The sequence below is a fragment of the Pelodiscus sinensis genome, chromosome 6, assembly GCF_052426305.1.
Source record: "Pelodiscus sinensis isolate ZL-2025 chromosome 6, ASM5242630v1, whole genome shotgun sequence".
Lineage (NCBI taxonomy): Eukaryota > Metazoa > Chordata > Testudines > Trionychidae > Pelodiscus > Pelodiscus sinensis.
This window is the reverse complement of record NC_143057.1, coordinates 56,723,680-57,300,395: the sequence shown is the minus strand read 5'-3', so window position 1 is coordinate 57,300,395 and position 576,716 is coordinate 56,723,680. Positions and strand designations below refer to the sequence as shown.

Genomic DNA, 576,716 nt, shown 5'->3' with positions numbered 1-576,716 from the left:
TTAATAGGAGGCTATACTGTTTATTAATGGAAGGAGTCTAAGAACATAAGAACAGCCATACTGGGTCAGACCAAAGGTCCATCTAGCCCAGTATCTTGTCTTCTGAAACTGGCAAATGCCAGGTGCCCCAGAATTAATGAACAACATAATATTATTTAAATAGGGTATTAAGTGACACAAATTGCTACATGTTGAAGCAAAACTGTTCCATTAAGAACAGTCCAGCGGTTGTACTGTCGGTCTAGATCCTTGCATACTGTGTGCTTGATTCATTCTCTTAGGCTGTGTCTAGGCTACACCCCTACACCGACAGAGGGATGTAGATTAGGCACTTTGAAAGTGCAAATATCCTGGGCTTCATTTGCATACTCTCGTTCGGGCACTGTGCCGATCAGGCTCAGTGTCAAAAGTGAAAGTAAAGTGTTGCCATGACTCTGCCGATAGCAGGGAGTACAGGATCTGCCAAAAAAGCTCCCCTCTGTTGGCAGATCCGTGACTACACTTTACGTTCACTTTCAACACTGAGCCTGATCGGCACAGCGTCAGAATGTGAGTACGCAAATGAAGCCTGGGATATTTAAATCCTGGGCTCATTTGCATTTTCGAAGTGCCTAATCTACATCCCTCTGTCAGCAGAGGGATGCAGTCTAGACGTAGCCTTAGTGAATGACGCTGTATATCTTGCAGGTTAATACAGCAGAATGTTGGACACATCACAGAGTAACATTAGTGTACCTTTGTCAACCCACTGGATACTACTCATTCTACTTCATTAAGATAATAAGTTTCCTTATGAAAATAGAAATTATGTAAAAAATAAAAGCTTTTACAAATTTATCCAACCAAGAACTGGAATAGTGATGTCATAACCTCTTAATCTCAACATGCATAAACAGTAGGATATTTCCAGTGGTTTTACTTGCAAATACATCAGACCCTGAGTTATATCTACACTAACCCAAAAGCACTTTCACAATGGAATTTACTTTTATGAGAATAACATTTTTGCCAAGTCTCTTCCAAAGAGTGCTTCATTTTAGGGATACTACAAAGACAAATTGTATATATTGGAGCAATTAAGCCTCCACAGATGTTATACTCCAGTATACACTAATGCATTTTGGGTGGTGCTTCTAGGCCAGGGGAATATTAAATTCATATAAAATAAATACCAGATCAATCCACAGTGCCACAGACTTTGTTTCATGATGATTGATAATGTGGAACCCAGCACTGAGATATTAGTTGCAAACAACAACATTACTTAGAAGTTTTAGGATAGCTTTTGTACTTACAGTATGGAATTATTGTTAAATTTATGTTCCTGTTTAAGATGATTGTAGTGTCTCATAAGCAACTATTAAAGTATGGCAGTTTATTTCCTTCATTTTTGCCATATTCAGTGACAAAGCGTGAACTGTTGTGTTTAATTGGATGGAATAAATATAACCCAGTTACTGTCTACATAAAACAGTGTTAAACAAGATTCAGGGTTTGGCATTTAACAACCTCAGCCTGTTTAGTAACCTAGTGAATACACCTTAAAAAGTCTTTTCACCCTTTTATTAATGATGCAGAAAAGCATTTGCAAAGTAAAGTGTTAAATAGGCTTTCATTTTAACAAAATCCCTTGTTCAAATTCCCTTTGTTTGGTAGTCTCTTAGGCTATGTATACACAGCAGCATTATTTCAGATAACATCAGTTATTAGTAACTGACGTTATTCTGAAATAACATAGTCTGCGTTTACACACAATTATTTCAGCATAATGTCAAAATAATGTTGAGCTGGAGGACTGCTTACTCTGACTCCTGTAACCCTCATTGTATGAGGAGTAAGGGAAGTCAGGGGAAGAGTGCTGTATCTTGAAATAACTGCTGTGTAGACAGTGCCAAAAGTTGAAATAGGCTGTATCAACTTAAGCTATGCAATTAGCATAGCTCAAAGTGTGTAGCTTATTTCAAGTTTAGCCCTGCTGTGTAGACATAGAAAATAACTGTCCCTTTTGGGGAAGAGAAGTTAGTTTAGATGGACTGGATCTGTTACTGGTGCTGGTGTGATAGTCTGATTCCAATTCATCCCAGTTGGAGACAGCAGAAGTGTCACCTGCTTGCCTTTCTCTCACCTGGTCAGGTCAGAATACCTCTTAGGGTCAGCATGATGAAGGCTCAGCATTCCAAGAAATGAGGGTGTGTAGGTGGGACAGCCTTGATGATGTAGCTCACTCTGGTAGAATCCATTTGTTCTTCACCTCTGTTCGTTTTTGTATTTCTCCTCTTTCCCAAAGACTCTTAAGGACACACAAAAGGGAATAATGGGTAGACTATGCTCTCATTTTTTTTGTCCAACAGGTAGGCCTAATATCCAACACACCAATATGGTTCATTAGTTTCCAATTCCACATCTCCTGTTTTTTCCAGGCATGATTTGAACATAGCCCCATATCAACATGGCCTTTTAGCCTAGACTAATTTAGTTTTAGTTCACTTGTACCTGTTTATGACATTCGTTAGTGAAGGCAACTTGAACTATTTTCAATCAATTTTTGTTGTTATTGCATTATATATGTTATTTACAATTGAACTCACAGTTAGCTCTGTTAAACTGGGACAAAGTTAGGTCCAAAGTGTGTGCCCCCATGAAAGATATATGTTGTAGTAATAAAGGAAGAAAACGTGACTTTTTAGTGAAGCTTATTGTTCCACATGACAAGTCTGGTAAATAATTCAAATTGCAGTTAAATTATGGCTTATCCTATTGCAAGCATCTTAATGTTCACTTTACTGTTTGGCCACACTGTGGAGTTGAAATGTGAGAATTCTAAGACTAACAACAATCCAAAGAATAATTTTCTAACTGAATAGGAAATATACATTGAAAATGGTATTTTGTGTATTTTGCTATCTATTATGATATTATTATGCAAAATAAGAATGTGAATTCTCTTTGCAGCAATTTGATACCATAGGGTATCTCTACAGTACCACCCTAGTTCGAACTAGGGTGGTAATGTAGGCAACCGGAGTTGCAAATGAAGCCCGGGATTTGAATTTCCCGGGCTTCATTTGCATCTCGCCGGGCACGCCATTTTTAAGAGTCCGCACTAGCGGACATTTAAAAATGGCGGCGCCCGGTGAGATGCAAATGAAGCCCGGGAAATTCAAATCCCGGGCTTCATTTGCAACTCCGGTTGCCTACATTACCACCCTAGTTCGAACTAGGGTGGTAGTGTAGACATACCCATAGTTATCATTAAATGAACATTTACCTAAAAACTTCAGTGTTAGTGCAAATAGCACCGTAGGTAGGAATCTTTCCTATCTGCCAAAATAGCCTACACTTCTTCAGGGTAAGTGCCTCCTGTCATTGGGCTTCAAAAAATATATTTGACCACTCAGTGATGGTTGGAAAAAGTTCTTTAATGAGCTGCAATGCCTAAGCCGTCAGTGTCTGCAAACATTAAACTTTATTTTTCTAACCTTAACACTTTTTTTTTAAACTCAGGATGTGAAGTGAGCATGTAATAATCCTTGGCTCACTCCCTTAGTCTGCAGGCAGACACTGATTTTATTGTTGAACATGGTGTTTTCATACTGTCTTATTCAGTTTTACAGCTGTTGTGCCATATGTATTGGGAAAGCTCTGGAGATCAGTAAAGACGCAGTCATGGAACAGAGTAAATGGAGACAGAGTAGTTGACAGACCTCTATCCCAAGGCACTTGGAAAGCTGGGACAGATTGGGTATCAGAACCCTACGGCAGGAGCAATGAGACTGGTGGAGGGATGTGTGGTATTGGAAACCACTTTTTCCAAACCAGAAGACTTGGGAATGTGGGAGAACATAAGCAGGTGAAAAGTCAGGGACACCTTGTTTTCAGGCTAGCAGAAGGTTGATACAAAAGATGAAGCCAAGTCTTCATGACCCACATGCACATTCAGCCTTAGGTTTCAGAGTATTCCTTTGCTGTACTCCCACTATGCTCTTTCGGTACATTAAAAAAAACAATTGCAATGTACTTTTGAATGTTGATATAACCTGGGACTGGGATACCACTGTTCCCTCTTAATTCTCCAGCCTTGTCTGTCTTATGTTTTGCTAATGAGAAACATCAAACCCTTCTGGTTGCTGTTATTATTCTATACAACAACATATGGAGCCCCACTCCCAGCTAAACTGCATGAATACTCCCCAAGCACTAACAAATTTTCTAAGCCTGCAACCTTGTTACCCACAGAATATACCACTTAGCCCTGGTCAGAAGCCTGACCTAAGTTCTTTACCCAGTCTGCACATCCAGCAATGTGAACAGGATACACATTAGCTTTTGTAAACTAAGCAGAGGTTTCCTTCAAACAAAATATACTGTTTTAGGTGTAAGCATGGGCTGAACTGCTGCTTGCTATCAGCCAGCTAAAAGGAGGGGTGGGTGTGCCCGCTACAATTTTTTAGCTCTACAATGTAAGTGTTAACTGTTGATATGTAAATACAGCTCATGCCAGGATGGGGAGAAAATACAAGGTGTGGCTATGTAAATCCTATTCAGCCAGGGCTGATGGAGGGTCAGCGTTGGAATGGAGAATTGTAAATAATTTGGGACTCTTGTGGGGGTCACTAATCATGCTACCCCTAAATGTGGGAACTGTAAAACATGACACCAGTGCTTGCAGGAGAGACACCACCATCATGGTAAGAAGTCTCTGAGAAACAAGCCTCCCCCCTCCCAGAGTTGAGTGAACTGAGCTGTGGGGAAAGGTTAAAGGCTTGAGTCAGCCTGCTTAACACCTGCCAGGTGTGAGCTGTAAGACTGGCCCAACCTGCCCCTTTCCCCCTTTGTTTTAAGGACAGACCTAAAGCAGCCTCCCTGAGGAGTCTTTTCTTTTGCTAGTCCTATGAAAGCTGGATTCATTTGCCAGTCCAGCTGGTGGCTAAAGAGTTGAAATTACTGAGAGCTGAAATCACTGGTTTGGCTGAGAGTGGCATGGCATGGAGAGGTGGCAGGCGAGGAGCAGCGACCAGTGGCGTGGCACGGAGCGGTGGCATGTGAGGAGTGGTGACCAGTAGCGGCAGCAGGTGAGGAGCGGCAGCAGGTGAGGAGCGGCAGCAGGTGACCAGCGGAGCATCCGGTGGCGTGGGACAAGACAGCTGGTGGAGTGTGGCGGAGTGTTGTAAGGTGCCCCCTATCTATAGCCCTACCCCCATTTCTACCCAGGTTGGGAGGTGAAACCCTGTGGGTGAACTTTGGGACTCTGGGTGGCACTGACCAGAGACAGAGACTTTTGGGGTGTTGGACTCTTTGGACTTCAGGTGATTCTTGGCTGGGGGGGGGGGGGGGGGGGGGCGGAGGGGCTTTGATCATGTTTAGGTTATGAACTTTTGTTTGTGGTGTTTTTCCCAAGTTAATGCTGTATGACTTCTCTCTCTGTTTCATTAAAAGTTTCTTTCCTACACTCAGACTCAGTGCTTGCAAATGGGGAAGCATTGCCTCTCAGAAGCACCCAGGGGTGTGTGAATTACCCATATTACTGGGTGGGGGCTCGAACCTGTTCTGTGTGAGATGGACCCCAAGATATTGAACCCAGCCCTGGTTACTGCCAGGCCTACCCGGCAGAAGGGTTACATAGGTAAAATATAAATAAATCTTTTATAAGTGGTAGAGATACCAAAGAAAATAAAGGGCAAGCACATATCTAAATCTTATTAGACTAGGCAGTATTCAAAGAAATCAGTTTTTCTCATGCCATTTGTTGCAGGTAGATTATGATTCTTAATCCATAGGCTTCCCCTTTAAGCCTGGGACAAGTCTTCTTAGTTCAAGTCTTTACCCTTCCAACATTCTTGTTGCACTTGGAGGGTGGAGGAGAAAGGACAAAACATGATGCCACAGTTCCCTATTTTATATCCTCAGTCTGTGTGCCTAAAAAACACCAGCCCAGACAGGTCTTGGTGCACTTTGCTGAGTCACAAATTTGAGCAGTGTATGATGCTTGCACAGCCCTCTTACATAGAATCATAGAATAATAGGACTGGAAGGGACCTCGAGAGGTCATCGAGTCCAGCCCCCCGCCCTCAAGGCAGGATCAAGCTCCGTCTACACCATCCCTGACAGATGTCTATCTAACCTGTTCTTAAATATCTCCAGAGAGGGAGATTCCACCACCTCCCTTGGCAATTTATTCCAATATTTGACCACGCTGACAGTTAGGAATTTTTTCCTAATGTCCAATCTAAACCTCCCCTGCTGCACTTTAAGCCCATTACTCCTTGTCCTGTCCTCAGAAACCAAGAGGAACAAATTTTCGCCTTCCTCCTTGTGACACCCTCTTAGATATTTGAAAACCGCTATCATGTCCCCCCTTAATCTTCTTTTTTCCAAACTAAACAAGCCCAGTTCATGAAGCCTGGCTTCATAGGTCATGTTCTCTAAACCTTTAATCATTCTTGTCGCTCTTCTCTGTACCCTTTCCAATTTCTCCACATCTTTCTTGAAATGTGGTGCCCAGAACTGGACACAGTACTCCAGCTGAGGCCTAACTAGTGCAGAGTAGAGCGGCAGAATGACTTCACGAGTTTTGCTTACAACACACCTGTTGATACAACCTAGAATCATATTTGCTTTTTTTGCAACAGCATCACACTGTTGACTCATATTCAACTTGTGGTCCACTATGACCCCTAGATCCCTTTCCGCCATGCTCCTTCCTAGACAATCGCTTCCCATCTTGTATGTATGGAACTGATTGTTCCTTCCTAAGTGGAGCACTTTGCATTTCTCTTTATTAAACCTCATCCTGTTTACCTCTGACTATTTCTCTAACTTGCTAAGGTCATTTTGAATTATGTCCCTATCCTCCAAAGAAGTTGCAACCCCACCCAGTTTGGTATCATCTGCAAACTTAAAAAGCGTACTCTCTATCCCAATATCTACATCATTGATGAAGATATTGAACAGTACGGGTCCCAAAACAGACCCTTGAGGAACTCCACTTGTTATCCCTTTCCAGCAGGATTTAGAACCGTTAACAACAACTCTCTGACTACGGTTATCCAGCCAATTATGCACCCACCTTATCGTGGCCCTATCTAAGTTATATTTGCCTAGTTTATCAATAAGAATATCATGCGAGACCGTATCAAATGCCTTACTAAAGTCTAGGTATATGACATCCACCGCTTCTCCCTTATCCACAAGGCTCGTTATCTTATCAAAGAAAGCTATCAGATTAGTTTGGCATGACTTGTTCTTCACAAACCCATGCTGGCTATTCCCTATCACTTTATTACTTTCCAAGTGTTTGCATATGATTTCCTTAATTACCTGCTCCATTATCTTCCCTGGGACAGACGTTAAACTGACCGGTCTATAATTTCCTGGGTTGTTCTTATTCCCCTTTTTATAGATGGGCACAATATTTGCCCTTTTCCAGTCTTCTGGAATCTCCCCTGTCTGCCATGATTTTTCAAAGATCATAGCTAAAGGCTCAGATACCTCCTCTATCAGCTCCTTGAGTATCCTGGGATGCATTTCATCAGGTCCTGGTGACTTGCTGACATCTAACTTTCCTAAGTGATTTTTAACTTGTTCTTTGTGTATCCTATCTTCTAAACTTACCCTCTCTCTGCTTGTATTCACTACGTTAGGCACACCTCCAGACTTCTCGGTGAAGACCGAAACAAAGAAGTCATTGAGCATCTCCGCCATTTCCAAGTTCCCTGTTACTGCTTCTCCCTCCCACTCTGAGTCCCCTCCCCCTCCATTTTATGAGCAGCATTATAAATCCCTATAAGCTCCCCTGCTGATTAATGGTCATTTAATACCTCCTGACTGTGGCTACCTCCTTTGTTGTCACTGGAGAACTAGCAATGAAAACTCCTGTACTGACAGCATATTTCAGTAACAATCATAAAGCAAAATCTCATAACTTCATATTTTGACAGAACAATGGGTTTCAGCACATCATAACTTTTCATCTGATATCTTACATGTATACATGCTTTGCATGAAATATTATTTGACAAGCATGAATTTGAGGATTAAAGCATGTTGCTTTGAGGTGTAGTGTGTCACAGGTGGACAGTGGCCAAGACAGCATTCTTGGTCATGATATTTATTATTTTTATTTGCCTAAAATTGATGTACTGTATGAAAGTAATACAAATATGAATCAGTAAGGTTCTCCTATCTCTTCAATTACTCTTCAGATTCAGATTTTAGGATTCTACTCCAGAGGAGATTGGTAGTCCTATCCAGTGGCTACAACACAATGTGTCCTAGAAGTTGCAAGACTGAAGTTTTAGCATGATGGTTCTTAAAAGCTGTCTCCACAATTGTGGGTTCTTATCCAGAAAACTTTGTCCCTCACACCTTCCAGACATGCTCTGAGTCCTGTCAGATTCAACTATCACGCTGATCACAATTCCTATTTTGAGACTCAAGCCATTTAGGGCTTTACAGATAAATCTTAACTTGAAGTGGATTCTGTATTAACAGGCAACAAAAGAAGAGTGTGAATCTTGGGTGGGTTGCATTCTGCTCAGCATGCAAGCTGCAGTGGCTTTGGTAAATCCATATAACAGTCCTTTAAGGTAGGCTAGCCTGGAGGTAGCAGAGCCATGATTAACTAACTCCTTTTCTGACAAAAGGGGGAAAAGTTTCTTGACTACACAGATAGAAGAAGGCATTTTGGGGCATTGCTGTTATCTGCAAATCCAGAATCAGATGCAAATCTGGTAGGATCTTAGGGTTGCTCTTAACCTTGACAATGCAGATGAGTGTGCTCTCAATAACAGGAAGCAGACAGTGCTTTTGGCAGATCTTCAGAATGTTTCTTTGTGTTAATCGTATGAGTTTGGTGCCATTTGGTATCTCATACTAACACAGCAAAACATGGCATGCTACAATTGCTCTTAGAGCTCTCTTATTTGATTACTGAGGGGCTCCCTGAGTAAAAACCCTCAGGAGGGACAAACAGCTGGCCATCACCACTGTTCATGAGGAGGGCTCCATGTTTGTCACAGAGGTCACAGAAGTCATGGATTCCATGAGTCCCTGCAACCTCTGTGACTTCCGCAGCAGCCAATGTAATTGAACCCAAGGTCACCCAAATCACTAGCTCCAGTGCCAGTTTCTCAGATGGCCCTGGAGACAATCAGCCCAGCTGCTACTGGAACAGGTTTGCAGCCAGTCACTTGGGCAGCTCTGCAGCCAACCACACCAGCTGCTGGTGGAGTGAACCTGACCCTGGGGCCAGTCATGCAAGTTGCTGTACTGACAGTCCCAGGCAGCTGGGGACTGCCTGAGCAATAGCTGGTGTGGGTGGCCATGGGGTGACTGGAACAGTGGGTGGTTTGGCAGCTCCCAGCAGTGGCCCTGGGCAGTTGGAGCAGTAGCTGGCCTTGGGGCTCCCATCGCTAACCCGTTGGACTCCTCCTCCCTCCTGTGGCTTTACCCCCACCCCACACAGCTGGTACCATGAGTTTCCCCACCAGCAATGCTCCCTCAGGTATATTTATGGTAAGTCATTGACAGGTCATGAGCCATAATTTTTTGTTTCTTGTCCATGACCTAGCCATGACATTAACGAAAAACATTCCTGATTAAATCATAGCCTTACTTGAAAGCAAAGAGTGGCCAATTTGTCATGCTTATCTAGCCATCCTATGAACTTCATGGTCAGCTGTAGAAAGAGACCAATCATTTAGGGTGTGTCTAGACTCCATGCCTCCTTCGACGGAGGCATGTAGATTAGCCAGATCGGAAGAGGGAAATGAAGCCGCGATTAAAATAATCGCGGCTTCATTTAAATTTAAATGGCTGCCCCGATCTGCCGATCAGCTGTTTGTCGGCAGATCGGGAGAGTCTGGACGCGATGCCCCGACAAAGAAGCCTTTCTTCATCGACACAGGTAAACCTGGTTTCACGAGGCTTACCTGTGTCGATGAAGAAAGGCTTCTTTGTCGGGGCATCGCGTCCAGACTCTCCCGATCTGCCGACAAACAGCTGATCGGCAGATCGGGGCAGCCATTTAAATTTAAATGAAGCCGCGATTATTTTAATCGCGGCTTCATTTCCCTCTTCCGATCTGGCTAATCTACATGCCTCCGTCGAAGGAGGCATGGAGTCTAGACACACCCCTTAAGAGAATTGTCCAGGGCCAGAAAGAACTAATCCATTAGTACTGCCTGTGATATGCTAAGTTCTAGAAGAGATCTTAAATGCTGGAGGAGGTCAAGTGTTGATTAGGCTTCATGCTAATGGTGCAGTTAAATTTCCAAGTGCTATGCTGAAATTTTACTAGTCTTGAGCCAAATAGTTTGATCTTTATTCATTTGATATTTTGCCTGAAGAAAGGATCTGGTTATCCACTAAATAATAGATGGACATCTAAACATAGAAATAGGTGGTTGAAACAATACTCTAGTCCCTCATGTGCAGCTTACCTGAATCTCTTTTGTTGGCTCTCTTGCAAAAACAGAATGACAAAAAGAAACATAAGAACATAAGAGCAGTCATGCTGGGTCAGACCAAAGGTCCATCTAGCCCAGTATCCTGTCCTCCTACAGAAGCCAATGCCAGATGCCCCAGAGGGAGTGAAAAGAGTAGGTAATCACCAAGTGATCTCTCTCTTGTCATCCATTTCCAGCCTCTGACAGAAGCCAAGGACACCACCTCTGCCCATCCTGGCTAATAGCCATTGATGGACCTAACCTCCATGAATTTATTTAGTTCTTTTTTGAACCCTGTTGAAGTTCTGGTCCTCAAGATATCCTCTGGCAAGAAGCTCCACAGGCTGTGTGCTGCATGAGGAAAAACTTCCTTTTGTTTGTTTTAATCCTGCTACCTATTAATTTCATTTGTTCTTATGTTATGAAAACAAGTAAATAACTTTTCCTTATTCGCTTTTTCCATACCTACTATGATTTTCTAGACCCCCTTAGTCTCCTCTTTTCTAAGAGGAAAAGTGCCAGTCTTTTTAGAGATGAGGCAACCAAATCTATGCAGTATTCAAGATATGGGTATACCATGGAGTTATATAGAGGCAATAAGATATTCTCTGTTTTATTCTCTATCCCCTTTTTAATGATTCCTAACATTGTGTTTGTGCAACGGCAGTCAAAAAAACATTGAGTGGATGTTTTCAGAGAACTATCCACAATGACTCTCTTGAGTGGTCATAGCTAAATTAGTCCCCATCATTTTGTATGTATAGTTGAGCTTATTTTTCCAATATGCATTACTCTGTATTTATCAACATTGAAATTCATTTGCCACTTTGTTGCCCAATCACTTAGTTTTGTGAGAGCCTTTGAAGCTCTTCACAGTCTGCTTTGCTCTTAACTATCACGATCAGTTTAGTATCATCTGCAAATTTTGCCACCTCACTGTTTACCCCGTATCTCCAGATCATTTATAAATATGTTGACAAGATTGGTCCCAGTATGGACCGTTGGGGGACACCACTAATTATCTCTCTCCATTTTGAAAACTGGCCATTGATTCCTATCCTTTGTTTCCTGTCTTTTTACCAGGTATAAGTCTATGAGAGGACCTTCCCTCCTATCCCATAACAACTTATTTTACTTAAGAGCTTTTGGTGAGGGACCTTTTCAAAGGCTTTCTTGAAATCTAAGTATACTATATCCACTGAATCCCCCTTGTCCACATGCTTGTTTACCCCTGAAATAACTCTATCTAATAGATTAGTAAGGCATGATTTCCCTTTACAGAAACCATGTTGACTTTTCCCCAACAAATTTTGTTCATCTATGTGTCTGACAATTCTACTCTTTATTATAGTTTCAGCTAATTTGCCTAGTACTGATGTTAGACTTGCGTCTAGAGCCCTTTTTAAATATTGGTGCCACGTTAGCTATCTTCCAGTCATTGGGTATAGAAGATGATTTTAAAAGCTTTATATGGTGTCAGAAGAGACAGAAATAGAACAAAATAATCTGGTGTGATTTTTTTGTGCTTTTTTGGAACCAGTAGTATGATAGAATTTTTAAAAAGAAAACAAAAAAGAGAGAGACTTTTTTAATCGTCACAAATGGTTCAGCAGTGAACAAGGTTCTCATTTTATTCAACCTGGTTTGCCTAAGCTACTCCAATTTTTTTGCTGCATAGTGTAAGGAACTATTTGTTCTCGATGACAGGGAAGAGACAGGTAGTGCTTTCATTCTGACAGCTTTATCCCTTTCACAAAAGCAGTTTATAAAATCTGTCCTTTTTATAAAATGTTCCCATTATCAAATCTGAAATCAGATATTTCATACTCAAATTATGAATGTGAGCTGGAACACTGTATATCTCATCAAGCATTAACTCATCTAACTGGGAATCTATTCCCAAACATTTTTAAAGGATTTCAGTTTCTTACTATTAATGCTTTATAATAAATAAGAGAAACTGCTCTAGGAGTTGGGCTTGTAATTAAGATGCTCCAGCATGTCACATAATAATAAAATATACTTTAGCACTGCCACTTTGTTAAAGTGCTTCTGTAATGTCAGAAATTCTTCCCTTCCCTCCTATCCACTGATTATCTTTCCTCCTTCTCCTGCCACACTCATTAGGAGAGATGGGTTATTTTTTAAAACTATTCTTCATTAAAATGAGCAATCCAGATAGAAAACATTTGTCATGCTGATTATCTACTATGAAGGCCTGAGAAGTATTTCTACTTTGGAGTCAGAGAATGGTGTGAAAAGGAAAGTAGAGAGAGAAGCAGAAAAACAGTGTGATCTAGGGGAAAAATACAGTGGTTTAGGATTCAGGAGAACTATATTTTAATTGTGGCTGCGCTACTTAGATTTTTTAAGATCGCAAGCTCTTTGACTGACAGTGCATCTTGTTTATACAGTACTTAGCACAAAGGACTACTATAGCAATACTACAATTCGTAAATTACTGAGGTTGGGAGGATGTTTTCCTATGAACTGGGTTATTTTACTATTTCTTGCTCTATTGTTGTGTTACGTTAATGGTATATATACAGAGAAGTTAAATAAAGAAACATGAATTCCTTTTATTGGAAGGTTGCAGTGTAGTACTACATTAATACGTAGAATTCAGAATGATAATGCACAAGAATCCCCAAACAGAGAAAGACAAAGCAGACTAATCCATTTAAATAAAAAAAAACACGTAGGTACAACTCACTCTCTTACTTTCAGCAAGCTGTTTCCAAACTGACTGATCACAAGCGGGACCAAGAAACTTTGTGCATTCAAAGTGATAGCTCTTCAGTTTTAATACAGTCTTCTACACATCAAAAGTTGGCCTTTTTGTATTGTGGTAAATTATGTCCATTTACCCAGCTTCAGTAGTACATGTGTTGGGATGCAGTTAGGATAACCCTGTTCAGGAGGGATGAGAGTCTAATATTGGAGAGAGGGTTGGTTCTCAGTAAGGAATTTGAGGATTCATGCAATTAGAAAGAGAATATTGGTTCTTTATATTAGGAAATAGGAACCCATCCATCTCAGACATGTGTAGGCTTTCACTGATGGGTGAATTTCGTTGATGGGTTCTGGTAAAATGACACTAAAGATAGCAATATACTTGTTACGAGTTTTAGAAAAATCAACAATTTAACAGTTTTTATCATGAGAGGTAGATCAAGCCACTCTCAGTCCAAATAAATTACCTCTTCAGAGAAAGGAGCACAAATATTTAAAGATGTCCTTTTTACCCCATACAAAAATATACAATTGATTTGTAGTCATTAAGAAATTTAAGGATTGATTTCTGTAGTTTTAGGCAGACGTTGGTTTGCTGACTACTCCCACAGCCTTGCAAACTGTTCTGCTTATTGTCAAAGCACATTTATTTGCCTGAAAAAATGCAGGATTGATGGATGGTAACTTTATATACAACACAAATAATAACTTCACTTTAATTTGGAAAAATAGATTGAGGTTCCAGTGGGATAAGCCACATATTAACCTTTTCTCCTTTCTAGTGTAGTTGATATTTGTATTTATAGAACTAGTTCACTAGAAAATAATTTAGTTCTTTTTATTATGGAGGGTATTCAGAGAGTTTAAGAAAGAAATGTTAAAATGCAATTTCTGGATACACAAATGGAACAGCTATTCTGAATTTTCAAAAGTTCCTGCTTGTAATGGGGTAGACCAGGCCTTGAGGACCCTACCCCAAAAAAGACAATAGAGAGGTCCTCCCAAGAAAGCTAGAGTCGTAGTGGAGGAAGCAGCCAGTCTGGGGCCAGGAAAGTCCTATAAAAGAAGCTACAGACCAGAATCAGTCAGTTCCTCTTGAGACTTCAAGCTGTGCAGAGCCAGACACTGGCTGAGAGATTGGCAGCACTGTGGGTAGTTCTGTGTGGACAGCTTATTGGATACTGATGGACTATGTTGGGACTCTGTGACTTATGTGGTTAGGTCCTGTGATGCTGTCACTTGTATAGATATGTGGACAAAGTTGGCAATGGGGTTTGTTGGAAGGGTAGATTTCTTGGTGAGTGAATTTGAGGTGTGATGTATGGCTGATGGAAAGGATTTGATTCAGGTAGGGGATTTGCCTGTCTTCCAAAGCCTGTGAGAGTGAGGGATCATTTTCCAGGATATGTTGTAGATTGTCAATAATGCTCTGGAGAGGTTTAAGCTGGGGGTGGTAGGTGATGACGAGCAATGTTCTATTATTTTCCTTCTTCAAAACAGGCCCAACAAGGCATGTGAGTATATTAAACATAATTAGAAATGAACCTTCTTTGTCCCGATGTAGTTGCCAGGACCTACATATGGTATCAGGATGCTCAATGACTGCGTGTCAACCATTTTATTTATTGCACTGTCAAATGTAGGTACTATTTACTGTTCATTCTTGACTGCCTTGTTCAGGTCTTGTAGGTTTTAATCACAATCTAAGTTCTGTTGGGCCTGGTGTCTCCATTATCAATATGGAATCCAGTGTTTAATCAGGTCATCTAATTTGACAATCATTCTTCAAATTTTCCAATATGAATTTTTTAGACAGTCTCTCAGTAAAACTGGAAATTTTGTTTCAGCGTTTGAGATTTATAGATATCCACTTTAATCTTGAAATTTCCTATATACATTAAATGAATCTTGTCTTTTTTTAAAGATCATCTGCTTTAGTATTAGTAGAGGCCCAAGTCCTTTATATTCACAATTAGAACTGATCAAAAATTTATTTTCCATAAAATATCAAGGAACAAAATAATTTTTGTTGTTTTCAAATGATTTCATGGAATATTTTCATTGTATCCAAATGATTTATTTCAATTTGATTCAAAAATAAAAATGTTTTGATTTGATTAAAAATGAAAATGTTTGATTTGAATTGGCATGAAAGTTCTTTTGAGTCCCCTAGAGGGTTTTTATGAGTGCTTTTCCTCCTTTCTCTCTCCTCTGAAGGATAAAAAATGACACCCAAAACTCCAAGGTTTTAATTTTGATTCAAATCAAATTGAATCAATATAATTTGTTTCATATTGAATTGAAATGAATTTTTTTTGTTTTGACAAAATTGGAGAACTTCAAGATACATTTATATTAGAATTTTTGCATGATTTGGAAAGCCATATTTATCAGGAAATATGTCAACACAATTTTAGTTTGCTTTATTTACAATATGAAGTTTAACAAATGTGGTCCTAATTCTTCACTGTTGCACCAAAACTGATGAAACAAAGTTTTTTTGCATCCTCATGTTCCTTATATTTTGCAGTACAGGTTTTGTCTCGTGCCCAGTATCAATTCCCAGGTGAGGATTCTGCAGTGATTTCAGAGCCCAGTCATAAGAACATAAGAACGGCCGTACGGGTCAGACCAAAGGTCCATCTAGCCCAGTATCCTGTCTGCCAACAGTGGCCAGCACCAGGTGCCCCAGAGAGGGTGGACCGAAGACAATGATCAATCGATTTGTCTCCTGCCATCCCTCTCCAGCCTCTGACAAACAAAGGCCAAAGACACCATTTAATCCCCTGGCTAATAGCCTTTTATGGACCTAACCTCCATGAAATTATCTAGCTTCTCTTTAAACTTTATTGTAGTCCTAGCCTTCACAGCCTCCTCTGGCAAGGAGTTCCATAGGTTGACTACACGCTGTGTGAAGAAGAACTTTCTTTTATTAGTTTTAAACCTGCTACCCATGTTGACTTTTTATCCAACAAATTATGTTCTTCTACATGCTTCACAATTTTATTCTTTACTATTGTTTCAACTAATTTGCCCGGTTTTGAAGTTAGACTTACCGGTCTGTAGTTGCCCGGATCGCCTCTAGAGCCCTTTTAAAATATTGATGTCATGTTGGCTACCTTCCAGTCATTAGGTACGGAAGCCGATTTAAAGGATAGGTTACAAACCACAGATAATAGTTCAGCAGTTTCCCATTTGAGTTCTTTTAGAACCCTTGGATGAATGCCATCCGGTCCCAGAGATTTGTTAACATTAAGTTTTTCTATTTGTTCAAAAACCTCCTCTAATGACACTTCAATTCAGGACAGTTCCTCAGATTCATCACCCACAAAGGATGGCTCAGATTTGAGAATCTCCCCAACGTCCTCTGCCGTGAAGACTGAAGCAAAGAAATCATTTAGTCTCTCTGCAATGGCTTTATCGTCCTTGATTGCTCCTTTTATAGTTCGATCATCTAGGGGACTGAGACGGGGCAGCCCTGCCCAGCACTCAATCCCAGGGAAACCACCAGGTGCCAGGGGTGGAGAGAGCCCCACCCCCACAGCCCTACTGGGCATGCTCTGAGGGGAGCAGAGATATAAAAGGCTGCTGGCCTGCTCAGAAGGGGCAGACTGCGGCCCGAGCTGGAGCTAGTACCCAATGGCCAGAGAGGGAGTCACCAGGACTGCTGAACGCGCCGCTGCCGGGCCCCAGCCGGGCTCGGCCCCAACGCCGGAGCCGCCGCCGACCGACCCCCCCGTGACCCAGGCACCGGACCAGACACTGACAACCCCGATGCTGCCTGGGGATGTGCCAGTACAGCCACCCGACTAATGCCGACAGGCGGGACTGCGACGGGCTGAGGGCAGAGGGTAGGAAGTGACCCAGGGCAGGGAGCTGGAAAAGCCCCTGAGAGCTCGGCGTGTTGCGGGGAGGAGCCCCCACCAAGCCAGTGGTGGGAGCCACCCGCCACTAATAGGGCCCTGGGTCGGGGCCCGGTGGAGAGGGAGGGCCCGGCCCCCCCCACCCCTCCTGCCCAGATCCCCAGTGAGTGGGGGCTGGGATAAAGAACTTTGGGACTAGGCCTCTGGGCCTGCGTGTTGAGGACTAGGCCGTGAGGCCGTATTTCCCCTACTGCAGGGGCAGTGAACTTTGGGACTAGGCCTCAGGCCTGCATGTTGAGGACTAGGCCGTGAGGCCGTATTTCCCCTACTGCAGGGGCAGTGAACTTTGGGACAAGGCCTCTGGGCCTGCGAACTGAGGACTAGGCCGTGAGGCCGTATTTCCCCTACCGCAGGGGCGGTGAACTTTGGGAGTAGGGCAGTGGGCCATATTTCCCCTAAAAAGGGGCATCACGCTTTGGGCCGAGGCCCAAGCGGGGTGGATGATACCCCGGAGGAGGGCGGCAACCCCAGTCGAGGGGGGGGCCCCCGACAGGGACCCACAGGTTTTTTAGCAGGCGTCCTGCTTCTAATGTACTTAAAAACATTTTATTTGATTTGAGTTTTTGGCTAGCTGTTCCTCAAAATCTTTTTTTGCTTATTACATTTTTACACTTGGTTTGACAGTGTTTATGTTCCTTTCTATTTATCTCACTAGGATTGGACTTCCACTTCTTAAAAGATACCTTTTTGTCCTTCACTGCTTCTTTTACATGGTGGTTAAGCCACAGTGACTCTTTTTTAGGTCTCTTGCTATGTTTTTAAATTTGGGGTATACATTTAAGTTGGGCCTCTATTATGGTGTCTTTAAAAAGTTTCCATGCAGCTTGCAGGGATTTGGCTCTAGTCACTGTGCCTTTTAATTTCTGTTTAACTAACCTCCTCATTTTTGTGTAATTTCCCCTTTTTGAAATTAAATGCTAGGGTGCTGGACTGCTGAGATGTTCTTCCCACCACAGGAATGTTGAATGTTGTTATATTGTGGTCACTATTCCCAAGCGGTCCTGTAACGGTTATTTCCTGGACCTGATCCTGTGCTCCACTCAGGACTAAATCGAGAATTGCCTCTCCTCTTGTGGGTTCCTGTACCAGCTGCTCCAAGAAGCAGTCATTTAAGCTTCTGTCATTTAAGCTTCATTTAGAATCAGTCTGTTCTAAAATTCTTGCTGGTATTACATTCGTTTGTGTACCAATGTCCAATTTAAACTTAGCCTTTTAACAGGAGCGAGATCATGACAAATCCTGGGGAGAAAAGACCAACAATTAAACCTGAGGAAGACCAAGAGAAACACTAGTGCAGAGGGCTGATGACTGTTTTGTGTTTGGACTTCTTTTTATACCAGCCGAAGAGCTGCACCCCAAAGAATTAAAATTCCTCAAGCACCAAGAAAACCAGGGGAAATGGAGTCAGCACTATATCCTGATTCCTGGTGGAGGTGAAGTGCTATTACACTTACCAGTAACTACACGTGCCAGATGCATGTTATCTTATTTTACAATATAATGTAAGTTTTGTCTTTTGCAACTGGCTGAAAACATGGTCAGTCTGTAATCCTAGCTTTAGAATGCATAATCAAGCTACAAAGAGTGCATTTGGAAGTTACTAAGGTTACTGAAATAGATATTGGTAACAAGATGTGGTGTGTAGAGTTTGAAAAAGCGGTGATCTTTTTGTTCAGTAGCATGTGAGCTAGGTGCAAGGACAAACCATTATTTTTTTTCTGCTCAATCAAGGTTTAAGATGAATCTTCCCCTGGGATTGAAACTACAAGGATAAGAATAGACTGATCTATCAAAAGCCATCAGCCAAGAGCTGTCACTGCTATTCTGACACTAAAACACAGGTTCATTTCATGCCATGCTGAATTGTTTTAGTATTAGTCAATGGTATGCTTAGGCAGGGGCAAACCAGGAAAATCCCCAGGTAATATCAGTTTAACAGCCTAATTTCCATATTTCATTGAGTTTAAGGAAAATCTTAGTTCTCCTACAAGCAGAAGATCTGTCTGCTCGTTGTTTAATTCTCTATCTGCAAATTTTACACTGGCAGTTTCACATATTGACTAAACTGTCTTTTTGTTGTCTTCAATCACATTTATTTATTTTATTTGTGTTATTTCAATAAAAAGGAACCACAATCTGTAGCTAAAAATACAAACCAATTTACCACTAATGTATACAGTGCTATGTGTTTTTTTCATTACAGTGAAATTTAGTTGCTGTCAATTCTTCATAAAGATGGCAGAATATTGTTCTATTATTTGAAGGACTATAGGGGAGCCTGGATGGCCATCCTTTGACCAGAACAACATCTGTAAGGTGTTGCCAGTTACTAGCAGCACTGGCTGCGGAAGTGATCTCTATGATCCCTATAATTCAGACAAACTGAATAAGGAGTACATCCACAGCCAAGATGAGTCAGAATAAAACAATATAAAATCAATTGTCCCAAGAGGTAAATTATATGCAATCTAAACTATGTATATATTCCCTAGAAATGTTTTCACATCAGGTAATAGCCCTATGCCATTGGCAAACATTTTTACTCCTCGTAGCAGAAACTGTTGCTTGAATACAATTGAAAGACTCCATTGAGAAATGGTTTTCTTATGCTACAGACTGAACGCCTTCCCCCATTACCCCTCTGCTGTATTTTTTTAGCCCTGTGTTTTTTACGGAGTAGATATATGCAAAAAGGAGAAAATATTGGCCACACTGTATTCTATAGCATTATGAAGGGATAGCCCATTTGCCACATTAAAATGCAGAGGAGCAAAAAATTCATGAGGAGAACGGATTGTAACTGACAAGTGCTTGAAGCTCTTAATGTGCTATCAAGGAACTGATTTCATAATGTGGCTCCCTGTTACCCCATGGCTGTCCCTGGAACAGGTGTTTAACCTTCCCATGTAGATCAGACATAATTCTTGAGCCTTTAAATGTTTCTACTGTGGGTTTATTTTTGTTATATAAAGACTTTCTAATCCTTGAGTAAGTTAACTCTTGCTTTTGTTGACCAAAATGTATTCTTAATTAGACTTCGCAGATATCTACTACATTTAATTCTATCTAATGCTACTTTTTTTACATGCCCCTTCTCATGCACTTTCCTTCTCATCAGCTAGTATTTCATTCTCTAGATAACATTCACAGTGTCCTTAAAATGAGTGGAATACTCTATAGATTTTTCAGATGTTTCCTCTTTGGGGCAAATGATCAATCTATTTAACTTCAGCAGATCTGTTCAATATTGCACCAAAGTGGGCCTTCATTTTGAACATAAAATCCAAACCCATATTTCACTGCTAAATTCATTTTGCTTTCTATAAAATGATCCCACACTTACATTATATAACATGAAATTAAGGCTCCCAATCGCCTAGATTACATGAAGACTTGATCCTTAAATATCTCATCTTCTTAATAGGTTTCATTCACCTCTGATTGTTCTCCAGATCATCCTAGTATTTCATTAATACTTGATGGAATGAGGCCAGTTGGCCTGTATAGCCTGCTCTAACATTCTTACAGAAAGTACCTTACTGAACAGTATTGAAGGCAGCTTACTACTTAATATGTATGTTAGTTTTGCTTCAAACATTATCTACGGCAAGCATGATCAATTCTTTATGTTAGTATCTGATTGATCACTAAAAGGAATTCTCAGAAATGTGGGAGCAATACTCTTGATTCCTAAATTCTTTTATCCTATCACTCCTACTTCTTATGTTAAATACACGCTATATGTTAAATACATGCTATATGTGTTAAATACACGACATATGATAGGTAATGTGTAACCTATTATAGAAATACTAGCCAATAGCCCGTAATAAAACAGGATTTTCGGGTCTCTCCTCCATGTCCGTCTCTCCTCCTCCTCCTCTTGCTTCCCCCCCAGCTTTCCTCCGTCTCCTGCCTCTCTCTCCATCTCTCTTTCTCTTCTCCTCCCCCTCCTGCCTCTCACTCAGGGGATTGCGGAGCCCAAATGGCCTCTTGTGCTGCTTGCTCCCGTGCGGCGGCCCCGCTGAGTGGTGCAGAAGTCAGCCGAGCGCCACGCGGGAGGCAACAGCGCCCCCTAGAGACAAGACATAACGCTACAGCATTACAGAGTCACAGACATTGGGCTACTATATATATGATGTACAATTTAAAGGTGATGTCAAATTAATCTTCAGAAACATTCTGATTTTGAACCAAAACATAAAATGGCTGCTTCTCCTACAGCAATGAGATACTCCTGTACATTTAAAGGAACAGTACATAAAACCGAATTATATATCTCAATTTTATAGCTACATATACTTCAATATAACTACCAAGATTAGGTTTTGTTTGAGCTCTTGTCTTTCAAAGATCAAGGTGCCAAAAAACAAATCTTGTAACTTGTGGCCATTATGAAACTATATAGAGGTTGAGGGGACACAATGACTAATTGCTAGCACTCAAATGTGTACAAATGTGGTGAAAATTAAAGTCCAGCAGTGCTAGTTTTGTTGTTTATCCGTTTTTTTAAAAGCAAGAGAATAGGTCATGAGAACCGTTTGAACCTATAGGCACAGGGTTGTGCATTGGGCCCATGGATGGACAGCCAGTCCCCCTAGAGGGTCAGAGTTAGGCCTTGGTGATGAGGTGAATCAGAACTGGCATGGGCATATTTCTGGGACTAGAGGAAGCCACTCTTACATCCTTTGACAGCCAAAAAGCAGCTGTCTGAAATGATTATTGCAAACTTAAGTGAAAATGATTTTGGATTGTGTAAAGAGGTTGAAGAGCAATTTAGGAAAGAACCCAGGATCACTGCAAACTAGTCTGAATTCCTACAGTGGAGGGTATAATGGGGAGCCCCTTGGCCATTGTGGACTGAGAAAGCCAGAATATGTATAAATCATTAGGGACAGGGAAGTAGGGACATTACTCACCAAAATATGTTGTTTGGTTGTTCCCGGCTAATTCAGCAATGTCACATCTCTCCAACTATGAATCTGTTACATTTTTGGCTAGTATTCAGTAAGGAACTGTTAATTATTTAGAACCTGTCTGGGGGCTGGTAAGGAAGCAGCCTTACAGTTTTTTAGTGTTTCCTTGTGGCTGGTGCCCAATGATCATTCCATAGACGATCCATACCCATGATAAACTAGAACTGAAAGTAGATCTACGGGAAGACATCCCCAAAAGATGATATAGAATGTGGCTGTAGCGAGAGAGAGCCTCAGGTTTCTCAGAGTGAAGAGACAAGCCCTTTTCCTAATCTCTTAACCCTCATATGTGTGGAAGTTTGAGGTCCCAGCAATTGTCCACCAGCTGTGGAAATGGGGAGGGCTGAAGGTAGTACTCAACTAAGTGGAAATGATTAAAGAAGATTCATGATCTGCATTGTATGAGTTATTGCCAGCTAGTTTCCAGATGAGCTGAGTTAATAAAGCTGCAGCCTAATTAAACCACATTATTTGTATCTTGCCTTTCTTCCTGTATGTTTGGGATATGTGATTTTGCATCTCTACTGTCATTCTTAGCTTCATCAATGGGAAGTACTGATAGGTTTGAGCTGTTCCATCTGCTTTTCTTGAATTAGCTAAGTGTGGCCTACAGCTAATGTTAAGTCAGTGATGTTTGGGACTAGACCACTGTATGCTAGGAGAATCCCCCAAAGTTAGATTGTTAAAGCAAAACTTCAAAAAAGGGGGCGGCAAAGTCAGAAACTTTTCTAAAAAAACCCTTACCTGAGATGTTCCAGTACCCTTTGAAGAGTAATTGTGCCAAATGTTGGGACTAAATTAAAACCTTATAACCTATCAGAGTGTAAAATAGGATTTTAGTTATCCTGTAAGTGCAAATCTCAACATAGACTTAGCTATAGTATTGCTACAAATGCCTGTGTAATTCAGATACACTCTTTCCTAAGCTGCCTGAGATTCAGTGTTTAGGATTTCAGAATTTCATTGGCATTTACAGTATTATTCCCATTAGGGCATTCAAATATACAAGACTTTCTATATGAAGAGTTATATCACCTAGTAAAATGGAAAAGAATGATAGATAATTTAACAGATAAGAACCTAGTGTAAGTAAATAGATTTCCCTAGGTAGCAAGGATTCTGAATGTTTAACTCATCATAACTTACAAAAAAATACCCATGGATGTCTGAAACGCTAGAATTACATTGACATTGTAATTATTCTTATAAACCAAATGATGTGTCTGCTTGTTCCTACATGTCCTGTGTCTACCTAATTGCTTTGGAAAGTGCATTGCCATGTCTTTTTTATGGTAAAAATTATATACAACCAAATTCTATTATGTCTTCATAAAACCCCAACTAAATATGCCATAAAACAAATTTATAAAAGATCCCCTTTTGAAAAAAGCCCTTTTCAAAACAAGGATCAATTGTAGTGATCAATTGTAGCTGATGATAGCTTGTAACTGAGTAATTGTTGCTAAGCATACTCCTGTTGTGCAAGACATATTGGAAGTGTCAGGTAGGTAACTGGAATTTACAAGTACAGACAACACAATATAGTTGTAGCTTTGTCAGTCCAAGGATATTAGAGAGAAGGTGGTTAAAGTACTTTTCCAGGATTTGAATAAGAGCTTATATGGTTCAAAAGTTTGTCTCTCATGTATAGATTCAATAAATGATATTACCTCATCAATCTTGTCTTCGTGGAGATAAAAGTTCACAATTAACTCATAAATCATTGTCTCACTAAAATATTCCAAAAACATTTTCAAGTATTAAAATTGTGCACATCAATATTTGCATTTGAAATGATTAGATTTGTCTCCAGACTCTTGATTACATATCTCACTAAATTCTAGACAATTTCATCTTTAATTCAAGAGTAAATTCCTCAATAAATCCTTATTAAGTTCTAGTGTTTTACTGGAGTTCCTAATTTAGTTCCAGTCTAAAATTAGGAAAATATATTTCCAACTTCTGGGGTCAGTGGGTTGTTACAGTTTAAGATTCATGTGCATTCAAAGCACTTCGAGTTTGTGATTAAGACAAATATACTTCTTCCTCTCCAGAGACATGCCAGGCTTCTTGAATATAATTCAGACAGAGAGACTAACAGTAGTACTGACATATTGTTTAAAATAAAGTTAGTTTAATACACACATATGAAAGAGTGGTTGCTGGCAAAGACAGATTTATGACACTATTTTCATGAACATGGAAACACGAGCATTAACAAGGACTTTTTTAGTTACCTTACATAAATAATTAATAAAGCAGAGGTGAGTAGAACCTGCCCCAAAGAGCCTAATGTTTAGGAAGACCATGGAGTGGGGGAGAAGGGCATAGAAGAGCAATGTAGAAAAAGGCTTGGCACAATGCATATTTAAATCTGCCAGAGTTTTTCCTCTTAATCAGCATTGGCTCAGGCCCAAAAAGATCAAGAGAATGACAGAATCATATCTTGTTAGTTACACTGAATGCTTCTCTGACATCCTCCCTCTAGCATTTAACCTGCATGTATTCCTTAGGGCAATCTCCAACTAAATATGACCACTCCCCCTCCCTCTCCCCTCCAGTGATGCCTCTGCTCCATCCTCAAGCAATGCCTGTGCCCCCTCCCCAAGTGATGCCCCCTCTCCCTGCCATCCCTGCCCCCACTCCAGCCCCAGCCCCAGCCCCCACTCCTGCCCTCCCCCTGTGGTCCAAGGACCCACCCAACCCAAAGTCCGACAAGGTCCCCACCCCCGAGGTGACACATCCAGCTGCCCCCCATACCACTCTGAGCCCCCTCCCCCTCCATTTTATGAGCCCTCTACTCCTCCCCAGCTTTTTTTAATGAAAGATTAATATAGTGTTTGTTTTGTTCAAAACCAAAAGGTGTCTTTATTGAGAGGTCAGGGAAGGGGCAAAGGAGGGGTTATGGTGTGAAAGGGATAGTGCAGCAAGCCAGAGGCCAATAGGAGGGAGGCCCTGGGGAGAGTTACTGGGGTCCTTGAGGGTATGTCTACACTACCCTCCTAGTTCGAACTAGGAGGGTAATGTATGCATACCGCACTTGCTAATGAAGCCCGGGATTTGAATTTCCCGGGCTTCATTAGCATAAGCGGGGAGCCGCCATTTTTAAATCCCCGCTGCTTCGAACCCCGTGCAGCGCGGCTACATGGGGCTCGAACTAGGTAGTTCGGACTAGGGTGCCTATTCCGAACTACCGGTACACCTCGTTTCACGAGGAATAACGGTAGTTCGGAATAGGCACCTAGTCCGAACTACCTAGTTCGAGCCCCATGTAGCCGCGCTGCACGGGGTTCGAAGCAGCGGGGATTTAAAAATGGCGGCTCCCCGCTTATGCTAATGAAGCCCGGGAAATTCAAATCCCGGGCTTCATTAGCAAGTGCGGTATGCATACATTACCCTCCTAGTTCGAACTAGGAGGGTAGTGTAGACATACCCTGAGAGAAACTCTTGCTTAGGGCCTCCTGGATTCGCACCCAGCCTAATGGGCTGGTGGACGGCAGCTGTCTGACTGCTCAAAAGGTTTCCCTTTGTGGCTGGCCTCTGCCCTCCACCCTTCCTCTCCACAATATTGTGGAGGACACAACTTGCTTACACCTCCTCAGGGATGTTGTGCTCCCCCACATCCAGCTGGATCAGGAGGCACCTGAACTGTGTCTAGAGGTGGCTGAAGGCACACACTACCTGAATCCTGGCCTGGTTCAGGTGGGCATAAAATTGGTCCCTGCTGGGGTCCAGGTGGCTAGTATAAGGTTTCATAAGCCACGGCATCAGGGGATAGGCTGCATCCCCCACGATGCACAATGGCATCTGCACGTCCCCAATCTCAAAGTCACAGCGGGGGAAAAATGTGCCCACCTCCAGCTTCCCATAGAGGCTGGAGTTCGGAAAAATGCAGGCATCATGTGCCCTGTCCAACCACCTGACAAAAATGTCCATGAACTGTCCATGGTGGTCAACCAGGGCTTGCAGCACCATAGAGAAGTAGCCCTTGCAGTTGATGTACAGGGCTGCTCAATGTTCAGGTGCGTGGATCAGGATGTGGATCTCATCAATTACTCCACCACAGTTTGGGAACCCCAGGACAGCAAATCTGGCCACGATGGGGTCCAGATATCCCAGGTGGTTGACCTATGCAGCAGGATCAAGTTGATGGCCCTCACAACCTGCAGAAGGAGACACAAACACAAAATAGAGAATGAGAGAGGGGGTGCCTGAGCCGTTGGAAGATGCCTGCCCCCTTCCATCTCCTTTCTACCCCAAGAGCCGCCCCCTTCCATCTCCTTTCTACCCCAAGAGCCACCCCCTATGAGGTCACCCACCAGCAGCAGGGCTGTGTGAGGGCAGGGTGGCACAACTCCCCCAAGGACGGGGCTTCCCCCCATCCTCACTCCACCCCCTACACCTTCCAACCCCCCTTTCCCAAGGGGCCCCCTTTTCCAGGACTCCACCCCCACCCTGCAGGGACTGCAGCCCGAGAGTGTCTTACCTCCATGAGGAGGACCCTGATGGTAGACTTCCCCATGCCGAACTGGTTGCCCGCAGACCGGTAACTGTCTGAGGTGGCGAGTTTCCATATGGTGATTGCGACTTATTTTTTCAGGGGGATGGCAGGCCGCAGGTGTGTGTCACATTGTCGGAGGGCAGGGATGAGCCTGGCACGCAGCTCCAAAAGGGAGGCCTTCTGCATACCGCAGTTTTGGAACCACTGTTGGTTGTCCCTTTTCTGGTCATCCCACCGCTCCATAACCAGCCAGTCCAACCAGTCAGAACTGGTGTCCAGCCTCCAGAAACAGCCTCTCTGCTGTGGGTTGCAGTTGCAAGGGTCTTGCTCCCACACCGAGGGAGAGGGTCCCAAGAATGAGCTTGGGATCAAACTCATGCAGGACCATGAAGGCAGTTGGCACAAAATGCTGCAGAAAGTGCAGCATGGCCATACAGTGCCATCACATACCCAGGGGTAGCTCCAGCTCCCTGGCACAAACCTGTGATATTCAAAATGAAAAAACGTGTGGCATCCAAAAAAGCTGGATAGCCATAGCATGCACTGCAAGAGCTTTGCTGGCCCTCAAAGAGTAGACAAGTATGCAGCAGAAGCAGAGAAATGGCTATCCAGGGGGTCCGTTTAAGCGCATGTTTCTGCTACATTCCAGCACCAGCATTCAGAAGCAACTGGGTCACCGAAAGCCCTGCCTGAACTGGTTTTGGGTGGCCTTATATGCAAGATAGCATCCAATCAGTCTGGACGCTATCTTTTGAAAAAGCAGATTGCTTTTTCAATGTGCTTTGCCTCTCGTTCGGAAGAAAGTTTTTCAGAAGATCTCTTCCAGAAAAGCTTCTTCTGAAAGAAGTCTGTAATCTAGACATAGCCTTAGACTATAATCCTCTCTCTAACATTTGAAGAAACTGTCCAAATAATCCATAGGAGAATGTATGGTATGCAGTATATCCAGTACAAACTGCAGCAAATAAAGCTGAAGGAACAGATGAAAAATTGCATAAAAAGGAAAGGTAAATAAAAAGATGAATTAATAATGATTTTTTTTAAATGAAAGGGAAATAATGAAAACACTGCCTTAATTTTTCAGCTCTGGGGCTAATTCTGAATCCACATAATTTAGATTTCAATGCATTTTGAAAACGTCAAAGGAGCTTCAGACATGAAAGATGATCCAGAAGGGAGTCCCTTGTTTCTGAAATGTGGGAGTAAAGTTATATAATGTAAGGTCTTCAATCACATTTCCAACAAAACTGAAAATGAAAACAAAAACAAAATCAGAAGAAAAGATGGAGGAAAATGAGTTGGAAATAATACATAAATATCAAGAAAGCACATTGTACTTCACATTGTATATTTATGATTTACTGTTAAACATTAACTACTTTTAAGCGATTTATCATGTCTAGTGAGGTATCATTAGAAGAGGATTTGGAATACATTGATAAACTAAATGGTAAGAAGGCACCAGAAACAAATGGGATTCAATCAAGAGTTTGGAAGGAACTTAGGCTATGTCTATACTGTAGCCTTCTTGCGGAAAAGTTTATGCAAATGAAGCTTGGCTTGGAATATTGCTGCGCTTCATTTGCATAATTAAGGAGCAGCCGTTTTTTGCTCAAGTGGCTTTTGCACAAAAAAGAGCAGAGTAGACAGCCTCATTTTTTGAAGAAGAATGGCTCTTGTGCAAGAGGGGGTTTTTGCGCACAAAGATGCCATCTATACAGCTCTTGCGCAAAAACGGCTGCTTATTAATTAAGCAAATGAAGAACAGCGATATTCCACAGTGTGGACGTAGCCTCAAGTAAGAAACTACAGACTGAATGTAGTTTGTAACCTAGCATTTAAATCAGCTTCTGAACCAAATGATTAAAGAATAGCTAAAGAAGTGCCAATTTTTTAAAAGGGCTCCAGAGGTGATCTTGGCAATTATAGGCCAGTGAGCCCGACTTCAGTATTGGGCAAATTTGGTTGAAACTATAGTAAAGAATAAATTGTCAGACACATAGATAAAGATCATTTTGGGGGGAAGAGTCTATATGGATTTTGTAAAGAGGAATCGGGCCTCAACAGCCTAGTAGAATTGTTGGGGGGAGGAGAGGAGGCCAACAAGCATGTAAATAAGGGGGATCCAATGGATATTGTGCACTTAGATTTCCACAAAGACTTTGACAGGTCTCTTACCAAAGGCTCTTATGACAAAGTAAGTAAATTGGTTCAAGTTTGTGTGACAACTGAGCTATACTAAACTGCTATAAATGAGAGGCGAATCAGGCCTAAATATATAGGTAGAGCAATATTATAAGTTCATATACTTTTAATAGGGTTTTTGACTTTTCATTATACTCTGTGACTTGCCTATATAATCCTGCAATAGTGTGTTATATATGTACAGTTCACATACATTACCAGCTCCATCTATAATTTAATTCTCTCTGAGGAAGACACAGTTAACTCAGACAGTGGAGCGAGCCGGTCTTTATACTTAATATGAGACATAATGCTGACTATTGTTAAGAACTCCAGTACTGTAAGATTTTATTCCAAACACCTCCAGGATTTAGACAATAATGGGAAAAGATTGCACTTACTGAGTTCTGGCTTTTGTATCTGATGAGAAAATACACCGTTGCTCCGAAGTCAAAAGTAACAATGTTTTTATTTCCACAAGATTTCAAATCTGCTTCTTTCTTTGTGTTTATAACAAACACCTATTGAGTCAGAATCTTTCATAAAATAAACTCATACTTACAAAATCCCTCTTTATAGTCAGCTAGTCTACTGATGGAAATAAACTTTTTCTGTTTTGTTCAGCTGGGTGAAACAGACATTAAGATTACTGGTGCCATCCACTTACATGATGGTACCATAGTACTTGTCTGTCTTTAAACAATCTCCTTTTCTGCCAAATTATATACTGGCTTGGAAAACATTCTACAGGAAGCTCTCATAAAGGAATTGTGACATAATGGGCTCATCTAGACAACAGGGAACAGTTGAAAGAAGATACGCAAATTCCACGGGAAAGTAATTAAGATGTGGCTTTTTCAGTGAACCCCCTCTTTGTCAAAAAGCCACATAAACCTCCTTTTTTGAGGAAAAGCAGCTTTTCAATGAAGGGGGCGGTTCGCCAAAAAAAAGCTTCTTAATTACGTTCACTTTTGAAAGCTCCACTTTCGAAAGTTCAATCGGAAGAAGATATGCAAATTCCCGCAGAATTTGCATATCCTCTTTCGACCATTCTGCGTAGTCTAGATATGCCCAAAAAGTTTAAAATGACATTCTGACACCCTGCTCCATGGAGGTTTATTTGACATCATGCATTATGTGGACTCAATTGTTCAGATATGAAGTTGGAGAATTCGAATAATTTTTTTTCAACTTTGGATGTTGTGATAGTCCACTTAAAGTTAAAGTACTCTCATGCACAGTGTTTGCAGTCTGTGCACTCAGTGCTGCATTATGATTCAGATGGGCAAAACTTTATGCTCCCACAAAGCTTTATTAAAGTTAGTGAGACTGAATGCTTGTAGAGGTCTGTCTCTACAGTTCATACTGCACAGTTGGAAGATTTTCTCTTAGATTTTATAAGAGCAAATATTAGGAAACTGCCTAGCATGTCCATGGAGTGAAGTACACCCTAAAGAGCTTTAGTAGCACTTCCAATAATGAAAGAGCTCTGGGAGGCATTGCTTTAAGGGCATAACATAGTCCAGAAGTCACGATATGAGCAGTATTATTTAGGACTAGGAGAATTCTTGAATTCCAAACTTCACCCACATTCCACTTCATACATATCCCACTGCCCTGTGTGTGTGTGTGTGTGTGTGTTTGCCATTTTTCTCTAGAGAAGCTAACAGATTGATACCAAGACCCAAGAAGAAAGTTACATGCAGGGCTAGCGAGAGCGACAAGTTGTTTTTCCCAGATGCAGAAGTAATGATTCAGAAATCATTCACATATGCATTGTAAGTAACTAGTGTGATTAAAAAAACAACTACTTATCAAGATAAGGAGACTTTTGAAAATCAAAGGTAGATCAATCATATAATGCTCCCAGACTCCATTCAATTGCAGCAGCTTTTCTATAGGCAATATGTTCTCTGATTTCAGAAGAGTCAGAAGGAAAAAAAGGGAAGTCTAATTTCGGTTTGTGTTTATCAAATCTCTTAAAACAAGGCAGTTTTTGAGAAATTGGGGGTTATTTTATGTAGATAATTGATGTTCTGACTGTCCTTTCTTCTGAACAATAAATACCCACAGGATAAGAATAACTGGAAAATAAAATCTATCTCAACACTTAAAGACCATTTAAATTACTTGAGTTTACTAGCTATTGCAATTTTATCCTGCCAAGTTATAACCAATATAAAGTTTGTACAGAATGTAACCTGTGTTTAGGGGATTAATTGGCTTGCACTCCATTTAAAATATCTTTAATAACATAGTTTATAGATTTTCATGTTCAAAAACATTAATTAAATGCTAATGTGAATCTGTTCTGATCTGGTTTAATAGTCTGAAATTGGTGATTATTACAGGGAAAATTGGTAAGTGGCATAATAAGATTTTTACTCAAGTAAAGACTTGCTTAAGAATTCAGCAGGATATTTCAAATTAGATAAAAGTTGATTTAAAATGCCTTGAAGAGGTCAGGTGTTCTTTTTCTTTTTCACTCATCTTTCTGGCATTTATGAAGTGTTGATGAAGTAGAAATCTATCTATTTTAGAAAATATTTCCATCTCTCTTTCTTTGTAAAATAAAAGGATAATCCTCCTATGTGGAATATAAATGATGAAAATAAAGAATCAATCCCACAGATATATTATTGTCAAACTGAAATTACAAAAAAGGATTATTGTTTCTTATCATTCTAAGTACAATTATTCCTATAACATAAGAGGGTCGACATGATGCAGCAGAACTGCTGGGTTCTACACAAGAATATGCAAAATCAATATGATAAGAAAAACTTCAGATGAGTTTGCTATTTTATTTCTTCATATAGTAGCTAGTGGCCTAGAATTCTCTGTGTAGCAATGAAAATCCCTACCCCATTGATGAAAATAGATTGATTTTATGCTCCCTGCTCCATTTTCTGGTGGTATGCACTTTGCTTGTGTGATAACATATTTTTTCAGACTTCCTGGACAAATAAAGTGGATAGCCTTGTGTCAGTTTAATGAAGTGGATGTATTTTAACTCCAGCTGCACATTTTCCATTGGTCTATGCAAGGGAGTAGAGAATGACATGAAAAAGCTTCATATGTAGGAACAAGCAAGGTGAGTAAGAAAAATGCAGGCTTATACAGTGTAGGAAAAGAAAATCACACAAAAAAATCTGCGTGCAGTAAAGGTCCTGTTTCAATTACTCAGAATATCATTGTAAAGGTTATTATAACTGACACCAAATGTCTAGTGACTGTCATCTTTACATCTGAAAGAAAGAGTCTTGGCTGTTGGAAGTATATTATGATTGGGACTTGGGAACAGGGAGACTCTGGACCTAGACACAGACTATTTTTGTATTCACATCTACGGTGATGCTTTAAAAGACTGAGATTTGGATGCATGAAATATTAATAGCCTCAACAATTCTTTTGCTGAGGAATAATATCATCAGCATTGTGGCACTAGTGACAAGCACATCAAGATATTTAAAATAACATTTTGAGGGTTTTTTTGATCTAAGCTTTTTAATTTTTTTAAATGATTTCTCACAGAAACATTTTGGAGATGCTAGTTTTGATGAAATAATTAATTTCCTTCATATTTTCTCCTAGCACAGCTATGCTTTACTCGGAAGGATGAACTGTGGGCATATTTATTTTGTACATTTATTTATTTACATAACTATTTCAAGAAAGGATTACATATATATTAGTAACAATAATATTTTCTTATATAGGTCCTTTTTGTGAGCCAAAATGGGGTCAATGCTAGTCTTTCCATTTAATAGGTAGCAGGTTTAAAACAAACAAAGTACATTTTTTTTCACTCAAGACATAGTCAATTTGTGAAACACCTTGATAGAAGATGTGAAGGCACTTCAAATAGGATTTTGGAACACAAGATGTTTGTACTGATTAAGCTAGTACTTTAAAAATATAGGGTAGTGATGGCAATGTGAGCTGCAGGATGGGGTAGTCACCCTAAGTATGTACCCAGGATCTCTGATGATCACATACTAGAGACAGCCAGTCCATCCCACCATTCATGTTACTAGAAAACATGCTTTTCTTGAAAAAAACTAGTACAAGTATATTTCCTCAAGCTAGAAATTGTACCGTTATCTCCAGCTTTAGACCTGACCAAAGAAGGCAGGGACAAAGACTTGGTAGAGAGACAAGGTATTTGGATGTTTTGAGAAGTTCTGAATAAATATTTCAATTTCTGGATGCTTGCAGAGGTTTATGAGGGAATTAATTCAAATCTCTGAACCTTTACAATTTCAGCTTTCATGAATTTATGCCTCCGTAGTGGCTCTATGGATGTTTATTGTATTGTCAAGAGGTTTATAAAAGCCTTTTGAAATCCATGTTCTACTTTACATTGTAGTAGCCTTACAGCAGTCATCAGTGCTATATCTAATCTTTGGATTAAATTTTGCCATGGAAGCTATTAGGTGAATTTTCCTTTTATTGGCTGTCATCCTGAAATGGTGAATTGCCATCTGGTAGGGTGTGTCTAGACTACATGCCTCCTTCGACGGAGGCATGTAGATTAGCCAGATCGGAAGAGGGAAATGAAGCGCGATTAAAATAATCGCGGCTTCATTTAAATTTAAATGGCTGCCCCGATCTGCCGATCAGCTGTTTGTCGGCAGATCGGGGGAGTCTGGACGCGATGCCCCGACAAAGAAGCCTTTCTTCATCGACACAGGTAAGCCTCGTGAAACCAGGCTTACCTGTGTCGATGAAGAAAGGCTTCTTTGTCGGGGCATCGCGTCCAGACTCCCCCGATCTGCCGACAAACAGCTGATCGGCAGATCGGGGCAGCCATTTAAATTTAAATGAAGCCGCGATTATTTTAATCGCGGCTTCATTTCCCTCTTCCGATCTGGCTAATCTACATGCCTCCGTCGAAGGAGGCATGTAGTCTAGACACACCCGTAGAGACAGCAGGCTGGTGATTGTGCAGGACAATATAGTCCTAATATGATGTAGATTCCAACTGTTTGCATTTCTTTCAGGTACACTCTGCAGCAATGAGAGGACATGCATATTTTCTCTCTGTACTTCAGTACAGTCACATGGTTTTGATGAGTATTTTCAGAGTGGGGTCAAACAATGTCTCTCCATTAGAGAAAGCGGTGGGCTCCAGCCATATAATTTAGATTGAGATTTTTAAGATATCCAACATTTCAGAATGATACATATTCAGCATATCTATGGATATAAAATGTTGGCGTTTCCTGGGATTGAATCTGTCATGCTGAAAATCACAGGGGTCAGCTGTAAAACTCAAACCTGAGTTCAGATTCCAAAACACCATCACTCAAATTTATGAAGGTTGGGATCCATAGTTTTGGTTTGTGCCTATCTCTAGTTATAAGTATTGTTTCTGCCCTGTGGGAGCTTAGGATTCTTTGAAAATCTGTGTGTATTATTCTAAATTGCAGTTGATGTGGGTTTTTTTCTGCCACACTGCCATTTAAATGGAAAGAATTATGCCCTAACCAAGTGAGTTATAAGATCAAGAACACATATTCCTGCTCATCCAGGAATATAATTTATGCTATCATGTGCCGAAAGTGTCCGTCTGCTATGTACATTGGACAAACGTCTGAGACACTTCACCAAAGAATCAATGCCCACAAAACAGATATTAGACAGGATCACAAAGAAAAAACAGTTTCTTGCCATTTCAACCAGAAAGGACATTGCCTCAACGACTTGATTACCTGCATCCTGCTTCAAAGACCTTTCAAGACTACACTTGAAAGAGAATCCTCTGAACTGTCATTCATGCTTAAATTCGACACTTTACACCTAAGCTTAAACAAAGACATTAATTATCTTACCCATTACAAAGATAGCTTCCCCAATTATCACCTCTAATATCATTAATTCACAGACATTTGCCTTTCCCCCCCCCCCACTTCTGTTCTGAAATTTGATTTGATCTTTTCATATGTGTTCATTTTTTTAATTGTATCCTTTGGTATATATGGTTGTGACCATTTTCTTCCACTATTTGATCTGAGGAAGTGGGTCTGTCTCACGAAAGCTCATCACCTAATAAACAATCTTGTTAGTCTTTAAAGTGCTACATAGTCCTGTATTTTGTTTTAGCTACACCAGACTAACACGGCTACATTTCTATCACTATGGCACAAAGTGAATGCCTTGTCTTTGAGCTTCAGTGGCTAATGGGTGCCTTTCTCTTAAAAGCACACCCAAATTTGCCTAGTTCTTCAGGATATTAGTCCAGTTCTGAGTCAAAGGAATTCCTTGTGTTCCTTTAGCGTTCTCTACCCAGGTTTCACTCTGATGCCAGTATATGTTGTTCACATAAAGAGTTCTGCCATTCTACTCTTGTATTAACAGCTTCAAGGCTCTGATGTTTCAAACAACACTAAATGAGACTTGAACTAACAATATTGCTGCCTAAATACCTAAGGCCAACAATTTACAAAGAATTAGTAATCCAGTGCTAAAGAGGGCCCTGTAGAGATCACTGTTTATTTAACAGAAAAATGTGATTAGTTAAAGATTGTAGCTCTTGTCCCAATTTGATTTCTAATTAACCTGCACAAATGAAGATGCTTTTCTCTTGTGGCAGGAGACTTACTAAAATTTGCAGTGACTTTTTAAAATATAGCTTGTATTTTATTAGCAAATTCAAAAGGAATAGAAGGATCATGAGTATTGCTCTCCACTACTTTATATGGCTATTTAATTATTTTTAAAAGACTGTTGACTAGTTCTAGTGTGATACATAAACAGTGAAATAAGACGATAACTCAATGGACCTGAAACTGCTTAACTGCCACTGAAGACAACAGGAAATGAAGGTGTGAAGATGGATAGCACCTTCCAGGCCAGGGTCACCAACTCTTAGCATGAAACACACACTTCATAAATCAACTGCAATTCAGTTATTTTCAATATTAAATTCTGTTTTCTTTCACTTACCCTCTATTACCTCATTGAAGTTAACATTGCCTTATACCTGTGTGAAGATACATTTGTAACTACAGTATAATTGTAAATGGGCCAAAATCTTCTCTCATTTATACCAGTGAGAACCTGGAGAATTGAGCCTTAACACTAGTAAAAATGACGACAGAATTGAGATGCGGTTGGTGTGATTTAATCTATTATTCCTTCTACATGCTAGATTCATTAGGAGTAAGTAAAAAATGGGTGCTATCCTCAGTAATGACATTACACTTTCATCTGAGCAGCGACAAATCATCTATCAGTACCAGGGGTAATTTGAGTGGTAGAGTGCATTCAGTGCTCACACATAGAACCTCTCCAGCAATAGTGCAACAAAACCAGTACATGACATGTATGTGTGTGTGTGTATATACAAAGATTAGTAATAGTAAACATATTAAGTGTTCAACCAACTCCTCAGCCCCAATCTTCCAAAGCCAATTCCCCTTTTAACTACTTCCCCAGAAACAAAACTAATGTTGTTTTGCTACACAAAATAGAGTAGAATTTGAGAAGCCAGTGAAGTCTAGACCAGTGCATGTATTGCTAAAATTATTTATTGTGAATTACAGAGGTGCATTGTTAAATTAATTTATTCTGAACATTTACCCAATTTTATTTGCATTCACTTGGTAAATCACTCTCAAAGGTAGTCACATGTAAAATTTCAACACACTCATGTATCCCTAAATGTTTTATAAGAACATAACATCCAAAGAGACCTGCTACCATAGAAAGCCATACAGAAAATGTTATTCTGATCTATTTTACATGACCTGTAATCCAAAAATGTTCACTCACTTCTGTTTCATGTGTGAGATGACTAGCATGGTTAATGAGACTCTTCCAACAAACTCCACATTCAAAGAGTGTAATGTTAGAGATGGACATATCCAAAATACCAAGTTCACCACTGTCATATAGAGCGGCTCTTTCTTATATCTATTTATAATTAAATATTTTGGCCCCTTGTTCAACCAAAACAAGGACCACTTCAAAGGGAAGGTTGTTTTTAAGGCAATATAGTGTTTTCCCAATTCTAAGGCCATACTATTCAGTGCCAGTTGCCATCACATTAGCATAGCATGAGAGCTAACTTAACCCAAATTCTTATAGGGCCAAAGATGCCAGTCTCAGAGCAGTTTCAAGATATCATAATGCAGGACCAGGATAATTAAGTCCATACAATTCAATATGCAGAGGAATCTGTAAGCTTACATCTGAACACATTATTTATCCCTGAAGGTTACTTTTTCAGTCCATAGGGAAATAGTGTTGCATAAAATAATTGTCTTCACCCAGTGTTGTATCTTTTATGCAGTGGTAGGATGTATAAACCCTGCAGCAGAGATGAGCAAATTAAAGAGCAGCTGTGGATGAGGCTGGCTCTGCCCCTGTCAGTCATGTCAGTGGAGGGATAAGGGCTTAAAAGCAGGATATTCTAAATAATTTTTGAGCAGGTCAAGGAGAGAACAGTGAATGGCTCCACAGCTATCAAGAGAGATTCTGGAAGCTTTCAGGGGCGCTTCCTTCAGGAAGGTCATTTACAGATCACTGTCACATAAGCCCCCCTTCCTACCTGGAGATAACGGGCTGGCATACGAGCTGGTAGGATAATTTTGGCAAGCCCCAAGGTGAGCCGTTAGGCTGTTGGAACTGCTAGCCACTACCAGTTTTGGAGTTGGGGAATCTGGGGCTATATTAAAGGGACTGGCATAGTAAGAGCCAAGAGCCCCAAACCCCTAGGCTATTTGACTTAGTTTGGTATCACAGCGACTACTGCTGAGGCAGACTGTGTTCAGACAGGAAGAGGTGACCATCAGCAGCTTGAGAACTGTAACAGTAACCTTTTCAATTAAAAGCAGATTTGTTTATCCACAATACATGATATTCTGTTCATTATCTACGTATTTCAACAACAGCTAATCAAGTAAGAGAAATCCAGTTACATCTTATTTGTAAACAATTCTATTGTAAACAATGAATAAGAGATGCATAAGAACGGATAAGACACTGATAAGTTCAAATTGTCTAGTCATCAGTTCAACCTGGCTAATTAGTTTGAGTTAATAGTTATATCTAATTGTTCCAATTAAAAGCCATTTTGTTCCAAACAAAAGTCCCCCTTTTAATTAGAACTATCTGTGACAATCCTCATTACTGTAATACTCGATTCCGCATCCTCCAACATTCTGTCCTTTAGCAGGGGTCGGATGACTGCTATGTTAGTTTAATGTTCTGGCTTCATGGCTTTACAATTTCCAGCAGTAAACACATCACTTCCAGATGTTCACTCATGGTACCATACTATGCCAGGGATTCTGTTTGTGTCATTATTGTGGTAGAGTTGTTTTTCCCTATGCAGACCACTCCTTTTTCCAGGGATTTACAACTTGGCCATAAAACCCTGCTCCAGGCTAAAACTTGGCATACGAATTTCAAGCCAGGAACAATTTTTCCCTCAAAATTTAAAAACAATAAACCTTGCTTGAGAACATTTAGATGATGTAGTCATGTAAGTTTAAAAACCAACCCTTTCTTCGGTAAATGTCTTAACTGTTTTTTTGGAGATATGGATTGGAATTTTCAAAAGCACCTCTGGAGATGTCTAGACTGCAAAATAATACCCACAGCTGACATGGAGGCAGCTGACTTGGTCTTGTAGCGATCCAGCCCTGTGAGCTCTGCTCCCATAGAGCCCCCAGGATGCTCCTGGCCTCTCTGATGCTCCTGAGGGAATCCTCCCACTGTGGCTACACACTTCCCCGGGCTACTTGTCCAAAGGCTGGGGGGGAGGGAGAGCGGGGAAGCAGGCAGTCTGGACCTCTGGCCCACTGAGTCTTGCTGCAGGGTCAGTACGCTCCCAGTAGCCCTGGCTCTGTCTCCGAGGAAATCAATGACAGTAGTCCAAGAACCCAGACTTCATCTGCCACACTTGCTCCCATGCAATGTGGATGTGTACTCAAACATGACTACAGCATCATGGTGTATGCTCACAGTGAGAAGAGTAGAAACCAGTTGCTCTACCTTTGGGAGTATACACAGTGCTAGACAGACAAACACAGCATGCCAAGCGGCTAGGACACAGACAAGGGGTCTTCATTCACAGTGATGTGTTCCAATGTTTCAATCCATGGAGGACACTTCATTCCAGGATTTTCACTAGTCCTTATGTGAACACACACAGGTATCGATTGGGCCCAAGCCACAGTTTTTAGTGTTATATTAGGGTCATGGTGGAGGACACTGAGCTCAGGGACACTGTGTGTAAGGCTGACTGACTGCCTCCCTGTCTTCTCTGTTCTCTGCAGTGGGAACAGCCGGGAGTGAGGGACCATCCAGCCCCGTGCCGCTGCCACCAACAACGCAGGGACCAGCCAGGCGGCCCAGGCAGCGCGACAAGCTCCTCCAGCGGCACATGCAGGCCTTGGAGCATATGGAGAAGGCAGTGACCAGCAAGATCCGGGCCGACCTGGAGTGGTGGCAGCAGGCGAGGGGCAGTTCCTGCAGAGGTGCAACCACATGTGCGACATCATGTCCACGATGATGGCGCACGTCAGCCATGCTGTCCACCATGGCATGGCCTTGCCTCGCCCCCCGCCATTCTCCGTGCCATGCCCATGCCTCCCCATGCTACCCCCCTTCCATGCCCATGCCATCTCCTGCTGCCCCCTTCCATCCTCTGCTGTGCCCATGCCCCCGTTGCCGCACCCCGTCCTGCCCACCTCCCTATGCTGCCTGCCCCAACCTGGCATGAAGAGCACCAAGGCCCCTGCACATGAGGTGCTGGGAGGAGCCACACTTCCCAGAACTAATTCCCACTGCCAGTTCAGAGCCCCCTCCCACTGTCCACCCTTTGTCCCAATGTAATTAATACAGTTTAACTAGGGCAAAAGCTGTTGTGTCCAAAGAGGCCCAGGGCAACCACAACAAGTACTGCTACAGCTTTCAGTCCCTACAAGAGGTCCCAAAGCACGCAGCAACAGAGAAATGGCTGTTCAGGGAGATCCCTTTAAGCACATGTCTTAGCGAGGCTCCGGCACCTGCCCACAGAAGGTACTGGTGACCTTTTGCCCTGTCTGAAGTAGTTTCAGGGTGGAGATATTTGCGCAAGAGCATCTCGCCAGTGTGGACGCTCTCTTGCGCAAGAACTTTTGCACAAACAGTTCTTGTGCAAGAAACCTGCAGTGTAGACATAGCTTTAGTGTTTCACAAAACAGTTTGACTTCAGTTAATGTTTTCCAGAATCCACACAGGAAGCTATTGGTTTCCTGCCATCTTGACTACCTGGCTCCTTGGCAGCCCACCTCATGGTCTGAAGGGGAGTTCAGGTTTCCCAGGGCTACAATTCCATCGACTACCTCGGGACTGGACACCTCAGTGTTTCTGAAAGCTAGGGACCCTAGGACTAGCAGGGTCTGTGGTCCTCGTGCAGCCCTCCTTTTAGCCTGCCCCTTGGCTGGAGACCCAACAGCTTTCCCTTTCACAAAGAATTTATAAATTATGTGTTTTGTTCCTGATTGGAGAAATTTAGGCAACCACTACCACTTAGGTTTACAGGGAGTTCACAATGCTGGTTATCTCAGGAGGAGAGCACACTTCAAATACGATGGTTTAAACAAGGATCCTTTCATCAAATGATTGTCTAACAGGGCAGAACTCGATACTGTGTGTCTTCTTATAGTAAGGCATAAAGATAGAAAGTTCAGACAGATGGATGAGCCTCGCAAGAGTTCTTAACTACAGTATTTGAATGACTTATTATGGGCTATTTTGTGATCACTGTTCTGCTGGTGAGCAGTTATCATCAGAAGCTTGTGTGTACATTTTAAAACTTTTTTTTACGATGAGATCTTTTAGTATCTTGTTCTGCCTTGTTGGATGAAAATTTAACTTCAGTGGGACTACTCATATGAATCACTGCTCATCAATGTGAGGAAGAGGTTCACAATCTGGCCTTATAATAGTGCATCTCTGAAAAAACTAGGATAAACTATTTGGTTCCCCAAAAGATATGCAGTGGAGAAAGAGAAATACATAATTTCAATTTGTGATTTTAGGTTGTATTTGTAAAATATATCCACATCAGTAGGATGTGGGTGCATTTAAGATATTGAAAACTTAATCTACACATAGAGCCTTCACCTAGGTAGGCTAGATTCTCTGGGCTAAGTCACTAATGAAAATCGAATTTCCACATCTAGGCTTCATAGGCGATTGACCTGTCCTTGGTTGTGTATGCCGTCAACGGAACCATGTAATCTAGACATAGCCCTTTAGTTCACATGCTAGTGGTCAAGTTTCCGAACAACAGTTTTATTCTATGTTCTTATTATACAGCACTATGCAAATACAAACCACCAGCTGAAAACAAGTCTCTTGTCTAAAGCACCTAATAATTTCTCCTACAGATTTCAGATGGAAGTTATTCACATCAGACACATCCAAATGTCTTATTGAAAGTCATTCCACAATCATTATAGTGAAATACAGGAGCAGTGTTGCCATTGTCAGCATTAGTCATACATGTTTTATTTACATGAGTAGATAAATCAAAACTTCTTTCATGTGTGTAAATACCATATGGTTGATAACTCTACCACATTTCCAACTATTCTCTATGGAAAAGCTATTTTGTATTTTTTGAGTTTTCTAAAATGTATTAATTATCACATCTCTTTCATGGTCCCAAATTTCCGAAAGTAGTCTTTGATTTTTTGGGGAACCTCAGTTTTTGGGTCCAAAGCATGAGCCTGAGCTGCGAGATGATTCAGGGTACATTATAATTGCATTAGTTACTGAGTTTATAGTCATAAGCCATCTACATATTCAGGAGAGTATTTTGTATTTCTTTGAATTACTTCATTGATGGGGAGAGAGCGTTGTGTTTGGCACTAAGCATATTTTGGGTGCTGAATTTGTAATATAGTACAGATTTTTCAAAATATACTGTTAGTGCCATGTTCCTGTTAGGGAAGAAATGTAACTAGTTTTCCAAGAGGTGCATCTAAGCTGATCAACAGCATATGATAATATGACTTGCTCTTTTCTGTGGTGTATTTTATGGTAGTGTGAAAAGATTGTGTTGCCAAGAAGCATAGAAGAGTTGTTTGTTATCCAAACAACCACGGGTGAGGCAAGATTAGGTCTGACTCTTCAAATCCGCTTTAAGTCCTCTTTAGAGATTAAGAATGATCTGTCAAAACTATACCTCTGACACTTGTCTCTAGGAAAGATTTGACAATCAGATGGGTTGCCTGTATATTTAATGTTCTGGATGTGCCTCCTCTCTTGCATTTGTTTTACTACGAGCAACAAAAAATTATTTTCCAAGTGCCTCTGAAACACTGTGTGAATCCAATTATTTCCCTGTGCTCGCTCACTCTCCTGCTTTGTCATATGAGATGTGTGTGTTTCTTACAGGCTGAGAACAAGCATGACAAAGCTAGGGCTTTTAAAGGCAAACTGATTGCAGGTAAATACTTAATTAAATGACCGAGTCCATTTTTTAAATGCTGAAAATTACAATTATGTGCCTCGCTGGAGAGCCAGGCCTCCTCTTTTTCTCTGTAGGCAGTTCTGTTCAGACTCAGAATTAGAATGATTTCTCTTTTTTTTTATCATTAGCTGAGGCATCTATGAATGTAGAAGGGACACTGATCCAAGCGACAAAATACACAAACATTCTCAAAGCAACTGTACAAATAGTCTACTTGTTCTTGCCTTTTTCTTCTGATTTTCTTAACTTTCCTTGATCTCCTTGGTAACAGTTTGAGTGGCACTCCACAAGGTCGTGCCAGGAGTGCTGGAACAATGTATATAGTGGGGTTGCTGAGAGCCATTTAACTAAACTATAAATCCTGTAATAGTGGAAACCACATCAAGCCAGGAGGTATGGCAGCAATCCTAGAAACCTTAGTTCCAGCACCTATGGTCAGTGCTCTATGGGGTTGCAAACATATAATGAAAGAGAACTAAAGCAGCGCAAGAGAACAGCCACCATCTATGGAAAGTTCCTCTTTGTAACCCTGAATTCCCAGCTGGAAACTTGATTGGATATTACAGCTGCTTGAAGTTATAGTTGTGCAGCCATGGGAAAGTACCCAGTGTAGTTGCTAGAGCTGTTGGTTTGTCATAATTGACTGCCAGACATTGGGAAGGCAGCTTTGTGGAGATGACAGAATTTTTCCAGCTTTTGGATTTGGATTTGGATTCTTTACTTTGTAATATAGAAGTACTGAGGAGTAGGGGAAAAAAATTCAGAACCCTAAAGAAAAACCACCCAGTAACTCCATGAGATCCATCCTCTACACTATTAATAAACAGTGTAATAACAGTCACTAATTCTAAAACTTGGTTTTTGATCTATTCAGAACTTGTACATATTTTCTTATTTTTCCACTTTCATCATATTTCATATCTAAGTATCAAGCTGTATTACTGGTGAAACTGTACTGTTAACAATTACACTTTTGACTTATTGTTAAAATTAACTTTTTATTTGCCCAATTGCTTTTCTTTTTCATGCAGTTGTTCTTCTTTGTTAGGTTCAGTGTTTTGGTGCTTGTGAAAAGTGTTTTATTTAATTTGCAATAAAACAAAATACAGTAAAGTCTGGTCCATATATAAGAGCTACAGCCTGAAATGAAACATAACCATGGCCATTCCATTTTTGACCTTCTTTTTACTGATATTCCATAGAGTCTGTATTTTTTACTACTACCAGATCTGCCTATCATTGCTCAGGTCCATAATTTGGGAATTCTATTAAGGATATTTTTTTTCTTCATACACATAAACTCTCATCATTTGCTATGTTTTAACAAAAAAAAGGGCTATAGTTAATCTGGTTTGCAATAACATTATCTTCTAGTTTTCAGACCTTAAACATTAATTTAGCTGTTCCTACCAATATAGAGCACTACACCAAATTTCTCCATTGCATTTCTTTTATGTATGATTTATTGAGAAGCAATACTGTTCCAGGTTCATCCTATTTTTCTGGCTCATCTTGGTTCTGCCTTTTTCAACATTTGCTGAGTTATATCAGTTTTGAGGACTGTTCTTGCTTTGGTGGTTGTCTCTTTTCTGTTTGGTTTTATGAGAAGCAATCCCATTCCAGGCACATCATGTTGTCCTGACACAATAAAAGACCTATATTGCTTTAAGTTATGGTAAGAGGAAGCTGCATACCAAATTTGGTGGTCCTATTTCAGACCGTTCAGGGGGAGTTCTTGATCAAACAGACAGACAAACTCTCTAAAATATATAGTAGATATGGAAATGTGCTGACTGCACATTCATTTCACATAACTCACAACTCATCAGATGATAACCGTGACAACACTTGTTCAGTAGCTGCCTTGGTACAATTCAATATGTGAGCTGTGAAATGCTCTGTTTTCTCTTACTAATTTCTGAAGTCATCCCTCCCCTTTTTATAGCATATTTGTACAATCTTTAGTGGGGATGCACTTGTGGAACCATAGATTAGAGATACTGTAGAAATGCAAGTGATAATTGTGGCTGAAGAAGTTGTTTATTGTGATAACAAGACTGATATTGATTTTTCTGGGAAGGCTCACAAAGCACTTTAGAAGACAGGCTAAGTATTACTGTCAGATTCATATACAGGGAAACTAAGGTAAATCAGTGGCAGAGTGATGAATAGAACCAAAGTCTTCTGACTTCCAGGTCCCTTTCCACTGGAATAAACTAGCTCTCTCACTGTGTCCCTCTGATTTACATGCAGAAAGTAAAAACATCAAGGAGTCCAGTGGCACCTTAAAGATTAAAAATTTTATCACAGCATAATTTTTGTGAGTTGCAACTCACTTCATCAGATGAACAAAGGGAAAAAATGAAACAGATAGATAGGGTGCAGAGATGAAAGTGATACGTCAGAGCGGATTCAATCTCTTCCTATCGGTTTCTTTTTATTTTCCTTCATGCATCTGATGAAGTGAGTTGCAACTCACAAAACTTATGGCATGATAAAATTGTTAATCTTTAAGGTGCCACCGGACTCCTTGTTTTTAATGAAATAGATTAAGACAGCTACATCTGAAAACTATCATATAGGTAATTAGTTAGATATCTCCCAAAGACTTTACCAAAATATTTTGTAGTTTCTTTTAACTTTGTTGATGAAAGCATGTCAGTGGAGGAGGAAAATTGCCACACTGTGAGGTAGAGCTACAGAATTAGAGAAGAGTGCAAAGCTACTCGAGCATTGCTAAGAGGTTTCTTAAAATAAATTAATTACAAAACCTGATCCCTGATACGTAGACTGAATTGACCAAGAAGCCAACATCTGTAAAGAGCAAGCTCATTGACTGTTTGCAACTTAATCCAATTTCTGAGCTTCAAGATCAATATACAGACTGTCTGTCATGAACCTTCTAAAGACATTTAGAGTTCTTCTAATTTCAAGGATTAGTGCAGCTACTGAATCTAGAGAATAAGAGTTCTTCTGAATTTATTCAAGTGAAATAAATTGGGTGGACTTTTTTATTTCTAAGGTGTGAACTGCAAGTTCAGATTTACTTGTGTAATGTCATAATCTGCTATAAATATTAGAATGGCAGACTGGGCAAAAATATGATGTTCTAGGGTACAACGCATAAGTGATTTATTGAAGTGTCCAAGTTTTGGTTTAGTTACCCATTGACAGTCATCATTTGGAGTGTGAAAAAAACATAGCTTATTGCGGGTAGGTCTACACTGTAAAAAGGAAACCTGCAGCAGCGAGTCTCAGGCTAACACTAGGGCTCACACTAGGGCTAAAAATAGCAATGTAGGTATTTCTGCTTTGTCTCTGAAAAGATTAAACTCTCCTTATATATTTAAATGGGTTTCCTTCTACCCATTTGTGTTGCTGGAGACGTTTCCCTGAAAACAGGATTTCTACTTTTGGGAGTTCATCAGCTGCTATGGAGTCTCCCTCATCTGAAGTAAACAGCCTCTTAGCTGACTATACAACAGCCTACACTGTAAATTATCATTACTTGACTAGATTTATATAGTATTTTTCACAAGTCCCAAAGTTCTTTGCAGCATTACAGCTTGTGGGCCAAATTCTGGAGATGTGTGCTAATTAGTTTTACCTAAAGAGTGCAAAACTATATAAAGTTTCCTCTCCTCTCCTTCCAACTTTGTAAGTACTTTCTGCTCATGGTAGGAATAATGAGCCAGATTCTTTGCTAGCATAACTCTACTCACTTCAGCAGAGAATTTGGCCCAATAGGCAGGTATGTGGGAAGGCACATGTTACCATTGCTAGGAACATTCATCAAATTCTAGGCTGAAAATGCAGACTGCCTGATAGGTAGGCTTTCACCTTAGAATGATGCTCTCACTGATGACCTGAGAAACAGCCCTATTACTGGTTGTGTAAGAGCCAGAGTAGGAGCAGAAAACTTCTGCTTCATCCTCCCCTGCTGTGCATGAGTTGTAAATCACAACTTTTCTCTTTCCAGCACCTTTGGACTGGGGCTATCCATAGTCAGAGTGGGGCTCACCATCACTATGCTTGTTCAAAATGCAGGACAATGTAGCACTTTAAAGACTAACAAGATGGTTTATTAGATGATGAGCTTTCGTGGGCCAGACCCACTTCCTCAGATTAAATATAATCTATGCTATCATGTGCCGAAAGTGTCCGTCTGCTATGTACATTGGACAAACATCTCAGACACTTCGCCAAAGGATTAATGCCCACAAAACAGATATCAGACAAGATCACAAAGAAAAAACAGTTTCTTGCCATTTTAACCAGAAAGGACACTCTCTCAATGACTTAACCACCTGCATTCTGCTACAAAGACCTTTTACATCTGCACTTGAAAGGGAATCCTCTGAACTGTCATTCATGTTAAAATTCGACACTCTCCAAAAAGGAATGAACAAACACTCAAGCTATCTTACCCATTACCAAGATAGCTTCCCCAATTATCACCTCTAATACCATTAACTCACAAACATCCCACTCTCCCCACCTCTAATATCATCAATTCACAGACACTTACCTTCCTTCCTCCCCCCCCCCCCGCATCTCCCTCCTGTTCTGAAATGTGATTTGTCCTTTTCATATGTGTTCATTTTTTTAAATTGTATCCTTTGGTATATATGGTTGTGACTATTTTCTTCCATTATTTGATCTGAGGAAGTGGGTCTGGCCCACAAAAGCTCATCATCTAATAAACCATCTTGTTAGTCTTTAAAGTGCTACATTGTCCTGCATTTTGCTTCAGCTACCCCAGACTAACACAGCTACATTTCTATCACTATGCTTGTTCAGTGCTCCTTTTAAAACTTCTGTAGCTGTCTCAGAACTGCTGGGAAGGAGTAGGGAAGGAAGGATGGAGCAACAGAATCTTTCTGTTTGTTAACTGTTCATTCCCTAAGGATGTTTGTGGCTCCTATTATTTTTCCCGCATTTATGAGTTAGCTTATTTATTTGAAATAAGGCTACAAGTCTTTTTCTATAATAATTACAATGTGTATGAGATGGCCAGGATTTAATTTAGAGCATTACAGAGACTTGTATCAAAATATTATGATGCGACATTTTGTGGCTCAGTGTCCCAATATGACTCTCATTTGTCCTGAATGCTAACTATGGTCTGCAGGCTAATCAACATAGAATTTACAGTTTAATCATTCCCTTAGAGTTCCACCAACAAAATTGAGTGCAGCTTTAAAGATAACAGAACTGAATGGGATTACTTATTTGATCTCTAACATATAATTTTGAAGGGATAATTGAATTTAATCAATGCAGGTATTCAAATGGTAGAAAGAACTAATGTGTAAGGCAAACTGATAGCATAAAATCCTGAATCTTACAAAAAAAGAGAAGCAAAAATGAAATAATTGAAATTTTTACTAAGTTCTTATTAAATATAAACTTGACTATTTAAAATATGGACCATGACAAAAATCTACTCTACTTTCGTAAAGTCCAATTACTTGGATTCTATGAACAAGATTTTTAAAAAAGCCTGAGCCCATTTAGGGGACTAAATAAGTGACCTGAAAGAAACAAATCCCAGCAGTGCTCCAGTAAGTTGTATGTGAAGTACTGGGTGGAATTTTTCTAATAAATGGTTTATTTAGTGGAAAATGCAATTTTGGTTGACCTAAAACTATTTGCAAATATGACCCAATTAGTGTCACCAGAGAAAAATGTTTTCAAGGCCAGCTTCAGCAAAGCATGTGCCTTCAAATCTTCTCTCTGCTTGAGTCAGAGGAGGGATGTGAATCCACATCTTCAGCTTACCAGGGAAGTGCTTTAATCTCTAGCAGATAGCCATATTCTATCTCTCTCTTAAGCACTGATACAAAATAGAACAGCTGCAACCTGAGAGACTGAGAGCTGCCCCACCCACTGCAATAGACTCTATAACCTGGTGGTTTAACTGCTTACTTAGGGCAAAGAAGGGAAGTGCCTTTGCCGTTGGTCTAAAGATTGACAGGAGATATGCTTACATGTGAATCAGCTTGCTGGAATAAAGTATTGCAACCTGAAAAGGGCTTTTCTGATTTGCTGATCATTTTCAAACCACACTGAATATTTTTTTCTTGATATTCCAGTTTACTGGCTGAACTGAAAAAATCATCTATTCACCCAGCTCTATTGAGCTCTTTTGAAATTCAGGCCATGTATTAAGATGCTTAAACATGGGTTTAGTAGTTAAGCAAAGAAGACCAAACCAAGACAGCCAGTCCACCCAGGTAGGCTAGTAACCAAGCAATGGATCACCTGGTGGGGGACTTTAATAATCTGACAAGGCTGATCAGGAGTCACCTGATGAAGTAGACTGGCAGTTATAAAAGAAAGATTCCCCCATTGACCATTATGGAGACAGAAACGGAAGGTGACTTGTGGGACTAGCAGATGGGAAGAAGTCTGGAGGGGAGTGGGGCAGACTACAATTTCTAGAGGAGAAACCATGAAAAAGGTGTGTAGAGAGGAGGTTTGGAATCCTGAAAGGAAATTGTCCCAAATTCTGGAGAATATGCCAGAGTACAGATGAGCCTGTATCCAGGAGTCATGCCAAAGGGCTGAGGAAAGAGAATGCTGCAGCCTATCCAGATCAATAGACTCTTAAGAGCATGTGGGTCCTACCACTTAGGACACAATGTTGCAGCTTAGTGAGTGTCCAACAGTGGAATATTACCTGTGCTGTTAGAGTAGTCTCTTTACGTTCTTGAAAACCATGACCCATGTATGTTTGTGGAGGGAAGGCATGCTGAAGAGATAATATCTACCAACAAATCCAGACTAAATTACAGAATTACAAGGATGTCGTATGTAAGAGGGGATGGAAATCCTTTTGTACTAGGTACTGAGCCAGGCTATCCAGGTAAAATAGATCCCTTGGCTTGTCCCCTAGCTTGTTTCCATCTTGGAGTGTAATAAACTTTGTGAATTATATAAAGGTCTGCCATGTGAAACACATTTATTTGTCCTTTGTGCATGATACTAAACCTGTTCCTTAGAAATGCATAATAACTTTAGGGAATAAACTACAGTTTTGTTTGTGCTTACTTTGTTCCTAGTCTTTCCTACACTTTATATTGAATGTTTATTAACCCTATTCTTACACCCATAGTTTAATTCAAACACGTATAACATTTTTGCTAATTGCTAAATACCTATTACAAAAGTGAAAAGTCATTAGCTTTTTGGCAACTAATATAACATGCTGTTGGGAGATAAAACATTTTTTTTGCATGAGGAATAGAAGATAAAAGGGAGTGTATATAGTAAAATATGTGGCTGTGTCTACATTGGCAAGATTTAGCGCAAAAGTGGTTGCTTTTGTGCAAAATCTTGCTGCCTATCTACACTGGTCGTAAGTATTTGCACAAGAACACTGATGTTCTACTGTATGAAATCAGTGCTTCTTGCACAAATACTCTGAAGCTCCTACTTAGGGATAAGTCCTTTTGCACAACTGTTCTTGCACAAGAAGCCAGTGTAGACAGGTAACATCAATTTCTTGCGCAAGAAAGCCCGATGGCTAAAATGGCCATCGGAACTTTCTTGCACAAGAGAGAGTCTACACTGGCACGGATGCTTTTGCACAAAGGCACATGCCAGTATAGACACTCTCTTACTCAAATACTCTAACGCAAAAACTCTTGCGTTTAGAGTATTTGTGCTAAATCTTGCTAGTCTAGATGTAGCCTGTGTGTATTAAAATATTAAGTGGGCTGGGGGCATAATAGCATTTACAAACAGAAAAGTAAAATACTAGTAACCGAAGTTCCTCTTAGGACTAAATCCTGAAAATCTTTCATGGTTGCTAAAGGTCCCCAAAGCAGTGACAGTGCTGTACCTCCATTGCATGGGAGAGTTCATCATGCAGGTTTCACACACTTCTGTACCCCAGAGAAGAAACGTGAGACAGTGGATTGAAGGAATGGACTGCTGGTAAACTCTGGAGTAGGAGCGAGGGCTTGTCTGTAGTAGCTGTTGTGGAACAGCTGCACCTACACTACCTGCTCTCGATAGGAATCATCCCAGCATCTTGGAGCGTTTCCTTGTGTATGGCTCTCAGACTCCACACGTCCATTGTACACAGGTGTCCAGAATTTGCCCTTTAATCTACTAATCATTTTGCTATTGTATGCAAACTGCATGATCAGAGTCACACCCATAAATCAACTTGCGGGAGACTAGGGCCTTAATGATGATGATTCATGAACCTCAAAACAAAATGTATTCTGTAATTGAAATAAACTCTTTGGGGAAGTTATTTTCCGGATTGAAATTAAACAGTTTGTGAAGTCCTCCTCAGCATTTTCCTCTGTTCCCTGGAAAACAGTTTCTAGTTGATTGAAAGTCTAGTAATGGAGAGCCTAGCTGATCGTCCATTAGGCGATGTAGGTGCTACTGTAGTAAGTCAACTTAAGTTAAGCAGCTCCAGCTGCATGAATAGCATAGCTGGAATTGAAGTAGCTTAGGCCATCGTATTCAGTGTCTAAACCACACTGGGTTGATGGGAGACATTCTCCCATTGAATTACTTTACTTTTATTGTTCGGAGTGTGTAGAGGGGCGGAATGGCCATCCACTGACCCAGAGGGGAAGGAGCCCCTAGCAGAGCCCTGGTGGGCAGGCCTGACCCCAGCACCCCAGCTGACCAGAAGCCAGGAGGTAGGGCTAGGACTATAAAGGACCAGCCTGAAAGGCCAATAAGGTCCCAGCTGCCAAAGGAATCAGAGGCCTCACCTGAACTGCCAACCGAGGAGCTGAGCCTGCAGGAAGCAGAGAACTGGCCTGAGCCACTGGGACCGGTTGGACCACACCTCGGAGGAACTGTTCACCTGACCAGAGATGCTGAACCAGGAGAGCACAGCAGTACGACGCAGAATATGCCGATGGGGAGATGGAAGCATCCCAGGGATAGACGCCAGGGCTACATCTACACTTTCAGGTAGGAATAAGAGATCCTCCGGAAAAGGGCTTTATTCCGGAGGATCGCACCAGTCTAGACGCTCTTTTCCGGCTTTTCCCCAAGCTGGAAAAAAAGCAGCGGCCATGTTTATTTAAATCCCGCGGGGGATATTTAAATCCCCCGCGGATTTCCCTATTCCAAAGTTCGAAATTAGCATGCCTCTTCTGGAGAAGGGGCCAGTGTAGATGTAGCCCCCGCAGTAGTATGCTTGAGCAAGGGTCAGCGTATTGCAGTGAGGATCCCGCTGACACAGCAGCAGACAGCTCTACTGCTGTTAGGGCCCTGGGCTGAGATGCAGTGGAGTGGGCAGGCCTGCGTCCCCCCTGTTACTCCACTCCTCGCTAGTAGACTCTCTTTCCTTGGCTGCTCCCACATAGCAGCTTGCCTCTGCCTGGCCCCCGCCTGAGTAAGGGGACCCGAATGTGGGTACTGTAATTGAGACCACTACTGAGAACTGTTTGTTTATCTGCTACCTCGACCAGGGCCTGGGCCTAGACAGTGCTACTGCTTGACTGTTTATTTGCTGCCCCACCCTGAATCAAGGCTAAGGCCTGAGAACTTCTGGTTTATTGCTGCCCTGCCCTGATTCAGGGAGGGGCCTGAGAGCTGTTGGCCACTGGCTGCCATTTGTGATAGTGAATTAACAGAAGGCTAAAGCCAAGCCCCCGCTAATTCCACAAAGCACTGAGCAAGTGGGTAGTGGGGCAGAGTGGCTGCCCATTGACCCAGAGGGGGAGGAGCCCCTAGCAGAGCCCTGGTGGGCAATGCCCTACTGGGCCACAGGGAGGCATACTTGTGACTGACTGGAGAGTGATCTGTGCTCAGTTTGGTAGGTCATCACTAGACCCGTGAAATTGACTCAAGCCCATTGATTGCCAGAGTGCTGGTAGCCGTAGATAATGAAGGGAAGCACTACAAATTAATTAAAGTGAATCATAAACTATCAAAGTAGAAAGATTTCTATTTTTAACGTGTACACTGTGTGAGTGTTGTATACAGGTTGTACCTCCCTTAACTGCGACTGTCTGGTCCGGCAACATCTGTAGTGAAGCAGGACTACAGATGTTCCAGGACCACAGAGTCCAGGTATAAGGAGGTTGAGTGGCAGGGCAGGAGCAGAGGGGGGGAGGAGGGCTTATCCAGGAGCTCCGTGTTGAGGGAGGGGCTGCAGTAGGGAGTCCTGAGCCCTGCTGCTGGGCGGAAGCAGGGGGCCAGCAACGGCCTCAGAGTCCCAGCAGCCATGCTAGCCAGCCCCAGAAGTCAGAAATCCCTGGCAGCGCTTGAAGCCAGGGAGCCCCAGCAGCTCTGGCAGCCACGGAGCTCCAGCCTGGAGAGCTATGGCTGGGCAGGTAGCAGCAGGGTTTGGATGGAATCCTAGCCTGGGACAGCATTGGCCATGTTAGGAGGGACCTCCCCTCATCTGGAAAATCCCCTTGTTTGGGACCAGTCAAGTCCCGAGGGTACCCAACAAGGGAGATCCAACCTGTACTATATTCACTTAAAAAGAACTTTATAAGGGCAAAGTAAATGTACATGAATTAGTGAAATATCAAGACAGGTTCTAAGTTTTTAGTGTGTAACTATCTTAATACCTACGTTAAGTTTTTGAGCATACCCAGTGTGAACTAGAAGGATCTAGATGCAATACCAGACCTAGTGCTCATGCAGTTAAGAAGTACCATGTGAGCCTTCTTCCCTACTTCAAGTGTGAGTGCTGATTAAACATTAGGCAGCACAATTAGAAATACATGTGTTAAGACATCTCTGTTTTATACTCTGAAGCTGAATCACTTTCCACTTACTGAAGTGGCCCTGGAGCTTTGTAACAACTTAATGCTCTCTACACTGGGCTTGTGGCAAAGCAACAATGCAGCACTTTCATTGTAAATTGTGTCCTTTCCCTCTCCTTACATCAGTCTTTTTTATTTCATTAGATTACATTCTGTAGAACAGGGTCTGTGTCTTTCTGTATCTTCCAGAGCCTTACACATTCTGATTACTCTTAGAATATAAATGAATATGCAAAGTGAAAATACTCTTTCACCGTGCAGCGCAAATTGATGAGTCATTGTTTGCTAATGCTATTTCAGAAGCAAGTGGTTCATTTCCACAGTAAATATCAACTCCCAGTCAAGTGTAAACTCTATGAGAATTATCTCACGGCCTGTGGGGGAATCCATAAAGTTGTGCCAAATAAATAGGATTCCAGGTGGAAGTAAAAGCCAGCCAATGCTTGTCAATCCTGTAGAAAAAAAGAGGCCTGAGATAATGTCCAGTACATCCTTGTCTTAAGGAATGGTTAACTGGGGAACATGCAGGGTATTTCAGCTCTGTTTACTCTCGTTTTCTTGTTATGAAGGAAAAGTAGTGAAGGTGGAAGATAGAAAAAAACCCAGAAGTAAAAAAAAAATAAAAATCCACAGACTACTTTTAAGTGAGCCTCAACGGGATATAGAGAAAGTAAATTTCAACCACCCAACAATGAAATGAACAAAATTCCTGCCAATAATAGCAAATGCTCAAGTAAAGAACATACATTATTTTAATTAGTAATGATGGCTTTGTAATATAGCAGTTATTCCAATGTGATTAATTTTGGGTCAGCCTTAAGCTTTCAAAAGTAATCAGTTCACTGCTCCATAAAATAAGCCACTTACCAGCCAGATTCACAGTGCATTATCAACTTAACAGACCATAATGTTAAAAACAACTTTCTTTCCAAAAATTATTACTTTGTAATTATAAAGATAACATTGAACATAGTTGAAAATGAATTTTACTATCATTAAATGACTATCCCCATGATGCATTTTTTAATTAATTTACAATTCTTTCTGCTGATCCATGACTCTGCATTGTCAATTAGCACATGCTACTCAAGCACAAAACAGATAGAATTAACTTTTATTAATGAAAAATGTTGAACAACTATAGACTGTTGCCTAGCACACACATACACATTAAAATGCATCAAATGATAATAATAATTTGAGGAACTTATTTTTTCTAAATACCAACCAAAAAAACCTCCAGATTGTGATGCCTGGAAACACTCAGGGAGACTGAATATTCTAGATCCCACTTGCTTGCTGGAGCAATAATACAAGATAACTCTGTGAGTATTGTGGAAAAACAACATGACACTTTGCCTAAAGGTATCTTGAAGTGCAAGGATGGTTAAAGGTCCTGAGGGCAACAGCTCATCATTTATCTGATATTTAAAGCTCATTATTACTTATTTCCTACATGTCTTGTATAACTTATCCTTGAACTCTCTTATCTTGAATTTGGCTACAGAAGGAAAAATTGTTATCCCCAAAACTACAGTGCTGCATTTATATAGTGTCTTGAGAGAAAAAAAGCAAACTCTTTGGCATCTGGGATGCAAGCTGTTGGTGCACTTGTTAGCAATTGATGGTCATGTGTTTTAATACCTGATAATCTCTTGCTGTTCCTCCATGTGACCTACAATCTAATTCAGACTATTTGCTACAGGAAATCTCAAATTTCTGTTAGAAATATGAAAACAACTTTTATGGCAGAAAAGAAAAAAATATGTGAAAAACCGTTCAAATGCTTTTAAACGACTCACAAAACTGTATAAAGCTATTTTACATCTTAACTTTACAGCACTTTCAATAAACTCCTGGTACCAGCATTCATACATTTGCAGAGAAACAGATCTGGATCCGAGCTTTGGATTATTTGGTCTTTCTTTTAAAAAACAAAAATACTTTATCATAACCAAATCAAGATGCAAAAGTCTTAGACCTGATTCTGCTCTCACACTAGCATAATATTCTCCTGATTTATACTGGTGAGAATGTGTGTCCAGTTGGGCCCAACATGTCATATCATGTTTTTAAGTGTAAGAGTATTTTTCTGCACAATTTTCTAACACAAACTTCTTGGGCACTCAAGCATACAGTATACCCAAAGCCTTCTGGAAACCATGAATTTTGTCAGATAAAAGATATTTGCTTTCACACACCTCTTCCACAGCACTGACTTCAGATGTTTATGGATTCCTTTCTATTAAGAAGCAATATGGAGCACTGGATGTGGAAAGTTAGATTCTTGCAGCTCTGTATTGTGAATACTGCCTGTCAAGCCCTTTGCAGCACAGTGTGTATATGCATACATTACAGCATGAATGTACTTAAATTTTGTCATTTGTATTTAAACTAGCACACACCTTCACCTCCTTTTCCTTATAGATTATTGCAGTTCAGCACAATAGAGAACTGATTAGGTCTCAGAACCTCCCACCAAGTTCTCAGAAAAGCCTCCAGGTAATGTCTTTGTTTCAGTTCATAGTATTGTTCACTTAACTTGGTCATGATGTTAGTACAACAGCTATTCACAATTATGTTGCATTATATTTGAATAGTATTTTTGTGCTTTTACAGTTTTTCCTTGGTTTTGCTTCTCTTCCTTTTCTGCATGATGGTCTCATTTTAATACATCTTAGGAGAGCAGAAGAACTCGCTTTTCAACAGGAGGAGAGCAGTAAGCCACCAACAAGGCAAAAGGCTTTCTTCCTGTTGCATCTGAAGCATGATGCAAAATAAATTCACCAGAGATTAATCTGTGGAGCCAGTCATCTCTATTTTTGTGAGGTTTATCCTGAGATAGGCAGTTTACCTATTTTGGTTTATAAGACAACAAATGCAAACTATGTTCAAAATATACAGCTCTACTAACCATAATCCTCCTTAATGAGTTAGAGCTAAATTTTGCATTCCTCAGTCTTGCATCATGGCAGATGAAATTCAGTGTTGATAAGTTTAAAGTAATGAACATAGGAAAACATAATCCCAACTATGCATACAAAATGATGGTGCAATTCTCAGGTGGCAGTGTAGTGACAGTGTAGGGTCACTTTCACAGTCTCTATGTCAACCATACAGGATTGTTTGAGCTCAGTATCAATTTTTTTGCGCATTTCTCAAGGGAGGCCATATTGGGGGACAATTATCTGAGAGTACTTTTGGGCATGTTTTGGAGTCAGCTTTCTATTTTGTGTTGAGCAGTTTCTGTACTGTACAATTCCTGGAGTTCACTTTTTATTTTCAGTGTCTTGATGTGCTATTTGAATGTCAGTGTTTGGGCTAATATGGTTGGTATGATGGTAGTAAAGAAACTGAAGTTGATACTAGTGCAACTGACAGATTCCCAGCCACCCTTGTATCTATTAAACTGGAACATTTACCATAGTTTTGGGTTTTTACTATTAACTTTAAGTAGCTATTATTTTATTACTGTACTTTATGAAAATATATTTCTAAACCAGATGGCTGAATACATTAAACACATTTTTCACTGCAGGATCATACTATAAATATATATGTAATTGTAGATTAAAACTGGGTATTCTACATTTGTATGGCACATGAGGGGTTTATTCACCAAAACTTAAATCTTTTACAAACAGCTTGAAGTATCTATACTAGGAATAAAGCCACAACCATAGCTGCTTATGGTTTGTAAAGGATGCAAACAGCAAAACACTCAATGTTCTTCATTCAGCTTCAAATTTCTTTCCATCTCAATGAATATTAACTGGGTAGGTTGCTTTGTTTTGAATCTAAAAATGTTAAATGAATAAATATCACTATAAACATATGTGTAGTTTGGTAATCAGGTTATAGCATACAGATCCATTTCTCTGCAAATGTATGAACACTGCTACCAGGTGCGATTTTCTGATCATGGGTGGATCAGAGAGGTAGATTATTGTAAGTGATCCTACACTTCTTTTACAAAAATACATTTGAAAGTGGAAGTGTAAAAAAATCCCTATATTTCAACATTCATTCAGCTGAATGAATGCCTTAAAAATATTCATTTTTGCAGTTTTCTTGCATTTCAAGTCTTGGCTGCCAATTTTAGTACTCTGCTATGAATCAGGAGTGTATCCATTTAAGTCCATGAATTTCTACAGGTGTAAAGCAGTAACTGAGATAAGAATAGTATCAGAGGGGTAGCTGTGTTAGTCTGAATCTGCAAAAGCGGAGAGGAGTCTTGTGGCACCTTATAGACTAACTGAAGTGTTGGAGCATAAGCTTTCGTGGGCAAAGACCCACTTCGTCAGATGCATGCCTGATGAAGTGGGTCTTTGCCCACGAAAGCTTATGCGCCAACACTTCAGTTAGTCTATAAGGTGCCACAGGACTCCTTGCCACTTGAGATAAGAATACTTCTCCATTTATAACTATAACTCTGTTTGGCAATGCAGAAATGTGGGACACAATAGAGGTGGAAAAGTTTCAATAAAAGAAGGTAAGCAAGAAAATTAGTACAGCAAAAAGCTTAAAATAGTGTTTAAAAAACTAGTGATTTGTACAATCACTGGGACACAGACATTCTCTCCTGTACTCTTCTCACTGGCACACCCCCTCTTCATAAAAGACTGATGTAGAAGGTATGGTGGTGATGGTGATAGCTGTATTCCATTCATGAATACTTATGAAGAAATTATTCTGGAGCAGTTACCAAAAATTATGGCTGCTTTGTGTAGCCAGGGGGTTTTAAAGTCAGCTAATGGTTTATGAACAGGTTATTAGAGTATGAGCTCCAAATAAATGTAGAATACAGTGTCTGAGAGAAAATTGTATGTACAGTGTGAATGAAGTATGCATGTAGTTGAATTTTGACCAGCTATGCTGTAGTTCAACTTTCAGTGTTAATGTCTCTGTTTTCTCAACACTGACTCCAAATAGCATCAAAAATTAATTAAAGGTTAAATACTATGTACAATGCCAGTTTAAGAGGTTACAAGAATTAAAAGAAGTTTGTTCTTCTTGGCAAATGCAAGACACAACAGTTCCTAATTTATTTAACTTCATTGTATCCTACAGCATCAATAGTTATCAGAGTATCCCAAAATAGTTATCCCGTGTCTTAACAACAAGCCCATTATTTTGGACTCACTATTCTGATGACCCTGTAAACCTCATTCCACGAGGAGTAGGGGACATTTTGGAATATCAGGTTATTTCAAAATAAGATCAAAATAAGATATGCAATTTGCGTGGCTCAAATTGTGTATCTTATTTTGAACTACAGTGCTCCGTAGATAGTTTTAATGTTTATTCCATGACCCAAAATGAATTTTCTTCTTTGCTGAAAGGATTTTTCTAAAGTCCTTTTTTCTCTCTGGTATGTTTTTAGTTACTTTTCTAGTTCATGATGACTAAGGAAGAATCTGGGAAAAATTAAAGTAATTAAAGCTTATTAAAATTGGATAAATCTTTATGCTTAAGCAAATCAGAGGCTACAAAAACGAGGTTAAAATAAAAACAATTTATACACTTCTATTACTGTCTCCATAGTCATCACCAGTTGACTTAATATACACAATTCCAGCTACATAAAGAGTGTAGCTGGAATTCATGTACCTTAGGTTGAATTTCCACTAAATCCCCACTTTGGAGGCTGATGGGAGAAACTTTTTCATTGACTTCTCTTATTTCTTTCAACCTGGTAGAGTACTGGAGTCTCTAGGGGCACGATCAGCAGTTGATTTAGTGGGTCCTTATTAGACGCGCTGAATCAAACCCCAGGATATCGATCTCTGAAGTGTTGATCTCCCAATAAGTAGAGACAAGCCTTTAGGGCCAGAGTCTGATAGAGAAGTATTCATTATAAATAACTACTGTATATTACATGAAGAGCTCCATTGAAATCAATGAGACTGCTCATGAATAAGGGTCTACTAGCCTTCCGTAAAGGTATCCAAATATAACCCTTAGTAATGAATGGAGTGATTGTCCTGTATCTTGATCTTCATCCATTTAATACAGTGTTCTTAGGCAGGAAAAATGCAACAATGTAGAATTATATCTTGATTTCAGGGGATATACGTTAAATACAAAAAGGGTCATTACCATACTGGAATATGGTGTGACTATTAAACACTATTGGAATGATAAATCTAAGAGTGATGAACTCTCGGGCCCAATAGTATTTTTTTCTAGCTATTATGCTTGATTATCTGGGTCTTTTTCCATAATTACTTCATGGCCCTCATACGATGTCAGGAGTAATGCTTCTTCTGACTGAATTTGGGAGTTGGATCACAACCTTTTTACAAATGTCTCCAAAATGTAACTATCACTTTTTAGATACTGAGCCAGCTCTTGATTCCTTATGGTAAGTGTTTCTTTTCTCAGTTCTCTTTGTGCTTTAAAAACTCAGATTTCATTCTTATGAATAAATTGTAAGCTACATGATACTACCATCTGAAACAAAAACATGCTTTGAAAATTAAATTTCTCCTTTCATTGTCAGGTAGTTGGCTCCATGGTAACAAAACAAACATAACAGTAAAAACTCTGCCCGGAGATACAAGTGCACAGCTTCTCTTGAAATCAATGTGCTTACACGGGTTCAACTGAAAGCAGAAGTTGTCTGTGTCCCTTCTCTTCTCCCTAGGCATGCATGATTTCTCATAATGACCATGGCATTTGTAAGATGTAATTTATTCTTGCTGAAGGGGAGAATACATCACTGGCTCATCCAATATAAGACTGAGGAATGCAAGTTCATGGGCGAAGCAACTTCATGTCTCATGGTACTGAGGCTGAAAGCAAAGACGAAAATTATGATGCTATTCATCTGCTAATAAATAAATAAAATGTAACACTAGGGATGTTTGCTGATCTCATAAAACACACACTGAATTTTGAAGAATTGGCAAAAGAGAAAGCTACAGTACTTAAGCAAAATTCCAACGTGGCATAATAATTCTTCACATGTGTAATTAAATTGTGGAACTCTTTGCCACAGGACATCATTGACATTAAGAACTTAAAAGAGTTAAAAGAAATTGGTTATTTATATAGATAGCAACAATATCCATAAAATTTAACAGAAATGATAGCAATAACTATGGAAAGGAATTTCCTGCTCCTAGGTTCGAGCCAATCTATAAGTTAGAGATCAGGATGAGACAGTAATATGGGTTTTGTTTATCCCATAGTTGCCCCCTGAAGGATTATCACATCCCTGTCTAAAGACTGGTATTCACCCTCCCAGATAGACCATAACTATTCCAGTATGGTAATTCCTATGTTCCTATACAGTTTTCACAAAATTAACTCAAAATTAGCTAGAAATTGGTGAGTCACCTCTTCCTACAAACTGTGTATAGGAGAAATCTCTAATATGGTTTTATTTTGATCACAAGCTTACTCAAATCCTGAGTAAGAATTGGGATTCTCCAAAATTTGATGCTTGTCTTAGGGCACATATAAATAGAGCTAATGCATATTCCAGTCGTCATAGTGGGCCTTTTTGCTTGTTAAGTTCTGTTCTTCCTCCCTTTGCTTGTTCCTTGTCTCTCGAGACTTGTAACCTCTTTGGGGCAGGAATGATGTCTTATGTGTTTGTAAAACACATAGGAGCATAGAACCCAGAGCTTGGCTGAGGGTTATAGAATATAAATAATAAGAATGTAGGGCATTTAAAAATGAGAAATACCCATTGCCTTAAGTTGTCCACTTTTTATATCCTATAGCCACTGAGCTCTAATTCTTTTTCTCTTGATCTTTCTGGTTAGTTGCTAATAACAGTTTTCATAATAACAAATATGTATTATAGCCCTTTTCATTCCATACTCTGAAAAAACGTTAGAGGGATGTAGCATCATCTCCATTTTACAGAGGGAAAAAATGGGCAAGTGACTTTATCCAAGTCACACGGTAAATTAAAAAGACGAGCCAGGAATGGGACTCAGGATCCTATCCCCCAGTCTCTATTCTGACAACTCAATCATACTAAGGCCTCTTGTCACTTCTTGTATAAGTGTCTCTGCATAGGTGGACCCTGCACCAATATCCTTGGTGATTTCACTTGTTTGACCAGAAAGTGTGCCTATATTGCATCTTTGGAGTGTGATTTCAGCTCCAGTAGATTTATGAAAGTTTGCTTTAATTTAGCTAGCTTGTACCACAGAACAGTGAAGCTCTAACAGTGTACACTTCAGCACAGGCCAGTTTCATAAGAAATTACCCAGGATTCCAGGCTGTCTCATACCACGCACAATGAGGCATATGCTGCTGTGGCTTCCTTGCTCTGGTCCCCCACCTAGCTGGACGAAAGGTGTGAGCTGTAATCATAGCACAGACCTATCTCAATCCTGAAACTGCAAGTGCTGTTTAATGGGTCAGGAGTGTAGAGGAATACAAGCCACAAAGTGTACCCTAAACTCCATTTCCTCTAATTTCTGTAATACTGCCAATCTGAGAAGTCAGACAAAGTCAAACATTCTCCCAGAGGATAGTGATGCTCACTTCATCACTTGGCCAGCAAACATCAGACCAGCTTAGCCATATCTTTTGACAGAATCCATTGGAATTTTTTCTGATGGGGGGATAAAACAGCAAAAATCTTATTTAATATTTTGGCCATTCTACATTGATGAATGTGTGGGATTGTGATCTTAATCCAAAACAGCTACCATCTACTGTAATTAATGTGGTGTTTCTCATTTAAGACAGATGCCTACTGTAACAAAGACTAGAACTTGGAATACAGAAGGTTACTTGAAAAGAAACAGCAAGTTTGGGAAGCTAGTCAAACCTTTCATATATTGCTGCCAACTTTTACCAGCATATCTCATGAATCATTTTTTTCTCTCTATTGGGTGAGGACCCCCTGTGATAGATAGTAACCAACATGGTCATATCAATTCAGCAATGAAATGTATTCTGGCTTTTGAATGTCAAAACTCCAGTTCCTGAGAGTGATTCCACAGCAGTATAATTAGCACTCTTGCTTTATTTGGCATCTTTTGATTTAAAATGCTCTCAAAGCACTTTACAATAGAACACAGGAATGAAGGAAAAGCAACAGAAAATAAGTAGATCTTCCACTGGGGTTTGAGTGGGGCTTCAGTAAACACAGAGCTACGCTCTGAGTGAGAGCTTTCTTCATAAGAGTGGAGAATTTTGACAGTTTTACCTTCTTGTATAATAGAACTTCCAAGGTAGGAGCCTCTGTGGAATGCAGAGGTATAGACATTAAGGATGAAGAGTTTTATCTTTTCATTCCATATGTCACATGTATAACTCTTCCACCGGGTAGGCCTGGCAGCAACCAGGGCTGGGTTCAATATCTAGGAGTCCATCTCTCACAGAACTGGCTTGAGCCCCCACCCAGCAGCTTGGGAAATTCACACACGCCTGGGCTCCTCTCAGAGGCAATGCTTCCCCACTCGCAAGCACAGAGTCTGAGTGTCAAAAAGAAACTTTTAATGAAAGAGAGAGAAGTCACATGGCATTAACTTGGGAAAATACCACAAACAGAGTTCATAGCCCCCTCCCCCACAAGTAACTGTCCCAGCTTAAAAGGATTGAGGAATGTCTTTTGCATCTCAGGCTCACCAGTCCAACAAGGTAAGGGTTCCGTTCACTTACCCAAACTTTCTCCGTACCCCACGTCAAACGCCCCACTTACAGCTCTGTCCAGTCAGTGCAGACCCTGACAGCATCCTGATATCTCTACTTCTTGAGCCTGAGACTATGCCACCTTTGTGCTGTTCCTACTGGCCGCCTGCCGGTCGTTCCTACCAGCCGCTCCACTGGCTGCAATGGGTCTGGCTTCCGGCCAAACCAGTGATTTCAGCTCTTAGTGATTTTAACTCTTTCACCTATGCTGGCCAAAGTTTCCAGCTTCCACTGGACTAGCAAAAAGACTCCTCATGGTCTACGACTACACTGCCGTGATCTTGCACAAAAACTCTTTAGCACAAGAGTTCTTGTGTTAAAATAGTTGCCCAAGAGAGCGTCTACACTGGCATGTGCTTTTGTGCAAGAGATGTGCATTTGCGCAACAGCATTCTTTCCAGTGTAGATGTTCTTTTGCACAAGAAAGCTCTGATGGCCATTTTAACCATAGGGCTTTCTTGTGCAAGAAATTCATGTTGCCTGTCTACATTGGCTTCTTGCGCAAGACCAGTTGCACAAAAGGGCTTATTCCTGAGCAAAAGCATCAGAGTTCTGGTGCAAGAAGCCCTGATTTCATACATTAGAATGTCAGTTTACTTGCGCAAGAACACGCGGCCAGTGTAGACAGGCAGCAAGTTTTTACGCGAGAGCGGCTGCTTTTGTGCAAGATTGTACCAGCGTAGACACAGCTATGGAATCTGCTTTAGGTCTGGCCTTAAAACCAGGGGGAAAGAGGCAGGTTGAGCCAGTCTTACAGCTCACACCTAGGAGGCATGAAGCAGGCTGCCTCAAGCCCTTCCCCCCGCCAACTCAGTTCACTCAACTCTTGCAGGGGGGAGGCTTTTTCCTCTGAGACCTCTTACAATGATGGTATCTCTCCTGCAAGCACTGGTGTCATACTTTACATTTCCCACATTTAGGGGTAGCATGATTTGTGACCCTCACAACAGCCCAAATTAATTACAATATACTACTTTCTGTTCCAACACTGATCCTCCATCAGGCCTGGCTGAATTGGATTTACATAGCCACACCTCGGATTCTTTCCCCCTCCTAACATGAGCTGTATTTACATATCAACAGTTAACAGTTAATTATCTTGCAGAGCTAAACAATTGGAGTGAGCACACCCACCCCCAGGGCAGCTTTCTCCTTTTAGCTGGCTGATAGCAAGCCATAATTCAGCCCTGTCTTACATCCTCCCCACATTCAAAAATTTGCCATCCTGGCAAAATATGTTCCTGATTATACCAGCAATGTGGGTTCTCCTCAAAGGGTCTAAGGAACCCCACTATGGCCTCTACAAGTCTGTGTGCCAGGTGTATCCATCCTCACTAACCACTCCTGGTGCATTGTAAGTTAGCCTCTTCACTGGTTTTATAACCCTATCATGCCTATTGAGCACAGGCACAGCAGGAACTGTGAAGACCTCTTCTGGGGGTAGGGCTGATGAGGGGTTATGTGTAGGCACCCTCTCTACAGACACAGGCCATTGCACCTCTTGCCGAGATGCTGGATGTCCAAGACGCTGGGGACACCTTCCCCTGGAACATACTCTCTGTCCACTGACACAGGTGTGTCATCACAAGCCCGTTCATCTCCCAGAAGATCTGGAGATGTAGATGGGACAAGCTCATCCTCTGAGGTTGGTCTGGTTGTGTATGGCGGATTTCCTTCCACAGGCCTAAATGCCTCAGCCATAGGATTCAGAGCCAAAGAAGTGGAGCTTTCTCTGTGTCTCATTGATGGAGTTAGGAATCTGGTCTGCATCCCAGTATATTCCCATGAGATCATTTTCCTCTTCAGATTCACTCTCAAAGGTGCTGGGAAGAGGCGGATTAGCTTCACAGGACCCACCACACATGATGGGTGGTTAACTTGGCTGGACACCCCCTTTTTGCTGAGGTCCCATGTCATGGTCCATTTCGTAAGGGGCACCTACCAATTCTCCCACAGAAGGTTCTTTACTGGCCCTGGCCCAGGCCCAGTCTCTGGTTTAATCTGGTAGATATCTAAGTTTTTCCTCCACCAGGTAAGGCATTGCCTTCCATCTGTTGGCAATCTTGTGTTTGCCAGTCACACCCAAATTTCATAGCAGAACTCTGTCCCTGGGTTGGCGCTCCTGCGGGCGCACTTGCACATCATATCAGTGTTTATTACGGTATGCATTTTTCCGGGCAGCCGCAGTAGCCAAGCGATAGGCATTCTTCAGTTTTTCTCTTAATCGGGAGAAAAGATGTCTCATAGCTCTTGCCATTCCCTGGTACTCCACAGCATATGTTTTTAGGCAGTATCGGCTCTAGTCCAAACATCATGAAGTATGGGGTGACCCCTATAGCATCATTCCTTGTAGCATTGCACCAAAAATGTGACATGCTGGCTCCAGGATGCCTTCTGGTCCGGGCATAAAGTCCCCAACATATTTAGTAGAGTCCGATTGAACCGCTTGGTCTGAGAATCACCTTGTGGGTGGTAAGGTATCCTGGACTTCTTAACTCTGGACAATCGTAGCACCTCCTTCAAGAGGTGACTCTCAAAGTCCCGTTCCTAGTCAGAGTGTATTCGAGTTGGGAGACCATAAACTGAAAAATATCCTTCCTACAAAACTCGAGCCACAGTAGTGGCCTGCTGGTCATGTGTGGGATGGTATAATGGTCAGTCACTACTAAAATGTTCCCCATATTTTTCCTGTCCACTTCTAAAGACAAGAAATAGATGCACACTAGCTCCAAAGGCCTACTGGTGGTGATATTCTCCAGATAGGCAGCTCTTGTAGGCAGAGTTTTCCTCTGAACACATCGGGTGCAGTTCTCATATTTTTTCCATATGTCTTCAGCCATTTGGAACCAGTAGAACCTACTACGGATAAGTTCAAGGGTTTTCTCCATTTCCAAATGCCCAAAATCATCATGCAGGGCTCTCATGGGCAAGGCTCTGTATTCTTTTGGTAGCACTAGTTGAGTTTGTCGATTTTGCAAAGGATCTACAGTGATCCGGTGCAGCACCCCCTGTATTAGTTCCAGTTTGCACCACTCCCACAACAGGGTGGATGTGGCAACTGCACTAGGGCTTTGCCCCTCTCTTTTTGCAAGTAGTGTGTCATGGATGTCAACATCTTGCAGCTGTGCTTTCTGCCAGTCAGAAGCACTGAGCCTGGGCAATGAAGACTGGTCCAACAGAATGTAGTTCATGGAGACAGAGGGTATACTCTCAGGTGGTAGGCAAAGTGTTTCTGCAACACACCCATTTGGACTCTCATGTGCCTTGAACTTCTGATAATTGCAGTTGCAAATAGCTTTCACTCTGTCTACAGGAATCTCACCAATTTCTGTTGGCTGCAGACATCGAGACAATGCATCGACATCTACATTGCTTCTCCCTGATCGGTACTGTATGCTGAACTCATAGCTGGCCAGGGCGGCAACCCATCTTTGTCCAGTAGAATCCAGCTTAGCACTTGTCAGCACATAAGTCAGTGGGTTGTTGTCGGTCCATACTTGAAACTTAGCACCAAATAATCCCAAAATTTCTCAGTGATGGCCCACTTCAAGGCCAGGAACTCCAACTTGTGGATGGGGTAATGAGTTTCACTATCAGTCAGCCCTCGGCTGGCAAAGGCCTCAGCTTTACAGTTGCCATCTTGGTATAAGACCATTCCCAAACCATCCAAACTGGCATCTGTATGTAGGAGAAATGACTTGCTTGGGTCAGCAAAAGCTAAGACTGGAGCATGAGTTAGACAGCTAATGATCTCTCGGAAAGCCCTTTCACATCCCTTATCCCATCGTGATACAAAGGGCTCTAAGGGGCCATATTGTTGTGGGTTGGGAGGTCGTTGGGGCCTCCCCTTATTCTTGGTCTTAGACTTCTTCTTGGTGGCCAGGTATCCCCTGGTAAGATCATTCAGAGCCTTTACAATGGTGGCATAATTCTTCACAAACCTCTGATAGTAACTGCTAAATCCAAGAAAGGTCTTAAGCTCTCTGTAGTTTCTGGGGCTTGGCAAGGTAGTGAGTGCTTCTACTTTATCTGGATCAGTACTCACTCCCTTTTGGGACACCACATGACCAACATACTTCACTGATGTTCTGCAGAATTGACACTTATCAATGGAAAGTTTCAGTCCATAGGCCTCCAACCTGTCAAGTACTTTAAGAAGTCTGTCTTCATGCTCCTCCAAGGTCCTTCCAAATACAATCAGATCATCCAAATAGACCAAGATATGCAGTAAGTTCATATCTCCTACAACTTTCTCCATGAGATGCTGGAATGTGGTGGGGGCCCCAGAGATCCTTCGAGGCATGCGTTCAAACTGATAAAACCCCCGTGGGCAGATGAAGGCTGTCTTCTTCTTGTCCTCTGCTCCCAGGGGGATCTGGTAGTATCTACTTCAAAGATCCAATACTGAGAACCACTTGCTTCCCAGTAAACAATCTAATGCATCTTCTACTCGGGGCATCATATACTGGTCAACCACCGTATGGCTGTTCAGGGTGTGGTAGTCAATAAACATCCGAATTTTCCCATTCTTTTTTCAAACTGCCACAATGGGTGAGGCATAGGGACTGCGGGACTTGGTAATGATACCATTTGCAGCCAGCTCCTGAAGATGATGTCACATATCATCCATCTCTGAGAGTGCAATTTTTCTAGATCTCTCCCTGAAAGGTCGGGGATCATGTAACCTGATGTTGTGCTCAACCCCTTTGGCACACCCCACATCCCACTCATGCAGTGAGAATACTTTGGGTCTTTCAGAGAGCTTCTTCCTCAGGCAATCCTTCCACTCCTTGGGCAAGGGTGAATCTCCAAAGTCAAACCTTGCTGGATCTATAGTTGGAATGTGAGTTTCACATTGGGGACTCACAATCGATTCAGGCTTAAAAAGGTCTGCTATCTTTTGCCCTTGATTCAAAACAATATCACAACTTGTTTCGTTAGCAATCAGTACTGTGACTGTGTCTTGGGCTGCTGCTGGTAAGGTTATAACTCCACGGGGGACCAGAACCGTCAGGGAGCTCTCCCTCAGTTGGTTGTTCTATCATGGCAAGCACTCCTTAATTGCCTTTTGGCCAGGTACTCATGACGAGCACTTCCTGCTTCGTCCTTGCAGGCACTACTAAAGGGTTCATGCCTGCATACCTCAGAGTCCCCATCAGTAGCTCAGACATCTCCTGTGTAGCATCCTCAAATTTCCTATAGGCTTCAGCACAAAGGGCATGGATCATCAGGGTGTCCAGATATTGGTACCCAGCCCGTTGTCTGCAGTAATCTGCGAGCACCTTGAAGAGACTAGAGTTGGTCCCTATCAGCACAGACACATCAAAGACCCCTTTAGGGTCGGGGCATATCAAGGCTTCAGTGTCCACCTCTTCTCTTACCCCTGCCACCTCCTCAGGGAATTCCAGGTGCACTATGACATACACTTTGTAGGGATATTCATTCCCTATGCTGAGACCACACAGGACAAGGCCAGTCAATGGCTGGACAGGCAGGTGCCTGAGTATCTGTTGGTAGAATGACTGGAATATAATAGTCACCTGAGATCCGGTGTCAAGCACCGCTTTGCACTTTGCCCCTTCAATCCTTACTGTGACTTCTGCTCGAGGCCCTATCAGTCCTGAAGGGATCCTAGCTGAGCAGTCATTTCTAGGGGATCCTTCAAATCCTGTGGGCCAGGATGGCCCCTGTCCCCAGCCCATCTCACAACTGCTTCTCAGCTTTCCATAAACTGGGCTGGGATTTTCCTCATTTTGGCAACTTGCAGCCCTGTGCCCATCTTGACCACACCAGTAGCAGAAGAACGGTCCTCTCCTCCTTTGCCTGGGTGGAATGGCAGCTCTAGGCGCTGACTTCTCCATCACCACAGCCTGAGGTTCCTCAACCCTGCAAATCCTCGCTTGGTCAATGACTCTTTGCAACTCAGCCATCTGTTCTGTTAGGACCTAAACTCGTTGGGCAAGGTCTCCTCTGGTGTTCACCATCAGCACACTGGCTGTTTGTCGGGGTGCAGTGCTGGCTGGCTCAGGCATCTGAGCCTCTCAAAACTCACTGGCAGCCTGTCTTTCTTCCTCCTCTCTGACATGAGCTGTATTTACATATCAACAGTTAACAGTTAATTATCTTGCAGAGCTAAACAATTAGAGTGAGCACAACCACCCCCAGGGCAGCTCTCTTCTTTTAGATGGCTGATAGCAACACATGCATTATCATGTAACTTAGGAAACTGGCTACCATTTTTAATTAAGCTACTGGCCAGGACCCAACACCGAGAATTTTTATACTATATCCCAGTGCTAAACTACCATTGATGTAACTTTACTGATGATGGGAATGTGAGAGGGTATGTCTAGACTGCATCCCTCTGTCGGTAGAGGGATGCAGATTAGGCAGGTCGACATTGCAAATGAAGTGGGGATTTAAATATCCCGCTCTTAATTTGTATAAAAATGGCCACTGTTTTTGCCGACTCAGCACTTCATCAGCAAAAAGCGGCAGTCTAGAGGGGGGTCTTTTGAGAAAGAAATCCTTTTTTGACAGATCCTGTAAACCACCTTGCAGAAGGCATAAGGGATCTGTCGAAAAAGGATTTTTTTCTCGACAGTTCTCCCTCTAGACTGCCACTTTTTGCTGACAAAGTGCTGTCGGCAAAAATGGCAGCCATTTTATGCAAATTAAGCACGGGATATTTAAATCCCCACTTCATTTGCAATGTTGACCTGCCTAATCGGCATCCCTCTGCCAACAGAGGGATGCAGTCTAGACATACCCAGAGTGGACCAGCTGCCAGTGTTTTTACTTCTGTTGTCTAGAAGACCTGGCAGTGCAGTGGTGGATGTTTGTAAGAAAGTGCTCAGTAGAGACACAGCTGATGAGCCTGGCAGGTCAACAGTAGAATTTTCAGATGCATCCCTTGTTAGCTAACTGATTCAAGGATATCTAGTTTCTCATCTTTCCACAATACAGCACATGGGCAGCAGAAACTACACGGCTGGAAATTAATTTTGTTGGCAAACCAGCAGGGCAAACATTAGAGTAGTTCAGAATGGAAGAGAGAATAATATTGCTGAGCTTGCCAGAATCAAATCGGGCAAAAGCCTGGCAATATGTCTGCAGAGTTCTATTTCTTCTCTGAGTTTAAGTACATTATATTATCTCAAGAGAGAATAGAACCACAAACTACCACATTATTGAACTACTATAAGCATGGAGATGAGATCTATCTGTTTACTTTCATGTGAAACATTATGGACTAAATTTTCCATCCTGGATTTCCCTACAACATTGTAGAGGTAATTTATTTGTCTCTGATTTCTTTTTACACTACTGGTGCATAAACAGGCATGGGAAGAATATATTTTTAAAGTGGAATTGTCAGCCACTCTTGCCACGCCTGCTCTCTGGTCAGGTTCACCTATTCTTTGAGCCAGACCTGCCCCTACCATTGCTGGTGCCCTACTCAGCCCAGCATCAGTATTCTGGCCACTCTGCATATGGAGCATAGGGTCTGAAGCTGTGGGGGAAAGAAGTAGCCAACTCTCCTGGACTAGACAGACAAGATGCACTTACTGCCGTGACACAGGCCAGAGGACTCTGAAGTAGCAGCAAGCAGCCACACAGCTGTTTGGAGTGAAGTGGCAGTTATAAGAAGAAAGCACTGCTTCTCTCCAGCTGCCCACTCTGTCCCCTGTTCCATCTGAGTTCTCCAACTGCAATGGCTGTTTGCCACTGCCTGGTGTGCAGGGCAGGGCGCTGAGCCCTGGGGGTATGGCCAAGGGATGGGGCGAGAGGCTGCCAGACCAGCACTGAATGAGGGGGTGGGGCAGGTGAGGGATGGTATGGTGGGTGGCTGGACTGGTGTTAGACCGGAGGATGGGTCTGGAGGTGGCTGAAGCCCATAGGTAGCACTCAACTGCCTCAGCCACCATGAAATCTGAGGCAATTTGGTGCTCCAAATGTTGTGGTGCCATATGTGGCTATGTGTTTTGGGTATGGATAGGGACAGCCATGCTTTGGGCAAGTCTATGGGTCTCCTGGAAAGGAGAAATTGTCTCACCTTTGCATTACTACAGATTCTCTCAGTCATCTGAAATCAAATAGACAGCTGCAATGAAGTGAATCCAATTGTTTTTAAATCACTGACAAACCAATATAGTTTATAATTCCATTTTATGACAAATTGTTTTAGTAAACTGTCAACATCATGAAAACTATATTTTTTGCCACGTCTATTTGATCTTACTGCAATGTTGAGTTTACACGGGACAATTTGAATTAATTAGCTCCTGCTCTCTGAAAATGTGGAAGATCTGCATAAGACTCACAGCAATAGCTACAGTTAATACATAACTGATTGCTTTGCAGTCAATCACTATGATTTTCCACAGGCTGTTTAGGCCAATTAACACAACATGAAACTCTGACCTGAATTTGGCATATTAGCTGACATCAAATGAATGTGTTTACAGTACTATGCTATTTGAATGGAAGGGAAAATATGTTTGTTTTAAACAAGCTAAAATGATACTGAACTTATCAGTGTTAAAAGTTGTAGATATCTGGACTCTGCTGCTGAAGGTTCAGAGAGTTCAAACCTTGATCATGATGCATGATGAGGTGTCTGTTTAAGATGCTGACACAGGTATTTATTTATTTTTTTAGTACAAGTCTCAGGTTGTGGGCAATGAAAAAAAATCCACAGAAGCTTGTAACCTGTCCCTAACTTTTACTAAAAATATCCTGTGGTGGTGGTAGGACCAACTGTGGGAGCAGTACCAGGGGCTGACTGCCATCAGCGGCCAATGTTCCAGCAGGCCTGTGCGTCAGCTGCCAGCCTGCTGCACTGGCAACTGGTAGCAGTCCCCAGGGCTTACAGCTGCTCCAGCTCTGCCATTATGGAAGAAGTAATGAAAGTCCCAGAAAGTTCTGGAATCTGTGACCTTTGCAAAAGAATCATACCTTTAGTTATAGTTGTTCATAATTACTTTTTTCTTCAACACACACACACACACACACACACACACACACACACACACACACACACACACACACACACACACTCGCTCTCACGTAAAAAAAACATTGTTTACCTTGCAAACTCAAGCACTTATAAGTTAGGTTGCCTCTGTGCCCTTAATTCTGTTCACAGGGCATCCACAGTATGAAATTCTCTAATGATGTGATTACATGCTATTTTTTACCAAATATTTTTACATGCTATTTTTTACTTGTGTCATTCAGAACACAGGAAGGAGGCAGAATGGTGCAAAATTGAAGATTCATGGGCAACCATAAATCTTTCTGTGTGGAGAAAAATATTGTTCTTCATTCACAAGAATGCAGCCTCCTGAAAGGCAGTATGAACTGTTAAGATTTCCATATATGTCTTTGGAAACAAGTTTATATCATTTTTATAATTAATAACCCAGCAAAATGTTGCTTCAGCACCAGGCTAGTCACTTACTATAACAGATTGCACATTTATTCAGGGGAAAAATGAAAAAAGTCAATACAGTTTGAGAATTTCTTAAAATTAATCCCACTGGTGGGATTTCTACATATATCAGGAATAATGGAATGAAACATCTCTAATGGATTCATTCCAAAAATACCAATTACATTTTACATCTTTCACATTTTCTTGATAATTAATCAGGCAGAAAAGACATTTGTGGTGATAGTTTTGATTTTTGTCTTAGAGTACAATGGGAAACGTGCACACTGTGTATTCCTACTCTACTTCTCTGTTGGATGGCTTTCAGGCATGCTATTTCTGCTTTTGATGGGATTCAGTAAAAATGAAGACTAATCCCATGGTCTTTGGGGCATATCCAAGCCTCTATTCCTCACTCCAGCAGCACAAACCAGGAAGAAAATACACTTAAAGATCCAGCAGGGATCCCATGTCTTTACACTACTCTTCTTCCTGGTCTCATCAAAGGTGATATGCCAGGAAAGTGTTGGGGCATGACCATAATTCTGCTATGTTCCAGTGACGCATAGAAGGCAAAACAGACCCTTGGGGGGCCATACTATTTAGCACAACTCAGAGCAACCCAGAAGTTGCTCTGTGCACTGAAGTGGAACTGGCATCATATAGCTCTAGAACAGAGTATGGGGAATATAAAAACGCCCATATTTGGACAAATCTATGATCCATCTAGCACAGTATCCTGTCTCTGACTGACCTGTGCAGGGCTGATGACAGGGCCCTGGGCAAGGTGAAGAGGGCTGGCTTTAGATCCTTGAAAGAGGTGGGGACCTCAGACAGAAGGGGTGAGGCTGGGGACTAGCCTCTCCCAGCCAGCTCTTCAGCACCACCCAGCATGCACTGCTTGGGGTTCCAGTGGCAATTTAAAGGTCTGTAGCTCCAGACACAGTTACTGTAGCTGAGAGCCCCGAGCCCTTTTAAATCACCAGGCCTTGTGGCAGCTCTTTGTCTTTCCCTCCCCATTTGTGTGCCTGTGGCTGTGCCAAACACTTCTGGCAGCTGGAGATTTCATTGGTGGATTTATTCACCATGAAATGATCTAATTATTTTTTGAACCCAGTTATTTTCTTTCAGCCTTTGCAGTATCATTCCCTGACAATGAGTTTCACACGTTGATGTGCATTGTCTATTGTTCTTCCTTCTGTTGTTTTAAACATGCTACCTAATTATAATAATTAAACAATGAATGGTTAAGCTATTATTCTCAATGACATGAATCTTACAGCCACTCTTTACTATATAGAAAATGAGGACATTCGCAGTTACATTAGATAGGCTCCAACTTTTAAAAATGGAATTTAATCCTTTGGGCTTCAGGACATAAATCAATCACTAAGTGTGTTGGGTAAGAAGAAAGTAAGGCCAAATTGTTGTAGAATCATCTGACCCATCTACTACTAGCCAATGACAAAAACTGGTTAATTGCTTAGATGATCCGTAGCAATAATATGGCAATTCCAGTGTTCTTAACTTGGCATCTTGTGTTCATGGTTAGGCAAAGAGATGTTACCCGAAGACCCTTACTACATGCATCTTACTTCAAAGGGACTTTAACACCAGATTACAGAGGGAAACTTCAGAACTTTCTTTCATGCTTAAATTTGACACTTAACGAATGGGCCTTAACAAAGATGCTAATTACCTTAACCATTAAAAAGACAGCTTCCTCACTTATCACCCCTGAGTAACCATTCATTGACTCATAAATAGCTATTCCCTCCCTCTCTCTCTCCCTCACACCACATTCTGTACTAAATCTGATATGTCCGTTTAATATTGTGTTCACTTTTTTCATTGTAGTCCTTTGGTATATATGGTCATGCCAATTCTCTTCCCGAATATGATCAGAGGAAGTGGGTCTGGCCCACGAAAGCTCATCACCTATTAAACCATCTTGTTAGTCTTTAAAGTGCTACGTAGTTTTCCCTTTTGTTTTTGTAAGATCAGACTAACACTGCTACCTCTTTATTACCATTACCCTAAGACTGTGCATGTCTTAAATCCTTTAGTTCTCTCACAAGGTATGCTCGAGACAGCTGAATCTCAAGCAATTATGAGTGCAAGATAACGCTGCAAGTGAAGAAATAAAGAGCCAAAATATGGAAATGAATGGAGCTATGCTGATCTATAACTTACCTAGGCTCCCTGCCTCCTAGGTTGCTCTGGCAAGCCAGTAGATCAATATCTCCGTCCCCTTAGAAGGGAATTCCTGACCATCACCATCCTTTGTTTTCTCTTGGGGGCGGTAACTGCAATGCTCCCAGCCTTAGAGCTACATGGCTTCTCCTCTTCAATGTTTGAAGGAGATTCCTCATCCCCCATTGGTGGTTAAACATTGGAATAAATTGCCTAGGGGAGGTTGTGGAATATCTATCACTGGAGATATTTAAGAGCAGGTTAGACAGACATCTATCAGGGATGATCTAGATGGTGCTTGGTCCTGCTGTGAGGGCAGGGGACTGGACTTGATGATTCTATGTTTCTAGTATTCTATGATTCTATGATTGCCAGGCCAGCATATAAGATTTTTTCTGTCCATGGACAGTACATAGGGAGAAGGGGTGGAGCATTGCCTGCTGCCAGAAGTAACCAGCAGCCAGCTTCCCCCCACGATAGTCACTTCCTCCCAGACCCTCATAAAGAATTGTGAGTTTTGTGATAAAACCATGAGAAACTGTAAAACTGTTGTTTGCAAACCATTAAATGAATGCTGTATTTTCACATCTGGTTTACATAAGAGCTCACTTGGCTCTCTCTTCAAATTAAACCCTAGAATCATAGGGCCGGAAGAGACCTCAGGAGGTCATTGAGTCCAGCCCCTTGCCCAAAACAGAACCAATCTCAACTAAATCATCCCAGCCACGGCTTTGTCAAACCGAGACTTAAAAACCTCTAGGGACTGAGATTCCACCATCTCCCTAGGTAACCCATTCCAGTGCTTCACCACCCTCCTAGTGAAATAGCTTTTTCTGAATATCAAACCTAGAGCTCCCCCAGTGTAACTTTAGACCATTGCTCCTTGTTCTGCCATCCGTCACTACTGAGAACAGCCTCTGTCCATCTTCTTTGGAACCTCACTTCAGGATATTGAAGGCTGCTATCAAATCCCCCCTCACTCTTCTCTTCTGCAGACTAAATAAGTCCAAATCACTCAAGAGGCCCTTTGGTCTCTCACAAAGTTTGCTCAACACAGCTGAATCTCAAGCAGTTTTAAGTGTAAGAAAGCACTGCTGTGAAGCAATGAAGAGCCAAAATGCAGAAACCAGGATCCATCTGAATGGAGCTCTGCTCTTTATGCTTACTGAGAATTCTGTCATGTGTGTATATATTATGATGGTCAAAATAAGTTGCTTCTGACTCTTAGGGTGTGTCTAGACTACAGGGTTTTGTCGACAAAATTCCACTTTTGTCGACAAAACTATACCTGCGTCTATACTACTGCTGAGTTCTGTTGACATAACATCAACAGAACTCAGCAGTTTTGTCGATGGCTGTAAACCTCATTCTACGAGGAATGCTTTTGTCGACAGTTCTGTAGTCAGAAGGCGTTATTGCATCTACACTGTCATTTGCGTCTACACTGTCATGTCGACAAAGCATCTTGCTTTGTCGACAGAACTGGATGTAGTCTAGACACTGTTTGTCGACAGAAGCTTTGTCGACAGTATCTGTCGACAAAACTTCTGTCGACAAAAGCCTGAAGTCTAGACGTACCCCTACTGAAGAACAGAATGTTTTTCCATGAGAGTGGGCTTAGAAATACACAAGGTTAGCATCGAACAGTAATTGTCAAGCCGAGAAATATATTGTTGATCCGAGTGAGTAGTCAAAGTTCAGGGCTTTGTGTGGATGTTACAATTAAAGTAGAAATTGATGAAGTCTGGTATTTTATTTGATGCAATCTTTGTTTATTTACAAAGCAAGCACAAAGTCCTGTTCCAAATGCAAGAGGAACCCAGAGCAAACAGAGAAGTTTCTTAGCCTTCAGCCCCAGGATTTCAGTCAACAGACTCAAAAGTTCACTTTCCAGGGCCACTGTGTTCACAGGCTCCTGCCTGGCTTCTTGTCTCCATTCTGACTTCTTCAGTTTCTGTATGATCCATCTTTCTAATTCCCTCTCCCCCACCTATCATTATTCCAAACTGCACTCAGCCAAAAGCTCCCGAGAAGGGTCACATACAATTTTTTTTAAGGTGAGGCCTTCTGCTTACAATGATGTAAACTGAAGAGTGAGTTCACACTTAACCATTTCAATGGGGTTTTAACTCAGCCCTTAGGACAATTTATGGTAAATCACCATCCAGCTGGAGTTATAAACGTACTCTTATTTAATCTATTTTAATTTATAATAAAAGGAAGTCCATTCTGTTTAAAACCTGCACACGGTCTACAATAGTGATGGGCAACCTGCGTCCTATGGACCACATGTAATCCACTGGGGTTCCACCTATAGCTCATGCACCCTCTGTCTGTTCTTCTCTCCCATGCACCTCTTACACACTGAGGCACTGGAACCCAGCACTTCCTACTCCTCTCCCTCCCTCCCAGATCTTTTGGACTGCCACGAATCTCCTAATTCATGCTCTATTCACCCCCCCCCCCCCCGAGAGCTGGAACACCACAAATCAGCTGTTCAAACTCTGGGAGACAGAGCGAGGAGTGGAGATGGAGCATAAATCAGTAGATTCTTGGCACTCCAAAAGTGCTAGGAGTATGGGGGATGAATAGAAAGTGTGGGGCTCCTGTGCCCCGATAAGTGAAAGGCATGGGGAAAGGGAGCAGAGAGGGGGATTACACTGGCTGCAGGTGGAACCTCAATGGGCCACAAGCTGCAGGTTACCTTCCACTGGCAATCATTCAATTCAATGAGATGAAGGAGGAACACTAATGCGGCCCATTCACTAGTCTTGGTTGCCCATCACTGTCTAGAAATTGTCTTTTGCTTTGCGTTCTGACTCACGTGTACCAGAATAAGCAAGACAATTGAATTAATTACCAAGACTAACATTTGCTACAATCAAATATTGATGAATAGGGAGCTATATTTTTAAAGGTATTTAAGATGCAAATAGGTGTCTAAATATCTCACAATCTTGCTGTGGGCCCCAACTAAATAATACATTCCAGACATAATACTGCTCTCATTTACACCAATGAAATCAGACTTAAATGGGTACAATGTGATTTGTGACAATTGATTTCAGTAGCTTTGTGCCCATGTAACTTAGAACAGAAATTGGCACTTTAATGTTTATAATGATTGAATCTGACTGTAATCTATCATTTTGATTTTACTATCTTTGTACTGTGCAGTGCTGTAATTTATACTTTTTAGCAGAAACCTAGTTTTAAGCTCCTTAGAAAAAAAATTTCAGCTGGAAAAGAAAGGATTCCACATTCATGAGAGTCTTATGTAATAATACACACTCAATTTTTGTTTAAAAATGAATCAGTTGGAGTCCATACCTTCTTCTGTAATATTCAGTTATTTTCTTTAAAAATCTTACTGTCTCTCTTAACAGTGAATAAAGCAAGTATGACAGGAAAGATTTCTCTGAAGATAAAAGTACAGTGCCACAATAAGTAGTTACTGGTAATTTGAAAACACTAACAAGATTTTCCTAAAATGTTTGTTGTTATTAATAAAATATTCTCATTAAATAGAATACATGGATTTTTACTGGGCATACATTTTTGGAGTTTTTCATTAGGTCATTTCTAAAGCTACTGAAATGTTGCTGATCCAAAGGAATAGTGGTTGTTGACACTTGCAAATTAGTCATTGATAAAATCATAAGTTGAACAATGTCCAAATTCAGCGGTCAGATAAGTGTGGCATTATTATTGTTTATATTAACATAGCACCTAGGAGTTCCTATCATGAGCCAAAACCCCATTGTGCTTGGCACCATACAAACACAGAAAAAGTACCGTTCTTTTCTGCCCAAAGATCATCCAATCTAAATCAGATACGTTGCGGGGGGCTGGAGGGGGGAGGGAGGGCGAGAGAGAGAGGATACATAGGGCCAAAGGGGAATGATTTCACTAACAGATAATATCAGAAAAGCTCAGGCCTTTGTTTGGGCTCAGCGGTACTGTGGGGGTAACAAGTTGTAAGGGCAACTAAGCCCTATCTCCGAAGTGAAGTTGTCTCCCCCCTCCTAAAATGATGGTTGTACCAGATGCAACCTCATTACTTTCATTAAACCTCTGTGTTAAACCATAAAACACATAAATATGATTCTAGACAATTATTTCTAAGTTGTCTTTTTTCCCTCCTTTTTCCACTCCAGAAAATTTACATAAGGGGACAGTTTAGTTCTGAATTATACGGTGCTGCAAATGGCAAAGCATACTGATCGGGCGTTCTGCAGTCCTGCTAAGGGTGTAACTCCACGTATATCATGGTAGAGAGCTGCTGCAGGGTAATTGTGTGTAACCAGCCAAAAGATGATGTTAAAAGAAAAATTTCACTACTCCTGTCCTGCCATGAAGCAGGTGGCTGAAAAGTGACTAAAGTAAGGGTATAAAATCAAGCAGCCTTTTCCCATATTTGACCTTACAGCCAAATCACAGTAGATAAACCCCAATGTCCCAGAATGAGCACACAACAGCATGTATCAGTCTTTGCAGTGTTCTAAGAAGATGTGCTGTCAGCGCACTTAAAAACATATGACATATTTGCTGTCTCTTCATATAACACTGGAGTATTTAATGTATGACCTTTCTGTTTTGTCATCTAGGCATACAGTCCATATTCCTTCAGTTAAACAGAATAAGCAGAATAAAGGACAGCAGAATAAGGGGTAAGAGTGTACTGCCTCAGAAACACATAATGAAATAACTGACAAGAGTCACAATTCAGTCACCATTATAAGGTAAAGAATTGCACCAGCCATTTTCTTCACATGTGGGCCAGTGTATTGGGGGTGGAGGGATGGAGTCAAGGCTCTGCCCACTCTCTAACTCTTTCCTGCTTCCTCTATATCTACCTGGTTTGGACAGGAAATGCCAGTCTGGTGGTGGTGATGCAGGTTGTCTGTGTGGAGGACTTAGGTGGCAATTCATGTTCTTTTGCTTCCTTGTGTGGGTATAAGATAGGTCCCAATTCAGCACTTACTGATAATATAACGGTATAAATTACATATTTTTACAACAGTTTTATAGATGCAAAACATACTTTGAATTTACAAAGATATTTACAAAGTCTCTATTCCAATATTTTTTTTCCTTTCCTTGACAATATGTGTTGGCCCTGGAATATATGTGTTATGCTTCATATGTGGTGCTCTGAACATCAAAGAGGGTTTCTTTTTATAGTCCTTCTTTGTTCCACTGGCTTAGCTGCAGGTTTTTCACTAGTGTTATCCTGTCAACTATATTTTTCCACCTAACTTAATGTGACTGAGAGATTTAACCTGGTTTAGAATACCAGCCTATGAAATGCTAAGTGCCTTCTAAAAGTTAATAAAAACTCATCAACTCCCAGTATATTTAAGGAGTGTCACATTCAGAAACTCATAGCACTGGACCTGGTCTTTTGTTGTTCTGTACCATACGATCTGTTTATGGCTGCATCTAGACTGGCATGATTTTGCACAAATACTTTTAACAGAAAAGTTTTTCTGTTAAAAGTATTTGCACAAGAGAGCGTCTATACTGGCACGGATGCTTTTGCGCAAAAGCACATATTTTGCCCAAAAGCATCCATGCCAGTGTAGATGCTCTCTTGCGCAAGAAAGCTCTGATGGCCATTTTAGCCATCGGGCTTTCTTGCACAAGAAATTAATGTTGCTGTCTACACTGGCTCGCTTGTGCAAGAATACTTGCGCGAGAGGGCTTATCCCTAAGCGGGAGCATCAGAGTATTTGCGCAAGAACCACTGATTTTGTACAGTACAAGGTCAGTGTTCTTGCACAAATACTCGCGGCCAGTGTAGACAGGCGGCAAGATTTTGTGCAAAAGCAGCCACTTTTGCACAAAATCTTGCCAGTCTAGACACAGCCAATATGTATGGCCCTGAACATTACTAGTTTACCTAGTAAGGTCATTTTGCACTTCCTCTATACAATTTTTCTCATTACTGTCATTATGGTATAATATTGTGAATTTGAGCAAATGGTATTCCTTGGGCTGTTAACCTTTTTTTCTTATGCTTGATGAATTTCAGAGAAACTATAAGGGATACTTTAGGAGCTGGTCAGAAGAATGAAAGAAAAATGTCCTGTTATTTGTAAAGTTAAATGTTTTGCTTTGTAATAAAGATTTAATCTGTCTTTTAAAATATCTTCAAGATGCAAAACTGTGACTTTTCTACTTCTGATAGTCCTCTATTGGAAGATACTGCCTTGAAAAAAAGATTAACAGGAAAGTGGTGTAGGGCTTTTATGGTCCTATTCTAAGGGAATCTGTGAACTGGCTTTAGATTGAGGATAAATGCTGCTTTAAGAATCTCTTTACATGCTACTGGGAAAAGAAATGGCCTGGTCTGTCTGATTCAATTATCCTGTCAACACTTCAATTTTAGATTTAGCTCTAATGTTAATCCATCATTCTGAAGAAATTGTAAAATATATTTGGACATTGTGTTTTTTATGTGATCACTGCTTGAATTCCAATCTAATAAGACCCATCTATGTTAATTCAATGTAGTATCTAAGCAGTGGCTATTTTTGTCCTATTTTTGGAATGAGATTTGTTGGGTGAATCCTTTAGCTAGTTGACTTATGTAGACCTAATCTTGTTGGCTGTAGTGCAGGGATGACCTTTGGTTCAGGGAAGAACTAAAGAAACATCTGTTTTTGCTCATCTTGCCTTTGATACCCATGAAGCCTGTGTTCATAGACTATATTTTGACACTGTCTAGTGGAGGTGGAGAAGGAATGAAAACAAATTCACAACACTAGAATATTAGAGGAGTTTGTTATTTCTTTTTCATGGAATTTTGAACTTTTCAAATTTTCTGACCAATTCTAAAATGTAGGTCTTTCAACATTGAAAAAGAGCTTTGAAAAACCTTAACCTAGTCATAAGTGTTGAAAGTTTCATGGCGATCTTTCTTAGATTTTCGGAATTATTCATGATCTGCATACAGCTGCTCAAGACTGGCTTTTGGTGCCTATTGAACCCACAATTGCAGGTTTTTCAATTTTGGAGGAGACACCAGCCTCAGAAAAGGAATAATGACTGTTTGTAGACAGTAGCACTAGAAATCTATTGCAAACTCTCTCTTCTCTTCCGAACAGCCAACATATTCTCTAGCTACATGAACAGCAGCAGTGACAGGGAATTATCTAGTGAATTAAGCATAGAGCTGATAAAATTTACAGGCTCATATATAGTTCTAGGGCTTTACCTGAAGATGGCATCAAGAAAAATACCAAAATGGCTCTTTGAACTGCCATGAGGCAGTTCCACTTTATTTTTGGTCAAAGGAATGCCCATGTTCTTATTAGCAAATACAAAAAATGCATTTTAAAATATATTCCTCCTAGCAAATTAAGCTGTGCATTTTTAAATATAGTCCTTCAAGCTGTATTACAGCAGCAACTCTTTCCATGGGTGGCAAAAAAGCTAATTCTATTGTCTTCACTATAACATTTGCTTATAACAACTTTTTCAAGAAGTGATTAGTTTAAAAATTTTATCTTGAATTTATACTATTTTCCATGAAAAGAATAAGTGCAGCTTTCATAGAGAAAAAACTGTTCCATGGAGAAAAAACAGGAATAAATTCATGGCCACATTTCAATTTGTCCTATGGTGAGATCTTGCAATTTTCTTTGCAAAAACTATCTTTGCCAGTGGAAATGTCAATCTTTAAACTAAAGGCTAAATCTGTATGAAAATTCACATCATTTTTCTTGCCACTTTAACCAGAAAGGACACTCTCTAAATGACTTAGCCACCTGCATTCTGCTACAAAGACCTTTTACATCTGCACTTGAAAGGGAATCCTCTGAACTGTCATTCATGTTAAAATTCGACACTTGCCAACAAGGACTTAACAAGAATTTGAACTTTCTCACCCATTACCAAGACAGTTTCCCCAATTATCACCTGTAATACCATTAACTCACAAACATCCCACTCTCCCTACCTTTAATATCAGCAATTCACAGACACTTACCTTCCTTCCTCCCCCTTCCCACCCCCCGCATTCCCCTTCTGTTCTGCAATGTGATTTGTCCTTTTCATATTTGTTCATTTTTTTTAATTGTATCCTTTGGTATATATGGTTGTGACTACTTTCTTCCACTATTTGATCTGAGGAAGTGGGTCTGGCCCACGAAAGCTCATCATCTAATAAACCATCTTGTTAGTCTTTAAAGTGCTACATTGTCCTGCATTTTACATCATTTTTTGTGCCTCTTAATCATTCAACTGGTCCACATAGCGTTGGAGGACTATGAAGCACAACTTGACTTTCATTGAAGAAAGGGCAGAGGAGTTTTCAGCCCAGATGCAAATAACAGATGTCCACGCATCAGACCTGGGGAATAATATATCGGTTCTTAATAACATGTTTTATGTTTTATTTATAGTTTCCAGCATTCATGTGTTTTGCATGGTTCAAAGGAGACCATAGAATTTGATTTACATGATCCAATAGCTGGAAGTTGAGGCTAGATAAATTCAGAATGCAAATAAGGCAAGGAGGGTAATTAACAATAGCTACTCACCATATGTGGTAGATCTAAAATCTCTGACTAAAAATCAAGATTGGATTTTTTTTAACAAAGATGATCTGATTAAAACAGCTTTTGTTCAGGGAATTAATATAGTTTGCGTTGTGCCGGAAGTCAGATTTGATGATCACAATGGTCCCTTCTGACTTTATAATCTGGGAATGTGGATATGACAAAGCATGTAAGTAACATCATTTAAGTCATTAAAAGTGCACACTTTCTTAAAGTTAAGTGCATGTTTAAGTGCTTTGTTGGATCAAGAACATAGCCCCCCTCTCTCAGATCATCTATGAAGCATTTATCAATATGCTTCTTCAGGTGGCAAGGGAGTCACTAAAAAGAGATGCTGTGCTTTCTCTTCCCTGTCTTAGATGTTTTTGGGGGCTATATTAATTTTCTCTTCCGCTTTTCCAGTTCTTTTTGACCCAGAAGTGAGAGATCAAGCTCAGGTCCTTAATTTGGACTTCTCCTTATAACAGCTCATCGAGTTGTCACTGACTGTTGAACATCTAGCAAGGCCTGTCAAGGTGCATCCTGCTAAAGCAGTTATGTGCTACCAAATTTTAGTGTATTTCTTTCCATTACAGCATTGATATAACATCATTTTCTCCATCAAAGCTGTGTTTGACAATTCCTTCAACCACTCTGAGCAAATTGGAGGTGTTTGATTCAATTTTCTGAGTATTACTCATCTGTACTTTTTCCCCTCAATATTCATCTTTTTTATTCCAGTATACAAACTTTAGCAGAGCCCTTTCGTGTAGTGTTATCCATAGCCCTTTCGTATAGTGTTATAGTTTTTTTAATCTATTCTAAGAAAAATTGTATGAGGCAGATTGATGGCCAATGGCATCTCCAGCCTTTACTGTAGTTAGCTAAACTGTATTTACATGCTCTGATGTCCAGTAAAATCTGTTTTTTAATGAAAAATGTCCTGAAAATAGATTAATCATATTTGTGAAGTTCTGTGAGATTTCTTCCCAATTTTCTTCTGAAAAGGAGATATGTCACTGCCAGGCAGGCAGCTGGTCTATGTGGGGAGCTGGTTTTTAAAATGACTCCCCTTACGGACTTGTTCCCCCTGCCACCTCACACTGCTGCCTCTGATACAGAGGCAGTAACGCAGGGTAGCGGGAGGCTCCCTGTGAGTGGGGCTGGGAGCTTAATGGCTGCCAGCTCCACCCCTGGGGATTATTGAATAGTCATATATCCACTACGATTTCATGCGATTACACAACTGTTCAGTTACCTGATATCCTGGCAGGCTTGTAAGTAGGTAGCTAGCCTGAGCCACTGTCCATGCTATTTTTAAGAGTGCTAGCTGAGAGTCACAACCCCAGTTGCAGTGCACACATACCCTGAAAGTGTTTCCTTGAGTTTAATGAGTTTTGAGAAGCCCTAAACTCCACCAATCTCTCCCAACACCCACTGAGCTCAGGATAAAAACTAACAAAGATTTTCTGCAGGCAGTGCCCTTTTTAATTTTTCCAAATCCTGGTTTGAGGTGTAGAAGGGAGATTATATGAGTTCCATCTAAATAATAACAACTTATAATTTTAATGTAAAATCATGTTTTCTTAGTCTGTATTTTCTTAGTTCTTAACATTCACTTGAAAAATAAATAATTGAATCCCCCTAAACTGTATATGCTAGCCAGGCAAGTCTTCCATTAAATCATAATAAAGACAAGGTGGGCAATAAAAACGGTGAAAGCTCATTCTTTAAACAAGAGACTCTAATAAGAGTTTGGAAGGAACATTAATAAGTCAAATATCCCAATGTATTTAGAAAATTAAATGTTATAGTCTTCATGGACTGTAAGTCCTAGCATCTAAGTCTTAGGGATCACTCAAGCTTTAGAAGTGTTTCTGTTACAAATGAAACAATTATTAGAGAAGTCCTAGCAATAGCAAAAGGATGCTGTCACTTCATTTGTGGGTACTGTGAGCAGACGTAGGCAATTAGCTGGCCAGGAGAACCGGAGACCACCACTAACAGCACAGCAGGGACTGCCAGCAAATGTATATGAGCTGCATGGGCTTGGCAGCATGCCATCAGGAGGCCCCATTAATATTTTCTTTTCCATTTAAAAAATAGCTATTGTAGCTGTAGCTACACTTGGGCAGAGGGGCAGGAGAGGAGGAGGTTGGGCATGAAGGTAAAAAAATGCAGTTTGACATTTCTGGACATTACAATGATGCACACGTTGGAATGTTTAAACTGTGAGAAAGTTAAAGACAAGTTTCACCCAGCTCTAACTGTAATTATTCAGCTATGGACTGAGGTAAACTCACCAAAAGGAAGAAACATGCTTTAGTAGAGTGGAATTTCTTGTTTAGGAGATTGTCTATCTGTAAGTAATTCCAAGCTATTCTTGATCTAATCCTAATAAATAATCCAAATGTGATAAATCAGGTTCAAGATGGGAGACTTTTACTGTATGGTGATCTTGAACAAGAAATGTGTTGTCAGATTTATAATCGTAATGAAGCTGAGCTCTTAAAGGGTACAAAAATGGAAGTGTTTTACATGAGGAAAGTTGACTGTATGGAGTTCTGTATAATTCCACAAACCCAATGAAATCACCAGCAAATCAGTGGAAAATATTTAAGAAACATTTGGAGGGGCTACAATAGAAATTCATCCTATTCAAGTTCATACATAAAAAGAGAAATAAGGGCCAATGTGGCTAAGAGAGGATGTAATGAGCCCAAGCAGATGGCTTTTAAATAGTATATACAATCTGAAAAGGAAAAAGAATGGCAGTCATTAAAAAGACGCAAATTAAGAATAAAGAGGCAAAAAAAAGAAGTGTTGATTTACAGGGGATAGTTCAACTAACAATAAAGGCTTCTCTGAATACATACTACAGTAAACTTCCAATAATCCGGCACCTTTAGGACCCAGGGGGTGCTGGATTATCGGATATGCTGGACTATCGGAAGGGGGGGCTATGAGGGGTCTGGGGTGGGGTGGGGGGATGCCACCCCAGACCCCTCATAACCCCCCCTTCCGATAGTCTGCCTCTGCCCCAGGCGTCCCTGATTCAGCCGCTGCTGGTCAGTTTCAGCAGCAGCTGAATCGGGGATGCCTGCAGCAGAGCTCCTTGGCGCTGTGGGACCAACCCGGCAGCCCCCCAGCTGCTCTGCCCCAGTCGTCCTGATTCAGCCGCTGCTGATACTGATCAGTCGCTGACTCCAGAAAGCCAGGGGCAGAGCTGCTCTGCCCTGGGCTTCCTGGAGTCAGCCGCTGATCAGTTTCAACAGCAGCTGAATCAAGATGCCTGGGACAGAGCAGCTGGGGCACTGCGGGTTTGGTCCCCACACCTTGTGGGACCAACCCAGCAGCACCCCAGCTGCTCTATCCCAGGGGTATCCAAGTCAGCTGCTGCTGAAACTGATCAGGGGCTGATTCCAGGAAGCCGGGGCAGAGCAGCTCTGCCTCAGGCTTCCTGGAGTCAGCCGCTGATCAGTTTCAGCAGTGGCTGAATTGGGGACAGCCTGTTGGTCCCGCAGCCCCGAGAGGCAGCGCTATGGGACCTACCTGGCAGCACCCCAGCTGCTCTGCCCCCGGTTTCCCGGATTCAGCTGCTGATCAGTTTTAGCAGCGGCTGAATAGGTGAAGCTGGGGGCAGAGCAGCTCCAATGGTCCGGCTGCCCGGAGCACTTCCGGGTTCCTGATGGTGCCGGACCATCAGGAGTACCGGACCATCAGATGCCGGACCATCGGAGTTTTACTGTATTTGCAGTAAACAAAAGGAAAAGTTATTGACCACTAAAACTAACTCTGGATAATTCAGTACAAAAGATGAAGAAAATGACAGATTTGTTAGATATTTATTTTGCTTCACAAAGTAGGAAAAGAATTAAAGTTGTCTAAAACTGGGAATATTTGTCCCATATGACAAATCAGGGAATTAAATAATATGTTCAGATAGAAGTGAGTGGGAAAAGATTATTTATTCTTAAACAAAGTCTAGGGGTTTGAATCTCCACCACTGCACAGTGCATTTGTCTGAAAAAGTATGAATTCATCGCTGAGAAAGAGTAGGGAGAGTCTGCATCATTGCCCTACTTAGGGGGGTAACCAGATAGCACCAGATAACACTGGTATTCAACAAATCCCACTTTTAAACCAGGTTAAGAACTGATCTAAAGAGCAACCAGAGGAAGCCACTTACAGTGTGTAACAGGATGTTTTATTGATCCTACAGAAAGCAGGATGGAATGAGACTACCTGTTTTTCAGTGTCATCTAGTGAAACCTTATGTATTAATTATTTACAATTATATACAAATAGGCCACTCTAACAGTCCACAGGATGAAACATGTCTTCTTTACTACACCTCCTCTCAGGCTGGTACTACCAAATAACTACTTTTGCAAGTATGGTCTCAAGCTGTGCAGACACCTCCGGGCACAGCTGTGCTTGCAGGTGTTTTTATGATTCCTTCTTCCCACTCTCAAATTAACATCTGTTGATTAAAAATGACAACCTGCAGGTAAATCTAACCTGGGATTCACAGAATATATCCATGAATTCTACAATAATTATAAGATCATGCAAGTGACAGGGTTTCCTTCCATCACTTCCCTTTGGCAGTCCTATGGACCTTATTATTAGGAATTTTCCCCAAGCTTCAGCCTGAATTTTCCATTATTTGATTTAACTGTGTTTCTTTTTAAGCATTGCTAGTGTGCCTATCATTATAGTAATTAATCATTCCTATAGGACCCCATACCTGACATCTTTCTCCATAGACACTAAGAAATGCCCAGGGATGTTTATTTTATTCTGCTTGGTTCTCATGCTGTCAGGCTGGATTCTAGAAATGGGAGAGGGAAAGTGTGATCCTTCCCAGGGATATCCAGAACTGAAGTACCTTGCTACCATCTGCCCTTACTAGAAGGAAGCCTTATCTGTACCTGCTGTAGATTGGCTCCTGAATTCAATGGACCATTGGCAACACAAGTACTCTCCTCTAGGTCTAGGCAGGCCTCCTTTCACTCCAATCCCCAAGCTCTCCAAGTCACTACCCCCCAAGGGAATAAATAGTACTCCTCAGCTGACCAGTTACATACACTTCAGATCACCACTCCTTTCAACTCTCAGCACTTTGATAAGTTTATTTATAGTTATCTATGAGTTTAGAAAGCAAGCCTAAGTTTATTTAACAAAGTATAGTGATTCAAGTAACAGGAAATGGTGCAGAAATAAAGGGTTACATAGAAATACATTCCAGAGCTATGAATTAATTAATCATCTATTCTCAAGTCTGATGACATATTCCTCACCAGCATTTTGAGCCAGACAGGCTGTGATCCCTTTTTCATGAGAGGGGCCACACTGCCAGCTTGTCTCCTAGGTGAAGGATAGAATCTTGTCCCTTCTCCTCTCTTTCTTATGCAGACTATTCTCTTAATCCAGGAAATTCCTTCTTCAGAGACTTCCCTTTGCAGTTGTGATAGGGTGCCCCTCCTACACAAAAATTAAGGTGGCTGAAAAGCTGCATTTGGGGAAGAGTCAGGGATTGAAGGACTGATTGAAGAGGAAGTGCAGCTGGGCCAGAAGAGGAGTGGTCTCTATAAAGCTGAGACTAGAAGGGGGTTACACAGACAGGTAGATAGACAGACAGAGACTGACTGCAGTTCCTGTTCCAGTTCCAGTTCTGGTGAGAGGAGACAAGATGGGAAGTAGCCTGGGCATATAGCAGTGAAGGATAGAACTATGCAGACCATAACTGTATTGGTCCCTGGGTTGGAACCAATGTAGAGGATGGGTTTGGGTTTCCATATCAGTCATAGTGGAAGTGGTATTTTTAGGGACAGTGGGTCATGAGAGACTTTCTTGCATGTATTGCATTGAAAAGGATAACCATAAGTGACCTAGCAAACTGCTCAAAGTGACAATAGCCTGATGTGACTAGAAAGAGGCATTCCATTGGTGAGTAGAGCATCCGGTGACTGGGTACTTTTCCTTTCATAACTTCTCAGATTTATACCTCTCCCAGACAGTAAATAGCCCTGTCTTCCTTTGGTGAACTATTATGCATATATCTAACTCTGGGGATCCCTGTAAAACTCCCTGCACCCCTTGTGCCCTCTTCCAGTTGATACCAAGAGTCTCTGAGTCACAGGAAGACTCTTCAGTTTACAAATTACTTTCTAGACCAGTTGTATGAGAGTTTTAGTACAGTAATTGACCATATCTTTTTGGCCATCTATATTTTGTATTGGAAGGTTTTATAAACATGCTTTGGAAAAATTCAGTGAGGGACTGTTAGACATGTTTATGAAAAGCCAGCAGGAGCAAGTTTATCATTCTATATTTCATTTCATCAGACTGAACTTTGGAAAAATTGAAGTAAAATGCCATTGGTTATCAAACCCAGTATACCATTCTGAAACATCCTTTTCAGTTTCAATCTTTTCATAATATGCATGAAAACAAATTGTTTGCTCACATTTACATCATTTCTTCAGCTAAACTTAATGATATACATATACTTCCCTTTTCTTTCCCTTGGAAAACTTCCTCCAATGATGCAAACAAAATCTTTGAAATACAAAACCTGCAATCTCAACCAATGTACTTGGAAGTCTCTTATAAATAATCTCCATAACCACATCTTGTTTAAATCAACTAAACTATGAAATATGTTGCATAATCCTAGAAGAACCTTTTACTGTAAGTATGCAAGCTCACGATTTACAAAAGTACATAACAAATTTTGTTTGCTTTCACTGACACCATAGTATTTTAGAGTATGATGCTCTGGTTTTTTGGATTACCCAGTGTCTGCATAGTTATTTTCACAGATATGACTGCAGGATTTGATCTTTTAACAACCTCTCCATTTTTATAAATTCATGAAGATCTAGTAGTTAGTAAGGCACACTAGTGGATAAAGATGAGCCTTACTAAGAATAGTTTTGTCATATAAAAAGTCATATGTGGGTCCTGCAGCTTAGTAGGCCTGGGATGGAAGTTCCCGTCCCTTTGAGTACATAGACTGGGACCCTGTAAGCACAAACGAGCTGGGCTTTAATCCATGCCTTGAGCTGGGAAACTATTAAGCTGTAAAAAGTATGACCTCAGTCTCAGCTCACGAAAGTGATAAGAATGGCATTGAGCCAGTACACGCACACCCAGTAAACAACTGTAGTGTAGGGGGTCCCGTGCCTGGTGAGTCTCACCAGGGACTAGACCTCGGAGGGTGCCCTGGATTCCCTCGGCTTGACTCACATGCACTGCAGCCTGGTACAAGGTGACAGGAACAGGACTCCCCACAGTCTGACAGGGCATAAGCATTTCTAAGTGCCTATTAGTCTCCTCTGTGCATTGCTTTGCCTGTGCTTTCTGATGTGTCACTTTGCAGTGGCTGTATAATCATTTGGTAGTAAAAAGCCTATACTAGAAGCGATGTAGTGATATTAATAAAAGCAACTATCCCTAATTGACTCTGTCTTGAAGCGAATCCACAATCCTGTTTGGCCCTGCTCCTGTGAGTTGACAAGTTTTAGTGGTGACTTTATGTGAGTTGTGGTGGTTTTCCCCCTCCAAAATATCCAGTATGTTCACACAAGAAGCATTGCTCATGCATGGACATCTAATATAAGGATATATAAATGTTGATCTTTCATTGAGTGACTTGTAGTCCCCATCCTGAAGTTTATGTTTTTGTATATGTTTTCACAAAAGGTTATGCAGACATTGCAGCAGTCTCAGCAACTTGAAATACAATCCCAGATTGTATGGCAAGCAGAGTGGAAGAAAAGCCAGCCACTGTTCATTGTGGGGCAGGCACAGGTGAAACACGAGTTAGTAAAGAACATGATGAGTTCCAGTGTGGAGACTGGGAGTCATACATAGGTAGTCACTATGAAACGGGGGACCAAATGAGGACCTGGTTGCATTCTTGGTAACATTTGAAAGGATAGAGACAGGAATGAAGTAAGCAACCAGGACCCTCATCTCTGTGGAGAAATTTAGGCATCTTATGTAGCCCCGAGCCAGGAACAGGCCTGGGATTATAATGTTATAAAAGCAGTCATTTTAGATAGGTAGGGTTTTCTGCCAAAAAATACCAGCAGAAATTATGAGCTATTCTAGGGATGAGGGCATATGACACTGGGCATATGTGCTAAAGATAACAGATTATGCAATCTGTTTACTGTAGCCAAATATTTGAACTGTGAGACAAATTATTGACAATGATACAGGAACACTTTCTCCAGAACTTCCATAAAAATATGAGTCTGGGTAAGGCAACAACAGCCCAACAGTTCTGAAGGCCATAATTAAACTCAGAATTGTTTCTAGAAGCCAGTTTTCCCAAAAGAGCAGTCTGGACATCCATGAGTCCACAGACAGGAAGCACAAGAAATTTAACTCAAAAGCCCTCATAAGAAAAGGGGAGAGGCAAAAGAAACCCTTTCAGAGAATTGAGGAAAGGTATGTTATAGATGTGGAAGGCTGGGACATATTAAAAGGGCTGCTCTGAGAAGAAGTGCAGATTTGCAGAAGTCTGCTGATGGACTGAGACTATTAGGATGGGATAAAAAGGAAAGCACCTACTGTTGCTATTAATATAGGAAGGAGTGTCCAGGGAGTGTTGTGGACGCATTCTTGGCATACTCATTGATCGGGGGAGATTTAGGGTACGTCTAGACTACCGGGTTTTGTTGACAAAACTTCTGTCGACAAAGAGCGTCCAGACACATTGAGTTCTGTCGACAAAGCAAGCTGCTTTGTCGACAGAACCCTGTAGTCTAGACGCAACCGTACAGGCAATAACACCTTCTGTCGACAGAAGGTGTTATGCCTCGTAAAATGAGGTATACCAGCATCGACAAAACTGCTGAGTTCTGTCGACATTATGTCGACAGAACTCAGCGGTAGTGTAGACGCTGGTATAGTTTTGTCGACAAAAGTCCACTTTTGTAGACAAAACTCAGTAGTCTAGACACACCCTTAGTGAAGCTCCACTGGATGTGCTGGTAGCAGAAGGTACAATTAGAATGAATCAGTGGGGTGACACCCTAGAGGTAAAGGGAAAATTTAGGTGGAAGCAGAGGTGAGGAGTGGAGAGGCTGCCCCATCCAGTCATGCGTATGGATTGCAACCGCTTCCTGTATCTAAGGAAAGCAGGTGGCTGGAGCCCTACTTGTAAGATAGGTTAAATAAGGAAAAAGAATGAAGGGCCTGTGTCAACAGAATCAGACTGCCCTAAATAGGATGATACAACCCAGGAGGAAAATAGAACTGACCAGGAAAAAAGGGGGAGGAAAAAGTAAAGGTAGAACTAGGCCCAGGGAAGAAGAGCAGCTCACACCCAGTCCCAGGAATTTAACAGCCTTCCATATTGCAACACAAGAAGAGTGACAGGAGGAACTTCTTGTGGAGGACTTTCTGGATATGTGGACTCTCTCTACTCAGACCCTACGCCACCAACACTCCCAGCTATCTCCGAGACACCACTGACTTCCTGAGAAAACTACAATGCATTAGTGATCTTCCAGAAAATACCATCCTAGCCTCCATGGATGTAGAGGCTCTCTACACCAACATCCCACATGCAGATGGAATACAAGCTGTCAGGAACAGTATCCCTGATGATGCCACAGCACAACTGGTGGCCGAGCTCTGTGACTTTATCCTCTCACACAACTATTTCAGATATGGGGACAATTTATATTTCCAAACCAGTGGCACTGCTATGGGCACCCACATGGCCCCACAATATGCCAAAGTTTTTATGGCTGACCTGGAACAACGTTTCCTCAGCTCTCGTTCACTAGTGTCCCTCCTCTACTTAGGCTACATTGATGACATCTTCATCATCTGGACCCTCTGAAGCTTTTCACCGTGATTTCAACAATTTCTACCCCACCATTAACCTCAGCCTGGACCAGTCTACACAAGAGATCCACTTCCTGGACACTATAGTGCAAATAAGTGATGGTCACCTGAATACTACCCTATTCCTACGGACTGCTATGCCTACCTACATGCCTCCAGCTTCCATCCCAGACAGACCACACAATCCGTTGTTTATATCCAAGCACTAAGGTACAACTGCATTTGCTCCAACCCTTCAGACAGAGACAAACACCTACAAGATCTACACCAGGTATTCTTGAAACTACAATACCCACCTGAGGAAGTGAGGAAACAGATCAACAGAGCCAGATGTATACCCAGAAGCCTCCTGCTACAAGACAGGCCCAACAAAGAAAATAACAGACCACCACTCGCCATCACCAACAGTCCCCAGCTAAAACCTCTCCAATGCATCATCAGTGATCTACAACCCATCCTGGACAATGATCCCTCTCTCTCACAGACCTTGGGAGGTAAGCAGTCCTTGGTGATCAAGCATACAGATGGAAGCAAGTCCCATTACAGTTAAGCACAGTTTGTCCCCAATCCTGACAGGAGTCTGGGTAATGCTGTAAAATCAGTAACAACTTGTTAGTATATTCTGTTGTTGCTCTCCTTTGAGCACCTCCACTTCTATCTTGGTTTTTATTCTAGTCCCAGGTCTGGCCTTGGGACTGCTATTATATGCTCTCCTGTGAGTTCAGCATTGCCTGGTATGATATTAGCTGATATTACATAACTGACTCAAGCTTTGGGCTGACTGCTTTCACCCCTGACCATACTATTTCCCATGAGCATGTAAAACAGATTTTTGTGCTAAAATTTGATTTCGCACAGCCAGAACATTTTAGGAAAAAATGTCCTTTCAAAATGTTAGTGCTCTCACTTTAATTTATAAAATGGGGGAATAAAGAACAATTGGTCATAACCAAACAAAATCCTCTTCAGAAGTGGACTAACTCGTGTGTATATTTCCAAATAATCTCCCTAATATCAGCAAACATTGTCAGAGAACCCCTAACTACTATACTCTGAAGTCCCAATGAACTAATCATTCATTAGCTCCACATTGTAATTATCTTTTGTAGCTGTTTTGTGTTTCTAGTCTGTTCAGGTACTTCTAATGCTTGAGTCAACATGGTACTGGTGCACTGATAATATCAGAAGCTTTGGCTGCCAGAGCTCTCCTCTTCTGTTATATTAACAGTCTTCCAGTTGGGATAGTGACTTGCTTCATTGACATGTGCTGTTTGTTGGTTTTATCCAACCCCTCAAGGAAATATTTGTATGGTGTCTGGAGCTGCTTCCAATGACTCAAATCATATAAATCAAATACACTGTTAATATAACTAAGACAAATGATGGATACCTAGTATATCTTTTTAAAAAAAGAGAGAGAGATAACTTGAATATTTTACCTTTCCATAATTTCCATGCTGCAGGTTCTCAAGTTCAATTTTTTTTCTTATAGTAATACAGAAAATGCAAGCTATGATAAGCGAAAAGCGAGAGGCAACATTTTCTTTGAAGTAGACATCTTGGTGAAGATTGGTTATCTCTTTTGGATCTCCATCAAAGTAAGTAATGTGAAAGTGGATGGTCCATCAATTGTTCTAGCCTTAAAACCATAAAAGTTTGGGTGCTTTCTGAAGACCATACAAGAGAGATTATTTTCTCTTTCTGTGATGAGATTCCGTGAATATGACAGAGATCTGGATCCTGAAGTTCAATTCTGAAATTCATACTAATTTCCCTTTTTAGATGTCATGTGATGCTTCTTGCCACACTGGTGAAAGAGCCCTAGCTACTAAAGATGCTAGAATAATTTTACAAGTTTTGGTGGCTGTGAGTTTATGGATCAGTCTGAAAGGTGGGAAAATGGAAAAGAATATTTGCCTGGAAAAGATTGCTTGGTTTGGCAAATATTTATGAAAAGATCACAGATTATATGAAAATGAACCAGTTATTTTTACAGAATTTAGCTCTGGTTTGTATTGCTACAGACACAAGACAACCGTTCCCAAGCAAGCAAGAGACCCAATAAATAAATATTCTTTGAATATAATCCATGTAGGATTAGCTATCTACTGTGGCTGTCTACACATTGGCGCAATCTTGCACCAAAGCGGCCGCTTTTGTGCAAAAACATGCTGCCTGTCTACACTGGCTGGGAGTTCTTGTGCAATAACACTGACGTTCTAATGTATGAAATCAGTGCTTCTTGCGCAAAAACTATGATGCTCCCACTCAGGAATAAGCCCTCTTGCGCAACTGTTCTTGCGCAAGAGGCCAGTGTAGACTGGCAACATGGGCCTTCTTGCGCAAGAAATTCGATGGCTAAAATGGCCATCGGAGCTTTCTTGCGCAAGAGAGCATCTACACTGGCATGGATGCTCTTGCGCAAAAGCACATCTCTTGTGCAAAGGCACATGCCAGTGTAGTGATCTCTTGCGCAAATACTTTAACACAAGAACTATTGCGTTAAAGAGTATTTGCGCAAGATCATGCCAATGTAGATGTAGCCTGTGTTTCTGGAATTTTTTCTGATGTGGTAGCAGTTTGTGTAAATCTGCACATTCTTTGTATTTCTGTTCTCCTTTGCCTTCCCTTCATGGATCCAAACATTTGACTTTCTTCTGTTTTGTCTGGAAACAAAACAAAAAAATTAAAATTGATATTTACATTAGTCGAAACTTGGCTACTGTGATAGTTTCAGCATCCTGAAGGGTTTTCTATAGCTTGAGATTAATTTAGTGTCTGTGTGTTACATTTCTGAAATGTTAAGTGAGTTTCTTAGCTCACAATATAGGACACACTTAAAAATACCACTTACTCTGATTACATGCTTCTTCACAGGTGATTTTTCAGTCTGTCTGCCACTTCTACAACAGGTGCCTGAACACTTTCCTGAAAATGGAACTCTCTCTGGTTACGGGCCAATTATTTTTTTTTAATATTCTATGCTGATGGCCAAAAATTAACTTGGAGACTATTTTGAAAAGATATAGAAATCCAGTTCTGGGTAGTCCTTGTAACTTGGTATACAGTTTTACTGAGAATTCTTTCATAGTGAGCAATGCTAATATATATACACACACACATACATACTTTTTAAAATAAATATTTCTAGCTTGCTGTAATAAAGCAGTAAGAAATGAGAGAATAGGAATGTGTCCATCCCATTTATTTTACAAAATGCTACTTTTTAGATGGACTTTTCTCCCTCTTGTTTGAGCCACGTCCACTGCGTCCTGGTGCGAGATGACAGGAACAGGACTCCCTGCAGACTGAAGGGATGTAAGCATTTCTAAGTGCCTGTTACTCTCTTTTATGCATTGCTCTGCCTGTGCTTACTGATGTGTCACTTTGCAGTGGTTGTATAACCATTTGCACACAGTCACAGTTGCAAAATAAATTATTCAACCATTGTACTTGTTTGATAAATTACACAAAGATCTTCAGATGTGGCACCAAAAATGATTAAAGGTCTAGAAAACATGAGCTATGAGGGAAGGTTGAAGGAATTGGGCTTGTGTAGTTTGGAAAAGAAAAGATTGAGAGGGGACATGATAGCAGTTTTCAGGTATTTTCTATTATTTGAATCCTGTTCATAGAATACTAGAACTGGAAGGGAGCACAAGAGGACAAAGAACCATCTAGATCAGGGGTCGGCAACTTTTCAGAAGTAAAATATTAATTTATGTCCAACATGAAAGGTTTCAGTGTTTTCTTTATTTATGGGGAACATTTTTGGGGTTGGGAGTCATTGACCTATAGAAAAATCAGTTGGGGACCACACAAGTGAGAAACAAAAAACCTCCTACATAAACCTCCAACACTCACTGATGTGGCCCCCACTGAGATACCTCACTCCTTTGGTGCTCCAGTCTCACGGAGTGAAGGGAAGGGACAGGGAGGACTGAGGTTCAGGGTTTCCCATCGGCCAGATTTACTTTTCTGGGGTTCCGGAGCTAGTGGATTTTATGGACCCCTTAGGGTCTGGGGTAGGAACAAAAATGAGGGATTCAGTGTGTGAGACAGAGCTGCCAGTGAATGGGATAGGGAAGGGGTGCAGGATCTGGGAGAGAGGTAGGATGCAGAAGTGGGAGAGGTTGTGAGGTTTGGGTGGGAGGTAGGGTGCAGAGCAGGCTGAGAGTAGGGTGTCTGGCCAGGTGGAGGGAGCAAGAGCAAAAGAAGGTGCAGTGTGTGGCTAGGAGAGAGGGTGCAGAAGCAACAGTGGATGCAAGAGTAGGGTAGGGGTTGGTGTCTCGCCAGGAGGGAGAATGTCTGGCAAGGAGGGAGGGTGCAGGAGCAAGGGAGGGTATCGGATAAAGCTGGGAGTGGGGGATTTGGGAGAAGAGGGGAGTGAATGAGGGGCATTGGGCTATGGGATCTGGGCATGAGGGGGCTTCCCACCTGAGGGGGTCTACCTTTGCACCCCATCTCCCTCCCCCCACGCAGTGAGGAGCCCATGTAGCCACAAGGCTGCGGCACCAACTCTGGCTTCCCTCTTGGAGTGTTTTGGGTGTGGGTGGGGAGATGAAGAAAGCCCCGACCTTCCCTGCCAGACCTGGCTTGCAGCGGAGAGCAGCAGAGCAAATGGCTCCATGCACTGCTGCTCCCCCAGTGGGCTGGAGAAGGGTGGTGGGAAAGAAAATGGCAGTACACAGAGCACAACTGACGAGCTCAAGCACACCCCACCTTGCAATAACCTAGACGGGCTGTGCACAGCCCCTCCTGGGGTTGAAGGAGCAGCTCCAAGGTGCCGAGGTTCAGGTGGCTGCCTGGAGGTAGAGGAGGAGGAGAAGGTGGCATGGCTGGAACAGGGCCCTGCAGAGCAGAGGCAGTTCTACTGGGGGGTTTCCGTGTGGAGAGGGGTCTACATGGTACTCGGTGGTGGGGCAGCTGCAGTTGGTGGCGGGGGCTCACTGGGACTTGAACAATGCTCCGGACTCCAAAAACTGCATGCCACTCGAAGCTGCCCTGGCAGCCTGCCGGCAAAGTGCCCAAAGAGCCGCTTACATTCTTTATGGGGTAGGGTAAGGAAGGCCGTTCTGCTGCACTGTGCTAGCATGAGCCTGTCCCAGCCAGGGAAAGGGAAATGGCAATGTGTGGAGCTCGGGGCAGTTAGTGTTCCCCACACACTGGATCTGGCAGGGAGACTCAGGGATTTCATTGCATATGCCACTGAAAATCATCTTGCATGCCGTAGGTTGCCGACCCCTGTTCTAGATCATCTCTGAAAGATATCTATCCAACCTGCTCTTAAATATCTCCAGTGATCGAGATTCCACAACTTCCCCAGGCAATTTATTCCAGTGTTTATGCAACCGGACGGATAGGAAGTTTTTCCTAATGTCTAACCTAAACCTTCCTTGCTGCAATTGGAGCCCAGTGCTTTTTGTCCTGTCCTCAGAGGCCAAGGAGAACCATTTTTTCTCCTCCTCCTTGTAACACTCTTTTAGGTACTTGAAAACTGCTATCATTTTCCTGCTTAGTCTTCTCTTTCCTAAACTAAACAAGCGCAATTCTTTCAGTCTTCCCTCATAGAACATGTTTTCTAGACCTTTAATCATTTTTATTGCTCTTTTCTGAACCTTCCCCAATTTCTCCACATCTTTCTTGAAATGCGGTGCCCAGAACTGGACACAATACTCCAACTGAAGCCTAATCAGCGCAGAGTAGAGCGAAAGAATCACTTCTTGTGTCTTGCTCACTGTGATGGGGCATACCCGCCCTGCACTGAGCCTGCAGGGGTTAACCAGGCCTAGCTGGCTGAGAGAGCCCCTCCTATCCAGCCCTGCTTGGCATGCTCCAACTGGAGGACCAGTATAAAGGCCAGTTGAGCATCTCAGTCAGGGCTGACCACCACAGGAGAAGGAGCTGCTGCCCGAGCTCCAGAGAAGGAGCAGCAGTTGGATGCCACAGCAGAGGCCATCCAGCAGAGACCGGCTGGGGAAAGCGCATAGCCTGGAGGACACAGGTTGGGAAGATGCAGACAGTAGGAAGTAGTCCCATGAGCTGATTCCCTGCTGACCCAATGGTTGGACACACCCGCCACTGACAGGGCTCTGGGCTGGGACCCAGTGGAGAGGGAGGGCTTGGGTCCCCTTCCCCCACCCCATTAACCCCTGGGGGGGAGGATGCTATATGTGGACTACCGATTCTGACCAGTAGGCCTTACTGCCCTGCAATAAGGCGTGTTTGTTACTGATTTGGCCGCTGGGCCCTATTGCCCTGCTGACAGGGGTGATACGGACTTGGGGATGGTAACAATTATCGGGTGCAGCACCCCAGACAGGACCTGAGAGCTCAACGCCCCGTCCTCAAGGGGGCTGGGTTTAGCACCGCATGACACTCACAACACTCCTGTTAATGCATCCCAGAATCATGTCTGCTTTTTTTGCAACAGTTGTTCCTTCAGCTCTTACGCAGAGCCTTCTACTTCTTGATATGAAGGAGTCTACGCTTAACTCCAAATCCAGTGATTATGGAGGGAAGGAGGTGTTATCTGAAATTACATTAACTTTCCATATTTGTCGACCAAAATGCTAATCCAATGGGGAAGTCCACATTGATCCTATCTACAGGTCATTCTTAGCACACACCAGTACTTTAGGCTCATGATAACTAAACAGTATTATAACCATTCAAGATAATATCCTACTTCCTTGTCAAGATGTGCGCGTGTGTGTGTGTGTGTGTGTGTGTGTGTGTGTGTGTGTGTGTGTGGCACGGGGGTGAGAGGGGAGGGATACACGTACAGGCCAACTCATTGTCTATCAGATGATAGAGTAAATTCTGTTAGCCAATAGAAATTGTGCAAATAATCAGGGTAACTCCCTATCTATGATAATTAGAATCCTGTTTAAAATTTATGAAACTTGCAGTATGTGTTATACTGGATACAATCACAGACTAATTCTCTCCTTTATAAATATATACATGGTCGCTTGCTCAGAGATGTATATGTATAAAGCTGAATGGAAAGTTTTTACTGGAACTGTTTGAAAGATTGTTTTTCTTTTACTAACACTCACTCTCTTCCTTCCCCCATGTCTTTCACTCCCACCCGGAATTCTGTGGCTGAAAAGATGCTATTATACCAGTTTCCAGTAAGCATGACAAACGGTTCTAATTAAGCCATTAAAAACAACAGTTTTATTGCAAACATATGTGGAACCAAATGTATTTCTAAATTAATTTTCCATTGCTCATTTGTGCAAATTAGATCGTTTAAAATAAATGTGATTAGTGAATCTTAGCAATTCTAATTTTCCTAAGTTTGTGACAAGGAAATAAATTATTGTTTTTTTAAACATGTACCTTAATACATGCTTAAATGAAAATTTTAAAAAAATCAGCCATCATAACTATTTTACCTATAATAATTTGTAAATTTTTAAATTTAGGGATGATAAATAACTTGTGACCTACCATGCAGGACTGTAAGCCACCTTGTGCGGTCCTGGGCCCCAGACCTGAGCTCAGGGCTCGTAAACAAATGCTCAGTAGTCTCCTTTAAGCTATGGCCCTGAGTGCTGGGTGCAACAGACAAAACAGTAGATTGCAGTTTAAGTAGGCCCAGGCCCTGGGAAAGGCAGGATAGACAGACAAATAGCAAGTCTCAATTCAAGAAGGCCTGGGCTCTGGTGCAGGGTGGAGCAGGCAAACAGATAGCAATCACTGATAAGAAAGAGGGGGAGAATGCTGCTACCACTGGAGCTCTGGCTGCCACTGGACTCAGCGGGTATCCGGCCCGCAACACTCTGACACACTCTAAAATATTATAAGGTCAGCCTGACAGTCGTTGGCTCTCTCTGGGCCACTTCCTAACTCCTCCTTACTGTCTACCTATCTCTTCAATGGCTGAAAGTTCTTGGAGTTGTTGGCATCTGTTCCCTCAGGCAGGTAAAAAGGGTCTCCTCTTCAGTGTAGGGCTTGATGGTCTGGGCCAGTCCTCTGTCTCTGTAAGGTCCTCAGTGGCCTCCTAGCTCAGGACAGGCTTTTGTTTCCTTTGGCGGCTGGGGTCTTACTGAGCTCCTGGGCTGGGCTTTTATACCACTCACCCTGCCCCATGGCTTCTGGGGAGATAAAGAGGCAGGACCAGGTTCAGCCCACCCAGGCTTGGAGAGGGGTTCTTCCCTCTCTGGGTCAGTGGCAGACACTCTGTGCCCCATTCCAGGAGGAGGTGGTAATAGCTGCTTCTGCTCCTTCCCCTTCTGTGCTCCGAAGCACCCTTCCCTCCCTCTCTCCCTTGCCCCACATGGCAGCGGCTGCTGCTGCTGCTGCCGCCAGCTGGAGCCCTCCCTGCCCAGCTCTCCCCTGTGGTTGCTGCCTGCCTTGCCTGTTTGCTGCTGGGCCGCTTCCTCCTAGGACTGCTGCTGCTGCTGCCCACTGCCTTGGCTGCCTGGGGTGGGGGAGCCTGCCAGCCTGCTCTTCCCATTCTGGGAGGGAGAAGTGAAGAGGACTCCACCACCACCAGCACCCACCATCTAGAGGTCCTTCCCCAGTTGGCTGCTGCCCACCTGCTGCAGCCGCTGCTACACCACCACCTGCAACCCCATTGAGGAGGAGACCCACCATCTTGGACTCATGGAGGGGGCTTGTTTGCTGGGACTGAGCCTTTTAACACCTGTGTTCTTGGAGTGGTGGTAATTAGAGTTGCTGTGAGAGGAGCCAGGGAAGAGGTGTGGAGCCCTTCCCGCATCCAGCTGCCTTTCTACTGCCAGCACCCCTATTGCCCTCTCCACCAACCCCCATTTTACCACCTGGCCCTGCTCTTTACCCCTCAATGGGGTTAGCTGCTTGCCCCCATTCTACCTAGGACTGTTTGTGCAGCAGCAGGTGAGAGACTGAGCCCCATGAGGGCTTGTGGGTTCATTCCCTTCCTCCCTTGACTGGGCCCCCCTCCCTCAGCTGCATTTGCTTGTGGGGCCTCTCTCACCCCTTGTTTTATTCCCTGTTGCTGCCCCACCACAGCAGCTTGTTTCCCTGCTGCCTGCTTTGCCCTAGTAGCCCAGTTTGTTTCTCCTTCCCTATTTGCTACAGCCCTCGCTGAGAGTTTGTTGCCTGGCCCGCCCAGCCCCGGAAAGTTTGAGTGCCTGCCCACCTGACCTCCTTTGCCCACCCCACTCCCACCCCTGGTCAGTTTGTGGTTGTGCCTCCCGTCTCCTCCCAGAGGTTGTCTTCTCCAGTGCTCCACCAACCCCATCCTCCTCCTGCTCATGTCTGTTCCTTCCAACCTCTCATTAGCCTCCTGCCTACTGCCCAGTGTGCCCTGCCCCCTCCCTGAGCACTTGTGTCCCCTCTCTCCCTTTTTAATTAGGGCCCCCCTCCCCAGCTCACTGCACCAGAGGAGCCGGCACCCCGGCCCTACAACTGTGACCTTGCCCCCTGTTCTGTTCCACGAGCACCCTCCTCCTCTGCCTCCAGCCTTGCAGGGAGAAGTGGTTGCTGCTCTCCTTTCCCTCAGTTACCCTATTCATGGCCTTCCCCTACTAGCACCGTCCCTCCTTGTATACAATCCACAGGAAGGAGTGGTTGCTTTCCTACTTCCCCAAACGCATCCTGCCCCGGGACCTTGCTATCTCTTTCCCTCAGTTCCCCTCTCCCACTCAGTGCCTTCCTCCCCAGCCTCCAGTCTAGCAGGGAGGAGTGGTTACTGACCTCTACCTCTCTGTTATCCTACTCACACCTTCCCTCCTCCCCAGGGCTGGCCCGAGCCATTTTGGTGCCCTGGGCCCCAGGTACCCGGCACCACCCCCGGGGCTTGTGGCCCCGCCTCCGGGCGTACGGTGCATGCATGGGCCCGCCGCCAAGACGCATGGCCCTGCCTCCAGGCACACGGCACATGTGCGGGCCTGCCCCCAGGGCACGTGGGCAGACACACGGCGCATGAGCTGCCCAGTCGGCCCGGTCATTGCCAATGACAAGTAGCCTGGGGCTGGGGCTGGGGTGGGCCGCGCCTGGCCGTACAGGGCCCTTCGACCGCGGGGGGGAAAGGCGCTGCTGGCCGGTGCTGCGGGGGTTAACACGGCCCCCGCCCCGGGTGGCCGCTGCAGCCCTCCGGAAGCCGGGCTCCCCCCGTAGGTTGGTGCCCTGGCCAGCTAGCCCACCCCTTAGTCCAGCCCTGCTTTCCTCCCCCACCAACATCTTCCCTGTCCACAAATAATCCAGTAGGAGGAAGTAGTTACTTTCCTCACCTCCCGAGAGGCGCTCCCTCCCTCGTGCTCCTGCCCCTCTCTCTAGCACCCTCCTCCTCCCTCAGCTTAGTGGGGAGGAATGCTTACTACACTCCCCTTTCCCACTCAGTTTCCCCCTCATTCAGTGCCCTCTCCCCTGCCTCCAGTCTAGCATGGACATTTGGTTGCTATCTCCGTTCCCTCAGTTGCCCCCCACTAAGGGTATGTCTACACTACAGCACTAATTCGAACTAACTTAATTCTAATTAGTTAATTCGAACTAAGCTAATTCGAACTAGTGCATCTAGACCTAAAAACTAGTTCGAATTAGCGTTTTGCTAATTCAAACTAGCATGTCCACACTGAGTGGACCCTGAACCGAAGTTAAGGCTGGCCGGAAGCAGTAGCGGCAGGGCATCAGGTTAGGATTTAGAGCGTGGAGCTGCTGTCTCAGGCTAGCCGAGGGCTGTGCTTAAAGGGACCCGACCCCCACCCCGGACAAACAGTTTTCAGGGTTCCCCGCTTGCTTGTCTACCTTGATGAGGGATAGCAAAGCAGTCCTGACTTGGAGTGCCCTGAGTGCCCACACTCGACACATCACAACACTCGGACATCAGCCCGGCTGCACTTGCCGCAGGCTGCCATTGGGGGGGTTAATCGCAGGGCTGCAGGAGAGCTTCCACCCTGAGGAGCCCGCAGAGCCACCCCAGTCCTCCCCATCGGGGGCTCGTACCCCATTCCTCCCTCCCCTCCTTCCACTTACCCCTCCCTAGCCCCCCTTCCTGAAGTACAAAATAAAGGACATGTGTGTTCAAAAATAGAAACTCTCTTTATTTAACAAAACTGGGGGGGGGGGGATTAGCCTCTGGGGAGACTGGGAAAAGGAGGTGGGAGAGGGAAAGAGAGAGGGTGAGAGAGGGGAGGGGAAACCTAGGAGGAGGGAGTGGGAAGGGGGAAGCCAGGGGAAGAAGGAAGATGGGAAGTATCAAACTATGGTACACCATATCTTCAGTACTGTGTACAGATGTGATCTCCTCACCCCAGAAAAGATGTTTTGGCCTTGGAAAGGTTTCCAAAATGGGCAACTAAAATGATCAGGGGTTTGGAACAGGTCCCATATGAAGAGAGGCTAAAGAGACTGGGACTTTTCAGCTTAGAAAAGAGGAGACTGAGGTGGGATATGATAGAGGTCTATAAAATCATGAGTGGTGTGGAGAGGGTGCATAAAGAAAAGTTCTTCATTAGTTCCCATAATAGAAGGACTAGACACCAAATGAAATGAATGACTTCAAACTAATAAAAGAAAGTTCTTCTTCACAAAGCAAATAGTCAACCTGTGGAACTCCTTGCTGCAGGAGGCTGTGAAGGCTAGAACTAGAACAGAGTTTAAAGAGAAGTTAGATAAAGTCATGAAGGTTGGGTCCATGGAGTGGTATTAGCCAGGGGGTAGGAATGGTGTCCCTGGCCTCTGTTTGTGGAAGGCTGGAGATGGATGGCACGAGACAAATGGCTTGGTCATTGTCTTTGGTCCATCCCCTCCAGGGTACCTAGTGTTGGTCACTGTCGGCAGACAGGCTACTGGGCTAGATGGAGCTTTGGTCTGACCCAGTACGGCCATTCTTATGTTCTAAGGTCAGGGCTCAGGGTCGGAGGTCTCACTGGACCATCTTGATTTTCATGCAAACCTGCTCCTGGGTTTGCATGTGACCTTTGGTGGCCAGGCTGGCAGCTATCCTGCCCTAGACGGCCACGTTCCTGTGCTTAGTGCGGAGGTCGTTGGAGGCCTCCCCTCAAACCTGGATGAGGTCCACGATCACCGCACTAGACCAGGCGGGTGCCTGCCTCTTGTGGCCCCGGGCAGGCTCCTGGGAGCCGCCAGCCTGGTCCCGGGAAGAGGTGGAGGGCTGGGTGGCAGTGGGTGGCTGGCTCGTGCCGTGCCAGGTGCAGGGTCTACTAGCTGGGTGCTGGCAGGCTTGCACCTGGCACAGGCACTGTAGCCAGCCCGTGCCGCTTTAAGGGCTCCAGGGCCGGGAGGGGGGGGCAGAAGAATTTCCCTGGTTTGGCCCAGAGGGGCTACCAGGGCAAGCTGGGAAGGGCTAGCCTCCCACTAGTTCGAATTAAGTGGCTACACAGCCCTTAATTCGAACTACTTAATTCGAACTAGGCATTAGTCCTCGTGGAATGAGGCTTACCTAGTTGGAATTAAGCGCTCCGCTAGTTCGAATTAAGTTTGAACTAGCAGTTTGCCTGTGTAACACCTATGAAAGTTAATTCGAACTAACAGCTGTTAGTTCGAATTAACTTTGTAGTGTAGACATACCCCAGGAGTGACGCAACCAATCGTCCTCTGCCTGGTTGATATACTGGGAGGCCTGGTGTTCCGGGGCACGGATGGAGATGTGCATCCCGTCGATGGCCCCCCCCGCAGTTGGGGACGCCGAGGGCGCCGAACCCCCGGATAACGGCGTCCGGGTTGGTGAGGTGGACCACCCTGCAGAGCAGCACCTGCTTGATGGCCTTGACCACCTGCAGAGAGTCACAGCAAACCGCTAATCACTGGGGTGCCCAGGTGGCTGGGACTGTTTATTCCCTGGCACTATCCCGCACCCCACTCCCGGAAGCAACCCCAGTGGGCGGCATGTAGTACGGCCGGGACAGACCGAACCTTCCGGTGCGGGGCACTTTCGCCTCCTCCCCCCCATTTTCCCTGGGACGGCCCATCCCCTCCTTGCAGCCCCCCTCTCTCCCGGCTCAGTGGCCGGTGGGTGCCGTACCTGCATGAGCACTGCTCCGATGGTGGATCTCCCCACGCCGAACTGGTTCCCAACAGATCGGTAGCTGTCCGGCGTGGAGAGCTTCCAGAGGGCGATGGCCACATGCTTCTGGAGGGGGATGGCGGGCCTCATGCGAGTGTCCTGTCGCCGCAGAACAGGGGCGAGCCACTTGTAGAGCTCCAGGAAGGTGTCCCTCTTCATCCTGAAGTTCTGGGTCCACTGTCTGTCTCCCCAGCGCTCCAGGACGATGCGGTCCCACCAGTTGCTGCTGGTGTCCAGACGTGAGATGCGGCGGGGTACGCTGGCGTCTGGGTGCTGCTGCAGCTCCTCCACGGCCCCCAGGAAGGCCAGGTGGAGAAGTAGGGGTCCAGTTGCTGCCATTGCTGGCAGGCTTGCAGCAGCAAGTCCAAAAACTGCACCAGAAAGTCCAGGGCGAGCTCTGGCTCCATGTTGCCAACTGCGGCGGAGTCCCCAAAGGGAACCACCGACGGAGGCAGGCGCAGAGAAAAACGCTTTGCTGTCCCTCGGCGAGGTAGGCAAGCAAGCGGAAAAGCTGAGAACCGGCTGTCCAGGGGGGTCCCTTTAAGCACGAGCCTCAGTTAGCCTCAAACAGCAGCCACACAACTACTGACCTGATGCCCTGCCGGAACCGGTTTCAGCTGCCCTTAAATGCGCCCCAGTGTCCAATCGGTGTGGACGCGCTAGTTCAAATTAGCAAAACGCTAATTCGAACTAGCTTTTAAGTCTAGATGCGCTAATTCGAATAAGCTTAGTTCGAATTAACTTATTCTAACTAAGTTCGAATTAGTGCTGTAGTGTAGACATACCCCTGCTTAGGCCACTTATCTCACTTCCATCTAGCATGGGCCCACTCCTCCAGCACTGAGCCAGCCCCATTCACAGACCACCACCTGGTGGCTGTGAAGGCCCCTCTCAGTGTGGAGAGACTGGGGCTGGCCATTTGCACTTTAACAATACCCTGCTGGAGGATGTGGGGTTTGTGGCATCTTTCCAGGAGTTCTTGCTGGCCTGGCAGGGGCAGCAGCCTACCTTGCCCTCGTCGCAGCGATGGTGGGACATGGGGAAGGTTTTGGGCCCCATTTGGTGGGCTTTCTCTAGGTGCTGTACAGCTCTGCGGAGTGTTTGGTCAGGCTCAACTGGACCCTGACCGAGCTGGTCAGCTTTGGGCAGGGAGTACATCAGGGCTGTATGCTATCGGGCCAGCTGTATCCTCTGGCAATTAAGGCCTCCCTCTGTCTCCTCCACTGGAGGTTGATGGGGTTGGTGCTCTAAGAACCAGAACTGTGGATGGTCCTGTCAGTGTGCACCGATGACATGCTCCTCGTGGTCCAGGACCTGGGTGACCTGGTAGGGGTGGAGGCCTGCCAAACCATTTACTCGGCAGCCTCCTCTATGCAGGTCAACTGAGTCAAGAGCTCTGGCCTGGTGATCGGCAATGGGTGGCAGGCAGGCTCCCTCCCTCGAGTGCTTCAGACCATCAGGTGGAGCGCAGGTCTACTGCTCTATCTTGGCAATTTTCTGTCTACCACGCATCCCTCCCCACCAGAGAATTGACAGGATTTGGAGGCCAGATTCATTGTGGCCACCAAGGGGGTAGACCCTCGTGGAGTCTCTGCTCCACAGTCCAGCTTGTGTGTGCAGGTATGTCTTCCTCGATGCACCGGAGGTTGGTCCTGGAAGAAACCACCAGGATCAGAGCCTCCTGAACTACAACGGGGGACTGGGTGGATCCCCGAGCATGTGCTCAACACATAGGGCTCTCCATCCTCCAAACCCCCCTGTGAGTACTCTGGGATGTGAAGGCGGCTTTACCACAGTCCGCTCTTGATTTCCTGCCCTGCCCCCGTCCACACTGAAAACCCTCTATCCCTCTTTCTGGGTCCCCTGTTCCAGGGGACCCCTTGGCCTCCCATCTTTAGACCTCCAGCCAGCTGCAGGATCTGCAGCCGGTCTGTTTCTGATCCGCGCCTTGGGACCATCTGTGCACGCTAGTACTCCATACCTTGCATTTCCTCATCCTCATGTCCTGCCCCAAACACCATGTGGTGGGACTATCTATACCTCCCAATGGTGAGGAACCCTGATGAACCAGTGTGTATTCAACCTTAATCCCAGGCCCATTGGGGATATCAGCTGGCAGCTCCTCCATGGAGCCATGAGCACGGGCGTGTACCTGGCATAGTTCACCCCTATCTCTGACACCTGCCCTTTCTGCAGCATGAGGGAAAACCTGACACATGCCTACCTTGAATGTGCCCGGTTTTAAACCTTTAAACCCCTGAGCCTATTTTTCAATATTTGTCCTCTGTAATCAATTGAATCCTGAGACCAGTAGTCCCTCCCGCAAGGCTGGAGATGGGGTTTTAGAAGTGGGTAGGTGCCCCCCTTTGGGTTCAAATAGTGCTCACTACAAGGACTCTTAAAACTAGTACATTTAGTTTTTTTAAGTTTGTAATTCAGTTAATCTAGTATGACGTTGTTTAAATAGTACTCTAAGGATCTATTGATGTCTTCATTATGAAGCCTATTCTAAGTATTTTATTCTTCAGCCAGTGTTTATGGTATTCACTCTAGTTTAAGTCACAATTCTTAAGCAGGAAATATCTGCAGAAACTTCAAATGACAAATTAAAATAGCATGAAAACAAAGAAGTTGTTGGAAATGTTTTTAGGAGAGCATCTCCCTCCCCAAAAAGTACATTGCATAAAAATGAACAGAAACAATGAGCAATGCAAAAAAGAAAAGGCTAGGCTGTGTGGGTGATGCAGTATTACTCATTCCAGAAATAAGTGTTGTGTATACTGTTGCACATTCAGAATCTATAACAGTACCATTTTTCAAAAATGTGCAAACCACACAATCTGTATACATTTATAGAAAATGATGCAAGTACAGCACAAGGTAAATTGTGCTAAATGAACAGTGTTTCAGGTCAGCATAGAGTGATAAAAAAAGAATGGACAATAGCTTTATAATTTAATGAAAAACCTGTCAGATAACTTGATTAAACAACCCAAATTAACACATGCTAATAAAAAATGAAACTGAGCTAGAATAGCACAAATCAAATTCACAATGTAAATCAGAGAGAAATTGTCCATTGTAATTGGGATAGCAAGTATTTACTTATGTAAAGACCATATGAGGTTATGTTGCTTTCTAACTAGGTGTGTTAATTCTGCCTGTATACCAGATTAACATTTATACCTATGATAAATATTTTTTCAAATAGACATTCTGTTAGAACTAAATGGAAGTTTATATGCAAAAACCTCCCTGATATGTTTGAAAATGGTTAGAGTTAAGGCACTTAACCTTGAGGTTTATTATTCCACCTAGAATAGAAAAATTCCATCTGAAGTGAGAGCAGATTTAGAAAAAATTAAAATGTATGGAGGAAAATAAAATTAAGAGTCAGTGAACTAAAGTATGCGGTTGTAGCCAAAGATGTTGGTAGAAAACCAAACATGTCTTTGACAATAGATCCAATCAAAGAAACTTAATAATGCAATAAAGATAACTCTTTCTTCTCCCAGCTCTGGCAGAAATAAGTAACAGATCAGTTGGAACAGAATGTTTTAGTGTTTTGGACACAGTCCAGGGAATTTGGCAAATGGAACTTTCCACATCTAGAGCTAATTACATCACATTTGCCACAGAACTTGGCTGATAGCGTTTTCCAGCAGTTACAACTCAACAACTAAGTACACTGGTGTGTTCTGCAAGAAGACCGTTGAGATGTTAGAAGGAATAGGTAATGACCCACTTACACTGGTGTGTTTGTTTTGGCCAAAACCAGAGAGTAACATATGAATTTTAATTGTCTGTTTGTCCAGGTAATAATATGGCTCCTACCACCATAGTATTTCTGTGTCTTCTACTTAAAAGTACAAACACATTGATAGTATCTCTTCTTCTTTCCTGCCTAGAAAGGCACTCTTTTCAACTTCCCAATCTACAAGTGTTGGACAGAATTCTCTGAAATGTGTGTCAAATGGCCAAAATACAGAACATCTGAGTCTGTGTATATTACCCTATAACTGGCAGATTAAAATGGTTTTTAACTTTCTCATTGTATGAATTAAATAAACCAATTATTTAAAAAAATAGAAACAAATTCTATCAGGTGCAACCATGGAAACCTGCTGTATGACTTAAGGGTCAGTTTTGGGTTCAGAGTCTCCTAGCATCAGTTCAATAAGTGAGATTCTCCTGAGGACTAGCTAGTAAAGGGGATATGACACACACACATTTTGTCAGTCGGCTCCAGGACTATGTGCTAGACCAGGGGTCTCCAAACTACGGCCCGCGAGGCCCTCTCATCCGGCCCGTGGAGACCTTTTTGTCTGGCCCCGCCTTCTTCCGCGTGCCGGCGAGATTATCCCTGAGGCGCTTGAGTCCGAGCATTGGTGTCAGCGGGAGAAACAGATTCGCAGGCGGCTGCGCGAGGCCCCAGCGCGCGCACGGGATAGCAGGTAGCCCAGGTCAGGGACGGCTCCGCGTGCCGCTTGGCCGGGCGGGCGAAAAAGGGGGGTCTCGAAGGCGGGCTCCGGATCAGACCCGGCGGCAGAGGATCGCGGGAGGCTGGACGGAGGGGAGGAAACCCGACGGTGGTTTCTCAGGGGCTAGGAGCGAGGGGCTACTTCTCCGGGGGCGGGGCTGAGGAGCTGGTGCCCATTGCAGGAGGCGGTCTGGTTGCTGTGGCACAGTGATAACGTGTCTGCTTTCAAACCAGCTTTTCCCATTAAAATGCATGCCCCTTGTTCCATGAGGCTATGTTACAAATTGTCACCTCATTCCCTGCATGATAGGAGAGCGATCACATCTCTTCAAGTGTGAGTGTCTTAGGCTGAACATATTGAACCACCCCCAATTTCAAACAGTGATTTCTAAAGCCAGAAATGTCTGCTATTTTGGCATCCAGGAAACAATTTCACCATTCACACTAATACAGGTGTTCATGTGTAGTGTATCAATGTGTTATTAAATAATAACTGAATAAAATAATATTAAATAAATAATTAAAAACAACATCCATTTTTTGATTGGTTTTTATTTGGACCTCAAGTGTGTAGTCGGCCCCCGAACTGCTGTTTGATAGTTAATGCGGCCCTCGGGCAGAAAAGTTTGGAGACCCCTGTGCTAGACAATAGTGGATTGTTGGGGATCAAGATACCACTCCTGATCTTAGAGAGAAGGGTTACGTAGTGGCTAGACCAGAAAGAACTCATGCTTGCAGTGTTGAGTATTTAAGTAGTACTGAATGTTTATTGCAGTAGTTTAAATGCACAGAAATACAAGCAATAGTCAGAGGAAGAGTATTATTTAGAATTTTCAGGCTCTTGGCTCTCAATACATTGTATGTTTTTCCAAACAAACGGTATTTTAACAATGAATCTTTCCTTTTCTCTCTCCTGTTTCATTTCTTGGCTTGGCCATTCTATAGAAGGAAGCCCAGTCATCCTGAATTTTATTGTTGTTGTCTATGGTCTTTGCATTCATAGGTATGTGTGTGAACCTACTTAAGGAAAAGCCAATCAAAAAGAGCAGATTTGCATTTAGTCCTGAAGTGGAGTTGCTTAAAGTAATTCTTAATTCTCCGTGCTAAATTCCAGAGTCAATGATTTGACTGTGATTGCAAATGGGGTTTGAATATAAATACTATATAGCAACACTAGAGCTGAAATAGCTGATAAGCCTACTAATTTAACAGGGCAAAAGGAGAGTCTATGTTAATAATCACACCACTTCCCAAGAAGCAGATATTAGAGAGGTTTCTGGAAATGGGTATGCATTTTAAAAAATTTTCTTCACAAATGTCCCCAGTAAATACACCACTTCCTTAAGTTAAAAAATGTCTCTAGAAAATCTGAAACAATAATTATGATGAGGGAACTTATATTCAGTGTTCTTCTCTGCATGACTATGATCAAAGCAAATTGGTTAAACTGATTTGCTGCCCCAGAAAGCAGATTATGGGCTGCCTTATCATTTGGGTTCCAGTTCTTTTGGACCTAAAGCTACTGCTCTTTAAATGTACATTACTTAGGCAATGACTAGTCAATATGAACTGCTACTGCAGTGAACTGCCCTGTTTGCTATTTAAATTATAGCCTTTGTGATTGGTGTTCTTCCACAGTAAGTAGTCCATTTGAAGAAAGCGGTTATTTTTCTCTCTGTCTCCAACATTCTGGGGTTAGCTAATGTCATAAAATGTCCTTATTAATAGCATCAGAATAATATTTTTTCTGTTTGCATTCAGTACAGTCTCTCTGTGCACAGTTTTAGAAAGGGAGGTGAATTTTCGTGTCACATGAAAATATAATGGGATCAATATATGGGGCTTTAAACAATGGTTTAGAACAGGGGTCTCCAAACTACGGCCCGCGGGCCGGATGCGGCCCGCGAGGCCCTTTCATCCGGCCCGTGGAGACTGTGACGGGGAAGAAACTCCCCGCACTAACAGCCCCTCCCCTGGAGAAGCGCCGAGCGGCGCAGCGCCGCGGAGCTGGGGCGGGGAAGAAACTCCCCACACTGACAGCCCCTCCCCCGGAGAAGCGCCGAGCGGCGCAGCGCAGCAGAGCCCAGGGGAAAGCCCACGGGGAGGGGAGCGAGGGCGCACAGCCGCAGGCGCGGCAGGCGAGGAAGGCAGCAGGACCCAGGAGGAGAAGGGGCAGGGACGCCAGGGTGAGCGGCACGCCCCGTGCGTGCCGGCTCAAAAGGGGGAGGGGCCGGAAGGACAGGGGCGGCCGGCACTCACTTTCTTTTGGGCAGGCAGCCAGGAGAGGGAAGCCGGAGGAGCCAGCGGGACGGAGGAGGGACTCTGGACCCGCGCAGCCCTTGCCCTGGGCAGCGAGACTCCCCGGCCGGGGGTGCGGGGGATCGGAGCCGCCAACGGACGGCCACACGACCTGCGGACCGACGGCCGAGCCCGGGCTCTGCGCGTCCCTCACAGCAAGAGGGGTTGGGACTTGGCGTGGACAATTGCTCCCTATTGGCCAGTGCGTTCTTATCCTATTGGCTAGCTCTCTCATGAGGTCACTAGTGGGCTGGGCTCTATTTTGGCATCCAGGAAACAATTTCACCATTCACACTAATACAGGTGTTCATGTGCAGTGTATCAATGGGTTATTAAATAATAACTGAATAAAATAATATTAAATAAATAATTAAAAACAACATCCATGTTTTGATTGTTTTTTATTTGGACCTCAAGTGTGTAGTCGGCCCCCGAACTGCTGTTTGATAGTTAATGCGGCCCTCGGGCAGAAAAGTTTGGAGACCCCTGGTTTAGAATAATAAACTCTACATCTATAGAAAGAATGATATAAATCGAATGACTAGGCTGTGAGAGGTGTTCTGGAATAATTATTCTAGTAGTTATAACTTACTAGCAGCACCACAAAATGTTGCACAATTCTTTCCATTTGGTTAAAAAAAATCAGTTTAATGCAGCTATAACTTTATTTTGGCATGTAGCATGTGATGTGAAAGTCTGACCCAGAGTGCTAATTTTAAATTAGATTGGCCATTTTTCATCAAAAAGAAGCAGAGGGGTTTTGGTGAATTCAGGAATGTTTCTAATTTAAAAACATTTGCAGGCCACTTTTTCCCTCTACTCCCATACCCCACATTATCTGATTAATGGAAAATTATAGAAAATTATCTAAATGCTCATTATGTCAGGGTTAGAGCCATGATTTGGTGTCTTGGACATTCCAAAAATGTTCTAAACTGATTGAAGGAATGGACCTGAGGAGATGAACAGCATAACTAGAATTGGATTTACTAGTCTGTCTTCTACTTTTTTTGTATCACTTCCTTACAGTCATTTCAACTTGAGGAGTAAGGGAGGAAGTGGGTGAGACTGATTGTGTATGAATGAGTACTGTGCGGCTCTGGAATCACTTTGTTAGACTGTGCAAATGTACAAATCTGTAACACAAGGTTTTACAGCCTCTGATGTAAGAGGTTGTAATTACTAACTAGAGAGACCATGAAAATAAATGACTTATGTGTCTATGTTCCTGTAAATGAAAGAATTCTAACTGTTGACCTTTCCACTGTTGTTAATGACTCAGAGTTTTACCTTTCCAAATCTTCTTCCTGTGTTTACACTACTTGTTTAGCCAGGTAATTCTTTTGCTCAATCTGTGCTGATTGAGATGCTTTTGGAAAGAATCCAGGCAAGAGGGTTTTTGCTTTGCTCCATATGTTTGCAATAATGTACTACTGAAGTGAATACCAGTGGTAAAAGGATACTTTTTCACAGGAAATAGTTTGTATCTGACACCAACCAATGACTCCTTGGAGGTTGAGGGGGAGAGGAGGTACAAATGTATTGGCTAACAGATAACTAATAAAAAAACACAAGCTTTATACAAAAAGCTTAAAACACAATCTTTAATGACTTATGAAAAGATCAGTGACTGAATGTTGTATATTAATTGAATAGCTATAAAATGACTAAATATCAATGTGATATTTTTCAGGATTCATCTAGAAAAGACTGTTCTTCCAAACTCTTTCCCAACCACTACCTGCTATTCAATCCCCAGGTTTCTTTTTTTAAAAGGTTATCTTAAACATTTGTTTTATAGCTCTTTTCTGGGTAGCTTTTTAGCATGTGCCCAACTAAAAATGATCCAGTAAACTGCATCTTGTACTTTGTCCCTCCCCCTGGTCTTTAACAATACATTTGCGTGATGCTTACCATAGAAAAGATAAAAATATCTTTTCTGAACACATTTCCCTCCAAATAATCACATTTCGGCTCCCTTCCACTACCCTGCATCATACTCATTTCCTGAAGTTATCAGAAGATAATGTCGCATTGTTTTGGCTGTGAAGGTCATGTTTTACTTCCACCCTCTCTTCACTGAAGAAGAATGGGGCCAAAATGTAGTTCTTATGCAAAATCCCATTCACAATGCCATCCTTTCAGCCTAAAGGGAAAAAAATTGAGAACAGCTTTTTCTGTACCAATAATCCAATATATTCTTTTCCAGGACACAAGAGTCCTTGGATAATATATCTGAGAATAGAGTTTGGGTTGTGCTTTTAAGTGAAACTGGATAAGAACAGCGTGATTGACTATAAATTATAATTGAAAGGGTATTGTTTTGCAGCTGAAGAATCGGAATGTGCTTGGGTAGTATAATAAGTGAACTGATGTGGATTTGCATGTTAGGTTGTTTTAACTGATGTTTTTCACAATTTTTAGTAAGTGTACACAGGGAATGAAATGTAGTCAAGAAATCTTAGCCCAAATGTACTCATTTTCTAGTGTATATAGCTAAAGCATGATATTACATAGCCCTGATGGTTTTCTTTTACTATTTGTTTTCGATGAGTTGAAATCAAATTGGGAATCTGAAGAGTAACTATATTACACTGTCTTTTATTCTTTTTTTTTCTGTTTGAGTCTTCCAACAACATACAGCCACTTTTGGGTTGACCTAACACAACCGTTGTAACTTCATCAGAAATGCCACATATCATCGCAGGAAAAAGAAATGAGAGAGAATAACATCTCCAATTAATGATATAAGAAATTTAGTAACCAGAACACAAATTATCCATCTTGGAAAGCTGTTATGATTGCTGCCACTATACTTTTGGGAGAGTGGAGAATAGACTGTAGGCATCTTTTAGAAGAAGCTTTTCTGGAAGAGATTTCCTGGAAAAACTTTTTTAGAAAGAGAGCATTCACACAGCAAAGGCACCTTGAAAAAGCGATCTGCTTTTTCGAAAGATAACATCCACATTGATTGGATGCTATCTTGCATTTAAGTTGTATTTACTATGGACCCTGTGCTTTTTCCTGGATGCCTCGTCTTTTGAAAAAAATTCCTCTTCCTTGTCCACACACGCCTTTTTCCGAAAGAGCTCTTTTGGAAAAAGGTTTCTTCCTCATAGAAAGAGGTTTACCACTGTCAGAAAAACACCTGCATTCTTTCAACTTTGTGTCGAAAGAATTCAACTGCAGTGTGGATGTAAGTGTAGTTTTTCCAGAAAAACGGCCATTTTCCCGGAAAAACTCTGCAGTGTAAATATACCCTATAACATCAAAACCAGCTTGACATCTCATCTGGAAGACTTTACTTTCAGCAGCATAGTGGCTTCTAGTACACTTTCTCCAATTATTTATTATGATGTAGCCTCTTTTGGTATTTTGGAAATAATTTATAAAGGGTTCCTCATTTTTGTAGCTGTTCTAATTAGCATATGCTAAACATATGCATATGATTGATAAGCTGTGTGTCATTTACAAATGCTTCCCTTTGACTATATAAAGTATATGATTAGTTAATCACACAGTGCATGCATAATAGGGTATCATACATGGTACTGTATGAGCTCGCTGATGCTATTTTCTTTAAATTGGCAAAAAATGAATGAATAAATTGTACTGCCATTTCAATGTGAATAGTCCATGTGATAACTGATAATAATATGTGTAGTGTGATTTGTGAAAATGTTCATTAATACCCATGACTGCCTGAATGCTCTTGAACAGTGGATAGGACCTCATAAAATAACTGCAGATTGGACTTGTTGCTTGTATTCATTAATCATTCTATGTATTATTCAATTGGCTTTACTCCTTAGCACAATGCGGAAACAGTGCCGCAGCTCCAACTCCTCCTCCAAAAACGGAGTTATCAAAAACAAGTTGGTAATTTCTTGGTTTTTCTTTTGTGTCTCATCAATTACTAATCATACTTAACTGCTTAACTTGTGTGCTTTAATGACAACTGGCAATGGTATGGCTGAATGCCACATTTCTTTGAATGTTCATTTAATTGTTTTCTGGGATGGAGCACAAAATAGTGTCCAAATGAAAATACGTGGGCTCAATCTTAATCTACACTTAATCTGTTTTTTGTTCAGGGAAAACTTTACCAGGTAAATTAAAATTTGTAAGAAAACATCCTCTGTCCTGGAGGAACCCTACTCCTCCATCTTCAGAAATTCATTAAGAAACTTACAGGAGAATCAGCTGGCACAAAGCCCTCTGTGAGTGTTGAGGTGGAGTTATGTAGTCCTGAAAGTGCCCGAGAGATTGATCTTTAGAGCCCAGCAGCTCTGCTCCAGGGACACTGAATGGCTCTGTCTCCAGCCTCCTTCCTGCTATCGTAACTGGTCTCTCTGTGAACTGTGTGAGAAGTTGAGGATGTTGTTGTATCTCTGGTTCTTGCAGACTCGCATGGATGAAAAGGTGAAAAACCAAATAGGAATAAGAAATTATCTGATTCCTCAGAAGATGATGGATGAATTCTACTCTAGATTATGATTTATAGGCAGGTTTTGAAGAATTATTTTTAATTGGTACATGTCAATTTTTCAACTTACGTACACAAGCCAACAAAAATCAATTGATTAAGACTTGTAGGAAAAGTAAGAAAAATGCTGTTTTGAGACCTTATTAGTTTGAATGAAGGTTATTTCTCTGTATATCTGAACATGTGATGACAATTTGTGTTAATTATTATAATAAGGCTTTAACTTTAGGAATCTCAATGTCTTTCGTTAATCATTGTCTGACTCCCCCATTGACCCCTTAATTTATTGCAACTGGGACTAATTAATGCTTAATTCATATTTTGCACAAGTGTGAACTTCAATGGGTAAGTGAAAACTGAAAACATTTGTATTATCCATCACTTATATAGAATCTTAATTCTACCAAGCCTATTTACAGGTACAGGTGGAGTACTTTTAGAAAAAAATCAAACAGATGATTGTGTGAGATTAAACTGTAACAAACCTTAGGACCAGAAAACTATCATCTAGATGTTTACAATGAATAAAAAACAAAACACTAAGCAGTAGAGCTACTAACAAATATATTTAATTATTAAAAAGGAACCATGTAATGGAAAAGGAGATGAGGTCTAGTCCTGTATACACATCTCAACAGGTGCTGAAATGATCCCCAAAATTATAGAACATGGACCCGTAGTACATGACCAAGAAAACAGAGAAAACTATGGAACAGGTGGATTAATAGAACAGGAATAAATCAGTCCAACTCCTCTGAGGATTACTCATGCTTCTTTACCTTAAACTACTTTGAAAAAGTTAATAAAACTGTGGAGACAAAATTAGTGGCTACAGTTCATCTTGTCAAAAGCATTCTGGCTTTTTAGAGTGGAAATGTTTAACAAACAGGTCTGGGAGAGATCACTACGGCTTAATATATATACAATCCTAAAGAGGGGACTAAAATGAAAAAAGTGGTAATGGTACAAAATTATTATTGGTATGTAAAACAAGAACCAGCAGTAAGAAACTGAAATTACCTAGGGCCATTTCATAATTTGGTAATATCAATTAAGTGACAGGGGAATTTAGGCTTTCTTTTGACACACCTGGAATTAACCTCTGTGGGAGAAAAGATAAGTGCATGAATCACTAATCCATTCCCATAGTAATGCTTGGATATTTCTATATAACTGTGCAACTACAGGGGCTTTTTTCACTCTAGCTATCAACTAACATCACACAATCTATATAAGTAGGTTTTAATAAATACTGCTCCCTTTCTGTTCATGGTATGTATACACATAGAGTAGTACTTATCAAATGGATTAATGACTGGAAACCAGGAAACAGTTTTTGTTATGTTTTTATCCTTAATTATTTTCCTATGGCTCTTAATTCAAAATCTGAGATTCAAGGTGTAATGCTTAATGGTGAATAGTCCTGCAAGTCATATGGTATTTTTACTGTTCGCTGACTGGATAAACAAAATAATCTAGTTTCCAACCTGAATGACTCTAGAAAAGGAATCCTTAAAATCACTTTCCTACAGTATTAGAGTGTGTGTGCATGCACTTAAACCAGATTGCCTGCTTACTTAGCAAAAGTGAATACCTCTGGTGTGAACAGGTCCACTGTGAACATTTTAAAAGATTGTAATGAATACCCAAAGAAAACATTTTTAAGAATAGTATTTGGCATCACTAATAAATCCTTTAAGTCTAGACCTTTCAGTTTTTTTCTACCAGAAAAACTTCCTCTGGTCTTTTAGCCCCCTGAATAAGGACAACTGCCTTTGGCCATTTACTGTTTGCAGTTCAGCCTCTCCATTCCTTATTCCAGCCTCACACCCACTTCATCCATAAAACTGTTCACCACCAACTTGTGTGCATCGGGTGAGATGTGAAATGATGTGCGCACACGGAGAAATCTGAGCGATGTTTCTGCTTCCTGCTGCTAAGTTAAAACAGAGCAAACTGCAAGCAGACCTCTCAGAAACGGAAGCATTTAAGATTTCTTAATCAGATGCAACCCTCCATGGCGAGCATCCACGCAGGGCTTGGCTGTTTGCCTCTTCTGGCTGTTTTGAGCTTAAGTTGAAGATAGAAATTTCTAATACGATTTTCAGTGCATGGACCTAACATTTTCTTGCAATAAGTGGAAAAACCACCAGAGGTGAATATCTGATAATCTCTTCCCTTAGCCCTAGCAAATTAAATGCTGAAGCCAACCAGCAAGCAACGTACGGAATAGAGAAAGCCCTGCCCTTAACGGTACCAATTTCATGGAAACAGTCACAGCCCCTTTTCGTTCCTGGACCTTCTTTCCTGGCACGGGTTCTGTTTCTTGAGTAAAAAAGATGTGTTGTTCCTCCTGTGCCTAGTGAATAAAGACCCAAGTCCCTCCTGCCAATTTGGTGGTGTTTGCAAATCTCCAGCTTCCTTGCTGCTTTTAGGCGATAAAAGCCGGAGCGACATCGTTACAGGTGCAGCGACATGGTTACAGGGGCCAGAGCAGGAGAACGGGGGACTCACCCCCAGGATGCTTGTACGTACTATGAGCAGGAGAAACAGACCCGCTAGTTCTGAGTGGGGAGTTTCCCCAGGCTCTGATGGTACGGGCGAAAGCTTCGGTTTTCCGGAGATTTTTTTTTTCTGTGGCTGTTTCCCCTCCACTCTCACAAAGAAGCTCCCGCTGGGTAGCGTGAAAGAGACGAATAACCACGCCGATCGCCTGCAATCCTGATTCAATGGCCCGCTGTGGTCCAAGCAGAAGCTGTGCGCTGCGAAGGAAGCGCCTCCTCTGGAGGAGTTGTAACTACCTCCTCCTCCTCCTCGCCTGTCTCCCTTCCGCACTCCCGCCTTCTCCGCCAACGCGCTAAGGACAATCATCTGGCCCCGAGGAACCGCGCTGGTCCCCTTCTTTGGGCCAGTTTGCACAGGGGAGTAGAGAAGGGGAAAGTTTGGGTTAACCCCCCGCACGCACACTGCCCCTCACCACCAGCCTCCCTCCTTCCCCAGCCTCCTTCCACCCTGGGCAGAGCCGCCCTGACGCGCGGGTTTGGGCTAAAGCTGCAGCGGGAGGTCAGAGGAGCGCCCCGCAGGCGGCTGCCGGGGTGGGCAGGCGGAGAGCGCACGCACGGCTGCCCCCCACCCCGGCTCCGTGCGCTCAGCGAGCGGCATGCCCGGTGCGTGCGCGTGTGCCTACAGGAGGGAGGCTGCGAGGCGCAGGCGCAGCGTCCGCCCGTCTGCAGCCCGGGCGCGCTCAGTGCAGATCCCGGGGAGTTGATGGCAGCGGCGCTGTGTAGCCGCTCGGCAGAGAGCGGAGCGCGGAGGAGCCCGGAGCCCAAAATGTGCGGGGAGGAAGACAGCGGCCGCCGTAGCTCCGGGAGCCCGAGGGTCGGGGCCGGGCACCAGCCGGTCACCCAGCTCTCCTGACCTGCGTACCCCCGCGCATCGCGCCCCCAGAGAATGTCCGCCAAGTCCAAGGGGACCCCCGCCGCCTCCTCTCCACCCGAGGGGCCGCCCGCCGCCTCCAAAGCCAAGGTGAAGGAGCAGATCAAGATCATCGTGGAGGATTTGGAATTAGTCCTGGGGGACCTGAAAGACGTGGCCAAGGAGCTCAAGGAGGTGAGCGGCGGCGGGGGGTGCGCGCTGCCCGGGAGTGGCCAGCCCCACGGCTCCTCTAGGGCGCAGCGACTTGCCAACTCTTTGGGAGCTGGAGAGCGCTCGCGCCGCAAGCCGCCGGACCCGGGCTGGGGAGGCTTTGGCTTTGCCAAGGGGGGAATCAACTAGTGTCTCCTCCCTAGTAGAAAGTCAGGCAGCTCCAGCTGGTGGCTTGGGGTGCCACAGCCCCTGGATGCCGGTGCTCGCCGGAGTGCGGTGGAGCCGGGAAAAGGCGCTGTTGTGTGTGTGGATGCCTGATGGCAGAGGGAATGTCTCGCTGGAGTGGGGCTTGCCACCCGGCCGCGGCTGGTAGTGAGGGTCTCACTTAGTCACTTGTGTCCGGGGTCTCCATCACAGCCCCCGCTCAGCAGCTTTCGCTGCGGCTTCTAGGGGGGTTGTACCTGGCCAGCCCTTTGAAGCAAAGGGATCTGTAGGCATTTCCAGCCTCCCTCCCATCCATGGAGAGTCAGATTTCCCTGGAGCTGTTCTGGGAGAGGGATGCTTCTGTCCCTCTCTGTGTCACTCGCGCTTTGACTCTCGGTGTGGTGGTTATTGCGAGTGTTATGTTTGGGGGATGGGGAGGACTGTTGAACTTATTACAGCTTTTGCATGGGGGAAGGAGCCTTCGCTGCCCCGGGGTCCGGGACATCTGGGGGGCGAGAAAGACAAGAGAATGGTTCCTTCTAGCGCCCACGTTAACTTTGCAAGCGTAACTCTAGATTCATCCCGCAGCTGCCTGACGCTCACTACTCTGGAAGATGGGAATAGAGAACGGGAAGGGGGGAGGTCTCCTTCGGTTATAAATGCGCTGGAGGCTTTTCCATGTCTTGGGGGAAGGAAAAGGACAAGTCTAGCGATCTTGCTAACATTTACAAAGGTCATTGTAGCAAAATCTGCACTTTCCTTCTCACACTTGAATCACGGTCACGAAATGTGCATCAGGCAAAATGTCTGTTGTTTTATATATCTGGGTATCTATTGTAATGTTTTCTTTGGTCAGTGACAAGTGTCAGCTCCTGTAGGCTAATCTGCAGACAGGACTATAATTGCGGTGGAGATGTACTTAAGTTCACAATGCTGTCGCTAAAATAATGTAACTTGGCTGTCCTTTTTGGAGCTTGCCCCAAGTCTTGATTTTGCTACACAACTGGTCGACAGATGGTTGGATTGGATTATGTATTGAAATTCAAGTCCAAAGTCTGTGTGCATTGCTTCATAATCCTTTATTTGACATGTATAGTAGGCTGTGTTTTTTTTGCTCTCAAACATTATAGTGTTCTATTTTAACAATATTTTCAACAAGTTTAGTCAACAGTCTTCTGCCTTCAGAGATGGTCTGGAGTTCAGCGGTGTATTAACATTTAGATTATATAAATATATAGCCACTAAAAACAGATGCAATCTTTATTTGAGCATGATTTAAAATAATCACAATCCCAGATATTTCACTCTGTTCTGTTAGACAATATCTCTAATTTTCCATTTTCTTAATGCGCTACCTGCCCTATTTTTTCATGCACTGGATGTTTTAAAAACAGAAAGAAGGTTTTTTTTTTCTTATTTGTATAGCAGTTCTTTGGACATTTTAAAATGTTGCTAGAATAAATAGGCTTCTGTTCTTGCACTAGTACATGTTGTTCAGAACCTACCCTGTGTTTTGCTCCATGAATGTAAATCATTTTATATATCTAATTAGACCCCTCATTTTCCTCTAGTAAGCAAACAAAAACTCTGTAGGTGGAGGTCAAGTGTCATCTTTTATTGTGGGATGTTACATCAAAGCAGATATGTCTGTTTTGGCTGACTACATCTGTGCAAGAGAACTGGGTTTACCTCTGCCTGTTGGGAGAAGAATGACTTGTTTGGAGCTTCTTTTCCCTGTTAGATATGAAACCAAAAGTTTCAATTAAAATTCCTGTACTGTTGGACTACAACTTGAAATAACGGTGTGCAAGAAAATGAAGCACTGTTAAAGAGTGTCTGTTCTGAAAAATTTATAACCTTTTCCCGTAACAATGGGTTTTAATTTGTGCTCCTAAATTGTGAAGAATAATTGTATCACAGTGCACCAACAGATAAGTGGAACATCTGAAATTATTTGTCATATCCTCTTAAAACATTGTCTTCATAACTTATATACATCTTGCACTATAGCTATTTTGAGATGAGTCTGTGGAAGTTTGCTATGTGATTGCTATGTTTATAGTATAGACTAACCCACCCAATAATTCTAAACATATCCTGGAATGTACTTTATCTGAACAGGGAGTAACTGAAGATACTCTAAATTAAGAGTCCAGCAGAGTCTCTATATAGGTTGTATATATATATTGCTGTGCATTTGAAAGGACTTTAAAATATCATGTATTAAGTACAATGCTGGGCAATTTATTATTGTATATTGAATATAGACTATCAGACATGAAATGCTAGTTTCATAGGCAGTGAAATGTTGTCTATGAATTTGTAAACAGTTTTCACTATTTCAAAGAATAATAAATATTAGCCCAAGTACATTTCATTGTGGAGTCTGGCAGGGCTATAAACTGTAAGACACATTTTTTCTTTCTCTATTTGCATTGTAAATCAAATACACAATGTTCTTTGGAAATGTTTTGGATCCCCTCCATCTTCACTGCATGTGTGCCACAGTTAGACTCTTATAAAGTGCCTTTTCTTGTGGTGTAAATTTTCCTCTTCATACTGTAGTAGGATGAATATTTTTTTCAGGAGAATGGCAGTCAGAAAATTTTCTACTGTATTGTACGCTTTGCTTTTATTTATTTATTAAATTAAAATGGCACCACATTGTCATGGGTGAGATCTCTTTTATACTTTTATGGAAATTTGGAACTGTGAAACTGACAAATACAGCATTTATATCTGGCTCAAACATATGTTTCAGTGTTGAGATTCAGTGCCTCAGAAATGAACTTTCTCAAAATAATATGTATGAAGAGTGGCTGTGATTGTTCCTGTTCCCTAGAGTTACATTTGTTTATGCAGTGTTTCACTTAAATTAACGTTCTCCCATCAGTTCTTTGCCCTGGATGTTTCCTACTGGCCACTTCAGTAGCTGTGGCCTTTAGAGGTCAGAGAAAGAGAGGGATTCCTGTAGCATTCCAAGATAGCACCAAGTTCAATGATAGTTATGTCTGATAGTACTGTTTTCTAAATAGCTTTACATTTACAGAGTGACAGTCCTGTATATAATCAAAGCCAAATGGTCAGCAGCTGATCTCTCTTAAGAAAAGTTTGGTTTTAAACATAAAAGTAGGGCCAAAATATCTGATATGGTCTGTTATCCTCTCTCTGCTAGCAACCTCCACAGATCATGAGAGCCCAACTGTTTGAGACAGCTTTACAAGTTTATCTGGGTAAGGGGCACTTTTAAGAGAGATACTGTAGTGTATTAAAAACAGGCAAAATCTTGTTTAACTTAATTTACTACACTGAAATCCAGACACAAGGGCAATTTCCTGTATTGAATCATTTGGTAATATCTTGAAGATATTAAAATTCCTTTCAAAACAGAAGACAAAATTACATCATGTATTTTAATGGAGTTATTGCAGCTCAGAAGTTAAACTCTGTATAATTTACTATGATTTATTGGTATGTTTAGGCAAAGGCAGCCACAAAAGACTTAGGAGGCTGAAAGAGTGACTGAGAGACTTGTTAGGATGCAACAGTGTGAGAGACAAGTTCTGCGTTGCAGCTGATGTGTGTCTAGTTCTTCCATAGGTGCAATTTCCTCACTGGAAACTCAGCCATTCTTGTATTGTTGCTAGAAGAAAAAAATATTATGGGTGTATATTAATTGCAGCATGTGTTTTGGACTGGAAGAACATGCTGTATAAATTGAGTTATGTGGTTCCTGTATATTTTTTGGCTTGTTCAGAGTATTCATCAACCACAAGAGTATGCTCATAATATAGTTCATTTTAAAATTCATCCATTCAGAGTAGTACTAGATGTAGGAATTATTTTTGAAATATTTTTAACACTAGTTCTTGTTCTGCAGATGGAATTTACCTATTTACCTGTGAAGTAATTGGAAGTTAAGATGATGGCACTAGAGAAACCATAAGACTAAACCATAGCATTTAGTGCTAACTAAATTTCTGTCCTCCTATTTAAAAACTCTAATTATTAAGGAATTATTTCCCTTGTTTGGCATTAGTGGATTAGAATGCATATTGTAGCCCATATTCTGTTTTCCTCATGAGTTCGGGGGGGGGGGGGGGAGAAAGAGGGGAGTTGCCTTTTATCTGTGTTATAGTGTTATTATTATTTTAAAGACTTCCCTCTCCTGTGTTGACTGGATGAGGGCAATCTCCTGTATTGAATCATTTGGTAAATGCTTTTATAGCGATGAAAAGCTCACCAACCAGAACAGATTCCTAAAAGTAATTTGTGAAATATTTGCATAGCTTTTAATTGGCAAATGGATGTGCTTCAACTTTTTATCAAAAGAAAGCAGCTGTTGTAGTTATTGCCAATGTTCCCTGCAATCCAAAATGGAGGTCTGTCTCGCATGAGAAACGTAAGCCCTGGTGCCTGCGATTGGAACATGATGGCTCCTAAATTTGAAATTGGGAATATTCAGTTGACTGTCTCTCATCAGAAATTATGGTTGTAGGATAGAATCAACCCCTCCCCCCCAAATTCCCTGGAAATCTTGGAAAATCCTAATTCATGCATCCAAAGAAATCCTGTGTTCCCTACTGATAGAAATGTAGCCGTGTTAGTCTGGGGTAGCTGAAGCAAAATGCAGGACAATGTAGCACTTTAAAGACTAACAAGATGGTTTATTAGATGATGAGCTTTCGTGGGCCAGGAAGTGGGTCTGGCCCACGAAAGCTCATCATCTAATAAACCATCTTGTTAGTCTTTAAAGTGCTACATTGTCCTGCTGTGTTCCCTAGTTCTACTTTCCTCACTGTGAGCTACCCCAAGATTTTTCTGTGTTTTGGATAACTAAGGAATGAATAAATAATCCTTTCCACAATGTTCAATTTTCATGAAATTATCTAATAGGAAACTCAGGAGTGGATTGAGAAAAGGTAATGTATGCTTCAGGTGATGGCAAAGGTAATAGATGCAGCAGAACAAATGTCCTGATTCATTACTGACATGGCTGCCAGTATGATAAGTTTGGTGTGCAGTTCTTACGGGTAACATAAGCATGTGTATATGGAATATTGTTTATTCACCAGGGTTAGGGTAGATGTGAACAGACATATCATAGCTCCAACTCCTATAGTCTCAATTTCTTAGCTCATGATGATTGTGCGCAGCTGGTACTCTGCTAAGGGAAGTTATAGTACTTAGGTCAGATCCTGAAATAACAAGCTGCGTGCAGCAGCAGACTATTTACAGAGACTCCCCCTCTAGGAGATAGAATAAAGGAATAGAGAAACAACCAATCATGTGTCTACATTCCTGATGTGCAGGCAGCAACTCCCTCACTATGTTATGGAATGACATTTCATGATATGGATTTCAGGCATGATCAAATGCAAATGCTATGCAGAGACTTGGAAAAGCATTCCTTAATCCTGAGCCTTCCCCCCACTGTTAAAATTTCATTGATAGTTAAGCTTTGAGTACTATGTACATGGTAGAGTAGTACATATTTCTAATGGAAAGAGTGGAAAATTGATGTGCAGCACTGTGTGTGCTTGAGATAGACTGAAGTCTTCATGTGTTGCACTGATGTGGCAGGGATAGTGTTTTGTGCAGGCATCAAGGCCAAGATGTCTTGTGATTTGATTTACACATCTGAATTATATGCTCCAAGATTTGCCATTCTTGGCTTGAGCACACTTCTCCCTCTGATTTCCCCATCCCATTCCTTTGATGAGACATGCAGCTGCTTAAGTAATGTTGCTTTAACTTTTGTAATGAATGCAGCATATGTTTCAATAGCTATGCAGTGCTTCAAATATATATTTTTCTTATGATCTGTCCATTATTTATACATTTAAAATGTTACAAAAGTACAAATGTATTCAAGTAAAATTGTTGTGGATGTTAAGTAATGACTATGAAGCTCTAATGCGGTCCTGAACCTCTGATGCTTAGTGTAGGATTATCAGGTACACATTAAAAAAATGCTGGTGTGATGATGAATGAAATTGCTTTGCATCTAACTGGAATCAAGCCACCATAAGTTAGTAACTCCTTTCATTCTTTTATAATATACAATTAATAGAACTAATGTATGCATACAACACTATTTATTAACATCATGTGGCTTGACAGAAGGAAGTATGCTGTCAAATTTATGTTATTTTGTTTTCAGCTACATTTATTCCATTTGTGCCATACTAAGTTACCTGAAAATTAAATAAATTATACAATCCTGAACTAAATAAAGCATATATAATAATTTTGTTTTCAAATAAAAATAGTACCATAGTGATAATAAGTATTGGAATGTATGCTTATATGAACTTCATGGTATCTAAATGCTTCTGATAGCGATCAGAAAACAAACAGTAGTAAAGCAAAAGTATAAATTTGTTCCTGAAAATTTTGCCATTGACTTCAGTGGAAGGAAGATTGGATTCTAAACTAAGACAAATTTTTAAGATTTCAAAAAGTTATGGCTGTTGAGTGTGTGTGTGTGTGTGTGTGTGTGTGTGTGTGTGTGTGTGTGTGTGTAAATATTTATAGATAAGGCCAAAGAGACCATTATGATCGAGACTGATCTCCTATGTAACACAGATCATAGAACTTCTCTGGATTAATTCCTATATGAACTGCAACCTATCTTTTTCTTAAATGTAATCTTGATGTAAAAAATTGGAGTGATGGAAAATCCACTGCAAAATCTTGGTAAATTGATTCAATAGCTAGTTACACACCATCATAAAAAATCTAGTCTTAATTTGTTTAGAGCTGTGTTTCTCAAAATGGGTCACAGCCGCTCCTTTGAGAAAGCTGCTAATGGGCTGCTCTGGTTTGTTTACCTAATGGCTCCACAGCCACGGAGACTCATGGCTCCCACTGGCTGCAGTTTGCCATTTGCAGCCCAGGGGAGCTATGGAAAGCAGCAGACTAGGTCACAGCACTTCCTGCAGTTCCCATTGGCTGCAAATGGTGAACTGCAGCCAATGGGAGCTGTGAGGCTCTGTGGCTGTGGAGCAGATAAATAAACAAACCGGAGTAGCCTGGTAGCAACTTTCTCAGAGTGGGTCTGCGGACTACTTTGAGAAACACTGCTTTAGAAGCTTGTGCACTAAGATCCAGAGGTCCCAGGTTCCAGTCCACCTGTCAGCATTCCATATACATTTACATTTAGCCATATTAAAATGAGTATGGTTTGCTTGCATCCAATTTACCAAGTGATGCAGATCATTGTGGAACAGTGACTTGTCCCTCTTCATTATATACAGTTTATAATTATTTGACACGCATATACAATTTCACTTGGTACTGCATAATATTTTGATTAAATAACTGGAACAATATTAAATTGATGTGCATGTATGTATGGGTTGACACTAGGGATATTAAATATCGGTTAATAGTATAGTCAAGTAACCTCATGAATTCTTATCGATTACTTTACTAGTCTATAATCTCCAAGGGTGGGGCCAGCAGCTAATACTCTCTGGCCCCACTCCCAAGGAGCCCCCTGCTACTTTGCATTGCAGCGTCTGTATCAAAGGCAGCATCGTGAGGTGCCAGGTGGCAGCTGGTTCGTGATAGGAGCAGGTTTAAAAAACAGCTCCCCCAAGGATCAGCTGCTGTCACCCCACACTGCTGCTTCTGATACAGTTCTGGTGCGCAGGGGCGGATATAGGACAGGGCGAACGGGGCAGCCGCCCCGGGCCCCGCACTTCAGAAAGCCCTGCGCATGCGCTGTGGCGCCGCTGCGCATGCGCATGGCGTCACTGTGCATGTGCCATGGCAAAGGGGGGTCCTCGTGGAATTATGCTGCCCGGGGCCCCGCAAAACTGTCATCTGCCCCTGCCGGTCCGAGCTGGAACTGAGCTGGGGTGCCTTGACTGTCTGGCTCCTAATACACTTTAAATGCAGAGCTGCAATGTGAATAGGTCCTGAACCCAGCACAAGCAAGGACTGAGTCAGGCTGCTGGTCAGCATGCTAAAAAATTTACTGGCAGGGGGAGATACGTATAGTCTATAGCATTAACCTATAAACTTTTACTTATCAGTTAACTGACTGCATTATTACATCCCTAGTTGACATCTGTCCTTGAAGGTGTCTTGGAAGTTTTTGCTAGCCTCCTCAGCATTGGGCATAACTATCTTAATGTAGTATGGTTTCATAAGCATATGAAAAAATCAGTGAACACCAGGTTTTTGTTAGGGTATGTTTAACTGTCCTGTTACTTCTCATGTATTTATTATAATAAAAATTAAAAGGATATTATCAAGTTGTTGTATCCAAATTGTTCTAATTTTTTAAAGGTTTTATACAGTAAGGGGTTTCAAAGGATGTAACTTGAAAGATTTTCATTACATTAAAAGCAAAATGAAACTTCTAAATTCTTTGTTTAGAAACACTCCATGCCTTTCTTTACATCTTTGTAAACCAAACAGTTACACTGAAACAATTCAGTAGAACAAGAAAGTGGAACTGACTTAAAAAGGGGAGAACTAGTTAGAATAGTTTCCTTCAGAAAAGTGACGTGCAGAGAGCTAGTAAGAAACATACATGGTGGAAAGTAGACAATATTCACAATTATAAAAAATGTTTAATCTAGGCATATCTGCTCTTCACAATAGTATCTGAATTGTGTTATGTTTCACTAGTATAATAACACGCTCCTCGTTGAAGCTGTTTTTTCACACAAACATAGAGATTATTAAAATGATGATCATTGTGATTGTGTGGAAAAGGTAGGTTGAAGGTCTGGCTTTTGCATATTGTCCTGGCTTATGGGTATTATTGACATTTGTAGAACAGTGTTCCAGAAGCTGTGGCCTATCCACAGAGATGCCTGTCTCTCCTGCTATCATTAGTTCCACTTCTGATAGGTTCAGTGGAAAATAGCTAATGACGTGAGACTAAATCTTCTAGAGAAGACAGAGTCCCTGAGAAAGCCCAAGCTCCACTTGTTGAAGTTGGTGTAGATTAAGGCCAAGACGTTTTAAAAAATGTTATCCTAGTATTTGATAGATTTGCTAGAGTATAAAGCACCAGAGTGACATACCTGTGACGCCCTGTTTTGGTTAGCTAATAGTCCATTATATCGTGCACCAGCTGGAGCATTTTCAATGGCTGTGGCATCATTTCCAGCTTCAATGCATTATAATTATTGAGACTGGAGGGCACAGTTGCATGAGTGATTGTGGCCAAGTCCTCATCTGACAAGATGGGGTATAATTTTCTGGCCTGCCATAGTTGGAAGATATATTTTACAGATGCTGGTTGGGTAGCCATAGCCATATGTTGCTACAATAGTTTAAACTGTCATATAAATATGTATTTCTTTACAAATATAGCATTCATCTCATAGTACCCAGTAATCTAATTTTGTCGTGATGCTGACATTCATAGGAATCTTTGGTATTTCGCTGCTTTTTTAAAAAATGTTTACAACTCTCCGTTCCTATAAGCAAAAAGATTATTAGAATAAAACCATTTACTTTAGAATTTTGCAGATTTCTTGGAAATAACTCAGATTTACAAACATTAGATGAAATTGTGGTTTTGTGGGCTAAACTTGATTTATGATAATCCCTTTAGTGTGGGAGAAAAAACAGAAGTGGTACTGGGAGAAAGTAATCTTTTCATATCAGCACTGAGGAAAGGTGCATGTTATTTGCATAGCTGAGCCATTACTACCTTCGTTTATAGGCTGTGCCTTCTTCCCACATGGCTTCTCTCCAGTCCTTTGTTTGATTAAAAGACATTGACTCTCCATGTGTGCCATTCACGGTGCCCTTTCCTATCCTGCTCTCATTGACGGAGCTATTGAGGAGCTTGCTTTGAGCGTTGTGGAGGCTGAAAAAGGCTGCTCGGTCCTTTTCCATAGCCCATAAACAGTAGCAATTAAGCTGCATTTTCTGTACATTGCAGAGAGGGCATGAGGACATGGGTGCTTTGGTTTAATATTATTAAAGAAAATATACTGGAATAGTTAGTAATCTCCTCCAAACAGAAGAAGTACTGTCAGTCCTCTATTCTCCATAGATAATAGAATGTTCTTATGTGTTTAAAGGTTAACACACACATCCATTGTTTTTGCAACATGTGCCACAGTGCATAATGGAGCTTGACAGCACTAAAGGTTGAATCATTTTCAGAAGGCATTGCAGATTAAGTTTGCTCAGTAATCTAAAAAATGATTTTTAATTTGAAAACATTTTTTTTACTTATGCCTTTCTTGGGAACTTTTGAATTAGGTCAATCTTGAATGACATTTGGTTTTTCTTTCTTCTCCCTGATGTGAAACCATCAGAAAGGAATTATGCCCTTTTCCCTGATGCATATTGAAAGCTAAGGATCAGATTAAGTTACCTTTAATTCATGTTGAGTTGCGCCTTATGTGACAAGTTATCCTGTGCAGTTAGTGGAGAAAGGTACTACTTAATGAGTGTAATGGGTATCTCAATCTGTCCCTATATGTAGTATTAGGAACGAACAATCCAAAATTTGTGCATTATTAACTGAATTATAGAAGGTTTGAAAAAGCCTAAAATATTATATTTATATTCTCTGTGATTTTTCAGTAGATTATAAAATTTTAGCTGTCATTGCAAATACCATTGCACTAAAATAGAGTATTCATGTAATGTCCCTCCAAAGGGAATTAAAGTAAAAAATTAAAAATGAGAACATTAGCAAGTGAACAACATAGGCCCAATTACCACTTCCGTTACATTATCTCTATCCCAAAGTGACTCTACTATCTTCACTGATTTAAAGATGGAGATCAAGTCCAATGTCTTTTCCAGCTCCACTATTAAACAAAACAATAATGGTTGAGTCCTTTTTGCATACTGTAATTTTCATACTACTTCCATTATATGCTTTCTTTCCTATCTTCTGTTGAAACTTAAGACAACAACTAAATGGCTTTTTAAAATTAGTTTCTATGATTGTGTGCTTATTTAATATTCTCTAATGAGAAAGTAATGGGGTAGCTAAAATAAATTGAAGATGCACTAATTATTGAAAATAAAACTGGCATGAGTATTTTTGTTATTAAATTGAATTTATTACATATTCAGCAATAATGGTATACTATGAACATTAGCATCCAAAATAAACATTTATCTTACCAAAACATGTTTCAAAATTTTGGCATTAAAATTATAGTAATAAACAGTTCCTAATTTCAAACTCAGTAGTATATAGTGTATTTTAAAATGAGATTTCCTATCCTTCATACAGTTCATAACACAGATTTCTCATTTGGGCAAATATGTGCTTATTCCCTCTCCAAATTAAATTGTCATGACAAACAATGAGGTGTAATTATTCAAATAAAATTTATGAAGTATCTAGGTTACTTTTTTCGCTCACAATTCACCTTTTGTAGAACTCTCCTGAACACAGAGGTTATGTCTACACTGCCACCCTAGTTTGAACTAGGGTGGCTAGTGTAGGCATTCGAACTTGCAAATGAAGCCCAGGATTTAAATATCCTGGGCTTTATTTGCATGTTTCCGGGCGCCGCCATTTTTAAATGCCCCATAGTTCGAACTCCCTGCCTGCAGCTACACGCGGCATGGACTAGGTAGTTCGAATTAAAGCTCCTAATTTGAACTACCATTATTCCTCCTGCAAGGAGGTTTAACAGTAGTTTGAATTAGGAGCTTTAATTCGAACTACCTAATCCGTGCCGCGTGTAGCCGCGGGCAGGGAGTTCGAACTACGGGGCATTTAAAAATGGCGGCACCCGGGAACATACAAATAAAGCTCGGGATATTTAAATCCCGGGCTTCATTTGCAAGTTTGAATGCCTACATTAGCCATCCTAGTTCGAACTAGGGCGGCAAGGTAGACATACCCAGAGAGATTTGATTTTTATTGATTTGTATTAACACACTAGTTCTGAAAACAGCTTTCTTTTTCTCTCTGCATTCTTCTCTCTGTATGTCCTCCTCTCCTGAAGTTCACTCCAGTATTTCTGTTTAACTTGGACTACCAATTTTCAAGGCTTTTTTTGTCAAGTCACAATTTCATACATACATATTGTAAGCATTAACCTCTGTACTTTTAAAATCTGATTTAAAAATTTAGTGCACAGATGGTATTTGTGCTGAAATATTTCAGAAGCCCCTCTATGAAGTTAACATTAGTAATATCATGGCTCCTTTTTTTTCCAAATTTGGTAGTAATAGATTGTCATGGAGGCAGAGCATGGGTGTGTGTGTGTGTTTGTGTGTTCATTACAAAGCAAAACCTTTCTCTCTTGCTAGTTTAACCCCTTATGGACTGTATTTTACAGGATTTCTAGTTCAGTTTCCAAAAATATTATTTAAAATTCATTCTAGTCTTCATCCAAAGACTGTGATGCTGCTGCCTTTAATAAATGGTGGTTGCTAGTTTCCAACTAAAATGATTTTCTTTTCTGTAGGCATGGTTGTTGATTATCATAGTTTGCAAGAAATGCATATCATAAATGTGGCAGATGGACTCTCCTGTCTTTCTTGTAATCTGAGTCAGGATGGTAGGCATGAAGGCCAGAGTTTCTCACTTCCAAAATTAAATCTCTCTTTCTCTCTCAGAAGATTTCTGAGTTCTGGATACTGTAAGACACCTCATCGTTCAGGTTCAGTAATTGCACCTATATCCTCTCTCTTTGGTCCCTTGAGGGCACCCAGTTAAGGGTTTCTAGCTGGCACCTCTCTTGGATAGAGACTTGTGTCTCATTTCCTCCTGACTGGACGTTTGAAGGCTGCATAGCTCCCTACTCACATTGTGATATCCCCAGCAAACCAGACTGCCTAAATAGGACTCTGCCTGTGCTTTGCTTTCTTATCAAAGGCTTTCACCTGTGTAACTTCTACAGTTAGATGTTACCACACAGCTCCTCCTAAGCAATCCTATTTATTCTTATCATAGCCTTTGCAGAGAAAACACTTAAAAATAATGCTAAATAGGTTACTAGAGGTCATTCCCATCTCCAATCTAACATCCTGGTAGGTTTCAGTCCTTCAAAACCCACTGCTGGGTTTTCCCATGGTTATAAGTTCATTTCTGTTTTCGATCCAGAACCAGAAAGAAGTTTGGGCAGATCGGTTGGTTCTCTATTTGGCTTAGGCCTTTGATCTTGACCTTCTGTAACAGGTAATCAGCAGAGAATAAACTTTTCCTTGTGCATACAACTTTGGGCTTTGAAGAGACCGGGTGGGCATTTGGTACAATTGATGATTCTACAATTCATGTGATTTCAACTGACAGCATAGGTTAGATTTCCCTCAGTGGAAATAAGATAACAGGGATGGGTGATGATCCCTGTCACTTCCCCCCTTCCACAGAGGTTAGGAGTTGTTGTAAGGTCCCTTTCTTGAGAATTTGGCACCAACCTATCTTCATCAGACAACTTTGCATATGCTGCTGGATACTCACACAAGACCTGGTTGTGGCCTTATGCAGTGGCTCTGAATAGGGATGTGGCTTTGCTGCAGATTGGATTCTACGTAGTAATGCCAGATGGGTAAGTTACACAACAAGAAATGATCATGTAATGTATAGAGAATCATAGAGGCAGGGTCTTGTAATAGAAAAAGCTTCAGGTATTGGTAAAATTCATCTGGAATACTGTGTGAAGTGTTGATTACTGCCACCTGGCCATGGGTGGGATTTTATTGTACTAACAGGAAGATTTTTATAGGACAATAAAACCAAACTAATACAACTTGCATGTTTAGCTCTGCTGAAATTGGAGTTGGTAGACTGTTGCACCAGAATGAAACGACTGGTTTGTATTGTTACATATTTTATTATTGAAAAGCATTTTTTGTTTGAAACATTTAAAGAGGTGTTTTTTGTGCTTGAAAAATTAGAGTAGAGACCTAGGTGTAAAGAATGAAGTCATGTAAATGTTAATCAAAGTAATGACCATACCATAGCAAAGGTGATCCAGGAACCAAGTTTAAGAGAAACAGACTTGTCTCTGAGACTGAATTGAGGAATATGATTAATTCAGTTAAACAACAACAAAATCAGAAATGATGGCATGGATGATCTTTGCTTATTTCTAAATTGCACGGGACCAATATTTAGCTGGTGTGAAGTATCATAATGATATTACATATTTGTTTACAGTAGTGGAGGAACTATCTCTAGATCCTTAAACAGTACTGGCCGTTTTGGTGACTTGACATGGAATTGGCTGCTAATAGTAAATCCATGGCCTGCCATGATCTTCACACTGCAAACAGTATAATACAATTGCCCTTTCTGTATAAAGACCATCTACCCACGTTCAAGAGGTGGATCAGATTTTTTTTAAACAACTAACAAAATCACCCAAAGCACAGGATTTGGTGGTGATGGGGGGCTTCAGCTGTCCAAACATATGTTCCACCAGAAGTAATGGTAGTTCGAATTAGAGAGCCTAATTCGAACTACCTACTCCATGCTGCGTGTAGCCGCGGGCACGGAGTCCATACTAATGGGGATTTAAAAATGGCAGCGCTCGGCAAGATGCAAATGAAGCCTCAGATATTTAAATCCCGGGCTTCATTTGCCACTTCGAATGCCTACATTAGCCACCCCAGTTCGAACTAGGGTGGCAGTGTAGACATACCCTATGAGTCAACAGTGAAACACTGTTACAAAATAAGCAAACATGAATCTGGGATTTATTAACAGGAGTGTTGTGAGCAAGACATGAGAAGTCAGTCTTCCAATCAATTCTGCACTGATTAGGCCTCAGTTGGAGTATTGTGTCCAGTTCTGGGCACCACATTTCAAGAAAGATGTGGAAAAAATGAAGCAGATCCAGAGAAGAGCAACAAAAATGATTAAAGGTCTAGAAAACATGACCTATGAGAGAAGACTGGAAGAATTGGGTTTTTTTTAGTTCATAGAAGAGAAGACTGAGAGGGGGACATGACAGTGCTTTTTCAAGTATATAAAAGGGTGTTATAAGGAGGAGGGAGAAAAATTGTTTTCCTTGGCCTTTGATGATAGGGGAAGAAGCAATGGGCTTAAACTGCAGCAAGGGAGGTTTACGTTGGACTTTAGGAAAAGCTTTCTACTATCCAGGTGGTTAAACATGAATAAATTGCCTTGGGAGGTTGTGGAATCTCTATCACTGGAGATATTTAAGAGCAGCTTAGACAGACATCCATCCGGGATAATCTAGATGGTGCTTGGTCCTGCTCTGAAGGTAGGGGACTGGACTTGATGACCTCTCAAGGTCCCTTCCAGTTCTAGTATTCTGTGATTCTATATTAACCTCTTACAGACAACACTCAGACAGCATTTGTATGTAATTTAGATATTGTATGACATTTCATATGAAGCAACTTTTTCTCCTAATTCCCTTATCTCTAATGAGTATGCAAATCCTATTTTACCTAGTCGACTCTGGGATAAGCAAATGCTTTTTGGATAGTCTACACACTAGTCAATTAGTTGCTCACCCCCACCCCCTTCTGCCTCTATCAGAAAGGAGGCAGCATGGTGGGGGTGGGGGAAAGAGGTAGGGGTGTTTCAAAGCAGCAGCGCCATGTGGAGCCCAGGGTCAGCAAAGTCCCCAGCTGTGACCTCAGGCTCCATGCAGCATTGCCACTTTGAAATGCCACAGGGAGCACAGGGGCAGTAGGGGACTGCTTGGCCCTGTGCTCCCTGCAGCGCTTTCGTCTTTGAGGTATAGCAACAGCCCAGGGCTGTTGCTACACTTCAAAGATGGAGGCACCCTTATTGACTAATCGAATAGTTGATGCAGATTGAATCAACTATTTGATTAGAAGCTAATCTAGCCAGTTAATCTAAATTTAAAGTTCTTAATTTCAATTCCTATTGCAGAATCATGACTATTGTAAGTAGCATTCGTTGATAATGAAAAACCTGTCTGTAACAAAGAATGAAGGCTGTAAGTTTTTATTTATTTCTGTGAGTACCTTGAGTAACAGTTTCATTACTACAGATTTCATAAGGTTGTACAAAGGGGCTACGTCTACACTGGCATGATTTTCCGAAAATGCTTTTAATGGAAAACTTTTCCGTTTAAAGCATTTTCGGAAAAGTGCGTCTAGATTGGCAGGATGCTTTTCCGCAAAAGCACTTTTTGCGGAAAAGCGTCCATGGCCAATCTAGACGCGCTTTTCCGCAAAAAAGCCCCGATCGCCATTTTCTCGATCGGGGCTTTTTTGCGGAAAACAGTACTGTGCTGTCTACACTAGCCCTTTCGCATAAAAGTCTTTCGGAAAAAGACTTTTGCCCGAACGGGAGCAGCATAGTATTTCCGGAAAAGCACTGACGATCTTACATGATCAGTGCTTTTCCAGAAATTCAAGTGGCCAGTGTAGACAGCTGGCAAGTTTTTCCGGAAAAGCAGCTGATTTTCCGGAAAAACTTGTCAGTCTAGACACAGCCAGGGAGTTTTGTATCCTCACAACTACTTTTTCCAAAATACCTGATATACAAGGATATTTTTCTCTGTGATTTTATAGTCTGTCACAGAGCTGCATCTAGGTTAAGAATATAATTATATCTGAGCTTCAATAGTTAGCAGATATCAGTCACTGGAGGACATAAAACAAAATAGTAGAAGCCAAAACTGATTAGAACCCCCACACACTATCACTTCTATTCAAGTTTTCTTAATCACAGCGCAGACTCACTTCATCTTTTATATTTTAAAGATCAAATACAGTTAATAACATATTTATCATGAAGAGGAACTGGGGTCATTACTTTGACAGATGAGTTGCTCAGCCTACCACTGGCGTCTCATATTAGTTACACTACTGACAATAGCATGCCATTATTCCTATAGGATTTTCAAGGGGATAAGTTAGAACTCATAAGCGATATGCAATCCTACTGACATTACATTTTGTGAAATTAAGTACTTGTTTTGAGGCCAATTCAGTTTGTACAGGAATAAATACATTTCCTGAATTCTTTTCTCTTTTAAGCTTAATTTGTTTTAGTAATGAAGAATGAAGTGCCACTGTTATCAATGTGAATTATGAATATGAAATGCTGTTCTTGTATGCATGGATTCTTATTAATAATGTAACTCCGTTGTCTGTTACATAAATGGTAATATACAACAATTAAATCTTAATAACTAGCAATAACTACTACATTATATGGTACTTTAAGTGTCCATTTTGGATAGTTTACTTAATCTGTTACCTGGTGTTTTGGTTTTTTTTGGTTGTAATTGCAACACTACAGTGAGAGTTTTCTTTGAAGAGCTTTATTTTAGACCAGAAAAGCGAGCAACTACAATAAGAAGGCAAAAGATTACATATATTATTGCCCTTTTTTTTTGATACTGAGCAGTCCAGATCAGCTTCCTATTGGAGGAGAAATAAGTCCTCTAGAGTGTGGGTATGTTCTTGGTATTATTTGATTTATTTACCTCAGTATAGCAGTGCTTGAACAAAGTCAGTCATAGACAACATGCAGGGCAGTCCCCCTTTTTAAGAATCGTAGCCCCTCTGCAATGCCCAGTTTGAGCTCTGAGCTTTGTATGTGCATTCTGAAAAGTTGACTGAGGCTATGTCTAGACCTCAGGGCTTTTCTGGGACACTAGAGGTATCCCGGAAAAACTCCACCAGGAAACGCTTCTGTTCTTTGTGGTTTTTTGTTTTTGTTTTTTTGGTTTTTTTTGGTGGAAAAATAGATGTGTTCTTTCAGAGGCCCTGTCTTCCTCCTTCCATGAAAGAAGAAGGGCTTTTCCGAAAGAGGGCTTTTTTTCTGAGATTTGGCCCAGTGTAGACAGGGCAAATTTCGGAAAAGCCTCTTCCAAAAAAAAAAAACCTATTGGAAAAAGGTATGAAAATTGTGGTGTGCAATTTGCGTACCTTCTTTTGATAAAGATCTGTATCATAAACAGCCTGAGAGTACTTGACTGTGAAGGTTAAGGGTATGTGTGGGTAAGATTTTATTTGCTTAGGATTGGAATAAAGCTTTCCATGCTTGTGGGTGGCACTCCTCCCTACTGTGGTTGCAAGCCACAGATAGAGAAACACTGGTCAACTGACAATGTTCTGGTGAGAATCCAAGCATCCGTTCTGGCAGAGGGCTTCTCAAAAAGGGCAATTTTTCACTTTTTGTATGGCCCTCTGCTCGGTAGGAGGTTGGGTACATTTTTCAAGCTCTGGGAAATATTATATTAATGAACACAGTTTAAAAATGAGAGTGATGGTCACTGAAGACTGCTGTGTAAATGATATTTTGTGAGACAATCTGTGTGCGAAGGAATAGGAATATGAGAACATAAGAACAGCCATACTGAATCATCAAAGGTCCATCTAGCCCAGTATCCTGCCTTCTGACACGTGCCCCAGAAGGAATGAACAGAGCAGGTTATTACCAAGTGATCTATCCTTTATTGTCCATTTCCCAGTTACTGATAAACAGAGGCCAGTGAAAACATTCTTACCCATCCTGGCTAGCTTCCAGGTATTTATCTAGTTCTATTTTTGAACCCTGTTAAAGTCCTTGTCTTTACAATGTCTTCTGGCAAGGAGTTCCACAGGTTGACATTACACATTTATCTCTGCATGCTCTAATACCACTACTGTAATATAATGTAAAATAATATTTTTGAGGAGTTCTGGATTTTCTATTGTCATAATGCTATCCTTGTCGGAGTAACTCTGACCTGACCATTGACTGCTTGTACCAGACTATACTGAGTACTTCTTGACAAGAGTTGAGATTTGTCTAATTTGATTTTCATTCTATTTCACAGGCAAATATTATTATGGGCAAGACTGGTAGCACCACTTATTATTAAAATAGATTTACCCTTTCCTTTATAAGAGTCTGTGTTTAGCTTTTTATAACTTTACTGAATGTTAACTGTTTAGACTGATATTTGCCATGTTGTTTCTTTGTGTCGAATTATAAGCCTAGGAAAAATGGTGGTTTTTACATGTTCAGCAGAAGCTTTTTAGATGTTAGTAGCTAAACTATCCAAAGATTCTTTTTGCACTGGGCATGCTCCAACCCAGAGCTGAGTAGGAATCACCCTGTATTTGTGGCTCTGGGTTGCTGCAGGCTCTGCTGGGTCAAGGTCCCTGGAGCTGAGAACAGGGAGCTTTTCTGTCCTGTAAGGCCCAGGCCCAGGCCCAGGCAGCATGGATGAGGAGCCTGCCTGATTTTACTTCAGTGTGGACAAAATCTGAACCTGCAAGAAGCTGGGGGTGAGTGTGTAAACTGGAACTGGAGGTTGGCAGGGGAAAGAGGTATACCAGGCTGGCTAGGTAAAAGGTCTGGGAGCTGTCGGAAAGAGATTGGGCCGGTGTGGACAAACAGACAGAGCCATGGTGGAGACTGGGACCCAGTAGATAAGATGTGAGTGTATATGGAGCTCTGGGAGACTGAAGCTGGCTATGCAAGGAAATTGGGGATGGGAGGAAGGAGGCCAATTTTGTGAGGAACAGGGGTAAAACTGGGACCAGCTGGAGAAAGACTAAGACAAGGAGCCATGTGTGTGACTGAGACTTAACTAAAAGCCTAGGAAATAAGATTGAAATTGAGAGCTAGAGGGAATGGGGAAAGCATGTAGGGGATGGCAACAGAAGGCCAGCTATGGGGGGAAGGACAAAGCAGATGAGGAGTTGGGAGTCAGAGAACTGGCCTGATTGGGCAAGTAGAACTTGGCGAGAAACTTGGCAGCTTGGCGGAAGGACTGAGGAATGTCTGGATAAGGAGACTTGGACGAGAACATGAGGAGTGGAAACTGGGGCTTGAAAAGTGCGGAGAATGGGACTAGGATGAGAAACCAAGGATGGGACAAGGACAGGAAGAAGGAGTCAAACTTTCAGGGAATGGGGAGAAGAGTTTGTGTCCACTAGAGCACACTCCACTCCAGAGTCTCAAATGGAAACCAAGATCTTAAATTGCACCATTCTTCTGTTTTCAGCAAATACCTATGAATAAACTGGAAAAGTATCTCATTCCCTGTAGTTCCATATACTGATAGATTATCACCCTTTGCTTTCAATTACACCAGTAAGTGCTCAAGAGGTGGGGAGCTGGCTTTTAATCTGGCTCTTCTCACATAACAACTCCCACAGAACTGCCTGCTCTTCACCTGTCTCCCTTGCTGCTGCCTCTGTATCAGAGACAGCAGTGCGGGGGACAGGGAGGGGCAAAGGAGTGGCTCTGTGGGAGCCCAGGATCATCCGTTAACTGTTTACTCATGTACTATGTTACATCCCTGCCATGTTAGTGCCATTAGGATGTAATTTGGCTTGTTTCAGTTTCTTTTTTAAAAAATTTAGGAAATAAGACACAAACAAGTACATTAAAATATTATTAAGATTGCAAAGTTGCATATTCAGAAGTCAGAGATGATGGAATGAAAGTTGCCTGTGCAATCTTAATTTGACTCTCTTGTGTTCATGTGTTATACAATCTTTACATAATCCCATACAATTTTTTTCTACTGGATTCCTGCCTCATTCAGTGGATCTGGAGATGAATCAAGGCTCAGTTTAGTGAAGCAGACGGTTATCAGTAGGGCCCTTGTTTCATTTGTTGCAGAAGTTGGAAGCTGGATAGTGTCTGGAATAAAGGGTTGTGGGAAGAGAAAGGATGATCTTGTGGTTAAGGCAACTAAATGCTACCCTGGAGAAATGGTTTTTCTCTCTCTCTCTACCACAGAGTTCATATGCAATGCTGGACAAGTCATTTAAATTAGACTTTTCACATATAATTACCATTTGTGTGTTCCTCATGATCTTGTTCCCCAGTTTGAGATCCTGTATTCTGATTTGCAGAGATGCTGAACATTCACAGCTGCAGCTGAAGTCAATGGGAGCTGTGCTTTGTATATATTAAACCTCATAGAATGATAAGTTCTCTGAAAAATCAGGGTCCTAGGTATCTCATGTTGGACCCCCAGTATTAGTGGTTACTTTTTGTCTTAATATTTTTGTGTTTTAATTTCCCCCTCTGTAAAGCTGGAGGTAGTATCCTCTCACTTCACAGGAGTATCGTGAAAACTGAATTCAGTAATATCTGTGAAGCACCCTGATAATAGGGTAAAAAGTGCTATTGGAAAGCCCACGAGGAAAAATAATATTTTTTTCTTTAAAGAAGGGTTTAAATCGCATGCAAGTAAAGAAAGGCTGCAGGCACACATTGAACAATGAGGATAAAACAAATATTTAATAGCTGCTCATAAAGTGAGCATCATTTGATCCTATGCACAGAATTGATGTCAGTTCTATGGCAACAGTACCGTGTGATCGTGTAACTAAAGATTCTCTCATAATGCATGCACAAAAGAGGAATAAATTAAAGTTGCACAGGCTGACTTAATTCTGACATTTCTTAAACTTTTGAGTGATTGACTTTGCAATTTGAGCATCATTACTTCAATGTCATTTTGGCACGTGTAATATTGAATATAGTACATTTCAGGTGAATCCAGATGAATAAGTTTTACTAGGACATAAAGAAAATGGGTGAAATGAGGCAGATAAAATTTAGTATACAAATCTTTGTTTCTTCATAGAAAAGGAAAAATATGAACTGAAAACAATTAGCAATTTTAGCTAAAATAAAAATAAATATGATTCCTAGATGTAAAGGATGCTACCAGTTCTGTGATTGTAGTTTATTTGGAGATTTAAATCAGTGTTATCCTTGATTTTCTGTCACCATTCATCAGTACTTTGCAAACACTTTATGCTGTGCTCATAAAGAGCCACATAAAGCAGTTGTGTCCACCCAATCACAATATTTTGCAGGATCTGGATTTTATCAGCATGTAATACATGTTTTCAGTAATGAATTTTAAAGGAGTTTAATATAATACTTAATTTAAAAGTTTCTGGATTAAATTCTTTATTATTATTACAATACCTCATAATACAGTCTCCTCTGTCCTAGAAACCTTTTAAATCAGAAGCTGTGAACATTGGGTTTTTAATATTTTTATCTTTTTTTGTCTCTTTTGCCATGAATAGAAGTTTTTTTCATTAATATTTAGTGATGCTTTTTAATCAAGGAGCACTGCCAGCTGAAATATTGTCGTTTGATCATGAGTCACATTTAAAGATATTGCAACCACTAACGAGTTATTCTCCGGTTATTGCTGATCTTGGACATGCTATATGTATTATATACAAAATGTGTTTATTTCAAAATGTGCCCTTTTATGCCGAATGCATATGACACACATTGTGATTTGTGGATGTGGTTGAGGGGTAGTGGCTAGGGTTGAGTCTCATTTCTAGTAGTTTCCTTTTCGTGTTTTTAACTCATTATAATTTTAATTTATGCCAAATTATCTAGTATCCAGGATAGATGGTCTTTTTATATTCAATATAAATTTTAACATATTTAGAAGTAAATATATCAAAACCGGGAAGCTCTTCCTTTCTATTAGTGAAGGGTACAAGTCACACTCTTTAATTTCCAGAGCACATCCAGCATTATGTAGTAAAAGGAAATTAAACACAAAGATATGAAGCTTTTACAATACCCACTATACCCATCTCGTCTCTCTTTTATGGGATTCTGTCTTCTCTTTCTTGCAGTGTAATAGTGCTTCCATCAGTTTGATGGATGTTACCAAGCTACCACTCCAGCCTTATTTCTAAAATGTTTTGTCACTCCTGAAATACATTGTGGCTATGTCTACACTGGCATGATTTTCCGGAAATGCTTTTAACGGAAAAGTTTTCTGTTAAAAGCATTTTTGGAAAAGCACGTCTAGATTGGCAGGATGCTTTTCCGGAAAAGCACTTTTTCCGGAAAAGCGTCCATGGCCAATCTAGACGCGCTTTTCCGCAAAAAAGCCCCGATTGTCATTTTCGCGATCGGGGCTTTTTTGTGTGGAAAACACAACTGTGCTGTCTACACTCGCCCTTTTCCGGAATAGTTTTCCGGAAAAAGACTTTTGCCCGAACGGGAGCAGCATAGTTTTTTCGGAAAAGCACTGATGATTTTACATTAGATCGTCAGTGCTTTTCTGGAAATTCAAGCGGCCAGTGTAGACAGCTGGCAAGTTTTTCCGGAAAATCATCTGATTTTCCGGAATAACTTGCCAGTGTAGACACAGCCACCGTGTTTAAGACAAAAGCAGCCGTCCCTGCTCATGCCCGGTCCCAGACACTGTGCCTCTGCTTTTTAAATGTAGCATGAGTAGCGGCTCTTACTACAGTTAAAAAGCAGAGGTGCAGCATCTGGGATTGGATGTGAGCCAGGAATCAGCTGATTCCCAGCTTGTACCCAGCCCCCCATTGCACCTCTGCCTTTTCGTAAGAGCCCACTGGCTCTTACTACATTTAAAAGGCAGAGCTGTAGTGGGGTTAGTTCCTGGGGGGTGCAAGTGGGGACTGCTTAGTCCTGGCTTGCACCACCCCGGGGAGCTAACCTCGTTGTGGCTCTGCAGTTTAGATGTAGTAGCAGCTGGACAGCAACTGATTCCCGGCTTGTGCCTCATCCCCCACTGCGCCTCTGTCTTCCCCACCCCCCAGAGAGATGATGTTGGGGGGAACTGGCTGGCTCCCCCCTGCACTGGCTCCTGCTCCCTCACTTGTTGCCTTTGATAGCAGTGTAAATGGTATACCATTGTAGATACATGTTAAATCCAAGAAATGCTGTATTCTGAAGGTCGATAAACTTTACACCTAGGGCAGAAACTGTAGCTTGGAGCAGAAAATAAAAATAGGACAGATGCAGAACAAAAGAAACAAAACTGAGTAGCATTATTATAATTTTATTTATTGGTACTACTGTAGCAGCTAGGAGCTCTAGTCACAGAACAGGCCTTCGTTGTGCTAGGTGCTGTACAAACCCAGAACCAAAAAACCCCACTCCTTGTCCCAAAGAGTTTAAGGATGTTGCAGTTACCGAGATTTGAGATAAGAAACTGGATGAGAGTAAAGACAAAGTCCTCTCCACATTTACCTCCTAGCCCTTGGATTATGGTATGTTTTATAATTGTCAACTTGAGTGTTCATTGAAGATAGTGAAAAGGCTCCCATTGGTTTTAATGACTGTTGGACTAAACCTCATGTCCATAGAAAACTACTCAGGTTTTCCATAGCAGACCTTTATGAGTTTCCTTGCATGATTTTTCCAACAACTTTAATTCCTAAACACAGTACATTTGAATGATGTTGGAACACAATAGGAATCCAGAAATCAAAACTAAGTTCCCAGCATGTGCTGGATCCTCCATTGCATGATTTAGTCAAAGTGTTTTTAGTCCTTTCCCACAGTCCCAGGATTGTCGTTCATAGACCTTATTAAATATGTTAATCTGTCTCCTGTAAGTTGTCAGATCTGTTGATTCCATTGTCATAACATCTTTTCTGGAATTCTGAGAGCAGGAGTGCAATAGGGAATATAGTGTAGATACTGTTATATCTAATATATAGCAGGTGCTAATCTGTTTTTAGTAAAAAAGCAGTTTGAGTTAAGGACTTTTAGGCAAGAGGGTTCTGATCTGAAAAAATAGCAGATATACAATAAGCTGTTAATAGTGTATCACAGAAGTTACAATATTTGAATGACTTTGCCATTCACACAGAGAACTGGTTCAAAGACAGTTCATTCATAATTCACATGAGGATATGACATAGCTAGTAATCTTAGTGGAAATAAATCATTTCTTTAATAGAACATTGCAATTTGTCTCTTTTGACGTTTTACGTTTGTAGATGAGATCGGGAGACCCAGAGTTCAGTGTACAAGGGGAAAATATAAATTTCCCCCAATGAAGCTTTTGTTGCCAGGATGCACAAACACAAGGAGACTGAAAGCTCTTTCTTACTGCCTTTTGGGGTAGTCATCTTACAGATAAAATTGTACGATTGTGTCAGTCATGGTTATATTTTAGTTTCATAATAAAAGGTTTACCTGGCATTGTATGGGTCCTTAAACCAAGTACTTTTTTTGTTCATTTAAATCATTGTTCTGGGGTGGAGCTGGGAACAAGGGGTTCAGCATGCGGGATGCAACAGGGAGAAAGGACAACCCCAGCCCTCTCTCACTGCAGCAGCTTAAGGCCAAGTGAGAAATGCCCATCCTTGGCTGCTGCAGCTCCAGCGAACACAATTGGGGGATGGACTGACACACACAGACAAACACAATCAGACAGACTCTCTGAAATACACAGTAGATAGCTGTCCCTTATTCCACCTCTGTTCCCCGCTGGCCCAGTGGTGTTATAACGCTCCCATCTCTGGAACCTCTCTACCACTGGAAACCCCTCATCTCCTTGCTGCTCCCTGTGGTCATATGCAGTATAACTTTCTCCTGCCAGAGCCCTCCCCTTCCATTTTATGAAAAACAATTGCACTTCATGCACATCCCATTATCCTGGCACAACCAAACCCTGGACTTCCTTTAAGTTATGATAAGATAAAGCTGCATACCAAATTTGGTGATCCTAGCCCTCACTATTTTGGAGGAGTTCTTGAACAAACATACTCACAGATGAATAGACGGACAGACTATACATACAGACGCATGTTTCTAAAATTCTTAGGAAACTAGCTAGTATTCAAGAGGATAGCACCTGAGACCTGGCTGTTTCTAAGAGTTTAATAATTCTGATAAGGGATGTTAGTAGGAGTAATTTAAAGGTTTTCCAGTGGTAGAGAGGCAGTGTGGAACTTGATCCTTGTGGATCAAGTACTGTATTGCCTTCCCTTCCCCCTTCTGGAAATACTTACTGATCTCTCTAATTTGTCTGAACAGCCTCCCCACCATTGGTTCACAGATCAGCTGGGAATCATGGGCAAGTGGGAGTCAGATAGGAGTACATATAAAAGGAAGAGAACCAGCTGGAAGCTAAAATTGGAAAGCTGGCCATCAATACAGATTAGATGGAGGTGAAAAGTATTTTGTCCCACTGTGAGGACTGACGAGGGTTTGAGGACGGCCGATGAACACGTAAGCTTATCCTTGGTGCTATAAAAGTTAAACCTAACCTATTTTAATCTGAGGGATAGCCATATTAGTCTGTATCTGCAAAAAACAATGAGGAGTCCTGTGACACCTTATAGACTTAACATATTTATTAGGGCATAAGCTTTCATGGGTGAAACCCACTTCATCAGTTCAATTGGAGTGGAGTTACAAAACAAGCATCTGTAGCTGTTACTCTGTGCTCAAAAATATTTGATTGCTCTTGATATCTATAAACTGTTTCCCTGCATACATTTTAAGAGGTAGATATGACTCATACTTTGAAAAATTGGAAATTTGTCAGAAAGTAGCAATATAACGACAGAAGCTGTTGTACCATCTCCAATTTTGGTCCCAAATTATTTCAAGAGAAAAGAAGGGAAAATAACTGTAAAGTCAGAGGTAACTTTTCTGGAGGTTCAAACTTTGTGCTTGCCTTTTGGTTTTCAAACTGATCTGAAACAGAAGGTTCATTTAGCTGTCTCTTATTCATTTGTGTTCTTTCTCCTCAATCCCATCCCTTAATAATTAACTCTTATCATGTGAATTTTCTTCTTGAATAACTGGCTACATGGTACAGGTCCAAATCCATTTCCTTTGGAACATGGATATAACATAGGAGATGTCTACTAGCACAATTTTCCTGGTTTCATATTGTTGCATTTTAATAAACATTTTAAATATTCACAAATAAAATAACATGAGTATTTTTTAAGTTAGAAAAGAATAATAGACTTGATAACCACAAAATGGCATATAAATAATTTTTCTTCAGTAGTATGTGTTTCATAAGCACTATTTTTATGACAGGAACAGCCTTATTTAGTGTCACAGAGCAAATAATAAAATTCTCCTTGCAAACATTTGTGTAACGAGTAATATTTACAGTAAAGTATACCTTGCTTTATTAGATCCATGAAAAGTAATTTATTTGGTGTCACCATTTACTAGGTGCTTTTAGGCAAAACAGAGGAGATAGTCTCTACTCCAAAGATCTTAATGTCTAAGTCGCTGATCCTTCAAAGATTTTGCATGTACTTAACTTTATGCATATCTAGTTCCACTAATGACTGTTTGAAGGATCAGGAATGTTGTCAGTTTTCATCATGGATAGCCTCTCAGCTTCTTGTTACACAGGATTCTGTCTGTATTTAAACATTTTCTGCATTGTTTGCAACCTGAATTGCACGAAAAAACCTGTTTTTATTTGAATAGTAGTTCTATTTTTATAGTCTACATATTCTAGAAAAAGTCTCAAAATGGCATTAATGATTAAAAGTACATTGCATTGAAAGCTTTGCTACCTGGCACTCTGTTAACTGGAAAACATTGTTAACTGGCATTGTCCCCAGCCACAATATCACCACATCTTCAGGTGCACGCACCTGACTCCCACCTGTCTAGCTGGCTGTTGTGGGGCCACTGAATTCAGTGAAACACTGTCCATTGACTTAAGGACCTGATTCAAAGCCCATTAAGACAAAAAAACACAAGCAGGACTGGCTATTGGCAGGATGCTGAGTTCTCTTAACTCCCACTGCTCGTTATATTGCAGGATAGTGCCATGATATTTTCTCCATTAAGACATTCCTTTTTTGCCCTGTATTTCAAAAATGTGTAGGTGGAATTGTTAGCAATAGTGTGCATGCTTCTGTTGTGGAAATAGCTATTTACAGCTAACTTATGGATTTTAAGTTTTAGCCAAATATTTATTTGGGAAGGGGGAAGGGATTGTAGTGAATTTTGGTTATAAAATTGGAAACTTGTCAAAGAGAAGAGAGAAGAGTTGAATAAGCATCTTATGGAGGACATGTCAGATTTTGTAGTACTGTAGTACTACAGTTCTGACTTTTAATAAAACACTAAGCATAGAATACTGAATTATGTAAAGCATTGTCATGGTTTTGTTGCTGTGAACTAAAATGATTATGTGGATGCCAAGAGACTTAAGGCTTGGTCTACTCTATCAGTTTATATTGGTATAACTACCTAACCCCTGGTATAGATAGTGCTAGGCCAACCATGAGAACTTCTCCTGCTGATGTAACTACTGTCTTTGGGGAGATGGAGTTTATCACCCATCTTCACTATGTGCTACATTGGTACAACAGATATAAATAAGTTGTAAATTACTTGTTATTCTAAGGTGGAACTGCATCTTCAGAGATAAAAGGCTGGCAATGATTAGTATAATAAAATTATATGTTCTGGAGGCTGTGACGGGCCGGCCCCTGACCAGGGGCGAGGGGAGCGGAGCCCCCGCCGGCCGTCACTCTCCCGGGGGCGGGGCGAGCCGAGTCCCCACCGGCGGGGTTCTGCCGGCCAGCCCCAGACCCCCCGGCAACCCCGCAACTCCAGCCACCGGGGACGGCAGGTGGGGGCGCTTCCCCCGCGCTTGCGCCGGCAGCTGACGGGCGGCTCACCCCCCGCCAGCCCACGCAGGGAAGGCGGGGCCAGGGCGCACGGCCACTGGCGAAGGCCGACAGCGGGGACGCGCCCGGAAGGGGCGGGGCCCCGGGCGGCGGCCGGCGCGGCGGGCCAGTTTAAAAGTGCCCGCCGCCGGAGAAGCGGGGTGCAGGCTCCTCGTGGCGGCGGAGGAGCAGCCCCCGGCGCAGCACGGAGCGAGGGCGCCACACAGCCCGGCTGCTGGCCCGGCGCTGGTCCCGGGGCCTCCGGGACAGCCACTGCCCCTGGCGAGCACTCAGCCCCTCGCCAGATGGCAGGCGGACCCCGCCGCGCCGAGTCAGGAGGGACCGGGACGGCCAGGAGCGCGCCAGGGCTGGAGAACTCACCCCCGAGACTCCTCCGGAACGTGAGACGCCACAGACCGCCGAGTCGAGGTAGGCGCCAGGGCGACGGGGATCGGCCGGCAGACCCAACGGGAGGGAGGAAGGAGCCCGGGGCAGGGCGCTTCTGGCGGCCGTGGGTGGACGAGCCACAGGGGGGAGAATCCTCACCCCCCTCGTCCACCGTGCCGGGGCGCTAGTGGCCCCGGCGCTTAGGGCCCCGGGCTGGGACCCGGAGAGAGGGCGGGACCAGGTCCCCCTCCCTCCACACGGGGAGCGTCCAGCACCCGACAGCCACACTAACGGACAGGGACCAAACTAGAACCCCGGACTGGGGAGGAAGACCTAAAGCTAGGGGCTCCGGCCCCATCCCGCTCGGCGTGCACTCACGGCCCGGGGTTCGCTGACCCCCCCCTTCTGGCTGGGAGGGGGTGATCGCACCCCAGGGGCCCGGACCCCACATCGGCGGCCCAGGGACAACACAGGACAAAAGGAGGACCAAAAGGGGTCCGCAGACCCCCCCTCCCGGACCGGGAGGGGGTGATCGCACCCCGAAACCCTCACAGAAGCCTTGACAATAGCAAAATGTTAAAGTTAAGAGCCTAAATAACATTGTGTGCAAAATCTTCCAGAGAAAGGAGCTGTCATAAATTGTAATTAAAGGAGAGATCAAAAATCAGTCATGTTGCATTTGTTCCCAAGAAATATTTTTACCTTTCTGACCCAATTTCAGTATGAATGATAACTGTCTATTTGAAAGACTCTAATGTCAACAAATGAAGACCAAGAAGCATCTGGAGGGGAAAAGAAACCTACAGCTAATGCAAAATTTCCTGAAAGCACAATGCAGCAATTTCAGAAATATACAGGAAATGACAATTATGAACCTTTTACATTAGACCTTTTAGTCACTTCACTCAGAAAATGTAAAAAATGTACTTTATTTTGAGGCAAATATGCTTTTTCTGCTATTTATTAAATATTTGTTATCTTTCGCTGTTACTTCTTGGTTATTTTCTTAGGGACATACAGCCCTAGAAAGAGTGATTGGGGGAGTGGGAATTTGGGGAGGATTAAGTGAACTGGAAAGGAATCATGGTGGAGAGTTTAACATGTGAAAAACCTCAGTTCAAGGGAAAAAATTAGCAAAGAAGAGACTATATACTGTAGTTCAAAGCTGCCTCAGGGCAACTACTGAAACCTAACATTATCAAGCTTCATGGGGTTTATGTGAGTATTTAGTTTGCTATCAAAACAAAACACCTCAGGCTGCGTTTGTGCCATATCTTGTAAACTAAGTGGGATTGGAGCTTGTCAAAATTGGATGGAAAAAAAGGAAATCTGCTGGCTGCTGTTTTAAGTGGCGTTGGTAGTTCAGTGGGTGGGATTCTTCATTCAGGGCCTTCATGACCAGTCCTCCCTGATCCTCCTTAGTGCTTGTGCACATCCATAATTTTCCTCCTGTTTGGACATTCTCAAATAATGATGGAAAGCATGCAGCTGGATGCCTGACTAGTAGAGCTGAGCACAAGTCACAAGTGCAATCTATACTTGAAGAAGCACTTCCTTCTCCTACAGTGGAACTACCAGATCAATTCCCCTTTCTACATTCTCCTCTTACCCTGTGGATTTCTTGCTTTTATGGAGTCAGTTCAGATAGATACTCATTATTCTGTGTCATTACAGATATATCAATGTGTGAGAAAATCGTAGAGCAGTGAGAAACAAATTTCTGCAGTGACATGAGCCTCTAGCTTCCATTGGATTTAGGGGGGATGCTAACACTTACAGCAAGGCCAGGAAAACTTGGGCACCAATACAGTATCCCTTCTCCCTCAAGTAATATAAGGTAACCAGACACCCTCCTTTGAGGACAGTCCTCCTTTTGAGGGGCTTGTCCTCCCCAATAATTATGTCCTACTTTGCCAAAAAACTATCCCGTGTTCCTTTTTTTTTTCTTTTTGCTCGACCAAAAAATATTGGCCTAATATACAAGTATTTTTTTTTTTGTCAACTTAGTGTCCTCCTCACACGTTTTCAAATTCTGGTCACCTTAAGTAACACAAAATTCATTTTAAACACACAACAGTTAATCCTCTTGCCATAAATAGCTTCTTCATTCTCACATATCCTGCCCTGTCTTTCCATTCTGCTATTCAGAATTACCATCACTTCAACACTTTACCCACCTCATAAGTGTTCCAGATTTAGTGTTGCCATCTTCCATATTTTTATTGTGAGTCTTGCAGGCCAAACCCTAGAGCTATGTGAAAGCACAAGAATCTTTTCTTTCAGTTAAAAAACAAAAGGAAGCTAAACCTCTAAACGTGACCCCTAGGGGTGCAAAAGCCAGAGCTCCAATTGCAGTATTTTTAAATCTTATGATTTTTAAAATCAGTCCCATTTTTGGAGGGTGGCACTAATCATGATTTCTGAACACCTGGCATCAGCACCAGTGTTATGTTGGAATAGCAGGACCTGTGTCCATGTCTTTGGATAAGTGTCGGTAGTACCATGTGTGTTTTTCTCAAACAATTGATTATGATGATTTGTTTCCTAGTAATAATATCTAACTTTTATATATGCTTTCCATCTACAGATTTTAAAACATTTTACAAAGGTCAGTATCATTATCCTCAGTTTACAAGTGAGGAAGCTAAGACACAGAGCAACAACTTGCCTAAATTCATCCCTGGGCAAATGGGAGAGTTTATGACTAAGTCTAGATATCAAGATTCCTAGTTCAGTACTCTAGCCATGAGGAAATGCTATTGCCCATAAGGCTGTTGAGAATTTCCCAAAGACAAAATGTTCCAATGTTTCTTCTAAGCATTTTTAGAAGGTTTATTTATTTCCAGATTTTTAAAATAGCTACATTTGTATGAAGATGTACAGCATTATATATGATTCAATTTAGTTAAAAATATGAGGGTTTCTGTGTTGGTGATATATTTATATATATCTTTTGTAGCCAGCATCATTAGTAATATGTTTTCCTTTTTGTCCATAATGCGAGATTGTTATAACAAAGTGGCCTTAGTCCTCTAGAGAGGCAAGTATCTCTTTATGCCTATCCCCATTCTTGTTCCTTTGTGTAGGTTCCATTCTTTAGCCAAGTTTTATGCTGATTGTGACTTTACAGTGTGGTTCATGCTGGGTCAACTTCAGAGTGAGAGCTGAATGGCTGTAGTGCTATGGCACTAACAGAAGCATGGGGCTCATAGTGGTATTTTATAGTAGGCTGTATGCTGACTGGATATTTTGTAGCCTGATTTTGGTGTGGATCAAGTTGCTGGAATCTCTTATATTTGCAGATCAGTTTTGAGGCAATTATTCATGCTATTAAAAGGTGACATAACTATTTAACAAAAGCCCAAAATAAACATATTTGTCCAAATTCTGGGTTAATGCTGGAATGAATTGGACCCAACGTCACTGAATTCACTGGGATTGAATCAGAGATTAATTTTGACCAGTGACATTGCAAATGTCTTTAAACTAATGACTTGGGAAAAGCCTCTGGGAGTGGAGCAGCACATGGATTGGACAGAGATCTCTCTTAGGGGAAGGTCTATTAATAGAGATTCTCTATGTTCTAGTCAGGAGGAGAGGATGAAACATGATAAGGTATGGGTAAGATCAGATGAGAAACAATCAACTGCAAAAGTCTAATACATCATGAAATGGCAGACAGATAAATAGTGAGAATTTTTTAAAGTGCTTATATACAAATGCTAGAAGTCTAAATAATAAGGTGGGTGAACCAGAGTGCCTCGTATTAAAGGAAGATATTGATATTATAGGCATCACAGAAACTTGGTGGAATGAGGACAATCAGTGGGACACAGTCATACCATGGTACAAAATATATCAGAAGGACAGACAAGGTCATGATGGTGGGGGAGTGGTCCTATATGTTCAAGAAAATGTAGAATCAAATGAAGTAAGAACCTTATATGAACCAAAATGTTCCATAAAATCTCAGTGGCTAGTAATTCCATTCTCTAATAATAAGAATATAGCAGTAAGGATATATTACTGACCACCTGACCAGGATAGTGAGAGTGATTTTGAAATGCTAAGGGAGATTAGAGAGGCTAGCAAAACGAAAAACTCAATAACAGTGGGGGATTTAACTATCCCATATTGACCTGGGTACAAATCACCTCAGGACAGGATGTAGAGATAAAATTTCTTGCTACCTTAAATGATAAATTTTCAGAATGGAGAGGGGTAATCCTTGGTGTCCTCCAAGGGTTCGGACTGGGACCAATCTTATTAAACTTATTTATAAATGGTCTAGAGAAAGGGGTGAAAAGTGAGGTGGCAAAATTTGCAGATGACACTAAATTGCTCAAGATAGTTAGGACTAAAGCAGACTGTGAATAGCTTCAAAAAGATCTCACAAAACTAAGTGATTGGGCAACAAAATGGCAAATGAAATTTAATGTTGATAAATGTAAAATAATGCACATTGGAAAAAATAATTCCAGCTATACATACAATATGATGTGGACTAATTTAGCTATAATTACTCAAGAGAGAGATCTTGGAGTTATTGTGGATAGTTCTGTGAAAACATCCACTCAGGTTATGTCTAAACTACATTCCTCTTCCGAAAGAGGAATGTCAATGAGCCCAATCAAAAATGGAAATGATGCGTGGATTTACAAATCTCACACTTCATTTGCATAATCGCGTGAGCGTGCTTTTTCCAAAAAGGGTTTTTTGAAAAAGAAACTGCAGTGTAGATGGGGTTCTTTAAAAAACCACAAACCTTTTTTTGAAAGAACCCGTACTCCTGAAAAAATGCAGTTTCTTTAAAAAAAACCCAAACCTTTTTTCGAAAAAAGCGCTCTCATGCGATTATGCAAATGAAGCACGAGATTTATAAAACTGCGCTTCATTTGCATTTTCAGTCGGGCTCATTTTCATTCCTCTTTTGGAAGAAGAATGTAGTTTGGACTACATTTAGTGCCCTCAATGTGCAGTGGATAGAGAATAGACATAGAGAATAAAACAGAATAACGTATTGCCTCTATATTAAACCATGATATGTCCACATCTTGAATACTGCATACAGATGTGGTTGCCTTATCTCAAAAAAGATATCTTGGAACTGGAGAAGGTTCAGAAAAGGACAACAAAAATGATTAGGGATTTGGAACGGGACCCAAATGAAGAGAGATTTAAAAGACTTGGACTTTTTATCTTAGAAAAGAGGACACCAAGGGGGAATATGAGAGAAGTCTATAAAATGATGACTGGTGTGGAAAAAGTGAATAAGGAAAAGTTATTTACTTGTTCCCATAATAACTGGGATGGGGGGAGGGTGTCACCAAATGAAATTAGGTAGCAGGTTTAAAACAAACAAAAGGAAGTTTTTCTTCACTCAGCGCATAGTCAACCTGTGAAACTCGTTGCCAGAGGATGTTGTGAAGACTAGGACTTCAGCAAAGTTAAAAAAAGAGATAGATAGATTAATGGAGGTTAGACCCATCAATGGCTATTAGCCAGAATGGGTAGGAATTGTGTCTTTAGCCTCTGTTTTTCAGAGCCTGGAGATGGATGACTGGAGAGGGATCATGTGATGATTACCTGTGGTGTTCTCTCCCTCTGGGGCATGTGGCATTGGCTACTCTTGGAAGACAGGATACTGGGCTAGATGGACCTTTGGTCTGACTCAGTATAGCTGTTTTTATGTTCTTAAATGCTTTTTTTCCAGATCACACAAGGCTTTTCTGTGCCATTTGGTTTAAATTCTGTACTGCTTGGAATAAGCATGGATTTGTGGGGAAAAGCATTCTTCAGATTTTCGGATTTGCTGCCTGACTCACACAGCCTGATGTATCTTATCACATCCTGGCTTCTTGTCTGAAAATAGCTAAGAAAACAAAAGCAGGGTTCTGGAAGTTAATGATTTGGAAACCAGTGTGAAGAGCTGACCAAGACAAATACATGCTTTTAAAGATGAACTTCTCTCCTCCCTACCTCCCATCTGTATTCCACTTAACAACAAATAATAATAATGATAATAAAGCTGCATACTAGAAACTTGACAGATAATAAATCCTCTCCACTGCCCATAGAGAGGGAAAGTATACAGTAACCTCTTAATGGAGAATAAGACAAATAATTAATGAAGCCAGAATGCAGATTCATAAGATCTCAAGTACAATCATCTTATGTAATTTCGGAGATCACATATGATGCTTAGCAGTGCAGAGACATTCATCTTCAGTAATTAGGTGACCAGGTGTTTGTTTTTGGCCTGGAACACCTGGTTAAAAAGGGATCCTGGAGGCTATGGTCAGCCTGGCAGACTGAGCTGTTGGCTGGTTGGCAGCACAGATCAGAGGGGTTGGCCAGCTCTCTGCTAGCTGTTGCACTGTGCAGCTCCCAGGAAACAGTCAGTACGTCTGGCTTTGCTTCTGGCGGGGGCGGGGAGGAAGGTGGAATTTGTGACATCCTCCCCATCTACAGGTGCAGCTCCCATTCTTTGGGTCAGGCCAGGAGATGAACTAGCACAACTTGTGAGTGCTCAACAGATTGCTATGAGGGGTTGTGGTGTGTGCCTTTCTCATAGATGGAACAGAATTGCTGCAACAATGTTGAATTATGCATTATGAATGATGTGACATGAACAAATCAGGTTGGCTGTGTCTACACTGCACCCCTTTTCCGGTAAAGGGATGCAGATTAGACACTTTGGAATAGCAAAATCCGGAGGGGATTTAAATATCCCCCGCGGCATTTGCATTAACACGGCTGCCGCTTTTTTCCGGCTTGGGGATAAGCCGGAAAAAAGCGCCAGTCTAGACGTGATTCTCCGGAAAATAAGCCCTTTTCCGGAGGATCTCTTATTCCTACTTTCAAGTAGGAATAAAATAAGCCCTTTTCCGGAGGATCTCTTATTCCTACTTTCAAGTAGGAATAAAAGATCCTCTGGAAAAGGGCTTATTTTCCAGAGAATCATGTCTAGACTGGCGCTTTTCTCCGGCTTATCCCCAAGCCGGAAAAAAGCGGCAGCCGTGTTAATGCAAATGCCGCGGGAGATATTTAAATGCCCTGCGGATTTTGCTATTCCAAAGTGTCTAATCTGCATCCCTTTTCCGGAAAAGGGGTACAGTGTAGACACAGCCGTTTTGTATTTGCTAAGAGCGTTATCTGGTACGTCATTAAGAAAATAGAGTTAAGAGTGAAGCAAATTCCCAGTTTCCCTTTTAAATTACCCTATCCCCAAGACAGTAAAATAGAAGCCCAATTTCTGTTTTACAAACTACTGGTACATCCTTATTGGCTGTCTTTACTCATCTAAATTTGAAGCTTAAATTCACTTTGACCTATTCACACTTTTATGCCAGGGATCTGTCGAAAAAGGCTTTCTTTCTTGACAGATCCCCCCTAGACTGCCACTTTTTGCCGACAAAGTGCTGAGTCGGCAAAATGTGGTGACCATTTTAATGCAAATTAGGCACGGGGTATTTAAATCCCTGCCTTATTTGCAATGTTGACCTGCCTAAACTGCATCCCTCTGCCGACTGAGGGATACAGTCTAGACATACACTTACAGTGGAGTTATTTTGGTACCTGTATTCCTACCCCTATTCCCTTGTACAGCTGATGTCTCAGGAAGTCTGGCTACCCATTTAACCAGCTTCCACCTTCCTTGCGAATCTATTCTTTCTGTTGGGTACTCACTATGACTTCTCTGCATGGCACTAGCAAGCTTAATTTGTTTCTGTGAAATAAGCTACAGTAACATGTCAAGCCTGTGATATATGGGAGAAAAATAACTACAAAACTCTATTAAAAACATAAACCTATAAAAATGTGTCATCTAGAAATATTTATTTTCAAGTATTTTGAAAGGCAATTGTTCTTTTTCAGGTTATTTTTTGCTCTGTGCATGTTAGAAGTATGAAAAGGTTCCCCCCCCCCCAAAGTCTCTATTTAGAGAGCAGCCTGAGAGAGGGGGAAAGTACAAAAGGAGAAGAACATAATTCTCCAAAATGCAAACAAAATTTAAAAAGAGACTTTAGTAGATCCTCCTCTCCCCCTTCCCCCCGCTGTCTCTCAAGGTTTTTGGGCTTTGTAAGCTGTTTTGTCCTTGTGTGCTTAATATTTTAGCACGTGGCTCAGCACCTCACACTACTGCACCCTTCATCTTCCTTACTACTAGTCAAAATTTGTTTAGGCAGTACACAGTTCTCAGCCTGTTGTATTGATTGGACAAATTTTCAAATTGCAGAAAGCACTAGTTTTGCAAGAGTAGTTTAGGCATATTCTACAGTAATTTCATTCATTTGTGGGCAACGCAGCTAAAGTACTTCCAACCCATAACCTGGCTACCTCATTTATTTCAACTTCTATCCTAACAATTTCATCCTTGTTTTCTCTGTCAGCTGCCTTAATAAAGTCTCATTGGCCTCAGTCCCTCTGCTGACCTACTTCTTAGTTTGCTAATAAAGCTTAGTACAAAAAAATGAAAGAATGTGAACATGCAAGTGAAAGGGAATCAGTCATTTGCAATTTGGACTTCACTTTCACAGGCTCTTTAGGGTGTTCGAATCATCATCCATAGTTAGGGATGTGTTATCAGTACAAAGATGGACAAGGCTTGGGAAAAATAAGATCAGTGGGGAACATTCATCCATCTCTTGAATACAGACAGACCATTTTTTGAACAGTATAAACAATTGGTAAATCGGCTTTCTTTTCCACATTTTACTTCTTTCAACCTCTCTTTAGGGGATTGCCTGGTCTCTCCACATCTGGCACGCTCAACTGGGGTGTTATCAGTTAGAAATGATTTTCACCAGAACACAGAAAGGCCTCTGAGATCAAGGGCTATTTCCCTTCCAAATTTTAACTTTCTTTTCCACCAAATTTAGCACTCAATCTAAAGCCTTTGAGAAAAAATAAATCAAATTTCATAGCACACTTGGAAAAGCGTAGTGTGTTATTCTTTTCTTATTTCTCAAAATAGCTAAGCTATCTTTGCTCGAACATTTCAGACACTTTTTTAAAAACTCAAACCAACAAATCTACCCTGATGCAGAGCCCAGAGCTGGAAATTATCTATTCTGAGTGGTGGAAGTTAGGGGGCCTGCATACGAAGTCTTAGCATGAAAATTTGGGCTGCCTTAACTTTAGCTGTCAATGATTATTGGCTAGAATATAATATATAATTGTCTTGTATTGTTATTTTATATCAGTGTAACTTTTCCGTTTTCAGTATTCTTTCTTACTCTTTTTTTCATTTTCTTCCCTCTTTTGTTTTCTCTATTGAATATTTAATTCCACCTCCTTCTCTTCTCTGTGTTTATCAGTCTTTTTCTCCTTTTGCCCTTCCTTGCTTCACTTATTTTAAAACTTCCACTTAACCTTATTTCTGTTGTAGTTTGTCCCTTTTGACAGTCCCTCCTCCTCCCATTTCCTTCAACTTCTGTTCTCATAGCTTATTTCTATGAATATATTCACTTTACTTGTCCACTGTTACTCCAAACTAGTATCTCTACCTGCTTATGTCACAGTTCAGTGGCAATTAAGCACTTATGTCACAGTCAGGGCAAGTAAGCTCTCGAATAATAAATAAATTGTCTAGGGTGATCGTGGAATCTCCATCATTGGAAAATTTTAAGAGCAGGTTGGACTAGGAGTGAGCAATAATTTTTGATGGGGGCCACTCCAAGAATTTGGAAAGTAGTTGAGGGTTGTACTTTTCCATGATATTACTGGAGGAGTTGCGGGGTCTGGGATGGAAATTAGGTACAGAAGGGAGCTTTGGGTAAGGAAGGGAGTTTGGGTGAAGGAGGTGGTTCTGAACTGGGGCACTGGACTGCTGTTTAGAGGGTTGGATTGTAACCTAGGCCAGGGAATTGGGTATTGGAGCGGATGCAGTGGTTTGGGTTGTGAGCTCGGGCTGGAGGGTACTGTGATCTGGGTCAGGGAATTGGGGTGCCAGATCTGGGAAGGGATATGGGTGCAGGAGGAGGGCAGATAATTTAGGTATGTGGAGTAGGGGCAAGAGTGGGAGGCAGAGGGTAGGGGAAGGAAGAGGCTGGGGTGCCAGAGGCAGGCTCTGGCCAGGAGATTTACTGGCCAGGAGACTTACCAACCAGCAGCCCAGCACTTTCCTGACACAGCCTCACTGCCTGCCTGTAGATAAGGGCGGGAACATAACAATCATGTTTACCTAAATGTACTGATCATGTAAACAAAGTCAAAGGACAAGCAGTACAGCTGAGCCATACTGTAACAAGCAATGAGTAACCCCCAGAAATTTTCAAACTGGCACAAACAAGGTAGAGACACAGTATTTAAAGCTGCACCAGAGCACTGCAATTTGGACCTCACCGATCGCTTTGGATACTGGCGCCTCGGAAGCTGAGACTGTCTCCCACTTTATCCGCAGCTGAAATGGGTTTCCCAGCTAGCAGAAGGGATGTAAGAAATGCCTCTTTTTCTATCATGTTGTTCTTTTAGTTAAGGGACAGAGCTTATAGCTGTCAGGAAATAAACTGCTTGTGTTTGACAGATATCTGTGTATCTTTTTTTGTACTTTGAGAACCCAGTGTCGGACCTAAGACTCTCTCCTCCTGGCAACACTGCACCCTCCCCAACAGGCTGCAGCCATGTGCTCTGTGAATAACTACCAACCCTGGAAGGGTTAATTGAAACAAGCAGCTCCCAAAACCTGGACAATGTGATTGTGCCGGGGGTGGGAGCAGCTCCTTAAGCCTTTCCCCCATCTCTACCAGCTCACAGATTTTAAAGCGAAACCAGCCGGCAGCTGCGTTTCTGAGCAGCATGCGGGTGGGGTGAGGCAAGCGGGAAGCCTGCCTGGGGCTCTCCACAGCGTCCACAGGCCGGATCAGGTGGCTTGGCCAGATCCAGCCCATGGGCTGTATTTTACCCAGGCCGGGGTTAGACAAACACCTATCAGGAATGATCTAGATGGTGCTCGTTCCTGCTGTGAGTGCAGGGGACTGGACTTGATGAACTCTCAAGTAGAGATATAAAATCCATTTTAACTGGATAACTGATTAAATGTGATGGTTAACTGGTTAACCAGTTAAGGGGAGGGGTGTTTTAGCCCAACTGGGCTTGAGTGTCTCCTTCCCCCGACCTGCTGTGGACAGGGGCTACACTGAGCACCCTTGTGCACAGTGGGCCCCGCGGGGCTGGAGCAGTCCCTGCCGAGGGCTGGCAGGTAGCTGCTCCAGTCTCCACTAGTAAGCATCACACGTTAAGGATGATACTTACTGGTTGTTAACCTTTTACATGCCTGCTCTTCAGGTCCCTTCCAGTTCTAGTATTCTATGATTCTAAGCTGATACAAAGGGTCTTTTTTCATTTATCTGTCAGCAGTGTATTCTTAATAATGTGTCATGATTGCAAAACAAAAGTCTTATGCCATATTGTACCTTAGCATCACTGATCATTCACCTACTTAGGTTAACTTAAACAACTTACTCCTACTAAGACTATAAGACCTTACTTTTATACTAAGCATTTAAGTTAATATTTATAGGTCAGGGACTGTGGGTCTCTTGTATTTCTGCCTTATTATGATTATCTATTCACTTCATAATCTGTATTTGTGCTATAAACAAGAGATTCCATATGGTTTGTTATCCTATAGGGTGAGGGCTTCTGTTGGGGAAAAATTCTGGTTTTGGTAGGCGTCCTGATTGTGCAGGGACCACTACCTTTCTGCTCCCTGGTAGAGCTGAAGAGTTATCAGATACGTTTCTCTGACTTATGACACTGACAGGCTGGGAGCATAATATATAACAAGGTGCTTTGGAAAAATTTGTATGTTGCAATCATGTAAAAATATTTCTTGGTATTTCGGAGGGCCACAACAAATAAGCCCATGAATCATGAAGCAGTATGAGTATCAAAGATTTAGACCATTGTCCAGAAAAGTCAGTGCTGAAAAAACTTACTCTTCTCCCTCTCATTTGACCTCTTTATATTATGTACTTAAGGACATGTTTGTCCCCAGAGTAAACACATAAAAACTTCGATTTTGGCCAAAGAGTTGCACTGATGAGATTGTAGCAAGTAGAAGGATGCTGCCTAGTGTCACCATTGTTGTGTGCCTTTCTGAAAACAAACCAAAATAACATAAAATTTGGAAAAGATTCCAAATTATACATTTGCTTCTCTAGTTTAACATTTCTTAGAGTGGGAATGGCCAGAATTGTCAAATGCACTGATTTGTGGTGTGTGTATAACTCCATCTGAAATATGGTACCCAATCCTCTCAAAAATATCGTTGTTGGCTGGTTAGCTATCTAGCAAATACAAGATGAATCATGTTTGCCCGTTCCAGCAATATACTGCTGAATACACACTACTTTTCAGTCTTTCTGCTAAATATGCCACCTGTCCATTGTTTGAATTAGCAGGTGCAGATAGGGAAAGAAGGATGGCAGAAGGAAGTAACAAGTTTTTTTTTCTTTTTAGTGTTGATTATATTTCCTCATTTCCTTTTCCTGACTGTCGGCCAATCCTATGAGATTTAGAATTTATCTTCTAGGGCAGTGTTTCTCAACCAGTTGAATGAGTACCCTAAGGCAGTGTTTCTCAACTTTTTCTTTAAATGAAATACCCCTTTTAAAAAAAAAAAAATTTAAGTACCCCCTATTTCAAGAAAAAATTATAAGTACCCCCAGTCCGTACAGTTTTCAAACACACAGCATTTTTTTTCTACCATTGCAACATATTTGTTTAAACAACTTATTTGTAGCAGGGCAGGTGATAAATTTTTTGGGTGTAAAAAGTAAAATAAATAAATAAATAAAGCTTTGTAAAACTTAAAACAAAAATTCAGTTTTCTCCAAATTTCAGTTGTGTTGATGTACCCCCCCAGACTTCTCTCGTACCACTGGTTGAGAAACACTGCCCTAAGGGGTACTTGAGAGAATGTGGCACTAGATATCACTGAGATAAAATTAGATAGAAGCCACAATGATCACTTTGGGAGGTGAATTCCACTTCTATAACTGCCCAGCCTTCCCTTTCTAAGTAATGGAATGATTGCTTGTTTGCTTGTTGGTATTTTGACCACAGGTGCTAAGTAAGGAGAGAGATTTTAGTTCCAGTCGTGCTTTGTTCAGTCTGGGGAGTTGAAATAACCGTTGACAAGCCTTCTGTTTACATCTTCTTCACTTCTCAGTGCCTGCTGGCACAGTATTAGAAGCCACTGTATTTAAATACAGTAAACTCTCATGATTTTGTTGAAAGTTTTGAGGGTTTTTTCCTTAAGCTCTTAGTTCCCAGAGTTAGATGATTATGTGAGAAGCTTAGTTTTAATTTCTTTTTAAAGCAAGGAAAATTTGGTGCACCACTAAGGTAGACTCCTGTGCTGATTGGGATACTGCTTTCTGCAGATCCCATTGGCTGGGAATGGTGATCCATGGTCAATGGGGGCTGCAAGCAGCCCTACCTCCAGAGGCTCTCCCAGGGCTAATCCTGGCAAACTGCATCCATCCTGCGGCCCTCTTGTTGCCCACCTTTTGTATAGGAGGGTAGAAGAAGGGGAAGGGTTAGAAGTGCCCTGACAGGGGACTCATGCCATTCACTGTGCTCCAGCTGCTGGTCCACCAGGCTGGGAGGGGAGGACTTATTTTTGCCTTGTATGACTTCTGGTTGAAAAGGGGAAATCAGACCTATCACCAATACCAGGTATGCCCCCCAGTTGAAGGAAGCCTAGCTCTGAAGGCAGCACAGAAGTAATGGCAGTAATCCCATGACTCCCCAGAAACAGTTTTGGCAACTCCATTTGCCCCCTTTTGGGTTGGGGTACCCATGGTTACACCACCATGAAATTTCACATGTAAACCTCTGAAAATGTGAAAATGTATCAGAGGGTATGTCTACACTACAGTGTTATTTCAAAATAACTTATTTCAAATTAACTATTTCAAAATAAGATATTTCGAAATAATGTGTCTACACACAAAATGCATTTTGAAATAGCATTTTGCTATTTCGAAATAGCGCTTTTACACTGAGTGGACGCTGAATCACATTTAAGGCCAGCCAGAACCAGGTCCAGCAGGGCATCAGGTCAGGAGTTACTTTGTGTGGCTGCTACCTGAGTTTATCTGAGGTTTTTGCTTAAAGGTCCCCCCTCCTCCCCAGACAGCTGATTCTCAGCTTTCCCTGCTTGCTTGTCTACCTCGGTGAAGGACAGCAAAGCATTTTATCTCTGCGTGCTGTGGTTGCCCTCAATCAGGACACCACAGCACTCTGCAGCATGGAGCCAGAACTGCCCCAGGGCAGTCTGGTACTTCTCGTGGACGCGTTGCTGCGAGCCTGGCTGCACTATCTGCAGGCTGCCGTCCGGGAGGTCCATTGGGGGCTGTCAGTATCCAGGAGGAGCCTCCAGGAGAGTTTCTACCCTGAGGAGCACTAAGAGCCTCCCTGGTCTGCCCCACTGGGGGCTTGCGCCTCATTCCTCCCTCATGTCCTTCCACTTACCCTCCTTAACCCCCCTTCCTGTTGTCAAATAAAATACATGTTTTTTCCTGAACACAAACTCTCTTTATTTAACAAAATGGGGGGTGGTGGGTGGGTTAGAGGGAATGAAACTGTGGTGAGACTGGGGAAAGGAGGCAGGAGAGGGGAGAAGAGAGGGTTGGAGAGGGGAAGGGGAAACCTGGGAGGAAGGAGCTGGAAGGTGGAAGCAAGAGGAAGAAGGGGGAGGGGAAGCTTAGGGCTCAGGGTTGGGAAGTCTCGCTGGACCAACTTGATTTTCACGCAGACCTGCTGCTGGGTTTACGTGTGGCCTTTGCGGCCAGGCTGGAAGCTATCCTGCCATAGATGGCTGCATTCCTCCATCTACTGCAGAGATCATGGACGTTGGGGACATCCCCCCAAACCTGAATAATAAGGTCCATGATCTCCACCCTGGACCAGGAAGGTGCCTGCCTTCTCTGGGTCCTGGCATGCTCTTGGGAGGTGGCAGATTGCTCCTGGAGAGCAATGGAGGGCTGGCTGCCAGTGGCTTGCTGGCTTATGTTTTGGGCCACTGGGTCAGGGGCAGTGACTGCTGGCTCTGGGCTGGCAGGCTTGGAGCTGGCACAGGCACTGTGGCCAGAGTCAACCCCTTTAAGGGTTCCAGGGAAGGGAGAGGGAGAAGAATGTTCTTGGTTGAGGCTGGAGTGGCCACCAAGGCACCCTGGGAAGGCTGGAGGCCCCCTATTTCGATATAAGTGTCTACACAGCACTTATTTTGAAATAGGCATTATTCCTCCTGGAATGAGGTTTACCAAATTCGAAATAAGCGCTCTGCTATTTTGAATTAATTTCGAAATAGCGGTTTGGCTGTGTAGAAGCTAGTAAAGTTATTTCGAAATAATGGTTGTTATTTCAAAATAACTTTGCTGTGTAGACATATTCAGAGGCAGCAGTGTATGGTGGAAGGAAGCCAGTCTGCATGGGGAGCTGGTTTTTAAGTTGGCTCCCCTTGCAGACCAGCTCCCCCTGCCACCCCGCACTGCTGCCTCCCTAAGGGTGGGGCCGGGAGCACATTGGCTGCTGGCCCTGCCCCTAGGGATTTTGAATAGCCATGTAACTGCTAAGATTTCTTGCGGTTACATGACTATTCAATTATCTGATACCATGCAGACCTAATTGGTCTGAGGACAGGGGGAGCGCTCAATGTTTCCTCCACCCTGCCCGCACCCTGCAAACTACTTTAGTATAAACCTATTGTAATCTGTTACAATAACCATATAAGCAAACCATACAAAAATAAAAAATCTATATGAAAACATATCTATAGGCAAGCAACCAGTTCAGCCCTATAGGCTAGAGCATGTTATGTGTGAAGGTTGAAATGCTCTTGTGGTGAGATACAACTGGGGGGAGCAGAGAATGGAACTCACAAAAAAACCCAGGGTCATGTTAGTCATTCATATGAACATTTTGCTGTTATTATGTGCATCCTGGAGGATCCCATGGAACTTTTTATTCTGTGGTTCTTCTTGGAGATCATTCAGCTAGCACTACTGTGGGATGTGACATTCATTCTGCACCATCAACATTACACAGTGGGATTTTTATGAGGGGAAAATGAAAAATAATTTCAGTTGAAACTTCAGGGAAATCTTAAGAAGTCTAAATGTAATTACTCAAGCTAGATTTTTTGAAAAAGAATTTTTAATAAGTTGGCCAGAGCTTCAACTTTGTATCTGCCAGATTGTCCGCATTAGGGGGGCTCTCAAAGGATCTTCTATATGTAAATGTGTTTATCTCATTTGCTCTTCTTTCTCTATTCAGATCATCTTTAACCTCAGAGAAATGTCTGTCGATAATTACTATTTTAAAGAGCACTGACGAGCATTCTGTTTCTCCCTGTGTGGAAAGATCCTGAGGCTCAGGATTTGCCGCCTCATCTTAGAAATGGGTCATATCTGAAAAAGCTTAGATCCTGCTGCACGGCCCCCAAAGTTCATGGTTCTTCAGGTCCTGTATTTTGATTGAACATATGTAATTCAGATCTGGGTCTGAATTAAAATTCTGAACCTTCTAGTCACCTTGCAAAATTCAGAGTTGGTTCTGCGTTCAGTTCATTTGCTACATATACTTGCTATTAAGCCACTTTCTTTTTTTTTGCTTGAAGCATTGTGTTTTAAAGCAAATTCTGCAATGAAGAAGTAACTGTTTCATGTTTTTAGTGAGTAAAGCTGAAGCATTAAATGCCCTTCTTAGGGCTTAGTCAAGTAATCTGTTATTTTTTGTTTTTTTTTCTAAGGAGACATGGGTAAGCTTGGCAAATGAGCATGAGTTAATTTGATTTCTAAGATCTGAGTGCCTCTTGAAATGAAAAGGCCCACTCTTCTGTAAACCTGAAATTGGATTACAAACAATGCTTTCAAAACTGATGCAATAAAATTTCTCCCTGATAATTTAGTTGCTATGAAATTTATTTCAGAAATACTCTCTTTGTGTGCTCTGGGTGGCACAGATATCCTTGTACCTCAGATATCCTTTGTGCTCTGATGATTTTGTGTATTATTTACTTAGTTAGAGGGCCAGAGATGTGGGGCAGAGTGTATGTGAGAGAGAAAATCTAGGAAATTTGCATTTTCATACTAAAATATAAAAATCTGGGTGAGCTTCTTACAAAGCATAGGACTCATCATCTCCTCAACCTTGACTCATGGAAATGTTTGAACCTGGCAAAGTGCCAAGTTACCTTGACAGTGCTGCTGTCTGACTTGGCATGAAACCTAGAAGCAGAATTTATTCTTATATTTCTCTTGTATTGGTCTCATTTCAAAGGACCAGGCATGTACTGAAGTGCTGAAAACCCTCAATGCCCAACAAAGTCAATGGAGTTGAGGAGGTACAGCACTTCACATGATTGAGCTCTATGTTAATCACCATTATGATTTCCTGAAGCTACTCTGCTGAGTGGTGCCAGGTCAAAAGCAAATAAAATGCAAACATAGATATGTTTGGGTACCACACTCATTCAACACTCCTTACAAGTATTAATACCTACACTACTTCATAAAAGTACCCATTAGTCCTCTTATCAGCAAGGGAAAATGGTAAAAAAGATTCACTCATAATATGTAGTTTGAATTTTTTGTAGTTTCCTCAGTTTCCCTGATTCTGATACTTAAGGTCAGTCCTGTTCTCTTTCCTCCAAGGAAGAAGAGCATGGAATAGATGTTAACAGCATTCAGCTGCTCGTGAATGATGTTGTGACTATACCAATTGCTGACTTCTTTCTTTGACATTCAAAGCTGCTAGATTTGTCACTGGACACTTTGAGACTTATTTTCTCACTAGGGAAAATAAAAAGTTACTAAGTCTAGTGACAAAATAGCTAAGCTGAGGATACGTGGGTGGGGAAGAGCAAGTGACAAAGAGGGATGGAGTGAGTGGGGTGGAGCCGGGATGTTGTTTTCTATTACGAGGAAATTGGCAACCCAAAGCCTGAGCCCCATAGGTGGGGCAACCCAAAGTTGAACCACAAGGGCTTCAGCCCTGGGGGAGGGAGCAGCTGTGAGCAGTGGGGCTCAGTCTTTGGCTTCGAACCTGGAACTCAGAAAGTCTCATACCAGCCCTGGTGACCCCAGCCCAGGTTGCAACCCATTTTGCAGTCCCAATCCACAGTCTGGGCTAGAGATTGCTGCCTGCCGTAGCCTCCCTGAAGGTCAGCTTGACCGTGGGACTGTTTGATTTGGTATCAGTGACTTGCTTTTTTGTTGCTGAATAAGGCTGCTGCCTGCCGGTAGTTTCCTGCTTGAAGGGAGCGACAGCCAACTAAAAATCTGTTTTGTGCACCAGGGACCCAGGCAGTGGTTTGTCATCAGGAACAATGCTTCACAGTTAAGTGTTAAGCTTTTTATTTTTTTTAAAGCAATTGTTTGGGGATAACCTTCAGAGGGAGAAGCAGCAAAGACTTCATGCAGTTCACTAGGGATGTTACTATTTTACACGCATGGTGTACAAATACTATGGCGAGGGACAGCTGTACAAAACCATAAAATAGATGGCCTGCATAACTCATTATCAAGCTTTTACGTGTGTGTGTGTGTGTGTGTGTGTGTGTGTGTGTGTAATGCAGCCATCTCAACTTCATGCAGATAAAAGTTTATATCAAACAACCTGATTATGCATTTTCTCTCTCTGTGTGGTAGTACGTGTGCCAAAAAACCACAAAAACCTGTTCTCACTCATTTTATTTGAATCAAGGTGTTTAGATCGTTGGTGGTAATAGAAATCATATCAATAATCTTGTTAAATTGTAGAGTAAAATTGAGTCTGTCTAAAACCTTTGCTGAAGTCAAGGAATGCAGATTGAGTGAGAGTTGTGTGCAACAGACTACAGGTTCCACCTCTCTTAACCAGGACTCCCTGGTCCGGCAACATCCATGGTCCAACAATCAGCACAGAGGTTTCTGCACCACAGAACCCAGGAACAAGGAGGTCTGGTGGTGGGGCAGGAGCACCGTAGGGGGGGACTGGTGTCTCAGCTGAGAGCCTGTGTTTGTGTGTGTGTGTGTGCAGAGGAAATGGGTGGGGGAAGAATGGGAACTCTGGCCTGAGTGGTGGCCACGGAGCTCTGACCCAAGCCTCAGAGCTGCGTCCCTGGCTGCACAGCTCCAGCCCTAGCCATGGGGCCAGGTGGCTATGGAGCTCTGTTCTGGCCATAGCACTCCAGCCTCAGGAGCAGTGTGGCTACTGGCATATAGATAGCCCTGGGGGAAGGGGGCAGGTTGGCACTCTAACCCAGTGGCAGCCTGAGTCAGGAGGGAAGGGACCTCCCCAGCTCCAGTAAATTCTCTTGTTGGGGACCAGTCAGGTCAGAGGGAGCTAGACTAGCGAGGTCCAACCTGTATATGATTTGAAAGTGCAAAACACACAATCTTTAGGTATAGAAATAGATACAAATGAATATTTATTATCATCAAAGCAAATGACACAACCACTAAAAACTTTCATTTCTCTAGCTTGGACCTATCAGGGAATTTCTGTTACATTCAGATTCGCACAGAGTATTTCATGGCTTTCACTCTTGCTTTGCATGCCTTCAAAAGGCAGTGAACAAGGATGACAGGATTCTTTAAATACTGATTTTAGTTCTGATAAAAGGCAGGAGATTGCTCTAGTTCTGTCTGAAGTTAATGGAGTTTTAAAGTAATAAAGTATTTCAAATATAAACATTTTGAGAGTGAATGGTACACTAGGGTTATTATGCTGACCTCTCTGGAATGGAGTAGTTCTATTCACAGGGCAGTCAGTAGCATAGGAATCTAATCTTAAAACAGTTGACTCTTCTGGGAAAAAGAGCACACATGTTAAGTGCTTCTGCGTAAATTAGAACAAGAATGAAAAATAGGAGATTTAATCCAAATATCAGGAGGAGAGAGACACATACACTACAGGCAGTCCCCAGGTTACGTACAAGATAGGGACTGTAGGTTTGTTCTTAAGTTGAATCTGTATGTAAGTCGGAATTGGCGTCCAGATTCAGCCGCTGCTGAAACTGATCAGTTTCAACAGTGGCTGAATCTGGACGCCAGTTCTGACTTACATACAGATTCAACTTAAGAACCCCAGGCATTAAGAGCCCCGGGGCAGGGGCTTCCTGTAGTCAGCCACTGGTCATTTTCAGCAGCTGCTGACTTGGGGACACCTGGGGCAGAGCAGCTGGGGTGCTGCTGGGTTGGTCCAGTGGCGCCCAGAGCGGCGCTACGGGACCAACCGGCAGCGCCTCATCTGCTGTACCACAGGTGTCCGGAGCAAAGCCGCGGAGCACGGGGGCAGCGGGATAGCCCAGACGCGCCATGGCTATCCTGCTGCCCTCGGGCTCCATGGCTTTGCTCGGCTTTGCTCCCCGTCCCCCTGGTCTGCAGACCAGGGGGACAGGGAGCAAAGCGGCGGAACACGCGGGCAGCGGGACAGCCCAGACGCACCGTGGCTATCCTGCTGCCCTCGGGCTCCGCGGCTTTGCTCTGCTATGCTCCCCCTCTCCCTGGTCTGCAGACCAGGGGGAGGGGGAGCAGAGCAGAGCAGAGCGGCGGAACGCGCGGCCAGCTGACAGCCCAGACGCGTCTGGGCTGTCAGCTGGCCGCACGTTCTGCCGCTTTGCTTCCTCTCCCTGGTCTGCTGGAGACCAGGGAGAGGAAGTGCCCCGTTCATAACTGCGGATCCTCTGAAGGGGACCGTTATAGAAAATTTGAGTGGAAATGGTTCAGCCAGTTTGTGTGAGATTGAAATATGTTTTGCTTATTGTGCTTCCCTGTCTCTCTCCCTGCCCACCCCCATAAAAATATCATTGGACTACTTAATGTGAAATCAGGAAAATGTAATCTGGCCCTTAATAATTAAAATAGTGGATTAGCCTTTGGTGCCTGTCCTGACCACACAGTGGAGCATGTGGGTTACAAAAAATCAAAGACTGCGTTCAATCTGATAAACATTGTGTGTGCTCAAGAGCCGCCTCTTAACATCTCCTATGTTCACCATCCTTGCTTGCACTGCATTTTCACTTATTTTCTTAGGTAGCACACCATTTAATAAACTAGGATAGTACTTAAAGGTATGGTGATAGGTGCCTAATAAGTATCTATAACATGCCTATTCTGTGCAGTGCAGTTTACACTGAGATGCAGTATGTGGAAGGAGAAGTCCCAATGCTTTCCTGTGTACAGTAAAAATGTGTAGAAAGTTTCCTTAAACACACTCACATGTGCTGCTAGTTCAAGGACCAATCTGACCCTATACTTTCAAAAAACGTAGTCCCATTAATAAGTTGGTCTCTGCTTGGCTGCAGTTAATTTAATAGAGCTTTTCAACAGAAGCAACAGTGTAACCGCATCAACATCCATTGGCTGCTAAATGTGCACCAGCTACTTACGTGACAGCAATAGTATAATTGTAAGGCTTCCATGGCTATCGTGTCCTACGGTGAAAATATATCAGTTTGATTTTAGCATTGCATTAACCATATCCAGCAGCATGAGTTCAAATAAATTAGGATACTTGGATGCATTAAAAAAAGTATTGAAAATAATAGAGAAAATATTAAAAGGATTTATAAAGATGACTCATTCATTAGGAATACTGTGTCCAATTTTTGTTTAGTGGAGACTAAATAGGACCAGGCAAGATGGATGAAAATGGTTAAAATAGCACATTGTGTGTTTTTTCAGGATATATTAACAGAGATGATAGATAATAAAAAGAAAAAACGGAGAGTTGGCAGAAGTATTCATATTAAAGAGGGTATACTACAATGAATTGTTTCCTATTTCTTATCCTGTTGCATAAGAAAAGCATTGTGTGAAATTAAAGGCAATACTAACTGTGATGTTCAAAAATCAGTCCAAACCAAGGAGTGATTCAGCGAGATACATTTTTCAGTATATGAGTTCTGACTAATACGAGCCTCTGCATACTATAACAAACTGTTCCAGTTGGCTCATTCAAGTTGAAGGTACACTTCCCACACCAGTCCAACTAAATACTATTTACCAGAATTACGTAAATCTGTGGCATTTTATGCCAAAAGGGATCATTGAGGCAAATGTTGAGGCTGGATTATTTTATGGTATTTAAACTGCACAGCTAGCTGGGTAATCTAGAACAATCACATTTATCAAATTTTATAATTCAAAGCACAGACTGAAGGCCTGAGGGAATAAAAAAAACTAGGTGCATTATGGGTTAGGATTTTGGTTTTGTGTCAGTTTTACTTTTTGTTTTTGTGTGTGTGTTCTTGGGAGTCATTGGGCATATACTACTTCGAGGGGTGGGGACCACAGAATTCCACACTAGAGGGACTCAGGGGCCTCATCCAGTGTGGCAAACTGTATATCCCTATCATTGTAGGCCTAAGACAATATTAAGTTCCATGACAATGTAAGTCTTAATACTAGCAGAATACAGAGATAGACAGTGGGTATACACTTCATAGTGCAGGTGTTAGGAACTGTACATCACAAATTTGTAATGTGTTTGTCACTTGCTTTTTTTTAGAAAAAGAAGTTCACCGGGTTTACTTTTTTATCAGCATCACTGTAAAACTGTATTGAATTTGAGTAGCTTCTCATTATTTTATTGAGTCATATGGCTAGCATTTGAAAACACAGTTGACCGAAAAATCTGTGGTTGTTAGCAGTCTGGGGGCATTTTTTTGGCTGTTGTCAGAAAATCTAAGCTTCAGTTTCCCTCCTGGAAAATGTAAGTTCAGTAGCGTGGAAATCAGTCATTTTTGTATCTTTTTCTCCCTGCCTCTGTTCTTTTTTCCTCTGTGATTATTCAAGCTTCTTTGCCTTCTATAGATTTTTTTCCAAAGCAGAAACCAGTGACATCTGCTTCTGGATGCTCTGATTTATAGACCCTTAACCAGCAAGTTGCTGTGCTGGCTCCATAATGCATAATCACACATAGCTGCCTGAGGGGGAGATCTGACAAGATAGGCAATAAATACTTAAAGGGACCAGAACTTTTCTGAACTGTATATCCAACCCTTTGGTCCAGGGAATTGCTGAATAATACACCTTGCTAAGTTAAGCAACAAGCATGTCATTATGGCCAATTAGGAGCTTACTACTTTTGTTCTTAAAGGAGTAACAGCCATAGTATCTTTACTATCTTAATAATTAATTGGCATACTTAAGAAATCTTTGTGTTGATTCCTCTGAGAGTTAAGGGATTCTTAAATAGCTTGAGAGGCTACTTTGGATGTTAGCTGTATCTCTTCTTTAATTTTGGGAGAATAATACTCATTGTTGATATAGCTCTTCATACATTCAAAGCACTATACAAACATTAATTAACCAGGTAACTGACCACTGATTAAATCTGAAAGTCAAAGAATAACATTTATTTGAAGTCTTAAATCTGATTAAAATAATTCATGGTTTCAAATCCTTACCAGCAATTTTTATTTTTGATTTGCCAATTACAGACTTCTCAGTCTTGATGGATGTACTATCTTTCATTTAGTTTATATATATTTATGAGCCGAGTCCAAAGAATGTAGCTTGTAGGGAGCATGTAAGCTTAACTCTTAACATTGCACGACCATCATATAAAACTGCCTTTGCCTTTTCCTCTCTTCAATGTTAAAATTAATTAAATATAGCGGAATTGTGAATTTCATATAGATAGCCTTCTAAAGTAACTTTTATATTCTAGATAAGCTCACCTTCTTATCCTGTGCTATTTTGCGCAGGAGCTTCAGAAAATAAGATAGCATTTAAATGCAGATTGGCTTGTCTGGTCTACTGATGACTCATATTAAGGCAATACTCAGCCAGTGTAAATGTTTGTAATTGTTTTCAATATGAACCCTGTTTTTCATATTTTTAAAACCTAAAAATAAAATGTTCTGAACCAGGAAGTAAAAGCACTTTTTAATTATGAAAGATGAAATTATGAAATATCTGTGTTTGTCAAACCTTAAAATGAGTTCATGAGTATGAGAGAAGTATTAACAATTTTCTATACAGACTGTTGCTATTCAGTTATGGGGCATGATTATACTTGATGTGTATTCAGAGCATGTTACAGTATTTTTTAAAATTTGCAAATTACTCATTTACAAAATAAACCATAATGTCTCTCTTGAAGCTCTGATGCTTTTCCAGTGTTTGTAATCTACAGATTAAAGCACCCTAAATCTAAATAGGAATTGACATAAGGTATTATAGTCTATTATGTCAGTAATCCATGATTTAAGAGTTCCTGGGAGTGCATATTGGTATGATGGACCATAATAGCTGAACCATCATGTTAATGGTGTGCTGATAAAATTATGTCTTATGCACTGCCACTAGATACTATCCTGTTCTTATGGGAAAAACCCTCTGGAACATAATAGTGATGAAGCCAAAAAAGATTCTAAAAATGTGTAGTAGGTTTCTGTAGAAGCTGTTGTAGGAACCTAGAAAATTTAATAGACCAGTTTGTTTTCAGTAATATTTTTAATAATTCAAAAATAGATATTTTGGTATTCGAGTTCAATGAGAGAGCTCAAAATACTTCTAAGTAGTTAGCATTTTCTTAAATTTGTAAAGATTTCTCATAAAAATATTGTTTATAGACTAATAAAAATTTACACTTCTGAAAAATGAAGACAAAAAGTGCTGCTAGGCACAGTAGGCATAAAAAAAAATCTCAGCTGTGCTAATGTAAAAACTAACATTTCAAATCATGGAAGACAACTATATCCTTGTGTGCCACTTTAAACTTAAAGCAACGATTATTTAAAGAAAAATCCCCACAAATGAGCACAAATGATAGCACTTAAACTTCTACCAAAGAGGACCTGCAAATCAGATGCCTAAAAATCAAAATGCTTACTACCTCTTTTGCAAGTGCTAGCTTTCAATGGCACAAAACTTTAAACATAAATGGTAGCATTTAAATTTAACTAAATTTAGCCTTCGGTGATTTGAAATGTTGGTGTTTACAATAGCATAGCAGAGTTTTTATGATAACTTCAATCTTTAGAATTGCAGTAAAGCTAAAGGAGAAGCTCTCAAAAGTAATTTTGTTGGTGGTTCAACCTTTTCTTCGTAACATTTTTTCACTAAGTACTTTGAGTAAAGCTTTTTATAGCTGATAAAATAAGGCTACTCAGTGCAAATTTGTTATGAATGAAATTTGGAGAATTCAGTACAATTGACATACACATGGATTTAGAGAAGCTGTTGTGGGAGATTTTGACTAAACCTCTCTGTTGTGTTTGTTAGTTAGGGAGAAGTAAGAAGCTTTCTAATACAATCGATGAATTGGAAGGAGGTATTTTAATATTTTATGTATATGTAGGCAAATGAAACCGAAGAGGAACATGGGCTAAATGCTGTTCTGTTTTGCTTTTATCTGTCTTTCGTAGGTACTTATTTGATTTCCTGTAGTATATTATATTAGCTCTCCACATTTTTAATGTATTTATCCTTACAGCGCTGGTGAAGTAGGGAAGTGCTATTATCTGCATTTTATAGATGGGGAACTGAGACACTAAAGGCTACGTCTACATTGGCCCCTTCTCCAGAAGAGGCATGTTAATTTCCAACTTCAGAATAGGGAAATCTGCGGGGGATTTAAATATCCCCCGCGGGATTTAAATAAACATGGCCGCCGCTTTTTTTCCGGCTTGGGGAAAAGCCGGAAAAAAGCATCTAGACTGGCGCGATCCTCCGGAATAAAGTTTGAAGTAGGAATAAGAGATCCTCCGGAAAAGGGCTTTATTTCGGAGGATCGCGCCAGTCTAGACGCTTTTTTCCGGCTTTTCCCCAAGCCGGAAAAAAAGCGGCGGCCATGTTTATTTAAATCCCGCGGGGGATATTTAAATCCCCACACGGATTTCCCTATTCTGAAGTTGGAAATTAACATGCCTCTTCCGGAGAAGGGGCCAATGTAGACGTAGCCTGAGAGTATGTCTAGACTACATGCCTCTGCCGACATAGGCATGTAAAATAGGCTACCCGACATTGTCAATGAAGCGGGGATTTAAATATCCCCATCTTCATTAAAATAAAATTGTTAGCACAGCGCAGCAGTCAAGACATGGATCAGTCGCCAGGGTAAGCCTTTATCAACCGCTCCCTTATTCCATTTTTATATTAATGAAGCCAGGGATATTTAAATCCCCGCTTCATTGACTATGTCAGGTAGCCTACTTTACATGCCTCTGTCGGCAGAGGCATGTAGTCTAGCCATACCAAAGTGTTTTGCCAAGATCACAGAGAAAATCTGTAGTGAACCAAGGAATTGAATACGGGTCTACTGGATTCCATGTCAGCATTATAACTGTTGGATCCTCTTCCTTTATGATTGAGTGATAATCGTTTTTAATTAGTTTAAGTGTGTCTTCTATGAAAATTGTTGACCGGTGTGATAAGATGATTTGTGATAAGGTTCTGAAGGGGCTGGTTAGGGATTTTAAGAGAAGACACATACAGGTTGGACCTCCCTGGTCTGGCATCTTCAGGACCTAACTGGTCCTGAATGAGAGACTTTGCCGGACCAGAAGAGGTCTCCTTCCACCAGCCCCCAATCACATTGCCTGCTGCTGGCAGGCTGCCCCAGCAAGCACCCTGTCTTGCCCTATCCCTCCCTCAATCTGGCTGGGCTATTTGCCCAGCTGCTGCTGTCTCCCTGGGTGTCATAGGCCCTGGCTTCTGCTGCAGGGATCCAGCTCTGCTTGACTTGGGCTGCCGTGGGGCTCCATTCCCAGAGGGCTAGTGTGGGACTCTGTCCCCATGCTCCTAGGGTAGCCTCAAGACTGTGGCTCTGGTCTTGTGCTGCTGTGGGGCTGCAACAGGGTTCCAGCCTCAGCCCCGCATTCCCAGGGGCTGTCATGGGGCTCCAGCCCAATGCTGATATGGGCTGTTGGGAGACTCAGGGGTGCCATTTCAGATTTTGGTGTGTGTGTGTGTGTGTGAGGGGGGGGGGGGGGGAACCTGTGCATGCTGTGATGGGGAGAGGAGAGTTGAGAGCAAATGAGATAGATGGAGGACAGAGGCTTCAGCAATATTACTGAGCATGCTAAGTACAAGCCAAGCACTAAATGGGGAAGGGGAGGGAACCAACCCCATCTGCCTTCCTCATCATCTCTATCCAGGGGCTACCAAGGCACTGGAAAACTACTTTTTTGGTAGACAATTTAGCAGTTAGCTGACAGGAACACTGTCTCTAATTCCTATATAAAAGAAGGAAATTTAAATAAATATTAGACCCCCTTAGCTCTAACACTAACATATTCTGACATCCTGTGGCAAGTCACTTAAGGGACTCTGGTTAGTGTTAAAATTTTAGGCTATGTCTACACTGCCCTCTCTTGCACAAAAAATATACAAAGTGAGGCAAAGTGTGGAATATCGTTGCATCTCATTTGCATAATTAATGAGGCTCTGTTTTTGTGCAAAACCCCTCTTGCGCAAGAGCCATTCTTCGTGTAAAAAAGTGGAAGAATGGCTCTTGCACAAGAAGGGGGTTTTGCACAAAAAGGAGCTGTGTAGATGGCTCCTTTTAGTGCAAAAGCCTCTTGTGCAAAAATGGAGCCTCATTAATTATGTAAATAAGGCACGGTGATAGTCCATGCTTCACCTCATTTGCATATTTTTTGCGCAAGAGAGGGCAGTGTAGACGTAGCCCTAATATATATTCTTACTTTGTCTCTAACTCTGTAGAGAGAGAGAGAGACCCCATCAGGACTCTTGGGTGCGCTCTCAGCTCTGGAAGGGGAGTGGAGTTTAGTGGGTTATAGCAAGTGGGCAGATACTTTCAGTTCTTTATAAGAACATTGGAATGGCCATACTGGGTCAGAGCAAAGAGTTCCACAAGTTGACTGTGAAAAAATAATGTATTATATTTGTTTTAAATCTGCTGCCTACAAATTCAGTTGGATCAGCTTCTTGTGTTGTTAGTGAAGGAATAACTATGATTTCCTTATTTTGTATTTCCACACCATTCATGATTTTCTAGACATCTACATATGCCCTCATCCTTTAGTCATTTCTTTTCTAAACCGAGAAGTCCCAGTCTTGTTAATCTGCCCTCATATGGAAGCTGTTCCTTACCCCTAATAATTTCTGTTACCCTTTCTGTACCTTTTCCAAATACAATATATCTTTTTTAGATGGGGAGACCAGATCGGCATACAGTATTTAAGATGTAGGCATATAATGACTTAATGTAGAGACAATATGGTATTTTGTCCTATTATCTATTCTTTTCCTAATGATTCCCAGTGTTTTGTGAGGTGTTTTAGTTTTTAGACCGCCACTACATATTGAACAGATGCTCTCAGTGTACTATCCACAGCAATTCCAAGATCTCTTTCTTGAGTGGTAACAGCTATTTTGTATGTGTAGTTAGGATTATATTTTTCCATGTGCATTACTTTTCATTTATCAACACTGAATTGCATTTGCTTTTGTGTTGCCCAGTCACTCAGTTTTGTGAAATCTCTTTGTAACTGTTTGCAGTCAACTTTGGATAAGTCCTTGTTTACCCCCCTTTCAAGAACACTTATACGTTTAACACAGTAATCTAAATGCAAATCCCAGCAGCACAACACTCATTCCTATGCTTCCCCCCATCTTTTAAGTCGAGTACCCAGCAATGTTTTCATGATGATCTAATGATCCTTTGATTACTTGAATGCCAGCCTTTTATTATTCTCAATCACCTGCCTCTCTCTTTTTATAACAAACTCACTGTCCCAAAGGCAAATCTGCAAGCAGCTCAAACTCTGTTGCATTTAAGAACTGCTTCTGGAGTCAGGGAATGCAACTCTAAGCAGTCCTCAAGTATGAAATCCAGGGGTACCCTTGTCCGACCCTAGCCTCATGCTGTTGCAGGCTAACATAGCTGTGGGGCTCTGGCCCCAGTCCTGCGCTGTCTCCAGTTGGGTTGCCCGCCTTGTTTTTTCCAGCCCCGGCTGGCCCTCTTGCCCTTAGGCTCCCGGGCTCTATGTTCCAGGAGCATCCGTGGTCCTGCCGGACCACAGATGTTGCTGGAACAGAGAATGCCGGTTTTCAGAGGTACAACCTGTATTTGCACCAATTTAAGCTGCCCTCCCTATTAATTTCTCTACTAATGTAGCTCATTTAACTGTAGTGTCTGAATGCTACCCAAGTATTTATCAATTTATTCATCTTTAAAAGATTCTTAAGAAGATCTACTGAGATTGAAGGACAGAAATTGGGGTACTCCTAGAGTTAGCTATAAGTTTTGTCTCAAGACAGAGTGAAGTGGAGGAGACTTGTAGATGACCAATGCAGAAGAATTATTCCGATTTTACATTTGAGAAATAAAGATCTGATCCAAAGCCCACTGAAGTCAATGGACTAACTTTAAAGGCCTGTGAATGAGACTTCTGGAGACCCAGCCAAAAGCATATAGAGTTGCAGAGAATGGAATTCGAGCTGGATCTTTTGAGTTTCAGTTTTGTTTTGTTTTAATCTGAGCACAAAATGAGTGTTAACGTCTAGGAAATACATCTCTTCAGGTTTGAAACTGGAGCCATCTATCCAATTTCAAGCCTGGGAGAATGTCATAACAGAGACATAATGTTCAGCTAAACTCAGGGGACTGAGAAAGTGGGGGGAAAAAAAGTTCTGTAGTCACTACCAAGACTGATTCCAAGTTCTCTTCTGTAATCTAGGAGATAGTAATACTTCTCGATAAATATTGTCCATTTGGACAAGAAAACAGTTCATACCCAAGAAAAAATATGAGGCAACATCAGCTGTGTAGCTCTACAGCCTCCATGTACTTTGTTAAGCAGTCCTAGCACAAACAAGTACATTAACAGATGTCATCCCTCCCAAAACAAGAAATTAAATTGTCTAAGGACTTTTCATTAGAAAATGTCATTGGCTGCAAACTTAGGACTGAGAACTTCAGTATAGTGAAGTTTCTCTGTACCGTCATAGCTTGTATTCTCAGAGCAAGCGCTACAGACAAATGGGTGGTGGATATAGCCCAGAAAGGATATTCGATAGAACTGCACAGGAAATTCAAGCACAGATTCATTCTGTTTCTAATTTCAAACACCAAGAAAGCATCGGGGCATGAAGGAAGTCATACAGCATCTTCAGATTGAAATGTCAGAGCCTGTCCCTGTTAAGGGTCAGGAAAATAGAGCACAGAAAAAGAGTACTGGGTGTTTACCATCCTGTTTCTATTGTTAATAGATGGGAGGGAAAGAGAGTAGTATTTGTTCCCAGACAGCTGAGCAGATGCATAAGTACACTCATTCCTCTCCAAAATAACCACCACTACCACACACAGGCAAGTTTCAACATGTAGGCTTTCAAAGCCATACCAGTAGCCATGTATGAGGGCCCTTATAGTTTTGTATAAACCTGAAGAGCTTATGTTCACGTTCTCACTTCACCATTTCACTTTTCTCTCTTTAGCTTTTTGATGGAAACAATTCTAATACAGTCATACTAATGGTATTTCACCAGGATCCTGGAGATACTAATTGTAGGCCAGAGTTAGCAAAAGTTTCACATTTACCCTTGTTTGGATTTCTTACTGAACTCCACACAGATACAATGAGATCTGCTCATTTTCTGACATATTGTACATTTATGATGAAGAGAAAACCCAAATATTTCAAGTGCAATCAATCATACATGAGAGCAAAGACATATATTATCAGGTAATAAAACCTTCATATCAAGGGGACTTCAGCAGGCGATCAAGTCTATAAAGAAAGTAAAATCTGACACAGAAATGACAATCTAATTCCTTCTAAGCTGACTGACAATGTAAATCTCATGAATAGACATGCTATAATGGTCACAGCTGATAAGAAACCTCTGTAGAAGTTCCTGTTTCATTAAGTAAAAGATTTTAAGAACCTAAAGGACTGTGAGGGTGACCTAGTTTGAACTCTCTCATAATGTAAGCCATAGATGTACATTATAATGTCAGAAGGTGAGACAATGGATGTTTAGAAAGATGGGATTTGGGGGAAGATATTTGTTCCTCATTTCAGTCTAGGGAATATGATATTGGAAGGAGAAAAAGCACAGCATTCGCTCATTCGTTAGAGTTCAGACTGATTGGATATGGTCTCAAAGCATTATTTCACTCAGTAGTCATGACAATCCATACATCGCCATAGCTTTATATAAATAAAGCAGATCAGCACCTTTCAAGAAAAAAGCTGCTTGATGGCTTACCATAATAGATTAGTAGGACTTATTTCCCCAGCGAAAAGAAATTTTCAGATAAAAGATACCTGAGGGATATTGAAACTGAGTTTGGGTTTTTATTTTCTAAAGACAAGGACATACCATTGAACTAGAATGTCACTATGATTTAATGTAGGGACTTCTTTCTCTGAAAATAAGCTCTTTTTAAGGTGATAGTATTTTAGACTAATGATGTATATATATCCTTAGCTGAACATTCGAAAACTGCAGCATATCTTGCTGTTTTTCTGAAAACAAAAAGGCTTATATCATAGTACTTTATAAAATGGTAAAACAATTACATGGTGGCCTAAAAAAGTCCAGATTCCTTTGTATTTTAAGATTGAAGGGGATAAAAAACTCTTCCTCCTAAGAAATACAGAAGTACTGTACAGTTCTTTATGATCAAATGTTGCCTATGTCAGAGAGTCATTAAAGAAATTACACCTTGTATTATTTTTTAACATTAATATTTCTCATATGTTCTCATGATTTTGTTTAATTCAGGAAGTTTTTTAAAAATAGCTTTGTTTTAGAAACAACTAAGTCTTTAGTAGAAAGGGTACTAAAGTAGAACGGATCAATTTATTTAATGCTCCCAGTCCATTAATCCTGTACCACAGCATCTATAAATCAAAGGCATTTTACTAATGGTGAAATATAAAATTAACTTGCCATATTGTTTAGAAGAGAATAATCAGTGATATTTAAACATTGTATCCTGGCCTTTTGCTATATTCTCTTTATTCACTTTGGGAGCTAGACAACAAGGAGAGAAACTCGGGACACATTATTATTATCTCAGATGATTCCTGCATTTTCTGTAGTTTAAGATGTATTTACATAGAACTAGAAGGGGGATTAGATTTTAATAATCAATTATAAATGTTATACTAGGATGAAGAATTAAGAATGTCTTGTCTAATTTTTTAATTGGTTATCACAGATTTGAGTTTATATGTAAACTTCTTTGTCTTATTTAACATATTATTACAGTACACTAATTTGCTATTACAAGGGGTTATTCCAGTGTTTTGGGCCTTTACTGTATGGATTACAATATGATCAAAAAGACAATAGGAATAGGGCAAAACCAGACTTTCAAAGCAAACCACCCAAGTGTGTGTCACAGGCGTGAGGCATTGATAAGCATGGAGAAGTTTAATGAGACGTCTCAGCTGCTCCTCTGACTCTTCCTCCTGCAGATCTAAAGTAGTTTTACAGTCAAATGGATTGATGTTTAGTTTTTGTATACCACAGCAAGTGATAGGAATGGTCTTGAAAAAAGGTGGGACTCCTGTTAATATCCAGGACTTCCCTACACAAGGATTTGACAGCAACACGTGACTAGGTGGGTGGGGGAGGTCCATGAGGGCACATATGCACTCGGTCAGTTTTCTGTACATTTCACAGTAGCACCAGCAGGTGGTCAGATTCCGCAGGCAGGGAATTACAAAATCTAGGACAAACACCATTTTCTGTAAACATCCACAGAGGCACCAAGTTATGCTTTGAAAATAAAGACTTATTTTGTCATATTTCATGCTTTGTAAAAATAATTTATAATATTTATTTTTTAATTTTGTATTGCGTTCTTCATTTTTTTCTAGTTGCTGACATTTTAATTCTGAGGCTTATCTTTTTCTGTCTATTAAATGGGCAACAGTCCCATAGCTAGAGTGAGTCTGTACTGGAAACAGAGTCAAGCTGTTACATATGAATAAAGCCTGGGGTCAGAGAGTATGCACATTTTGTCACTCCTACTATATTGTCCATCAGCTATTTTCTATTTTTTCTTTATTAGACGACATTTTATTTTCTTACGTTTTATATTCTTATTTTCCTATCTTTCCTCTCAGCCACTTTTTCATTAGAAAACTTCCATATTGAACTTTACAATCCAGTGTTTTTATGTTTTTATGTTAATTATTTAGCCATTTGGTTCAGTGTATTTATATTTCTTTAATGATATACGTTTTGAATATGTTACTACTTCATGCAGCTTGTCATTCTTTCGTAGCTTAAAAGTGAATTCATACCATTGCTCTTCTGTTTTGTTGTTTCATATACACTTTGAAAAGAATAATAGCTTAAGAAATTAAAACTTACAACTTAAGGGAGCTTCTCATTTCAGCATATTTTTAGGCTACTGCCATTCCATCATCAGTTCTAAGATTCTGATGTCTGTGCAGTATACATAATGGAATATCAGAGAGTGGGATCCAGTGACCTGGAAAAGCTAACTTTAAAGTGAGTCTTGTGCTCTGTGCCTCATTACCTTTATTTCAGCATACCATGCTAAAGCTATGGGTCTTTCTTTTCATTTAATTTGTGTGTCACCTTTAAGATAGTTCTGAGTTCCAACTTTAGCCAAATTAATGGAAGTTTGGTGTAAGGTCCATCTGTAACTTACCATGTTTTCTATAGGTAGGGCCCAGGGAGATGTCTCAGAAAGATAGTGTGACTTTATATGTAATGTGTGCAGTACTTGAGAACAGTGTCAGTTGAATGTGTACCAGTTTCAGGGAGTCAGGGTGTCTGAAATGCTGCCATTTAGAAAATCAACCAAGCTAGCAATTCCTTTTCCATTGCCTGCATGCCACAGTGTCATTTTTGTGTGTCGTCTTACACAGCATATGATGTTAATAGTAATTTGATTCTTTTTTTATTAAATGCATTGACCTCGTACTTGGCTGGTAACTGCAAATATTGATGGAGCTGTCATGAGTTTTCTATTAATATTGTAATTGCTTCGAGTTACAGTCTCATAAAGCCCCCTATGAACAGCATATTGGACCCACGCTTGCCTCAAACATAATAGTTTGTACAACTCTGCAATAATGTGTCGATGTTTTTTTCAGTGCTGCAAAAAAGTGATTTGAGAGGAATTTGTGCAGGATTAGAATTAGAATTCTAGAATTAGAATTTTTAAACAGTATTCTAAGGAATAGTATTTTAACCTTTTAAAAGAGCTTCTATAAAGTCTCTATGGGTGTGTACATAAAATTGCATGTGAATGTGTTCATGGCCACACAGATGCTTTAAATGGAGCAATACCAGTGAGAGTGTTACAATAGACACTTAGCTTAGTCTCCTGTTAGTTTTGTGATTATGTTTAAGGCTGTTTATATAAAATCTGCGCAGGGATAAGTCTGTCTGAAAAATTCAAGTTCTAGTACCACAATAGTCCAGAACTAGGCCATCTTCCCTTGTGCACCAAACTCCACCATGTTTTTCCTTAACAATGCTAGAAACCATTAGGTTAAATCAATGTTTTTGGAATCAATTGGTTCATGTGTGACTGATGTTAAATTTATTCTTTCAGCTGTCCATGTTCATGATGGATGATTTGATTTGGTATACTTGACAATGTAATTAATAGGATCTTTCATGTTACAACTTGACTGAAAATTGCAAAACTGAGAAACAACTAGAACAATTTTAACAAAACCTCTAATATGTTTACATTGCAAGTGTTTAATGTATGCAAGGGGAGGATTTAACCAGTACTGTATTGCCATGGGTGATATGTGGAGTAATGTGTGTGTGTGGGGGGGGGGGTCACATGTCCCCAATGTCATAGTCAGGAGGGGCCAGCCAGCAGCAGGGAGAAATGTGGGGCTGTCCCTGTAGCAGAGTGCCATCACCACTGGACCCACTGGCAGTGGTGGAGTGAAGCAGAGCAAGGTGGCTCCAGCTGCTTTTTTCCCCTGGCATGCCACTGCCCTGCACTCCCTGGTGGGATGTGGAGTGACACAGCCGGCGGGGCAAAGCAAGCTGAGCATATCTTGCCCTGTTTCTCTCCGTGCCTGCCTGTGAGGGGAAATGGGGAAGGGGACAGACACCTGTGCTGGTGCTGACCTCTAAACCCCACTAGTCTCTTAACCCCAATGTCATAGGCAGAAGGGGCCAGCCAGCAGCAGGGAGAAATGTGGGGCTGTCCCAGGCCACATCGGTTGTGGGAAGAGTCAGGGTGGAGTCACAGCAGGGATGGGGAACAGACTTGGAGAAGGCAGAGAAGGGAGGAGGCAGAGCACAGGTGGAGCAAGTGTGGGGAGGGGCAGGACCTGTAAGGTACATCTATACAGCAGTGTTATTTCAGAATAACTGATGTTATTCCAAAATAATATAGTCTGCATCTACACTACAAGCAATTATTTCGATATAATGTCAAAATAATGTCAAGCTGGAGGACTTCTTGCTCTGACTCCTGTATCCGTCATTTTAGAAGGAGTGGGATGTCTAGATTACATCCCTTTATCGAAAAGGATGTAAATTAGAAATATCGATTCTGTAAACCTCATCTTTTGAGGATTACAGGATCTTTCGAAAAGGGGCATTTATTGCAAAAGATCCCAGTCTTTTGAAAGTGGCTTTTCAAAAAAAAGCTGTGGCTGGCATTATGTAAATGAAGTGTGGGAAATTCAAATCATGCCTTTATTTACAATTTCGATATGTCTAATTTGCATCCCTTTTTTGATATAATCTAGACATAGCCTAAGGGAAGTCAGAGGAAGGGTGCTCTACCTCAGACTTCCTGCTGGGTAGACAGTGCCAAAAGAAGATATTTTGACATAAGCTACGCTATAGACATAGCTCAAGTTGCGTAGCTTAATTCACCATTAGCCCTGCTATTTAGATGGTACCCTAAGGTATTTTGGATGCCCTGGTTCTTTATCTAAACCTTAAGAAAAATCTCCTCCTTTTCTGTTGCAGTTGTAAGGTAGATTGGAGCAGGAAAGGAAACTCTCCCTGTACCAGCCAAAGGAAAGAGTGAGCTGAGGCGAAATGTTCACCAAGCCAGGGTGTGCAGGAAAGGTCCTCTCTCCTTTTAGTGGATGCTGGGGAGCCACAATTCCTCTTGCATTGCTTTTTCATGATTTTGAAGAGATACTAGTCTCCGTTGGTAGAATGTTATAAAGAGAAATGGAAAGAACCTCTGCCATCGGAAGTCCAATTACTTTTAAAACAAGAGCACAGAAAAGTCTGGAGATAGCTGTGAATATGTGAGGTTACTGTGTAGGAAAATAAAGGTGAGTATTTGTCTTACCCATCCAAAGTGTTGAATAGCAAGAGGTGGGCATGACACAACAGAGATCTATTTCATTAGCTCTGAAGACTGATAATGAATCAGCCATTAGTAAAAGCAGGCTGTGGACCTTATGAAATACTGTGGTGGGTATAAAGCAACATAATTTGGCTCCTCTGATAGTGGTTAAAAATGGCAGTGACTAGGTAGCTGAGTAGTAGTCCCTAATAGTTCTATTTACCCATCATCCTATACATAATGCATATATTTATGAATTTATCCTCATCAGGCACTTATGCGGTAGGGAAGTATTATCCCCATTTTACTGATGAAGAAACTGAGACAGTGATTTTTGTCTTGCCAATGGTCACTCATGAATCTGTGGCAGAGATAAAAATTGACCCAAACCTTCTATATTTAGTACAGTGCCTTAATTGCATCATCCTTCCTCAGAGAAGAATGGTCTCAGAGAAGTACTGTTTAGCCTCCCAGTACTCCCCTTACTACCTTTCTATAGTAACTTGGGAGTTGGCATCTTCCTGTGGAGATCCCAAAGTGCCTAGAGTAGAGAAACTGGGATGTGGGGCATCTTGCACTCCATTGTGCATGAGTATGTGCAGTACTTCATAAAGAAGGAACTAGGGCAGAACTCCCTGTCTCAGGCATAATTACAGAATGAATCTTTTAAGGTAGTAGGCCAGCCTGAAGCCACGGAAGGGTACAAAGAAGGACTGAACAAAGAGAGAAGACACAGATATCCAGAGGCTTTGATTGGGTAAACAGAGGGAAAAGCAGTGCAGGGGCCAGTTAGTACACAGGGACATAATAAGCATCCTCAAGCAAATCAGTCTCCCACTTTTCAGATATTTCCCACACCTCACTAGGGACAAGTGCCTCATGCTTCCTTTCTTCATGCAAACCATCACTTATCCTCCTGTGGAAAAGGTCCTTAACCTGATCCGACCCGGTTGCCAACATTCATGTATATCTGCTTCTTCATAACCCACCTTCAGTGTTTCAGTTATAGCCATTAACTTCTTATTAGTCAATGTATTGTAAAAAAAAAATGAACAAAATGAAATGAGCCAAAAAAGAAAACTGAATCTTATATTTATGTTTCAACCCTTGTTTTAGTATTCCTCTTCTCTTTTTATCCTTTCACCTATCTCAATTCTTGACCTGTTTGGGCCCCTCTGTATTCATTATCACACTTAAAATAAGATATTTTCCTGTTTAGCCTTATACTGCTGTTGCTTATGCTGTTCCATTTCTTTAACAGTTTCTGAATGTGGCTAACAGTGTCTCTTAATCAAATCATTCATTTTAGAGAATCTCCTAATTTTTCTCTCTCTCTCAAAAATTCTATCTTTAAGCTGGTCATATCAGATTAAATGTTAATATTACTCTTAGCTTGAAATATGCAACTGGATTATACTGACTCTGAGGTGATTTCAGGGAACAAGAGTTCTCTGGGATTAATGAGGGAACCGCATTAACTCCTCCACCCCATCTGCCAGTGTAAAAAAATCACTGCTCCTGCTGCATAGGCTATCATCGTTCTAGAATGTGTGAATACCACATTTTCCAGGAACCCAATTTGAATCTGTACCATTATTACTGTCCAGTGCTGGTGGCTCTGACTCTTCAGATTTCATAAGAATTTTTTTGATACAACACAGCTGTAGCTGGAAAATACTTTTAATTATACTTTCATGCTGTAATGACTGTTTCGTCACTGATAACTGCTTGTTACACTTTAAATTGTTTTTGATTAGGTTATGAGTTTACTGAGGTAGTTGTAGTAAACATGCTTTTTAGAGATTGCCAGGTGCACCTGCAGTATTTTATTGTGGAAACCGCAGATACTTTTTGTAGGCAGCAGAAAGAATCTCACTGGTTGCCAGAAGATGATGTCATATGCCTTGAAAATACATATAATTCTGTTTTGGCTTAAGAATAGTTCACGTCAAATTCAAATAATATATTTTCCTCATTGCAGAATGTCCTGTACATTTGAATATACAGTAATTGTTGAAGACTCATTTCAGAGAGAAAAACACCTTAGGTTTGCATTGCTACATGAGCAGGTGCATGCAAGATTCTTAGGAGCTTTGATTCCTTCTATACACAGAAACTAGGATAAATTCTATTTTATTGAATCATAATGCTGCTGCAGTATTTAGAACATGTCATTTTATGTTTTTTTGCAGAGACTTTTGCTACTGTACCTAAAGCATAATAAATAATACTTTTTCCCTGTTCTGAACTATCTTAGGTGTAAAGCGTTTGAAAGAAAAATCTCTTCCTTCTTTTATATATACTCTAACTTCTGCATTTTTTTTCTAGAAATAATATGTTCATAGTTACAATTTCAGAGGAGGTGAGATAATAAGTGAAAATACAGTACATACAGCAGACAGCTCTATGTTGCTATATAATTTATTTCCATTTAAGAGCGATTAGGCTATAACTCTAGGATGCAAAGAACTAGGGTCACTGTTTTCTGTGCAGTGAATTATATACTGATGCCCATTATTGTGCAATTGTAACTACTACTTCCTGAACCAGCTGCTATATTATTTATTTTGTCATTTTGGTGCAAACTGAGAATTGTTCAAAGGCAAAATTGCTAATATTTGCAGTCAAATGTCTTAAAAGAACAAACCAGTAAATTATAGGCCAAACTTTTAAGCCCTTATCACCATGGTAAAACACTAATGCAATTGCATGGTTCCATGTGTGTGCAGCTATAAAAGTTGATGGTGCAAATCTCATGTTGCATGATTAATTGACCTTGTAACTAAAAATGTAATTGTCTGTTGAAATACTCATGGTTTTGAGTAACCGTGTCAAAACTTATTGATGCAAATGAGTTTTTGGTTTCTAAAATTTGCCATGTATCTTAGATCTAAAATGAGATAGAAACTGTGTATTTTTCCCAAGTAATTTTTCATGGGAAAAAAATCCCCATTTGAATATTTTACCCACTAGTGAAAATATGATAATGCATAGGAAAATAAGAAAAAAATAATAAAATGTGGAAAAATCTATTATTCTCCTGCTTTGTTACTGTTTTCTAATAATTGTCATATGAAAAATCAGTAAGAATGTGTGAAAAGAGGTTTTCCCTCTTTTTCAGGCACACTGTTTTACAACTGAGAAAAAAAGTCATGGTTAACTTTGTGTTAGTCTCAGATTTAAAGTGAGCAATTGAGAAAAAGTAATATAGTACTACTAAAAATGAGTGCATGTACCTATGCAAAGTGAGACCTTCATGTTCAAAGATGTAGTTAATACTTTTACTTTTTCTCCCTTTTAACTTAAAACATCTTCCCACTACTCTGGAGGCAAAATATAGAACCTTTGAAATTGCAGTGAAACTGAATAATGTATATTTTAGAGTGGACTTGTTCTAATTTATCCTGTGAGGATACATTTCCTTTGTTAGTTATTTGTTTATTATCTTTTTTGGTTTTGTTGCACATCTACCAACACAGAGCTCTTGTTTACTAGCAATGGGGCATACAATTAAGTACAATGTGATGCCAACTCTTTGATTTATACTGTGCACTGATAAACATACCATACTGCTGATTATATATAAAGACTCAGAACCTGAGTTATGGTTTAGGAATGTTCAACAGAGCTCAGTTTAGGAGTGAGGAGTGCAAAGGTAGCTTGTAGCTGCCATTGTGCTTTACAAATCCTCAGCCTGTCTGCACCAGGCCAGCTTCCCATTACCATTTACAGCAATTTGACAATTATTGTAAGTTACCCTGGCTGCCAGTAGTCCAACAGTGGCATATCAAAGATGCTGTGGTCCAGAGATTACCTGCTCATGCTTCTTTTCCCTTGTTTGTGCCCTCAAAGTGGCCACAGATAGGGGATGGTATAAAAATGCGACAGTGACTCTGCAAGTACCCCCTAAAGAGGGAAGATCTTCTGCTGGCCAGTTGTGTTTGTGACTACTTTTGTCAATAAAGTGGTGTGATGCTTCCCTAATGTACTATCTAAAGAGGGATTTCTTGACCAGGTCTGGCAGAAAGAAGAGCATGAAACACCCTAGGTACAATATTAGAGGTTTAAATATGTCAGCATAGTAGTTTGTTCCTACCTTTATCCGGGGGAGGAGAGGGTTAGTCCAGTGGAAGGATAAAAGGATAATATGTATGGCATAGTGATAGAAATGTAGCCGTGTTAGTCTGGGGTAGTTGAAGCAAAATGCAGGACAATGTAGCACTTTAAAGACTAACAAGATGGTTTATTAGATGATGAGCTTTCGTGGGCCAGACCCACTTCTAGTTCCTCACTATCTGGGATCCCTCTTTTAGTGCACCATTTTCCTTGGAGAACAATTAAGTGCCAGTCCATAGACCATGCAGACCCCAATTCAGCTCTATTTGTGGATTTACTGGGATTCTTTCTATGGTGTTGTCATATAGCTCTAGCAGTTGCACTCTACCTCCTGCTGCAGACTTCTCACCCTGTATTTTGCTGCTGACTCATCTGCCAGCAGAGCCCACTTCATGACTCAGTTCTTGATTTCTTTCAGATTTCTTTGGTTTTCCCTTTGCAGCAGGTTCCATGGCTGCTCTCTCTAGTCTGCTGCTTTCACTCACTGTTGCCTTTTGTCACTTCAAGTTTGTGTATATGTTGTGTGTGTGTATCATGAGTATGAATAAAATGTGAAATCATATCTGTTGAAACAGTATTCTTATCTTTGGTAGTGTTTGTGCTGCAAGCCCACATTATCTACTAACAGAGGGTATGTCTACACTACCCTCCTAGTTCGAACTAGGAGGGTAATGTAGGCATACCGCACTTGCAAATGAAGCCCGGGATTTGAATTTCCCAGGCTTCATTTGCATAAGCGGGGAGCCGCCATTTTTAAATCCCCGCTGCTTCGAACCCCGTGCAGCGTGGCTACACGGGGCTCGAACTAGGTAGTTCGGACTAGGTTCCTATTCCGAACTACCGTTACTCCTCGTGAAATGGGATGTGAAAGGTTAACTGGTAAGCATCATCCTTAATGGTGATAGTTACTGGCTCCAGTTAACCAGTGGGAGCTGGAGCAGCTCCCCACCCACAGCAGGCATGAAGCTGCTCCAGCCACATGGCCCACCATGGACAGGGTGCTCTAGCCTGGCCAGAGTAGATCCTGTCCACTGTTCCCCTTAGTTAACTAGTTAAATATGATGTTTAACTGGTTAACCAATTAAATGGGATTTTACATTTTCACCTGTTTGTTCTCTCTTTCCTTTAAACAGTACTTACCCAAATTGTGTTGCGTCTCCATATCTGTTTTGCAGTCATTCTCTGGTGACTGAAGCAAGTGCTGCTTTTGTATTTCTTCTCCAGACTTGGATTTTTTAACTGAAAGTGAAATAGGAAACTTTAAAAACAGCTTAAAAAGAGCAAAGTTCAAAATATCAACTAAGTGCACCGGGTAGGTGAGGTAATATCTTTAATTGGCCCAACTTCTATTGGCTCTAAGATTTACACACAGCTCTTCTTCACATCCAGGAAACTTACTCAGAGTGTCACAGCTAAATACAAGATGGAACAAGCTGTGTAGAAAAGTAGTTGACACTATTGGTCCCTTGAAATATGTTAACTACTTAGGCTAAACCATCTGCTCCACCTTGTATTTAGCTGTGACACACTGTACGTTTCTCAGACCTGAAGAAGAGTTCTGTGTAATCTCAAGTTTCTTTCTCTTACAACAGAAGTGGATCCAATAAAAGCTATTATCTCACCCACCTTCTCCCTTTGATAGCTTGGGACTGCTATGGCTAGAAGAGTGCTGCATAGAACTATGTTCACAAGCAAGCTATCATTTTAGCAACTGCTTTCAAACTGAATTTACTACTTACTACATCAAATTACATTTTACTAATAAAAAGCTAAATTGGAGCAATAATAATCCCCAGTACAAATTTCTTTGAGTAGCTTGTGATAGTTTTAATTGGTCCTATAGTAGACAAGAGGAAAAAGAGAAAGCGGGGGGGGGGGGGGAGAAAGAGGAAAGGCACAAAATAACGCAAACAACTTTCAAGGAACAATCCTGCAGTTGCTAGAACTAATAGAGTATCTGTTAAAGCAAAAGGAATACGAGCACTTTCTCCATATATATGTAGTCCGGTCATATGAAAAAGTGGGTTTTGCCCACGAAAGCTCATGATACCATCTAAATGTTTTGTTAGTCTTTAAGGTGCTACTAGACTATTTGTTGTTTTTTAAGTTTTTCCTATTACAGACTAACTTGACTTTCCCTCTGAAGCCTATGTATTCATTGTATGTGAAATTCTAATAATTTGGGGACATATCCACTTCCTGAAATCTTGCCAGAGGGGGTTGTGAAAGCCAAGACTATAACTGAGTTAAAACAGAACTAGATAAATTCATGGAGGATTGATCCGTCAATGGCTATCAGCCAGTATGAGCAGGGGTGGCATCCCTAGCCTCTGTTTGGGTACGTCTACACTGCACGCTTATTTCAGAATAAGCTATTTTGGAAGAAATTCTCCAAAATAGCTTATTTTGAAATGGCGCGTCTACACAGCAAATGCCCATAGAAATAGCACTTGGCTATTTTGAAATAGAGAGTCCACGCTCATTGGATGCTAAATCACATTTAAGGCCACCTGGAAGCACTCCAGGCAGGGCATCAGGACAGCATTTATTTCCTGGAGCTGCTGCCTGGAAGCTCAAGCTTGAAGGGACACCCCTCCCCTCTGTATAGCCATGTCTCAGACTCCTCTCTTTTGCCTACTTCCTTGATGGAAAGCAAACCCATTCCTTTGCCTGTCTTGTTTGCCCTTGTGGTCACCTTTGCTCTCTAGCCATGGAGTTGGAGCTGCCGCCAAGCACTTGATGGCTCTTGTCTGTCATGGTGCAGCTCCTGCAGCAGTTTCTGCAGGTTGCCTTCCAGGCCCTGCAGGAACGCAACCCCCAGCTCCTTGCGAGAACCTCATCATCTCTCTGCGGGTGCAGCTCATGCAGCTGGACCCCACCATGCACTGCCGCTTCTTGTGTCTGGACACCAGTTCTGACTGGTGGAACTGGCTCATTATTGAGCGGTGGGATGACCAGCAGTGGCTCCAGAATTTCCTCATATGGAAGGACACCTATCTGGAGCTGTGTGAGTGGCTCACCCCTGCCCTTAGGCAATGGGACACCCACATGCGACCCACCATCCCCCTCCACAAGTGGGTGACCATGACCCTCTGGAAGCTCGTCATGCTGGACAGCTACCGATCCATCGGGAACCAGTTTAGGCTGGGAAGATCGACTGCCGGGGTCCTGGTCGTATAGGTATGGTGCTCTCGGCTATTGTCCTAGGAGGGTGGTGAAGTGCTGGAAAGGGCTACCCTAGGGAAAGGCTGGGTGGCGGTGATTGTGGTGGAAGCCCCTTCCCGGGAGGTTTTTCAGTCCTGCCCTCACAAAGGCCTGCCAGGGGATGGGATAAGTAGGGGGTTGCTCCTAGTGTGTGTGTGGGCGGGTAAGGGGGTGGGCTCAGGGGCCTCCCAAAGACCCTGACAACCTTGTGATTCTCTCTTTGTTTCCTTCCACAGGTGGCAAGGGCCATCAACACCGTCCTACTGCACAGGGTCATCAACCCAAGCGACGTGGACCCTATTGTTGCTCGCTTTATCGACAGGGGCTTCCCCAACTGTGGGGCAGCTATTGATGGCACCCATATCCCCATCCAGGTCCCCAAACAGTGGGGATATGTATACATCAACCAGAAGGGGGTACTTTTGATGGTCCTGCAGGCCGTCATGGACAGTTCACCGATATCTACATTGGGTGGTCAGGGAAGGTGCATGACACATGCATCTTCTAAAACTCCAGTGTCTTCCAGAAGCTGCATACTGACACTTTTTTTTCCTAACCATGCCATCAGGGTCAGGGACATGGACATACTGATGTGCATTGTAGGGGACGCAACCTACCCTCTGTTGCCCTGAATAATGAATCCCTACACTGGACACCTTGACCACACCAAGGAACACTTCAGTGCCAGGCTCAACAGGGCCCGCATGGTGGTGGAGGGCACTTTTGGGCATCTGAAGGCGAGGTTCCATTGCCTTCTCACCTGTCTGGATATCAGTGAGCGGGACATCCCCCAAGTGGTGCCTGCATGCTGTGCCCTTCACAATATATGTGAAAGGAAGAGGGAGATGTTCCTGCCAGGCTGGGGGGCAGAGGCTGGCTGTCTCAGCAGGACCTTTGAGCAGCCGCACATGGCTGCCATCTGGCAGGCCTATCAGGGGGTTGTGTGCAACCAGAAGGACCTGAAGGACAGTTTCTCACAAGGACCACAGTGACAGTCTCCTCTGGGCCTCCCCGCTAGGGGCCTGTGCCTGGCCCCTCTGTGCCTTTCCTCCCCCTTTCCTCCTCCTCCCAGAGACAATAAACAACACTTTTTGTTTTGGAAAAAATAAACTTTGTTTTTTTATTTGGGGTACAGGTAACTGGGGAGGGACTGGGGAAAGAACCTGATGTGCATTCTCCAGTCTCGGACAATTCCTGAGAACATGTAGGATTTCCTGGTGGCCCCTTATTTTGAAATAACTTCAGCTGCCCTTTCTACACACCCACCATTCTGAAGTAGCTATTTTGGAATAGACATAATTTCTCATAGAATGAGCTTTACAGAATCCAGAGCAAGCTGCCCATTATTTCAAAATAATTTCAAAATAATGGGCTTGCTGTGTAGATGTCTGCAAAGTTATTTCGGAATAATGTCCGTTATTCCAAAATAACACTGCTGTGTAGACGTACCCTCAGTCAGAAGCTGGGAATAATTGATCCAGGAGATAGATCACTTGATGATTTCCTGTTCTGTTCATTCCCTCTGGGACACCTGGCATTGTAAGAAGAGCCACCGTCAGAAGACAGAATACTCGGCTAGATCAAAATCAAAGAGTAATAGCAAAATGTTTTTTAAATATGGAAATCAAAAGCAGGAAGCCTGCTAAACAAACAGTGGAGTCCCTGGATGATCAAGATATCAAAGGAGCACTCAAAGATGTAAAGTCATTGTGGATAAACTAAAGGAATTCTTTGCTTCGGTCTTCATGGCTGAGGATATTGGGGAGATTCCCACCCCTGAGCCATTCTTTTTAGGTGACAAATCTGAGGAATTGTCCAAGATTGGGGTGTCACTAGAGGAGATTTTGGAAAAAATTGACAAGCTTAACAGTAACAAGTCACCGGGACCAGATGGAATTCACCCAAGAGTTCTGAAAGAATTCAAATGTGAAATTGCGGAACTATTAACTGTGGTTTGTAACGTATCCTTTAAATCAGCTTCTGTACCCAATGACTGGAGGATAGCTAATGTGACACCAATATTTTAAAACGGTGTTAGAGGTGTTCCTGGCAGTTACTGACAGGTAAATCTAATGTCAGTATCAGGCAAATTAGTTGAAACTTTAGTAAAACATAAAATATTCAGATAAATAGATTAACATAATTTGTTGGGGACAAGTCAACATGGTTTCTGTAAAGGAAATCATGCCTTACTAATCTACTAGAGTTTTTTGAGGGGGTCAACAAACGTGGACAAGGGGGATCCAGTGGATAAAGTGTACTTAGATTTACAGAAAGCCTTTCACAAGGTCCCCTACCAAAGGCTCTTAAGTAAAGTAAGTTATCATGGGATAAGAGGGAAGGTCCTCCCATGGACTGAGAACTGATTAAAAGACAGAAAACAAAGGATATGAATAAATGATAACTATTCAGAATGAAGAGAGGTAACTAGTGGTATCCCCCAAGGGTCTGTACTGGGACCAAGCTATTTATAAATGATCTGGAGAAAGTGAGGTGGCAAATTTGCAGATGATACTAAACTGCTCAAGATAGTTAAGACCAAAGCTGACTGCGAAGAGCTTCAAAAAGATCTCACCAAAGTAAGTGATTGGGCAACAAAATTGCAAATAAAATTTAATGTTGATAAATGTAAAGTAATGCATATTGGAAAAATAATTCCAACTATACATACAATATGATGGGTATCAATTTAGTGATAACTACTGAGAGAGAGATCTTGGAGTCATTGTCGCTAGTTTTCTGAAAATATCTACTCAATGTGCAGTGGCAGTCAAAAAAGAAAACAATGTTAGGAATCATTAAAAAAGGGATAGAAAATAAGACAGAGAACATCTTATTGCCTCTATATAACTCCATGGTATACGCACATTTTGAATACTGCATACTGATGTGGTTGCCTTATCTAAAAAAAAAAAAATCTTGGCATTGGAAAAAATTCTGAAAAGGGCAACACAAATTATTAGGGCTTTGGAACAGGTCCCAGATGAAGAGAGATTCAAAAGACTGGGACTTTTCAGCTTAGAAAAGAGGAGACTAAAGGGGGATATGATAGAGGTCTATAATATGATGACTGGTATGGAAAAAGAAATAAGGAAAAGTTATTTACTTGTTCCCATAACATAAGAACTAGGGGGGTCACCAGATAAAATTAATAGGTAGCAGGTTGAAAACAAGCAAAAGGAAGTCTTTCTTCACACAGTTCATGGTTGTTGGCCTGTGGAGCTCCTTGCAAGAGCAGGCTGTGAAAACCAGGACTTAAACAGGGTTCAGGAAAGAACTAGATGCATTCAGGAGGTTAAGTCCATCAATGGCTGTTAGCAAGGATGTGTAGGAATGGTGTCACTAGCCTCTGTTGGAGTCTGGGAACAGGTGACAGGAGAGAGATTGCTTGAAGATTCCCTGTTGTGTTCACTCTCTCTGGGGCATCTGGTTTTGGACACTGTTGGAAGACAAGATACTGGGCTAGATGGACCTTTGGTCTGACCCAGTTTGGCAATTTTTATGTTCTAGATGGACCTTTGGTCTGACCCAATATGTCTGTTCCTATGTTCTTATAGTTGCTTTGTGTAGCAATAATCCTGATTTTGCCTACATTACAAAATAAAATATTAATTAGGAAAGTTTGGTATTTTATATTTTGCAATATTTTATCATTTTGTTTATCATTATGGCCCTTTATTCTTTAGACTGCTATAGTTACTCAAAGTTTCTTCTAGAGAGAGCAAAAGTAGGTCTGTCTAATCATTCATCATAAATGTTAGAATCCACATTTGGAAATTACATGCTTGGGGCTCATTTTGGTATTATAAATATTTGCAGCTTGTAGTATGAAAGTGAAATAGTTTGTGTCGTGTACCAGTGTGCAGCCATTTGTGTTTAACAATGGATTCTCCTTCTCACATGCCACTGTATCTAGTAGAATAGCTATATTCTCAGAGAAAGAAAATGTACATGTAAAGCAACACTTGCATGATCTTGACGGTTGTAAATGATACCCGCATATGAGGTGAAATTCTGGTCTCATTGAAGTCCATTGATTTCATTTGGTTAGGTTCTAACTCATTATGGTTGCTTTAGTTTATTATATTGGCCATGACAAATGATAGGAGTGGGCCTGGCACTAGTGTTCCCTGTAAGCTGGGAGGCGGCAGCACAGCTTCTTGGGTGATGAATCAGCCCCTTCCAGTAAGAGGCTCAAGGGTTCCTGCAGGGAGCTGAATGACTGGGCGGGGCTGATTAACCACCAGTAAAGCTGTGCTGCCACCCAGCTTAGAGGGAACACTGTCTGGCACTCATAAAATTGTTACCTGGTGTCTGAATCATTATAAAGAGAAAAAGTTGACAAGTTAATTCTCTTTTTTGGTTTAAACTCAGCATTTGTGCCATGTGAATCTTCATGGTTTTCAGCCTATGAATAAGGGGAAACCTTATTTTTTCTTAATCTTATGTATTGTTTTGTCCCAAATAGATGATTGCCCTTTACATGACCGTCATCCTTGTATTTAGCTTCAGTTCTTACTGAAGTTAAAATGGAAATATTTTAGACTTATATGTATGTGCCACTCAACTATGGAATTTAACAGATAGAGGTCACTCTGCTCATCAATGACAGGCTACGATTACTATTTTCTGCTTGGTATTAATCTCTTATAATTGCATTTCTCCTCATGATGCCTTACCTGAACAGAAAAATAATTTATCTTATTTGCTCCAGAACTATACTTATGACAGATGCTGGCTCTTGCACCAGATTGTTTTCCTGATCCAGCAAAGCCCTTTAGCATGTGCTTACCTATAAACCTTGAAGTACAGTAAACTTCCGATAATCCAGCACCTTTAGGACCCACGGGGTGCTGGATTATCAGATATGCCGGACTATGAGGGGTCTGGGATGGGGTAGGAGGGATGGGAGGGTGGCACTGCGGGACTAACCCCGTAGCACCCCGGCTGCTCTGCCCCGGGCTTCCTGGAGTCAGCCGCTGGTCAGTTTCAGCAGCGGCTGACTTGGCGAAGTCTGGGGAAGAGCAGCTGGGGTGCTGACGGATTGGTCCCTCAGCGCCGAGGGGCGGCACTACGGGACCAACCTAGCAGCACCCCAGCTGCTATTCCCCATGGGTCCCCAAGTCAGCTGCTGCTGAAACTGACCAGCGGCTGACTCCGGGAAGCCCGGGGCAGAGCAGCTTCAATTGTCCAGCTGCTTGGAGCACTTCCGGGTTCCAGGTGGTGCCGGACTATCAGGAGTGCCAGTCCACTGGATGCCGGACAACTGGAGTATTCACTTTGGCTGTCATGAAACTATTAATATGCTTTAATTTAAGAATGTGCTATGCTTTAAGCCAAAACAGAATCTAATCCAAAGTGTAGCCTATTTTAATTCTTTGTGTATGGCTTTTGTAGCCTGTTCTCTGAAGGCTGCTCCTTTTTCAGTTTCTTAAAAGGAAATTTCAATGTAAACAATCAGAGATGGGGGACTAAAGATAAGTCCACATATGAGTATTACCAGACACTGTTTTAAGTTCTGATAATATTGGTTTTAATAACCTGTTGTTGTTTTTAAAATGGAGGAAGGTGACATGTTTCTCGTGGATTAATAACTCCTGCCTTAAGTTCAGTGACAAGAAACTTGTCTTTTAGATCACTGGGAAATGATATCTTCTGAACTGTAGTGCTACTCCTATGGAAATGGAATATGGTAGTTATTTTTGTTCTTTTGTGACTCCTATTACTTCTTAGAAGATTATGCAAAGATACTTCTCCCCATATCGGATACATAGTCTTGCTATACCTGTATGCCCAGAAATTTGTATTCTAATAATTTAAAATGTGCCCTTTTATATTTAGAAGCTTTTTTCAGATACTAAAAGAAACATTATATTAGAAATACTTTGCATGGAAAATTATATATTCAAATACAGTACTTCAGGCAATATATTTTGTACAAGATGTGTTCTTTCACATGCGTTTGCACATTGTATTTGCAGAGTGACTTGAATTTTCTAATGTCCCCTTCCCTAGATAGTTTGCCAGCCATGAGAACACATACAAAAGCCTTGTATTGAGCATGGTCAAAGGCTCTGCCATGGTAGATCTCAAGAGACTCCTACATTTAAAATATTATAGGCTCCTGTTTTCCTTAACCCCATATTTCTCTCACATATAAACCTTTTGTTTCAATGCTTTAGCTAAATAAGTGGTTGATGCAGAGTGCTTCATACAGATCATGCCACAGTTTCAAGGTACTTTTGGTAAAGTTCCATCTCAAGAGAAGAGCAAGCGTAGCTTACTTAGGAAAATCCATTCAACTCCATTCAAACTATTTGTGGAGAAAAAAACCAGTTAATGAAAGTAGCCCTTCTTTATTCTGGAGGATCGCAAAAACATTCCTTATAGGGTCTTTCCTTTCATACACCTTTGCAAAATATAAAAGAAGTAAGCTGAATTTTCTGGAACTTGAAAATAAGATAAAAGAACTTGAAACTGAATTAACATATCATTTTAGTTTGGAGGATAAATTTGACTCACATGCTGGCAGGGTTTTTTTTCCCAGTATTGTGTTAGCCATGTTAATCCCAGGGTATGAGAGAGACAAGGTACATGAGGTAATATATTTTATTGGCAGGTTGGCACTTAATACATCTATTGTCAGAATCTCCAAATTCATTACTCTGAGCTTGGCATAGATTCTTTTTTCCCCTACAAGGCAATAAACCAGGGAGATTTTTAGCAAGATTGGCTGAGGTATATACTGCACTCACATTAATTTCCATAGTTAACATGAAAAGAGAGATTTTTCCTATATAAATCTGTCATTTTATATTCTTATGTTCTTATGATAAACAAACAATAAAAAAACCACCCTTCTTTTCTGCACAAATAATTCAAAGCTTTCCCCCAATTAATGGATTTTTGAACTCTTAATAGGGAAAATAACTTAAACCTTTTCAGTTGGAGGAAGTTCTCTGCAGTTGACTGCTCAAGGTCAGCAGAACAAAGGCTCCTTTGGGTTTGAAGAAGTACTCTGTAGGCTGCTAGTGCCACCTTTGTATCCTTTTTTAATAAAAATGTATGATCAACCCTTTATTGGGGGATCTCTTTCCAGTTCATCTGAGGGCTTGCCATTTTATATACCAATTTAATTAAACATAAACAATTTTTTGTGTAAACACTCTTATTTCATATTGAGTGGCTTATTTCAGTGTCGCTTAAACAGATTCCTTTTGAATGTAAGATATATGGAAATATCTTCACACTGAGGTTTGCACCAGTTTACGTAAATTATTTTAAAATCCCATCTTAATTGTTGCAACTTTCTCGTGTAGACAAGCTTATACTACTTTAATAGAAGTACATGGAATGAATCCTGAATGCAGTAACTATTACCACACTGTTTCCAACTCAACATCAAACAGTAAGGTACCTGTCTAAAATTCTTGCCTCTTGCTTAGGTCCTGACCTCTTTGTTTCATTAAACTAATTCAGAATGTGTTTATCCTTGGCTTCCACTCATGCATGAGGTCAGTAGCTGGATGCACATTCTGGCCCTCCAGTTCTGGGAGACCTACTGCCCCCAAGGTTTGGTGACACCACTGGATGTGGAAAAGGTTAGGTGGAGTTGAATGCGTTTTTCACAGATTTGGTGTGGGAAGAAACATTCCCCAAATGGGTTCAGATTCTGTCAATCCTCCCCAACTCGTGTGGTAATCAAATAATTTGTACCCTAGTTATTATACTGTAGAGAGGGTGACAAAGCAATATGACTTTTTTCACCCTTTTATTCTTTGTCCTGTTTTATGTAACCATAGGTTCTCTTCAGATTTCATTCTGGGCTTTCAGATGGATTGAATTACTGGTGATCTGTGTGTGTTATGTCTGCTTACAAACTATTCAACCCAAATGTAATCTCCTCAGTAAAACACCGTTCAGATTTTAACCTGAGTTTTGATAAATCAGCAGTTTTAGCTGGATCTTTTTATCCAAGCAGTTATTTGTACCTTTTCTCTCACTCTTGTAAATTTGATCCACCTTTTGTCAAAATCAAAGCTGGTTATTGTCATGGGTCTCCTCCCTCTCTCAAGTAGGTATGATTTAACATAATTAAAAATGACAATATTCCCTTAAATATTTTCTATGAGTGCTCTCCCCTCCCGCCCCATTCTATCCAAGAGGGATGTATCTGACTCACAGAGCTTGTTTTCTTTCTTCATCTGGAATGGTGGATGCCCATTCATATGCCTATCAAATTTTAAGAGGTCTCAAATGGAAGGAGACCTTTCATTTCTCTGTGTTGGACACTCGTGAAACTAACTTGATATAAAATATTAGACTAGCTGAGTGAGAATAAGAACATAAGAAGGCTATGCTGAATCAGACTAAAGGTCCGTCTAGCCCAGTAGCCTGTCTTCCGTTAGTGGCTAATGCCAGATGCCCCAGAGGGAGTGAACTGAAATAGGTAATCAAGTGATCCCTCTCATGTCATCCATTTCCAGCCCCTGACATACACAAGCTAGGAACACCATTCCTACCCATTCTGGCTAAGTGTCGATGGACCTAACTTCCATTAAATTATCTAGTTCTTTTTTGACCCTGTTAAAGTCCTGGTCTTCACAACATCCTCTGGCAAGGAGTTCCACAGGTTGACTTTGGAATGGGAATGGGCAGTTACACTTCATTAAGCATTAAAAGAGGGGTTGGCTTCTCCCGGCCTGATTATTTATTTGTCTGTCTTACTGGATACATGTCTCCTCAAACAAATAATCTCTTAATTTAAAGGGTGCCCTTACATACACTTGAAGAAATCTATGTAATTAAATGGACTACTTATATTAAGTGTACATTTTCTCAAACCTTGTTAGCCCTGTATTTGAACTGTGGAGGGATTACATGTATTAACAATTATTTTTACTATGCATTTGCATTCATACAAAGACATTCAGTGTACCTATGATCTCCCCTGTGATAATTTCGATGCTTATTCAGATCTTTAATATTTTATTCACTAATTTGTTGAACTAAAAATTTCAGTGGAAGTAATTTTCAGTATGTCTGGTCTAATTAGAGACTTTATTTATCTCATATATAAAGAATTATATATAATCTTTTTATGCCAATTGGGGAGAGAATCTGATATGCCTGGGAGACATCTTGCAAGGAACAAATTACAGGTGATATAGAGAGTAGGATCTCATTGGGTCATGAAATTGCTGACACAACAGATGCACAGGGAACTCAATATAAAATAGCTTTAGATTATATATCACACCACCTTGCTTCATTTGGATCCCAATTCTGTGTGTTGATGCATGCAGTTGGACAGATGCATTCTCCTAGAGACCCACTGAAATCGACAAGGCTCTGCATATGCTTAGCAGTCTTAGAATCATAGGGCTGGAAGAAACCTCAGGAGGTCATCGAGTCCAGCCCCTTACCCAAAGCAGGATCAATCCCAACTAAATCAACCCAGCCAGGGTTTTGTCAAGCCGAGACCTGTAACAATGCATGGGATTCTTCCATCCCAAGTTCAGGACTCTACACTTGTCCTTGTTGAACCTCATCAGATTTCTTTTGGCCCAATCCTCGAATCTGTCTAGGTCACTCTGGACCCTATCCCTACCCTCCAGCGTATCTACCTCTCCCCCTAGCTTAGTGTCATCCGCAGACTTGCTGAGGGTGCAATCCATCCCCTCATCCAGGTCACTAATAAAGATGTTGAACAAAACCACCCCTAGAACCGGTCCTTGTGGCACTCTGCTAGAAACTGACTGCCAATCTGACATCGAGCCGTTGATCACTACCCATTGGGTCTGACAGTCTAGCGAGCTTTCTGTCCATCTTACAGTCCATACTTCCTTAACTTGCTGACAAGAATTTTGTGGGAGACCATATCAGAAGCTTTGCTAAAGTCAAGATATATCACATGTACTGACTTTCCCATATCCACAGAGCCAGTTACCTCATCACAGAAGCTAATCAGATTGGTCAGGCATGACTTGTCCTTGGTGAATCCATGTTGATGACCCCTGATCACTTTCCCCTCTTCCAAGTGCATCGAAATGGATTCCTTGAGGATCCCTTCCATGATTTTTCCAGGGACTGAGGTAAGACTGGAAGCAGTCTATCGGCATAGATTGCAGTGTAAAAAAGAGACCTAGGGATGCTGTGGGATTTAACCCATTGTGTTCCATGTGCAAGCAGGCCTTTACTGACTAACACTGATGGAGATGGAATACCTGATCTGTCTTCTACAGAAGAGAGAGATATATCTATATCTATATCTATATCTATATCTATATCTATATCTATATCTATATCTATATCTATATCTATATCTATATCTTATCTAATCTAATCTACTGTGGAAGATTTTCTGTGTAGTTGAGAAATAGTGGTGGTATTTCCCTTTTGAAATCTCAGCACACTAACTGGTGCCAGAGGCACAGGAGGATTGGAGAGTGTTAATAGTGGGGGAAAAGGCAGTTCTTTACAGAAGTGAAGGTACATAAAGTGGGTATATGTGGAACTTTATATTTTTTTCAGTTCATTTAATTTGCGGGACTAGCAGGGTAAACATGGGGGAAGTTAAATGTTAACACTTACGTGTTGGCTTGCTGTGGCTGTCACTGTGAATTTACTTCAAGGAAAAAAAGAAAATACTTTTGCTAGCAAGAAGCCCTGGGCGTCTTTGTGAATCTCACTATCTCAGGAACAAAACAATCTTCAACAGTATACTGTTCCATTTTTTACAGATGTGATCTCAGAGTAACTGGCACGTGGCTTCACTTCTCTCAGGGAGTCACAAATATTCTTTTTGTTGTGACAATCTCAGGATTTTTTGCACTGGTATCTACACCAAAAAAAGGATTTCTTTGTGACACTTGGTGACCATGGAAATCCTATTTGACACATTCCCTCAGGACATTCTTATAACCCAGCAAAATGAGGTCTACATGAAATTACTATTATGAGGTTGTATAATTGGTTGGAAGAAGTTCTTAAAAGTAGTTATAATGGTTCACTCTCAAATTGGGAAGGTGTCTATATTTGGGTTCTGTCTCTCATACCATTTTATATTTTCATTAGTGGCATGGATAATGGAGAGGCGAGCATGTTTATAAAATTTGTGAATGATTCATCAAGGAGGGTTTGCAAGCACTTGGGAGGACAGAAGTAATAGTTAAATTGACTCTGACAAATTGGAGAATTGGCCTGAATTCAACAAGATGAAATTGATTAATGATGACTGTAAAATACTTCACTCAGGAAGAAAAAATAAAATGCACAACTGCAAAATGGGGAATATCTGACTTGGTGGTGGGTAGGGATGTAAAATTCCATTTAATTAAATGTAATGTATAACCAGGGGTGGTGGCCAGAGGCAGCTGCTCCAGCTTGGTTGAGCGGAGTGGACCCTTTGCTTGTTGTAGCCAGGCTGGAGCAGCCCCCCCTGCTGCTGATAGGGGCTGCTCGGCTGGGCTGAAGCACTCCCCACTTGCAGTAGGCCCCTCAGGGATAGAGAAGCCTCCTGCCCGCAGAGGATGGAAAGCTGCTCCAGCCCCAACCTGTTAACCTGGAACTAGTAAGCTGTATCTTTAACCAGTTAATCATTCACATCCCTAGTGGTGGCACTCATGATAAGAATCTTGTTGTTATAGTGGATCAAAAATTGAATATGAGTCAACAAGGCTTCCAAGGGAGGTGGTGGGATCCCCTTCATTGAAGGTTTTTAATCAGGTTGGACTGATTTAGTTGTACTTGAGTCTCCTCAGCTTAGGGTGTGAACTGGTCCCTTCCAGCCCTACATGTCTTTGATTCAACATTACCTGCATTTCAGAAGGGATTTGCTGTGCTTGGCTTCTCCAGACCTGATTATCCAATTGCCTTTCTTGCCAGCTATGCAAATCCCCATTCATATCAAAGCAATACTTAGACAGGGTCCTTATGTGAACTTGAATAAACTGATGTAATAACTTAATAGGGATAGAGCAATGGGAAGATGTGGGGCTCTTGTGAATCTCCCAGGCTTGTGGGTGAGCCTTGAACCCTTGTGTGTGTGTGTGTGTGTGCGCGTGCGGGGGGAGGAGGGGAGATCCTGTCTCTCCCTTCCTTCTGTTCCCTTACCCCCACAACATGTAGCCCCCTTTTTAGAGTGATGTCTCTGTTGTTTAACATGCAACTATAATTTGAGTGTGGTTCTTAATGTTGGAGGCAGAAGTGCTAACCGACTGTCTCACCAGATGAAATGGCTGAGTTAAAAAGAGGTAAAAGGGGAATCAACTGGTCCAGAGACACCCAAGATCCCACATGCAAACTTTAAAGTGATTGTGGGGCTGCCACAGACTGCAGACATATGGATATTGATATGTAAGTGAAGATCACATCACTATATCTAAATATACTGTACTGACAATTGTTTGGTGTCTGGTTTCCTTAGCCCTGTAACAAGGAACTAGTAAGAACTTTGTCATAAGATAGGCGAATGAACAGACAAAAAGAAAGGAGGACTGCAGGAACAGACAATGACAGCATAGAATGTGTCCCCAACTTACTGTTTACATATTAGTGTGCTATAGAAGAAGAACCAATAGGTGGATATTACAGGTGCTGGTGTATGATAGATACCCATAACTATTGCTATCCAGAAATTAAAAAGTTTCCAGGGAAGATTTTCTAAGGTACAAATAGGAGTCAGGCTTCAATTTCCAAAGACTTTCAATGGGAGCAGGAGACCTCATTGCCTTTTGTGCCTTCGGAAATATACACCCTCTTTTTGCTCATTTTAATTGAAAATGGAACATCTTCTTTTGAAGGGATATTTGAATTTGAAGATCAGGTACAGAAGAAAAGATGCTAGAGTTTTTATTAAAGCCTCTAATCAGTGAAATAGTAAAGTAGATTTCTAGTAAAAAGGTACAAAAGAGGAAAGTATATTTTGACAGAAAGCCCAACATTTTAAGCCTTCCACAGCTGTTTCAAATTATATGTAGTATCATTTGCTTGAGTTCTCTGTATAGAAGATCCTGAAAACTATATTGTTATCCTCATTATTGCTGTGATGGAAAAAATATAAACTATTATTGTTGAGCTACTGCATTTTTCTCTGTGTCAAAAGTGCCTATTTCTGTGCCATGAACCACCCACCTGCAAATTGGTAACAAAGCAGGAGGACCTTTCTAAAAACCAAATGCTGTATCAAAGATCAGCTGTTCTGGGAAAATAAATGACAAAGAAGAATATATTAACCATGAAAACTGTGCCTAAGAATCAGGGGAAAGAAATGCTAAAAAAGACTCTTGGTGCACATATTGAGGTTGTTGTTTGAATGTCATATTATTTTGAAAATTAACATGTAAAATGAAATATGTAATAGTGAAGTTAAACTCAGAAATATCCTTTTCATAATTTTGGAACAACCACTCATCTCCTGAAGAAGGTTATAGCAGTAAGTTATGTTAGTTGATTTCAAATGAGGAAAAAAAAAATGTTGTATTAAAATTTTCACTGATTTCCCCTTCTCCCACTTTTCCAAGATTCAGCATTGTCAGTACTGAACAATTGATTGAAATGGTTGGTTGTTTACTATGGACACCCTTCACTCCATATATATTAATTTTCTGGGAAGGAAAGATTATTTACTTTTTTCCTCAACTGTTTGCACCAGGTGAACTGGGAAGGCAGAGGGGAAAGCAACAGGAACACTCTGTCTACACTTATATAAATATCTTCCTTGAACTTCTAAATTTAGAGTAACAATTTTTCAGATAGAAATGCTTTATGCTGTAAAATATATAACAGCATAACTGGAAGGTAATTGTTAGCCTCTCTTTGCCAGAAGCTGTGAATGGGCAACAGGGGATGGATGACTTGATGATTACCAGTTCTGTTTGCTCCCTCGGAACAACTTGACATTGGCTTCTGTTGCGAGACAGGTTACTGGGCTAGATGGACCATAGGTCTGACCCAGTATGACCATGCTTAAGTTCTTATAAATATAGTCTGATATATAACTGATAGGGTATGTCTACACTACAGCACTAATTCGAAATAACTTAATTCGAATTAGTTAATTCGAACTAAGCTAATTTGAACTAGTGCATCTAGACCTAAAAACTAGTTCGAATTAGCGTTTTGCTAATTCGAACTAGCATGTCCACATTGAGTGGACCCTGAACCGGGGTTAAGGATGGCCGGAACAGGTGCCGGCAGGGCATCAGATTAGGACTTAGAGCGTGGAGCTGCTGTCTCAGGCTAGCCGAGGGTTGACCTGACCCCTACCCCGGACAGACATTTCTCAGGGGTTCCCTGCTCGCTTGTCTAACTCGATGAGGGACAGCAAAGCAGTCCTGGCTTGGAGTGCCCTGAGTGCCCACACTCGGCACATCATAGCACTCGGCCATCAGCCCGGCTGCACTTGCTGCAGGCTGCCATCTGGGGAGGGGGGGTCAATTGGGGGGTTGCAGGAGAGCTTCCACCCCCAGAAGCCCGCAGAGCCAACCCAGTCCTCCCCATCGGGGGCTCGTACCCCATTCCTCCCTCACCTCCTTCCACTTACCCCTCCCTTGCCCCCCTTCCTGATGTACAAAATAAAGGACACGTGTGTTCAAAAATAGAAACTCTCTTTATTGAACTAAGCTCGGGGAGACTGGGAAAAGGAGGTGGGAGAGGGGAGGACAACTAAAATGATCAGGGGTTTGGAACAGGTCCCATATGAAGAGAGACTAAAGAGACTGGGACTTTTCAGCTTAGAAAAGAGGAGACTGAGGGGGGATATGATAGAGGTCTATAAAAGCATGAGTGGTGTGGAAAGGGTGCATAAAGAAAAGTTCTTCATTAGTTCCCATAATAGAAGGACTAGAGGACACCAAATGAAATGAATGGGTAGCAGGCTTCAAACTAATAACAGAAAGTTCTTCTTCACAAAGCAAAGAGTCAACCTGTGGAACTCCTTGCTGCAGGAGGCTGTGAAGGATAGAACTATAACAGAGTTTAAAGAGAAGTGAGATAAAGTCATGGAGGTTGGGTCCATGGAGTGGTATTAGCCAGGGGGTAGAAATGGTGTCCCTGGCCTCTGTTTGTGGAAGGCTGGAGATGGATGGCACGAGACAAATGGCTTGGTCATTGTCTTCGGTCCATCCATTCCAGGGTACCTAGTGTTGGCCGCTGTCGGCAGACAGGCTGCTGGGCTAGATGGACCTTTGGTCTGACCCAGTACGGCCATTCTAAGCTCAGGGTCGGGGCTCTCAGTGGACCACCTTGATTTTCATGCACACCTGCTCCTGGGTGGCCAGGCTGGCAGCTATCTTGCCCTAGACGGCCACTTTCCTGTGCCTAGTGCGGAGGTCGTGGATGAGGTGCATGATGTCCGCACTAGACCACGCGGGCGCCCGCCTCTTGCGGACCTGGGCAGGCTCCCGGGAGCCGCCAGCCTGGTCCTGGGAAGAGGCGGAGGGCTGGGTGGCAGCGGGTGGCTGGCTTGAGCCATGCCAGGTGCAGGGTCTGCTGGGTGGGTGCTGGCAAGATGGCAGGCTTGGGTGGGTGCTGGCATGCTCCTTTAAAGGCTCTGGGGCTGGGAGGGGGGCAGAAGAGTTTCCCTGGTGGTGCTAAGAGTGGCCACCAGGGAAAGCTGGGGAGGGCTAGCCTCCCATTAGTTCGAATTAAGTGGCTACACAGCTCTTAATTCGAACTACTTAATTCGAACTAGGCATCAGTCCTCGTAGAATGAGGTTTACCTAGTTCGAATTAAGCGCTCCGCTAGTTCGAATTAAGTTCGAACTAGCGGTTTGCCTGTGTAACCGCTAGTAACGTCTGTTAGTTCGAATTAACTTTGTAGTGTAGACATACCCCCATATATTAAATTAAGTAGTTTCTGGAAAACTCCATAAATTGTCAAACAAAAAGTCATAACTGTATAACAAAATCCTTGGCAGAAAAAATGGTGCAACAGGATTCCTCGCCGCTTTTGGCAGAAAATAGATACATTATGGAACCGTGGGGAACTCGCTGCATGGGCCAGGACCCACTTGCTCCAGGATTTGCAGATTTCACCATTTGTGGTGGTGCCAGGAACACATCCACCATGAATGGTTGGTTCCTCGCCCCCGCAGTGAGCTCCCCTTGCCTCCCAGCCCTCACAGTGCACTCCCCCCCCCCCACCCCTGAGGCTGACTGTTGCTGCCATCTGACAACAGGCCCCTCAGGCTGTGGGACAGGGTTAGTGGGGGGCAAGAGAGACCTGCGAATTCGCGAAATATTGAATAGTATTTCTGCAAATCACGAGGGTCTCCTGTACATCAATAATCATAATAATATATATAGAATCATCCTGACCATCAGCAGCCAAGATACAGTAAAGGGAAAAGATTCTGTCTTCGAATTCTATAAATAAATTCTTTAAGTGCCCCTCTTACAGTTCTGCCATCCTGAGAGTTCCTTGATCATATTACTGCTTTGCAGTACAGAATTTACATATACGCTTGGATACACTTAAATGTATTTGGTTGTAGGGATATACCACATTTGAAGTATAAGGAATTATCAGTGAAATCTATGTCTCTAAATCCTGGAATGAGGTATGTAATCAAAGATACTGATCACATGCAGCTTCCTTTGTCCTCAGTGGGATTTGTGGATGTTCAACACTTCTGAAAATAAGGCCACTAATGTATATTGAACAGGATTTCCTTCCTGATCTGTGATATTTTCAAGCGGTTTTCTTTGGTAAAGTCATGAAAGTCTCGATGTCCTTGGAACTTTCTTTGGCTTTATAAATGGCTTTTATTCAGCTGGTTCTTAGTCACACAGTAAATAGGGGTTTGGAACAGATTCCATAAGAAGAGAGATTAAAAAGACTGGGACTTTTCAGCTTAGAAAAGAGGAGATTAAGGGGGGATATGATAGAGGTCTATAAAATCATGACTGTGAATAAGAGAAAGCGAATAAGGAAAAGTTATTTACTTGTTTCCATAACATAAGAACTGGGGGGCGGGGGAGGGTCACCAAATGAAATTAATAGGCAACAGGTTGAAAACAAAAGGAAGTTTTTCTTCATGCAGCGCAGAGTCAAACTGTGGAACTACTTGCCAGAGGATGTTGTGAAGACCAGGACTTAAATATAGTTCAAAAAAGAACTAAATGAATTGCGGAGGTTAGGTCCATCAATGGCTATTAGCCAAGATGAGTAGGAAGGGTGTCCCTAGCCTTTGTTTGTCAGAGGCTGTTAATGGATGACAGGAGAGGAATCACTTAATTCCCTGTTCTGTTCACTCCTTCTGTAGCATGTGGCATTGACCACTGTTGGAAGACAGGCTACTGGACTAGATGGACCTTTGGTCTGACTCAGTATGGCTATTTTTATGTTCACTGTCTTTTGCTTAGAGTCATATTAGAGCCCTAAGAATTCTACTTACGCTGTCACTTTCACTGTAACTTAGGCTGAAAATCTGACTGCCTCTGTAAATCACATTGGTTCTCCTCTAGCTGCTGTTACTTCTGCTTTTATGTTTTTCCTTTTCAAATGCTACTTTGAAAAATTCATTTTGGCAGGTAAATCGTGGGAAAGAGTCTTTGTATTTACTATAAATAATTAAACATATTTCATTGACATTATAGTTTTAAATGAAGAGCTGGTCATCGTCATCGTCGTCGTCTTCTTCTTCTTCTTCTTCTTCTTCTTCTTCTTCTCACTTATGCTTTTGAATTGCTTCTCCTAGATACACTAATGTGATATTAGTAGTGACTAAAATTTTCAAACTTGGGTGTCTCAATTTAAATCCCACATCAATACTTAGAAATCAATTTTCAGAGGTGTCAAGTAATCCTATTAACGGGAGCTCCAGATACCCAGCAACTGTGAAATATTTTTTGTTGAAAAGTTTCATCCAGATCTAATCTAGAAAGTGCCTAACATGCGTATTGCCATGACAAATTAATGATGATGACACAGAAGATAGCCATGCTCTTTTAACTAGAGCTGATTTTGCTGTTTCCAGATATCATGGCAGAATCAGATAAAATATGGGATAATTAGCAAAGCAGCTGCCCTCATGTTATTCCAGATTTTTTGTTGTCACTTACTCACCTGTAAGGATCTTATGAGGCTAGTGCCAGGTTTATTTGTCCTGGTCATTGACAGCTTTATCCATTAATATGTTGATATATCGTAGCTGAGGTCAATAAAATAGTAATTGATACAATAGATGTCCAGGTTTTTTTTAAGGAAATGGAAGACTTGGGAATTTGCTGCGTGTATAGTTCTGCCTGTACTAACAGGATGCTAGTATACTGTAAATTTGATTTATAAAAATAAGTAAACAAATCAATCATTTCTGTAATTTCATTTTTTTCTATTGAAATGAATGTTATAATCTAAGAGCACAGCTTCAATCAGCTGTGAGAGAACTTTGTCAGGCCCCATGAGGATGCAATAATATATGCAGAAACTATATCTCACTAAAGAACTTTAGTAAGGACAGAATTAGGGCAAACGCACAGGGAGAAGGCACAATCTGGAAGGGGTCTTTATGAGCAGAGCACTCATCTGGGAACATAAAGACCTGAGTCTTATGTTCAGAGCTATTAGAGTTTGTGGCAGACAGTGCTCTTTGCACAATTCTGAAGCATACTAGCACAATGATGTTTCTTTGCTAAGCCAATGTAATCATTCTGAGGAAATATAATTTTGGGATTGTAACTAAATAAAATTCCTCTAAGATGTTACAAAACATGATCTATAATCATACTGTAGGACAGTGTGTTTTTCTTTTTAATACAAAACAAATATATGGCGTTTCCTTACAAAGGATGACTTAAGGTACTGAGGCTATGTCTGCAATGACAACTGAACAAGAAAACTTCTGTCTTTCAGAGGTGTTGAAATGACACTCCCCCTGGAAAGACAAAAATTTTGCTGATGACAAGCGTCAGTGTGAACAGTGTTTTGTTGGTAGGAGTGCTTTCCTACCGATAAAGCTAATGCTGTTGGTTGATGGGTTGAAGTATTTTGTTGGAAAGACAGATGACAAACCGCGGTTATAATGCACAACTTTTAGTGACACACCTGTAGTGAGATAGCTGTGTCTCTAAAAACTGCATGGTGTAGTAGACAAAGCCTGAGATGCAGATCAGTGAACTATGCCTAGAGACTATGTTACACCTTTCTTCAGATCCACAGACAAAATTAACATAATAGCACTGAGAATAAAAAGCCTAATATCCAATTTTTGATGCACTAAAAGATGCTGCACTTATGTACTAAAATGATCTTTGGTTCTTGAAAACTCTTTATTAAATTTCAGCTACACAATGAAGGGGAAGTTTAAAATGATTTATCTATCTCTGACAGAGTTCACACCCTTTTAGGCTACTGCTAAATTGTCCTTTCCAGAGATTAATTATTTCTGTGGATCACCAGAGTATTTCTGAAGAATTTTCTTTTTTGTAACAAAGAAGATTGTAGTAAACATCAAAAGATGTTTCAAATTTCCAGGGAAAGAAAATTCTGACATCTCGTCATGGTCTTTTTCTGAAGCTACTGCTTTAAAATGTGTGATTACGATTATAAGAAGTATATTTGTACAAGAAGGGAAAATAGATTTCCCATACGTTCATACTTTCTCTCTGCTTGTGCATAGTAATTTTGAAATTAGTTTATCATAGGTTAAGGGAAAAAAATTGTGGGACGTTTTGTTTAAATATCCTCTGCACAGGACTGGGAAGGAGAGCCAGAAACTCAAGACCAGAGAGAGGCTAACCACAAAAGCCTCTTCCTGCCTGTCAGCATGAATTTATCAGCTTCAGTTAGTTAAAGAATGATCAGACTTGTGACTTACACTATATGCTAAATACTTTAACACTCTTGAGATGCATTTTAGATGGAGTTGAAATAACTTTCTTCAGCTTCAGGGGGAGAGAGAAATAAATAATGAAAAGGACTTCCTGTGTGCAGTGCATATCCAGCATATTGCCTCTTTTTTGATATGTGGCAATTTCATTAATTATTCTGAAATAGACAATCTATAGAAAATTACTATTGGGTAGGACCTGGTTACAATACTCCCCAAAACAATTAAAGCATGGTTCAGTCTTGCTTTGTAGACACAATAAACCTGAATTATAACCATGTTCTCTTTAAATCTGCAAAGCTGAACTCTGTTGCTCAATTCAGCAATGCCATTAAAACATGGTTAGGCCTGTGTTTGCTACAAGAATGCACCATGTTTTAACCATGCCAGGGAGTTGTTCTGCTAAAAGAAGGTCCCTCTACACTGCAATCTTTATAGTATAGATTAAACTTTTATCATAGTTTTGTTAAATTCTTGTTTCTTTTGTCTGACAAATAGAGTCAAATATAGTTATAAAAATATAGCTATCTAGTCAAGTAGTCATTAGACACACCTTTATCTTTTGCCAACTTACTGAAATTCTTGCTATTTAACTTTATGAAGCACTTCATGTGCTGTATTTATTAATTGCAAACAAAAATGTTAAAGTTGCTTGTGGTGAACCATGGTACATTGAAATCTTTTCTTAATTTGCACTAAAATTGTTTCCAGGGATGAGTGGTTGTTCCAAAATTATGAAAAAGAAATGAGAAGGCACCACACACGTGCCCGGTGGCCGAATTTAATTTTTAAGGCCTGTACCCTCTAAAGACTCTAAATCAGTGTTTCTCAACGCGTTTTAGTACACGGACCACCAGGCCAATCAAAAAATTTTCGTGGACCACCTCCTTTTTGAGACATGATAAAAAAGAGCAGACAATGAACATTTTGGTTTGAAATGTATTTCTTACTAATAGATTTTTGTATTCTCTTCTCACTGACAAGCTTTTCAATGTTTGGAGTGGTACTTGATAATGCACAATGAATATTCCTTTCCACTGCAAGCCGATTCCTCTGTTTGGACTTAACATGCAACAAACACAAAAATCCAGTCTCTCACATATAAGATATCTGACTGGGTGTGCTGACAGATTTGGGTAACTCCCGGTCATGCTGGCCCAAAATTTCTCTATGGTATACTGCTGGTACATGTCTTGAGCCGCAAAATCATTTTTCAGATCCAAGAATTCCTCCTGCAGATCCTCTGGAACACTATTAACATCTGTTGCAAATGGATTCCTAATAAAAGATAATCCATCCCTTGTCCTGTCCACCTCTGGAAAGTATCGTTGAAATTCGTCTCCTAGCTTCTGTAAATGATTGAGAATTTGCGTCCGAATGGCTTCCTTTTCCCCGAGCATGGCATCTACATATGGAAATTGAACCAAATTATTGCCTTCGACTCTTACGATCCAGAGTTCCAATTTCTAAAGAAAAGCCTTCATGATGTTTTGGTGAGAGAACAGATTTGCACCTTTCCCTTGAAGCTGAAGATTCAGTTTGTTCAAGAGTCCTGAAATATCGACAAGATACGCAGGTTCTAAATTTGACTGCATCCGCACATTTTGGAATTACTCTTTCCCTTGAGCCTGGCAAAATAAATGCAACTCCTCGCTCAGTTGAAAAACTCTGAGTACGTTCCCTGCTGACAACCACCGTACAGAAGTGTAGAACAGCAACACATCAAAGTCGGAACCCATGTCCGGGCAAAATCTTTTGAACAGCCTAGTGTTCAAAGCTGATGATTTGATGTGATTTACCACTTTCACCAACCCTTTGAAAACGGCGTTCAGATAATCAGGAAATGTTTTTGACGCCAAAGCTTCCCTATGAATGAAGCAATGAACTCCGGTTACCATTGGAGCACACTGTTTCACCAGCGTTTGGAAGCCCAATCTTGAGCCCAGCATGGCAGGTGCACCATCAGTGGTGACACCCACAAGATTTACCCAATCCAGGTCATGTACTTCAAAGGAATTGTTAACAATTTCCATCACATCCTGAGCCTTTGTGGTGGTATCAAGAGTCTTTCAAAAAAGAAACTCGTCTTTGAAGTCTCCCTCAACCATGTATCATGTAAATACCAATAGCTGAGAGCACAATGCGACGTTGGTCGATTCATCCAATTGTATGGCAAATAATGGAGACTTCTTTATTTCATCCACAGCTTGTTCAGTGACATTCTGTGATATCTCATTTATCCGTATCGATACTGTGTCATTAGAGACAGATATATCATTCAGCTTCCTTGCCGTTTCCTCGCCAAGAATAAGCTGCACCATCTCTTTTGCATAGGGGAGCACAAGTTGCTCTACAATGATATGAGGCTTCTTGGCCTGTGCAACTTTGTTTGCAACAATGTAGGAAGCGTGCACTGCATTGCTTGTCTTATTGTAGAATGCACTTGTTGAATCGAGGCGTTGCCATTTCAGACCTGATAACTGCCACTCAAAATAATCTTCATCCTTTTGCAACAAGTTGGGGTGACACTTTTTGAGACTGAGTTTCAGCTTAGCTGGCTTCATTGAATCATCCCCAAGACTTTGAAACAAATAACACATTGTGGCAAATCCACGCCTTCTTTTTCTTGACAAGTGAAGCAGAATTTGATGTAGTCCTCTGAATACTTGCGCTTGACAATTCTTCCTGTCGTTGCCATTATAAACAAACTATACCACTCCTGTGAAACAGCACATGTAGCACAGGATGAAGGACACAGCAACTGCTCAGCATGACGACAGCAGCTACACTGATGCTCAAAGCCTCAGACAGAAGTTACTGGCAACACAACGCAGTTGTGTCCTAGTTTACGCTATGGATGACACGCCGCGTGTTTGTGAACACGGTGTAAAACAGCCTAATGGCGGCGCCTGCTCATGCTGTGTGACTTTGGACAGTGTTCCTGTAGACAACCAAAAAAGTCACCATAGACCACTGGTTGAGAACCACAGCTCTAAATTAAATAGATGTGGGCTCGAGAGAGCTTTATGTAGGGAGAGACTGCAACTCTAGTGCACCACTAAGCAGCGATTTTAATACATTGTCTTCATGGCTGGACCAAGATTGCCAACCTTCTAATTGCATAAAACCAAACACCCCTACCCCACCTGTTCACTGAGGGCCCACCGATGCCCCATTCCTGCTCCAAGGCCGTGCCCCAACCCAACTCCATCCAATCTCCACTCACTTTCACTGGACTGGGGCGGGGCATTGGGGTGTGGGAAGGCTCCTGCTCAGGGTGCAGGCTCCGGTGTGGAATCTGGGATGAGGCACTGGCTGAGGGTGTGGGCTCTGGGGTGAGGATGGGGATAAGGAGTTTGAAGTGCAGGAGAGGACTTCAGGCTGAGGAAGGGAGTTCAGGTGTGGGGTCCTGGCAGTGCTTCCTCTGGGTCCCAGGTCTATGTGGCCCATGGATGCAAGGAGGCTCCATGCACTGCCCCCTCAGCTCCCATTGGTCATGGTCCCTGACCCATAGGAGCTGTGGAGTCTCACACTGTGCCTAGGGGGTCTCATCAAACTGGCACCCACTTCTGGGAACTGTGCACGGCAGGTAAGGAGCCTGTCTCAGCTCAGGACCCAGCTGCATTGCCAATGGCTCTTCTGATAGCCCACTTTGTGACGCTGACTGCAGGTGAAAACTGGACACCTGGAAACTCTTAAGTTGGAAAGAGTGGGTGATGCAAGGTTGAAGGAGTGCTGTGGCCGTGTATCAGTCCTGCACGTAGAGATGTGTGTGTGCAGTGGTATTAACTACTGTTATAGATCACAAGCCCATTTTTGTCCCTTATGTGTACAGCTGGGTTAAATGTATGAAAGGGAGAATGCTCCACAGTCATCATTTATACAAGGACAGTTTTCTTGGGCTCCGTTCCTGAATTTGAGTAAGAGATGACTGTGTATGTAGTACCAAGTTTCAGTCTGCTAATATTTGACATGGCTGTGTTATTTTATTGCAACTACACACTGCTACTTCAATGTATAGCAGTGTTTCTGAATGTGGTCCATGGATCCACTCTGACAAACCTGCTAACTGGCTACTGCGATCTGTTTACTTACTGGCTCCGCAGCCATGGAGTCTTGTGGCTCCCATTGGTTTGGGTTTGTTGTGTGTAGCCAAGAGGAGCTGTGGGAAGTGGCGGCCTGGCCCATGCTTGTTTTAAGTTTTCCTTTCCTTTCCTTTATTAAAACAACCCTGAGGCCAAAGCCAGGGCTGGCTCCCAACAGAGGGGGATTTTCCTTTCATCCCACCTTCTCCTTTGCAGAGTTGTTCAATCATTTTCTCGTGGCTAAAATATTTACAATGTTTCTTGACCTTAACTCCAAAGCTGGAAAATGTGAATGTGCAGAATGTGGCAGTTCTGTTACTATTGCTTCTTTAATTTTGGTGCAATTGAGGCAAAACGTTTGGAGAATAGTTTAACAAAAAGTATTAGCAACTAGCTAGCATTGTGTTATGCATGATTTTTTAAGGTGGAAAGCGAATACTTTGGGAGGGGAATAATAATAATTAAAATCTATTACAATGACCTGTATTGTGAGCATATAGATGTAATGTAAAATAACACATGACCACTTAAATTAATAGTCATAATGAATATGCAAATAAATTAATTACTATAATGGATATGCAAATGTTTCAATGCCACCCCGCCAAAAGGTTTTAATGAGTTAACTGGTCCGCGGTATAAAAAAGGTTGTGAACCACTGCTCAATAGGGCTTTTGGAGCTTTTACCCTTCTCCCTCCCTTTAGTTCTCTTTCGTAACTTCCTGATTTACCCAAGTATTTTGATCTTCTTAGTAAAAAGAAGAATTTAAAAAAAAATTATGTAAACAAGATATATGCAAATAATAAATGATCTAATTCCATATTGCATCTTATATTTTCCTGTTTTGTTTCATTAAGATATAAATATCTTTAACTAGGTTTTTAAAAAAAGCCTTATATAGCAACATGCTTACTGCATGTTAATTGAGTAGAAGTTCATGACTTTCATTTCTGAAAATGACAACTGACCTGAGGACAAATAGTAAAACAGTTTAGAGAACAAACTTCCAGATACACTAGCAGTACTTTTAAGGCATTCAGACTAGTGTCAAGTTCATATGTTTTGGAAAATTTAAAATCAGTAAATTTTTAAATTGTTTCTGATTTTTTTTAACAGACTCTCTAAACCTAGTTCACCTCCTCACAGGGGAAACAGGGAGAACAGTGCTGCACGCAGTTTATGATAGCAGGAAATAACTGAAAAGGGCAGCCTCCTCTTTCCCATAAGTAATGTAGATACAACATCTAGTATCTTATAATTAATACAGTGTAAATAAGTGCTTATTAATTCAGTTACTGGATTTGAACAAATTTTTCACAATTTGAGGTTTTCCATTCCATCCTTTTTACAAGGACTTCAATTATATTATATTCAATTTTATGTTGATTGTAAAATAACCAAAATACTAACAAACAAAATATCAGTAATTTTAAAATATTTAATCCTGTATTTTATGAAAAGAATAATTTGTGGGTGTAATGGCGATGCTGTCGTCATTATCATACAAATTCCTAAATTTGAGCAAAACTATAGAATACACAGTATTTAAAGCAAAGATTTGGTAGTTTGGAAAATGACTTAGAGCTCAAGATTTATTCAGCCATACAATGCGTAAAGGGATTTCATAGTTAAATCTTGAACATTTCATGAATTTTTTACTAGTCAGGATTATATGTAAGGATTATTTCATATACAGTAGCATCAGGAATTTCCATTCTTCCTTCCTTGTGCTTAAAGTGACTAGCAGAAATCAACATTTAAAGTCTAACATTTACATAAAAGATGTATAACTTCCTTTGATTTACAGAACATGTAGCTAATTCATAATTGGGGATGGCACTAGGATATACCATACATGACTCTATGAAGCATCGTTATTTTTAACAGATGTGAATTCTTGATGAGGTTAAAACACAAAGCTGTCAAGGTCACTGTTTTCAATTCTAATTTTTTAAAATTTTCTTCTCATAAAGCATACATTAAAGGTTTCACAGGCAATATTTTTCCCTTGGGGTGTCACAGGGACATAGAAGTGGTATAGCTTATTACTCAGAGAACTGTTAATTATGCAATCTACGTAAAGAATTCTCCACCATCATCTGTCTAGAAAATGATGGCTAAGACATTATTCTAGTTTCAGGAGAGCCATGAAAAATGCCAGTATCATTTAACTAGTTTTATTGAAATGAAAACCAAATAGATCTTGTAACTTTCAAAGCAAAAACAGAAGTTTGTTTCTGGATCACATTTCAGTTCTGAAACTAGAAGTAAAGATATAGTAAATCTGTACATGTTAATTTGTTAGTCCCTTCATCTAATCAGTTCAGTGATAATATATTTCATATGTAGGTCTTCAGGATCATTAATATTGAATTGCAGGGCCTTTTAGGATATTTGCAGGGCTGTCTTCAACTGATTTATTTTTTCCTCACAAATATGGGGAATATGATTACATCCTCGAGGAGAATTGTAGAGAATATTTCAGCATCTACTCAAAATCAGTTTGTGATGCTTGAAAATATATTGTTTCCCTTTCTCCTCCACTTTCTTGTGTCTTATCTGCTTTAGAATACTAATAATAACTTCTACATTTTAATGAAAATATTTGTTTCATCACTTTTTTAAAATTAAATTTATTTCAGGAAACTTTTCGGAATGAAAGCCGCTCTACCCAGTTATCACTACACCATATGTAAATATCTTTCAACCACCAGATCCACAATCTATAACCCAGAGCTTCCAAAAATACTCAAAGTAAAGATTTAAACAGCTTGAAAGGAACTACCGTAAATTGGCGTATATAACCCACACTGTGCATAACCCTTGTTTTTTCCTAAATGTGTTTAAAAAAAAAAAAGTCTAAGATAACCCGTGCATGTGTATAGCCCACGGGTTATATACACTACTTTAAGGTACCTGGTAATTGCTGGTCGGCTTACAGGAGGGGAGCTGCACTCATGTCCAGGTTCCGCACAGCTGCAGCCAGGTGCAACCCACCCTCCTCCAGGAGGGGGGAACAGAAGAGCGCAGGCGAGCTGACCAGCCTGCAGGAAGGGAGCCACACTCGCACCCATGCAAGTAAAAATAAACTTGTATACCCTGCTGACATGTATACTCCGTGGTGGGGTTGCAGGGTTTGTAAAACTTTGTATAACCCGCGGGTTATATGCTCTAAAACATGGTAGTGCTTGAGTTGGGGAGTGAAAGTGAATGATGCAGCTTTTTCCCAACTTCCCATTCTCCTTTTCTAACTTTTTTTTTCTGATAAATGAAAAGTTAAGATATAGTATAAGCATCAAAACCCTTTCAATTCTCAAGAATAAACAGTGAAACAATTATAGTAGGGTTAAAGACCAAAATTGAATGTACTTTAAAGTTACTTTGCAAGTTTGATTGTACAGTTCCTGTTGGTTTTACTTGGAAGATATATGGTCAATATCCTGTGTAATGTTTTAATATTGCGAACTGATCTTGTTTTTCATGAGATACCATTTTTGGAACTTGATTTCCATTGCTATTCTAAATTACAAAATAATGCTAAGAAAAATCTCCTGTAAACACAGAGGTTTACTGTGAATCAAATATGCATTACATAAATATAATTCAGAAAATGTCTATCTACAAAGTATGTCATTTGTACAACATCTTGTGTAACTAAGTTCCAAAAGCAGGTGGACTTGTATAACATGTTTTCAAGTACTTTCTTTTTTTTATTACTCTCTTTTATGCTATCATTGTACAATATTCAAAGTGAATAGAAAATGGCCTGCTTACTATTTGTTCCTTATTCTCAAGTAGTAAATTGGATCATATACCCTAATGGATTATTGAGAGGGCTCTTGTGCAGCTGATGTTTCTTAGGCCTCTTGAATACTATTTGTGCACATGAGTACCATGAACTATATCAGCATTAACAACTTAAAAAACAACAAACAGTCTGATAGCACTTTAAAGACTGACAAAATATGTAGATGGTATCATGAGCTTTTGTGGGCACAGTCCACTTCTTCCGTTGACCGGAGTGTTGGATGTCCAGAACCAAAATAAAATATTATTCTGGACATCCAATGCTCTGGTCATCTGAAGGAAGTGGGCTGTGCCCACGAAAGCTCATGATACCATCTACATATTTTGTCAGTCTTTAAAGTGCTACCAGACTGTTTGTTGTTTTTTAAGTTTTTCCTGCTACAGACTTAACTCGGCTACCCCTCCAAAGCTTTTTATATCAGCATTGTTGAGGGAATAGTATTTGTTAGCTATGTCTTGCAGCAGGACTCATAAAGGAGCTGACACACTGTTTTTCCTACTCTAGTAAATAAAAATGATTATTGATAAGGTTCTGTAGGTGCATTTAGGTTGCAAGGAAGAAAAAGCAATAGCATTGTTTTAGAAAACATATTTTCCAAGAGGTTTTTCCAGGGGGAGTCTTACTTAGTCCAGGTTAATATTCTGGGTTTGCTTACCCCTGTGGTGTTCCCAAAGGCGGGAAACATTACTGAGTAGTTTCTAATACGAGCAAATTTTGTGTGTGCCTTTCTTTACGAAGGAGGATATTTGCAGTTAGCACATGGAGGCTGTGTCTAGACTACACTCTCTGTGGAAATTGCTAATGAGACAGGGATTTAAATATCCCATGCTTCATTAGCATAAACATGGCCGACACTTTTTTCGAAACCGAGCTTTTTCAAAATAAACCAGCAGTCTAGACACGGATCTTTCGAAAAATAAATCCTTTTTCGAAAGATCCTGTAAACCTCATTTTTTGAGGAATATAGGATCTCTTGAAAAAGGGTTTATTTTTCTAAAGATCTGCATCTCTAGACTGCCGTTTTTTTTCGAAAAAGCTCCGTTTAGAAAAAAAGCGGTGGCCATGCTTATGCTAATGAAGCGTGGGATATTTAAATCCCTGCCTCATTAGCAATTTCGATGTGCCTAATCTACATCTCTCTGTTGACAGAAAGGTGTAGTCTAGACATATCTGGAGGGATCAGGTCTTTTAAGATGATAACACTTTAAATGTCTTTGAAGCTCAGGGGGTCCAAAATCAGAACTGAAAAGGCACAAATCAGACCAACCTGGCTCCAGTCAAACTACGTACTATTTTCCAAATATTTCTTTCCTTACCATTAACAGCTCTCTGAATGAGCCAGTGGGGGTACATGAGCCACACACAGTGACCTGAAATTTGGATTTTTTTTACTTGCAAGTGTTCACTTCATGTAGAAAGTTTGCCTGGAAATGCAGGGAATTCAGAGCTTTGTGTATACAGTAATTCCTCATTTAACATGTGCCCACTTAACACGTTTTTGCGATAACACGATTTTTTTTAGGGAATGTTTTTTGAATTACACGACCATTCCCAGAATAACATGATTTCCCCAGCCGGCCCATTGCCGGCGGCTGCACATGACTTCCCCCGCCTCCCTGCAAAGTGGTGGAGGGTTTGCTGCTCGCCGCACCATTCCCCACTGACTCCCCCTCGCTGGACGCAGTATAGGTCCCGGCAGACCCGTCATAGGGGCATACTCCCAACCCAATCCCCCTCCCCTCTCCTCCTCTTCACTTCCCCAGAGCCAAACACCTCCCCTCCCTGCTGTAACCCAGCCCCCTTTCTCTCCCAACCTTATTTCCCGGTCCGAACATACACCACGGCTTGAAACACAACCCCCACCTTTTCCATTATTTTCAGTGGGAAAATTGACCCTGCATAACACGTTTTCACTTAACACGATCATTTTCTGAAACATATCTATAGTGTTAAATGAGGAATTACTGTACTGTTTTAGGGTATGCAAGCTTTTTGTTCTATGTAATTTTTTGGAGGGCTGATAGTGTCATCATTAGTAAGGGCATAAATGGAGAGTAAATATGGAGAACTGTGGTGGGAGGTCTAATTAAACGTGACAGTAGGTTTAATCAAAATAGCTGCAATAGAAAAGCTAATAGAAACTGTAGCAGTTTCAATTTGAAGCACAGTGTCATGGCTGAATTATACCTAACATGGATTGTAGCCAAAGGCGTCTAACCCTCAGAAATTCTACTCATCAAATCTGTAAGCCAGAACTTCCGATTGCTGCTATTATAGTCACAAAAAGACTCTTTCAGACTGCACGTGACATTATCTCAGGACTGCAGTCTTTAGTAGCGGCTCAGAATTGCTGAATATAATATACAGCTCATCAGCTTTGCTACTGTAGCAGTATCATAAAAACAGATTAAATAATTGCCATGTTTATCTGTAAAAAGGAGCAAAATGCTTAGTTTGTGTCACAGTAGGCCCTGTAGCAGGGGGAAGGTGTCTGCTGTTTTTGAATGACGCAGCTCCATGGGAGTTTTCTATGTCTGTGGATCTCAACCTTTCTGCCTACTGTACCCTTTTAGGTGTCTGATTTGTCTTGCATACCCTAAGGTTCACCTAACTTAAAAACTACTTGCTTACAAAATTAGGCATAAAAAATCAGAAGTATTACAACACGTTATTGCTGATAAATGGCTTCCTTTCTCATGTTTATTATGTAATTATAAAATAAATTGGAATATAAATATGGTACTTATATTTCAGCTTCCAGAATATAGAGCAGTATAAATAAGTCAATGTCTGTATGATTTTTGTACCAATTTCGCTAGTGTGTTTTATGTAGCCTATTGTAAAACCATGGAAATACCTAGCAATACCTCTGCCTACCCCCAACCATGTATCCCTGGTTGGGAACCACTTTCTATGCCCATAGAATGGGAAGTCGTGAGTTTGGGGCAGGTGACTGTGGAGTGAAAATGTTGTATTAGTGGTTCTCCTGTTGTTTTGTGCCTTGAAGTACCAAATACAATTATGAATTTGGCCCAATATGTGGCATTATGATTAGGATACGACAAATACAGGGGACCTTGTGTCAGTCCACCACAGGTTCACCCATTCTATTCAGGCTGAAGCATTTTGTAGTCATGTATAATACTTTTCAGAAGATAGAAAGGGTAAAAGGAAAATGTTATTAGTAACTTGGCAAATCTCTTCTTTTGAAAGCAGAAGAGAAGAAACATGTACTTGAAAAAATCTGATTCTTGAAATATTTAACAACTTGTAGTATTCTTTAAATCAAACACCCTTCTCTACTTTTTTTTCCATTAAAAAAGGCAATAAGAAGAAAGGTAGAATATTCAGTGTTGGAAAGCTACCTCAGCCACAGCAACCAATAAGAAGTACAGAAAAAATAAAAACAGGGACTCTCCTTTCTTTGCTAATGCAGAACATTTTCATCTTCTTGAGCTAACTTAATTTACATGAATTAGCTTCATAACCAGGTAAAGCAAAAATAACATGAAGCAGTGCTTTCACTGCAGCTGAATTGCATTACATGGGAGTAGTTATAGAATGAGTGAATGTGCTGTTGTTGCAGTCATTTGTCAATAAGAATTGTGAAAATATTACTCATATTTCATAATTATATTCTATAGTGTTTGGGCAAGAGCAAAATATCAGCGGGATGTTTTTAAGTATTATGGCAAAGCTCTGGCTGTGCCCATAGGTCCTGCACTTCTGTCACATAGGCTGTGTCTACACTGGGCCACTTATTCCAGAAAATCAGCCGCTTTTCCGGAATAAGCTGCGAGCTGTCTACACTGGTCCTTGAATTTCCGGAAAAGCAACGATGCTCTACTGTACAAAATCAGCCACTATTCCGGAAAAACTATTCTGCTCCCGCTCGGGCATACGTCCTTATTCCGGAACACTGTTCCGGAAAAGGGCCGGTGTTGACAGCCCAGTAGTCTTTTCCGGAAAAAAGCTCCGATCACGAAAATGGCGATCGGGGCTCTTTTCCGGAAAAGCGCGACTACATTGGCCACAGACGCTTTTCCGGAAAAAGGGCTTTTCCGGAAAAGCAGCCTGCCAATGTAGACGCTCCTTTTCCGGAAAAACTGAAAACGGAATAGTATTCCGTTTTAAGCAGTTCCGGAAATTCATGCCAGTGTAGACGTAGCCATAGTGTTTAGCCTCAGAAGCTTGCTGTGTCCTACCACATGGCTTCTTTCTTTTTACTAGAGGCAAGTCACATCCTACTGAACCATACTCATCACAGGCTAGTCCAACCCCTCTGTAGTCCTGGTCTCCCTGTTCAGGGACAGACCCTGTAGTGATGTGAGGAGGGTTGTGGTTATCTGGTCCCACGCACTACTCTGGGTTTTGCCCCAGGGACCCTAAGGGAGCAGCAACAGATGGGGCTTGTTCTGCTCCCCATCTGGCAACTACTTGCCTCAACCACTTTCCCAAACGATCCCTCCCAGTACCTTTCCTCTGGTATCTGCTCCTCCAACACACTCTTCCTGCCTTGCAGCTCTCAGCTCTCACCCAAACACCTCTCAGTCTCAGCACTTTGGCTTCTTCCTTCCTTCTTCCTGACCTAACTAACAGAAGCCTCAACTGGATCTTGATTGGCCTCAAGTGGTCTAATTAGCCTGAGTCCCTTTTTTTCTCTGGAAGGCTCCTGATTAACTCCAGATATTCTAACTGACCTGATTGTCCAGACTGCTTCTGGAAACTTCCTGATGGTTCTAGGCCAGCCTCTGCCAGTTTATCTAGGAAACAAAGATCTGCTTAGTCCTGAGGTGGGCAAAAGGGCCTTGTAGGCTGGATCCATCCCACCAAGCACGTTGATCCGGCCCACAGAGGTCCTGCCACTCCCCCACCTCCAGGACAATTAGGGCCTGGGGGTTGTGGAAGCACATGAAGTTTCCTCCGCCATGCTAGGAGCACGTAGAACTTTAAAGTGCTGCTCACTCCTTACAGCGCGGGAGGAGGCTTTGCATGCTCCCCCGCCCCCAGGCCAATCAGAGCTTGGGGGCGGGGGAGTGCATGAAGCTTCCTCCACTTTGCCCCTGCCCTGCGAGGAGCACACAGCACTTCAAAGTGCTACGTGCTCCTGGCAGGGTGGAGAAAACTTCGTGAGCTTTTCCTGCCCCCAGACCCTAATTGGCTTGGGAGTGGGGGAGCGTGTGAAGCCTCTTCCCATCCTGCAGAGGCATAGGTGCTTAGTGGGCGGGGGGGGGGGGGAAAGGGGCTCACCCACCCCCAGACCAATCATGGTTTGTGGGTGGGGAAGCCTGGAAGCATCATGGCCCTATCCCTTCTGTTTTAGGCCATGCCCCTTCTGAGGCGGCCCAGGGCCACTTTAAAAATTATTGCCCACTTCTGACTTAGTCTAAGGCTCACATACTTTCCTTTGACCACTCTTTTGTAACCCTCTGTCCTGATCCTGTCACAGTATCGACAAATAAGACATGGGTAATACTTCAGTTATACCTCACAAAAAGCAAAGAAAACAGTTGTATTCACATCCAAAATAAATAAATAAATACTGAGAAGTATATAATTGAGCAGATTTAAGTTTCAATAAGTGTGCATCTATATTTAATATTTAGAGGTACAAAATCGGAGAGGTTGTAAAGAAAGAAATAGAGATGTGTGCACACACGTGCACTCCCAGTAATAAAAGCTAAAGGAGAAGATTTGACACCCAAGTCAGAAAAATCTCGGCTAGTGAGGACATCTGAGAAATAAGGCCATAAGGTCTAGAAATGTGGGTGGCTTAATTTTAACTCATTGCATATGTCTGTCATGAATAGGTCCATTAAATGTGACAGTGTAGGAATGGCTGGCATCATGCAGAAGTTCTCACTCTGCCTTGGGCTGTTAATAGTCAAGTAGTGTTTGTAAAGAGATTGATGTAATTTAAATAAATATGCTTTTAAAATGCCAGAGATGTAGCTGTAGAATGGCCTAGTGTTATTTATGGAGGCATCTTAGTGCCATATGGCTTAGGTTGGGTTATTTTTCCACGTAAAGCACTGTGTAAAACCAAGTGTATTGTTGAGAATAAATCCACTTTTTGCATAGCTATCAAAGCAAAACAATTACCTCAAGATCTCCTAAGAGTACATGGAGCAACCGTTACATAAACTAAGGAGAGGAATGTTGACTCAAGCATGAGAGGATGGAGTCTGAAATTTTCCCATGCAGCCTAGTAGAACTCAAACACAATTCTTAATTTAAAAAAAACAACAAATAGTCTGGGAGCACTTTAAAGACCAACAAAACACGTATCATGAGTTTTCGTGGGCACAGCCCACTTCTTCAGATGAGTTTATCCTGCACAGACTAACCCCTCTGAAGCGCTTGAGCAATTCTTAATGTTCAGTGTGTAGTAGGAAGCAATGCACATATCCCCAGGAGATTGTTTGATCAAAGACATTTGGTTTCCAATAAGCTCTACTAGACTTTTGAAGAATCTCCTCATCAGGCATGTCTCTCATCTAGCAGATAAAATGTCAGAAGTTTCAGATTCAGATTAACACTGCTACCCAAATCTGAGGATAAAGATCCAATAACACAGACTTAGAATGTTTGAAAGCCAAACAACCAAGAGATGGTTAGGTTCATTCTTAGCATTTAAGCTCCATCCTGACTGATCTGCAAACAGATCGGAACCAATAGAATTGGAAGGCACACCCAGACAGGAATTTCTGATTCCATTACAAGAAGGGGAGTCTTCTAATGACAAAGCAGAACTGGAGACAGAAGGTTTTTCTTTAATAATAAAGGGACTTAGTTAGGACTTACCCTCCAGTGCAGCACTCTGTGCCAGACTGAGGGCTTGCCTCTACAAACACTTTGTGGCAAACTGAGATGTAAATCTCTTTATGCTAACCTGATGTGTACTAGCTGCAATGAACTGATTTGTCAAAGGGCATGAAGCAGATCAATTACTGAAGAGGACATGCAAGCAATGTTTCCTGAGTTCCAGGTCACTGTCCTTTCCTAGTACATGACACTGGTATTAATGGGTTTTTTTGTGAGTTATATAATTATTGTTAAAATGATCTTACCCTTGTGCTCTTATATTTTTTATTTTATTGATACGTGTTCTGTTTACGATGGGCTTATCGGGTAATGATTAAGGTGGTATCCGTGGCCACATCACTCAGCACAAGCTGGTATAAATATTGTTTTTGCATGCTTCTGCAATCTCGGTGAAATAAAGAAAATCCATCAAAAGGAGTCAGAAAATAGCATTCAGAAGAATAAACATGTGCAGAGAGGCATATGTGCACCAATATGAAGCATTAAGTGATAATTTATCAATGTTTTATTGGAATTACTGGAAGCTAACATTTCTTGTCATAGTGTTGCTGACAAGATTTTCCATATAACTTCCTAGGTATCAAAAATTACATTTGATATATTGTTCAGTCTCCTCGAGTAAAAACATTTAAAAATTTATTTTATTATCGGTTTCCAGGTGAACATTAACTATATCTCAAGTGATTGTATTTGGAGTTTAAAAGATTCTCATTTGCTAGTACAGATATAGAAAGGGCTAACTGTTCCAGCTTTGAAAATCCAGAATAAAATATTTTTTATAGGCAAACAACTAAATAAAGTCCCCATAAAGTCAAACAGGAGGTAAAAGTCATGACTGTTTTTTATCTGTTTTGGGAAATCTGTCTATTGCCAGTTCATATATTCAGTTTAACAGTGCCAAGAAATAGACCTTTAAGATCTGTGTGCATATATCAGAAAAACAAAACAATCATAATAAGAAACCTTCACATGTATTTACAAAATGAAAGATAGAGTTCTAAGATGCTGATATTCCATAAAATGCTATATTTTAATTTATGCATTATTTTTACTGTGGTTATCTCATACCCTGAGTGCATTGCATTTCAACCCCAACCACGTATACTTTAACAAAGTATGTTATGTATGGGTATGTCTACACTGCTACCCTACTTCGAACTAGGGTGGCTCATTCGAACTTGCAAATGAGGCCCGGGATTAAAATATCCCGGGCTTTATTTGCATGTTCCTGGGCGCTGCCATTTTTAAATTCCCCGTAGTTCGAACTACCTGCTTGCGGCTACATGCACCACGGGCTAGGTAGTTCAAATTAAAGCTCTTAATTCGAACTACTGTTACTCCTCCTGCAATGAGGAGTAACGGTAGTTTGAATTAGGAGCTTTAATTCAAACTACCTAGCCCGTGCTGCGTGTAGCCGCGGGCAGGTAGTTCAAACTATGGGCATTTAAAAATGGTGGCACCGGGAACATGCAAATTAAGCCCGGGATATTTTAATCCTGGACCTCATTTGCAAGTTTGAATGACTACATTAGCCGCCCTAGTTCGAAGTAGGCTGGCAGTGTAGACATACTCTATAATTGAAAAAGAGCCTCCCAAAGTCAGAAAATATTTTTGACTCCTCAATCCCAATAGCCTCTATTATGGTCCCTTAAACTTCTTTGTCACATTCCTCAGAACTCTTATCCAAGCCTGCCCAAGCATCCGTTCCATCCACTCACACTTAGGAAAAGCCAGGATAAATAGATGGGCCTGAATGGTCACCAAATCTGAGCTCTGGTGAACCACAGCAAAAAACCTCACTAGAAAAGACCCTGCTGCCAGGTCGCTACAAATGATCCCAAGGGATTTTCATTGGAGCATCTCTGTTGACTACAACTACAGAGCATTGTATAAGAAGAGTGGTGTTCCCTGCAGTAGGCAGGACTCAGGGCCCTTAGCGCTCAGGAAGTTTAAAGAAACCTTTCATTTCCTTTCTCCAAATCTGTTCCACAGTAGTGAAGATAAAAAAGTTTTCATGGAATCAGAAGCTTTTGATTACAGCAATCATGAGCTTATTGTGGCTGTGAAGGTTGCTTTTTCTTCCTCAGCCTTGTTTTGATTTTGTCTCCATAAAGTAGAAACGTAAGGTTTTCTTAAAAAATGGAAATATTATAGCAATTTTATCAGCTAGCAACCACTACATTGTCATTCATCCTTTTTCTTCCTTCATCCTATGGAAGATTCCAGACCATCAGTACTGGGACATCAGTACTTCCTCCCAAGAAGCAAGGAAGCAAAGAACAAGTTAGAGGAAGAGGATATATAAGGACAGACTCCACCATTCAGCCATTCAGTGTTGTTTGCCTTTACACCTGGCATCATAGCTTTCAGCTTTCTGAATCCATCTGGTTTCTCTCCCACACTGTAGTTAGAAGAAAACAACACGAATTGTGGTGTCCAACTGAAGAAAAAGTGGACTAATCACGAGTCTGGTGATCCTACACAGAGTATGCAGGTTGCCAGTATAAAAAATAAATCCTCAAAGACCATCATTTAGGGGATCTTGAGCTAATGGAACATGCCCTGCTCTCAGTAACAGTAATCACTCGATTTAGGAGACTCCTTATGGGATGTTAGATATTGGACACTTGAGTAACCAAATGAATTCTTATTGGTTACTTGACTATTCTATAGTCCCTAGAGGTGGGGACAGCAGCCAGTGCACTTCAGCCCCACTCCTGGGGAGCCTCCTGCCACCCCACACTGTTGCCACTGTATCAGAGGTAGCAGCACAGGGTGCCAGGCAGGAGTTGGTCCATGACGGAATCCAGTTTAAAAACCAGCTCCCTGCACAGACTGGCTGCCTGCTGCCTTGCATGGTTGCCTCTGATACAGAGGCAACAGCGAGGGGTAGCAGAAGCCTCCATCTGTGGAGGGTCCCAGCTCTCTGCAGTCAGAGGCTGCTGGGGTAGAAGTGGGGGAGGCTGCCGCGAAGCAGCTTCTATCCGCAGAGTGTCTGAGCTACCCATGGACAGAGCCTGATAGAGGCAGCAGTGTGGTGGGGGAAGAGGCAGCAGCTGGTTCCCCCAAACACTGTCTCTTGTTTCCCCGCCTTGCTGCCTCTGGGCAGCAAGGGGGGCGGGGAATGAGTGCAGCAGAGAAGATTAACCGATAAGCCTACGCTTATCCGTTAAACGTATAGTTGACTACACGTTGACATCTCTACTCCTTAATCCTCCTACTACATGAATTTGATCCTAGCTTCCAAGTGGGATGAACTTGTACACTCTGCCTGAGTCCACTGTTCTTTGCTTCCTTGCTTCCTAGTCATTGGTATCATAACTCTCTATGGGTATGTCTACATTTGCTCCCTAGTTCAGACTAGGGATGCAAATGCAGACATTACTCCTTCATTTTTTGAGGAGTAATGTTAGTTCGAACCTGGCGCGCACTTCCTGGTTCGAATCAACTGTGATTCGAACTAGCGCGCCAGCGAGATCATTCTAATGGAGCGCGGGATATTTAAATCCCGGCTTCATTAGCTACTTCGCTCGTCTGCATTTGCATCCCTAGTCAGAAATAGGGAGCAAATGTAGACGTACCCTAAGTCTGGAGTCTTCTGCAGGATGGGAGGAAAAAGGAGAGATTCTTACATATCGCATAACTGCCTTTTCATATCTTGCAGTGGCTGGGTTTCTTTTCAACTGTTTAGCATCGCTGATGGCCTTATTGAATTTTATTCCCCTACATGACTATTTATTTTAAATAGCAGTTGAATTTAATCTTCTTGCCTCTTGAATTAACTGTCTTATCCATTTCAGGACTAATAGTTTACTTGAAATTTGCCCTGCAACCCTGGATCTTGCCTTTCTCATTGCTCTGATTGGTATTTAGACATTCAGGAACTGATGGAATTGCATCATCAGAACTAGGTTTCCCATCAATCAGCTGTGTGAATTTGACTTACTGTACATGTTATTTGTTCTGTTGGTATGAAATTAAATGCTGTGTGCCACCACATCAGCCCACCCTACCCTAATTAGGAAACAAAAGTGAAAACATGGGTGCTTGTTTTTGTTGTCATTGTGAACATTAGTCTACAATTGAATCTGATTGGCTAAAAAATGGTATTCTGCATTTGTAAACGTGTAAGCTCTTGCTGAAAAAATGGTGTTACTGATTGGGATCTGTAGGACATAGATATATTGGATTTGATTTTCATAAAAAAGTCTGAGATCTGAGCACCTGTTTCTGCGACTATTTTTGCATGCACAGTTATCATAACTCAAGGAGAATTTGCATTCCCAAGTAGCTATGTTTATCAGTTCAGCATGCTGACGTGTGCATGGAATTATAGTGACTATGCTCAGAGCACAAAAGTAGTCATACAGAAATTAGCAGTGACTCCTGGCCTTAAACCATTAAATCAGTCTCTTTAGATAATCTGTGACCCCCTGGCAGTGCATGAATTTCCCAAGCAGTAATGCTTTGTGCAGTTTAGGTTTAACATATCCCATGTGCTGGGTCATTTGCCAGTTCTCTTGGTAGACTATTCTACAGACGCTTTTACACATCTAGAGGGCTTAGCATTCTGTTTGTGATGTGGTATGAAGAGAGGAATAAAAAATCACCCTTTCTAATTTCTTTGGCATCTCTGCAGGATAGCAAAATCCCATTCCTCTTTCTTTTCCCCATGATTAGTTCCTCTTAGATCCTTACTAACAGATGCACCCCCTTCTAAAGTTGAAAATCACATGTGGATTTTTAATGTCAAAGCACTTGTTTTCTTCACTGTAGTGGCTGCTTTTGCACATTTTCAAAGCTCTTCTGCCAGGTAGCATAACTTGAAACTGTGGGCCTCTTTTGGAAGTTACTGCTATGTTATCCATTGACATATTCTTCCCCTCCCACCGTTTTACTGTTCTCCTCTCTCAGTTCCCCCCACATACTCCACCCCTTACCCCTGCTTCCTGAACTGTACATCTGGTGGGGGTTTTAAAGATTAGGGCCATGATGTCTCTTGTAAGGTACAATTTACACTTATGCTTTAAAGAGCTTAAAGCCCTTTCTTTTCAGAAGCACAATTTACCTGCTGTTTCTTTAAGAGCTGCCTCATGTGAGCTGCCTCATCTAATGCCTCAGCAGAGTAAAGTGCATCAACATGTGTGCTGGAGACAGGCTAACTCTCATGAGAATGGAGGTGAAAACATTTTGTAGAAATAGTTTTAAAATCATAGTTATTTATTGATGGGAGGGCATGAAACTCCTGGCAATTACTCTGACTTAGTAGAATCTTCCAGTTTTGTTTAGAAATAGCCCTAACATTTTTCCCTGAGAATAAGCACCATTTGATTTCTAAAAAAGTAATGGAAAACCTAGTGGTATGGGTTGTACTAGATTTGTGTTTTTTGCTGAAAGTAACAGGCTGTCTGACTAGTATATAATAAAATCCATGCTTTCCAGACAAGCTGCACTTTCGCATTGATCATAGCGATGCAAGCTCAAAGAAAAGATGAGCCCTTTTTTAGATTGGATGGTGGCATGTACTGTAACGTCTGAAAATATCATAAAAGCTCCTTATGAGAGAGATCTGTAAAATCATGACTGGTGTGGAAAAAGTGAATAAAGAGGAGTTGTTTACTCCTTTCCATAACACAAGAACTAGGAGTCACCACATGAAATGAATACAGTAATTACTCATTTAATATGTATCCGCTTAACACGTTTTCACAATAGCACAATTTTTTTTTTAGGGAACTGGGGTCCTCCTTTCTCGCTCCTTGCTCTATGCATTTCTTCCCAGTATCTGACTTTCCCACTCCCCTCAGGTTTTTGGTCACCGTCCCCCGATGAACCTAGTTTAAAGCCCTCCTCACTAGGTTCGCAAGCCTGCCCGCGAAGATGCTCCTTCCTCTCTTCGTTAGGTGGATCCCATCTCTTCCTAACAATCCTTGCGCCCGGAACAGAGTCCCATGGTCGAAGAAACCAAAGCCCTCTCTGCGACACCACCTGTGCAACCACGCATTTACGTCCTCAATTCGACGATCCCTGCCCAGTCCTTTCCCTTCCCTTCAACAGGGAGGATGGACGAGAACACCACTTGCGCTCCAAAGTCTTGGATCCTTCTTCCCAGCGCTACATAATCCGCAGCAACCCGCTCAAGGTCATTCTTGGCCGTATCATTCGTTCCTACATGGAGAAGCAGGAAGGGGTAGCGATCTGAAGGTTTGATCAGCTTGCTAAGCCTCTCAGTGACATCCCGAATGCGAGCTCCCGGTAAGCAGCACACCTCTCGAGATTCCAGGTCCGGACGGCAGAGGGATGGCTCAGTCCCTCTTAGGAGGGAGTCCCCGACCACCACCACCCGTCGTTTCCTTTTGGGGGTGGTGGCCGTGGAACCCCCATCCCTAGGACTACGCATCCCATGCCTTTCAGTAGATGGTGCTCCCGTCTGGTTTCTACCTTGTGAGGTCCCTTCCAAAGCTTTCAGCACTGCAGAGCCTGTGGAGAGAGCTTGAAAGCGATTGCTTACCTCTATAGCATCGGGGGAATCCCGTGCTGGCCTTTTTCCCCTTCTAGACGTTACATGCTGTAACGTTTTCACTTAGCACGAACATTTTCAGAAATGAATCTATAATGATAAATGAGGAATTACTGTATGTAATAGATTTAAAACAAAGAAAAAAATACTATTCCACACAACAAACACATAGTCAAAACCTGTGGAAATCCTTGGCAGAGGATGTTGTGAAGTCCAAGTCTTGAGCTTGAAACATTTATAGTAGATGTCCCTAGTTTCTGTTTGTCAGAAGCTGGGAATGGGCAACAGAGGATGGATCACTTGATGATTACCTGTTCTGTTCATTCATTTTGGGGCACCTGGCATTGCTCACTATTGGAAGACAGGACATGGGCTAGATTGACCTTTGGTCTGATCTAGTAGACACAGTCTTATGTTCTCATGTAAAAGACTCAGTCTATTGTCTATTGCGATTGTCACAGGGGCCGAAAATTCAGCAAACATTGATAGTCATACTGGGCATGCTCCCTTCATAGGGGCAGAACTACTTTTTCCCACAGTGAAAGTGGATAGTGAAGTGAGACACATAAAAACCTCAGTGCACCCATGAAGGATCACCTTTACTTAATGGCTATGTCTAGACTGGCATGATTTTCCACAAATGCTTTTAATGGAAAAGTTTTTCCGTTAAAAGCATTTGCGGAAAAGAGCGTCTAGATTTGCGCAAGAGGGCTTATGCCCGAACGGGAGCAGCATAGCATTTCCGCAAGAACACTGACAATCTTACATGAGATCACCAGTGTTCTTGCGGAAATTCAAGCGGCCAGTGTAGACAGCTGGCAAGTTTTTCTGCAAAAGCAGCTGCTTTTGTGGAAAAAACCTGCCAGTCTAGACGCAGCCAACTAGTAAAGTGATCTTTTGGTTTGATTGTTCCAGATGATCTGATTCTCTCTAAAATAAGATTAGTTGTTTGATTTGTGGAATTCAGTGTAGAGACCTAGTTTTGTCACAGAAATTGGGTGTCAGGTGATTTGCATGAAAACCCCGTGTCCTGTTTTAGCAGAATTAAAGCATAGTGACTGGTTGACAGTTTTTTTATTAAGAAACTACGTGTTTTGATTCCTAATCATCTCACCAATGCTGTTTGCCCATTTATGTATGTAAGGAACGTAATTGGTGTTTGGATGATATCGAGTGCTTTCTTCATGTGCAATAGTAATTATTGTTTTGAGTATGCTTTTATTGTAATTCTGCTGTGTAAATCTTTTCTAAAACACAAGAAGCTTTGCAGAGAGATAAACCCTTAATTATAACATTTTCCAATTCAACATTATGCCAGCATTTCTAGGGATGGAAATAATGATTAAGGCTAATGAATACATTTCTCTCTTTTTTTTTTAAAAAAAGTTCCCAAATAGGACAAATATGTCATGAATGTGCTTATTTTAACGTATTTTGATTTTTTTTCGTTGTTCACATTAGGGATGTTAAAATGTGTTTATTTTGGTAACGGTACCCACTGAATTTTTTAGTGGGTATACATTTACATGTGGCAGGAAAGTAAGGAGAGATGGTTCTGCAGGAACTGGCATGTGTTGGGTGCTGACTTTTAACTTCTGTCTATGCTGCCCCCAACCTGTGCTGCTTCCTCTGATACAGAGGCAACAGCTCAGGAGAGGGAGAGTGCCTGTAATCATGAAGGTTAACCAATGATCCCAGTGTAGGCATTCCACTAATACTGTACCTGGGCTCTGAAACCCCTCTAGTGCGTGGGTCTCTGATCCAGGGCTTCAGCTCAAACCTGCATATATATATACTATATATTCACTGCTATTTTTAGCCCTGTGTAACTGAGTCCACTAACATGGGACAGTCCTGGTTCTTTTATTGCAGTGCAGATGCATCTTGTATGCCCACCTTGAGAGAACCTCTTAGGAGTTACATGCAGTTCTGCAGTTATAGAGCCTGCTAAACTCATGGATGTGCTAAATATTTAACCCAGGTGGTGTAAGTAGGTTTAGGTTTTGGTCCACAAGTGATATAAGATGGGGAATTATTCATAGTAACTCTGCAGTCAAGCAGTAAGCTAAATTTTTAACATTGGTAAGTTTAAAAAATTGTAACTTTCTGTTTAAGAGATATCAAAATGATTTAACAAGGCTTGGTGTAAGATTTGCTGTTCAAAGACCTCTCTCTGGAATCTTTGATGGCAATGATACCAACGAAAGGAAGAAACGTCTGTGGAGAAATATTAACTGGCTGCTTTGTGTGATTTGATCTGGTCTTGTCATTTCCAGATGTCTGTCAACACTATGTAACAGTTTTTTCTTTCAATCATTCATCATATTTCAGTATTTACAGACATTAACATTCTGAGGGACGCATGTACTTTAAGCCCTTTAGTAGAGCAGACCTTGGTGGCATGATCTGCCTTGACTGTCATGCATTTGAAATCAAGAGATGATCCCTAATCAGTGAACTCACTTCTCTGAAGATTGTGAGTTGCATAACTCTGAAGCATGAAGAAACAGCAGGTAATTCAGCAAGTCTCTCATTAAAAGTTGGTAATGCAAATGATTTTGAAGCTTTCAGAAGTTTGGATTGTTATATTGCTACTTACCTATATGAATGTTGATTAAGTATAGCACTCTACAATGTGAAAAAAGAATTAATAACCCATTTAATGTCATCAGTGTGTCTAATTTGGTACCTCATAGTGGTACAATTTGAAATACTGATATTTTGGCATGTACAGTTAACAGTAAATCACCATGTTCTGATTTTTATGAACATAGTATATGGTGCCAGAGAACAGAGAAGGAGCTCAATGAAAGAATTTTTTTATTACTTATGTTCCGAAAGTGATTTTTATTCAGTTTAAATATAGCTGCTCTGAAGCTCAACTAGTTATTAATATGAAGGGTACTTTGAAGTAGCACATTTTTTTCTGTTTTACTGTCACAAGTGTAAAATATGTGTTATAGGACCTTCACAGCGGAGATAGTATTTGGCAAATGGCAACACCCAAAAATATGAAGCACAAACTGGTGGGAGAAATGTCAGATACTGATAGGCTATGTCTACACTGTAGGCTTTTTGCACAAGAATTGTGCAAAAACTTGCAGAGCATCTACACTGCACGCGTGTTCTTGCGCAAGTAAATTTACAGTAAAGCATCAGAAGAGAAGGCTTCTTGCGCAAGAGTTATTTCTCTCCCCTGAGGAATAAGCCCTTTTGCGCAAGAAGGCAGTGTGGATGGGGAACAGGACTTTCTTGCGCAAGAAACCCCTATGGCTAAAATGGCCATCAGAGCTTTCTTGCGCAAGAGAGCGTCCACACTGCCATGGACGCTCTTGCGCAATAGCACATCTCTTGCACAAAAGCACATGGCAGTGTGGATGTGCTCTTGTGCAAGAACTCTTGTGCAAAACAGTTCCTGTGCAAGAAGCCTGCAGTATAGACATAGACATATTATATTAAGAATCATGTTTAATTTTGTTCACACTCTTAATAAAAAATAACGCAGCTGAGATTAAAATCAGCACAGTGCAGGTAGGGAGCATGAATTATCCATCACAGCATTTGCAAGCAAATGATCTAATAATGATCTAAATGATCTAAGCAATGATCCAAATGAGCTAACACCCTAAAACTGCATTAACACCCATATCAACAGCAAACTGAATCACAGTCATATTTTCATTTAATATTGCTTCTTAAATCAAAATATTTTATAATCCATGGGCCGAAGACTTGTACTGTCTCATTTTTCATGATGAATGGAAATGATTTCTCTCATGCCCCTGCAATCAGAAATATCCCTCAGTGCCGGGAATGCACTAGACAAAGTGGGAGATTAATGCAGGGAAACATCATGTCTGGCCTTAGTGACAGAGTTGGAATAATACATGCTGAGCTTTCTTTTTTGGATGAGAGAGAACTGAATTCATAAGCCAGAGGGGAATTTCAATAACGAGTAGAAGGGGGGAGGGGATAAAAAGCTTTAACTGAACCCCTCTGGGTCCTTCTTACCTGATTTTTCTCTATAAATAAACATGTTAATCTGACAGTAAAATGCAGTTAAATGGCTTAGAAGTAAGGGTCTTAAACAAACACCCTAATGCATGTTTTTCTACAATACCTGTACCACTTAATTCCCCCGGTTTAATTACGAGCTAGTTATACATCACCACAGCCTACCTAAAATCCACATTTTTTCTCTTGCAAATGATCAAATCCTACAACTTCGATTTCAGTTGGTCTATAGGACCAGAGAGTCTGTGCCTCTTAGAGGTGGTGTTCTTTTTACACACTTGATTCTTTTTAAAATTGAATTATGGACAGGTTTTAAAGTGTGACTGGACTGATGTAGCATTGTGAATGTAAAGAATGTACAGTTCAGGTTATGAAAGTTTGTTATTCCCAATAAACAGACATACCTGATCTACCACTCTCATCATTGGTAGAAATCATCAGAAAGCTGGGTGAGAAACACTTTTCCAAACAGTTTTGGAAATTTTTTTGAAATCTTAATATATATATATTTATTGCATCAGAGGGGTAGCCAAGTTAGTCTGTACAGGATAAATTTTAAAAACTGCAAATAGTCTGGTAGCACTTCAAAGACTAACAAAACATGTAGATGGTATCATGAGCTTTTGTGGTGTTCCACACTGAGACAAAGCTCAAGATCTTTCAATTTTTGTGGAAAATTTTTGTGGAAAATGAGAAAAAGACTTCCCACTTCCTAGGTTACTCTACCTGGGATGTGATGTGGGAGACTCTGGCTCAAATTGTTGTTCTGTCTGAGTCAGAAGGAGGTATGGAACCTGGACCTCTCATATTCCAGGTGCCATAACCACTGGGAATCAATTGTTGCTCTCCTGGCACCGTGAATATTTAGTGAGTTTATGCAAAATGATCTAATTCAGAAGGCAGGGCTGGGGAACCTTTTTTTGGGTTGGGGGCCGCTGACCCACAGAAAAATCAGTTAGGGGCTGCACACAAGTGAGAAGTGCGACAAACAAAAACAAAACAAAAATCTGCACTGATGTGGCCTCTGACTGAGAAGGAGAAAGACACTCCCATATTCCTCTTGCACACCAAAGCCTAGGTGGGCCCGGGCTACTCACAAATGCTGAGTGTGGGAGAGCCCTGAGCCTCAGGAGCCAGATCCCAGCCCCTGGGACTGAGGTTCCCCCACCCATGGTCTAATGGTTAGATACACATGGGAGATGGGAAGAACCAGGTCTGAAGTTATGTCCTGAATCAGGCAGAGCAGGGAAAATTTTGGGGGAAGGGAGAAGAGGTGGGGTAGTGGTGGTGGAGGTGGTGGTGTTTATTGCTCATTATAGTTAGTAGATTCTTGTTGACTTCAGTAGAAGTTGGATCAGACTAAACTGTGTTTGTCCATTACTCCAGTACTCTGGGTTAGGGATGGCCTACGATCCAGACACGGTTCATCAGGGTTACCCCCTGGCAGGCTGCTGATTCTTTGTTTATCTGCATATCCACAAATACGTCCATTTGCAGCTCCTGTTGGCCACAGATCGCCATTCCCAGCCAATGGGAGCTGCAGGAAGTGGGGTCCTGGTATGTACAACTAACATTTAGGATATGTGTAGACTGCAGGCTTCTTTTGCAAGAAGCTTTTCCAGAAAAGATCTTCTAAAAAACTTCTTCCAAAAGAGAGCATCCACACTAGCAAAGCACATCGAAAAAGAATAATAGTGTCCAGACTGATTGGACATGATCTCGCATATAAGACCATCCGGAACCAGTTCAGGCAGGGCTTTAGGTCACCAGTTGCTTCTGAGTGCTAGTACCGGAGCCTAGCAGAGACACACACTTAAAGGGACTCCCCTGGACAGCATTTCTCTGCTTCTGCTGTGTGTGCTTGTGTACCTCTTCAAGGGACAGCAAAGCTCTTGCAGTGCCTGTTGTGGTTGCCCAGCTTTTTAGGACTCCACAGTTTTTTCCTTTGTGTCGTGGAGCTGGAGCTGCCCCATGGCATGCAATGGCCCCACATAGCCATGCTGCAGTTTCTGCAGTAGTTTGTGCTGGCTGCCTTCCCAGTCCTGACCAAGCTCAACCTCGAGCTCATTCTTAGAACCCTCTCCCTAGTGCGGGACCAACTCCCTTGCTACCACAACCCACAGTGGAGAGGCATTTCTGGAGGCTGGACACCAGTTCCGACTGGTGGGACCAGCTGGTTATGGAGTGGTGAGGAGGGCCACTTTCCCCATGAGGAAGGCCACCTTTTTGGAGCTGTGTGCCTGGCTCATCCCTGTCCTCTGACGACGTGACACCCACCTTTGGCCCGCCATCCCTCTGGAGAAGCAGGTCACAATCGCCGTATGGAAGCTTGCCACCCCAGACAGTTACCAGTCGCTGGGCAATCAGTTCTGCATGGGGAAGTCCACAGTTGGGGCCCTCCTCATGGAGGTAAGGCACTCTCGGGCTGCAGTCCCTGCATGGAGGGGGGGTGGGGCGTCCTGGAAAAGGGGGACCTTTGGGAAATGGGGGTTGGCGGTGTGGGAGGTAGAGTGTGTGGGGGGGAAGCCCTGTCCCCAGGGTATTGTGCCATCCTGCTGCTAGGGGGGTAGACTCACAGGGGGTGGCTCCTGGGGTGTTTGAGGGAGGAGGAGGAGAGGAGAAGGGGATGGGCACCTCCCAAGGGCTCAGGCACCTCCTCTCTCATTCTCTGTTTTGTGTGTTTGTTTGTCTCCTTCTACAGATTGTGAGGGCCATCAACTCCATCCTGCTGTGGAGGGTCATCTGCCTGGGAGATCTGAACCCCATCGTGGATCGATTTGCCCCTCTGGGGTTCCTCAACTGCGGTGGAGTGATTGATGGGACCCACAGCCCGATCCGTGCACCGGAACATTGAGCAGCCCAATACATAAATAACAAGGCCTACTTTTCAATGGTGCTGCAGGCCCTGGTCGACCACCATGGACAGTTCATAGACATTTTTGTCAAGTGGTCAGGCAGGGCACATGATGCCCAGATTTTTCAGAACTCCAGCCTCTATGGGAAGCTGGAGGTGGGCACATTTTTCCCCTGCTATGACTTTGCAACTAGGGATGTGCAGATAACATTGTGCATTGTGGGGGGATGCGGCCTACCCCCTTCATGTCGTGGCTTATGAAGCCTTATACTAGCCACCTGCATCCCACCAGGGACCAGTGTAATGCCCACCTGAACCGGGCTAGGATTCAGGTCATGTGTGTCTTCAGCCACCTCAAGGCGCATTTCAGGTGCTTTCTGACCCGTCTAGACATGGGGGAGCACAACATCCCTGAGGTGGTGTCAGCATGTTGTGTCCTCCACAACATTGTGGACAGGAGAGGGGAGGCCTTCCTCCCTGGGTGGAAGGCAGACACTGGCTGTGAGGGGAGACCCTTCAAGCAGTCGCGAATAGCTGCCATCCACCATGCCCATCGGGCCGGGGTGTGCATCTGGGAGGCACCGAGGAAAAGTTTCTCTGAAGGATCCCAGTAACTCTCCCCATGGCCTCCCCCTAGGGGGGCCTCTGGCTTGCTGCCCTATCCCTTTCCCACCAGAACCCTTCCCTTTGCCCCTTCCCTGACCTCTCAGTAAAGACACCTGTTTGGTTTTGAACAAAATAAACTCTGTATTGATCTTTCATTTAAAAAAAACTGGGGCAGGACCCTGGGTGGGTTGTGGGAGCCTTCCTGCAAGGGCCAGGGGAGTCTTGGGGGGCTTGTGGCTTTGCCATGGGTGCATGGTCAGGATACTGCTCCAAGGCTGGCTTCCTGCCACGAGGCTTGTTCAGGGTGCCTGCAGCTTTAAGATGTGCCAGGAGACAGGAACTATAGAGTTGAGATTACCTTGGATGGAGTGGCCACCAGGGCACCTGTGTTATTTCCTGAGGCCTCTTCTTTCGAAAGAAAACCCTCCTCACCATCCACACACGCCTTTTTCCGAAAGATTTTATTTCGAAAGAACATGATTGCAGTGTGGACGTAACTCAATTTTTTTTTTTAGAAAAATGGCCGTTTGTCCAAAAAAAAAAAAAAACCCAAAAAAACCAACCCCTCTGCAGTGTAGACATAGCCTTACAAAATTCACATTAGCCAATTACATGAAAATCCTTCCCATGTCACGTGTCAGGATTCTATTCTCAATTCCGTCTGGAACATAGGGCTTGTAAGTGATGAACTGAATATAAACACAGTTAGATTTTGCTGAACCGAAGAAAATGACAAGGGCTAAAGTATAGAATACTTCACTGAAAAGTATTTAATATCTCTCCTATCCTCCTCCTTGCTAATGGTGTCTCTCTGACATTAGTTTAAAGAGGTACGTGGATTGTCCTTTTTTCTTCTCTTGCTAGTATGTACCTTATTCAGATGTTAAATATTTTGTTTTTCCCTAACTCGTGGAATCTCATTTATGTACAATGAGAATCTCTCCAGCTTATCTTTAGTCATTATAAATTAATTTTCTTGTACAGATGGAAAATTTACCTTTTTCCAGTTTCCATAGTGAAATCAGTCTGCTGAATAGTCTCGTGATTTAAAAGAAACCCTGCTAGCTTTCCCTAAGTAATCCTTTCAGATGCTATAACTCACCTTTTCCTTTTATCCCCCAGTGCCAATGGATTATGATTTTGTCATCTCATAAGTAACAAATGAATATTTCTAATATTTTAAGAGTCCTTTTAACTTTGGTTCCAATTTTTTTTCTGTTTCTGAGATCCCCAAGGTTTTGTCCATGTATGTATGTGAGCACACGTGCACACAACAGAAAGCAATCAAGGAAGAAGAAAATATATTTTGTTTCCAGAGCTTAATTCATGTCAGGCTGCCTCTAGGCTTGCTGTATCAGTCATGAATGTAATAATAATAATAATAATAATAATTAATAATTAATAATTACTTGAGCCCTGGCACCTAATTGTTTGAGGCACGGCATCTCTTTCCTTACAAATTAAGCACTGATTATTTCCTATTTTTAAATGCAAAGAAATGTTAAAACACTAAATGGAAAAGGGTGATAATACTCAGTATTTCTCCATTTAGGTATGTGGTATGAGAAACAGATCCTTTATTTAGGAAAGCCATGATTCACTTTAGCTGAGAAATTGTGTTTGCGGTTCCTAGCAGCAAGGCAGCCCCTGCAGTTCAAGCTTATGATCAACTCCAAACACTATATTATTCTTTATGTTGAGCTCTTTCCCTCTGTGCTAATGTGTATATATATTTTATTACACAAGCTACAATGCCTGCGTATAATGAAAGATATGTTTTTACTGGACTTCACTGTAATATTTAGCGGTATGTATACAGATTATAGCCATGCTATTTGCTACGTGAATAAATTTATTTTGAAAAATATTCACTAGAAGTTTCAGTGGTGCTTTGTGAACAAATAGCATTTAGTAACTTAGCCTGTACATGGCAAATTAAATGAAAAATGTAAAATACAATTGGGTGCCTGGTCAACAAGACTGTACATGTGTCAGTGTATAGGGAAATTTAGGGCAAAAACCTGAGCAAATACAGACCTGTAAAGAGAAATATTTTCTACCATGTATGCTGCTGTGTGGTGGTTTGGTTCACTGGATGGTGCTTGAAGGAATGCTTGCTTGATAGAGAATTTATAAACATAATTATGGTGTGTAATGTTTGTGTGTGTTTGTTTATTGTGTTGACAGCTAAGGATCTTAAATAGGGATTAGGGCCGCAATGCTACTAGGTACTGTGCAAACAAGTCACACAAGACAGTCCTTGCCTCAGAGAGCTCACAATTTAAGATTTAAACAAAATGCAACAGGCAAATAAATAGACAAAGTGGGGCAGAGTGAGAGGACAAATAACTTCTAGAGTCACAGTGATGTATGACACAAATCAGATATTCCTGTGTTTCATTAGCTTGCTATATGACTTGATTCGAAAGTTGGAAAAGAGTTCCAACAGTCCCAGATAACAGCTCTGTATGGTAACAATCTGAGAGTTGAATAGAAAACATCAGACTTGTGATATAATATGTGCCAGTATGCTGTGATTCAGAGCAGCATTTCAGGTTCTTCCTTTGCCAGGTCATACAGGCTCAAGCATCTGGTAGGTCACAGTGCACAGTCTGCTACAAGACACCTACCCCCATACTCATCCCAAATAATCCAAGCTCCTGACAGTTGAGGTCTCCTGACCAATCAACCGAACTTCCAACTGCTCAAAACTTTCCCCTTCCTTCTGACCTGTCTTCCTCTAGTCAGGAGACACAAGAGCAGTATGCTCACTACTTATGTAAGGGCACTGTTGTCCTCTTACAAAAACTCAGTGGGGGGTTTTGGTTGGTTAGCTCCCAGTATCAAAAAGAAGTGGAAGGGTCCTTTTGAGAAATCAGGATCCCTCAAGCACAATGGGGAGAGGCCAGTGTTTCAGATCAGCCAGACTGATAGGGTGGGAAGCACAATGAGGGAGTGAGGAATCTGGTGGAAGAGTCCTGTCCTCCATTGTGAGCTGGGTTTTGAGTGGGTCAGTCTGAGTGGGACTGAGCTAAGGAGATACCATGTGCCTGAGCTGAGCTGAGCTGGGGAGGGGAGCCATGCCAGCAAGAGAGCAGAGACACAGCCCAGAAGCAGAGCAATGTTGGGAGCAGGGCTGCAACCACAGAGCCAGAGGAGCAGCCCAGGAGCCAGAGTCAGAGCAGCAGAGAGCTGATCCATGCAGGGAGGAGAGCTGCAGTCAGAGATTCTGAGCCACAGCACAGAGAGCAGAGCCTGAGACATAGCCCAGCGGCAGAGCCATGCTGGGAGCAGGGCTGCAGCCACAGACCATGGACCCCAGAAGCAGCTGGAGGCAGCACACCAGAGAGTGGAGCTGGGTGAGGTGAGCAGCAGGGGGAGGCCAGGGGGGAACCTGGGTAGAGGCCCAGCGCAGGAGGACTCCACCAGACAAGAGGCCTTACAGGCTGGACTTGAAGGGGGATCATAAGCCCAACTGGGGAGGGGCTGATGCTGGGGAGAAGGGTCCTGCCACCCAGAGCAAGTTCTGACCTGCTGCATCCCTGCAGCACAGCCAGGGCCTGAGAAAGAGGCCTGGCACCTACAAGGAACACACTGTGAATTGTTCTTACATTCTAGAGACGCTGTGTGTGATGTCTCCGTATCTTCTCATAATGTCATCAATTTTTTCCTTATTCTTTTGTTTTTAATTGATAGCTGTTTAATAAATTGTATTTGCTTGAACTTATATAAGGTGGGTAAGGGAAGTGTCCAGTCAGAAGAAAGCACCCAGTTGTGGGGACACCCAACACCTGCCTTAGGTGACCACAACAAGGTTAGGAGTTGGGCCCCAGGAATTCTGAGTCCAGCTTTATTGAGGGTAGAAGGACTCTGCCACACAGGAGAATGGAAGGGGAGTCTTTGAGGTGAGGGAGACCTCTAGGTAAAGGAATTGGAGGTGGTGGGGGGGACGACTCAGATCCTTTCACTAGTCCATTTCACCCGGGTAGTGTAGGTGCCAGGAAAGTTTCCCATGATAGTGGGACCATTCCCCCACTAATACTTAGCAGTTTCAACATGTGTGGCTGCTGAACAAGTTTGTCACACTGTTGCAGAAAAGTAATAGCGATGTAGCCGTGTTAGTCTGGTCTAGCTGAAACAAAAGACAGGACTATGCAGCACTTTAAAGACTAACAAAATAGTTTATTAGGTGATGAGCTTTCGTGGGCCAGACCCACTTCCTGAGATCAAATTGTGGAAGAAAATTGGCGTGACCATATATATTTGGTATGGTAAATATATATTTGGTATATATGGTCACGCCAATTTTCTTCTACAATTTGATCTGAGGAAGTGGGTCTGGCCCACGAATCTCATCATCTAATAAACCATCTTGCTAGTCTTTAAAGTGCTGCACAGTCTTGTCTTCTGTTTCAGAAAAGTATTTCTTGGACTCCAAACTGAAATCAAGATAGTCAAGATTTGAAGCATCCTTGGGAAGGTGGAGGGTCTGTCCCTCTTCTTATATGAAGTTAGAGATAATGCTGATACTGTTCCACTTTCCTTCACATTAACAGTACAGTGGTTTTCAACCTGTGGTTTGCAGATGACTAAAGGTCAGCAGACTGAGATTTCCAGAGTGGGCCACATCTCCATTCAGTATTAAGGGGCCAGCAAATGGGAAGAAAAAGATTGAAAAACATTGGCATAGTATATAGTATCTATACTGGCTACGATTCCATTGTCAAATTCATCTTTGATTTAGTCATTCCCTAATATTCAGCTCCTGTGAATGGCTTGATCAATACTAAAATGATGGTATGACATTTGTTATGATAAAAAAAGTCACGTACTGTTGTGTATTACAAGCAGAATAATACTATCAAGATAAAATGTGATACTGTAGCAGGATGAAGTTACCAAATACAATATAAGTATATGAGCTCAGAACTGCACTTAGCTTGCAAGGAGATATATGTGTGTGTTTGAGTTGCCATTTGTGAGGAAAAGTAATGCAAGTACTTAACATATTTTGTGACATTTTGCACCGCTTTTCCTGTTTGCTCCACTGTTAACATTGTTGAGCCTTAGATAAATAAACTAAAATGTATGCCTGTGAAAATCTTTTTTCTTACAAATTCCTTTTTACCATTGACAATGCTACTGTTTCTAGTAGAAACAAAAGTCTGTTTGTAGTGGTTTTGTACTATTTTGTTTTGTATCATAATTACTTTTCACTGTTTACATTAGCCAGATTGATATTTAATGGCATCATTTAATTATATGGTATTAATGTATATATCATTATTTAGTATTTGTAATGTGGCATTAATGAGTATTTAATAGTAGTGCTTAATGTAATAGCATGGTTTTCCATTCAAGAATTAGTGATTTATGTTAAAATAACTCCTAACTCTAAATTCTAGTTTTTCATGTGTGACAGCCAACTAAAAAATTATCCTACATATGATGCTTGTATTTAGATAGGTAAAATCAAGTTAACGACACAACATAGACTATAAACCAGCTGTAAATTTAAACAATTTTCTAGCTTGTACATAATACTTACTTTTTAATTCATTGTTTCATTTAAAACTAAGAAACCATTACTATTTTATTTTTAAATCTAAACAAAAATTATTCTGTTTAAATTAATCAGAATATTTGCTAACATATATTTTTCTCCGGGTATGTCAGATTATATTTGGTTTGAAATGCAGATGATATTTTGTTTCTTTAGATTTGAAGCACTTGCATCTGACTAATTTATAGTCTCTCATTTTTAGTCTACAGAAATGTGTTAAATCTATATGAAATGAAAATGTCTATATTTTCAGTGCATTTGTGTTTATTTAGTATTTAATATACATATATATTTAAAGAGCAAATCTTGCATCTAAAATTCTAGTGTTGAACTGTTAAAATATGGATAACAGCTTTGAAGTATCTACCTATGCAGTAATTTATATTTTGCTAATGGCACACCGGGAACATAAAAGAAGAAACTTATTTTCTCAACAACACTGATTATATCAGGTTAGTTACTTAAAAGCCAATTTATATGAAACATTAGTGCATGCATCTAGTTTGGAGGCATTAAAACATTTTTATTCTCACCAATTATGCTCTTTTGGGTAATATGACTATATTTTCATTGGTAATACATGAAGCCAATTTGTACAGCACTGCACCATTTGGTGATAGTCACCAGAGCTCCTGCTCTTCCTTGGGTTAATCCTTCTGTTCACTCCCACTCCCATCAGTTCTGGTAAAATCATACCATCACTTCAGCATGACAAACATAGAACAAATTACTCCTCCTACCTGAAGTACTGAGAAATCCATATGGAACTGGGAGCTCTGAGAGCTGGACAAGAACTCTTCAGAGATCACATCAGTCACTTGGAGGAAAAATGTGAGAGATGGCGTGTCTGTTGGGTATCTGAATTAAACAGAGCAGAAGCTGTTCTGCTTGCATATTATCACCTGCTAGATCTGTGAGGGGCAACTTAGACTAGTGAGTGGGCTGCAAGAGTGGCTGCATCTCAGTGTGCCTCAAGATTGACATAATCAAGATAGTCTGTTGGGATAGGGTAGTTTTACTAACTGCGCTTGCGTACTTAGAGTTTTCAGGATGTGCCAATTGAACCGTAGCGGTGCTGTGATTGGATGCAATCAATGCTGTGTGTAATCGGCATAGAACTTACTTTGCATGCCTTTACTTTGAGTGTGTGTCACTTTTGTAATAACAAAAAGAAAAAAAAACCTACGCAGATGAAAACCAGTGGAATCTAGCAACAAAAGGAAAAAAAAACCCTACGCGATGAAAACCAGAGGAATCTAGCAACCTTGTGAGTGGGCAATGGTAAACAAATGTTCCACAGCCACACACAGAACCCCAGTGGGCCCCACTCTGCTAGATTATCAACTGATGCTTTGTGAAAAAATTTCAGTGAAGGGACAGAAGGCTATAAACCCACAAAAACTGGACTATTATAGAAGACATGGTCAGATTTTTCAAAGTAAACCATGAACTACTAGAAGAATAAATATTTATATAGCATTGGTAGGGCTATGTAAGTATTTTGTATATTTTTCTTAGATTTTTCACTCAGTGAAAATGTATAGAAACCAAACTATTAGCAAAACCTTCAAAGTCTGAATACCACCCTAATTGTTTCAGGGTGGGAATTAATTTCACCTTGCCTGTACTAGAAAAAATTAAAGTTCCTATATGGAATCTACTGTTGGTAGCAATGGTGCAAGATATATTGGGGACAGGACTTGTGTTTTCTTGTACAGTTTGAACCTCTAAAATCTGGGACACTCTGGTCCTGCAACATCAGTGGTCTGGCAGGACCATGGATATTGCTGGACTAGAGAGCCCTGGCTGGCCTGGTTTAGAAGCGTAGTCTGGGCTAGTGGTGGGGAGTGTATCCCCGGTGGGGCTGGTGCAGTGGAAAGCATAGCCCTGGCCAGGGCTGATGGCAAGGTGCGCAGCCCTGCTGAGGCTGGTAAGGTGGGGAGTGTAGTCCTGCTCAGGGCTGCCACAGTAGGAAACATGGTCTTAGAGCTGTAGGGAGGAGTGCAGTCCTGGTCATGGCTGAACAGCAGGGCCATCAGCCAGGAGCACAGTCCTGGCTGGGGCTGGCAGTGGACAGCACAGCCCCAGCCAGAGCTGGAGTAAGTGGGGCTGGCAGCTGGGTGCGCAGGTTGGGCCGGTGCTTTGGGGGGTGCAGCCCTGGACAGAGTTGGAGACAGTGGGAGTGGTGGGCATGCAGCCCCAGCTGGGAGAAGAGCCTAGAGCCCAGTAGGGAGCCTTGACAGCAAACTCTGTGGTTCGGGACCACTCAGGATTGCCAGACAAGGGAGGTTCAACCTGTGTACAGGATTCAAACCCTTCTACATTGACTATTGATTTACTTTTACTTGAAGTTCAACAGGTTATTGAGACAAATCAAGGTGAGATAAGATTCCAAAAAAGGAGAAATAGTTAGCTGTTTTAAAAAATGTTTTTAGTACTGTGTTTTAACACAATTTGATTAAATTACCTCCCCCTCAAGATCCTGAAATATCTGAGCTGCCAACTTCCTGGTTTCTGTGCTGGAATGACTGATGTAACAAGTACCAAAATGAATTGTAGCATTTTTCAAATAATTCAGAGAGCCTCATCTAACCTCATAACCTCAGATAGGCACATGGAAGTCTTACTTAACCCAATTGAGGAATGCACATTAATATCTGTGTACAAAAGATGGCCCTAACTGTATTTTTTCCAACTGGTTTATAGTACTAATCATGTAATTCACTATGGTAACAGGCTTTCTGGTTGTAATTAGCTGATTTTGTTAAAATGCATATTTAATTAAAAGTTAAACAGCCTAGGACTACATTATGTTTAAAACTGCTCAGGAATTATTCAACAAAACACTTTTTTTTTCTTCAGAGGTGCCAATTCATCAAAACTTTTCCTGAGAACATACCATTTTCAACAAATCTTCTATAGGGGAAGATTTCTCAGACCCAGGATGGAAGTTCTGGCTGAAAAGAGAGACAGTGAAACCTCAGAAAAGCCAATAGCTTGATAGGGCATGCAACTAGATCTAGGTTTAGTTCTTCGCCCTGATTCAACCCGGGGACTTGATCCTGAATCTTCTGTATATCACAAGAGTGTCCTGAGCACCAGACTGTTGGTTTGGAGGGAGGGGTGTACTCCTTTGCTCATGTTGGAGCTGTCTCACTTTGTATAATTATGCATTGGGTCACAGTGTGCAAGAGAGAACCTAACTGTTGGTATCTGGGAGATGCAGGTTCAAATCCTTATTCCAATCATTATTTTTAACAGATTGGAACAGAATATGAGAGATTGAAAGAGATCCAGCCAAGAATAATTAATATTATGTGGTGGTTAAAGTATTTGCAAGGGTTGAAAAACTTTAGGTTGAAAATTAGGAGAAATTTCCTAACTGTCAGGGTAGTTAAGCACTAGATTAAATTGCCTAGGAAGGTTGTGGGATCTCCATCACTAGAGATATTTAAGAGCAGGTTAGATAAACATTTATAGGGGATGATCTAGCTGGTTCTTGGTCCTGCCATGAGGGCAAGAGACAGGGCTTGATCACCTCTCAAGATCCCTTCCAATTCTAGTATTCTAGGATTCTATGTAGGAGATAGATTTATGTCCCTATTCATAATTAGGCAAAGTAGAGTTGTGAACCTCAGTATGCATAACTTGTAACCAGTGGGTGGGCATGTCTTCCATTTTTGTGTGAAAATTTTCTGATAACCTTGAAGTTTTGTGGATGGGAAAATTATTTTCTGACAAGTTCTAGTTTCAATTTTTACTTTTAACATTCTCTTTTAAATAGTTGACCATTAAATAAAGAGTTACAAGGTATCATTTGCTTCTAAAACTATTTTGTGGTGTTAAGATATTTTTAAAATATAAGTATACAATCCATACTATTATCCACCCTGTTTATAACAATTTGAAGGTAAAATTTTAGCCTTTATGTACATTGCTAAATATGCAGGAGTATTTTGTCCAGTTTGGGGCACTACGCTATAAGAAAGATATGGACAAATTGAAGAGAGTCCAGAGGAGAGCTGCGTGTATGATAAAAGGTTTAAAAACCGTGTTCTATGAGAAAAAATATATAAAAAAATAGATTTAGACTTGAGAAAAGAAGACTGAACATGGAACCTGATAACATTCTTCAAATATATTAAGGACTGTTATAAAGAGGATAGTGATCCATTGTTCTCTGTGTCCATAGACAAGAAATAATGGACTTAATCTGCAGCAAGGGAGATTTAGGTGAGATGATAGCAAAAGTGTTCTAACTACAGGTTGAACCTCTCTCAGTTAGAACTCCCTGGTCTGACAACATCCATGGTCCAGCATGTTGCTGAACCAGAGAGACCCAGTGGAGGGGCAGATGCAGGAGCCCTTCAGGGACTGGACACCCAGCCAGGCAGGCTGCAGGGAGGCCAGAGACTGGGAGCTGGTGGTACAGCATCTGCCATGGTGGGGTCGGGAGCTCTGGTAGTGGGGCAGTGGTCTGCTTCGGTGGGTCTGGCAGGTTTGGTAACTCCGGCATGTAAGCAGTTAAGCTCTGCAATAAATTTTCAAGGGAATTCCCATCAGTGGAGGTTTTTCAGAACAAGTTGGACAGATACTTGGTCCTGGTTTAACATGGGGAGATGAACTAGATGAACTCTTGAAGTCTCTTCCAGCTCTACATTTCTCTGATTCTGTGGTGAATAGGCTACAAATACATAGGGAAAATTCTAAAAGCTGTGGCTAGACTAAATCGATATTACCCCTTTCCTGAAGTAATGTGCATTCTGAGCTATAACTGTGGTTCAGACTAATGCCAGATTTGGGAGTAGCTCAGTGTCAATAACCCTATCATAGTTCATTTTAAGAAGTAAAGAGTGTAGAATCTAGAAATCATGTCAAAAGAAAACCAAGCAGACATGTTAAGCTAATACTGGTATATTGATTTTTAGTTTTGTATTTCTTTGCTTTCGTGTGCATTCAGGTTTCTTTCATGATATTTGGTTTCTTCCCTCCCCTCCCCACATAAAACATTGTATTCCTAAAACAAAAATACTTCTTTTCATGTTCTTTGGATTCTTTATTAATTTTATTCAGCATCTCGATTTTTGTGCTAAGTGGTTAGACCTTCTTTTAACTCTCTCCTCTTTTTTAACTCCCTCCTAACTACTCTAGCCAGACAATGAAATCTGTCCCCTTTGTGCTGAGCTGGAGAATATCATTCAGATTCTTATGTGAGACATCTGCTGGGAGAAAAAGCATAAGAATTATCTTCTGAACTAGACACACCTGTTAATAACAAGGTTAAAGCACAACTATGTGAAACAGGATATAGGTTGGCAGAGACTCTTGCAAACAACTTTTTTTTTAATTCATGTGGTTTTACCCTGCAACCTTCAGGGTTTAGTTACCCTGCAACTATCCCTACATTTTAACTTTTAATACTGAATTTGAACAATACAAAAATTTAGAGTAATGCTCAGACAAAACAACAATTTATCTTCCGATGTCACAGTCGAAAAAGGAAAAACAAAACAAAACAAAAACAAAAAACAAAATCTGAGTTACAATTCGGTGGCATGGGCATCAGTGTTCCCTTTAAGGTGCATTGCAGCACAGTTTCACAGGTGATTACATACATGGAGCCCTGAGCTCTGACTGGTGATTAATGACCTATGAAGCTGTGCTGCTACACAGCTTAGGGTGTGTCTAGACTACAGAGTTTTGTCGACAAAAGTGGACTTTTGTCGACAAAACTATACCTGCGTCTACACTACCGCTGAGTTCTGTCAACATAACGTCGACAGAACTCAGCAGTTTTGTCGACACTAGTAAACCTCATTTTACGAGGCATAACGCCTTCTGTCGACGGTGTTCTGTCGACAGAAGGTGTTATTGCATGTAGGGTTGTGTCTAGACCACAGGGTTTTGCCGACAAAGCAGCTTGCTTTGTCGACAGAACTGAATGTAGTCTAGACGCTCTTTGTCGACAGAAGCTTTGTCGACAGTATCTGTCGACAAAACTTCTGTCAGCAAAACCCTGTAGTCTAGACATACCCTTAGAGGGAATGCTGATGGGCATAGGGATGTAAGTGACTAGTTGACTATTGGATAACCATATTTTTATTGGATAGTCGACTAGTGACTTGACTTGTCTCTCCCCTCCCTTCCCCCACTGCCTCTGTCAGAAAGAGACAGCCGGGGGTGGGGGGTGGTGGAGCAGGAGCCAGTGCTGGAAGGAACCAGCTTAAAAGCTGGTTCTCCCCAGCATTGTCTTTGGAAGGGTGGGGGGTTAGTAGGGGCACAGCAGGGAACTGGTGGCGCTTCTGCCTTTAAAATGTACCAAGAGCGGGGGTCTTGCTACATATCAAAAGGAGAAGCACTGTGGGGAGTACGGGGCGAGTGGTGGACTCAAGCAGTCCCCAGTTGACCCCGTGCTCCCCGCATGCTTTGCTTTTGAAATGTACAAGAGCTCCTGGGGACTGCTTGAGGCTCCTGCTGACCCCATGCTCCCTGCGGCATTTCCGCCTTTGAAATGTAGCAAGAGCTGATGAGGTTCTTGCTACATTTCAAAGGAGGAGGCTCCCTTATCGACTATTTGAATAGTTGATGTAAATTTGATTAGTTGATTAAGCTATATTTAACATCCCTACATGGGCAGCAGGATATAAATAGAAATCTGCCAGATCCAGGCCATGGGCTAGAACAAAGTGTTAGGTGGCCCTGATGCAGCCCGGGCCATACCTTACCCAGCTATGTAATAAAACATTTTTATTTTTTCAGAGTATTTCTTGTTAAATAACCCCCCCACCTCCAAACATCAAATTCAGCATGAATTGGAAGAAGGTTTTGGTTAACCCTAATATGCATTTTTTGGTAAAAAAGGCATTGAAAGAAACATTTTGCCCTCCTTAGCCCTGTCAATGTGATAAGAACCTAATATGTGAGCATACTTTAGCTAATGCAGAATGTTCCTTGACTGCAAAGTAACTTCTGGTAAATACTAGTTCTCACCAAAAAGCTCACTGAGTATATTCAGTGATGAAGTGATTATACAGAGCCACATTAATTTCTGTTCACATTACTTTCTCTATTTTATATATTTTTAAAGTGCCACCTTGCTATTTAAGTCCCTTACAAAATATTATTTTTGTTTTGGGAAAAAAATCACCTTACAGAAATCTGAGTTAATAGAGTGAATTATTAGTTTGGACATATATATATATATATATTCTATATGCAGGTTACATAAATACATTCTGTGATGAGAGACTAAATCTAATATTTATTTGAATTCTTGTCATGTAAATTAATGCAAACTTTCTATTAAGAATTTTTATTACATTAAGCCACATTTAGCTGTTTCAAACATATGAAGAAGGCATTTCTAAACAATGTACAACAAATGTTAAGGAGCCAAATTTCAATGCTAAATGTTGGCTGTTTTACATCATTTGTATTTGAAAAACTACAAGAAATGGTGAAACCACAGGGACTAATCAAATTTCACTTTTCAGGACAAAGCTATTTAAGAAAAAAACAAAACCTTTGTGTTAGTTTTCAGAAGAAAAATTTTATAACAGACAGCAGGTTCCTTTCAACTTACTACAGTACCTATGCAAATAAAGCCGTGTTGTTTGATATACAGATTGGACCTCCCTGGTCCAGCAGCCTTGGACCTGACTGCCCCTGAATAAGGGATTTTGCAGGACTAGGAGAGATCAAGTCTCGTTCCTTTGCTGATGGACTCTGGGCTCCCTCCTGGTCTCCCCACATGGATCTGGTACTGGACAGTCTGGCTCCCTTCCTGCCCCAGAGCTGCTGGGGCTCTGCTGTCTGAGGGTTGCTAGGGCTCTATGTCTCCAGGGCTGAAGGAGCTGTGCTGCCCTAGGGACACTGGTGCTCCACTGCCTAGGCTGCTGGGGTGGCTAGAGCTCCACGAGCACCGGAGCTCTGCTGGTCTGAGGCTGTTAGGGCCACCCATACTCCATTGCCCCCGGGCTGCTGGGGCCACTACTCCATGACCAACCCTGGGCCACTGGGCTCCCAGCTCCCTGGCTGCCACAGGGCTCCCTGGAGCCTGTGGTCCAGGGCTCTCTGATCTGCCAGACCAGAGAGTCCTTGACCAGGGATATTCAACCTGTGTATGTTCTCTAAAGCAAAAAGTGAAACCCTGACAAACTGACGAGGAAAAGCCAAATTGAAAAAAAGATTTCTGCATTCATATTTCCATAGGTTTTACTTGTTTCTGTGACTTATAAATAGCCCAAATTCTTGTAATTTTGAACAGTTGTTTAATATGGGAAACGTGATGCTTCACTGGCATTTTCTATTCTCAGCTTGGGACCTGAGTGATTTTTTCTTTCCGGGTTTTAAATCCTTGGAAAATATTACTTTCTCTTGCCAGCACACAGATCCCGGCCTGAGGAGGGGCCCCACTGAATCTGAGAAAAGGGCTAGTGTTGATGAGGAGTCAGAGGGAGGGGACATCTTCACAGATGAGGAAAGATCTTTCTGAGACACAATTATGACCCCTGGATTTTATTTACAAAATTACTTTTAAATTCTGATGCAAGAATAGCACTTTTATACTACAGGCAAGATTATCTGAATTACAGTAAAACCTGTGTTATCCGGCACACTCGGGGATTAGGGCGTTCTGGTCATCTACAAATTCTGGTTATCCGAGGGTCCCATCAGCCTAGGAAAAACCAAAGGACAATAATAGTAAAACTTAAGTTTTTAATATTGGTAGTTTTGAAGTGAGGCAGTTGGTCTCACATTTCTATTTTGAGTTAAAGATGATTAGTGCTTCTTAAATAAAAAATTGTTAAGCCAATCATGGTAAACCAAGCATGACATTATTGTGGTTGGGGCAATGCCAGTTAACAAAGTTTTCTGGTTAACAGAGTGCCAGATAACAAAGGTTTCACTGTACTATGGTGTACCCCTCCCAACAGAACAAGGACTTCTGTTCTTGTATCCACCTGAAGGGAGGACTGGTACCGACTTTCCTTTTGGATTTCTACCTAATTCCTCAGTGGAGTTACTGCTACCAGGTATTGCACCAAGGTTTAAACTGGGATAAATCAATGCAACACCAGAATCTATCTCAGCACTTATAGTAAATTTTTGAAGGAATTTCTTCTTCTGAGAAACTGATGATGATAATAATAATAATAATTAAATAATGAAAACCTGAAAACAGAATTTCTTTTTTTAATTGTGACTTTATTCTGAAATGCGGATCCCCCCCCCCCCCCGCCCCCCGAATTTTGAGTGCATTCCCTTAACTATTCTCATAGGTACAGCAAATGAAAAAAGATTGAAAACCACCGTTTCAGCTAATTATTATACTTTCAATTATGTCAATTTATAAAGCTAGAGTCTTTATATACCTAATGTAAAGGGTTTAGCTATTACCACAATTCACTATTCACAGTACTCTAAAGATTCTAGCTCAAATTAAAAGTGTGTTAATACAAATTTGTTAATTGAATGGGCAAATGTAGGTGCACTTGAAGCAAATTTTTTCTTGCAAGCCTCCATTCCAAAACTTTGTATTTCCTTGTCTGGAATTGCACTGCCTAATATAAAATCTAGGGATATTAGATAATGTTTAATTTAATAATTGGGTAAATACACCAAATCTTAGTGGTTACACGATTATTTGATGGCCTCCAGGGTTGGTGCCAGCAGCAAGTGCACTCCCAGCTCTCCACGCAGACCAGCTCCCACCGCTACCCCGCACTGCTCACTCTGATACAAAGGCAGCAGCCTCTGTCCATGATGGGCCCAGGCTCCCCATGGACAGAAGCTGTGCCAGCATCCTGCTTCATCTCCCCTCCCCACACTGAGGCAACAGCGTAGTGGGAGAGAGGGAGGGAGGTGGTTCCGTGAAGCTGGTGGTCATGCGGAGCCAACTTTTAAGTAACCTCCCCCACCCCAAGCACTGGCTCCTGCCTGCCTCCCCCTTGCTGCCTCTGTATCAGCAGGGGGTGGGGAGTGAGCTAGAGGCTCCACAGAGCTGGCACACACAGAGAACCAGCTTAAAACCTGGCTCCCCACGTGTACCTTCCACACTTCTGCCTTGCTATCAGAGGTAGCAGCACAGGCTCTCCACCCACACCGGCTGCAGCCTCTCCCCCCTCTCTTGCTGCCTCCAATACAGAAGTAGCAAGGGAGGGGGAGTGCATGTAGCTGTTTGGATTAACCAAGAAGCCTGGGTTTATTGGTTACTCATTTCTAACTACATACTAACATCCTTAATAAAAACATTGCAGTTTTGGAGTCCTCATATTTCAAAAATATAAGTTTGTCAGTTACGTCCAGGAAAATATTTTCCTCAATAAAATATTATGACAGTCAATTTGTGTCCTCAGAATTGCCATAAAATGGCCTACCAGACACAAGACAAACAATGGATAACTACTGGGTTGTTTCCAGATGGTCATTCATATGTTCTTCTGTTAATCCCTTACTTTCAGGAGCTCTGCCGTTCATCCAAACAACAGCTAAACTATAATGAACAAAATGAGAAAAAACAAATATGACAATTTCTTCACATTATGGAAGTTCAAGCTGGTTCCAATTAACATGAGCTTAATTATATGAACATTGCTGATTTCCCTTAAAACTGAATTCTTTTAACTTGCAAGTAATATTGCAAATGTTATGGACATGTACTCACAACATGTTTTAATACACATTATCCCCCTTCCTTTTTCCTCTACTTAAAATCCTTGGAAAATGTGATTTGTTTGTTTCTTTTTGTCATTTGTAAATCTTGTTGTTCAGAACATGCTGTGCCAGATTCATGTGATATTCTTGGAAAAAGTAACTCAGAAACTCTTAATTAGCATTGCTGTCTGAAGTAGTACAGTACTAGGCATGTGTTATTTCAAATTGATAAATTCATTCTTTAGATTTCCTGCAGTTTTAAAACTCTGAAGTTTGATGCAAATTTGTTGGAGTAAGGGAAATGGAAGACTGAAAACCTTATCAAGGGTTTGCTCTTTAAATGATGCATTTGCAGCTAATACACAGATTTGCTTTTAGTCTGGTAACATATGGAGAACTACTTAAAAAACATTGCAATAGTAAATTCCCTGAGGGAGGATAAACCCGACTTTAGTATTATTAGGCCAAATGTGATACAAATCAAGTAATCTTCTATATTTCCTAGAAATGAATGACTCAATATTATTTTGTCATATATGATAAGACTTGATTATTCCACACAGGTTTTGGAGTGAGAATTTTTTGTGTTTTACACTGAATGAATGGGATATTAAAATGTACAGATCGTATTGTAGAACATGCCAGTATCAAACCTTCTCCTTTAGTAAGGTGAATAGGCTTTTTCCAGATTCTCTTCACTGAACATCTATTTATGTTGGAATGGCAATGCCAAGTTTTCATGCCCTTACTAGGTCTCTGGAATTCAGGCATTTTATTTAAAAATTTATCTCTTTAAAAATATGAATAAGCTGCTAACTCAAGGTACAGGTCCATTTCCAAATATTTGAGACCATCTCTGTGTGACACAGCAAATGGTATATTTCAGAATCCACATCTTCGTCAGCGGCAACTTCTGAGTCTTTGTGTGTATGATGTGCTCCACAGAACTCTGCTAGCTCTCTGGAGAGGTCTGGATGTTGTTCAGTTAATTTTTCTCCACTGTTAGTGGCATCATTATATGCTGTTCTTATTGTTTTAATAAAGGTAATCTCAGTATATGTGTCCCTATCTGACAGTGCTGTTTTAGAAACCTTAGTAATTGAAAAATATAGACTGATCTTGACCTTGGCTGTTGCTGCTGTGAGGCTGACTTCTTCAGATTATATCCTAGAGCCACCATATGTCATTAGTCCTATGTAGGGTTAGTCCAAAACTTTTCTGAAGTAAAATGTTAACTTCATCTCCAAACAACAATTTAGAATTTTATAAAAACATCCCTCAGATAGAGCATCAGATGCCAAGTTTCTGCTGACTTGGCTTGAACACTTTTGTAGTGACTTGATACGTTCCCTGGAAAGACCACAAGTTTGATAATCTATTTCAGAAATTTCTCTCTGCAATGGGTTTGTTTCTCTTCATTTTGTGGATGGTGATATGACTTTCCACATATTTGACAAATGATCCTATATCCTGGATGGGTTTACAGATGTGTTTTTAAATGGCCATAGTTATTAGCATCAAGTGCACTGTGGAGGATCACATGCCATGTTTGTTTTAGAACTTCCTTAGTGCTTTTCCCAGACATGATTTCTCTTTTGACGTATTTTGGTCCTGAAGCCCAGTTAATCCCTCTAACCCAAATCGTGTTCCCTTAATACCCGTTCTTTCAACTTCATGCCAATCTGTTGAAGTTAGTTTTGTTCACTACCATATCTTAATTATTACCAAACTCTGACTTTTGTGTCTCAATTCTGTCATATATTTGTAATCTTGTGTGTTCTGAAGAGAGAATGAGACAAAATGGAGCCATTTAAAAACAGTAGTAGTCTTTTCATGATAGCATTCATTTCAAACCATTAAAATTCAATGCAGAGAAAACTCATCATCATCTGATTGCTCTGTTCATCCATTAAACAATTTTGAGAACTTCCTTCACCTTGATTTTCAACAGTGCTGAGTATGGAACAGCTTCTGTTGAGGTCAGTGACAGATATTGGGTACTTAGCATTTCTGAGAATCACTTATTTAGATGCCTAAATATGGATTTAGGTGTCTCTTTTCCATATCCAATTTTGAAAATCTCAACATCTAACTCTCTTTTACTAAATCGGTTCCACCTTCAAACTATTACAAGGTGTTGCTCCAAACATTCTCTCCCATGATCAGGACCACAAACGAGGAAGGAGGGCAAAGGGGACAGTGACAGTAGCAAGAGCCTTGAGCTTTTTAAATAGCCGGCAGGTGGGCACAGCGGTGTGGCGCAATCCAGCGCTGAGGGCTGGCCAGTCTCTTGCTCCCCCCTCCGTAATACTAATTAGGGACCAGAAGGATGGACATTTGCAGTGTTCTATGCTTATTACTCTTCCATTGCTGAGAGCTTTAGCTTGTAGTGTGTTTGTTTTGCTCAAATTTTATTACCTTTTTTAACTTCCCATGTCTACTTACTGTTTCCCTCCATCTCCATATCATCTGCTGTTCTATCTGCTTTCTTGTTATAATTTGAAAGGTTCACCTTGTCATTATACCATGCTGAGTATATATTGCATGATGATGTGCTTTTTAGTGGATGTGTTCCAGGCATATGTCACCTCTAGATGTTGACCCCAAAATATGGACTCAGTTTCTCTAGAAATTCAAGGAAGTGTGGTTCCCTAGCTCCATAGTGAGGCATGCAAATTTTCATGCAAATCACAATTTATAAATGTGTTTATAAATGTGTTAACTTTAATTATAAAAATAGGAATGAGAATAATAGTTCTAAATTTTTACTATACATTTCTTAAACAAAATAGTAATTAATCTCTACAGTTATGAATAACAGCCTGATTAAATTTGCACAAAATGCCATAATAATAATAATGATTTCTAAATACTGCTCTGCTTCAGACTCTCCAGTTTGCCTCTTCAGTTAGCTTTCTCTCAATTTTCCTGGAGATCGAGCCACCAACGGAAAGCCAATGTAGTCGAAACAAAGGGTGTATCTACACTTACAGCATGGCACCGGTGCAGCTGTTGCATATTTGTAATCCTGTTAGGACTGAACCCGTATTTTCCTATTGGCATAACAAATATCCCCCACAAGCAGCAAATTAGCACTTATGCCTGGGTAATTTATGTCACTCAGATGTGTGTGATTTATTATTAATTATGCTGACATAAATGGTAGGGTAGATCATAGTGAAGTTTGTTTAAACAACTGATCTTGTTTGTGAATACTGACCAGATTCCAGTTTGACCTTTTAATTTGTCTTCATTACAGTGTCTTCTTGTGTCTCAGCCTTCAGAGTCTAAGACAGACTAGAAGGTCGAAGACTTGAAAGATATTCACTACAGAAATTCTAACTTTTTTTCAAATCTTTCTTGTCTTTGAACATTCCCATATATTTCAGCTGGCTGCAGTTTTATCTGTTGAGCAAGACATTTTGTGATTGAGGTCAGATTTAAAAAGCTGCAGTTTCCAAACTGTATGTGAAAGTGGTTGAATTTAGTACAACACAGAGCAGTCACCCAACAGTAATAATGTTTGCTTTAGGTAAGATAGTGTTGTACGGTTGGTGGAACTCTTTTTCATGTTGATGAACAGTTGCTTATGCAAGTAGTTCCATTACTCTTGTAATCAAGTGCTGATCACAGTGAGTTAGCGTGGCACAATCTGGACCTGTTTGTTGAAAGATTACAGGTGTACTGTGAGATTGACTATTTGAGTGTTTTAAAGAGGAACTGTCATAACTAGATTTTTTTTCCAAACATCATAATACATTTTTGCTTTATTCATATGTCAAAATAAATATTTTCCAATTTATTATACTATAGTTATTTGTTTTCAAACAAGGACTTGCTCTTCCTGGGCTTGTTTATATTAGAAATTTAGTTTTGCTTTTAATTCAAGTTGAGTGATAGTTCTAAATAGGAATTTTCATCAGTTTTGCTTTTCATCAATAGATGTTCATATCATGTCCCCATTACAGAAAGGGAAACTGAGGAAAATAGAAGCAGTGACTTGTTGCACCTCACTATAGGCTGAATCCTGGCATCAGTCATGATCAGGAGCAAACATTTGCGAGTATTTACATTACAAATGCATTGTAGCATTAGCTCAGTCAAACTGGTGATCCGTTAACTCCCGTTAATGTTACGGGATGAACAAGGCTTCTAGTGTAGACAATACTCCCCAGACCAGCTTCTTCTTTTTATCATGTTATGAAGTCACAAAATGCTCAGCTTAAGAAAATGTACAGATTTCTGTTTCAGTAGACTGTGTTGCAATTAGAGGTTTGACTTCATTGCAGGACCCAAATGTGAGGGAGAAATAGAACCTGGATATCATACTTAATTTATTCCTTTGGAATCAGGGCTGTGGAGCTCTGATGATAGAAAACCTTATCAAAGCAGAAGTGCAATATCATCAGGTGCATGTAGCTTCCACTTCACTGGGCATGGATACTGGTTATAACAACTTAGAGAGTAGGGTGTTTGACCACATCTCTAGGACAGCCCCAAAAAGGATGCGCTGTTGGAGTTCTGTACAGATCTTGCCATCTCCCTACAAAAAATACATGGGAGTGCAGGCAACAGAGGAATGGCATGTATCCTTTCCTAGGACTGGATTTTTATATTAATGTAGGTGTCCTGTGGAAGAAGAGAGATATCTCTCCCCCACTCACAAATATAAATCAGGTGCAGTTACTGTTAATAGCATGGGACAATAAACATACTTTTAAAAATAATATTTTCTGTTTTACTCCAGCAGGAAAACCTCCTAGTTTCATGTTTGCATTTTCAGTTGTGCTAATAGTCTCCGGATACTTCTTCCATGATTAGCTATTCTGTATGTTGTTTTCTACTTGGATTTTCATTTTTTTGGCAAATAGGAAGACCAAAAATGACAGTGAATAGGATCGTGATTTATTATAGGAAGGAGTCAAGTAAGATAAGCTCAAACTGCTTAAAGTCATTTAAAATTGAGGCTTATTTATGGCTGGTCTTTACTATGAATTCTGGGGAAAATCTTGCACTGACGGGGATAGACTGAATTAACAAAACATTTTTCCATCAGTCTTTGCTACTGCTCTGTCATCCACATAAATAGTGCTTAAATTGGAAGTGTGTTCTCGTTCCAAGAGTCCAATATGGTCTTTAACATTGTGGTCTCAAAGTGATGCTTATGAAAATTTTGTCTCTGTAAATTACATTGTGAGAAGGGACAGATTTGTTTGTAACAGTTTTCTCTTGTACCAGAAATCATCTTTTCTCTCTCTCCCCCTCCCCCTCGACTTTATTGTGTGTGAACCTCTGCAAATATGAAAGAGCAAAAGGCGAGAGTACTACATTTGAGATATGTGAAAGATTCTTGGATACTGCATGAGAAGTGGTCACAAATATTTGTTCAAATTCTGAACAGCTATTTCATTTCACTAGATTTGTGCCTTTTTGTTGGTGCTGCTTACCAGCATTTGTTCATATGAGCTGTTGGTTTGGATGAATGGTTGAAGGATGTCTGCCCTTTGTAGACTTATACACCATTTAAACAGAACTTTGCCTTGAATTGGTCTTGTGTTAACTTGTGTTAAGATTGCCTTGAATTGGTCTCCACAGAGGTGAAGGTCACTGTGTATGAATACTTATGTCCATATAGGAGCAAGAGTATATTTGCTGTTGTGCATCATTAACTCTTTGTTAATCATTATTGTTATACTCCTGGAGAAGTTAAATAAAACATTGAAATACTTTAGCTGGAAGTTTTCAATGTAACACGACTTCTTCATTTCTTCACATACGAATCAAATCCAGAGATGCACAAAAGAGGCTGCTCCCTAATATAGAGAGTCACTTTCCTCCAGGCTGCTTCTCTGCAGACTGACAGCTGAAGTTCCAGATCATCAACTTCCCTATGGAACTCTTTAGTCTTCATATAGGACCAGGAAACTCATTACGTTTAAAGTGCTATATTGAAATCTTTTTTAAATTTTAGGTTAACACAATTATTCTCTTTCATAATCTCTTTTGCTCCACTCAGAGAGCAGAAACAATATCATGGGACTCAAGCAACCAATCAGATACCATAGACACAAAATAATTAATGTGAGCAGTTTGTCAGCACCCTAAAGGATTACATTTGTTTGCATATATTACATGATTTAAATATTGTGAAACATAAACAGTTATATAGCCATATTTACCCTATGGGCACTACAATGGCATGGCTATGCTGACATAGCTTTGGTTATATCTACACTACAGAGTTTTAAAAAAAAACTTGAGTTGCGTCCACACTGCAATCATGTTCTTTCGAAAGAAAATTTTAAAAAAGAGGTTTTTTTCCGACATTGGTAATCAATCCTCATTCTACGAGGAAGAAGCCTTTTTCCGAAAGAGCTATTTCGGGAAAAAGGCGTGCATGGATGGGGAAGAAGGACTTCTTTCGAAAGAAGAGGAAGGAGGAAAAAGCACAAGTGCCCTGGTGGCCATTCCGCCCATAGTAATCACAGATTACATTGGAGATAGCATCCATTCAGTGTGAATGCTATCCGTCGAAAAAGCAGATTGTTTTTTCAATGTGCTTTCACAGTGTGGATGCTCTCTTTTGGAAGAAGTTTTTCCAAAAGATCTCTTCTGGAAAAGTTTCTTCTGAAAGAAACCTGCAGTCTAGACATTGCCTATGTTGCTATAACCTTTAGCGTGGATACAGACTTCTTCAATGGAAGAGATTTTTCTGCCACTGTAGGAACTCCACTTCCATGAATTATAGTGTCTAGTTCAATGGAAGTATTATTCAATCAGCCTACGTGCGTCTACATTGAGGATTAGGTTGTAATAGCCATAGATTATTCACATGGCTAAGTATCGTGTAATTATGTCAGCTCTGTTTTAAAGTAGACCAGTCATGGGAAATTGCAAATGATTCTTCAAAGACAAAAATGGTTAAATTTCTCAATTATAAAGAATGAATATAGTTATAAAGAATAATTTTTTTCTTTCATAAAATTTCATATTTCATAAAATTTAATCATAAAATATAATTGAACTAGCTGTAATAAATGTTTACTGTATTATCTTAAATTTCAACTTTTTCTAAATAATTACAACAGAATGAATATATTGTCACTTTGAAACATATAGTTTACAAAGTACCTGAATAGCATATGCTTTGTTCTTCTATCATCTAGATGTACTTCTGTGTGTTTTTCAAAACACCTGTGAATAATTAGATCACTTTTTTTTTTAATCTTTTGGTTAAGTCAAGGACATAAGTGTATTTCATTAGAAGTAGAAAAAATATTTTATGAAAGCGTACTAAGAATGGAAAATAAGTTTAGAAGTAGCATTTCTACCATTGGGTGTTATATAGGTACAACCTGCAATGGAAATAAGGGGAGGAGAAAGGAGTGTGGTTTTTTTTTTCCAATTTTGTAGTTCCTTCCTATTTTCTTATTGCTGTATTTAATTTAAGAGTTGAAGAAAAGTACCAAATAGGCTGCATTTTTCAGGAGAGGCTTTGAATCAGAGTATACAAAGTTTGTGTGTGTGTGTGTGTGTGTGTGTGTGTGTGTGTGTGTGTGTGTGTGTAATTATAGTTATAGATTGGAAAATAGAAAACTAGATTAGAGGAACTTAGATAGTAGGAGAGCACATTAGATGTATGGTATATAGGGAATCCTCTTAGGATAAAATACATGAAATGGTAGAGTGAATTAACCACTTGCATCTTCAGGAATAAACAATTATAATATCTTTATCCTATAAATGACCCTATTTTAGATTTGGTTGAGGAGCAGCCAGATATCTCAAGAAAATACTCACAAATAGAGAATATGTGGTTCAAGATAAGTGGATAACTGCTATTTGCTACCTGAATCTTTAGTAGTTTGTGTAAAAATCGTTCATATAGGTTTGTGTGTTAACTTTTGATTATATATCCATAATGCATCCAATTCTGAGATACATTCTTAAATATGGATTTTCTTGAAAGTCAAATCTGTGATCTTCTACAGTACTGTAGTTTTGGATTCAAAAAATCATCTTGTATAAACTGTGATTAACTCATTCAGGTTCAGCTACGCTATGAGGCAAATTATGATACTGAAGGATAGTTCATACAGAGTCTAACTGGTAGATTAGCCATAGGGAAAAAATACAGAATTTCATTGCAGAGAGTCTAAAATTGTATTTCCTTTGTCTTCAGATAACAGGACTAACCACTGGTTTAAAAAAAAGTTTTAGGGAAGAAGGAAAAAGAAATAGTGTTTCATAAAACTGAATATTAAGATGCTTCACTTCCAGGAAAGTGATAAAAGTGATTGTGAACAAAGCTTTGTTTGTTTGCCTTTACTATGGCAGCCCTTTATCGCTGTTTTGCATTCTGATTTCCATACAGGTGGTTGACCAGATTGACACATTGACATCTGACCTGCAGCTGGAGGATGAGATGACAGACAGTTCCAAAACGGACACGCTGAACAGCAGCTCAAGCAGCACAACAGCATCCAGCTTGGAGAAAGCCAAAGTGCGTGCCAATGCACCTCTCATCAAGCCCCCAGCACATCCGTCTGCTATTCTCACTGTCCTGAGGAAACCCAATCCACCACCACCTCCACCACGATTGACTCCTGTGAAGTGTGAAGACCCTCAAAGGCCAGTTTCTTCTGCTAACCCTGTAAAGACAAATGGGACCCTACTTCGAAATGGAGGTTTACCAGGAGGACCAAACAAGATTCCAAATGGGGATGTATTTTGCATACCTAATAGTAACTTGGACAAAGTTCCAATGCATCCTCTGATTCATAGACCTGATAAAGACAGGTGTCCTCAGACAGGAACACGGGAACGGGTACGATTTAGTGAGAAAGTGCAGTACCATGGCTATTGCCCTGACTGTGACGTTCGGTATAACATTAAAAACAGGGAGAGCCACTTACACAGTGAGCCGGCACCAATACTGGGAAAGCTTCCTCACCAATGTCCTCCCTTACCGCCACCTCCTCCCCCTCTCCCTCCAGTTCCTCTAGAAAATGGAGGGTTGGGAATAAGCCCCAGTAATAGCTTTCCCCCTCTCAGACCTGCGACTGTGCCTCCACAAACTGCACCAAAACCCCAAAAGACCATCTTGAGAAAATCCACCACTACAACAGTGTGATGTGTGCCACTTGAAAAACTGTTTGTTTTTTCCTATATATAAACATAAACAAATAGATAATGAGCACTTTCTACTCAAGCAATAAAAAGCCCAAATATATTACATCCTGTGTTCAGCGAAGTGGCATAGAAACCATATGGTAAGTACAAAGAAAACTGTTCACCAATGTCACATGTATGCACCAAGGAATTTGATTATTAAAAGCTGCAGTATAATGAGCATGCTGTAGGTCATGGTCTGGTAAAAGTGATTGCAGCTGAACAGTGCTCTAACTATGGCCTAAGCAATGCTAAAAGTTCATCTCAGAAACATCGTATCTGAAGTAGCAATGAGAGGTGAAATTAAGTCTTCATCAGACAATAGGATAATTAGTACTGTGAGGCAGTGCAGGAAACTTTTAAAATACATTTTGTAGGAACATAAAGTATGATTATGTGGAGCAAAGTGCAACTCCAGCTCACAATTCTTGATTGAATCTTAACAAACTAGCCAATTAGCCCATCATAAGATGGGATTTTCAGGTCTCTCCTCCACGTCCTATTCCCTTTCTATCTCAGTCTTCTCTTCTGAGCCTCCCGTCTCTCGCTCCGTCTCTCTCTCTCTCCCCTCCTCCTACTGCCTCCCCCCTCTCTCTTTCTCTTCTCCTCCCCCTCCTGCCTCTCTCTCACTCTCTCTTTCTCTTTTCCTCCCCCTCCTGCGTTTCTCTTTCTCTTTCTCCTGCATGGGGAGCGCGGGCTGTTTGCACCACTTGCTCCCGCGCGGCAGCCCAGCTGAGCAGCTGCCTATGAGCTCCAGCTGCCCCCCTGTACCATTTCCCTTCACCCCAGCACTGATCCTGCAGCCTCCCAGTTGTCCTCCACGTCCCTCTGCCCCTCGTTCCCCCGCACTCTGCCCGGCCAGGCTCAGCGCCCAGCCCCCACTCACAGGTGCTGACTGGAGGACTGAGCAGGCGGCAGCCATGGAGCAGGCGGCTAGAGAGAAGCGGCACTTTCCCCTTAAAAGTGCCGCTTCTCTCCAGCTGGCTGTGCAGCTCGCTCCTCCAGCCCACGCTTCCCTCCCAGGCCCACTCCAGGTTGCAAACTCTCCTGGGCTGGTTGGAGCAGACATCAGCACAGTAAGGACATGACGGAGGCTCCAGGACCCGCCCCCTGGCCATGTATTTCAGCACCCCGCCCCCCTTCACCTCCCGCCATGGCGCTCAGCTGACTTCTGCGCTGCTCAGCTGGGCCACCACAGGGGAGCAAGCAGCGCAAGCGTCCGTTTGGGGTCCGCACTCCCTATGCAGCATGGGGGTGCTGCATGGGGAGCGCGGACCCCAAACTGCCACTTGTGTTGCTTGCTCCCCCGTGGCGGCCCGGCTGAGTGGTGCAGAAGTCAGCCGAGTGCCACAGCAGGAGGCGAAGGACGTGACTCGGGCAACAGCGCCGCCCAGAGGGAACAGCCAGGAAAGCAACAGCACCGCCCAGAGGGAACAGCCAGCATTTCAGCGTTACAGAGTCACAGACATTGGGCTACTATATCTTAACAAATGAGTTTTTATATTCCTGGTTACTTGAATCAAGGGTATCCGATCTGAAGCTGGGCATTATGGTGTAAATCCTCACAGTTTCAGCCAGCTTGTTCTTTGGCTTAGAGATGAATAGGCAATTGGAAAGCATGTGTATATGATTGAGGCAAAATAAACAGTAGTCATGTTTGGTTCTGAAATACTCAATAATCAAAAAAGAGAGAGAGTAGTACCATGCTTTTGAAAAGAGCAGGCATGACTTGACCAGTTATTTTCTGCTTCCTGTGTTCCATCTCATCTGGGGATAATACTTACCTTCCTAACATGGATAAGACATGTACGTTAATGAGTTAGAGCCAAGTGCTGAAGTCCTCACATAAGGTTTCCTCTTGCAAATTTCCTATTAAGAGCAGTGGAAATTGTGCGTAAGGTCTTCAGGGATGGGTGCTTAATACTTGTAAAGAGCTTTGAAGATGAAAAGCACTGTGAAATTATTAACATGCACAAGAAGACATTTCTCTTGTTGTGACATTTTGGTGGCTAACCCAATTAAAATTCTTACAGTGTGAAAACCCTCCAACATCTTTTAATTGTTTTACAGAAAAGAACATTTGTTATGAGGACTAGCAGTGTTGGCATCTGGGGTTTTAAAAACAGGCAATTGGTAAAGGAGATATAGTAAGCTTTTTCTTCACAAAGTTCCTCTACAAACAAGCTTGCAAATGACCTGAACACCAGAATGTCAGCAGATGTTACTCGAGTTAAACACAAATACGCACTGGCTGTTTAGCTCTGTAAGGTCCGACAAGGTTGGCATTTGTGAAGTCTTATTAACCAACACAGAAATATGTCAGGCGCTTATGTTTGCATACAGCAATAGAAATTCGGCTGAAATTAGCCTTGAAATAGCTTGTCTATATTCACACTCTTATAGCATTTACTTTGCACCAAAATTACAAATATACTGGCAAAATAATTACCCTTTTTGCATTGAATTGCTAAACCCTCATGAAACTTTTTTCAGATAGCAAATGCTGCACTTTGTGGAAATAAGCCTTTGGAGTTTAAAGACTCACCTTTGCGCTAAACTGTATCATGATGGTTTACCCAACCACCATGATACAGAGAAGTAATTATCTCATGAATTTGATCAGACTCTCCAAATGTTTCTATTGTTTCCCAATCCCATCATTTACATAATTATGCCTTTACTATTTGTATGATTTCAGCATATTTAATCTCATGATAATCATAATTGGAGTAATTTTGAACCCCAAGTTTTCAGTAGGAACAAGATACTCATTCTACTGATGCCCTTGATCTGCGAAGGTCACTGGAAATTCCTCTGCCCTGCCGATGATGCTCTACAGCAGCTCCTCCTTCCTATAGGAATTTACATTTAAAATACAGTTTTACACTATGTGTGAAACACACAAAACACAACTACATAGTGGTTTCCATTAAAAAGGAAAGATGGAATGTGATGCTGCCTCTGTTGTAAGCCATATGTACCCATGTGCAATATTTTACTCAGTAAGAAAAATCTCTCATGCTAAAGGAATTGCATTATGCGCATATCCAGATGTAGGTACAACCAAACAGTGGTGTGCTTATATAAGATTTGAGCAACTTCTTAAAATACTTTTGAAAAAACATAATACTCGTCTCTCCTTAGGTTTTGTTCTATTCCCTTTTCCGTTCCTTTCACTCTACCTTGGTGCATCTCTTCCTGCATTTTCTTTTCAGTACCTGTTCTTCACACATCTATCATTGCTGTTTGAAGTATTTTTAAAAAATCCATTTACTTTTTCTCTGTCTTTTCCCCCTCCTTGCTGGCTGAAGACTTTTTTTATTTTTTTCTTACCTGTGAAGCTTTTCCAGTTTAAGAATTATCTGCATTCTAGCTTGTTCCTACTGTGATAATATCGCTATGCTGGGCTCTTATTCCTACTATGTCTTTCCCTTATCTTTGTCCTAGGTCTAGTTGCAGCGGCTGCCAAGCCTACTAAGCTGGCTTCTGGCAACCATTGCTCTGACACCACTTCCTCAAATGATTAATGCATCAGACAAGTGGTTTGATAACTTTTCTGCCTCTCAAAATGGTTCCCTCTTTCATTTCCAAACCTGAACTGTGCTTATGCATTGACATTCCTTTGTTCCTTTTCTAGAACTCAAATGTACATAAGGTGAGATGGGAGTTGTGACATTGATTTCATGAATCCAGGATTTCACCTCCATTGTTATCTCCCTTCAGCCATTTCTTTTTCATACAACATTTTCGCTACTGATCGGTTCTGTCAGAAAACTTTACATCAGAAAAAAGTGCAAAATAATTAGGATTTGCTACCATCCAAGACTGAGAATTCAGACCTCAAATAGCAAACTAAAATCTACTTTTCTTATCTGTTGAACAAAAGAGGAAAGAAAGAGAGAGAAAAGAATATACAAGTGATAATATAATGTAGTTCTATAATTCTTGGCTGAGTTTGTAGAACAATGCATGACTTAAGAGTCAAGCATTTCACATTTCATTCAGATAGCAGCATTCATTGCTAATCACATAAAATAATAGTCTTAAATTAAGTGAAAATTTCATATTGCATTTTTCAAATAAAATGTTAATTAAAAAGTTATCTCTTATTCTAGCTGCCACTTTTTCAGTGTAAGATCAAAATCATAATATTTATTTTTTTCTCCTGGAAATTGGAGAATTTTCTGATTACATTTAAAATTTGTGTACTGTAAGTGAATCTTAGTCATTAATGTGAAAATTGTTAGATGTTACTCTAGATAAACTTTTAGTATGCGAGATAATATTTATTCTCTGTCCAAATTGCAGGTTCAAGGGGAGGCCAGCTGACTAGAGACCTAGGGTCCTAGTGAAAGATTTTTTACTTTTTGAGTCTGGCTCAACTCAGTTCTTCTCCAAGCTATGAGATGCACAGCTTTCCCTCCCTGTGTTCTGTCCCTAGACTCTGCAGGACCCAGAAGATATCCTTAGATGTCCTACTTAGCCAGTTGAGATGCCTTTCCCCAGTTGAGGTAGTTATTGTGCATCTCACGGAAGTACTCAACATCTGCAGAAAGGAAAGGTCTGAGAGGAACTTTTACCTTCCAGCCAAGGCTTTCCACCCTGAGTATTTTGCTTAGCCCAGTTGCTGAAATTTGAACCTCACATACTCACATTCCGTTTCCCATCTGCTTTCTTTCTCATTCTGCTTCTAGAAATCTTTTCTGGTCACTTTCTGTTAGCTTTGAGTACTTGTTAACAAAACAGACTTTTCCCTTTACCACTTCCACTCAAAACACTATGTTATTGAATTAAATATTAAATTTTCACGTAAGATCACAAAATGACCTGGCTTGTGTTAAGTATTTAATAGGTCATAGTTTAGATTTCAAAATAGTTTAGGGAATTTACGCATAACTTCCATTAACTTCGATAGAAAATGTGTCCAAAAGTGTTTTGTGTCACACAGCAGGTATTTGTGTGTATGTTCATACGTCCAGGTATCTGTGTTCAAATCCTAACTTTATTGCAGACTCCCTTTATTACCTACTCTCCCTTTATTATGTTCTTAATCTTCCTCTGTCTTAATTTTCCATCTGTAAAATGGCAATAATAGTAATTGTCTTCTCCCACATTATTCCTGACATGTCTGCATAGAATAGACTGAATTCTGTCTGAGTTGTCTCTCGTGAGTTTGCACAGTGACCATTTGCCCTGATATCAGTTGAGGTCTCTAATAATCTGTAATATAAGTCAATGGTGTTCACATTGCAGGTTGCAACCCAGTACTTGGTCATGGAATGTCAGGCACTGGGTCTCGTTGCTGCAGGGGGATCAGGTGACCAGTAGGTGTACTAAGGCAGGCTGCCTGCCTATCCTGGCACCTCAAACTGCTCTGTGCCCCAGAAATGACCTGCAACTGGCCTGGCTCATAGGTGGGGGAGAGATCACACAGGGCTCAGTCCACTGCCCTTTCCCTGAGCACTAGCTCTTCACTCCCATTGGCTGGGAACCTGCTGCCAGCTGCTTCTGGGGCACAGAATGGCCTGCAGTGCCAGGAGAGACAAGAAGCCTATTTTAGCACCCCCCACTGCACTGCTGACCAGAAGCCACCCAAGATAAGCCTCTCCTGTCACAGCTCTGACCTCCCACAAAGCTGGAGCTCCTCCCACACAACAAAGCTCTCATCCTCAGCCCCACCCTGGAGCCCACACTCTAGTCAAATTATGTTAAGCATAAGCATGAACAATGTTCTGCAACTGGGTCATGAGAAAATAGTTTCTGATATAAGTAACAATTAAAGTGTGAAAAAGCATATATTTTCTTGGGGAGAAACACCAAGTCATGGACATAATTTTAGCTTGTTTGTATTCCCAGCAAAGGAATTATAAACCAGGGGGATAACTAGGAATAACAGCGCCTCTTTTGACAAATTTTAGCCCAATGTGGAGAGGCAAGATAGAGGAAACTATCAGTGGGGTGAGGAGCCTGCAATGCTCAGCCAGGGCCGGACTAAGGGGTGGGTGAACCTATGGGGGGCACCAGATGGCAGCTGTCAGGGGCACGAGGCGCCCCTTATAGCTGCCATCAGGCGCCGTGCGCCCAGCTCCTGCAGCGCCGGCCCCCCCATCCCCGTGGCGCCGGCCAGCTGCGCCCTTCCCCCAATGGCCATGGGGCCCTGCACAGCGTGGCCAGGCGCAGCCTGGCCCAGGCTGCCCAAAATGGCTCAGACTGGCCCTGCGCTCAGCACTGAATCCAGTTGTGTTACCCTTTTGCTCTTTCCTGTGCAGAGGAAATGCTTCTTGCTCAGATGCAGCTCTGTCGACAGCCACTACAGGGAGCAGCAGGGCAGATTCATGATTTGCCACATAGTCATTACGTACTGCTCTGTGTGTGCTTTGCATTTATGAAGCAAGTTTTGTCTTTTTTTGCGTAGTAGTTATTTAGTACACGTCAATATGAACGTCAGCATTAATTTACTTTGTTTCTGCCTTTGTATATAGTTTTTAAGATGGCATGCTGCCTTAAGCTAGAAATTAAGTTTAAAAGCATGAAAGGTTTAATGCCTCTGAAATTCTTGCTATTCTAGTCTACCTTTAATGTCTCAAAGCTGATCATATTATTTATTAAGTATACGATAAATGATGAACCAATATCTTCAATCTCTCAATACTTATCTGGTCTTTCTTCTGTTGTGAGTTATCCAGTTTTGATCTGAACTTTATTTGTCATGTTAAAATAAGTAAATTTGCAAACCTTTGCAGGCAATTAACTTTTTAAAGTTTTATAATGCTGTCTGGGAACCTGTGAGGAACAGTGCAATGTTATATCCAGCCAGCAGTGTATCTTAAATTTAAATCAAAATGTGAGGATGGAGAAGGATCTTCTAAACATGAACGTCACAGTATGTTTTACATCTTCCTGAGAAAGTGATAGAAGGTGAGCTATAACCAGAGTTTCAAAGGCAGATGATTTACTAAAATGAAACATCTTTGTGATAATATATAATATACTATAGAGGGGGTTACATTTTGAATTTCTGTAACTATATTTTAATATCATCAAAAAGGAAAAGCACTGAGTATTACACAAATGTAGTAACCATGGTGATAGCCATTTCAGTCTGTTACTCAACTTCAATCATTTATTGATACTTTAAAAGTCTGAATTGTAATGCTGAACATTCTCATGTCTAAATCCAGATGTCATGCTGTCAAAGAAGAATTGTAGTGTCTTCCGATAATTTAGTGTGGGTCTATGAAATAAATGTTGGAATTTAAAAATACAGAATATTTTTGAGTACTGTAATTGGTCAAGATTGAAGTGAAGTGAGGAGGCTTTTCAGAAAAAAAAGAACAAATAGCCTTTAAAGCTTTGGTTGAGCGAAGAGCCAGTGTTTCATTTCCACCTCTCACTTTGTTTGGACTAATGTGTATTTTGCTGATCATAGTTTACTGCTCATGGAAGTAGTCAAATTATCTTCAGATCTAATAATAGGTTTGTGATTATTTTATGTTCATGAAATAATGGAAAAAGTTCACCCAATTTTTTGGCTTCATTTGATAACTCAATCATTGGTTTTAGAGTAGGAAAAGTACAAAATATATTGTTTAATTACTAGACTGTATTGTATGGTTCTTTTGGAGCTGTGCAAACCCCTTATTTTTGCATATTCTATTTATAGCTCCTTTTTAATGCCTCCATAAAGAAAGTCTGAATAACTGTAGACTTAATTGAAGCAGAAATGTTGTAATTATGGTATGAATCATTACCCTAACTACATTTCTCTAGATTATATTTTAAAGTAAGTAACCTTACAGGGGGCATAGTTTTACTTTGATAGGATTTCCCTTTCAGGTTTGCATTTGTCAAAGGATCGGAATCCTCATTTTTGAAAGTATATAATGAAGAATTTATGCACAGCACAAGCCCAGACATAAAGCAAGAGTGGATACATAAAGAGGTTTTTTGTATAAAATACATCAAACTTCGATATGAAGGAATAATTTGAGGTAAAATTTGTTCTAAACCATCCATGCAGCAGAAGAATACAACTATGAAAAGAGCAATGTTTGGAATGCTTAATCTGAAAATTACTAGGTATCTATTATATACCTATATTGTATTTTATAGGGCAAAGTATGGCATATGACATTGTAATGACAAACTAGGTCCCTAGCATTTCTGTGTTTATTAGGATTGAATGTGCTATTGCATAATTTAAAACAGTGGCAGCACTGATGCTGTCAAGTAAGCACACAGCAGTACAGTTCATAAAACCTGCAGTGTAGTTACAGCTTTGTTGTTTAGCAGTTTTGTGGCAGTCTTGTTTTATGTGAAGCATAAGCTGGGATTTTATCATGCAGACTTGTCTTGTGATGCAGAAAGAGCTCACAGACAGTGGGCAGATTTGTTAGTTAATCATATTTTAACTAGATGGCTCATAGAAATTGTCATGAGGGTACACATTCCTTGACAAATTGTGTTGATTTCCTTTTTGGTTGCTGCAGATGAGCTGAACAGCGGATGGTGCCTCTGTGGCTTCCTGAGCTAAGCAGCTATTGGAATTGCTCCCCATGTTAAATGGCTACTTTAAATGTCTTACAACTCTCTGCTGTATATTGTGAATGAGCACCATATGGCATCCTCCTGTGGTGAAGGATGGGCACATTCATTCCTTGTTGACTGGCATGAAGAATTTACTTGACATTTACTTATGGTAAGTGTGTGTTTGTGTGTGCGCACACACAGACACATGTCAGATAATACCCCAGTGCTATTTGGTTGTGAAGTTCTTGATAACAAAGGCAAAGGTAGATATTTAGATGAGATGGGCTATTTTGCTTATGTACCTCGTGTTTACCATGCTGGCCACGCCCACTTACTAGGATTTGGCCGTGTTTTGTGACACCGCATCTTCTTCTTTTCATGGCTTTTGAAATTGTCTAAAATTTACCAGTGTTGATGTGGCTGGCCTTCTTCAGACTGTGATTCAAGTAAGAGCACCTAGACTGCTGAGAGGTATTGAAAGAGCTGAAACTTTTATTTTAGATCTTTAACAGCATGTCAGGTGCTCCTATTTGACAGTTATATATACTTGAAAAATCCAACCAAAGTCAAATCCTGAAAAACCAAACTATGATATTTAAATGTGATTTAGTCAATGTTTTGCTGCTCATATAATGGGGCAACTATCTACTAGGGTTTTCAAACTGAGCATTTTTGTGTAATTAAAAATGGGTATGCTTGTGAATCTTTATAAGAATCCCTCAGTTTAGGAGTCTTTCTCCTTAAAGAATCAAATCCAAGTACCAGACAGTATCTTAAAATAATGGCCCAGTGCATTATAAATTAAAATGCCCTGGGGGGATGGATAGCTCAGTGGTTTGAGCATTAGCCTGCTAAACCCAGGGTTGTGAGTTCAATCCTTGCAGAGGCCATTTGGGGGCAAAAATTTGTCAGGGATGGTACTTAGTCCTACTGTGAAGGCAGGGGACTAGATTCAATGACTTTTCAAGCTCCCTTCCAGTTCTAGGAGATAGGCAATCTCCATTAATTAAATTAAAAGCACTTAGTTGATTTAGCAGTGTCCAATAGTGCGTATTGGGTTCTATTGTCATAATCTTATATTTGAGTGTGTCTAAACTGCAGTGCAAGTCTCAAACTAGTGAGAAAACTCTGGATTAGAGAACACAACTCTAGGGTAAGAGTTTTCTATCCTGGGCTTGAACCTGGCCTTCTGGCATCCACAAACCAGCGCACAGATGTGAGTCCAACTAACTAAATCCTAGTCTTCCTGGCTTCCTCTCAAAATGTGGCTGCTCTGGACCTTTGGTTGTGGTAAAACTGTCTTCCTTGCACATTTCTGAAAGGCTTAGCAGCCCACAAACACATGCTACCAAGACATCATTTTGGTCAGTGTACTGCCAGCAATATGAAAAAGATCACACTATGGACTGGTGTGGGTTAATGGAAGAAGGGGAATAGCACCAGTGTGAATGTGCTTGGAGTGGGGGGAAAGGCACTCATTGCTTGTGAGGGATATCAAAGCTTGGAAGAGGGACATGGGGTTGATTACCATGAAATATACTTGTGAATGTTCTGGCCTCTCAACTGATGGGGAGAGGAAAGAGGCTGATTTACAGGAGGAATAATGCAAGATAGTGATTGAAGTGTCAGTGGGCTCGTCTACATTGGCCCTTTTTCCGGAAGGGGCATGCTAATTTTTCAGATCGTAATAGGGAAATCCGCGGGGGATTTAAATATCCCCCGCGGCATTTAATTTTTTCCGGCTTTTAGAAAAGCCAGAAAAGAGCGTCTACACTGGCCCCGATCCGGCCCGATCCTCCGGAAAAAAGCCCTTTTCTGGAGGATCTCTTATTCCTACTTTGAAGTCATAATCCTTCGAAGTAGGAATAAGAGATCCTCCGGAAAAGGGCTTTTTTCCGGAGGATCGTGCCAGATCGGGGCCAGTGTAGACGCTCTTTTCCGGCTTTTCTAAAAGCCGGAAAAAAGCGGCGGACATTTTTATTTAAATGCCGCGGGGGATATTTAAATCCCCCGCGGATTTCCCTATTACGATCTGAAAAATTAGCATGCCCCTTCCGGAAAAGGGGCCAATGTAGACGTAGCCAGTCTGTGTAGCTAACTTTACTGAGAAATAGTGTTTACTTACAAATCCCCAGTTGTTCCTGATCATGTTTTCCTTTCACTGCACATGGGTTGATGTGGTATAATGATAGCAGTTAACTTTCTTCATAAAATAACAAAGCTTTATTTATAAACATGTATTAGAAAAGTACAACATTAACTCATTGTTAGGCAGGCCTGCTGCCAGTACCACAACAGCATCTAAAACCAAAAACAACAAATAAAAAGGGTGAATGAACAAGTGCAAATAGTCAAACTATGTACAAGACAGAACCCCCTACTGTATGTACCCAGCCCCCACTTCTTTTCATTCCACATTTTCTGCATCCTTGGTACCAGGGGAGGAGGGTGGAGGTGCCTAGCGATAGGGAATTAATATGAGGTACTATATAGGGCAAAGTTACCCGCTCCAACCACTGATCACATAGGCCATCCAGACAAGTCCACAAAGTTCCTAGAGTGCAGCACAGGAAACTCAGGCTGTGATGTGGTGAGGCAGCAGCTGGTAGTGTTGTGGCCATTAGTGACAGCAGCTACTCAAAGAGCCCTTTCTGTTGAGCTCCATCATCTGCCCTTAGTCACCATTGCTGTTCTAGAACTGTGAAGCAAGTGTCTGCTTCTGCATTGCAGCCTCAGTAGGGATGTAAGCGACTAGTCTTCTGTCCGATAAGCATAAGTGTATTGGATAGTCGAGTAGTGACTTGACTTGTTGCTTCCCCCCACCTTGATTCCTCTATCAGAGAGAGGCAGTAAGGGGGAGGAGCAGGAGCCAGTGCTGGGGGGAATCAACTTAAAAACCGGTTCACTCCAGCACTATCTCCGTGGGGGGCAGGGAAGGCAGAGGCACAGTAGAGAAACAGTGTGAGACTGAAATAGTCCCTGCTTGCTCTGGTTCCAACAGTGGGGCTTCTGCTTTTGAAATGTAGTGGGGTTTCTGCTTTTTAAAAATTGCCCAACAACTTGGTGGGAAGTAGGGCTTGGAATTGGGGGGGGAAGGGCTTCAGCAGCAATTCTACACAAAAGTTTCTCTATTGTTTCAGAGCTTCCATATTTTGGAGAATATCATAGTTGTGTGGTTGGCAAGGGAAGATATTCTTATTCCAATTCCAGGTGGGAAACCAGCAGTGTATGCAACCGAAGTATTCAAAGGTATAGTGACTGATTAGTACATCTATGAGTGGAGTAGGCTGGTTTGCTAGAAACATAGCCCTAGAAAATAAGCCCTTCATTGGAGTTCCTGCTATAGAAGTTTGCTGCTGTCAGTACCAGAATTGGATCAGAATTCATCAGAGAATCAGTAGGTTGATGCGTTGGCTTCCAAATCGCTTAGCTTGTTATGACCATGCAAATACACAGAGGACATTCCTTATGTCAGGAGAGCTCAGGGGCTCTCGTTGTAGCAATCCACTCAGCATGAGGGAGAGGGAAATTTTCCTTTGTCTTTCCCCTTCCTACATATTCTTCAGGCACTCTGTATGTTCTAGCACCTATCTCTTGTAAGTACAGGCAGATCCCGACTTACGTGGATCCAACTTATGTCGGATCCGCACTTACGAACGGGGCTTTTCTCGCCCCGGAGCTCACGGGCAGCGGGTTGGCGCCCGTGTCCTCAGGGGTGAGAAAAGCTTCTCCTGATCTCCCTGGTCTGCTGGGGGGGGTCCAGCAAAGCCGCAGGACCCCTCCCCCCCAGCAGACCAGGGACACCTGAGCAAAGCCGCCGCCTGGGCGGCTTTGCTCATTTGCCCGGGAGCAAAGCCGCCCAGGCAGCGGGACCCCCGCCGCCTGGGCGGCTTTGCTCCTGTCCTCCTGGTTTGCTGGGGGGGGGGGGGTCCAGCAAAGCCGCTGGACCCCCCCAGCAGACCAGGGACACCCGAGCAAAGCCACCACCTGGGCAGCTTAGCTCGTTTGCCCGGGAGCAAAGCCGCCCAGGCAGCGGGACTCCCACTGCCTGGGCGGCTTTGCTCCTGTCCCCCTGGTCTGCTGGGGGGGGGGGGTCTGCTGCTCGGGGGCAAAGGAACAAAGCCACACGGGCGTCGGGGTCCCTCCGCCAGTGCGGCTTTGCTCGGGTCTCCCTGGTCTGCTGGGGGGGGAGGGGGCACAGCTAGTGCGCCCCCCCCCCTCCCCCAGCAGACCAGGCTTTTGTTGCGGGACACCTCGGGTAGAGCAGCTGGGGTGCTGCCGGGTTGGTCCTGTGGGAACCTACCGGGCAGCGCCCCAGCTGTTCTGTCCCAGGCTCCAGATTCAGCAGCTGTTGAAACTGATCAGGCTGATTCCAGGAAGCTGGGGACAGAGCAACTCTGCCTCCGGCTTCCTATAGTCAGCCCCTGGTCAGTTTCAGTGGCAGCAGCTGAATCTGGAGCCAGTTCTGACTTACATACAAATTGAACTTAAGAACAAACCTATAGTCCCTATCTTGTACGTAACCCGGGGACTGCCTGTAATCATGTTTAAAGTCATGACAATCAATGGTGTGGGTTGGTTTTTTTGTTTTTTTTTGAGAACAGTCAAACAGTCAGGACCATCCATTTTACATTGTTCTCCTGATTCCAAAACTTGCCTTCCCAAAAGTTGTCAATTTCAATAAGGATGGAAGAGATATTACAAGAAAAGGAAAAATCAGCTGATATATTATGAAAATACAATGTCCTTTGACCAAGTGATATGTTATATCATGTTCCTCAGTTGTGCCTGCGTGAGGAAGAAACAGATTCCATAGTTTGCTTTTTGTTAAGTGGATTTATTATCTTTTAAATTTCACCTCAGATTGCTGTTGATGTAGACAAGTAGCTCAAGGTCAACATTTCCCATACAAGTGTTTATTGCCTTTGTCGTGCAGGTCTGACTTTGTGAAATAAGAGCTACCTAGCCTCCTTCCTAAGTAAATTAGCATGTGGAAAGCTGAACAATATATTACCTGGTGTACTGGCTCTAGTTTTGCAGCTGGAATTACCAATTACATTGCCTCATGTAGCCCAGCAATAACTATAGCACCTAGGGTTGCCAGATGTCGAGTTTTGAACCTGACAGTCCGGTATTTGAGCTTTCTGTCTGGGAAACAAATTGAGAAAATACCGGACATATAACTGTCCGGTATTTTCTATTAAGTATGTTTTATTATTATCATGAGTATCGGTACGTAGTTGAGTACTAACTGGCTGGTAGACATGCTCATGCTGTGTGAGCATGACTACAGGCCAGGCAGTATGCAACTATACAGTAAGGAGGAGGGGGGCAGGGCTGGCGGGATGGAATCCCCGGGCTGGACTTACCCATGAACCCTGCTGGGACTGTGCGTGGGACGGGCAGCTCCCCAGGTTCCCCCCTCCCAGCCAGCCCTGCTCTCCCTGATCCCCTCCCGGCTAGTTCCACTCCCCTCAACCCCTTCTTGGCCAGCCCTGCTTCCCGCCAGCTAGTTCTACCCCCCCCACGATCTCCTCCAGCCAGCCCCACTCCCCCCGACCCTCTCCCAGCCAGCCCCATTCCCCACCGGCTGGTTTCCCCCTAGCCAGCCCCGCTCCCGCTAACCCACTCCCGACCATCCTTGCTTCCTGCCAGTTGGTTCTCCCCCACTCCACCCCCGCCCGATCTCACCCAGACAGCCCCGTTCCCCGCAACCTCCTCCCAGACAGCCCCGCTCCTCTCCTGTCTGCCCCCCTCCCCACCTGAGATCAAATGTGTCCAGTATTTTTTTGAAACCATCTGGTAACCCTAACAGCACCCTGTAATTTTAATGTGCATTTTTTCCTTGGTTTGTCATTGTCATGGGTTGACTCACCGATGTGGCATCTCCTGCTGGCAGTACTGGGAATTAGCTCTGTTATCAGCAGGGCACCTCTTACTGGCTGGTGTCTCACCTGTCACTCCATTTTGTCCACATTTGGACTCTGGACCAGCATTGCTCCAAGACCGCAGCATTCTCTTCAGGACATGCCCTCTGGCAGAGCCCACTACAGTGGTCTTTCATCCCCCTTCTGGAAGTTATCAGCTGTCGTTCACCTAGTGCCTGCCACAGTGGCCAGCTGCAGCCTTTATCTAGTCCCTCGCTTCAGGGACAAGCCACAGTCGTTCCAGGCCATGCATAGATGGTGGTTAGACACAGTGCAAGGAGGAAAGGAAGGTACCAGGCTTGACCACTAATCTGGGTCCTGACCTAGAGACCTTCTGGCATCAGCCTTGTCCTGTCCTCCTCTGCTCCCCTCTACTGCCTCCTGTTTCCTGGGCCACTTCCCCTGTGACCCTTTGCACCTGACTGGCCTTTGAAGCAAGGCCAGCAGCCGGGAAGGTATCAGGCTGGAGCCTACCTCTCTAGCCTCTCTGAGTCTTCCCAAGCGCTGCTCTCCCAAAGTGCTTCTCTGGGAACTGGTCCTGCACCTTCTCTGGTCAGGACCTAACTGATTCTCCCTTCTGGGCAGCTCTTTATATATAGGGATCCCCCAGGAAGGCACACCCTTACTGGCTACTAAACAGCCTCTCCCTGACTGGCCAGGGCTGTTCACAGGCTTCCTCCTGCCTGCTTTAATTCCTTCTGGCCAGTGTGGGGCAATTGCCCCACCACACTCGTAATCGCAATAGTGACATTGGGTCCTAGACTTGAATGAGGGAAAAAAGTGTGTGCATGTAATGTGTGTGTTCAGAAGCCACTATGACAAACCAGAACAAACAATACAGTGGAGGATTCTCAAGCCGGCGTCGCTGTCTATTTGTTACACAGTATAGTTGGTAGCACAATGCTTATACCGTACAGCCAATTATTTGACACTGGAATGAACTGGCATATAAATACCTTTTTAAAGGAGAGGGTTATGGTGCTGGTACTTGATAAATAGTAGATTTTTCTCTGTGTTTTGGCACTGTGTAGTAAGAAGAGAACTTTGGTAATTCCTTAGGAGATCACTGAGTTACCTTCATGAAAAAGCCATGAAGCAAAACACTTTGTTGGGCACTATGAATATTCGAGTGAAGAACCAGGGTAAACCTCTGACATTGTGGTCACAGTCATAGGAGGATTCAATTTCTACTGCATATTATGTTTGTCCTATGTTGAGGAAATCTACAGAGTTAAGGGAATGGTGTGTACCAACTTGACTTAATTTTTGAAAAATCAATACAGTTAATGGAAAAGGATATGAAGAATGTCTTATTTAGGTTTAAACTGGGTTTATTTCAGTTTTGCTTTAATTTAGGCCTGATAAGACCTAGGTATATTTAGGAAACAGATTTTAAAACCTTTTTTTTTAAACAGAAACATGTGTATCTTCTTATGAACTCAGTCAGACACAAATTATAATTCACAGCAAAAAATTCTATTCAGTGCTACAAAACTGCAAAAATTACCCTATTTGAAGTTCCTCTCCATTTACTTCAAAAAGGTATTTCAAAGAATAGACAGTTTGAAAAATGTCCACAAATGAACTTGACATTTCTCACATTATCTATAAATGAATTTCAGATGTTTTTCTGTCTTTTTTTAGCACATAGACTGGAAAAAGGAGGAAAAGTCGTCTTTCAAATATTCAGGAAGGAACTGAGCAATTAGTGTAATATGCTCATTAAAAGTTACTTAATTCCTGTATGGGAATTAAAGATAGAGAAATAAAACAAATGCCATAGTGCTCTTCAGTGGGATTTTTATAATTAGTTCTACAGTGAACTGAGTTTGATAATGAATGACCAGGAAAAGTGAGATGCAGTGAGGTACAGTAGACAGAAAAAATGGTGCTGAGGTTTAAGTCCTGATCTGAGGTAGAAAAAGATAATAAATGGTGATGGGAATTATAATGGAATAAACTGTTCACATCTATGGTTTCCATTGGACACATCCAATAGGAGTGTAAGGTTTAAAACTGCATAGCTCTGTGGAACACTGGGAGGCAAAGTGCTTCATGACTTCAGTTTGACTCCCGGAGCTTCTGGTCTCACAATTTCTGGGCTCCTGCTAGTGCACTAGTTCTGTGAACTTCACTTTCCCTGCCAGCATTGCAGGTTGGCGTACAAAGGAGAATCATAGCCCTGTTTCCCCCTTGCCCTCTTGAGATCGCTGTGCCGAAGAGAATTAGGGAAGAAACAATCCTTTCACTTTGCTAAGCACAGGGCCTGGAATTCTGCCTAAACCCTAAGTGGCCCACAACAGGGGGTGGAGGAGTCTTAAGCCCTCCATCACTACCACATGCTAGTGTAACAGCCAGAGAGAATTTGTCCTTAAATTTTTGGTTTGAATTCAGCCCAAGTTAGCAGTAACTGAAAGTTATTACCTAATGGCAGTTGGCAGGGCTTGTATCTAATGCACTGGTGCATTCAATTCTTTTCCAGTTGGATATGATCAAACCCACCAGTATCATCAGCATTCATCTTGAAGCAACACATTGATTAGGAGAATTAAGTACCATCTTATCATTAGGATGCTTTTCCACAGGATCGAGAGCAGTGCGAAGAAGAGCTGGCATTGTATGTATTTAAATAGAGAGCTTTTGTTCTCAATACTGTCAATTTGGAGATGGCACTGCATTAACTTAATAATTCAAACTCTGATTTCTCTATCAGGTCACAGGTGGAAGATGTTACATTTCACAGTTTGAGGTTCTTCTTATGTCTATCAGATGGACACAATTTCCCATTCTGTTAACCATCAGCTTACATCCCCAAACATTCAGTATAAGGCATTTGAAACAGTCTTTCACTCCTGAAGAGGGGAACAAAAGAGATTTAACAAGCTATTCATTTTCTGTGATTATGTAACTGTTAAGTATTCTAGACATTTTCATTACTGGAACTGTCTTGAGACTCCAATCATTGTTGATAACGGTGTCTTACAGAGTTACACCACAGTGAATATAAAAGCCATCACGTCTGCCTGTTTATTAGATCATGGGATTACTTCTTGCTTTCATATCTGCCCTTATTTCCCCCAAAGAATGTCAACAGGGTGTTGTGTAAAATTTAATTTAGGCTTGTCTATATAATGCAGCAATGAGTACCAGAGGGATAGAGAGCCCTGTGAAGTGTTGTGCTGTAACTGTCCCATTAGGGGTGGGATACCTTTTCTGGGTCAGGAGCCCCAGGCTTACAGAAAAAATCAGTTTGAGGTCTGCTCACAAGTGAGACACAACAACAAAAACAAACCCCTCACTGATGTGGCCCCGACTGAGAAGGAGAAAAACGCTCCTCACATTCCCCCTCTTACCCTTAGGGGGACCCAGCCTAGTAGATTTTGTGTGCTCCAGCCCCGTGAGGGAGGGTGGCCGGCTGGAGCACCAATGCTGGGGTAGAGCCCTGGGCCTGCAGCGCTGGATCCAGACAAGCCAGGGGCTGCATCCATCCCCCAGGCCTTAGGTTCCCCGCCCCTGCATTAGACCCTGCTGGCATGTTCTAAAAGAAACCTAGTGCACATCAATGTAGTTCCAACAGAAACAATACTGTGTTGATGCTTTCTAGAAACATTTTAGGGCATATCAGCAGGGTCTATACGAAGCAATTAGAGCAAAATATTTTGGAGCACTCTACATTTTACACCCTTCTAGTGTGCATTGCCATGCCATGTAGAAAAGTCTTTACTTGTACCTTACAAAATCAAAATAACTTTTTTTAAATGTCTAAAGTTCTATCATATTGTATGTGCAGTTTATACTTACCATGGTAAAATAACTGAAAGGATAGGATGGAGCCTGGCTTTTTATACTCCAGATTAGTGGTTCTCAACCCACAGCCAACGGACCATTTGAGGACCAATCAGCATATAGCTGTGGCCCCGTGACATCTTCAGGGCCATATAAATAGTATATATATTGTATAGACGTGGCCCATGTTACATACAGAAAACTTCATATGTGGCCCACAATGGTAAACAGGTTGAAAAACACTCCCCTAAATGCTCAAAAATAATTATCAGCAGGTGAGGTTTAAACTTACTTTAATTTTTCTTCAAACAGAAATAATGTGTTAAAATTTCACAGTTCCATGTTCATTAAAATGCAGAATGTAGAAAAATGACTTCTTTATGAGGGTGAAATTTTTCAGATTGATGCAGGAGATTTTGCCATTCTCTCTTGTCCCCTCCATTGCATCCAATCCCCCAGCCTGGGGTGGGGGAGACGTGGCCTCAGGGGGAGCCTGTTGCTGGATGGCAGCAGAGATCAAGCACCCCCCCCCCACACACACACACATGCTCACTGCGTCTGTGCAGAGCTCACCCCACGGCTCCTCACCTCAGCAGTGTATTCACTTCGGTTCCCCACTACTGTGCTGAGTTCAGAAACTGTGGGAGAGTCACTGTGGGAGCTCATCATGGCTACCGGACCCACCTCCCCAAGTATTCACACATTTCCCCATTTGTGGTGGTGCTAGGAACTCATCCACCACAAATGACTATGGTTTACTGTAGTTTATTCACTAATAAATGTAATTTGGGGTGTTGTACTATTGCTAATGAATTTTACACAATTGACAAATAGGTTTTTTTTCACCCCAAAAAAGTGTTTTTGGGATTGACACAAATTCACCATTCATAATGACTGTTTATCATTCATGGTGTCCATTCATAATGACAATGAACAGGGATTACATCAAGGGAATAAATTGAAGACTTTATAGCATGGCAGAACCCTAGAATGTGGGTGACCCACATTTTCCTTTTTTCAAGATCAGTTAGTTGGGGAATTAGATTCGGGTCTCTCACTTCGTGAGTGAGTGCTCTGTCTACACTGCTTAGTTCATATGGGAGTCTTCTGCTGCTGCCTAGAAAAAAATCCATTTCACATGGGAAAAAACATGTATCACTTAACCTGAAATTGATTAGTTGAATTTGTTTACTATGTTGGATTCAGTGTCCAGGTTTTCTTTAAAAAAAAAAAAAAAAGTGTGACAGCAAATCAAAAAAATCAAGTATTCACCCAGCTCTGTTTTTCATATTGTTTCCTGTAATGTCTCAATTTATTATTTTTAAACATCCCAACTGTGTTAGGCACTTGATAGAAACAGGTAGCTATGGCTCCCCCTGCAAAGAATTTATTGTTAAAATGCAGAGACAAGAAATGAGTCTCATAAAATGACAAAAGGAGACAGGAGAGAAGGAGGAGGAGTATAAAAAGCTATAATACTGATCTCACACAGCATAAATACCTGCAGATGATCTGTTCAATTAGTTTTTAAATAATTTGAACTCGTTTTTCATAGGCAGCAATGAAAAAAATGACTTCTCTGAGGAATCATGAGGCGGCGAAAAGGTGGTTAACAAATTGATTCAAGAAAATTATTCAATGCATGAAAAATGTATTGAGCCAGGTATGGGAGAAAAAACAAAAGGGTGATTGTGGACAGGAGATAAGAAATGGGATCAAGGTCTCCAGGAAAGATAGAGATTTAGGCTGTGTTGTATAACCTTGAAAGAAAACAAATGACCATCTAAAGCCATTTAGTGAAAAATCAGTGGAGGAACTAGGGATGTTAAAATGAGGTTATTTTACTAATCAAGTAGTCGATAGAATTTTTATACAGAAGCAGCAAAGTGAGGGGGAAAGTGAATAGTCTGTGATTAATTGACTACTCTTTTGCATTCCTAGAAGAAACTCAAGAAGCAAGGAGGTGAGAGTCTCTGGTTTCTGATTTTCCTCAAACATGTTATGCCGTGTGAAAAATTGGTATTCTATTGTAGGCAGTAGAATATGATGGCCATCAGATTGAAGACTTCCCAACTCAGTGCAAGCAAGTACAGCCGGTCCCTTAGTTGTGAACGGTCGACTTACGACCGTTCGCAGTTACGACCAAAAGTGTCGTAAATGGCGGACCCCGAGTTACGAATGCGATCCGCATTTACGAACAGCGCGGTTGCGTGTAACTCAATGGGGTCCAACTTACGAACAAACCGAGTTACGACCAATTGCTTGGTCTGTAACCGGTTCATAAGTCAGAGACAGGCTGTACTTCCAGCTTGAAAATAAAAGAGAAACATTGTAATATCAATCTTCCTCTTTGTAGAATTATGTGTCTCAAAGCTTCTTTGCCTGAATGTAAAGGAGGATCCACTCTTTATACAGAAGCATGCGTTTTAATATAGCCAAGTGCACTGCCATATGTCTAGAAAAATATAATTAAGGGCACACATGCTGGTTGGTGGTTTGCATCCTGCAGAGCAGTGATTCTCAGAAGAACTTGGTGGTCATAACCAGTTGAATAGAGTGGAATAGAGATGACAGTTCTATTTTGCAGAAGTTTTCAGAATTTGTTTTCCTGCCACATTAGAATCAAAAGAAGCCTTTTGAGTGTTTTTGCAGTAAGTGCAGTTGGGATGGGGGAAACTGCTCTGCCTCATTTCTACCTGTGGGTTTTTTTTGTTATCACATATTACTGCAAATTGGCTGGAGCAGATCCATACCTACTTCCATAAATGCCAAGCTGTAGAATTTGCTTTGTGAAAACTGATGTAAATATGTATCTGTGAAATACTTCATTTTGACAAAACAGCATACTTTCCAACCAACTATACAAGTCAGCATGAACTCTCATTTCAGTGTGGTTTCTAAAAGGGCAAATATGGTCCTTGGATATAATAGATATATGCTGAAGAGACATAATGGTGATGGCATTGCTTCCGCTTCTGGTAATAATGAGATCATTCCTGGAATGCTGTGTCAATTTCTGGCATCTATATGTCATAAAGGAAGCTGAACAATTGGAGAGAGTTCAAAAGAGATCTGCAAGAATGTTTTGAGGTTTGGAAAACCTGTTGTACAGTGAGAGATTTAAGAACAAGATATGTTTAGTTAAAAAATAAGGTTAAAAAGGGACTTGTCAATGGCTTAGATCAGGGGTCTGCAACTCCCAGTCTGCACTGCCAGTCCTGGATGCGGTGATTGTGCAATCCAGACCAGGACTCCCGGTGGGCTGACAAATGAGGGGACTGTTGGTTACCAGCCTCCAAGACCCACCCCTCCGCATCATCATCCCACTCTTTCCACCATGACACCCTGTCTCCAGAGCGTGCGCCTTTGGGAATCTTCAGGTGCAGCTGGTACCATGTGGTAGCAGCAATCACGCCTTCCCATAGTCTCTGCAGTGGCAGGAGCTGCAGGGGAAATGGAGTATGCTGGGCGGAAGAGGGATGGGGCAATACTGGGAAGAGGCAGGACTTTGGGGCCAATAATGGATAGGACCTGCCAGGAATCCTGTGCCAGATTGTAGAATCACTTTGGCTAAGACTGGCCCACAGGTTAGGAGTTTGAGACCCGTGGTTTAGATTTTTTTTACATTTAATAAAGATGTGACAAGATCCAACATCTGAAATTTGAAGTTGGACAAAATCAGATTGCAAATAAGGTGCAAATTCTTAACAGAAGCAAAACTGACCATTTGAACAAGTTATATAGGGATGTGGTCAATTTTTCACCACTTGAAATTTTGAAATCAAAACTGAATATCTCTCTAATAGATCATTTCTGGTTGAGCTGAAGCAGAAGTGAGTTGCACTGGACTTGCTTTGTAAAATTCTATGATATTATGCTGCAGGTCTGACTAGATGAGCATAATGGTCCCTTCTATCCTGAAAATCTATAAATCTATAAATAAGAGCTGCTCAGGAAGAAACTGACCTGGAAAGATTATCATTATGATATTGTTAGTTAGATTTTATTCATTCTCCCTGCTAAGACTTTCAGAAATAATAGGAAAAACACAGGGCTAAATTCTGTGAAGGTATGAAGAGACACAACCCATCTGTACAAAAATATCTTAATTAGTGAAGGCTGGTATGTGTTAATAGCACTCTGACTTGGATAGAGAGATTACAAGTCAGCTAAATAGATTAGGTTTTTGTATTCTTGTTGGATTTATTTCTTCATTATTCAGAAGATTTATTCAATAGCAAACTGCAGATGAGGTAAATCCATTTTTTCATAGTATATCTGACATACTGATATCAAACTTTCTGATATCAGTGTGTAGAACTGGACAGTGAGACGATGTCATCCATGTTAATTCTAGTGATGGCAAAGCGTGGGAAACACCCTTCAACAGCAGAGCCAGTGGTCAGGAAGCCATGTGATAAGCACAGGCACACAGCAGACATTCTTTCTCCATAATGTAGGCAGACACTCAAAATACATCTGTATCTGACGTGAAAGGCAGGATCCTGAGCTTGTGTGGTTCTAGCTTGTAGGCTAAAAATAGAAGTGCAGCACAGGCAGTAGATTGGGCTAGCTGCCCAAGTATATACCCCCCCAAATCAAACATAGAGTAGCCACAGGTTCCCCCTTTTCCCATGCAGTGAAGGAAGATAATCATATTCAGCCTGATTCCTCACTATAAACATGCAGACACTTATTTTGTGTGCTGGTTGCTGGTGTAGGGAAATGAGTGCTTGGGGACTATGCCAATGGGTGGGTGGAGCTGGAACTCAGCCTTCAGACATTTTTTTTTCTCGTTATTCATCCGGAGCCCAGTGCATGTTTATTAGTCCTGAAAGCATTTGTACTGGTGTTGCCAAAGTGTTTCTCTGTCCCAGGAAGATTTTTTTTTAAACCTTTACCTTTAAAGCATCAGTGTCATTGAATTTCTTAATTATTTTCTCAATATTTGTTGATAATGAAAGTTAATTATGTAAAGCTTAAGGGTAATATTCACACAATGGCTGGTGGCATCAGTTTAAAAAAAATCTGAGAGGGCAATTGTATCTCATGCGACTGCTGATGTCATAACCTCTTTCAAATGGAGGTACTGTGGCCCTGTGAAGTTAAGATGTGCTCTTCTCCCCTGTCCCTGGCCATGGACAAGTCAGTTAACCTCTCTATGACCTGGTCTACATTGGGAGTTTAGGTTGAACTTACCCACATTAGATAGATTTTACTAAACAGTGAATCCAGACCACCAAGTCCATTCCATCAACTTAAAGGGCAGTGAGTCAATTTCTGTACTCCTACTTTCATGAGGAGTAACCACTAAATTTGATCTTGCATGATTGACTTTAAGGTAGTGCAAACACAGCACTTTGAAAATAGGTATTCTTGGACTCTGGAAGGTGCCCCACAGTGTCCCGCAGTGACATCTCTCTCCACAACTTTAAATTCTATTGCTCTCCAGGTGAACAGGAAAAGCCACGGGAAAATTGGAATTTCATTTCCTCTGTGGCCAGTGTGGTGGTCAAAGTAGGCAGCACACCTCAGCAGCACACCTGAATGTGACTAATGCTTTCTTAGCAAGTGGACTACCCATACTAGCAACAAAATCTCTTAATTAACTAACAAATATCTATACAACCATCTTGTTACACTTACAAAGATATGATCCCTGCAGTTATGCTTACAGTTTTAGCGGCAAAACTAGTGCAAGTCAAGCTTGCATAAATAAGCAATCAACTTTTTTTTTCATTTAAGAACTTATTGGACAATTTTTTTAACTTTATTTTCCACTCTACATCATTGATCAAAATGATTTCTTTTCTTCATGACAGTGATTAATTTGTGCCAGACCTAAGCCTCGGCACCTCTAAGCTTGCTGTGTCAATTATTAGAATCAAAAAAATTACTTGATCCCTGGAACCTACTTGCTCCTTCCCCGGCACCTCTTTCATTACTAATTTAATGCTGCAACTCAATTAGTTTTTCTCCTCTTACAAGCAATTGACAAAGAAAGAAAAATGTGTTTGTCCCTTTTTGTTTTTCATGGTGAATAAACAATGTACTAGGTTTTTTTGGGGGGGGAGGGGAAGAGGGGTTCGCACTTGTATTTCTAGTCTTGTCTTGCACTGAGAGGCTACATCTAGACTGCATGCCTTTTTCAACAGAAGCTTTGTCGACAGATACTGTCAACAAAGCCTCTGTCAAAAAAGAGCGTCTAGACTACAATCAGTATTGTCGACAATGTAAGCCACTTTTTCAAACGAGAATCTTGATGCTCTCTTTTGAAAAAGCACAGTTTGCATGCAATAGCGCCTTTTTTCAAAAGAGTACTTTCGAAAAAAGGCATTATTCTTCATAAAGTGAGGTTTACCGCTGTTGACAAAAGTGCCGCCTTCTGTCATCTGTCAACAGAACGTGGAGGTAGTGTAGACGCAGGTATAGTTTTGTTGACAAAAGCCAACTTTTGTCGACAAAACCCTGTAGTCTAGACACACCCAGAGAGATTGTGAGAATGTCTGTATTTTGAGCCAGAGATGTAATTTCCAGCTTGTGGATACATACCTGTGCTAGCTCTGTGGCAGCAGGAACAAAAGGAAGGACTAGCCACCCCAAGTATGTACCTAACATGTTGGACAGGATCAGACTCCAAGTGACTAGCATCCTCTGCTGCTCAAATTGTGGGGTGTGCGTGTATGTACTAGCTCAATGAGTGTCTTTTTGATACGGAGCTCCAGCTCAAAGTATAGCCATACCTTCACATAACTGAATAACCAGTGAAAACATGACTTCATGGGAACTCAGAGACTAAAGTTTTAACAGTTGAGAAAGGAATGAATTTTTCCATTCAAGGAGTCCCAGCTCAGAATCAGCATGGTCTGAGACTCCCCCAGTGCTATGTTTTTGTTCCAGATTCTCCTGATATTCTACTAGCACCTGTATAGCTCTGCTTGTGCTAGTAATATTGGGAACATTAGTGTAGACCAGCCACCTGCATTTTTGCCATCAGGTTTAGATAATGGGTATGCTTACATATTATAACTTTGCAACTCCTGTCACGGTGTTATTGAAAAATGACTAAGAAAGCCATCACTGTTCGAAAGGGGCATATTTACAGAAAACTATTCAGCAGTCCCAAGCTTGTATAATAGTTATAGTATATTACCAGTGTGAAGATTAAGTGGAAAAGCTGCTGCGTTTGTGATGGTTCTCCATTGTTACATTTTGCAATCCAAAGACATCCTAACTGTGATCACAAGTACTCTTGAGACTGACAGTAAATTTATTTTTATGACAAGCTTATTCTCACATTGGATGCAGTCTTTATTTAAGCAGAATGTCAAACCAGTTGTGATGTAGTGAGATACAGTAATCAGACAGGTGATAGCCTGTCATATATAGGCTAGCTATGACTATTTTAAATTGAGATTAATTGTAAATTAGGAGAATTTTCATATTGTGCTCACAGGAACATTTTCCAGGAATGTCAAGTATTGTTATAAATGGAAAAAAATAGATTTTTGGGGACTCAGTTGTGCAGTAACAGGACATTCATTATAATAGAAACAAGGAGTCTGATGATTAATGGTTAAATATGTAAGAGGTAATGTAGTTTAGTAGTTGCAGGATTCCTGCGTTCTATTTGGAGCTCTGCAGATAGGTTTCTGTATAATGTTGGCAACTCATGTAAATTAAAATACAAATTACTTTGCAGAGTATTTATGACTATTGAATGTAAAATCTATTTCCCCCCTGATTTCTCCACTGAATTACAAGTATAGGAGTATAAACAGGAGGCATTCTAGTCTCTCTCTCTCTCTCTCTCTCTCTCTCTCTCTTTTGGTTTTTAAAAGATAAGGTGCGCAAACAAGATTGTAAATAATCTGATTGACTCACTAAGTCACATAGATTTTAGAAAGTAGAAAGAGAACTACATATGTTTACATAGCTACAATATTTTGGTGAATGTTGCTGTTATAGTATAAGCGCATATGCTGCAGCACTTCAGACATTATAAAAGCATGTCTTTGATGTATAGTAAATGTTTTTTCTTTGAAGAAATTTATTTCTGTGTCAGTAATTAACTATATGTATTTAAGAGTTGCATCATCACTCAGACATAAAATGAATTATTTTAATTGAATTTAAGTGAATACTTCATGAGCTTTCTGTGGTATTTTAAAATCAGCATAGCGTGTTGCATCAAATATTTTCAAGAAACCTTCTCTCTGTCACTATAAGTGCCAAGTACTCTGAAATACAAAGAAGATAGTGCTATTGAACTAATAAGTAACCTTAGGACTCAAAATCAAAGCCAAGATCTTTGGTTAATAAGAAAGGTTTGTACTGATTGAGTTCTCTGAGGTGGAGTCAGTCCTACTAAGTAAATCAACTTTATTACACTATTCATCAAGCTTGATTGGCAAAATTAAAACTAATGGATCTAATCCTGCACTCTTTACCTACAGAGTCCCATTGACCTTACTGTAGCTCAGAATCAGCCAGATTTTCCCACTGGGTAATGTGTTCTTGAGAAACAACATTGATTTGGAGGTGAGAAAGGATATCAGTTTGGCCCAGTGGGAGTATAGATAGCAAGGTTAAGACTTAGGCTTTATCATCATAATATTGTCAATGTATGGTGTATTTTGTAGATACTATTTGCTGGCATCAAGAAAAAAACTAAAATGACATGGTATTCTAAGGGAAGTATACACTCAGTTTTTCATTAAATGTTTTATGAATTGGTGACATATTGAGTCATTATTAGGTTGCAAATCAAAGCAGTTAATGCTTTAGTTATGCATAACTTAAGTACTATTATTTCATGTAAAAAATGGTAAACATGGTGTATGGCAAGTACCACCAGAGAGGCAACAGCCACCATTTTCAATCTTCAATTTATTTATGGTGCATTTTTCCATGCACAAGGATTGTTTTAGCTTTTTGTGTTGGCTAGTTAATTTACTCTACAATTACTTTACAATCTTTTTGATTGATTTAACATTACTAAATGGGGCTTGAAATAACCAAGTTCAGTTGAAAAAAATGTTCTGTCCATTTTATATTTTCAAAGGGACCCCCTGTCAGCCGAAATGGTCAGGGCAGTGTGTGCGTGTGTGTTACACCCAAGTCTTCAACTGCTGAGATGCAAAGTCTCGTTGCAGTAGGCAGCCTAGGAGGCTGGAGGGCGCCCCGAAAAATAGTTTAACGTCTGTGACTTTACTGCTAGGACCGGGGTCCCATCGCAGAGGGCAGCCAACAGGCTCTCAGATGCCCCGAGTTTATAGGAAGAGCTTATTACACCTCAGATTTTAGCTGCTAGGATACAGAAATCCCTTCGCAGCGGGCAGCCTGGGGAGGCTGAGAGGTGCCCCAACAGATCTGTCCCCTGGAAGTGACACGATCCAAAACACCAAGCTCTTCCTATACCTGTCCCTTTTGACCGGCTGAAGTTCTTTTGTTTGTGTTCGGTTTGGGTACAGCAGCATGGGTTCAAGTCAGAAGCTTGACATGCACTGGCTTATTTATAGGAGAAAGAAAGAGAAAAGAAATAAAGAAACTTGGTTCAGTATATATATATTTATAAGTGAATGAGGGCACCCCACTTATTCCCAAAGTTTATAGCTAAATCACCTTACCAAAGGCAGTTTACAATAGAAATGAAGCAGCTTGACTTAAGAAAACTATAATAAAGTAACTAAACTTACAACAGAGTGACAATTAAAGTGTACACATAAAGAAAACACATTGCAGGTACAATTCTCATCCCTGCATTCCAGACTTGGCATGGCCAGCGTCTTTCTCTCAATCCCTTGGGAAGAAGTAGGGCGAGGTTGGGCGTCCCACGGACCTCGGGAGACAATCAATACCTGTCAGCAGGTGTAGGTGATTGGAGCTCAAAGGGGGTGGGCTACTAAACCCCTCTTTATACCCCTTGGGTCACGTAGGCTTCTTCCTGGTCTTAAGTGGCCAATTAGGAAAAATGGCTTTGAATGCCAAGTTTCCCACAAAGGGTGCAAAGCATAATTCACACCTGGGAAAATGCAGACAATGGGCATCTCTGGTATGTGATGGGCGAAGATTCCTCTCCTAAGACAGTGCAGGCGTGTCAATTACTGATACTAGCCATCATGGCGACGGGAGGCCTCCCAGTCGTCAGCTAGCCCATTTACTGTCTGGTTTCTGTTTATGGTAGAGTCAGGGTCAGGCACCACACCTGCGTTCCCAGGGCATCAAAGGCTGACTGCCTTTCTCTTGCTCTCTGGTGGGGGGGAAAACAAGATGGGGTTCGTGTCTGGCTACACCCCCAAATAGTCACTGAACCTGAGCATGATAAAACAAATTTTTGTTGACTGGGTGTGATCCACTGTGGCTGTTGTGTGATAGGCGGAGGAGTCTGTAGTGAAGGGCACAACTTTACAGAAAACATCTGTACAAGTTGATTAATGATGGCAAAGATCAGGAAAATAACAATATTTATAGTAAACATATTTTTCTGAGTTTGCATAAAAGTTAACTTTGCTGACTGTTTCTGAGGGGACAGTTGAATATGTACCATTGACTCCTTTTTAATTCTTCAAAGTCTAATACAAATAGCAGTGCTAGCCCTTTGAAATCCGTGCATTCTAAGGCTTTGTCTGTGTTGAGATTTCTTAATGCACACAAAGAATTGGGTACCCAACTTAAATGGACTTTCAGTGGAAGTTTATTGCCAAACCTCCCCCCTTTCTGCCTTTGAGAATTTCCCCCTAAGAATTATTTTCATACAATATTTTCCTATCTTGGCTATCTCTGATATATCTCTGTCACTGTTAGTATTAACATAAAAAAATCAAATGGTCTGGTAGCACTTTATAGACTAACAGAACATGTAGATAGTATCATGAGCTTTCATGAGCACAGCCCACTTCTTCAGATGACCGGAGTTATGAGTTTAGGATGTGCAGACCCAAAATAAATAAGGGAGAAGGGGGAAGGAAAAAAAGTAAGGGTGTGGGAAACAAGGAGCAGAGGGTATGAAAATATCAAAGGGAAAAACAAGTAGACATAACTGGTAACCTATAAGACCTAAAGATTGGATAGTTAAAAGAAGCAGATAAGGATCATAGGATAGCAATTAGATAGGAAGAGTACTAACCCAAGAATCTACACAGACAAAGAGCTGTTGGCACCATAGCCTGACGGAAAAGGTGGGAGTGTTTTAACTACCATTTAATATAGACCTGCTGTGATTAGGATTAGACAATATAGTAGTTAAAACACCTTTGGCTGTGTCTACATTGGCACCCTTTTCCGGAAAAGGGATGCTAATGAGACAAGTCGGAATTGCAAATGCCGCGGGGGATTTAAATATCCCCCATGGTATTTGCATGAACATGGCTGCCGCTTTTTTCTGGCTCGGGGCTTCTCCAGAGAAAAGCACCTGTCTAGACGGGATCTTTCGGAAAATAAAGCCTTTTCCAGAAGATCCCTTATTCCTCTTAAATTCAGGAATAAGGGATCTTCCGGAAAAGGCTTTATTTTCCGAAAGATCCCATCTAGACTGGCGCTTTTATCCGGCAAAGCCCCGAGTCGGAAAAAAGCAGCCGCCATGTTCATGCAAATGCCGCGGGGGATATTTAAATCCCCCGCGGCATTTGCAATTCCGAAGTGTCTCATTAGCATCCCTTTTCCGGAAAAGGGTGCCAATGTAGACACAGCCCTATGGGGCTCCCTCTTGATGGTAGCAATGGTGAGACAAAGTCTGACAGAGACTTGATCCTTGAGTGCAAGCGCTTCTGTCATAGCTAGCTACTGCATGGCTACACAGATGGGAGATGTGCCTTGTGTTCTTTCACAAAAGATGAGCACATCATGTAGATAAAGGAGGGGAAAAAGTTGCAGGAACCGCTCTCCAGCCTCCCTTGTGCGCGCACACACTGGCCACAATGGAAGTTCTTGTACTTGGTGTTTAAGTATTTATACTGAGTGTTTGCAAAACCTTGTTCATGGCTTTTGAGTCAGAGGAGATACAGCATGCCACCCTTTCTTCCTGCATTGACGAGAAAAACATGGAGAAGAGGAGCTCTAATTTCACCCTTTTTAATGGTTTCCCATCTGTTTTCACTCCATGAGATCATTGGCAGGCAGTTTCACTCTTTCAGCACAACCTGTCCCAGTATTCCTGCTGGGATAATGCACCTTCCCTCCATCCTACATGGAGAGTTGTCTCTGGCAATACTACGCAGCAGCTGAGCGGTGTAATTTCCGTACACTAGGTCTGCTGCAGCTAGTGTGGCCGTGCTGCTCATTTTAGCACAGCAGTTTGGGCTAGCTGCTGAACTGTGTACCTGAAGACTTCAGATAGGGTTGTATTCAAGTGACTGGCTCAAGTTCCCAGCCTTGCTGTCACAGCCACACTGTGTTTTGTGCTCTAGCTTGGGCAGTGTAGACATGTCCTTATTAGCACACTCTAATCCTTAAAATGCTTTAAAGTATGAAGGGAGATTTATTTTGAGAGGGAAAATATATATACCGCACTTGGCATAATTCTGTCTCAACTATCGCTTCACCTTCATGCAGTGCGAAAGAGAACTTTTATCCTCTTCCCCCTTGCTCTGTGCCTCTTATATTTGGTTGATTGGCTGATTATTTGAATGTCAAATATTTGGTAATTTTCCTTTTGTCTCTATATGTATTTATCTTTTAACATCAATTTAACAAGGATTTCACAGTTTTTGTTAGCAGAGAATGCTTGCTGGACGTCAGCCTTCTTTCCAATTCTTCCAGTTCAGGTTAGTGAGTGGTTAGTTGACTTCATTTTTTATCACCAAATCTGTAATATAACTTCTTAATACTGATTTTTGTAATTCATTATGTTCTAATACAATAAAATGGAATGCATAATCAAAATACAACTTTGACAATGCTAATCAATAGAAGTGATTAAATAATTTGAAACAAATAATTTGACCAGTGAATTCAACCTCCTTGTTGTACTTAAATATCAGACTGATTTTTTCAAATAATTTTAGTTTTTCCCCACTTTTTTAAAGTCTGTGTGTTGATTGAACAGTTCTCTTGGAACATTTGCTGATTACCATTTAAGCTAATTGTGATTGGTTAATTAATTGTATGGGGCTGTTTTTGTTGTGGTGCATGAATATAAATGTCTATTTCAGCAAATACTTGAACATTTAACTTCTGAATACATCCTCCAAGAACATTTGCTAGTATTAGTAGAAAAACTTTTGCAGTATCTGCAAAGGTCTGCTGAACATGCCTAAAGTACATTATGTTCTTATTAACTTTCAGGTCTAAATAATCATAGATTTTAAGGCTGGCCAGGGACCAGGATGGGTCATTTTAGTCTGGCCTACTGCATAACACAGTTATAGAAATTCACTTGCACTGTAGCATAACTTTCAAAAAAACGCCAAACTTGTTTTAAATTATGAAAAAGATACCACATCTTTAGAAGCTTGCTCAATGATTGATTACTAAATTTTGTCAACATTTTTCTTATGGAATGCTATCACTTTGGAAACTGCTGAATTGACTGAATAAAAATGTTCAGCAGGAGCATGTCGATTGGCTCATCTTTTGTTTTTTGCTAGCTTGGCTTCCCACACCTGCCTAACTCTCCTCATGGTGCTATCTGACTTCCCAGGCCTCCAAATGCTTCCTTCTTCTGAGCAGGCCAGCCACCCAAGGAATTAGAGAGCTGTCTCCCTGAGTTACTGTCTCCTGGGCTGTCAGGTAGCACCAGGGAGGCAGCTTCCTTAGTAGATGGGCAGCCCAGGGAAAGAAAATAAAATCTATTTCGGTTCTATTAATATGGAATATCTCCGAATTTTTCTTGTGATTTTATTTTAAATCTCTTTGTCACAAATTTGCACTTAATTTTCTGTCCAAAAATTTAATTTGTCTGTGGAGATAGATCAGGAATTCCATTTTCTGCCAAGCAATGTCACTTACCTTCATTGTTAAAGAGCAGTGTAAGACATATATGTTCATATGGTACCCTGCATCTCTGAATTTCAAGGTGCTTTTGCTTAGCTCATAACACTTCAGGAGATTTTGTACCACATTATGAAGATAAGAAAAAAGGGATACAGTGCCCTAAGGGCATAGAGTGGGGCAGGGACAGAATACAGAATCCCAGAATCTGAAATCCTAGTCCCCTTTTCCAACCACTAAGATACTTATCTTTTAAAGCTAATATATTGGTGGGTTAATATTGAATATAAGATAAATCCTAACTAGCTTATGTTGATTTGGGTTTAGTTTGTTGAGGTGGTTTGTTTATTCTTGATTTCTTATTCTCTGCTTCTTGTAGTATTTGAGGCTTACGTCTGGTCCTGGAAAGTTTGTTTAAAATGTTTCCTCTCTCTAAAGATGTATTTTTAGACAGGTGTTTCTTTTATTAATTTATCCTTGACTTTCTAAACCCAGCAACTTGAGACCCTGTAAGTTACACTTTCAGGCCAGTAGAAATTGAGCAGAAGGGCAGAAAATCATTTTCTCAGTTTTTCCTAGTATTGACAACAGCTCTTTTGGCAGCGCAAGCATTGAGGATTTTGAAAATGTGCCATGTTTATTTTGAATTAGAATCCCTTTGCAACATGTGCAGTAACAAGTATTTTGGCACAGTGATGACATTTTAAATGTGTTTTTCCCCTGCTATTATGGTAAATTCATGTGTCATGTGAATGACCATGAGTGATTACTGTAGCGTAATTAACAGAATGCTAGATATAATAGCATCTGCACCCATGCAACTAAGACTGCAAAATCATGAGACTGATGAGAAATAATGGCAAATATTGTAGAATGGTCCTATAATTTACTGATAAAAGAACCAAAACTACAACATGTGACCAGAATAAGTTTGTTACTTCGGAAAGAAGAACTAATTGAAATAATACCTTACACCTAGATTTATAGCGTTTAAGGCCAAAAGGGACCATTCAATCACATAGGGACCTGGTTCAATAACATAAGCCATAGAACTTCCCCAAAATAATCCTGAGAGCAAAGCTTTTAGAACAATATCAATCTTGATGTTAAAATTTTCAGTATTGGAGAACCCAGGGTAAACTGTTCCAGTGGCTAATTGTGAGTCCTACATATTTCTTTAGCACTGCTTAGTCTTGTATTTGAGTGCCTGCACATGACTTGCCTTTGTCATTGCATTTTGTTTGATACGTGTTGCACTCATGCCTGTTTAATACCCTATTGTTGACTGTCCAGTTTCTTGGCTGTGCTTGGAGGCTGGATATGTATTAATCATATTTATTACCATAGTTCCCAGAGATCAACAAGCTTCAGACCCCATTTTTAAGCAAAGAATAGTGGCCAGTCCCTGCCTTAAAGACATTTGCAATCTAAGATGTATCTACACTTAGGGCTGGGGGTTGATTCACAGCTCAAGGAGACATACTCTTACTAGTCTCATTGAACTAAAATACAGTATAACTGCAGCAGTGTGACCGGCAGGATGGACTAAACACCAGGAGCACCTGGCTACAAGCTTGGATGGGTATTTACTCGGAGTATCTAGTCCTTCTTCTTGTTGCAGTGTCGTGACTATGTTATTTGTAATGAGCTAGCATGATGAGAGCTAATGCATGTTTGTCTTCTTGAGCTTGGAATTAGTGTTGAGCAAGTTTCCCTCTAAACTGCGCATCTGCATATCCCCACGGCTACTTAATTAGCCCTGCCCAGCCAGGCAGCTTTGTGCTGGTCAGGGCTGATTAAGCAGCTGTGGTGCTGTGCTACTGCACAGCTTATAGGGAGTCTTGGTGTGAGTGAAAAACACTGATCACACCAATTACTAATCTTAACTAGTTTGAAGCGTTGTTAAAAAAAAATTAGTCATGACATTACCACCTTCATCAAGTGTAATTTAACGGACAGTGTCATGGTCAATTACCCAGTCCTGGATCACAGGCTGTTGCTGTCATCATCAGAACCATGCTGATCCAATTTGGTATTATATCCTGCGTTGCTCCACCCTCCTTTGTTACACACACACATCCTTCATACCTTGTCTTGTAACATCATGCAATTGCAGATTATTAAAACTTATTAAAACTTATCTCATCTATAAACATTCTATTCCAAGTATATTTTCATACACAATAAGCAAAAATCCTTTTAACTGATACAGGTTTGTGTATTGTGCGAAAAATTCTAACTGGTACCTCCTTACCTTTTTAGAAAAATTAGGGATGTTAAGAAGCATGTAATTCGTTAATCATGTAGTTGACAAAATTGTTTTTGACTACATGATTCATCAATAAGGGTTAGCACTGCTACCTCTCAGTCCTGGCTTCTGTCAGGTCTGGCAACTACCCCTACTGTGGCTCTGCACTACAACCACTTTAAGAGCCAGTGCCTGGGCAGGCTGGCTCGATTCCAGCTTGCATCTTGTTCTGGCATCAATCCCCGCTGTGGTTCTGCACTACATAGCACTTTAAGAGCCGGCACACGGGAAGACTGGCTTAGTAAAGTTGATGCCAGGTCCTGGCGTGAGCCAAGACTGAAACAGCCTGACAGCCTGCCTACTAAAAAACTTACTTTCAGAGCCGAGGGGGGGAGGATTGCGTGTAGTCAATAGCATTATCCGATTATTGATCATTCATTTAGTCGACTATACTGTTATATCCCTAAGAAAAAATATTATCATCTTCCTCCTTACTTAATCATCTGGCTTTTTGTTGCTTTTCATTGCTTTGATTATTTTTCTGTCTGCTTCTTGTAGCCTGAGAATTACTGATTTGTTAACTCTGTTTATTTACTGTATTAGGGAAGTCTACATCAGGCTAATAAATCTGGTTGGTGTTGATCCAGACCAACAATCCACTGTAGATGAGAGACAAACCAACTAGCTGATTTTATTTATGGCCCTTGAAAACTGTCAATAAGATACATACTGAAAAGAGAATAAACTTCCTTTTATATTTTTCTTATAGCACTACTATATATATAATATCTACTTCTTTAACACTGTAACATTTCCCTGTCACAGTTCTTTATATGTCATCTTTGCAAGACTCCCCTCCCCTCTGCCTAGCTTGAAATGTGGATATAATTTAGATAGGTGTGACAGAGTGGGGAAGAGGTATTACGCTGTGAACAATGGGATAGCACCAAATATCAGTTGTCTGTTATTTTGGGAAAGATGGTATTTACTCGGATGTGGAAAACAGAAAGACAAGGAAAGGGGAGGGAGAGCATAGAGGACTTGTCAGGAAAGGGAGAGGAAGGGTGCAGCATGTGTGTAGTAAGGCTGTTGAGGACGCTAGATTTGGAGCAAATAGCCAATTAATATAGAGCACAGGATGTCCAGTCAAAAGTAGAAAATATTCTTAGGATATCAGCGGTCCCCGCTTAAGTTGCTTCTGCAGCTGCTGCATTGACGTTAGTCTTTGGCTAGCTCCCCCCCTTTAAGTTTCCTCTCACATGGTGGTGGGGAGGGAGTGTTGTCACATGAGGAATCTCTCCTAAAAACTTTAGTGACCAATTTCTAAGAAGTCACCTTATAGAGTGAAGGGCTTTCAGCACTTTGAAGGATTGAGGCTCTGCTTATTTATGACTGTATTTTATTAATGGGGTTGCATAGGGGATGGGACTGGGTAGGAGGCATGTGGAACTCCTATGTTGTTTTTACAGCTTCATTTAATAGTTTTTGCACTTTTATTATTAATGTCACCATAGGAAAACCTAAGATCACCAGGCAAATCCAATGAAAAGAGAAGTGCAACATAAAATAGGTAGCCTTGGAAAAAAGCAGTAGAGTTGATCTTGGGAGCAAATGATGATTATAGGGCAAATAGATATTCATTTTATGGAACATGACAGGTCACAGGGAATTGCGTTGAAATGTCATTTTAAATAGTTGAGATAGTGTTAACCGTCTAAACAGACAAGGCCAAATACACCCCTTCAGCCATTGGCTACAGTAGAGTTACATCAGGGATGAATTTGTCCCACTGCACTGATGTTAGGGCATGAAGCTTGTAAAGGGCATGCAAGAAGATGAACTGAAAACAGATGTCAGGAAGCATTTTTAGAAGCATACATTTGTGAAGTAGCTACTAGGCAAAGCAGTTGATGATAAAAATACAAGGGGACAGAGAGAGACCAAGAGGGAGAGAAAGCATGGTGCAAGAGTCAGTCAGGTAATTCTTGGATATGCTTCAGGAACTGGAGTATAGAAGGAAGAGAAAATATTTGTTAATGAATGCTTGTTCTGTAGCTCTGTGTATATTAGAAGGTCCATGCATGAGTCCTTAATACTGTGGAAGGGAAATGATTTCTATCAGCAATTGCTGCCTAAACAGTCAAGTCTCCTAAGTCCTCTTAACAGTGTGCAAGAATCATTTATTTCTAATTACACTGTGATTTGTGAAACTTGGGGTATGTCTACAGTACAGGACAAAGTCTAAGTATGATACGCAAGTTCAGCTATGTTAATTGCATAGCTAACTCAGCTTTTGGTGCTGCCTACGCTGCTGCTAGTTGAAGGAAGAACATTCTTCCTTCGACTCCCCTTACTCCTTGTGAAAGGAGGGATACCAGCATCAGCTGGAGTGCTCTTCTCACTTCAAATTAGCTGTCTTAACTAGACTGCTAATTCGAACCCTGCAAGTTCGACAGTGGAAGCTTCAATCTTCCTCTGTAGTGTGGACATACCATTAGTGATTTGCAAGATCTCTCTCCTTCCCTTTTGGGGGATTTATCTTGCTTTCTTATTTTTCTTTGTAAGAATAAGTAGAGCTGGTGAGAAAAATGAAAGTTTTCCCATAAGAAGTTTTGAACCAACAATCTTTGTTTGAAATTTTACAGAACAAAAAAATTTGATTTTCTTGCAGTAAATTTCAAATGGATAACTTTTCTTTGTAATGGAGAGTTGGACTTGAAATGTTAGGGAGTTTTGTTTGTTTTATTTTATGGGTTTTGTTTCTTATTTAGTAAGTGCTGATAATTGATACTTTCCTGTGAAAACTTTTGGTTCTGAAGAGACTGCATTGTTGGCAGCTGACTGGGACAAGAATGGTCTAGTCTAGTGGTCAGAGAGGGCCTCTAATAAAGAGCCAAAATCAATGCCATAGGTGATTCATGATAGCATGAGAGAGGTGCATTCTCCTCTCCCCGTGCTTCTGCCAAAACTGTAATCGTCATGCAGGCAGTCAGGGGGTATGGCTCATCTGGCAGCCTGCAGCAGACCAGCTGCATTGATGAGGCTGCATGGAGACTAACAATTTGCTAGGAAAACTTTCTACATAGAATCTTTGACCAGCTCTGACGGTAAGATTTCAGTCTTTTGTATTTGATTTGTGAGTGTGCAATGCCTTGGCTATTTCCACAGGCACAGGGAGGGGTAAGGAGGCTTTGAGCCAGCATAGAAACAAATCCTTAGTCCCTTTGAGGATTATGCCCTCCTCCTTTTTTTCATCCTCTCTTTGAGGGCACTCAGTCATGAGCTTGGGAAGGGTCTTTCTGTGGCTGGTTGACTTGACTGAAGGAGGCAGTGTAAACCAAGAAGAGGCCTTATTAATGTTTTTCATGCCCACGGGGAACCATTCTGTCTAGAAAGGTCACCCCTCCTCCTTTCCTTCTGATTAGAATAGGACTGAGTTTAGCAGCCTTGCTTTGGCATTATGCTGTTTTCTTTTGGGGAGCCAGAATACATTTCTTGGGTTACTTTCAGACTGGTCTGGGTAGTATAGGGGGTTTTTCACATCCCTCTTAGCACCCCAGGGTTCCAGTCATAGTTAATATTGGAAAGTTCAAGTTACTACATCTTGGCAGGTGTCTAGTGCAGCTAATCATTCAATATGGGATACAGTTTCCAGAACTGGAAATAGCTCGGGCAACGGTGTCTCTTAAAGAAGTTGGAGACTGGGGCTGGGGTGCTTGGTACAACAAGGAAACAATCCCTTCTTCCCTTCCACGTTACATGCACAAGGGAAGACAGTGTGATCCCCATTGTGGTGCTGGGTTCAGATTAAAGGTTTGGGGGGCATGGCGGGCTGATAACAGCCCTCCACAAGTAGTATGAATTATGATGGGAAGGAGGATGTGCAGTGGTGTATGATGTTAGATGTGAATCTGTGTGCAAGAGTGTGGCTGCACATATTGTTGATCCTTTTAAAATGTATTTCTGTGCTTAAGTAGAGAAGCGCTTTCAGCAGAATTAGACAGCATCTTTGGAAAATAGAAAAACACTCATCTTTTCCTTCCTTTACCCTAGAACATTGGAAACTAATTTCAGTGTCAGGGTTGAACTCAAAAAAATGTTTTGCATAAATGTCCCCTTCCCCCCTCCGTCTATAGCAATTCTGTCTGCAATAATGCTGAACTAACTTTTTGTAATTAAAAGAACACTTTTATTGTCAAATAATAACAAATCTCATTTTTATGAAGACACCACAACTAAATGTAGGGCTATCTTAGTATTAATACAAATGCTGTTGATAAAGTTGTGTTCGACTGTGACAAAAGGAACAGTATCTGAAAAAGAAGGGAATTTAAAATTATTTTCATTGGGAGAACAAAAGTACCTTTGTACAATTCACATTTTAAATATATCACATAATTAATGTTTTTCAAAGATGTGTCAGTGGAAATAAAGAACATGTTCTTTGAAATAATAAGAATCATTAAAGATGTCTGAGTCGAAGGCCTTTTGTATCTCCCACTTTCAATTATTGACTTAAAATCTTGAAGGAGCAATTTTAGATGGAGAGGATTTATGCAGTAAAAGAAGTAAATAAATAAAAGTGCTTGTTACTCACTGTAAATTGGAGTGTAGGATACAAACTGAAATAATAATTTAATAATTTCACCCTGATATGTGGATCAGGATTTAAGGGTAGAATTCATGCAATTATAACTTTTAATAAATTATCAAATTTAGCATGTACCAGTATAATCTCTTCTTTGGTGGTAGTTCACTTTGCCCGTCAAGTTGAATATTGATTAAAATATTTTTGGTAATGTATTCTCTATAAGGAGCTGAAACCTCAACACAATATATCTAGGTTGATTCTGGGTCTTTTCATTGATGTAATGTCCAGAATTGTGAAATTAACATTGTGAAATTAACCCTCAACTTTGTCAGCTGGTGAACGGTCTGTTTGGAAATATGCATATCATTACACATCCGAAATCACTGTAGACTTAGCCAGTTTCACAGCATTTTGGTAATTCTGGGTAGCAGATTCAAGTAGCGCATTATTTAAATTTTTTCCGTTCATAATACTACAGACCACTGCATTTTTGAGCAGTAAATCAAACCTAGTGTTAGTGACAGTGTTGGATTTAAATGTTTCATAAATATAAACATTCTGAGAGCAAAATCCTGATGCTTTTATTTTGTGCTTATGTAGCAGGATAGTGCCATAGGTACCAGGTGCTCTAGGCATGCATCATTTATGTCTGCTGTTTCCAGAAAGCCATTTAATTCTTAAAGTTCCCTATGGCCTTTGAATACCCAGAAAGATTTGAAGACTGCATTTTACAGGTTATTTCATCTAAATCAATGAATTATGCTCACAGTTTTTGTCTTTTACATTGGGAAGATAAAGGTTAAGGGAACTGATTACTACAAATAGTCTTTTTTATTAGTGTTTATCCAGTGGGAAGTTTGCCCCGTGTAATAACCTCACACTAACTAGTTTGTGGAAATAATCTTTTAAAATGTTGACCTAATTTCCAAAAGAAAGAAACTGGTTCAGTCTTCAAGTTCAGTCTTGATGCGCCACTGCCTGCTTTGTTTCATAGAACTGGAAGGGACTTCGAGAGGTCATCAAGTCCAGTCCCCTGCACTCACAGCAGGACCAAGCACCATCTAGATCACAGGTGGGCAAAATCTGACCTGCCAAGCATTTCTCTTCGGCCCGCCCAGCTGATTAGCCGAGCGTGCATACTTACAGCTGTGTTCAGCTGCCCTTCCCCACCTTACTCCATCTTGCAGTCAAGCTGCAACTAAGATTTTCCTGCTATCTGTGCAGGGGAGGTCGAGTGGAGGAGAAAAGGTACCAGTTATGTATATGTAGTGTAACCCACAGAGGGATTGCCGGGTTGGGGATTTTAAAGTTGACATTAAGAAAATGTAATGAAAATATTCAAAAAATGGCATTACTACTATTTCATAATTTAATGAATTGATTTCTGCAGGACTGAATTAGCTGTGTGGCAATAAGTAAAGGCCAAGTCTGAGGTAGGTTAATGGATCCAAGCTTTCATGTTCCTTTTGCAACATTTATTGCTTACTTCACTTACATGTGTAATAGGAGCTGCATTTAGTCCACCATAAACCAGACCTGAAAGACATGTTGATTTTTTCCCCACATAATTATCTTCAAATCCACATGAAAGTCCATGGGCCAGAATGATAGCATTTTACATTCACTCTGCCTAGCTGTAAATAACTTCACAAGATGCAAGGCAAAGGGAGAATCAGACCTTGTTACTTTTTACTTACACAGAGGTTAATGATTGTTGTTCATCACATTGATCCACCAAAGCATAATTTTCATGGAAAACTTTGCAATAAATTTCAACCAGTTACAGTGAAGAATTTATTAGTCTTTTTATATGATAGCTCAGGAAGACTTGCATTCCTTTGCTGATGGGGCCAAATTCACCACTAGGCTTCATCACTGAAGTTAATGGACTTGTAGCCGTTTATAGTAATAATGTATTTGGCCATGGAAACAATCAGACTTTTTCATAAATTATCTGCTCGGCCCTTCTGTTGTTATACAATTGAGTAACCATTATTTCTCTCAAATTAGCTATAACTTCTTTCACATCTAGCAGTAGCCTCCCTACTATTTTACTGAACTAGTTAGAAGAGCATTCGTTTTTTTGAATAGTTGTCCTTTTATTCCCATTGTTTGCAATGTACTTTTGAATATAATACAAATATCTCTTCTCTAACACTTCTATATTGAATAAACCTAATGCAATATCCTACTGCAAGACAAAATTCTCGATCCAGCAGGAAACAGAATAGCTCTGCATTTCTAGGCCTATGCAGAAGATGAATGACAGAAGCTTGATATGTATATGTGAAAAGAAAAGATCAGACTAGGTCTTTCTCACTGCTTATCCCCAAGGAAAATAAAAAAGTTAAATTGATTCATTCCATCCTTGCGTATGTTTACCTAATTTGTGCCCTTATGCATAGGGATAGATCTGCTGCAGTATGAGGCACTTAAATCTCACTGGGATTTATTCTTCACATTTGCAATTTCTTTGTTGTTACTTCTTTGACATGTTTATCAACCTATAAAAAGGAACAGTAAAAAAGTACTGTATGTATGAAACTAGTTTGTACTCCAGACCAGTAGATATTCCTTGACTTGCATTTTTACTTGATGATCTTCCCCAATTATCACAGATTAAATTAACATATCTTCACAGCAGTAGTCTTGGTATGAAATTCCATTTTTTAAACATTAAAACCATTGCTCTTAAGCAATACAAGCCTCCAAAAATATGGTATTGTGAAAGAAAAAAAATATTCACTCCACTCTGTCTTCACTGGAAAACAGTGTAACCAACCTGAAGTCTTCAATGGAAGTGTGCAATTTGTTATTATTTACAGTGATTAAATGTATATTGGTGCTTTCACCAAAAGGACTCAGATTAGATAATGAATGGCCCCTTCATTTAAAAAAAAATTAAAAGCCTGCATTGAGCAGGGCAAATATTGGAGACCAATTTCTGCTAATACTCATTTGAATATTTGTTAAATTTGCACTGACCTTGTGTATCATCTGACTTCCCCCCAAAAAAATATTAGCCAAATTAATCTGTGAATTAATTTTACTAAAGTATTATTATTTATTTAATCTGTACAGAACCCAAATACCAGTGAAGTGCTTTGTAGCACTCTTATTCTTAGGTAGTAGTTTTCAAACTTTTTTTTCTGGTGACCCAGTTGAAGAAAATCATTGATGCTCATAGCCCAATGGAGCTGAGGATGAGGGGTTTGGAGAGTGGGAGCTGGGAGTGGGCAGAGGCAGAGGGTTGAAATGTAGGATTGCCAGATGGTTTCAACAAAAATACCGGACACACTTGACATTATATCACAATCTACATTACATCTGATTTAGAAAATACCTAACATTTATATTTTCTCATTTATATTTTCTCAATTTGTTTCCCGAACAGAAAGCTCAAATACTGGACTGTCTGGTTCAAAACTGGACACCTGGCAACCCTATTGAAGTGGCAGGAGTGAGGGTTGTGGAATAGGGCTGGGAATGAGGGGTTCAAGACGTGGAAGCTAGAGCATGGGATTAAGGTGCAGGAGGGTTCAGGGATGAGTGGTTCAGGGTGCAGGAGGGAAGCTCTGGGCTTGGGGGGCTCAGGCTGGGGCAGCGGATTTGGGTGTGGGCTTACTTCTGGCAGCTGCCAGTCAGCAGCACAGCAAGGGGGCTAATGCTAGCTTCCTGCCTCTCCTGGCATCGCAGACCATGCTGCACCCCAGACTCCTCGGTGGAAGTGCACAAGCAGCTCCATGTGGTTCTCGCACACAAGCACCACCACCTCAGCAACCATTGAGCAGTTCCTGTCCAATGGAAGTGCAAAGCTGGTGATTGAGGCAGGGAAGCATGCAGAGCCCTGTGGTCCCACCGCCTAGGAGCTAGACCTGTTGCTGTCACTTCTGGGGTGCAGCGCGGTTTCAAAACCTGTTGGGACTAGCCCACTGGTTTTCAAAGAGCAGGTCATGAACTAGCATTAGCCTGGCAGCGCTGCTGATGGGACTTGTAATAGCCCAGTCGGCAGTGCTGACAGGAGCCACCAGGGTACCTGGGAGGCTAAGCAAGGTGACCCAGTGTCTTACCTTATGACCCACTGTTCTAAGGCATAGTTGCCGTCCTGAAGAATTTATATAATCCAGTTTTACAGATGGTATGAAGAAAAAGAACAATTGATAGAGCAGATTGAATTAAAAAAGTAGTTATGTAAAAATGGTCTTTTACTGAACATTTTTCTGTCTTGGAATCCTGTTAAGTTTTTAATTCTTTGACATATTTGATCAAAAATTTTACTTAAAACTTTCTCTGAATGATTATTAACATTTTCCTTTTACTTAAAAATAGTTCAAGTGCTTGTTCATGTCAATTCCATTCAAGACATGTGCGCTCCCACATGCACAATTGTCAGAGATTTTTGCCTTAGTGGTATTTGTAGGGTCAGCTGTGATGTCCCTTTTAATACCGTGCTCATAAGCTGGTATATTGGGTACCCCCAGTCCTATGCCATCTGACTTCTTTTCCATAATGGCTGGTCAGAGTGCCTTGTGTGACACTGCAAAAGTGTTAGTGGTTTTTACAGCCCATTGTCTATCTTCTTTGTATATAATTTGTTGATACATAGTTAGCCATTAAGTAAAGTGCTAGGTTAGCTTAGTAGTTAAAGTTCAGAGCATGGCATGCCCTTTCTCCTGGCTTCCAACTATGCTGGTCATGCAACAGGCCAGTGCCTATTAAGAATCCTCACAACAGCTGTTTGATGTTCTTGGGAGAGTCCCATAGAGAAAGAACAAGTGCAGAATCTGCAAAAACGTTCACCTTAGACCCTCAAGGGAGCATGGTATCTACCTGAGGGCCCTCTTCCTTGGCCTGTGCTTCATCATGCATTGGATCTCTCCCATTTGGAGCCCATGCCAAGAACCTCAGTATTAAGGACGTTACATTTTGATTAATCAGTTAATCAAGTAGTGGATGAAATTTCCATCAACTACTCGGTTATGCAATGGGGGAGGACACTCGTTGTCCCACTGCGCCTCTGCTTTTTCAATGTAGTAAAAGTTGCCCACGGCTCCTACTACATTTAAAAGGCAGAGGCTCAGTGGGGACTCAAGCAGACCCCACTCGCGCTGGGTCCCAACTGCTGTGCCTCTGTCTCCCCTAGTCCCGCCATGGAGATAGTGCTGGGGAAAGCCAGCTTTTAAGCTAGCTACCCCCAGCACCGGCTCTGGATACAGAGGCAGCAAGGAGTGGGAGAGAACAACTAGTCAAGTAGTGCTCTGACTACCCAATAAGCCTAAATTTGTCAGATAGTCAACTAGTTGCTTACATCCCTACTAAGTATCAGTGCAGCATGCACTGCCGGCATCATTCCCCCCTCACTGGTGCCTAAGAAGTGGCAAAAGAAGATCCGACCCTCCCAGCACCAGAGGGAAAAGGGGCTTCAGGCAAAGGACCTATGTTAGGGCCATGTGTCCTCCCCAGAGATTCATGGGGTTGCCTGTCAGTCATGCCTGAGCTCTGAAAGTTTGCATTCCCAAACAATATTTAACAGATCATAATCTCAAAGCGTTCAGGGGATAAAGTCTGCCACAAATCCTTCAAAACATGACAGAAAGTACCAAGCGGAGATAAATACTCAGGTCTGGATCATTGCTACTTGCTTTGCGAGTTTATTTTCTATTTCAGAGCTTGATGTTGGCTCACTTCAATTCTTACACATCACCTGCTCTGCACAACTTGAAAGCATTGCTTGAGAAGAAGTCAGATTTTTTTCTTGTGAAAAGTTATGACAGTTAGTAAGAGCTGTGAGATCCATACATGATAGGAGACAGAATGCAGTGCTTAGGGAGTGTAATCCAGTGATAACAAGTGTGAGGGAGTCAGAACTCCTGGGTCCTCTTTTCAACTCTGCAACTGATTGTTGTAGTGCCTTGAGTAAGTCATGTAACTTTTTCTGTGCAAGTCAAAATATCTGTAAAAGGAGCATAGTAATTACATATTGCACAGAGCTGGTATAAGAATTAATTTATTTTATCTAAAGTGCTTTGAATAGTACAGAGAAGAAAAATATTAGTTTTCTTGTATTTGTCTCACATTTCTTATTACAAATCAGATTTTAAAAAATTACAAAAGCTACATGAGCATAAACCATTTTAGTCCCAGAGGACTATATACTATACTATAGGCTATATAAATTATGTGATAATATTCAAAATGTAATCCAATGAATACCATATTATTACTGGGCTGTGTTTCTAAGTGATAGTCCTGCATGGATGAGCTTGTTATACGTTGGTGTTGTATTGTTTGACTGAACTTGTTTCATCAAACAAAACTATAATTTGTTCTAGTAGCCTGAGGAGGCAAGAGCCAGGTCTGAGACATTAACTGAAAGAGAAAGTGAGAGAGAGCAGCAACAGGCAAACAACAGGTAGGCCTACTGTACCTATTTTAAGGGGGAAAGCAGAAGATATTAAAAGGAAAAACTACAATTATGGCAATTTAAACTGATGTTGTTGCATAAATTGCAAGGTTCGTCCCCTGGAGGCCAGTCTAATTTGCCCACAGAAGAGAGTCACACTTTCAGGCTGGGTCCAACTCCATTTTATTGTTTGCAAGCAATGGTCAGCCAAGGAGCTATTGCTCAAAGCAAAGCTGACCCTGGGCGTTGGCTAAGCATCCTTTTTTATATTTTCTTTAACTTTCTTATCCAACTTGGCACGTCTTGATTTGTTACCTTAGCTTCGTGTTGCAGCGTTATTGGTTAGCATATTTCAACTCTATTCCACTCAGTAACAACCACCAGTACAGCTTACTTAAGTAATAGCAATTAGCAAATTTCCCTAACTCAAGTAATACGTGTAATCCAGTCCTTGAGAAATGGGTCTAAACAGCTAGTTCCCCTTTTTACTACAGCTTCTAAAACATGCGCAATTAGATATGTGCTGTTTCAAGCTTAAGTAATGGAAGGGGGAAGAAGCACACATAGTTTTTACTATATTTTACTACAATTCCCTCCTCAAGATGCTTTCTTCGAATTATACTTAATCTGTTTCAGCCATTGCTAGATTCTGGTAATGTACATTTCACGTTTTACAACTGACTGCACAGTCCGCTGTACAAGAGCTATAAGACATGGTGCTAGACAAGGCAATAAGCATAACATTATTATAACAAAACAGAACAGGAATGTGTACCAACATAGCACAATAAGATTCGTGTTCATGTTCTTCTTACTAATTTTCAGTTTTAGTCTTTTTGTAGTCAGAAATCTTTGGGCTTTGGCGGTGTCCTAGAAGCTGAGTTTTCCTCTTTTTCTTTGCATGCAGGGGAGAGGTTACTAGCACATCACCCTGTAATATTTTATTTTGGTTCTTCTGGTATCCAAAAGGTGGGAAAGCAGGACCAGGAGAGAGAGGCTTATCAGCAGTCGGGGTAGGATCATTTTGAGATGGAAAGATCTTTTTGCAGTGAGAAGCCTTGGCCAACAGTCAGTTCTTGGTACTTCACAGCGGAGTTGGTGGTTAGCAAAACTTGGTAAAGGTCTTTCTAGAGTGGTCTTTCTCTGATGGACATAAGAGTATTCTCTGAGCCAAAAGCCAGCTAGCTCTTTTAGAACCAAGGTTATTTCCTAGGAATAAAGCAAACCGTAAAAACAATCCCACGCGGTTGCTTTATACTGGCCTTATCAAAGTGAGGCCTTTTTGGCATGTGGTTGCCAGGGGAACCAGGGTCGCAGTTACTGCTGTAGCATACGCTTCTCAGGCTGATTTAATGATTTGAGTTTGTCAGTCCTTAGCAAGATACCATGGACTGCCTCAGTTTACTCCTATAGTTCTTTTCTCTTGACTTTGGGGTTCTTCTTAATCTACTAGGTTAAATACAACAATTTAAGGGGTTTTAATTTACTCTGGAAGTGCCGGTACAGCACCAACATTATTATAAATGTTAAAATCAAAACTCCTCACATAATTTGGCAAACACTATTCAAATCCATCCTCAAGATATTTCGTTGCCTTACTGGCGCTGCCCATGATTATAGGTTTGACCTCTACTGCCTGGTTGAGTGCTGCAGAGATAGGTGTTTGGCATGGTCCACGGTGTTTCCCCATCTGTGCGTACCTCAGACGGCCAGCCCCGATATATCTTTGGGCATTGGCCACCAACTTCTTGATCTTTGCCTGCAGGGCCAGTAAACCCTCCTCTGGTACTTACTTCCGCCGTGCCACTCAGCATCTCATGTGAGGTTATCTCCACTACCGAAGTGCGATAGAGCCACATTCTATTGACGGTCAGGCCGCTTGATGAGGGACTGTTATGCACACAGACGGATATATAGAGGGGCAGGATGGAGTGATCAGTCTGGGTAGTCAAACACCAGTAGGTACCGTTCATTTGGACCAGCTCGATGTTCATTTGTTTCTCTGAGACAACCACATCAAGCCTAGGCAGATTCGTCATGATGTTAAATGGGCAGATACATAAAATTTCCTTATCAAAGTGGGTGCAACAATCCCTGGGTATAGGGAGGCTCCCACACCTTTAGAATAAACAATGCTTCTTATTTTAGCTATATGCCCCTGCTTTGGTACAGGCAGGGAGGTTATTATTCTGATCTGATCTGAGTGAGGAATCCCCAGAGAGGCCAAAAACAAATGGTTGTACTATACCCTATCCAGGTGGGCCTTTGGGTCCTCATGGATTCTTTCTTTCCCCACTCCCATGGGTAGGCACAGGGGAGATAATCTCCAGTCCAAACATCAGGTTAGGTCTAGTGAAGTAGACACAGAGCTGGACAGATCCTTCAAACTATTTAGGATCAATTGATTAGCTTGGCTGGTGTGTAGGCCTTCACGGGCACTGGATATTACTGCATTTACAAGCCTGGATTCTCATACAATTTCTGGGCTGTGACATAAGTGTTGCTGACAGAGTTTCCAGGCTCAAACCAATCTGTGATGGTATCTGCTAAGCCTTGTCATTGCCTATTCAGGCATTTGCCAATTTGATTAGCCAGTCTAGCACACAGCTGGTCTGTACCAGTGTGGAACATCATCAAGGTAAAGATCAGTGACAGTTGTCCTGGTTCTGGGACAGGGGCCTGTTCAGGGCATGATGCACAATTGGGAGGCTCTATTTTGTCCTTAAAGTCCTGGTTGATGATATCTAAATGAGGGCAAGTTAGCAATGGCCATTAAAGCAAAATCAGTCTGGTGGGAAGGAGCTAGTCCTGTCTCCCATCCTTCTGTTCACGTGATGCACTCCTTGCTTCTTTCCAGTTCTTTTTGTTCACCTGTGGAGACATTGTTAACATTCTCCTAGCCTAAACAATTTTCTACTCACAACATTTGCAATACGTATTACAATTAAGACACACAAAACAAACTTGGACAGAACACAAACTCATTATGTCATGACACAAAACCATGGTATTTTGTTGTTGTTGTTTTTCTTCAACTGGCACCAGCGCTTTCTGATGATCTGAAAGACAAGAAAACATTTCTCCCCCCCATCGGGGTGGCCTATTATAACTTAAAATACTGCCTAAGATCTGTTAGGGGAACCGGTTACAGCTAGTTCCTTACCATTTTCATGTACGAGTGAGCTGCAACTTTCTGAGAACAAAAGCGCTTCATCGGTACTCGTGACCTTCCACTCCCTTGAATTACCTTAGAGTTGCTAGCCCTCTCCAACAGTGGCATGGCTCAGTTTCCCTCTTGTATTGCAGACCGGGCTTTTTTTTTTTTTATCTTATGATCTGTCTTGATCCTGCTAAATGACTTTTCTTAATTACACAGATTTGTCTAGCATTAATTTGGTAAGGAGAGTGGGCTTTCCAATTAGCCCCCACACCTCCTAATTCTTTTCAGTATAAGGTTTTTATAACGTCCAGGCTGCAGCAGTTGATCTATGCTGCTGACTCTGGGGTGGATCACTTGCTCATGCTCTGTAAGGAGATTTATGTTGCAGAATGTGTCTCCTTGTTAGGGCAGATTTAGTTTTTAGTGATTACATCTTCACATTCAATTTCTACTGGTTGACATTTGGGTGGCTTTTAAGTTACCTTCCCCCACGCCCTCGAACTAATTATAACGGCGTGTGAGGGAAAGGTTTTATCTTTTTTTTTTTTTTTTCCCTCTGGACGGCCCCTACTCATGTGTTGTGAAACATCCTTGAGTTGCCTGCGATTCCAGCCAGAGAGGCTGTCGTTATCTATTTGCTAAGAAGGGCTTGAGAATTTCCTGAAGTTGCTTGGATTTGATCCTTGCTCAAAGCTCGCACTCTCTTTTTAATCTCATAGCCTAAGAAGGTGACCTTTGGTTGGGGCTTTTTCTTGTGAGACTTTATATCTCCTTTTTTCCTAGGGCATCCAACAGGGACTCCATTGCCCTTTTCTAGTTTTCTAAGTCTTTCTGCAATGTGATCTCAAAGACATGGGGGAGCTGATACAAAACCCTGGGGCAACACAGTCCACAACAACTGAGTTTTGTCATGGGTATGTGGGTCCTCCCACTCAAAGGCAAATAGTTTCTAACTGTCTTTATGCAAAAGGATAGAGAAGAAAGCATCTTTTAAATCTAACACTGAGAACACCTTTGCATCTGCCAGAACTTGTGTTACAATGGTGTGTGGATTTGGGACCATAGGGTGATCCACAAGAACCTTCTTATTTACAGCCTTCAGGTCCCGCACTAATCTATACGAGGTGCCATCTGCTTTGCGTACTCCTAAAACCGGGGTGTTAAAGGGGGAAGAGCCCTGTTTCACCGGCAGCTGCACTACAATCCGATCACCACGGAAGAAAATTTCAGCCTGCAGCTTAGTTAGCATATCTCGCCCTAGTTAGGCAACTGGGCATGCAGATGAAACAACAAAGGCATGCTCCAGCATATTATCTCTAATCTTCGTGAGGAGGGGTTTACATACAGGTAGCTTGCTTCGCCTTCTTCCTTCCCCTCCTCATGTTGCTCCACAATGGGAGTTTTTCTACGCCTGCCTTGAGTCAGATCAACTTCACTACTAGAATCATTTAAAAACTTGGGGCACGCTCTCTTGCCTCCCGTGGCCTTAGTTTTTGCTATCATAACTCCACAAGCTCCTATACTACACTTCAGCAGCCACGCAGGTCGCCTCTGCATGTGATTCAACCAACAATTAATATTTGGGAACTAATCTCAGTGCCTATCTCGAGTAACAATACTATGCACAGAGGCAACTAGATTTACATTAAAAGACTCTGTATCTAGCCAGCCTATCCCAAAGATTGGCCACTCTAGCTGACAGAACTTGATTAAATAATCCTTTGTCATTTTAATCCCAAAATCACCCTTAAATTTACTGAAATTGCGCAACATGCATCCCAATGGGGTTACGGAGTTTTCTACCCGGGAGCGACCTGGACTCATGTCTATATATTTATTACACACACACACACACACATACACACACAGAGTCAACACGCTTTTACCACGGCTCCGTATGTCGATAGAATGACACCACACCAGCTTTTAGCGTCCGAACTCAGAGAGGGTCCAGCGCTTGGCTGCCTCACTAGAGACACCGGTGTGCCCTTGTGGAACCGTGACACTTAAGACAGGTCTATTAAACAGCAACGAATATAGACAGACAGGGGGCTTAGAGACTCGCTGGGTCACGAGGTTTGGCTGACCCCCCTTGCAATCAAGAAATCCTGGTCATCAGGTTTCCCCTTGCAGGATTCTTGGGGCGGCTGGAGTCAGCTTAAGTCTCAGACCTGGTCAGCGACAGTCATTCTTACACACAAACTTTTAGTTTCACAATTTAGGTTTCTAACAAATCATTAATATCAAGAACAGAAGTACTCCTACTAAAAACAAAAGCAGTCCCCTGGGGTTTTTCTAACTCCTCATAATTTCCCCACGCAACCCACGGGTTCGTGGTGTTCCTTCTGGGGCTTACAGAGGTTTTTACCATTCGGGTGCGACCCGCCTACCCTATACCGTGTTTTCCTACCGGATATACCGTGTTTCTTCAAAGTTCCCACCGTCCCCGAAGGACAGTCCTTGAATTACCAACACTACCCAAAACACAGGGAATTTTCGGTATACTCACTCCGTCTCCGCCCCGGCGCCTTCTCTTCGGACCTCACAGCCTAGTTGACTCGTTCAATAGAGACTCCTTTAACTTTCCGGATGTCCCGACTCACGCTTTCGGTGCCGTGACGGACTCAAACAGTCCGGTGCGCACTTCACGGTCACCTACGGCGAATCTTGTCGTCCGACTCCGGAGTAGTCCAAGGGGAGTCCCATCTGGGGTGCCAATTTGTTGCATAAATTGCAAGGTTCGTCCCCTGGAGGCCAGTCTAATTTGCCCACAGAAGAGAGTCACACTTTCAGGCTGGGTCCAACTCCATTTTATTGTTTGCAAGCAATGGTCAGCCAAGGAGCTATTGCTCAAAGCAAAGCTGACCCTGGGCGTTGGCTAAGCATCCTTTTTTATATTTTCTTTAACTTTCTTATCCAACTTGGCACGTCTTGATTTGTTACCTTAGCTTCGTGTTGCAGCGTTATTGGTTAGCATATTTCAACTCTATTCCACTCAGTAACAACCACCAGTACAGCTTACTTAAGTAATAGCAATTAGCAAATTTCCCTAACTCAAGTAATACGTGTAATCCAGTCCTTGAGAAATGGGTCTAAACAGCTAGTTCCCCTTTTTACTACAGCTTCTAAAACATGCGCAATTAGATATGTGCTGTTTCAAGCTTAAGTAATGGAAGGGGGAAGAAGCACACATAGTTTTTACTATATTTTACTACAATGTCATAAACAATTCACCATGATTCCATGTTCATAATTCCATTGATGAGCAACACAAACATTTTAACATATGCAAACAGTGATGAAACACATTTCACAGCATGACAAAAACTAAAAACATTTGCAGTTAACAATCACTGCAGTTATACATGGACCTGTTTCCTGTGTGCTGCAGCAGAACTGATTGCTAAAGTCCATGAAAAGGGAAAATAAAAAACCCTGTCCTCTTTGTACTCTGAGAATTATATCACTTACACAGAATAAGGAATTGTACAGGGATTGTAATGGATTTGCTAGAATTTCTTCTGAGTTCAGTAAGAGGTGGGATGCCCTGAGCCTTAGGGGCCAGATCCAGGCAAGCCACCCTGGTGCCTGAGGTTCCCCACCCCTGCAATAAGGAATGGAAGCGGGAGTCTACAATGTTAATAGAACCAATCTGAACTAATATTTGCTGCTGTAAGAATATCTACTGTTTGTGTAAGAGGTAGCCCGTCTGTCCCTGCAGGCTACACATTTATACTTTCTATAGTTGGTTGAGTTTTTCCTCACTACTGCATACATTCTTAATTTGCTGTTCTGTAAACAAAAATGGAAAACTATATTGCAGTGTATTTTGCAAAATGTGCTTTACTGTGGCATTTGTACCATGTCACTGTGATTAGCAGTATGTGCAGAAACCATAACCAGCATGATTTTCTTTGGCTTTAATTAATTAGAAAATCGGAGTGTATTAAAGTTTAATGTTATCTGTCATTTGCTTATTTCCTAGAGTTATTAAAGCATAGGATTGGTTCCGCATAATCATGACTTCCTTCCTTTTCCCTAGAAACAGCTTTAACTTGTAATCTGTAGCAGAATAAAAGCAGCTCCCCAGTACATCCTGTACATCTTGTCACTAGAGTGGTTGAAAATTTTCCAGCAAAACAGTTTCATCAGAAAATGCTGATCTGCAAAACCCAAAATGTTTAACTCAGGTTTAACAAATATTCATCCCATCATAGGCAATTTCAATGGCACCTTGCCTGGAGTGCTGCTGGGGAGAGCTCTTCTGTGCAGACTGCCCCAGGGCTAGGAAGTTGGGGTTCCAAAGCTTCCAGGCTCACCTGCTCTACCCAGAGTTCAGCTTCCATATCTGCAGCAAGCACCCTTACAGCCCTCATAACTCTGGCTCGAGTCAGATTCTCAGGGCTTCCAGGTCCCTGCCATGGAGCTGGATGCCTGGGAGACTCATCTTTAACTTGGGTCTCAGGGTCTAGACTTTCAACTCCACACAAAAAAATCTGATGAGAACCCCATATCTCTCAGGGCTTCCAGGACCCTTGTCATGGATCTGGGATGGGTTCACAGTTTCAGGGCTGCCCTTCCACAAAGACTGCTCCAGGTTAGAGACCCCAGGACTCCCAGACAACTGTTTCCCAAGGCTGACCACTGAGAAGGTTTATGATATTCTTATTCAGGTTTTTGTTAGAAACCAAAGGTGAAATGGTCATCCACCGATGAAAAAATAGACAAAATACACAGCAAGTAAAGGACTGTAGTGCTTAAATTCAGCCAGAGCAATCCAGAGAGCTCCAGTAAATACTTTCAAACCCACTGAAGATGCAAGCCACTCACTTCTATTCAAGGTTAAAGAACTCGGGTGCCAGCACCTCCTCTTCCCTCCGTAGCACTGAGGAGCCCCAAAACCTGCCCCCTTGCAGCTGAAGCCTGGAGCTGCAGATGGGTAGGGGAAATTTTCCTGAGAATTTTAAGCCCTAAAGGCTCCTAAGACCCTGTTATTTCACTGATATGATAGACTCTCCAAAGTTTCAAAGTGCAAGTTCATTTTCGATAAGCAGCCAGAATTGTAGGTACTTATCATTACTCTATTTGTAAAGCCATTCAACCTCTTTTTTCCAAACAGACTATGGTCCCAATTACCATTATCTGCTTGGGTGCAGTAACCTTCTATACCCATCACATACTCCCAATAAACTGTACAGTCAGTTGCTTAATCACACTTTGGTTCATTATAACATATACGCACAAGGTCTAGTGTCAGTCATTTATTTTTTTCTGTAAGCCAATAATATAATACAGGAGAAATACCAATCTCTGGGATGCCATCTCGTTATGTGATGTCACATTCACCTTATGCAGAAGGTATGCTCCCTGTATTAACACATTTCTGATGTCAGCATTACAAGTTCTGGTCCCTGCAGGTACTTCCCTAGCTTCTACTAAGACACAAATTAATGTATCTTGATTTTGACAAGTTTCCTATCTGCTAATGCCAAATTTTTACTTCAGTAAATGTGAGGAATTATGAGATATTTAGCACAAGTGAACAGGATTATAGTATAGGCTGGTTTGGTTATATCATGATTACACTATTTGTGCTTAATGTTATCCATGCTTAATGAATACTAATATGTATATAGTAGAAGACTTACCCAGCATTGCCTTGGTCCTTCAGGGCAGAGAACTGGCAGCGTGATGATTGCAGGAGTGAGGGCAGGACCTTGGGGATGTTGGAGGGTAGGGCAGGTGGCTGAGGTTTTGGGCTGGGGATGTGTGAGAGTGAGGATTGAGGGAAAGGTCTGGGAGGGGGGTTGCATCTGGTGGGGCTTTCTCTCCCCCCTCAGCCAGCAGGGCCTTCTCTCCCCTTCCAGTCTTCCTGTGTGATAGGGACCTTCTGTCTCCTCCCAGCTCCTTTGGCTTCCAGAGGCCTTCTGTCTCCACCCTCCTGCGTCCCCTCCCCCCCTACCCCAGCCCTCCATCCAGCAGGAGCCTTTTCTCTACACTTCTCCCCCTCCAGTGCTGTAGCCAAGGACTGGGAGAGGAGGATAAAGGGCTTGGGGCCAAGGGACTACTTACCTGGTCTGGTGGCAGGCACGATGGTGAGCTCCAGCCCCAAATGGGCACTCTCTTGGTGGTGCAGCTTTCCCCAGTGTCACTCTGCAAGATAGCTTTCCCACGTGCTCTCTGCCTCCAGTGACCACTGTGAACTTTGTGTCCCTCATCTCTACCTCCTCGCTTTCCTTGTTATGGAAAACAATCCTATTCTTGGCACTTCCATTTTTCAAGCACAACCAAACCCTGACCTTTCTTTGAGTTATGATAAGAAGAAGCTGCATACCAAATTTGGGGTGTGAGCTCTTACCATTTAGGAGGAGTTCTTAAGCAAACACATGGACAGATGTGGATTTCTAAAATATATAGCTAGATGGTGAAGATAATACATGTTGTTAATCGTCTTTGCTAGCCAACATATATTAGTCAACTCCTTTCCAACTCTGAGTGGCCAATGGTACTGCAAGAATTCTAAAACCATGAGTCTTGTTTAAATATGATACAGAAATCTTGTGAGAAGATTGTAGAAAAAAATAGATTTTGGATTCCTTTATTTCCTTTCTGGTTTGGGCATCCTTAGAATTTTCATTTTCATATAATTCCCGGGCTTTATGTATTCCTTTACAAAAGAAACATTTCAAATCTCATGAGACTTGCTGTAAACTCATGAGAGTTGAAAAGGGATTTCATTTATTCTGGAATTTCACAAATCTACAGCATTGTATGTAGTTAATTCAAAACTGAATTAATTAGCTGCCTATGCTGACTTCTCAGTCTCAGTTTCTTGTTTATACCTACTCAAGTGATCAAGCTTTTTAAAATAAATAATAATCTTGATTACAAAATTTGTCTCCAGTTTTTGCAAGGTATTATTTTGGGAAATGCAAAAGAATTATGATTCTAAGTGGCTTTATGAATTTTTATATCAGTTATACAAAACTCAAGAATAATATAGGTACAAGCAAGTAAAAGCTAAATATTTAGTGTCCAAAATTGCTACTTCCCTTTATCTCCACAATACTACTTCAGTGATGCATAATCTCTTACTTACACATCTGTTTCCTTTACATAAGAAATTCTTCCTATACTACATGAAATATTTCATTTCCTTATTGAATTTATTAATAAGGTGCTATGATGAGGTGTATTTGGTCTTTCATGGTCCCCTGCTGGAGATTCAAGAAGAAGCAGGAATGTAAGTACTCCTTGCTTTGAGAGAGGCTGCACAGAAGCAGCCTACCAAAATCCAGAAGGAGCAGATAAAAATGTTGCAGATCCTGAGCAGCCAGTTGCTGGCTGGGACCAGAGGAGCAAGAAAACATGCTCGTTACCATAATTTAGTGAATATACCCCACACCCAAATATACCCCGCACCCGAATATACCCCGTGGTTTTTTCTATTTCAGTAAAAAATAATCTTGTATACCCCACGCATGAGTATAACCTGCGGGGTATACAAGACTTTTATTTGCCGGGGTATATTTGCTAATTTACGGTGTGGCGGGGGGGGTGGGGGGGGGGAAATTAGCCAGTCACTCACCGCCCTGGTTCCTGCGCAGCCTCCGGGCGGTGGAGCGCTTAACCCCCTGGTTCCTCCGCAGCCGTGGGAAGCTGGCTAATTCCCCCCCCCCCCCGCACCATAAATTAGCAAATATACCCCCGGCAAATAAAACAGGAGAGCAGGAACCACCATCCTCCGGGCGGGGCAGCGCTCACGCCCCCCATTCGCACACAGCTGCAGGAGCCACCAGCCTCCGGTGGGTAAAAAAAATGCTGGTGAGTAAAAAAAACCAAACCCCTATATACCCTGCACCCGAATATACCCCACGGATGGGTGGGAGGGTGCGGGGTTTGTAAAAATGAATATAACCCGCGGGTTATATTCTCTAAATTATGGTACTGGTCACAGGAAGTTGAGCGAGAACTAGAAGATGGGTTTCTGGTGGCATTTGCATTCAGTGAGGAGAAAGAGGCTCTGAGGTATGAGTGAAGAGAAAGAGACTAGGGGTATGTCTATAGTGCAAGGCTATTTCGGGACACCTTGCATCTTTTGAACGAGTTCGCTATTGTGAAATATAACGGCCATGCTATTTCTGCATCCGAGTAAACCTTGTTCCATGAGAGATAAGTCAAAATAGTGTGTTATTTCTAAATTTGGTGCTGTGTAGATGTGCCAAATTTCGAAATAGCCTATTTTGAAATAGAATCAAAATAATATATGGAATGTGCATAGCAATGTGTATCTTATTTTGAGCTAAGAGTGCAGTATAGACACACCCTAGGAAGGAAAATGGCCAGGAAATAGCAGTAGCCATGCATGGCCACTGTTTATAGGGCTCCTGGGTTGAGACCCAGAACAGTGGTTACCTCGGGTTCTTCCACTGGCCACTGGAAATGTGTCAAAGCCTCAAGGAAACAAGGCTCACTTAGAAGCTTGAGTGAATAGTGGGATTAAATGGGACCAAACATAGGGCTGAAGACCTTGGTGAGGGCTGATAGAACCAGAAGAGGTTCTTTCATTTTGAATGTGTGACATCACTGGAGGGTTGACACCCTGAAGACCTGCTATGTGAGGTCAGAAGCAGGAAAAGTCCTATAGTATCACACCCAGATGTTAGGATGCATGCACCAGAGATGAGTGGTCCCTTTCAGAGGTGCATATAGGAAAAAATTACTGTGACAATATACTAAGTATCAAACTTTTAAAATCAGGGAAAAACTTTTACAGGTGGATCTTTATGTTTTTTTAAAAGGCAACTGCTGTCCATCAAAAATATGTTGTGATCACATATACTGATGAAAATTCTTGGAGCAAAGCAAGTTCTATTTCAGCCAGTAACTTTTTATTCCGTGTGGTTTCCATGGCATTTATAACATTTATCAAAGCTGTGTGTTCCTCAGACATTATTATCTAAATGTTACCAACCAGTTCCCATAGCACCAGCACACACCATTGTCTTGTAGGAACATTGAAACAAGAATACAAGTTCAACATATTTGTATGAATGTAAATTTTTGTAATTTCATTTCGGATGCAATAGCACATCTCGTGCCTCTGTAATCTGTCATCAAAATATATAGATTTAGCTTAAATTTCCATCCACTTTCCAGAGATTGAAATGCACAAGTAGAAGTTAGTCCAAATAAGAATTCATAAGATCTTCAACATGGATGAGAAAATACACATTTTAATATGAGAGAGCTATATCAGATAGCTCTTATGCTCTACAGAAAAAGGAATGCAAATATCTTGAAATTATGTGAAATTTTGGTTGCTGATTGCTTCCGAAGTTGAAGCCTGTTGCAAGTAATATAAAATGATTTGAGATGCAATTTTTGATTACTCCCCAAGATAAAATCACTTTGCAAGAAAGTGTGAAGTTTCCCTAACTGGTAATTTCTCTGGACACAAATCCAAGGAGAAACAACATTTTCTATTTCCTTCCAGTAAATTGACTTATTCTAAATTTTTTCTCTCTTAGGCTACACCACCAGGTAATTTCAAATAAGTTATTTCGAAATAGTAACTCCCGAAATAACTATTTTGAAATAAGCTTATTTCTCTTCACAAACAGGAGTTATTATTTTGAAATAACAAGCCCATTATTTTGAAATAACAGGCTTGGTAGTGTGGATGCTCACTTTATTTTAGTATAACTCCCTAGTGTAGACATGTCTTTACTGTTTTGTAGGGAAGAATGAAGAGTTAATTCTTGTTAAACATTGTTCATTTTACACTTATACATCCTGCTGTAATCATACTTTATTTGGATATTGTCTGAGTCAACTTTTCCAGTGGTGCAAGTAAGAACAATTTGGGTTAGAAAAAGTTCTATGTCCAGAGTTTTTAAATGCATCCAATTAGGAAATAACTCCATAGGACCAAGAAAAGTATCCAGTTGTGAAAGATCATTAGCAGCATAATGTCTTTGTATTTGGAAGCGCTATGCCATCTTTTGTTTTATGAGTTTCTAATCTTCTTGTTTTAACTCATGGCCTTATCTTTTCCCATAGAGTGGTTTTGATCATGTGCTGAATTACTTTACAATTGCTTAAGTGGTATCATACTAAATAAGTAATTGAGCTGATATTATTTTGGATTCAACCCACACAATGAAAGCCTTAGTTTGTTCCAGTTCCTGAAGTAGACTTGCAGTGATTGGATTACTGTGTTGTTTGCCTTTTAGCATATTTTAAAGTAATCTATTTAACTATTTAATGCCAAATAGCAGTTGTCTGATGTCTCATTCAGATAAGTTATTAGGTTACAAATGGGACAAGAGGAAATGCTTCATTTCCTAGTAAGTGTGTTGCTTTGTTTTTAATAACCTCAAAATTCATAGGTGGTAAATTCTGGTGGAAAGTAAGGAAAAGAACCATGCTTAATTTGTGCCAAGGCTTGCTGTGGTTGAGCCCTGGCACCGCTAAGGTTGGCAGTTCATAGCCCCAGCACCTCTGGGCTTGCTGCATCAACAATGAATTTTTAAACATTGCTTGAGCCTCAGCACCTCTTTCATTACAATTTAAGCATTGGGATAGAGGAAGGAGGGAGACTGATTTGCAAGTGTTGCCGTCAGGTGGTGTTCATCTATTGCAGGTGGCAGAATGATCACATATGGATAAGTAATAGAGATGTAGCCGTGTTAGTCTGGTGTAGCTGAAACAAAAAACAGGACTATGTAGCACTTTAAAGACTAACAAGATGGTTTATTAGGTGATGAGCTCTCCTGGGCCAGACCCACTTCCTCAGAAGTGTGTGTAAATATAAAGTCTTTGGAAACTCTTAAAATCTGCCAGCTTTGTTCCATTTAGGGATGTTAAATCCTGTTTATTTGGTTAACAGGTTAAACATGTTTAATCAGTTAACCAATTAAAGAGGGAGTGGGTGGGAGAGCCACTCCAGCCTGGCCGGAGCAACCTCTGCCTGCCACTCACCCAGGCCCGTTCCTGACAGGGGCTGATCCAGGTGGTTGGGGCTATTAACTGCAGTGCCTGTGGGGCTGGAGCAGTGCCCTGCCTGTGGTGGGTGAGAAGCTGCTTCAGCTCCCACTGGTTAACTAGAACTGGTTAACATCACCTTAATGGGTGATGCTTACTGGTTAACCGGTCAACCTTTCACATCCCTACTTCTTTGCTTTCATGTTATCTTTGTTCATAAAAAGAACAGAGAAAGGGTTGAATTCAGATACCTGTGAAAAACACTGTATCAAGAGAGGCCAGATTTCAGATGCACTGAGGTAAGTACTATATCATTGCCTGAAATCCAGAGTATTCATAGCTTTCAGAAGACTTAGTATATGTCTTTGAACCAAAGAATTAAATGTTCCCTTTTTGTAGCTTGCCATCCTTCACCCTGACAGAACCGTAGTATACTATGCGTCTTTACTGTAACTCAGGTGCTTTTTTTTGTTGATTGTTTGACAACCTCTATTTGAAATAGGTTTGGGAGGAATATATCTAACACTGTAAAATATTGCCTGTTAAAATGCAGTCTTATTTTACCCATAGCAGCCTCTGGAATCTTTACTTGTGGTAATGACACTGGGGCTATGTAAAGCATTATATTTTCATAAATCTCCGGTAACAGGATCCGGGGTTGATGGCCATTCATCTGAGAGCTAGTGATTTGTGACATTATAGCACTACTAGTTATAGTAGCATTAATTGCCAGGAGGGGTGCTCCCTGATTCCTCGGATAGAATATTTTTATAAGCAGAGACATATTATAATGTGGAAAGACACCAATTGACATGAGCTGTCAAAAGTGTAGTCATGTTGCGTAAGTATAAACCAACTTCAGTCCTAAAGGCAAGGTCAGAAATCTTTTTTTTTTTTTTAATTCTTGGTAACAAAATAACTGATCACATAAGTGGAAATAATTAAAGGTCAAACTAATAAGAATGCATATAAATCTTCCATTACTGCTATCTTGAAGGTCACTAATGACAGAACACTTACCAAGAACTGGGTTTAGATCAATAAACATTCTTATCAATAACACACAAATGCTTTTCATTTGATCCATCACCTCTTAATTTTACACTAGGTGTCAGCACTTTGGCTGCCACTTATGGATGCTCACTTTAAAAATATCACGCAATTAAAATACAAGGTGCTATGTTCAAATATAGATGTGGTTAAAGGAGAGCTTCAAGGTCATTTTGATATTCAACCTATTTGTAAAGACTGAGACTGCAAATTGAGTCATTTTAACTTCTGAATTGAGGTTTCAGTTAAATATTATGGATCTTATTTCCAAAATGTATCATTGTAAATATAAGCTGTGTATGGATTTATTCAGCAATAGTTTATGCAGAATAAACGGCAGATCAAAGGTACATGGAGTTACAGTAGCACATATGGGAAGTAATCTCAGAATTATTTAAGATCCTCTAACAAAAGTAGGCTTGAAGATTGAAGTAACAAATAAACTTCCGGGGGTAGCTGAGTTAGTCTGTACAGGATAAACTAAAAAACAACAAATAGTCTGGCAGCACTTTAAAGACCAATCATGTAGATGGTTATTTACCTTAAATAAACCGAGGGTCTTGTGGACATTTAGAGAGTGACTAACAACATGGTTAAAGATCCTAATGATAATTATTGTGGCCTTTTCAAATTATTTGAATGCAGATATTCTGAAAATAAATAGTTAAATGCTTTAGTCAGCACGTTCTGGCCCGCTACTTGAATTACTGCAGTAGGTATAAACTGTAGCACGTAGGTAACAGGAGAGCAGTAGAGGAGGGGGATTAGTGGTCTTTACATAAAGATTTGTGCACTTACTTTATATTCGTCTTCAAAGACACACTGTTAACTTCACAAACCTCTTGAATGACTTTCCTGTTTTAGAATGTGAAAAATATCCTCCATGTTAATTAATGCTGAGAAGTCTGTCTCCTAGGCAGACAGTATAGTTAATAAATTTACATAAGAACGGCTGTACTGGGTCAGACCAAAGGTCCATCTAGCCCAGTAGCCTGTCTACCAACAGTGGCCAGCACCAGGTGCCCCAGAGAGGGTGGGCCGAAGACAATGATCAAGCGATTTGTCTCCTGCCATCCCTCTCCTGCCTCTGACAAACAGAGGCCAAGGACACCATTTTATCCCCTGGCTAATAGCCTTTTATGGACCTAACCTCCATGAACTTATGAATATATGAACTTATGCTTTATATTCAAGAATGGGATCTTTACACTTGTCCCAGAGGTTAAAAAACACATTTAGAATATAGGTTTTTAAGGTTTTATTTTATTCACATATGTTAATAACATTACAAATAATCTACCAGTCTAATTTTATATAATAGAGAAAATGTACTCCCAGTTATTTATTTAAACTGCAACAGACATGTGGGTTTTTTTTAAACTTACAAGACAGTTATATTTCTTGAATCTTTATTGTAATCCAACCTTAGAGTTAAGGTTTCCCCAGTTTAGATGAAGTGGTAGTGTTAGCAGAAATAGAAAGGACTCAGAGATAAATGACAAGAATAGTTAGGATACAGGAATATTTACCTGAAAGAATAGGAATTTGTACTTTAGAGAGGGAAAAACGATTGTGATAAAAATATTCAAATAAATGGCGTAAAGATGATGCTACTGGAGCGTCCATTCACTTTGTCTCATAACACAAGAACAAGAGGACTGTCAATGAAAATGAAAGTTGGCAAATCCAAAACTAATAAAATGAAATATTTTTTTGCACAGTACATTGCCACAATATATCATTGAGACAAAAAGTAGGGCAGAATTCAAAGAAGAGTTGGACTTCTGTATAGCTCAGCAAGTCCAGAGTGCTATTATATTCAAAATAAATTAGCAAAAGATTTGGAAGGGATGCAAACCTTGGTGCTTCAGATAATAAGCCAATCTTTAGCTGTTGCTGGTTAGCAGCCTACTGTAAGGTTACTGGCAACTTTCTCGAAAGTATATGGCACTAGCTGCTGTTGGAGATAGCCATCCATCTAGTCCATTAGTCTAATCTGCTCCTATATGGCAATTCCAAAGATCCTAAACCTTAATTATGTTTAGTCATCAACTTCCCAAAATTAATAACCCTCCACAGGAAAGCACACCTGGGTATGTAATCCACAGGTGGCAACATTAGATTGTTCAGCTTTTATTGCTCTTTTATTTTTTACAGAATAATTTATCAGTGACAGCACATAACACTAATATCTTCAGCATTCTGTACAAACACTAAATGAATTGTTTTTCCTCTATTTCTAAAGAAAACAAATCTATCAATTAGAACTGTTTATCTTTTGAAAAAATGTTATATAGACGAATCCTTGGAAAATGTCATAATGAGACTTTCAAAAAGCATAACATAAATTACATGATTTTGACTATTTTTCTATAAATAACAATTCTTTTCCTCACCTTCCTTTAATGCACATAATAATTAACAATATAAACAGATATTAACATCAAATGAACACCACATTTAAAAACTACCCAAGAGCATCCCCAAATGGGGTCATTATCTACTATTCCCAGATGACTAGCTTTATGCATATTATATCTTCAGCATCAGTTATCCATTTATAAGTGGATGGAGCTCAGAGAATATTGTGCCTCTCTTTTTGTGTCCAGTTTTTTACAGTTATTTGTGTGTGCAGGTGATGCCATTGAGACATCTAATCTAATCACTTGGTATGTAGATGCTATGAAATAGTTAAATGACTTTTAAAACCATCAGTTGTTTCTGCATGTATGTAGCAGGTATGAAAAGAGAGGCTGTCTTGAAGACCAGTTCAAAATCAAGATTCAAAATCAGTTATACTCAAAGGCTGTAATATAAATCAATTTTTTATCTAAACTTCAGACCCAAGTCCTATCCAAAAGTTGATTTTGACAGAAGTGTGGAATGTGAAATCAACATGAGCTATACAGATATAATTATTTTTGAGTGCCTGCTCATGTCCATTCCAAAGCAAGTATGTGCTCGCCCAAGCAACACCACCAGAAAGTTATTTAAATCCTTCAGAGTAGCCCAGACACTGAGTCCCCTTCTTTACGGCTGCTTGTGCAGGCATGCCCTTTTCCACCCCCTAGAAATATGTTTTTAGGTGTGACTGTTTAGTTCTCATGGTCCTTTTGGGCACTGATTCAAGTCTGTTTTGATCTCTACAACTAAATATTATATGTTTAGATTTACTAAAAAATGACTTCTTATAGCATGCCTTTCCTCCAACAGAAAATCTCCATTGCATATTTACAAAGTTCATTTTGCTACACATTTTGATGGCAGAATAAATCCTTCTTGTTACTGGGTCAGGATCTCTGCCAGTAGTTGCTCACTGATTCTCTGCCTGGCTCCCAATGCAGGTTAGAGCAGCCTTTAGGAGACCCAAGGAACTCTCTGACAGTTGACAGTAGCTGGAGCATACTGTATTCCAGTCATATTGTCTACCTGGGTACTCTTGTGTGACCAGCTATAGGAAGGATTACATAAGAGCCAGTAACGCTAGCTCTTTTCTCACCAGAGACTGACCCCCACCTAGTAGAATCTTTAGTTAGGGGGATGAAGGCGGTCTACAGTCTCTGTGGGTATGACTACACTGCCACCCTAGTTCGAACTCCTCCTGCAATGAGGAGTAATGGTAGTTCAAATTAAAATGTTAATTCGAACTATCTAGCCCGTGCCGCGTGTAGCCACAGGCAGGTAGTTTGAGCTACCGGGCATTTAAAAATGACGGCAGCCAGGAACATGCAAATGAAGCCCAAGATATTTAAATCCCGGGTTTCATTTGCAAGTTCGGATGACTATATTAGCCACCCTAGTTTGAACTAGGGTGTCTAGTGTAGCCATACTCTTAGTTCCACCTTAGTGGCACAGATAGAGCTGAATAGGGCAGAAAATCTTTCTCATAACTGTTTATAACCTATAAGCAAAGAATATTACTATCTAAATTCCACCCTGCCTTAGAACAATTTAAAAAAAATTGCAATCTGACTGTCAAATTAGAATGTCACCTGATCAATACAAGTGTTCCTAGAAGTACAACACATTTGGTCAGCGCGTTTGCAAAATTGTCTTATGACGAAGTCTGCAGTCCAGAGGTGCTGGGGCTATGAACTGCCAACCTTAGCGATGCCAGGGCTCAACCACAGCAAGCCATTTTTCATAGTGCAAACTGAGAAATATTGTAAGGTATCGTCATATTTCATAGACATTAATAATGCTTTGTAAGCTGATAGAAATATTTTGGTAAATATATATATATATATATATATATATATATATATATATATATATATATATATAAAGATCATGTCCCTTGTTTCTTTCAGTACGTTGAATTTTTCAAATGATAGCTTTTTCAATCAAAATAAAATCAACAATAAACTTTCTGGACCTTCTTCCTTGGGAATGTAGATATTTTACTTTTGCTTCTAAATAGGAATTTAGAATAGCCTTTCAAACCATTGAATAGCACATTTACATGTAGAAATTCTTCAACCAGATTATACGATTTATTGTTTTGTCACTTGCTTTTCCATAGCTTGAAACAAGATCAGGCTTTCTCTTCATCTCTATTAGGGATGTAAAATCCCACTTAAAATATTAACTGGTTAAACTATATTTTTAAGTGGTTAACTGGCACACTACGGGCAGGGAGCTGCTCCAGCCCAGCCAGTTAACTAGTTATCCTGGTAAGTATGCTCTCCTGTAGCCAATAGGGCGAGCTTGCCCACCAAGTTGAGGAAGAGAAGAGGTGCAGGAGGAAGGGGAGACTGATTTCTAGTCATGGTCAACAGCCTTGTGCTGTACCTGGAAACATCTGTACTCACTGTAATAAACTTGTGGTTCAAGGATCAGCCTTATCAGACACCTTAGGGTACATCTAGACTACATGGCTCCGTCGACGGAGCCATGTAGATTTGTTTTGGCAAAGGCAAATGAAGCCGCGATTTAAATGATCGCGGCTTCATTTAAATTTACATGGCTGCCGCGCTGAGCCGACAAACAGCTGATCAGCTGTTTGTCGGCTCAGCGCGCTAGTCTGGACGCTCCCCTGCCGACATCAAAGCCCTTTGTCGGCAGCCCCGGTAAACCTCATCCCACGAGGAATAACGGGGCTGCCGACAAAGGGCTTTGATGTTGGCAGGGGAGCGTCCAGACTAGCGCGCGGCAGCCATGTAAATTTAAATGAAGCCGCGATCATTTAAATCGCGGCTTCATTTGCCTTTGCCTATGTGTCTAATCTACATGCCTCTGCCGACAGAGGCATGTAGTCTAGACACAGCCTTAGGGTGCACAACTCCCATGGAAAATGATCATACTCAGCAACGATTGATCGCTATCACCACTGCATTTACTACCTTGCCTTTGTTATATTTAGATGCTCTTGTCATATTCAGCTGTACAGCAAGAAACCTACAGTATTCTGAATTACCAGAAGCATAAGCTAGAACAAGTTTGCATAAGTAGGCTAAGATCGTTGGCACAGGTCATCAGTTACATTTATATTTTGGGAACTAAGAAGAGATTGCTTAATGGTAGCAGTATTCCAGCGAATGCCCCCATTAGTAATATGGAAGTATTAATTGCAAATCCACTCAAGGAAGTGGTGACATGTATAATCGTGAGCTGAAAAGGTAGGTACTCTTATCGTTATGCCAATGTAGAGGAGGAGGACATATCAACATTGGTAGGATAAGGAAATAAAAATAAGGAAAAAGGGGAAACCTCCTATTGAATATTTATTAGATACAGTGGAGTCAGCCTAAAACATAGAAGTTGTGTCCTAGTGATTGGGTGCAGGAGAGAAAGAGATGCAGCCTTTGAAAGGGATCAGAATGATGGCTACTGGTGAGGGGGAAGATAATAACTAACATTTCAGGTGGTGCTGCAAAGGATGATGTGAGTATGCAGAGGTGCATATATACTTTCTGTAGGTTCTCTCTCTAAGTTACTGAGTTAGTCTTTTTGACTCTGCTTAAATTCATTACATTTGGAAATATAGACGAGTTTCTATTGTGTGAATGTTGCAATAGTGCACATCCGGGTTCCCAACTATATAGTGACTTTAATAATATTGGGCCTGATTTTGGGAAAAGAAGCTATCAACACTCAAAGTATTAAGTAGGGGTGTTTAAGTAATCAATGTAATTATTAAATAATCTCTAGATTAAGCAACACTCTTTTTTTTACAATGGGGGTCAGTGGGGAAAAGGGAAAGGAGCAAAAAAGTGGGAGAAAATGGTATTTTCCCATCTTAAAAGAGTGTTTCAAATCTCATACTTCTTATGATTATGAAAAAAATTATACTGATTATACTGATTTTTCAACTTTAATTAGAAATGCTAAATTTTGAAGAAATTGAAATGTTTTGTCAAATATTTTGATTTTATTAAAACAGTTTTTCAACCTTTTTAAAACATATTATTTAAATATCAGAAGATGATATACTACATAGAAGAGAAGTGTGTAAATACCAGTGAGTAAGAGGAATTATTCAGTGTGATATATGAAGGTATAACAATAAGTAATGAGGTGGAAATAAGAAAGTGAGATGTAATGGGCTGTGAAATAGTCTCTCTAGGAAAGTGGTGAAAACTCAGTTGATTAAAAGTAGGCTGAACAAAACACTACAAAATACTATGCAGAGAACAGTCCTGCATTGGCAGAGACAGCGTCTATGATTAGATAGATCTTTTAACTCTGTAGCTTTTGAGAATCTGTGGTAAGTCATCACATCATACATCAACATTACATGTTGAATCTCCCTTGTCTGGCACCCTAAGGGCCTGAGTGGTCCCTAACCACAGTTTGCCGGACAAGGGGAAGTCAAGGCTACCTATGCAGCTAGGGCTGCATTCTCTGCCGTTGCCTCCAGCCTGCCGGCCCTGGGTGGGACTGTGTCTATCACCACACCAGCCTCAGAGAGGGGCTGACCCCGCTGCCTCCAACCCTATCCGGGGCTGCACCCCCTGTGGCAATGGCCCAGGCTGAGCACTTAGCTGCCAGCCCTGCTGACTCTAGCTCTGACCAGGGCTTTACTCTCCACCACCAGCCTTAGCCAGAACTATGCTCTTGACTGCTGGCTCTGCTGCCTCTAGTTCCCCCATTGCATCAGCCCCAACTGAGGCTGTGTTTCGCACCGTGCCAGCCCCGGCTGGAGCTGCACTTCCCACCTCGCCATGTCCCAGATTATAGAGTTTTAACCTGTAGTAGAAAATTGCTTTTTGAAAAAACGGTAATCAAGCTATAAAGCACAGTGATTAACACAAATAGAGATAATTAAAACTGAATTTCACTCTCGAGTATTTTTATATGGAGTAAGATCTCTGAAATTTGTCCAATACTTGTATAAATAACAGTGATTTCTAGATAATATGTAGAAATGGGAAATGAGCTACAAAATTTGCCCAAGCATGGTTTTGGGTTGCCATAGTTTCTGTCCATGTAGAAAAGTTCAAGTTAATGAATAAAGCTTGCCTTAAGTTTAAATGAATGATTTTGCATATGCTGTCAATTTGTCTTCGGCTTCCAAAGGGGAACTGTTCTCAGAGTAATGCATTGGCTTGTTCCTTGGACCTTAAAGAAATAAATAGCAACACTTTTTAAAATACTGAAATAATTCTTAATGCTGTAGTATTTATTATAATAAATCATTATGAATTGTCTTGAACTAAAATAGGTGACATAAGTACTATTCCATCATTCACCCTATAATTCAGCATTAATGAATTGGCAACTATTTAAAAATCCTGTCAAAGATGTTTCATCTGTAGCTTTGCACGTTTCATGGCGGCTCAGTTTAACCCAGAACAAACTGGTCATGTAGTGGTACTTTTTGTGTAGCCTTTCTGCTTGCCCTTTTCAAAAAAGGAAAATCAAATGATCTGAATGTTTCATCATCATCTGATTTAGTTGTTGTACACGGGAGAATCTGACAACTGCAATAAAATAAAACTGGTTCTTATAGCTTTTACCCTTAGATTTATTGAGGAATTATTAAATCAACAGGAAAGAACTTGTGTCTTGATTAAAACCTCTAAAAGGAGAGGTCACATTTTAAGTATTGCTGTTGCTTTATCTGCTACTGATGCTTTCCGCTAGCATTTAATCAACTTGCACCTCTTGAACTTTTCCTCTGTAGGATAGCTATTCATTGGGGCTACGTCAAGACTGCATCCTTCTGTCGACAGAGGGATACAAATCAAGCACATTGAAATTGCTAATGAAGCAGTGATTTAAATATCCTGCACTTTATTAGCATAAACATGGCCACCGCTTTTTTCAAAATGGAGTTTTAAAAAACCCCGGCAGTCTACATACGGATCTGTCAAAAATAAAGCCTTTTTTGACAGATCCTATATTCCTCAAAAAATTAGGTTTACAGGATCTGTCGAAAAAGGCTTTGTTTTCGACAGATCCATGTCTAGACTGCCATTTTTTCCAAAAAACTCCATTTAAAAAAAAAAGCAGCAGCCATGTTTATGCTAATGAAGCATGGAATATTTAAATTCCTGTTTCTTTAGCAATATCAATGTGCCTAATCTACATCTCTCTGTCAACAGAGAGGTGTAGTCTAGACACACCCTGGGATATCTAGGGAAGAAGAGGATGACACGGTAAGTCTGGGAAAGAATTAACAATGTGTGAATCCATACCATTAAAACCTGTTATACACAAGATAATCAATCTCTCTCTCTCTCTCTCTCTCTCTCTCTTTCACACACACACACACACACACACACACACACACACACACACACACACACACACACACACACACTTAGGTTAACTCTTTCTCTGCTGGTCATCAAATGTATCTGTTCTGTTGCTATAAGTCCTTAAAATCAGTGGTGTGTAAAGATGTATCTAACATACAGCTGTACTTATGATGGTCCTAGGATCTGCAGGGTTCCAAGCTGTGAGGGAAGGAAAAATCTGGTGTTATTTCCTACCTCACTGGTTCCAATACCAGAGGGGGTGCTTGAGATGGTTTCCTTTAAGCAGTGCAATACAGCAGGTCTTATGATTATGCCCTCCGAATCCCTTCATACTGTATTAAGCAGCAAGTGCTGCAGAGATGAGGAGGTTGTATGCTGTTCTTGTTTGGGAAAGCAGCAAATACTGCACTAGGGGATATGCTCTGAAGCCAGCAGGATGGCTCAAGGTCTCTCTATTCAGATTCTGCCACTATCTTTCTCCTTCAGCTTGTTTGACAATAGTGGGCCTAAACTTTGTTCCTCTGTGAAAATAATGTCACAGTTATTTTAAGATTTTAATGGGAGACTGGAAGGTGCAGGTTTAAGTTTACCATTTATTACAGTTTAACATAAGATCTGTTTTAGTGCAGGATTGGGAAACTTACTTGAAATGGATGTCTTTGAGCAAGAAAGCTTTTCTGAAGAGAGCTGCCACGCTTGTCTCTAGCTGTTTGACATGATACACGAAGATTTTGTTATATGGCATTGAGTTTACACCTTAGCTACAGCTATGATAAGTGTAGTGATTTATATACTTTCACCCCCACGAGCTTTCACAGTTACTTTTGATTCCATTTTTCTCTGCTTATTTATTTTCTTATTCAAAGCAGTTTGACGCTAGATCTGTTTGGTTTTGTCATGGTGTGCCTTATTGGTAAATAAACAGGTAACAAAGTCCAATTTAAATTCATTACTTTAAGCAATGTATGTCATTAATGTTTTGCTTTTATTTCTGGAGACCTGCACAGCTTGTAGGTCAATTATTATTTTGTAAACAGGAAACACACATCTAATTATTGTGAAAGATTATCCAATTTGCCACAACCTTCCACTACCCTAGTACATTTAATGTTTGAGTCCCAGCCTTCATTGTTCTAGGATACAGCTGCGGTTAAGAAACATAATAGAGACGGAAATAAAAGCAAGTCACTCCAGTTTTCTTTTTTACTTGAAAGAATAAAATCTTGAGCATTCCTTTGACAGTACTAGGGAGAGAAGGTATTCTTTAGGAATCAAACACTATAAATGCATGGCAGAACCAGATACCCAGGCTGTTTAAAGCTGTTGTGTGTTTTATAAAAGTTTTAGTTTACTAAGTCTTCAAACCAGCTCTCTGGAATAATTCTGACTGGTAGATGGTCTTTCCAGTTTTGTTGTTATGTTTCGAGTACAAGTTATAGATCATTTTATTTTCATTTTATTTTACATCAGCCAATAAGGCCATCTGAAATATCTAGCCCCACAGGAACTCCCAATAGCAGGTCCTGTACTCCATAAAAAGACAGAGTGTAACTAACCTCTTAATTTAACATATGCATTCATGCATTCCACATATGCCAACATGCATTCCACAGGTATACCTGATCCAATATATCCATTTGCTATCATCCTCTTGTATATAGAGATATAAGCTCTAAGGGCCACCTCCCTCTATTGGACATGAAGATGATTAGAATCTGTTTGGTCCATTGTTTGCACTTACTCTCAGAAAACAGAGTTAACTATTTATGGAAAAGAGGGAACACAGGAAAGTATCATGCTTATTGTGAATCCAAGATGGTCTACCTTTCTGCGGCTTACTTCCTCTTTTCTGCTAATAGATAGTAGCAGCCTATCACATCAAAGCCTTTTTGCACCTTAAATTGGATCTTCCTATTATTCGAGTATTTCTCCATCTTCCTATCTTGCCAAAGGTGATGTGCTGATAAGGTTTACTGGAAGTTTTTGCTCCTCTTTTTCATTTCATTTGTTATTCAATTGTTTTTTTTCTTGTATATTTTTGCCTTCTATGAAATCAAAGGAAAGGGGGGCAGAAAGGGACCAGTCACACAGTCTATTGCACTCTAATAGCATTAGTCTGCTCTATCATATGACACTGCTTCTATTATGGTTAATATGGCTCCAGTTCACCGTTTATAGCCAATGGGAGCCACGAGAAGCAGTGTGGGCTGGCCGCCACTTCCCACAGCTCCTCTTGGCTGAAAATGATGAATCAAAGCTAATGGAAGCCGCAGGGTTCCATGGCTGCAGAGCTGGTAAATAAACACACTGGAGCGGCCAATTAGCTGGTTTCTCAGAGTGGTTTCATGTACCACTTTGAGAAATACTGCTCTAACACAATGGAATATCAGCAAACATGATTCTTGGTGAGCATCTGGAAGATATGAAAGAGGGCCTGTTGCAGTTGTAGAAGACGGGGTGCCAAGAAAAACTCAAAGACCTGAAAATCTTTGAATAAATACCTAAAAGTTTTGTAGCTTTAGTTAAGTGTATAGACTAGCACTATTAGCATGCTCCAGTGTTCATTGCTTCTAATTGCTTGGGGCTTGTGCCCCAGAGCAAACTATTTCTGAACGTACAGATACATAATACAAGATACATAAAATCATATTCAGGGCAAGTGTCCTTGCTATTAATTATCATAACACGTCAGTATAGCGGATAGGTAGCCCCACCCCTCATATTATCCATGGGGTGAAGCAACATCATTTTTAATTTGCTCTTAAAATAATCATCTCCCCATAGTCATGGCCATCTGTCTATACAGAGAAGGAAATATGTGAAGAGACATTTGAAAGTGCAAGGGTACCATCTGTGTCTTATTTAGGAGAGCTACAAAAAGACTTAATTTGAACTCTGGATTGGGAAACAGCATAAGAAAGGACCTTATCTGTTTCAGTGTGCATACAGGAGGTTTAACGGTTCAAACATAATTCCATTCCAAATAGCCCAGAGCATTCAATATGTACAGCTATTCTGATTTGGATCAGGCCTTTTCTGTAGACCTTCTTATATTGCTGAATACCAAAATCGTTTAAATAAATAGAGCTGGATTTTTTCAGCCCAGAAGCAGACCATGACTTTTCAACCCTTCTGGCAACAAAATACTTATAACATTGCAGGCTCAGAATTGTGTGTTGGGTTTTTGACAAGACAAACACTGCTGGTTTTCTGCATTCTAGGCCTGTGCTGAAAATAGCCTGTACAGAATATTTTTGCAAGTAAATTAAAATTAGAAACAAGGTTAACCAGTATGTGTTTGACTGTTGAGCCTCTCTTGCTTTGGCCAGAATGTCCTTTTTGTCAAGTGAATCATTTCACAGCCAGATGAACATAGACCCTTGTTTTCAGAAAGTCTGATCAGTCGTTTTGGAGTTATTGAACTAGTCTGCCCTGGCAAAGATTTCAGAAATTGCAAATGTTGATATTTAATTTGAGGAAAAGTCAAGTTCACATTGATTGACATCCTATAATATAATGAAAAGAATCACAGATTTGGTAATTAGATGGTCAGCTCTGCATGCCTCATTGTCCAATGCAAAACCGTTCTTTGGAGTAGATTTTGATACCCACCTTACATTGTGTACCACCCTATTCTTTGATTCAACCTATTTCAATCAACATGATTAAGGGGAACAGAATCCAATCCTTACCGATTAAACTGGGGCATGCCTCTTTTGGGCACCGGTGCTGTCTCATTTAACTGTACATACTCTGTCATTGGCAACTATATTGCTCTTCACCTCTCATGTAATCTAGCACATTCTGGAATGACAGAACTCAAATCTCCACTGAGGTATTAATATGTGATATGTGTGGAGAGTAGCTCTGGAGCCACAGATCCAGCACAGAGTCTTATAGTAAGGGAAGATACAGAAAAGGATCTGTGTCATTAAAGGCAGAGGTGTAATGAAGTTGGCCAGTAAAGCCAAGGTCGTAATCTGAATAACTGACCCCATAAATCACTAATATATTTGCCTCAAAACGTTAAGACTCTCTACACTATTAATCTTTTGTAATCTAGATCTGTTATTTCCTTATTTCCTTATGCTAATAGGGAAAATATGAACATAGATTTTTTTCAATAATTCAGAGCCATTTACCAATGGAAAAATGTCAGTTCAAACAGTGTTGTGCATTCTGTGAAAAGCTAAGACCCTACCATATAGCAATATTTAATCCTTTTTCCACAGAATTAATTTGTCAAATCTGGCCAAGTTGCTTTGTTAATATAGTTGCTGAGCATAAAAAAAATAGAATACCAGATAATTTTCTGGATATAAGATCTGGAGTTTTTTTCCTCCACCATTCAAACTTCAGAATGTATTCAGTTAGGATTCCAGTAAAATTTGTCCTCTTTTCAGTTCAGATTCTTATGATGCCATTTATTCCTTGGAATCTCCAGCTTGCACGCTATCCAGAAAAATAAATTCCATCTGCTTGAGGAATGCACAAGATTTGTTTGAGTTGAATTGGTAAAGAATGGCAAGAGAGTCAAATCAGGTTTCCAGTTACAATCAGAATTATCTATAGTGTATCCATCCAATTTAACATTTTTTCTTCAGAAATTGACTAATTAAAACCTGATCTTTAAATATGTATCATTCAAAATGTGACATTATTAACCCTACTATACTTTAACTGAGTTTATCATATATATTGGTTGTTCATTGTTTCCACTGTGAGATCATCTTATTCAGATGGTAGTATTTCTTTACACTGATTGGATGACTTTATGTTAATAAAGTCTTTTCATTTCACTGGGCTTCTGCTCAGCCCATAAAAAGTATAGAGGAAGCTTATGAAGGGAAGAAGAACTAGTTTGCAGAATCAGGGAATTTTTGCATAGTTCAGACTAAGACTGTCAAGCAATTTAAAAAAAGTAATCACTCTAAATTGTATAATTTTTAAAAAATTATTGCTATAGCACAATTAATTGCAATGTTAAAAAACAGTAGAATAGCATTTATTTATGTGGATGTTTTTTACATTTTCAAATATATTTATTTCAGTTACAAGACAGAAAATAAAGCAAACAGTGATAATGTTATATTCTTTATTAGAAATAGTTGTGCTATAAACAAAATAAATAGTATTTTTCAATTCACATCATAGCGTACAATCTCCTTAACATGAAAATTGAACTTACAAATGTAGAATTATATTAAAAAATGTCATTCAAAAACAAAACAACATTTAAGAGCCTATAAGTCTGCTTAGTCCTACTTTTCATTTTGCCAGTTACTCAGACAAATAAGTTTGCTTACAAAATACAAGAGATGATGCTACCCACTTCTTGTTTACATTGTGAGAACAGACATTCACATGACATTGTTGCAGCTGACATTGCTAGATTCATGTCTTTTCATGCTTCAACCATCTTTCCATTGGACATGTGTCCATGCTAATGAAGAGTTCTGCTTGATAACAATCCAGAGCAGTGCAGGCCAATGCGTGCTTACTTTCATCATCACCTATAGAAGGTTGATTTCCTTTTTTGGTGGTTCAAGTTCTGTAATTTCCATAATGGAGTGTTGCTCTCTTGCTCTTTTAAGGCTTCTGAAAGTATGCACCACATCTTGTTCCTCTCGAATTTTGGAAGGCACTTCACATTCTTAAACCCTAAGGTGAATGCTCTAGCTATCATTAAAAATCTCACATTGGGACCTTCCATGCTTGGATCATCATCCGAGACTACTGTAACATGAAATATATGGCATATGCAGGTAATCAGAACAAAGTCTATTCTCCCCCAAGGAGTTTAGTCACAAATTTAATTAATAAGCCATTTTTAAATGTGTCATCAGCATGAAAGCATGTCCTCCAGAATGGTAGCCAAAGCATGAAGGGATATACAGATGCTTAGCGTATCTGGCACATACGCACTTTGCAATGTTGGCTACAAGTATCATGTGAATGCTTGTTCTCATTTTCAGGTGACATTGCAAACAAGAAGCCAGCAGCATTATCTCCCAGGAATCCAAACAAACTTGTATGTTGTTAGTGACTGGCTGAAGAAGTAGAACTGAGTGGCCTTGTAGGCTCTAAAGTTTTCCATTGTTTTATTTCTGAGTGCAGTTATGTTACAAAGTTTTTACATTTGTAAGTTGCACTTTCACGATAAAGATGTTGCACTACAGTACTTGTATAAGGTGAATAGAAATGATTTCTTTATCATTTTTACAGGGCAAATATTTGTGATAAAAATAATATAAAGTAATTACTGTACATTTTGTATTCTGTGTTGTAATGAAATCAATATATGTGAAAATGGTTAAAACCATTTGAAATATTTAATAAATGTAATTGGTATTCAATTGCTTAACAGTTCAATTAAAACTGGGATTAATTGCAATTCATTTTTGAGTTAATCATGTTAGTTAACTGCAATTCATCAACAGTCCTACTTTCAGACCTTTGCTCTTCTGAGCTCTTGAATCAGGCCTAGATTGACACATCACAGTAGAAAAAGTCAGGGTTGAAATCATGGTTCTAACTGTAGGAATGGCAAAAATCTAATTTACTTGAGCAGGGCTGGGATTTAGCTGAGGGAATAGTGTAATATTAACTGGATCAGATTTAAAATTAATTTTCTCTCAACTGTGAAACACAGTAATTGTGTGGGTTATGGCTCACAGCTACCATTGGTATCACCAGATCCTTATCCTTAATTGTCTCTCCAAGATCTTTAGTCGGAGTCTTTCTGTATTTGACAGAGTATTTCCCATACCTTTGTCCATCTTGTGTAGCTCTGTCTGATAGAATTCTGGTCTAGGCTTTTGAGAACACAGTACCTCCCCACTGTGCTTTGTTGTTGCTGAGCACTGCCCAGTAATGTTTTGTCAGTTGAGTGCACTAATTAAATCTATTGTTCTCCATTACCATATTCACCATTACAAAACAAATCATAATTGTGATGTGGAGAGGACAATGTATGCACAAGGTAATTTGACGAAGGTGAAATTGTGTCCCCTAAATAACCTTCCCCATGGGGCACTGAGAAGAGATTAGTGGATTTTTTTTAATTTCAACTTTTATATTATTTGTATGTTGTCCAGTTTGAAACTCCCAACAACGAGCTAGAGAGGAAGCAGTTACAGGCAGTCCCCGGGTTACGTACAAGATAGGCACTATAGGTTTGTTCTTAAGTTGAATTTGTATGTAAGTTGGAACTGGCTCCAGATTCAGCTGCTGCCACTGAAACTGACCAGGGGCTGACTACAGGAAGCCGGAGGCAGAGTTGCTCTGCCCCCTGCTTCCTGGAATCAGCCTGATCAGTTTCAACAGCTGCTGAATCTGGAGCCTGGGACAGAACAGCTGGGGCGCTGCCCGGTAGGTTCCCACAGGACCAACCCGGCAGCACCCCAGCTGCTCTACCCGAGGTGTCCCGCAACAAAAGCCTGGTCTGCTGGGGGAGGGGGGGCCCACTAGCTGTGCCCCCTCCCCTCCCAGCAGACCAGGGAGATCCGAGCAAAGCTGCACAGGTGGAGGGACCCCGCTGCCCGTGCGGCTTTGCTCCTGTCTCCCTGGGGTGCTGGAGGGAGTCCCCCCCAGCACACCAGGGAGACCTGAGCAAAGCCGCACAGGCGGAGGTACCCCGCCGCCCGTGTGGCTTTGCTCCTGTCTCCCTGGTCTGCTGGGGGGGTCCAGCAAAGCCACTGGACCCCCTCCCCCAGCAGACCGGGGACACCCGAGCAAAGCCGCCGCCTGGGCGGCTTTGCTCGTTTGCCCAGGAGCAAAGCCGCCCAGGCGGCGGGACCCCTGCCGCCTGGGCAGCTTTGCTCCTGTCCCCCTGGTCTGCTGGGGGGGTCCAGCGACTTTGCTGGACCCCCCCCCAGCAGACCAGGGGGACAGGAGCAAAGCTGCCCAGGCGGCGGGGGTCCCGCTGCCTGGGCGGCTTTGCTCCCAGGCAAACGAGTAAAGCCGCCCAGGTGGCGGCTTTGCTCGGGTGTCCCTGGTCTGCTGGGGGGTCCAGTGGCTTAGCTGAACCCCCGCAGCAGACCAGGGAGACCGGGAGAAGCTTTTCTCGCCCCGGAGGACACGGGTGGCAACCCACCGCCCGTGAGCTCTGGGGCGAGAAAAGCCCCGTTCGTAAGTGCGGATCTGACATAAGTCGGATCCGTGTAAGTCGGGGACTGCCTGTATTACTTGCAGATTTGGTTTGTTTATCAAAAGATGTCAAATAATCATAGTCAACCAAATTTACTAACCCACTGGTTTTATTCATTACAAATACAGGATAGGGATTATATATTTAGGCACTCCATCAATACAACCATCAGCATGAACTGTTCTAGAAATATAATTCACTGCTGAGTATTATATGTGTCTTGGATTGTTGCCACAAGCATAACCTTCCCTCAATTAGTTTGATTCATTCTTACCCTACAATTTTCTTTTACACGCAGTTTGCACTTGTCAGTTTACACAAGTGTGTCAGAAATGTGGACCTCTTTCTATTAATTGTTATATCAATTGCTTATTAATTTTACAAACCTTAGAAAAATACTGTGCCAAGAACAAAGTCTTACACACATTAAAAGCTGTATTTCAGTATAAAGGGTGCTGGGGAAATGGCTGGTTTTAGAATAAATGAGGAGTCTCTTGGCTAAATAATTTTGGTAACAGGGTGGAAGGAAAGAATCTGCCCTGCCAAAAAATTCCATTCAAGTCTAACAGACATTACCATAATCCAAACAAGATGTTACTTCTGATGCTCAGCTGTCTTTTGTGGATAAAGTGACTGGGCACTGAAAAACGATTCACTACTTTTTCTTGAAACAATATTAATTTAGTCATCAAAATGAATGCACAAAATTCATTTTCCGTAACTATATGGGTATGTCTACACTACAAGTTTTTTGCGCATAAAAAGGCGGTGCATCCACACCTCGAGGGTTTTTGCGCAAGAAACTCGACAGAACAGAGGGCTTTTGTGGATAGAGCTATTCCTCTTCCCCTAAGGAATAACTCCTTTTTGTGCTACAGCTCTTGTGCAAAAAGGCAGGTGTGGGCTCTTGGGAGGAGTTTTTGCACAAGAAACCCCAATTGGAAAAAGCACAGGTGCTCTGATGGCCATTCTGTGAATGGCCATCAGTGCTTTCATGTGAAAGAATGTCCGTGCAGTGTGGACGCTCTTTTGCGCAAAAGCATATCGCTTTTGCGATGAGCTTTGAGGTCTGGATGCGCTTTTGCACAAGACATTTGCACAAAAACTCTGCAATGTAGACAAAGCCCATAAACAAACTTTTTGATAGCTGAATAGAAAAGTGCTATAAAGACACTATTCCAGAACTTAGTTTCTGATTTATCACAAACTTCCCCTGCAGGTGCTGAAGGCTCTTGGCCATAAATATACAGTGAGCATGTAGCTTTCATTAACAAAAAAAGAACAAGGCTTGCTGCCTATATCAGTAGTGACATACATATATTTCTGACATATTCCTCTTTGTGATTATGGCTAGTTGCTGAATATGTTAGTATGGTGGTCTGGAGATGTGCAATTTTCAGTAAAGGGCAAGTTGCTTGATTTAAAAAGCAATATAAGGAATTACATACATTCCGAGAAATCACATATGGACCACTGTGAATGACAAGGGCAAAAGAGTATGGAGACTTATCTTTTTTTGGCCAAGTGGCTGCAACTTTATTAAATCTTAAGATAGCTTATAAGGGCAACTGGTCCTGGAAATAGGGGAAAAAGGAGGATGGGGATTAAGGCCCCAGTCACCCTTGGCCATCAACAGCTTTTCAATCCTTTTCGATCAATAGCAAGCCAACACTTCCTAGGTCATAGCCTTGTCATCAGACAGCTCTTAGGCCTTATAAACATGCCCAGATCTCTCTGTGAACGTAACCTTTTTTTCTGGTGCTGGGCTGATACCCAAATTTGCAGTGGTTCAATAAATTTTATTTTCACCCACTGCTGCTCTTCTGTAGGTGAATTCTCATCAACCCACCCGTCCCACCATTTGAAAGAAGGACTAGGAGTTAACCCATGGTAGCTCCAGCAGAGAGAGCTGCCATTGGCCAGCAGCTACCATGGCATGGACAGGAATGTGATGTTGCCTTTCACCTAACAACAGGAGCTGTGAAGAACCATTTGTTCTCATCTAATAATTGTAAAATGAAGTACAATAAAGTTCCAGTGATCTACTTGATTACTTACTGTTCTCTTTAATAAATATTGAGGTTAGACAAACAGGTAAGCAATCTAGGATGTACCTTCAAGAAGGTATTCTGGCATTTTGAACTGTGTTTTGCTTACCCATGTGGTTTGGGAAAAAATCAGTCTTTTGTAGAACTGCACTATTTTAATCAATGCTTGATATCATATGTTTCAAAGCTGTAGAAAAAAAAAGCGTAAGATTTGTGTCTCCATCAATGAACACTTGTAAGGCTGTTCCTTTTCTCACACAGGCATTAGTGCAACTTTATTAGAGAAACAGCAAGATTAGAATGGGGGTACTCATTTTTAGAGGCCTACAGGATCTTATTTGAAGAAAGCAATAATACCCAGGTGTTTCCAAAATAAAGTACTATCCTCCAGGATTGCAGTATAGCAGGCAGATGCTGTGCCAACATAGTTAGTGAAGAGCTTCATTTTCCTGATATATTTAGAGCCAGTAAATTCAATGCAGGTCCTAGATAGCCAGTTGTTTAAAAAAAACAGAAGAGAGAAAGAGATGGTGCTGGACTGAACATCCCTAAACTTTGGGAGAGGAAGAGTTCAAAATCCAAACTCAAGCCAAATTTAAAATTTTTTGAATATTATAAACAACCTGTGCCTTCACCATGGAGCACACCAAGCCAGTGATATTGGGGTGTGAACTTTGGATGCAGATCAGGTTCTTGCAGCATGAGCCCTCATCCAATAAAAATATAATGCAGAGTATCAGAATATAATAGAACAATAATAATAGTAATAAATCCTTTATATACAAATGACCCACAGTCAGCCTGAGAAGAGCTGAGCACAAATCTGGAGCAAGAAGTAAAAAGGCATCTCGGTCTGTTTTATTGATCTTCATCCTGTAAGCCTGCCAATTGCTGGCTTGCTCCCTGCTGCAAGTTAGAAGGCTCAGCTACCAATAGCATTGATGTGCTGAGGATAAGATTCGCATGAAGGAGACCTGGACATGACCCCCTTTTGTCATCCTTACTTCCTGTGTCAGCACCTGGGAGGAGAGACTACTTGTAAACCATTCCATTAGTTCTCCAGCACCTGAGGATTTCTTTTGGAAGAGGCAGGACACTTCAGTGGCCAAATCCACTAGCATAAGGACTATTTTGCACAATCAAAGTGATATAAAGCAGCCAGAGCTCACTGTAGAATCAGAACAATTATTTTTATGGGAAAATGTTTGTGAGCATATGGCTTTGGTACCTGTCTCTTTTATTCAGTGTTGCAGCATTGTTTCATTACATATCCAGTGCAAAAAGTCATTGTGATTTTTACCTTCCTGTCACATTAGCATGTTTGGGGGTAATAGTTTAATGCAAAAGTAGTGTTACTCCAGGAATCCCCATATCAGTACTGGCAGCCGAATTCATATTTAATCCTCAGTGGCAAAATATTTGTGGCAGAAGATAAAGGAAGATGTTGATTCCTGTAAAAAAACATTTGCTAACAAAGAAAGTGTTGTTTGTCAGTTGGAAACATAAATTATTTCATCCCTCAATAGGGAAATCTGTAAACAGGGAGAGCCAAAGAATTTTACAAACATCTTCTGATGTTTTGCTAAATTTTATCGGCTTGAAAGCTGGTATGGAAGGTTGGTGTAGTCTTACAAAGCTGTTCAGTTGCTTGAAGCATGGCAGAGTGATATGAAATAGACGACAGACCTCTAAATGTCAAAATAGGCAGAAATAATGGTTAACTACATTATTTCATACACAGCTCTGTATACCCACACACATCTTTTAAAAATAGGCAAGTGGAGGGCTGCCAGTTCAGTTCTCCTCTATGCAGCCTGGCTCCAGGCTGAACAAGAAAAGGTATCACTTGTCAGATGGAAGATGTTTTCTGTTAAGAACTGTTTCCAAACAAATTGAGTCATTTTAAGGATCTGAAAATAAAATGAAAACTTTAATAGCAGATGCATTCCCAATTAATATATTCATTGTGCTCTATTGTGTGTCTTAGGAGAACATCCTCTCTTCAAAGGATTGGTCAGCACCAGATAAGGCTACCTTTAACTCTGAGATGTGCCTGTGAAAGGAAATTCTGGTTATCTGTGGCAGGTACTGTCATGATCTGGGTGAACCCATGTTATGGGCTGAATTAAAACACCACTGAGATAGCTATGTGTGAGCTCACCCTTCAGTCAACATAAGGCTAAGCATACGTGTCTCCAACCCTATCCGAGGCTGCACCCCCTGTGGCAATGGCCCGGGCTGAGCACTTAGCTGCCAGCCCTGCTAACTAAGACAAAAAGTATGAGTATGTAAACCTGCCAAAAAAGGCTTTTGTCTGGGTATTGTTTTTACATAGGTGCACGTGGGAAGATGGAACAGACAAAAATGGGCAAAGACTGATCTACACCTAAAACTTAGGTTGACCTAGCTATGTTTCTCAAGGCTGTGAAATTTTGCTTCCTGACTGCTGTAGTTAGGTTGACTTAGCCCCCAGCGTCATTGTAGCTTGGTCAGTGGAAGCATTACTCCACTGATCCTGTTGGCATCTCTTTGAGACGCGGATTGCCTACACTGATATAATTCTCCCTTCTGGTGATGTGGGAAACAGCAGGGCTATAGCTATGTTGCTCTAGCAGTTGTGTTGTAGACATAACCAGAGAAAGACAGAGCACCTGTGAAGGAGCAGCTGAAAAAATGGTGACTGACCGTGGAAACAATATGGACAGAGGTTCTTGAGCCACGTGCACAAGCTACGAAGAGAATACTCATACAGTACTTGCCACAGATAACCAGAATTTCTTTTCACAGTCACATCTCAGAGCTACAGGCAGCCTTCTCTGGTGCTGACCAATTCTCTGCAGAAGGGTTGCTCCGCCCAAGATATGCAACATAATACATTGGTGCTGTGAGCAAAAAGGGCTGTTTCTTCCTATTTGATTCCTTTTGTGTTGAGACAGAACTTGGTATGTTCTTTATAAATAAACACAACTGCATCAAATAAATACCTATCACCAACTTCTGCTCCCAGCTGTCATATCCATAGGGCCCTGAACTTTGGTGACTTGGTCAAAAGGGGGCATTAGTACCAGTGAATTTGGGTTTTGATGTTTACTAAATTTGTCAAGCCCTCTGGAGTGGCTTATCAGTATGAGTGCCAAACTCAAGGCAGACTGTTAAAAATGAAGGCCCAGACCACAAATTGTTGTTTGTTCTATAATTAAATTTCGACAACCAGGTATTAAGTGTGAACTCTTTCAACACTGTAACAGTCTAAACATGAAGTCATGGACAGTTCCCCTTGGGCACTTCAGGCTATCTTGCCACCCAGGTAAGTCTGCCTTTGTGATAGATGGTCTCTCATACCAAAAATCACATCATTATTCAGGTTTCTTTCAGTCCCAAAGAACCAGTCACTTACATTTGCTGAGTTGTACATTAGTTCTCTCACTGAAGACAGTTCTTGTAGCCAGTCCTGTAATTAACTAAAGATTTATTAAGTAGGAATAAGAAATGAGTTATTTATACGGTTAAAACAGGTAATCATGAACTTACAAATGAGTTAGTCTTAACTCATGGGTAAGAGAAGCTCTGTAATATGCAAATTCTATGTGTCTTCTAGTGTTAACTTAGCTACCGTATTTTAGCGAATATACCCCGCATCCAGTTATACCCCGTACCCAAATATACCCCATGGTTTTTGCTGTTTCAGTAAAACAGCCTCAGTTCCTGTGCAGCTGCCAGCCTCCGGGCGGGGGAGCGATCCAGTCGGGTGCCCTCCCCTGCGTGCAGCCACCGCCACCGCACGCCAGCCCCACCATGTGCTGGCTTGTTGCTCCTGCGTGATCCAGCTGGGCACCCTCCCCTGCCTGTAGCAACCACACGCCGGCCCCGCTGCACTCTCACTTGTTGCTCCTGGGCCAGGGCATGGCTCGGGGTGGTGGGGCAGGCGCCGGCCTGGAGCAACAAGCGAGTGTGCAGCGGGGCTGGCGTGCAGCGGCGACGGCTGCAGGCAGGGGAGGGCGCCCGGCTGGATCGCAGGAGCACCATACCCCAGCCCCGCTCCTGTGCACTGGTGAGCAGGGCCAGGGGGCTGCAAGAGGGCACAGTGAGGTTGCAAGCGGGGTACAAAAGAGGCTGGGGGAGGGAGTTGCGGCGATCTGTGGTGCAGGCCACCCACCGCCCGGGACAGGGCTCCGGGCTCCTTCCCGGTACTTTTTGTAAAAAAAAAAAAAAAAAAAAGTATACCCCGCACACGAGTTTACCCCGTGGGGGGAGAGGAGGGTGCAGGGTTTGTGAAAATGAATATAACCTGTGGGTTATATTCGCTAAAAGATGGTAGTAATTTGGGGATCTCTTCCTTACACTTATATTGCCCACTTAAAATCCAAAAAGCATACTGATACAGATGTTTCAGGTCAGGGACTTTTGTTTCTTTACCCCAGAGCTCTGGGGTATGATAGGACAAAGATAGGCTAGGTTAGAACTATGATGGGACAAAGATATTTGTGCAGATACCCTCTTAATGAATGTGGGGAGGTGGAGGGGAGAAATCAACAAAATCTTTTTTTCCTTGGTGTTCCACAATGGTTTGACCAGTGGCTATAGGCATTCTTTAGTTTGTCAGGAGACAACACCTGATTTAATCAACTAGTATTTCATGCTTAGTTAATGCATCTCTCCTAACTGTGGAGGTTTCCGGTTACAAAGCAAACACCTTTATAGTAACAAATCAAATACTTACATTTTGTACTTTACACAGTGGGATATAGGCATTGTAAGTGAGGTTAACGCATGGAGCAATATTCAAGAATTTCATAAAGTCAAACACTAAATATATTTCTATAAATCTAACACTTACTTGAAAAAATGCTAAGACACAGATGAGCCAGATTGGTTTTCAGCTGTACATTTGTCACTGTTCAGTGAGGCACCTGAACTGGCACCCGTTCTACCACTGTTACAGAACTCTCTGATTTTCTCATGAAGGCAATTGAATTCATGAATACTTTATAGTATTGAAACAAACACTTTATTTGAAGTTAGCCATCATAACAATCCCTTATTTTAAGTAAAAACAACAATAAAAACAGCATCTCTTAGATATATGTAATGTAATTCTTTTTGCAGGTTCCTCTTTCATGTGTAACTAGTCCTGGATGGCATCTGTAAATATTGGTTTATCTTGGTAACAGTTTCAGTGTGGCATGTTATGTGGTATGAATTAGCACATTTTGACTATAGCCTCATGATTGCTTAGCAAAACCTTGAAACCTTGTGTGGATAACTTTCTTGACTCCCACACTTACTAAATACATTCATATATTTTTAAATAAATCTACAGATTGGCTTTATGTCCCTGGTGGGGAGCAGTGCTAAACTCAAACTGAACTTACTGAAAGTAGAACAGCTACCCCAGCTGTGAATTTAGCCCTCAATTGCTGATCATTTTTCTCACTAGAACTTTTCAAAGAAAAATAGTTATGTGAAATTTTCACATTAGCAAACAAGTAAATTGGTGTGATTTAAGAAAAAAATGTAGAAAAAACTACTTCTCCCCATCACAAGATCTATGCACCATTTGAATACCACTTAAGTTCTCCATTGATATGTAAATCTTGGTGTGATCTATTTGGGTCTGATCATGGGGATACATTTCACATTCAGTAAGATTTAAAATTAATGACATTTTAATGTTTGTGGTCCAGTGATTTCAGTGGTTCATGTATCAGAATCATACGTCTAATAGATCATTTGATCACTTGTTGCAGAGACTGAGAAATGTAGGTGGCAAGGCAATGTAATTCCTCAAGGACATGGTTGAATTATTTTATCAGTATTTCTGCAACTGAATTAATAATTGTAATATTTGATGTTTGTAAGAAAAATCATGCAGCTATTTTTGGAAGAAGTTTCATGCATGTACCGTAAATGGTCATAAAATGTACTAAATTCCTAAATTTGTAGAAAGAACTGAAGAACAAACATTAAGAGAAAAATGGGCCTCTATATTTGTGGAATGGTTGATTAATATAGTGGCTTAAAATGCATAGTAGGATATTAAGAAAAGTTTCTGACTGGCCTTTATACTGTTGTTCCAGTTGTAAGCACATATGAAGTGATTTGGTTTCTGCAAGAGTTGGAAAATAAGCAAGACATTTTATCATAGTTATATCTTTTATGTTGGCCAGGCACACTCCTTCCTGCGAAAGTTCCTTATGTGTGTTATATTCTCCTATTGCCAAAAATAGTTGTACTTAATATAAAGTATTTATACTAAAGTATCACTTAGGGGCTCAAATCCTGATGGGGCCCCATTTTGTTGTGCAAATGCATGTTTAGATGGTAAACTTGTACAAGTACATCATTTAAACAGTAGTCTTCAGATATCTATTGTATTGTACTAATCGTTTCTTCATATGCTTTTTGAACTCATTAAAGCCAATGAGCCAGATTCTCAATTGGCGTAAATTAGTATAGCTCTCTGAGAATATCTGAATTTCCTGAAAAAGCTCTAGAATCGTCAGTGCTGTGGTAAAATAAAACCAAGGACAATTAGAGTAAGAGCAGTGCTATTGTGCATGCAGTGATAATAAGTGTGATCTAACTGTAAAAATTATTAATTACAGTGAATAAAGGAAACCAGTCAACATTATTAACAAGAGCTAATTTTAGATTTTGAGACATTTAGTTCAAGGTTATAGGCAAAAGCATTTTTAACGAAGATAGTGTGGATTCTAATTGATTTCATGTTGGTAAACTGATTTATTTACAGGTTTAATAGGTCAGGCTGATGATTCCCTGAGTAATTACTACTGGAAAATTACTAGAAGTAAACGCATATTCTGAAAGGAGGGTAGCTTGAATAATATAACAATTGCTTTACACGAAGGTGGTGAGGAGAGGTGTTAACATTCTGTTTTGCTGAAATGTGAACGTTAGCTTTGGTTTGGCCTGGGACACAAACCTTTGAACATAGTCACACACTGCTGAACATGGATTTATTAATAATAGTTTATAAAGTTTGAGGGAACCTTCCTGGGCCAGTAGCAAAGGAGCAAAACCCCAGCAATAAGGGAAGGAAGCACTTACCAAAGGATACCAGGTATAGCCTCCTTTCCGGAGCCTGTGGCACTCAATGGCCAGGTATGTGTGTACGGGGGCTGATTGAACAACATTCCTGAGCTCCCCAGGATTTAATCTGGAGCAAAGACCATGTGTACCCTCTTTCAACTCTGTTCCAGAAGCCCCACCCTGAACTAGGAATGGAACACCAACCTGACAGATGATCACCCATTTGGTGGTCAGGAAGGAATTTTTTCACTCCTAGAGACAATTGGCAGAAGCCCGGGGATTTTTTTCACCTTACTCAATACACTATGGTGCTTAAAGGTATTGTAGATAGGAAAGTGCTTGTTATTAGCTGAAGTATTTGCCTTAAGTTGTAAATTTGTTGGAACTCCAGCTTGTTTCCAGTGAGGTAAAAAGGGCAAAAGGAATTGTGCAATTAAAATGTGCAATTGAAATGTTTCCCTTTAATAATGTTGAAGTAAAACACTTGACTTTTTCTGAATATTTTTATTTGATCATAAACAATTCAGTGACGCTAACATAAATTCATAAAACATTTCTGTTATGGAATCTGCATTTTTCATCAACAAAAAAATTTTAGTTCTACCAACCTAAATAACATATAACTATTTCATATGTGGGTTAAGTGTATAGTTTTAAATCCATATTACATTGTATGTGTCTTAAGTGACCTGGAAATGCAGTCTGAGAGTACCAGTGGGGATTTTAATACTGTAAGTTGAAGACCTGAGTAAATATCCTGTAGTCCATCGTTAAACAGAAGTGAGTGTTTATACTACCCTTTAAATTAGTGTTCATTTACTATTTAAATAAATATTTACTTAGGGCACTTCTACATAGCAGGGCAAAAGTCAAATTAAGCTATACAATTTCAGCTACATCAATTGCGTAGCTGAAGTCAAATTAGCATAATTCGACTTTTGGCTCTGTCTACAAAACAAGAAGTCAATGGAAGAACACTCCTCATTCAACTTTACTAACTCCTCCTGAAATGAGGGTTCCAGGAGTCGGAGTAAGAAGTACTCCAGCTCACCATTATTTTGAAATAATGGCTTGCTATGTAGGCATGCTCTGTTATTCAAAAATAATGCTACTTTGTAGACATACCCTTAGTGCCCTTATGTGTTTTTCTCTCACATTACAATACCTTATTAAAAGCTATCTATACAACACTCTACTCAACAGCTTGGTAGGAAATCTGTTAACTGAAAGATGTTAATAGCTTTCAGTTTGTGTGTGTTTTTTTAATAATGCAGGGATGTTCTCTTTACCTGGTTTCTGTGTGTTACAGAACATTGCAAAACTATGTTTTCTATGGGAGAGCCCATGTTAGAATACAAAAGACCAATTTTTAGACATTATGTGACAGTACAAAAGTATTCATCTGTGCCCTGGAAATGAATCATGCAGTGGAGGTTAACATCCAAGATAACACATGCTTCTAGGAGAATACAAATAAACCTTTCATGTTTCACATGGATATGAATTTAGTAATATTGAGAAACTACATGTTGGGGGGAAAAAGAAGAAAGTGATTTTGATATCACTCATAAGGGAATTCATTGTTGTTCTGTTTGAGGAAGGACATTCTGACAGACAATATTGATAATATTATCCATGTTTGTATTGAATTGATTATACCATTTACAATTAATTGTAGATGTACTGATTGTAGAATTTCCATCTTGCTGCACAATCCAAAAACTTTGGTATCACTGCACGGTTTTTTTCCATAATGTAATAGTAGCCTGAGGAACTTATTGGTTCAATTTTTTCAGGCCAAAAATTTCATGAACTGAAAAAGAGTGACATATTTCTATGAGATAGGGTTTTATATGCAATTTAAACTTTCAGTAGTAACTATCTAGGACTAGGATGGAACTTGCCTAATGACAAGTTATACCATAATTGTCCAATATAGTATTTCTGTGAGGGGCAAAATACATGAGCCACTGCTCTGATCTGATATGGCAATTCCTATGTTATATACACCTGCATTAAGCCAACAGTGAATTGCTAGCTGACTTTTTTTCTCTAGTACCTGACAGAATGATTATGTTGCAGGTGTGGCCTTGCTTTGTCTTTCAGTAGAAGTGAAGTGACTGACCCCCTGGATACCAGATTCATAGGGAAATGACTGTTTCTGTTTGTTTGTGCCCACACAAGCCTTTCTCCATCCACACCACCCGGTCACGTGGTGAATAGAGATTAACAGTCACTTCTTGCTTTTGATTGCTAGGTCCATGGTGGGGACAAAACCCAGCTCAGAAACTGCAGCACAGTAACAGTGTTTTATTTTCTTGTTTGTGGACTGGAAGGCTGCAAAAATTGGAGCAAGAACCAAGATCTGCTACAAAGTTTAAAATATGGTTACAGTGAAGGAAATGATGGCATGAAACTGGAATATTACAGATATTCTTATGTATATTCTGAGTCTTAAGTCCTTGTTTTAGTAAGAAAAGTAAGTTATTAGTTTGTTTCTTTTTCTTCACTTCTAGTAATGCCCAACTAGTGCAGCTGTTATGACAAAGTGATAGGGATTCTTCTGTTCTGACATCGTATATAATAGACTTTTAAGCTAAGTTCCAGTTGCAGAAACTTCATTATTTATGATAATGTGGGACCATGAAGAGCCCAGATTGGCTTTCATATCCCTTGTTGAATGTGCATTTTTTTCAGCCTTCTTTAAGTGTAGAATTCCAAGATGGAGGTTACTGAGGACACTGACTGACTGCTCAATACACTAAAATTAGAGCATAGGCGCGCTCTCTAAATGTGCAACGTTTTTGTTATTCTTGTATGAATAGTCTCCAGTTTGTCCATATGTTTCCTGAAATGTGGGATCCAGAACTGGAAATGACACTTCAGTTGAGGCCAAATCAGCATGGAATAAAGGAAGAATTATTTCTCATGTCTTGTTTACAATACCTTGGTAATACATCCCAAAATAATGTTTGCTTTTTATTTATTTAAATTTTTTGCAACAATATTATCCTGTTAACTCAAATTTAGCTTGAGATCCACTATGACCTGAGTGCCCTTTCAACAGTACTCCTTTCTAGGAAGTTATTTCCTTTTTATATTTGTGCAACTGATCTGATTGTACCTTCATAAGTGATGTACTTTATATTTGTCCTGATTGAATTTCAGCCTATACATTCCAGCTAGGTTTTATTTCCTAGTTTGTTTATGAAAAGGTTGTGAGAGACAGTATCAAAAGCCTCATTAAAGTCAAGATCTACTACTTCCCCCCCCATCCACAAGACTTGTTGCCTTGTCAAAGAAAGCCATTAGGTTGGTTTAATATTATTCATTATTGACAAATCGATGGTGATTGTCATTTGTCATGGTATTAACTTCTAGGTATTTGCAAATTGAGTGTTTAATTTTTGGGTACTAAAGTTAAGCAGACTGGTCTGTAATTCTTTAGGTTGGCCGTATTCCCCTTTGGATAGATTGGCACTGTTTGCCTTTTTTTTTTTTTTTTGTCCTTTGAAATCTTTCTTCTCTCCCAAGTCTTTTCTAGGATAATAATTCATGGTGCAGCTATCTTCTCAATCAGCTCCTTGAGTACTATAGAATGTATATCATCAGGCTTTGATAACTTGAAGACATCTAACTTGTCTAAATAATCTTAAAACATTCTTTCCCTATTTTAGTCCATGTTCCTACCTCATTTTCACTGGCATTTGTTAGATTTGCAATTGCTACTAAACTTTTTTTCTGAAAACTGATTCAAAAAAGTCATTCAACACTTGTGCCATTTCCACATTTTCTGTTAGGCTGTGTCTAGACTGGCAAGTTTTTCCGCAAAATCATCTGCTTTTGTGGGAAAACTTGCCAGCTGTCTACACTGGCCGCTTGAATTTCTGGAAAAGCACTGATGATCTCATGTAAGATTGTCAGTGCTTTTCCGGAAATACTATGCTGCTCCTGTTCGGGCAAAAGTCTTTTTCCGAAAGACTTTTGCGCAAAAGGGCCAATGTAGACAGCACAATAATGTTTTCTGCAAAAAAGCCCCGATCGCGAAAATGGCAATCGGGGCTTTTTTGCGGAAAACTGCGTTTAGGTTGGCCACGGACGCTTTTCCACAAAAAGTGCTTTTGCGGAAAAGCATCCTGCCAATCTAGACGTGCTTTTCCGAAAATGCTTTTAACGGAAAACTTTTCCGTTAAAAGCATTTTCGGAAAATCATGCCAGTGTAGACGTAGCCTTATTGTTCCTCCCTTCTTATTCGCCCAATTTACTGGTGTCCCCTGTCCTTGGTCTTCCTCTTGCTTCTTATGTATTTGCAGAATGTTTTCTTGTTAACCTTTATGTCTCTATGTAGTAGAATCTTCTTTTGTGCGTTGCCCTTTCTAATTTTGTCCCGATGTACTTAAACTATTTGTGTATACTCATTCTTTGTAATTTTCACTTGTAGGATTCACTTTGGGGTTTCAGATCATTGGAGGTCTCCTAGTTGAGTCACTGTGAACTCTTGCCTGTTTTTCCTGTAAAATGGGATAGTTTGCTCTTGTGCCTTTAGTAGTCTCTCTAAAAAACTTCCAACTCTCTTGAACTATTTTCCCCCTTAGGCTTGTTTCCCATGGAAGGAACCACACCTGGGAAAAATCCCTACAACAGGAAAATGGCCTGATAAAACTACCTTTTGTATATTTGAAATTTCCTGTGAAGGACTACTCATGCAAAACGTTTCAACACAATAACAACAATTTTTGAACATTGTAAGGTTCAGTTTCACCAAAAGGACTAATAATTAAGTCGGACCTCTTAAGCTAGCTGAATTAGTATCAAACTTTAATATTAGAGAATCAATAGGATAGGAAGTGTTCTAGTTGGTTCAGTGATCCAAAGGTAAACATAGAAGTAAAAACAGACTGCATTGCTTCAGTATATCAGTTTTTCTCATGACGTACAGCAGTATATTATAATGCAAACAAGCCTAGGCAAAAAGGACTACAGTGATGGATTATGTAATAGATTTTTTTAAACCCCAACTTCATACCAAAGTTTCCAAAGGAGTCGCTCAGTTTGACTTCTTAGAAGTACTTTAAAGTTTTCTTTTCAAGAAGGATTACAGATTTACTTCTGATTTTTCTTAATTTATTAAGAGTTTCTTTTTAAAAAAGTACTATAGTTGAAGAGGGCGTTCTGTTACAGATGTAAACACTTCTAAGTACACGAATTTCAAAGCTTCTCATTTATGTTTTGGGCATCTAAATTATTGTCATTGATTGCAGGGGTTTGTATGTGGTGGCAAGCAGGGGCCTGGGCCCCTCAATAATGGTTGGGGGCTCAAAACGTCTCTGGCCCAGGGCTGCAAAGGCAGTGAGCTCCTTCCTAGGGAGAGGGCAAGAGGGAGGGTAGAGAGAACTCCTGCTGGGATTGGGATAATGGGAAGTAAATAGTACCTTTGGGGGGAAGGAGCACAGAGGATGCTCCTCCAAAAGGGGTCAAATTTAAATACCTGCATATACCCCTGTTTGGTCATGTCCTCAGTTGGTGTAAGTGGTGTAATTCCATTGACATAATTGGAACTAAACCCATTTACACCCACAGAGGATGTGGGTCTGCATCAACACTCCATTTATCAATCCAGTGCTTAAAGAATTTGGAATTATGAGGACTGGTACTTAAATGAAAAAAAATGAAGCTCTTCCCTATTCGGATTTTTATTTAACTGTGTCTTTAAAATTTAGTTTTCTGTTTTGTTTTCTCTTTGACAGCTCCTTCAGGCTGGAAGGAATATCTACATTTGGAGGCATGTCAGTTATTTCTTTGATGTTGGATTCGTCATTGTGACTTCTTGCAGGCCAGATCTGATGAAAGTAACCAGGAACCTGACCCTCCTTGGAGCATGGAAGCCCTTAGAGTCAGAGCACAACGAATCACTGGTGTAATCTACATCAAATCATCTGCCTCAGATCTGACAGCTTTGAGCTGAGTCCTGACAAAAGCCACAGCCTTAAATTTTGCTCACATGGAAAGAAAAATAAAGAGGACTAAATACCTTGCCCCATTACAGAAACAACTGTCTCCAAGCCTGACATTTGAGGAGTTCAATACTGAGCAATTAGAGTAATAAACAATAAATCAATTTATCATGAGGTCCAGCCAGCATCCAAAAAAAAAAATTTAAATATGTAGCCAAAAGGAAACATGAAGCACTTGAGTGATTACAGGAAAAGCAATGCATGTACTACAACAGAGGAATATTGCTGTTTGTGGGAAAAGAAGACCTCTACCATCCCTTGTACATATTCAAAGCCATAGAAGATTGGAGCATCATTAATGCTCAAATGCTTGAAAGGATGTTGTCTCCTGTTCTCCACCTGAATCTGAAAAAAAAAATCCGTATTACAGATTGCATTTCAATGCACTTCTAATATTTGCACTGTCACTTCCATTCAGGGTAATGATGTGTGCCATCATTTGCACAGATGGCCCTATGAGATTTTAGACCACAACAAGCTGTATCTTGCAGGGGCTCCAAAAGGAATTAAAAAGAAAAAAAGGTGAAGAAAATTAATACAGTGAGGATTTCTCCCCACAAGAAAATAGTCCTGAAGATTAATAAATATATATATGAAAAAGCATCAACATGATAAAGGGGATTTAAAAAGGGATCTAATATTTTTGTTAATGAAATTCATTTTATATCACAGTAACAGCCAATAGATTGAACCTATTAAACGGTATACCCAGAATGTTCCTGTTGGACATTGAAAGTATCCTCCTAAATAATATCAATGAAAAAAGGCATTTGTAATATGTATTTGACATATAATTTTTATAGCCATTTATCTATGCTACATGGAGAAATGTAAAAGACAAACAAACAGCGTTTTCAGTTTATTTTTCTAAATAAAATGTGTTGTTTGTATTATTTGCAGTCACTTATTTTAGATGGCATTCATAACCCCAAAAAGGATTTAAAGATGGAACCAAAACACAATAACTGTTTTGCCATGTTAAATCGTAACGATTTGCAGACTGAAAGCTTTAATATAAATACTATAATTTGTAAAATTATAAAGTATATTTATACTGGCAAATATGTATGGAAAGAAGAGGAGGTATTTTAACTCTTAGTTTCAGTACATAGGTTATTTTGGTAGTCATATGAAGGAATGTGAACTTATATAATTAGTTAAGGGTTTATTTTCTCCTGTGGTAATACATTTTAGCAAATGAAGTTTCAAATGCCTAGGAATTCAAAGAATGAATCTAATCTTGATGATTTTTCAGAATTACACACAGTCCCCTTGTCAAGTGATTCATTTAATCTAGGGACCACTTTTTTCATATTGTAACATACTCACCAGGCCACTAAAGATGCCACTGTTTGGTCATGAAAAATGTGAAAACTTGAGGTAAGAGAGATTGACGATTACAATCATCTGCAAATTTTCATTTAGGAACAATCATTGTATCTGTCTAATGGAGTATTTTGTTATCAAGTCATTGAACACATTGATTCTAGAGCTGTTTTGAATAAAAATATATTTTTCCTTTTTTCATAATCTTCTAGCCTGTGTGTAATTTTAGGAGAAAGTGAATCCTGTGATATCAACTTTCTTTAATCATCAGCTTTGATCTAACCACACTTTGTTTGCTCTTGAGGAACATATTAATTAATCATTCAATAGGGAAAAGTGTTCTCTCAAAAATGATCTCTTCTAATGCATACTTACATTTAAAATGGATAAATAGCTTAGTACTCATGCCTCTCAAAAGAGGGCACAGAGGGTGAGGGGATCAAGCAGAGCCCATATGCATGGGTAGCCAACAAAGTCAGCTCTCCATGTGTGCTGGCTTCACAGACCCACCTACCCCCTCTTTGCTGCCTTCTACAGAGGTAGTGCAGGGTGGGCAGAAGCCGCTGGCTCCACGGAGCAACTTGCCTACCCCCTGTGCTGCTACTTCTTTCAACAGCGCTGGTGAAGGGGGGCAGGGGAGGCTGCCATGAAGCAGCCTCTGTCTGCGGGCTGGCCCAGATTCACTGGGGACAGAGGCTGTTCCATGGCAGCAGCCTCTGTCCATGGGGATGGTTTGAGCTCCTTGCAGACAGAGGTTGCTCCAGAATCCCATATAGCAGCCTCTGTCTCAGGCGATTCTGGTCCCACAACAGACAGCGGCTGCTCCGTGGCAGCAACCCCTGTCCACGTGGGATCCAAGCTCCCCGCAAACAGGGTCTGCTCTGTTGTAGAGAAACTTCTGTCTGCGGGAAGCTCAGACTCCCCACAGACAGGGGCTGTTGCTGCTCTGCACTGCTGCCTCTGTTTCAGAGGCAGCAGTGTCGGGCAGCAATCAGAAATCTGTCTGGGGAGGGAGCTGGTTTTTAAACTGGCTCCCCTTGTGGACCGTCTCCTGCCTGCCATCCCACACTGCTGCCCCTGATACAGAGGGAGCAGTGCGGTGAGGCAGAGGGCTCCCCAGAAGTGGAGCCAGAAGCACATGGGGGCTAAAATTTGATGCAATTTCATAACTATTCAATTACATGCTATCTAACATCCCCAGTTTAAACCTGCTAGGGACCCATTCTGCAGATGATGGCAAAAAAACACCAAGGTTTCTGCCATTCTGATCCAGAGGAATACTCCTTCCCAATCCTAAATATAGAGCAGATACATCTGAACATGTGGACAAGGCCCACCAGCCAGACATCCAAGAAAGAATTCTTAGTTGCAACTTAGGGAAAGTCTACACTAGGAAATTATTTTGAAATTACTCCCAAAGTAACTATTTTGAAATAGCATGCACACACCAGGGAAACCTCGAAACTACTCTGTGACAGGCTCTGTTACTGTGGATGTGCTACCTGAACCGAGAGACCCAGGAAACACTGGGGAGTAGTTATTCTGAAATAGCAGCAGTGGAGCATCCACACTACCATTATTTTGAAATAACTATTTCAAAATAAGTGTTATTCCTTGTGGAAAGCAGGAGTTATTTCAAAATAACTGATCCATTATTTTGAACTAAGGGGCTTGGTAGTGTGGCTGCTTTGCTTGTTATTTTGAAATAAGGGGAGTAACTTTGAAATAACTCTCTAGTATAGACCAGGGCTTAGCGCCCTGAACATCTAGTGTTCCAGAAATGGATATTGCAGATATTTGCTGGTAGCAATCACAGATCAGCTACATGCCCTTGTAGGCAATCACTTCATACCAGCCCCTGTATAAACCTGTCAAGCTGACTCTTGAAACCAGTTAGGTATTTTGCCCTCACTGCTCCCTTTGGAAGGCTGTTCTTGAACTTCACTCCTCTGCTCATTAGAAAATTTGTCTAATTTCAAGCCTAAACTTGTTGATGACTAATTTATATCAGTCTATTCTCATGCCCATACTGGTACTTAAATAACTCCTCTCCCTCCCTAGTATTTGTCCCTCCAATACTGAACAATCTTATCTCCCTTCAGCCCTCTTTTGGTTAGGCTCACCTAGCCAAGCTCTTTGAGTCCTTTATTTTGTTTAAGTGACATGAGGTTTATAAATAGAGAATCCTCATTTTGTGTTTGCTAATTTTCTACATTATCCATAATTATTTAAACCCTCTCTAAACTATGTATGTTTCTGGACCAGAGTGGCCTAGTGGAGGCCTGGTGACAGGAGCCCTGAGGCAGCAGGAGTCCATCTGGGCTGGCTGCAAGGCAGCTGGGGGTTGAGAGCCCTGCCACAGGAGTCCAGGTAGGCCAGTGGCAGAGCGGCCAGAGCACCAGTGGGCTGCAATGGGGCAACAATCTGCCAGGGAGGGGCCGGGAGCTCCAGCAGCAGGCAGCGGTCTGCCACTGGGCATGGGACACCCACTGGCTGGGCTGTGATCTGCCACGGTGGGGCCAGGAGCCCTGGTAGCAGGGGCTTAGGCTGCCATGACAGGGTCAAAAACCCAATACTGCAGCAGTCTGCTGGTAGAGCCCACAGAGCCAGGAGCCCAGCACAGAGTGTGGGTGAGGTGTCCAGTGGGATGTGAAGGAAGGGAACCAGTCGGGAGTCTGGTGGTCAGGGCAGGAGCAGAGCTGACTGCGGGCTGGTGGTGGGGGGCGGGGAGGGGGTGAAAGAGGGAAGACAATCTTCCCAGGTCCAGTAAAATCCCTCATTCAGGACCAGTCAGTGCCAGACCAGTATGATCCAACCTGCACAGCATTCAAAATAGCCATGATATAATTTTTGGTGTTCATATTCCCATAAATCATACTTCCAGCTGTACTTATGGAAAGTTTTTGCTTTCGGCAAACAAGCGCTTGTTTACCAAAATGTTGCAAATCAATGAGAAAAAATGCAATTTAAATCAGAGAATGAATACTTGCAGATGCATTTTCTTCCTTACTTACACAACTCTAGAGAAGTCATGATATTTTTAATATACTAACTGCACCTGGCACACATGCAGTTGTATAAGGACAGAGACAGTAAGGCTTTGTCTAAAATACAGTCCTCAAAGAGGAATGTAAAAGAAGCTGACAGAAAATTCAAATGAAGCGCGGATTTACAAATCTTGCACTTCATTTGCATAATTACGTGAGACTGCGTTTTCAAAGAAGGGTTTTTCTAAAAAGAAACTGCAGCGTAGGCAGGGTCCTTTAAAAAAAAAACCTTTTTTTGAAAGAATACGTACACCTCATTTTTTTCAGGAGTATGGGTTCTACAATGCGGTTTCTTTTTCGAAAAACTCATTTTTTAAAAAAGCGCTCTCACATGATTATGCAAAAGAAGTGCGAGATTTGTAACTCTGCGCTTCATTTGAATTTTTGATCGACTTCATTTAAATGCCTCTTTCAAAGGAGGAATGTAGTTTACATGTGCCCTTCAGCAGGTAGTCTTGCCTGACAGCAGAGCTGTAAATCTATCTTAAGAATGCACAAATAATAAAGATAATAGAACACTTTGGCCTGAATTCCAAGAAACAATGTGTGTATGTCTGTGTGTGTGTTCAGGAAGACATCATAGCAAAGGAGATCATGGGTCTCGGCAAACAAATACTGTTGTTTACAGCTCCTTATTACTAGAGATTTTGCATTTTAAAACATACATACATCATTAATCATTTTAATTATCACCTTTCAAAAATAGAGGTCAGCACACCTAGAAAGGACTAAATTCTGCTCTGCATGGTATTGGGGTAAACCCGCAACCTTTGACCCGCCATTAGCGGGTAGCACTCATTCACCTGAGTAGTAGCATTCATGTCACTCACCATGAGAGAGACTTTCTGGCATTGGGATTTAACCATTAGTAAAAAGGACTCTCCTCTGAATAATTTTTGCTTCTACATTTCGGACCTGAATAAAACATAAGAAATTAAAACAGACTGCAAGCACAGAAATCCGCATGCTTCAGCATTCATAATGCTTAAGGCATTAAAACATTATTTTTTTTTTTACTGGGGGATTAAAAAAGATGTGTACAGGCAGTCCCCAGGTTACATGGATCCGACTTACATCAGATCCCTACTTACAAACGGGGTGAGGCAACCCCGCACTAGCTGCTTCCCCCCAGCAGACCAGTGAGACGTGGAGCGGCTTTTCTCAGGAGACACCTCAGCTTGAGAATAAAGGACTGAGGGAAGTGAGGTGTGGGAGAATAAAACTGAGCTCTGGAGAAATGTTTGGCTAGAGTTGCCCCTACAGTATGTACCAGTTCCGACTTACATACAAATTCAACTTAAGAACAAACCTACATTCCCTATCTTGTACGTAACCCGGGGACTGCGTGTATTTAACATTTATTTCCAAAAAAGCCTGGAAGAAAGTCACTTAAATAAATCAGTGCTTTATTTTTCTATTGAGCCTTCACTACGGTCTAGTGTAAAATGTTTTGACTGCTACTAGTCAGTACTGTACAAGCATTTTTATGCAATCAAACATATTCAAGAAATGCAGCTTGCATAGGTGAACAAAAACCATTTAGGATCATGCAATCATATGAGAGCAGAGCATCTTATTTATGCTTTATCTGCGTGTGTGCTTAATCATAAGCAAACCTCTGTTTTGAGTTTCATGGATCAAAGTATCGACCACTAAGATTGTTATAGTGTGAGCTCAGAATTGAAAACACTGTGATATTTCATGTGAAAGTAAAAAAAAAAATGTAAAAGATGTGGAAATTCAGAGATGTAAGATATGATTTAACTGTTGATCTGTTGTGTAATAATGCATCATCAATTACATTAATCATCAGCTCATACTATTCAAGTAGTGAAGCCAATACAAACCTCTAAGAGCAAGAAACTAAAATAGACTAATTTTATATATCAGAAGGTGACGCACTTCCCTGAATACAATAGCCCTACAAAGTACTGAGTAATGCTATTTATAGTTTTGTTTTCTGTTATATGCACACTGCTGTCTTTAAGAGATCATTACAGTACTTTTCTACTGGAATAAAGGCACTCTTCCAAGAAACATGGGAGTTCAGGTGAGATATAAATTGCACTTTTTCCAAGGGAGAATCAGATGACAGTTTCTTCAACTGGCTTCTAAAGATGCATTAAAAACAAATCCTCATATCTGAACCTCTTGAATTTCCTAGATCTGAAAGCTGTAAGTGTTAGATTTTGATCTAATTTGAGAAACATCTGTTCACAGCAGCTGAACTAATATGATTTCCACTAATCAAGATGGCAGAATAATTGTAAAAGCAGTTGATCTCATAAAATGTATGTATAGTTAAAAAGAATCTTGCAAGAGAAGCTAGCTGAAAAAAAAAAGTCCAGAACTGAATCCAAAACTTAAATCTCATTCAGCACCTTAGAGGAACCATATAGTCTAACTTTATCCTGGAGTCTAATAAAATTGCCAGGGCTCATATCTATTTGATTCAGGCATAAGAGATTTTGTATGATGAATTAGTGTATGATGGCTAAACTGTTCAACAAGAGTACTCTCCTTTTGACAGGGGGAAAATACTATTTTTTCCTAAAGGATACAACTGGATGTAGAATATCAGAGGGGTAGCCATGTTAGTCTGGATCTGCAAAAGCGACATGAAGTCCTGTGGCACCTTATAGACTAACAGATGTATGGGAGCATAAGCTTTCATGGGCAAAGACCACATCTTTGCATCTGACAAAGTAGGACTTTGCCCATGAAAGCTTTTGCTCCCATACATCTGTTGGTCTATAAGGTGCTACAGGACTCCTTGTCACTAACTGGATGTAGATGTCTAGAACTAGGACTCTTAGGGTATGTCTAGACTACAAGCCTCTTTTGAAAGCAGCTTTTTCAGAAGAATCTTTCGAAAAAGCCTCTTTCGAAAGAGAGCAACTACAGCCAGTACTTTCGAAAAAGCAAGCTGCTTTTTCAAAAGAGAGCACCCAGGCAGTCTGGATGCTCTCTTTCGAGAAAGCATAGTTCGCATTCAATAATGTCTTTTTTTCGAAAGAGCACTTTTGAAAAATGGAGCTATTCCTCGTAAAATGAGGTTTTCCATGATAGAAATACTGCCACGTTCTTTCTTTTGCATTACCTGTTCTTTGCTTTAGCTTCAACATATAACTATCACCTTTGACCTCTGAAACAAACTAGTTTTTATACTTGAGAATTACTATGTACTGATCACATGGAAAGCAACCTAAATCCCATTCCATCTGTGCTATAGAGATATGATTGCAATTGTTTTTGAGGAGGTCAGAATTCTATTGTAAGACTAGAAAAGTAGGAAGTGCAACTCCCACCTTACCGAACACAATGTTGGTCTGGAGAAAGCCATTTAGTTTATCATAGAAGGCATCAATGCGTGCTACATTGATTGCCTACAAACATCAGAGAATATAACCAAACTTTTTTCTCTGGGAGTCAAGTAATTCAGCTACTAATGATTTTTAGTTGTTGGCTACACTATTGCCAAAGATTGAGGAATCTGTTTCTTAACATGTTGATAGAAAGTAGTTTCACTTTCAATTAATTTTAACAAACACTAATCAGACTTGCACTGTTCATCTTCATGTTCAATATTAAAATTTTGTGAAAATAGTATTTCTGTCCAACAACTACCTAGTGAGTTGGAAGAAGGGCAATATTTTGGGTAGGAAACGCCCAGATAAATAAATCTGCCTTTGCATTTCTAATGTGCCCATCATCTAAAGGCCAGATAAAAATAAATGAATGAAAGTAAAATTATATTTCAGTGAGCAACCTTTTTCCGTGTTCTTCCACAGTTTTGGTGTCATGAGGAGAACTGTTTTGGCATTTTGCCCATTGCTCTCTCTATTTTTAGTTGATATATAGTTGAGTTGCCAATATTTCTTAGTGCAGTTATTAGTTGTATTGAAATCTATCTTGACTTTTGGCACTGCTGGGGAGGTGGGGAGAGGGAAAGACTTTGTGGAAATTGCAACCATGCTCAGCTCTAGCTGCATCAAACATGGAAAAAAAGAAGTTTGTCATTTTTCCAAAAGAGGAGAAAAATGAAAGAGTTCTTGAATGATTCTATTGCTTCTATCTATCTGCACTATCAAATGGGTTTTCTATTGTGCCCACCACTACACTATCTAAGCATCACTAATGTGTTTCCAAAAGTTTTTATATAGGATCTAATTTTGCCATACTCACAATGGGAGTATGTTAGCTCCTCCTACCCCCAAGAAATTGCACTGGAACAAGATACTAGTTAGCATTGATAAAACTAGTAGAGTCTGGCCTATAGTGAGTTATTCTCATTATATGCGGCCAGGTAAATCAAGGATAAACCAAGAAAATTAAATGAGCAAAAGCAAAATTAGTTGTGTCTTTTCAATACAGAAAAATCTTAATGAAAAAAATTCAGTTTGGCTTGAGTTTGAAACATAGTAATATGGACTGAAAACTGAGCTCATAAATAAAGAGTAAAAGAGGAGTAATTGAAAACTTTAGGCTGACTACTAGGAAGAACTTCTAGTAAAGTGAGAGCAATTTGACCAAGGAATAATCTTCCAAAGGAAGTAGAGAACATCTCTTATCATTATGGCTACGACTATACTACATGCTTGGCTGAAAGAGGCAATGCAAATGAAGCGTGGATTAGCATTTTCTCATGCTTCATTTGCATACTCTCTTTTATTTCGTTTTTGTGTACGGGGTTTTTGCATAAAAACAAACAGTGTGGATGTTTCCTTTTTTGTGCAAAAAAACTTCTTTATGTGCAAGATCCTTATGCCTTAGATCCTTAAGCGAGAAAATGCTAATCTGCGCTTCATTTGCATTGCCTCTTTCAGCAACTCATGTAGTGTGGACAAAGCCTATGACATTTGACTTTTGAAATTAGATTGGAAAAAAGCTGCTAAAAATACTGTAATGATTATTCACTTTTTCATTTACAGAGATGTGGCAAATGTTCTGAATGGTATTTTTCATTTCTGATTTCTGTGTTTCTCTATATTATCCCTATCCAAATATTCTTCTAGAGCCATTCAGTTCTTCCCCACACATCCATCAAAAGGATTTGCCACAGGTACTCTGGCTGAAGTTCGGTTAAAATAATCTTTTGTATCTAATATCCACTGATTGTAGTCACTATTATTAAGATAAGAATAATATTATCATATTTGATTTGATAAGACACGTATTTCAGATTGCACAATGATTCTATGACACAAGCCCTTTAGTACCATGCTTTTGTGAGAGAGCTAAGTCTTAAACTGCCAACAGTTTTCAACAGAGCCAGTCAGAGCCAGTTTCTTGTTAAATAAATTCTATGAATTGCCATGTGCCATCTAATTAGTTTGAAGTCCTTGCTAAGTACAGTACATAATGAAATCAGCTACCATTAATGTAGATGAAGTGTGCCAGGTCTGACCCTCAGAAAGCCAAATTATGCATTTGCCCCCACTATAATTAAGCTGATTGCTTACATAAATACAATAGCTTGCAATCCTCCAATTTGACTGAATAAACAAAACCGGATAAAACACTAGAAAATACGCACAGAGAATAATCCTGCATTAGCAGGCAGGTGGATGAAGTGATGTTACTAGTCTTTTTCCTATCCAACATCTATGATTCTTTCATCATACTTCTGAAAATTGTCAGAACACATGCAACATATAGGAGATACCCTATGACATTTTGCAGGTAAATTGTTCATATCACGTCTATTTCTGAAGAAGAAAAGAAAGGAAAATAACTGTCTATGGCTATGTCTAGACTACGCTTTTTTTTTTTTTTTTGAAAAAAGTGGCCTTTTTTAGAAAAAACTTCACTTGAGTCTAGACTGCCACTATGTTCTTTTGAAATTAAATTGAAAGAACATGGCGGTTTTTCGACAGCGGTAAACCTCATTTTACGAGAAAGAATGCCTTTTTTTCAAAAGAACTCTTTTGAAAAAAGGCATTCTTTAACACCAACAGGGCTTTTTCAAAAGAGAGCATCCAGATTGCCTGGCTGCTGTCTTTCGAAAAAGCGATTCGCTTTTTTGAAAACAGTGGTAGCGGTCTAGATGATCTCTTTCGAAAGAAGCTTTTTCAAAAGATTATTTCAAAAAAGATTCTTTCAAAAGAAGTGTGTAGTCTAGACGTACCTTATGTTGCTGCTCTGCATGGAGTGACAGCACAATTGGGCCTGTAAAATATATTAGGGTTCAGGAAGATGCCCTTTGTCATTCAGTCATTAAGATTTATAGAAATAGTTAGTGGATACTGATATTTGGAGAAGCAGACTGCTAGCCAGTATATATCTAGAGGTAACCAGAATTTTAGTGCAATTTTTTTGCAGGTATGAAATAAGGAAAAGAGATAACGATCACTTCTAATGAAAGTTCTTGTTTTTAACTTTGTTATTTTTAAATGAAAGTCTTATGAAGAGTCTGGGAATGTATGAAAATGTGTGCCTTAGACTGCAATGCATCATGGTAAAGAAGAGTAAATACTTCAGTGAGATACAGATGTGCTACGCAAATATAAAAATAACTGAGCCTACACAACTTGTCAAATTATTTGTTATATGAATGTGTGATCAGGCTGCCTTGAAAGACCTTTGATTGTAAAAACAAACAGAACAAAATAATATGGTGGAGAAAAGAAAGTTGATCAACATACAGGCATTTTTAATGTTTTGCTTTATTGTGTATATGACCAGCTGCTACTCCACCAAGTCAATATTAGGTGACTAACAGAGAGTTGAGTAAACTGTGCATTCTCTGTCACCTGAAGTCTTTCAATCATGATTTTGGTAATTTAATAACTCAGCCAGTGATTATGAGCCTACTGAAGGAGTGGGTGGGTGGGGTTCTGTGGCCTGAAATGTGCAGGTAGCCAGACAGGAGATCATGATGATCCTTTCTGGCCTTACAGTCTATGAGAATAATTTTCTTTAAGTATCATGACTGAAGTGTGTTTTACAAATAAATGTGAATGAGAGGAATGCAGTGGCATTGTGACCTATCTCAGGGAGGGCATTTTCAAGCATTAGTGTTAACATGTTAACATGGAAGACAAGGCAAAGATGGCAATAGGAGAAGCTACCAAATAAAGTCTGAAAGCTGGTAGCTTTGGCGCCATGATGATGCTGGAGGTGGCTAATATGTAAAAGCAAGTTGAGTGAAGCTCTGGGAATAAATGTGAAAGCTGCATTTAAGAGATGTTTACCTGTAATTTAAATATGAGACAGAACTGTATATTCCTCTTCCTGGTGCTTAGAAATACTATTTGCAGATACTATTTGCTGGAAGAGGGAATTCAAAGATGAAATATTCAAGCATTATATTTTGTAGATGACATGAAAATGTTCACTACAACTTCACAGAAGAATGTCAGAATATGAATGCTTGTGCACGAAGAACAATAAATGTATTGCTGAATGCAATCATTCAGAGCAGGAGTACAGCTGTTTCAATCGGTCTTACAGGCAAGTAGAGAAACATTTTAACATTTTATGCAAATCTCCTTTTAAAGCCACTTCACATAGCCTAGTCATCAAAAAAACTGGAGCATCATCTGTGTAGCCAAAGTTATAACCCTCTTCACACTGTTCTGGCAGTGAAAAGAGAGTGTAAATACTGTGTTGAATGTAAAATATAATTCACACCCATTTTAATGACATTTACACTGCCATAGTGGTGTGAAGGGATCTTTGTGTAAAGGGAAAATCAGGTCCTCAAGCTCCAAAATAGTTTCTATCCTCAGTCACTAACTTGACTGATCAGAGTTAGCAGCAATTGGCCTCTTGGGGTGAATGTTGTGAAGTAGGTGCCATTGATTTCATGGATACATAATATTTTTTTCAGAGGTAAATCAAAATAAATAAATCTAACATGTTGTCAGATGAATTCTTTGTCCTGTGAGAGCGGGGCACACTTTTCAGTGGTATTCATTAAAAAGTCAGTGTATGCCAAAGATACCACAAACTGCAACCATGGTTACTCTTAGAAATTTGTCAATTTTGTCTTAGAAACATAAAGTAATTTCAACATTTGTAGAATACTTCTACTTCCATATATTTATGACAGGGAATACCTGGAATACTATAAATACTTGGACATTATTGTGTCCCCCCCATGCCTGTAAATGAACCTATGGAAACAAATCATTATTGCCATGTAGAGTTTCATTTGTATTCTTTGTACTGTATATGAAAAATGTAGTATCTCAGATTTAGTTGTCCTTAAACACCAATCCTGCAAATGTGAAGGCATTGTATAAGGCAAGTGGCAATAGTGGTCCTTGCACTTAAAATATGACAGTTTCTCTTATATATTGACCACTTCTTGCTCCTTAGAGTTTCCTTTTACAAAGGAATTACAGTTTGTTTACTTTTCTCTAAAGCACTCTTACTGCCTCCTCTAATGTATTAAAAATTTGCCTCCAGTTCATAGATAATATTAAAAGATTTATTAATTAACCTCTATTCCCCTACCAATTTTTGATCTCCAATTTTTTGGTTTGCTCTTATTTAAATCTTGCATTTATTTATTTATTTTAGCAGATACCAACTAATTCTCTCTTTATTCTTTATGTGCTAAGAACTGTGATTATTTTGTTATAAAAGAACTGAAGTTCTTATTGTAATACGTGGATTTTCAGTGTTTGGTTCTAGAAAGTGTTCAACAAAAAGTAGGAAGCACTCAATACCTGCTACACTCAGCCTGAAATTTGTGTTTAATAAAGTTGAAATTCCAAAGACTTAAAAATAACTGATGGATCAAGTGGGTAATTATCACTGTCTGTAGAAACTGCACTTCAATTTCTGTTCTCAAAAGGAGACTAAATCTTTCTGCTGAAAATTCCTGGATAAAAAACAATGCCTATTTGCAATGTTATAATTACAGGGATTTAATTTATAGATCCACGCTGTTTTCGGACATTGTGCTTACAATATTTTATTTCCTTGTTTTGCCTACAAGGATTGTTTCCCTGTTTAAGGCAACAAGTTTTGATTAATATTTTACATGAAAATAGAATGATAAGTCCTGCAACAGTGTTATCCATGACGAGCACTTTAATAAAGAAAGTACCCTGTGCACCAGAAATGGATTAATTATGTTTGTCTATTCTGGAAAAAACCATGATCATGTTTTTCACCTAGATTAACTGGAGAATTATACATTGCCTTTTGCTAATATGAGGAAATTGATTAAGATTCACAGGAATGCTAGATTTTATGTAATAGTTACTAACTACATCTATGAAGTGATGTTAGAGGACTTAGTAACAAGAAGATAAATTATAGAAATAATTTGTTCTCAGATAACCTATTAATTGTGAAAACAGATAATATAAAGACAGAATATACCCATATTAAGTTTATAAAACTACTCATTATTCACAGCCAACATTCTGAATCCTAGTACGTTCACCTTCTTGACTCTACAGTAAACAATTCTCTGCTGACACTATATTACAGAGAGTGGTTTCTGAGCTTATGGAATATGTGAACCACGCACAGAGAAGTTTTTGAAAAGGTGTTTTTGTAAATCTCATAACCGAAAAATATGGTAAATTTCAAATCCTTTGCTGAACATTGGGGAAAAAATTTACCACCAGCATAAATAGCAAAATGCCAGTTTCATGACATTATTTTAAACATTTTTTGCAAGTACAGAAATAGTATCTTATTTGTTCGAATGCCCTTTAACCAAATTAATTTTTGTCTTGATGAAAACCTGTGGAAAATCTGTGGCATTTTGTGACAGTTTATGTACTATGTATCTGGATTGGAGTCCCATTATACTGAGTTCTGTACAAGCCCATAGGAAAATATGCTTCCTGCCATGAAGCCCTACTACCATATTTTACAATATTTTAAGACAATACACAATATGTGAGTATTGCAAAGAGTAGGAGCAAGTGGGATTAGGAGGGGAATGGAAGTAACAGTAATAAGACCTCAGAGTTATAGAGGTGAGCTACCAGTATAACTTGATGGTTCTAAAGTATTTTAAATATTAAAATGTATCAATCATAGAAATGTGGGCTTGGAAGGGACCTCAAGAGCCATCAAATCTAGCCACCCCATTGATCCCCATTGTCCCTCTACCTGGTCATTCGTGAACTGTAGTTTCCTGTAGGCTTCACTGGAACTAATGGTAAATATGTTCATTGGCCTTTCATAGAATCATAAAATCATAGAACATTTTGGGAACTTTTTAACTTCAGATCACAAGACATGGCATTCATAAGACATAACTCAGACCTGACAAATAGATATCCCTTTAAGCTGTCACTATGCTTGAATAAAGTAAAGTCCATACAATAGAAATTTGTATATATACCTCTACATTCATTGTCCAGGTTGAAGTTCATCTTAGTATTTTTTCATAAAAGTTTTCCCATCTTCATCAGAGAAGTTAAAACAAAGAAAAATGTGGATTAGCAGTTATAGTAGGTTTTCTATGAGCCTTCCAAAAACTGATAGAAATGTTTGGAAAGAGGTCAACATTCTGGAAGTCCTCAGGAGCCAACATACTTTCTTAGATATTTCATTGAAATGGAGCATAGGAAGAACCCTAAAAAGAGATGGATTTCTTAGAGTGTATGAGAAGTAATCACAAGGCATCTAATATGTGTGCCCAATGGTTGGTTCTCCCTCCTTGCAGTTATTTGAGCAGAAGACCATCATGTAGTTTGTTGTCAGTCATAATACAGGTACCTCTGTAAGAGCATGTTCCCTGTGAACTCCATCTCCTGATGCAGTGCTATAGGATAACTGCCAAGATTTGCTCAGAACATACAATACAAAAATCATGGAAGTGGGAAAAGATTCCAGAAGACTGGAAAAGGGCAAATATAGTGCCCATCTATAAAAGGGAAATAAGAACAACCCAGGAAACTACAGACCAGTCAGTTTAAAGTCTGTTCTAGGGAAGCTAATGGAGCAAGTAATTAAGGAATTCATCTGCAAACATCTGGAAGAAAACAAGATGATAAGTAACAGCCAGCATGGATTTGTAAAGAACAAATCAGGTCAAACCAATCTGAAAGCTTTCTTTGATAGAGTGTTGTGGATAAGGGAGAGACAGTGGGTATGGTATACTTAGACTTTAGTAAGGCATTTGACATCATATCTCATGATCGTCTTATCAATAAACTAGGGAAATATAACTTAGATGGGGCTATTATAAGTTGGGTGCATAATTGGCTGGATAATCATTCTCAGAGAGTAGCTATTAACGGTTCACAATCATGCTGGAAGGGCATAAAAAGTGGGGTTTTGTTTTGGGGCCGGTTCTGTTCAATATCTTCATCAATTATTTAGATGATGTCATAGAGAGTACCATTATTAGATTTGCAGATGATACCAATGCGGGAGGGGTGGCAAGTGCTTATGGATAGGATCAAAACTGAAGGATAGGGTCAAAATTCAAACTGATCTGGACAAACTAGAGAAATGGTCTCAGGTAAACAGGGTAAAGTTTAATAAGGACAAATGCAAAGTACTTCACTTAGGAAGGAACACTCAGTTTCAGACATACAGAATGGGAAATGAGTGTCTAGGATGGAGTACTGCTGAAAGGAATTTAGGGGTCACAGTGGACAAGTTAAAACATGAGTCAACTGTGTGACACTGTTGCAAAGAAAGCAAACATGATTCTGGGATGCATTAACAGGCGTGTTGTGAACAAAACATGAGAAGTCATTCTTCTGCTCTACTCTGCGCTGATTAGGCCTTAATATGAGTATTGTGTCCAGTTCTGGGCACCACATTTCAAGAAAGATGTGGAGGAATTGGAGAAGGTCCACAGAAGAGCAACACAAATGATTAAAGGTCTAGAAAACATGACCCATGAGGGAAGACTGAAAGAATTGGACTTGTTTAGTTTAGAAAAGAGAAGACTGAGAGGGGACTGATAGTGGTTTTCAAGTATCTAAAAGGATGTTACAAGGAGGAGGGAGAAAAATTGTTCTCCTTGGCCTCTGAGGATAGGACAAGAAGCAATGGGCTTAAATTGCACCAAGGGAGGTTAGGTTGGACATTAGGAAAAACCTCCTGTCAGAGTGGTTAAACACTGGAATAAATTTCCTAGGGAGGTTGTGGAATCTCCATCACTGGAAATATCTAAGAACAGGTTAGACAGGCACTTGTCAGGGATGATCTAGGTGGTGCTTGATCCTGCTGTGAGGGCAGGGGACTGGACTCAATGACCTCTCAAGGTCCCCTCCAGTTCTAGTGTTCTATGATTCTATGATAAGGCAGCATCATGTTTGAATGTGTAAACATGCTTGTGATGGCAAGATCCTTGCTATGTGGAGTCATACCGAACCATGATCTCATGAAGGTGACCTGCTTCTAATTGGCTACTATAGTGTCATGGGTCATATCTTAGCATGAACCCATGTTTACACTTCCAAGTATTTTCTAAAATAAGGCAACTGGTTTCAACCAATTCCAGCCAGAAACTGCCCTGGCTTGGTTCCCTGACCGAGAGTGCAGCTATCTGTAACCAGTGAACAGCTTAGGAACTATTGTGATGATAAGATTTACTGGCCTAATTTCTCACATACAGATGTTATGTTATATTTGGTCTATTATATGTTATGCTAGTACTTTTATATCCTCCTGCAGCCCCAACTGGGGTGTGTAAAGGAAGTCCAGGCCTCCTGTCAGTGTAGTTCCTATTGACAAAGAGTGTCATTACATCTATTATCTCACCAAAAGTTTCTTCAGTACTCAAACTCCACTTTACTCTGAGGTAGTGGGAATCACATGCAATGAGCACACTATGCATACCATTATATCCGGTGCATCTTTTAAGAGTCAGAAAGCTCTATCTGATCACAAATTATTTAGCAATGTCCTAATTACTATTGAATTGAAATGCTATTAGAAATGACATATTGGCTAATTAGGATTTCCAATGGGATAGCGAAAGAAGTTCTTTTAGATCTGACCGAAGAACGATAAACTTTATTAACTGAAGTACTAAAATATTTAAAACTAATGGGGCTGCTTTGATTTGAAGGTGAGTTAGTGACAAAAATGTAAGACTTAAAGTGAACTTGGAAGCAGACTCCCAGGTATAAGTGCTAAATTAAGTAAACTGGCTTGTGATGTAAGTTATAAAACCTTTCACTTTATAATACATTTGGTATTGTATAATTTAAGGGCTTTCTGAACACCTAAGAATAATGAATACTTAGAAAAAATGTTTTATTGAAGTATTATTTTGAAACCAAATGTAAGAAGAAGAGCTGCACGACAGATCTGATTCCTTCATACTTAGTAGATGTGTGACAAGTACAATAGAGTTATACATTGAAAAAAGCATGTTATATTCAGGTCCATGTATTCGGATAATAATACTGATAATTCCCATGTTATTCTAATTATAGTTGAACTTGGCCTCATTGAAATTGTAAACCGGATTTGAGGATTGATGTACTGGAAACATCACTTCTGAGATTTCTTGCAAACATATTTAGCTTCCTAAAGAAGGGTCAGAAGAATTTAGGTTAACTGCACTTTTTTCTGAAAAATATTTCTGAATAGAAAGTAAATACAAAACCATGTTTTATAATCCATTCAAACTGGGTTGATTAAAATAAGATTAAACATAAAATGTTATGGAGGTACACACAATTTTATGCAGAATGAAATTAATTTCAATGAAATTGTTTTGACTTTTTCTAAGGGCTTTGTACCTGCTTTGACAAGCAATGTCCTTTTAGGCCCCTAATTCAGAAAGGTAGCTGAAAATGGTCTTAACTCATAAGATGCGAGTAGCTCCTTTGACATCATGGGAACTAGTAATAGCTTAAAATTCAAGATATGCTTAACTATCATACTGATTAGGTTTTACAGAGGAAATTAGAAAGAAAGTAAAAGAAGCATTCTGGCATGGCATTTGTCTCTATTAAATTTCATCCTGCTTAACTCAGACCATTTCTCCAATTTGTCCAGATCATTTTGAATTATGATCCTATCCTTCAGATTAGTTGCAACCCCTCCCAGCTTGGTATCATCTGCAAGCTTAATAAGTGTACTTTCTATGCCAATATCTAAATCTTTGATGAAGATATTGAACAGAGCCAGTCCCAAAACAGACCCCTGCAGAACCCCACTTGTTATACCTTTCCAGCAGGATTTTGAACCATTAATAACTACTCTCTGAGTATGGTTACCAGCCAGTTATGCACCCACCTTATAGTAGCCCCATCTAAGTTGTATTTGCTTAGTTTATTGATAAGAATATCATGCGAGACCGTATCAAACACCTTACTAAAGTCTAGGTATACCCTGTCCACCGCTTCTCCCTTATCCACAAGACTCATTATCCTATCAAAGAAAGCTATCAGATTGATTTGACATGATTTGTTCTTTACAAATCCATGCTGGCTGTTCCATATCACCTCGCCACCTTCTAAGAGTTTACAGATGATTTCATTAATTACTTGCTCCATTATGTTCCCTGGCACAGAAGTTAAACTAACTGGTCTGTAGTTTCCTGGGTTGTTCTTATTTCCCTTTTCCAGTCTTCTGGAATCTCTCCTGTCTCCCATGATTTTCCAAAGATGATAGCTAGAGGCTCAGATACCTCCCCTATCAGCTCCTTGAGTATTCTAGGATGCATTTCATCAGGCCCAGGTGACTTACAGGCATCTAACTTTTCTAGGTGATTTTTAACTTGTTCTTTTTTTATTTTATCTTCTAAACCTAACCCTTTCCCACTAGCATTCACTATGTTAGGCATTCCTACAGACTTCTCAGTGAAGACCGAAACAAAGAAGTCATTAAGCATCTCTGCCATTTCCAAGTTTCCTGTTACTGTTTTTCCTTACTCACTGACCAGCGGGCCTTCCCCGTTCTTGGTCTTCCTCTTGCTTCTAATATATTTATAGAATATCTTCTATATTCTTCTAAAGTCTTCTTGTTTCCCTTTATTCCCATAGCTAGTTTGAGCTTATTTTGTGCCTTTGCCTTTCTTATCTTGCCCCTGCATTCCTGTGTTGTTTGCCTATATTCATCCTTTGTAATTTGTCCTACTTTCCATTTTTTATAGGACTCACTTTTTATTTTTAGATCATGCAAGATCTCTTGGTTAAGCCAAGGAGGTCTTTTGCCATATTTTCTATGTTTCCAACACAGCAGAATAGTTTGCTTTTAGGCCCTTAATAATGTCCCTTTGAAAAACTGCCAACTCTCCTCAGCTTTTTTCCCCCTGAGTCTTGATTCCCATGGGACCTTACCTATCAACTCTCTGAGCTTACCAAATACCACCTTCCTGAAATCCATTGTCTCTATTTTGCTGTTCTCCCTTCTACTCTTCCTTAGGATTGTGAACTCTATGATTTCATGATCGCTTTCACCCAAGCTGCCTTCCACTTGCAAATTCTCAACCAGTTCCTCCCTATTTGTTATGATCAAATCTAGAACAGCTTTCCTTCTGGTAGCTTTTTCAACCTTCCGAAATAAAAAGTTGTCTCCAATGTAGTTCAAGAACTTATTGGATAGTCTGTGCCCTGCTGTGTAATTTTCCCAACATATATTTGGATAGTTGAAGTCCCTCATCACCACCAAATCTTGGGCTTTGGATGATATTGTTAGTTGTTTAAATAAAGCCTCATCCACTTCTTCCACCTGGGTAGGTGGCCTGTAGTAGACTCCTAGCATGACATCACCCTTGTTTTTAATCCCTTTTAGCCTAATCCAGAGACTCTCAACACTTCCATCTCCTATATCCATCTCCACCTCACTCCAAGGCTTTTTTTTTTTTTTTTTTTTTTTGTGCAAGGCTTTCAAGTAGGAATAAGGGATCTTCCGGAAAAGGGCTTATTTTCTGCAAGATCCTGTCTAGACTGGCGCTTTTCTCCGGCAAAACCCCGAGCCGGAAAAAAGCGGCAGCCATGTTCATGCAAATGCTGCGGGGGATATTTAAATCCCCCGCGGAATTTGCAATTCCGAAGTGTCTCATTAGCATCCCTTTTACGGAAAAGGGTGCCAGTGTAGACACAGCCCAAGTGTTTTCATTTTTAATATAGAAGGCAACACCTCCTCCCTTTTTTCCCTGTGTATCCTTTCTGAGCAAGCTGTACCCTTCTATACAAACATTCCAATCATGTGTATTATCCCACCAAGTTTCTGTGATGCCAACAACGTCATAATTGTACTTATTTATTAGTACTTCCAGTTCTTCCTGCTTATTACCCATACCTCTTGCATTTGTATATAGGTATCTAAGATACTGATTTGACTTTGCCTCTCAGTTTTGCCCTGATCCTCCTTTCTCTCTGCCATTATAGCCCATGCTCCCTCCCATTTCTGACCCATCTCCCAGGTCTCCATGTTTTCCACTTACCTGTGGGCTTTGCTCACCTGTCCCTGTCGAACCTAGTTTAAAGCTCTCCTCACTAGCTTAGCCAGTCTCTGTCTAAATAGGGTCTTCCCCCTCCTCGAAAGGTGAACGCCATCTCTGCCTAGCAGTCCTTCCTGGAATAGCATAGATTTTAGAGAAGTTTATAAGTGCAGAACTTCTTGAGTTTCATCTCTGAATTCAATTCTCTTCTGAGTTTAGTAAACACATTGTCTTGTATGTAGCTGGGCTTTGATAATTCTGGGTTTGTATGTTTTTGTATTTGTTTTCCCTTGCAGTCTGAGTAGCCCAGCATGGATTTTTTAACAGGAAAAGGGAGATTATTTCCTCATTTCAGTTTGGGATTCACAAACTCAGCATGTGAAAAACTGGACAATACAAACAAATATAGCTGTCATGGAGCATATAAACAGCTAGTCAACTAATTTGATTTGGAACATGTGCTTTGTGTTGTGACTACACAGGTGTGATTCAGCAATGCTTTGGTGACATATTTACAAAAGAGAAGAGCAATCTAACCCTGTGAATCCTATCTGGGGCTATGTCTAGACTGCAAGGCTCTTTGGAAAGATACTTTCGAAAGAGCCTCTTTCGAAAGAGAGCATCTAGACTGCACGTTGAACTTTTGAAAAAGCGGCTTGCTTTTTCGAAAGAAAGCATCCAGTGAGTCTGGATGCTCTCTTTCGAGGAAGCCCTATTTACATTGAAGACGCCTTCTTTCGAAAGAGGAACTTTCGAAAGAAGGCGTTCTTCCTCGTGAAATGATTACCGCCATCGAAAGAAAAGCCGCGTTCTTTCGATTTAATTTCGAAAGAACGCAGCTTGAGTCTGGACGCAGGCTACTTTTCCCGAAAAAACCCCTGAGTCTGGACACAGCCTGGACACAGCCAGTTAATGAAGTATTGTCATTCCTATTGTGGCAGTCTGTGTTCAATGTCACATAGCTCATACAATATACATGTGTATTGTTGGGGTGTGGTGGGAAACAGATTGGCTTATTTGCTCCCATGTAATAAAAGATTTGGTTTGGGAGTTTCAAAGAATCTGCATCAATAACTATTATAGCCTGAGTTTCCCTTGTTCAATTTTTGTCAGCTGTTATTAATATTTCAAAACCATAGCTGTCCCATATCACTACAAACACTTGCTATGAAATTAATGTTTTAAATTGTATTTTAAGTATATTTTTCCTGTCTTGTATTTAAAATAATTATCGTAGTATATTTAAAATACATCTAGTTTTATATCATACATATTTTACAGGAACTTACCAAATTGCTACAAGTCATCTGTATGATAGATAGATAGAAAGATTGATAGAATTTGTGTATATAAAACACTTTTTTCCACAGGAGAATTTATACTACTTACCAGGGAACTGTCAGCCTCTATATCTTTTAGTTTTGTAGCTACCATACAGTGAGAGCTTGCTTGCAAATTCTATTACTCTGGTGATATTGAATTATTTATGAAGTATTGATTTACAGTAGTAAAGCTATAGTTTTGTCTTCCAAAGTGGAAGAGAGGGGCATTCAAAGAGTAAGACTCACTGTCATTTCCTTTGGAAGACACATGAAAGGAATACAGACTGGATGTTCCTGCTTTCTTCGTGGATAAAAGCCACTATATTGAGCACTTGTGTGGGAGGCAAATGGAATATTGGATACACAGGAAATACAGACTTTGGGCTTATGGTCAATATAACAGATAAAGTAATCCTTTAAACTGCTGGTAGATGAAAAAGGGATGGAAGAAAGAGACAGCATGAAAAATCCTTTCACATGCTTTATATTTATGGTATTTTTGCCATTGTATTTTTCTCCTCTATTGTTAGAAAATAGTTCATAATATTTGATCACAGCTGTGACAAATAATTTGATTTCTGCTGTCTATATGCAAAAGAAAAGCCCTCCAGCTATATAGCGTGGCTATGTAACTTGCTTCTTAGAAGTTGCTGGTTTTAAAGGTAAGAATTTAAATTTGACAAATCCAGTACCTGATTTGTTGAACATTGGGCCTTTCATGAACACAAGATTAAACACCTAAACAGTTTTGACAACTCAGAGCTCATTAGATTCTCCACAATATGCCTGTAAAGTAATTTTATCCAGATTGTGGATGTCTGGAGGGGATTCTAAAAATTAAGAGACCCTCATCCATGGTAAGACTTTGTGCAATGTACCTATTTGTTGCTATTGATTATTTTGAAATGCTCTTCATGGTAGGAGTTTGGTACTTTTTTCATAGTTGCAAAGCATATAAAGTACTCATCAAGAAGTTGTGACTTTCCTTCTCCCTTCTTTGTCACTCAAAAAGGTGTTCCTAAATGAGGTCAGCTCCTTGTTGGGCAGACCAGTTTCACAACACCAATCAAAAATAAATCCAAAACAATACCCAAGCCTTGTGCCAAGAGATGCTTTGAAAGTGACAGCACTTGAACTGACCCTGCTACCTGAATTCTACCAGATTCAAAATGTTCTACTACAAACACCCTGTCCACAAAATACAGAAAAGAGAGCCTCTGTTGCCAGAGCTTTACTAATGGCAACTACCAAATTGAATGAGTGTGAAAGACGGCCTTGTTACATTTAGGATTTTGCCGATAAGTTCTAGTATGTAGAATTGGATCTGGCCTATAAATTCTAGTGCAATGTACTCTAGTTAAAAGATGGGTTGCTGCCTACTGAACCACCTTCAGTCTCTGGGTGACCTTATGGTAAAATCCGTTTTAAAAGTCTGTGCTGGTGATAATACTCATGGAAACCTGGGGCTGGGGCTAGGTCTAAATCCGAGGGAAAAAAGTGCAGTATCTTGACGAGCCAAAGATGGAATTGAGAATTTCCACTATTATTCAGGAGACCCAAGAGCAGGAATGAATGCAGCACCATCCCATAGTGGTGCCATATCTTAGTAGCCAGAGAAAAAAAATGCCCTCAGTTAAGAAGAAAGCCCTTGTTAATCCTTTCAAGTGCTTCCCTCAGCCAATTAACAACTTCACTGTTCTTTCTAGATAAATCATAGTCATTGCTTCTCATTCAGGTTCCTATTTCACTCAGACAATGAGACAGCAGTGAGACTTCAAATAAGAGCTATAAAGCTGGATAACCTATTGAAGGCACCGAACCCTAAAGCAGCTCACATGTCTATGGAGGAAAAGGAGCAACAAGATTACTTCAGAGATGAGTTTTTCCTGGTGTGACAGCGCGTTGGGGTTTTCCCGTCTCCTGCACCCCCATAATGGCACGGACAGACTCCACCAGCCAGTAGAATAGAGAGAGTTTATTGCTTCTCCAGGATACAGCACAACACAGATATAATCTGGTTACAGGGCAGGCCTAGGATGCCTCAGCTCCCCTGGAGATGGGGGAGCCTGGGCCCCTAAATCCCAGCCCGTTGCCTAGGCTGCTTCCTCCATGATACCAGCCAGAAACCTACCTACCTCACTCCCAGCCCTACCCCCAGCCAGGGCTTCACTTCCCTTCTTCCCATTGTTCTGCTCCCTGGGAGATAACTGATCAGACAGGTTTGAAGTCCCCTTGCATAATGACTCATCCCCTGCCCTGCTGGGCCGTGCTGCAGCCAGCAGCCAGTGGAGGTCACTCACAACCCACTGCCAAGCATAGCAACCAGCAAGGTACCCCCCACTACGTCACACCTGGGCCTTTGTGATCCACATACAATGTTCCATAAGGAAAGCATCCTGCTTGCCAAACAGCTATGTAAATCCTGACTTGGCTGGAAATGCCTTCAACAGACTGTTTAAAGATTTTAAAGATAAATGTTTTTAAGCAATCTAATGGAGTCATTAGTACTAAACCAGGCATTTCCTCAGCATCAGTTCACTAATCTGGGACATCATCAGCATTCTGTTTAAAAATATATATTTCATATTTAATACCCATTAAATTCATGCTTACGTAAACTGTTGGGCCTTAATAACCATATCAATGGCGGTTCTCCCTTTGGCTTTGAGCCTTTACCTTTTCTAGCTGGATATTAATAAGACTGTATTATTAAAATCACATGCCAAAGTGGAGCAAAATCACATGCCCCCATGAAGCAAAAGTCTACTGTAAGTCAAGTGAAAGTAGGGAAAGTCTAGTGTATTGACAGCTTTGTGGTCAGTGTATAAGGAAGCCATAATAAAAGCTGTCAGTTGGCAGCCAGGTAAAATAGGTTGTATTACCAACTGCAGTGTTTCTCAAAGTGTGCCGTGGGCCTGCTTTGGAAAAGCTGTCAGTGGGTAGAGACGCTTTGTTTACCTAAAGGGTCTATAGCCTTGCAGCTCCCATTGGCTCTAGTTCACTGTTTCCAGCAAGGAGAGCATGGGAAGCACACTCTGAGGCTACATGTACACTACAGGGTTTTTGTGCAAGAAGGTTTTTGCGGAAGAGATCTTCCGCAAAAACTTCTTGCGCAAGAGCGCATCCACACTGCATGGACACTCTCTTGAAAGAAAGCTCTGATTGCTATTCATAGAATAGCCACTACAGCACCTGTACTTTTTTTGATTGGCTCTTTTTGCGCAAAAAACCTCCTGTTGCCCGTCCACACACACCTTTTTGCGCAAGAACTCTTGTGCAAAAAGGAGTTATTCTTCATAGAAAGAGGAATACCTACAAAGCAAAAACACGCTGTTCTTTTGATTTACTGTAAATTTACTTGTGCAAAAATGTTTGTATTTGCACAAAAACCTGTAGTGCAGATGTAGCCTGAGAAACATTGACAAACTGAATAAGAAGAGAAGCAGAAACAATTTTCTAGATGCTGTGTGAACCAAGAGAAGAAAATGACATATGCTGTTTTTAAGAGCCATCACCTCCAATTGGTGGTTCATGAAGCATTTGCTTTTAAGACCATAAGAATGGCCATACTGGGTCAGACCAAAGATCCATCTAGCTCAGTATTCTGTCTCCTGACAGTGGCCAATGCCAGATGCCCCAGAGGGAGTGAACAGAAAAAGCTAATCTTCAAGCAATCCTCTCCTGTTACCAGTTCCCAACCTCTGACAGATCTAGGGACACCATTCCTTCCCATCCTGGCTAATAGTCATTGATGGACCTAACCTTCATGAATGTATTTAGTTCTTTCTTGAACCCTGTTAAAGTCCTGGTCTTCACAACCTCCTCTGGCAAGGAGTTCCACAGGTTGACTGTGCACTGTGGAGATCTGCCTCATCACATGATTCTGCCTCTCCTCCTTGTTTCCAGTTCTTAAATTGTATTACAAGATAGTTTAATGGGAATTATACTCTTTCACTTTTCATGTAAGCAATTGCTTAATTGATACAAAGCTATTATATGATTCCAAATGGGACAGGCAGTGGCCGCAAACAATCTCTGTAGTAAGAGTTGGGCCACGCTTTGCAAATCTTTTAAAATTCCTGCTATACTTGATTCACAGTTCTAATGGTTTTTATTAGGGACATTTTCAGAAGTGCTTAGCCATTATTATTTTGGAAATCAACCAGAGAAAGAATTTTCTGTTAATAGACAGACAAAAAAATAGCTTTTGTTTGTAAAATGCAGCATAGCCAGTTTGTTGTACTCAATTACACTGGATTAATCTACATCTAATAATATATATTATGAATGCCCTTTAAATGATGAGAGAGAGAGAAAAAAATGACTGATCATTGCTGATACATATATCCACAATAAAGCATAGGACTACACCTCGGGTGTGTCTAGACTACAGAGTTTTGTAGACAAAAGTGGACTTTTGTCGACAAAACTATACCTGCGTCTACAATACCGCTGAGTTCTGTCAACATAACGTCGACAGAACTCAGCAGTTTTGTCGACGCTGGTAAACCTCATTTTACGAGGCATAATGCCTTCTGTCGACAGAGTTTCTGTTGACAGAAGGTGTTATTGCATGTAAACTGTCCTTTGCGTCTACACTACCATGTCGACAAAGCAGCTTGCTTTGTCGACAGAACTGAATGTAGTGTAGACGCTCTTTGTCGACAGAAGTTTTGTCGACAGTATCTGTCGACAAAACTTCTGTCGACAAAAGCCTGTAGTCTAGACGTACCCCTCAACTGCTAACAAATATTTCAACACTGAATTCCCCTATTCCAGTGAAGGAAAGTGCCTTAAAAAGCTACCCTCTTCCACAACAGACGAGCAGAGGCCAGTGCTAAAACATTTAATGAAATAAGTGTTTTGGTGATGAAATAGCTGTTAGACTTGTTTAAAGAATAAAACTGCTAAATGCTTAATCTGTGCACTAGGTCTGCCAATCACCTAGGAGTGCAATCTACAAGAGTCCTCAAAGACTGACAAATCTGCTGGTGCCAAAGCACAGGTTTTCCCATCCACAGTATCAGCTAATGTTCTAAGCATCAGGCAGATGGGAGGGGGGTAAGGGTCAGGAGCAAGAAACATCTGAGCTCTATTCTCACCTCTGACACAGATAAGCTGTCAGCATTCTGACGTCTTGGCATGAATGCCAGTACTGGACACGTTGCTGTTTAGTTGACAAAAATGCAATGAGAATCTATAGCTTTTCAGCCTTTTTTGTGCATTAACCATTGGTCATAATGGGGAATTTACTGTTGACTCTTTTTTTAGGCTCTGTGTGTATACTGGAGATGGTCACAAGTTAAAACACTGGAACTGACTTTTGGTACAAACTTTCAATGTCTACTGCAAGTGGAACCAAAACACAGAATCCAAATCCTCCCAAAGGGAGGTAGTAGGAAATCTGGACCCAAAACCATATTTTCCCAAAATTTTAGGATTTCAAATTTAATATTCAAATTCAGCCTATTACAGTACAGAGAGTTGAAGACTTGGGCATGAATCAACAGACAGAGATTAGCTTGAATTTTTCTGAAGTGTATGTTTAGATTTATGTTGATATCCTTGGACAGAACAAAGGGACATTTCAGATCCTGACTCATTTTAGAATACATTTTTAAATAAAATGTTTGTATTAAAATATTTGGATGTCTTTCAGCCTTTCTTTTAATGGAAATTAATCTGGATTTCTAGAGTGCTTTGAACCTTGTAACCATGGATTCCAGCAGGCTGCATCAAGTTTCTCCATCTTCCTATTCCTTTTGACTTTGATAAAGAACCCGTAGGTATTTTTGATCAGTCTTGGAAACTTAGGCCTCAATAGTGCAACTGCATGTGATTTCACTGGGGCTTAGTGTGGTAGCAGGGGTCTGGCTAATGGGACACCTGAGGTTTAAAAAAAAAAAAAAAAAGACTAGTGAAGGGGTGAAAGAAGATAAGGAAAAAAATTAACCTCTATGTACAGTTTCAGAAATGACATTTCTGAAGTGAAAGTATTTATTTTTTCCCTACTGGTTAGCCTTTTAATGTTAAAGAACCTAAAGACCTATAATGATGCCATATGCTTTGCAATAATGTCAGGAATCATGGGGAATATTTGTCTTATTTTCAAAACAAACTATCTGCTTTTTAATTCTTCTCTACCACTCTGTACCATGTTTAGCACACCATTTTGGTACATAATAAACAAGGGGAATGAACTGAGAGCAGTGCCACTTGCTTGTATTACAGACCATATATCTTACCTGTGAGGTCTCCACTGAAATTACAGTATTAGTCTGTTCCTGGCCCTGCAGATCTGTCTTTCATACTAGTCCTGGTTGTTATGCCAAGGGAGGGTGCCCAGAGAGAAAGGCTATGTCTAGATTGCAGGCTTCTTCTGGAAGATGCTTTTCTGGAAGAGATCTTCCAGAAAAACTTCTTCCAAAAGAGAGCATCTACACAGCAAAAGTGCACTGAAAAGCGATCTGCTTTTTCGAAAAATAGCGTCCACATTGAATGGACTTGCATTTAAGCTTTGATTACTATGGACTGAGGGCCACCAAGGCACCTATGCTTTTTCCTCTTTCCTCTTCTTTCTAAAGAACTCCCTCTTCCCCGTTCACACATACTTTTTTCCAATAGAGCTCTTTTGGAAAAAGGCTTTTTCTTCATAGAAAGAGGTTTACTAATGTCGGAAAACCCCCTCTGTTCTTTCAATATTTTTTTTCGAAAAAATGTGATTGCAATGTGGGCATAACTGGAGTTTTTTTCAAAAAAACAGCCATTTTTCTGGAAAAACTCTGCAGTGTAGACTTACCCAAACTGAGTTGCTGACCAAGGTTATAGGCCACATTGAATCATGTGGGCCAGACATGTGACCTTGGGATCAAGGATTTTTATTTTCATGCGTTTTTGTAAGCTAAACAGCGGAGGCTTTTGTTCTCATTCTTTTAATATAATCCAACTAAGTTTTACTGTTTTTAAAAAAATTGCAGCCAGCCACCACAGCTTATGAAAAATCCTAACCATCTGTTACTCTTCAAACTAAAACACCCTTAGATTAAAAAGCAACTGCAGGCCATGTAGAATAATACAGGTTTTAACCTATGTGGTGTACTAATCTCTGTGCACATTTGAATAGCCATCACTCCTACTTTCCCTTGAGAACTTGAAATAACATACTTTGCAAAAACAAACAAACAAGGAAAAAAACCCTTAATCTTTTGTTTAAAGTTAACCTGTATTGAATCAATTTTCATGTAACGATGTGTTAATAACATTGAACTTCATGCCATTTTTTAAACATATGCAGTATGAAATATCTCCCAATGAGCTGAGTTCACCAACTTAATTCTATCCAGATGGTATATGTAATAATAAATTGGCAATGTTCCAGTTGCATGGTATTAATATTGATACAAAATCATTCTTCCTAATGCTTTTTAATATTATGCCATAATCTCTTTATTTTTTCAAATCACAGGAGGGCCTATCACTTAAAAAGTGTGTGTGCAAGTGTATTCACTTTTTTTTCAAACATATATCTTGAAAGAATATGGACATGTATTTATTTATTTATTCTTTCTTCTTCTTTTTGTCCATTAAACAATAAATAAAACAACTGCCAAACTATCCTCACCAGAGTATAAAGTGGGTTTCTATTTTTAAAAATTGCCAAATGTCCTTTGATTACATGTAACATTAAGTCCTAAAAGCTCAGCATAGATTCTGAGAGTAAAACAGTGTTTTATTTTCTGGCTTGTGCATCACTCACTGCTAATAAATTGTAGTCCAAATTCTTCCCTTTGTTACAGCAGTACAGTCCTATTGTCTTCAGTGCCTGCCATTGTTTGTGCTTTTTTATTCCCTATGGAACTATGGCATTTCACGGGTTTTAAATGAGGGCAGATTTGACATTTCAGTAAAAATTTAAATAATTGTACTGAAGGTTCATTGCCCAGCATAGAAACCATCTTAGGTTCCTATTGCTCTTACTGACTATGCCATATAATAGTGTCTAAAAGAAGTAATAAAAACTTATTTGTCTCTAAAGTTTCCTGATACTACTGAAAAATTCACTGATAAGAAATCAGTTGAATAAGATGGTACCAATTTTAAATTCTCAGTATCCAGACGAGGAAAATACATTGAATAATATGCATAACTGAATAGTACCATTACTACAGAATGCAGATGCTGTGTGCTACTAAAGAGAACGGGGCAAATTATACAAATTTACATCTGAAGTACCACTACTGATTTAATTCATATTGACCACAATGATCAAATAGCAGAATTTGTTCCTTTTATCACCAGCAAAATGATTTGTTCGGAATTCAATTTATGAGAAAACATACAGCCCATTCTGATAAATGTCAGGTCATTAAGAAGGAAGTGATCATCTTTTTCTTGTACATCAGCATTTGAGACGTGTGAATTTCTGTGCCCCTGCACCATGGCTCTTACAAGGTCCATTCATGTGATGGACTACTCATCCCTACAAAAGACGGTGGTGTAGTCAATATGGGCCAAGTTATCTACATGGGTGTAACAGAGTGGAATACAGCCACACTGTGAGGGAACATTCCCCATGAGGCTTGACAGCAGTGTATCAGATACAGCTAAGTGTTATGAACAAACAAACATGGTAATGTAGAGCTTAGCCTTATGATCTCATTCCCTTCCCTCAAGCAAGGCTAATAAAAGGGAAAAGCAAGAGAAAGCAAAATAGGAGGCAAGGAAGATACTTTATCACATTGAGATGTTTCACTGAATTCATGAGGGCATTGATGCGGGAGGATCATATATTGATGAAACAGGCTATCTTGCTGCATTTTTTCTGCAGCCTTTCAAAACCCCATCAGATATCAAAATGGCTCCCTAGCTGCTAAAGTCTAAGTACCACTGCTATGCTACAAGTCACATGCCAACTGTATTCTATAGGGAAATTGTGCTTGAGCTAATTTGCCAGTAAAACTGAGTTTAAATGAAAAATCTTTGTTCAGTATTAATGAACTAATGTGACATCTCAGAGAGACCATGAACACTTTGAATATTTCAGTGGCCCATATGAAAATAAAATTGTGCAGCATGAAATAGAAGTGCCAGAAGTAAGATGAATACTGTAAAGTGCCACTTACAGCAATTTAAAATATGAGCACACAACAATAATGTATTGCGCAACAGTGTTAAATAAATATTTCCCCAAGCTTCAACCTGTATAATACCTGCCTGCTTTGGGATAGGTTTGGTGCTTTTCTCTCCTAGATGGCATCAGCTAGCCTGATAATTGGCCTAAATGCTCAGTGCAAGAAAGAGATATTTTAAGGGCCGTGTTTGCCTTAAACAACCCTCAAGTTCTAGCATGTGACTTCTTTCTACTGATATCTCTATCCGTTTATCTTTCTGAGACAGGTATTTAGGCCCATAAACATGTCCCCATCTTTTTAAAAGATGAGGAGGTGATTCTTCTATGGAACTAACAGATTTAAACCAATAGAAAAAAAAGAAGTCAATGAAATAATAATTATAACCATAAGTATGTAGCCCAGTGAATTGTTTAGGTAAAAAAAAAAATAAAAATAAAAAAAACCCCACAGGGGACAAAAAAATTCTGAAACCAAATAAAAAAGGTTCATTTAGACATTTTACAAATGAAATGTTTCAACTTTTTGATTGCAAATGGCTTTTTGTTTTTAAATTATGTTTAATGTTATTTTAAAACTTTTTACAAAGAAAAGATTGAAATACAAATTTGATATTTTGTTTCAAGTTGGATGAACATTTTGTTTAACTCTAAACAATTTTTTTTCTTTTTTACTTTTCAGTGCATTAAAAATTCTGTGAAATGTGTTTTCAGGTTGACCCAAAATATTTTTTCACTAACAGTAAACAGAAAAAATAATTATATGCACAGCTCTAATTGATGCCTTCTATTAAATAATATTACTTAAAATTCTAAAGTTGCATTGGACCAAGGTTAGAATGATTTGTGTTTTCCATTATTCATGTTTCCATGTCTCAACTAATCAAATTGGTTACCTTGAAAATAGATATAATTTAAATTCCACATAGCAAGCTTAGCAACACAGCAACATTATTTTGAAATAACTAGAGTTATTTTGAAATAACTTAGTCTGCATCTACACAGCAGGCAGTTCTTTTGAAATAATGTTGAAATACTGTCAAGCTGTAGGACTTCTTACTCTGACTCCTGTAACTCTCATTTTATGAGTAAGGGATGTCAGAGGAAGGCTACATCTACACTACAAGGTTTTTGCTCAAAAAAAGACTTTTTTGCACAAAAACCTTGCAGAGCGTCCACACTTCAAATGAGCTCTTGTGCAATTAAATGGGCAGTTAAACAGCAGAACAGAGGGCTTTTTCCGCCGTAGGTAAACCTCCTTTTCTGAGGCATAACTGCTTTTAGCACTACAGCTATTATGCAAAAAGGCAAGTATGGACACTCCAGAGGGGTTTCTTGTGCAAGAAAAAAGCACAGGTGTTCTGATGGCCATTCTGTGAATGGCCATCGGAGCTTTTTTGCACAAATTGATGTGTGGACGTGCTCTTGCGCAAGAAGTTTTTACGCAAGAACTCCAGCGTAAAAGGCTTCTTGCGCAAGAAGCCTGTAGTGTAGATGTAGCCGAAGAGTGCTCTATTTTGAAATAAGTGCTGTGTAGACGCTCCCAATTTCGAAATAAGCTATTTTGAAACAAGCTATGCAATTGATGTAGCTCAATTTGGGTAGCTTATTTCTAGTTAAGCCCTGATGTTTAGACTCATCCTCACAAACTGCATTGACAGACAACAAAATAACTGTGTTTAATATAAAGAAAAATGAGTATTAGGGATGGATAATTCGGATTGATAAAATAAGCATTTTCCTAAAATGTAAACCAAATGTAATTTCAGAAATGTTTGGTTAAATTTTCCCAGTTTTATTTTTAATCATGTCTCTGTGATCTCAGTTTGTCTGGGACCACACAGAAGAAACCAGTATGAACTCATGAAATATTCTGTTCTTGTAAATTTTCAAAGCTGATTTCTAGACTAATATTTTATATTCAAAATTTTAATTACTTATTTAAAAAGAAACGGAACCTTCTTCTTTTCAGTTTTGCTCATCCTGCTGGTTAAGTGCCAAAATGTTTCTAGTTTCAAATCAGCCTTGAAAATCTTGAACAGAACCATATGATCTTTCTTGAAAGCTTCCTTTTTCTTTCCTCCCTCTGCTCTACAGCCATCTTTCTCGTTTCCAACACAACCAGCCTTTTATCTATGAAGTTGGTCTTTCTGATCCTACAAGTCATCTGAACCTTTCCTATAACCCTCAGTTATGTTTCATTTGTGATAAATCTGTTGGATGTCAGTTTTAGGGGAAGGGCAGGTCTAAACTTATTCTCCTTCTATGATCCAGCAAGGGTATCCACTTTAGGCTCCTGTCCCTGCGTAGTCCTTGGATTACATCTCCAGCAAGCCAGACTGCCTAACCAGGCCACCATCTACAGTTTACTTATTCTCCCAAGGCTATGACCAGTGTCTTGCAGTTGTAAGTTACCACACATTTTTCTCTAAGCTTTATTTTTAAGATAAAAACATTATAGAGAAAACACATTAAAGCATTAATATCCTACATGCACAAAGAGCTTACTAGCAGTTACGCATGAGTCTTAGCAGACCCTAATAGGTCAAGACTTTCAAACCTGCCTGCCCTGAGGATTGAGCTCCTCCCGAGAACAGAGGTTTCTGTCCATGTGTTGGATAAGAACAAAGACTGTGTGTCAATTTGAGCTAAGGCTATTTATCCAAAAATCCTTTCTTTCTCTCTTTTGGTCTTTGGAGAATCAAGTTTGAACTAGTATATGTGAGCACCTCCAGGAGGTGGCCCTTCTCTGTGTGGGGTTCCAATCTGGCTGCTTTCCTGAATCACCAACCACTGTTATCAGTTTCTGCAGGAGCAGTGATAGCACTTCCCCAGGCACTAGAACACAATCATACAGAAATCAGCCATTAAAACAAAAGAATCCAAAGATACTGCATTGTCTGATCCACAGACAGGTTACATACAATCCTGACCTTCAATAATTTATAAACTTAATAAAAGATATTGCCAGAAATTGTCACAATGAGATTTTTTTGGCTACCATAATTGAATATCATAAGTTCTGGTACTTACTGGTCAGAAATGTCCACGAATGTACTGCCTACAGTGGTGTGAAGGAAACTCTGGAAATTCAGAGGTCCTCTCAGATGTCCTACCAACTGCTGAGATGTTGGTTTCAAATGTGGTTTCAATGCGATATGGTTCTTAAAATTTTCTGAACTGATTCTCCCATCTCTTAAATAAATACTGTGTGAGTGTATCTAGAAATGGTTTAGACTTACATAGTTTTAAGTATTAACAGCTATCTTACATTTTGTCAAACTGTGGCAAAATATCCTTATAACAGACAAGGTTAAATGTTAAACTCTAAGGCTGTGTCTACACTGGCATGAATTTCCGGAAATGCTTAAAACAGAATACCTTACTGAACACATTTCTCTGCTCCAAGACTAGGGCATGAGATCATCACAAAACAAAGGATGCCAGAATTTTTTAAAATATGTAAAATAATGTATTTTTCTTTAGCCTTGTTCTCAAAAATGGCTAAACCATTTTGGCTAACATTTTCCAAAATAATTCAGCCTGAGACCTCCAGCATGGAAAATTCCAGCCCAAATAATTTGGCAAAGTAAGCAACTGAAAACAGGGTCTTATAATGGGAAGTGTTGCTATCAGCCTGTCCTAAAATGTGAGGGTTATCACCAAGAATGAAATGGTATGCTGAGAAATAAGTAGAAGTAATAAGATCAATCAAAGGCACATCTACACTGCAGGGCTTAACTCAAAATAAGCTATGCAAATTGAGCGACGTCAATTGCATATCTTATTTCAAAATAGCTTATTTCGAGCATCTACACAGCACTTATTTTGAAATAGAGAACTCTTCCCCTGAATTCCGTTATTCCTCATACAATGAGGGTTACAGGAGTTGGAGTAAGAAGTCCTCCAGCTTAACAGTATTTTGACACTATTTTGAAATAAGGATATGTCCAGACTACATCCCTCTGTCGGCAGAGGAATGCAGATTAGGCAGGTTGACATTGCAAATGAGGCAGGGATTTACATATCCCATGCCAAATTTGCATAAAAATGGCCGCCATGTGTTGCCGACTCAGCACTTTGTTGGCAGAAAGTGGCAGTCTAGAGGGGGATCTGTTGAGAAAGAAAGACTTTTTCGACAAATCGCTTATGCCTTCTGCAAGGGAGGGATTGGTGGTTTAATGGGCATTATTTTTTCTTTAAACAGAATATATATTAAATAATAGACTATGTTCACATGTACTATTTCTTGCTTTCCTCTTGGTGAAATCCTGCCTCTGTTGAATTCATTGGGAGTTTTGCTATTGCTTTCAGCATGGCCTAAATTTTGCCCAGTGTATGCCAAATTCAGTCTTTGATAACTATGGCTTAGATTGTGGTTTTATCATAAGTCATGTGTGGGATAGTGCAGTGAAGAAACTGTGCATCAGAGAGACAGGATTATCTCCCTTATCAGTCTCCTTTTGCTGGCAAAAAGAAGTAATCAGATCACTTCCTCTTTGCTCAGATCCATTCATTCTTGACCTGTTTTCTACCTACCTGCCCTAATAGGGAATAGAGGGTCCTGCTTTTTCTTGTGTCCCTAGACCATAGTTTTAACTTGCCCATGCAAAAGCTTGAAGGGGACATGGGGCAAAGGTTTCTTACTCCACATTACGACAGTCTACAGCAATGGTTCTCAAACTTTTTGGCCTGTGGCCAACCTGGCTCAATGCAAATCTTTCTGCAGACCACCAGTTGCTAATGGAAACTCGCTGTTATTCACATAATTATGCCCAAGACATTTTGCTTGTGCTAAAGCTAGGGAGAACAGTTTGAGGGTATCTACACTGCAAAGTTAATTTGAAATAACAGTCGTTATTTTGAATTAACTTTAATAATGTCTATACATGCAAACCGCTATTTTGAAATTAATTCGAAATAGCGGAGTGTTTAATTTGAATTTGGTAAACTTCATTCTACGAGGAGTAATGCCAAATTCGAAATAGCTATTTCAAATTAAGTGCTGTGTAGACACTTAATTCGAAATAGGGGGGTTTGTAGCCCTTCCCAGGGAGCCCTGTGGCCACTCTGGGCACAACCAGGAAAACTTACTCTCCTCCCCCCAGCCCCGGAGCCATTAAAGGGGTAGACCCGGGCCACAGTGCCTGTGCCAGCTCCAAGCCTGCCAGCCCAGAGCCAGCAGTGGCCACTGGGGCCCCTGATCCAGTGGCCCCAAAACATGAGCCAGCAAGCCACTGGCAGCCAGCCATCCACCGCTCTCCAGGAGCTGGAGAAGGAGGGTGGCTTCCTGGTCCAGGGTGGAGATCATGGACCATATTCAGATTTGGAGGGATGCCCCCAACATTCATGATCTCTGCACTAGATGAAGGACCTCCCAGATGGCAGCCTGCAGCAAGTGCAGCCGGGCTGATGGCAACAACTATTTCGAATTAAGTTAACTTGAATTAATGCTGTAGTGTAGACGTACCCTAATTGAGTCAGTAAGAAAGGAAATATTAATTTAAATTATTAAACAGGTTAAACTCTTCATCTTTCTCATGTTAGTTTATCAAACTTAATTTTAAATAAAGCAAAATATTAATTAATGTCCAACACAAAAGGTTTCCATGTTTTCTTTATTTATGGCAGGAGTAGGGAAACTCTTTTTGGGTAAGGTGCCACTGACTTACAGAAAAATCAGTTAGGGACCACAAAAGTGAGAAGAAAAAAAATCTACCCTCCAAAATTCCCCAACCCCCACTGATGATATAACCCCATCATAACAGAGGAGGGGGCAAGGGAGGGAGGGAGGGAGACAGGGTGAACTGAGGTTCAGGGCTTCCCATAGGCCAGATTTACTCTTCTGGGGTTCTAGAGTTAGTGTATTTTATGGACCACTACTAAGCTCTGTGGTGGGAACAAAAACGATGGATTCAATGCTCAGGCAGGGCTGCCAGTGAGTGGGATAGGGATGGGGGTGCATGAACTGGGGGGGAGATGGAATGTAGGCGGGGGTGAGGGTACAAGGTCTGGGTGGGAGGTAGCATTCAGGAGCAATCTGGGTGTAGGGGGTCTGGCCAGGGGGAGGGGGCAAGAACAAGGGAAGGTGCATTGTGTGGCCAGAGGGGAGGATGCAGAAGCAGGCTGGGGGTGCAGTGTCTGGTCAGGGAGGAGGGGGCAGGATCAGGCCGGAGGGTGGGAAGTTTGGCCTGGGGAAAGGCATAGGAACAAGGGCTGGTACAGGAGCAGGCTGAGGATATGGTACCTTGGCAGGGGGTAGAGTGGGGGTGCTGGGTCTGGACATGAGGGGAAGAGGTGGCATTCACTTGCTTTCACGTGCCATTCCCAGGCACTGTAACCCAAGCATGGCCTCCTGCTGCTCTCACTGGCTGGATTCCAGGCAATGGGAGCAGCAGGGAAAGCCTCCAAGCAGCACATCCAGGAGCTGCTATTACCCATCCAGGGGGAGGGAGCGCAGCAGTGCATGGAGCTGCCTCTGGTTCCATTTCTTCCCTGTGAGCTGGATTGTGCAGCAATCCACCAGCGAGAAGCTGGTGATAGCGCTCCAACCTCATGGGAAGGGGGGTGCGAAGTTGGAGTGCCAATCTGCACTCCCTCTGAAGGAGAGGGGGGAGTTGTAGGGGTGAGCTCAGACCACCGTGGCCTGCAGTCTGAGAACCACTGGTCTACAGGCACATTGTCCAAGATACAAATTAGAGCTTTTAATACAACTGATAGATTCTCTTTATATTTGTATTCCCTGAGGAGTTGGGCACAATCAGCTTGTACTTATGGATGTCCACTTCGTTGATTATATAGTAATCTCTTCTCAGAAAGGGTCATGTTTAGTCCACCTAATTGCCTTTGTGACTCTTCAGCATGGGAACCTCATCTGCAGGGCATCTCCCATTCATCTCAGAGCATGTGATGAGAACTCATGATTTTTCCTCACAAACAATGTGTGTGAAATATGCTACAGTATTTTCTACATCCAGCCAATAGAAAACCTTAGGGTGCTTTTTCTTTTCCACCTGCTAATACCACACATCTGTGCAGTCCTATTATCTAGTGCTAATGTATGCTTATTAGGCAAGAACAAAATTGCAGTTGCCAGCAGTGCTAAATTCTCAAGCAGTCCTTCACGAATTCCTCTGGCTTTTTATTCAAACATTGCTTCCTCTGGAGCTGTGCAATCCAACACCACAATGCAGATTCTAATCTGGAAAGAGAGAACTGTGGATCTATCTCAGCTACTTTTGCAATGTGAATCTCAAGATACAACGTGTCAGTTCAAATGAATAGTCAGACTATTTCTAAAAATAACATATAAAAATCTCCTTTGTAAGTTACATGTTAAAATTTATCCTTCCTTGTAGATTTGTCAGCTTCAATTATTTGGCAGTATCGTACACAGAAGTATAAGCAGAATATAGAGTTTTTGTGGTTTTGTGTATATAATATGTAAGTATATCCAGCTATATATTTTAGAAATATGTGTCTATCTCTGTCTGTGAGTCCATTTGTTCATAAATTATAAAAGCTAGGACCACCAAATTTGGTATGCCACGGCTTCTTAGCCTAACTTAAAACAAGATCAGGTTTTGATTATGCTAGGACAATGGATGGGCCTGAATTTCAATTGTTTCTTATAAAATGGAAAAGGAAGGGTCTGGTAGGAGGAAGTCATACTGTGGAATGACCAGAGGGACAGCAAGTGCCCCAGCTGTTGCCCACTGTCCTTCAGCAACCTAGACATCACCCTACCCCTGGAAGCAGCTGCCAGCTGATGCATGTCTCCCGCTGCCCCTAGGCCGACCCAGGGCAAAGCCAGCAACCCTACCCTTGCCCCAGGCCAGATCCAGGCAATGCCAAGTGAGCCGTCTAGTGTATATGTATACAGAGAGTACACATCGGTGACTCATGGTAGCACTAGAGAGGTATACCTTCCCCCATACCCCTGCCAAAATTTTAATTACTAAATGGGATGTCCCCACATCCCGCCTTGCCCATTTGGGTACTTCTCTTTGTCCTCCTCCTTCTGCAGGCACCAGTCGGTCCTGAGAGCAAGTGTATTTAATGAATTATAATGCTGGATTTGTTTTCTTTTCTCTTCTAAAAACAGGGACAGGCTTCTAAATTCTAAACAAAGTCAATAATAATAGTAACAATAATAATAATAATAATACTTAATAAACAATAAATACAATTCCCTTACAGCAGACTCTTTCCAAGAAAAATATGAACCAAATGGGAGAATTACACTCAAAGTTCCGTTGCCACGTTAACTTAGCCATGAGATGAAGGTATGTTAGTATAAAGCTTCTAACTCTGTACTTCAGAGTGGGATTGAAGGGACCAGCACTGCCCAGATTGTGACTGGGTTAAAGCATGATCGCAGGGTTACTGGAGAACACGCTGATTCAGAAGCCTTGCTAGTCATATTTCTTGAATGCGGCCTTTCATCTTTACTAAGTACAATAGGCCTGATTCCCATCACCAATAGGAACCAGGAGCTGGAGTGTGGGGAAGAGTAGCAGAAGCTGCTTAAAAATTCCTCTTTGCCATCTGGGTCTGCTGGTACGGCAGTGGGGCTAAGACATGCAGGAGTTACTCTTGATTCACTGCTGAATCCCCTTGGAAATCCAATAGGTGTGTTTGATAATGTTGGCAACCTCCAGTAGCTGCTTCTATGGGATGAAACATTTCATGAAACATGGTAGTGGTAGCAGAAGTAAATGCCTTCATGGTCACAGTCATTTCTGTGGTGCACTGAATGCACATGCACAAGTACACAGACGTGAAAGAAAAACAGTTTATTCAAGAAAAATAATGACATTTAAAAAACCTATTTATCTACTATTTTGAAAAATAAATAGGAGGCTTAAGGATATTTTAATGTGACTCCACAGTGGTTATGAGCATCACTGCTCTAGAAATTATATGTGACAACTTCCAAAGAACTCCAACTCCTGTCTGAGACAGCTGTGTTGACAGTTCCATATCTACAAACAGGGCATTAGCAGATTAAGGCATAAATACAAAAGGTGGATGCCTCTTCCATCAGCTCTTGTGGTTGTGGGATTTTTTAAAAAAACTAAGGATACGTCTACAATTGCTCCCTAATTCAAACTAGGGATGATGTAGGTGACCGAAATTGCTAATCAAGCGGGGATTTAAATATCCTGCACTTTTTAGCATGATCTCGCCAGTGCGCTACTCCACTCAACAACTGTTTCAAAAGTGAAAGTGCACACCGGGACACATTGGTTCGAACCAAACCTCTTGAACGAAACCAAAATGAGGAGTAACGATAGTTCGAACCAAAGGGGTTGGTTTGAACTAACGCGTCCTGGTGAGCACTTTCACTTTCGAAAGAGCTGTTGAGCAGAGTAACGTGCCGGCGAGATCATGTTAATGAAGCACGGGATATTTAAATCTCTGCTTCATTAGCAATTTCGGTTGCCTACATTTGCATCCCTAGTTTGAACTAGGGATCAAAGTATAGATGTACCCTAAGGGTGCCTCTACACAGCACTGTTATTTCAGAATAACAATGCGAGTGTTTACAGAGCAATTCCATTATTTTGAAATAAATTCAAAATAACGGAAGGCTTATTCCGACTTCTGTAAATCTCATTCCATGAAAAATAATACCTATTCTGAAATAGCTATTTTGGAATAGCAGTACTATGGACATTTTACTTCTGCTATTTCAAAATAGCTTCTCTTCAGGGCCTTTCAAAGTAATTACTCCCCAGTGCCTTCTGGTGCTCTAAATCAATGTATCACATCTGCATTAGGGAAGCTTGCCTCGCACTAATTTTGAGTCTTCCCTGTAGTGTAGATGTGATATTTTGAAACAAGCTACTTTATAGTATTTCTTCAGGAATAGCTTATTTCAAATAACTGTTCAGTGGAGATGTACCCTCAGGCTGTGTCTAGACTGGCCAGTTTTTCTGGAAAAGCAGCTGCTTTTCCGGAAAAACTTGCCAGCTGTCTACACTGGCCGCTTGAATTTCTGCAAAAGCACTGACGATCTCATGTAAGATTGTCAGTGTTCTTGAGGAAATACTATGCTGCTCCCATTCGGGCAAAAGTCCTTTTGTGCAAAACTTTTGTGCAAAAGGGCCAGTGTAGACAGCTCAGATTTGTTTTCTGCAAAAAAGCCCCGATCGCGAAAATGGCGATCGGGGCTTTTTTGCGGAAAAGCGCATCTAGATTGTCACCGACGCTTTTCTGCAAAACGTGCTTTTGCGGAAAAGCGTCCGTGCCAATCTAGATGCTCTTTTCCGAAAATGCTTTTAATGGAAAACTTTTCCGTTAAAAGCATTTCCGGAAAATCATGCCAGTCTAGACGTAGCAAAGTCTAGCACTCAGAGTTCTCAAGAAAAACTTGAAAATATGGGAGGCTTGTATCATTACATTGCCCTAATCTAGTCTTGAATTCAGACTGTTTTCAAAAGTGTTAAGCTCCTATTTAAGCACCAACATAAATGATCATCATTTCAAAAGAGGTTTGCATATTGGGTGAGGTATATTTTTCAAACTTTTAGTCAGATGCTTAATTGGAAGCTTAGCTCTTTTAAAATCTGTCCCTGAAGTTTTTTGAAAATCTGGTTCATAGAGCAATAAGACATTCTTGTTACATCTTGCAATCTGAGAAAAAAAAATCTCCTGTAAAACGTTTGGCAAAAACTCTAGAATCAATGCTTCTGTTAACAATTTTTGAAAGGGACTGAATATTAATTGTATAATGTTCGTCTAAAAATGTTTTAGCCTAAAAGTGTTTATACTTTGAATGGATTTATTGGTGTGATATTCTTAACATTGTTTAACAATCTCTCATGGCTGACTGTTAATGTAGTAAAGGAATAAGATATAAAGCTGTTGCAAACAGTGAATATAAAAATGAAATATTGTATGGGTTCAAAGAATGGAAAAAAAAAATTACTTGGGGAAAATGAGCTTGTCAGAAACCCACATAACCTGAGAGGCTGGCCGGCACTTGTTATGAATAAAACAAAGTGTGTTGGTTAGAATGAAGGTGATATAGAAATCTGAAAATTCTAGGTGGGTTTTTTTGTTTTTGTTTTTAGTACAATCTTGGACGAATCCAAAGCTCTTTGAAGCTCATTGACTTCAATGGGGTTTGGATCCAGTTCCTAGGCTTCATTCCTGCAAACACTTATGCGAGTGTCATATATAACACTATCTATGTGCGTAAAGTTATGAACATTAGTGATGGTTGGGAGTCTAAATTTGTTCTATAGGAGAAACAGGATTTCAGTGGAAGTACTGATAAAACCTATTATAGGGAAGCTTTGCAACATTATCGGGAATATTTACTAGTACAGTAAAAAAAATCTATTTACACTTCTTTTCTATAAAGTATTGATAATGACGAAAACAAAAAACTTTTATTCATACAAGAAAAAAAATTACTAGCCAGGGTGAATAGAATTTTGCAAGGCTTTTTAAAGGGAAAACATATATTGGTATTCAGGCTCATGTAAATAATTAGAGCTGGCTTTTTCCCAATAAATACATAAATAAATGTGGTCAGGTCTAAAAACTAACTCTTACACAATCCATTAGTCTTTATTCATGGAAAATTCTACATTGAAATCAATTGGGAGATTTTATCCATGTATGGGCGAATGTAGCAGTCACAAAGTATTTACTCAGTGATATGCAATGATATTAGCTGTATACAATTAAGTTGTGACACTTTAGACAGTGGAGCTAATCTGCTCCATCATAGAGAGACTTTTGTCATGCTTTACGTTCTTCATATATTCCAAATCAATGAGTATAGGAGTAAAGAGAATAGCTACATAAAAGCACACACTAACAGTAGTCTACCTGTCACCTTAAACTACAGAATTTGTTGTACTGAAAGAATGAGTATTGGTCAAGGCTGCAGGATTATTTCCTACTCTTTTCAAAAAAGTGCCATGAGATCTATAAATTATATCTGAACAGCTGCCTGAGACAGATGGAACTTGATTTAATGGGTCTTCTGAAGCAAGATAACTCTAACAGTGCAACATGCTCCGTTCCCTCCCCCTTCCCAACATTTATTACTGCAACATTAGCAATTTACATAGAAGCCCAAATCCTTGTGAATCAGACTGTAGTTTATATGCTCTACAGGCAAAGGTGCTAGAACTAGAGGTGAGGGGGATGCTGCTACAATACCCTCTGGCATTGTGACGTCCATCATATACGGGGTTACAGTTTAGTTCCATATCTCTCAGAACCCACAGAATAGTTTGTTCCGGTACATCTGTCTAAAACCACCCCACCCAGCTCTTGGACTTCCCAGAACATGCTGCCCGGTGTTCTGGAGGCAATTTAAAGGCCCCCAGGCTTTGCCTCTGCTGGTGTCACAGTAGTGGTGGCAGTGACTGGAGCCCTGAACTCTTTAGAGTTGCTGGGCCCTGAGGCAGTTACCCTCTTTCTCCTCCCCAGTCCCTGTCGTTTGGCCTGATAAAGGGCAAGTCCTCTTCCTAGCATCCAACCCTGATGGGCAAGATTGGGGGGTCTTTGATATGAGAAAAGAGTAAGGAATTTTCCTATCCCTGTAGGCTGTGGAGTAGGAACTGGGGTATATGGCTGAGTAAACTATATAGACCTAGTGATCCTTTCTTTGCAGAGAAAGTCTGGAGCCCTTCAATGCGCCAAACAGTCCCTGGATATAGCCACACAAAGAGCCCTGCAGATTTGGTTTCCTTTTCACACAAAGAGGTAGGCACACCCATGTGGTCTCCCTAATTTTATCCACAATATTTCTTTGCACAGTAGAACTGGACACATCCCAGTGCCAGAGGGAACTCCATGGGTGAAGGAGCAGGATTTTTTAAGTGTTCTGGAACTTTTTCTTATTCAAGAAACCAGGAGTTTTCCTGTCACCTTGTAATTTCCCTCTTAAATTTGTTGTATGCATGTTATATGTATCTTATAAATTCTGTGGAGAAGGGGTAGTCTTAGTAGCATGTGTATGTACAGGACTTAACAAACCTAAGTACCTTATCTGAGCCATTGGTGTTACCAAATTTTAAAGAATAATTGAGGCTATGTCTACACTACAGAATATTTTTTGGAAAAATGGCTGTTTTTCCAAAATAACTTCACTTACATGCACACTGCAATCATGTTCTTTTGAAAAAAAAAATTGAAGGAACAGAGGAGTTTTTGGAACATTGGTAAACCTCTTTCTACAAGGAAGAAGCTTTTTTCTGAAACAGCTCTTTCGGAAAAAGGCATGTGTAGATGGGGAAGAAGGAGTTCTTTCAAAAGAAGAGGAAAGAGGAAAAAGCACAGGGGGCACTGGTGGCCACTCATCCATAGTAATCACAGCTCAAAAGCTTATCTTTCAAAAAAGCAGATCACTTTTTTGATGCACTTTGGCAGTGTGGACGCTCTCTTTTGGAAGAAGTTTTTTTTTGGAAGATCCCTTCTGGAAAAGTTTCTTAGAAAAGAAGCCTGCAGTCTAGATGTAGCCTGATTCTTTGTAAAAATGCTGGCAGTTTTGAGTTCTATAATTGTATGCAATTTTCCTTTCTTTAGGAAATTACATTAGTTTGACACTTCTGAAATGAATGTGTTGATCTCTTGGTATATCAAGAAAACCTTTACATTATTTGTAAACAACAAACAGCAACAGAACAAATTCTACCTCAGTTTACATTTCATTTGTGACATATATAACAACATTCTGAATATCCTAGACAAACCTTATGGAATTAAGTTAAACATTATAGAATTTATTTTAAAAGTATTTTGGGACTCCAAATGCAAATGTACTATCCTAGGATTCTATGGAACTTCTTTAGAAGTAAGGACATAGTTAATGCAGTCTATAGAAAACATTAAGGACTCCAAAGACCTTTTAGGACAATATGTATGAAGTGGATTTCCTTAGAAATATTTGGGGAGGTGAGGGAAATGTACATGACACAGCTCAAATCCATTTTTTTAAGCTGCATTTTGAGCAGAGATTCATTATCTGGCTGATTAGCTTACCTATTCATAGCCTCTTTAGGAACCAAACAGGATAAACGAGTGACTTGCAGTTATGGATTCTTGTTCTCAGTAAAGTATGTGATGAATTTGAAACCACATGGAGACTCTGGGGTGAAGTTTTGAAGCACCCATGCTGGAGACAGAGATCTCAAGTTATCAGCATGTGTGTAGGTTCTTTTATTGTTTTTAATATGTTTTCTCTGGAGTGCTTTTATTTTAGGAATTAACTGTTTGCTTAGAAGAACTGTAGGTAGCTTAACTGTAGACAGTTATATTGCCATTATTCTCTGAGTCTGAAGAGAAAACAAACTGGCCTGTTTAGGCTACCTGTCTTTTGATGGGAATACCATAATACAGGCAGGAAGTGGGCAATTTGGAAATATCCTAGTGAGGATAAATCCATGAAAGGCAACAATTAGGGAGCTGGAATCCTGAGAATGGGTGTGTTTGCAGAATCATTAAGGGGCAATGCTTATGCAATTGCTCTGAATTGTGTGGCACCATGAACACTAACTGAAACTAGTGCAGTTGCAGAAGTGTAATTGAAAGCAGAATTTAGCTCTGCCTATGCTTTTCTATATGTAAAGTGATTTTGATATCAGTTAGACACAGGAGTTCTCTAATCAGAGAACAAGAACAACTCAGAAACAGCACTGCAAGTTTCCACTCACCACTCCTGCAGAGTGACTCTGCTCTAGAAGTGAAAGATAGTTTCAGTATTAAATCAGACTGGGCCCTCTATGGAGATTGCCAGCAAGGAGCTGGAGGGTTTTTGCTAAGTTGTGGTTATGGCTAGACATCATTTACATTCACTGAAGGTTATGGATTTATTCTTATCAACTAATATTTAACCCAAATCAATTAATACTAGAGGCATGCTGGGATTTTGTGGGAGGGGCGTAACTGTAAGTAATCTCTAGAAAAGCCTTTCTTTAAGTTTTCAGAAACTTCTAGTTGAAGTATGCAGTTAACTGTGTGGATACTATGAAAGCTTTGCACAGCTTTAAAGGAGGCCCCTGACTTACAACCACCCGAATTCTAACCCCTCCCCCCACTTACAACAATTTTTGTAAGAGCAGAAGGGGATGGAAGCCCCTGACTTACATCCTCGGCCAGCATTTACGACGGCACCTGGCACCTATCGTAAATGCAGGTTCAAGTTATGACGCCCCCACCTTGGGACACTTCCCCTGGAACCAATTGTATCGCAAGTCGAGGGCCCCCTGTATTACTGTCAGCTCTTTAACTATAAAGGCATGAATGCTGCTACTGGAGGACCAAAACCTTCTGGCTATCTTCTGTATGACCATCACGATCTCCTACTGGCCATTCCTACAAGTAAAGCAAGAAGGATTTGTGTGTCACTACAAAAAAACACATGTATACATTTGGTGGAGGGAGGAAACTGTTTTCATTTTCAGGGTCAATTTAAGGCAGAACTTCATAAGAAAAATCCAGCTCGTCTCAATCCTGTTATTGAAAATTAACATTATCTGTAGGGGGAAGACACAGTAATCCTTTGACTAGATTTAATAAATGCATTCAGAATCTTTAGTTAATCTCCTGAAATGCAGTTCAGCCTTTCTTGAGCATTCATCTTTTTGGAAAAGAAACAAGATGTTCCTTATGGCTGCTGCACAGACAGATGAAATCCCCCTTCCTTCAGTATGAGGCTTTGAAGCGTATTACAAGAAATTGTAAGGTTGTGAACTGATCCGTTTTTCAGTGTATTATTTATTTGGCAAAATAAACAAACATTAACACGATGTGTCCAGTTCACTAAACCAGAGGCAATATATTTTAAATGAGCATTTTGGCTTGGAACTTGATAGATTTCCAGACATTCAAGCCCTGATAATAAAAAGCAAATAAATAAAATAAAACCTGCTATGTAAAGTAAGCCATATGTGCAGCTTGGGCAGATTTAATGTGAGTGTTCAGAATAATGATGAGAGCTGGGGGGAGAAACTGACCTGGGGAGGAAGCACATAAAATGGAAAAACAACATTAATTCTCATCTTATTACTGTTTTATTTCATTGGGGATATACAGCCTTTCTGGGTGGGTGCAATATTTTAATGCAATGCAAGTCATGTCTGTCTGCAAAAGCTTGAGCACAGAAGGGAGCAGGACTCGCTATAAAGTCTTGGGAATTTGCAGAGGTCACAACCTCTGGATGATAAAAAAAGAATCTTGGTCATATCAGTACACTGATTAATCAGACCAATTTTATCCTCTTGTAGCCAATGGGTCTGATGCTCCCAGCAGGAGAAGATTAGAATTAGTGAAAAATGCATTAGTGAGTTGCACAGGGAAATCCAAGCTTTCCACGCCAAAATGGTCAAATGATTTAATGTTCACAAACTGAAGTGGAGAGAAGTGGGCTATTACAGTTTGCATTTCAGTGAAATACCCAGTCCCCACCTCAATTCCTCCAGGATAAATAAATATTGTTTATTCAAAACTGCCCTGCAGCAGGCACTAGTCTTTTATGTTGCAGAGCAACATGGCAAAGAGCAGTGGTTCCTCGGGGTCACATTTCAAAGAAATTCTGGACTTATGCACACAAACCTTAATATTTAAAGTACAGTTCTGCTCTGAAAAATGTCTCTGTATGAATGGCATTGTGTCGTTTCACATTCCTTCTCAGTCTATATTCTGCATGCCAAATTTGCTTAGTGTACCAGTTGGGGTGGTGGGAGAAAGGGTTTTCCTAACAGACAGTCTGACAAAATGAACGTTGTGATCTGAAGTCAAACTGCCTTCTCTCCTGTTTCATTCTTCTTAACCAGTAAGAAATATTCTGTAGCTGTAACTGCCCATTTTGTTTGCAGATTAGAAGCAAGCCAGAAAAAAATAATCTAGCTCATGCTCCTGTAGCTGTGCTGCTGGGACAGAAAGGTAGCAAAATCTTATATTTTTCCAATAAAGGAAGTGGATGAGACTCTGAATATAGTTTAGAAGCAGATTAGTTCAATATTGTGTCCAAAATGTGATTGTGATTTCTTAGAGCTGAATAGGTAAACATTTAGCAACCTGATTAACAAACTTGCAACCCCATTAACTTCAGGGAGATTGCACAGGGGAAAAAATCAGTTCAGAATGTGGGTCTAAATATTTAGATGAGAATTTTAAAAAGTATCTGTTTTGGAGGCCACAGGCTAAGGCAAATACACTGGTATTTTCAAAGCTTACTGGACATCTGCATAACCAAATGAGCCCATAACAGGGTGCCTATGGTGGAGATGAGAAATAATGCAATTTTCAGAACTGGTTCCTCAGAACTTTCCATGGTCAAGGATGTGAAGCTCTCATGTCTGGGTGTTCTGGGCTCTGCCAAGTTATAGGTACTCTCAGGGGATTTTGATACAGCTCAGAGGTGGGCATCTGAATTTTCACTGTTTTTCTGTTCATTGTTGGAAAGGCTGCTGGTAGAAAGTAGTTTGGGCTCTTTATTAGTAGCATGAGACCCTAAGAGTCTAGAACTTAGATCTGCTAGGTAACTAGCATTTCCAGGCTGTCATTTAGCAGCTGTTATCACTAGCCTGTATTTCATGACCTGATATGGATACATCATGTCAAGTCCCATCTCAAGGGGATTGGCAGGAAGCAGCCCCATACCTCCTGGTTGATTTCTCCAATCTGTTTAAATGCCTCAATCATTTCAAGATGTGACTGGGCAACAGTGTGGCACTCCTATAATTGTTGTGATCATTCCTGTGCCTGAACTCCTGCCTTCAATCTCAGATTGATTTGGACACTTGATTCTTGGTATTGATAACCCTGGCCAGACTACTACTTTCAATCTCAGTTTTGTCCCTGTTCTGACTTTTGTCCCCACCTGCCCTTGTTTGGACCCTGACAGGTAGTTAAAGAAATACCAGGCAAAAGAGTGTGATGCAAATCTGCAGACAATCAAAAAGTGATTTCAGGTACAATGGGTGGGGGTGTGGGGGAAGGGAAGTGTGATGGGAAAGAGCACAATAGAAGCATGGATGGAGCTGTGTACTGGTTTTCTCAGCTTTTCCACGTGTGGCTTTGCCTGTGCACTCATCAGGATAGGTAAAAGAACTATATATTTTTAACAAGAAACCTACAGATTTTTCATTTCAGTAAGTTTTTAAAATGTAGATCAGACATTTAAATTAAAATTAGAGGTTTTTTAAAATAAACCAATTTAAAATGCAATTTGTAATCGACAACTTATGTTAAGACCTAAGCTTTCAATAATATATTCAAATTATCTCATTATATACACATATAGACTGAGCAGTATGTCTTTGCTGCCAAGTTTTAAAGAAATTGAAATCAGTGAACTGATGTAAATCACTGGCTAAGCATTTGGAACCAGAGTTTACTGAAGTGCTAAACAAGCTTTTGACATCAGCTTCTTCTGCAGGTGCAGAGGGGATATTTTCTTCATTTTAGTTTATTCAACTAATTCGGTTCAGTGAGTAGCTCACTCAAAGATGAGCCACCAGCTGGGATTTGCAAAAGCAGGAAAATTTGTTTTCTTCTTTTAAAGTATGCATAAAAACTAGGTATGAGGGGGTATGAGGTCTACTAGTTCTAAAATCCTGAAGGACATGGTGACCAGTCACAATGAGTTCAGTTTATTAGGTACACATAATTCTACTTTTCAATAAAGCTGTGACTGCTAAGCAGTTGTAAGGTAGTTAAATTAAAAAAAAATATGCCGTTTTTGTTCCTTTTAATTGAAATTTGAATATCCATCCAAATAGAGCTTGACACAAATCACAAATAAAAGGTTCATCATCTAGTAAAAAAAGATTGGATCATTCACCATTTTCTAACATACTATACATTATAAAAACTACGAATCTGAACAAATGCAAGGTAAGCTATGGAGCTTCTTACATGTGGATAGATAGAGTGTATCCTGGTTAGCAAAAAGAAGCAGTTAATGTAGAGTATGTAGTTACAAAACAGCATGTTGTAATAGCAATCAATTAATAAAATTAATCTTTAGGAAAATAACTAAGAAGTACAAATGCAAAACATGAATGAAAACATTAAGTTACATTAATCCACCCCATCTCTCTCATCAGCAGTTAAGAGTTTAATGGACCCAACTGATGCCTCTCTTCTCCCCTGCCATGTTGTGCTGGGATGTCTGTGTGTCTGCAGTGTAGAGCTAGTCAGAGACTTCAGCAGGTAGGAGCAAAAATAGCTACAGCCAGGTCTTCTGGACATTTAAAGTGTGTCTGCACAGCCTGGAGTAGTTGCCAACGGTCTATTCACACAGAACCAAACATCTTTTCTCCTCTCCCATTCCCTAAAGCTACACCCTGTGCCCCCTTCTCCATATCTCCAACTCTGTTCAATCCATTCACCTTCCTTTCATTGCTCACTCTCCCCTATCCTCACTGACTTTCACCAGGCTGGGACAGGAGGTTGGGAATGTGGGAGGGAGTGTGGGCTTTGGGAGGGAGTTTTTGATGTAGGGCGGGGCATGATCTGGGAGGGAGTCTGGGTGCAGGAGAGGGTGAGGGTGCAGGCTCTGGGAGAGAGTTTCAGTGTGGGGGTGTTGACTCTGGACCGGGGCATGGGATTGGGGTTCAGGAGGAGTGAGGAGGCAGCACTTAGCTCAGGTGGCTCCCGAAAGCAACAGGCACATCCCTCTCGCAGCGGCTTCTAGGAGGAGGGCCAGAGGGTCTCTGTGTGCTGCTTCCTGCAGGCACTGTCCTTGCAGAGTCAGCACTCAGGGTGGGGCAGTGCGCAGAGACCCCCTGTTACTCCAGGGACTGCAGGAAAGGTGCCAGCCACTTCTGGGAGTTGAGTGATGCCAAAGCTGGTATGGGAACCTGCCTTAACACTGCTGCACTGCAGGAATGGTAGTGCTCAAAATGTTTTGGTTTGGTTGCAGAGCTCCCAGAAGATAGGAGGACTAGCTTGGCAACCCTAAGAGTAGCAAATCTCCAAGCTTGGTTTGATAGACTTGGGATCCTCTTATGCTAAAAACAGCTGATAGACATTGTGGCCATAGTGGGTACAACTAGACTACAAGCTTCTTTCAAAAGAATCTTTTTGGAAAGAGATTTTTCAAAAAAGCTTCTTTCGAAAGAGCGTCCAGACTACAAAAGCAGATCAAAAAAGCGATCTGCTTTTTCGAAAGAGAGCAGACTGCAAAAAGGGTACCTGGAACCACTTCTGGCAGACCTTTTTTTCAAAATCTGTACTCCTCTTTCCTCAAGAAATAATGCTAATTTTGAAATAGTTATTTCAAAATAGCATTCGTGATGCTATTTCAAAATAACTTTGGTGATGCTATTTCAAAATAACTACTCCCCAGAGTAATTCGAAATAATTACTCCCCAGTTCTTCGTGGGGCTCTAAGTCAAAATAGCACATCCACATTAATAGAGCCTGCTGCGGACTAGTTTTGAGTAAGGATGTTTAATAATGATTAATTTAGTAGTCGAGTAGTTGATGGAATTTTCATTGACCACTTGACTAGTTGATAGGTATTTCCTCATTCCTCCTTTGAAATGAACAAAAGCCCCCGCTGGTGCTCTTGTGCATTTCAAAATTGGAACTTGTGTGAATCCTGGGGCCAGCGGGAAGTCCCGTTGACTCTGGGCTTTAGGCGGGTGCTTCCACTTCCCAGTAGGGGCTCTTGCACATTTCAAAGGAGGAATGTGGAAGTTCCCCGGAACTCTTGTGCATTTCAAAGCAGAAGCATCTGTGTGGAGCCCAGAGTCACCAGGACTTCCCACTGGCCCCAGGTTGTACGCGGCGTGCCAGCTTTAAAATGTACAAGAGACCCCAGTGGAGGCTCTTGTGCATTTCAAAGTGGAAGTGCCCGTGTGGACCTTGGGGTCAATGGGGGACTGACCTCTGGCTCCATGAGGTCTGCTACTTTAAAATGCTGCTCAGAGCCTGGGATCAGCTGTGGAGTCTCCATGGGTATGTCTACATTACCACCCTAGTTCGAACTAGGGTGGTAATGTAGGCAACCGGAGTTGCAAATGAAGCCCGGGTTTGAATTTCCCGGGCTTCATTTGCATCTCGCCGGGCACCACCATTTTTACTGCTGTTTCACGAGGAGTAACGGTAGTTCAGACTAGGAAACCTAGTCCGAACTACCTAGTCCGTGCCACGTGTAGCCGTGCGGCACGGAGTCCGCACTAGCAGACATTTAAAAATGGCGGCGCCCGGTGAGATGCAAATGAAGCCTGGGAAATTCAAATCCCGGGCTTCATTTGAAACTCCGGTTGCCTACATTACCACCCTAGTTCGAACTAGGGTGGTAGTGTAGACATACCCCATCTGACTCTGGGTTCCGCAGAAATGCTGCAGGGAGCCTGGGGTCAGTTAGGGAGTCCCCAGCTGATCCCAGGCTCCATGCATTGCTGCTGCTTTGAAACACTATGGCGGCATTTCAAAGGGGCAGCACCGCATGGAGCCCAGGCTCAGGTCCCTGTGGCGCTGCCTTTTTCAGATGTTGAGGCGGGATTTCAAAGTGGCAGTGCCACACAGAGCATAGGGTACAGTCTCTGTGCAGTGCTGTCACTTTGAAGTACCCCTTCTCCCCCCCACCTTTGCTGCCTTTATCTGATAGTGGCAGCAATGGGGGGAGGGGAAATCGACTAGTCGACTTGATTATCCAATAAGCATTTGCTTATCAGATATTCGACTAGTCCTTAATATCCTTAATTTTCAGGCTTCCCTGTAGTGGGGACACACTATTTCAATTTTGTAAAATCAGGAATTCACTCAAATTTAGTTATTTTGAAATAATGTCCTAGTGTAGACATGCCCCTACTGCAAGAGAACCTTGAACTTTTCCATGGAACCAGAATATATTCCTTTGAATATTGCATGGATGAATGATATCCATCACAGTGTGAACTCACATGAATCAATTCCTCTGAATTAGATTTCTGACGCCATCGACAAAAAACAGTGGGAGTTTCATATTTCACACAGTTTAATTTTTATACTTATTTCCTGACCTGTCAAAAATAGCATGTTCTGGGAAAAGTGAAAACTGAAATGATGTATCAAAACTACTATTCAGACCTTAACATTAAAAGACAACACCATTACTGAGAAACTGTGAGCAATTAAGAATTTCTGTTTTGCAAACTCATGTGCAATCAAATTTCACCTTATGCACAATTTTTGTGAAAAGACATTCCATGTAGTAAACATTTGAAACCACAAAATCTGTCTTGCTTTAAATTTGAAACTTTTAAATATTCCAGAAATATTAGCAAAATGCTAATTCAAACTAGTTTTTTAGTCTGGATGCGTTAGTTCAAATTAGCTTAGTTCGAATTAACTAATTCAAACTAAGTTAGTTCGAATTAGTGCTGTAGTGTAGACATACCCTATGGTATAATTAGATAATACAGATTAACTTTTATAATGTATATTGAAAGGTGTTTGCATATTTGCTTACAAAATACTTTTGGGCATTATGAACAAAACAGTGTTCCTCCCCTTCTTGATTCTCTTTATATACTTTTCCTATGGAAGTTTAAAAACCTCTTCAGTCACATTTATTATTATTTGTGAAATTCCAAGTGTGTTGGGAGTAAGTTGTTGTGCATTTTCAATTGTGCATTTACCCAAGCTGTCAATAGGACAGATTCCAAGTGTAGGGCAATTTAAGTTCATTGTGTGTCAAAATGTCCTTGAAAGTATGTGTTCCAAAGTACAGCCATAATGCTCAGAGAAAAGATTATTTATCAGTCCCTGTGAAAAGAGATTTAGCCATAAGTCTTCATAATTGCTGATATAGAAAACCAGAGATTTCTGCTTTTTTTTCTAACAAGGTTTGTATTTTCCTGTACTAGGGGATGTGTAGTGGAAATGTTCCTGAGATAGATTAGATCTGAGAATCTTGCTTTGAGACAAACCAAATGTCCAGTGTCTGACTGTCAACTTATTATATCATTATAGCTTGTAATCATTGACTGAAAGAAATATAGCCAGGGAATGAAGCAGAGATGTACAATGTGAAACAAAAGCTGCTCAGAGTTCCACATGAATATACATCAAATACATCTATGACTTAAAATATAGCTGGACTTTGCACTAAGACATTTGTTACAATGGATATATTATAGAGACTAAACTCTTGTGCAATGTGACATACATAAGCCAGATTGATTACTGATATAAATTAACATAGGTTCATTGAAGTCAGTTACACACATAGCCTATTTCTGCATTTAAGGGAGTATGTAGATTACATACTCAACACTACCCGGCATGAGTATAATTGGAATTGTGAATGGAGAGACTTGGCTTGGGTAATTAGAATAGAGAGTCCTCCATGTTCAAGCAGTATACATTTCTTTTTCCCATGGTATGTATTGTGGCAGGGTGTTGTCCTGCACTGGCCCTTTAAGGGGCTGGGAGACCTGGAGTCATGGGGAAGCCCAGCTGATGGCAATTAAGGAGGGCCCAGCTGGAGCTTATAAGAGCAGCTCCTGGAAAGAGGAGGGGATTCTGTCTATCTGCTGCCACAGTGCCGCAGGCTTTGGGCCCACCAAACCCAGACTATCCGGCCTGAGGCCCAGTGCTGCATGGAGGCAGTCATGAAGGGTGGGGTCTTGCAGAGAGGCAGCTGTGGCTCGCACGGAGGCTCGGGGCACTGGAGCCAGGGAAGCCCTAGGCCAGAATGCACAAAGGCAGAGGTGTAGGAGGGAACTGGGCAGACCGAGAAACTGGGTGTTCCAGGAAGGAGCTGAGTGCTTCTGGGAAGAGCTAGGGGTCCCCAGGAGTAGGGAGGACCCTGGGAGTACTGGAAGAACAGTGACTCCCCCCCGGAATGGGGCGTAGATGAGCAGCGGCGTGGTCACTGTCGGAGGGCAGTGGCCTGAAGAGAATACCTCACCCAAAGGGGGCATGTCAGCGTCGTAGAAGCAGGTGACTTCCCCACAAGCCACTCTGAGGGAGTCATCTGGGCCAAAAAGTGAGAAGCAGTGCGAAAAGTGAGTGAACCCGCTACAGTATCTATATGTACTCTGCAATGTGCCTCAAGTGTAGACAAAGCCATAGTCTTCAGATTTAACCTGGCCCTTGGTGAGGTCTACAAAACATGTACATGTTGAAGAGAGTCATTTCCAGAATTTTAAGTTAATGGAACCACCTGCACCCAAACTTAGAATGAGAATATCACAGTTCAGCGCAAACTCCTACATTTGGCACTTTATATTGACACTTTCACTGCTGCTCCCCTCGGTTCCTATGTTCTGCAAAGTAAAAACTGGACTTTTAATGAATCTCTCCTTCCTGTATTTTAATCTCCTGTCTTTTCAAAAATTATCCTCTTCTGGACTCCAAAATGTGATGAACAGATCAGACAAAAGATGCAGCACAATCAGTCAGCAAATTATACAATATCACTCACTGACCAGACAGGGACTGGGACAAGAGAACTGACCTACAATCTGGAAACCTCTGCCTTTGTGGTTTTGTCAAGAAGCACAAACTTTGTCTACTTTTTAAATTTCCCTTGAAATTAATTATATTATGAAGGGCTTTTGTCTTCTCTATCAATTCTGGGCATTCGGACCTACAAGTGGTTCATTTAAACTCCTTGCCATCTCTGCTCTTTTTTTCTCATTGTTTTTAATCCATTTTCAAGTAACTTCTTATTGAGTCATTTGCAATTAACTCTTAGAAATCTTTCCTTGATAAATGAAGCCAGATCAATTACATTTAAATATTGATACAGCCTGGTGGTCAATCTCACGATTACAGGTCCCCTATATTTAATTTCAGCTGTGCCTTCTCCTATTTCAAGGCTTAGATCGGGTGCTCTAATTATTATTCTTTAATGTACTTTGCCCATTGTGGCACTCCCAACTCCCTAAATAAAATCCCAAACCCCAGTCCTTAACGTTGCTCTTTAGGACAGTAAAAAGGTAAAAAACTCTCTATTATCAGAGCAGTTGTTATAATGTTGTTAACCACTGCAGAAGTAAAGGCACCTCACGGGCAGTCTTCAAATTGCAGAGAGACTTAGCTGATAGATGGGTGTGAATTTTGAACTCTTCTGGGTTCCAACTTTGTCTGCCCTGGTACAAATGAAGCATACAAATAAACTAACAGGTAAGAAATTCTTATTTAGTCCTGTAGTCTAGAACATAAAATCTGATCTTAGCATATGTATAATAGACTTATAATATACATATTAATTCTGATGATTACATATTTTATATTTATATGTAAGCTATGAAAAAACCTATAAGGCTGGACATATAGGGTATGTCTACACTACAGCACTAATTTGAACTAATTAGCTAACTCAAATTAGCGCAGCTCTGCGTTTTGCTAATTCGAACTAGCGCGTCCACACTGATTGGACGGTGGGTCGCATTTAAGGGCAGCTGAAACCAGTTCCGGCAGGGCATCAGGTCAGTAGTTGCTTTGTGTGGCTGCTGTCTGACGCTATCTGAGGCTTGTGCTTAAAGGGATCCCTCTGGACAGCTGGTTCTCAGCTTTTCCGCTTGCTTGCCTACTTCGCCGAGGGACAGCAAAGCGTTTTTCTCTCCGTCTGCCTGTGCCAGTGCTTCCCGTTGGGGACGCTGCCGCAGTTGGCACCGTGGAGCCAGAGCCAACCCTGGGCATGCTGCTCCAGTTTTTGGACTTGCTGCTGCAAGCCTGCCAGCAATGGGTGGAGGCTGCCTTGCACCACCTGGTGCACATCAGCACCCTGCCTCTCCCCCTGGCCTCCCCAGGGCTCGTGGAGGAGTGGCAGCAGTTCTCGGACGCCAGCATGCCCCGCCGCATCTGGCATCTGACACCAGCAGTGACTGGTGGGACCGCATCGTCCTGGAGTGCTGGGGAGACAGACAGTGGACCCAGAACTTCAGGATGAAGAAGGACACCTTCCTGGAGCTCTGCGAGTGGCTTGCCCCTGCTCTGCAGTGACGGAACACTCGCATGAGGCCCACCATCCCCCTCCAGAAGTGTGTGGCCATCGCCCTGTGGAAGCTCTCTATGCCGGACAGCTACCAATCCATCGGAAACCAGTTTGGCATGGGAAGATCCACCGTCGGAGCAGTGCTCATGCAGGTACGGCACCCACTGGCCACTGGGCCGGGTGGAAGGAGGGCTGCAAGGAGGGGATGGGCCGCCCCAGGGAAAACATGGGGGGAGGAGGCGAAAGTGCCCCGCACCACAGGGTTCAGTCTGTCCTGGCCGTACTACACGCCGCCCATGGGGGTTGCTTCTGGAAGTGAGGTGTGGGGCAGTGCCAGGGAATGAACGCTCCCAGCCACCTGGGCGCCCCAATGATTCGCGGTTTTCGGTGTCCCTCTGCAGGTGGTCAAGGCCATCAACCGGGTGCTGCTCCGCAGGGTGGTCCACCTCGCTGACCCGGACGCTGTCATCCAGGGATTCAGTGCCTTCGGCTTCCCCAACTGTGGGGGGGCCATTAATGGGACACACATCCCCATCCGTACCCCGGAACACCAGTCCTCCCAGTACATCAACAGGAAGGGGTACTTCTCTGTGCTCCTGCAGGCCATGTGTGACCACCGGGGCCAGTTCACGGACATTAATGTGGGCTGGTCCGGCAAGGCACATGACGCACGGGTGTTCCACAACTCCTCTGTGTGCCAGAGGCTGCACGCTGGGACCTTCTTTCCCAACTGCCACATCAGGGTCGGGGACGTGGACATGCCCGTCTGCCTGGCGGGGGATGTGGCCTACCCCCTATGGCCCTGGCTGATGAAGCCGTACACAGGGCACCTCAACCCCTCCCACCAGGCTTTCAATGCCAGGCTCACCAGGGCCCGCATCGTGGTGAAGGGGGCCTTCAGATGCCTGAAAGTCAGATTTAGGTGCCTCCTCACCCGCCTCGACCTTGCCGAACACAATATCCCTCCCGTGGTGGCAGCATGTTGTGTGCTGCACAATTTGTGCAAGCAGAAGGGGGAAGCTTTCCTGCCAGCCTGGATGGCTGAGGCTGACTGCATGGCTGGCCAGTATGCGCAGCCCCGCACCGCTGCCATCCGGGAAGCCCAGCGGGGAGCTGTCCGGATCCGGGAAGCCCAGAGGGAGAGCTTCCAGGTGGAGGAGGCCCTGCATGCCTCACTGGGGCCTTCTTCCACCCTCCCCCCCTTCCTGTTTCCCCTCCTTAACCCCCCTTCCTAATGTCAAATAAAGACACCTGTTTTGCCAACAAAAATCTCTTTTTATTTTACATAACTGGAGTGGGGGTAGGGGAGGAGTGAGGGTGGGAGAGGAGAGGGGGAAACCTGGAGGAGGGAGCTGGAAGGGGAGGAAGGGAAAGCTCAGGGTTGGGGGTCCTGCTGGCTCTCCTGTCTCGCAGCACTGCGGGTGTGGGGGTATCGGGGGGGAGTGGGTGTGGAGGGTGGGGCAGGAGGGACAGGGGGTGTGGAGGAAGTGGGAAGGGGAGCAGGGGTGGGAGGAGGAGCAAGAGCTGGGGCGGCCGCAGGGGCTGGAGCAGGAAGAGGCAGGAACCTGTCCACCAGGGTCTGGAGGTGACCTCTGAGGGCACAGCTCTGCTCCTCCAGCACCTCCAAGCTCCGCTGCCGCAGCCGCAGAGCCTCCCAGACCCAGTGTTCCTGAATGAGGATCTGGTACTCCAGTAGCTGCAGGTGCCACCACTGGTAGTCCTCCAAGTTCCTGGTGCGCCTGCTGGCCCGGGTGCGGGTAGCTGTTGCAGGTGGGGTGGTGCGCCCTGCAGTCCCAGGTGCTGCGGCTGTGGTGAAAGAAGAGCAGTGGTCAGTTCTCCCTGGGGTCACGGTGGGTGAAACTCAGCCCCCCTCTGCATGGTGAGGTTGGTGTGAGGGGAACGGGCCAAGGCCCCTGCATGACACCCAGCTGCTGCTCCATGGTGGGCAAGGCCCAGGCGCACGGTCCCTGGGCTCCCTCTCCTCCCATGCCCCCCCATACACATAAGGGGAGCATGATGGCACTCACATGTGGAGCCCTCCCCGGACTTGGACGACACAGCCGATGTACTCTGCGGGGTACCTCGGGGGTCCTGGGTGTCCTCCTCCGTGTCCAGCATGGGTCCCTCTGCCCCGGGGTCGATCACCACCCGGGGGGCATGGAAGGCGTGAGCCCCCAGGATGCGGTCCAGGGCCTCAAAGTGGGGGCAGGCCTCTGGGTTGGCCCCTGGCTGGGAGGCCCTGGAGTAGGACTGCCGCAGGTCCTTGACCTTACAGCGGACCTGCTCCTGGGTCCGTATGTGGCCTCTGGCGGCCAGGCTGTTAGCCGTGCGGCTGTAGATAACCAAGTTCCTGTGGCTAGTGCGGAGATCATGGACATTGGAGGCTTCCCCCCAAACCTTGAGGTCCATGATCTCTGCACTAGACCAGGCGGGTGCCCACCTCTTGCAGCCCAGGGCAGGCTCCTGGGAGCCACCAACCTGGTCCTGGGAAGAGGGGGAGGGCTGGGTGGCAGCGGGTGGCTGGCTCATGCTGTGCCAGGTGCACAGTCTGCTGGCTGGGTGCTGGCAGGCTTGCAACTGGCACGAGCACCGTAGCCAGACTGTACCCCTTTAAGGGCTCCAGAGCCAGGAGAGGGGCAGAAGAGTTTCCCTGGTTGTGCCCAGAGTGGCCAGCAGGGCAAGCTGGGAAGGGCTAGCCTCCCACTAGTTTGAATTAAGTGGCTACACAGCCTTTAATTCGAACTACTTAATTCAAACTAGGCGTTAGTCCTCATAGAATGAGGTTTACCTAGTACGAATTAAGCACTCTGCTAGTTCGAATTAAGTTTGAACTAGCAGTTTGTATGTGTAGCGCCTATGAAAGTTAATTTGAATTAACGGCTGTTAGTTCGAATTAACTTTGTAGTGTAGACATACTCATAGATGGTGAATAGATGACCACTTTTCCTTTGTCTTATCACTTTTTCAGTTTCATTATAAATACCTATTCATATACAATAATTGATTGCAATCATAGAACCACAGGGTTAACTATTACCACAAGGGTCATGTAGCCTAACCTCCTACTAAGATTCAAGATTTGTTGTGTCTAAATCAGCCTCTTTTTGAAAACCTTCAGTGAAGGAGCTTCCATGAATTCCCCAGGCAGAAGTGTTCCATTGTCCTATTGTTCTTATAGTTAGGAAGTTTATTTCTGAGATTTAATCTAAGTCAGCCATGCTATAGTTTGAAACCATCAACCCTTTTCTTGCCCTCTGTGGAAAGAGAGCATAATATTTTCCATCTTTTTCATGTCAGCCTTTCAAGTATTTGAAGACACTACATAATTTCCTAATAAGTATTTTATATCATTTTATTTGGGAACGAAAATGTATCTAAAACAGTCACACAAAGGAAGCTTTCTTTTTTATTTGTATCTATCACAATTTAATTATGTAACTATTTCCTGTAGCATTTCATAACAGTATTGCAGTGAATATTGATTTTTCCAGGCTCTACTGAGAGATGACATATTAAAAGGCAATGACTAAGCTACTTTGTATAGTGGAGCCAAATGCTGGTTCAGGATGAATTGCTTCAAGATGCTGAAGGATTTCTTTTCAAAATCTTGTTAGCTAGTGACTGGCTCTAAACATAAAAAAAATGGTTGTGTGAGTGTCAGTGTTTGTATCATGGAGATTTTCTATTCTTTCTGTTTGACTTTTTAATGTAAATGGTAAAATGGTTGCCAGATTTTCTGTATAGATGAGCAGGAAAAATAATTTTGTGGGTCTAGAAATCCTTTTGCTGCTGTGGAAAATTATGTCTATATTCCAAACAGCAACAAAGTAGATGTTATAAATACTTGAACTACAGGCAGTCCCCAACTTATGCGGATCCGACTTATGTCAGATCCGCAGTTACGAACGGGGCTTGACCCGGAGGACACGGACTGCGGGACCTCGCGGTCCTGCCGCCCATGTACTCCGGGGCTTTCTCCGCATCTCCCTGGTCTGCAGACCAGGAAGACGCAGAGAAAGCCGTGGAGGGGCTCGGGGAAGCCGGCAGCAGAGCAGCCCAGGCGCCCCGCGGCTGTCCCGCTGCTGGCATCCTCAGAGGCTTTGCTCCCCATCTCCCTGGTCTGCTGGTCTCCAGCAGACCAGGGAGACTGGGAGCAAAGACACGGAGGATCCAGGCGGCGGGACCGGGGTACGTCTCGGTCCGCTGCCCGCGTCTTCCTGGTCTGCTGGGGTGGGGGGGGGCGCACCAATTCCCCCCACCTCCCCCAGCAGACTAGGCTTTTCTCCGGATGCCTGTGGCAGAGCAGCTGGGGCACTGCCGGTTGGTCCCGCAGCGCCCTCTGGGCGCTACTGGACCAACCCGGTAGCACCCCAGCTGCTCTGCCCCAGGCATCCTGATTCAGCCGCTGCTGGTCAGTTTCAGCAGCGGCTGAATCAGGACGCCTGGGGCAGAGCAGATGGGGTGCTGCTGGGTTGGTCCAGTAGCACCGAGGAGCAGCGCTCCTGGAGCAACCCAGCAGCACCCCAGCTGCTCTGCCCCAGGCGTCCCCAAGTCAGCTGCTGCTGAAACTGACTAGCGCTGACTACAGGAAGCCCGAGGCAGAGTTGCTCTGCCCCGGGCTTCCTGGAATCAGCTGCTGATCAGTTTCAGCAGCAGCTGACTTGGGGACGTTTGGGGTTCTTAAGTTGATTCTGTATGTAAGTCGGAACTGGCGGTCCGTTTCAGCAGCGGCTGAATCTGGACGCCAGTTCCGACTTACATACAGATTCAACTTAAGAACAAACCTACAGTCCCTATCTTGTACGTAACCCGGGGACTGCCTGTATTTAAAGGTGTTTTTGCAGCTCATGTTTCCAGTATCAACCCTATCCCAGCATTCTTCCCATCTTCTTTCTAATTAATACCCTTGGTAGATCTTAATTTTGTATAAATTCTTAATTATTCACTGGTTCAGAGAGTGAGAGAGAATGAAAGAGTTTGACTATCTAGTATAATGGTTAAGGCACTTGTGGGATATGGGAGATTCAAACTTAAGTCCCTACTGCAGAGTGATCAGGAATGTTAAAATAGCTCTCCCAGGCTACGTTTAGATTACGGGGTTTTCTGGAAAAACTCTGCTGCATCCAGGGAAAGTGTCTGTTCTTCTATTTTTTTTGTGGAAGAGCAGACGTGCTCTCTCTGAATCCCTGTCTTCCTCCTTCCACGAAGAAGAAGGGCTCTTCTGAAAGAGGAAGTTTTTCCAAAATTTGGCCCAGTGTCGATGGGCCAAATTTTGGAAAAGCCTCTTCTGACAAAACTATTGGAAAAAGTTACGCAAATTGTGGAGTGCAATTTGCGTACCTTTTTCAAATAAAACATAAAAAGATACTTTCAAAAGAGCCTCTTTCGAAAGAGAGCGTCTAGACTGCACGTTGAACTTTCGAAAAAGCGGCTTGCTTTTTTCGAAAGAAAGCATCCAGTGAGTCTGGATGCTCTCTTTCGAAGAAGCCCTATTTACATTCAAGAACGCCTTCTTTCGAAAGAGGAACTTTCGAAAGAAGGCGTTCTTCCTCGTAAATTGAGGTTTACCGCCATCGAAAGAAAAGTCGCGTTCTTTCGATTTAATTTCGAAAGAACGCGGCTGCAGTCTAGACGCAGGTGAGGTTTTTTCGAAAAAAAGGCTGCTTTTTTCGAAAAAACCCCTGAGTCTGGACACAGCCTTTCTGTTAATGGTTCAGGAATACTCCCTGAAATAGGGGAGTATTCCTGTACCACGTGTGTGAATGGGATGGGGGTATGGGATCTGGTCATGAGAGGGATGGGAAAGTATCACCTCCTGATGCTCCTATTGACTTCCATTTAGCCAATGGGAACAGCGGGGAAAGACTCCAAACCTCAAGTCTCCTGCCCCCCCCCCCCCGCTCCCATCCCAGGGGCTTGAGCACCAGTGCCATCCTCCTGCTGGTCCAGGGGAAACAGCAGAGCATGGATACATTCAATCTGAAGCAATGTTTCATTTTGATGTTGAGATTCTTCAAACTTTAAAAAAAAATTGAAGTAAACTTCACATATAAAGATTGCTTTGAATTGAAAGAACGCAGTGTCTGCTTGCTTAGTACAGCTCTGAAGAAGAGAATAGGAATAGAGAGCAGGAGGTCCTTCAATTCCAGTTCAGATTCCGCTTTAGATTTTCTATGTGACCTTTGAAAAATTGACAAAAGCTTTGGGAAACCTTCATTTTTGAAAACTGCTTACATTTTGGCATCTATGTCAGAAAATTGTTTAGTCATAATTTCTCCATCTGCAAAATAGGGATAATTTTTGCTATAATTCAAAAATATTATACAGCTTGAACCACTCTAGTCCAGCACTGTCTGGTTTGGCAACATCCATGATCTGGCATGATTTTAGTTATCCAGATGTCCACTGTGCAGTGCTCTATGCTGTTATTTAGCCCCAATTTACCCCAAAAATGTCTTCTAAGGGCCCAGTAAGCAGTGCAAGTGTTGGGAATGTTGTTAGCATGTTGACCTCCTATGGTTCAGTACATTCTCTGGTTTGGCACCAGTTAGGTCCTGAGGGTGCTGGACAGGAGAGATTCAACCTATATTTTGATTACAACAGAAGACAATATTGCAGCTCTGAATGAAATTAATGAATGTTTGGGAATAACATTGATACTTGTGTATTTGATGTGTTAATGCACTCCAAAGAGCTTGATCTCCACACAGATAAGACAGACAAGGCTGGTAATGAAAACAAAAGCACAGAGAAGGGAAGGGAGTTGCCCCATTTCATGCAGCAGGACTAAATCCAAGTCTGTTGCCATCACCAATGGGGAACACTCTTTTGTATAGTGTATTTTCTGCCCCCTCTCTCTTCCTCCCTCTCATTTTGTTTTCTAATTACAAAATGCCTTGATTCAATGGATGTCACATAAGTCCCTGATCAGAGACACTAAAGACCTTCTTTCAGACCTTGAAGAACACCATGACTATATAAAAAAGGATCACAAGGATCACAAATTTAATTCTGACTGCTCGGTCATGTCTCATATACCTGAACTGTAGTTGAGGGAATGAATGAAGGAGACATTACTGGAGCAGTGAAACCTGGAGGTATTAAGCTTTAAAAGCCATTGCTGAGGCTCTGCTTTGTTACTGACATTCCAGCATATGGGATTAGGACTGCTCCTCTCACAAATACACCTATCATGGTTACAGGGTTACCTGATCTTTTCTGGTGTTATGCCTCCTGCTTTTGACACTCCTAGGCTATGCCTACACTGCAGCGCTATTACAGGATACCACAGGTATCCTGAAACAACTATCCTGCATCTTCATAGCAAGCCCGTTATTTCAGGCTAGCTATTCTGATGTCCCTGTAAACCTCATTCCACGAGGAGTAAGGGACATTTTGGAATAGTGATTTATTTCAAAATAAGTGCTGTGTAGACAGCGCCAAATTTCAAAATAAGTGATTTTGTGTTGCTCAAATTATTTAGAGCTACTGGTGCAGTGCAGATGCACCCCAAGAGTGATACTGTTCCATTAGACCAGGACCTGTGGTACTGTACCCAGTGTGTATTGATCTTGCTTGCTCTGCAGTTCCATCTGGTTTGGCACCTGCAGCTTGTCCCTTTAGCAGTCTGTGACTAGGTTGAATATACTGAGTAGACTCCTTAATAAGCCAAATTATCGTTTAATAATAACAGTAGGAACAATGTGTAACATTATAAGCTTTTAAAAAAAACAGTAAATAGGAATATATATTATCTTCTAGGTTACCATCCTCTATGATGGGAGCCTTGAAATGCTCAGACCTTCATATCCTCCAGTGAGGAAGAGGGTGTGTATATGAGAGAGAGAGAGTTTTTCAGTATCCATTTCTCCTTTCCCTATGGAGGGAGTTTTTATGTAGCCAGAAATACTTTTATTAGCTTTCTAGGCATGGAAACACCCCCCCCCCCCTTAATAAATAGTTATGGTGATCTGAATAGGCCCCCAGTGGTCCCCAACATGGTGCCCGTGGGTGCCATGGTGCCCACCGGGGCATTTATGTGCACCCGCCGAGTGATCAGGGCCGGCCCAAGCCATTCTTGCACCCTGGGCGCACAACACATGCGTGGCACCCGCTCCGGGCACGTGGTGCATGAGTGGCCCCGCCCCCAGGTGCCCAACAGCCCCAAAATGTTGGGGACCATTGGTAGGGAGTTGAAGGTAGAGCATCAAAGCAAATGGCTCTTGCATAGTTCTTTAAGTGATCATAGGTGAATGGCTATCTGAAGCCACTGTCCTCTTCCTGCCCATGCCTAGTCATCCTCTTCTTCAATTAATCCCTTGTCTTTATACAGTAAATTAGACAAAAATACAGAATATACATTATTACAGAGTAGCCCCTCTTCTATCCCGGCCCCATCTAGCACAGCAGCGGTGTCTAGGATCAGATTATATATTTTACCCTAAACCTCACACCATTTCTATGGATGACAAAGAATTGTAGCAGGAATTTGAGATGATTCCAATGGTAGACAGAGGTAAACGTTTTAACACAACTTGCAAATTGCTAAAGATAAGAGGCCAGCTGATGTAAACCATCATAGTTCCATTAACATTGTTGGAGCGATGCTGATTTACATCAAGATCTGATTATTTTCAGTGACTGCAATATAACTACACACATACCATGACTTTTCTGGATGTTGCATTTTTGTAACCCAGATAAGATTCTAAAATATTTTTGGATATACATGCTTATTATTTTCATAAAGAACATTGAGACAAATCCTCAGCTGGCGTAAACTGCAAGACCTCCACTGTCTTCAATAAAGTTACACTAATTTACTCCAGCTCAGGATCTCACTCACAGGGTGAAAATTGTCACTGTTAGTGAGAATAGTGAAGAATTATATTTGTGATGCTTTTGTAAGAGCTGATTTGTCTTATGTCAGATTTGTCATATCTTCTGCTATGTTAAGGATATATAATGTTTCCTACTCAAAAATAAGGTCATTTCCATTTTCTTCACCACAAAATCCAGCTTCGCTAATGAAAACCAACACATAGTACAATTTACAGAAAATCTAGACTAGAAGTGGCTGTTTAATGCAAAATTTTACCATAGACAAAAATTATAGGGTTTTTTCATTTAAAAAAATTGTTTTTACAGCTAATTCTTTGTAAAGCAAGAACAGCTTCACAATTTTCAAATGCAGTTTCATCTGGTGACTGGCAGAGGGACAAAATATGTACTTGATTTCTTGCTTATAAAGCTCCATAGTGAGGGACTTCTGGGAAATGGGCTTCCAAGAAAGTTTTTTGAGATCGATCTACTGCACCCTGCAATTCTTATTTCAGGAGAATGCATAAATCTGAGGAAGAAGGTGTCATAAAATATACCATTTCACACGTTCAGGAAGGATGTTTTTGGTTCAGTTAACTTGCACTGATGACTTTGATCCTGCAATGAGGACATGCATAATCCCTTTGTATTTTCAGTATACATATAACTGGAACAACATACAGTATATGTATTTTCAGTATACATATAACTGGAACAACTATACACAATTAAATTTTTCAGCTGATGGAAAAATGTCAAGAAGGCTGTCTGTGATAAAAAACACTTTATAGAAACTCTATTTTCACTGAAAATGGCAGTATAGAAATTATGAGATTGTGTGAAATGTATAGTTATGAGATAGAAGTGCCACACATCCTTCAGCACCTAGACATGATGGACTCATTAAGGAAACACTGAAATAACTGTCTTGTTGCCCAAGTGTTGACTAGATAGTACATTTAACTTTCCTTGAAAACAGCCTTGTATAATTTTTTTTTTTTACCACCAAATCATGATTGGATTGTGGCTTTAGAAGTAGGATGTTCTGTCCTTTGCTCTTTGCACACAATATGCAATATAGATACCTCTGCAGGCCTGTTTACATACAGCCCTACACTCAAACGAGTCCAGTGTCTTCCAAAACAAAGGGTACGGGGAAGGCCACTAGAAGGGTCACTGAATATTTAAAGAGTTATTTCCCCAGTCCTATGCATTGATCTGGGTAAGGTGCAGCCATAGACTATCAGGAGTCCCCAAAGGAGGATTGTACATTGAAATGGTAGTTCCAGTGAACTTTGGAAAGATGAAGGGTCATTTCCCCTTCTTATGCCATCTTAGTTGCACTAGTTACTGTAGATAGGGTGAGGCCATGACACACCAACAATCTTTGCTGTGATTGCAGCTGCCTCAACACAACTTGGCTCAAGAAGGATTCTTATGATCTTTCATACCTTCCTCCCTATACTTTGTTCCTATTGCACAGGTGCAGAATACTACAGGGTTTGTTTTGAATATATAAATTTTCCTGCAAATTTAACTGTAGCCTTGATTAACATCTGTATCATTTTGCAGATTAAAATGCCTCCTCATAGGGAGATCTGCAGATTCCAGTAAGATTTAGTGTGGGAGTTAATTTACAACAGTGACTCAATGAAGAAACATCACTTTGCTTGGCATTGAATTATTGGTTCACATGAATGTAAGTTTATTTACAAACCAAAGTAGCTCCTTCCTTTAATATACTTTTTGCAAAACCACCAAACTAGCCGTGATAATTGAGTGGGTAATCAGTGACCAAAAGCATGTTATACAAATGCTGGAGCCAAATGCCTTACAGTGAGCAATTTAAAAAGTTTCATTTGTTCATCCAAATAGAAGAGTGAGAGGTGATTTGATTAGTGTATAAGTACTTCCATAGGAAGTGGTTAGTAGTTCTGCAATTTCACATTTGAGTTTTCAGAACTCTTGTGTTCTTTCAGAACTCTCAGAATGCCATGTGGTCCTGGTGACTTGTTACTGTTTATGTTAACAATTTATTCCAAAGCTTTCTCTAATGACACCTCAGTCTGGGACAGTTCCAAGATTTATCATCTAAAAAGAATGGCTCAGGTTTGGGAATTTCCTGCATGTCCTCAACCATGCAGACCAAAGCAAGAAATTAATTTTAATTCTCTGAAAGTACCTTATTATTCTTGAGAGCTCCTTTACCATTCTGATCATCCAATGGCCCCCCCTACTTGTTTAGCAGGCTTCCTGGTTCTGATATACTTTAAAAACATGTTGCTGTTACTTCTTTAGTATTTGGCTAACTGTTATTGGATGACAATGGGCACTGTAGTTACGCTCAGAACATTTTTTCCCTGTAACTGACTGTGAAAAGTGAGTAGCTGCCTTCTCTGTGTTTCTAAGGTTGCTTCCACACAGCAGGGCTTAACTCAAAATAAGTTATGCAAAATGAGCTACGTCAATAGCATAGCTTATTTTGAAATAGCTTTTTTTCAAAATTGGGAGTGTCTACAGAGCACTTATTTAGAAATAGAGCACTCTTCTTCTGACTCCCCTTACTCCTCATACAATGAGGGTTGCAGGAGTCAGAGTAAGAAGTCCTCCAGTTTGATAGTATTTTGACATTATTTTGAAATAACTGCCTGCTGTGTAGACACTAGTTTTTAAAAAATAATGTTGCTGTGTAGATGTACCCTAAGAGACAGAATTTCCTAGTACAGTGATTTTCAACCTTTCCTATATTGTGAGCCCACATTACAATAGGAATAATTCTGGAGCCCTCTTCTATTCTAGCTGTAAAAACAGGGAGTGCTTGTGATCCCTTTAGGCCTTTTTGCAGTTTCTGGTTGAAAATCTGTGGTACTATGTTCTCATGTTTCTCTGCCCCATCTTGTGAGAAACATGTAAAGAACAGAATGAAAGTGTGAAATCATCCTATGGATTTGTGGATATATTTGAAAATCTGTAGTCTCATTATTGAATCAGATCTATGTAACCTATCCAAAAGGCATAACCACATACCAAATGAGAGACTTTTTTTTATAGAAAAATGAAATTGTAGAGAAAGAGGTTTCACTATGTTGTATATTATCATTGCAGGAAGAATACGAAAAGTTTGATTGTTTTTGACATTAGTTTACATGTAGACAAAGCTGTTGAAAAGGAAAATTAGAAGGGTGAGTTATTTTGTAGCTACTGAAAAATTTCATAAAATATTCCATGCCATCTATATAAGTGAGTGTAAAGGAAATAGGAGATTGTTCTTTGTGGGTAAAAGATAAAAGTTGCCTGTTAGTAGCTTTTGAGGCTTATATGAAATGACTTGTTTTCCACCTCCAAGTCAGTAGCAGCTGTCCACATCACAAATGCATCTATTTGGCATGCTAGGGAGCAGGCTCAGCAAAGAAGCCAAGGACTGAACGGAGACTGAAAAACTCAACTGTTCTCTCACTTGTAATAATAGTTCCCTACAAACTCCAGATCAGATTTAAAGATACATTAATATATAAGAGAGATTGCAATGCTGCTGTTTGCCATACTCCTGCACTTATTCTTTTGGGCTGGAACTTTCCAAGGTCAAAGAGAATAAAGTATCCAACCCATAGAATTTCAATGGGATACACGGATCTTTGAAAGTACCACCTTTAATATATAAATCCTTTAGTTTATACACCTGCCACATATTTTTCAAGGGTATTGATGCACCTTCTTAAAAAGAAGCTTCAAGTCTTTTTTTAAACCCCCAATGCCCTCACCAAAGAATTGAAAGAAATAAAACACTAAGGTGAGAAATCAGTATATAAATCTTCTAGTGTCATTCTATTTATGATCATTCTTCAAATATATTACAGGATATTAAATCTGTTATCCATTTTATCCAAAGACACATTCTCATTTGAACTTGCAGTATCTGAGTCACATACCTCTATCCACTGCATGAAGAAGAGGGTAGCAAAATACAGCATATTAATGGAAAAACCCACAATACAAGGGAAGCAACTACTCCACTTGTTTCCAGCCCTCCTCCTTTATGCTAGATAACACCACCACCCCAGCTGAGTTAGGATGGCATGCCTCTATATATGGTTGTTGAGTCAGGGAAGGCCCAGAGGAGCCAGAGAATTGCATGCTGCTTAAAATCAAGGATGAGAAACTTGAGGGAGCAGGTTTATATTGAAGCAAAACTAACTGAAAATTCCTCTCTCCCCACCCTCCAAACATTTTTTTTTAATTTCCCCAGACTTCAATGTTTCTCAGTTCTGGCTAGGGCTGGAAGTAAATGTTTTAAGCTACTTTGAGCAAGTTTCATCTTACGTTATTGCCTGCCTTGCTTGAAAGAGAGCAACACCAGAAACTTGGAAGCTTACTCATGTGAGAGTTCCATCTTAAGTTTGATATCCAAGTAATCTGAGGCATTAGGGAGAGCAGACCTTGAACAGCCATCCATCACTGTTTAAAATGGAGTCCACAACACTGCCCTGGTCACACTGGAAATTGTTAAAACAACAAGGATTCCTGTGGCACATTAAAGGTGTGTATGCATGCACCTTACAGGAAAAGAGTCTTTGCCCACAACAGTTTATGCACAAATAAATCTGTTAATCTATAAGATGCCATAGGACTCCTTGTTGTTTTTGCAGATACAGACATGGTCTGATAATTGAAAAGTGTGTTAAAGATGTTATCCTATCTTATAAGTGCAGGAATATGGCAGGTAGCAGCATTGCAATCTCCTTTCTATGTATCCTATCCTAGTGAGTGTCTACCTAGCTTAGTGTTATGTGTTCCATGAAATACATTGTACAGGAAGAATTTTAAAGGTGCAGGACTATATATCATTTAATGGATATTTACAACTAACAAAATCACTTTTGTTTTCTTGATACCAGTCTTATCACACAATCAGGGAGCATTCACCAGACACCTAGTATTTCCATTAAAATTGTCATGCTTTTCTTGTTTTCAAAGGTTCATATTTTCATGCCAAAGACTGACTGAACAGCTCAATATCAGATATAACACTATTATATCTGATAGTGTTTTGCTGACTCTGGGATCATAGATTCTGAAGCCATTGCATATTTTCTTCTTTCACAGCATGAATATTCAAACACTTCTGTGCGCTGTGCTACTAGTATCTGAGTAAGTGTAGTGACAAAGGGTGCACATTTAATCATTATAAGGCAGAGAAAAAAAAATTGCAGCTGCATTTCAGAATCAACATAACATAATTATCTATGTGTTTTCTCTAAATTTTGATTGTTTTAATTTGATTTTTAAACATATTATTTTAGAATTTAGACTTGATTGTCTAAATGCAATTAAATGTTTATAGCTGTTACCATTTGTCAGAATCTCTGACCACTGAGCACTGAAATTTACAAAAATCGATATTTTGGTGACTTTTTGCTACATATGAAAGCAAGAAACTTTTCTACTAAAGTGAAGTTATGGAACCCCTTAGATCAGCCCATATTGGGAAATGATTCATTTCACCAGGGATTCTTTTATCCTCCCTCCTACAAGAGTATTTGGACGGTCTTTGATTCCTGTTGAAATTGCTTCCGGCAGGAACCTCAGTGTGTTGGACTTGCTGCAGTTCCTTTTATCAGGTACCAAACAGCTATTATGGGAGGGCTGGAAGCAACATCTGTAGCGTTGGAGTCCAAAAATGTTGAAATATGTCAGACATAAGGGGATGGATTAGTACTACGAAGTGTGTCTTCAGCATGGAAGAAAAACAGATGAAAGAAGAATGATGATCAGGCATGTGGAAGCCAAGCAGCCCAGCTACTGGTGGGGCCAAGAGTTGAGCTGCTGTGTCAGGAATCAAACCGCCCTGGAGCAAAGGTTAGTGGTTTTGTAAGACAAGAAGGACAACTTGAATGACTGTCAGGCAACCTTTAGGGTGGGAGTTTTGGGACCCACCTCAAAGCTGTGACTAGAATACCATTTACAAATTGCTGATGCATTGGATTTATGGGCCCTACTTAGTGCTATTAATCTGGTGCCCTTATGCCCAATGAGCGCTGAGGGGAAGGGAGAATGTGAATTTTTTAGAGATGTGATTTTGTAATCTTCAGCAACACAGCAATGAAGTAGTTTTAAAACAAATTTTGAACTAACGCCCTGTAGACTAAAACAGTCTGGGGTTGGCAAATGAATGTGAAATAGTTTCAATACCACTTAAATGGCTCTTTCATAAGTTCAATGTTTTGCTAATGGGGCTGGCAGGCTTTTTCACTTTTAAGTTAACTAGGGAGGAAGCACAACAACAGAACAGGGATAGGAAGAGGCAAGTGGGTGGACATTAAGACTCAATGGCACCCAAATGTTCAGGTGCCCTATCCAATTACTTATTCTGCTTATTGGCAAGGGTGGCTCTGATGATACATATTTTCTCATTTAAGTAAAATTTGCAAGGATCAGCAAAAAGATGTTAAAATGAAGTTATTTTACTAATCGAGTAGTTGATTGAATTTTTATCGGCTGCTCACTTAGCTTTGCAATTCAAAAGGCAGTAAGAGATGGGCAGCCTGCCCCCTCCCCCTGGCTCCTACTACATTTTATATTGCAGAGTCACAGTGGGGTTTGGTCACAGTATGAGCTGAGCTGCCTGCCCAGCTGGCAGCAGCCCCTGTCCATGGGGGGAGAGAAAGGGGGGGCAGGCGTGGGGCGCGGGCGGCATGGGGCGGCTGTGAGTAGTCGGGATCTCCCACAGACAGGAGCTGCTATCGCAAAGCAGTCCCTGTCCATGGTAGCTGGCTGTCTCTCAGCAGCAGTCCCTGTACATGGAAGATCCCAACTCCCTGCTGGGACCCCCACAGACAGGGGCTTCTGCCAGAGTTGCCTCATCTGGACCTCCCATGTTGCTGTAAGGGGGCAGAATTCAAGTAGTCGACTAGCCGACTAACCTTTCACATCCTTAGTTCAGCATAGCTCATGTAACATTTACACCATCTCCCTAAATGGGAAGAAAAGAAACCATTCATTAAGCAGAAGGAAAACCTGTTTTCATCTAAATTATCACCAGAATCCTATCACTATGTACTTTGCAGATACTTTTGTATGGATGATTTAGAGATCTACTAATAGTGTTAATTTTAGATTCAAGAAAAGAATGGAAGGAGCATTTCACTGGGCAAATTCACTCAGTGCAACATCTATTCAGTGCCTTTGGGATCTCTTCTTTTATTATGGCATTATATAGCCACAGACTGTTAGGCCCCTAAAGCTGACAGACATACAATGTAGAGATTTATATGGAAGCACTAAGTTATAAAAAGCACTTTCTAGCCAAGAAATAATAGTTCATACTGACATGTATTATGCATTAGTGAATCCAGATATTACTGATCAAGATGGTTCTAAGCGTTTTTAAGAACAACAAGAAAAGAGTAGAGCCAGGGTTGTCAAATATTCCGTGATCTCTCAGGGCATACATACACTCTACACCCTCATTTCTTACCATATTCAATCATGATCCATATACACAGACATTAGTAGCAGTTCCAGGAACTGGCTATCGCATTTAATTTATTATCACTGATCACTAGAAATACAATGTCAAAAAGCAATATAAAACAATTAAGACTATCAAAAGCAACTTTAACCATATTGAAATTCAAAGACCCATGCATTTTTTTTCACACAATCAGTTTCCCAAAGTGGATATTTTCAGAAGAGAAACCAAGAAATCTAGACGTTGTTCTCATTTGGGGGAGAAGATCTCTGATTCTGGCAGTTTAAACAAAACTTTAGAATTTTTTTTAAAAGGCTGACCTTCATGAAGGATTTATTTATTTACTGTTATTATTTTATTTTCAGCAATGCTCACAATATGTGCTCACTGTACACATACACATATGAAAATAAGCTCTTCTTGGAAAGAAAATGCAATCTAAAGAGATGACTGAAGCAGACCATACACTTGAAGGCTGTGTCTACACTGCAACGCTATTTCAGTATACGGTACTAGAGTATCCCGAATTGTATCCCGCGTCTTAACAGCAAACCCATTATTTCGGGTTCACTATTCCAATGTCCCTGTAAACCTTATTTCATGAGGAGTAAGAGATGTTTCTGAATAGCCAGTTATTTTGAAATTTGGCACTGTGTAGACAGCGCCAAATTACTAAATAAGCTATTTCAAAATAAGATCAAAATAAGATACACAATTTGCGTAGCTCAAATTGCGTATCTTATGCCAAACTATGCTGCAGTGTAGATGTAGTCAAAATGTATATAGGTTCTACATACAATTATGAACATTGAATGTAATGGTAGTGATAAACACACCTCTTCATGTATCTGTTGCTTGTGGACATCACAGGAAAATTTGGTCTTGAGAATTGATTTGAGAACAATTGGTCAGTTCAAGGGAAGGCAATCCATCAGTTTGGAGGAACATAGAAGAAATTTCAGCACATGATTAAGAGAGCAATTTTATTAGACAACTTCCTGTTTTAAGACACTGCCCCAAAATATCTCCAAAAACATTGACCCAAGTTCAGGAGTGGTGCATAATACTCAGTTACATTCCCTTTCAATGACTTGTGCTCACTGTACCCCCATGTGTAAGGAAGTTTGTGGCCGTATAAGGAGTGCAAGAGAGCTAGACCAGAGTGTCTTAACCTGATCTTAATTTTATCTGGCAAAATCTGAACATTGTTTTGCAACATGTGATCCTATTTATGAATACATACATCTCAGAGATCATCTCTATCAAACTGAATTAATTTTATTCATATGAATAGACTTTCCTTGTTCTTTGCTTTGCCTCTACATAAAATACATAAATTGCATGGCTACAGATCTTGTTTTATTGTTAACTTTAAATGTAAAAGCTTTCTTTTATATAATAACACATGCAGTTTTGGAAATCATAAAAATCAAACACATGGCAAGATTTCCCCATTATATCAAATTTGGTATTTTCAAATTCTAACTTGTTTCTCTTAGTTAGTTGAAATAGTAATCATTAAGCTCACAATGACTTTCTTGTGTATGCAGCTGTTGAATCAACAATGTTAATTTGGTTTTGCTTAGACAAGAAAATAATTATTTTTGGTCCTATTTCTATACAAAGGCTTAGAAAGTTTGGGATGGAAATTTTCTTGAACAATGTGAGTCATTGTTTTCTCTTTGCGGGGTAGAGAAAAGCTTTTTTCAAGACAGGCTCTAAAGGGGTCCATACTGTATTATCTACATTACCATACTGTAAGTCCTGAGTTACACCTAAAACTTAGGTTGCTCCAACTATGTTGTACACAACCCTGATAGAAGCAGTTAACTGACCTAAGCTCCAGCTGAGACTTCACAAATTTGATGGAAGAATTCTTCCACTGACCTAGCTACTGCTATATCTGACCCCATCTTCAGTAGCTGCAGCAAGTCTACACTATCACTGGGCAGCTGCAGATCTGTAGATGTGCAGCTGTAACATCTGTTGTGCAGACAAGCCCTGAGGAATTGTGATACTCCTTTGTTATTGATTTCCTTCTTCTCTTACCATGTTGAGCATTGTTCCAAATGTGGCTGAGACACTGTTTCTATGCTCTTTTTAAAAAGTTATTTCCACTGTATAAAAAATATTTTCCATTTTTTCCAGGTTAATCTCTAAATAGTTATTGCTATCATTTTCCAAGTACCTTTGGATAAGAAACAGAGTTTGTTTTTAAATAGGTCATATGAAAACTTTTCCAGTTGTGCAGCTGTGTGTTTGATTACTTTCTAGTACCAGATGACAAGTCTTAGCCATATACTTTATCATTTCCACAGCCCATGCTGGTAAATGGTTCTTCTTATGTTGTTATACTGGAATGTAAGAGGGGTGAAAAGACCATTGAATGAAGTGAAAAGTTACGATGTTAAATGTCATTGTAGAAACCCAAATCTCTTTCCTGAGGAATAAAATGAACTGCAAGGGGTCAAAATTGAATTACTATTCTTTGGTGCAAAAGGGCTTAGCTTTTTGGCACACAAAAAGATGCATAGCGTTCTAGGAAAGAAAAAATAATAATATTTTCACAAAATCCATCCCTTAACATGTAGCCAAATATAAATCAGTGTAAGTAGGTGCAACTCTAATAACAGTAGAACTGAGTTATTCCATTAATACTATTTGTTTCCACAAACTGCAAACCAATTCCCAGCAGAGAGAAAAAACTGATAGACAAAGCTAGTATTAACATAAAGACCACACATAGTACTCCCTTCAGTCTAGAGAGCTGTCTTCTTAGAGTTTTGATTGATTCCTAAAGGCAGTGGTTCTCAGTCTTTTCCATAACTACACTACTTTTTTTAATATCAGAATCACTCCATCATCTTCATATATCCTTTAGCCCATTAACCTCTTCCATGGCTACATCATCACCGTGTCCACGGTGCCTTGATTGAGTTCACACATCTTCAAACTATTGTTCCAGACTCTGCAGATCAAGACATTCATCACTGCATCAGTTTACATTTTGTCCACATGTTTAAGAGTCTCTCCTCAACATAAGGGATAGTCACATTTGTTTTTCCAAATGAAGGAAAAGAGAAGGGAGGTCATGACCGCACCCAGAAAATTATTAGGTTTTGAACCACATTTTAAGAGCCCTCTGTCACAAAGTATTCATGGTTGTGGTCAGAGCCCTGCTCAGTCAGGTTTTTTCTCCTCATCACTAAGCAGATGTTTATTTTAAAGAGCATTCCTTTAAAAGACAATCCTCCTAATACGGATTGCTAATTCTGCACCTATTACAGTCACTGAACATGTGATGGGAACAGAAGCAGGTTGTATAAGCCCCTTACTTCTGTTATCCATGCCATAATTTGAGTTGTAATAAAATATATCTGTCATGTAGACTTTGTAAATGAGAAATACTATAATCTTTGATGGTTAGTTCCTTGTTTCTATCACCTAGAACTCTCTTCACCTTGTTCCTGATGCATGCCCTCACTCCCTTTACGCCGCCCGTTAGATTCTTTCTTTTTCTCTTTCACGGTGGTGGTCTAAATTAGCTGTTGCTACTCAAGAAAGAGAGCTGAGTCATGATGGATAGTTCTTAGAAAATATGCCCTCAGTGTGCAGTGGCAGGCAGAGAAACTTATTAATCATTAAGAAACAGATCAATCATAAAACAGAAAATATCATATTGCCTCTGTATAAATCTATGGTATGCCCACATCTTAAGTATTGCATGCAGATATTTTTGTCCCATCTCAAAAAACACATAGTGGAATTGGAAAAAGTTCAGAAAAGGGCAACAAAAATGATTAGGGGTGGGGAGCAGCCTCTGTAGCAGGAGAGATTAATAAGATTGGGACTTTTCATCGTATAAAATCATGATTGAGCTACTAGGGGGATAGCAGTTCTAGATATGATTTTAACAAATAGGAAGGCACTGGTTGAAAATTTGAAAGTGGATGGCAGTTTGGGTGAAAGTGATCATGAAATCATAGAGTTCATGATTCTAAGGAATAGTAGAAGGGAGAACAGCAAAATAGAGACAGTGGACTTCAGGAAAGCAGATTTTAGCAAACTCAGAGAGCTGGTAGGTAAGGACCCATGGAAAGCAAGACTAAGAGGAAAAACAACTGAAGACAGTTGACAGTTTTTCAAAAAGATGTTATTAAGAGCCCAACAGCAAACTATTCCACTGCATTGGAAAGATAGAAAGTATGACAAGAGACCACCTTCGTTTAACCAGGAGCTCTTATATGATCTAAAAATCAAAAAGGAGTCATATAAAAAGTGGAAACTGGATCAAATTACAAACAACCGACATATGCAGGGGCAAGATTAGAAAGGCAAAGGCACAAAACGAGCTCAATCTAGCTAGAGACATAAAGAGTAACAAGAAGACATTCTACAAATACTGTATATTAGAAACAAAAGGAAGACCAAGTACAGGATGGCCCCATTGCTCACTGAAGAGGGAGAAACAATAACAGGAAACTTGGAAATAGTAGAGGTGCTTAATAATTTGTTTCAGTTTTCACCAAAAAGTTTGATGGTGATGGGATACCTAACATAGTGAATTAACATAGTGATACCTAACATATTCGAAGTAGGAATAAGAGCCTCCGGAAAAGGGCGCTTTTTCCGGAGGATCGGGGCCAGTGTAGACGCTCTTTTCCGGCTTTTCTAAAAGCCGGAAAAAAGCGGCGGACATTTTTATTTAAATGCCGCGGGGGATATTTAAATCCCCCGCGGATTTCCCTACTACGATAGCTGAAATTAACATGCCCCTTCCGGAAAAGGGGCCAGTGTAGACGTAGCCAAGAAGTCATTCTTTTGCTCTACTCTGCACTGATTAGGCCTCAGTTGGAGTATTACATTCAGTTCTGGGCACATTACAAGTGGAGGAATTGGAGAAGGTCTGGAGAAGAACAACACAAATTATTAAAGGCCTAGAAAACATGACCTGTGAGAGAAGACTGAAAATATTGGGCTTGTTTGGTTTAGAAAAGAAAAGACTGAGAGGGGACATGATACTGGTTTTCAATATCTGAAAGGGTGTTATAAGTAGAAAGGAGAAAAATTGTTCTCGTTGGTCTCTGATGATAGGGTAAAAAGTAGTGGAATCTGTTTACATTACATCAACCAAATTTCCTTCATCTTGTTCTTTTGGAAATCCTTTAAATGCCCTCAGAAGTATCTGACAAGATTTATTCTCTAGAAACCATTCTAATGTTTGTTTGAAAATACTTTCCTCCAACTTCACTGTAATTTGAACCCTAGCCATAGATTTTAGTAGCTTACCTGAGGCAAAGGTAAGATTTACTGGTCTGTAGTGCCAGATCTATATCTACTAGTATTTTTAAGCTGAATATAGAAGACTCTGCTTTGCCATAGAATTTCCCAGTGTTACTATCAGGAGTTAAGTTCAGTCAGTGGTAGGCCATTAATGGCTGTAGTAGTTTCAGAAACCAGATCATCTAGATTTAATCTGCGCCAAAGCGTCTAATATTGGTGATTGGCCCACACTAATGTTTCTGTAGTGTTTGCAGTATAGAAACTAGTTTGTTCTCAGCATTCTACTTTATCATGTACCTGCCTGGTATTAATATTGAAATTATTTTGTAATCCCCGCTTTATCGTGTAGGGACAAATCCTGTTCCAGTTAAGAAATGCCTAGTAATAGGACTCTGTAAACCATATCAACCGTATGTGGTATACACCATTACATTCCAATTCAAAGAGCTGTTATGGAGTTCTGCATGCTGTATAATACAGGTTTCTAGCATCTCTCTGAACTAGGATGAGTGGAGCATCCCATTCTTCTTTAAGTGGATTCTAAAAACCTTGTGGCCCCTTAATAGTGATGCTTTTTAATAATCTGATCCAAAGCAGATGACATGAGCAAGAGTATTTCCATTGAACTGAATGGCTTTGGACCAGGTTTTTATGGAATGAAAATACTTGAGTGTATATTGATTTTTTTCTAGTTATTCTTCAGTGTCATTAATATGCCCAATTTTATTATGTTCTTTTCCTTGTTGTGTACAATATAAATAAATTCATTTTCCATGTTCTTGCTGTCCTCCATGCTGCTTATTCTATGTTTCTTTAATTTACTGCTAACCTCTTTTTACACTAACTCTTTACCTGTATTTTGCTGTTACTTTATATCTTCTCCTTTACTCTTTTTTATCTCTTCAGTCATTCAGGATGCCCAAAGGGATACTTTCTTATCTTAATAATTCTGGCTGAGAACATATTCCTGCGTGATGTTATCTTCCTGAAACTCGCCTTAATTCTACTTTCATGTCCTTTCCATTACTATATGGATTTCATTTAAAACATTGCTCTTTGGGGATAGCTTCATGAAAAACATATCTAATCTGTGGAAGAGTCCCAGTGGTATAGCATATTATAATCCCATCCCATCATAATTCAACAAACGACAGATCAACCAATTTCGCTTTGACCTAAATCGCTCACTGATTCTCTCAACCTTACAGAATTAGTTTTCCTTATAATCATACACAGTCTGATTCTTTCTCACTTACATTGATGTAAGACTGTAGTAAAATTGGTGCAAGGAAATAATATTTCTGACAACAAGAATTGTTTATTGGTGCACACTGCTTTTCCGCCCTCCGAGCCCAGCCGAGCCATGCACCACTTTTCTGCCCCCTGCTGAGCCGTGTGCCACTTTTCCGCCCTCCCCCCAGCCCAGCCGAGCTATATGCCAATTTTCCACCTTCCATCCTTCACCCTTACTTGCTTTTTCATGCTTCCAACAGGCAACGCCTCCCGCTGCTGCTATTGGCTGAATTCACCAGCAGTAGGGAAAGCCAGGGAAGTGTTCCTGATTCCTATTGTATTCTCCCAGCCACGGGAGAGGAAGGGGAAGGAGAATCAGCTGTGTGCAGCTGCTTTTAGCTGCATTTGGAGCCTGGACATTCAGGACATTCCAGGGGGACACCGGGACAGGACATTAAAAATTGGGACTGTCCTGGTAAATCCGGGATGGATGGTCAGTGTAGCTATGAGGCAAAGCTGAAGGAATTGGGCTTGTTTAGTTTGAAAAAGAGAGGATTGAGAGGGGACATGATAGTGTTTTTCAGGTATCTAAAAGGATGTCACAGGGAGGAGGGGGGAAATTGTTCTCCTTGGTCTCTGGTGATAGGACAAGGAGCAATGGGCTTAAACCGCAGCAAGGGAGGTTTAGGCTGGACATTAGGAAAAACTTCCTAACTGTTAGGGTGGTTAAATACTGGAATAAATTGCCTAGGGAGGTTGTGGAATCTCCATCACTGTAGATAGTTGAGAGCAGATTAGATAGACACCACAGTACAAATCAACAATGGAAAATTAGACACCACTCTCTACAGAAAACCCACTGACTCATACAGTTACCTACATGCTTCCAGCTCCCATCCAGAACACATCACACGATCCATCGTGTATAGCCAAGCCCTTCGATACAACCGCATCTGCTCTAATCCCACTGACAGAGACCAGAAGCTTCAGGATCTCTACCAAGCATTTATAAACCTCAACTACCCACCCGGAGAAATAAAAAAGCAAATTGAAAGAGCCAGACAAATACCTAGAAACCATCTACTTCAAGACAGACCCAAGAAAACCAACAATAGAACACCACTTGTCATCACCTACATCCCCCAACTTAAACCTGTCCAACACATTATCAATAAACTACAGCCTACACTGGAACAGGATACCATACTCCAAGAGGCTCTGGGAGACAGACCCATAGTCTCCTAATGACAACCACCTAACCTCAAGATGATTCTTACCAACAACCACAGGACATACCACAGTAATACCAACCCTGGCACCTTCCCTTGCAACAAACCCCGTTGCCAGCTTTGTCCACATATTCATTCTGCTGATACCATTATTGGACCTAACCAAGTGAGTTATAAGATCAAGAACACATATTCCTGCGCATCCAGAAATATAATTTATGCTATCATGTGCCGAAAGTGTCCGTCTGCTATGTACATTGGACAAACATCTCAGACACTTCGCCAAAGGATTAATGCCCACAAAACAGATATCAGACAAGATCACAAAGAAAAAACAGTTTCTTGCCATTTTAACCAGAAAGAACACTCTCTCAATGACTTAACCACCCGCATTCTGCTACAAAGACCTTTTACATCTGCACTTGAAAGGGAATCCTCTGAACTGTCATTCATGTTAAAATTCGACACTCTCCGAGAAGGAATGAACAAACACTCAAACTATCTTACCCATTACCAAGATAATTGGGGAAGCTATCACCTCTAATACCATTAGCTCACAAACATCCCACTCTCCCCACCTCTAATATCATCAATTCACAGACACTTACCTTCCTTCCTTCCCCCCCCCCCCTGCCTCCCCCTCCTGTTCTGAAATGTGATTTGTCCTTTTCATATGTGTTCATTTTTTTTTAATTGTATCCTTTGGTATATATGGTTGTGACTATTTTCTTCCACTATTTGATCTGAGGAAGTGGGTCTGGCCCACAAAAGCTCATCATCTAATAAACCATCTTGTTAGTCTTTAAAGTGCTACATTGTCCTGCATTTTGCTTCAGCTACCCCAGACTAACACGGCTACATTTCTATCACTATCTATCAGGGATGATATAGACCATACTTGGTCTTACCATAAGGACAGAGGATTGGACTTGATGATCTCTTGAGGTTCCTTCCAGTTCTAGTATTCTATGATATTATTTTACATATGGAAAATCTAAACCACAGAGGGCTTGAGGTTTTAATTTTCTAGACTGTGCATGTGCCTCTTTCCTTTTTTTCTTTTCCTTCTCCATGTTTCTTACATGTAGCTGAGCATGCAAAATTTGGTAATGCACACTCAAATGGTCAATAGTGAAAACATTTGCATGTGTGAATAAACACCTGATTTATACATGACACCCTGTCATTCTGCTTAGTCATGCAATTGAACGTGTATCTTTGTATGCAGTTCAGAGAAGCAGGTCCTAAGAGGCCCTTATCTAAGGTTACACTGGAAGCTTTGTAATCACATCTATCTTTTTTTTCCTCTTGATGCTTTTCTAAAAATCTCTGCTCTAAGGAACAGCTGAACAGTATCCATGAATTCTTTCCAGGATGAAGCTTTCTTTGTTTTCTTCAACATTTCTTATAAAGCAACTCCAAAATATAAATAAAGATAAATAATAAGTTCAGAAGGTCACAACCCCCTGGCTACTTCTTAATGTCACTCAAGCATGTTAAATACAATGAGTAATCTGTCAGAACTCCTAAACCTCCCTAGAGATTCTGGTGTAGAAGGCGCGATTCTGTGAGGAACTGAGCATCGCTTAAAAGCTGCCGTGGTTAAGTGCACAAGTTCAAATCAATAGGTTCTGAGGGCACTTGGCACCTTACATGTTCATGCCCAGTGTTTGCAATGGCACAAAGAATTGCATTAAAATCAAGCAAAAATGGTATTATGTTCAAACTCACATCTTTCCCCAGCATTTTGCATTTCATGGTGGCCAATTTTAAAATTAACATCCAGACCTATAAATACAGCATTGATTAAGCACCACTATTTTTCCCAAATATGTTAATATAAACTGAATAAAAAGGAGAATGAAACAATCATTGATACTTGTTTCAAATCTAAACTAGTCTCATTTTTCTGTTTAAATCTGTTCTTGTTGTTTTGTTTTTCCTGCTGTTTGATTGATCATCTTCTCACAAGAGACCTACTATATGTGAGTGATCTTCTATTACTATATGGCTATGTCTAAACTGGCATGATTTTCTGCAAATGCTTTTAATGGAAAAGTTTTCAGTTAAAAGCATTTGTGGAAAAGAGCGTCTAGATTGGCACTGACGCTTTTCCGCAAAAGCACTTTTTGCGCAAAAGCATCTGTGGCCAATCTAGACGCGGTTTTGCGCAAAAAAGCCCCAATCGCCATTTTCGCGATCAGGGCTTTTTTGTGCAAAACAAATCTGAGCTGTCTACACTGGCCCTTTTGCACAAAAGGACTTTTGCCCGAACGGGAGCAGCATAGTATTTCTGCAAGAAGCACTGATTTCTTACATGAGATCGTCAGTGTTCTTGTGGAAATTCAAGCGGCCAGTGTAGACAGCTGGCAAGTTGTCTTGTGGAAATTCAAGTGGCCAGTCTAGACATAGCCTATAAGTATAATGTACAAGACTTAGGCTCAATTTTTCAAAAAGCACCTAGATTTTAGAGCTGTAGCCCCATTTTCAAAAGTGTCTTAGGTATGTGTTGGCTTGACTGACAAAGAGAATTAGGCAGCTAGCTTGAATATTCAGGCAACCACTGTGATCATCATCAGAGCCCTCAGCTACCACCTAAACCTGCAGGCACCAGAGTTTCCATCATTAAAGTCTTTTAGTCAGGTTCTCACTGGAAGAAATGTAGCTGTACGGCCACCTCAGTCTAGGAACTTAGACACCTACCTCATGCCTATGCTCCAGTGGAATCCTTATGCTAGACATTCTTCTGCTTATCTTGCCTGTGGGGACTGGTCTGGTAGGCATTCTCAGAGAACACCTAAATCCACACACAATGGCAGGATGAGAAGGCCTTGGATGTCTCCCTTATAACCTTTAGCCCAGTGATTGAGAATACTCATCCAGGATGTGGGTGCCCCCAAGTTAATTCCTCTCTTTCTCTGTTCTGGAGCAAGGATTTTAGCTTGGGTGAGTGCCCTACCCACTAGACTGTAGAGTCACTTGCACACTTTTTCTGTCCCAATGTATATTTAATGATGTAGACATTTTAACACTCTTATGGGGAAGGGAAACTGAACCTGTTTCTCCTGCATCCCAGGGGAATGCTCTAATCACTGGGCTAAAAGTAACAAGCCTGTCAGCTTTTCTCCTTTCAGCCATTTTGTGTGGTGCAAGGCAGGCAGGCACCTTATTACCGTGTTCCCATTAGTGGATCCCTAAGCTGAAGCGAGGCACCTGCCTGCAGCCTGAGGAGGGCAAGGGTTAGCATGCTTCCCTCTGGTTGGCATCTGCCATTGTGTAGCTTAGGTGGGCTTTGGTGATCATATTCTAGGCAACTCTCTCTGCCCAGACATTGAAGCCTAAATGATTAACTTGTCTTGAGGCATTGCAATGGTATTCCTGTGGTGTTTGGTAGGTACCTAGACGTTAGATACTGTGACAGTCAACATTTGAACACCTACATCCATTTATATATCTTATTCTTCGTGACACATACACAACAAAACTATACAATGCAAATATAGTGATTACAATTACATAATTTTAAATTTATATTGATTAAGTTAATTACAAAGTCAAGCAATACTGTTTCTGTTTCCTGATTGGCTTCCCTATGTAACTAGCAACTAAATGTGTATGATCCATTCAGGGGAAATTATTTGCTGCTAATTATTTTCTCAGCTCTAGATATTGTACTATGAATAGTACAATATTCATAACACGTCACATTATCATTGTTGTACCTGGAACTGCAAACCTCTTTAAGGCCAGACTAAAATTAAAACACTTACATGTCAGAAGCACAGAGTGGCAAGTGATCATGCACATAGCATAGACAAGTATGTTTGAAACCATATCCATGCTCTTTAGCATTCCTCTACTCCAAAAGCAAATCATTAAAATAATGTGAATTCAGTAGATTTGATACTGGCAGCCACAAGATGGAAGCTTTTTAAATCCCTCATCTGAACTATCTTTGCCCAAATATTTCCGTCAAAAGCAAAAGGAGGAACAAGCATATTGGATGGAAAATTACCAGTAAGTGGCAAATGGCAGAGTTAAGTTGTTTGGATGACTTTGGAGATTATTTTACTTTATATTTCATTTTTAATGTATTTCTCATGTCTACATTTTCCTATTTTCTGATATTTGTTTAAGGGGAAGGAGGAAATTACAACATTCTTTTAACATTTTCCCTCCCTGCTTAATACCAGTTTAATAAAATTTGCCAAGAATACTTTAGTGTAGGTGTTTCAATTCCAAATAGGCTTTTTCTCTTGATCCTACCCCAAACTTAGTTTAAAAGCCTTTCCTCTCATAGAAGCCTATTCATTCATTTCAGATTTTGTATCAAACATCTGGAGGTTATCAATACGCATCTTTTTAGGTACTTTAAAAATTTGTTCATTAATATCCAAATCAATATTTTTTTCATTTTGTAACTTACAGTTGTTAGCCTAACTAAATCCACTATATAAGCCAATTCTTATCTATTTAAGTGAAAGCCATCACTGTTAGCTATCCATCTTCATAATATATTATTACTATCTTTGTGAGTGGCCTTTGCTTGTATTATTTTAAGTGTAACTTTAACTCTGAACTTTTTATATATTTATACAAATATATTGCCCTGAGCTTTGTTCTTCCCAAACAATATAGATGGAAATTGAATGTCTGAATTTTTAAAAGCCTTACATGCATTGTTTAGATCTCAGATACAATTATGGGATGTCTGCCTTTTAATAAGAGCTCCATGGATCCTTCTATAACCCTTTGGGAAGCACTCTAGGCAACAATTAAGGGAACTTGCATAACTTTTGTCTCTGCTAGCTGACTGATAAGGCAGCCCTGGAGGATAAACACAAGATTTACCATGCAGATGCTCATCTAGTCGATGAACCGGGAAGTAGAAATATCAACCAAATGCACTAATATTGATATTTTATGATTAGAACTAAGCAATCTTACTACATGGAGAGAAATTGGGCAGGCAAATGTAAGTTTAAAGAAGGTTCAAAACTTGCTGCTATTGCCTTTTTACTATGTCTTCTCTTTTGGATCTGCTATTAGATAATTGAAAGAAAATTGCACTGAATTTCTGAAGTAATAGGAATCCCTACAACTCTTCGGAAGAGGCAGATGAAACGAATATATTGGACAATTTCCTCCATGATTTGTCATTTAAATAGTCACATCAGATGCATATCAGAACATTCACATAAGAAGTATATCCAGGGAAGGAAAATCTTACCCAAAATCCAGCATATGCCTTTGGGAAAGTCTCTAGGAACATTTTTTCTTTAAAGTGCTCAGATAGCTACTCCCTCAGTTGCTGCAGGGAGCTCTTAAGATTTCAAAAGGTGCCTCACCTAAAGAAATGAAGGTAAACTTTAATTATTTATCAGCCTTAGAAGAAGAAGCTCATCATTCTCCTTCTGTTTATAAAATCACAATATTTTACTCCTTTATACAAGCTGTGTGCTCATTGCAAAAATTAGAGATGATAGGTTATGATATATTATCAGCTCAAATCAACAGATTTCCTGTAGTGGATATTAGCTTTTAGAGAATCACAATGAAAGGTTTTATATCCTTCTCCTTCCTAGTGGACAGAAAAAAAGCTCAATTGGCTGTTCGTTCTCTCTCTCTCTGTCTTTATTCTCCCTCCTGTTAGGTTCCGTGACTATGATAAGTCAAACACTTATCTGAGTTCTGCCCCGAATAAGATCAGGTGTATGCAGGTATATGCATCTTGGAAGGGTGTAGATTCAGTAGCCAGTTGAGGGGCTATTGTGGATGTGCATGGTTATAATGATGTTCATGGCACACACAAAGAAGTTCAACAAGAAACAAATGAGGTTGCTGGAAAGTCTCACTGTCACACTGCTTTACTTTTTAGAATTCAGAATGATAATCCAGAAGGACCCCAAAACAATGAGAGAAGCAAGCTGGTCCCAAATTCAGAGTAGCACTTTGTTTTAGCTGCCTCTTTCCTAGCTGAATTATTCTCTCAGATCACATGCATCCCTACAGAGTCCCTTAGCCTGAAAGCAGGCCCAGGAAACCCCCTGAAATTTAAAATGACAGCTTACAATTATAATGCTGCACATTTCTCACTAAAACCACCACTATACTTGACATTAATTGGTGTTTTTGGCTGTCTCAATAAAAAGGTCAAAGACTGACTAGCTGTAGAGACTTGAATTATGCTTGTACTGCTAGTTATTTTTTTCTAGACTTGGAGGATGGAGTTGAAAACTGTGCTGCCAGTTGCCATACAGTGCCTGTTCTCAGGAAAAGTAGTGAACATCCAAGAACTTATACAAGACCGAATTGGACCTGGTTATATAAAATATTGGAAAAATAAAGCTACATTGTACTGAAAGTGTAATAACTCTGGTTTCTTTTTCTAGTTCTAATATGTATAAATAGCAGTGAAATCCTCTTTTTTAAAAATTTGATTGTCACAACTACAATTCTGACTATAATGAACGATACAAGCCTATGAAAGAATCTGGACTTCTCTTGTATTTTCCTCCACCAACACAATTCGGCCTTCCTTATTCTGATAAAACTATTGCTGTGTTGGTTTATTTTCAAGTAATTGGTTCTACTGCCAAAGATTTAAACCACTCTTTTTAGGTGCCATGTCAAGCTGCCTGTCAGAGGGCAATGTGATATTACCTATGAATGAGCAGCAGTATTTTGGCCACTACCCATCTCGCCTTCCCAAATCTCTACTCTAGGGGTGGTCAAAAAAAAAGCTCTGCCTCACCGACCGATGCCATCTTTAATTCTTCATCTTTAATGGCCGTGTCGGATGGCTCAGGATGGCACAGGGAGCTGGGAGAAGAGAGCCATTTTGGGGGGGGGGGGAGAAAGGAGAAAATGTGTCCATGTATGGGTTATTTTGTTCATTTTGCTGAGATGAGACAAGTATGTCTGAGGGCTTTCTAACTGGTAGAATATGAGCCAATATATATATTGTCTTATGTCCTAGGTATAGTTTGAGGGTGTGAAAGGTTGGAGGAAGAGAATAACTGAATAGTTTCAACATTAGTCTCCGAAATTCTGAGGCAATCTGAGATGTCTGAAAGGTTGAAAGCTAGTAATTACAGTGCTTTTGCCCTTACTTTAACATTTTAAAGATCAGTCAACTATATCTTGAGAATAAATCCTGTTTTGTATTTCTTTAAAAACAATATTAGGTGGATTAAGAGGGGAAAAATCAGTTCTGTCTGTGTTCATTTAATGATAAAATACCATAGTAATGATTTTAGTCCATATCTTTTCTCAATTTATTGTAGGTCTAGAGAATGCCAAAATGACTTATTAGAAAAAGAGATTAAATCCATCCAGCTCCACTATTTTATCTAAAATTATCATTCTGGCATGGTTTATTTAGGAGGATTATACTACAAATCTGAGGAAATATGGTCCCATAACTACTAAAACCCAAACCTGAAAAATTGCATGTGTGATAACAGAGAAAGCAGTCAAAGTGGCTCTAAATCTTACTCATGTGACTAATATCAATGTGACTGACTTGAAGTCGCACAGTTCTCACCTCAGTTTTAGAAATACTTAAACAAATGTGAAACATGGGTTCTCTTGCTATTTTAGCCCAAGGATAAAACATAAAACAAGTAATCTCTGGTCCTGTGCTGATACATGAGGGGAGAGGAATATGCTAAGAGCCTTCCTTTTTTCCTTCCTTTCCCTTTTCCTTTTCTTTCCTTTCACCGTAACACATGAACAATGTAAGGACCAGCCACCATTTCAGAGAAGAGAGAACACCAGTAAGTCTCTGGAAAGAGGTAGTCTACGGCCCTGATCCATTTCAGCAATGACTAGTAAAAATGAGCCAGCATGAAGTGGGCCCATGCAGTAGCCTTTAATGGGGCAACAGAGCTATTTCTCCAGTCAGAACATCTATAGAAATTAATCCAGGATTCCTATGTAGATTCCCATTGCAAAATAGCTCTTTACCTCTTTCCAATGCCACAAGTAGCCTAAAGCCACAATATGGGCTTGAGTGTTTTTATATAGGGAGTATGTTTGCGCTATGTGTTTATTACAAGAAATATAGAAGTGTTCTAGAAAACAAAAGCATTGTTTAAGACTTAGGAGATTTAGTAGCAGAAATGTCTCATGTTATAACTTTCAGACTTTAAAATAAGTTATCTCAACCAAATTCCATGGATAAACCTTTTACTGGAAACAAAAATATATTGTGTTCCTGAAAGTCAGGGGAATCACAAACTTTACTCATTCTATAAACCATTTGTCAGTCAACTACTATTTGTCAGTGAAAGTTCTAAGCTGTAAAGTGCCTAGCTATCTAGTGCTTTATAGGTAGCTGGCTATAATAAGAAACATTCTAGACTGTTATAATTATGTCCAGAAACTGAACAAAGGGATGAGCTTATGTCAAACTGGATTTAAGGTTATCTTGCAAACCATTATCATAACTATCAAATGCCTTTCATTGTACCCTAATACCTCCTGCCAGAATAATGAGATTTATGCATCTATTTAAATGGCTTTTATTTAATACAAGGAGCTGATACATCTCATTTATCCAAGCAATAACATCACTGGTGTTCATAATTTCCCCTGGATGAGATTGGCCAGATTTGGGGCAAAAATATTCCTAAATTTCTCTCTAAATATAATTATATAATGGAATGTCATTAAGAAGTTACTTACAACATCCTACTTTCCTCAGAAGAAAAATATGTACTGTCCCTTTAAGATATAGCCACTGAGCATGTTTCTCTTCCTTTTTATTTAAAATTGTAAATACTGTACCCCCATCCAGTGCTTACTTTTAGTATAAAAATGTTGAAATAAATCAACTGTTTTTAAAGGACATATCTTATTTGCTTAACATGAGCAAGGGGTATAAAACATCATAAATGAATATTGAGGCTAAGAAATAAAAAGGATTCAGCATTACTATCCTGGATCAAAATAAGGGTAAATATTCTTAAAGGTTAACTGAAATGCTTTTAAAAATAGATGACCAGATTCTAAATTGTGCACATGCAATTACTGAGACACAGCCAGCCATTTTGCTGCACAGTTACTAAGATTTATTTATTTATAGGTTTTTCTATGGTATTTCTCACTGAAGTATTTGAGCTGCTCACAAACTTTAATGGATTTATCCTCTCAAGACCTCTGTGAGCTAGGATTATATTCTTGTACCCATTTTGCAATTGGACAGAGGCACAGAAAAAATGAATTGAGTTGCCTAAGGTCATCCAGGGAGACCCTAATAGAGCAGGGAATAAAGCCTCTATTTTCTTAACCCTCTGAGAAATATGTGCAACTTGTACCAATCATGGTACTTGTGTGCACAAGATATGCATGCAGGGACTTATTAAAATCTGCAGCTGACGGATCCTGAAAACCATGTGGGATCACACATTTGCCCATGTCCAAATTTCATTGAGGCCAGTGGGGGTATGTCTACACTACAACGTTATTTCAAAATAGTTATTTTGAAATAGCTTATTTCGAAATAACGTATCTACACACAAAATGCATTTCGAAATAGCTTTTTACTATTTCGAAATAGTGCATCCATGCTGAGTGGACACTGAATTGCATTTAAGGCCAGCCGGAACCAGGGTATCAGGTCAGGAGTTACTTTGCGTGGCTGCTGCCAGAAGCTATCTGAGGCCTGTGCTTTAAGGGACCTTCCCTGGACAGCCAGTTCTCAGGTTTCCCTGCTTGCTTGCCTACCTTGATGAGGGACAGCAAAGCATTTTGTCTCTGTGTGCTCTGGGTGTCCTCACTCAGGACACCACAGCACTCTGCAACATGGAGCCAGAGCTGCCCCTAGGCAGTCTGGTGCTTCTCTTGCACATGTTGCTGCAATCCTGGCTGTACTTTCTGCTGGCTGCCATCTGGGAGAGACCATCTGGGAGGTCCATCGGGGGGCTGTCAGTATCCAGGAGGCCCGGCGGGAGAGCTTTCACACCGAGGAGCATGAAGAGCCTCCCTGGTCTACCCCACTGGGGGCTTGTGCCTCATTCCTCCCTCGTGTCCTTCCACTTACCCCTCCCTAACCCCCCTTCCTGATGTCAAATAAAATACATGTGTTTTCATGAACACAAACTCTCTTTATTTAACAAAACTGAAGGGGGGGAGAGAATGAAACTTTGGTGAGACTGGGGAAAGGAGGCAGGGGAGGGGAAGAGATAGGATGGGAGAGGAGAGGGGGAAACCTGGGAGGAGGGAGCTAGAAAGGGGAAACAAGGGGAAGAAGGGGGAGGGGAAGCTCAGGGTTGGTGGTCTCACTGGACCAACTTGATTTTCATGCAAACCTGCTCCTGGGTTCACATGTGGACTTTGGTGGCCAGGCTGGCAGCTATTCTTCCATAGACGGCCACTTTCCTCCATCTAGTGTGGAGATCATGGACATTGGGGGCATCCCCCCCCAAAACTGAATAAGGTCCATGATCTCCACCCTGGACCAGGAAGGTGCCCACCTTCTCCGGGCCCTGGCAGGCTCCTGGGAACTGGCAGACTGCTCCTGGGGAGCAGTGGAGGGGCTGGCTACCAGTGACTTGCTGGCTCATGTTTTGAGGCCACTGGGTCAGAGGCAGTGACTGCTGGCTCTGGGCTGGCAGGCTTGGAGCTGGCACAGGCATTGTGGCCAAAGTCAACCCCTTTAACGACTCCGGGGAGGGGGGAGGAGGGAGACGAGTGTTCTTGGTTGAGGCCACCAGGGCACCCTGGGAAGGCCGGAGGCCCCCTATTTCAATATAAGTGTCTACACAGCACTTATTTTGAAATAGCTATTTCGAATTTGGTGTTATTCCTTGTGGAATTTGGTTTACCAAATTCAAAATAAATGCTCTGCTATTTCAAATTAATTTTGAAATAGTGGTTTGGCTGTGTAGACGCTAGTAAAATTATTTCTAAATAATGGCTGTTATTTCAAAATAACTTACCTGTGTAGACATACCCTGGGTTTTGGATTAGGCCCATTATGAATGGAGTTTATGCACTGTTGCCCCATGTGGCAAGTGGTAACAAATGTATGGGACTGGCACTGATTCCACGGTATGGTTCTGTTCAATATCTTCAATGATTTAGATAATGGTATAGATAAAGAGTATCTTTATAAAGTTTCTGAATGACATCAGTCTGGCAAGGTTTGCAAGTACTTAGCAGGATAGGATTAAAATTCAAAATAATCTGGACAAACTGGAAAATTCAATATGGACAAATGCAAAGCACTCCACTTAAGAACACATACAAACTGGAAAAAAACTGACTAGTAAGGGACACTGTGGAAAGGGATCTGTGGCTTATAGTGGATCACAAGCTAACAAGTCAACAGTGTAACACCGTTACAATCCCTCCTCCTCCCAATTCTGGGAGGTATTATCAGGAGTGTTGTAAGCAAGATATACAAAGTAATTCTTCCACTGTACTCCATAGTGATAAGACCTCACCTGGATTATTATGTTCAATTCTTGGTGCCACATTTCAGGAAAGATGTGGACAATTTGAGAAATTTCAGAGAAGAGAAACAAAAATGATTAAAGGTCTAGAAAACATGATTTACAGGGGCATTATAATAGTTTTCTAGTCCATAAAAGGTTTTTACAGGGGAGATCATGAAAAATTGTTCTAATTAACCTCTGAGAATGGGACAGGAAGTAATGGTCTTAAATTACGGCAAGGGAGGCTTAGGTTGGTGGTGGACTTGAATGAGATTAAAATGGTATTGTAGCCCAATTAACTTTATAGGCTGCACTTGGAGCAGGTGATAATTGGCACAGGCTCACCTCTGGAAGAAAAGGTGAGACCTACAAACCAGTCAGCAGGCCACAAACAGTTCCTCAGAAGGGAAATACAGAGTGACTTAGCTGGAGGGCTAAATCATGAAGGAGATACTGATGGTCCTGAAGTGAGAAAGGAGCTACAGACTTGAGGGAGAGACAAAGTAACAATATGTAAACTGTGAATGGGGGTCGGTCGTCCTTGAGTTAATCTTCAGAGTGGCCAGGAGGAGAGACCAGAACACTGGTGAGCTATGCACCCCTGTGACTCCTGAACATTTAGGAAAACTTCCTATCGTTGTAGATAAGCACTGGAACAGATTGCTTTTTGGAAGAGATTAGACAAAATCCTGTCAGGAATGGACTATCTATTACTTAGTCCTTCTTTGAGTGCAGGGGATTAAATAAGTCATCTAGTCCAGGTTCCTTTCTATCCTACACTTTTATGATGCTGCAAGGATTTATGTAACAGTGTAACCTGATAATGTGTGTTTCAAATGGAGAGCTGAAATGTTACCATGGTATCAGGTTCTTATGACTTTCTTTCCCAGTTTTTGTTGTTTGCTGTGGGCCTTTATTATGGTGTCTTTAAAAAGATTCCATGCAGCTTTCAGGGATTTGGCACAGTGACTAGAGCCAAATCCCTGAAAGCTGCATGGAAACTTTTTAAAGACACCATAAGGGTATGTCTACACTACAAAGTTAATTCGAACTAACTGACGTTAGTTCGAATTAACTTTGATAGGCGCTACACATACAAACCGCTAGTTCGAACTTAATTTGAACTAGCGGAGCGCTTAATTCGAACTAGGTAAACCTCATTCGAACCCTAGTTCGAATTAAGTCGTTCGAATTAAGGGCTGTGTAGCCACTTAATTTGAACAAGTGGGAGGCTAGCCCTCCCCAGCTTGCCCTGGTGGCCACTCTGGGCACCACCAGGGAAACTTGTCTGCTCCCCTTCCGGCCCCAGAGACCTTAAAGGGCCACTGTCTGGCTACGGTGCCCGTGCCAGGTGCAAGCCTGCCAGCACCCAGCCAGCAGACCCTGCACCTGCACAAGCCAGCTACCTGCTGCCACCCAGCCCTCCGCCTCTTCCTGGGACCAGGCTGGTGGCTCCCAGAAGCACCTGCCTGGTCTAGTGCGGAGATCGTGGATGTCATCCAGGTTTGGGGGGAAGCCTCCAACGTCCACAACCTCGGCACTAGGCACAGGAATGTGGCCGTCTAGGGCAGGATAGCTGCCAGCCTGGCCACCCAGGAGCAGGTTTGCATGAAAATCAAGGTGGTCCACTGAGACCCCCGACCCTGAGCCCTGAGCTTAGAACATAAAAACATAAGAACTGCCATCCTGGGTCAGACCAAAGGTCCATCTAACCCAGTAGTCTGTCTGCTGACTGATGGCCGAGTGCTGTGATGTGCCGAGTGTGGGCATTCAGGGCACTCCAAGCCAGGACTGCTTTGCTGTCCCTCATTGAGTTAGACAAGCAAGCGGACTAAAAAACTAGACTAAAAATTAAAAAACTAAAAAACTAAACATCCAGACTAAAAAACTAGTTCAAATTAGCATTTTGCTAATTCGAACTAGCATGTCCACACAGAGTGGACTCTCTCTGTGGCTGGAAGCAGTGCCGGCAGGGCATCAGATGAGGACTTAGAGCGTGGAGATGCTGTCTTAGGCTAGCCGAGGACTGTGCTTAAAGGGACCCAACACCCACCCCGGAGAGACAGTTCTCAGGGGTGCCCCGCTTGCAAAGCAGTCCTGGCTTGGATTGCCCGGAGTAGCCACACTGGGCACATCATAGCACTCGGCCATCAGACCGGCTGCACTTGCCGCAGGCTGCCATCTGGGGAGAGGGAGTAATTGGGGGGCTGCAGGAGAGGTTCCACCCCCAGAAGCCTGCAGAGCCAGCCCAGTCCTCCCCATCGGGGGCTCGTACCCCATTCCTCCCTCACCTCCTTCCACTTACCCCTCCCTAGCCCCCCTTCCTGATGTACAAAATAAAGGACAATTGTGTTCAAAAATAGAATCTCTCTTTATGGAACAAAACTGGGGGAGACTGGGAGGTGGGAGAGGGAAAGAGAGAGGGTGGGAGAGGGGAGGGCAACTACAATGATGAGGGGTTTGGAACAGGTCCCATATGAAGAGAGGCTAAAGAGACTGGGATTTTCAGCTTAGAAAAGAGGAGATGGAGGGGGGTCTATATGATAGAGGTCTATAAAAGCACGAGCGGGGTGGAGAGGGTGCATACAGAAAAGTTCTTCATTAGTTCTCATAATAGAAGGACTAGAGGACACCAAATGAAATGAATGGGTAGCAGGCTTCAAACTAATAACAGAAAGTTCTTCTTCACAAAGCAAAGAGTCAACCTGTGGAACTCCTTGCTGCAGGAGGCTGTGAAGGCTACAACTAGAACAGAGTTTAAAGAGAAGTGAGATAAAGTCATGGAGGTTGGGTCCATGGAGTGGTATTAGCCAGGGGGTAGGAGTGGTGTCCCTGCCCGAAGTTTGTGGAAGGTTGGAGACGGATGGCACGAGACAAATGGCTTGGTTACTGTCTTTGGTCCATCCCCTCCAGGGTCCCTAGGGTTGGCCGCTGTCGGCAGACAGGCTACTGGGCTAGATGGACCTTTGGTCTGACCCAGTACGGCCATTTCTAAGCTCAGGGCTCAGGGTCGGGGGTCTCAGTGGACCACCTTGATTTTCATGCAAACCTGCTCCTGGGTGGCCAGGCTGGCAGCTATCCTGCCCTATACGGCCGCTTTCCTGTGCCTAGTGCAGAGGTCGTGGACGAGGTCCACGATGTTTGCATGGGACCAGGAGGGTGCCCTCCTCTTGCGGTCCTGGGCAAGCTCCTGGGAGCCACCAGCCTGGTCCTGGGAAGAGGGGGAGGGCTGGGCGGCATCGGGTGGCTGGCTCTAGCCATGAGAGGTGCAGGGTCTACTGGCTGGGTGCTGGGAGGCTTGCACCTGGCATGGGCATGATAGCCAGCCCGTGCCCCTTTAAGGGGTCTGGGGCCGGGAGGGGGGCAATAGAGTTTCCCTGGTGATGGCCAGAGTGGCTACCAGGGCAAGCTGGGGAGGGCTAGCCTCCCACTAGTTCGAATTAAGGGGCTACACAGCCCTTAATTCGAACTAGTAAGTTCGAACTAGGCTTAGTCCTCGTGGAATGAGGTTTACCTAGTTCGAACTAAGTGCTCCAAATTAAGTTCGAACTAGCGGAGCGCTAGTGTAGCGCCTATCAAAGTTAATTCGAAGTAATGTCCGTTAGTTCAAATTAACTTTGTAGTGTAGACATACCCTTAGGGTTCTTTGAAGGGTTTTAACAAATATGCGGACAAAGGGGATCCAGTAGATATAGTATACTTAGATTTTCAGAAAGCCTTTGACACGGTCCCTCACCAAAGGCTCTTCTGTAAATTACATGGCCATGGGATAAGAGTTAAGGTTCTTTCTTGGACTGAGAACTGGTTAAAAGACAGGAAACAAAGGGTAGGAATAAATGGTATATTTTCAGAATGGAGAGGAGTAACTAGTGGTGTCCCCCAAGGGTCAGTCCTAGGACCAATCCTGTTCAACTTATTCATAAATGATCTGGAGAAAGGGGTAAGCAGTGAGGTGCTAAAGTTTGCAGATGATACCAAACTGTTTAGGATAGTCAAGACAGAAACAGACTGTGAGGGACTCCAAGAAGATCTCACTAAACTGAGTGATTGGGCAACAAAATGGCAAATGAAATTTAATGTGGATAAGTGTAAAGTAATGCACATCAGGAAAAATAACCCCAACTATACGTACAGTATGATGGGGGCTAATTTGTCTACGACAAATCAGGAAAGAGATCTTGAAGTTATCATGGACAGTTCTCTGAAAACTTCCACACGGTGTGCAGCGGTGGTCAAAAAGGCAAATAGGATGCTAGGAATTATTAAGAAAGGGATAGAAAATAAGACCCAGAATATCTTACTGCCCCTGTATAAAACTATGGTACGCCCACATCTTGAATACTGTGTACAGATGTGATCTCCTCACCTCAAAAAAGATATTTTGGCCTTGGAAAGGGTTCAGAAAAGGGCAACTAAAATGATTAGGGGTTTGGAATGGGTGCCATATGAGGAGAGGTTAAAGATACTGGGACTTTTCAGTTTAGAAAAGAAGAGACTGAAGGGGGGATATGATAGAGGTCTATAAAATCATGAGTAGTGTGGAGAGGGCCGATAAAGAAAAATTATTTATTAGTTCCCATAATATAAGGACTCAGCATTAAGGACTAGAGAACACCAAATGAAAGTAAAGGGTAGCAGGTTTAAAACTAATAAAAGAATGTTCTTCTTCACACAGCGTGTAGTCAACCTGTGGAACTCCTTGCCAGAGGAGGCTGTGAAGGCTAGGACTATAATAGAGTTTAAAGAGAAGTTAGATAATTTCATGGAGGTTAGATCCATAAAAGGCTAGGGGATAAAATAGTGTCCTTGGCCTCTGTTCGTCAGAGGCTGGAGAGGGATGACAGGAGACAAATCGCTTGATCATTGTCTTCAGTCTACCCTCTCTGGGGCACCTGGTGCTGGCCACTGTAGGCAGACAGGATACTGGGCTAGATGGACCTTTGGTCTGACCCAATACAGCCATTCTTATGTTCTTATGTTTGCTATTTCTGATGGATGGAGGCTTGTTACTGGCTATACCCATAAAGGCCTATGGAGGTATCTCACGGAGTGGATGAGTACCCAGTATTTTGGAGGGTCTTTACATTAAGAAACACTTTGATTTTCTGTGATACTTTGTAAGCTCTTTCTGTTCTTTGTACTGTATAATGCCTAGCACAATAGGCTTCTGGTCTATGACTATCTCAAAAGTACTACTGCATTATAAATAATACATTGAACTCTTAGGACTTTGGTTGTTTACTGGATTCTGTTTTTCATTATGTTTTTGCACATCACAAATGCAGGATTTGTTTACTATATCTCTGGTTTATACTATGTAATGCACAAGGGATGTTCCTAGGTGATTATTTCAGCATTAAGAAAAGCAAAGGATCTATTAGTCTAGACACAATTCTTTTTTCAAGAGGGTTACATACAGATTTGTATATGGATGGAACATCTCACTGTAAATGTGTCATTGCAATGAATTGACGTATCTGATAAAGGAATGTCATTATAGATATACTACCCTATAGAAAAAAAGGATGTTGTAGGTAATGGGGGAGAAGAGAGGGGGGAATAGAAATAAGGAAAAAGGGAAAAACATCTGTTGAATATGCATTAGATGTGGCATCTAGGGTAGCAAAGGGTGTCATTGTACATGTAATGTCTATATGTATTGGAACATAATATGGCATACCAGGTGAATATGTAACCCTCAGCTATAACCATGAAGGTGGCTATATTTGCGCCGACAGCATAATGAATGCTATATGCCATACATCAATTTCTGCATGCAGTGTACACTTACAGCACGAGTTAGATGAGCCCCATATTTAATCAAGAATTAGTTGCAAAATGGAATTGCATTGCGTTTCAAATCATGGAACAGAAGGAGCCACTTGTTCTTATTGAAAAGTGCCACTACTCTTCATTGAGGGCAACTTATATATGGGGTCTGTGACACTGCACACTAATTAAGACATTATTAAGGCTACATTATTGAACCTTGACTGGGTTCAATCCAGAGAAGGATGTATTTGGTCGTGTGGCAGCTATCTACAATGTCTACAACAAATGCATCAATGCACCTCCTCTAGTAAGTATACCACCCAACATGGGAAATTCCGCTGATGGCCTTATGCACTGAAAAGGGGTATTTGTTTACATTGGTGACAGATGTTTGAGGTGGACATGCTGCAATATGGCCAGAAAGAAAGTAACAATGAACCCTGTCATCATTGTAATTATTAGCCTTCTGGGTTATCCGAATGGAGGGTGATGTATAGTGAAGTCAGCCAGTATGCCAATGATCAAATATCAAAATATTTTATGGTCCATTGAAGTGTATGGTTATGCAACATAGTGACCTCAGAAGGAGGGACTTAAAGTGCATGACAGTATACAATAAATTATCAAGCATTTTGTTTATCATCTTGCTCAAACATGGATTTTGTTAACTTCTTGCTATATAAGCAGTGGCTAGAGAACTGATGAGCATCAAAAGCTTATATTCCTGATGAACTTTAGAAATGTACATAGGGTCTGATATACACCTTCCTAATATTTGTGTGTGGGGGGGGGGAAACACACAAGTTGTCATTCTGCAAGCTAAACAGTTAAGTAGATTCTTAGAGAAATAATGTACAATTTAAAGCAAACTACCATGTCCACAATAGCAGTCAGTGGGCAGCTACTCTTGTGTGAATAATTGGCTTTCCCTTCTCATAGGACCTAGAATATGATGCCATAGAACAATGTCTAGGCAATGCGAATAGGAATTTCTGATTTCATATGCATACCAACACCTTTATGTCACAAGTGCTGATGTCGAGCAGTTTTTCACACACAGGAAAAATGAACAATACTCTAGTGGTTTCCTCTACTTGAAACTTGCAAGTAATTGAGGTCAGATATGAATGCAAAAATACCTCATCACTCTTCTATCCAGTGCTTCCTATAAATAGATAATTGATCACTTAGGCTATGACTATACTGCACGCTAAACAAGCTATGCAATTTGCGCTATGCAAATTGCATACTTATTTTGAGTTTATTTCAAAATAAAGTGCTATTTTGAGGCATCCCTTAACCCTTGTGGAATGAGGATTACCGGGATGCCGAAATAGCGCGCCTGTTATTTAGAAAAATGTTTCAAAATAACGGGTAGCTTGTGAAGATACCTCTGGTATCCCGAACTAGCTTTGATATGTAGTTCAATGTGGTTCCATTGTGTGATGGTTAACACTCTGGACTCTGATACCCTTACAGTCAAGACTGTTGTGGTTCTGACCCTTGTTTTGCTCATGTAAGAAAACTAAGGGCACATCTAAACTACATTCCTCTTTCAAAAGATGAATGTAAATGAAGCCGATCAAAAATTCAAATGAAGTGCGGATTTACAAATCTCGTGCTTCATTTGCATAATCGCATGAGAGCACTTTTTCAAAAAAGGAACCGCTGTCTAGATAGGGCTCTTTTTGGGGGGAAAAAACCCTTTTTCGAAATAACCCATACTCCTGAAAAATGTCACTATCATAGTTACAACTTAGTTTTGAACAGACTCGCTGATGGAGGGGGCAGGGCAAAGGGAGCAATTGCCCCAGGCCCTGCAATTCTAAAGGGCCTAGGGCTTGCTGCTTCACTGCAAGCCCTGGTCCCTTGAGAATCACCACGGAAGCAGTGCACTCCAGAGCCCTCTGCTGCATTCTCCAGCCAGCTCTGACGGCTCATGGGAAATGAGGGGCACTGCATCATCTGGGTGGTGCTGGAAATTGATTGTCCCAACCCTGCCTCTTCCTCCTGAGGCCCTGCCCCTTCTGGGAGAACAGAGACAGCTTCTACCTCTTCCCCACTTGGCCTAGGGGCCCAGCAATCCTGTTGGTTCCCCTGGTTTTGATTATTGTAACGTATGGGACTAGCAGTGGGAACCTGATCCAAAGCCCACTAAAGGAGTGAATCCTATTGAGTTCACTCAACAATGGATTAAGCTCTAGATCCCCTATTCAGAAAATCTCTTAAGCAAATGCCTAATATTTGCCTGAATAGGGATGGATTGGTGAACTGAAGGCCAAGATCAGTATAGGGGATCTTTACCTGGTTTTGCCTATAGAATATAGAATCAAGCTTCTCTTTAAAATGTCTTAATTCAGTGAGCTTTGTACTTAGAGACTGCAGCTCACATCATATAATGCTAGAGGAGATGCCTGGTGTTTGTGGGTGGGCTGCAGGAATAAATCAGATTTGTTCCTCTTGTTAGAAAAAAAAAGAAATTGTCCTCAAGACAAGTAGACCCAGACATATCATATTAATGCATGTAAACAGTACTCTAGCTAAGGTTATAATATAAGCTCCTTAAAATGTATGACAAGATCAAATATGTTAATGAATATTTATTGTAAATGACTTGGCACATAGAGACTTTTAATTGTTGCTTTAGTATGGCTTAAACCTCAAATATTGTAATCAGTTTTATGTTTAAATGGAAGTTATGGACAGTGTGCCAAAAATCCACCTCATGCGTTTGTTAAATTACCACAATTAGACCCACATTAGTACATAAACTTAGCAGTAACAGCTGCAAGGACTTAATTTAATGGGCTATTTAGAGATTACGTTGAGATTTAAAGCCATAGGCAGACTGATCCAGATGTTCCAGAAGTTCAGCAATGGCCCAAATAACATACCCTGCAGTGTCCTTTGTTTTTCGGATGGGTGAAGAACAGCCAGAGACCACATTAATAAACAATATATTCACATTGCCCATTAATATTTAAACAAGTAAAATTCTCTAAGACTCCTGGAGAATGAAAAGCAGAAATGAAAAAAAAAATCAAATATCCATTCAACTTGCACCAGGATAGCTGTCCTCTTAAATGAAATTGGATTCAGCAGTCCTGGTGTGACTAGGGTGGTGTTAAGGGAGGGAGGCTCTTCCTGGGAGTTATAAATGAGACACTCCATAAATGAGACAGTCCAAAAGGTAAGGAAGAGCTTAATAGCCATAGTTCAGGGAGAACATGCATAGGGCAGAAGTATTTGGAGATCTAGAGAGATTCAGCAGTAGATCTAGATTGAGAAAGGGGATGTTCCTAAATGAAAAGCAGAGCTAGATCAGGTTGGTAAAAGCAGAAGGCAATTGGGAGTCACCTATAAACATATTTAAGTCCTGGAGCCACCGCTAAAGGAGATAAAGGCTGCCAGCATCAGAGGAAAAGGTCTTCTGGCTCTCTGAGCTGGAGACATGAAAAGGTGAAGTGGAAGGCGAGGGCAGAAGGGTTGGATGAGCTGGTGATGGGCTAGAATCAGACTTGAGAATGAAACCGAGCAGAGCAGCACCCCAGCTTGAGGGGCTCGGCTGAAGTGTCACAGCAAAAAGCTACTTGAATGGCAACCCTGAGGCCATGAGGGTCATGAGGTTGAGGCCATCCTACCACACTGTGATATAAGATATTGTAACACTGTGGCAGTAGGTCCATGGAGAAGTCAAAGAGGACTAGGTTAAAACATTTGGGGCTCCATGTAGGAGAGAGCAAAAACTATCTAGTGGGACTATCAAGCAGCTGGAGCTCATTGGCCTACATTAACCAGCATCAAGCCCATGAGAAAATACAAACTAATAGTGAGGACTGGAAGCAGCTGAGCAGTCTGTATCTGGACTGGAGATCATCTTCTTATGGAGGCAATGTTATTAACTTCAGTATAAACATTGTTTGTATTGAGACTGTTTTGAAGGCTTTGCTTCCTCTCTGCTCTGAAGATAAACATGGTTTAATGACTGGGTATGTTGTACTTTTAGGGCTTTAATTTTCTGCTTGTTCAAAAAATAGTGTTACTTTTTCAGTGCATTAGGCTTTACTTTTTCCTTTAGCCCAGAGAGAGTGGAGACGAATATAATATGACCTGAAGGATTATAAAAACTGTTTGGACTGCAAACTCTGATTTCTCACTGAAGTTCTAGTTCAGAAACAAGAACCACAAAGTACTGGGCAGAATGGAGTTACTTACAGCTATGCACCTTCCGACTAATGTTCTCTAAGAAGCCTGAAGTCACTTGTGCCACAAAGAGCTTCAGCAATTCAGGTGGCAACATAGTGCAGAAAATCACTGAAAGTCAAGGCATCGATGGTGGATATGAAGCTTCCATGTAAACATCAGTTGGGGCAAAACAATTTTTTGTGTACTAATAGGAGCCAATCGATACACAGCTTCCCTAAAACCCAGGCTAAAATGCCCTCACTTTTTTAAAGAAAAAATTACAAAACTCATAACTAAGGGTATGTCTACATTGCACAGCTATTTTGGGATACCTCTGGTATCCCAAAATAGCTACCCCGCATCTACACAAGTAGCCTTTCAAAATATTTTTTGAAATAACAGGCATGCTATTTCGCCATCCTGGTAAACCTTGTTGCATGAGGGATAAGGGATGGCTTGAAATAGCACATTACTTCTAAATTTGTCACTAAGCTCAGAAGTGAGGTAAATACATTGGACGGTAGAGAGAGGGTCCAGAATGACCTAGACAAATTGGAGGTTTGGGCGAAAGTCATCTGATGAAGTTTAACCAGGACAATTGAAGAGTTCTGCACTTGGGAAGGAAGAATCCCAAGTATTGTTACAGGCTGAGGGCTGACTGGGGGCTACACGTGGCATTGACTAGGTAGTTCAGATTAGGCTTCCTCGTTTCACGAGGAGTAACAGTAGTTCGGACTAGGAAGCCTAGTCTGAACTACGTAGTCCGTGCCGCGTGTAGCCGCGTGGCACGGAGTCTGCACTAGCGGACATTTAAAAATGGCGGCGCCCGGCTTTATGCAAATGAAGCCCGGAAAATTCAAATCCCGGGCTTCATTTGCAACTCCGGTTGCCTACATTACCACCCTAGTTTGAACTAGGGTGGTAGTGTAGACATACCCTGGCTAAGTAGCAGGTCAGCAGAAAAAGACCTGTGGATTACAGTGGATGAGAAGCTGGATGAGAGTCAACATGTGCCCTTGTAGCCAAGAAGGCTAATGGCATATTAAGGTGCATTAGGAGGAACTTTGCCAGTAGATCTAGAAAAGTTATTATTCCCCTTTATTCAGCTCTGGTGAGGCCACATCTGGAGTATTGCATCAAGTTCTGAGTGCCCCACTATAGAAATGATGTGGACACATTAGAGAGGGTCCAGTGGAGGGCAACCAAAATGATTAGGGGGCTGGCGCACATGACCTACAAGGAGAGACTGAGGGATTTGGGCTTATTTAATCTGCAGAAGAGAAGAGTGAGGGGGGATTTGATAGCAGCCTTCAACTTCCTGAAGGAAGGTTCCAAAGAGGAAGGAGAGAGCCTATTCTCAGTAGTGACGACTGGCAGAATAAGGAACAATGGTCTCAAGTTACAGTAGGGGAGGTCTAGGCTGGTTATTAGGAAAAATTATTTCACTAGGAGGGTGGTGAAGCACTGGAATGGGTTACCTAGGGAGGTGGTGGAATCTCCATCCTTAGAGGTTTTTAAGTCTTTGCTTGACAAAACCCTGGCTGGGATGATTTAGTTAGAGTTGGTCCGCTTTGGGTAGGGGGCTAGACTCGATGACTTCCTGAGATCTCTTCCAGCCATAGGATTTTATGATTCTGTAATTTGGCACTGTGTAGATGTGCCATAGTTCAAAATAAGCTATTTTGAAATAGATTTGAAATAAGATACATAATTTGAGTAGCACACATTGTGTATCTTATTTTGAGTTTAGGGTTCTGTGTAGACACACCCTAAATCTGTAAAGACTGTAAATAGGGCAAATTGTTCTGACCTCTTGCAGTTTTCTAAACACAGTAACATACGTTTGTAGGCTGTGCTTACTATGTCAGAATTGGCTAATGTAGTGATGGTGTAACAGAATTTAGACCTTTTGATCCTTAAATATGGCATTTCAGAGAATGAGCAGATTGAGAGTAAAGAAATTGTAGCTGGATGTCTTATTCTCCATCAGCATGGGCTACAAAATATTCTTTGCATTAAATAAAGCCTTGTCGGGTCCACATATCTGGTGCTAATGTAAGAGAATACATACAACTTGGCTTTCAGAACTGAGTGTTTGTAGGGCTGTTAATTTCTTTTAATTGTATACTATGTAGCATTTGAAAAATGAGTCGTGAGGTGGGGAGTATACAACTGAACTTTAATAATGATGATTAATGAATCTCAAAATGTCTGGCATTGTAGAATCGTCACAAAACTGTTTCTAATTGGCTTTTCTCCAAAGCCTACAGTAGTTTCTCCTACCTCTGACAACTAGAAACAGGAAGGCATAACTGAAAAAGATACTGGTACCAATTCAAAATTATTAGAATCAGGATTTAGGATCCTCAGAAGCTGCAAAACTTATTTTGTAAGGCTGGTTGCTCAGAGGACAAAAGGTAAGAAACCTTCATCGGAAATTAATAGGAAGGTCAGTTATCAGACTGAATCACTGAAAAATTGGGCCTTCTCCCAGATATGGGGAAACAGCAAGCCCCAGGAAAAAAGCAGGCATTCATAGAAATTGGCCTATGGGTTCCAATATCAGTTTTATGTCTATATTTTTGTTCTAAATAAATTAAGCTTTACTTTAAAGAAAGGGATGCTACCAGATACCACTGCAGGCTTCCATAGGGAAATGACCCACTGTTGGTCGTTGGCTATCATGGCTCATCACAGGTAACTACAGCTCAGACTCTGGTCTGACAATGAGAGAATTAGCAATTCTACCCTAAAGACTGGTGACAGCTAGCGGGCTGAGTGGTAGTGTGTTTGAAGAGACCAGGAGAGGTCATAGCCTTATAATGGACAGTCCCTGATCAAAATAGCTGACAGTCTAAAGTGAAGCAAGTCTGGATTACAAATTTCAATTGGCAATACAGAAGTTTAATTGTATTTGTCTGCTATTTATAAAGTGCTTAAAGTGCACTTGACAAAACATACACAAACATGGTTGGTAATCTAAACGTAGACAAAACACACAATGGGAAGATGGAAAGAGTATGTATCCACATACAGTTGGGTGAGTACCTTAAAAACCAAAGGCCTAGGGGGAAGCTTCACACAATCAGTCTACCAGGCTTTATTAGCACAGTACCGAGAGAGAATTAATGGGGGAAAAAATTGAACAGACTCTAGAGGAGCATCAAATCTCCACATAAATCAATCCTATCATAAGCTGTGTGTTTCAGCTGAATTTCATTTCAGAAGGCTGATACTGCCTATCTCCTCTTTACCTTTATTTTTTTGGGGGGGAGGTGTTTAAAAACAAAAGGATGGAAATAAGAATATGTTTAGTAGTGTCTCATGAAAATAAAATGTTAAGTCAGGACATAGGGGAGAAAAAGCAGACTGCTGTGATGGCACTATCTCTCATCAGTTTCACTGTGCTGCCACTCATTCTGATGTTTGCTGTCACTTTTGTGATCAGAGTGGCTTGAAATTGACAGGGGGCATAATTGACGATGACATGGCTTTTTTTCCCCTCTGCTTTCTTGTTTTTGTTTAGCGTTAAGTGACATTGCCCCTTGATGTAACTGCAGACGCATTGCTGCGGAATGAGACTCTAAATGCAGGGTTTCCCTGCTGTATGTCGCCTAGGCACTTAAGTGCAGTCATTCCACACTAACGTCATTGATACTTGTAGAAACTGATGCATTATAAGTCCTCCCATCATCCACTCTTAAGTTGCGCAAAAAAAATTGTGCAAATGGAAGTCATCCTCAGGAAAAAAATTCCTCACTTTAAATTGTTTTGCTGTAAGTTCAAGTTTTTTGGAACATATCTTGGACTTATTGTGAGGATGGCCTATACCAGCTTGAACCTAGTGGACCTAATACAAGTTGTCTATAAATTTGATGGATGCATATAGAGCAATAGCAACAAGAAATTATTTCATATTTACTCTCAAAGTAAATATAAGGGCGATAAACTGTCTTAGATGTAGTAATTATGATAAAGTGAACATATGCACAGGATTCCTAATAGGACATAACCATGAAATTCAGGTTTGAAACTTCCTCAAGCTCTGTAGAAGAGATCTGGTGTTCTTATAAAGACCCATCTCTTATTAAATGTTGGCAGAAAGCACTATTACAAGGAAACATTGAATTATTCACTTTTAAAGAAATTATCAGGCAAATTTAGCCATTTATTTATCCTTGGACGCCAATACTGACTTGTATGGATATATTCAATGGTAAGTATTTACCAGCCACTCTATGCAGATGAAGCTTAATCTATGATTTGTTACTGCTATTTGTTTCCAATATAATCTATGATGTGCTATGCTAATATAAATGAAAACATGATCCCAAATCCTTTTTGACAATCTGGGGGGGAAAAAAAGACAGATGAGAGAAGGGAGGCTTCAAATAACCGTTCCCAGTGAGGAAGGGAAACATTAGTAAAATATGTTTGTTGCACATCTCAACTGAAGCCATCTTCTCTGTTCTGTGTCCCTATCATGGAGATGTCAATTCAGTCTAAATCTGATCAGTCTTGTTGGTGCTGTAGATAAGAACTGTTCTGAAGAAAGTGACTTGGATTGGAGCACATCAGAAGTATATTTATTCCATTAGTAAATGTGCCTCTCAGTATTAGAAATTGAGATAATGCAACAAAGTATGTAAATCCTCTAGGAATAATATAATAATGCTAATATAATTCCTCTGATTATCAGCACTTTGAAGCCAGTTCTGGAGAAGTGTGCATATGCTAGTAAAATTGGATTCTTCAGGGACCGAAAGACAAAGAATTTTTGGATATTGTCTAGTTTTAAACAGGTTCAAGGACTTATTACTGATCCATGAAACAGACATGAACCCTGGTCCAGAGAAGGCTCCTGTCTTTAGGGAAGGATAGGAAAGATGTGGTCTTCTGAGTCTTGTAAGACTGCATACTTGCTTTAACCTGAAGCTGTGATGAAACCACAATGGAAAAACCCTCTGAATGGAATTTTGAAGGCCTGCTCTTCCCAGAGCCCATGTTAGGGTTAGTGTGATTTCTAGTAAGCTTATTAGCATGCAAGTAAGTTCACCTATTGGTTTGTAATTTATCTTTTGTGTTGACTCTCAGTTGAAAAGCTTCTGAATCCACCAGAGATATTATGATTAGACAGACTGCATTGTTTTTGCTTTGACAGACTGCAAATCCTGTGATGTGGTAGTACGTGCTTTCTGGGAATTAACTGATCATCTGTGGGAGAGAGGCTGCTGAGAAGCAGGAGTGGACTCCATTTTGGGCTGGGAGCTAGAGCTAAGAGCTGTGCTTCCTTTGTGGGCCAAGAAAAAGCTGTGACAAAGCCCTGTTGATGAGCTCCTGGTTCTTAAAATTACCCCACAACTTTTTTGTTTTTGTTTCTTTCACCTGGTTTTCATTTGCTAGACTTGGAGAGGTGGCCTAAACTCCTGGTTTCCCAGTATGCCAGTGCAAGAGAGGAGTCAGAACTATAAACTTGAGGGACAATGCAAGTTCAGAGATACAGAAAGGAAAGGGTAAATTCTGTATATGTTTAAAAAGAATAGATGGGAATTAGTGAGCAAGGGTGATGGGAAGTAAGAATAGCTACACTGCAATTAATAGACCTTTGAGGTGAGGATAGTAAAGTTGTCCTCTGACAGAGGTAGGAAAGGGATTAGGAAGAAAGAAATTCAGGTTTGTTGAGACGGAGTTTGAGATACAAGGCAATACTTGTGTTTTTAGCATACCTTTCATGTTAGGGGAGGGAGAGAAACTTTTTTTTTAATTCACAGCTTTATGTAGTTAACCTCTAGCAGAAGTATAGATGCTCGATGAACTATTATGTACATGATAATGCTGCTGTGTAGACATAGCTTTAGTTATTTCAGAATAACTGACATTATTCCAAAATAACATAGTCCACATCTATACTACAAGCAATTATTTCGATATAATGTCAAAATAATAGCAAGTTGGAGTTCTTTCTTCCACTCCTATAACTTTATGGGGAGTAAGGGAAGTCAGAGGAAGAGTGCTTTTTTTTGGACTTCCTGCTGTGTATACAGCACCAAAAGCTGAAATAAACTATTTCGACTTACGTCAATTACGTAGCTTACCTTAAGTTGAATAGCTTATTTCAGCTTTAACCCTGCTGTGTAGCTGTGCCCTAAGTGTTCAGAAAACATGTCTAGGAGCTTTTAATTACACAAATGAGATTTTTTTTTTGGAGAGCACAATGAAAATGCTTAGTTTAATAGTGTTTCTGTTTTCCTCACTCGCTAGTAGCTTTAAACAGACAATCTCGTCTTGCATTCTTAATGTGAGATCAAAGGTGAAAATAGGATTACATCATTATATTCTTGCAAAGATAAACTTTCATCTTCAGTCTAACACCTTTATAATCCCCGTGGAGACTTTATTCACAAACTGTACCAATTTTCTAAATTCCTGTTAGACAAAGAATAAGTAATTTGTAAGCATATGCTAACACCTTATTTCATCTGTAAACTATATAATTTCCAGAAAATGCAGGTGGCTACTGCTAAGGCTTATTGAATTTCTTCAATTTTGGGTAGAATGATTCTACAAAATACAAATTGAATAGAAGAGGCTTGATGCCATCTTAAACTGATGAAATTTGAAACAGTGAAGTTGGAGTAATTCAATTCTAAAGAACTAAAGTTGGAGGTAAATCTATAGTAGAGCTAACTTTAAATCTATTTCTCCTCCATTTTAATAATTGCACTTCCCTTTTTTGTGGGGTTAAATATCAATGAAATTTCAGTCAAAATCCATAAACCTGGGAAACAAATCATAGTTTTAATCTAAAATAAATCTGAGATTATGTAACCCTGTTTTCTGGACCTTTCCATGTCAATTCATCCTTTTTTAATCTACCTAAAGAATCTAAATAGTACTTAGTTAGATGCATCCATCTATCAATGTACAAATTATATTTCACTGAAAATCATCTTTGACTTTACCAACCAAAATTGTGGTCCATTCTTACATTAAAGAATACCAATAGGAAAAAGTGAAAGGTGATGTACTTCATCTTAGTTAAGGAACATCATCTAGCTGATCAACTGGTAGATGACACAAATGTGGATGCTTTTTTTCCCCTCATTTACACATCAGTAATTGGGTAGTAGTTCTACTGAGCAAAGGGGACCTAAATTAAAGTGATTTAAACTTGCAGTATTGTAAATATTCCATTTATGAAATTGGCCCAAATTGTTGTGAGTTGTATGCAGTAAGTTGTTTTAGCCATACACTAAGTTTTTAATGAAGAAAGAGATTTAACATGGTCAATAATTGAAAGAGATTTTTGTCAATTCCAAAGTTACCTCATAGAATTAATGCAAGAAAGCTGTGGAATGTGCATGCTCTGTTTAATCTCCAGTCTGACAGCTTGTCAAAACAAATTACATATGAACATACAAGGCACCAAGGGGTCAGTGAAGACATTACTAGGTCCTCCAAGAGTCTACAAGGATAATTTATAAACAGAAGAGGTTGATGGTAAAAAATTTTAGTGTACACAATGGTAGATGAGGGACAGACTATGGACCCAAATGTACATTTCTCAGTTGAAGAAATATTGAATGAAATCAAAATAATCTAGAATAGATGACTGACTCTCAAGGACCAGGTGAGTGCTACAATAGAACTAAGAAGTAATCAAAAGGGAAAAATAGATCTGGTGTTTGGGTTCTATGTTTTTCAAAATTTTCTGAAGTTTTCTAATACAGAAGGCTGGCAATTTTCAATTCAGAAACCTCCTGTGGAGCATATGGAACATGTTTTAGCAGAACAGAACATATATTTCACAGCAAACAACTGAACAGAATGTAGCCTTCTCCTTTCAATGTATTGTTAATGGTTTAACTGTACAGGCAGTCCCCGAGTTACACAGATCAGACTTATGTCGGATCCACAGTTACGTACGGGGCTTTTCTCGCCCCGGAGGATGCGAGCGGCGGGACGCCCAGATGCACCGTGGTCCGGCCACCTGCATCCTCCGGGATGAGAAAAGCTGCTCCACATCTCCCTGGTCTGCTGGAGGGGAGTCCCCCCCAGCAGACTAGGGAGACGCGGAGCAAAGCCGCGGAGCCCACGGGCAGCAGGACAGCCCAGATGCGCCGTGGCTGTCCTGCTGCTGGCGTCCTCCGAAGCTTTGCTCCCCGTCTCCCTGGTCTGCTCCCTGGGAGCCCTCCCCCCAGCAGACCAGGGAGACGCGGAGCAAAGCCGCGGAGGATGCGGGCAGGACTGCGGCGCGTCTCGGCGGTCCCACCACCCGCGTCTCCCTGGTCTGCTGGGGGGGGGGGGGCCCAGCTAGTGCGTCCTCCCCCCCCCCCCAGCAGACCAGGCTTTTCTCCCCGACGATGCCTGGGGTAGAGCAGCTGGGGCGCTGCTGGGTTGGTCCCGCAGCGCCGCTTCTCGGCGCTACTGGACCAACCCGGCAGCACCCCAGCTGCTCTGCCCCAGGCATCCCCAAGTCAGCCGCTGCTGAAACTGACCAGTGTCTGACTACAGAAAGCCCGAGGCAGAGTTGCTCTGCCCTGGGCTTCCTGGAATCAGCCGCTGATCAGGTTCAACAGCGGCTGAATTTGGACGCCTGGGACAGAGCATCTGGGGCGCTGCCGGGTAGGTCCCCGCAGCGCCGCACGTCAGCGCTGCGGGGACCAACCCAGCAGCACCCCAGCTGCTCTACCCCAGGTGTCCAAATTCAGCCGCTGTTGAAACTGATCAGCGGCTGATTCCAGGAAGCCCAGGGCAGAGCAACTCTGCCTCAGGCTTCCTGTAGTCAGCCACTGGTCAGTTTCAGCAGCGGCTGAATCTGGACGCCAGTTCCGACTTACATACAAATTCAACTTAAGAACAAACCTACAGTCCCTATCTTGTACGTAACCCGGGCACTGCCTGTATTCCATATTGTCTCTTCAAAATATGGACCGTATTGCGTACTTGGTTTGGTCACACAAACCACATAGTGACATTTCTGTTTCACAAACCTCTTGATTTTACTAATCAGGAATATTTTAATAGCTCATGGAAATGTAATATTTTAAGGACAGGCAATTTTTAAAACAGGATTAGGACACTTCAGAAAATATATTAAGTTCACATTCAGATGTAACACAATATTGAAAATACAGGAAAATATTAATTTTTTACAATTTCCTCTTGCCCCTGGTCTTTGGATTAACTATAGAGATGTTGAAAACATTTTGAATTTTAAAATTTCAATAAAAATGATAGTAGAGAAACATCTTGGGAGGTGGGTTGGGGATATCTTCATATCCATCCCACCTCTCCACCTTGCTTTGGTTTCCAACCAGCTCTATTTCCAGAAGCACAACACATTAGAATCAAATTTATTGCAAGACATATATTGTCAGAATGCAGAATTGATACATTCTCTTCTGTCATTACTTTCACACAAAGTATCTGCATCTATTCACTTGCCTGGGTGTGAATAATGTGGTCACATCCTCCTCTGGTTTGTTTAACTGCCTTTGTACCAGGGTTTAAAGGTGTGTGGGCCTTAATGAAGTTGGTAAAAAAAAGTAGCAGGGGAAAAATATTCACAAGCAAGTCAGAACAGCCAGCTAATGTGACAGCCTGGCTTTTCAATGTTAACTGAAAGACCTAGTCATAGATATAATAGTAAAGCAAAAACATTTTAGTGATGAGATTCTGCTCAACATAGATTTAAATCATAGATTACCAGTAATGTGCTGTATGTTATGTCTTATTTTCTATAAAAATATGAGAAAAATGTACTACTTTTCTCTGTCTTAACATGATTGAGCATTATATGCCCATATGGAAAGGAAAATGTGATTAGATCTAAAGTTTTCACTTTCAATCTTGTCAACGCTGTTGTAAAACCATCGCATTTTGTCAATGAATACGAACGAAACATGACATGAATTGAAATTCCTTTGTGTATCAGTCTGGGAATTTAGCTCACAGTAGCCATATTTGTTGTATTAATAGGAATTTCTATTAACATCTGAAGGTTTTTTTGGCCCATGTTTGGATCATTAGCATTCTTCTGACACTTGTGCAATGAACTTTAGTTCGTCCACTTGAGGGATTTCTGCACCATTACCAGTTTTCTCATAACTTGATTTAAATACATTTGTTTGTTTTAATGTTAGACTCTTTCTAAATTTCAAATTATCGTAACATTGTTTTAATTAGGGCTTTCAAATTTTTTTAAAAAATCATGATTAATCATGCAATTGCACTTTTAAACAATAATAAAATAAATTTTCAATGTTTTTCTACTTTTCTGAACTATATTGATTTCAATTATAACACAGAATACAAAGTGTTCATTTTCTTTTGTTTGTCACAGTGCTCGTATTTGTAATAGGTGAATTTGCGAAATACTATTTATTACAAGTACTATAGTGTAATCTTTTTATTGTGAAATTTGAACTTACATATGTAGAATTATGTTTAAAATAACTGCATTTAAAAATAAAACAATATAAAACTTTGGAGCCCACAAGTTCAATCAGTCCTGCTTCAGCTAATGGCTAAGATAAACAAGTTTGGTTACACATTATGGGATATAATTCTGCCTGCTTCCTTGTTCACAATGTCACCTAAACGTGAGAACAGGTGTTTGCACCATTGTAGCCAGCATGATAAGATATTTATGATATCAGATGTGCTAAGGATTCATATGTCTCTTCATGCTTCAACTACCATTCCGAAGGGCATATCACCATGCTGATGACAGCTTCTGCTTGATAATGATCCAAAGCAGAGCAGATCAATGCAATTTTATCTTCATCTCAGTGAGATCCCAACAGCACAAAGTCAATTTTTTGGTGATTTGGGATCTGTAGTTTTTGCACTGGAATATTTCTCCTTTCAGACCTCTGAAATTATGTTCCACTTCTCCTTTTCAAATATTGGACAATACTTCATGTTTTTAAACCTGGGGTTGAATGTTGTAGCTAGCTTTGTACATCTCACATTCATACCTTCTTGCATTTTGTCAACTCTTAGTGAAAGTGTTCTTTAAATGAACAACATATGTTGGTTCATCACCTGAGAGTGCTATAAAATTAAATATATGGCAGAAATCAGGTAAAACAGAACAGGAGATACTCAATTTCCCCCCAAGATTTCTAATGGCATAAAACTATGAATGATACCTGGATGCAATGTGTAAATGGAATACTTGTAGTTTTTGGTAATGCAGGTAATTCTTTCAGCTATACTATGCATGATAACAAAGGGAAATGGAAACTGTTGTCTTTGGACTAGCAGTACAACGCGTTGCTGAAATACCATATGGAATCCACTCCTGGAGGTTGAAGAGAACCCACTTTTTCTCCCTGCTGTTTAATTTTTGTTGAAATGGCTTAATTGGCAACACTGATATTTATTTTTTATATTTAGTTTCTAAGGGTCTAGTTTTGAAATGCCTCAGGACAGAACTCCAATTGAAGTGAATGGGAATCCCATGGCTAGAAAGCAGGGTCAGAACTCAGGTAATTAACACACAGCCTATTTTCTGCATAGATTTAAAATGTTACATATCTATATTAAAATCCAATTAAACATATTAATTTTTCTAACTTAATTTTTTCATTCTACAGACTGAGTCTCATTTGTAGTCCCTTTTCTCTGATTTTAACAGAATACTTGGGGACATCCTTCATTTTAAGCATAGGGGAAACCCCTCTCGAGTTAGACTACTCACATGCTTAAATATAATGCTTAATCAGGGCCCATGTCAGCAGGTAAACCAGTTTCTTGAGATCTCTATCAATGTTCTCCTAGTAAATAGTGACAATTTTTCCAATATCTGATGTAGTTCGTCATGATAGTACAAGTGTTCTTGGGATACTATCAATAATCAGGTACTGAAATTTCACTTGGCAAACAGATGTTGCCGATGAATGAAAAAACAGATGCTACTTTACTAAGGTTGTTTAAAATTTCACTGAGCGCTGTAATGTGTGAAGAGTAAGAATGCTTTAGCAATATTGTATCATAAATTTTTCAAGGGCAACAGTGAAACCACACTCCCAATTTGTATTGTTTAAGCTTTATAAAAACAAAAACATTGTATTGCCATGTGTAGATGTTATTACAACTATGACCTTCTGATTAGTCTACAGGAAAGTATATGCTGGTAAAGCTATAAAATTATTTGACAGATAAGCTTAGTGAGTCAAAGCAACAAAATAGCAGGCTCACAGGGACATAAGCACCAAAAGTCGTGTAGGTAGACCAACAGAAAAAAAGTCACCAGAGCTCAACAGGTAACATTTTTCCCCATCCCATGAACACCTTTGAGATTTCAAAGTTTTGTTTCCTGGTCTGCATCAGAACAAATCTGAGGCATTTCCAGTTTTTACTCCTTCTCTGTCACTAGGCTGACGAGTCAGTAGTCTCTGACCTATTGCATGTTGTTTGGTCCTGATAGACCCTGTCAGTTTATTTTAATGTAGAAATGTTTGAAACAGTACTATGTTGAAGAACAAGAGGGAACTTTTAGTGAGTACCAGCAACATCTACACCAGAGATGGGGAACTTTTTTAGGTGGGGGGGACTGCTGACCCCCAGGCAAGTAGATTTTGTGTGCACCAGCCCTACGGTGGGATGGCGGGGAGAGACTGGAAGGGGAGGCTGCATGCCAGCACAGTCTCTCCAATGCTGGGGAGGAGGTAGCCTCATGCTTCAGGGGCCAGATTCAGGCAAGCCAGGGGCAGCAGATTCCCCACCCTTGATCTACACTGACCAATTAACATGCTGCTGACTGGTGAGCTTTAAAATGACAAACCCATGGAGCTCATTACCTGACTTCAGAAAATCTCACAGTAATGGCTTCATTTGGTCAATTGTGCCTGAGAGAGACCATCTCTGAGTGAAAGGATTTAGAGCCAGAGGTGGATTCTGGCTTAGTATACAGATGTCAGGGATAATGACACCATGGGGCCATTAGATAAATGTTTTTGGGGCATGAAGCCAGCTGACCTAAAAGCAAGGCCTCTTTGTAAAGTACTTAATCTGCTTTTTTTTTTTCTTAATGAGATGCTGTCTGAAGTAGTTTCCTGACTGAGAGTTTGTTATGATAATATACAGCTTTTATCCTGGGCCCAGAACCCCTAACTTTTTCTATTTAAGAACTTGACATCCTCTGTTCTGCTGATGGCAAATCTTTTCTAGTTCTCATTCAGCATAGTGGACCATCTTAGTGGATCTTCTCCCCAGCTATAAAAAGTGTGTGTCCCTTCCTGGCTTGGTTTTGCTCCCATTTGTCAAAAATGTTCTCTCTATCTGGTGGAAGTTGTCATCAGATCTAAAATTTCTTCTCTGTGGACTCCCCCATGGTTAGTTTCATAATCATTTGCTTGTCATTGCTGACTAGGTTATTTTAGCCTTAACCCAGTGCTATGTTTTCAGAGCACACAGTGGATCTTGGGAAAGGAATATTTTTTTAACAGTTCTATTTTTTTGATCCTCATCTTGGTGTGCCTCAGGAGTTGATTGGTGCCTCAATAGGAGATATGCTGTTGCAGATAAAGATCAATGGGTAATAGGGAAGTTTTGGTCATCCACTGCTCCTGTCTGTGTGCTTTACTGCCTGGAGAATAGACGTGATGTTGAAGAGGTCACGTTGCTCTATACATGGGCAGTTAGATAATTGCTTATATGGGTATGATGGTACTGACCTCCTCTGCAAATTGCTTTTGAGATCTATGATAAGCAATGTATACCAGCTATGTATTACACAGTTGGAGGATGTCCCTGTGTTTGGGTGAACCTACTGGTTTGGACTAGGAATGTAAGAGACTAGTCAACTATCCGATAAGCAGAAGCTTAACAGATAGTTGACTAGTGATGTGACTAGTTGCTTTCCCCCCTCTTGCAGCCTCTATCAGAGCTGCAGCAAAGGGGGAGGAGCAGGAGCTGGTTCTGAGGGGAGCCATCTTAAAAGCTGGTTCCCTCAGCACTGTCTCTGTGGAGAGCAGGGGAGGTAGAGGCACAGCTGAAAAGGTCTCTGCTTGCACTGCTTCTGCTGCAATTCTGCTTTGGAAATGTACAAGAGCCCCAGCGGGCTCAGGTGCCACAAGAAGTGAGAGTCTGTGCTGGCCCCCCGCTTCCTGTGAAGCTTCCTTTTGAAATGTACAAGAGCACCAATGGGGCTCTTGTACATTTGAAAGGTTGAGGCACAGGAGGGAGTGCAGAGCCAGTGCATGAGTCCCTGTGGCACCTCAGCCTTTGAAATGTACAAGAGCCCCAGTGGTGATCTTGTACATTTCCAAAGGCAGCTTTGCAGGGAGTGCCGCTCCAGAGGGGTACTCCTCCCCTGGCCCTGTTTTCCCTAATGGGGCTCTTGTACATTTCAAAAGGAAGCCCTGCGCTCCCTACAGAGTTTTGCTTTTGAACTGTAGCAAGAGCCAAGCAAGGCTCTTGCTACAGTTCAAAGGCGGAGATGCCCTTATAGACTGACTAATCAAATAGTTGACGGAATTTCCATCAACTATTCAATTAATCTAAATTTAACATTCCTAGTTTTAAGCTGGTTTTGGGGCTACTTTATGCATCTAGCAGAACAGACATCTCGATGCAGTGGAGAATCCAGGCTCTTTATTAACTGCCACTTAAGCTCAATTATGTCAAAAGATATAGTATATATCTTTAATGAGACTCATGTTTACATTCTATGCCTTTTCTAATTTCTCATCCCTTTGCTGTCCAATAACTTTAGAACTTGAGCTAAGATTTTTAAAAATGAGCAATTTAGGGAACTTGAGTTTTGCACTCAACTTTGAAATGTTCATTACAGTAGTGTTGTTTTCACAGCTCAGCAGCTTGAGTCATAATACCGAAGACATTTAAATTTAAACACCCAAAAAGTGAGGTACCTCAAATCATTAGTCATTTATGAAGTTACTTGTCTTCATTTGTTTCCTTCAGATAAATATCTCAATCATAAATACTACTTGTGGGCAAATAAAATTGTATCATGCTTCATGATTCAGTATAGTAGTGACAATAACTTTTGGTTGTTCTAAATCCAAAGCTTTCCTTGTTTTACAAAATCTCTTGTGTGTACAAATCTGTCAGTATATGAGAGCAGAGGTGTTAAATTCTCAGCTCTTAATTGTGAAATTTTCATTCATGACTCTAATTCCATCCTTTTATTACTGCAACTTCCCTATTACTTCCCAAGGCCTAGATCTTGAAACCTGAGAACATTGAGTACAGTACTGCCTTTCCTTCTAATGTGAACAGAGTAGCATTCTCACATAATCTCAATCTAATGAAATCATCGAATCCTCCCAAGAGGCTTGCTTGTCCAATGAGGTTATGGAAATCTATCTCATAATCTGGATTATAGCAAAGCATCTCACATCTTCATGTTGTAATATTTGCAACTGTTCATACTGTTCATGAACTACAACTATGTGTAGAATCTCTATTGAGCTATTCTAAATAATAATTTTGGAAAAAACATGAGCTGTTCAAAAACAATTTATAAATAGAAAAATGTTAGTTAAATTAACTTTTTCACCAGTCTAGTAATGGGAAGAACATCCTTAAAGTAACAATTTACTTTAAGATGAACTGTTCTGCATAATTTTAAGTCTAGTGCATTCAGGAGGCCAATATTTCAGGACTGGCACTTTTTAAAGTCCTTCTTTCTATAATCCTAATTGTTACAGGAAGTAATTGTTCCTTAGACTGAGCTCTCATAATTCATTTTGATCATTTTATCTTATGCACCATTCTTGGAGGTAATGGCTCCTTTGGATATGCTTAGCCTGTTTAATGTTTGATTTCTATTGTCAGTTTTCAAATACATCTACAAAGCTTTGCCAATCTATATTTGCAAATGTCTTGATTAGGAGTAGAAGATTTGGAAGACCTAGAATAACAACAATTTCTATTAATTATTTTTATATTCATTGGGAAAGTTGGCCAGGACTCAGTCTACAAACTGCATGCTTCAAATATTTTATATGTGGAGTCAATAAAATTTTGTGAGTATTTTTGAAAATACACAGTAGGAATTTAGTATTAGAGGGTAGCTGTGTTTAGTCTGAATCTGCATAAACATGCATCTACCAAAGTGGGTCTTTGCCCATGAAAGCTTATGCTCCAATAAATCTGTTAGTCTATAAGGGCTTATCTAGACTACGCAGAACAATTGAAAGAGGATCGCACTTTTGAAAGCAGCTTGAGGAAAAATGACTTTACGACAAGGGGGGGAGGTTCGCCGAAAAATCCGCATCTAAACTACTTTCACTTTCAAAAGCTCTACTTTCGAAAGTGAGATCGGAAGAAAATATGCAAATTCCCACTGAATTTTCATAGCATTTTTTGACTGTTCCACATAGTCTAGATGAGCCCGCTGGTGCCACAGGACTTCTTGTTATTTAATAGGAATCTAGTTGTTCACAGATCCTGAATGCTCAATTGCATATTACGTTTTTTGTCTTGTTCTTCTTAAATCAGGCAGTAAAAGTCCCCCCTCCCCCACTTATGAAAGAGGGTAGTTAATTTGTCACCCATTTCTTTTTAAGCAGTACCTGCAGTGGTGAATAAGAGCAATCATGCATGAAAGAGAACAATGAGAGCAACACTTCAACATCTTAAACCGTGGCAAGTGAACTACTGTAGACTCTCTAGAGTTGCTCCTCTCTTCCCTTGTGCCTGTAGATCTTTTGTGAGATATGTGCTTGTTCTATTCTTCCCTGCCCTACTCTCCTTCTCAGCAAGCTGATCTCAGAGATTGGGATGGTGGTAAGGGAAAGAGAAAGGACCTCTTGTGAATGTTGAGTACATACCATGCTCATGTACAGTACTGGGGAAACTGCTAGTGGTTGGATCATTCCTGGACTTTGAGTTTAGGGTAGTGCCTGATCCAGCAGTCATCCTTGTAGATAAGCTGTAGGGGCCCTCAGCAGGTAAGGGATGGGTAAGAATCTACCTTCCAAATTAATGAAAATACTTTTAACCTAACATGAGGGGGTCTATTTAGGTTTAACAGGAATTAATTGAAAATCAAAATGTCTAGTCAAAGGGAAATCTTGATATTTTGATCTTTTTGTTTTCATTATGAGTTGGAAGAAAGTCAAAATATTGTCTTTTTTTTTAAGTGTTGAAACTTTTCCATTTCCAATTCAGAAATAATAACACGTTATCATTTGACTGCAATGAAGCACTTCTATGTACCAAGCCAAAACTTCTTATGTTAGTTGAACTGAATTGAAATTATTGGGCTCCATTCAGCACTGATTGTCATCAGCGTGTCACAGCATTGCCATTCTTGTGAGCGTCCATCATTCCCCCCTCCCCTTCTCCACCTCCTCTGGAGATCCCTGGACAGATTTTCTTTTTAGCAAGAAAGGAGGGCTAAAGTACAGGAGATGTAGTACAGACAGGAAACTGGTGTTCTGAGAAGAATGGGATGCAAGGCATGGTGGTAACTCAAGCAGGCAGAGTAATATCAAAATTACCTGAAACTAAACATTTGTTTGAGAAATTAAAATGCTTGTCCCACCTAAAACAAAATATTTCACCTAGATTCTAACAAGAGAAAATCATTTTTCCACAGAAAATGTTTACTTTGGGAAACTGCATTTTCCATCAAAAATACATTTAGATGGAAAGTTACTGACCAATATAAGGTAGCACATATCTTTTTCCTTTTGTATTTTTTAAACATGCATAAGTAGAAAAACTGCCAGCCCACACATTAAATAGAAATGTTATGTACATCAGTTATGTCATGTTTGTCCTTGGAGTTATATTATTACTGACATTTCTTAATAGCATGATTTGCTACTTTAAACTGCTTTTGCTAGCTCTGTTTATTCTAGTAACAGTTCATCTTTAAGTTTACCACTGCTGTATTTTGATGTTAAGGATGTTTTCTATAGCTAAAATAATGGTTTGAAATGCTTTCATTTTATGTAATTCCTTCCATACATTTTCAGCTAATCACAGCTACGTGTGTCAGCAAATGCCTTAGTATTTCATTGTAGATGTATATTTTTTACAAGAGGAGAATCAGTGATTCCATAACTAAAACTGAGATGACTTTGAAGGCCTAGACATATGGGGGAAGTGATGAGTTCCTTCAACTCCAATTAACTTAATGGACATGAGTCTGTGTGATGCATCTTCCATTAATTCCAATGGGGTTTGAGAGACTTTAGCAGCACCCCACATACTCAGGTACTTTAAACTCCTAACTTTTAATAACTGAATAAACCAAAGAAAAAATTCACTTTTCTGATCCCTCTTAAACACACAATGCATCTGCTTAAATCAAATGACTTGAAATCAAAAGGCTAGTCACTAGTGTATCCCCAATCCTAGTTCAGCTGAGGCTTTCCACCTCTTTGTGGTGTCCTCTTTATGAGGGTGCTTGTGCAGGACTGTTTCTGAGGTGCGAGTTACAGGAAACAGAAATGGAAGCTGGGGTTAGTGTAATATAGGGAAGAAATGTGATGTAAAAGCAGGTATGCCACTTGAGGATGCCTCTGTTTTGGTGTGATCCGACTGTGACAACTTTAAGTTGGGCTTCGAGTAGGGAAGAATTGCTCTAACATAGAAACAATGAGCTAGATTCTTCTCCATCAGTTAACGTGTCTTTAGCATGTGCAGTAGAACATTTCTTTAACATTCAGATTGACAGCTACAAAGAACTCTAATTTTGCGTGTCATCCAATGCAAAGTGAGTTGAATTAGAGTTCTCAAATACAAAGAACATTGATTTCTCCATGGCATCCATTCATGCAGAATCCCTCCCTGCTCCATCCTTCAATTGAATAGTCTTTATTTTTGACAACACTGTCACAGAAATGTTTCACTTGACTTTTCAATTTCTTCTAGTTGGTGGGAAATGAATTTGGATGGAGGAAGAAAGAAGAGGTTCAAACCTTTTAAGCTCTGCACAGTATCCTTACATTCCCTCTCCAAAGCCAGAAACTTTTACTCATTAACATTCTATGCTCTTTTCTAGCTACTGTAAATTCCTTATGCCACTGTGTTTAAAATTTTAAACCTACTGCAAAATAGAGCAAACCAAAATAAACAGCAGCAGTAATTCATCCCTGGCTGAATAATTATGGACATCACCATCACTTAGGAGGGAAGAAAGGTGCTTTCTGCTAATATCTTTAAAAAGTAATCCCTCCTATTGGAAGGAAGACACACATTATGAGAATTCCCGAGTGCAGCTGGGAATTTGGGAATTTGTCCAATGAAATATTTTAATCAGAAAATGCTCGTTTTTTTAATGATCTTTTTTTCATTTTGAAGAAGCCAGTTTTGAGAGCTTTTGTCAGAGTTTTTTCCAGGCCCAGGTTGGAATATCTGTGGAGAGAGGGAGCACCCCATAAGTGATAGGTTAGTGGTTACCATAGTAATGTTGGTGACCTACATTGAAGTCCCTGGTCTGAAGCCAGCAAAGCAGAGATTTAAACCTGGGTCTCCCATCTTAGGTGAGAGCCCTGACCACTAAGCTACCTCCTATTATGGGATCTGAAAAAGTTCAAAGGGTCTTAGTTTTGTCCTTAGCCAAATTAGGGCTATAGCAGAAGCTGATTGAGGGGTTGGGAGTAAATATTCTGTTGTCCCTATCAGCCTTGGGTTGGGCAGAAGTAGGTGGGGGGTTGGGGGAGGGAGAGGGAGAGAGGCCAGCATTTTGTAGTCCTATTGCAACAGATGAAGTGACTGCTTTTGTAAGTCAGATATTGAACAGAAAGGCCTCTGGGCGAGGTGTCTTTTCATTTCAGTGGATTAATACAATTGGAGATGTGACAGATAATGAGTAAAAAGGTATCTATGTTTTTAGTCACTTTAAATCTACATTATTTGTTTCCTTCACCTTTACAGTTAGGAAAGTCATTCAGATGCAGTCTCCCGGAAGTGATAAAAGCATTTATAACTTGTACATAGTAACAAATGACCTGTAGTTAAGTTGCCACTTACAAGTTTGCATAATGCAAAACACACCATGTTTCAAAGTTTTATTAAAATTGCTTTATCTCACCATGGAAAAGACAGTCACTTATCAACAGTTGGTTTACAAGACACAGTATTTTAATGCCTTCATCTGTGATGATTTCTTGGTGCCAGGAGTTAGACTCCTGGAAGTAAATTGCTTGCTGGTAAATTTTTACAGATCCTTTCTGTTCAAGGATAAAGGAAGAGTTGGATTTTGGATTTTGAAAATTGAAAAATGCTTTTAGCATTCTTGTATTTTTCAGAGACCTGTATTTGATGTTTTTGTTAAAGCTGTTACTTCCACACATTACATATTTTAACTGGACTGTGTTTAGAGCTATAGACATTTGAGAGTTGCATCTCTGGAGATAGCAAATGCTGTGGAAGCCCTCACTGTCTCAAAGCAGTGACTAAGAATAGGTCAGAGGGAATCCTAGATATTTAATTCATTTAATTCACTATGGAGGCTGTACTTATGTATTCCTTCATCTGCATTCCCCTTTTCTTTAAGATGCAGCTGGGATAATCGCCCCAAAATGGAAATATTCCCACTTGAAAAGCTGGCAAACCTGGGAAAGAGACTGATGCAAAGAGAACTCTTATTCCCATTTTTCTTTTTCCTTAAAGTTGCAAATCATTCCCTCTCTTAGTAGGGATAATTAATTAGAGCTCGTTAAATTCTTTATTGACACTAATTTGTCCAGTAAAATCCTCTTGTTTGACAATATCAAAACAATTCTATGCAAATGATATCAAAATGAAGACTCAGAAGATGATCAAAATGAAATGCTATGTTAGCTTCCTCATACATTCAAACTCTCACCACACCCTCCTCCCCAAACCTGAGGAAGGTGGATGGGCTTTGCAGAAGGCTCAAAAGATCTACAAATTCAGACTTTTGGAAAAAGGATAGGGAGTCAGTTTCAATGGTAAGGGCCCTCTCAAAGGAAACATCCTGCCAGGAGGCGCCTCCAAAACATATAACTGCCCCAGAGAAGAGCCTCCTTTAGGCCAATCTGTGAGTATTTGACGACAATTTTAATATAAATATCAAGGAGTATAGAATCCTGTCTATTATATTGTGGAACTGTATCTTTAGGGAAGTAGTGGACCTAAGGCATTTATAGCAGTACCTGTTTAATACACAGGGTGAAATCCTGGCTTTCCTCAAGTCAATGGCAAAATGATCACTGTCTGCATTGGAACCAGGATTTCAGCTTTAGAGTACTCTAGGGAGAATGCTTGCACTGGTAGCAGAGTTGACTCAGTGAGAGAGAGAAGCCACGTTTTAACATTTTTCTTTAAGAATTTGTTTAAAAATAGAAATATTGCAGTGTTATAGCAAATTTCCATTGGCTAATATTCTGTAAAACCTTTGCTTTATTTAGTGTTCTTTATCCTATGCACATAAATTTGTACAGAGAGTGTTTAAAAATGAGAAGATAGTATTGCCAAAGCCATCTCTTTAGAAATGGAGGTGCAATGCCATTGGTATCAAAGGAGTTTGCAGAAGTCAATTCAAGCTGATGTATCTATTTACATACAAACTTTTTTTTCTAGATAAGAAATACATTTGAACAGTTTCATGGGTCATTATCAGCAAACACAAAGTGGCACTCTCTAGACAGAATTATGAACAAAGTTAAAGTATGTGTGTGACAGGGTGTATCAGCCCTGAAGTGGGGAAGCTAGGTCTAACCTGGTTGATGTCCTGCCCCTGTGACCCAGCTGGGCATACTAGGACTACAGCCTAGGTATAAAGGCCTGGAGAGTGGCTCAGTCTGGTCTGGCTGCTGAGGAGGAAGGAGGCACAGCCAGAGCTCCTACAGGTGAACTGCCAGAGCTACCAGACCTGGAAACCTGCCAGTGAGACACCAGAGCTGTGGCAGAGGAGCTGGAGGAAGGACCCTGGAAGGAGGACAGTGGAGAATGGTAGGAAGTAGGCCCAGGTGAGAGATTGTATCCTGTGGAGCTCAGCATGTGGCAATGGTTTTCCCCACTGCATGATCAGTGGGCTGCACCACTGTTAACAGGACCCTGGGCTGGGACCCAGTGGAGTAGGGTGGGTCTGGGTCTCTCCATCCCGTGTGGCCTGCACCTGCTGTTAGGCTGCACTGCCTCACAGAATGGGCATGAGTGTGGAACTGTAGCGTTTCAGAACATATGGGCTACGTCTACACTGGCCCCTTCTTCGGAATAGGCATGCTAATTTCGAACTTTGGAATAGGGAAATGCGCGGGGGATTTAAATATCCCCTGCGGGATTTAAATAAACATGGCTGCCACTTTTTTTCCGGCTTCAAGTAGGAATAAGAGATCCTCCGGAATAGGGCTTTATTCCGGAGGATTGCGCCAGTCTGGATGCTCTTTTCCAGCTTTTCCCCAAGCCGGAAAAAAAGGGGCGGCCATGTTTATTTAAATCCTGTGGGGGATATTTAAATCCCCTGCGCATTTCCCTATTCCAAAGTTCGAAATTAGCATGCCTATTCCGAAGAAGGGGCCAATGTAGACACAGCTTCGGGGTTGAGAATGGGTCCAAGAACCCCAGAGATGTGACAGCTTTTCCTGGGAGAGGGGCGAGTACATCATCCTGAGACAGTGTTCACTGAGAGTTAACGGATGGCTAAAATGATGCAGTGGTTTCCCCACACTGGATCAAAAAGGGTTAAAAACAGTCCATGGAGAGTACTGGGTCCAGGAGCTAATCAGAAGAAGGTATGCTGCAGTCAATCAGGAATCCGTGGAGCTGTACATAAGGGCAGCCAACCTGAGGGAGTTCAGTCTCTCTCCAGCTTTGGACAGAGAAGGACTGCTGCCTATAGAGGCATTGGTACCTTGGACAGAGCAATACTGAAGAATGTCAAGGAGCTCCAGGACAGCTCTGGCCTGAGTAGCTCCCAGATTGAAGGCCTAGTGCCAGGGGTCTGAGGAAGTACTAGGACTGTGTAGGTGCAGCCAGGGGTAGAAATAAGGAGCAGGTCCATCCCCCTTGCTGATAAGTGGTCAGTTCAGACTGCAGTTCTTCCCTCAGGGGGTGAAGAACCTCATTGGGTCACTGAGGCAAGTGGTGGACTATGGGGTAAATGGTTTCCATGGAAGGGGAGGCCCCCAGAATGTGGGCACTGCCACTGGGCAATATCCAGCAGAAGGGGCACTTAGCTCTCACCCAGCTCTGGAGCACCATCTTCGACTATGTATCTCCTGCCATTACCTGCTTTGCCAAATCTCAACCATACCAGGACCTGCATCCCTCCCACACCTAATTCCCAGTGTTGACAGGCAGGAGGTGCTATGTGGTGAGTCAATTTTGCTACAGACACCACATGCAACTTGTGCAGTCAGTCTCCTTTTTAAGAAAAAGTATGGGAATATTCATTATATGCCCTATATTCTGCTCTGCTGACTGAACATAGGAAAGGCTGTAACAAACCACACCTATGGAGTTAGATTTTTTATTTTGAAGGGTAAGTAACTTAGACTAGAAAACAATCTCACTGCCATTGGACTGTAGATTAAAACATACATTTGGTTTGTAATTCCTCTTGATAAAAGTTGACTCTTCAAATATTTGGCCATTCAATTCAAGTAAGCAGCCTCAACACTGGATATTTACCGGGACTGCTTGGTCTGCAAAATTGATATGACTATCTTTCAAGAACAGACTTTGTTGTTGTAAAATAGCTTGTATTATTGTAGAGAAAAATCAAGTACAAGTAGGGCCAGTATGCTGTAGAGAGTATAGAAATATGGAGTAGACAGGTATGAATCAAAATGTCTTCAAAGCACAGAAAATATCAGACAAAGATAATTTCATTGTGTATTCTCAACTCTCTGATATTGAGTCCAATTGCAGCTCTGATGGGAGCACACTTCTATACAATTCAGGGCATTTTTTGCAGGGCATTTCTTGGGTTTTTTTTTTTCAAATGTGGCTCTGAAATGACCAACAATTTGTCTGGTGCAGTTCAAATTACACACATCTTTTAATTAAGATTAAGTAGCAATAAATAATCATTTAAATGATACAGTGATAAGTGCATATATATAATAGATATACGCTCTCAAATATTTTATATATGTCTGTGAAACTATTTGTTCAAGAACTCCTTCTAAATGGTAAGAGCTAGGATGACCAAATGTAATATTCAGCTTCCTCTAATTGAAGAGCAGCCATTATCCTTGGGCAGAAACATTGCCACCCTGGGCAGTATGGCCCTTGCCACTGTGCCAGGCAAACACAGGCAGCAGGGGTGCCTCTGTGGGCCACTTGTACCTGGAGCACAGCCACTAGCTGCCCCAAACCCCTGCCTTGAGCTACCACATACCTCCGAGCCCTCTGCCCTCACGCCCGCAAAACTCCAGCCCCTTGCCTATAAGTACCTGAGCAACACCATGTAAATCTTCTCATGTGTTTGTGTGTGTAAATAATAATAATATAAAGTTAATGGATCTAAGATCTTTCCCTTTCCCTTACAAAGAATCATTATCTAATTGAATCGCAGGGTATGTCTACACTAAAGCACTAATTTGAACTAACTTAATTCGAATTAGTTAATTCGAACTAAGCTAATTCGAACTAGTGCATCTAGACCTAAAAACTAGTTTGAATTAGCATTTTGCTAATTCGAACTAGCATGTCCACATTGAGTGGACCTTGAACCGAGGTTAAGGATGGCCGGAAGCAGTGCCGGCAGGGCATCCGATTAGGACTTAGAGTGTGGAGCTGCTGTCTCAGGCTAGCCGAGGGCTGTGCTTAAAGGGACCGACTCCCACCCCGGACAGACAGTTCTCAGGGGTTTCCTGCTTACAAAGCAGTCCTGGCTTGGAGTGCCCCGAGTGCCCGCACTCGGCACATCACTGCACTCGGCCATCAGCCCGGCTGCACTTGCCGCAGGCTGCCATCCGGGGGGGGGGCAATCAGGGGGTTGCAGGAGAGCTTCCACGCAGAGGAGCCCGCAGAGCCACCCCAGTCCTCCCCATTGGGGGTCGTACCCCATTCCTCCCTCACCTCCTTCCACTTACCCCTCCCTAGCCCCCCTTCCTGATATACAAAATAAAGGACACGTGTGTTCAAAAATAGAAACTCTCTTTATTGAACAAAACTCGGGGAGACTGGGAAAAGGAGATGGGAGAGGGGAAGAGAGAGGGTGGGAGAGCGGAGGGCAACTAAAATGATCAGGGGTTTGGAACAGGTCCCATATGAAGAGAGGCTAAAGAGACTGGGACTTTTCAGCTTAGAAAAGAGGAGACTGAGGGGGGATATGATAGAGGACTATAAAAGCATGAGTGGTGTGGAGAGGGTGCATAAAGAAAAGTTCTTCATTAGTTCCCATAATAGAAGGATTAAAGGACACCAAATTAAATGAATGGGTAGCAGGCTTCAAACTAATAACAGAAAGTTCTTCTTCACAAAGCAAATAGTAAACCTGTGGAACTCCTTGCTGCAGGAGACTGTGAAGGCTAGAACTAGAACAGAGTTTAAAGAGAAGTGAGATAAAGTCATGGAGGTTGGGTCCATGGAATGGTATTAGCCAGGGGGTAGAAATGGTGTCCCTGGCCTCTGTTTGTGGAAAGCTGGAGATGGATGGCACGAGACAAATGGCTTGGTCATTGTCTTCGGTCCATCCCCTCCAGGGTACCTAGTGTTGGCCACTGTCGGCAGACAGGCTACTGGGCTAGATGGACCTTTGGTCTGACCCAGTACTGCCATTCTAAGCACAGGGCTCAGAGTCAGGGGTCTCACTGGAACACCCTGATTTTCATGCAAACCTGCTCCTGGGTGGCCAGGCTGGCAGCTATCCTGCCCTAGACGGCCACTTTCCTGTGCCTAGAGCGGAGGTCGTGGATGAGGTCCACGGTCTCCGCACTAGACCAGGTGGGCACCTGCCTCTTGTGGACCTGGGCAGGCTCCCGGGAGCCGCCAGCCTGGTCCCGGGAAGAGGAGGAGGGCTGGGTGGCAGCGGGTGGCTGGTTCATGCCGTGCCAGGTGCAGGGTCTGCTGGCTGGGTGCTAGCAGGCTTGCACCTGGCATGGGCACCGTAGCCAGACCGTGCCCCTTTAAGGGCTCCGGGGCCGGGAGGGGGGCAGACGAGTTTCCCTGGTGTTGGCCAGAGTGGCCACCAGGGCAAGCTGGGGAGGGCTAGCCTCCCACTAGTTCGAATTAAGTGGCTACACAGCCCTTAATTCGAACTACTTAATTCAAACTAGGCGTTAGTCCTCGTAGAATGAGATTTACCTAGTTAGAATTAAGCGCTCCGCTAGTTCGAATTAAGTTCGAACTAGCGGTTTGCCTGTGTAGCGCCTATCAAAGTTAATTCGAACTAACGCCTATTACTTCGAATTAACTTTGTAGTGTAGACATACCCCCCAAAATGTTGAACTTTGGGGTGACATAGCTATTGCTGAAGTTAGTTTCTTCAGTAATAATACATGTACTGACAATATAAGGGTATGAATTCCCCCTGAGAAGACAAGCACTTAAATTATGCAAAGGAGAAAGTAAATTTTAAAAGTCTAGCTTTACAAACAGATACCATACTGCTCCCATAGTTACATCCTGTTCTAGGTGAACAGGGAAAACTGATAAGGCAGAAACCATTCTGAAAATTGACGAACAGTGAATTTCAATAGGATTCATGTATATTGCACAATTGGCTAGTTGTATTATGTAGGTTTTATACTGTCTTGTAAAGCACTCGTGTCTCTCTCTGTTGAAAATAATCAAACTAATTTGATGTGTCAATATGCTATTCTGTCTTTATGGCAATTCTCAAAACATGGTGGCTGTGTCTACACTGGGCCACTTATTCCGGAAAATCAGACGCTTTTCCGGAATAAGCTGCAAGCTGTCTACACTGGCCCTTGAATTTCCGGAAAAGCAACGATGCTCTACTGTACAAAATCAGCCGCTATTCCGGAAAAACTATTCTGCTCCCGCTCGGGCATAAGTCCTTATTCCGGAACACTGTTCCGGAAAAGGGCCAGTGTAGACAGCCCAGTAGTCTTTTCCGGAAAAAAGCCCCGATCGCGAAAATGGCGATCGGGGCTCTTTTCCGGAAAAGCGCGACTACATTGGCCACAGACGCTTTTCCGGAAAAAGGGCTTTTCTGGAAAAGCAGCCTGCCAATGTAGACGCTCCTTTTCCAGAAAAACTGAAAAAGGAATAGTATTCCGTTTTAAGCATTTCCGGAAATTCATGCCAGTGTAGACACAGCCATAGTGTTTTTTCTCTGGCCATAAGATTACCATAGTAATTTGCCATCAGTTTGGACAGCAAAATAAGTACCATTAATTACATATATCTTGGCATGCTCTTCTGGTTTAAAATATGATAAGTACACGTTCATTTCTAATAATTTTGTGAAACTTCTTTGTAATTCTCAATTCTCTTAGCTGGTGCTCCATCACAACTAATGTGTATTCTTATTCTGTTAACATTCCCTTTAAAATAACAGAACATTGGCATGTACCTTGCATAGTCAATACTATAAGAGGAACATTCTGCATACCTGTGCAAAATGTGTACTGCAGCTGTTAATAGGAATTCTGTAGTTGTAAATGGTTTTAAGTCACTCTTTGATTCTTGGAAGATTCTACTTGTTTGAGAGGGTTTCCCTATATATAAAATTTAAACACATGCGCACACATGATGTGAAATTTCTGGGAATAGCTCTTAAAGAGGACACTTCTAAAAATCTGAACATGCCCTAGGATGAGATGATTGTGTCACTTGGGGTACATCTAAACTACATGGCTCCATCGATGGAGCCATGTAGATTTGTTTTTTTGGCAAAGGCAAATGAAGCCGCGATTTAAATGATCGCGGCTTCATTTAAATTTACATGGCTGCCGCGCTGAGCTGACAAACAGCTGATCAGCTGTTTGTCCGCTCAGCACGCTAGTCTGGACGCTCCCCTGCCGACATCAAAGCCCTTTGTCGGCAGCCCCGGTAAACCTCATCCCACGAGAAATAACGGGGCTGCCGACAAAGGGCTTTGATGTCGGCAGGGGAGCATCCAGACCAGTGCGCTGAGCAGACAAACAGCTGATCGGCTGTTTGTTGGCTCAGCACGGCAGCCATGTAAATTAAATGAAGCCGTGATCATTTAAATCGCGGCTTCATTTGCCTTTACCTATCTGTCTAATCTACATGGCTCCATCGATGGAGCCATGTAGTCTAGACACAGCCTTGGTGGCTTGTATGTGGAGGAGAGTAGGGAGACTTGCAGACTGACTTTGCTAAAAAAGCTGACTCGTGCATTTCTCTCTCTATTACACTAGCTATAAACATTGATTTAGCTTAGTTATCTCATTAGAAACTTACTTTTTCATTGTAGGAAAACATTGAACAATATGTCCTCTAATGTACTATGCAATTTGTCTGAAGTACTATCACTAATCGCTCCGTTTTCACAACTCTTGAGAAAGCTTGGTAAAAGTTTTAAACCCAGAAGTATGGATTAAATTGGTGCTTCAGTTCCATCTTTAAAATAGGAGGGCCAAGCAGATCGGGATGTCAAGGCCTAGGTTTATAAGAGGCAGATACCAAAATATGTAATGGATTATTCTTACCCAAACTAAAGTCACATCAAAAGGTGTAAGCGAGGTCAACAGGAGCATTTCTCCCATCAATCTCCCACTGTGAAGACAGTGCCAAAGCGTGGCTTAAGGTTTGTCAATTCCAGCTATGTTTTTTTATTTAGCTGGAATTGCGTATCTTAAACTGACCTTCTTCTGTAGTGTTGACCTGGCCTAAGTTTACTGAAGCTCTCACTAATCCAAACATCAGAATATACAACTTCTCTATTTCTATTTATTATCTGAGGCCATTCTGTAAGAGAGATTGTGTATTTTTATGGGCAATGAACTGCAGAGAACCTCTCACCTGTGGAGCTTATAAACTGAGATTTTTCTAGCCTATGGGGCATTTATTAAAAACTTCACTTTTGGATTACCTGGTTTTGTTTTTTATGTCATCGCTAGAAGACTTACCCGGTGTTGTTTGGGTCCTTAACTAAATTAATTTTTTGTGTTTTTTCATTTACATTATCGCTCTGGGGTGGGGCTGAGCATGCAGAGTTCAGTATGCAGGCTGCCATGGGAGAGAAAAACCCCAGCCTTCTCATCGCAGCAGCTTAGAGCTGGGAGAGAAGAACCTCTCCACAGCTGCTGGAGTGGGCACAACAGATGGGATGGAGCAGGTCCAAGTTTGTCTGCCCCCTGTGCTCCCAAGTCAGAGTGAGAAGTGCAGCTAACTGTGCCCTTTCCCCTCACTCTGCCAAAGGGGACCAGCCAGCAATATTCCTGAACAATTGGGGGGGGAGACTTCACCTTTCCACCTGCCTTGCCTAAAAGGCTCAGGACTAAGGCGGCACCAGATGAATGGGGGGAGGAGATGGGTGCCTCTAGCCAGCCCCTTTCACCTGTCTGGTGATTCTGTCTCTTCTGTATGGTTTTAGGAGAAGTAATCCTATTCTAGACACATCCCATTTTCCTGGCAAAACCAAACCTTTACCTTGCTTTAAGTTATGATAAAAGGAAGCTGTATACTGAAGTTGGTGGTGCTCTGACTGTTTAGGAGTAGTTCTTTAACACATGGACACAGACAAATTATCTCAAGCAGTAGATTAGTCATGCATTCATTTAGCATGTTCCTTCATGTAAGTGTGATCACCTACATTAAAATATATCATTTAAGCAAAGATATAAGAGCACAGAAAGGAAAATTCCCCATGATTACAGCTTTATAAATGCCTTTTGATGGCTTACGTGACAATTAGGTCTTGTGTGGCATTAGGGTGAAATTCACACTATTTCCATTACACTGCTAGAAATGAGTATCCTTGTTTGCAATGTAGCATCTCATGTCAGTCTGGCTGTTACTCTAGACAGGCCTGGTGATGGTGGGTGAGAGCAAAGGAGGTAACTGCCCTGAGGCTTGGTAATTTCAAAAGGCTTTGGGTTCCTGGCTGCCTCAGCCATGACAACAGCAGTGGACAGAGCCCCAGGTTCTTTAAATTGATGTCGGAGCCCTGTACATTGTGCTCTAGGTGGTCTTGAAGGGAGCCTCTTGAGCCCCTCCTGCATCTTATCCAGTGGCCCCAAAAGTCAGTCAGCCACATGCCTAGAGAGTACTTCTGACACTAAACAAATGGCATGCTAGCCTTTATAACACTGTAAGGTTTCCATCCTTTTACTGACAGAGCTGCTTTCCTGGCAAATGAGCCACATGCCACAAAATAACAAATGTACCTGCTGTCTGGTTCTTATAATTGCAGGTTAAAATGACCCCATCAATTTAAATACAATTTTTCTGCCTGAAAATGTTTAAAAAACTATTCTTACAACACTTACGATTACTATAACTGCAAGAGATAACAGAAGAAATTTTCACACATGTGCCACGCGCCCTGGGGGCGGGCCTGTACACCCTGGGGGGGGGGCATGCATGTGCCGTGCACCCGGGGGCGGGGCTGTGCACCTGGGCCCAGGGCGCCAAAAGGGCTCGGGCCAGTCCTGCTAAGGATATAGCAAATATAAGTAAGAAACCTACTTCTATACAGACTGGAGTGCAGAGACTTACTCCTGCTGCAGACCCAATGAAGTGAAGAAGACAGATTTTATTTGTTTTGTTATGGAAGTCTGTGCAAATACATAAACACATTTTCCCCAGGGTACTTTATATCTTTTACTTCATCAGAAGTTGATAGTGTCCTTTTTTTTAAATATGAAAAATTGTTAAAATGTTGGTTTTCGCAAACATTTGTTTTAATTCAACTACTGTAGAATTGAAGACAGCAAAACTCACAACCATGTATTAGTTGGATACCATGTGTATGAATAAAGATACTTGTTAGGGTTTCAACATGAGTTTTTAGAAACTTAGTTGACAAATTCATCCTGGAGAAGATTTTAGGCAACAAATTTTCAGATGAGAAAATGTCTTTCTAGAAGGGATAGGGACTAGAATATTTCAGAATTTCATCAATCTGAATTTCATGTGTTTGGTTATTCTTACAAATTAGAAATGATATCAGAAACATACAATTGTAAATAAAAGTGTTAAAGGGCCTGATAGTTGGGCAAACCACCCAGAAAGATAGAGGGGTTTCTATCTCTTTTATAAATGTATTTTGCCTTTATAGGATTAGTCAGTCTTTTATTTTTACCATAATGTATCAAACATTCCTTATTAAACTAGATAACTGCTATAATGACAGGATGTTTAAAGTACCATATATTAAAATAATTCTTGATGCAGTATAAGTGAGGAGAAAAACGTATTCAATTTCACTATTTTATGGTATAAATGCATTATTCAAAACAACTTTCCCTGTACTGTTAATAGCCTTATACATCATCTGGGGATTAAACTCCACATGACTACTTTTTCTAAACCTGTCTTGTAATTGTGATCTTTGCTATAGACCTTTTGGACCTCCTGTTCTAATTTCTACATCTCTAGGGCAGAAGAAGAGAAACATTCTGAGAGTAGCTGCTTTTTCCCCATTTGATATAGCTTGTTTTTCCATCGGTAAGAAGAGTATTATCAAAGCCACTATTGCTGGGTTGATGGACTAGAGCTGACTGATATGATGGCAAGTTACCCAGTCCATTACCAAAAAGGAAATGTTAAACCTTTACACTTTGAGGGAACTTTAAACCCTTCTATACATGGACCATTGGCTTTTTATTCATTTTGGTTTTCCTGTAAAACAAAGTAACAGAAATCCCAAAATGAAAATGGGTAACCTTAGAGAGGCCTCCATGAAAGCTTATATCTCCTTGAAAGTTCAAATCCATCACAGCTGCCATATCTGTAAATGTTTAGCCATCTCAGGTGAACATTATAAAAATTGCTTCAGGTGTTCTAAACTGTAATACAGCTGTTTGTTGACATTTTTTCCCCAAAAGGTTAAATAGGTATATAGACTGACCCCTTCAAGGGAAAACTTCTGACCTGAACATTATACATTTTGAAGTGTAGATGAAGTGCCAAACAAAATTGGAAAGTGTGGGCCAAACTGTACCTGGTAGAATAGCACAAATGAAGCCAGTGATATGATATATGAATGTTTATGTCCCATTTCAGGCTATGGTTCAAGTCTAGTGTTAACAGAACATTGCACTAGAAGTTTATCTTTTATAGCATGTTTCCTTAATTTTTTGTTTGTGTAAATATGCATTTACAATTTATCTGACCATATAATGTACTTGCAATATTTCAATACTGCCAAGTTATTTTGAAATGTAATGTATTATCATGATATGTCTTTGAGAGCAGGGATTTCCAATTGTATGTGTTAAGTGCTGCTCCATAAGCCTTTAAATGACATGAACTATTGGATCTGAGAGCTGTGTGTTGCATGGCTTTGTATTTAAAGATCACCACCTTGCAATATTTCTGTTTAATTCTTTAATTAAACAAAATGTGACACATATGGAAGTTCCCTGGAAAAACAAAGCTGAATGAAATTAAAGTATCTTAGGAGTTGATTATTTTTAAAAATGTATTTAAAACTTGTAATGTCTCTAAAGACATGACAAATGTGAACCCTTAAGTTAGGAGTTTCAAAGGATTCTCTCAAGCAATGTGCCAGACAAGCAAGGGTGCCAATGCCACCCTTTTTTACCCATGCTTTTAGTGTGTGTGTGTGTGTGTGTGTGTGTGTGTGTGTGTCCCTCCTCCCGATATCTTTTAGCAGATTTTATGTCCTCCTAGTGATTTTTAAAATTTTTTGTAAGCTGCCTCGAATATTTTAAATAGAGTGGCAGGGTAAAAATATTTTAAATAACTAAGAATGAGTAAGGTATGCAAGTGCACCACAAATACTTGGAAAGAGGAGGGGCAGTGCCCCATGGGGAAACCCTTTTTCTGCTGATAATTAGTCCGTGGTCGTATGAGCTCAGGCCCAAATTAATTAATCAGTCATGTAGATTAATGGGCCATTTTGTTCTGAACTGAAGATATGAACTGGTAATCACAGAAAAAATGCTAAGTGGGGTTTGAAGGACTGGCTTCAACCAGGACCCTTACTGGAGTTGGGGTGCTCTCTGGTAATTTTATTAACACCTGTGTAAGTGACTCTTTTATTGTTTTAATCATCTCTGAAATCTTTAACATTCAGAATAAATATGCTTGCTTAGGAAGAGTTTAGTGGTGTGCAATAACTAAGCAGTAATACTGTTTATAGCCCGTGAGGGAAGAGCAAAGTTATCCTGTTTAGGGAGTATATAACCTAAAATGACATTTGCTTTTTAATATTTTTTGTCCTACTCGTGGCTCATCATGCTGTGAGTAATAACATCATCTAGATTTCTTTCTCTCTTGCTCGCGCTCTCTCTCTGTAGCTTCCAAAGGATAAATCACTGGCTTGTAGCAGGAATACTTGGGATTATTACTAAGTACATAATGTTGCACTTTGTATTATTGAATTTCATCACATTTCTGTTACTTCTGTCTTCAGGGTTCTCCAGATCTTTCTGTACAGGTTGAACCTCTTTAGTCTGGCACCCTTGGGACCTGACTAGTGCTGAACCAGAAGATCTGCCAAACCACGGGAGGTCAATATTATCTAACAGCATTTCCAACACTTTCACTGCTTACTGGGCTCTTAGAAGACATTTAGGAGTAAATTAGAGCTAAAAACAGCACAGAACATTGAGAGCCGGGCCTGGTGGCTGTAAACAAACTTTATGGGACCATGGGAAACTTGTCCACACCCATAATTAGTGGACATTAGACAAATGGAAATCATGTTGGACCACAGTTGTTGCCAGACCAGAAAGTGCTGCACTATAGAGGTTCAACCTGTATAATTTTTTTTATACTGATGCTTCCCAACTTTGTTTTCTCAGCTCATTTATGTTTTGGGCCAAGGTCATTATTAAAATGTTGAATAAAATTGGTGCCAAGAAAAAACCTTGAAAATCTCCACTAATACCTTCCCTCTAATTAGATAGTTAACCTTTCCACCTTGAACCAAGCCTCACCTTCTCTATATGTAACTAAATTCCCAAAGGGTATCATATCAGACACTTTACTGAAGTACAATTACAAAGCCGATTGGTGCGGGGAAGCACGTAAATCGGACGGAGACTTCTCTTAGAGGAGAATCCATTGATAGAGATTCTCTAGGCTGTAGTGAGAAAGAAAGGAGGGGAGAGGACAAACAAGGGGCCAGAGTAGACAAACAACCACATACAAAGGAATCTAATAGATCAGGAAAGGGCAGACAAACTGGCAAATTTTTAAAGTGCTTCTACACAAATGCTAGAAGTTTGACTAATAAGATGGGTGAACTAGAGTACCTTGCATTAAAGCATGTACCCTAACCAACTTAGCTTGTTTTTTGTCCACCAAGCTTTGATGGGAACACTTGCTTCTTCCTGATACTTGACTTCTGTGCAGCTGCATCTCTCACTGAAGAGGAGGCAGACAATTCTGCAAAGTGCCCAAAGAATGACAAAGACAGAAGGAAGATACAGTCACTATTCTTTTCAATGTTTGTTTTTCATTAGTAAAAGCAGTTGCCTAATAACTTAATTTTTACTGCCTGGCCTCTTATGCTTTCATTTGCTTATGTTTTCATTTGCTTCTATCTAGACATTTCATGCTGCAGGCAGCTACTAGCTACAGAGCTTTTCCTAAGTGGGGTGAATTATGGTAGATGAAAATATAAACATCCACTTTCAAACTAAAACACTGCTTTAAAAGCTGAGCCGTGTGTTTGAAATTAGCACACTATAAAGGATGTGGTAGTTCAAGTATATCTGACTTACTCATGCTTGCTTTCAAAACTTCACTTTCCAAATGCAACAATGTAGTATGTTCTTGAAGATGATACACTGGATATGCTCCCTCATTGTGCTTCTTTAAACATTAGAGGAAAATTGAATTAATAACTGTATTAGCAGAAGAATATCATAAAAAGTGATGCAACCAATGATTGAAGAATGGCCCACTGACTTCAATGAATAAAATAGTGATTTATAATAAATTTGTCTGAAATAGATTTACTACTGAATAATTTTGTCCCAGAATCTGATGGATAGGTTTAAAAAAAAAACCTCATTCCATTCCTGTTCTCAGACAGCAATCGTCTTTGAAATCAATTGCTAAAAAATGTTAGTCATTTGAACTCACCAAAATAAATTCAAATTCATACTCATCATGAATGTTTATTGAATTGTACCCATCCTGTGCAAGCTATACATTTGTGACAGTTTAACAGGTAAGGCAATCTTCCTTCTTCCATTTGTATCTCTGACATGAATAGGTTACTGACCATATACTTCTATACATAGACATGTATCTGTTCTAACACAGAAATAATCTTTTTCTCACAGAACACCTCTTAATAATTAAACATTTAAAGCTAGGTTGTACCTCTTTACTGTAGGGGAGTTTTCCTGTTTGTTGGAATGGAAAAAACCTGACACTTACAGGCTGTGATGCGGGCTTTATAGGCAGTGGGTATTAGAGTGACTTTTTTCTTGACTATCAAATAAGTTAGGTCTTGTCTACTTTGGCATTTTACCTACTGGTACCGTTGAACTAAGTAAACTACTACTGTAGATAGTTTATACTGTTACTGCACAGTATAAAGTGTGATTTATCAGGGTAACTATTGTCTATCTAGCACATTGGACAATAAGGATGAGTTGAAATTTCAGTGTTGAAAAATCCTTACTACTTTGATACTCAGTAACAATCTTTTGGTACTGCCATTCATGTCAATCTTTACATGGATTGGACAAGATGCATCTTTTTAGTCAGATCTTCAACATGTCAGTAGAGGAGAAAATAGAAAACAAACAAAAAAAAATTATGAGGAATGTATGAGTCATTCCGGAAAGAAGCATGCCTCTGGAAAGTGAGTGGTGCCATATAGATGTATGCTAAATAGTTGATAGCTGGTGAGCAGTTGTGACACATGTGGGGAAAGACAAATCAAATAGCAAAAAGAAACAATGAAAATGCACTGCATCTCTCAATAGACATTAGAGCAAAGTAGGAACGGAAATTGTCACTTAAACTACCTGATTACTGTATACTACTATTCAGGCTGCTAGGAACTCAATACTGATAATCCATCACAGTTATCACCTTAGAGAAAGCAATAAAGCATTTCAGCAAACATGGTATCCCAAAAGGTGTAGTTTTCAACAATGGATCTAAATGTACTTTCAGTGAATTTGTGCAGTGTACCTGGGAATGGGAGTTCACTCCTATCACATCATTCCTATACCACAGCTAGTCAATGGTAAAGTCAAATTAGAAGTAAAAAGTGGTCAGAAACTATTAAATGGAGCTACAAAAAACAAAATATCAGGCATTGAGTGGAAAAAAATTCCCAGAGGAGGCCTTAAGAGGCTCAGTGAAGTGTTTGATGCCAAGACCCATGCATACTTTGGTACCTATTACCCTGGTATTCCTATAACCAGCAGGGGTGGAAGGCATAAAAGACAAAAAGAATGAGTGACACTAAGGGTGTGTCTAGACTACAGGGTTTTTTGGGGGGAAAAAAGCGGCCTTTTTTGAAAAAACTTCCCCTGTGTTTTGACTGCTGCCGTGTTCTTTCGAAAGTAAATCGAAAGAATGCGTCAGTTTTTTTTGACTGCGGAAAACCTCGTTTTACGAGGAATAACGCCTTTTTTCGAAAGTGCTCTTTTGAAAAAAGGCTCTATGTTATGCAAACTGTGGGGGTGTTTTTTTCTGAAAGAAAGCATCTAGACTGCTTGGGTGCACTTTCAGAAAAAGTGGCTTGCTTTTTCTGAAAGTACTGGTTGTAGTCTAGACATTCTTTTTTGAAAGATGCTTTTTCGAAAGAGGCTTGAAATCTAGATGTAACCTAAGGCTAAAGTGCACTATGACAGGCAAGGTAAAAAAAACTGGGTCAAACCAGAATCTCTGTTCTTCAGGAAACTGACATTTTAAAAAGTCCTATTGTATCAGGATCCCCCCCCCCACAATATCCCATACAACAGGATTTCTAGAATTGTTTTGGAAAAACTGAAATATTTTGTTCCTTGAAATTGAGGTGCATAGAGTTGCTTTGAGACCTGTAGCTCTATTTCCAGGTGTCCTGCGATAAAATCAAGAATTGTGCTGCCTTGAAATCCCCACTGGGAGCTCATGATCTTAGAGCTTGTAGCTTTCTGCTCTCCGGCATGAAACCTGGCTCAAGCTGATTTTTCCATGACTGCCAGGCTCCCAGCTGTGTGTCAACTCACCATGTCGACTGCCAAAGAGGCAGGTGGGATGGTGGGAAAACTGCCCAGTTTTCCAGGGAAGATTCAACACAATCAAGGTATCCCATAGGAACACATTTCACTGAATCAGCAATTTAAAATGGACATATATTCCTCTAGAAATTGTTTAAAAATTCTAACATCTCCCAGCACTGCAAACAGAATACCGGTTTTGGGCGCAATCACTTTCCTCAGGACAAATCATGCACTTGGAAACAGGTTACATGCGTTGACACGGCACATTTTTGTTCATATAATGTAGCAAAGAGAAGACATAATATTTCACTGAAACTGCAAATACATTTTCCTACTATGCCAGTAAGGGGGGAAGAGGGAAAATTAATGTGGAAGAAGGCAAAATATGTACTTTGCCAAAACTTGATCAGCAGTACACAGCAGACACATAGGCTGTGTCCAGACTCAGGGGTTTTTTCGAAAAAAGTAGCCTTTTTTCGAAAAAACTTCACCTGCGTCTAGACTGCAGCCGCGTTCATTCAAAATTAAATCGAAAGAACGCGGCTTTTCTTTCGACGGCGGTAAACCTCATTGCATGAGGAAGAACGCCTTTTTCGATGGAGATCCATCGAAAATAAATGAGTGTGGACGTGGGGAGGCCATTTTTTCGAAAATAATGGCCTCCAGGAAGAAGCCCTGCTGGACAATCTGGGGCATGGCTTGCATGTCTCTGGTTCCTGTCTGCAGCCATTTCTTAAAGGGACAGGCACCCTCACAGCCACTTGTGGCAGCAAAGCAGCCAGAGCACACGGCTGGTGAAGTGCAGCATGTCCCAGCCCCAAGACCCTCCTGGCCCTTCTAGAGAGCCTTCTGGGGACCCAACCAGGGGCTCCAAACGCTGGGCACCATCATGGTCTGGGCCAGAGCTCAAGACCCTTCTCGAGCTCTGGGGAGACGAGGAGGCCTTACAAGCCCTAAAAAGCCAGCGGCGAAATGCGGACATTTATGGCTGCATGGCACAGTCCCTGGCCCAGAAAGGAAACTACCCCCACACCCAGGACAAGGTGCGCTCCGAAGTTAAGGAGCTGCGCCAAGGGTATGTGAAGGCCAGGGAGGATAGCTCCCATTCTGGGGCAACCCTCCACTCCTGCCCTTACTATACTGAGCTGGACCAGATCCTGGGTGGTGGTGGTGAAGCACGCACACCATGGTGTCTCGTGCAGTCAGGCTTGGCAAACCCTGTGGTGGACGCGCCAGAGCAGGACCCAGAGCAGTCAGGAGACGGGGACATGGTGCCAGAGGAGGACAGTGAGGAGACGGCGACCCTCACCCTGGAGCTAGTCACACAGACCCCAGAGGCCTCCCAGGTGTCATCTGATGCCGGAGACGAAGCAGCAGGTGAGTGCAGTGAGCTTGTGTAACAGCCGGGGAAGGGGGAGGTAGGTGGGTGCACAGTGGGTGATGCACAAGGGAAACCTGTCATGCTCAGGCTGATGCCCAGGTCACACACGGTGTTACCTTCAGAATGTCTGATTACCCTGTCTCAAGGAGAGGGCAGGCCCTTTTGGACAGCTGTTGCACACATGACTGATTGTGATAGAAATGTAGCCGTGTTACTCTGATCTGAGGAAGTGGGTCTGGCCCACGAAAGCTCATCCCCTAATAAACCATCCTGTTAGTATTTTAAGTGCTACATAGTCCAGTTTTTTAGGACTGGTTGTGTCTTCCTCTTTTCCTCCACAGCTGGACCAGCCATGCAAGAGGGCCGCAGCACCCCAGCTCCACCTCCATCTTGGGGACATGGAAGCCGCAGACACAGGCGTGTGTATGCGGACATCCTGAGGCAGTATGTGGAGGCTGTGCAGGAGCTCAACACCATCCTGCGAGAGAGGGCGGAGGCAGAGGATCGGTGGCATGACTGGCTGATGGAGGAGCTGGTCCAGCAGCGCACGTCCCTGAGTGCCACTCTCAGGGAGGTCTGCGGCTTGCCTGCTCCTGTGCCTAGTCCTGCTCCTCCAGCACCCCATGACCTTGCCCCACCGAACCCCCCCTTCCACAGTAGCATCCCTTTCCCCCCTTGGACCTCCCTCTCCCCCAGCCCCTCCAGTTCCCCAGCCCCTCTCTCCCCCTGGCTCTCCTCTCCCTCAGGCCTCCCAGTCCCAAGAGCACCTACCCGCTGTTATCCAGCCAACCGACAGGTGCACCACCCGATCCCGTGGCCATGGTGGACCCCGAACACGAGGCCCAAGCAGGAGACTGAGATCAGGCAAGCACCGTGCAACCTGATCCCCTTCCCCCCTCCAGGTTTCAAGTCCCCTTCCCCCCTCCAGGTTTCAAGCACCCCCATCACCCCAGTTAAATGACAAGGAAAGTGTTCAACAAAATGTTTATTGTACATAGTTTGGCATGAAAGTATATTTTCTACATCAAAAATGAACAAAAGCTTTTTTATGTTTGCAACAGTTATACTATTTTCCAGTGAGTGATATTTAAAAAAATAGAACTTATTATTTTGAGACAAACCCTGGTGTTTATTATTTCTCCAAACAGGTTCAGGAGATGGGTTGTGGAGGGAAGCTTCTTTTGGGCCAGGGCCCAGTCCCCAGGCAGAAGCCCCTCAGTAGAGTCAGTGGCCTCCAATTGAGAATTGCTCCCGTAGGGCCTCCTGTATGCAAACAGCAGACCGGTGAGCCTGGCGGATGGCAGCTGTCCGGGGCTGGGCAAAGTGCCTCTCCTGACCATCAGCACCTGTACCCCACCCTGGTAGGAAGGCCTCCCCTTTTACTCTCCACCAGGTTATGGAGAACGCAACACGCGGCCACCACCTCAGGGATGTTGCTCTCCCCCATGTCTAGGCATGTGAGCAAGCACCGGAATCTGCCTTTTAAACATCCGAATGCACATTCCACCTGGTTGCGAGCCCGGTTAAGGTGAGCATTAAACTGCTCCTTGCTCGCATCCAGGTGGCCGGTGTAGGGCTTCATCAGCCACGGCATCAGGGGGTAGGCGGCATCAGCCACTATGCACACCGGCATGTGCACATCCCCAACCGCAAAGTTGTGATGCGGGAAAAATGTTCCTGCCTGAAGCCTCCGGTAGAGGTACGAGTTCCTGAAGATGCGGGCATCATGTGCCTGCCCTGACCACCCAACACAAATGTCAGAAAACTGGCCATGATGGTCGACCAGGGCCTGGAGGACCATAGAAAAGTAGCCCTTTCTGTTAATGAATTGGGCTGCTCGATGGGGAGGTGCACGGATTGGAATGTGTGTCCCATCGAGCGCTCCTCCACAATTCGGGAAGCCAAGGGCAGCAAAGCTGGCCATGACGCTGTCCAGATCTGGTAGACAGACGAGCCTGTTGAGCAGCTCCGAATTGATGGCCCTCACCACCTGCAGAACGAGACAGACAACAAAATGTTAGAAGGGGTGCCTTATCTCTTAGGAGGAGAACCCACCACCCACCTTCCCTCTCAAACACCCCGGGAATCCCCTCCTCAGAACTCCCCCCCCCCCAACAATTCAGGGTGAGTGGAGGAGCTCCCTCCCACTCACACTCCACTTTGCCCTTCCTGACAGTCTCCCTTGTCCCCACCCCAAACTGTGACTGTCCCCAGACAATGACTTACCTCCATCAGGATGTATCCAACAGTAGACCTGCCCACTCCAAATTGGTGTCCCACGGAGCGGTAGCTGTCGGGAGTTGCCAGCTTCCAGAGGGCAATGGCGACCCTCTTTTCCACGGGGATAGCGGGCCTCAGGTGGGTGTCTTGCCGTTGCAGAGCAGGGGCGAGCCAGGTACACAGCTCCTGGAAAGTGGTCTTTTGCATCTGGAAGTTGCGTAGCCACTCTTGGTCGTCCCAGAGCTGCATAACGAGCCGGTCCCTCCAGTCAGAGCTGGTGTCAAGCCTCCAAAAACGCCTGTCCACAAAGAAGTTTGGAGGCAAGGGCAGTGGGGCTGCATGATGGACGATCCCTTTGTACCTCTGGTCTGGGTCCAGATGGGGAAGTAGCCTCATGACTGTGTCATGCAGCTGCAGCAACACTTGCAGTATGATGGCGTGGGGCCATCGCCTGCCCAGGGGCAGCTCTGGCTCCATGCCAAAAAAATGGGTCTAAAACAGAAAAACCTCCACACAAAAAACCTGCTGAGGTGTCCCAGGAAGCTGAGCACTCCAAACCAGCACTGCAATGCCTTCCTTACCTCCTAGAGGGACAGCAAAGGCAGCTGCAGAAGCAGAGCAATGGGTGTTCAGGGGCGTCCCTTTAACCACGTGTCTCTGCAAAGGGCAGGCAGCAGCACCCAGAAGGAAATGCTGCCCTCAAGCCCTGGCAGAAGCGGTTCCGGGTGGCTTTTAATTTCAAAAGAGCGTCCAGCAGTCAGGACGCTCTTTTTCGAAAAAGCGGATCGATTTTCTGATCCGCGTATTGTAGTCTAGACACGCTCTTTCGAAAGAGGCTTTTTCGAAAGATACTTTCAAAAAAGCCTCTTTCGAAAGAGGCTTGCAGTCTAGACATAGCCATAGAGGGAGAAGCAACCAATACATATTGGAAGATACCTTGAATTGCCACACCCCAAAAGTGCAAAGCAGTACTGTGTCACAAGAGAGACTGCAATATCAGACCACTTGCAAGCTATGTTCCTACTAATCTTTTCCATCGACATGCGGAATAATGTTATGTGCACTGAGGCATGTATGAATGTGCACCCTCAGTAGAAACAAAGATCTAGCTGTGGTGCACTCTTAATCATCTAGGTAGCCTTTGAATTGCTCTCAAGTGGCCACACAAGTGCATAGCTTACAGGGAACACTGCCTGCAAAGTATATACACATGACTTTACAAAATACTAAGGTATAAAAGAACACACCTTCTTTATAGAGGAAAAAATGACATATTAGTCCCAAAGCCAATCAAGAATTAATTAAATAAGAAAAGCTTGATGTTGCCATAGACATTCTGGGAGTGTTATAGAACCTAAGGGCTTGTCTACAATGACAGTGCAACAGCACTGCTGTAGTGTTTAATGAAGATGCTATCTATGCTTTTCCATCAGCATAGTACTCTACCTCCGGAACAGGTAGTATTATGTCCATGAGAGAAGTCCACTACAATAAGGAGTTAGGTCAGTCTAACTGAGTTGCTCAGGGGTGTGGAAAAATCCACGTAGTTATACTGACGTAAGTTTGTCGTGTAGACTACACCTAAGTATGTTTTCCCCTGATTGTACAAGGCATGAGAGCATCTCATAATAGTAATAAGTGCAATTAGATTATAGCAGGGGTGGGGAATAGGGTTGCCAGATGGTTTCAACAAAAATACCGGACACACTTGACATAACATCACAATCTACATTACATCTTATTTAGAAAGTATCGAACATTTATATTTTCTCATTTATATTTTCTCAATTTGTTTCCCGAACAAAAGGCTCAAATACTGGACTGTTTGGTTCAAAACTGGACACCTGGCAACCCTAGTGGGGAACGTAAGGCCCACTGGCCAGATGTGGCCCCTGGGTTGCCTGAATCTGGCCCTCGAGGTTTAGGGTATTAGGTAGCCCACTCTGGCACTCCAGTCCCCTGGGAGGCCTTAGCCCCTGACTGATTTTTTTCGTGGGTCCACTACCCCGACCTAAAAAAGTCATAGTATTAAATGTCTAACTTTGCTTTATCAAACACATAGCTTCCCCAAAAGAGGCTCTACAGTATGATCATGTGTAGTAATTTTGAGAGCTCTGCTTTTGGGAAAGAGCACTGTACAATTAGAAATAAAGTCTGAATGTTGCAATCTCTTGGCTCACTCTCTAGTCTTGTACACAGAACAGATGGAAGGCTGAGTGGCAAACAAACTGAGATCAGGAGCTGTGAGCCAGGCAGGGAACACAGCCTGTTGCTGGCAGAAATACACAGTGCAATAATCTGCCAGGAGGAGGAGTTGAGTAATTGTAATCTGGAGAGCATTTTATATTGGCCCCCATGAGACCAGCAACAAAGAAACCTGAGCACTGTCTGAGGAGTCTGCAGGCTTTGTCTTGTCGTAGGAGTGGACTGGAAGAAGCATCCTGAGTACTAGGACTGAGCGACCACACAAGATACAATTATCTGTATACCCTGTATTACGCTCTTTCTAAGGTCTGGGTTAGGACATTTTGGATTAATCTTCTAGTGTTAAATTGTGCCCAAGGTATTCTCCCCCCCCCCTTTTTGGGAGGGGGGAGCTGTGATAAAGCAATCCATTGTTCAAAATGTGAGCGTATTTATGACAATGCACTGAAGGTTAGAGCTTCTGGAACCAGTCACCAGAACTCTAAAAGGAACTGGAATATCAAAATGTGCTCAGCAACATGGTGATGGAATTAGTCACTGTATTGTTATTCAAGGATGAGATTATCATCACTTGGATCTATATATTTATATGTATTCAAAGATAAAAAGAGAATATTCATATGCCTAGAAAGAGAACAATAAGAAGGTGTGAATACCCACTGAAGTAGTAAAAAGAATGGCTACATTTTTGACACTGTAAATACAAAAGCTAGATATATGAGTTAGGATAAGTTGTTCCTACTAGAAGAAAATGAGGAATGGAGGAGAATGGCTTTGCCAGCTTTTGATTAATTTGTTAAGTAGGAAACATGAATAGTCTTGTCCTTGAAGGAACAACTCATGCTGAATCATACTGCTGACAGAATCAAGGCTATGTTGGGATGTGCAGTTAAGATAGAATTTGAAATCCCACTCCTCCACGTTTAATGATTACATGTAAGATATGCAATCCTCCTTACATTTTCTTATAACATAAGAATAAGGGGATATTCAATTAAATTGAACCGGAGAAAATTTCAAACTGCTAAAAGGAAATATATTTTATATTATGCTGTGACAGGGCCGGGCCGGAACTGCTGAACCAGCATTCTGTCACACCAGCTCCAGTTAAAGGAGAAAAATTGGAAACTAGAGAAACCTGTATCAGATTGTCAAATAGCTGCTAGCCCAATTAGCATGAGGCTATATACAGGCCCAGAAGAAGAAAGGGAAGAGCGGGCTGGAGCCAGAGAGTGGAGGAAAAGGAATAGCTTTTCCCCTCTTGGCTGTAGGACTGAGAAGCCCATAAGACTGTGTGGTGAGATGATGGTGAGATTTCATGTTGTAAATAAACCTCACCAGTGACTACTGGGCCAAGAGGTCTAAATGGAAGAAAGGACAGACCAAGGGGAACCTGCTATGCCCTGTTACAAACACATAATCAACTTTTGGGACTCAATCCATATTTCTTATGAAAATCAAGAGCCTAATATGAGTCAAAAAGAAATAGACATGTAAACAGATATAGTAACATGAAATAAAATGATAACAAAATCTATATAAATGCTCATGTTATACTTCAAGATATAAATCAATTTCCAAGTCATAAAATGTAGGAAGAAACATTCCTGACAGACTGGTCATTCTAAGGGTACGTCTACACTGCAAGCTTATTTTGGAAATCGCTATTCTGGAAGATATCTTCCAGAATAACTTATTTCAAAATAAAGCATCCAAACTACAGGGAAAACTCAAAACTAGTCCAAGGCAGGATCCCCTAATGTGGACATGCTATCTCGATTTAGAGTCCCTGGAGGCACTGGGAGAAAAAACTTTAGAATGGCCCTGGTGAGGTGCTATTTCGACATAGCAACTTTGGAGCATCCACACACACCCTCTTCTGAAAGAGCTTTTTTAGAAGAAGCATTACTCCTAGTGCAATGAGGTTTACCAATGTCAGAAAAAGCCCTCCATTATTTCAATTTTCTTTCAAAATAACGCAATTGCTGTGTGGATGCTAGTATTGTTTTTCCGGAATAACAGCTGTTAATTCTGGGAAAATGGTGCAGTGAAGAGGCACTCTTAATTGTATACTTTGGGCTTTCTTGAACCTTCCTTATCTAAAGCATCTAATGCTGGTTACTGTCACACTTAAGATACTAGACTAGATAGAGCAGTAGTATAATCTAGTTGGGCAAATTCCATCCTGGTAGGAAAAACTCTATGCTTCCTCATTATAAGGAACCTTAGAGCTATTTAATTCTTACAGAGCTGCATGACTCTGAATCTAAAATTATCAAAATGGGATTTGTAATTGTCCAATATCCACCCTTACTAGAAAAACAGTATTTGAATAGCTATTCAAACAGCTCTTTTTGTCTTAAGACATTGGAAGACATTGTTAGGAGAGACTCATTAGGCTAGCTGTAAACTGCGTATTTATTAATCTGATATAGACCACCAGATTAGGTGGATGAGGTAGACAAGGCTTTCTTCAGACAACTAACAGAAGCTTCCAGATCACAGGTCCTGGTTCTCATGGGGAACTTTAATCATCCTGACATCTATTGGGAGACAAATACAGCAGTACACAGACAATCCAGGAAATTTTTGGAGAATGTTGGGGGCAACTTCTTGGTACAAGTGCTAAAGGCATCAACCAGGAGCCATGCACAACTTGACCTGCGTCTCACAAACAGGAAGGAATTACAAGTGAAAGTAGATGTGAGTGGCAAACTGGGAAGCAGTAATCCATGAGATGGTTGAGTTCAGGATACTGACCAAAGGAAGAAAGAAGAACATCAAAATACAGAGCCTGGACTTCAGAAAAGCAGACTTTGACTACTTCAGGGAACTGATGAGCAGGATCCCAAGGGATGCTAATACAAAGGGGAAAGGAACCGAGGAGAGTTGGCTGTATTTCAAATAAGCCTTGTTGAAGACACAAGAACAAACCATCCCGATGCACAGTAAGAAAAGCACATATGGGAGGCAAACAGCTTGGCTTAGCAATGAAATCCTTGGTGCTCTTAAACACAAAAAGAAAGCTTACAAGAAGTGGAAACTTGGACAGATGACTAGGAAAGAATATAAATATATTGTTCGAGCATGCAGGGCTGTAACCAGGAAGGCACAACTGGAGCTGCAGCTAGAAAGGGATGTGAAGGGTAACAAGAAAGGTTTCAATAGGCATGTTAGCAATGAGAGAGTGGTCAGGGAAGGAGTGGTACCCTTACTGGATGAGGGAGGTCACCTAGAGACAGAGGATGTGGGAAAAGCTGAAGAATTCAATTCTTTTTTTTTTTTTGCCTCTGTCTTCATGGACAAGGTCAGCTCCCAGACCACTTCAATAGGCAACACAGTATTGGAAGAAGGTAGGCAGCCCTCAGTAGAGAAAGAACAGGTTAAGAACTATTTACAATAGTTGGATATACACAAAGCCATGGGAGCTGGATCTAATGCATCTGAAGTTGCTGAGGGAGTTGGCTGAGGTGTCTTTGGACATTGTCTTTGAAAATTCTTGGCAATTGGGGGAGGCCCCAGACAATTGGAAAAAAAACAAATGTAGCTCCCATCTTTTAAAAAAGGGAAGAAGGACAATGCAGGGAACTGCAGACTGGTTAGCCTCACCTCAGTCCCCAGAAAAATCATGGAGGGGATTCTCAAGGAATCCATTTTGAAGCAGCTGAAAGAGAGGAAAGTGATCAGGAATAATCAACACGGGTTCACCAAGGGTATGCCTGACCAACCTGATTGCCTTCTATGATGCTGTAACTGGCCCTGTGAATATGGGGAAGGCGGTGGATATGATATACTTTGACTTTAGCAAAGCTTTTGATATGGTCTCCCAGAATATTCTTGCCAGCAAGTTAAAGAAGTACAGATAAGATAAACGGACTGTAAAGTGGATTGAAAGCTGGCTAGATTGTTGGGCTCAACAAGTAGTGAAGTAGTGATCAATGGCTCAATGTCTGGTTGGTGGTTGACGTCAAGCAGAGTGCTCCAAGGACAGTTTTGTTCAACAACTTTATTAGTACCTGGGTGAAGAGAGTGATTACACCCTCAGCAATTTTGCAGATGACACTATGCTAAGGGGAGAGGTAGATAAATTGGAGGGCAGGGATGAGGTCCAGAGTTACCTAGACAAATTGGAGGATTGGGCCAAAAGAAATCTGATGAGGTTCAACAAGGACGGAAGAATCCAAAGCTTTGTTACAGATGAGGACCGTCTGGCTAGGCAGCAGTTCCCCAGAAAAAGACCTGGGGGTTACAGTAGATGAGAAGCTGAAAATGAGTCAGCAGTGTGCCTTTGTAGACAAGAAGGCTAACAGCATATTAGGGTGCATTAGGAGACGCATTGCCTGCAGAACTAGAGAAGTGATTATTACCCTTTATTCTGCACTAGAAAGGCCACATTTGGAGTATTGTGTCCAATTCTGGGCCCCCCATTACAGAGAGGATGTGAACGCATTGGAGAAAGTCCAGCGGAGGGCAACCAAAATGATGAGGGGTCTGGAGCACATGATCTATGAGGAGAGGCTGAGGGATTTAGGTTTATTTAGTCTGCAGAAGAGAACAGTGTTGATAGCCTTTAACTACCTGAAAGGGGGTTCCAAAGAGATGGAGAGAGACTATTCTCAGTAGTGACGGATGGCAGAAAAAGGAGCAATGGTCTCAAGTTACATTGGAGGAGGTTTAGATTGGATATTAGGAAAAACTATTTCACTAGGAGGGTGGTGAAGTACTGGAATGGGTTACCTAAGGAGGCAATGGAATGTCCATCCCTAGAGGTTTTGAAGTCCCGGCTTGACAAAGCCCTGGCTGGAATGATTTAGTTGGGGTTGCTTTGGGCAAGGGGTTGGACTTGCTGAACCTGCTGAGGTCTCTTTCTGATTCTATTATTCTAATCTGGATTTACATTATTTGAGATGTTGTCAAATTAACTTTATCTCACTTAGGAGAAGGAAAAGAGGGGGTCAGGCCATGCCCATTTTAGTGAGTTAGGACCCTGTATTTAGAGATAGGATGATTGGTTATTGGGTTTAAAGGGCACACAAAGGGGACCTGGGTAAATGAGCATATTTGTTGGTATGTTTTTTTAGTATTGTGATCAGTAAACAGAAAGAAACCAGAACTCAGAAGAGAGACTGCCTTTTATAAAAGCCTTGATTTCTGTGTCTTATATATTCCTCAACAAAACTACAGATGTTAGATTAAGACAAATAATATGTAGTGGCCCTTACTTATTCTACGTTTTAACCAGCAATCAGTTTTGGTCAGTTGTTTCAGACCGAAATTTTTTCTTCTTCTTCTCATCTAGTCCTTTTAAGAAGCTTAACATTTTGGCAGCAAAGGCTTGCAATTTCACTGGGGAGTCCTTATCACTGAACATGTTGTCAAACCAATGACTGCTTACACTGAACAAGTGACAAGACATGTTCTTAATGCATGCACCTTTTATCACCAGCACAGAATAATTTTGACTCAAAGGGTTGTGTTATATAAATTTAGCACTGATAACATTTGACAGCCAACTGTTTGCTTCACTTTCCTGCCACATTAGAGCTTTTCTTGCCAGAAAATGCTACATATTTCTATTAATTGGATAAAAAAAAATGAAGCACAAAAGCACATTGCACAATTTCCTTTACCTTTATAAAAAGGCACTGAAAGTACAAGTATTTCTTTGTTGTTAACTACTTTTTCTTGATAAGGATTCATATGAATATTTAAAATTATTTTAATAGCTTATTTGTTTTTGTATATGCACCTAAAAGCATAATTTAATCTTGGTGAATAGAGACTTAGTGTCAGACCACTCAGTGTCAGTAGCGGACACTGAAGAGAACAGAGTTCTGCTAAGGAAGACAAGATAGGTTTTATTTCTTGCTGTGTATATAAATTGCTTCACCTTATGCCATTTCTTTAAAATGGACATAAGCACCCAAAACAATATGAGGTGTTTAGTTAATGCATGTTGAAATTTTTGAATAAAAGGTTTTATTATCATATAAAGTGTTTTTACTATCCATAATTTAACTGTGGAGACACTTTCCTTGCCCCTAACATCTGAATTAAGTGCCATGTAGGGATGTTATAGTTCCCCTATACAGACAAACCAAGAAAATTTCTGCACCCCCCAAGAACTTTGTAGGATTTGTGCCTAAATTTACAGATTTCTATGTACTTTATTATCTCTTTTTTCTTACCTAATCCACAGTGCTCAGAGACAAGCAGGTATTTTGGGGGGTTTTGTGCATTGCTATGGGACCTGATTTTTCTTTTACACAGGGTTACACAAGTGTAATTAAATTTCTTCATCAATTTTCAAAGTTTTAAATATATAGTAATTGAAAACTGGCCATTGGATGGGAGATTTCAGACTGGCCTTTCAGGTTTGTTTTTATATGGAAATATGTCTCCAAATTAAGAGGACAATCAGTACATTTTGCCATAGTTTTTCCCATTTTTCTTGAGTGTATATTCTCTAGGCTTTTGAACAGCTATATTTGACACACACAGAAAATATTTCAGAATGATACCTGCAAATTAGTATGTTCATACTAAGTCGCATTTAAGGATTTCTCAGACTCGTCTTTCACATAACTCCACAACTAGCTATTTTTATGAATGCAACATTTACTTATTCATACAATGGAACCATTAATTTTGCTTTTGTTTATTATATCTCCAGCAACCATTATCTCACTGCACATATGTGCAAATATATCTGTGGGAAGAAAATCAGCCTTCTGTCAAATCTCATCCGTTTACTTTGCATAGCCTACATGAAACACTGTGGTATGTTTCTTTTGAACTGTGTTTCTTCCAAAGTCCTATAAAAATTGTACAAGGGCATGCTTTGTGGAAGGACTTATCTGCCAGTGCTGCAAATAATTACATAAAAATTGACAGTTCTGTGCATCTCCCTCCAAAGTTAAAATTTATATAAGCTGGCTCTGCTGCTTCACTAGGTATGTTAGTTTCTTCTTAAATCAGCATTGTTTTTATGATTGTGGAAGTGCTTATTTCATGGTGGGTTCCCTTTTCTAGACTATGTTGCTTTCATTTGTGCACTAGAGAAGTCACCCATTGCAAATATAATTTCTCTGAAGAACACTGTTATATTATTTACAGGGTAGAAGTGCATTCTGTAGTATTTTCTGAATAAATAATATGAAATCCTGGGTAATACTCAGAGATCCCAGAAAATTGCAGTAGTAAACAATTTGGGGATGCTGTGATCTGTGTTTCTCCATGAAGTTTTTGCTGTTTTTCTACACAAGCCAAGTTTTCATTTAATAAAAATGAAGTTCCCAGATTCTATAGCCTTTTGTGTTGCAGCATATAATGTAAAGTCAGACACTGTTTCCCTTTCTAATATCTTTCATCTGGTGAATTTTTAAAATAAAAACCTATATGTTTTTGTCCCAGGCTTAGTCTAAGACACTTCACACATTTGCAAAAGTGTTCTTCATAGTGCTCTATCAAAAGATAGAATTTTGCGTGTGTACACACACATTCATGAGGGAGAAAAATCCTCATGAGTTACTGGATATTAGCATAGTCACTTAAAAGCACTATTGATTTCTTAAAACTAGCTGTTAATGATAAGTTATTAATATGCTACTGTACATAGTGGTTTTAAAATGCTGACATTCACATTGCTGCATTATGTGATAATACTAAGATGTGTTCTCAAGAACTCCCCCCATGAGCATTTGTTTACATATTTTCCTGACAATCTCTCGTTGTTTTGTTTGTTTGTAGATCCCTGAAAAATTTCAAATGGAGGTGCATACCCCTCTGGCAATTTTAGAACTCGAGTTCCACCCTGCCTCTTACATCCAAGGATTGTCCTCCACCCTGAGCTTGAGTGCCATAAATGAGCATTCTGAACACTCTGGGAAGCTGGTGGAGGAGTTGCTGAGTGTGAGTCCTGGTTTTTCCCCCATGAATGCTCCAGCTCACAGAGATGCTAGACCACAGATGCTACTGGACAATAGTAGTCTTGACTATAGAGAGCCAACCTGGAGAAAAATCATGTTGCTCTCAAGAATGGAAAGCAGGTTAGACAGTCGGAAGATCTTCCAAACAAGAACAGTAGAATTGAAATTTAGCTCTTTCTAAAAGAGCTGCAAGGTAAAATAAATGCAAACTAATTAGGCAGTTCTGGGTTCCTTAGGCACTTTGGAAGCACTTCTGCAAGTTGTTCTAACATCCACAAGAGTTGGAGTGGAAATTTTGTAATTGGCTTTTGTGCAGACGCATGATACGGGTATGTAAGTATTTCCCCCTTTTATATTAACCAAACACAATCCTAGTCCCTGTGAGCAGATATTGTGATCACTCTCTCCTCACAGAGTGAGAACTACTTGAAAGTAAGGAAGGGAGGTCAAAATCCCTGTTCAAATTCCAGCTAAGATACAAAAAGGAGCAATATGCATCATCTTAAGAGTGAGCACCCTGAGGTACAATCAAGAACTGGAGAAGAGATTGTAGCTCAAGAGGCACAATTTCTCTGCGGGGGAGGCACAGCTCCATACCATTCCGTACACACTACTGCTTGCAAATCACACAAGCTCACAGTGTACCTTGAAGATAATAAGGCAGGAGGAAGTAGGCAGCTAAAGGAACATATATTCAGATTGAAGAAAAATATTTCTCTCTCTTTTATTAGTGTCTAATTTTTGCCACCGTTCCTCACTGAGTAGTATCTTACTCCACACAGTAGTCACATTGACTAATCCATCCTGTGTAATGGTGGAAAGATAAATTACAGACACTAAATATTGGGTCTGATCCTTTAAACACTGTGCAAGTAACAATGAGATACAATATTGAGAGAATGGAACTCTTTGCCTGAATAGGGACTACATGTTTCCAACTTCTATAAACTTTCTTTTTCATGTCAGCCATTTAAATTCTTCCTGCTTGTGGATTTTTTTAAGGCACAAGTAAAATATTTTCCCCATTATAATCAATCATCATGATAGCCAGGTGCAGAGCATTTGTGCCTGGGTTGGAACACTTTCATGATGATTTTTACAGGGCTATCTTATATTTCTAAATGATTAAGGGCTAAATTTTGCTTCCTTTCAAGTATGTGTTCAAATTTCTATTGGCTTCAAAGAGAAAAAGATTGCGACCAAAATTGTGTATACATATTATGCTTATTTTTGAATGTGCAAAGTTTCTAAATTATTATGCCTATTATTTTCCTTTGAAATGTTCCACCAATGCAAATGACTTTTGCCAACAGGAGAAGTACCAAATATTTTCCACGTCAAATTAGAGTTCTTTGAAATAACTTAAAAGGATTGAAAACCAGTTCTTTTTCCTCTATAAACCAGACTCCATGCTAAACATACTAAATTTATTTTTTTTAAAGTATGAAGTTTAGAAAACTCCTTAGATTACTTCATTGCAAATCAAGAAAACCTTTTTAATTTCCAAGTACACACAACAGTAGTTTTACTATATGGTATTTGTATAGTGTATCAGTTTACTCCAAATCTATAATCTCGTAAATGTTCCTAGACTTCAGAATTAAAAGGGAAAGTATAAGACTGGAAATGAATCCTTCCATGTATGTATAAGGTAAAAATCAATGTTTAGCAGTTTCATTTACTCTGTCAAGTAACACACAGATAAAAAATTCTTCCCCCTCTTTCATATCTCCTATTACCAGAAGCTCCTTTTAAAATAAAAGATAAAATGAGTTATTTAATATTTTCTGAGACTTTGACAATCATCAGATGCCTAACGACAAATGAGCATTAACAGAACTCTACCTTAATGAATACTTAAAGCTTTCTTCTTTTCATGTATGATTTAATATAGATGATTCAGCATTCATAGAAGTTATGGCTAATAGGCACAAGATACTGCTAACTTAATTGTACATTAGTATAATCAGAAATCAGAAACAGAACAGCAGTTTCTAGAATCTGAACTTTAACTGATCCCTGAAATAAAAAATCTTTCCCAGTCTCAGAGGGGTAACCGTTTTAGTCTGTAATTTTAAAATCAACTTTTAAAAATAAACAAAGTGGATTTTGCCCCTCCAAAGCTCATAGAATCATAGAACAGGAAGGGACCTCGAGAGGTCATCGAGTCCAGTCCCCTGTCATGAAACTATAGATATATAATTTTTGTTAATCTTTAAGCCCTAGTCTACACTAGGGAGTTATTTTGAAATTATTTTGAAATAATAGGGTTCTTATTTTGAAATAATAACGCATGCTTGTCATGAAGAATAATGCTTATTTCGAAATTGTTATTTTAAAATAGCATTAGTGTGGACATTCAACTGCTAGGTTTTTTTTAAATAATTGGCCTCCAGTGGCTTCTCACAGCTGCCCTTGTGGACCTCTTGCCATACCCCTGACAACTCCACTACTCCTCTTCTCCTTGCAGACTTTAAAGCTGCAGGCAGAAGAGAAATGGCTTGTGGTAATACATGAGCCCTGCTAGCCCTGTGCCACCCAGGACCCTTCTGTGAAACTATGGCTGACCCCCATGACTGCCAGCATGCCTGCAGCAAGCTTTGATGCCGCTGGCCAAGGGCAAAAGGGCTTGGACTGGTGAGGAGATCCTAGATTGTATCGAGGTCTGTGGGGAGGAGACCAACATCCAGCATCTCCATGCCAAGAGGTGCAATGGTGAGGTCTAGGCCCAGAAGGGGCACAGCAGGACCCTGGACCAGGTCAGAATGAAAATTAAAGAACTCTGGCAGGCCTACACAAAGGCCAGGGAGCAAAGTTCCTGATCTGGGGTGGCATCACACACTTGCCACATTTATGAGCAGCTGGATGCCATCCTGAGGGGCCCTCCCTCCCCCAGGATGTCTCCCAGCACTCAGACAATCTTGGCAAAGGCACTGCAGGTAAGTTCCATCACTTTTCCTATACATATGCTGGGGCAGGCGGTGGGCAGTGAGGCACTCCTTACATGGCTTGGCACGAATCCAGAGCACTCAGCCCCATGATGCTCTCACACACCAATCCTTCCCACTAGATTCCTACACAGGTCTGCCTTATTGCCTTACTGCAGCCTCCATGTTGGGACACCTTTCCATGAGAAGCTACCACTTAGGAGGCTGGGGTCATGGAACCACACAGCATAAGTTCATGCCTGTGCTTGGGCAGCATCCACTCCTGGTCAGGCGGGGTGATGAAGAGGAGACTGATCCTCTGCATGGTAATCTGCTGTGGTGAGAAAGTAGAGGTGACCCCAGTACCACTCTCTCCAGAATGCAGCCTCTGACACACACACAACTCCCCCAACATCTCCCCCTCCAACGAGAAGGGATAGAAGTTCTCTCTCTGCAGGATGCCACCACTGCCAGACCCAGCATGTACCTGACACAGTAGGAAGCCGAGCCGCCCTGTCCCTGTCTGCTTGTTCCCTGGCTGTGGGGAGTAGCGATGCTCTCTTGGGACATCTGTGTCCTTAAAGGAAAGTGCCCACTGTTTAGGCTGCCGACTGTGAGGAATGCCAGCCTGACCAGGAGCTGAGGAAGGCCATATGGGAGCAACTGTAGTGCCAGCATGAGGCCATGTGCTCCTCAATTACATCTGTCATGAAGCGCATGGTAGGGTGTATGGAGTGCGTGGTTGGGTGTAAGGAGCCACTTCCCCACCCACACCCCTCAACTCCCCACAGCCACCCCCCAAATTTCCCACCCCTGCACCTGCCGCACCCTCCCTGGGGCCACCAGGGCACATGAATACATGGTAGTGGTACTTCTCAGTTTGCTGAAGCCTCCCAAGGTACCCAAGGCAGGTGCCAGTCCTAGCCCCATCTCTGATCCCCTCTCCCTCTTCTTCCTTCCTTTCTCTCTTCCCCCATTCCAAGTTCTTTCTCCAGTCCTTCCCCTGTTGTATATCCCCCAAATAAAAAATGAAGTTGTTTTTTTCAATCAAAAAGGGATTCTTTATTTGGTCATCAGGGGAGGGGGGAAGGTGGGAAGGGAGGAGTGGGGCAGGAAAGGCACACAGGAACAATGAAGAGGCCCTTTGTGGGGAGGCCTAGGAGAGCGTCTCACAAGTGGCCTTGGCTGAAACTCTCCCTCAAGGCCTCCTGGATGAGTACAGCCCCCTGATATGCTCACCAAATGGTAGCAATGTCCAGCTGCTCATAAGCCCTAGCCAGCCGCTCACCCTCTGCGCTCCTGCTGGGGGGGAGGGGCGTAGTCTCCCCCTTGCTCTCACAGATGCTGTGGAGCACACAGCAGGTTGTCACCACATAGGGGACGTTTCTATCACTGATGTGCAGCTGGGTGAGACGACTCCTGAACCTCCTCTTTAGGCGACCAAAGCCACACTCGACCACCATGAAGCGCCTACTGAGCCTGGCATTGAAGTTCTCCTTGGTGGGGTCCAGGCTGCTTGTGTAGGGCTTCATCAGCCAGGGGGAACAAGGGGCAGGCTGTGTCATCCAGGATGCACATGAGCATGTCCACGTTCCCGACCCTGATGGTGCTGTTGGGGAAATAAGTACCAATGTGCATCCTCTGGAACTGGCTTGAGTTTCAGAATACACTGGTGTCGTGCACCTTCTCCGACCACCCAACGTAGATGTTCATGAACCAATTCTTGTGGTCCATGAGGGCCTGCAGCACCATCAAAAAGCACCTCTTCCTGTTTATGTAGTCAGAGGCATGGTAGTCAGAGGACAGGATGGGGATGTGGGCGCTGTCAATGGCTCCTCAGCAGTTGAGGAAACCCCAACTAAACCATCCCAGTGAGGGCTTTGTCAAGCTGGGGCTGAAAAATCTCTATGGATGGAAATTCTACCACCTCCCTAGGTAACCCATTCCAGTGCTTCACCAGCTTCCTATTGAAATAGTAAAATAGCGAAACCTGCATGAGCATGGCCTTGACTGTGGATTTCCCCATGCTGAACAGGTTCCTGATGGAACAGTAGCTGTCCAGCATGACAACCTGCCACAGGGTGATGGAGATGTGCTTCTGCAGGGGGATGGTAGGTCTCATGAATATTCTGTTGCCTGAGGGGAGAGGTGAACCTGAGGGAAGGTGGCCTTCCACATGTGAAAGTTCTGGAGCCACTGTTGGTTGTTCCATCGCTGCAGGATGATGCAGTCCCACCAGCTGAACTGGTCTTCCACCGCCACAAGTGGTATTCCATGGTATGCAGAGGATGGAGGGGAATTTGGTGCATCATGAGCACCAGGGCTTGGATGAAGAGGTCCCCCAGTCCGGGATGGTCATCTTGGTCCTGAAGTACCATGTGGGTAGTGTGGATGAACTGCACCATGAGGCATAGCACAAGCCCAAGACCCTGGCGCTGCTTTGCAGCAGCTCCTGCTCAGTGTTGGAAGTGTCGTGACATTCACAAGGGCAACCAGAGCATGTGGCGTGAATTTGGTGTTCCACAGAGAGGTAGGCAGTGGAGAAGTGGTGTGTGAGATGTAGCCATAGAGAGGAGCCCCTTTAAGCAAGTGTCTCAGCTTGCCTCAGCAACCAGCTACAAGTGACTGCTGTCCTGATGCCCACCCTGGAGTGCTTCTGGGGGCTTTAAATGTGATTCAGGCTCCAAGGAATATGAATGTGCTGTTTTGAAATAAATTTGTGCTATTGTAATGTGGACACACTATTTCAAAATAGTTATTTCCAGAGTTATTATTTTGAAATAACTTATTTCGAATTAGTCTCCGAAGCCATGTCTAGACTGCATCCCTCTGTTGACAGAGGGATGCAAATCAAGCACATCAAAATTGCTAATGAAGCAGGGATTTAAATATCCCATGCCTCATTAGCATAAACATGGCCGCCGCTTTTTTTTGAAATGGAGTTTTTTTTTTAAGTTAATCTAGATGCGGATCTATCAAAAATAAAGCCTTTTTTAACAGATCCTGTATTCCTCAAAAAATGAGGTTTACAGGATCTGTCAAAAAAAAGCTTTAATTTCGACAGATCTGCGTCTAGACTGTCATTTTTTTTGAAAAAACACCATTTTAAAAAAAGCGGCAGCCATGTTTATGCTAATGAGGCATGGGTTATTTAAATCCCTGCTTCCTTAGCAATTTTGATGTGCCTTATCTACATCTCTCGTTCAACAGAGAGGTGTAGTCTAGACATACCTCTAGTGTTGACAAGCCCTAAGGTGCCACAGGACTGCTCATTTTTAAAAGTTTTTTATTATTATTATTTTTCTCAGCCAATCTAAGATATTTCTGGGTTGAAAATAACTGAAGTTAAACACAAATGGATATTTCTTTTGTATATTTTGAAGATCTTGGTGGTTTATGGAATTGGTCATCAGATAGTAGGGCCTATTACTTCTAAATTACCTATTCTCCTTTGAGAGATTTCCCTATGGGTGTTCTACTCCAATTCCAAGTGCATCCCTGAGCCTTTGATTGGACATTTTCCTAGCAATTCTCTTCATGTTAATGGTCAGTGCTTGAATAGCGTGTGCATGGCCTGGCGTTCTCTATTCCTTCTCTACTATCCCTGTCTAGAGATGCAGTTCAGCAGTCCCACAATCCTTCATGCCTTTATTTCCTTGGAATTTTAGTTCATTTTGAACTTCATCTCTTGAAGCTTGCAGAGTCAGGCATGTCAGTAGTCCGAAGTAAAGAAATATTTTTTGGGGGTGGGAGCAATGGTAAAGTAATAAGTTTTAGTTATTACTTTACCATTGCTCCCACCCCCAAAAAATATTTCTGTACTTCGGACTACTGACATGCCTGACTCTGCAAGCTTCAAGAGATGTAGCTCTTGCAGGGATGCCATCCCCAATTCAGATGGCTACTCAATGTGTATGCTGTTTGTGGGAGTCAATGGTAAATGCATCAAGTGTAATAAGATCAAAGATCTGATTCACAAAGACAGAGACCTCAGACTCAAACATCTTCTTTTGGAAAAGTCACTCAGACAGATGTCTACCCAGGCCAGCACCCTTCCTCACAACAGGACTCTCCTCAGAAATCTTGAAACAATAAAACAAGGCCAAAAAAATGGCTGCATTTATCTCCCTTTAGGGGATATTCATCTGTCAAACATTCACAAATGACTTCTGGTCTTTCAGTGCTGGCCACTCCATGGCTCAGCACATACAATTCTCCAGGTGCCTCAGGCATCAACAATGGGCTGTCTGCCATCCAATGTGGTGGTGAGGCTCAGGGATGTCAGTTGCCTCTCCAAAACAATTCACCGTCAGGTACCGTTCATAACCCGGCGTTGACCCGCTTTGGTGCTGGAGCCACAAGCAGATGCTGTGGTACTGACACATGAAGCTTTGTGTCAATACCTGGTGCTACCACTGCTGCCTGTATCATGCCTATTAATGCCGCTTCCACACATGATGATAATAAATCTCCCCCTCTGACTTCTCACACTGATACAGAGCTAAGAACTTACTCAGCCATTTGATCTGCAGATGCAGTTGCACCTGATTACCTCTTCTACTGCCAAACACTCATCTCTATCACCACAGAAGGCTATTATGCCTTCACCACCGACAATTGCTGACAAGTTCACACACTTCCAGTATTTGTTTGAAAGAGTAGTTGATAAGCTCAAGATTGCTCTTGAGGAAATGTCTGGAACCCAGCAAGAGCTCATTGATATATTACAAGCTACCACGTCTTCCAAAATAGCACTTCCAATCAGTGGGGTCATCATGGACCCAGCTAAAACCATTTGGCAGACACCAGCCACAATGCCCCCTACCAGTAAAAAAGAAGACTGCAAATATTTTGTCCCATCTAATTGTTCAGAGTTTTTATTCACTCATCTAGCACTGAATTCATTAATTGTCAATGTGGCCAATTATCAAGAAAAATAAAGAGCAGCATTCCCATCAAACAAGGAAAATAAGGCTATGTCTACACTGCCCCCGTTTTGTGCAAAAAATATGCAAATGAAGAAAAGTGTGGAATATCACAGTGCCTCATTTGCATAATTAACGAGGCTCCGTTTTTGCACAAGAGGCTATTGTGCAAAAAGGAGCCATCTACATGCAAAAAAACCTCTCTTATGCAAGAGCCATTCTTCCGCTTTTTTTTCTGGAAGAACAGGCAGGGGGTTTTGCGCAAAAGCCTCTTGTGCAAAAACAGAGTCTATTTAATTATGCGAATTAGGCACGGTGATATTCCATGCTTCCCCTCATTTGCATATTTTTTGCACAAAACGGGGGCAGTGTAGACATAGCCTAAGAGAATGGACTCATTTGGTTGCAAAGGGTATTCCTCTTCTACCTTTTGATATAGGGTGGTAAACTATGTGGTGCTCTTAGTTAAATATTTATTTATTAATAATTATGAATACATTAATGGCATTCCTGCAGACAAATGACAACAGTTTAAGGCAATGGTCTTGGGGAAACAGTTGACCTTCCATACAGCTCTTCAGGATACCCTCAATGCTGCAGACATGGCCACTAAAGTGACTGTCAAAGCCATTGGTACATGTCATGTCTTATGGTTTGCTTCTTCCTACTTTCCATGGGGGAGAGACAATCACAGTTTTGACAGTAACATGCTGTTTGCAGCAAAAACAAATTATGTTTTCCATACCATGAAGGACTCCCATGTCACACTCCGGTCTCTCAGCATTTATGCACAACTCAGGGCCTTTGGCTCTCTATTTAAATCAAGCTTCATAGAAATCTCCTAGAGCTCAGAGCAGCACATAATGCCTCCCTTCCTTTCCCTTTCCTTCACGAACCACAAGATCAAAATTATGACCAATACTATCAAATGTATGTTTTATGTAAATGGACAAGAGAGTGCCCATTCCCATTCCCTCTGCACCGAGCCTATAAAACTATGGAATTGGTGCCTCCAACACAATATTCACATCTCTACCTAATACCCTGCCTGAGTCTCAGAACAGCACCACAGATGAGCTCAGTTAATCCCCTCCAGCATAAGTGGGAATTCAGAGACACCATTCTATCAAACATCTTCCAGAGCTTGAGTTATCCCCAACTGAATTGCTTCACTACTGCAATAAACATGAAATGCCCCACATTCTGCTCAAGAGCAAGTTTGGGAAAAATGTTCTCTGGGAAATGCCTTCCATGCTTACTTGACCCAGCACTTTTCTATTTTTCTGTATGAATTCTCACCAATACCTCTGAACAGGCTGATATAGAATAATAAGGACAGACAGTTCCAAGGCCACTCCAGTAATCCTGACATTGGCCAGGAAACTATAGTATCCTTTTCTAATGATAGAAATGTAGCCATGTTAGTCTGGTGCAGCTGAAACAAAAAAACAGGACTGTGTAGCACTTTAAAGACTAACAAGATGGTTTAATAGGTGATGAGCTTTCGTGGGCCAGACCCACTTCCTCAGATCAAATAGTGGAAGAAAATTGTCACAACCATATATACCAAAGGATACAATTAAAAAAATGAACACATATGAAAAGGACAAATCAAATTTCAGAATAGAAGGGGGCTGGGGGGGGAAGGAGGGAGGTAAATGTCTGTGAGCTAATGATAGCTTCCCCAATTATCACCTCTAATATCATTAGCTCACAGACATTTACCTCCCCTCCTTACTCCCCCCTCCATCCCCCTTCTGTTCTGAAATTTGATTTGACCTTTTCTAATGAGAATGTCCATCTAGCCCCTGATTTCCTTTCCCACTTCTATAGCCTACTATAACAATGCAGGGGCCAATTATGTAACTTCAGAATAGAAAGGCTTTCCCTCAAAGTCTGGCTACTCAGTAGTTCTAGCATGTTCATAACAAATCTGTACAGTTTTACTGCATAACAGGACATGTTCCATGTGACTACCTACTCGCAGAAATGGAAGAGGTTCTTCGCATGATGTACTGTCAGACATATCCCTCTTGCTTCTGCTTCTCTTCCACTGATTCTAGATTACCTTTTTGAATGTAAAATATTTTAGCTCAATAAAAATTCACTTTGTGGCATCACATCATTCCACCATACAGCAGATAACTCTACTGTCTTTGCTAATCCTATCACTAAAAGTTTCATGAAAGGCATCAGAACATTATACCCAGATATAAAACCACCAGCTGATCCCTGGGACTGGCACCTATTCAACAAGTCCTTGATGTACAAATCTTTTGAATCATTGGCCACTTGCTCCCTTCTCCAAATATCCATAAAAACTGCCTTCTTAGTGGCAAATACATCTGTCAGATGCATAGAAGAACTTGGAGTATTTATGGTTGGACACTACTTTCTTTAGTGACAAAATAAAACTCAGCACACATCCTAAATTTCTGCCTCAGGTTCACCTGAAGTAGCAATACACACACATGACATCTGTAGAGTGTTATGCTTCCATCTGGATAGGGAAACATCATTTAGCCTTGGCCTGTGATTAGCTCTATCTCTACCCAGAGACTATCCAAATGGATATCAGGCTGCATATGTCTGTTAACAACTGAAACAAGTCCACCTTTCTATGGCACATTCTAGTAGATATTGATCCATTTTTGTTGCCCCTTTTCTGTAACATTCCATTTTACAAAATATGCAATGTGGCCACCTGGGCATCAAACCCTACATTTGCAAAGCATGATGCTCTCATGCAAGGCCTGTCATTGGACACTAGACTGGGTAGAGCTCTCTTGTTAACTTTTTTTTAACCTGATCTGAAGTCCAAGCCATCCAGAGAGATATCGATTAGCAATCACTTGGAGTGGAGCATTCACAGGGACATCTCTCAAAAGAGAAGAGTTACTGCATTTACTATGTGCAGTAACCGATGTTCTATGAGATGACCATCCCTGTGAGTGCACCACTATTCACCCTGCTCCCTTTATTTTGGAATCTGGAGCACATTCCATTATAGAGCGGGAACTGAGTAGCCCAGGCAATGCATGCACTACTCAAGAACTGACACTACATGAGGCAGGAACTGTGAATGTACAGCCATGCTGTGAAAATTTGTGATTGAAGGCACAGGGATGCACCTTGACCCGGAGTGGAGCATTGCACAGGGTGAATAACCTCCTTTTAATTTAGTCCAGGTCAACTTATTGCCAAAAAATTGTTCCTATCCAATGATGTTCAGTGTCTTCTATCTCAGTCCAGCTCCTAGTAGATAGGTGATTACAACATGAAGAACAACCACTACCATCAATTAGCACTCCTATTGGTAATTTCAACAGAAAGGTCAGACTGAAATGGCACAAGGATTAAATTGTTCTTTCACCTGTAGAGATGTTTCCTTCAATTCCGGGCTGAAATCTACTGGTTGGACAAAATGGCAGAATCTGTATTGTTAGTGCCTGCTATATCTACGGATATTCTCCAGATATAGATAGAACATTGATATATGGGGTGACACTGAAGTATTTTTCATGAGCACTCTCATATATATTTTCTTTCTTTTTCTCTCATATACCCTCTCTGAAAGAAATATCCATACATTCTTAAGGATATTTTTCTCTTCATTCTCATGCAGAAGTCTCATTGAGAGATCTGGATTTAGAATGAGAATGAAGATAGATTTAAGAACAGTCTTCATACAAATTATTTATTGTATTGAAGTAAAGAATGAGCAAATCCATTACTTATTTGTAAAGAGTGACTCCCAAGCACAGATTGTAGTGCCCTATGATTCAAATGTATTTACTATAGAATTACTTTTTTGCTTTTTTATTGTTGGAGTATTCTTTTGTGCTTGCTATCATGGTTGTGGCAAGTTACTTGGAGTTGACTTAGCCAATTAGGAAAGCATTGCTGGGAGCCTTTAATGCTGTATTCTTATTATATTTAGTTACAGTAGAAAGTAAGTATTGGATACATTTAGCATGCTCTGGCACTGGATTCCCCTCTGCTTTATATCAAATAGCAAACAATTCCAGGTGCTAGAGGACCATTATGCTATGTCTTTATGAATATCTGAAATAAGTTCTTCAACTGTGTGATATGGTATTGTGTCTTCTTGGAGTCACCCAGTGTAATATAAAGTGCAACCTGTTGCAGATAAAAAGAGCTACATGTAAAAATTTCCACAGAAATCCTACCCTAATTGAAAAAGAACTTGCTTAGGGGAATACAGGAAGAGTGGTTAGTGGCTAATAAGTATGGGAGGTATCCAGCTAAGACAAAGCAGTATTATTCATGAAACCAGGAGACAATGTACCTGCAATATGCCTTACCTTTGTACACTTCTATGCAAGCTCCAGCTGGCACTAGGCATTGGAGAAATGACAGGTTATCATCATGCCTTCAGGATGGCTAACTGCCTAGTTCCAAAAGGTACAATAAGTAGGCACCCATCTTGGTTCTTGGGAAAGCAATTGGGAACATATCCCACTTTATGAGGCACCCATGCAGGGATGCAGGATAGTATTTTCCCCATATTTAAGTTAGCTGAGATATTGTTGCTAAACATTCCTTTTTACTGTGAAGGTATGATTCAAGCACCAAAAATTATAAATAAGTACTATGCATGTTTGAACATCTGGATTTAAATTATGTTATCAATTTATTTGAATTGTTTATATATTTTTCTGCATCTATTAGTTACATATTTTACAGGGAAGCTTCTAGGTTACGTCTACACTACATGCTTCTTAAGCAAAGCGATGTGCTTTTGTGCAAGAGGTTTTGGGCAACAGCTGTTTTTGCGCAAAACCTTGCAGTGTAGATGTAGCCATAGAGAAGAGGTTAATAGTACTAACTTTGAAAAGTCTCTTATGTGGGATTAGACACTGTGAGGGTATGTCTACACTAGCCCCCTAGTTTGAACTAGTGAGGCTAATGAGGGCAACCGAAATTGCAAATGAAGCACAGGTTTTCAATATCCTGCACTTCATTAGCATGTTCCCGGGTGGTTTGTGATTTTGGAAATTGACTAGCCCAGAATAACTGCCCGCGTCTTCACACAGCAGTGAAACGGGAGTTTAACAGCTAATTAGAATTAAGGGCTTTACTTTGAACTCCCATTTCACTGATGCATGAGAATGCGAGCAGTTATTCCGGGCTAGTCAATTTCCAAAATGGCAACCACCCAGGAACATGCTAATGAAGTGTGGGATATTTAAATCCTGCGCGTCATTTGCAATTTTGGTCGCCCTCATTAGCCTCCCTAGTTCGAACTAGAGGGCTGGTGTAGACATACCCTGAGCTACTTTTGGCCATACAAGAGCAGGCTGTCACACCATACAGAGAGAAATTATTGTGAAATTTCAAAAAGGCCCTCATTCAGCAAAGTACCTGAGCTTATTCCAAACTCCACCCATGTGGTAATTCCATTGACTTACTTTCAAGTCCTTCACTGAAGTTCACGGAAATGCTTTCATGTTTGATATTAGGCAAATGTTATGTGTATGGCTGAATAAGAGACCACATTAGGAAATATACAATTGAGAATGCATGGATCGATTCCTATGGCTCCCAACACTTGAAAGGCTTGGCAGACATTTGTTTCTAGAGCTTATTACAGAATAGGGCAATCTTGCTCCTTTTATTTGTGTGTGTCAAGTAAATTGGATTCTACTCCACATCATAAAAATAATAAAACTATCCCAGAAAATCCAAATTGTTCAGAAAGCTATATTCTTTCAAAATTATATCAGAAATTAAATAAAATACCTTTGTTTTGTTATTCTTCATATGATACAGGAAGGAAGGGCACTTGTTTGTACTATTAAATAAATCCAATTAATAGAACAATGAATAGAGACACCAATTTTGCTATCAGATTTTTATAAATACTATTGCACCTTGAAGCCTTAGGGTTTTTCCCTACACACTTCAGTATGTATAATAGATGTCCTTTCAGAGCACTACAATATTAGAAGTTGCTGACATAACTGAATTGTATATTCTATAGTGACATAGAGTGATGACAATCCAGTTCAGAATATGTCTATTTAATGGATAATGCCATCATATTCTTGTCTACTGTGGTTTACTAGCAAAGGCAGTGAACCTTGGAAGAATGCTAATCTTGAGAAAGCAATAGTAAAATTTGGAACTGAAAGACAACTGGGTACTGGGCAGGACAAACACTTTCTAAATACAGAGCACTAAGCAATATGTTTACAGTCAGTGAAGCCTGTGGGGAAACAGAAAACACAAAGCTAGTCTAACCTTGCTGATTATACTGAAATGAAAATGAACTGCTCCTCCCAATTAATTGATCTAGGAATGATGATGTTAGCAAACTTTCACAAAAGATTGAAAGCAGATATTATCCACTGTACTGTGATTAAATATCAAGAGGACCAATCACAATAATTAGAGCTTTCTAAAAACAGTACTTAAGTACATAAGCAGTTTAAAGAGTTTTTATTGCACTCATTACTTAAAAATGATTTTGATTTTTTTAATGATTCCCCCCTTCCACTCCACTCCACTCCTCCCCTCCTCTTCCCTCCCCTCAGCAGACACACTCTCATGCCGACTAGTGTGTTTGTGAAGAATGTGGTTGTGAGGCAGGAGGAAAACAATGCTTAATCATAGAATACTAGAACTGAAAGGGACCTCAAGAAGTCATCAGATCCAGTCTCCTGCCCTCACAGCAGGACCAGGCATCATCTAGATCATCCCTGATAGATGTTCATCCAACCTTTACCCCTAAATATCTCCAGTAATGGAGATTCTACAACTTCCCTGGGCAATTTATTCCAGTGTTTAACCACCCTGACAGGAGGTTTTTCCTAATGCCCAACCTGACCTCCCTTGTTACAATTTAAGCCCATTGTTGTCCTATCATCAGAGGTCAAGGAGAACAATTTTTCTCCCTCCTCCTTGTAACACACTTTTAGATACTTGAAACCTGCTATCATGTCCCCTCTCAGTCTTCTCTTTTCCAAACTAAACACCCCAATTCTTTCAGTCTTCCCTCACAGGTCATGTTTTCTAGACCTTTAATCATTCTTGTTATTCTTCTCTGGACTCTCTCCAATTTCTCCACATCTTTTCTGAAATGCGGTGCCCAGAACTAGACACAATACTACAATTGAGGCCAAATCAGAACAGAGTAGAGTGGAAGAATGACTTCTCGTGTCTTGCTCACAACACCCTTGTTAATGCATGCCAGAGCCATGTTTTCTCTCTCTCTCTTTTTTTTTTTTTTTTTTTTGGCAACAGTATCACACTGTTGACTGATATTTAGCTTATGGTCCACTCCAACTCCTAGATCCCTTTCTGTGGTACTCCTTCCTTGACATTCACTTCAGTGTGAAGCTGATTGTTCCTTCCTAAGTGGAGTACTTTCATTTGTCCTTATTAAACTTCATTCTATATACCTCAGACCATTTCTCCAGTTTATCCAGATCATTTTGAATTATGACCCTGTCCTCCAAAGCATTTGCAATCCCTCCCAGCTTGGTATCATCTGCAAACTTAATTTAGATAATGGCATAGAGCGTATGCTTATTATCTACTTCTAGTGTTTCATTTAGAAGAATAGTTAATACATATGCACAATACATGAAACAAACAAAAAACATAAATCTTTAATGTGCACACTGTAAGCCAATCAGATATAACAATACTGTATTGCAAGGCACTTAAACACATGCCTAGTTTAAGAAGGAGTAATCTAGTGGATGTGGGGCTATTCACATGCTTAAAGCTATATATGTGCTGAAGTACCTTGCTGGAACAAGAGTGGGTTTCAGCATTCATTCTGCTTCACTGAAGGCAATCAATGGGAACTGGATTGGCACATAACTCAGTGTCTGAAAAATATAATAAGGTACATTTTGAATATCAGTGTGTGATATATTATTATCTATTTTTGTGGTCATATATGTAAAGGGAGCTCTCCATCAGGACTAAACTAAGCATCAAATTATTTCATACAGATATAGTGAACAGCTGCCAAGGAGTAACAATAAATACCCAGTTACTTATGACTAGAGCTGCATGACCTATTTGTAACAATTTGTCCATATTGAACACTTTTTTTGCTGTTTGCTGTGTTCCATTATCACAATTTCTGTGGCTTTTTATGCAAGCATACTTCACCCTGTAGACTATTCACAGATTATTTGCAAGTGATTATTGCTTCAGGCATTTGGTATTCTTCTCCCTTTAATAACCAATTTATTTTGAAAAAAAAGCATAAGGAGGTGTTTCCATTCCCTGGCTGGCTGAACAGAACTCTTAGAATCAGTTTTCCAGTGCAAATGTTTGCAATTAAAAATTTATTCTCTGTGAATATTTTGCAATGTTCATTTAAAATCTGATATTTGCTGAAGACTCCTCACAGTTAGTTTTTTTTCTCTGCAATAGGGATCGTAAAACAGTTAACCCCTTATATCATAGTACATAACCAGTTAACCGTTTTAATTTAGATCCTGGCGTTCACCCCTGCAGCTATCGTGGGGCCCTGCTTCAGATGGGGTACCACCAACTGTCCTGCAACAGCCGGGGCTGTTCCAACTTAGAACTACTGGTTGTTGCCAGTTAACTGGTAAAAATACAAATGAGCATCATGCTTACCGGTTAACATTTCTACTCTTGCATTTTAATAGAAGTGAACCAGAAAGAGGCATGGATATGGGTGTGATGGCATGTCTGGGGGTCCCCGACCCTGCACCCCCATCTGCAGCCAGATGTGACTTTCATCTGGCCAGTAGATTAAAAGGTTTTATTGGTTCTCAGGGACACAGCGTAGCATAGGACTGATGTTAGCATAAGCTCCAAGAGCAAACAGCTTTATTCCTCTTGGGGATAGGGGCTCGCAGGCCCCTTTAACCTCCTTTCTACTCTCACTTTCCTTTCCTCATCCTAGCCAAGCCGAGACTAACCCGCATTCTGAGCAACTGGTCACTCAGCCCCCAGGCAGCCTTGCCTCTTGCTTTGTTCATATTCCTCCACCTAGCCCAGGTGTCAGGCCGGCTGGGTCACTGCCTACATGCCTTCCCTCAGGAGTCCTCCCACATGGACCCAACCCCTGCTAGGCACTGCACACACAGACACACACAGAGTCTCTGTAGACCAGCATAGGCCAATAGGGATCACATCAGCACAACAAAGCAACCAGTGAATGCAAAACCAGAGTGGATCCAGCACCACAAAAGAGACTAGCACCCTCACTACATCACAACAGAGAAAGTTAATTTGTTAAGAAAATGTGAATGAATGTGTTTAAATTCCGTTTTTCCCCCAGTATTCATCTAGTTCATGACTTACATTCATACCAGTGACTTAGATGTGAAAAGATATGTATCTTATTACTGCTGCCCATATCTACCCAGAACCAGTAATCTCATACTAATAGAGAGTGCACAAAGGACTTTTTATATCCAGGATTTTACAATTACATGGTGCCATCTGGGATATAAATCACAGCGGGGCTACTCAATTTGAAAGGACCAGAAGTAGAGCTGGATGAATAATTTTTTTTCTTCCAGATTTGCTGCCAGTTCTGGTGAAAAAAAGGGCAACTCAAACTGCTTTATTTTCCTGAAAAAATTCAGTGACATCCTCACAAATTTGTGCCTTGTGTGTGTCACTGAATGTGTATTTCTTGCTGAAAAAATATTTTTGAATGAAAAGTTTTGCCTACCTACCTCAACCCAGTGGTATTTCCATCAGTAAGGGGTGGCTGCATGGAAAGTTGCAGAGCTTGATGTTCAGAGACTTTTTTTGAGTCATGTGCAGAACAAGTTTTTAAATTACTGTCAAAAAACAAATATATACTTTTACTTGGAACAACAATTCAGCTATTTTACAGTTATGTAACGTCTGTACAAAACCAGCTGTGAACTGAGAGCAAGTTTGGAAAAGTTCATACAAACAGAATTTCTTTTGCATATCTTAAGAGATTATAGTGCAGACTGAAAGCAGTTGGGGATTTTGCAGCAGGGGCTTTGTGAGGAGCTCTGTCCCCACAGGGACCATCATGGACCTGGTGGCTTAAACCAGATGGTCCAGAAGAGGTCCTGGTGGAAGACTGGCAATCTAGAAAGGTCTTGTGGAAGACCTCTTGGAGATAAAAGAGCTGCTAGTCATATCGGAACCCTCAGAAATGGCGCTCATGTGCTCCATGCTGAACTACCTGTACCATAAAGGAGTTCTTCAAGACCTGGAGACAGAAGACAAAGACCTACATGTTCAAGCATGTCAGTCCTGGTCTTTCGTCCATCAGAGGAAGATGCAAAACCTTGCAGAGACTCAGTGCAGTCCTGGCCAAAATAACTCCAGTACCAGCTTCTGGAGGTAAGCCAGGAATACCAGGGTCAGGTACAGGGTGTTAAGCCAGTACCACTGCATGGTCAGGACCAGTTGGTTTAGCATTAGTGCCCTGCCCCGCACCAAAGGGAGAGGCACTGGAGCAGTCCCATTCACTTCCTTAGCCACCCAGCCACCTTGTCCTCCAAATCTTGCCAATTCTCCAGCAGAGATGTATCTGTGGCACAAAGACAAATGCCAAGAGAGAGCAGTGGACCTAATGCTCCACATCTCCAACCACTAAGCCAGAGCTCTTAACCCAATGGGGCTGAGCAGAAGAAGTTATCAAATAGATTGTCTGGCAGGACTCCATCTGCACTAGACCACCTGGGTCCTTCATCACAAGAAGTACAGCATTGGCATACACTGACAACCAGCCACAGCTCTGGCTCCCTGTCAGAGTCCAGTGGAAGAGTTCAATAGCCAGAGAATATAGTTGAACTGACAGCAAACAGCCCTGACTTACACTTCACCCAAAACTGACAGGCATGGTCAGGGTTCAGTTGGCCTGACCAAATGCTCTATAGAAAAAGAAAAGAGGTGCCTCTCCAGAATACTAAAATAAAAAATTTCTCAAATCGTCATATAATTTGTTTAGGTTTATATTGTTACGAAGGGCACATCTTGAAACACTTGCACTATTTTTCCTTTATTATTTATTATTATTTCCTTTGCTATTTAACTGCTGTGGTGACTTGTTTGTATAGTGTCGATAATCTTTTATTTAACTCAAGCTTGCTGCAACAGGCTGTGTCCACCACACACCTGAGGAAGAGAAGGCTAAAAATCACATCTCTATAATAGGACCCCAACCACCTTCTGTTACTTCAAGGTGTGGAAGGGAGAAAAGTGGAATCTGCCATGGAGGATCAGTGACACTTACTGGTTCAAACAGAATGAAAGAAATGAGTTCAGAGAGAAGTAAAGAATACTTTAAGGCTGTCAACTTTGGCAATTTTTTTGTAACAAACCATAGCACTTTTGGGACAGAGGAGTTAAGTATTGCCCTGTTTCTCACATGTTACCTGGTCTCATGCTTGTAACTAACTGTCACTGTCTGTGGAGTCTAATCTAGTTTTTTTTAAAATTTCCTGGCCTTTTGAGCTGAGGAATCCCCTGATGCCCACATGAAGGGAATTGAAAATTTCCTGAGTATAGACTTTAAAATTTGTCCCCAAATGTATGTATTTACTTTTACAACTTATATGGTGTGATATACTTGAGCTAATCAAAATCCTTCATGTATATGGTTGTATTGTACAGCAAAATTGCAAACAAGCTGACTCACAGCGTATGTTCTCATAAGGAAGTATATTGATTCTGGCTTTTGCTAGGGAAATATTAATTTCTTTTTTTGAGTCTCCCCCATGTCCCTTTCAATTGTTATGGGTGAGGAAAATTGGCATCCAGACCATAAAAAATGACTTAATCATACAATGAGATGATAAGGGCCTTCATAAAGGTCTCCCCAGGCTCAATGTGCAATCATTGGTGCATATGGTTCACCCTTCCTCTGACTGCTCAGCACAGAGAAACAGTGAAAAGTGTCATCATCTTGAGCTAACGTATAATTATATTAAGGTGCCTGCCAGAAGTAACAGATTTCAAAAGAAAGATCAAAAATATAAATTGGAATATTATGCAAATTGCTTCTAAGGCAGTAAAGTAGCATGTACGAAAACAATATACTTGTATGGCAACTCCAGGATCCTTTCTAAAAAGCAATATTGCATGGCATTTGTTTATTCATTTTATGAATGTGTAGTTACGTTATTTCCTTTAGGGAAAAATTGCCCTGTTTTGCTAGGTGCTTCCACATGACCAAATCCACAGCAGACAAGTATCTGCATGAGAGCAGAGGATGATATTCAAGGCAGGGACTCAAGGCAGAGACTCTGAGATCTGTGATCATATAGATGCAGTGACCCTAGTAAAGTTGCAAGGATTGCTAGCTGCTCTTAAGAGTTGATTTAAAAAGCTGCCATAGAAAACCATTTGCAGCGTACAAGTATTGGTCCCGTGAAACTCAGGAGCTATGCTACGTATTCTTAGCCACCATCTGCTGACACCTTACCTATTTACATATACAAAGACACTGTCATTCCTATATTAGCTACCACTGTGGTTTCCATCTGGGTTGTTGTGTAGTGTCTTTGGGAAGATATGCTGGGCAATGCAGTTATGTCAACCTAAACCTGCGGCAGACAGCACAATATTGATGGGAGGGTATCTCCCATCAACCCAATCTCAAGGAGGAGGATTAACTAAGCCAGTGGGAGAAACTCTCCTTTTCAATGTAGTGGTGTCTTCACTGAATTTAGCTGAAGGTCTGCCCATAGCTTGGTGAGTCCCTAACTTTTCCATACTGCCTTTGGCTACCCTAATATGTGCTTGCTGTGTATCAGGCTTTTCTTTTGAGGAAATTGCATAATGCATGCAACCATACAATATCTACATGAAGTGAGTGTTGTGCTAGACATCGGTTTTCTTTTTTATAAGCTGCAGTATGGGCACAGGAACCGACAGCCTCACCAGGCTCATGGGCCAGGTGGGGGAAGGCTTGGCTCTGTGCTTCAAGAAGGGAAGGGGTCTCAGGTGAAAGGGGTGGGGCTGGGACCGCAAATCCTCAGCATCTCAGGGATTGTAGCGTCCCCTCCACCTTCATCACTGCTTGGAGCTACCACCAGCAATTTAAAGGACCCTGAGCTCCAAGTGGTGCTGCTGCAGCAGTAACAGTAGCTGTGGCCAGGAATCCTGGGCCCTAACAGTAGCCAGGGCCCAAATGACCCCTCTGCTCTTCCTGTCAGCAGGCGTGACCATTGGTGGTGCCCAATCACTATGGAGTGAAGGACCCTTTCTAATCACTGAAGCAGTTCCCAGCTGCACATCAGCACATGGGCTTCTGCAGCAACCTTCCCCCAGACTTCATACCTGGAAAGCTAAACTACTTTGATATACAGTTCCTGATGACACACTGTGAAACAAACAGCTCTGGGGCTGGCATAGCGTATGTGATCTGAAGTCCAGATACAAGACACGCTCTCCACTTCATTTTGAATAGGTACAGCTCATGCCACCAAACTATATCCGCAATTTCCATTTTGTGGTGGATTTGAACACACTGTTATAAAAGTTAACATAAGATGAATTTTTTCTTGCCATAGATCTCTGAAGAGAATGTGTGTAGGCTGGAGAGTAAGCATGCCAGGAGACAAGGACCCTAAACTTGAGGGAGGGTCATGGAAAAGAACAAAAGAAGGAAGGTGAGAAGTCTTAAGTTTTCTACGCCCACCTCAGCTTCAACTCGACAGCTTCATTATTTAACATTCTGTATTGCTGAGGCACTCGGCTTAAACATGCAGGCTGAATTAGACTCCTGGGAAACTGACAACATGAGGCTGCTCCTTAAGGGACTGTCACAAAGCATCAGTATCAGCAGACTCAAGTTAGGGATCATCTAATAATTACAATAAATACTCCAAACAATAAAAATTCTTCCATAGTTCTGCTCCTTAGCTTTTAGATAGCACATTTCATCCGTAGCTCTCAAAAATACTTGCCACTTTTTGAGTCAATTTTATCCCCTTTTAGCAGATTTGGAAAATGAGAGTGCAGAGGATAAGCATGTAGGGTTAGCATGTGGCAGGAAAGATGCAAGATCAGGCCTACAGTTTTCCCTCTATCTTGAGGCTGACAGAATTGCTGTACCCCTGTGCAAGGTGTGTGTGGGGGGGGGGGGGACGGACAACTCTGCACTATAAAAAAGGCAGGCATTAGGTAGAAAGTATGGGGCTGAGATAGCCAGCCCTCAGTACTGTTTGGATTGCACTGCACCCCCTCCAGACAGCACTTAGCACAGCCTGGAATGTGCCAACCAGGGCTCTGGTGGTGATTTAAAGAGCCTGGGGCTTTGGCTACAGCTACTGCTACAGCGGCCAGGAGCCCAGGACCCTTTGGAATCACCATGTCCATGAGCAGCTGCTGCCTTTCCCTCCCCCATCCCCTTCAGGATAGGCCAGTCCCCTATAATAATACATTTGTGAAGGTCAAGCATGGACAACCTAGAATGAGCTGCAGGGTTGGTCAGCCAACTGCTGTCACTCCAGCCCTTCAATGGAGATTGCGCAGAATCACCAAATGCAATTAATATCTAGTCTGGTTTTAAACTGTGCTCTCTGCTCTAGTCTTAAGTTAAAGAAAACCTCCTCTTTGTAGAAGCTGGCTATGAAAAAATACTACTATAATCAGCACAGTATCACATATTTTCTTGTACCCTCTTTTCTCTCCAGTTTTAAATTTTCATCATGCCATAGAATCTTCTACTGATAATTCGTTATGCAGAACAGGGAACACTTAGGGTCATAGTCAACTGAGGAGGGACGGGAGATAATTTGTATCTTTGGTAACCGTGTGGTTGAGATGCTGTAACAATGGGCAGGAGATGTTTCTCCTCCTCCTCTTCATTGACCCCGCTCACAAAGTGCTTGGTGCGTTGGAGTGGAGTATTAACTCAGACTTTCTCTCATAACACTGGTCTACAATTTTTTAGAAGTCGTCTGCTTCAGAGATAAAATGTGCTATTTATTATGTATTTTGATGTGCTGAATTCAAATATGACAATTAAAACAACTGATTGTCTACTGTTTCCAAGATATTTAAGTTTTTACATTTTACGTCTATGTATATTGTGTAGCTAGTAGAGTTTTAATCATAAATTGTAAACCTTTAATCATAAATTGTAGGTCTTTTCATGTGTTTATGGTTGCTTTACATGATAATATTTCACCTGTCCTGTTTATGTAGCACTTTAAAAATCAGCAAAAGGGTTATATAAATAAAATGTATTATGAAACAAAAGGCAAAAAACTATCATGTACATAGTTTAGTCCTATTCAGTGTCTACTCAGCGTTTCTTGGCTTGTCTCTTGTATTCATTAAATGGAACATCTCTTGTCACTGTCCAGCAATAGTCTGCAAGCATTGATGGGCTCCATTTGCCCTGATAGCGTTTCTCCATTGTTGCAATGTCCAGGTGAACTCACTCGCCGTGCTCGTCACTCACTGCTCCGCAGTTTGGTGGAAAAAAAATCTAGATGAGAGTGCAAAAAATGTATCTTTAGTGACATGTTGCAACCAAGGCTTTTGTATGCCTTGAGGAGGTTTTCCACCAACAACCTGTAGTTGTCTGCCTTGTTGTTTCCGAGAAAATTTATTGCCACTAACTGGAAGGCTTTCCATGGCGTCTTTTCCTTACCACGCAGTGCATGGTCAAATGCATCATCTCGAAGAAGTTCATGAATCTGAGGACCAACAAAGACACCTTGCTTTATCTTAGCTTCACTTAACCTTGGAAATTTTCCACGGAGGTACTTGAAAGCAGCTTGTGTTTTGTCCATGGCCTTGACAAAGATCTTCATCAGACCCAGCTTGATGTGTAAGGGTGGTAACAAAATCTTCCTTGATTCAACAAGTGGTGGACGCTGAACACTTTTCCTCCCAGGCTCCAATGACTATCAGAGTGGCTAATTTATCTTGATGTAGTGGGAATCTCTTGCACAACTATCCCATTTGCAAAGAAAACAGCAGTACTTTGTGTATCCAGTCTGCAGACAAAGCAAGAGAGCAACAACCTTCAAATCGCCACAAAGCTGCCACTGATGTTGGTCATAGTTTATGCACCTCAAAAGTTGTTTCATGTTGTCATAGGTTTCCTTCATATGAACTGCATGACCAACTGGAATTGATGGCAAAACATTGCCATTATGCAGCAAAACAGCTTTAAGACTCGTCTTCGATGAATCAATTAACAGTCTCCACTCATCTGGATCGTGAACAATGTTGAGGGCTGCCATCACAGCATCGATGTTGTTGCAGGCTACAAGATCACCTTCCACCTTCCATGCAGAAGAATGGGACAAGATCCTTCTGATGGTCATGGAACGTGGAAACGCTAACATCACCTGCTAGGAGATTCCACTGCCGTAGTCTGGAGCCCAACAGCTCTGCCTTACTCTTGGGTAGTTCCAAATCCCTGACAAGGTCATTCAGTTCACCTTGTGTTATGAGGTGTAGTTCAGAGGAGGAGGATGGGAGAAAATGTGGGTCCTGTGACATTGATGGTTCAGGACCAGAAGTTTCATCCTCTTCCTCTTCCTCATCTGACTTAAGTGAGAATGATTCTGGTGCATCAAGAACCAGCAGTCCTTCTCCGTGGGGTACTGGGCGTATAGCTGATGGAATGTTTGGATAATGCACAGTCCACTTTTTCTTCTTTGACACACCTTTCCCAACTGGAGGCACCATGCAGAAGTAACAATTGCTGGTATGATCTGTTGGCTCTCTCCAAATCATTGGCACTGCAAAAGGCATAGATCTCCTTTTCCTGTTCAACCACTGGCAAAGATTTGTTGCACAAGTGTTGCAGCATAGGTGTGGGGCCCATCTCTTGTCCTGATCTCCAATTTTGCAGCCAAAATAAAGGTGATAGGCTTTCTTAACCATAGTGATTATACTGCGCTTTTGTGATGCAAAAGTCACTTCACCACAAACATAGCAGAAGTTATCTGCACTGTTCACACAAGTACGAGCCATCTCTGCTCACTTTGGCTAAACAGAAATGTGTCCCTTTGCAAAATCAAACACTGACAAATAAAAGAGCACAACACTATATGATTTCTAGAGCTGATATAGGGCAATTTGTTCAGCAGAGTGATGTAAGCTTCGTTATGATTGCATCCTCCCTGACTTCTAGGAATAACATGATGCAATTCATATCATGTATGACGCAATACCAGCTTCAGATTGCATCATTCATTGTTTTGCCTAAAAAGCAAGTACTGTCCAAACCCAGTCATAGATTTATTCATAGATCCAGTCAAAGATGTGTTTTAGTAATTTCTGGTTTAAATTGAGATCCCTTCCCTTTATAACTCACTTATCCTCTGCCATTTGCAAATCAAGGGTCGTATATACTGACCCAATAGCATATCTTGAAAACTAGAGCCAATCAACAATTTTAAGCATCATTTTCATTCTCAGTGACCCAGTATTAGTAAAGTTTGACTACATTTATTTCAGAAGCATTTTGGCTGTAGAGCAGTGTAACAGCTCTTGACAATAAGCAGCTTCCCCACTACCCTTTGGTTAAATATCTGCCAGTGCATCTAAAAGCAATGAGAAAGTATATTAGCCGGATGGTTCTCTGAAAATGATCCACAGTTAAATAATGGACAATGTTGAAATGAAAAATACTATCCTTTGTCTTGCACCTCTTCTAGAGATGCTGTTTCAGCCTCTATGTGACACTGCATCATTTCATACCTGATTATTATTTGAAAGGATTTTTCCTTTTCAATTTTTTCTAAGACACACAAGGTAAGTAACAGAACTTATGGCTGTGTATTTATACTGAATGGAGGTTTGCCTCTCAACATCTGTTTTATTAACTAACACAGGCAATGGCTGCCTCAAAGCAAGTATTTAACTTGGAGAAAATGTTGACTTACAAGCATAAATGGATGCTAGGTTAGACACAACATACAGAACAGAAATGTTTTATATAAAAATGCAATTTGGGGTCACCAGAGATGAAATATGATACTAAGAGTTTTTGTTCAGGGATGGGAACTAGGTATGGTAAAATGATTTTACCATTTATGATTTTCAAACTAATTGGTCCAAAAATAAAATGGCTTATTTTTTATGCATATATGCTTAATAGCTGCACCAATTTAAACCTGCTGCATATGTAAATCTCAGATGTCAAATCACAAATATCCATATTTATCTTAAAATGATCAATAGTCATATAGTGAACAATGCTGAAATGTGAAAAGCTATCCCCAGGTTTCAGAATGTGCACCTGTCCTGGAACTGCCTTCAGACTCTTTGGGACATACTGTACCTATTTGTACCTAAATATTTAAAAGGTTATTTTTTATAACCCTAAGGTTAGAAATCAATTTTTTTAGATTAAAATGACTTCAGCTTCATAATTCCATGGCAGGTCTCAGAGGTATTTGAGGAATCATTGATGCTCATTATAGCCCTGCTCTGCCACCCTTATGCTGAGTAGAATTTACTTACTGGAGTAATCTCATGGATTTCATGGGACCAGACCCTGGGAGCATTTACATGCATTTATTCAACCTGAGTGTAAAAACTGCATAACTGGGCCCATGCACAATAATCAATCACTAGAAGTTGCATAAATGAGTGAGGCTGATTTAAAATCACAAGCGAAATGGTTAACCATAAAGGAAAATACTTCTTCAGCATTCATTAGTTCAGCACGCTGCTTGGTTTCCAGTGTTCATAAATCCAGGGTTGTGGTCAGGAGAAAAGACATTTGAAAAAAAAAACCTAACTAAAAGTACATCTGTTGCGTATGCAACAATATTTACATTTTGCTGGGGATTCCATGCTTCAATTTTTAGTCCAGATAAGAATCTTTGGGCCCTTTTTATTTGTATTCTTTAAAGCTCACTTTGGACTGCAATGGGTCTGAGTACCCTGAACTCCTAGTTTATTACTCTGTAGGACTGCATTCACTCTGAGCAGCTGTGACTTGTTTATTACTATAACAAATTGCTATAATACTCTACTGCTTTTCAGAAATCCAAATATCAGCAATGTCAGGTCAGAATTGAAAGTATTCTGGTGCTTTGACCATAAGCGGCACAACCAAGTGCTGGTGGTAGTTAATTAACCTAGAAATTTCAGGGAGTGCCAATGACTTTAGGCAGATGAATGCCCAAGGAAGGTAGTAAAAACCTTGATGGAGCACATGCTACCAAAAGGCAGATGAACAAATTCACTCAGTATATTTTTGCCAATGGTATCCATGCAGGACAGATTGGGCTGATAGCCAAACCAATCTTGGTGTGGAACCCCAAAGGACTGGTTGATGGAAGATCTTTGCACTGATAACTGATGCAGCATAGCTGGTTCCAAATATATCAAAACCTATCCTTCCTTTGGTCCAAACCAGCGAAGTCAAAAGGGGACACTGACACATGGGCAAAGAGCTCCTCCATTTCAACCATCCAGGCTATTGCAGCCACATCACATGGAAAGGACACTCCATCCTTGCTGGCAGTATGAATGAACCATGGAAGGTGACAGATATAAACACTCATTTGATTGGCACAGAGAAGAGCACCACGAGCCACCTCTGATTGTGGGTGGAGTTATTGCATTCCACTGGTCAGCCACTCCCTGTCACAAAGCTGGGTAGCCTCTAGGTGCTGCCCTTCCATGGTCTGTTTGCCTCATGGGGTGCATGGAGCTAGACCAAGAGTTTAAAGGCAGATGGAAACTTGCACCTGGAAAGGCCCAATTATACCGTCTGTTGACAAAGTAATAGCAGTAAAGAAAATTCCTTGCATAATGGTGTCAGTTTTTCTGGACAAAAAAGTGGATAAAGCTCCTAGAAACACCCATTGGGAAGTCAGACAAACTCATTTCACCTAAATTGAAGACGACCATTGGCTCTGTGAACAATAGGAATGTGAAAGGTTAACTAGTTAACTGGTAAGCATCACCCTAAATGAGGCAGCTCCCTACTGCTTGGGCTGCTCTCATCTGGAACAGTCCTTGTCCACAGTGTCTGGGTGCCCCACAGGCAGGGGTTGCTCCATTGTTCAGCACAGATCTGGTCTTCAGGGAGAGCAGGCCTGCTGCAGACAGGGGCTGCTCTGGCAGTGATTGGGAGCCAGCAGTAGCCCTACCCGCTGCGTAGGGGCTGGGAACTGCGAGCCATTGTCAGCCCCAGAATAAAAGTCAGATCAGATGAGAAACTCCACAACCTGTCATGTCTAAAGTAAAAAAGGTGTTAATCAGTGAAATTCTATACACTAATTATGATGCCTTCATAGCCCACAATGAAACTTTGCTATAGAACTCATGGACCACCTTTCAAGTGTTTGTCAGGCATTTACTTTCACCACCAGCATTAAGAAAACAGTTTTATTGGACTGAGGGTTCCACAAGATCCTTCAATTCCCTTTATAGTCAAACCAACTAGAAGCAGTCCAAAAGTTCAGCTATTTGGGTTCTACTGTGACTACCCATCTCTCCCTGGATGAAGACTGAAAGGTTTGCATTGGAGAGGCTATCACCTCTTTTACCAGACTGACTAAAAGAGTATGGAACAATGCAAAGCTTGCCACCAAAATCAAAATTCTAGGGTGTCAACCTTGTATCCTCAGTGTATCCGGTGATGGTGGAGAAAGGATGGATAACATGTTCATCAGGAGAAAACATAAATAATTTTCTTCGTGCTGTTTATTCTGCATACTCAAGACGAAATGGCAAGATAGTCACCAATGCAGAGTTTCATCAAAGGGCAAACTTACCAAATGAGACAGCCCCTGTTCAAACAAAGAAGATTGCATTGTCTGGGCAATCTGCATAGACTAGAGGATAGATGCTTACACAAAGGTATGCAGTATGGAGAGCTATCAGAGGGAACAAGAACAGGAAGTCCCACGCTTAGCAGTAAAGACACATGAAAGTGAGACACAAAGACATTTTGAATCAATCCCAACCCATGAGAAATTTTGGCAAATGATCATAACAGGTGGCACCAACGTCTCCATCAGAGCATCAAAGTCCATGACAGAAGTTGGCTCGTACAGCTTGAAGAGAAAAGAGCCCTTAAGAAGAAAGACGCTTCCAACTAAGATACATACATTTGCAGCAATCTTCTCATCAAAAATTTGAATTAATTCAAAGGAGTCCTATAGCCCTTTGTTTTACAGGAGGTTAAACTAGATACTTACAGGGGTCCATTCTGAAATATAAAAATGTTTCTTTGAAGATTTCTGAAGCCTCTAGTATTTGGAGCTGGAATTGAAAATTGGCAGGGAGGATTTCCTTGGTGTCTTCTTAAGGTCAGCAAAATCCATCGAGATTTTCAGAGCATTACAATTCAGATAAACCACCACTTGAATGTGCTCAGTAGAGGTTGTCAGAAGCTGCTAAAAAATACAGAATAAACGCCCCCAAAACCAAACCTCTGAATGTTCTGACTGTACTGAGCTGGCTGCAGCACCACAGATGCAAAGCTACCATTCCAACCAGGGGGTTGATTCAGCACAGCAGTAGTAGTGTTTAATTTAATTTGCATTAGAGTTCAGTTTGCACTATGACACTCCATTAAAATTCAGTACACAGGAAAGAGAGTGAAAGAGGCAAAAGGTATGAAGAGAAAAGATGTTCTCTTTTGGTGAAGGCATTACACTGGGATGAAGGAAGAAGCATTCTATTTTTGGCTCTACCATTGGTAGCCTAAATGACACTCAGCAAAACTGCATTGTAACACATTTGTGCAAGGAGGCTAAATTAAAATTGCCCCCTAAACCTTAAATCTGTCATTTCCTAACCTATGTCTTTGATTTTTCAACCTTTATAATGATTTTAATGCTGCTCTGTTGATGTAATATTTTGCTTTCTCTACCTCTGTTTCAAATGAATTTTTCATTCTTTCTATTTACTCGTGTGCACTTTTGATAGATAGCTTCAGCATTCCTTGTAGCTTCAAGAAAAAGAATGGAAGCCTCTCTAACAATCTACTCTGATGCAAGGGGTATCAAAAGATTGCATTTCTCTCACTCACTCCAAAGGCAGGGAGGCATTCAAATTGACTGTGAAAAAATAAATAGTGTGGAAGAACACCTACACACTCTCACACCATGTGGTCTCTCATTTTGATGATGTTAGGGAAAGGGACTGCAACCCAGTTTAGAAAGGAAATAGCTATATATTACTTTCTGGTCCTAAAAAAGTTTTGAGCTGACGGGAGGGGAGAGGAAGCAAAGGAAGAAAGCGAGAACCATTAAATTTTCTGCTTGGCTAAAATCTGATCCAGCACAACCAAAAAGATGGAAGAACGATGCTCTCAGCACTGATTTTTATACATTTTTGGGCCAGTAGGTTCTCCCCATTAGGAATATCTTAGAAATAGCACACTTTTCCATATTTATAAAATGGAACATTTAATAGGATCTCCCCTATTGCTAGTACTTATTAACACAACTAGATCATAGAACCATGGTCATTTTTGCTCTTGATGTCGTTTGGGACTAGATTTTTGGTCTAAAAAAAACCCCTCTCTGGTCTGCAAGGGTGCCATTTCAGGAAGGTAGAGGGGGCAGCTGCTGTGCACTCCTAGATGTGGTTTGCTTTTTATCCCATTCCCTGGATGCTAAGGCAGTGAGGGGAAAGTGTTTATAATCTGTGCATGCCTCTCACACTTGGCTCGTGAAGATTGCTCATGGCTGCCGCCCCCCTTCCCCTCCCAAAATGGCACTCTTGCTGGTCTGTCTTGAAACTTCTGGGCCAATTTCTGCTTGTACTTACATTGGTACAACCCCATTGAAGTTAATGTGGCACCACCATTGTATAGGACACTGGAAAGTTAAAAGAGAAACAAAGTCTGTTCCTTTTGTTTGACTATCATTCTTCATTTCTGAACTGGGGACCTATCTCTCTCTAGAGCCTAATTATGCTCCCACAGGCAGGGGCGGCCCGTGACCCTAGGCTGACTAGCCAGTTACCTAGGGCACCACCGGCCTGGGGCACCCGATGATGATGTCACGGGGCACCTGGACATCCGATGATGATGTCACAGCCATTGACGGCCATGCAGGTGGGGGCGCCGATTGTGCCTTCCGCCTAGGGCACCAGCTGCTGCAACCGGTCTCAGGCCACTCCTGCCCACAGGTAATAGCTTTGCCACTGCTTGCTAACAGCTCTATATTCTTGAGGAACCAGAGTGCAATATTCAGCCTGTCTGACTTATGAAAGACTCTCCCCCCTTCTCAGCATCTGATTGAACCAAAGCTGATCAGCAGAAAGAATTCCAAAAAGCAATGAAAAGGTGGGGGAAGACACACTTAAATCCCTCTGGACAAGGGTGACAGAATTAAAGAAACTCTTCATTTGCATCAAAGATGGGAGAGAGAGGCATCTCTATTACCATACTGAATGGAAAACAGTTTTCAAGGGAAGAATAACACTGAACTCTGGGACCCAGGAAAGGAGAGAAGCTCTGCATGATGGGGAATCTCTGCATCAGATGTTAATGAACCCCTGCCTGCACACACCCAGCTCAGCAGTTATCAGACCAATTCTAGTAATAAATCTTCTACTGGTATCCAAAATACTGAAGCTGCCTAATTGCATTATGAGCTTCTGCAAAGGAACATTACTCACAGCCCAGGATGATTAGTTCCTATTGTCTAGCCTGATCAAAACAACTCTGGAATCATTAGTTTACTCACAAATACATCTCGTGTTCTCCCTTCAACCATTTTTCTTTCTAGGGATGTTAAATTTCGAGTAATTAACTAATCGAATAGTTAATGCATTTTGCATAGACTATTCGAATAGTCGATAGGGCACCTCTACCTTTAAAATGTAGCAACAGCCCTAGCTGGTAGCACCACATGGAGCCTGGAGTCAGTGGGGAACTCCTCTGCAGACTCTGGCTCCGTGCAGTGCTACTGCTTTGAGGAGAACTCCGTGTGGTGCCTGACGCCAGGCTCCCCGCGGAGTTTCCAAGCAGCAGAGCAGCATGGAACCCACACTTTTGTAATGACATTTTGAGTTAAATCTTATATTGTGTTGTATTTGATTGCCTTTGTATTAGTTTTAACCTGAAAATAGATAGATTTCATTGTTAAGATGGTTGCTTCCCTTGCCCCCCTCATGGATGTTTTTGGCTTTCCCATTTGCTCTGCAACAAAGCTCCCCATACCTAAGCTACACTTCCCTGCAGTGCCCAAAAATCCCATGGAATTTGCTCATCAAGTAAGTTACTACCAGATCAAATCTAACTTGATAGTGGGGATAGTGTCATGTAGAACATGGGGCATAACAGCTTGGAAATGTTTGACTCAGCCTGCTTGGTCTACTTAGTAACCTTGGTCTACTTAGTCCAATGGCAAACACGCTAGATAATTTATGCTAAATGCTGGCAATGTATTGATCAGAATACACAAGAACAAGAGTCAGAATAAGATGTAAGTACTTTTTTGGGAAAATTGAGTGATTATGCAGAACAAACTTAATCAAAATGATCAAAGTTCTTTATTCAGAGAGTGGATATTTGTTAGAGATCTTATTTTGTCAGATTATCCTTCTTCATAGAGAAGAAAGATAAATTCTTTTCAATTCAGTGGTATGAATAATGGCCACTTTCCCTACTTCTGACAAAACAGACAGAAAAGGAATGAAAGAGCGAATAATACAGTTGGGGTAAATATTGTTTTGATGATGATCTGAAGATAACAAGTAGCTAGTCAATCATGGACAAGTGCTCTGGATTGGTAGATAGGCCATGACTATTGTTCTGCTCTTGGTGAATGTCCAAGTAGAAGTATGGCATTTTCTGAAAAATGGATAGGGATAGAGTCAAGCCCTAGTGTCCAAGTATGCACTATTATTAAGTGACTAATGGTTGTTGCTTTTGCTTAGAGACTCTGCACATTTGCCTAGAAACTCTATCATCTAAGACACCTTTTGTGAAGCCTTTGGGGATAATTTGAAAGGCACCGTATAAAACCAAATTCTGTTCTGCTAAAGCTGACCTTGCATTTCCTGCTTACAAGAGATTTCAATTATTTAGTGATTTAGAAACAACTTAAGGTCCAACAACAGTTTGGAGAATTTCAATATCAAGTTTTCATAGAGATAATTGAAACACTGTTGTCAGTGTGCTAGCCTTCACCCTGTTCAGTCCCCTTTTTTACCAACATGTATAACAGTAATTTTCTTTTTTTTTCTCTACTGCAGTGAATTCAAGCTTTAGCTCTTACGCATTTCATGGCATCACAGCCATGTGTGAAGTGTTTGTACCTAGTATAATAACCTTTGTTATAGTGCCTTCTAAAGAAGGTTTAGTCTTTTTCATTTTTTTTTGCTATAAGGCATGAATCAAACGAATATACTCCAGGAGTAGAATGATTGTGTTTGCAAACCAAAAAGATAACTGAGGTTTTACAAAAATGAACGCTACTCCCAGCTTGTGCTAGTTCTACTCCCAAGGTAAAATACAGTTTAGCAACCAGAATGGATGAAAGCACTGTGATCTAGATACAATGACTCAGAAATTTTGTTTGAAACAGCAGCAGGCACTGGGCAATGTGCCAAACACAGTTACCGATAGAAACAAATAATTCTGTCTTGAAATAATAATTAAAACTTCCTCATTATTACCTTAACAATGCCATCTGACAGTGCTGAATGAAATGAGCTAAACTGGGGGAGTAAGGAAAGACCATGAAATTATCTGTGATAAGCGTGAAAGCTGAACACTGAAATCCTATTGAATCCTTATTGACTGACATGGAAATGATCTGAATGGGGATGCTGATTTAGCATGTTATTTAAATTTAGTGAAGGAGTTTTTATTATTGAGTGTATGTATGTCTAATCCATCATCATCTGAGCAAACATTCTGAAACATTTTGTTGTGCTTTTCTTCCTTCTCCAGAAAGGATTATACTTATAGCACAAATTAGAAGGGAAATGGTAACAATAGGGGATTCATCATGTTCACTGTTCTTAAATAATTCTTCTAAATGTATTCTTCGGGAGGGGAGTAGCAATTCAAAGCAAAAATGTTCATAAATTCAGTGAAAACAATGCTCTAAGGGACAGATCCTCAGGTGCCTTCTGGCTATTTTAAGCCACACAGTTGAAACAGAACAGCCTAGTGGATCTACTTGAGAATTCCCTTGTTGATGTTAATTCTTAAGTAAGATCTAGGAAATCATGGCATGAGTGCCACTAGTGGGAAGTGGCAGAGAAGGGGGATCCATGCTTGTAAGCAAATATCAGACTTTTGGAACAGATCATTGGGGCCACAAGCAGCAACCTATAAAATAGATCAGCTCTGACACTGGCCTGTTTTATGCTTTGGCCAACTTGACAGGCAAGTGGCCTCAAGATATGGGTGGGGAGGTATAATCTAAAAGTGTCTTTGTGCTGTACTGAAATCCAAGCTCAGTTTTATACATTGTGAAAGCTGAGAATTAAGAAGTGTTGCACTACATCAAAAGCCCCATTGACTACAGTGGCTGTTTCTTTATTCGGCTGACATTCATGGAAGATGTGGGAGCTTGACACTTTTCGAGATCAGATCCCAAATTCACAAAGATCAGGAAAATAAAAAAAAATCCCCATAAGCATAAATTTTATTAAACAATATTTTGCATATAGCCTTTAGGATTGTTATTAGTGAAGTTGTGTTTAATGTGGTAGAAGTAGATGTTTCTTCAGTTAATTCTTTGTCATAGGGCGGACAATTCTTGACAACACTACCAAGCAATGATATACTGTAGATTAGTTGGAGCTTTGACATCAATAGCAACATCAGCAGTGTCCTGAAACAGAGATTGTTCTGAAGGCTGAAGATAAATGTTAATGGGATGATGCTGTATTTCCTCGGAGAGTCCACAAGAAAGCATGCTCATTCCTTCCTTAAATGGACAACTAACTTGAACAATGATATATGGTCTGTCCCCTGAATTGGTTGAATTATTTCATCTGACAACTCAAGGTATTTATAGATTTATACCCTGTTCACAACTCCCCTCCCCCAATAAAAGATGCGTAGGAATAGAATCAGAACCTCATTCTTTCCCTTCATAGGATTTCCTCACTGAGACAAAGGTATAGCTCTGAAATCAACTGGGACAGACGGTGCCTGGAGCCCTTTTCCCTCATCAGGGGGCCTAGTCTAATTATCCAAACCTTTCCACAATTTCAAGTGTAGGAAGTAAGCAAACTTGTTATGGAGTAACTGTTGGGAAGCAAGACCTGCAACACAGCCAGTCTCCAGGCAACCTGATGAACATAGCTGGCAAGGAGTAGGTTGCTTAGAAGTGAGCAGATCAGCTCTAAAGCCCAGCAGCGTTCAATTACTGCTCAAATAATCTGTCCATGTCTGCAGTATCTCCTGCTTGATACTAGCTATATCTCACTCCAGATAACCCAGTTCTGACTCTCAGACCAGTTTGGCTCTTGAATCAGGTCTCAGACTTTGATTCTAATGCTATGCTCCAAGTCCTGGTTTCTGAGTCTACCTGAGACCCTTGTCTCTGGTCCTGGGCCCAAATTCCTGGTTGCAGATCCCAGTTCTAACCACTAGGCTTGACTCCTGCTCGCATCCCAGTCATGATACTTGCCTACTTGTGATGGTGTAAGGCCTCTGCTATGCCCTCATTTACACACACACATGAAGTGATTGTTCTGGTCTGCTTAGAGGGACTAGACAGCAATAACCTTTTCAGTACCCCAGCAAAAACCCTCCTCAGGAGACATACAAATGCCACCCAACTGATTAGCAGAGCACCCACAACTAGGTTGTTTCTACTGTTGGTGCACATTTGCATATGCTGAGGTGCACATAAAATTTATTCTGCACATGGATAGAAAAAAATCCTCACATAGATGGAAAAGGTTAGAGGGAATGTTGTCTGCTGTCTTGGGTGTCAGTATGGAACTGAATCAGAGCCAGTGGTTGCAAGGAGAAAATTAGAGATTAGGATAAAACTTAGTTTGCTGCAGATCATCCTAGAGAGATTTTTAGAGTGTGCGAGAGGATTGCTGTCTCAGATCAATTTTAAGTGGGCAAAATGGAGGCTGGATTGAGATGCCAGAGAGAACCAGATGACATAGTTCTGGCCCGATTTATCGTGCACCTAATACATAAGTATCAAGATCTACTTGTTTGCTGAATCTAAACTGCCAACAGAGGACTTCTATAAACCAAATAGTTATTTTCCTTTTCAATCAACCCTCCAACTCTGTTCTATGATTTAATTAACTTAAATCTCAGCTTTAACGACAGAGAGCAGATTCTCATCAATAATACTGCTGGAAAACAATATTACTTCACGTATTTTCATAGAATCATTGACTAAAAGAACTAGAAGGGACCTTCAGAGGTCATCGAATGCAGTTCCCTGCCCTAACGACAGGACCAAGCACTGTCCAGAGTGATGAGGGCTCCCATAATGTTATCTGTTGATATTACTCCACTTTAACTTGTACTGGGGTGAGGCTCCCTCTCTAGGCCAGTGGTAGAGTTTCTCTGGAGCTGATAGGTCAAATCTCCTTTCTGCTCCCTGAGAAGGCAGCATGAGAAGGCTGCAGCCCACGTATGTGCTTGGTTTATGCAGATAACTATGATGATAGAGGCTGGAAACCCCTTAAGTTTGCCTGTTGAAGCTGATACACTTTTAGTTTATTATGATGTTGGTAGTGACAATTCTATGCTTTGTAGCCCAGGCATTAAGACTTCCTACCTTGTTTAATGGTGTTGTGGGTTGGAATCCTTTCTCTGCCTGGCTTAAGAAGGGCGTTGGTAGGGTTTAAACACAGTTGTGCTGCATGTGCCCTGGGCAATGTGGGGCTTGTATTCCTCATGTTTGTGGAAGCTGTTTAATTAACTGTTTGTTAGGCCAGATGCTACTTCTGACTTCCTCTATAGCCCAGGGGAGTGGCTGTGGGCTTGGACTATAGTGGGATAAGTTTGAGTCTATCCTGTGCATCCCCCTATTCTGTATTAGCCCTGGGCTTCATGGTTGCTTGTCTGTTGAAGCTGTTCTGATTGAGTTAAATGTGCTTTGGGTCAGGCTCACAGCAACCCTTAGTCTGGTTGCTGAAACAAGACAGTAGGAGACTGGAGGCATTTCATATGCATTGCAAGCAGTGACCGATGGAGATTTTTGATGGTTTCATTTTCATTAGTAACAAGGATGTATTATTGAGAACTGACCTTGAGAGGATTGAAGTCCTTATTTGTCACAGCCAGCTGGAACTTTTTGGCCATATAGCCTGCCTCAGAGATAAAGTCCCTGCACACTGAGCCCCCAAAATTGGATTTAATATCAGGATATGTTGCTCAGGTGGCAGCCTTGAGGTCATCCATGGTTAATATGGATATACCAGATCAGTCATTACTTCATGGAGCTTCTAAACACCTGGAATGAAGCCATACAATGTGGCCATGGACCCACGCTGCCAATCATTATGAAAGAGCCCTCTCAAGTACACTGAAAGATTCATAGAAATTTAAAGTAAGTCTGAGTGGTTTTAAGGCTTTTCATGAGAACCAAGTAAAATCCCTCATTTACAGACACTTTCAAACTTTCATCTGTTTTGGTGTGATACTGTGGATTCACTCTAACATGAAACATAAGGTAAAATGTGCGTGTGTGTGAGTGTGCGCGCGCGCATACTCCTTTCCAGACGGACCAAGCATTGGTTCTAATTCTGGCCTTTTTTGAAAGCTCTTTTACAAAAAGATCCTAGCTTATAGTGTTCCACTGTATATTCCTATCCAATGTTTTACTTTATTTATTTACTTTATCTCTTCTGAAGTAGATGCTGTGATTTTGGCAGACTAGTTGCCAGCTCATGCCAAGGTCTCCGTGTCTCAGGGCGGGTATTGATAGACATATAAGTGGAATCTGTCTGGCCTCCACCCTTTTTAAATTAAATCAGTATTGATAGGATAGGGTGGGTTGCTGGGTATTATAGACAGGGAAAGTTGAACATCCCCAAACTGCCTATTGTGGCCCCTCCCCCAGGCCAGGATATTTCCCACAGGGAGCTGGGGTTGGACATGATGCCTGCCCAGCCAATGCTGTTTGGGCTCCTGATGGGTACGGAGGGTAGATAAGGGGTGCACAAGGGAGGGACCAGGGCTAGCCTCCCCAGGCGGCCACTGGCCCATGCTCCCCAGTATCTTGTCCTCATCATGTGTTCAATTGTTTATAAGCTTATTAGTCCATTTACTTCAGTAGCTCCTCTTGTCTTTATCAGGATCAATGCAACTACTTCACCTCCTTGAATGTTTTCTCCTTCAACTTGAGAATCTCCTCTTGCTTTCATAAAGCTGATAATGTGCAGAACAGTATTCACTTTGTGTGTTTAAAGGCTGTCTGCCTCCCATTTTACTTGAACTTAGTTTCCCTTTCATGGGATATGTCTGCACTGCAGAGTTTTTTTTGGAGAAACAGCCAGTTTTCTGAAAAAAACATCACTAACATCCAAACTGCAATCACATTCTTTTGAAAAAAAATTGGAAGAACAGAGGGTTTTTTCCAACACTGGTAAACCTCTTTCTATGCAGAAGAAGTCTTTTTTCGAAAGAGCTCTTTTGGAAATAGGCATGTGTGGATGGGGAAGAGGGAGTTTTTTTGAAAGAAGAGGAAAGAGGAAAAAGCACAGGTGCCCTGGTGGTCACTCCATCCATAGTAATCACAGCTTAAATACGAGATAGCATCCACACTGTAAGGATGCTATCTTTCGAAAAAGCAGATTGCTTTTTCGATGCATTTTTGCTGTGTAAACGCTCTCTTTTGGAAGAAGATTTTTTTGGAAGATCTCTTCCAAAAGCTTCTTCTGAAAAAAACCTGCAGTCTAGACATAGCCATGGCTAAAATGAAAGTACAGCTGTTATTGAACCCTTGAACTGGTAAGCAACAATATGTTGTACCATCAGTTCTCTGGTGGCCATGTCTGTACATAAGCTAATCTTTTTGTTCTTTGTCCATTCTTTGTTGGTAAAGATATTGCTTTCCATTTAGCTCCCTACATTTCACTGCATAAATCTTCCATTTTAAAGGACTGTTACTGAAAGATGCTGTGACTTATTTGAAAATATTTCTGATAATCCTCCACCCTTTTTAAATTAAGATTGTCCTCACTTCTAGGATTTTTTTATGCTGATATTGATAATGGTGTGTTTGGCAAAAGGTGGTGGGCAGACATCTTAGCAACACTGAATGTGTCAGCATGTCCCACTGGATTAAGTGTGGTTCTTGATCTGAATAACTTAAATTGTAATTTGAAACAAGATGCAATAAGGGAAAGTGGCATAGAAAGAGGAAGAGAAAGAGGGGATACAGTAATAAAACTATGTCGTTATTTGATCGGTTAATGCACAATTTAATGGTTTAAAATTATCCAGTATTTTGTGCATTGGTTTTACATCACCTCACTTTCACACTATCAATAGGATTACAATGAAATGTTCAATAAGCCATTAAGTATTTATTGAGCAAACTGTTGACCTGAAATATTTTGGTAAATGACTTATCTAACAAGTATACTTCCTGGCATTGGTTTATTGAGCAACTAAAAGATTAATTGTGCAATAATAATTTCCATTTAATTCAGCTATAAAGAGACTGCCTGAAAAAAACTGTGCATCTGTAATCCTTGGTACTCTGGTCCAAACTGCTAGTTCATCCAAACTTTAAAAGTAATATAAATTAATTTGGTAGAACTGCAAAGAATTCTTATAGAGCAGCAGTTCCCAGCCTTTTCCAGATGGGGACCTATTTTGACAATTCAGGAAGACTTGGTGGCCCAAGGCAATTCAAAAACGGGGAGGCACTGGTAAGATACTTGGTGACCCTCTTGAAATGTAATGGCAACCCATTGACCCATAGGTTGGGAAACCCTGTTATAGAGACATTGACTCAGTGGAGGAGGTTTTTTTAAATGGGCCCCAGCTGGAACATTGTGTCTCACTTCTCTCAGACTTTGGAGATCTTTTAATTAGCATTCAGATCTGAGCTATACAGCTCTGGATGTTCTGTATAAAATATATATAATTTCTTTTTTGGTATTGTAAAAATATCACATATCACTAACACCAATAATTACACCATTTTCCTTCTGAAGTTAAAAAAAAGAATTATGCTGCTACATAACACTTGCAGTACATAATTACTTGTAAATTAACAAAACACTTCTCAAATACAGTACTAATAAACTTACCATTAGTTCTTGGACATAACTGCTGTTTTGTTGCAAGCAACATTAAATTTACTAATACCAAAGTATAGAAAACTCTTTATAATAAAATTGTAGACACAGCATATTTAATTATATTTATATATAATTGTAGACACTATATATTTCCTTTGTCATATTTCACAACCATGATCAATTACAAATTTAATTAATATAATCTGGAATTCAGTGCCTTGTTTACTTGTGTGTCCTGTTTTTGCTGATTAACAGAATGAGAGAGAGGCATCCTTCCTATACATTTTTGCTGTGGAGTTATATATTTTAGTGGGTTCTGTCTCTTAGGTCTATCTTGGATGGCTAGTTAAAGTTCCTTGAATGCACTGATATTATCTGACCTGCTCCCTGTTGGAATTCAGGGACTCAGAAGACCGTATCAGCTGGATGTCAGCCACACACTATGAAAAGTGTTTTTCTCTAGTGAGGTAGGCTTAAGAAGGTTGCTACCCCTGTCCCCAGTCTTTAAAGTAGACACTTCAGATGGAGTGTTCATCTGTTCAAAGACAACCTCAATGCTTTTTTTTTTTAAACAAACAGTAGGTGTTAACTTTTAAAGTTATAACAAATTACAAGTTTGGGGGATTTGCTGCCCACTATCACTTTTCTTTTGATTTATTGAAAGGCATACATCTATTGTAAAATGTTTTGTTAGGCTTATCTGATATACTTCAGCATGAGTACTCAAACAAGACTCACTCTTCAGTTTTCTTGTATTTGCAGAGGATGTAAATTATATAGAGAAAAGAAACCTGGAAGCTTTATCCTATGTCCAACAATTATTTCAACCTAAAGGAATAAATACTCCTTGTAAATGTTTCAGAACCAACTTTTCTCTTTAACAGGATATATGTGTGTGTGTGTGTGCGTGCACATCTGTGTGTGCGTGTGTGTGTGTATTCACACATTTCCAGGGCACACCTGTCACCTCATAATGCACTCTTAGTTCACTGTTCAAGCAGACTTTTTATTTTATGGGCCACATCTTTAGAAATAGCCCTTAAGTTTGTACCTGTGTACATCATGGGTAAATAGAGCAGAATCGGTATGTTCTTGCAAATAAGATAGATGTCTAATTCTGTCAATTGCAGCCACAATTGATTATCAGTTTTATCCTACGATCAAACATGTATTCTTATATAAGTCTATTAATCAAATACAGTGCTCTGTTGCTAGAGTAAGTTGCAACATTTTCTTTTAAATTAAATTTTGGCCAAAATTGAAATATTGTTGTACAGATGTTGATGAAATCTCAGCCAAAACACTTGAGTCTGGGTCAAGAAAGAGACTCAGGATGGCATTTAGAGCACTGATTCAGACCATGAGTTTGAATGTAGGTGTCCTTACATCCAAATGAATATCCTAGCCATCAGGCCATGTCTATTTTGGAGATGATGCCTTTAATAGATCTTTTACTTGTGTGAGAAAAATGTCAACGTCTCAGCTCTATCTTGATTAATCAGGTTTTCTTTGAAATTTGAAAAAATTGATGACTGTAAAACCTTTCTTGCTTATCACTAATTCACAATTATCTGGGATGAAAAATTCCCTGAATAACACACAGAAGGATTTTGAACCCATATATCTCACATTACAGGCAAATGGCTTTGGTGATTGTCTCTCTTCCTCCATCCCTTCCTTATTTAAAAATGGACAATTTGACACAATTCTGTTTTCACATAACAATGAAAGATTATTTTCATTCCAATGTGGAACAAAAATAAATTAAAAACCCTAAAACATTGTCACAAAGTGGAATTGTCCTTTGGTCAGCTCCATTGTTCATGAATACACCACAGCTATTATGGTTTAGGGTGATCAAAAGATATATATTATTTCAAGCTGGTGGCTACCTAAAATATTTTGAGCACTGCCATCTGAAACATCTTGATCAGATAATAACCCTTGTTTAAAAAAAATCACACTTTTGTTGCACAGATCAGAGAACTGGTTGAAGAAAATGAAAAACCTACAGAACCTAACAGTTTATATTTCCCATATTTGTTGAAATGATTGAAAAATTATTTTCCCCGATCATCTGTCATCTTGTCTTTGCTTTTCATTGGTCACAACCAAATCAGCTGTCAGAACAAGAGATAAACTGTAGATAAATTTAGAGTAGAACAATGTCATAACTTTAAAATTCAACACAATTCATAGAATAATCTCCTTCATTGTTAGCATCAAAGCTTCTCAGCTAGCACAAAAACTCAAATTCCACTCTAACAAGATCATATAAGGAAAATTTCATATCTCCAGTAAGCTTCTTCAAAAGAAGCTGTTTTACATCAGCAGATGCAACACATTTCCTTATGTGTTGTTTCTGCTCACCCGGTATTAGATATATTATCCTTCAGAACATGAATACATGTGAAAGACAGCCCGAGGGCCTGATTCACCACTGGATTATTTCAGTGAAAGATAAATGGGGTTGTTATGGCATAAAACTGAGAAATGCAATAGTGAATCATGTCTATGGAGCTTTGAGTGTCTGGTTTACTATTTACAATTCATTTTGATACCAGCTACAGTTAATTCTGTGTTTTAGTCAAATTTTAATATGCCATTTTAATTTAACAATGGCACAATATTACCATGGAAGTAAAATCTTGAATGAAAGAAGAAATGCATATGGCACAAAAGGGTTTCTGTATTGTTTCACTGAAAAGATTAATTAAAAAAATCCTACTACAACAAAGGTATTATTCACATTAAATTAATGTGACATTGAGCACTTTCCTCTTGCTGACATTGTGGATTCAGATTATTACACTGGTAAAATATTAAAAATGAAGATAACAAGAGGCCAAATTCTCTGCTAGTGTAAACTGGTGGAGCTCCATTAACTTCAGTGGAATTGTCTCAAATTATATCAGCAAAGAATTTGGTCTGAGAGCTCTAAGCATACTCTTTGCTTTATGCTGAATGTTTCCTTCATTGAATTAAAGTGTATCTTACAATTCTAAATTAAAAGACAATTTCAGAAAACTATAGTTCGGGGTAAATAGCACTTTCTGGTGTGGAGAGGAACCCTAACAAGTAGTAGAAATGCTGCAGTCTGGCTATTCAGCTATGATTTGTAGACCCTCTTTAGGGAAGTCTGTACTTTCCGTACAACTCAGAGCAGTGTTAATAGATAGGATTACTTCAGTGATGATGAGATTTAGGTCTGGTTGACACTAGACCAGGCAGGTCATGCAAAATGGGTAGCTGGATTTGGCTTACCTTAAGCCGAGCCACTATAACATCTAAACTGCAGGAGGCCAATGGGAGTGCATGCTCCTGTCAGTTTCCCTTACTTCTCACAGAATGAGGAGTACAGAACGCTGGTAGGTCTGCCCTCAGCATTTAATTTGGGGAGGGAGGGTCTACACTAGACCCACTAAATTGAATGCTAGGAAATGGGCCCCTGGAGGGTCAATCTTCTCTGTAGTGTAGACACCCCCTTCGAGTGTGAGTGTGTCTACTGGTGCAAGTACTCTTACCAGACAGTGGAGATGCAACAGTTATGTGACCCATTGCAGACCTGAAGATGCTGGTATCCACAGGCTTCTCTTGTGCATAGCGTGTTTGCTAAGCTAATGTGCAAAGGGGAAGTTTTGGCCCGCCATTCATTTAATTAAATAATAAAGTAATAATAGATGAACATCCTATTGTAAAAATAGATTATTAGAACAAACAGCCCCAAACTTCAGGTAAATGTCAAATATGGAGTTAAAACATGCTGAGGCAAAGGTGCCCGGGGAACCATTAAAACGTCTTTGAAAATCTGCTCAACTCAGTCTGTGGTATGAAAGAAGAATGGTTACATTTTTATACTGCGTGGAAATATGAGCAGCTCATATGTGCACAAAAATATCACTGGCAGTGCTGGCTGGAGGCTGACAATTCTGCTTAGCAATAGCTTTCCAGACTTTGATTCCACTTTAGAACCAACTCAAAATCTTTCAAATATTCTTGCAAAAAAAAAGGGGGGGGGGGGAGGAGGGAATTTAATATTTATTGAATCCAAATGTTCCATTTTGGGATTTAAGGGTCTCTTTGGTCAAAAGTGGCCTGACAGGACCAGTAAGCCTTTGACTTCAGAAACTATTGAAAACTTCATTGGCTTTGACAAAACTACATATTTGTTCAAAATCCATTATGTCCAAAATATTCTGAGTAGCTGTAGTCATCAGGGCAATTGTTCATGTGTTGTACAAGTGAAATGCAGTAACTGGGACATGGAAAAATATGGAGATTGAGCAGATACAGCTATTGGACTGCATCTTTCAATATTTAAATGTGTTTGTAGATAGTACTCATGTCATGGAGCTACTGGATAATGATGCACTATATTTATGAGATGCCTAAATATTTATTGGTAAATGCTTACAGTCATATGAAAAAAATAAGTCTCTGATCCAAAAAGATTTCAGTTGAAAAGATAACAAAGGCAAATAACAGGCGAGGTGCAGATAAAGATAGTCATGTGGGTGGGGAGAGGGTGTCCATACACTCAATGTGTTGAGACAACTGTTAGAGCAGCTACTGTGCAAATGCACTGACAGCTTTCGTTGTGATTTCAGTCATGCCCTCTTCTAAGCAGATGGGTGTTTGTGTCAAGCTATGAGCAAACTCTGGTTATTTGGTGATTCTGACTAGGGTCAGTAGCAGTGTCGGTTGTTAAGGTTGCCCCACACTTCTGGTATGAGACTCTATTTTCAGTTTCTTACAACTTTGCCAAACTCGAACCATTTGGGCTGAAATTTTCCATGCTGGGTGCGTGCCACTGGCTGAATTCTTTTTCTGGAAGAAAATGTCAATGAAAATAGTTCAGCTATTTCTGAGAATAATGGTACATGTCTGACCATTTATTTGAACCTCAGTAGCAATCCCATACTTTGGAGCAGCAATTTGAAATTTCAAAGGGGTGTGGCTTTTGTGTTGAGAATATGAGTCTCTGCACCAGGTAGAGGCTGAGCAGCAGAATGAAGTGCCTAGCATCTTTCTGTCCTGTGTTCTGTGACCTCGTGACTGGCACCAGGCACTGTGGAAGAGACAGCTGCCTGATTTAAATGCAGGGAGGACAAAAACTATAATGAACTATAGTGGAAAATTTATAATGACCGAAAATAACTTTTTCTTTACAAACTGAAGTATCATGACTAACTTCAGTTTTTTATTTGTAGTGTTTTTAAAGAGGGGAAATTGGTGTCAACTCTAGTTCACATACTGATGGCTGCCTCTTCGTAAATATTAATAGATTCCAAAGTCAGAAGAGACCACCGTGATATCTAGCCTGATGTCCTGTATGAAATAGGTCTTAGAACCTAATCTCTGAAGCATATCCAATCTTGATTTTTAAAACTTGCCAGTCATGGAGAATTCACTCTTGGTAAATTATTCTAGTGGTTAATTACCCTTACACTTAATGTGGATAAGTTGTGAATATTTCTACCACCAATAGCATTCTGGTAAAAAGATGGGTTGAAACAGATAAATGAATGAAATGGCTTTTGGAGGGAAAAAACCCAAAACAAACAAACAAACAAAAAAAACCCCAGTGCCCTTATAAGGTATAATCAGCTATAGAAACAACTCTCCAAAACATAAAGAATGGCATAAAGTCTGTGTCTTTGATGCAGCAGTCTGAGCCCTGATGAATTTCTCACTGCTAAAAATGGTATTGAACTTTCAGATGCTATTGACGGTGTCTTGTGGGAAGTTGGTACAATTTCTGCATTTGAATGATTTTTTTTTGTATGAGTAGGATGAATAGTACATGTACTCATACTATACATGAGTACTATATTTCTTATTTTGCATATTGAGTTTCTTTTAGGAGATGAGTTAGTGAGTAATTATTCATATATGAAATTACAAGTTAATCAGATTTGAGCTACTATTATATTTAAATTAATTGGTTGTGTTCTTTCTGAATGAATTGTGATCAGCTTTAGAAATTCTGTTACATTTGTAGTATGTTAAGTTTACTCCATTTCTTTGTTCATATGACAAACCATACTGGATTACTGACTTTAAAATAAATCAAACTAATATACCTAATCTACTTGCACTGTATTTAAACATGAATAGGTTCTTCTTGTCTTTTACATAGTTTGCATGCTTTCCTTGCATATTACCCTCCTGACAAGCCTTGTAATTACTAAATATTTTATATTCTTTCATATTATAAGCATTGTTTTTGCAAACAAAAATGTTTTTCACTTTAAAAAAATCACCTGTTTAATCCAATACATTTTTTTATCCTGATCTTTTCCTATTAAAGCAAAGAATGTTGAAGGTGAGTCAAGCTATTTAATAAAACATAATATTAGGAAAACAATGGCATAAACTTGATTTCAGGATTTCATTTCAGAAGTTTATGTCATTACAAATTTTCTTAGAAAGAAATTATGACTTCTGATCAAGAACAATACATTTTTGTGTGTTTTGAACAGTCATTGTAGTCATCCTAAAGTCAAATGCCAAAGTCGTAGCCTCCTTGCAGATGAAGTGCCATCTGCTCCATAGCTAGATCTTTAAGGTGGTCTGGCTGGATATTTATTTTGTGTCCATCAGTGAAATCTGTGATGCTGAAAGACCAGGTGATAGCTCATGCCAAAATCTTGTGCCCCCTTAAGTATTGACAAATGCATAGCTGAAAATCAGTCTGGTTCACCTGTTAGTGTCATTAAAGTAGATGTTAGAGTGTGTATTAATCTTACAATATCTGTATCCCGTGTTGTAAGGTAATATTTAGATGCTTGCTCTGTAGCTATAAAAATGTTTGCCAAGACTATAAACCCACAGTATGGGAAGAACCATTACCAAGTGTTAAATACTGGCTTATGACAATAGGTATCTTCTCTTACAACAAAATATGCCTGTAGACACCAGTCAAGACTTTGTGGAATGTCTGTGTACAAAAGACTTTGTTTACTTCCCTCACAGCCCTAAAGGGGGTAGGTACATGAAAGAGCCCTTGTCCCATTATAGCTTGAATACTGGGAAAATGAATAAAAATGCCTGACCAGAAGAAAAGCTATTCCTATTCCATCTTAATTCTAAGGGACAAAGATTTTTAAGAATAAGGGTAGCCAGTAGTTTAGCTTGGATTAGCTCTAAAAAACATATGGAACCAGCATATAAAATTTGTTTCCATTACCTTTTAAATTTTAATTTGTGCATGTGTATATATAACTGCTTTAATCTTGTGCAAAACTCTTTTTTATAGTTCATAAACCTTCACTCAATTTATTACAGATATGATGTTGCAACTCCATATTTCTATGGAAATATGTTTTTGAATATAAATATGCATAACTTAAATGTGCTCTATATGAAATGGGGCATGTGACCTAACATTCAAGAGTTTGTAATCCCCTGAATGGGTATATTCTATTTGTGTATATACATCATTCTTGGCTGTAAAGTTAGGATTATAAATCCATTTATACGTTCATATGATGAGGCATAATTTTTCTTTACAGAAACCATGTTGACGTTTCACCAACAAATTATGTTCATCTGCCCCTTACTATACAGGCAGTCCCCGGGTTACGTACCAGATAGGGACTATAGGTTTGTTCTTAAGTTGAATTTGTATGTAAGTCGGAACTGGCTCCAGATTCAGCTGCTGCCACTGAAACTGACCAGGGGCTGACTACAGGAAGCCGGAGACAGAGTTGCTCTGCCCCCAGCTTCCTGGAATCAGCCTGATCAATTTTAACAGCTGCTGAATCTGGAGCCTGGGACAGAACAGCTGGGCCGCTGCCCGGTAGGTTCCCACAGGACCAACCCGGCAGCACCCCAGCTACTCTACCCGAGGCATCCCGCAACAAAAGCCTGGTCTGCTGGGGGGGGGGGGGCGCACTAGCTGCGCCCCCTCCCCCTCCAGCAGACCAGGGAGACCCGAGCAAAGCTGCACAGGCGGAGGGACCCCGCCGCCCGTGTGGCTTTCCTCCTTTGCCCCCGAGCAAAGCCGATGGACCCCCCCCCAGCAGACCAGGGACACCCGAGCAAAGCCGCCGCCTGGGCGGCTTTGCTCGTTTGTCCGGGAGCAAAGCCGCCCAGGCAGCGGGACCCCCGCCACCTGGGCGGCTTTGCTCCTGTCCCCCTGGTCTGCTGGGGGGGGGTCCAGCAAAGCCACTGGGAGACCGGGAGAAGCTTTTCTTGCCCCGGAGGACACGGGCGGCAACTCGCCGCCCTTGAGCTCTGGGGCGAGAAAAGCCCCATTTGTAAGTGCGGATCCGACATAAGTCGGATCCACGTAAGTCGGGGACTGCCTGTAGTTTTAAGAAATTTGCCTGGTACTGAAGTTAGACTTACTGGCCTGTAGTTGGCAGGATCATCTCTGGAGTCCTTTTTAAAAAAAATTGTGTCATATTAGCTATCCTACAGTCATTTGGTACAGAAAAGGAATTAAAGGATAAGTTACAAAGTTCAGTTAGTTGTTCCACAATTTCACATTTCACATGACTGAGATTCATAGCTTGTGTTCTCCACATGTTCTATAGACAGCTTATGGTTGGTCTTACAAGGAATAACATAATCAGACTGAGAAAAGAAAGATGCAGGAAGAATATGAGGAAGAACTCCTAACAGTAAGATATATTAATTTGCAGAATAGTCTCCAAGGGAGATGGGAGAAGGACACATTATCTAGCATTATTAAACCTAGACTGCACAGAGCAATAGAAACTATTGTAGACAACAAACCCACAAGGACAGGTGGTTGGATTTGATGATTTATTGTTTCTATGAGTCACATGTTAAATAACTTATGCCAGGTTAAAAAAAATCTAACTTCCACAGCACTTTACAAGGCTGAAGCTGCCAAAAATTACTCATGAGCAATTCTGCATGGACCATATGGCTTCTTTATTGTTTCTGGCTCTTAGAAATTTAGGAAAAGCAAAAGACATGAAAACATTTTTGTTTTAATATATAATGTATATAAGCTAATATAGAATAACATACCACACCACGTTTTGCTCAGGATTTAGAGCAGATGCCAATTCTTTTCATGTATATTATAGGCAGTTTATAATTGTTTTGAGGAACTTTGGTAAAGAGGTAGACTGATTTAAATGTATAAGCCCAGTGTATTTCCATTCAAACTGAGTGTTAGTGGTCCATTGTGGGCTGGATAGATCACCAATAATAGTTGCATAGTATTATTCTTTAGCACCTGACTGGTGGCATATGTTCAAAATGGTGTCTTGGTTGTGGGGATAAGGTAGAGTTTGAAAGCGCTACCTGCAACTACTTTATGCAAGGGGTGATTGGGATTAAATTATAAAGGGTTATTTTATAAGTTTAAGTAAATTCTAGGGGGCTGTTCCCCGTGCTCGCTATGCTCATCAACCAGCTTGGCCCCCTTCCCCTGGTTGCTGGGAAGTGCTGGGCCAAGGCCTCAGCAGCCCTAAGCAACTGCTGGGGAGGGTCAGGCCAAGGCTGCCCCAGCCCCTGTTCTTCCCTCCCCCAACTGCCAACCCTCCCCACAACCCACAATGGCAGCTGAATGCCTGTGCAGAGGGGGAGCCAAGCCCCCATCCTTATGGAGAGGCTGGAGGCTGAGCATCTTAGCGCTAGTGACAGTGTCCAGGAAAGCAAGGCTGAGGTGGGCAGCAGGCCTGAGATGGAGGAGCCCAGGAGCGGAGCTATGGCCATGGGTGAGGGCAGCCCAGCTGGGGAGGAAGAGGTAGACAGGCTCTGCTCTGGCCTCAGTGCCTCTGCCACACACTTTCCTGCTCGTCAACTTCCCTGGCTGCCGAGGCCGTGGCAGCTCCTGCTCTCTGCCCCTGATTGCTGCCGGGAGCCGGGGCAGGAGGTGGCTGGGTTGCAGGACCCATAACCTGGCAGCAGGTGGCAGAGTGGGGAGCTGGAGCCACTTTCCACCAGGGTCCCCTGACCATCTGGCAGCGGAGAGCGGGGCCAGTGGGGAGCCCAGGGCACCTCTTGAGGAGCCAGTGGGATCCCTGAGCCATGGCTGCCACTTCCCCTTCAGACCCTGACCAGGCTGGATGGCGGAGCGACGCAGAGTTACATGATGACGTCACTCTGTGGTCCTGCAGGAAAATTTTATATATGTGTGTGTGTGTGTGTGTGTGTGTGTGTGTGTGTATACGCACACACAGAGGGTATGTCTACACTACCCCGCTAGTGCGAACTAGGGTGGTAATGTAGGCATACCGAACGTGCAAATGAAGCCCGGGATTTGAATTTCCCGGGCTTTATTTGCAGAAGCCGGCCGGCGCCATTTTTAAATGCCGGCTTGTTCGAACCCCGTGCCGCGCGGCTACACGCGGCATGGGCTAGATAGTTCGGACTAGCAAGCCATTCCGAACTATCTGTACGCCTCGTTCCATGAGGCGTACAGATAGTTCGGAATGGCTTGCTAGTCCGAACTATCTAGCCCGTGCCACGTGTAGTCACGCGGCACGGGCTTCGAACAAGCCGGCATTTAAAAATGGCGCCGGCCAGCTTCTGCAAATAAAGCCCGGGAAATTCAAATCCCGGGCTTCATTTGCACGTTCAGTATGCATACATTACCCCGCTAGTTCGCACTAGCGGGGTAGTGTAGACATACCCAGAACGTGAGAAAGATGCCTGCCCTTTGGACCTGCATATAAATAAGGGAAGAAAGCAAAAGGCTTCATCAGAAATATATCTGCTAAGAGGGGGCAGGTTACTATTTGCTAATTCCTTGTAAATTGTCATATGAATTGGGAAAGAAAATTAAGGAGCAGATTCAATGCAAAGAGTTCTTTAGGGAGCTGCCACATTCTCTGTGCTGTGAGAGGTATGCCTTTTAAGATTTGGGCCTGCATATGGAGATCTTTAAAAAACTCTTTTAACCTTTGACTTCATTTCCAGCTTCATTTATTTGGACTAGGTTTTTAACAAGTAACCTCTGAGAAAAGACTGTTTGGGTAATTCAAGAGGGACTTTTGCAAGATAGCAGTTTACTCCATCAATGCTATCTGATCCTTCTTTTATTGTTAAACCTGTAGTTTCCAAAGGACTGGCATCAGTGTGATTATTGGGTAAGAATTAAGATTCATATTGACCTGGGATTAAGTTTCTGATCCTCTAGGACCAGTGAAAACCTTAGGTAAGGTTAAACAAATCTGGTAAGGGGTTATTGAAATCTTATTTATCTGGTTGAGAGCCAAGAGCTGGAATGCGGAAGGGGTCTGTGTTTGTCTTACAGATAGTTTCTGCAGTATCGTGTTGGGTTATCTTGTTACTGGCTTGGTGAATCTAATTATACAACAAACCAGCAGTATTTTGGGGGGCTGTCTGCTCTATTTCTTTCAAATTATAGACTCATGCACTTTCATGAGTAAAACACACTTCATCAGATACGTTGGAGTGGAAATACAGAATCCAATATATATTACCTGTCAATTGTTGGACCCTTGTTAATGAAGCTAATTAAATGGGCTTGATGTGTCCTATTCATAGCTATTGATGAGAAATCAAGTTGTCAGGAGTGCAGCCCCACTTGGGGCTGGTGCTGTGGGAAGCGCATCCTTAGTCAGGGCTGGAGCAGTTCAAGAGTGCAGTGCCGGCTGGGGCGGGTGGCAAGAAGCTCAGCCCCAGCCAGGGCTGAAGTCATCTGGGTGTGCAGCCCGGATCAATGCCATGGCCAGGGATGGAGTGGGGGGTACAACTACTGCCAGAGCTGGAGGCAACGGAGTTGGCGGGCGTGGTGGGGGATGCAGCCCCAATCAGGGATGGCATAGTGTGTGTATTGGGGGGGTGGGCAAGTGGAGGGAGCACAGCCTACAGCTGGGTAAGGAGCCTTGACCTCCCCTTGCCCGGAAAACTCCATGGTTCGGGACAACTCAAGCCCCGAGGGGGCCAGACGAGGAAGGTCCGTGTGTGTGTGTGTGTGAATACACACACACACACACACACACACACACACACACACACACACACGTATAAATAGAGAGAAGAGTTGGGAAAATAGGGAATAAATGTGATTAGCTGCAAAGTCAAGTTTTTTGCCAGTTGGTTGAATTGTGAATGCAGAAAGTGTTGTAAAGTAATTAATGCTTTTATGTTTTATGTTTCGTGTGCAACCTTCAAACAATAGTTGGCGACTCCCAAGATAAATTTGTTTATAGATTCATTTGCGGAATCAATCTTAACCCCAGTGCTGTGAAATTCCTTTATTGTCAAACTACAAACCTTTATTTGGAGCAAATCCTATTATACACCAACTATTCTTGACTTCATGGACAACTCCCAAGAGGGGTGGAAAAACATTTTTCATGAATAAATATTGAAAATGTGGAGACACAAACAGCAATATGTACTAAGTGAGTATAGGTACAATGTGTATATAATGTAGATGTAGAAATACTTATGATCATGTTCTACATATACATTCATGGTATTGTTTAGTGTCTTGTATTTTGTAAGTACTCATGATGAATGTACAAGTTCATGATTTCATCACTTCTTTCACTCACCTTACAGTATAAATTAAGAATTTCCCTAAGTAGAAACTTGCTTATCCACAGGGGCAGAGCCATTGAAAATTAATAAATGAATAAACACAAGGAAAGCACTCTCTCATTTATTAGACAAGTGTAACTTGATTCTAATTATTTTAAAGTTCATAGTGTAGTAATCTAGTAAGATTAATTGTATAAAGTTAATTATGCAAAAGAGGTATTATGAAACCTCACTACACAGCTCCTCCATTTAAACTTTACTGAGTGGTAGGGAGAGCATTTATTTGCAGAAGTTGTAATATAATGCAGAAAGCAGACCAGAGGGAGTACAGAGAAACAGGAAAAGGAGGAGAGATGCTGAAGAGATAGCAGGGGAACCTAATGACACAAGTAGTGATAGTTTTAAGTGAGTATGTGTATTAATTTTTTTGTACTGAGCAGTGTTGAATGAAAAAATAAGGTAGTCAAACAAGTCAAAATGAGGTGAATAGAATGCATCTGGCTGTCATTGTGATCGATGCCCTTTATTTTGAACCCAATTTTAATTCTCCACACAAAGCTTCTATTATTATTGCAAACTTTTAAATGAGAAAATTGGTATGTAGGGATATTTTTTATTTCATAGCTGTGATAGTGAGCCAGAAGGAGTTAAGAAACTTGCATGCTTGATAACCCAAATTCTACCTTTAGAGACATATTAGAAAAGTGTTTGAGTGGTACTAAGAGTCATTCCTTATAAATAACAAACAAAGCCAATGTAGACTAGAGTTTTGAAATGTATACTTGTATTGTGCCCTTACTACCAAACCAAACATTCTCTTTTCCCTTCTTATGCTATATATACAGTACCACTAAAGTTACATCAATGCTCATAAATTACTTTAATAACATCAGTTGTGCATGTCCACACAGTGCTTCTTATATCAGCTGAGCACATCCACAATCTTTGCTCTTGCAGCCACACAAAGTTGTTATTGTGGGTAGCTAGCAATACATGATGCAAGTCATCAACTTCTGCTGCTGTGAACTCTGGGAATGGACCACGGGGCAGTGAGCACCATCCTATGATGCAGTTTTCTCCATCCCATCATTCTATGCCATCCCAACAAGTTGCTTCTTACCTCCTTTTGTATAATTTTTCAATAGCCCTCGTATATTGTATGCCTGCCATCTATGCCTAACAACATGGGCCGGTCAGTGGCAGTCCATTCTTTTAATGAGCATTCTGAATACAGGTTGGCTGGTATTACAGTATTTCAAGAGCTGTGAAACAAGTAAATCAATTAGGCTTCTCCTGCTATCTGCCATAGAAACAAATAATTCAAGATTTCTGCTGGTATTCATGGAACAACTTCGCATGGTGGACCATCAGTCTTGGGAAACAATCACTGAGTAGTGGGATCACATCATAAGAACATCCATATTGAGTCAGACCAAAGGTCCATTTAGCCCAGTATCCTGTCTGCCAACCGTGGCCAATGCCAGATGCCCCAGAAGGAGTGAACACAACAGGTACTCATAACGTGACCCCTTTCCTGTCATCCATTTCTAGACAAACAGAGGCTAAGAATACCATTCTTACCTATTCTGGCTAATAGCCATTGATGGACCTAACCTCCATGAATTTGCCTAGCTCTTTTTAAAACCCTGTTAAAGTCCTTGTCTTCACAACATCCTCTGGCAAGGAGTTCCAGAGGTTAACTGTGCGCTGGGTGAAGAAAAGCTTCCTTTTGTTTGTTTTAAACCTGATACCTATTAATTTCATTTGGAGATCCCCTAGTCTTTATGTTACAGAAACAAGTAAATAACTTTTCCTTATTCACTTTTTCCATACCAGTCATTATATATATATATATATATATTTTATACACCTCTATCATATGCTCCTTTAGTCACCTCTTTTCTAAGCTTTTTATCTTTCATCATATGAGACCTGTTCCAAACCCCTAATAATTTTTGTTGCCCTTCTCTGAACCTTTTCAAGTGCCAATATATCTTTTTTTGAGATGAGGCAACCACATTTGTACACAGTATTCAAGATGTGGACGTACCATGGTTTTATAGAGAGGCAATAAGAAAGTCTCTGTCTTATTCTCTATCAATTTTTAATACCACCTAACATTGTTTTTTTTTTAATGCCTCTGTACATTGAATGGATGTTTTCAGAGAATTATGCACAGAAAATTCTGCTTCCTGCTTCTGATGTGCTTAAAAACATTTTGCTATTACTTTTTTAGTTTTTGCTATCTGCTCTTCAAACCCTTTTTGGGATTTTCTTATTATATTTTTACACTTAATTTGACAGAATTAATGCTCTTTTCTATTTCCCTCACTAGGATTTGGCTTCCACTTTTTAAAAGATGTCTTCTTATCTCTCACTGCTTCTTTTACTTGGTTGTTAAGCCATGATGTCACTTTTTGGTTCTCTTACTGTGTTTTTTAATTTTGGGTATACATTTAAGTTGGGCTTCTATTATGGTGTATTTGAAAAGTTCCCCTGCAGTGTGCAGAGATTTTACTTTTGTCACTGTAGCTTTTAATTTCTGTTTAACTAACCTCCTCATTTTTGTGTAGCTCTCCTTTCTGAAATTAAATGCTACAGTTTTGGGCTGCTGAGGTGTTTTTCCCACCACAAGGATGTTAAATTTTATTACATTATGGCCACTATTTCCAAGAGGTCCAGTTATATTTACCTCTTAGACCAGATCCTGTGGTCCATTATGGACTAAATCAAGAATTGCCACTCCCTGTATGGGTTCCAGAACCAGCTGCTCCAAGAAGCAATCATTTAAGGTATCAAGAAATTTTATCTCTGCATCCTGTTCTGAGGTGACATGTATCCATGTATAGTATGAAGAGCAGAAGCCACCAAACATTTGGATGCACAAAGCCACTTTCCTGGAATTGCCTGCGGAGCTCACTCCAGCATAGTTGTGCAGGGATGGCAAAATGAGAGCTGCCCTTAGTGGGGGAAAGTGAGTGGTGAATGCTATGCAGAAGCTGGCAGCTCAGACTGATACTGTTCAGCCATGAAACTGTTTGGAGTTGGAGCTGCAAAGAATATGTTTTGCAATGTGCTGCAGTGAACAGAAGCAGCACAAAGCAAAACAGAGTGTGAAGGGAGACAATTAATGCAAGACTGGGTCTGGAAAGGACATGGGAGCAGAAAAATGGGAGCAGAAAAAGGTGATCTCCTGGAGGGGGAAGACAGAGATCAGATCTCTCTTTACTCTGCAGTCTGAGAACCTCCATGCATGACTGCCCCAGAAACCATTAGGGATGTAAAATCCCTTTAAATTAGTTAACCAGTTAAACATTAACTTTAACCGGTTAACTGATTAAATGGAGATGGGCGGAGGGGTGTTTAAATGGGGCCGATGATGTTTACCTGGCAGCTGGTTAAATGATTACCCATTAACTTCTCTAGCAGCCACTACAGAATTATGGCAATGCTCTCCCAAACTTCCCCATCCCATTCCAGTGTTCCCAGTCTTCCATAGTACCCTGTGCTCTCCACTCAAAATAACTAGTTTGCCAATTAAAGCTGGAGTTTCACACTGCTATGAGAGCCCTAACTACGAGACTGTTCCTCATTTTTATAACCCCGTGACCAAAAATTTGTTTTTCCTGTTAATAAACTTGAGTGTTTGAAATGAACTGAGTCTTTATTAATGACATATACACAACTGTCAGTGCCAGCTTTGAAACAATGTGGCTATAGGTTGGAATATTTGCTTAACACAATTGACACAGAGGAAGCAAGCACTAAAGGGGTTACATATAGTGTCAAATAAACACAATGCTCTTTTAAAGCCTCCATGATTTAGATAGCCTCCTTTTGTGCTTCTGTATTACCCTTGTCTTTGGCTGCTCAAAATCAGCAGCTGGCTCCTCAGTTTCAGTGGCTCACCAATGTGAAAGCTTTCCTCCACAAATAATATGCAGAGCAAAGCAGGCCACAATGACCATGGGAATTTTTTTTTAATCGCAGAATCATAGAACTGGAAGTGACATCGAGAGGTCATCAAGTCCAGTCCCCTGCACTCATGACAGGACCAAGCACCATCTATACCACCCCTGACCAGTGTTTGTCTAACCTGCTCTTAAAAACCTCCAGTGATGGAGACTTAACAACCTCCCTATTTGTACTGAGGTCTAACTAGACAAAATATAGCATAAAAACATTTTAACATTGGCCAAAGATGCATTCAATGGTCATTTGGTACCTGCTGAATCAGTTGTTAAAGCGTCCCTTTCTGACACGTAGGCTCCCAGCCTGAGGCTTCATGAGCCAGAGTAACAACGGTCTCCAAGGATCACTATGGGCATTTTCCCATCCCTCACTGGGATCTTCTGGACTGAAAGGAAAGAAAGAAAGAAACAAAGAAAGAAAATCTCAGTATGCAGCTTTTTATATATTCAGGCAGATGTGTGCACCATGCATCCTCTATGATCACCCAGATTAATGCCAGTGAAGTGGCCCAGGAGATGCCTGATTCATTATTTTTTCAGACAGAACACACAAGAATAAAAAAAAAATCAGAATTGACGTTCATCTTCACAGGTGCACAAACAATTTTGTTGTGTTTTGTGATGCACATTGACATTTTTATAACTCAGATAAACAAAAGGCTGAATTGCAGTTCCACGTGGACATGAAAGTAATTAAAACAATACCAATTATTTAAACATCTTTCAAGTTTTGTTTTCAACAGCACTAGTACATTTTTAATGATGTGAAACACCCTGATCACAGAACATTATTTGTATTTGAGCTATGAATCCAAGTTCTTACAGAAACATTTCCAAAGAAGGTGAAAATCAGCTATGGTGGAAATGGCCAAATGTGAGATATCAAACACACCACATTTGGGTGGGGGAGCCGCAGGAGGAGCCATTGTGTAGGGGAGCATGACCATCTATGACACAAAACACATGGCTCCAGCCGAAGTAGTTCAGAGAGGCTGCCATGCAGCAGCCCTTATCCTGGCCCTGGGTTGAGATAGAGGACTTCCATCTCTCCAGATCAGTGATATGTAGTATGGAATACAGTGACTCAGAGTTAATCTAGGGTCAAGTTCACTTGTCCCACATAAATTAGGTAATGCTTCAAGAAAATGTGCTCTCAGTATTGAGACAAGTGCATCCAAGATCACATGTTGGGAAAAATTTAATACTCCAGAACAAGGATGCCCTCTGACATAGCACCTTGTGTGGTCTCCTCTCATCATTTATTTCTCTCACCATAGTTTAATTCTGGCTATTGGACTGACAATGTAGTATTGTGAATGAAATGTACTTTGGGAAATTTGTATGCACATTTTATAGCTTGCAAAATAAATAAAACAAAGGAACTTGGGCCTCAGAGGAGAGGGAAGTAACTAGCTGTCACTTTCAATGTCTCATCCAAAATCAAAGGATTTTAAATATGTACAATGAGATTTCATAGCCCAAATGTTCTTTAAAAATTGCAATAAGAAGTGATATGGCAACTGCTTGAAAAGTTTTACTGATTCAGTGCACAAAAGAAAGGATGATTTTTTGCTATTAGTATGTGTCCATTGGGATGATGCTGGTTAACACTTGAAGAGCATAGAAATAATTCCAGTCAAACTTCCCACAGTATTTTAGTTTTCATTAAGAAAATGGAGGCTCTCCTTTCTGATGGCTTTGTTTACAGTTTGTACAGGAAGTCAGAGAATGAGACACTATTAAAATGCTTTCCATGTAAAGCTATCATATATATTAGTAGTAATAATTAGCTCTCATTGGCAATTTGCAGCAAAATGTCTCAAATAACTTTCTGAAGGAAGGTGAGCAACATTACTTACATGTTATAAATGAGGCACAATGATATAAAGGCAAACACCCATCCCCCTCTATTTTTTCCTCCCCCCTCTCCTTTCTCCCCTATTTATTTTGGATCTGCACATCCTAAACTCAAAACTCCAGTCGTCTGAAGAAGTGGGCTGTGCCCATGAAAGCTCATAACACCATCTGTATGTTTTGTAGTCTATAAAATGCTATCAGACCATTTGTTGTTTTTTAAGTTTATTTCTATCAGTGTTCATTACTTTTGTTTGCCTTAACTTTTTGCAAGCCTAATATTTGCCATTTTCTCATTTTTTCATAGATACTGAGTAACTACAGCATTGATAGACTTCATGTGGGGCTATGGGTGATCAACTCTGAAAATAGTTGTCTAAATTTGCGACCTAAAATGTATCCGTCGTGATCGGAAATGTGGATTTTGCAAAAGTCAGTGCTATATAGAGAAGTACATATTAATTGGTTTTAAGTTTTTTAATTAAAATATATCCTCAGTGTATCAAAAATTCACTTCTGCATTATTGATTATGGGTTTTTTTTTACTGTAGTTACAGAGCACAATGTGAATCTACTAATCTACAGCAGTTTGTCATCAGAAGTAGATTTCTTCATGTGAATAACAATGCTGTCTTGTACACCCTGGGAATATTGTATGTTTACCAAGTGCTGCATTTTTTCTTATGAGAAGTTATTTGAGTAGTGTTTGCAGTTGAACTCTCAACCCTGGAAGATGCTCCTTTCTGATAACTTTGTGGTATCTTATGCATTTTAAATGAGACAGACTGTTCAGACTGTCACCTTCCATAACTTAGCAAAGAAAAGGTGGAAACTTTAACCATGTTGCCTATGTGTTTGGTTAGCTGCAGGGTGGTTTTTCTTTTCATAGCAGAAGTATAGGAAATAAGAAGTATGTAGGACAGGGGTGGGGAACCTTTTTGGGGTCAGGACCACTGACCCACAGAAAAATCAGTCAAGGGCTGCATACAAGTGAGAAAAAAAACAAAAACCACCCCTCACAATCATGGGCTCCCCAATGTTGGGGGGAGTCCTGAGCCTCAGGAGCCAGATCCAGGCAAGCCGGGGGCTTCATCCAGTGCCTGGGCCTTACATTCCCCACCCTCATGCAGGAAACTGCATTTTAACTAATCTAATCACTTTCCTGAGCAAAACCAGCATGGACAGTTAGGCTGTGTCCAGACTCCATGCCTCCGTCGACGGAGGCATGTAGATTAGCCAGCTCGGAAGAGGGAAATGAAGCCGCGATTAAAATAATCGCGGCTTCATTTAAATTTAAATGGCTGCCCCGATCTGCCGATCAGCTGTTTGTCGGCAGATCGGGAGAGTCTGGACGCGATGCCCCGACAAAGAAGCCTTTCTTCATCGACACAGGTAAGCCTCGTGAAACCAGGTTTACCTGTGTCGATGAAGAAAGGCTTCTTTGTCGGGGCATCGCGTCCAGACTCTCCCGATCTGCCGACAAACAGCTGATCGGCAGATCGGGGCAGCCATTTAAATTTAAATGAAGCCGCGATTATTTTAATCGCGGCTTCATTTCCCTCTTCCGAGCTGGCTAATCTACATGCCTCCGTCGACGGAGGCATGGAGTCTGGACACAGCCTTAATGTTGAAACATCCAGTTGACAGTATAGTGAGCTCAGATGTGTAACTGAAAAAAAAAAAAAGTAAATGAATAGCTGATTGCTCAGACTGACCATTTTTTGAGGCAGAAAATGATGAGATAAGCTGGTGAAATCCAGTTTCAGAAAGGGAAATGCCAGCCAACATGTTGCAAAACTTCTTGAAAGACTGGCTTAATGGAGGAATGTTGATCTTGTGGCTAATGGAGCCATATTTTTGCTTTGTCTTTAGGCCTACTGTAATAAATTAATATTAATAATAATGGCACTGGACTGGGCCTCAGGAGATCTGGGCTCAAACTTCCCATGTATTCTTGGGCTCTTAATGTCTGTGTCTCAGTTCCCCATATGTAAAAAGGTGTACAAGTGTTTTGCTGCATCACAAGGGTGTTAAAAGGTAAATTAATTACAGTATGTGAAACACTCAAAGATTAGGGAAGAAGGCCATATAAACACATGTCCTAGACGAACAAAGCAAGGGATTGATTGGTTGCTTTAATGAAAGATCTTTAATGCAGATATGAGCATTGATGTTCATTGTGTGTCAAATCTTTCATTTTAACCAAGTAAGTATTTGAGCAAAATTCCATCGACTGCAAGGATCTGGCCCTTGGCCTATGAAGATAGAGTCCAGAATTTTTCCCCATTTTATCAAAATGTACATAAACACTTTTTTCCCCCACTAGCCTTTCTTCTGTACAAACTTCTCCAATTTGAAGCATTCTATATGTTCACTTCTTGTTGCTCTACATGAGCATAACATATTTTTTAAAATAATTGTGGTGTATTGGTGAGTATTGTTTGGAGTTTGAGGGAAAATATATTTCCCTAGGTTGCTTTGTTTGATGTTGTTTTACTGCCCACTTTAAATTATTGTTTCCATGGAGACTTCTTCCCTTTCAGCAACTTGTTTTTTTTTTTTCAGTAGCAAATTATTATTTTTAAATAAACTAGTTAATTGAATAAAGTCAAGGCAAGGAACTTAACCAGATCATTTATCTAGCCAGGGTTTTTTTAAAAAATCAGGGTTGGTTGGTTTTTTGGGGTGGAGGTTCAAATCTAATTTTTTCATTTGAAATGTCTGGATAAATATTTATTATTTTGAAAATTTTCATTATAAATTGTTAAAGATTTGTTCCCTCTGGGTTTCTTCATCCCACCTCTGTGTGATTGGAGAAAAATTGGAGAGAGAAAAATTCATTTTTAAAGGCACCACTTTCTTTTTAATTTTCTTTAAGTGAGATAAAGAAACAATACAACCCTCTTACTTTTTTTTTTTTCATATGGCAGACATTCCAAGTGAGAGACAAATATATTTCTCACCCTTGATCTACCCTTCTAATTTAGGTTGCCATTGCTTTGATTTCAGGGGAATGAAAAATCCACTTTGCTGTAGCTCTGTCAACCTTCCAGCTGGAATAGATGCAACTCAGTTGACAGAAGGAAGATTCCATCTACCTACTGCCAATGTATGGGGAGCTAGCATTCCTACAGCAATGAAAAATAAAACCCCATTCTGTCACCCTAGGTTGGGTCTATGCTACAGGTCTATACTAGCACAGTGCAACACCATAGCTAGGATGCTGTAGTCCATGCCATGTAAACATGGTCTTAGTTACTGTTTTCTTCAACTGAATTAAAGAAAGGTAAGAAACAGTGGGAAAGCCAATTTCTTAATTTTTTAAATTTTTCAGCTAGCACTACTAAAAACATCACAGGTTTCCCCTGAATAATCTATTTGCAGTTAAAGAGTACAAGCCATCCTCATCTTATTCCATCACCTTGTATTGCATGATTTCTATTTTCAATTTGATTCACCCAATTACTGTTGCTATGGCAGTTTCAGCTAGCTGAGATGAGTCACAAAAAGGCCAGCCCTGGCAGTGGATTATTTATGACTAAGGGAAAATGTGTTTTGCCACTCCTGCGTCCCCTTATTGTCTTGACTCTCTTGCAACCCAGGTGTGCCCTACTCTGCTCCTTGCTTCTTGAGCATAGGGGCCAGCAAGTGGTATCTGTGGGCCAGGAGTCCAGGTATGAAGCCAGTGATGCCACCATCCTTCTGCACTACTGTAGATGGCAGCACACTTTCAGAGCAAGGTGGATGGAGAGCCGTGGCTAGTAGCTGGGAGCCCAGAGGGGCTGGGCCAGTGTTCCCAGTAAGCTGTGCATTTGTGTGGCCACTCAGGAGAGATTTAAATACCATCCAGTTGATTAGCAGAGTACCCACAGTTAGTTTTTATGTTTCTCTTAGGGCACATTTGCACATGCCTCAGTGCACATAAAAGAACATACTCCACACATGATGGAGAATATACATGTGTGGATAGAAATGATTGGAGGGAACATTGGTTGGGGCTATGAATTGCCCTGGCTCAGATCGGGCAAGCCCTGGCCCAAATGATGTACTGGTGGTGCCCCCCGACCACAACGCCTTGAGCAGTCACCCACCTTTGGAATGGGCTGTTGGAGGAACTGCTTCATTCCATTAAATGTGCTCACTTGCTTGGTTAAGCCACATAGCTTCACCACCTCCTTAGACTGACCATCTGGGTCTCCAGCATTCTTGCCTGACACTGTGGGCTTCACTCAGTGAGTCTAACAAAGACAGAGCCCTGCTGGACACTTGTATGCACATAAAGGATTAGTAAGTATTCCTCATCAAGCATTTTCACTGACACTTCCTCTCTGCTGTACAAACACTTTGATTTATTAATCAAGTGGAACACCATGTAGGAAGCTTTGAGAGCAGCACAGAGAACTGAAGGTTAAACTCAGCCCATTCTGGTTAACCCAGAGACTGGCCAAGCATCTTCCTTCCATCTGACCTCCTTCAGCAGGCTCTGGGGAGATTCACATCTCATTCCTGCAGCCAGTTTTTAGCACCCACCTCCCCCAGTCCTTTCTTCTAAGCTGAGGAAATGCTGCTCAGACTCCTTAAAGACAGAAGGAGACATCCATATTTCTCTACAAGTCATTGGCTGCTAGATGTCAATGTCTGGATGGCTGGCTTTCCCATGTTGTCCATTAATATGGGATTCTAGGGCCCCAGCACCTACTTTTCCAAAAACCCACTTAATTCCTGACAGCTAGGTGTCATTTGCACTTGTAACTTAGCCTGACCTGAGATCAACCATCCTTTTTCACCCGATAAGTAACAATGCAGAATCTAGGGGAAATTAAAGGCACACATGGGCTTTATAAATATATTACAAAATATTTCCACTTCATCACCAACAGTTGGATGCTTTATGGGGCATTGGGCTGGTACTTAACTATCTCACAGGAAAGGGAGACATCCCCTGAGGGCTTTTTGGCTGTGGAATGCAAGGATAGCTTCTAAAATGTGGTTCAGTTCCCTTCTTACCCCTGCCCCAGGCTGATGGAAAAGGATTTGAATAAGGATTAAAGTTGCCAGCTTTGCTGATCAGATGGACTGGAGGCCATTGCCATGAATGATGTTTACTCCATCTGGTCAGGAAAGTTGGCAGTACTACTAGAGGTAATCATTCGTTCAAGTGAGTGCGCCAGGGAGACTGGTTCTCTCATCCACTGTCCCCAGGAGCCAAACCGAGGCAGGGGATGAGCTCACCACTGCCATCAGGTGCTCTCTGGGTATGTCTATATTGCTTCCTAGTCTGAACTTGGGATGTAAATGAAGCATACCGAAGTTGCTAATGAAGCACGGGATTTAAATATCCCGCACTTGATTAGCATATTCGCGGCCGGTCACCATTTTAAAAAGCCGGGAGCCCGAATTAACTCACTACGTGTAG

The 576,716-nt window shown here is 41.1% G+C and overlaps 1 protein-coding gene and 1 long non-coding RNA gene across 5 annotated transcripts; one reads left to right on the top strand and one right to left on the bottom strand.

The window, feature by feature from the left end:
- The first annotated feature begins 119,669 nt into the window (after positions 1-119,669).
- Positions 119,670-361,066, top strand: PRR16 (proline rich 16). 4 transcript variants are annotated; one of them, XM_006128884.5, is made up of 4 exons: positions 119,670-120,586; positions 266,175-267,072; positions 275,461-275,669; positions 359,277-361,066. In XM_006128884.5, the coding sequence occupies exons 1-2, from the start codon at positions 120,428-120,430 to the stop codon at positions 266,931-266,933; spliced, it is 918 nt and encodes a 305-aa protein (XP_006128946.2). In that variant the 5' UTR covers positions 119,670-120,427; the 3' UTR covers positions 266,934-267,072; positions 275,461-275,669; positions 359,277-361,066. The 4 variants fall into 4 exon arrangements, with proteins under 4 accessions (XP_006128946.2, XP_089635412.1, XP_006128945.2 ...); XM_089779286.1 differs by lacking the exons at positions 275,461-275,669; positions 359,277-361,066 and adding exons at positions 273,715-273,889; positions 274,808-275,450; XM_006128883.5 differs by lacking the exon at positions 275,461-275,669.
- Positions 312,551-318,756, bottom strand: LOC149524152 (uncharacterized). Its single transcript, XR_016349887.1, has 2 exons — positions 318,054-318,756; positions 312,551-315,255 (listed from the first exon to the last, which is right to left on the bottom strand). It is a non-coding gene; the product is annotated as an uncharacterized LOC149524152 (long non-coding RNA).
- Positions 361,067-576,716: the final 215,650 nt, after the last annotated feature.

Coding starts and splice junctions, on each gene's coding strand:
- PRR16 (XM_006128883.5), top strand. CDS start 120,428: ATGTCCGCCAAGTCCAAGGGGACCCCCGCCGCCTCCTCTCCACCCGAG. Junction 120,587..266,174: donor TGGCCAAGGAGCTCAAGGAG/GTGAGCGGCGGC, acceptor ATTTCCATACAG/GTGGTTGACCAGATTGACAC.